Source organism: Eleginops maclovinus, chromosome 9 (assembly GCF_036324505.1).
Source record: "Eleginops maclovinus isolate JMC-PN-2008 ecotype Puerto Natales chromosome 9, JC_Emac_rtc_rv5, whole genome shotgun sequence".
NCBI lineage: Eukaryota > Metazoa > Chordata > Actinopteri > Perciformes > Eleginopidae > Eleginops > Eleginops maclovinus.
Window position 1 is genome coordinate 26445614 of NC_086357.1, and position 453179 is coordinate 26898792.

Here is a 453179-nt window from a genome sequence, read left to right on the forward strand (position 1 = left end):
GTCTCTGCAGGACCTAGCATGATGTAAATGTACCAAATGTGAACGTGGGGGACGAGGACTTCCTGAGAAAAGACGATGTAAAACAGCTTTTAATCATCAGGGGATGCATTTAAATTTTACTTGAACAACATGAACATTTCCACATTGTGTTCGTTTATAAATGATTGTTGTTGCCACCACATGATTTGCACAACAGTGAAAATAACCAGAGGAAATTCCCATTAAATTGGGTTTTCGTATTGCTTGATTTTCTTCTTGAGCAAAGACAAAGTCATGCAAGCTTTAACACACATGGATGGATTACAGAACCTGCAACACGTCACTTAAAAAGGGGTGCACCAACAATGAAACAGGCACAACATGACCATAAAAAGCCACAACAACAACAGCTATAAAGAGACCACAACAAGACACAATGCAACTACAGATGTACAACAACAAGGGGTATAACAGCTGCTGAATAATATGTAATAATTAAAACAAACACAAAGGGTTGTAAAAAACACATAATAACCAAAATCAGACATGAAAAAACCATAAAAAGACACAAATGAACCTTAGAAGAACACAAAATGACCTCAAAAACACGTATGAACACAAACAATCACCAAAACGTAACACAAAACTACAAAATGACCAGAAAAGAATGAAAATTACTATAAAAAGTCACAAAATGACCATAAAGAGACACAACTACCACGTAAAACCCCACAAATTACAAATAAAACCCACAAATGACCACAACAGACAGGAAATGACTCAGAAGAAACACAAAACGACCACGAAGGAATAAAAAAGGACCATAAAGTAACAAAAAATGACTACAAAAAGAATCACAGATGAGCATCAGAGACAGAACATGAATACAAAGCAACCACAGAGTGACAAAAAAATGACCAGAAATAAACACATGATGACCTCACAACGAAAGAAACCAAAGAGAGACAAAAAACGACCAAAAACACTCACTAAATAACCACTAAGAGACCCATAATGACCTCAAAAAGAATCACAGATGAGCACAAGAGACAGGACATGAATACATAAACACAAAACAACCACAAAGTGACAAAAAATGCACACACAAAAACCCAAATGACCACAAGAGACACAAAATGACCACTAAAAGATACATGATGACCGCAAAACGACACAGAATGACCAAAGAGAGACAAAAACAAACCACAATCAGGCACTAAATAACCATATGAAAACCCAAATGACCACAAGACTCACAACATAACCACAAAAAGAATCACATATGAGCACAAGAGTCAGAAAATGAACACAGAAAGACACAAAATTACACAAAATGACCAAAGACAGTCTAAAAACTTGCAAAAACAGGCACAAAATAACTCAAGTGACCACTAAGAGACCCATAATGACCTCATAACGACACAAATTGAACAAATCCAGACTGAAAACAACCTCAGAGCAACACAACGACCACAAAGAGACGAAACATCGACAAAAAGAGGCTGAAAACTATACAGTCTGTTTGTCTTGCTCACAGGAAAGGTCAAGGGGCCTTTCTAAATGTCTGTACCCAGGGGCCCATTGTCTCATAGTCTGCCCATGCTCACACACACACACACACACACACACCTCACACACACTGCTTCCTGTGCAACATGGCGATGCCCTGTGATGGGGAACATGCAGGAGGACCGGAGGTGTTCCTGCAGAAGCTCTCAGGGAGTCTGGCTCTCTCCCTCTGACACCGGGAAGAACCGGGAGACATGGGAACAAAGAATTAGACCCTTAAGGAGCTCTGTACGTGCATGTGTGTGTCCCCCCCCCTCCCTTTTTCTGTCTTTCCTCCCTCTTGCTCTCTCTCCCTGCAGTCCCTCCCTCTCCCCTCTAAATAGAAACACATTTGGCCAGGCAGGGATCTGGCTACAGTGAAAACACACCACTGTCTGTGTGCATTGTGCTCTCAGAGCCCGGGGAAATACTTTTACTGGCCCTCCCTTTCCCCCGCTTTCTCCTCACTCTCTTTCGACTCATCTCCTTCTTTCCAGAGAACACATTTGCATACACACATGTCGACGGTAACGTAAATAAAACGTAAGGAGCAGGCAGTAGAAATGACGTAAGAGCAATGTTAGCTCAGGATGGTACGGATATTTTTCCAAATCAAGGTCATTGAAGACATTTGTAGGTATTTTTAAGATCAGAAGTTGTATTTTTCTCTTGTTATTCCACGAAAGAACAAATATGAGAGACTGATCCGAGAAGAGACACATAATAATGACTATAAAGAGACGTAAATGACTAGGAAGGGACACCAAATGACCAGGAATTACACCAAATGACATACAATGACCACAAGAAAACTAGAGAATTGCCACAACGAAACACAAAATGACTACAGACTATAAAGTGGTATTGTACTGTCAAGAAAAGTAATCCTTGTCTTCCTCCACACAATGACTACATAGAGACATGATATGAAGTTTTTTCTTGGTATTCCACAAAAGAAAAAATCCACCTAGTGAGTATAATGGACAACAAGAGACTAAAAAGGACTTAAAATAAACAGGAAACACCAAGAAAGAGACACAGCATGAATACAGGTTGTGCTGTCAGGGTTTCTCTTCCTTATTCCTTGAGAGAAAAATGAAATTCTAGTGTCTTCGTCCACAAATAGACACACAGAGAATGTCTTGATAGAGAGATGAAAGGACCAGAGAGAGACATAAAATCCCTGCAGATTCCCTCGTTATTCCTTGCAAGTAAAAATGAACCTAGTGAGTTTTCAGCCACGAATAAATCACAATGAGATGTGAAATGACCAGAAAGACACATACATGACTATAAAGAAACACAAACTGATGAGAAGGAAACAATTAGGAACATGAAAGTAAAAAAAATAAAATAGAAAGAGACACAAACTGTCCACAAAGAGAGACGAAAGGACCAGAAAGAGAGACGAAAGGACCACAAAGAGAGACGAAAGGACCACAAAGAGAGACGAAAGGACCACAAAGAGAGACAAAAGGACCACAAAGAGAGACGAAAGGACCAGAAAGAGAGACGAAAGGACCACAAAGAGAGACGAAAGGACCACAAAGAGAGACGAAAGGACCACAAAGCGAGACAAAAGGACCACAAAGAGAGACGAAAGGACCACAAAGAGAGACGAAAGGACCAGAAAGAGAGACGAAAGGACCACAAAGAGAGACGAAAGGACCACAAAGAGAGACGAAAGGACCACAAAGAGAGACAAAAGGACCAGAAAGAGAGATGAAAAAACCACAAAGAGAGACGAAAGGACCACAAAGAGAGACGAAAGGACCACAAAGAGAGACGAAAGGACCAGAAAGAGAGACAAAAGGACCAGAAAGAGAGACGAAAGGACCACAAAGAGAGACAAAAGGACCACAAAGAGAGACGAAAGGACCACAAAGAGAGACGAAAGGACCACAAAGAGAGACGAAAGGACCACAAAGAGAGACGAAAGGACCAGAAAGAGAGACAAAAGGACCAGAAAGAGAGACGAAAGGACCACAAAGAGAGACGAAAGGACCAGAAAGAGAGACGAAAGGACCACAAAGAGAGACAAAAGGACCAGAAAGAGAGACGAAAGGACCACAAAGAGAGACGAAAGGACCACAAAGAGAGACGAAAGGACCACAAAGAGAGACGAAAGGACCAGAAAGAGAGACAAAAGGACCAGAAAGAGAGACGAAAGGACCAGAAAGAGAGACGAAAGGACCACAAAGAGAGACGAAAGGACCACAAAGAGAGACGAAAGGAAAGGACCACAAAGAGAGACGAAAGGACCACAAAGAGAGACGAAAGGACCACAAAGAGAGACGAAAGGAAAGGACCACAAAGAGAGACGAAAGGACCAGAAAGAGAGACGAAAGGACCACAAAGAGAGACGAAAGGACCAGAAAGAGAGACGAAAGGACCACAAAGAGAGACGAAAGGACCACAAAGAGAGACAAAAGGACCACAAAGAGAGACGAAAGGACCACAAAGAGAGACGAAAGGACTAGAAAGAGAGACAAAAGAACCACAAAGAGAGACGAAAGGACCACAAAGAGAGACGAAAGGACCACAAAGAGAGACGAAAGGACCACAAAGAGAGACGAAAGGACCAGAAAGAGAGACGAAAGGACCACAAAGAGAGACAAAAGGACCACAAAGAGAGACGAAAGGACCACAAAGAGAGACGAAAGGACCACAAAGAGACATAAACTACTGTAGATTAACACAAGTTCTCTAGTCAGATTTTCTCTTCTCGTTGTTCCTTGAAAGAAAGTGAAATCCTAGTGAGACCTGTGCTGAGCGCTGTGGCGACTTGATAAAAGCGAGTCGTTACAGCGGACAGCATTATTACTGCACGTCCGGCGCAGTAGGAGCAGGAATGCGGGGGCCGGGCCGAGCTGCTCGGGGTCCCTCTTCTAGCTCACATGTTATAAAATATGACAAGTCAGTACAGAAACCAGATGAGGGTTGAATTGTCCTCACATGAACACACAGTTGCACACAAGGAACCCGCCCTCCCCCCTCTTTCAAACCCCACCCCTCACTCAGATTCCATATGTCAGCTTTGATCTACCGTACGAGTCGTGGACTGGGAGTTCTGGTCGTGATGCAACTGTTTCCCCTTGTCTTTGCGTGTGGAAACTCAGGACCGTGTTTGCTTTTTTTCCCTCCACACTTGTTTCACTTACTCGTTGCATTCTTGAAGCGGTGCCTGATTCCCTCCCAGCGTTGAAAGACAGAACCAGGAGAGAGACCACCAGAGTCCTGATGGGGGGGCTTTCAGGCCCCGGCCAACAGAGCCTTCACTGGGCCAGATTAACTTCCATGACAGCCTCTCAGCGGGGAGAGATTCATGGACAGAATTAGTCATACTCACCTCAGGGGTCAGCCAGTACAGTGAGTTTATATTAAAGGGTTTCGACTTGTTCTGTTTATTAAAGCTCTGGTTGTCCCAATGGGCTATAGCCTACTTTATCTAACCAATAGGAGGAGTTTCTGTCTGTCCGTCCTTTGATTTTCTCCGCAACTTTTAATCCAATCGTCCTTAAACCTGGGGGGTGTATTGCTGATGAACCAAACGAACTGCAGTGTTGGTTGCACGCTCTTGAGATCGACCAGACATATTAATCTGTAGTGCACCAACGGGGGCTGTATTAAGACGGGATCACGGTACCACTTTACAATAAGACTACCGTCATAAAGGGTTTAGTTTGTAATTCATTTATTAATCAGGTTGTGAACACTTTATAAATCATTCATAAGCTTTTATAAGACGAGAGATAAACAGGCCACTGAGACCGGTTGCTTGCCAAATAGTGAGCCCAGCCTTATATTGGCTACTTAGCGCACTTCAATGCCAAGAAACATCAAGATGGATGGGGGGAGAATCAACTCAGTGAACAACAGAAACCAAGGATGCTGGCTGATGAAGAAGAGGGAGGAAGCTAGGTAGCCAATATAAGGCTTAGTCATCTTGCCAAATAGTGAGCCTGTGAAGACTACCTTTATAAAGTGTTTATAATTAGGTTATCAATTAGGTTATTAATGACACTTTATTAATCATTAAGAACCATTTATAATTATATCATATCATCATTCATATCAACACAGGCTCACTATTTGGCAGGATATTGGCTACCTAGCTTACTCCCTCTGCTTCATCAGAAAGCATCCTTGGTATCTGTTGTTCACTGAGTTGGTTCTCCCCCATCCATCTTGATGTTTCTTGGCATCTGTTAGCTAATAGCTATAAGGCTTAGCAGATCAGATAAATGTGGGCTCACTATTTGGCAAGCAACCGGTCACAGTGGCCCAGTTTATCTCTCGTCTTATAAAAGCTGATTGATGATTTATAAAGTGTTCACAACCTGATTAATAAATGAATTACGAACTAAACCCTTCATAAAGGTAGTCTTATTGTAAAGTGGTACCCACAAGGGTTAAGAACAATGTCTAGTGTGAGGTTAGCAAAAGGCATGCTTTGATTTATCAGTAGGGATATCAAATAAAATGCAGCAACAGGACGGGTTTTTCATTCTGTATGCAGGGTTACAAAGGGTTTCAGGTCTGATGCAAGATATTCCATGTAGACTCTTTTGGAAACAACTCATGTCATGAGGTAGGTTGCACAAGAAACAAGTTAGACTTCAACCTGGCGTGTGGTTTTAATTCATGGTGTGAAATCAGCTGTCAGTGGACATCATTTATGGCCGCTGTAGGACGTGGAAGGGTCGAACATTAATACGATGTGTTTGAAACTGCAGGGTTAAAGAACAAGACACCAGAGGGACAATGAGGTAATGTTTTGAGGATTTATTTTTAACTTTCTGTATGCCAAATGAGGCAATGATGATGAGGCTCAGTGGAGCTTCAAAGCAGTTTAAATAGAGGGGGGGGGGGGGGGGGGGAATGAAAGTCCTCTTGTTTGTGTACATTACGGACTGTCCCAGTTCCCATTTTCCACCCTGAGAGTATTCCCTCGGTCTCTAGCACGTAGTATGTTTTGGCAGAGGGTAACCTTAAGGTTATGGGATCTTTGTGGCGTGTGTGTGTGTGAGGTGGGGCTGAAGTTGGCTTTCCTAGTGTCATCATGGTCTTGTGGGGTTTGTGGTTGGGGCCTGTGGGGTCAGGGTGGAGTGTGACTGGGTCTAGAGATGGGAATCCTGTGGTCCGCTGGTGGTTTTTTTTTCCCTGGGTGGATGAAAACATGATCGCTCCAACACACAAACACACGCGGGACCACATGTATCTGGCGTCTGCGAGCTTACTCATATAAACTCCAGGGCAATATCCAAGAACCAAGTCTGGACATTGTCCCCGGTTTCCCTTTTAGACAACGGGAGATTGTCCGTGTCAGAAGAGTTTTCTGTTACTGGAAAGGTTTTGGATGACATCGCGGTCATGAAGCTGGTTTCGGTCCTTGGATTTGTTTAGGATTTCGTCCTCGGCCTTTAGCTTCAAGAGTCTCATCGTCTGTCTAGATGTGTCTTTGTGTTTACGGCTCTCCTACTTCACCCTCAGATGCCTGTTGTTCTCGTGGTTCCTCCCCAGCTACGACAGAAATGGCATCAACTGTCTAAGCATGGATGGATGGCGCCTGGGTGGGTCGTGCCGGACAGGGATTACATGGCGGTCGTGATGCTGGTTTGTCATTTCCTCACAAACAACAAATCTCCTGTGGATTTGTTTGAGGACATTCATCTCTCCGGTGTCTTTCCCCTCAGATGAGGCTTCTCTTGACAACTCATCAAAACGTCGACTTGTTCGCCATGCGTATTACACACAACTCGATTTACACGCTCCGTTGGACGAGGACACGAACGTAGTCCTAAAGAGCTGGCAGGGAAAGGTCAATTCCATATTCAGTCTGAATCATTTGGATACTTGTCAAATGCAGCTTCTCCTTCTTCACAGGGCGTTTATTCTTGGCATCAACCTTGGGAGCCTCCCTCTTCCAGAACTACATCAACAAACAACACATACATAGCTCTAACATTAGCATGGTGTGCTACAAACACAAGTATATCAAAGAAAACAAGACATGGCATCCACGTGAAACGAAACCTCGTTGGCCGCTTGTCGTGAAAGTTGATTCGGATCTCAAAGGTTCTTCTTCTGCCGATATCTTCATGTCAACGCTACAGCAGAGCTTCAATGAGGACGTCTGCACACGTTGAGTTTCCCAGTGCGTCAACAAACAGAATCTTTTTTACACCACGCCATATTTTACCACAGGTCTGTCCAAACTTTTTTCCCCGAGGGCCACATACAGAAAGATATACGGAGAGCTGGGCCACTTCTAGAGGTGAATATCGCCTCATGAGTTAAGTTATAAGTTAGCAAAACAAATCAAATGGTTTAAGGAAGAAACAGCTGTGGTGTATTAAATCCAGCTTACATCCCGTCTCTCTTTAGGGGTTCATTTATTCTGTTGGCAGCTCATTCCTTAAAACAGAAGCCTCAGAGTGCTGACAATAAGAGAGGTTACATTTCAAGCTGGTTGTTTTATCCACTAAGATTTGTTAGAACATGTTTTAGATTTTAAATGACTGAATTTAATTTAAATTCGGCTCATTAATATATTTGAACATATACATTTGAGAAGTACAATATAAGACAAGCAGAAGTGTAATGTGTGGGCCGTACTGCATTATACTTTTAGAACTTGCAGAGGGCCGATTCAAAGTGGCCTGCGGGCCGCAGTTTGGACCCCCCTGTTTTACCTTCTTAATATTACAAGAAATAAAGTATGTATTTATTGAACTCGATCATGAAATTAATTATATCTTAAATAAGACATTGTTTTTACGTCATTTACAGTGTGAAAGGGACAATAGCTCGATGGTGTCCCTTTCACACTGTAATATTTCTCACTTACTCGGAAATCTCTGATCCGTGAAGGCGATGGATGGCGCCTGGGTTTGTATCTTGCTCATAAACAACCGTGTTTGTCGTTCCTTGATTTTGTTTTTATCATCGGCCCTTACCGTCAGAACTTCCCGAATCTCCTCGTCTCTCCAGCTAGACTTGTATGTTGGCGTCTTGCTGAAAATTACCCCTATTCTTTAAGCTCAAGCTGTTTGTTTTCTTCTGGTTTCACACCAGCCGCCATAGACAAACATCATTAACAGCTTGCCATGAATCCTCCGAGGAATAAACATCTTGATTCACGCGTTGGCTCAATTTGCAGGGCATGGTCCATTTGATTTTGTTGCCAATGATTTGGATAATTTGGATCTAATTTACAACTCCTCCTGATCTAGATAGTGTCCGTGTAGCAAGGGGCGATAAATAGATTTAATGACCAATCATTATAAAACATATCAGAGATATTATTCTGAAATGGACCAATCAGACAATGACTACTTTTACTGTCGCTACTTTAAGTACATTTAGAGGAGAGTACTTTCTACTTTCACTGGAGGAACATTTAGAATACTTTTACTGTGACAGAGTATTCCTACACTCTGGTACTTCTACTTTACTCAAGTACAAGACCTGAGTACCTGTACTTTACTCAAGTACAAGACCTGAGTACTTCTACTTTTACTCAAGTACAAGATCTGAGTACTTCTACTTTACTCAAGTACAAGATCTGAGTGCTTCTACTTTCCTCAAGTACAAGATCTGAGTACTTCTACTTTAATCAAGTACAAGATCTGAGTACTTCTACTTTACTCAAGTACAAGATCTGAGTACTTCTACTTTACTCAAGTACAAGACCTGAGTACTTCTACTCAAGTACAAGACCTGAGTACATCTACTTTTACTCAAGTAAAAGATCTGAGTACTTCTACTTTTACTCAAGTACAAGACCTGAGTACTTCTACTTTACTCAAGTACAAGACCTGAGTACTTCTACTTTACTCAAGCACAAGATCTGAGTACTTCTACTCAAGTACAAGATCTGAGTACTTCTACTTTTACTCCAAGTCCTTCTTCCACCTCTGCCCCATTCCTACCTCCTCTTCTTCCATCCTTTACTCATCAGGTTGGGCATTTTATTGCCTCAGTGCTGTATTGCTCGTCTCTAAAAAAACCTGGCCCTGTGCAGCTGTGCAGCCCCGGTGATGCAGTGGGAGAGGAATGCAGAACTTCAAAGTACAACACGAGCGGTGGAGACAAAGAATGGCAGTGTTCGAGGAAGGATGAGAATATGTGATCTCATAAAACAGCACACGAACACATTGGTCCAGTTAGGCGAGGTTAGGCTGCAGAGGATGATAAAGAGGAGGAGGAGGAGGGAAGAGGGAAGACCTGCCTCACATGTTCTAGGAGGAAGAGGCGGGTATGCACGTGATGTGGTTCCCCGGAGACGGCACAGCTTCGTTAGGGCCACGGTTAGACGACCGTTAAAACACACGGGGATGGAGAGAGGTTCATGGAACTGTGAAAAAAAAGACAGAGACGAAATGAAAAGGGAAAGAGTGAGATGCCAAGAGAGCGGAAAAGGATCCTTGCTTACAGTGTGAGGGGCTAATGGCTTTCAGATGTGTCTTTTGTATTTTCAAAGGAGCCTAAAACATTCCCTCTCGGAGGAATCCAAACAACGGCTGGAATTCACAGACTGAAAAATCTGCGGTTTGGACGAGATCTCATGTTCACTCAAGGACTATACATCCTCAGACCAGCCGGTTTCATTTCTTTACTTTCCTATAATGTCTTTCTCCTTGGGAGTGTTGTAATGGGTGCAGAAAGGGGGCTGGGTGGGGGTGGTGTTTCCCCTCTATTTCCTGTGCAAACCTTGGGGGAGCTGGGACTTGGACGAGGTGAGGTCATTTCTCGCTCAAGTGGGGGCAGTGGAGGGAATGCAGTTTTCCCCGTCTACATGGGCTCCAGTTTATAACACCATTATATTGTCATCTGAGGCAATAACACGGACTGTAAAAAATGAGAAGGTCGATGCCATTCTGTGTCGGTACATTAAATATAGAGCTTGGTACGACAGGAAACTGGGGAAACAGGTAAGAAAAGTAACACAAATCCACCACTAGAGCCCCGTTTCCTCGGCTGGAAACCGTAACATCCTGGTTATCTGGAAATTAGCAAGTGACAACTAAAGCCCCTTTCCCACCGGACCAAACTCGCTTACACCTTACATCTGGCTTTTGTCTTCAGTGGAAAAGGTTGCCGCAGTAATCAGGGATATTTATCAGTTTCAGCAGCGAAAGAAACTTCACACATTGCCCTTTTTTCCAGATACTATGAGACGTGTAAACATTCATATGCTTCCCTCAAAGCCTCCAGACTTTATTGACACTAAACAATATATTTGATCTTTGTAAAACCTACAACACTCAAACCGTCGTTGATATTATTTCTCCTGTTCCCAGAATCAGCGACTAATGAGAGACAGATATATACAACGTAGGTCACCATTTAAAGTCTTTCCCCCGCGCTGATTTTGGTGCTAATGGAGATGATAACAAGCTCTAAGTGTTGTTCTGTAACGCAGGTCGGTGGTTAAGCAGACGTACATTTGGTAAATCAACCAGTAAGTCTTCATGCTTGAAGTCTATTGTTTTGTAAGACTAAAAAGTACTGAATGCAAAGCAGAAATCTCACATTTGTGTTTTCAAAGTTTGTCTTTCAACGTTGAATGGTCGAACTTTTACTGTCGCTACTTCAAGTACATTTAGATGAGAGTACTTTCTACTTTCACTGGAGGAACATTTAGAATACTTTTACTGTGACAGAGTATTCCTACACTCTGGTACTTCTACTTTACTCAAGTACAAGATCTGAGTACTTCTACTTTACTAAAGTACAAGACCTGAGTACTTCTACTTTACTCAAGTACAAGACCTGAGTACTTCTACTTTTACTCAAGAACAAGTCCTGAGTACTTCTACTTTACTCAAGTACAAGATCTGAGTACTTCTACTTTTACTCAAGTACAAGACCTGAGTACTTCTACTTTTACTCAAGAACAAGTCCTGAGTACTTCTACTTTACTCAAGTACAAGATCTGAGTACTTCTACTTTTACTCAAGTACAAGACCTGAGTACTTCTACTTTTACTCAAGTACAAGATCTGAGTACTTCTACTTTTACTCAAGTAGAGTACTTCTACTTTTACTCAAGACCTGAGTACTTCTACTTTACTCAAGTACAAGATCTGAGTACTTCTACTTTTACTCAAGTACAAGACCTGAGTAGTTCTTCCTTTACTGAAGTACAAGATCTGATATATATACAAGACCAGTGCCACAGTATTGCCCTAAAACAAATATCTTCTTCCGAAACACTCATATAAACCGTCTGCCATCGAGTCACATGGTTTCCTTTTCCCTAAACATGTCGATTCCCTGACGGATCAAAATCTTTTAAACATAAAATACCTCTCAGTATTCCCCACACAACCACTTTCCCCTTAATACCAATCCAACATACCCCAAGAAGATGTATCAATTGTGGCTCCAGAACTAAATTAAATCAATTTACAAATTCATATCTTTTCCAAATCAACGGTTAAAGCAGCCAAATATATATGAAATCTACATTTGCTTTTTAACGTGAGGACATTGTGTTACCTACTTTACTGTAATTCGAATAACTCGGCTCTACATGTTTTTGCCATGTCTAATAAAACTCAAGAATCCAGGACTTTTCCCAGAGCCCAGACTGTCGTGGTGAGCATGAGGCGTGGTCCCTACCCACGCCGCTTAGGAAAAGGATGAAAAATGAATCATAATGCTCCCCAGTTCCCACTCCTTGACTCCCGCAGGGGGGGGTGGGCAGCAGCACTTGGGAGTGGCGTCTGGATTGGAAGCAATATATCATGCCGAGTATACTTCGATATCTCCTTCCTCTCTAACTCTTAACATGTTAGCGTGTCGTAAACGTGTCCTATCCATTCCACTGGGGCTGTAATTTGACCTATGTTGAAGTGCATACGGTATATACCTGCATGCACTGAAACGTACCCCTGAACACATGTTTTAAAACACCTGAATTTATGTTCATGTCATAAAAAGACAAGATCTGAGGATTCTGGAGGCACAAGGATAGGAGAATAGCCTTTCAACACCTCTTCCATTAAGTAAACCCTACATTTTCCTGAATGACAACCCCAGAAGACATAACTGAACACAAATTGATAACATTAATGATATATAATTGATCCTAATAAGCATATTCAGGCAATCATTGATGCATTTTCCACTTAAAGGAGCCCTATTCTATGCATTTGTAGGTTTAAATGTGTGTGTAGTGTCTCTCCTGGGACATGTCTCCATGCTTTAATGTTCAGAAAGCTCTTTTTGTTTCTCATACTGCTTGTGCTGCAGCTCCTCTTTTCACCCTCTGTCTGAAACCAGAGCCCAGACTGCTCTGATTGGTTGGCTGGCCGGCTCTGTTGTGATTGGTCGGCCAGCTTAGAGATGTCCCGCCCCTTAGCCTATGACGTACAACGTGTTGGAGCGCTAGCCGACAGAAGCGAGGTCACTATGTTCTGGGAGTAAACAAACAACGGGATTTTAGCCTTTGCAGACCATTTACATGCACCAAAACCATTATAACACACTTACAGGGAAGGTGAAACACCAACAAGCATAATACAGCCTCTATAAATAATATAACCGATGATAAAAATCATAGTAAGACCATCACTGTGGGATTTCCCAGTGGAGTAAAAGGTGACTCATGTCTCAAAAAGTGTCTGCTTTGCATTGGGTTGTGTATTTGTAGTAGACCCAGATTCAGCTCTGGTGGATTGTAGTTTTGTCCAAATTGTTAACATGAACAACGCAGGCAGATGTTTTCCAGTTGTACCTTAATGTCTCACATGAACACATCTGACCTGCACCCTGCTGCACCCGCTGAACTCACATTCTGTGTCTTTTATATATCATTGAAACTACATTTTTAATATCCTTTAATTGCTTTCTAATGCAAATATATGGATTATCAAGTGATGGAAGAAGTACTCAGATAATATCCTCACTTAGAAGGACTCTAAAGTATTTTAATTCATCCTTATTTGAGTATAAACACACAAGTATTGACAGTCCATAAACGTGAAAGTCGTTTCCATTTGATGTGTTTTATCTATTAATGCTTATCAACCTTACAGCCTTACACAACATTATGTATAAGGATTGACTAAAAACATAAACATTTGCAGTTCAAATTGGTATTTTATTAGTGGTTTTGTAGGATCCTGAGATCGTTGCGGTTGTCTCCAACCACAAATCTGTAAAAGGTCACGGTATAATCATCATAAAAGTACAGTTCATGCTTTGGATAAGCTCATATTCTTTCACAGAAGCTAAATTCTCCTGCTAAATTATCCGCCATTTATTCAATGACAAAAACACATAATTAGTAGGATTGAATTCTTGTTAATTCAATAAATGATTGAAAAAGATAAATATACAGAACAAGCTTTTAGTTCATGCATCGATAGAGGCATAGATATTAAAAATGAACAGAGCCAAATATGAACAACGCAAAATTACACATTTATTTTTTGTTTCTTAAAGTGGGAGCAACATCATTATTAATAATCCATTTTATTTATAGAGCGCTTTTCTAAAAACTCAAGACACTTTACAGAGCTACAATTCATCAAAACATAATTCCATCAACACATGAGCCATTCATTTACAGATTAAAAGCAGTGTTACATTGGCCAGTGCAGCAGTGCATCCCATAAGGAAAGGGCAAATGAGAAGTTCCCTTTGAAACAGATTCAAAACTAACCTACATACCTGCAGTGGTTTAGGATCCTCCCCATGTTCATAGCTGGAACTGGCAGCACACAGAGGTTTGCACCCCGAAGAGAAACCCTGAAAATATTCAATCAACGTATATTTCAGTCTAAACTAAACACATCACCCTTACAATAAGTGCCGACTAAGATTGGCCAATTTCCTCCATCTGGATGGCGGGCGTCTCCCGTTACAAACACGTCTCCATCTCTGTCGAATAAATGTTTACTCATAAAAGTCTGCAGAACAAGTGAACACAGCGGCGGGGAATCTGATCATCAAAGCCCAAGAATTGAACATTATATGATTTCCTTCAAGCTGTTTTGAGTCATGAAATTCCACTGAGCTAATAATTCATAATCAGGCCGGAGCGCGTTAGCACACCGCCAGGCATCAGTGCATGCTAACGTTAGCTTGTACAATTAGAAGTGTGTGTCGGTGTGGGGGGTCAGAAAATGATGAGATGTGTGTGAAACTCCAGTAAAGCAGGTGTACTTTGGGCAAATGGGAGAGCAGGACATCAAAGAATCCAAATAATTGAACATTATATGATTTCTTTCAAGCTGATTGAGCCATGTTAAGCATCTGTGTATGCACTTGTATGTTAGCTAACGTTAGCTTGTCGGTGTGGGGGGTCGGAAAAGCCACAAAAATAAGTTTTATGTGTGTGAAACTCCAGTAAAGCAGGTGTACTTTGGGCAAATGGGAGAGCAGGACGTCAAAGAATCCAAATAATTGAACATTATATGATTTCTTTCAAGCTGATTGAGCCATGCCACGCATCTGTACATGCACTTGTAAGTTAGCTAGCATTAGCTTGTTCAAGTTCACGTGTGTGTCCTTGCGCTGTCAGTGTGTGGAGTCGGAAAAGCCACAAAAATAAGTTTTATGAGTGAGAAACTCCAGTAAAGCAGGTGTACTTTGGGCAAATGTGAGAACAGGACGTCCAGCTATAGCCTCCTGCGGCCTGCTCCGCTCCTCTCCTGCTGCGGCACTGTGATTATAAGAGGTTTGTGCAACAGATGCTAAGATACTTGGAACGTCCTCTTAACCTACCTGCCCATCAGCATTCCTTCCACCTTTCATCCATCCCTCCGGTGCTTCCTGTCCGTGTCTCACGCTCAATTCTTGTTTCGGCTGCAGCTGTCCGTTTTACTCCAACTATTAAAAAAAAAGTGCATGCAACGAGACGGATTTTACTCTCAGAATTTGTCTCAGCAACTGAACAAAAAACCATATAAACTGTGTGCATGCTCCTTAAAACACATCTGTAGTCAGTGGTGTAAAGTACATGTACAGTTTTAAGGTATTTCTACTTCTACTTTTTACTTCCACTGAAATTCTGAGGTAAATATTGTACTTTTAATCCACTACATGTGTATAATACCTTTAGTTACTTTGCAGATATGGATATACACACTGCCCGGCCAAAAAAAAGGTCACTCTAATATTCGTTGGACTGCCTTTAGCTTTGATCACGGAACACATTCGCTGTGGCATCGTTTCCACGAGCTTCTGCAACGTCACAAACTTTATTTCTGTCTAATTTTTCGCCAAGATCTTGTATTGATGACGGGAGATTCGGACCACTGCGCAAAGTCTTCTCCAGCACCTCCCAAAGATTCTCAACCGGGTTCAGGTCTGGACTCTGTGGGGGCCGATCCATGTGTGAGAATGATGTCTCATGCTCCCTGAACCACTCTTTCACAATCTGAGCCCGAAGGATCCTGGCATTGTCCTCTTGGAACATGCCCGTGCCATCAGGGAAGAAGAAATCCATTGATGGAGTAACCTGGTCCTTCAGTTCATTCAGGGAGTCAGCTGACCTCATTCTTTGGGCACATTACTGAACCTAGACAAGACCAACTGAAGCAACCCCAGATCATAGCACTGCCCCCCCCACAGGCTGGTGACCTTTCTTTTGGCTGGGCAGTGTATGTTGTGATAACAAATCAATATATTGCCAGGAACATTAAAGGGCATAATTCACTGCTGCCCAATGGACCGGTTGGTGGGGGACATCTTGGAGTTCTGGATACCGGATGTTATTGTTGTCAAATGGTGAGAGAGATATACTTTTTTGATCCGGTTTGAATTGTACCATGAATTACACATATGATGTTTGTCTTTCTTAAGAAATCATTTCCAAGTCGAGAAAGTCACAGTTTGAAATATAAGGCTATGAAAATACGCAACTAGAAATACTACAAATCCAAGAGTAAGTGATGTCATCACTTTTTCCCTCCACTAAATATAAGACATATGAAGATAACTTTAACAAGACGCCTGTGTGCTTTGTACCAAGTTGTAGGAACACCAGAAATGTGTCTCGCTCGTTCTTTCGCTTTTGGTGTTCGGGACGTGTATTCTGCGAGACCGGAGATGTAGGTCATGGAGCGGTTTCACCCAAAAATGAGCGTTAACTTCACAGTTTTACGACCAACTTTTTCTTTATTGACTTACAAACATCAAATGTGTAAATCAAAACATAATTTCTCTCTCGCCATTGCCTACCATACATATCTTTTCCTGAAGTAAGGTCCCACTTAGGCTCTCTATAAGTCGTATGCGCCTGTAGGGTTCTAAATGCTATAGTAGGAATAGGCTGAAAGAATCCAAAAGACTTCTCATCTAAATTTAACAGGATGTATTAATACAATGATATGATAAGTTTACAAAGGACGCTCAGCCGAGGTCTTCTCCTATTCAACTGGTCCACAGTCCACTCTGGAGGGGTTGGATCTACAGCATCCTGAGGAAGATAGTTCGTTCTAAAACTTTTCAATGAGTTTCAATGAGGTCCTTCCGAATCCGATCTCGTCTTCTCTATTGGTTAGTAGCAAAGGGGGCGGGTCTTCGGCACATTTGACTTCATCATCTTCTTCTTGTCTTCTTCTATTGGCTGACGTCGACGGAGGCGGGTCCAGGGCACGTTCTGCTCAGCCTTCTCATCACGTCTCTATTTATGATATCTTATTATACAATTCTTTTGAGGTTTATTAGTTTTTAAACACGTAATAGCATTATTGCAGCGTCAGAGGTAGAGGCGGTGTGTTTAGTATGTGACTGCACACGTCATTCTCCCTCCGCTCATACATACGATACAATATAAGCTACATGCTACCTGAGGCTAACAACAATAACATCCCGTACGACCGGAAGTTCAAAATCTGTTCCGTCGGGAAACGGTGAATTATACCATTTAAAGTTCCGTTTCAATATATTGATTTATTCTCACACGCCGAAGACCCACCCCGTCGCCACTAACCAATGAGAGACGACGACACCAGAAGGACCATAGAGTCGAAAACAGCTTGAATAGTTTTAGAACAACGCCGCTGTAGACAGCTAACCCCTCCAGAGTGGACTGTGGACCAGTTGGATAGGAGAAGACCTCGTCCGAGCGTCCTTTGTGAACTTATCATATCATTGTATTAATAAATGCGGTTCAATTTTGAAGACAAGCTTCTTGGATTCTTTTCGCCTATTCCTACTTCAGTATTTAGAACCTTAAGTTCCAGGCACTTACATAAGACTGACCAGCTTGATAAACACATACATATCGCACATATGAATCTGAAATGGATCGCACAATGAGTGCTTTTACTTTTGGTACTTTAAGTAGCTACTGTATTTTGATGCGTTTACTTGAGTAACATTTTGATTGCAGGACTTCTCCTTCCACTCAAGTACAAGATCTGAGTACTTCTCCCACCTCTGTCTTTTATCCTCTGTCTGGGAAACTGAAGTCCCGTCCCTCTCTCAACACAAACTGATCCTGTTGTTCCCTCCGCGACCGTCTGTGACACATTTGTTTAGGGTCAAACCTCTACTGCTGTAACACACGCATATGCTGCGAGGCCTATTAAAGCCGCGTATCAATGGACCACCCAGGAGTTTTACACAAACCAAAGAAAAAGAGGAAGAGGAGGAGGAGGAGGGGGGGGGGGGGGGGGGGGTTCAGTCTAGAAAGCCGGAGCAGAGCATACGTTGTGACAAGAGTGAAGATCTGAAGCGATGATGAGTACATTTTCACGCTCCGAGCTGCTGTATACAAACGGTCCCACACATGCACACACACATGGCATGGTCACTATCAGAGTGGTTTCTCTCTGAGGGTCAGCTTGTGTTTGAGAGCATCGGGGGCCAGCTGTGTTTGCTGCATCACCACACTGCCGCCCGTCTCTGTTTCTGTCTCTTCCTCCCTCATGCATTACGTTGGAGTTCATTTGTCTAATTTAGTCCACAGCGAACCTCTGAAACGCATTGGCAAACAGACGATGTGTCCTGAAATAGCTCGCCGGTTTTCTTACGTTCTTCCTCAAAAGTTTCCTCACTTTGATTGGAACCAGTTGCCATGTCATCAATTGGTGCTTTTCCTGGAAAAAGACTGAGCTAATTACGGTGACAGCACATGTTTTAAAGGAATAATTAGACATGTTGGGAACTATACACTTTCATGACAAAAGTTTAACGAGGCTCTCCTCTCAATATGACTAAGAGCTGATCAGCCTAGCTTAGCATAAGGCCATACATGAGGGAGATGGCTATGCTTTGTCCAAAGGTTTTAAAAAATGAAAACCTCTGTGTAGTTTTAAATCTGTGTACAAAAACAGAAGTGTACAAAAAAGAAAAGTTACAGTATGTCCAGGAATATTTCTTGAGCTGCTTCCAAACTTTATGCTAAGCTAACTGTCTCCTGTAGGGCCCAGGAGAAACTCCCTCTGGAGAAAATTCAGGGATTTTTGCCTTGCAGACCATTTACATGCACTAAAACCTACCTAACAAGGATAATAGCCTGCATTATTTAGTTTAAATAAAACATGTTTAATTTATAGTGAGTTTTTGAAGTATGAGACTGCTGTTGATCTTCCATTGGCAAGGGAAAAAATAAGCGTGTTTCCCGAATCTTTAAACCATTTATTTTTAAAGAATGTGCTTACGGGTTTTGTCGATCCGAATCATTTGAACGCTTCCCAAGCAAAAGTCTGCGAATCTGGATTCAGTTTACCGCTTTCTCTCCTCCTTCTAAAAATGGGATTCAGAATAGTTTAGTTAGCAGCTGGATTTCCAACAACAAAACCTGATTATTTGGCCAAGTGAGTTATAGGTTAATAAAGTGAGCACATGTGCACGAATAAACCCTAAGCATGGTGACGCAATGGTTGCACAATTTGGATTCATTATAATGTTTCCTTTTGGTAATTATCAAGGAAACGACACAACGGGCTGATGATGATGTCAGGGGATTATTTTTGGAGGGTTAACACGGCAGAGATACACTTACTGCACCAATATGATCACTCTAGATTTAATACGCATGAATCTGTTTCATCCACTCGCTCAAGGCCCTTGAACACTGGACATAAACTCCACTAACACCCACTAACATCTGGCTTTTGTCTTCAGTGCAAAGGGTAAAATCAGTATGCAGTAGTCACTAAAGAGCAGTGATAGAAACATCAAACACACAAGTGGATATGGCAATGGCATGTGACACGCAATGAAAGCAATATAAAATCAACAGGGATTTGGGTGCATCTGGTTCTAGTTGAAGGCTGGTGGTTTGAATGTCCCTTTGCATCAATACAATTGATTAGCGTACAGTTTGCATATCCTCTGTCATTGCTGGTTCAATGCTACTGTATGGTGCACATTGAAATGTATACATCAACATGTATTTGGAAAATAATTGTAATTTATCAACATACAAAACATACAACCACCATGCTCTCCTCAAAGCAACCACACCCTATTGACAGTCATGTATTGAAGAGTAGTTTTCCATTGCTGTGCACCTGAAACACACTTTAAATTCAAGCAGACACCAACGCTGGTTTGAGAGTTTGAAAGACAATTGGAAAAGATATTAAAAAAGAGGTTACAACTGTACTAAAAACCCATTAATATATAGGGACATATGTGGAGGTTGCATGTGGACTGGATATCAAACAGACTGTGTCTAGTCCTTGTGGGTACGATTGAACCAATGTGTTAGTTGCTAATTGTTCGGGACATCCCCAGCAGACGATGATTGGGTATGTTGGTAAAAATTTGTATCGTGGCTGGAATGAAAACATCATCACCAGGTAGAAGAAAGATAATTTAAGCAAATGGAAACTGTCCAACTGTGGCAAACACAGCTGAGCCAAACAATCAACCCCGCCTCTCTGGAGAAGAGCATAAAGTGCAAGAAGTCCTTCTTCAATTCAAACTGGTTTCCGAAGAGTAAAAGCGACATGATCACAGCTCAGCTTCTGAGAAATGTGAACGGGGACTTCATGTCGTGGCTACTAAGTGGTTTGCAAAGTTGAACCAACTGCGAACCGAAGCTCAAAGTAAAACAGAACTCATTTCAGTGGAAAAAGGTGTGTCTCTCCCAAGCAGAAGTCCCTCACACCCCGCCTCTAACATGTGTTTGCTCGGCATTGACAAGTGCGATCCTGCTCAGCTGGGCCGTGGCTGCTTGTCACCCCACTGGAGGGGCTGCTCCCCTTTGAAGTGTCGAGGGCCCCCCACATGGACGCAGCAGTACTGTAGGTGTACGAGCAGACAGAGAGCTCTGGGGGATGGGGGGGGTTTGTCAGGATGAAAGGCGGTGCTGTAGCAGCCCAGCTGTTTGCTCTGCTCAGCCCGACACCAAGCAAAGACACAGGATCTGTTAAGAGTCAATATTTGTTGTCTGGACGACAGACCCAGTGAACTCTGGAGAACCCGCTAAAGCTGTGAGCTCCCCATATTTGTGGTTGTTTGAATTCCTAACCTCTCCAAAGCTGTCAAAAAAAACACTTCTTAAACGGGTCCTTAATTCAAAGTAAACTTGGCCATCAGTTCCTGAGACTTCCTGTTAATGGAAGTGCAAAGAGCCGAGATGTGCCTGTGGAGGTGTGTGGTCTCCTGGAGGAAGTGTGTGTAAGCCCTTTTCTATAACACGGTCTCCAGCATCTGGTGCTCGTTGAAAGCCGGCGGTTTGAATGTGCTCTGCGTAGTTTTAAAAGTCTCTCCGCCGCACCAATGTACTGTATGACTTGATTAACATGCTTTGCTTCAGTTTGAGTCTTCAAACAGACTCCACGTGTGGGCTCGGAAATCACAGAGCTATGCACGTTCGGCAGAGTTTGCTTTTGATTTCGCCAACAAATTTGGTAAATTCAGTGACTGATGAACACATTTCCTCGCTCACTAGACCTCACCATGTTTATGATGGGCACACTCAGCTTTCTGAAGTGTGTTTATAGTCTTTTTCTGAAGCTGTTTTCTTATATAATGAATGGAAAATCAGGTCTTTCCTTTTAAACAGATCACTTTTGGAAATATTCAGTTTGGTTCAGGATAAATGGTTCGAAATTGGGTCATAATTCGGTACCATTTTACAATAAGACACTGATGCCAGCCACAATAGAAGCATTAACATGACATTAAGGATTTGGCACTCGCGAGGTATGGACTTCGTTTCTGGTCCGAACAAATCAAACAAGTGCGTCCTCACCAATCAATTCTGTGCTGTAGTGCATGTGTGTAAAAGAAGCTTACGTATAGAGGAGGTTAGGTAAGGTTAGAACAGGTTTATGACTTCCATATAGGGTGAACATATTGATTTAAATATTTTAAATAAGACGTTAAAGTTATACCAAGTTCCCAATATGGGTCACTTAACAAAATGACCAATTGCTCCTCCTGTGTTTGCAATTGAAGAAACAGTGAAGAGAAAAGCAGAGAAAGTCTTGAACTGAAGTAAACCGAGGCCGCCACACACTTTGCAATATAGTCCAAACATTATTCATCCAGTCGTACATCTGTACTTCGCAGAAAAATGAAGGTCCTACTATTTACAACCATTCCCCCTCTTTCAGGTTCACCGCAACACAGGTTGAGTAATTGATATACAATCGGGCATGTTAAGGGTTAGGTGTTACTTTAAGGTTACATTTTGAAATGGCATGGTATATATATGTAAGTGTGTGTGTGTGTGTGTGTGTGTGTGTGTGTGTGTGTGTGTGTGTGTGTCGCCCTCATCTAAGGACTAGCCCTGAGGAATGCAGTCGGCTCCTGTCAGCTCTCTGCAGCCCGTCCATCTTCATCATGGCCGTTCCCACATACTGGTCATGTGATTTACAGCTACGGGCCCCAACTGCGGTGATATAGGGCAAATTCCTGACCGGGATCAGTCAAGTTTCATACACACAGCAGGGGTCAGGAGCCAAGGGACAAGGAGATAAGAAGCTGGAAACAAAGGAAAGGAAGGGACATTTAAACAGCTAATGCATTTTTGGATTTAGTGCTAATTTAATGAAGAACTGATGGGCAATTTTAACAACAAATTAACGAGATTTTTGAAAAAGAAGGAGTAAAATCAGAGGGGATATTAACAGCATGACACAGAACAAGAGAAAACCCCAAACACAGCAAGAGTCATTTCCAGGTCCAGGGTTTTTCTCTGAGAGGTGCGAGGTTTAACAATGTTTCAAATCTCCAAACTCTTGTTGACATTGGACCTCAGCGGAGATTCGCAGACCGCTTCATGGAAAACAGCCAGTTGAGCACCTCCGCTTTACACCGTGGTGGTGGTGGTGGTGGGATCAGATTGAAATGTAACATATGAAATTCATGTATGCAGCTTGGCTTACATCCTAGATTTACTGTGGTACATTTTCCTCAAAGCCAAACCCCATTTAAAATAAAGATTTGCAGAGTTTTACAGATAACACATGCAGTTAGTTCTTATACCAAACAGATGTTTGATCATACAAATAGATTAAGCACACTGTACGTCATGTTCTGCCACTAGGGGTCTCTCAATCAAAAGGATAACAAAAGCTGAAGTTTTGTGGCGTCCCATGAAGCAGCGTGGGATCATGGGGTGTTTGTTTTCACCATCATTGCCTTTATTGCATTCAGCTTATCCATAGACGTCTCCTTCTCACGAAAACAAACAGACCCTAAGATTAAAATAAAGCAGGTTCTCAAAAAAATTGCGTTTCTTAGGTTTGGAGGACACAGGATGGAAGCTAATATATAGCATTCGCGCTAATATTTGCTCAAGCTTGTTTTTCTAATATCTTATGATTTAAACTAGTGTTTTCCCCCCGTGGTCAGACTTAACCTCCTCCTCTCTAAAACAAATGGATCCAATGATTAAAATCAGTAAAAAATAACGTAATAAAGCCGGTTAAAATGTGTGTTTCGCGCAGCTCGGCTAATTCTAATGTTTGTTTAGCTTGTTTCTCTCATAACTAAAATCCTTTATCGGATTAAAATGTGTGGTTCAAAACAATCAAATCGGTTTATTGCAAGAAATCTACTCTAAATGTTGTACGAGCCATGTTTTATTCAGCAGGATTATTCCATCACTGTGTGAAGTGTAAATGCAGCCAGGGGAAGTGTAAAGCTAACGCTAGGCTATGGGCATGGCTAGTGTGACGTCAGGAACAGTTAGGAATCACTTCCGTGTTCATTAGCATTTTTAGGTCACGTGAACAACAATGGCTACAGCACAGGAACCGGTCACTTTTTATAGTGACAGCCTACTTCGCTGACATCCCAAAGTCTGTTCAGAAGGGTTTCAACTCATATAAGCCAAATAGGGTGATATCAGTGAGCACAATGTCAGGTGGAAGTCTAACAGGGAAAGTCCAGGCCTCAATGAAAACGATGTTGAGGTGAGGAAGTAAGGGTGTTGGTAGTGCTGACTAATCTAAACACGGGGCGATGCTGACTGTCTTTTAGCCGTGTAGGGGTATGGTAAGGGTTAGCTAGCTTAGTTGTTTTGAGCGTAACATACAACTTTACACGTTTTGCTCATAAATAACGTTACAACACACCGGGAATGTCTAGAAACATAGCTAGACAGGTTAGTGAATTTAGGGTTGGAAGCTAGCGCTAGCTATCTAATGTAGACAGGCTGTGCGTTGCTGATTGTCCTTTAGCTGTCTTAGGGTTTGATGAGGGTGAGCTAGTTAAAATGATGTTAAGTTCAAAGTTCATAGAAAAATGAACTTGCTCACTTCTTTTGAACTAGCTCATGCACAACACTGTTAACCTCTGACGTTTGGCTAGCTAATAACCGCTAGCCTGTTATTATTGTTCATCATTTGAGATCCAACTTACCGTATCAACTTCAGCCATCTCTTCTTCTCTTTCTCATCGAGGGGAAATCGGTAAAAAGAGATGGTTTTGTCGACATAATTTCTGTTACTACAACACGGGACACAGCACTGCACCATTTTACTGCCGCTGACAGTAGGAGAAACCATTATAGTGTTAGCGAGTGGAAAACGGAAGTGGGTTTTTTGATATGATGACGTAGCGACTAGCCATCCCCATAAAGGAACTACAACACGGTCACATGACTTCACGCCACCACCGCTAAGCTAAAGGAGGCTAATGTTGGGCTAGAAAGGAACTACAGCACGGTCACATGACTTCACGTCATCATCGTTAAGCTAAAGGCGGCTAATGTTGGGCTATAAAGGAACTACAGCACGGTCACATGACTTCACGTCATCATCGTTAAGCTAAAGGCGGCTAATGTTGGGCTATAAAGGAACTACAGCACGGTCACATGACTTCACGCCACCACCGCTAAGCTAAAGGCGGCTAATGTTGGGCTATAAAGGAACTACAGCACGGTCACATGACTTCACGCCACCACCGCTAAGCTAAAGCCGGCTAATGTTGGGCTATAAAGGAACTACAGCATGGTCACATGACTTCACGTCACCACCGCTTAGCTAAAGAAGGCTAATGTTGGGCTATAAAGTAACTACAGCATGGTCACATGACTTCACGTCACCACCGCTTAGCTAAAGGAGGCTAATGTTGGGCTATAAAGGAACTACAGCACGGTCACATGACTTCACGTCTCCACCGCTAAGCTAAAGGCGGCTAATGTTGGGCTATAAAGGAACTACAGCATGGTCACATGACTTCACGTCACCACCGCTAAGCTAAAGGCGGCTAATGTTGGGCTATAAAGGAACTACAGCACGGTCACATGACTCTACTTCACCACCGCTAAGCTAAAGGCGGCTAATGTTGGGCTATAAAGGAACTACAGCACGGTCACATGACTTCACGTCACCACCGCTAAGCTAAAGGCGGCTAATGTTGGGCTATAAAGGAACTACAGCATGGTCACATGACTTCACGTCACCACCGCTAAGCTAAAGGCGGCTAATGTTGGGCTATAAAGGAACTACAGCACGGTCACATGACTCTACTTCACCACCGCTAAGCTAAAGGAGGCTAATGTTGGGCTATAAAGGAACTACAGCACGGTCACATGACTCTACTTCACCTAAGGAACTGGAAGTGATAAAATACTCAGTTATTTTTGGGTTTTATGACTAGTTTCTGCACTATTTTCTGACACATGCTGAATAAAGGCAAATATGAAAGCACCATTACCTTAATTACGATGACGCATTTCTCTATGTTGAACACTTTGGGAAGCATTTGGGATAATGACTGCAATTTTTAACATGGTTCCAGTTGTTTTCAGTCATATCGATTAAGTACATTTTACAGCTTTGACACCATTCTTCTGCATGTTTAGCAAAAACAATGCATATTTCCATGGCAGCACTTTCCTCTGAGGCTATGAAAACAATGTGAGAGGTTTTTAACAGCTGAAACACATTCCCCGCTGTCATGGCCGATGTGAGATAAGAAGGGAAGGACCGTTCCTATCATTGTGAGTGGTCAGCGCAGCCCATTGTGAAAACAAAACGGTCATTACCTACTTGAACAAAGGCTGGGCGTTTTAACACGTGTAGAAGACATGACTGAAACCACTTCAAAACCAAAAGGATAAATGAATAGAGTAGTGGAAAAAGGAATCAAAGAAGCAGCTGGTGATAACGGATCTGATGACAATTTTAATAATAGTAAGATAATATCATTTACAACTAAAACAACTCAAGAAACAGCTTCAGCATTTTTCCATTTGGCCTTCAACATATGCTCCCCCTAAACAGCCATCCATCTTCCTCAACACCCCTGAGAGTCTGAGAGGAGGAAGTCAGCCAAATGTGATGCAGTCGGTCCTTAATGTTGATACGATAATGATAATCATTACTGAAATGAAGATGAAAGATGTGCTGCTCTGAGTAATTCGATGATGTCACTGCGAGACAATGAGCAGTCGAGGCTGGGGAGCGGCAGCTGTGCGCGTCCCGACCTGTAAAGCTTAAAGGACGAGGGCAGCTGGGCTGAAGGTGGACTCACGAGACAAGAGTTTATTAAAGGGGGTGTTGTCTGGGACATTTGTACAGACACTAATGTAATTATAGATCCTGTTAAAGGACAGAATGATTGGGTAAAAAGAGGCAGAGGTTGCCAGAAGAGCAAGGGGAGATTTTCTGTTGATGAGGGCACATTTTTATTGCATTACATTTAGCCGACGCTTTTATCCAAAGTGACTTGCCAGTCGAGCATTCAACCAACTCAAAAGCAAGAATCCTGCAGGTAGACTTCCTATCTATAAGCCCAACCAAGTGCTACTGCATTACTGAAAGCCACATTCTTTATAAGCACTACGTACACAAATGTGTGCAAATGCAATGACAAGCAGTGGTGTTTTTCATTTGAATTTGGGCTCTACGGAGTTCTCTAAATGTGAGCTACACAATATGAACAACACCCAGGCGCACAAGGACTGTCTGAGCATACGCTGGCAGTGTATTCTATATGGATCACGTTATCAACACATCCCACGAGGAGAACAAATCCAACAGTGAACTCATCCGGCAAACAAGCACATGTCACGTGTAGCCAAAGCCTCAGTAAATGTATTCAACTGTCCCGTGCAATTGTTATCCAAGATATATTCCAAACACATCAATGACTTGGCACTGGGTGACATTTTCCAACATTAGAACAAACATGGAAGCAAAGGATTGTTTTCAGTCAATGACACATGAACAGAAATACACACTGTGTTATAATAGACCCAAAGGAGTTCCCTATTTAATCCTGTGTGAGTATTGTTTAGTAAAAGCTACCCGGGTGTTTGGGGAGTTGTTAAGCCTTGTTTAGATGTGAAATTGAATAGCTGTGTTCAGTTTTTAAAGGTGCCTTCAGTGGGAACACATTGTGTTGTGTCTGAGCGTCAAAAACACGGTATGGTAGGCAGGAATACTTTTTACTTTCAGGGACAATTAGACTATTTAAGAAAGCCTGCTGTTGATGTGATCTTGAACTGTTGAGATTAGAAGACTTGCATTGTATGATTTGATCTTAGAATCAAAATGAATATGTGATAAACTCCCCAAACAACCAGAAATCTTGGAGAGAACTGCTGAGGAATGCAGGGAAACAGTCCTGTGAATACCTGCAACCTTTGACCCCGAGCAGCAGCTGGACATAATAGCGGGTCATTACTGAGGTGTACCGTTAGCTGGGAAGAGAGGCGTTGGCTAATGGCAATGATTTTACAGCTCGGCTTCACCTGGTTTCTCTTTTTCCAGACGTTTCAGAGCTGTTGGATGGAGGACACAGGTAAATCATACAGGTGAGAGTCCTCTGTTATCTCCTCACCGTCGTTAAAGCAGTTCCCATATTTTCAAAAAGACAGACCTGGGTCAAGCTGTACATTGTTCCTGGCTGGGAGTCTTTAAAGGCGCCCTATTCTGCTCATTTTCTGGTATATATTCTTTATTTTGGGACATGTCTCCATGCTTTAATGTTCAGAAAGCTCTTTATGTTCTCATACTGCCTGTGCTGCAGCCCCTCTTTTCACCCTCTGTCTGAAACCAGAGCTGCTCTGATTGGTTCGCTGGCCGGCTCTGTTGTGATTGGTCAACCAGCTTAGAGATGTCATGCCCCTTAGTCTATCACGTACAATGAGTAGGAGCTCTAGCCAATAGGGGCGCACATGTTAGACAGTGATGTCACAACACAGGGATTTTAGACTTTGCCGACCATTTACATGCACTTAAACCTATATAACACACTATAGGAAAGGGAAAACCCCCGTAAAGCATAATAGGGCCTCTTTAAGGACAATGAAAATCAAGTAAAACAACAAAATATTACGCAATCATATGTGTAACATTTTAAACCCCAGATTTAAAAACATTCTTCTGTCTTTGCTCAACGCTTGAAAACCTCCCCGTCCCTGTTTATCATATTTTTTGAAATAAACAAAACAAAATATGTGCAACGTAATGCATGACTCAGGTTTCTGTCGCAACTATTTTAATCGAGTTTTGTTTTCAAGACTTTCTTTGTATTCTTTCAAAACAAATATGGTTCATATTAAACAGAACATTGGGAATCTGGTTGAAATTATTTAAATTGTGAATGTCATGGCTTTGGTTTTTGTGGTTTGTTTTAATCAACCACTTACGTGTGTGTTGTTCGTTGTTTTTTAGTGGTAGTCAAACTCATGCCATGAAGAACACACCTGCAAACGAGCAAATGGACCTTTGTATGAAGTCATCAAAATACGCTTTTTGTACCTCTTTAATTTTTCTATTACCTCAGAAAATGTGCGCCATGATTGTCTGAGGATGACATCAGACCTCTGTGTTGGTTGTTCCTCTGAAGGTTATGTCTCTTAAATACCTCCAGAGTGAAGCTGTGTGACCCCCCGGCTGATGACACACTCTCCGTTTGACTTTGGGTTTGTCTGTTAATTAAAGCTGTAAACAGGCGGGTGAGAGAGGCTTTGTAGCTGACGATCAAACTTCCTCACACACAGGTTTATGGATGTTTGCCCTCCACTGGGAAGAATGGAAATGTACCTTCCACCAAACACACACAGACACACACACAAACACACGTCTGTACGCAGACACTAAATGTGAGGAAATCCCAGACAGCTGACCCCCTCACACACCTTTTTAGCATGTATTAAATACCTGACAGTGGAATTCTTGTTGTATAGAAACTAGTTAATCACTTGGGGGTGTTTGTATGGAAATAGTAACTTAGAAATGTTACTTTTATTTTCATTTATAGGGAAAATATGCAGCTTTTTTATGTGTGTTCTTGCTCTAAAACCACTTTTAAGACGATATATAAACAATACCTTTAATAAATGACTAATTCTAAAAGCATAAATTAAGAAACATTTAAGGAATTTGAAATGTGTTCGCTTCAGAAACTTAACTTTGGTTTTTATATTGTGAGAGGAAGGATGCTTTTGGGAGCATTTGTATATGTATTATTAATCTGAAAAGTGAATTTAATGGAATTAAGACATGTTACTTTCTAAAAAACACATGTTTTCAGTCATTTAAACAAATGTATTTACAATAGAAACACACATCTCTCTCAAACTAACTCATTTAAAGTTTGCTTTAAGTGGTGGATGAAGTACGAATACTACAAAGTAAATCAATACACTTCATTATGAGTAAAAGACCCGGATTTAAAACCTCACCTTAGTAAAAGTACCAATACTACAATGTAAATAAAGGTCCTTAAAAGTGAAGTCCTTAATTGAAATCCTTACTTAAGATAAGAAGGTTTTATGAGCTAAATTTACTTGATGATGATTTTCCCGAAAAAGCTTTAAATCAATAACTTTATTTATGATGCTTTCATGTGAAGTTTAGTTTATATATATGCAGTTTAGACACCAACCCTAAAGTGCATGCTCTGTAGAAGTCTGCAGATCCTGTAATGTCTGTCGCCCTCTGTTGGAATAAAGCAGCTAGTGCAGGAATGAGGTCACACTCAGTCCATGAGGGAGACGTCCAATCATCCCCAGACCACCATCCTTACTGTATGCCTCCAGCTGTTGTGTTAGCCTGGTCTCAGATACAGTGTGTGTGTGTGTGTGTGTGTGTGTGTGTGTGTGTGTGTGTGTGTGTGTGTGTGTGTGTGTGTGTGTGTGTGTGTGTGTGTGTGTGTGTGTGTGTGTGTGTGTGTGTGTGTGTGTGTGTGTGTGTGTGTGTGTCGAAGAGGAGGAGGCCTCGCACTGTTGTCTTTAGAGCTTAGAGCTGGAGAGTTACCCGGGGTCCCACGGAAGACTGACGCCAAAATCAACAGACGGAAGAATGAGAAAACAACAGTGGAGAGCTCGAGGAATGCTCAGAAATTAATAGAGGAAAGGGACAGAGGGAGAGGAAGAAAGAGCAAGAGCTTCTTCCACAGGGAGCTGAGAACAGGGGGCCTAAGTGTTGGAGCCACAGGGTGCCAACAAAACACCTGGATGAAGGAAGAAGGGGAAGGGAGAGTCAGAGTCCAGAGAGCAGCGTATGATGTTGGGGTATTTTACTTGAAGAAAAGGCCTCTTACATGCAGTACAATCTCTCTGTACAGTCACAGATATAACATAACCTGACATCATTCACCTATTGACTCTGATTCTGTTCTGTGGACACAGAAGTCCAGCGGTACACTGAAGGGAAGTCTGCAGGAGAAGACGACTCAGGCAAGATACTGAACCCTGAGTTGCTCCCTTTGGCCAACGGTGTGTGTGTGTGTGTGTGTGTGTGTGTGTGTGTGTGTGTGAGTGTGTGTGTGAGTGTTAGCTTCCCTAAAGCAAGGTGCACTGCTCTGCATGAATGAGCTGTGAATGGGTGAATGACTCGCAGTGCTTTGAGGGGTCCAGAAGACCTGATAAAGAGCTGTATAAGTACAGATCATTACCGTATCCACTATTATATTGGACACAATTATAAGGAAGGCATAAAGAAGCTATTGCTGCACCTCAAGTTGTATAATTCTTTACTTACTTGTGATACTTTGAATGCTTAAGTCCCAATGTGAAGTAGATCTGGGTAATGCACAATATTATAAATATCAATATTGTGATATAATGTTAGATATTGAGAATCATAACCCTGAGTGTGTGTGTGTTTTCCTTGTTTTTAGAGGCTGTTTTTTAAAGTGATGACGTTCTCTAAAGTTACCAGGCTGTTCTAGCAGTTTTAAATATGTGCCTTTAGTAGATATATGCCCTCTAATGATGATTATTTATCAATATCATTATTTAGAATTTCTTTTGGAAAGCATTTTATAATGTGTTTCTTTTGCACCATGTCTTGAGAGAGTGGGACCAGCAGCGATCGGTATAATGGTGTCAAAAGGAAGCCACTTTAATTGGATTAATTGAGCGTTCTTCAATGATTTGCGGCTGTAAAGGATAACATGCCAGCTAACTAGCTTGAAAAAAGGAACAGGATCCATATTGAGACCCGGTCTGAGGAATCTGTGTTGATGTGATTGTGTGCTAATGAAAGACAAACAACGACAATGTATAATCTAAGATGTGCCTGTGTGTTTAGACAAACAGCGAATGGGTAAACGTGGAAGTATGCTTTTTGTGCACACTGTAATCCCCAGTTAGGGTCCCGTGTGTGCATGTGTTTCCTGCAGGAGCACCCCCCCACCCACCCACCCCGGCCCCCAGCTGAAACATGACTGCTCTAAGTCCAGGTTTCAGCAGCTCAGAGACGCCACTGCTGCTGTTCCCGGTTTCCTGTGCACATTCCCCACCTCCCCCGGCTGTGTTATTGCTGGCCCAGATGCAGGGGTGCAGAGCTAAGAACCAGGGGCTTCCCGAGGCCTCCGTGGTCCCAGATCCTCAAGGTATCTACTCCTAAAGGTGGCTGGATGTACATGCTAGAGCAGGGGTGGTGTGTTTTATAGCCAGGGTAACCGAAGGACACGCCTGTCTTCACTTCGGTGCGAAACTTTATATCCATCACCTTGACTTTACCGGGTGGTTTGTGGACTATGGTTTGAAGCCTTGAGTTCTGTTGTTTTGCATCAAAAGTGAGGACTTTATTAGTCATTTACTAATTGAACATCATGCTGAAATGAAGAAGATATTAACCTGTAATCAAAGTGAGTTAATTGGCTTGATTGGCTAGTAAATTATTTGGAAAGTCAGGTCATTTTTTCTCATAGACTTCCATACAATCTGACTTGACACAATAAATGAATGGAAACTGAACAGTTATTGGATGGACTTCCATGCTTTACCGTTCCCAAAGATGAATCCTACTGACAATTTTCCCTTATTGTTCACAAAAGCATATTATTTCCTATAAGAAAAGGCAGTTTACAGAAGAGAGAATGGATAAAAAGTGTGCAAAATAAAGCTATGAACGTCATTAAGACACTGGAAAAGGCAGTGAATGAATACAACATTTATACAGACATGGTGACTTGTATAAATGGTATGAAGTTGGACACATTTTAGGTGTCACTCAGCATTTAATCCATATTCACCACTCAGCCTTACCTGCTGTGCCAGGCTCCTTCGTCTGTTGTTGTGATTGGCCGTCAAACAGGAAATGAACTCAGTGGCTGTCACTCGTGTTTGGACGCCAATGTCCCGTTCACTATACCAATTCCTACTCCAACACACACTCTCACCTGGGCACACACAGGTTTCTCTGGGCACCAGCGTCCATGGGAAAACCACTCAATAAAATAAAAGCATATGATCTCATAAAAAAACATCATTAGGTTCCCTTTATTTTGGCGTTACTGCTGTTTCAAAATGCTGCAGAAAAGAGTCTTTGTCTCCCTCCCTTTGACGTGTGTGTGTGTGTGTGTGTGTGTGTGTGTGTGTGTGTGTGTGTGTGTGTGTGTGTGTGTGTGTGTGTGTGTGTGTGTGTGTGTGTGTGTGTGTGTGTGTGTGTGTGTGTGTGTGTGTGTGTTTACTGTCTGCCAGCCTGATCCACTCAAAGTCATAGATTTTCTGATCATTTACTTTGAGGAAATTTATGAAATCCTGAGTGTTTGCCAAGAAGGTGAAAAAGTACACACTCAAACTACAGCATTTTGAGTATACACACACATTGGTGCAACCACATCATGTTGGTGAAGGTGTGCTTCTGTGAGCATATTGAAACTGCAGGTGTGAGGACATAAAACACATTAGTCCTGGCATGTAGAAAAATATTACACAAACACGCAGTGATAACAGGACACACCCCGCTGACAGGAAGTGTCCGCGTCCTCGACACCAAGATGATATCGTCATACCGACACAATTACACCTGTCAACGATGAGAAGCTTATCAGGGTGTAAACTCTGCTGACCGTGAAACATAACCCTGAAGAACAGTGCGTGTGTGTGTACTTGCTTTATACTTATCTTGTTTTTAAACTGGATCGGCACAGGCCCGGTGAGTGAGTGAGCCGTTTCCTATAAAATGTCACTGTCAGAGAGCTGTACCAACCAGGGAGGAACTTTAAATGACCAAAATGAGACATAAAATGATGACAAAGAAACGAATATTGACTACAAAAGGAAACAAAAGAGCGCAAAGAGTCACAAAATGTCGACAAAGATACCCCAAATAATAATAAACACACATAAAATTACTGCAAAAAGACTAAAATGGCCAAAATGAGACACGATATGATTTTAAAAAAACACAAAATGACGACAAAGATCCTCAAAATAACCAGAAAGTCACATAAAATTACTACAAAAAGACTCAGATGACCAAAATGAGACATAAAAGGATTTTAAAAACACATAATGACTACAAAAAGATAACAAAGAGTGACAAAATGACAATAAAGATACATGAAATAACCAGGAAGACACATAAAAGGACTATAAAAAGACTCAAATTTCCAAAATTATGATATGATTAAAAAGAAAACCACCAAAAGGTTACAAAGAGACTCAAAATAACACCTTGAACGACTACATAGTGTCTCCAAATGAATACAACGGGTGAAAAGCGACCACAAACAGGTGCTTGGGCATCTTACAGTGCATGCTTGTGCCCAGTGTCTCATAACCCACCCAGTCCTGCAGCATTATAGTATGCACTGTAATCTTTCAGGGCCTGTCAATCAAGGGTCTCTGAAAAACCTCCAGCTGCTTCATCTGCCACAGGACTTAGACCTGAACCCATGCTTCATACTAAGACACTTAGACACTCTTAGGACAGAGAAGGCAGGAAGAGCACACGGGTATTCTTTTTAATTAGAGTAAAAAGCACATTGTAAACCCATGAGCACACATGGAGGGAATTATGGGGTTGCTGATTTCATATCCTTTTACATTAGTTCTCTAAGGGTTTGTTTCACACGTGTTTTACTGTGTCTCTGGTGTGCCACCGTACTTCCTTTTGGCTGTGTATTGTTCTCACTTAATATACTGTAGATGTGTTCAGCATGCATCCAAAATATCCACTTAGGGACGATAAAGTATGCCCTGTACGCTCTATATAAAGTGCATAAAGGAAATATCTGGAACAACACCTCCTACTCCTGGACTGTATTACTGAAAACAGGTAGAAGATTATGTGACATACGGAAATATGTCTTTATTACTACACATACACACTCTCTGATGACTGGTTTGAACTCTACATGACCCCAGCAGGTCAGGACTATAGGTAACTTAATCTCTGAGTGAGAATTTGGGCAAATCTCCAAAGGTATTAAATGGCAAATATGGACGCTGATGCACACACAGGTTTAAATCCCATCATTAAACATGTCCATAGTAAGAGAAAGAGAACGAGGAGTGTGTAAGTCTACATGAACAACGCTGGGTGGAGTTTTCTTCTCTTCGTAAGCACTGGTAAAGTATGATCGGTATGAAAAGTGGTGTCATGTGAGCTTTGAAATCTTATCAGCTTTCTCACAGGACCGCTGATTGATGACTGATATTCAGAGGCAGGTCAATGGCACAGTATGGGGAAACTTCCTCTACAGTTTAAAGCAGTTTTTGTGATGGTGAAAAGTTCATTTTGGGGGGAAATACTCACAGGAAGATCCTCATTCTGTTGTAAGGGTATGTGCATACGGGTCAAATAAAAAACGGTCTAAAATAATCTGTAATTCCTCACGTTGTGAACTTTTCTGCAAAAACGTAATAAGACCGTGTGATTTCCTCCTCCGCAACCTTCCTCCCTTTCCACTACAATATAAGGAACAGCTTTGAATTGGTCCCACTCCAATATCTTTTTAGAGTTGTTTTATAATTATTTTAGAGTCAAAACATTGATATAAAAGCATTCAGGCAAATAATAGCAGCGAAAAGAGATCATATTTAATTGCACACAAATATATGAAGCGCAAAAACATAAGAAGATTAAGAGAATTTTGGAATAAAAGTAAATAGATCAAATGTAAAACAAACAGCCAAAGGAATTCAGTAAAAAAAAAAAAGAATAATACCTTTATTAAAAAGTCAAAATGTATATATTGATAATAATAATAATTTAAAAAATGAATAAAATAATATAATAATAATAATAATAATACATTTCTACAATAAAAATATTTAAAAATCATATTCAAATATATAAATAATAAAAATATATAAATATATTTAACAATAATATTTAAATCCAATAAAAAAACTTGTATTTAAAGCTTTTTTTTTGCAGAAAATAAGAGATAATTGCACAGATTCAATCAGTATCATCCCTCCATTGTCGGAGCCCTGCTGCCTGCTGTAACACACTATCATGATCACGGACTGGTACATTGTGTTTAGTCTGGGAATGAAATGATTATCACACCATGCTTATCTCATGCAGGGTGACACGGTGAGCTGACGATGGTGACAGGTTGCGTCAAAACTGGCTCCTCCTCTCCTCGTTCCCCCTCTTCCTCTTCCTCCTCTCCTCTTCCTCCCACTTCTGCTGCTGTGCTTCACTCTTCATCACAGGAGCGGACAGGTAAGCGCAATGGAGCATTTATTTACAGTTTTGGACGGAAATCAGGAAGGTTGATGTTTCTGACTGTAAAATGTGGATTTGGCTCTTAAACTCGAGGCTGTTCTGCTGGAGCGGGATGAGAGCGGCTTCCTGCTGCAAGACTTCATGGATTATTTTAACTCACGGGCGTGTTTTTAGTAAATAACCTGCTGATTGTATCTCTGTAGAGAAGGATTACTGCAGTTGTGTCGATTTAATGGTTTGTGCATGAATCAATGTGTCGCTAAGGATTTGAAACTCGAATCGATCAGCTGTTGTGTTGGATTCTAGGTCTGAGTGTTTATGCGTGTGTGTGTGTGTGTGTGTGTGTGTGTGTGTGTGTGTGTGTGTGTGTGTGTGTGTGTGTGTGTGTGTGTGTGTGTGTGTGTGTGTGTGTGTGTGTGCGCGCATGTGTGTGTGTGTGTGTGTGTGTGTGTGTGTGTGTGTGTGTGTGTGTGTGTGTGTGTGTGTGTGTGTGTGTGTGTGTGTGTTTTCGAGAGTACTTGGAGTCATTTGTGCATCAAGGCTGCAACGTTCAGGTGTTGTGAAGCCTATCATGCTGCTCTGGGGTTCCTTGTTGTTTACTCTAACCCTTCCCGGTCACAATAAGGGATAAGCACGGTGGTGTAAAGCTAAACACAATTAGTCCATTAAGCAATTAGTTGATTGGCAGCAAAAAAATGCCATATATTTTCTGCTTTAACTTCTGCAATGTGGGTCTGTCCTCAACTCAAAGGAATTCTTAGTTGACTATTCAGATGGGTAATACATTCTCAATCTTGTGTATAACTGAGACATGCTCATGGATTATTACAAATAAGTCATTTTAAAAAATGGCTTAACGACCAAATGAATCTTAATTGATCAGGTCTAACGGTTAATCGACTAATCGACCAAGAATCTTAGTGCTACTGATATGGATTGGAAGGAGGATTAGCTGCTTTTCTTAGACACATATTATTGTAAATGTAATATATTTAGGATGTGAGTGTTGGTCTGATAGGAAATTGCATAATTTAAATGAATTACTCTGCATTATAAGATGTTTTTATGCACTAATTAATCAATTAAGAGCAAGACATGGAAGAAATCCATACCAATGTGAACATGAGAGAAGCTGTTTTGCTCCCTGTGCTTTTTAAGGTCTTATCTTGAGGGTCCAGACTGCTGTTTGGATTTAATATTTATGAGGCATCAATGTTTAAACAGGTCCAGTTTTGCTTACATGAAACTCCTGTTCTCCTCAGGATGGAGGCCCTGTTTAACGAGTGGCTGTGGAAGGAGGAGTACTGGCTTCCTCCTGGCATCGGCTGGCGGGACACGGAGATGAAGGAGGGCGAGGGACGCTTCCCTCTGCCCAGGGACCTGCTCTACAGCTTGCCCCTGGCCGTCGCCTTCATCGCCCTCAGATATGTCTTCGAGAGGTGAGACACAGGACGGAGAAAATCACAGACGCAAGATCTACTTTTTCTTTGTTGTCATGCATCGTTAGCTTGGCTCAACCTGCATTAATGTTTCAATGTTTACGGTGGATGTTTGTGGTGATGTTTAAACGCACGACATGTAATTTCTCGGCGACTAGGGGTCTCTAAATCGAACATTAACAGAAGGTGGAGTTTGGAGGCGTCCTTCGCTTCAGCTACTCCTGGTTAGGGTTCCTTTAATATTTGGAACGTTTTTAATTGTTAAACTCCAATAACCCTGAACATAACAGTTTCATTTTCAGAAAATGAGTCAAACTGCAACCTTTTTTGGCAACAACAGATGTCCCAGAGGGCCTGTGAGCCAGTTTGGCACTTGTGTTTGCTTAGCTAATTGAATGCCAGTAAAAAAACAAAAGAGTAAATAAATGAAAAGACAGTTTAAATTTGTGATTCTCCGTCACAATTTGGCAGGCATAACATTGAGAGGCTAGTGCTTCCTCAGTTTATCTTTGATAATTTAAGATTCAGACTGACAGGAGGTTTTAAATGTGAGCTGAATCACCAAAAACAAATGGACCTTTGATGAAACATTGAATAAAGAGGTTTCAGTTAAAAAACAAATCCCTGATTTCTGCACAGAAAACTGGTGTTCCAAAGGGACTAGCAGCTAGGATTCCACTTAGGTTTGCTCAACTAGTTTCTCTGATAACTTTAGATCCCAATGTTCAGGAGATTTTTCCTACGAGCTGGATTATCTGCAGAGTTGTCCTCCTCTACAAAAGAAATGGACTGGTTATTAAAAACCATAACAACACCGAATACCGGAATTTAAATCGGTGTTTTTCCAGTTGAGCCTGGTCAGCGCTAACGTTTGCTACGCTTTTTTCTCTAACATCCTGACGTCCTATGACTGAAACCCATCATCTGTTCAAAATATATACTTGAAAACAACCTTATCTAATCTGTGTTGTTAAGATTTAAATTGGATAAAAAGTACGTTTATGACAGATTCTCAAAGGGGGAGGCCATTAAAGGAAGGAACATCAAACAAAATGACAGATTTCTCTAGTTTGAATATAGTGTTGGAAACATTTACACAACATTTGATTGCGTGCATGTTATAAATGATGTGTTTAAAGGATGAATAATTCATCAAACGAGTAGGGGAAACAGTTCATCCCAACGGGAGCCCCTCTGGAGTCTGTCCCCTTGGTGAAAGCACATGTTTAAACACATTGTGTGTGTCTTATTTCATCCTGGCACTGGATCCTGCTGGTTTTCTGCCTGCTAAGCTGCCTTTGTAGCTCAGCATAATGGCTCCTTTACCCTTTATTGGAGCTCCAGTAGATATATCAGACCTGCAGTGGGAGGCAGGCATCCTGAGTGGACAGTTTTAGCTGCTGACTGTGTGAAAACCCTTCCTCCTCCCACAGGGACCGGGCTCGGCTTTATAAGATGGGATGTGTGCGATAGAGGAAGAGAAAGGGAAATAACTGTGAAGATGGCGGGCTTTACTAACTCTGAAAGGCTACTGATGCTATGAAGATTCAACCTTTATAGTGGCGCAGGAATGAGTTCTAAACCTCGTATATAAGTTAGACTTGTGTCTTGTTTAGTTCCCCCGTCTGGAAGTCAATGGTATTTTGAATGTGTTTTTATTTGTTAGCCTGAAAAAAGGTCTTTGGTTAACACAAGCTTTTTTTTACGACATAAAACTCATCAGCAAATTCCTTTATAGCCCAACATTAGCCTCCTTTAGCTTAGCGATGGAGACCTGAAGTCATGTGACCGTGCTGTAGTTCCTTTATAGCCCAACATTAGCCTCCTTTAGCTTAGCGATGGAGACGTGAAGTCATGTGACCGTGCTGTAGTTCCTTTATAGCCCAACATTAGCCTCCTTTAGCTTAGCGGTGGTGACGTGAAGTCATGTGACCGTGCTGTAGTTCCTTTATAGCCCAACATTAGCCTCCTTTAGCTTAGCGGTGGTGACCTGAAGTCATGTGACCGTGCTGTAGTTCCTTTATAGCCCAACATTAGCCTCCTTTAGCTTAGCGGCGGTGACCTGAAGTCATGTGATCGTGCTGTAGTTCCTTTATAGCCTGTTAGCTTTTTACTTCAGGATATAGCATTAGCTCTGTGGAGGCTAAGCCAACGCTTTAAGCCACAAAGGCGCGACTTTTGTGTTCTTTATGCATACTTGAGCTTGTCAGATGAATGCGAACTTGACTCTGCCGAATACTCAGTCCATTTATTTTCAACTTTTTGTTGTCCACTAAACTTGTATCAGCTTTCCATCAACGTACACAAATCCAATCTTTACCTCAGGGTGTGTCTGTGGTCTAAAGCTGTTCCGGTAGAACATGAGCAAACATTCGTTCCTACAATATATCATGAGCGCTAAGTGGCTCCTACATGGTGTTTATATGTGGAGGTTATCCTGATGAACAAAACCTGTAACGTTTGTGAACCTCAGATCTGGTTTTGTGCAATAATCCTTTTTGTCAAGGGAGACTTGTGATGCTTACTTCTGGGTCCGCCTACAAAAATACGTATGAAACAACCACTGGGTGTTCACCAGGAGGAAAGCCATTTGGGGAAACTTGAATGTTAATCCCCAGTTTTGCTTATTATGAGAATCCTACAGAAGCGTCCAGAGACGACTGAGTAAATGTCAAAACACCCCTGTGTATCTATGAGGTATTTACAACTCCTGGAAAAAAACAAGTTGTCACTACATGCATGCACTATCAAGGTCAGTATTTTAGGTAGTATCACCCAGCTAATGGACATTATTACCTGTGAAACAGAGAGCCAGCTGCTGTATTTCTTAACCGAAGTGAGTCTTGTGGCAGTTAGTAAATGCTTAACAACAAGAAAAAACCTGCCTGTGCACTTAACTAGTTCTGCTGGTAGTTGAACAAGAACTGAACGATGGAGACGTGTGATAAACGATCAGTTAGATAACATTAGCACACCTCCTCTTATCAGCCGCTCTGTCATCTGACCTAAAGTTCATTTAACTGCACCAACTTGCTTTGGCACAAGCGGTGTAAGAGAAGCGCCATTTAAAGCGTTGTTTGTACCATCTTTGGGTGTGTGTGTGTGTGTGTGTGTGTGTGTGTGTGTGTGTGTGTGTGTGTGTGTGTGTGTGTGTGTGTGTGTGTGTGTGTGTGTGTGTGTGTGTGTGTGTGTGTGTGTGTGTGTGTGTGTGTGTGTGTGTGTGTGTGTGTGTGTGTGTGTGTGTGTGTAACCAAAGACAATGTTTGCCTCTGTGTAGAGCTTCTCCTTCCCCTCTGATCTCCCTTTGCCCACTTCATGTTGAGTATCTCTGAGATACAGTTACATACATGTGATTATGCACACACACACACACACACACACACACACACACACACACACACACACACACACACACACACACATACACACACAGTCAGTCCCTCAACACACGAAACAGTTGCGTCCCGGGATTCATTGAAATATGTATCAGGAGCTTTTGGGACTCACATTGTCCTCTCTCTCTCTCTCCCTCTTCCTCTCTCTCTCTACACACACATACACACACACACACACACACACATACACACACACACACACACACGCAGATCAAGTGTCTCTTGATGCCGTATCAGCTAATAACAAAGGCTGCTGGCCAAATGTCACAGCGGCTCTACAGTCTGTCAGCAGCAGTAATGAGCCGTCTTTTGACTCTGCTCTGAACTCTGCATCACATCGGACAGCTGTTCGAGTCGTCCTGAGAACTGTGCCGAATAATATTTACAGTAGATGTGTGTATTGCAATTTTAGAGAAATGTCTTATTTGTTTAGAACTTTTCTCTCTTAAAAAACTACTTGAATACAATTTATTTATCCTGTTGGTGTTCTCCCGCCTTTTTTGATGGTGTGATTAGTGTGATCTGGTTCTCATTGGTCCTGAATCCACCTGACCTCCTGTACTTCATCCCCTCATTAGTCCAGCCTGTATTTAAATCCTGCTTTTTGTTCTGTCTTGTTTGGACACTATTTGTCTGTTTAACCATCCCTTTCCCTTCCTGGATTACCACTGATTCCCTCTGCTCGGTTTTCAGTTTTTAAATTCTGAGATAACACCAGTCTGAAACAATCCTAAGTATTCACCAGCGAAGTCTTTATCCAAAAGTCTAATGCACATAATATAAGTGCGGCCTTATCTTTACGTGGAGCTGTGCGGGAAAACCCATTTGTAATTATACTCCAGTTTGTTGTTCTGTAAAGGTTGAAGTTTATACGGAAGGAATATGTTCTCTCTCCTCTCCTCTCAGGCTCTTCGCTGACCCGTTGAGCAGACTCTTCGGTGTGAAGGACCAGGTTCGGCTTCCAGTCGCTCCGATCCCGAAGCTGGAGACCTTCTACACACAGACCAGCCGACAACCTTCACACGTTAGTATTAATGCTCTACCTTCACCTTGTTTTGGACTGGAAACCCCTACCGATAACTACAACATTCCTATACTTGATCCCTCCTACCTTTTTAAGTTGGGTTTGCACACTAGATTCTCTTAAAAAATATCTATTTGGGAAGGTTGCATTTATTTCTCTGCGTGTTTTTGGCCAGAGTTTTGCTCTCAGTCTGACCTGTCTTTGTTGAGAGGACAGGTTTTAACTCGGGGCTAAAAAGGGGATACTGATCATTGTGTTTTTAAGGTTTTAAAATAAACTATAATCCATATTTGTATTTACAACAAAATATATATATATATTGTATTTCCTTCAAAGATATAATCTAATTTAATGTTTCCCTTGTTGATTTAACACACATTAAGCATAATGTACTCATATTCCCTGGTTTTCTGGGTAAAGTAACCTCTTTAAATGTGCATTTGGCACGAATCACCTCAAATATAGCCCTAATTTATGGGGAAAAGAGTCATATTTCAATGTCTTTAACTGTTTTTGAACCAGATTCATTAACGAGACACTGACGGACAACAGCGGGTTATATATTAACTGTTTGTCCAAGATTATGTCCCCTCAGAGACGCTGTATGACCCTGCAGAGAGGATGCAAAGCCTCACTGTCATGATGCTTGGTAAAGTCGGAAACATTAGAGGATAATGTGTGAGGAAGTTTGCTTACATTTGCAAAGCAAAAAGTGGAAAGATAGATATGAATGTGTGAGTATTTGTGAGAGAGTGTGTTTGTATCTAAACTGATGGTTTTATTGAAATCGGTTCTGGGTTAACTCTGAACGAGGATCAGTTTGCAGAAGACTACAATCTCTTTGAGGTTCACCTAATGCTGAGTGCAGGTAGAATGATGAGTCATGATGCGCTGTGAGAAAGTGTTACTTCCTTTTAACGCCTCCATTATCAGTGAGCTGTGTGTCCTCTCTTATCCTGGTCCCCCCTGCAACAGCACTTCCTTACTGTGGGATTGCAATTGTTCCAAGCTTAGGAAAAGCCCAGCTCTAGATGGGAGTTATGGATTGATTTGCACATGTAAGGAAGAGACATGATGTGACATATCAGATGAATATGCCTCGCTCTGGTCCGTGTTTGTATGTGCGTGTTTGTGTGCCCTGACTTATTTGCAAATCGTCTATTTCCATGCGGTGTGGTCTAGCCTGATGCTGTTTTGCCATGTAAACACCAGGCCATAAGCAAAGCAGACACACCTATTTGTACAGTAAGATGAAGGCATTTGCACAACAGAGTCTTGGGATAAACCTGAAAAGAGAAGCCAAGTGGAAATAATTTAAAGCTGCATTCTCTCTCATATCCAGCAGGGGGCGACATTAAGAAGCCTGATTGTATAGAAGTCTATGAGAAAATGAACCGGGTTTTCACTTGATTTATAACCTCTGTGAACATTTTCCTGATGAGTTTATGGTCTCCATCTCTAGGTTTGAATCTTTTCAATACAGCATGATGTTCATTCAGCAAATTATGTTCCTTAATTTAGAGTGAAATAGACGATTAGGCAGCATAATAATAACAATAAACTGTATTTGTTAGGGTGTTTTTCTGTTTTGAAGCTTCAAAACCCTTACCCACAAACTAATAGGGGACATAATGGTTAAAGAGGCCCTAAATATACAGCACAGGCTATGGTTGCACTTGCAGTAAACAGGGTTTCAAATGACATCCTTTAATTCAGCTGTTGAATCCTACAAATGGGGGTGTGGAAATGCTAATAAGTGGAAAGATGTGAGTGTTAAAAGTTCAATTAATAGTTGTTCCAGCTTGCAGAAGGACTGTTTTAGCTGCACTACTCCCCTACCCCATTTATGTAAAGTGTCAGGATGCATAAAGAGAAAGCAGGGAGCAATCTTGTTAGAGGCTTGTCAGTTCCGGTGTTATGATTGGATTCAGCACATTCATCACGGTGGGATCCCTCCTTTTCGACAGGTATGATACGCGGAGGTTTGAACTGCATTTTCCTGTAATGAAATAGTAACACAGCTGTCAGCGTGGAGCTCAGGATGGTCATATTTCACATGTGACATGTATCATAACTTGGAGAACGAGGACAGCACGCAGCATTTATGCATTTGTATTTCTGTGTGTATGCAGAGCGATGTGGTGGGCCTGGGGAAGCAGTGTGACCTCTCCCAGAGAAAGATCCAGACCTGGTTCAGGCACAGGAGGAACCAGGACCGACCCAGCAGGACCAAGAAGTTCTGGGAGGCCACGTGAGATCTTTTATTCCCATTAACACTCATACTTTTACATATTCTATCCTGAGGTCTCTTCACCTAAGTATGTGGCACCTCTCATGTTCTTATATCAAACTACTTGTTTAAAAATAGAATTACTACCTTCGCAGGAACAAATTACAGCCAGGTTTCAAGTCCAAGCCATACATTTATTTTTCCAAATGAGAATTACATCTGTAAACTTCACAAGCAAGTCTCAAGTTTTACTCTTCAAGTCCGAAGTTACTGTGATGAAAAGTCAAATCCCAGAGTCTTTGCTAAAAGTCGGAGATTCACAAGACAAGTCGCTTGAAATTCTACCAATTTAAGATAAGATACACTTCATTGATCCCAAAATGGGATTCTTTTTTAGTTAGCGCAGCATAAAAAAAACAAGGCATAGCTCCTAATTATAAATGAAAAGAGTAGAAATGAACAATTCTACAATAGAAAGATCTCAAAATAGAAATAAACCGGCATTACAGAGTAGAAAATATACAGATGACAGTGAAGATAAGATGTTTTACCCCAATCTGAAAGTAATTGCCGTCCCTACATCGATCAAAAGTCATTTTATTTTTGGACTTTTATTTTGAAAACTGCCTCTCGTCAATAACGGGTCCTCATAGGTTGCCATGTTTGCACGCATTTCACTCCAAATCATCCAATGAAAAAGAAAACATCGCTTTTTCGACATATATTGAAGATGTTACTTTTGAATTACGCGTCCCTTAATGAAGTCTCGAGGGACAAATAGTCATTATTAGTCAAGTAGGTCTAAATATTCACATGTTCCAAAAAACAGGAGCTGTAAAGAAGCAGCGAATGCCTCGGACACTTCTGCAACTTGTCCCTGATTGAACTAATTCACTGATCTAATTTGTACCTCAGCCTCTAACAAACGATGGTTTAACTGTTTGTCTGTGCAGCTGGCGTTTTCTCTTCTACCTCGGATCCTTCATTGGGGGGCTCGCCTCTTTAATTAATGTAAGTCTGCTTTAAATAATCAGCCTAATCACAGATTACAGTCATTGATACAAAGTGAGGCAACGGAAAGGTGTTGGATTTATTATTTAAGGTGAGGAGTAATATATATACCCATCCCATAATCCCACACGCTGATGATGATGATTTATTCTTTATCTTTGCAGACTTCTTGGTTCTGGGATCCCAGCGAGTGTTGGAGAGATTATCCCAAACAGGTGAGCATAAATAAGGTGACACATTGTCCCGTATATACCTTCATCTCTTAGTATTTCCATTTATTAAGCAAAAATGTGCTTGTTTCAGCCTCTTAATGCGATTATTTGGTGCTAATTTTAGTTTTATGTGATCTTTGGTTGAACAAAATACACAATTTGATCTGTTTTAAGTTGAAACCAGTGGGAAAACTATTTAAGCGACAAAAGGGTACATTTATCCCGTGTATTGCACTAAAAAGTTACGAAAGAACAATATTGAACTTTAAACAATATGTATAATATATCTAAGCCGCTTCCAGACTGTATGGAAAAAAGGAAGACATTTTTCTACAGAAAACTGCTTTTACTTTTGATATTTGAAGTTAATTTAGCTGAAAAATACATCTGTACTTCTTTTATTTTGTAATTTCACATTATTTTATTGGTCCTTTTGGCTGAAATAAGGATGTGAATACTCCTCTACCTCTGGACGTATCATTATAGAGGTTTTGAGTATAAACATTAACCTCTTAAATCTACATCCACTCATTTTTAAGCTCTTATTTTGAAAATCTGATATCTCCAGAGGCATGCTGTCAGTTTAGCCTGCAGGTCGGCAGTCCTCCATCTTCCCCTGCAACAACTATCTAAAATACAAGGTACATTATCCAATATATTACACTAAAAAGCTAAGAAAGAAAGAACAATATTGAACATTAAACAATATGTATAATATATCTAAGCCGTTACCAGACTGTGTATATAACACATCACAAAGGAGACATTTTTCTACAGAAAACTGCTTTTACTTTTGATATTTGAAGTTCATTTAGCTGAAAAATACTTCTGTACTTCTTTTATTTTGTATGTTCACATTATTGTATTGGTCCTTTAGCTGAATGAAGGATGTGAATACTCCTCCTGCCTCTGGACGTATCATTTATAGAGTCAGAGTAAAAAGCTCATAAGTCTCCATCCACTCATTTTTAAGCTCTTATTTTGAAAATCCGATATCTCCAGAAGCATGGAGTCAGTTTTGCCTGCAGGTCGGCATTCCTCCGTCTTCCCTGCGGGGTCACGGCCTCCAACCGAAAACACTTTAGAAATGTGACGCTGTATCTGTGTGTGCGTCACAGCGCCTGAAGGCAACACTGTTCATGCTTCCTCTCTGAGGTCTTGGTCTTGTGATAATTAATGCCCCCCCCCCCTCCTCAACTTCCTACTGTTGTGTTGCTGCAGGCTGTGAATGTATGAGGTGATATCATATCAAACACACTTTCTCTTTTTAAATGCAGGTGTGTGAAGTTATTATGAAACCATGTAGTTTCCTGCTGAGATGAACATAACGTATGCCTGTCAAAGGTTTCTAAAAACTGTCTGAGTGTGTTTTTCTAAGTCTACGCTAATAAGCGTGCTGATGGAAATGCTTCTGTGGCGTCCACACACTCAGTGACTGTAAATGTTGACATGTTGTTTCTCTTCCTGGGGTTGTGTAGCCCGTGGCCGACGCTCATTACTGGTATTACATCTTGGAAATGAGCTTCTATCTGTCGCTGCTTCTGTGCGTCTCTGTGGACGTCAAGAGAAAAGTGAGTCACACACACACACACACACACACACACACACACACGATTCTTCCTATCACTTTAGGCCTGAGGTTTTAAGTGTTTTTGCACAGTGTAATTCAAATGTTGGATCATCTTGCACAACTTATACTTATTATTTCTGCTACATTTCTGTCCTCTGATTTTAGACTGTGATGAATGATTTTCAAAATAAAAGACTAGTAAGAGATCCGCATACTGTTTAAGTCTCTGAAATAGCCACTGATTAAACCCAGACGTATTCCAAAACGCTCTTCACTTTTCCGTTAGACTTTGCTGCATTGTTCAGATGCTCTTTATGCAGAATTAAAACGAGTCACGCACTCAAACGTTATTCAAATCAAATTCAAAGTGCTTACAAGCAATTGGCAAAATAAGGATGTAAAATGTAGGAAAATAGGATCATCAGTTAATAAGAAAATACAGTGTGATTCATTCATTATGGTTATTAAACATTGCATGAAAGCCAGACTGAAAATGAACCAGAGGAGTTCATTTTAAATGCTGAGAGCTGAGCACACATACATCTTCCTCAGTGTGTGTTCATGTGTGTGTAAATGTGTGTGTTGCAGGACTTTAAGGAGCAGGTGATCCATCACATCGCCACCATTTTCCTCATCGGTTTCTCCTACTGTGCAAACTTTGTGAGGGTGGGCACTCTGGTGATGCTGCTGCACGACTCGTCCGACTTCATCCTCGAGGTAAAACACACAACTCATGAATTTCAATGTGTGGGAAGTTGTGTTTTAACCAGCACTTTTAATGGGAATTATGCTGGTATTCGGGTTCATGCTGGTGTTTGGGTTATCTCGTAGATGTTGTTATGTTTGTTTCTTTAAAACAAGCTTTTTAAACCATACTGTGTGTCTGTTTATACCTGTATTTACGTTCTGTCCGAATCCCCCTTCCCGAAAAAGGCCGATAGGGAGGCTGTATATTTTAAATGAGCCTGCATGTTAGATAGGATAACAAATGTAAATCGACATAGCTTGTTGAACCCTGTGATTTCTAACTTGGGCACGAATAAATACAACATTAAATGACGTCTTGATATTTTTCAGGGTATTTCAGACAACAATATTCTGGACGATTTGAAAAGCTACTGAAAAATATGTAATTATGAAATGAAGAAATGAAAGAACGGACATTTGCAGTAAAATAAGTCTTATCCTTTTTATGAGGGCATACATATAACATGTTGGCCTCCAAATTTCAGTCAAAAATGAACAAATATCTGTTGTTTTTTTTGGTTTGTAAACAACAATTAGTTCCACTCAACCAAAAATCTAAAACACTACATCCAAACCATTGCCAAATTCTAAAAGGTAACCCTTGAGTCTTCTATTAACCATTCACTTCAAATCCAACCTTTATTACTAATATTTCTGCTGCTGTAAGATCGCCTTACTTACAACATAAATCATCTTACTCCACATTTTGTTGGTTTATATACTCTACAGATACCCAATGTATGAGTACAAGGAAATAAAAGTGAGTCTTTCAGAATGCTTTCCCTTTAAGTCAGAGAGAAAGGAAGGAGGAAATATGAAACGCATCATTAAGATTTTTGTTACGAGCAACGCTTTGAAAAACCGTTCACAGGGAACTTAGATAAAGCCATTGTGTATTTATGGAGCAAGTTTCCATTTCCACACACACACACACACACACACACACACACACACACACACACACACACACACACACACACACACACACACACACACACACACACACACACACACACACACACACACACACACACACACACACACACACACACTATAAACTGAGCTGCACTTAGTAAAGCATTATGCTGGTGACACCCTCAGGGTCTGTAAAAGGTTTACCTGCAGGATTCAGAGACACAATGGCTCCTCTGTCCTTGGGTTTTATGAGGCTGATGTTGCAGGGTGTCACATTTCTCTGATGGTATCTGAGAGAATAACCACCGTCACCATCATCTCAGAGAGGAGGAAATATGTGGAGCTGGTCCCATGGCCGGGGCGTGGTCTGGCGCCTGATAGAAGTCATGAAGGGGTGACGGGGGGGGTCATATTCAGAGAGACTCCAGTAAAACTAGGCCTGTGTTTCTGAGAGGGGCGACTGTACTGGTGTGTTAGGAATTGGTAACCCTTTTATTTTAATAGTTCATCAGAGTTGGAGCCAGAAATACTTAATTTGTCCCTGGGGGGGAATTGAATATCTGTGCCTCGACAACAGAAAAAAGGAAAATATTTAAAATTAAATAATAATTATTAATATGATCATATATTATTATTATTAATATTATTATTATTATTATTATTATTAATATTAATATTAATATTAATATTAATAATAATTATTATTATTATTAATATTAATATTAATTATTATTATTAATATTAATTATTAATAATAATAATTAATATTAATAATAATAATAATTATTATTATTATTAATAATTATTATTATTATTATTAATAATAATATAAAAAGGAAATAAATTAATAATAATATAAAAAGGAAATACATTTATGATAATATATAAAGGTAATTAAATAATAATATAATAAATTAAAAAGTTAGATACATTTAAACAATTTAATTTAACAGATAGAAATAAAAATGTGCACGATATATAACAGTATTAACAACAGTAAATATGTATATTACAAGTATCAAATTGTGTATTAATATTAGTAATCGCAGTCATACTGAAAACGTTATGGCCCGTAAAGATCTACTGTGAACTTCATTGACTCTATTAATTAATTTATTGGCATAAGATTTTAAAAAACAAGTAGAACGTCTTAGTTTTAATGTCCCAAAACTTTCCTCTGATTTGAATATCTCCTTTTCAAATGAATGGCAGTAATATTTATATTGCAAATACAGTGGTTTGGGAGACTGAAACCCATTAGTCTGATGCACTGAACTCTATGTCCGCTCACTGTGAGCCTCTCCAGAAATAATAAGAGAGAAGCCTGGGTTTGAACGTAGATATTAATAATGGATCGAATCTGTAAGAGTTTGTTTGGTTTGGAGAACGAGCCGGCTCTTTCTTTCTTCCAACAGTCTGGCAAGATGTTTCACTACGCCGGCTGGTCGTGGCTCTGCGACCCCATGTTCATCGTCTTCGCTCTGGTCTTCCTGCTCACCAGGCTGGTGGTGTTTCCCTGCAGGTAAATCATCACGGTGCTCTTCAGAGATTTGCCCAGTTTGGTTCCAAATTACCCGCCTGATATTGAAGTTGCATAGAAATTGTTTCTCTTTTTGGAGATGCCAAGTTACTTCTCGAAGTGGTCATTAGGGTTTGCAAGTCTGGCATCTAAAAGTAGAGATGGTTATCATTGCTGTATTCTTAACTGGTGTTAACATATTGAGGGTTTCTTGGAAAATGTGTGATAGGTCCCTGGCCCCAATGAGGGGGCCCTATTATCCTCATTTTAAGGTTCATATTAGTATCTTGTTCCTCTACTGTCTCAGTTCAATGTTCAGAAAGCTCTTTATTGTTCTCACACTGCCTGTGCTGCAGCACCTCTTTTCACCCTCTGTCTGAAACCAGAGCCCAGTCTGCTCTGATTGGTTAGCTGGCCGGCTCTGTTGGGATTTGTCAACCACTTAAGAGATGTCCCGACCCTTAGCCTACAATGTGTTGGATAGCTAGCCAATTGAAGTATGAGTGTTACATAGTGATGTCACTATACAAACAAAGGGTGTGTGGGAGAGAAAAACCCAGGGATTTTAGCAGTTGCAGACCATTTACATGCACTAAAACCTATATAACACACTACAGGAAAGGGAAACCCCCCAACAAATAAAATAAAGCCTTAAGGAGTTGTTTCCAACACTGACTGTTTGCTGTGTGTGTTCTCCAGAGTGATCCACACCACCTTGGTGCTGTCCATGGACTTCTTCCAGCCCTTCTTCGGTTATTACTTCTTCAATGCGCTGCTCTTGGTGCTGCAGGCTCTGCACGTGTTCTGGGCGTACCTCATCCTGCGCATGATCTGGAAGTTTGCCTTCATGGGCAAGGTGAGAGGAGTGGAAATAACAGTCTTATCATCGTGTGTTTGATCCCCTGCAAACAATTTCACTCCTTACCGCACAGGTGCAGGGTGATGAGCGCAGCGACGAGGAGAGCGAGGTGGACGACGATGAAGAGGAGGATCAGGAGGAAGAGAACAGCTGGGCCCAAAGGAAGGGAACGATCAACTCCAAACTGGCGTCGCTCGCTGACAACTGCGTCCTGAACAACCTGACCAACCAGAGGAGCATCAGCAGCCGGCTGCCCAAAGCCAGATAGTGGAGATAAAGTACGAATGATTTCCCCTTAAAGTCTACTGGAGATATTATCATTTCTGACATATTGTAGATCCAACATGGTCCACTGATGATTTCACATCACGGTAGGTCTGCATCCTGCTTATTAAAACTGTTTAAATAGGTCGAAGAAGAACTGTGATTGTACATCTCACTGTGAGATGAGGAGGATCTTAACACACTGTAATATGGAGAGATATATTTGGCAGAAATGTGTCGTTTTCTGCAGATTCATAGGTTCTTTTTGTATATATCGTTGTTTTAATGCACCAAGATACAAGTTCCTCGACTTATTGTGTGGATCTTTCTTTGGTTAACAAGGAAACCTAAATGTTTCCACACAAAACCAAATAATGTGTTTTAAAAGAGCAGAATTGAACAGCAATTCGCTCCCACAGCTTTGTGCCGACGCACACGATATGTTTGATTGTATATAGAATATTAAGAATATTGATTGTAGTAAATATGTTGATAAGCCACTTTGTATATCTATTTTTTATGAACTACTTAACAGGTAATTGTTGTGTTGTTAGGTAAAGAAGAATCGCTCTTGCAGTTGTCGCTTAAGGAGGATTAAGTTATATTTTTCTGTTTTAGGATTTAATTGTGTCAGCTAAAGACGCCCTTTATGCTCTTTTGGGTTTTCCCTTTCCTGTAGTTCGTTCTACGGGTTTTAATGCATGTAAATGGTCTCTCGCACACTCACAACTAGCGCTCCAACACAGTGTACGTGCTAAACTAAGGGGCGGGGACATCTCTAAGCAGTTTGACCAATCCCAACAGAGCCGTCCAGCTAACCAATCAGAGCAGACTGGGCTCTGGTTTCAGACAGAGGGTGAAAAGAGGTGCTGCAGCACAGGCAGTATGAGAAACATAAAGAGCTTTTTGAACATTAAAGCATGGAGGCAGTAGAGGACTAATACGGCCCCTTTAAACTTCTTTCTTAGAAGAGATATGGCGCCCCCTAGTGCACAAGGAAGAGCATATCACGCCCCGTGTCTTACACAGATTCTGCCTTTAGGAAGAAATGTAATGCTCCTAGAAATACATACTGAAACTATATGTGTGTGTGTGTGTTTTAATATGTGAAGCAGCATGATTGTTTAACTAACGTTGTGTTAAGGTTTGCTCTGCTGGACTTTAGCTTTGTGCCTTGGCTGCTGTTTTCTACACTGTTTTTGTTCTGTGTGTTGGTAGGATCCACTGAGCAGGTTTTTACAATAACTGTTAAAATGTTTTGCTTTAAATGTTGGCTAGTAAAAAGTAAGCCATGAAATGTGTGCAATCAGACGGACATTAGTGACTACAGAGGTCAAATGCTTTATCAAATGTAAAGGATTCTTATACAGTTTGAAGGCGTATTTGGATACGACTGCACCAGGATTCACTACTAACAGACCATAGAGGTAATTTAATGTCTACATGTATTCAAACACAGTGAAAGAGACATATACTAACAGTATAGCACAGAGATATTGTTGAGAGATCATCATCACTCGCTGACTACCATAAACAGGTGTTACTTTTTCTTTTCACAGTAGTTGAAGCAACTCTTTTAACGGGACATATCATACAACACAAAAATCCTTTCCAGTAGCTGTTGAAGACGTTTGTGAATCTGGAGTCCATACCAACCCTCCACGTGTGACAATGCAAAGAAAACTGTTAGATCTTTTGTGAAAATGCTTTTTTAGGAGGTAAAAACTGAGCATTTTAGACAGAAAGTGAATACAGGTAAATTCAGACGGAGACATTAAGTGTTTTTAGAAACCTGAAATACCGTGATATGTCTCCTTTAAGATAATGCTGATAGAAACTGGGTTGTAATAGCACTGAGGCTCACACACGATCAAGTTGTATAACCCAAACTGTAAAATAGATATTTATAATAAACCAGGGGAAATGTGACGCTAACACTTGACTGTTCTCCCATGAGCGCACATTGACGCGTTGATTGAACGGCCCGTTGTAATAAAAGACTTCTATTAAATACGTTTGTACTGCTGTTTTACTTTAATGGCAATATATTGTGTTTATAAAACGGCTTTTTCTTATTTTATATTCCATCCAAATCATGAAACCTCTTACAATAAATACATCTGGCAAGTATTCTTCAAGAGAAATGTACATATACACGCAATTAGATCCAATTTTGCTCGTTAATGTTTCTTGAACACGAGAATGGAAGCTCTGAAGGCGCTTCTAAATTCAGTTTTATTCAAGGGTTATTTTATTTCCAAGTTTGTAGAATAACATTTAGGGTGGGACTTCTCATAAGCACCACAATACTTCATTCAGATCACTTCATTTATCTTATCTTGACCAAATAATTAGCCAATTGCAATTAGGTTTTTAATAGAGTTGTTCATAGAGTGGTGCAGTTAGCATGGTGAAAGGCTCCCTCAATAAAACACAATGTGAACTTTCCATTGGATTTCTGAATCTGGCATAGAATAATCTTTTGGGCAAAGTTATTTTTTGAGGCATACATGAAATCTCAAGGAGTAAAAAGCTTACGTTGGGCTATAGGAACTGAATGACAGTCACATGTCTTCACGTCACCACCGCTAAGCTAAAGGTGGCTAGTATTTGGAGTTATACTTCAGTTGTCTCGTTAAGCCATCTTTTAGCAACTGCTGTTTTTAAAGATGTATATAAGCTTCAGTCATTCTCCAGTTTACTGACTTAAAATCTTTCCGGCGTTGTTAACCAAAGATCTTTTTTCAGGCGTACCAAAAGGACGTTCAAAAATAAAGTTGACTTTAAGACAAGGGGACCAGCAGAGGTTAAATGCTGACTCCTCCTGTGTGTAAGGACTCATTCCTGCAGCTCTTTAATGTAGTTTTGATTCCATTTCTATTAATTGTGCAGCCCTTAAAAAGGTCAGTGGTTGCATCACGTGACCATCCTCATGGTGACGCACCCCCTGAGGGGCACCGGGCAGGGGATGGCGTCGTCCACCTGGAGGCAGGTGTCTATGTACGGGTCCATCAGCACCATGTTGGGGAATGCTTTGTTGCTCTTCCTCTCGCTCAGCAGGTAGATCTGCCCGCTGACGGTGGTGCAGCCGCAGAAGAACTTCCTGTCCAGACACTCCTCGTCCTGCACCGTCCACTCGTCCGTCTCCACGTCAAAACGCAGCGCCTGGCCTCCAAACAGGTATAGGGCGCCGTTGAGCTCCGTGGCCACCAGGTCATATCTGTGGAAGAGTCAGAATGAATCAAGTTAGGCTGAAGGGAGAAGCTATTCTGAAACCAAATACTAATTAAGAAATACTAGTTTGGAATTGTAAGACTTTTTAAATGCCCCTTTAAATTTAGAATTTTATCCAAAAACACATCAACGACTTAAAGGCATGAGGAGGATTTTTCTCATTGGTTTGTTGGAATGTAAAACATGTGTTTGGTGCAGTAAAATGAGAGTGTAACCTTACAGGAATAGATATAATATATGAGTTTTTTTGGTTCACCTATCCAGATCTGCATGAAACTACTGCAATATTTGGATTATTTTTTAAACCATTTGGTTAGTAATTATACACTTCCAATAGTTTGAGATTTCAAAAAGCAGTGTGAGAAAAACAGGATCTATAAAATCCCGCTTTAGTATTTGTGAGACTTTTAAGATAAGGTCAAACAAACTTGAAGGAGGAAACATTTAGGTGTCAGAGCAGTGACAGCAGGAAAAGTGAAAGACAAGGATAATAGGATCAAGAATGTGAGTCACAGTATGAGTAAAAATAACAAAAATAGGGAGAGGAGTTACTGAGTGGTGTCTTTGTGTAAGTGTGAGGCTAAAGAAGGTTCAGACAGTACTCATTAGTATAGATTTATTGACATGTGACATATTTTTCAGATTAGTTCAATTCCTTTTCAGACTTTTAAGATCCCAGAAAAGTTCAGAAAGCAAAGCTGAAGAGAAATAAAAAAGGTTCACCCACCTTGGAAATGGAGAGTATGACACCACGTCCCACTGGTCCTCCTTCACCCTGTACCTCTGAACCCCCGCGTACACCTCCCCGTTTTCATCCAGGCCGCAAGCCACGTAGATGCAGGAGTCCATAGCAGCAGAGGCGGCTCTCTCCACGGCCCTCACCATGGGGCTGACCTCCTCCCACTCCTCTGACCCCAGCACCAGCCTCTCCACATCCCCCAGCAGGCCCTCATCCGTGCTGCCCCCCAGGACGTACAGCACCGAGTCCAGCCCCGCGGAGCTGTGGCTGTGCCGGGACTTCTGCAGGGCGGGCCCCTCCACCCAGCGCTGGCTCCCACAGTCAAACATCCGGACCCAGTCCACGCTGAACCACAGAACGTCCCGGAAGTAGCCACCTGTCACCACCACGTTGTCTCCTGCATGGGGAAAGAGTCAGGAGAAATTAAGGGATGTGATGTTAGAAAATAAATGTCTGATAAGAAGAACTTGGGTTAGGTAATTTAACCTCTTGATGATGTAAAAGATATCATTAAAACATAACGAGACTTTTCTTTTTAATTAAATCAAATGTGGTTTTTTTTTATGTTTAAAAAAGTTCCATTTGATGCGTCAGAAGCCCCGCCCACTTCCTGTTTGTTATTGTAACGTGGTCGTCTGATTGGCTGATTTCCCTGTTCGTCACATTCATCTCTTTTTTTCCCTCTTTTCGTTATTCCAGAAAGTTCCGCAGGTACTGTTCTGTAACCTGATTGGCCGCTGCTGAACGACTGAGAGTTGGCTTGCTATCAAAACTGACCAATGAGGAGACGGCCTTGTATTTGACCAATGGGAGAAGGGCTCACTCTGATTGAAGATTTAAAGGTTAATAAAGTAAGGAAGCAATAGCCTATATCAAATAAGCACATGCTCACACATTAATGCCATTTAGAGATCATTAGCATTAGCTTAGCCTCACAAGGCTGATTATTATGGTATGTAACTAAGCCAACAGCACAGGACATTTGGCATTTAACATAAGAACAAAGACAGAAAATGGAAATACATTTACACACTCCTCATAAGGAATACATTCACATTCAGCCCCCCACCCATCATCAGTTTCATGAGCACATCCAAACATTACCTACTGCAGCTACCGAGTACTGTGTGAGGTTCTTCCTCTGCAGGGGGGGGCAGCTCTGCCATCGACCACTGAGCGGATGGAACTGGTAGAGCGGCTGCTGCTCCGTATCATGGGGTCCACCCAGGACAAAAAGGGTCTCTCTGGCCCTGGCCCTCGTCATCGACCTACCCATGGACCAGGACTCTGGGAAATGTTCGTTCAGCATGCAGATGAGTTTGGCTCTTGGGTCGTTGCTCTCATTTTCACTAACAGTTGAGTGATGAACGGTAAAGAGAGCGACTCCGGCCTCACTAACTGAATCAGCTCTAAGAAATGTTCCTCTCTTTTGGGGTCAAATGACACCCAGCGTAGGGTGGCCTCCAGGGCCGCATCGTCTTTATGGATCGCAAGGTCATCGCAGGCAATAAGGTCTGCTAAGGACTCCTTAGACAGAGACAGGAAGTCCTCTTCTGAGGCGATAGCTGAGAAGTGTGTGAGCGCCACGTGTCGGGCTGCATTGTAGAGCTGAGTGCAGCCCAGGCTCCAGGCGTACGCCATCATCCCCAGACAGTTACTGAGGTGCAGCTCCCGCTCCAGGAACTTGCAGCACAGCAGCCTGGCTCGCTCCAGTTGTAAAAAGTCTGCCGTCTCAAGGATCCCCAGAACATTTTCCCTGTCCAAAACTAGTTTGGAAGTCTTGCTGTAGTCCATTAAAACCCTGAAATGCTTCACACTCACACATTTAATCTCTATTCTCCTTTTGCTGCTCTCTAGGCCGCAGCCGAAGAACAGAGCCCTGAAGTAAGGACTCTGGAGGGCGAGTCTTTGACGGTTCACGTAGAAGCTCTCTCCTTCAACCTGCAGAACTGCATCGGGGATCACTTCAGGCACAGAGATAGTCACGTGTAGAACAGATTCGTCCTCCTTGAGTTTGTCTATCTGTTCAGAGCGAACTGTGAATTTAGGTTTGAGCTCAGGCTCAGCTCTGCAGGCCATGTCAGAGCCACACCAAAGGTCTTCTGCACAGACCCTCGCTATAGTTTACAACACACCAACTGGTGGTATTAATAGATCTCCCCCCCTGACTGACTGCTGGCAAAATGCAACAGGGAAAAGGAGGTCAGTTTGAAAAACACATGATGTCTAGTGAAAATGTATGCAGTATTTTCTTATATTGTGTATTATTTAGATGCTCTAATCATTTATGTCTTTTCTACTGTGAATTTGTAAAAATCTTCTCTTAATATTTATTTTTAATCGTATTATTTTTGCATTTTTTAATATATTTTACATATTTTAACTGGTGTAATGCTTATAATAATAATAATAATAATAATAATAATAATAATAATAATAATAATAATAATCGTCTACAATCTAATAAACAAAAACTGATGAAGTTAGTTGAGGCGCTCAGCCATTTGATTGGTGAAAAATGTTTGAAAAAACAATTTAATAAATAAAATAAAAATTAACAACAAAATTACAAATATATTTTAAAAAATTGAAAAATATATTTAAATTTTTTGGGGAAAATGATAAAAAATATATATATATATTTGAAAAAAAACAATAGAAAAAATTAAGACATCGGGTTGGGGGGGGGGGGGCTATTGTATTATTGAAGAGTTAATAAAGAACATTTAATTTATATTTATAGTTTATTTTTTGGGGTAGATCATTTTTGGTCCACTCTCCAGTACAGCAGGTGGTGGTAATGCATCTTTAACGCTGGTTACCACCCGCAATAAAACCGTAGAAGAAGAAGAAGAGCAACATGGCGGTGAGTTCGTGTTTTGTTAGCTTTCATTCAAACTTTACTTCACCTTTCCCTTTTTTCACATTATAATGACTATATTTAGACAGTTGTTGTTTATTGTGAACATGACCTGTAATGTGGGTGAAATCCTTTACAGTTAAGGGTTGTTTTGCCTGCTTTGGCAAACTTGGCTAGCTGAGTAAAGCTAACATGTGACTTAAAAACACATTTTACTTGTTTATTTTGCAGGATAAAGAAAAGAAGAAGAAGGAGAGCATCTTCGACTTGTCAAAATACATCGATAAGCCGATTCGTGTGAAGTTTCAAGGTGGACGAGAGGGTAAGTGCAATGATACCGGTGATGATAAGCTAATGCTAACAGAATCAGCCGGTGCAAACGTTAGCTTCATGTTGTTACTAGGTAGATTTACTCCACTACCTTTATTTAATACCTTTAGTTGCTTTACAGATTAGAATTAATGATGTGAAATATAATCAGCCCTTAATCAGCTTTAGTTCACCTGGAGTAAATTCAGCAGCTACCCTGCAGTATACAAAGCCATTAAAGCTAGCTGCACATTTACCAGCTCTGAGAACACGACTTTTACTTGTAACGGAGTATTCCCAGACTCTGGTTCTTCTACTTTCACTCAAACACAAGATCTGAGTTCTTTTCCCACCTCTGTTCCTAAAGTATTTGAATTGATCCTGACTAATGTTAGCGTTACCCTGTGTTTTCCTCTCTCAGCCAGCGGTGTTCTGAAAGGATTTGATCCTCTGCTGAACCTGGTGCTGGACGGCACAATCGAGTACATGCGTGGTGAGTCACACACTTTGCAGGAAACGTTTATCTTTTACTTTTCTTTTAAATGCAAACAAAGCCAATTTGGAATCAGGATCAGAATGAATGCCACTTAGTGACATTGTCATGTGGATTGTCATTATTATTTAGCATGAGACTGTAAACTTTGTAGACGTTTTTTAATTGGTTGAGGATTTTTTTAAAGGGTATTCTTTAAATGTAAATGTGAGTTATTGTGTGTCTGTAGATCCCGATGACCAGCTGAAGCTGACAGAAGACACCCGGCAGCTGGGGCTGGTGGTCTGCAGAGGAACCTCCGTCGTGCTCATCTGTCCTCAGGACGGCATGGAGGCCATACCCAACCCCTTCGTACAGCAGCAGGACGGCTAACACACACATCTCTCACACACACACACACACACACACACACACACACACATACAACCACGCACACACTTGAACATCTGGTGGAGTTTTTTGTTTTAATTTTTAAACATGACTTTAATAATGCGTCCGATGAAGTGAATTTCTCTTCAGAACCATTCTAAGTTGGTGAGCGAGTGGACACTTGAAAGCACTTCGCTGTTAGTCCGGTCTGTAGTGTGCACGTTTGGGAAGATTTGAGTTGTTAAGAGCCCACACTTTTGGGAAGTGTTAACAGAACCATTTTCTTTTCGTCCACAATAAGAACCTTTTTACTATTCTTTGTCGTTTTTGATAAAAAAATAAAAGGAAATATGTTTCTTCAAGAAGTTGTTCTCTGTTGTTCTTGTACACATTGGTCGTATTGGTTGGAGATTTTGATGTAGGAATCTCATTCGTGATTTTTTTCTTGTGTTTCAGAGAGCCATGAAGTATGTAGTAATTAAATGAACATGGTGGGGTAGTTTAAGTCATTTCAATCCATAGTTTTAGTGCGGTCTTAGTCGACTACAACTCAAAATTAAGTCAACATTAGAGATAGATAGAGTCGGAGGATGAAACCCTCTTTATTAGTCGCATACATGCACACAGCAGAGCACACACAGTGAAATTAGTCCTCTGCATTTAACCCATCCTAGTACTAGGAGCAGTGGGCAGCTATCGTGCAGCGCCCGGGGAGCAATGGGGAGGGGGGATTGGAGGTGTCCGGTGCCTTGCTCAAGGGCACCACAGCAGGGCCTAGGAGGTGAACTGGGACCTCTCCAAGTAGCAGTCCACTTTCCATATTTCAAGTCTGTTCGGGGACTTGAACCGGCGACCCTACGATTCCCAGTCCAAGCCCCTACTGACTGAGCCACTGCTGGACATTAAGTCACTAGTCAAGATATGTTCTCTTTATTTCCTCGGCTAATTTTAAAATGTAGTGTCTGAGATCCTTGTCAAATGTCTTTTTATGTACATTAATTCATTTAATAAATAAACTAGTAGATCATGTAATACATTTCATAGCAATTACCAACTACAGCAGACCAGTTGAGGGACTTCTTAATGTAATGGTATTCTGTGGACAAACTACACCTGATTGGCTGCAGCTCGTCCCCTTCGTCGCACAGGAACAGAGGTGTTTGCTTGTGTCTTTAAAAGAGTTTAAATGGATAAAGGCGGTGTGTGTAAGAAATCAACTGAAGCCTTCGCACACTGATGGAGAGACGTGTAGTTATAACTCCTAACCTTTGTTAGTTTCTATAGGAGGGGGTTATGATGCTGCTGCTTTGTTTGTTATATTATTATTGTGTTGGGAATTTAATTTTTAAAAACTCCATTAATTAAAGTAGATCATGTATCATATTTTATTGAGTTATAAAGAAAACTATTACCTTTATTTTTACTACAACTTGCTTTGTTTGAGTGATGAAAATAAAAATCTTGAAGTCCTCATTTGGCTCATTTCAGAATAATATTTACTGTAAATGCTGCTGGGTATTTTGGGGAAATAACCAATAAAATCATCTTAATCTATACAATTATTATTCTTATTATTCTTATTAATAATAATATTAACAATAATACATGATCAGTCATTTTTTGACTTTATTTTGGATTATTAATCTGAATCTCTTAGTATTTTAGATTTTTAAATAATAGTGGAATAAATATATATTAAATTGCATTTGAGTAAATGTATTTAATTAATGCCCAGCGAGCCTTTATCTTACTTCACTTCCTCTCACTTTTACATTAAGTGCAGAAGTTTAATTAACTCGCAGTGAAGGCAGATTACAGGGACTGTGATCCAGGTGAAAGGACCCGGATGTGGTGCCAGGTTTTATGCAGAATTCCAGCAGGCTTCGCCCCTCCTCTGTGATCACTCACTGTAGAGCACAGGCTGCAAACACACAGGACATGTTGCATGCTCCTTAACTTCCCTCCATCTTTCTGTAACGTTGCGTAAAAAGGAGTAACCCATGTTTGTCGTTTACCTGGAGATTATGGCAGCTAGTCTGAGGTGACAGGAGAAAATGCCTGAGTACACCGGGGTGTAACCGAAGGGGATCAGGCCCGAGGATGGGAGGAGAGTCGGCCGGGGATTTGTGAAGCCGAGCCGACCAAAGTAAACTGAGGACGGGGATCCACCTGCGGCACGCCCCCGGGCAGCTGGAACAAATAGCGGACCTCTCTGTCCTCCATCCAGGTCATCTGCTCCGGTGTCACACACTGTGGGAGATCGTGGATGTGTCCGGAGGAAGGAGAGAAGAAAGAGGTGAGTGAGTTTACCTGCGGACATAAAGCCGTTATTGTTTGATGCTCCACGCTGGGATGCACCTGGAGGGACATCCGTGCGTAATTCACTCGTGCGTAAAATATCCTAACTGAGTGGAGTTATTCCTTTAGTATTCTTTTATCTGCAGAGTTTAAGGGGTGGTTAACTTGTGTTTTTTTTTAGTTGTTTTTGTTTTTTTTAATGTGTGGCGTTTCTCCACATCTAACCTGAGATCGCCAGGCAGCAACATGGCCTCCGTGGTCTCTTTTACGCACAGTTTCAGCCAGCTCCACCGAACAGAATCCCTGCTGAATGACATGTGTATTAATTCCTCACGACTTTATAATCATTATCCCGCATTTTCTTTAATTGCCATCTTGATTTGATATTAAGCAATGTCTAGCCTGTGAGCTACATGTCTATGGTTTTGGTCCTATGAATACTGGGACCCTATTCCTTACATTTTGGAAACAACATAAGGATCACTGTAGAATTTTAAAGGCACATACAGCTCAGTGTTTATTGACTGCTGTGTGTGAGAAGATGAACCAACTATGTTAATTAAGTAGTTTTGTCTGTTTTAATGCAATGCAATGGAACACAATACATCCTTCATAGTGTAAATTGTCCTTTATTATATCAGGAATATTGTATGTAAGCTGTTGTAGATCCACTTACACACCCATTCCTTTAGTCTAAAAGGCCTCACTTAGCACATCAGTCTAATGGCATTTCCAGTCTCCAATATTATCACTCATTTTATCTGCAGCTAATTCAACCTGTGATTTACAGTAAAAAAAATATAAAATTGTCAGCAAACCAGAGCCCAGTCTGCTCTGATTGGTTAGCTGGCCCGCTCTGTTGTGATTGGTCCACTGCTTAGAGATGTCCCGCCCCTTAGACTTATCAAGTACAATGTGTTGGAGTGCTATCCAATAGAAGCGAGAGAGTGGGGTAGTGATGTCACTATGTTCAGGAAGTAAACAAAGGAGTCCAATGGAGGAATTGCAGGCGGGGGGGGGGGGGAGTGTGTGGGAGAGAAGACAGGGATTTTAGCCTTTGCAGACCATTGACATGCACCAAAACCTATAGAACACACTACAGGAAAAGGGAGCCCTAAAGAGCACAACAGAGCCCCTTAAAGTAGAGGATGTGTTCTTCTTCTAACTCCCATATGGTCGTGTAAATGTGTGTATTTGTATTGTGTGAGTTTTACCAGCTGGATCGTTTAGTCAGTCGGGCGTTATGAGGCAGGACGCAGTGGTATGAGAGTTGTGAGGTCGGTGTTGTGAATCCAACATGGAGGTGAAGAAGAATGCTCCCTCCAGCCCCACCTGCTACAGGAGCACCGTCATCGCCGTCCTCCTCTTCTTCCTCCTCGTCGGGGTGTGTGTAGGCCTGTTTATCGGTGAGTCATTTGATGGATCCTCTCACGATGATGAGGACAAAGTATTCAGAATCACACCGGGCCCGATTAAGCTCTTTCTAAATGTACTTTGAAGGATGAATGATTCCCTCTCTGTGCTCGCAGCCTACATGGTGCAGGAGCGGCACTACTTCATGGAGACGGTGGAGCTGAAGGGTCTGAAGTACAACCAGTCTCTGCAGCACGAGGGCTCTGGGTTCTCCATCATGCTGACCTCAGTCCTAAAGTCAAAGGTCAGTGCTCACTCTCACCAAGAGCCACTACGTCCTCTTTAAATCGTTGTTAATTGTACTTCTTGACTTTCTTCCAGATTAAAACTGTCTTCGCTGCCTCGTCGATATCGAATCACTACGTTGATTGGAGTATTGTTGCCTATGGGTGAGTTAACGCTGACCCAAAGTGGCAATAGATCACTTTACTGACTTAATTATGAAGTAAGTGCTGATTGTGCAATGCAATATAGAATAATGACATCATCAACATTTCAAGAGCTTTGCTTTGAGAATGCAATTGTGTCTGCTTCCGGGTCTCCCTTTCAAAATAAAAGCCCGACATATAAACATACACACAACACACTTATCCTACTACCAGATAAAACACCAGAAGGATATTAAAAAGAAAGAGTCTTACCTGTACCTGGTATACTAGTAGCAATTATCAAACACATTTTTGAATAAACTGGATAAAATAGGATAACTTTATAAACTCAATTTGTAAATTAATTATATCAAATGGAAAACATCACCATGAGGATTAGAAATCAAGTGTATGTCTGTGATGATAGACAAAGCAATGGGTGAGTTATAAACATTATGGAGGTTTAGTTGGTTTAAAAAGAATATGAACGGTAGCATGAATATAGACAGTATAATATCTGTTAATGTGCTTTAGTTTGAATTCTATTTCATTTTGTTATCTGTGGCCAGAAACAATATCATTTAAGGAAGCCCTAGGTGTGATTTTTATCTGTTAAAATAAACAACTCTGTCCGTCTCTCCGCAGAAACATCAACGACGAGGTGATGGCGACGTTCCGGCTGGCCTTCAGGGTCTCCAAGGTGCAGCAGTACTCAGACGGCTTCGTCCAGGACCTGCTGAGAGCCGGACTCGGATCAGTGATGCACGGCAGACCTCTGGAGGTGCCGGGATTCGGAGAGATCCACGCTATCATCTTACTGGGTAATAAAACGGTGGCGTCATGAGGTCGCTGTCTGCAGGGGGAAGACGCAGAAATAACCCTCAGTGTCTGTGTTTCCATACAGGAGCCAGTGGGAAGTCTTTCTACGCTATTGGAGATGAGATGATGGGTGAGTTATAACATGGATGCATGGTAAAGAGTTCCTGAATTATATCCCAGAGCATGTTTTACAGTGCCCTCACCTGAATGTAAGGCGCTATAGGCCGGCTCTATGAAGACCTTATTGTACCTTTTTAGTTTCCTTCCATCCCGACATTTCTCTCTAACCCGTGCTCTGCAGCCAGGTGTCCTGACAACACGTTCGCCTGTGATAACGGGGAGTGTGTCAACAAGTTGAATCCAGAGTGCGACTTCATCTCCGACTGTGCCGACGGATCTGATGAGGCTCGATGTGGTAAATGTCTTTAAACTTGTACAGTCCAAAAAAGAATGTGCTGGCACTAGCATATCTGAAACAAAAAACCCCTCCATGTTGACTTTTCCCCCTCAGCCTGCGGTACTCGTCCGGCTATGGGGAGTCGGGTGGTGGGGGGGGAGGACGCCCGGCACGGGGAGCTGCCGTGGCAGGTGAGTCTGCGGCTGCATGGACGCCACACCTGCGGAGCCTCCATCATCAGCGAGCGCTGGCTGGTCAGCGCCGCTCACTGCTTCGAGAGGTAGGCCGCGTTTACAAATCACTGAGGAGCTTTTTACAATATCTGTCAAGCCGGGACACTTTCCCTGATGGCATTTAAAAAACTAAAGGGGAAAACTATTAAATTGCTTTCTTGTAAAAAATCTGAATATAATTTTTTTGGGGTGAAATTCGGATTTTCTAGACAGTTGTTAAATTTTAGAATGAAATAGAAATAATAATAATAAATATTAAGATAAAAATAAATAAAACATCAAAATAAATAAAACAATTACAATTAAATAAATGAAAATATAATAAAAAATAATAAAAAACTAAATAGTACATTTCTTACACGTTGCACCTTTTACTAAATTTTGCTCATCTCTTTCTTTCTGTTTCCAGGGACGACGACCCCAGAGAGTGGACGGCCCTCGTCGGGGCCCGACTGGTGAACGGAGACGAGTCCGAGTCCACGATCATCAACATCAAGTCTCTGGTGGTGTCTCCGGACTACAACCCGATGACCACCGACAACGACGTGACGGTGCTGGAGCTGGAGACCCCCCTCACCTTCAGCTCCTACGTCCAGCCCGTCTGCCTGCCCTCCCTGTCCCACGTGTTCGCCCCCGGGCAGAGCTGCATGGTGTCCGGTTGGGGAGCCCTGCACATGTTAAACGGTGAGCTTAATTAATCCAACCTTTATTGACCATTGCATACCATCCCCATCTCTCCTCCTGACCCAGTCCTAACCTATACCATCATTAGAGTCGCCCGGATTATAATCTTTCGAAAGAAATGAAATACTGAGTGTGATTCTATCTCATTTGCAAGGGTAATTTTGCTGATAGTGAGCAAAGTACTTGTTCCTGCCTTTTTTTTAAATGTATTTCTGATTCTATGATATCAATATGTTTGAATATTTTGGGACAAGATGATTGTTTTCGCGTCAAAGCAAAACAAATCGTAAGAAAATATAGGTTTTTATTCTATTCTATTTTATTATTTGCTGCAATCTGGGAATATTTTTTAAAAACGATGAGTTGTCAATCATTTTTTTAAATGTAATTATTCTACAAAATGTAAAGAAATGTTTCAATCCCAGCTTTTTAGGTCCAGGACAACGTCTTTAAATGTCTAAAATCAGAATATATTCAGTTTATCATGATAAAAAAACAGAGGAAAGCAAGTAAACTCCACACATAAGAGGCTTATAAAAGCATTATTGCATTTCACAATTAATTGATCAGCAAAATAGTTGGCTAATTGTTGCAGCTCTTATGCAAATGAAAACTAAACAGGGCATTAAGGCATGCGGTATAGATAGAATTCTTAAAGGACTGCATGTCAAATAAAGATGATTAAAGAAGATCACTCCAACAATACGACATGCAGAATACCTAGGCCTTAGTGCACAAGACATAATGATGCATGCATATTGTATCAGTGAGAGTAATGTGTGTGTCTTTGCTCTTCAGCCGAAGTTCCTCCCGTGCTGCAGAAGGCCGTGGTGAAGATCATCGACTCCAAGGTGTGCAATAAGTCAGCGGTGTACAGAGGAGCCGTTTCTCACAACATGATGTGTGCCGGCTTCCTGCAGGGCAAGGTGGACTCCTGTCAGGTCAGTGCTGCTCCCGCTGGGTCACATGAGGCCCGAGAGGTATCATCTTACATCCTCGCACAATGATTCCTCACCTCGGGGCGAAGTGTGCGTACACTGGTTGTTTTTTAGAGCATAAGAAGGGAAAACACTGTATGATCAACACTGGTCCTGCCCTAAAATAGAGAACTGGAGGCTGTAATTTTATCCAAGCATAGCAATGTGAGTGCTGTTGATAATACAGTGAGAAGACATGACGTTCCTCCCCAGTAAAGAATCAACACAGCTCCCATTCAAGCTTTTAGAGTCATCTGGACACAATACATTTCAATTGTGGACATCTGGTGGGTTTATTGTATCTTGCAGTGTCAAATTTGCCGCAATTTGGCCAAAAAAAGAACAAATTTAGGCCTTAAACTTTTGGACACAAAGACTCAGACACACATTTAAGCCATGTCGTTTCGTGTCTAGATCAAATTGCCATCATTTTAAGACCAAATAAAAAGAAACATAGCCACTACTCCTACACATTTTGAGCTAAATTTGGTCCTGAACGTCTCTGAACCAAGCAGGAGGTTAAATACCTTTCCAGTTGTTCTATGTTCCGTACAGGTTTGTTTCAGCTGGCCCTTTTTTATCAGATCTTCTGTATGAATTGTGCTATTGCAACCACATTTGGTCGAAAACGCTTACTAAATACCAACTAATTCATTATATTAGTGGCTTTTCTGTGGGCCAAGAAATGTTCCTGCTCTGAATTCTTTTTATTTTTGTAATTTCAAGCTCAATACGGTGAATTTTTTTGCTCATAAATCTTGGAAATCCCCGTTTTTATAGTATAATCAACCAACACTGACATTAAACTGATCTAGAGTTTCACAGGTCTTGTGTTTTCCCCCTACAGGGTGACTCTGGAGGGCCTCTGGTGTGTGAGGGGGCCCCGGGGCGCTTCTTCCTGGCCGGGGTGGTGAGTTGGGGTGTGGGCTGTGCTCAGATCAACAGGCCCGGGGTCTACTCCCGCATCACCAAGCTCCGCAACTGGATTCTTAGCCACACCGACCCCAGCCTGGTCCACGACTCCCCTCAGTCTGCCGTGCCGGTCACCGTGATAGAGGGAGGCTTCAATCACCCCCCAGTACCCGGGACCACGGCTACTGAAGTGACCCCTGCTCTGACACTCAATGGTAATGTCACACTGAAAGAGGCCTCATCTAGAGGTCACTCGCTCATGGGTTACCAGGAGAAACCTGATGAAGTTCAATGAGACTACTAAACGCAATCAGTCCGTTAATCAGTGGAAGGTTAAGAAGGTTTGCCACTTAGAGGTTTCGACCTCTTTTAGAAAAGACATCCCTGAGCCACTGAGAATTGGAAGGAGCTTTTTTGGGTTTCCAGTGAAGAGAAGTGAAGTAAAAGCCAGAATATCTAATTGCCTCGAGTTGTGTCTATTGGGCACCCACAATGGGCACAGACTTTCACAGTGAGTGAAGTTTTTTTGAGATAAAGTGTTGTTCATTCATGGTAAGAATCATAACCTTTTTCTAGCCACAGAGTTTGTGTTCTGTGGAGGGAACCAGTACGATGCTAACTTCCGGGTTAGCCTTCAAAAATGCACCATCCCTGCTGTGCTCTATACTTTTTTTAGCTCTTGCGTTGTGATCTGTCCTTCCAGGTATGAACTGCAGTGGAAACTTCCAGTGTAGCGCCACCGCCTGCATCAGCAAGGTCAACCCGGAGTGTGACGGCGTCTCAGACTGCGCTAATGAGGCCGACGAAAGAAACTGTGGTAAGGAGTTCACTTACTGGATTTTATAGAAGAAACCTAATCACACGTCTTCCGTTTTAAACCAATAACCCACCTGTGTCGAATTAATCTTGGCCAATTAAAAATAAATGAAATGGTTTCAATGGTTTGACTTATCCAAAGCTAATGCTCTTGCAGAATAAGGCTGTTTTAAAGTGTGTGTCTGCATGGTTTAATGCATTTGTTCTAAGTTGCATTGCATGACGAGCTAAAATAAATATAGTGATGCATGGTTTTTGTGTCAGACTGCGGCCTACGTCCTGCGCTGGGCTCCCAAAGGATCGTGGGTGGAGTGACGGCTCGCAGGGGGGAGTGGCCTTGGATCGGCAGCCTGCAGTACCAGAGGCTGCACCGGTGTGGCGCCACACTCATTCACAGCAAATGGTTAATCACTGCGGCACACTGCTTCAAAAGGTACTGCTGAACCTCAAATATTTCTCCCATTACGTCCAGATCTGTACTGAGTGTTTATCTTTGACCCCCAGTGACGCCAACCCCTCTAACTGGGCCGTGAGTCTGGGGTCAGTGCTGCGCTCGGGGGTCGGAGCGCTGGTCATCCCCATCCAGAGGGTCGTCCTCCACCCGGCCTTCAACGGCACCAACATGGACCATGACGTGGCTCTGTTGGAGCTAGTGGTCCCGGCCCCCATGTCCTACACCATCCAGTCCGCCTGCCTCCCCTCGCCCGTGCATCGTTTCCCCAAGGAGGCAGAGTGCTACGTCACAGGCTGGGGGTCCATGAGGGAGGGAGGTGAGAGAGGCTCAGTTTTTCTGGAAAGCATTTAACAGTTGCATACTAATGTTCCATGATACAACAAACTGGAGAATTGGACATCATGTCATCATGACGAAGCTACCACATTATCAATAACCCTTCAGACTCAAAAACGACATCTGGGACTATTTCTTTTTCTAAATGATCACAAGAATTTTGTACAGAAGAACCCCATCAATCCTTCAACTGCACACTTAATTAAAACACTGTTAATTGGTCTGTTCTAACAATATGTATCTCTTACCCTCCAGAAACTGTAGATTTAGTCACTGTAGAAGTGTGTTGACTACCACTGGGAAGCCTAAAGTTTGGCATATTGGCCACTGCGCTCTTGGTTTTGTGAAACATTTTACAATTAACTCTTATGATCTGAAAACTCAGTGCGAAATTGTTAAAGTTGTGAAGCCAAAATTGGACAACACTGTTGTCTACCGACCTGTCAATCACAGGGTAGCCATACTCCAAAGAAACACCAGCTTTATTTTCTATTCGACTTCAAATAGACATCCTGTTGTATGGAAAAACATACTGAAGCCATGAACTCATCAGAAAATGTTTACTGATATAATAAATCAAGTGAGATGTAGGTTAATTTTTTCATAGACTTCTATACATCTGACTTCTTATTGCTACCGGAGGAGTCGCCCCCTGCTGGATGAAAGATAGAAGGACATTTTCCGCAAGGGCTTCACTTTCCATACCTAGAGTTTTTGTGAAAATGCATTAACCACTCGTATAATCTTTATTATTTGCCAGGCTCGTTGACCAACATGCTGCAGAAGCTGCAGTGAGCATCATAGAGCAGCCAGACTGCCAGCGGTCATACAGAGACGCTCTGACTCCTAACATGATGTGTGCCGGATACATGGAGGGAGGCCGGGACACCTGTTGGGTAAGAAGCAGAATATCTTTGTTAACAAAGCCTGGAAAAAGGGCCAGTGTGTGGCAAATAAACACATGTATTTGAGCCTTTGCAGACCATTTACATGCACTAAAACCTAAAAAAACACACTACAGGAAAGGGAAAACCCAGAAAAAGTCAAACAGGGGTCCTTGAACCCAATCAGAGCGCAGTTAATCTTGCCTGTAACTTTTCAGGTGCTCCTGGTACTAATCTTTTAAGAAGGAAAGCATAACATCTACTCTTGGTTTGGAGATACTTGATGACGTTCAGAGCACTTAATGGAGAGAGTAGACTTGGTCCCCCCCCCCCCTCTGTTCCCTCGCTGTAATCTTCTCATGTAAGGAAACCCTCGTGCATTCCTGTCTCGGTCAAAGCACCTGGCATCCCAGCGGCGAGCCAAGTGACATTCTCTCTGTAGCTCACTCTTCTGCTCCCCTGCTCATCCTTAATTAATCATGTTATTCATCGTTACGCGCCGGAGACCTTTTGTGCATGGAGCTTATTCACCACTTCTTTCTCTCTACCGTTACACAGGGTGACTCCGGGGGCCCGCTGACCTGCCGTGAGCCGTCCGGTCGCTGGTTTGTTGCGGGAGTGACCAGCTGGGGACACGGCTGTGGGCGAATCGGCTTCCCGGGGGTGTACACTCGTACCACGTCCATCCGGAAATGGATTTCTACATACCTGCCTTTCTGAGGAAAAAAGGTGCTGACACGGACAGAGGGGATTTCCCCACCATTTCTTCTTTAAAAAATGTACTGTAAGGACTAAAATCATGCCACATGATGATAGTGTCCTCAGTGTTGACCCGCGTGACCTTCTGGTGCTGTTTATTATACTGTGTGGTCATCTGAACTGGGACTAACCTGGTCTATAAGGAGCATAATGAGTCGTGGCTCATGGACGTTTTGCATTCACAATATTTATTTCACTTATTTATTATTTCTCCGATCGGTAAACTTGATTTTCATGGTGCATTTTTTGTGTGGGGTTCAGAATATATGTGGTTCATTTATGGGTTGTCTTTTTTCGTATCTATTCTCAGAAATAAAGACAAAGATTTGATGTTATATTTGTGACTGAAAAGTGGGTTTCTGGGAAAAATATATTTCCTTTTGACAAAGTTGAAAGATCTTTCTGTTTATTTGGGAATGTAGAGGACTCGGGTTGATGGGATTTATTGACTACTCTTTAAAAATAGTTTCATTTCTCTCACAATGATGCTGAAAATAGCTGTAGTGGCTCTCTCAAAAAAAAAAGAGGACTGTGGTTACCAGACATCTGACAAAGCCATACACACACACACACACTGGAGAGCGGTTCAGTGTACACCAAGACAGACCCCACTGAAACAAACCCACCACTGTGGAGGGCGGCAGATAGAGTGACGACTAGAAAACAGGTCAGACAAAACAGTTTTGTTCTCCGGGCGTACTTTGATATCGCTCTGTTTGGAGGCTGGTGAATGTCAGGTTCACGGTTGTGAAAACACCGAGCTGCTCTACAAGTGTTCCTTTTTCCTTTTAAGTAGGTCTTCTAAAGAAACGGCATGTTAAGGAAAGCCTGGGGTGGGGGGGGGGATTATTGTTGTGCTGCTTGTTCTCGAGGCACAATTGTTTAGTCCCTCCGGGCGTGAAAACAACGAAAGAATGGGGACACGGCGCTATTGTGGCGACAGAAAATCCTGTTTACAGTTTGAAGTGTCCCAATTTTACAGACTCTTACACACACACATTTAACCTTAATTGGCAAGCAGGAGGGTGTCAGTGTTTCTATTGAAGCCCCACTGGAGTAAAAACACATTGTTGCTCCTAAAAAGGAATCCCAGAGTCCCACCATCCACCTAAAGCTGTAACGATTAGGCGACTACTTTAAGTCTATACACGGGATAATGATCTATTGATAATCATTACATTTTTCATGCAAATAGGGCAGAAAATGCTGTTTTTCTATCCTTAAATGATGTGTGATTTACTGTTTACCATCAGACTACTGTAAATATATTTGGATGTTGGATATTTGAAAAAAGAGAGAGATTTTGTCACTTTTTCAAATAAAACTAAACGATAAATCGAGAAACAGATCATGAGTTTTAGCCCTGATTGCAAAACAGAACATTTATTTTCTAATCTGCATACATTATTGGAACATATCCCAGCATGCATTGCTCAAGATATGGGGTACACTTTAGACAGGTGGTCATACAATCACAGGTTGTACTTGGAGACACATTCACACTTATGTTCACTCCAAAAAGCAATTTAGAGTGTCCAATTCTCATCAATTACATAAAGTATGCACGGGTAGATTGCATCTTTTTACAATGTATGTTTAATTAATTATTCATAACATAAAAACACATTTACTCAAACTGTATAACGGTTCCTCTGAGCAAAAGGAAAATGTCCATAGAGACTTGGTTAAGGCTCGAGTCCACCGGCTCCGCTGCCTGTCTGTCTGGTGTTGCGATGATGATGATGATGATGATGTTCTGCTGCAGCCACACACACACACACAACACATGTGAGTGTGCACAGCTCCAGCCTCCAGTGGAAAACACTGCTGCTGCTGCTCCTCACTGTGAGCAGCGGCAGGAAGGAAGGGATGGGTGCAGAGAGAGGTGTTCACATGCGTGCTCTTTCCTTCTGTAGTCTGGAGTTGTATGTACGGGACACGGTGTTCCAGGCATCCATGTACCGGTCCATGCACATGGCAATGCATTTCTGTGAGGACAAGAGCAGGCACGTGAGAACAGATTGTGATATTTTTAAAAGAATGCAACAAACAATACTTTTTTTAAATAAATAATTCTCCAGTATTTCATGGATTTTAATCAATATAAATATGCAATTTTTTAAAGAGGAGAGAAGTGTAAACTGGTTTCAGTCAACTCCTAGATATCTGTTTTACATCTTGAAGCCCAGCAGCACCATACCTGCTCAGAGTTGTCCAGCGTACTCCCAGGTTTCCCTATGCACTTCTTGAAGCATTTGTCTGTCATCCTCTGAAACACAAACACATTGTTTGCTATCATGTCTTACTAACAGCTGACAGTTCCCATCATCTCTTGGTGAGTAGTTGACCTTCTGTAGGTGAAATGGTAAAAATCACAACACACAATTCTACTGGTTAAAGTCTGAGTCGACTTATTGTTTGTTCAGTTTTGAGTCTAGTAGTAATCTTTCAAAAAGACTTTGAGGAACAGCACAATTGTACATCGGTAAGTCAAAATGAAAAGTGCTAGTCGACAAGGAAATGATTTGATCGAGGTCAGCCCCACATTAAAGAGGTTAAAGGTTAAAGGTTTTTGCACACTAATGTTACGTTATGTGAAAAGCAATTCCATTAATTCTGCTGTTACTATCATTTTTCCTTCTTTAACATACAATTACAGCATCCTCATTTAACGTTATGATAAGATTTATAATGGTCCTAATAACACCCTAAATAAACGTATCTAAATCTAACAATACTCTACTAAATTAAGTGTTAGCATGTTAGCTTAGCATCTTTCTCCATTGGTTTACCTGCAGCAGCTCCTGAGCGTTAGCCACCGCGATCTGCACTTTAACCTGCTCCATGATCGTCCCGGTGTCCACCTTCCCCCCAGCCCCACCGGCAGAGAAGTCTGAACCGAAACCTTCCATGTCTACCGTAAATCTTTCCAAAAACTGGAGCTTTACCGGTGTTTTAAGACACACGTGTGTACAGCTACCTCTAGGTTTTGGCTAACGTTAGTATTCAGTGCCCTTGACAGCGGCGGAAGTCTACATACGTCACTTCCGCATAAGGGGATGGCAACGAGGGAAGTGTAGTTCTTTAGAGAGTGGGATGAATTAGGTACTGTTGGCCACGCGGTGGAGCTATACTCTAATAAAAACAAACTAACCCTTGAATGAAATGAACTGGAGTCCTTTGTGTGCTAACAACACATGATATAGATTGTCTTTCCATATTTTTAAGTAGTTTAATGCAAAAATTGTTTGATTTTGAGATTTAATTCAAAATCAAGCTGGTTCATCACTAATTGCAGGACCGTCTGCTTTGACTCATTAAAAAATAAACAAATTTGACTAATTAACAAACCAATATGCAAGGCCAAAACAAAGTTATGTGATGTGCACAACAATTACAGACAAGTAATTGTTGGTAATGACTTGTCTGCAACTATTCCAGGCTCCCTTCAACCTTGGATTTTACAAATATGCTACACAAATAATAATATGGTACAGAAGTTAAACATTTAAGGGGAAAATATAAAGTATTTCTTAAAGACAGGGGTAAACTCATTGCAAAATGAATCAACTCTAATTTTGGGGGGATTTGTATTTACTTGTAAAACATCACAACAACAGCAAACCTTTCTGGAAAATAAATTAAATACAAAAATGAATAACAAGCACCCACCATGTGTCATTCTAATCTGGATATTCCCCTTTATTCACAGCACATTACAGTGATTCTTCCATCATTCCTTGGTAATTGGTACAAAGTTTCTATGCAAATTGCCTCAGCGAATAGATAACGCATTTACTTGAAACTATGTGGAAAGTAGGGGCCTCCAAGACATAAATAGAAGGTCATAAGAAGCTCCGCATTGTTTGGCGTTGAGTCGGGGGCACGAGGATGACCCCCTCTCCTTATGTTTCAGACGGGATGACCTCACTGAGAGGACCACCTGCCTCCAGTGAACAAATCTGTGGTACAGTGAGTCTGCAGGCAAACAATGGAGCGACGGTTACTGTCACTGTCAACAGACACTGTGCGACTGGCTTGATGCAACGCTGGGGGCATCGAGGAATAATTACGGGGGGTCTGATTAGTGGCGTGCCCGCCTCGCAGTAATTAATGACCGGTTACACACCCAAGCCCATGCAAAAACACACACACACACACACACACACACACACACACACACACACACACACACACACACACACACACACACACACACACACACACACACACACACACACACACACACACACACACACATTTACATTAATCCTTTGGGCTCACAGTCATGGACTGGATGGGGGGTTGGGTTAAAGTGCAGCAAAATGAATTAACCCTAGATTACAATCATGAGTTCATTATTCTAATCTGCTTAAATTCCTAATCTCCTTAAGGCACACTTGTGTGCATGAAAGCATGTTGGCGCAGTCTGCAACAAGGGAGGCTTCAACGAGCTCCGGCAACAATGAGAATGTGAAGCACCCATGAGTGTGTTCATGGTGTCAAACTCTGAGGTTACACAACGCTGCAGGTGATTACTTCAAGGCTTTCAAGTGTAAAAAAAGATGCTAGTGGCTTGAGATATAAGTAGTAGTCCGGTTTGAATCCCTAGTGAGGGACAAGAGAAGATACAGAAGCCCTGTGAGGCCATGTGATTACACAACACGCTCTTCCTTCAGTGCTCCTATGATAACTTGTTTTTTTCTGGTCATGTGTCATATGTAATTTACTCGAAATAACACATTTTGTTTTGCCGTGATAACAGGACAATAGTAAAACTTGGTATGACGAAAAAAACCGTGGTAGACGGGTTGTACTTTTCCTTAAAGAGGCCCTATTTGGGTATCCCCATTCCTGCAGTGTGTATGCATGTAAATGGTCTGCAAAGGCTAAAATCCCTGTGTTCCTTCCAGTGGGAGTTTTTCCTCCCACAGACATCAGCCTGAAACGCCTCCATTGGACTCCGTTGTTTAATTCCTGAACACAGTGACATCAATATGTAACACTCGCTCTCCTATTGGCTAGCTCTCCAACACATTGTACACGATGGGCTAAGGGGCTGGATATCTCTAGGAGGTTAACCAATCACACCAGAGCCAGCCAGCTAACCAATCAGACTGAGCTGACTTCCATATGGTGTTTCTTTGTATGCAGTCATTCCCTGAAAAGAGCAGGTGCAGCGTTTAACATAAACTATTATCCATTTAAATGTCCCAAGGAGACAAAGAGCCGGCACTCACAATAACATGTCTCTGGACCTGGCACACCTAAATGGAATTACGCCATTACAAGTGGTTGTTAATTACACATGCAGGCAGGTTGGGACGTGTCCCAGCAAAGACTGGCACAGAAACAACGCTTGATTCTTCAACCAGCTCTGTATTTCTTGAAATTCTTATAACCGTATTTATTTACTTTAAGGACTTTGATACTTATTTTTGTTCTGTTACAGAAATGAATAGGAAATGCAAGTGGATGAAGAGGTACTTAGAGCTTTTAGTCAAGTAAAATAAGAAATACTATGGTCTCAAAATACTTCAATACAAGTAGAAGTTCTGAATCGACAAGTGGAAGTAGGAGTATTTTAAGATGTACTTTAATCTCAAAAGCAAAACAACTTTAAGGTATTTTTTAAGTACTTTTGATTCCATTTTACTGTTGAAGTTTGACCCTGTTGAGATTTGTATTGATTTATTTTGTAAACACTGGATAGATAACAGCACTGCATCATATCCTATAAGCATCAACTGAGCTTTTAAATGTAAAAAGGGATGTAAGGTTAGATAAATAGGAGTAAAAAGTACAATATGTGCCTCTTAAATATAAGAATTGGAAGTACAAGTAGTAACAAATTGACTTTTTCAAGTACATACCTCAAAAGTTGTACTTAAAATAGAGTTTGTGAGTAAATATAGTGAATTTCATCAGTCAGTCTTTGGATTTTGGAAACAGTTATCAGCATTTTAGGTTTGAGTATGGCAAGCAAAAAGCTAAATGTACTTTCTACCAACTTGTACTTAATATTATCCACGTTTCATAACTTCAGTTGTCCCGTGAAATTCCCTGATTGCTGATTCCCGACTGGCCCCATTCTTGTCCCGATAACTCACGAGTCCTTAAATCCTTCAGAAAATGTGAAGAATTCAGCCGGAGAAACGAGCTCATGGTCCTCGAAGGGACTTTACCCTGTCATCATATGATCATTAAGACTGCTGGTTATGTGGAGCTGGCAAAATATGCCAGGGGACTGAGCTGTGCCTGGTGCTGAATCAATGACCGTGTCTTAGGTATTAATGTCTGGATAAACACAGTCTTTGTGGCCATGAGGGTTATCTAATTATCTTTCATTTTAGCAACCAGGGAGGTCTTTAATTCAATGAAAACTTGAAGAAAATGTATATTTGTTGGGATGATTCCAGTTTTTTTCACTCTAAATCTTTAAATTGTACCACTTTTAGGCCAACAGGAGGATGGCTTCAATATTTGCCTACAAAATGTAATTTGTGGCCACATGGAGGTGGTATTAGACCCAAATGTCCTGCAATAATAACATTACAGACAGCAAAACTCAACTATAAAATATATTAATAAAAAGTACAGTTATTCAAAATAATTCATACACATTTTTCCTGATTTATGGCCAAAAACACATCTGTAAAAACAAAATATGCTCCACATTTCCATTAAAATAAATATAATTAATATATCTAACTCACCACAACTTCATTTACTAATTGTCCTAATAATAATAAATATTATTATTATTATTATTATTTATAAATCAAAAACATCTTGTAATTATTTTTTATTCGAAAACATTTAAAACTTTTTAAAAATCTTAATACCTTTCCGGATTAAAAATAAAAGAGTCCTGATTCTGATTTAAAGGACATATGGCCTATTCATTTATAACTTTATTCATTGTATTGTATTCTGCTATTTTATTATTTGAAAACCATGTCTTTTTAGTATTACCTTGTATTTCATTTATATCTTTGCGGTTGCTGACAGGTGTTGTAGAAATAAACTTGCATTTCCTTAAAGGCAAACTTTCCTTTAAGTAAAAGTTTGAAACATCAGGCAGGTGAAACCCACACAGAGGCTGGTGCTCTTTATTGTTTAGTGCAATGCTATTCTCCAGCGATGCAGTGCACTGACCCTGAAGCTGGACCGAGAATAAAGAGCTGCAGCCCCATTGGACGGTGAGGACAAAGGGGGTGGAGCCTGTGGAGGAGTGGGAGGAGCCAGCGAGGACACCACGGCGGCTCGGCTCCTTCTCTCTGTTCGCTCTTTGCTCTCCTGCAGGCTGCGTGTTTCCCCCGAGAACAAAACCTAAACTTTAAACTGCGTTCGCTTATTTTTTAATGCAAATTTAATCTCGAATCTCGCGCCGCAGACACATGGATCAACCATTCCCCGACACTTCAGGATATGATGCCGTTTTGAACTCGGGATGTGTATAAATTAACTTCAGACAACTCAACAACGGAACAAGTCAACATACCCGGATCAACTGTGCGCCTATCAAGGTAAGAGGGAGATATTTCAAATGTGGAAGTACTCAGATGTTGTGCAGTTAAAGCAGAAGTACCAGAGTGTAGGAATACTCTGTCACAGTAAAAGTATTCTAAATGTTCCTCCAGTGAAAGTAGAAAGTACTCTCCTCTAAATGTACTTAAAGCAGCGACAGTAAAAGTAGTCATTGTCTGATTGGTCCATTTCAGAATAATATCTCTGATATGTTTTATAATGATTGATCATTAAAGTGTTCTCAGAGCTGGTAAAGGTGCAGCTAGTTTGAATGGCTTTGTATACTGCAGGGTAGCTGCTGGATTTACTGCAGGTGAACTAAAGTCTGATTTAAGGGTTCATTATATTTACCATCATTAATCCTAATCTGCCTAGCAACTAAAGGTGTTAAATAAATGCAGTGGGGTAAAAGTGCAGCATTTACCTCTGAAATGTAGTGACGTAGAAGTATAAAGTAGCATCAAGTGGAAATACTCAACTTAAGTACATCTAAATGTTACTTGAGTTGAGTTTGACATTTATCAAACTTCCGGAATGTGAGCCTTTGAGTCGCAGTGGTGCACCGGCGGCTCCTGTGATGTTAGCCGGCGGACTGTGGAGGAAAGTTGAGAGCATGCTGACCGCAGGCTCACATTTACTGCACACAAGCCATTGGATTTCACGCTGAGTCCCTCCACGGAAGTCCACAGTCTCCCTTTCAGTGGGATTGAATAGCCGACTTAAATGTATCTGCTGGGAAACAATGGAGGCTTTAAAGCGGAAGATATTTATCTGGTTGTGGACAGTCTTTCATTAACACACACTGTGCATTATAAACTGGTGACATGGTTCTATCCAGTGCAATTCATATGTAACATGCAGATAATTAGCGATGCAATCCCTTAGTCTATCATAATTTGCATTATAATGCACTATTCTATTTCTATGCTGATATTTCTTTCACTATTTATATCGGTTTTATTAGATTTTGTCCCAAATATGTTCATGTTGCATTGTTTGTGGAGCCTGGGACTTAAGTTGCATTGCCATATCTACACTGAGGCTACTGTGGACTTGACAATAAAGCATTGAATCTTGAATAATGGCCAACTAACTTCCGTTTTTCATGCAACAATGTAGGAAATATGGATGTGTTCTTGCTTTTCTTTGTCAAAAATCGGTATGCCCTACAATATCAAAGTCAATATCGAGGTATTTGATCAGAAATATTATGATATTTGATTTTCTCAAGACCACTCAGCCCTAGTTTCAGCCTTTATGTTGATCACATTTTGAAATTCAATGTCCACTTTATCGATTGGTGTTGTTTTTCATGCAAAAAAATGCATATATTTGGTTTGTACTGACATAGAACGACATTTAAACGCATTACTTTGGAGTTTATTTAACAATGATTCACTTTTTTCACTATTTTCTTGACCGAACGATCAAAAGGTAACCAATCTATTTTAAATTTCAACTAGAAATGGACATATATGTCGATATGATATCAGTATTGTGATATAAGACTAGATATTATCTCACATTTTGGATGTTGTGATATCACATAAGAGTGTTTTCTTGGTTTGGTTCGAGTAAATTGGGTTATTTTCTGAGTTTTTCATACATGTTTTAGCTGCTCTTTAGTTTGCCTCCAGTCATTGTATCCATAATACTGATGATTTGATATAAAAAGTGACTTTGTCTTTATATTTTGTGAAAGAACTAGAAGTCAACCATAAAATCTGGTCGCAATATAGTTATCGAGGTGTTTAGAAATGTTGTGAAATATCATTTTCTCTCTATGATCTAGCCCTAATGTTCTGGCATGAAGTGAAATGTATATTAAATTCAGCATCACCATCCTCCCACGTAATGTACAACAGCTGCAGGCCTGTCTTAAAACCACTGCGCTTGAGATCAAAAGATAGATTGGTCTGTTTCATCTGTTGCACTGTGGTTACATAATTTCATCCCGAAGGAGCTGGACTGGAGGTGTCGCATCTTATATGAGCCTGAGCGCTTTGACACCTTCTTGTGTTCGAGCCAGCCGAGGAACAGCACAGGCTGCGGGGAGCGAGCGGCTCTCTGCGCTCTGAGCCGGTGACTCACTGCCATGAAATGTTTATAGGGGTGGAATGATGTGATGTAGGGCAACACGCCCAAGGTGGGTTTACTTTGCCTGGCATTTCACACCACAGAAGGAAAGGAGAATTAAAAAGCCCGTTGACACTCAGATTGAGAAGTGGACACGTGCAGGTGTTTGAGTTTTTGTGTTCATTTGGAAGTGAACACATGCAGCTTGTGTGTGGGAGTGCTCCTTATCTGATCTCCTTTCATGTCTGAAGGCTGAACTTTATATCCGTTGTTATCTAAGCCTACTGATACGAGCGTTTTATTCCTGAGCAACCCATTCATCATCTGTGTTTACTCATAAAATGGTAGGAGTGTTTATGGCGTTCACATCAAAAGGACGGCGCATGAGCTGATAAGGTCTCTCCTGTCCATGTGTAATAAACGGTTGGTTAAACAAATACAAAGGTGCGGCTGTTTCTTAAAGCATGTACTTATATAAGTTGTCACCCTCTGTTCTGTTCTAGGTCCAAGTCAAGATGTCTGTCAGTAACCACGAAAACAGAAAGTCTCGCTCCAGTTCCGGCTCCATGAATATCCACCTCTTCCACAAGACGTCCCACGCCGACAGCCTGTTGACTCAGCTCAACCTGCTGCGCAAACGGAAAGTCTTCACAGATGTCATCCTGAAAGCGGGGAACAAATCCTTCCCCTGCCACCGGGCCGTCCTCGCCTCCTGCAGCCGATACTTCGAGGCGATGTTCAGCGGCGGGCTCAGGGAGAGTCGTGACGCCGAGGTCAACTTCCACGACTCCCTGCATCCCGAGGTGCTGGAGCTCTTGCTGGACTACGCCTACTCGGCTCGGATCATCATCAACGAGGAAAACGCGGAGTCGCTCCTGGAGGCCGGAGACATGCTCCAGTTCCACGACATCCGGGACGCAGCGTCGGAGTTTCTGGAGAAGAACCTGCACCAGTCGAACTGTTTCGGGATGATGCTGCTGTCGGACGCGCATCAATGCATGAAGCTTTACGAGCTGTCCTGGAGGATGTGCCTCGCAAACTTTGCTACTCTTTTCAAAACAGAGGACTTTCTCAGCCTGCCCAGAGACAAAGTCCAGGAGCTGATCTTAAGCGAGGAGCTGGAGGTGGAGGATGAGAGCCTGGTGTACGAGGCTGTCATCGACTGGGTCAAAGCGGACATGGAGCACCGGCACAGCGAGCTTCCCGAGCTGCTGCGATGCGTCCGCCTAGCTTTGCTCCCCGAGACGTACCTGCTGAAGAACGTGGCCTCGGAGGAGCTGGTGATGTGCAATAAAGTCGGCCGGGAGATCGTCGAAGATGCCGTGCGGTGCAAAATGAGGATCCTGCAGAACGACGGGATTGTGACGGGTTTCTGCGCCCGGCCGAGGAAGGTCAGCCAGGCCCTGCTGCTGCTGGGAGGACAGACGTTCATGTGCGATAAAGTCTACATGATCGACAACAAGACGAAGGAGATCACACCCAAAACAGACATCCCCAGCCCCAGGAAGGAATGTAGCGCCTGTGCTATTGGATGCAAGGTATGGAAATGAGCTCAACTTCAATTGTGTGCATTTCATGTCATTTTATATACAATGTGGATCTGAAATAGGGCTGAAATGTTTCCTGTGAGGGTCATTTCATATCTACATAATGATATATATCACAAAATAGCATATGACTTGATAAATGACTAATTTAATAAAGAAATGTTGCATCAAATAAGATCAAATGTGCTTTACAGTTCCCAATTTGGGATATAAAAATGAACATAATTGCAAATGTGAGTCAGCTTTTGCCTGTTGTAATAAATAAAAGACATCACAGGAGTCCACAACTGATTTCCTCTCTCTTTGTGTCAGGTCTATGTTACCGGAGGACGTGGCTCTGAGAACGGGGCCTCCAAAGACGTCTGGGTCTACGACACGTTACACGACGAGTGGTCCAAAGCTTCCCCGATGCTGGTGGCCAGATTCGGACACGGGGCGGCGGAGCTCGACCACATGCTGTACGTCGTCGGAGGACACACGTCTCTCGCAGGGTCCTTCCCCGCATCTCCGTCTGTGTCTCTGAAACAGGTGGAGCAGTACGACCCTCAGACCAACAAGTGGACGCTGGTGGCGCCTCTCCGAGAAGGGGTGAGCAACGCCGCCGTCGTGGGTGCCAAAAACAAACTCTTTGCCTTCGGGGGAACCAGTGTCAACCGGGACAAATACCCCAAGGTGCAGTGCTTCGACCCGTGCCAGAACCGGTGGACCGTGCCCGCCTCGTGCCCGCAGTTGTGGCGCTACACTGCTGCGGCCGTGGTGGGGAATCACGTCGTGGTGATCGGAGGCGACACCGAGTTCTCCGCCAGCTCCGCTTACCGGTTCAACAGCGAGACGTTCCAGTGGTCCAAGTTTGGAGACGTGACGGCGAAACGGATCAGCTGCCACGCAGTGGCGTCGGGGAAACAGACTGTACGTGGTCGGGGGGTACTTTGGGGCTCAGAGGTGTAAAACTCTAGACTGTTACGACCCATCGTCGGACTCTTGGGACAGTGTGACCAGTGTGCCCTACTCGCTCATTCCCACCGCCTTCGTCAGCACATGGAAGTACCTTCCAGCGTAGAGGGACAAACCAGCTCTATGAAGGTTCTACAGACTTGGTGAGTCGTTGTTTCTTCTTTAAACTGACCAAAAATGTCAATTAAATGTGCTATTCATACTAGGACTGGGCAATATATTGGTGACGTATGACTAGATACTGTTTTAGATTTCCGATATCATAAATACTTTTGATTAAGTTCAACATTATATTCATTGCCCAAGTACTGGGACAACAAAATGTACTTAGCATCTAACCAGAAGTGCAATAGAAGCAGTCAAGTGCAGTATTATGTTTGTATATATTATAACTAAATAAAAATGACAGAAAGAAAAAGGTCAAGGGTGTACAATATGACATTTATTTCAAATAATAATTAGCAATATCTGTCTTTACCTTGTTGAATGATATGACTTGTAGCTGGTCTATAATTTGCCTTATTCAGGCAAATCTAGAAAACTGAGAGTAATTTCTTAAAATTCTCATGGTTTAAATATTCTGCCAACGCCTCAATGGTCAACCCTACTTTATCAATATCGAAGTAGATTAGACAGACAGACAGACAGACAGATAGACAGATAGATAGACAGACAGACAGACAGACAGATAGACAGACAGACAGACAGACAGACAGACAGACAGACAGACAGACAGACAGATAGATAGAAGTACTTTATTGATCCCAATTTGGGATTTGTTTGCATTGCAGCAACATAAGACAAGGCATTGTACATAATAGAAATAAAATAGCGTTAAAAAATGTCAGACTAAAAATGCACAGAAAATATAACCCAAAACAAAACATAAAGTATCTGATAAAGAAATGTGTGATTCCTTTATATCGTTCAGCTCTAATTTGTACTGCAATAGGAACTCCTTATATGGTAACGACTGTCTTCAGATAGCTCACTAGAGGAGTCAGTTTGAACCGGACAAGGCCGGTTTCAAACCGCTGACGGTTTTCAGGGTTGCTCGTGGTTACAGTTACACATTACCTTGCTGGGTCGGCCGGGTGTTGGATAAACACGGTGCAGTCCTGCTTTAGAGAGCAGGAGGAATGTCAGCGGTGCTGGTAATTACAGAGCGAGACCTGCAACACAAGACCTCTGTCACTGGCGGGAGCGAGGTGGAGAGGCAGGGGTCAGGCCTGCGCTTGAAGTGGGTCGGGTCGGGGTTAAAGCGGCAAGGCCGGGGCCCAGGTGTCAACTGAGTTCTTTAGAAGAGTCAGAAGACTCAAAACACTTAAGATATAAAAGGTGTTGTGACATATTGAGGGTTTGGAGCCAAAGCAGTGTTAGGGTCAGGGTTAGATAAGAGTAGAAATAAAAACTTTTATATGCGTATAGCCTCAGGGTCTGTAAACTGAAGCCAAGGCCATACACTTCATTATTGTATTATCTAGAAGGGAAAAGACTGCTGATTGTGTAGAAGTCTAGAAAGAATGACCCTTTGATCAGCTTTTGTTTGTCCTGGACACAAGCGCCAACCTTGGCGTGTTAAAAGTGAAGCCTGTGAAACTACTTTAAAGTGTCTGTCTTTGTACTGGGACGAGAAGTCTGGTTGTATAGAAGTCTATGAAAAAATCAACCTCGATTTATCTCCTCAGTAAACCTTTTTCCTGATGATTTTCTGGTCTAAATCACTTGTTTAAAGTCTTCTTCAATACAGTAGGAGGTTCGCTTTGTGAATTATGGTCCCTTTAAAGTGTAAAATATACAATGAAGCAGCGTATGCTTTAGGGCGGGGCTAAGCTTGTGATTGACAGGTAGCTACTGCAGTGTTGTCCAGTCAGGATGAGCCCCATGTTCGTTCCCTTTTCTTAAACTCGACCCCCAAGATGGCAATGGTCCAAATGCAAAACCTCAGCTCCCAAACCGTCCTTCTTATAAATGGTCCATGCTGATACACCACTTACTTCAACATGAATGAAAGGCCTCCAAAAAGTCCACTTTATTAATACAAGTAAATACATTACCCATATAGCACCTTTTCTCAAAGTGCTTTTGAAGGACAAAAACAAAATACCATATGTGCTGACAGACACCAGGGCAATCTGTTCGGCTCAAAGTCTGAGAAGTGTTTCTATGAGCAGGGGAGGCAGTGGGGATTAAAAGGGAAGGACGCATCTCAAGGGTATGAAAATATGAGTTGGATGTAACGTATAAGTGAAGAATTGCTCTGCCTGAAGCAATGACAGGCGGCCGTTTCCACAGATTCATGTGAGGTAAAAGATGATGCATCTATCCGGAGGTGTTTTGGCACAAGGAGAGGATGTACAGTGGTGGTTTGACTGGGTTTTTGATATGCACGATGGTGGACGAGCTAGTTCTCTCTTATTTGAGTTCTGATTGAAAACAGTTCCTTGTAGGCCTTGGGTTTGATTTTTTTAAAAGCCCAGTCTCTGCTGCCTCCTTTTATTGTTGGTTTAGTGGTTTCATCTTTTATTGGAGCTTTTATTACACTGATTTCATTCGCTGAGCCGTGTCGGTCTTAATGTATTATTTTGCTCTATAGATTCAATGGTGTAACGCAGCCTCTCGCAATAAAACGTCAAGCTGTCATCAAGTAGAACACATGCCCGCACTTAAAGCATCACCTCAACTATGCAACGTTTACAGTTCTTCATTCCTTTGTTGCTGAGAGTTGGCTGAATGGATTGTAGTTTACTTGTTAGCTTAGCACAAAGATTGGGAACAGCTAGCTCTGTTTAAAGGAAACACAATGTGGTGAAGTGTTTATGCTATGCTAATCTAAGCTAAGATATGGTTTCATAGTAACTGTCTTTGTTTCGAACAACGTTGGCCGGATTTCAAAGTGAATACAACTCATAAATGTGTGCCAATATAAAATCAGTTGATAGCATTTCTTTCAATGCACCCTTGACAGCGGGAAATCAGTTATAGCTAGTCTTTCTAGCTTTGCCAAGAAATAAATTCAGTCACTGCAGAAGAATTTTATAGTTGAATAGCGTGCAGATTGCTCATGTGACTGCAGTTTCGATAACTCGTTCCCCTCTGTGGTGCAAAACAACTTCTTCCTCTGTCAGGGAAACAAAAAAAGTCTGAACATGCAGCTCCTGTTATCGTGCCAGGAGAGAAGCAGAGAGCTGATGTGTGTCTGCAGCTGGATGTGATACAGCTTAGCATTATGAGGCTGCTGCTGCCGCTGCTACGGACCACTAGTCTTTTTTGTTTTGGCCGGGATTGGAGACAGACAGGCTGGCTATGAGAGATCAAGGCGCCCCATCCTTAGCAACCCTCGCAGTTACAGTAGCATCCCGCTGCCGGCTGCCTCTCTGTTTAATTACAGCCGGCACGGAGAGAAAAAAAGATCAGATTTCCAGCTTGTTAGGATCCCTGACGCTGGGCGGACACACTGGGCTTCAGAGGAGACGTGACAGAAGTGTAGTGACACACAGCAGGACACACACACACACACACACACACACATATGGAGAGAGGGAAGAGGAGAGCGAGTAAGACCAGGGGCTATATTTTGCACCGTTTGGCAGCCGACACTAACTCCTGCCTAAAAATACTTTCCTCCCGAGGTTGTCAACTTTCAGCTGGGGTCAGAGAGAAAAATAATTGTGTGTGTGTGTGTGTGTGTGTGTGTGTGTGTGTGTGTGTGTGTGTGTGTGTGTGTGTGTGTGTGTGTGTGTGTGTGTGTGTGTGTGTGTGTGTGTGTGTGTGTGTGTGTGTGTGTGTGTGTGTGTGTGTGTGTGTGTGTGTGTGTGTGTGTGTGTGTGTGTGTGTGTGTGTGTGTGTGTGTGTGTGTGTGTGTGCCTTTTATGTTAAGGATGTTCCAGAAAACCACCAGTCAGCTGTTCAAGCATTCACTAGTAGTATAGTGAGTTTTTTACGCAGTTGTGAAACCACTCATTTTCCACTCGTTCTACTCTGTCTCTCTCACACACACACACACACACACACACACACACACACACACACACACACACACACACACACACTGCTAACATTGCCTGTCCTTTCTAATTCGGGAGGAATGAAGGTGTGGCCTGCATTCCCATTAGTAAAGATTTGTTAGTGTCGCCTGTGGTCCGGGGGGGGGGGGCCCTTCAGTTTTTTTGCGGGGGCCTGCACGGGATTACCAGCCTCTTTGTCACCAACTACTGCACTTTGTGGCCCCGTGCATTCCCACCAGATGTGGGGGAACCACAGACTCCAGGGCCAAACCAGAAGCCACTGTTGATGGAAAAGTATTTGTAAATGTGAAAGCATGATGGTCGGTGTTTGTTATGGTCGTGGTGGGAGAGGAAAATAACTTCTTAGGTTGAAGTTTAAACAGTTTTATTGGTATGTTTTGACTATTGTTTGTATAAAATCTACAAGTAAGAGCAGGGCTGCACATTAGAGGCCAAGTCATAGATTTAAAGGACAAGATATATTGATTGTGCATTCACATGTCCATAAAGATAGCACTGCAACGTGATGTCCTACAGTCCTCAGAAAGATCCCTTCTCACGGTGCATCCCCGAAAATGAAAACAATATTCTATCAGAAATGTTTTACCCAACTTTAAGTCATCAGAGAGCAGTTTTTGCAGAAAAAAGAGAGTCAAAATAAGGCTCTTTTTTCCCCAAACTTAGTGCACTTTGTATATGTTTGCCCATCTCTAGGTAGTAGGCTTTTGTTAATCAATGTATTTGATAAGATTATGAATGAAATGCATTAAAAATGTAACCGTTGTATAGAATTCCCAACATCATTTTGGTTGTTTATTCCAAAATACCATTCCATTTAGCAGGATTATAAGTGGTATGATTAGTATCAGGTGTACACTGTATGCACGGTGCCTGAATATGTAAATTACAACAGCTGTAAGGTGCAGAAAAAGCCAGAAAATTCACCTAAAAGTGCAGGAATTTGACTTTGAAAAAGGCGTAGGAACCCTGAGTGTCACAGTCAATCACGTTACTCACCTTTGATTACCTGCGCATTAATCAACATAATGCGTGAAGTCAACATGAGTCAGATGAGTTGCATGGTGTAATCTAGTCAGTCTTTGCTACAAGACTACTTTGTTATCTCAGCCCCCTCCTCTTCCTCCCTTCTCCATCCCTCCCTCCTCATCACCTCCCTAAAAATCACACGTTATTCTCTATTCTCTGATGAGGTGGGCACGGCTCTGTTTGTGATGGGGTACACCTGGAGAGGTCACAGAGGGGGTCCTATCTCCCCCCCCTCCTCCACACACAGCTGCTGTAAAATGGAAAAGGTCACGCTGGGATCAGGGAGGAGGAGGAGGAGGAGAGCAGGGGCCCCCGTCACTCAATACTAATGTTTTATTAATGCCTGGCTGTGAGGGCCACCAGGAACCACACTGAATGAGGCTTTTATTGTGGCATCTGTGTACAACAACCACCTCCTCCTCACACACACACACACAGCACGTGCACACACACTTCGTCTTCAGTCCCCGAGTAATCAATCTGCCACATTACAGCCCTCGGCACGGCTGCTTAGATTTGCATAATGGATGTTTTATTGGTCTCTTCTCCAACGCTGCACCGAACAGAACGGAAAAGGGAGGAAGACGTTGAAAACGGCCGCATAATCACCCAGACTAATTTGATTACGGTATTTAAAACGAGGCGGCCTGTCGTACAGTTACAGGGGCCCTCTGCGGAGAGCCAGCTGGGGTTACACGCCGTGTGTCTGCCTGGTAATTAATCTCAATTACGCAATATTTGCACGTCTCGAGTGGCGTAATTTCAGTCCCGGAGACACTCTTTGTTTTAAGTTCCTGCACGGACACTTCAAGATATAACACCCCTTGTGTGTGTGTGTGTGTGTGTGTGTGTGTGTGTGTGTGTGTGTGTGTGTGTGTGTGTTCTTCTGTTCCGGGACACAAAGAGAACTCATGTAAATGAAGTGGCTGTGATTCATGCGTTAGTCAATACTCTGCAACTCCTCGTGGTCATTAGTAAACACGGCACAGGCCTCGTTGGACACAAGGGGCAGATAAAGACAGAGGACTCAGCTTTGGTGTGGTGCATCGTGGGTAATTGGGCCTCCATTGAGGATGCAGTGTATTTAACCTAAAAGAGAAAAATGGAGATGAAGGTAAAGCTAACGGATAATTAGGCAGTTAGCTGCACATTTGAGGATCTCATTTGCAAAGGTCGGCGAATTACGGCATGAGAGCAGATGTTAGATAGCTATATTTGAAAAGTAATTTAGATTAATTGCTAATCATGTAAATGCACAAGGCAATACTGGGAAAAAGGTAACATTAATTAATGCTAAACTTGCAAAAATAAAGACTTTTTATCCAGAAAGTTTTGAGAATTGATCTGCCTTTTTATCTACAAAAAAACTAATTGCAGTGATAAATACCTCACAAATAACACTTTAAAAGGTGTATTTTGTCTCATTTTCAACAACTAATAATGCTTTACAAAACGTTGACTTATATGTGCGATAGCTGTCCATCAGTCGCCACATTGGGCCTCTTCAGTAGAAAATAAAAGCATTTTAGAAATGGATTTTTAGACGTTCAGAATCGATTCTTGCATGGACCCATCTTCCCTTCGCTCCTAGTCATGCTACAGGTGTTGTTTAAGAACTGGGACGTGGTTAGGTCTTTTTTATTCATAGTAAAGCTTAAGATGTAGTCCTTATTGTCAAACTTAATGTCCCATGTGTAGGAGGGAGAGAAGTGATGTGAGCGGACAGAGAGGGATGTTAAACCTCAGAGTGCCTCATCCAATCACCTTCATATCTGCAGCCCATCTGTTGGTGTGCAGCAGGACTCACAGCTTCACAGCTTCTCACACACACACACACACACACACACACACACACACACACACACACACACACACACACACACACACACACACACACACACACACACATACACACACACACACACACACACACACACGGGAGGACTTTGTGTGTTTACAGTTATTAGCGTCCTGCAGACATCTCACTCCCTGTTGGCAGAGGGAGGGAGGGAGGGAGGCAGGGAGGGTTTGTGAAGGTCGACATGGTTTTGGTGCAGTGAGAGTTTGGAAAGTAAGTTTGGATGCAGGTCAGGATGTCCCCGCGCGGTGGTGAGGGTAAATGAGGCTGACAGGAGAGGACAGGTAATACCGGCGGACTGACAGCGGGAGGCTTGTTGTATCTGAGGGGAGACGGGGGAGGCTCTTCTTTATGAATTTTCAGATGATGACAGACGCATAACCTCTGTGGGTCAGAGTGTATCTCTTCGGAGTACAAGGCAACGTTTTATTCCCTTTGGGGCTGTTACTAAGGGTTTTTATGGCCAGGTACCCTTTCACTAAAGCGTGTTGGACTATTTTGCTTCTATAACATGTCATCTTTTAGACTAGTGGAAAGAAAACATCCAAAAATACCCTTTCATCTATATATTTCTATATATTCCTCCTAAATTCACCCAAAGTTAGCACAAATAATGCCTCATTAGCTCTTTTTTTTTAACCTATCCGACCTTTAGTATCTTGAAAATGTACCAATTTTACAATCCATATCTGAAAAGGCCGCTTTCATAAACTCATTTATGGAATAATGCAAATAAATATATAAAATCTTCTTTGAATTTGGAATTTTGAAGCTGGCTTTTTCCAATTTCCAGTATCAATTATGCATGTTTAATTGAGATAATGCAGAAATGATGCAGTGAACTCAAGACATTTTGTTAAAAAATAAGTACTTTTCTTAATCTAAGTATTAAAATGAGGAATTTCCATGCTCTTTTTACTTGCAGTGTCTCCCCTTATGATCTGAAGTCCAAGAAAAAGTGTGTTTTAACTGTCAAATAGAAACTTGTGCATCTTCTTTCCATGGTTGGCTTGAGTTGGGATCATGCTGGTGTCTTTTCAACATGAATGCGTCATGCAAAACACCCTCTCCTTGCAGCAGATAGAGGACTAAATATAAAGCTGGATGTTGTCGTAGCTGCAGCAGAGATTCAGAGAGTCTTCTGCTCCTGAGAGACATTAGAGGTGCAGGCTGAGACTGATGCACAGTGAAAGAGGCAATGGAAACTTCCATCAGGCCTGCAGACACATGTGATGCAGTTTGAAATAAATAAGTGCTGCTGCGGCTTCTCTTTGATCAGGAGGGGGAGCAGAGTGTGCTCTCACATGTTGGAGTCAGGGAAGAGTAACAAACCGGAGTACTTTCTTTGGAACCAATTGAAAAGTTGGATCATAAAACTGTCGAGTCCTGACGACGTGTGGCTAGATTTGTCTTCTTGTTTACACTGTTGTGTGAGCAGCGAGTTTAGATGATCATGTTCCCAACTTTAGACACGAGTTCTGGTTCATTTAACTCTGAGAAGTGTTGCCTCTTGTGCCAATTTAAAAGGAATTCCTCACAGGTCGCCAAATACTCTCACAGTGAGGATAAGACACCAGCAAGCTTCTGTTCAGAGCCAACAAGTAGACCAAAAAACCAGTGAAACCACAGCTTGTCTTATTTACACTGTCACTCGCCAGGTGCATGCATATGTTTGGTCAATTTGGAGCTCCTACTCATCATTTGATCCCGATTTTCCACATTTTTCTCCTTCAATTCACTGACACAAACCAAGACCACCACAGTATTACATTCAGATGTCCTGGCATGTTAAACGAGAGACGGAAAAGTATTTCTTCGCCCAATTTGCAGCACTTTAACTTTCATAAACCAGATTATATTTTCTCCACTTGTTGTCTTATTTGTTATGCTTGTTTTAGTGTGTCCCAGTATTCTTTGTGTAGTTTTCAGATGTCAAATAGGCTTGTTGATGATGGGAAGTTGGGTTTGAGAGGATAAACAGGGGAGGATTTAATGCTTTTTCACATCTTTGCTGTGAAATGTTTTGCCATTGTGATTGAAGCCAGGCTAATGATGTAGTTGTTGTTGTTGTTGTTGTTGATGTAGTTGTTGTTGTTGTTGTAGGAATTAAACAAAGCAGATGTATAACATGTTGACTAAAAGGCTTTAAAGTTGCTCAAAGTTGAATGTATTTAGTTGCCTTTAGATAGAGACACGCTAGCTGTTTCCCGCCCTTTCTAGTCTTTGAGCTAAGCTAGGCTAGGCTAGGCTAACCGGCTGCTAGCTGAAGCTTTAACAGAGAATTATGCCAATGATATCCTTCTTATGTAACTATTACTTTAAAATATTGTACTTTTAAAGTAAGGTATTGAAATGTAGGATCTGTTTTAGTGTTGGTACACACCTTTAGTGATACCCAGCCTTGTAGTGGATTTTTTCAGGGTCTTTTTTGCATTGTTGTTGTTGTTGTTGTCAAAAAGGTCAATTGAAGCATCTGGGTCATTACCACATACTGTAGTTGGCCTAGCATCTACAAAGTAATACTTTTAGAGAGTTAATATGTATAGTTTCCTTGTATTTCTGCAGCTTGTCTGTGTTTCCAGCAGAGCTCAGGCTGTGTCTGTGCTTCAGGCGATGTGTTCAGGGTTGCAGAGGCGTGTGGATCAGTCGGGGCTTCAGCCGGCTTTGTCAGCCAGCGAAATGAGAACTCATTAAGTTATCCAAACAAGTCCTCCGCAGAGCCTGTAACTGTCAGCCGGGATAAAGAGCACACGGATACGCTTACAGTGCACAGACAGGCCTGAGATACCATCAGAAATATGCAAATCAGAGGGTTAACGTCTCTCCAACGAATCCAAAATATCCAGTGGAACATTCCTTTATAACGACAGGGAGGGGGAATTAAATACTTCATTATCTGAGGGTGCAGAGTAGGCGGGGCTGGGGGATTTTAAAGAATGTTTGTAGTCAAGATCCCCCACCATTGTAGGATGGATTGTAGGATATTTACACAATGATATTTTTGATAATAGCCATCAGCTGTGTGGGTAAAATGACTTGAGGCTAATAATAAAAGAGCTTAAACCTGTTGGGTGAGTTCACTTAATGAGGCCCTGTTATGATTCTTTGGGTGTTTCCTTTCCCGTAGTGTGTTTATATAGGTTTGTGTGCATTTAAATGGTCTTGCAAAGGCTACAATCTGAAGTTTCTCTCCCACACACTTCCTCCTCCCCTTACCTAAAACGCCTCCTTTGTTTACTTCCTGGACATAGTGACATCACCATGAGCTAACTAATCAGAGCAGACTGGGCTCTGGTTTCAGACAGAGGGTGAAAAGAGGCAGTATGTGAAATATAAAGAGCTTTTTGAGCATTAAAGCATGGAGACATGTCCCAGGAGAGGTATAAAACACAAATATGATCCTGAAAATGAGCTTCATAAGGCCCGTTAAGCTACCCAGATGTATAAATAGTTCAAATAAACTCCACCTTGTGTTTACGTTGCATGTTTTGAGGAGCCTGGGACTTTAATTTCTATTGTGCACATGACAATAAAGCGTTTAGATCTAGGAATGTGTAAATTGAATTACAACAAAGCCTCTTACAGTGCGGGTTATATCCTCGTCCAGCAGATGGTTCTGGTGCAGCGTGGGGTCCGCTCCAGATATTTATTACCCCGCGACATAAATGGCCTGAGCAGCTTAATCCCGCCCCATCCCCAGGCATTATTAACGCTATGTGGGTAAGCCTGATAAAATGGCATGGTGATAAGCCGACGTGAAGACCCGGAGTCTCGGCATTCCTGCGTGCTCCCTCAGAAAGTCATGTGACGGTGGTGGTACTGCAGGGTTCACAGGATGGACATTAATCTGCCTCCCTCTTTCTCTCCCCCCCCCCATGCAGGTCGGTGTCTGGTATGCAGCCATGTGAGGAAGAGTTTGTGTATTCCCGTGGAGGCTCCTCCATCCAGCCTGATTTACATTATCTCCGGCTGCTGAGACGGGAAGTCTGCAGCCGCCCTCCACCTGATCTGTTTACTCGGACTGTGTAACTTTCCTGTGTAGCCCGAGCTGGACTCGTTGCCATGTGCACTGCAGGGACACAGCAGTCTCCATATAACATGTGAAGCACAGCCAGGAAGCGCAGAGAGAGCATGGATGAGTTTCCACTGCATGGTGCGGCTCTCTTACCTCTTTTGGAATCGGGTTCCTTTCTCTAATTCAATATCCTCTGCACATTCTCCCGTCTCAGTGTGATGGATACCCCATCACAGCTGATTGCTGTAGTGCCGCCATCTTCAACAATTGACAACTAAATGCCTTCTTAAAGTACGTTTAGCTTAGCTTAATAAAATTCTGATTTATGATCGAAAGAGGATCTTTACCAACCAAGGACTTTCTTTTATTAACCCATTTAAGACGGGGGCGCTGTTGCGTCATTCTACCATTGAAGCCTTTACGAGACGTAAGATAAACGGGGGAGCGTCCGGGATCATTAATTAATTCCCTGAAACTTAAAGTTGTTTCAATTCATTTTGCAGCCCTTCTGTTGTCTTCCTATCAACGTGTGTCCTCCCCCGGTTTGACTGATATAAAACATAGTATAGTATAAATAACCCCCCAGATCTATGTAACACCTTTTAAAGAATTAGTTTTTCGAGTGATTACCACCAGTTTGACTCTTGTTTTTGAAATGCATGGCCAATAGACCTCATTTACACAAATTCAAACCTAATTTCTGAGTTAAAAAAGGAAGAGTAAATATACATTTTGAGTTATTTTCTCGTGGAAAAACATAGTTTACAAGCACACATGTTTTTTTTTCTGAGACTAACAGGAAATAAACCTTTATCCAGACATAAAAAAGCAACTTCTGCTAAAGGAAACAAACAGCAGGTTAAATAGAGCTCTACCATGCAGTGAAAACGCTTGTATAGATGTGCGCTCTGGGCTTCAAATCTGCACACTTTTCCCCTCCTGGATGAATCTGCTCCCGCTCCTCTGCCATCATCTCACTGTGCATCATCCAGCCTGCAGATCTCCTCTCCTGCAGACTCTGGAAGGACGTGTTGTTTCACATCAGACTAAACAGCCGGTCAGCCGGAGCTGTGTTGTGGTCTCTCTCCTCTGAGCGTTTCCTCAGGTGTTTAAAAGAAATGCTGAATTAGAGGGGGAGGACGCTTGGGGAAGCGTATGATTTCGTGCACAGAAACAATCCTCCTGTCTGTATTTTTAGACGTTGGACTCGGGCTTCCCTCAATTTTGGTAAATCTAAATTTGTATCTTTCCTCCTTCGTACTTAAAATACACACTCGCTAAAGAGAGAGGGAAAATAAGATGCTTTTCTGTTTCAAGATGTTATTTCTGACTATGATTTTGTCTGATCTGTGTCTCAGGGTATGTATAGTTGTGCCTGTTTTGGTTAAAGGAAGGTTTTCTGTCTCTGTGAATGTACGTTTTGTGATAAAACTCTCCATTTAAAGTGTAAAATCCTCATATTTAAAGCATAAACGTTGCCAAAATCTGAGTATCTAACCTTCGTTTCGCTCTGGATTTAAGTAACGAGAAGTTAAGTGTGTCCAAAGTAGCTAGGAAATACTCTTTTAGCTATGATAGTACTTCCTGTGTGTATAGTTTGTACATATTTGCTCTGTAATGAACTTGTAGAAGCCTTTGATTTGCACATTTTGTACAAAGAAGTTTCTTAACGGTCTTAATTTTATATCTTAACCCCGCCTGGGTAGTGTGAATAATCAAAGCATTTTGTAGCAAATTCTCATCGATCTGCATTTATTTCCTGTGTCTTTATATCAAATACACTGATATATGAAGCTATTACTGAAGCACCGTTTGTTACTCATAACGCCTCAATAAATATCTTGTTGGAAACATACTTCCCGCACTTTGTCCTCCTTTTTTCTTCCCAGGGAATGAGAGGAATTCAGCGGCTGTGTCATTAAGCAGCCGTATAATCACACAGGTTCTCTCGACGTGCCTGGAATCCTTTCCAGGTTAGAGGAGCGGTTTGGTATTTACCGGAAACACCCGTCTCCTTCCTCCTGTCTGTGAGAAGATCCAGAGTGATGAACCGACCGTGCTCCGTCTCTTTCATAATCCTCTACTTATCATAGAGGTATCACACGGCCTGGAGATTTGGTGTGTGAAGAGCAGGAAGAAGAACTCAGACGTACTTTATTACAAAGAAGTACCAACATGTAGAAATACAAACGAGTAAAAGGCATGCATTAAAAAAGTTATATCTGCAAAAAGAATCAAAAGTAAACGGAGGTATTTAAAGCAGAATTTACACTTTCATCTTTTTTTATTACAAAAAATGCATTTAAGAGTTTTTTAATGTTGCAGTTCATCAATTGTTGTCATTAAATATATTAGTAGTTATACCACCGTCTAGAAATACTCTGCAAGTAAGAGTCATGCATCCAAATAGACTCTGCAAGTGCAATATATAACATTTGTTGTTAGCAGCTCACTTCTGTTAATGTACTGTTGTTCTTACTTCATACTGTGTGTGCTTTCCTTTGTTTTTAAAATGTAAGCGTTCCTATTTTATTCAAGTGCAGTCTTAATTTAATACATGAAATCCTTGTGTGTTGATCATATTTTGTATTAATGTGAATATGCAATGTGAAGCTATCAAATGCATGTAGTGAAATAATAGAAATAAGACGAAACAATCGGAGAAAAAAGGGCAAAAACAATTCAGTTGTTGCATTGATTCATGGTCAAAATAGGACATCCAAAAATGAACTGCAAGACAGTGTTTGAGTTAATGTTCCTAGTAACTTTCCACCTCTGTTCATGAGCAGGCATGATGCTCCAACCTTAGCGTGTTACTGCTGCTCAGTCATTCGGGTGCATCTTCCTCTGCAGCGACAGGTTTACAGGGCAGGGCGGGCATTGGTTGTGTAGGAGACGTGCATGGGGGTTGTAGAGGCAGATGCAGCGTTGGGTGGAGGGTGGTGTGGTTGGCACGTCTGCAGGGCCTGGCAGGGAGGAGACGCTGAGAGGAATGTAGCCTCTCTCTCTGAACCAGTTGCTGCAGGATCAGTCGGAAGAGGTGAGGGACGTCTGAGATACCGAGCCGCTCAACAATCCGCCTCTCTTTCACATGATGAGCTCCTGGGAGACTCTACCTTTCAAATCTTTCAAAGTAACAGGTTGACCTAGCAACAGATGATTTAAAGAGAAGCTATTAAGTTCCTGTAGTGTTTTATAGTTTCCGTGCATGTAAATGGCCTGCAGAGGCTAACGTCCCAAAGTTCTATCCAGAGGGAGTTTCTCTCCCACACAACCTGTAAATAGTCCCGTAAAATCAGGGTTTTTATTGTCAGAAAAGTCATTCCAAAGTTCCCCTTTCAGTGGTAGAGTAACATTATTCTGTCAACAAACCCATTGTTTCTGAGAACACGTCACATGGCTATTCATCAATCTTTCATCGGCCTTCCTCGCCTCTCTCCATTTCCTCCTGTCGCTCTGCATGCAGGAGAGGAGACGAGTTACCCAGAGGAAGATGGATGGATATGTCAAGTGTGTGTGTGTGTGTGTGTGTGTGTGTGTGTGTGTGTGTGTGTGTGTGTGTGTGTGTGTGTGTGTGTGTGTGTGTGTGTGTGTGTGTGTGTGTGTGTGTGTGTGTGTGTGTGTGTGTGTGTGTGTGTGTGTGTGTGTGTCAGACGAATAGAGTGAAATGAAAAGCTGCAGAGAGGCACACAACAAACCAAATGTTTTGCAAGTTGAGCTCGGAGAGATTTGAATATCAAATGATATGCTGAGCTCTGACATATTGAAAGCAGGAGTGAGATGATCTGAATGTAAACAAACGTAATGTTCTGAAATGCTTTAAATGACAGGATTTCTGTCACAAATGATGTGAAGTCTGTAGAGGATGTCCTAAAACAAAGTGTTGACTCACATAATGCAGAGCCATTGCAAAGGCTTTTCAAAGCTGCTGCTGATTGGATGTAAACATGAAGCGACTCCCCCAAAATCAGCTCTTCTGCAGCCATGACATCAAGTGAGCGGCTCTTTAGTGAAGCATGGGGACATAATGTACCATCAGTATTTATTAGATTGTGTTTCTAAGTTAAGAAAATAAAAGAATTGTGTTTAAAACAAATCCAAAGTGGCAGCAAACACGTTTTTGTATCCCTTTTTTCAACTCTCACGTGTTGATGAATTGCTCCATACTATGACTTTTTTAATGATATATTGATTATTTACTTTTCTGTAACACTGAACTAAGTTTTTATGTGCAAACACTTACTGTTGTGAAATATGCACACAGCTCTTTAATAAAAAATACACTTGCTAAAGTAAAAGCACTTGTATTGGCATCAAAATATACTTACAAATAGTAGAAAAGTAAAGGACTTGTTGTTCGTTATAGCCCATTCCAGGAGCAGATATGAATGTATGAATGAAATGACTGGTTTATGATTAATGATGCATATGTGTCCATTACAGCTGGTGAAAAATGGTCCTAATTTTACTGAACACAAAGTATAAAAATGCTCTGACAAGTGAAAACCAAAATCTTACCATGACTTTGTATTACATTATTTTGAGGTATAACATTATGGGAACTTTAGGACTTGTGGTATTATCCCTCGTTCATGTCCTGCTTTCAACATCTACCTTATTGTTGGCACCAAAATATACTTAAAGTACAAAAATGTGAAGTGACGTAATGCAAGGCCATTGTAAAATCCCTCCACAGCTCACTGGGAGACTTCAAAGCTACTGGTAATTGGTAAACAAGCAGCCATGACATCATGCGTCTCTGCAGCGGAGCATGTGGACATGTTTGAGCCTCAGTGGGGACGGACTCATCAAAGGGTCAGTATGGATTTTTTAAATACAATGCAGGCGTGCATAACGAGATGAAACACCCCCTCTGCAAGCAGAGCTGGCACCGGACAGCAGGATGAGCAGGCCCCGCTCAATGGGTCCTATTGTCATGCAAACTGTGCAGGGCGGGCAAATCAAACGTACCCTGCCGACGACACAATCACAGCACGGAGAATAAATAGACGTTTGGAAGTCGGCCGCAGACAAAAGACCCTCAGAGGACGCCGAGCCGGAAAAAAAGAGGAGAAGAAAGAGGACAAACTGTCACAGCAATCTGGATGTGTGTGTGTGTGTGTGTGTGTGTGTGTGTGTGTGTGTGTGTGTGTGTGTGTGTGTGTGTGTGTGTGTGTGTGTGTGTGTGTGTGTGTGTGTGTGTGTGTGGTGTTAGAGTGCATATTAATGTTATGCTCTCTAGATTTTTACATGATTTATTGATTTAAACTGTGACTTTATCTGAATTCTTCATGACGTACACCATCATCATGACCATTTGATAACATGCTACAGTATGGCTTATAAGACATACCATAATATTGCTTTTCATGACAATCAATGTAATACTTTTCTTATGATTTTTGATGAAATACTACGCTATTGCTTTTTCACGAGTTACTATAATGTGGCTTTTTATGAAATATTACTTCTTGAATTAGTTTTGACATAGATATTATATTGTGCATTTTATGAAAAACTACACTTTGAGTTTTGTTACGTATTTCATTTTCCTTTATGACATATATTACTATGAGTGCTTATTGTGCAGCAGTGGCTCAGTCAGTAGGGGCTTGGACTGGGAATCGTAGGGTCGCCGGTTCAAGTCATGAAATATGGAAAGTGGACTGCTACTTGGAGAGGTCCCAGTTCACCTCCTGGGCCCTGCTGTGGTGCCCTTGTGCACCGGACACCTCCAATCCCCCCATTGCTCCCCGGGCGCTGCACAATAGCTGCCCACTGCTCCTAGCACTAGGATGGGTTAAATGCAGAGGACCAATTTCACTGTGTGTGCTCTGCTGTGTGCATGTGTGTGACAAATAAAGAGGGTTTCATCCTCCGATTCTATTCTATGACCTTTTTATGGAGAAGGCCATGGAGACACCACCTCTAAAAAGGAGTGTAAAGAGGACAAACTGTCCCAACACTCTGGTTCCTGATGGACAGATGGGTGGTGTGTGTGAGTGTGTGTGCGCACATAGATATCATTTACATTAGGGAGGCCAGGCACATGTCCCTACCACTATCTTAAAAGATCAATTACGTCCCTTTTTTTAAAATATCACAAACTTTATTTGTACAATAAGAAAACACAACAACAACGTAAACAAAGAATAAAGGAATGTGCATCGTCCTCAACTAACAAGAAATACAGTGTGTGTGTGTGTGTGTGTGTGTGTGTGTGTGTGTGTGTGTGTGTGTGTGTGTGTGTGTGTGTGTGTGTGTGTGTGTGTGTGTGTGTGTGTGTGTGTGTGTGTGTGTGTGCAGTTAACACATTAGAAAGGAGGCAGCGAGGTGGAACTCTCCACCCAGATATGGGTGTGTGTCTGCTGGCCTGAGACCCCCAGCTGTGGCTCCTCTGGACAGCGGGGGGGGGGACACAGACGCCAGAATCGAACTTCAGCTTCCCCCAGGGGGTCGGCAAATATGCCCCTTCAGGCCTGCTCAGGAAACCCCACAGCTGATGGACAGATCAATATGAACCTTCTGTCAGCAACACGTCTGATCTCACAACAAAGGCCGCGGTGTAGTTGGCAATGAAAATCTGAAGCGTTTGTCTCCTACTACAGTGCAACATACGGTGTGTGTGTGTGTGTGTGTGTGTGTGTGTGTGTGTGTGTGTGTGTGTGTGTGTGTGTGTGTGTGTGTGTGTGTGTGTGTGTGTGTGTCTGCTTGAAAATACCACTGGGAAAATTGAGGGCTGTCTGAAACTCCTTCGCAGTCACTCTTACATAAGTGTCCTTCGTCGCTGCAAATCTCTGCGAGTAAACATCAATCTTCATCTGCATCCTCCCCTCTCTCTTTCTCTCTCTCTCTCTCACACACACACACACGCACACACACACACACTTACGCTTCTCTCTCTCTTACTCAGTTTGTTTCATTTCACTTTATTGGCGTGACTGTTAAGGGAGACACAACAACGCGACCTTCATGACTAAATCATTCCTGAACAATCTTGTCTCCGTTCTCTATGTCTATGCTGGCTGTCTCCCCTCTCTCTCTCTTGTCCTCCCCCCGCTCCTCTCCTTCTCTCTCTCTCGGGCTGTGGGCATCTCTGAGGTTTTAGAGCTGACTGGGTAAAGCACATGAGGAGTAAACAATGTGTGAGAGACACACACACACACACACACACACACACACACACACACACACACACACACACACACACACACACACAGACAGCCTAACCACTGGAGCGAAGGCATGAGTTGTCTCATCTCTCGCTGTCTGAGGAGGAAGTATGTGTGTGTGTGTGTGTGTGTGTGTGTGTGTGTGTGTGTGTGTGTGTGTGTGTGTGTGTGTGTGTGTGTGTGTGTGTGTGTGTGTGTGTGTGTGTGTGTGTGTGTCTAGGCGGGCACTCAGGATCCTGACAGGTCAGCTAGCACCAGGAAGAAAAGGGGGAGCTGAAGCCATGTCTGCACTTTATACTGTACACATAAATTCAGGCTGATACATATTTCATCCTTATTTCCATCACTGTGTGAGGCCTCTGACAGATACAAGGGGCAGCAGATACTGACTGTGTCTCTGAAGCAGCCACAAACTACAAAATGAACAATAGGTATAGCTTACAGTTACGTAAGTAGGGTTTTGTAGTGTCTCTAAGATATAACATTGTATTTCATTGATATGCTTTCAGGATCTCTTAAGGACACGCTCTGCACTCTTGTTCCACGCTGCCCACGAGTTCATGAATGTGTTTGCATGCCTGTCTGACAAATGGCATTTTTGAGATTCCACTCCCCCTCCCATGTTTTTCTTATCCTTACAAACAGAGGTGGGAAGGCCATCTGAAATATGCACCCTGGTAGAATGGCCATTGTGATGACCCGTCGCGTCTCAAAGACAACACGAGGACCGTTTCATTCACAGAGCCAAGACACAAAGGGCTCGTCCAATGGCTCGTCCACTGACCGATCCGATGAGCAACAACTGTGGGCAGAGCGGCCGACATTCCTGGCAGGCCGGGCATACTTGGATTCATGTGGCACAACATCTCTCTTCCTCTTTGTCATAAAGACACACTAAAGCCCTTTGTGTTTTTTTGCAAGATGTATTTAATACATAATTGACATTTCCTCTGACTCATTAATAATACAGAGATTTTATCCCCAGTTGGGTTGGAGTGGGGCTCAAGGATGGGGGTTGCAAAAGGTTGGGGTAGCATGGAGGGGTTTGATATGTTCCCTGGGGTGCCACACACACACACACACACACACACACACACACACACACACACACACACACACACACACACACACTCACACCCACTCTGCTACAAAACCCCCTCGCTTCCCCAATCAAAAGCCCCTTTCCGCTTGAAGAGAGAAAAAACTTCAAAAGCAGCATCCACAGCCTGATGACAAGTGTGGCAGATGCAAACCCGCCCTTCGGCACACACACACACACACACACACACACACACACACACACACACACACACACACACACACACACACACACACACACACACACACACACACACACACACACACACACACACACACACACACACGTACAGAAACACACACCAAACAGAATTATGAAGCCATACCATGTGTGTCTGTGTGTGTTTGAGGCAAGCCCTTCTGCTGCACCGTGTCCGGATGACCACTCCGGATGAGATGTGACACTGAGGATGAATAATACAATAGAGAGATGCTCGGACGTGTCAGCAGCATCTGTCTCCGTCTGCAGGCTGACGTGTGTCGTCCTCCCTCCTTATACAAAACTAATGAAGCACACACACGCTGTATTAACACACAGATTTATGCATGCACGCACACATACAGACACAGAAAAACAAGGGGGGAGCGACACCGTGACCGGCATCTCTCATCGGAGATTCCTAGAATTCCCCAAAGAGGGTCACTCTGCATTTGATACTCAAAAAGGAGATCTCAGTGAGGAGGGAGAGGTCAGCAGAGGTGGGGCATGGCCAATAGTGTCAAGAAAGACCCGAACACTGAATGATTTATGATAGGGTTGATCTGGATCGCAGGGTGGGTTGTATTGTTGTAACTGAACTGAGTGGTCTTTGTCATTTTCAAAGAAGGCAATGCCCCCAACGATGATCTCCTACAGAGTCTAAGCTGCAGGAATGAGTCCTCAAACTCAGAAATAAGTCAGCATTTTGAGCACTTCCCGTTGCCCTTGTTTCGGAGATTTCTAATGGTGTTGTTGGTCAGACATACTTCTTTAAATTAAACTTGAAAACTTGAAAAACATGCATTCTCTTAAGTGTTCCAACCTCTTTATGTTATTAAGGTGTGCTTTTCTTCTATATATGCAACAATTTAGCTCACTCTTTATTATTGCTTGCCTTTTTTAGCTGCTAAGCCACTTACATTTCACCACTGCGGATGAAGGATTTCTGATTCTGAAATAAGGTCTATGTTCAACACAAGCTCAAGAAATATCTATGTTTTGTTCTACAACATGAAAAGGGAAGTAATTACCGAACAATTGAGTGTCTGAAGCTTTCACACGTGTTCAAATTGGTGGTTTACTACTACTAAACATCATCACAACACACATTACCCGCCTTTAGCTTAGCCTCTAGCTTAGCCTTAGCTAGCCTCTAGCTTAGCCTCTAGCTTAGCGGTGAAGTTGTGCCACCATCATTTAGTTCTTTTATAGCCTTGTGTTAGCTTCTCACTTCTGCAGATTGCTTTTATGCTTCAAAGATCATAAAAGTGTTGTAAATATGTGAAGATCTGTTTGCCACTGATCGTATTTCCTGCAATATTCCCGAATTATGGAAAAATCCCATTGCTTTTTGTTAAGGGAGCCCCTGCAATGCTAACTTCTAAGGCCTAAAAATACAAGTCATCACTTCACCACTCTATGGTTGACAGACACTATTTCCCAGAGGGCCGAGGGAGGGATCATTAAAAGACATGTGAGAGAAGACAGTTGGATGAGGAAGTGATTAAATGTATTTGAACAATACAGTCTCGCTGTTTGTGGAGGAACGGGTTCTTGTGTAAGTTACAGCAGATGACAGTATTTCTTTGAGCTTGTGTCACATTATCATGTTATCCTTCTTAATGCGCTTTAACACTCTGCCAGAATGTGTAAGATGTTAATAGACTGAAATAAGACCCAGGGATAAAAAAAGAAAGAAAAAATGTGTGTGTTTGTGTGGTGTGTGTGTGGGTGTGTTTACAATGCATGGGTGTGCACGCCCAGCAGTCATTACACTGGGTTGGTTCATAGTTTCTGCTCGGTTGCAGACGTTTCTTCCTCTCAGGTGGTGTGAGATGCTCAGCAGGAATTAAACTCTGAATAAAGTCAACAGGTGAATCAGAGGCGTGATGCATTCAGTGTCGACTGGGGGAAAAAAGATACACACCTTTGGGTAAACAGTACATCTAGCCTGAGATTGCACATAAATAAAGACGGAATCTAAAGCAGTAAAAAGTTACTCTGCCTCGACAACTTAGAAGATATTGTTGATACATCTGTACTTTGTGTTTCTGTCACTAGAGCTGTCACTGTTTCTGAACTAAAGGATCTCTTTAAATGCAGACTAGCTTTTCATAATGAGAACACGTTTCTACTCAAATACTGAAAATAATAAGCAATATAACCATGATGAGCTATTCCCTTTGCAGCCCGTGGTGAAGCTTTGTTAAAGATGGTGCTCTTTTTAAAGTATTGAAACCTGCCTTGATACAAAACTTTATCAATATTTATTCAAATTGTAGTTCCAGGTTTGCTTTTTTTCTTAATCATAAAGTTTAACAGTTCAATTCGATGTAATATTTTAAAATGGACAGTTAAATAAATACAGAAATGAATCATAAGCCAACTGTTTACAGCTGCTCTAAAACCCCTTCGAAATCAAGTCATGCTTCACGACCACCTGTGCAGCGTTGGTGGCCCCGCTGGGGGTCCTGACCCCTAATTTGGAAACCATTGTTGGCACATACCACTTTTATCACTTGGAGAAATATGACTGTTGGTGTTACGCAACAGCTTCTATGTCCCTTGCAAAACATCTGGCTGTGTCTTATTTTCTTTTGTTGGAAGTCGAGCACATTTCATTTATTTGTGCAATTCTTTTAGGCGTTTACAGTCTTATGATTTTAGCTCTGTACTTCTTTACATGTGGTTGTAGAGTTTTCATTATGTAAGGCAGAAGGATGTGCAGTGTGGTTATCTTCCCATCTGGGTGGGCTATTGTTGTTGTTGTTATTGTGGTCGTTGTCCACAGAGAGCTGAGTAGGCATTATATTAAAAAGTAGTCTGTTTTTGCCATAATCACATTTCAAAATGGTATGCATCTTTCCTGGAAATTGGATTCGTAGTAAATCCTAAAGGCATGTCAGTGTTTAGTTGTAGTGCAATGAGTTCCAACAAAGAAGATTTAAAATTCAAATTCTCCCTTTTCTTTACGCGCTGGCACACACCCTCCACCAGCTTTGTCTCGTCCTGGTGTTGCAGCAGTTAGTGGCCTTTTGCTCTTTTGGCAGCGTCTTTCAGTCTCCCCGCCCCCTCGCCTCCCCTTCCTCCTCCGATGAACAGCGGGCCAGACAGCCATCCACTCTGCCAGCTCTGGTGGGAGGCTGGCGACTGCTCTGTTCCAGCTCCTAAATCAGAGAGGCTGTGTTTAGACCCCCCCCCCCCCCCCGGAGAGAAGCACCACACCATAGCGCTGAGCTCCACTCTTCCCAGATGAAACAGGGATGTGCTGAGGAAGCTGTACACAGTTATTATCACCCCTGTTGTCCATTTTGTGCTGAGTGGGTCTCGCTTCTTCTTGAAAACATTCTGTTGTTTCTACATCATCAGCTAATATTGCATTTACGATCAAGGACAAACAGTGTTGTGGTGGTTTCCTGCAAAGAGCACAACCACATAAAGGACATCAAAACATCTTATTCAGACACACAAAGCATATTTTCTCTGCTTTGATGATGTTGAAACGCCAGAGTATAGTGCCCCCCCTCAGGGTACATTCTTCGAAAGGGACAACAAATCCTCACAGAGAGCTCTTAAAAATAATACATGGAGGTTTGAGTGCACCATCGACAAAAGTGCATGTGCTTTACCTGATATAGTGAGCCCCTACAGCTCCCATTAACTCACTTTAGATTCACTTCACATCCCTGGCTGGTTTTAAAAGCTTCCTGCAGGCCTTTTGTTCCCTTTTACTTCACATACACATGTTTTTTTTCCACTACTTATTGCCATTTTCTTAAGAGCAGTGCACAGATTCCCTAATGTACTTTCAGACTACTTTTATGTTGGTTAGAAACTTTTTTAACAAAGCTCCTATTGGGTCTTTCCAGGGAGAAACATAGCTACTTAATTTCCCCACGTCTCCACGTTCTGACACGGAGAGGCTTTTCCATGCTAGCTGCCAGGGAGCTATTTGTCTTGGCACCACCGGAGTTCGACTTAAGGTATAAAAAATGTGTGTTTGTGTGTGTGAATGAGAGGGAAATTCTTTCGACGGCTTTGAAAATGCCACAGAGACCTCCCACACTGGGTTTGTATCAGGATTGAATAATAGTGCATCCTATAATACAGATGGAAACGGCTTAGAGCTGTAGACAAGGATTTAACAATGTTAATTATTGGAAAGAGGATTACCGTAAAATTGTGAATGGGTCTTTGTTTGTGATCCAACAACAAGTATCTAAACTACAGGCTGTTAAACGAATATCCTGCAGCTATAAGCGGGGATATTTTTAAACAGATTTGTGAAAGAACAGTGCAACATCGTTAAAGATACTTTTGCTTTCTTGCCGGTAGTGGTATGAAACGATTGCCTATATGAGCCAGTTAGCTTAGCTTAGCATAAGGACTGGAAAAAGAGAGGGAAACAGCTAGCATAGCTCTGTCCATAAGCAGCTGTGTTTGGTCAAGAACATAGGTGAATCCAGCCCACAATCCCTGTTAAACCAGCTGTTCAATGAAACAAACAAGATAAGATGTGGAAATGAGTGAGCTTTCGATGCTTTTTTATTTACATTTAGGCAGGGCCAAGCTATCCCTTTCCCTCTGCTACCATGCATCAGTTTTTACAGCTATTTTATCATAACCCATAAAAATCTCAGTTTGGCTCGTTGGGACTTCTACTTTTAAATACTAATACATTTAAATATGAGGTTTTAGTATCATAACAAAACCAAATAGCATGATTTTTCAAAAGCAGAGAGGGCCGTTACGGCTATCCTGCTAAGCTAGTTAGCACCATTAGCATGAATTTAGCGTTAACTTAGCTTCATGACTGCAAATAGCAACTGCTTTATTTACTCATGTGAATTAGTTTATTAAAATGGGTGTTCTCTATTTAAAACAGCAGCTAGATTTAAAATTAGCAGCTTATAGAATTGTTTTTAGCTCTAACTTTAGCTCGCTATGGCTACCTCACTAGCTAACATACAGATGGTGTTTAGCTTAGCTGTCAGTATGCTTTTTGAGCTAGCCTTTAGCAGTTTAGCTTGAATGTGTGGTCACAGCTAACTTTGGTGGTGAATAAATAAATATCTCTTTGGTTTTTAACATTTTTAGTTGTAAAACAGACACTAAGGGTACATCTGTAAGCCTGTTGCTTTTTAGCTTTGTATCTCGAGCTACAAATTGAAGGAACAGCTTGATTGGTATCAATGTCTAGAGCTCCTCTAGGCAAGAATGCAAATACACTTAGTTCTCATAATTTTCCTCTAATCCTAGACTAAACATTGCTTAGCGATTAAATGATTTGTCGTCATGAAACCCGAAAGAGCTTCATAAGAGTGTAATGTGTTTACTCTTCTCTGGAACAGGCCGATCCATCACAATGGTGGCATTCATCGCTTCCTCATGTGGTGTAATCAGCACACAGGCACATGGGAATAAAACTGGATTGACCAGAGAGTCTCTAGGACACAGCTGACTGCAAAATACAAATACTGTGAGCAAAAAGAGCGAGTCAGCAAAGAAGCACACTTCCTTTATAATCCATCTCCCTCCTTTCAATTCACCTGAGGCGTCTCCTCTGGCGGAACAAAAGCTGTCCCCCTGATCTGATTTCTACCCGGCATAACCTTTCCCTGCGGGGGCCTTCTTACCGTTGCCCCCTACACAGGGACTTCCTTTGTTGAAGCAAGATGAAGAATCAGTCGAAACAGGCTGGAGGAACAATGATTTGCATTCATCTGAAGCAAAACTAAGGAGCAGACAGCATGAAATACCTCCAAGTTTACATTTCACACCCCATGAGAAATATCTAGTGTCTCAGCCTTAAAAATTCAAAGCTTATCTTAGACAAACACCTCCTCTCTAGAATATTCCCTCAGCCTGCCAAGGAGGTTATGTAAGACGAGTTTGAAGCCACCTTGGCAGAGAGTCGTGTTTTCCTGCCGCTTATCTTCCCGTAATCACCTTGGGTGTTAGCAAAGACGACAGATAAAGTCTGCTTTGTGTCTTTTCAACAAGAGGATCTTTGTGTCCGCCAGGAGGGATGAAACAATCCTCAGATAAGCAGCCATGGAGCACATTCCATCATAACATTACCCGTAAAAAAAACCCAGCAAGCAACAAAGGTTGAGGAGGATGCAATCTGGTTCGACATCTTTGCTGATGTAGGTTAAAGTTCCCAAAGGTAGAACACTGAGGAGTTGCAAATGATTAACAGGAGAAAAAAGCAGCATTATAATTTAGGACATTTCCCTTAGAATTGTCACATTATCAGATTTTATTCACACCTTTAATCGTGTTCACTAGAATAAAAGGTAAGGACACTTTCAGGATACGTGATAGAGAAATGCTATCAGTCAAATGTATTTATTTTTTAACTTTGTTATTGTCTCTTATTTAACAAATGAATTACATTTACAATGCTGTGTGGGGATGTGTTCACTTTAACAGTATATGTTAAAGGATTAGGGAGGCATTGGGTAATTTAGTTGATGATTTTCTGACATAAACTGTACTAACGCCAAGACGGAAGCCGAGGGTAATTGTCCTGCTGTTCTGCTAAGCTAGTCACCGTTAGCACAAGTTTAGCATTACCTTTGCTCCATGACGGGACGTAGCAGCTGCTTTATTTAGTTATGTGAATTGGTTTGTTAATAAAAAGGGTTTTTATTTAAGATAACATCTAGGTTTAAAAATAATAGCTTATAAATGTTGTTTTAGCTTCAACATAAGCTAACGCTAGCTATCAAAACTATCTCACGCCGTATGGTAAAAAAACACAGTCTCCCGAGTTTGCATAATTAGTAATGGCTTCAACATTGATTGGTTTAACATCTTTTTTTGAGTGAACAAGCTGGATGTACAGCTATTAAAATGGTTTATGGACATTCATGGTTTCCAGAAGATGACTCATATCAACTTTGGGGATCTTCTGACTTTTTGAGGCCTTTTTTAGTGGAATAAAATGCTGAAATAGGACAGAAGAAACCCCTTACAATGACACATAGCTGGTAAAGAGAAGTCAACGCTGCTTAATCTTCAGGGGTTTACAAGCCAATAAGGTTTGGATATCCCTGAATTTGAACAGTGGTTTTTACTCAGAGCCAGGCTGAAATCTTTTAACAGCTTAACGGCTCCTTCCAACCAACATGCTGCCAAAGTGCGGAGAAGCTGTGAGATCCGGAGAAACCAACACAAACCAACTGCTGACACAGAGTCTATCAAACTGGGATTTGTCTCAGTGTTTTATGAGGCCGCGGGGAGGTTCGTCTGCACGCCTGTCTCTGCGGAGCATCCATTTGTTTTAACTTTGTGGTGAAAAGTGCCTCCGACACAACAGCCAAGAGTCCCGACTTCCTGCAAGAACTGCGTTACATAAAAAGGCCTGGGAGGCGGTTCAGCTGGATTTTAAGACATTGGATGAGATGGGAAGGGACCGAGGAGAAATGGGCAGAGGAACGAGACAGAAACAAAGAGTAAAATGCTGCTTCCCTCCACAGGGGGAAGCAGCCTGGAAAAATAATTGTTGAGAGGAGACAGAGGAAAAGCCACTAATGACAGCAGACAATAAAGACCGGCCACTACTGTAGCGTCTTCCCAGTCAGAATGACAACAAGGCCGGGACAGACAGTGAGGTGCTGCAGTGGGATTAAACAGCCACCACCGCAGCACCTGAAAATAGAGCTTTGTCTGCCAATAGACTGTTATTAGCTCGTCTAAACACAGGGTCATCAGCGCCGTAGCTGCACCTCCTAGACGCTGAGGAATGGCGGGGCTGCTGGCTAATTGGGTGGTCAGGATTACTTTGACAAGCAGGGAAGAGAAATCTAAATAATGAGGCTGAATTATATGTTGAGAGGAGAACAAATCCATGTAAATACAAATGTACTTGGACAGGAAGCCGCCGAAACAGTAATGATGCAAATATGCAGCAAAGCAAACAATGATTGTACTTTGTTCCTCTCCTGGGACATGTCTCCATGCTCTAATGTTCAGAAAGCTCTTTATTGTTCTCATACTGCCTGTGCTGCAGCTCCTCTTTTCACCCTCTGTCTGAAACCAGAGCCCAGTCTGCTCTGATTGGTTAGCTGGCCGGCTCTGTTGTGATTGGTCAACCGCTTAGAGATGTCCCGCCCCCTTAGCCTATCACGTACAATGTGTTGGAGTACTAGCTAATAGAAGCGTGAGTGTAGTATAGTGATGTCACTATGTTGAGTAAGTTAACACAAGGAGTCCAATGGAGGTGTTTCGGGCTTGGGGGGGTGGGGAATTTTAGCCTTTGCAGACCGTTTACATGCACTAAAACCCCAAAAAGCACAGTTTAAGAACTACAAAGACAGCAGAAATCATTTCAAGACTGTTTTTTTATTACTAAACTCTCTCTAAGGCAGCAGTTTGTGTCCACAGGTCGTTCTAACGTCTCACAGTGAATAAAATAAAACGGTACAAAAATCAGTTTTGCTGTGTGCTCCAAACGTCATTAGACAAATCTCGGTAAATAAAAAGTTGACAGACAATAATAAGAACAACAATAAGCATTATAAACATTCATTTTCCCCCTTCAAGTATGCTACTATCCAAAGTGACTAGTGTAAAATTGGCAGAGGAAAAATAAAATATGTTCATGATTATTTACACGCTACAGGTCCAGGACGCGCGTCACGAGTGTGTGTTAAAATACGACTGGAAACCATGTAGAATCCACTGTGTTTTGGTGGACACACACACACACACACACACACACACACACACACACACACACACACACACACACACACACACACACACACACACACACACACACACACACACACACACACACACACACACACACACACACACACACACACACACACACACACACACACACACACACACACGGTTAAAACAGAGCAGAGTTCAGCGTTTCTGAAAAGAACATTTAAGACTTGAGTTGATCGGCTTTTAAAAAGGCAGCTCCACTTCTCCTGCTGAGGTTCACTACACGTCTCGTACCTGGGGTAGAACTAAAGGGCTCTTACACCAATGATCCTGCTGCCTACCGTCCTCCACTCAGGATTAAACACACCTTAAATACAAGGACCGACATTGGAATATCTTGGGAAAGTCAAGCATGAAAGGTCATTTTCATCATTGGAAATGGTAGTTTGATAAACACAAACAAAGCACCACTAAATGCCTTTTCCCAAAGTTTGCAACGTATCACTAACTGCAAGGATTCACAACTGACCTCCTGTGCGTGTTAGCCTTTAAGTTAACTGGCTTCACTACGCTGGTGGAGAACAGGTGGATATGGTTGAAAGCTGCTGGGAAAAAAGCTAGAAAGTTGAGTTGGGATTGTTTTGTCGAAGTCTGGAAGGTTTGTACGTTATTACATCGCTCCACCATCGAGTATGTTCACAAACGTATCCATAAGACATTGTTGGGTTTAAGAGATGGGGTTAAAATGCAATATCTTCCACAGCTGTATTAGAAAAGCTCATGTCCTGATGTTACTTTAAAAAGCACTTTTAAGTTTGTTTGTTTGTGTACGCTTTAGGTCCGTCCCCTACTGACTAAATTCTTGGTCATTTAATCGGGAGACTTTTTAAACACTCAGATTCATGCAAAAGCACCACTTTAAATCTTGTGTTTACCAGAGTTTCTTTGGCAAAAAATGCATGAAAAAGAGTTATTTTTTTACGCATGAAAACATATTTTTGATCCGGTACGAGAGGATGTAAAAACAAAACTGTAAACCCAATAATTAGACCTAAATCAGGACATGAGCTGGACTACAATGCGCCGTAAACACACTTGTTGGGGACACTCCCTGGAGGATATTTTTATAAGTAATAACACACCACAGTGTGACACAGACAGGAAACAGCTGAGTGTGTCTTTGGTTTAACCGGCTGAAAGGAGCGGATGGGTTTTGTTTTTAAGGATGCTACATTATGTTAGAAGAGGAGACTCGATGCTACGACATCGACACACATTAAATACCTTCATGTTCAGCCCGTTTAAAAACAGCAGACACTGGTTGGGTTTTTGTTACCAAGCCGGACAAACGGTACCGTATTGTACACACAACCAAGTGTGTTCACACGTGTGCACAGAGAGACTTTTGGCTGACATCTTAATGCATGTTCCTAATACATAAAGTGTGTGTGAGAGGGCAGAGGACTTCACACACAGTATGTACAACAATATACAAAATATACAGAAGCACTCGGAACAAAATCCAGCGAGCGATCACAGCGTCAGGGACTTTCTCTGACGTTTCCCCCCCAGAGACTCACATGAATCTGTTTCAGTGGAAGAGAAAGACATTTGGATGGTCCATATTTTCTTGTGTGAAGAAAGATAAAGAGCAGGTCACAGTTTTGGCTTTTCTGTCAGGCTCAGAGATTTAAAAACCCGGCTAATTATAGTCATCAGGATTCAATTAAACACACCGTCAATAAGACTCAGGGTTTCAATTTAAACAGACGTCTTTAAACACACCGGCTTTCATCCTGACAAATGCAGCAAAGAGTCCAGAGAGAAGCTTCCGGAAACATTACGTGAACTTTTGGGTGAAAATTAGGACAGGATTGATCAACTTCAATTCTTTGTTTGTGCACCCTAGTGAAGGAGGAATTAGTGCATTAACGTATCATTACGCACAATATGAGTGAAGCCACCTGTACAGTCTTAAGAATAACCAAGAATAGTGCAAAATCATAATTATATGTTCGTTATGATGTATTTACTTCATACTAACAGTGAATTTCTCTTTTGTTTTGTCTGTCGCACCAGATTTTCGGTTGATTTCACCCTTAAAACAACATGAAATGTCATGGATTGTGCAGCAAACAGTTGTTAATGTGAAATATACCAAACTCAGTGAGGCCTTTTTTAATGTCCGCAGGGTACAGCTGATTACATGGATGTCAGTGGCTTTAATTGCACCTCAAAATAAAGGACATATACCTTTAAATGTATTCAAACTAAAGCACATTCTCAAATGTACAGACTGATTTCATAATTTTCTGTATTAAAGACTTTTCCTCTGTGTCTATTGGTTACCTCACATGCTCAAAGCCATAGTGTATGCACTATAAAAATATAGTTTGAAGATGAGCTTCTTCTAAAAATGGCCAAATAATTGAGGTTTTTTTTGCGTTTTACTTTAAATTCTCCATTTTCTTGCAGATAATTAATGTGTACCGACAAAATCAAGGCGTCCCTGAGTTGGTCTCAGTCTGCACACGTTGAAAAACTGAATTTGAAATGATTATTATTACACAACAGCCTGTTTCTCAACCCCTGGCCACACTGGACCAGCCTCCTGTTATTAGCATGAGTAAGAATTGAACTGAATCTTCACAATTTGGACGCCCAAACATTTCACATTTACTCCATGCTTTGCATTCATGAGTCTGGAGAGGAGTATTTACAGAGTGCAAATCAACCCTGGAGCAGGAAGAGCTCCTGTTGGAGCATTTCCTGGAGGTCCAGGAGAAGCGGAGGCTCCTCTTCACGCCAAGCTCGACAGAGTCTCCTTAAAAACCAGCCGAGCGTTCGTCCTTCACATTGTCCCATTCAGTCCAACCCCACCCCCCCCCCCCCAGCTCCTGCTGCTAATGTCTTTGGATCTGTTTAACTTCATTACAACCTTTCCTCCTCACAAGAAGTCTTTGTTTCCCTCCGTTTACTTCCTGTTCAGTTAAGAAATTAACCAAAAATATTAAATAAAAGGAGCAGAGGCGTCTTAAAAACAAATCAGTGTTGAAAGAGTCTCGATTAAAAAGTCTGCGTCGCTCCGTCCTTATCGTACCGTCAGCATCACATTATGGCTCCTCGGGACGCGTTCTGTGGTTCTCCAGCAGAGTGGAGTCTAGAAGAAGATGACGTCCTCCTTGTTGAGGTCCTCGGGGGCCATCTTGTACGGGGGGGGCATGCTGTGGCTGTTTTTGAGCCCGGGAACGTTCACCTGGACGTGGGCGTGGGCGCTGGGGCCGAGGGCCGGCGGCTGCAGCTGGAGGGAGCCCGTGCTCTGGGAGTGGGGGGGCATGCTGGGAGGCTGCGGGTGGGGCTGTGCAGTAGGCAGTGGGGGCTTCTGGACACTTGGAGGGTGGGGGGTGCTGATGGAGGACTCTGGTCCAGCGCTGTCTGGAGGACTGAGAGGATCTGTCAGGGAAAAACAGACCAGATGACTGAATGAATATCCGAATCTCCTGCAAGATCTGCACTTTTTAAACAGAAAACACACATTTTAGACATATTTACTCAAAATGACATGAAATACAGCCTGTTCTGTAACGTCACAGCCCATAAATTACATTAGGTGTGTTGCTTTATAGATGTATTGCACCTGTTCTCTTCTGGGAAAGATAAACCTGTTAGATAAAGTGGAATACAATGCATTAGTTTTCATTTTGTTTGTTCACTAACCCTCTTTTTTGGAGAACTGAGAGTGGGAGTGGTCATGCAACTTGATCAATATTAAGAATACTGTCAATGCTTATGTTATTTTATGTTGTTCAATGAAACTAATGTTTGTGTACGCCGTCATTAACCATTCTTAGAAAAAAAAATACAGGTGGAATTGGCCAAGAAAACTGAAATTGGTGCAGCTGCAGCTATTAGAGAACAGGGGATTACTCCTTAAATAGAATAAGAACAGCCGCTGGGATTAGTCCTTTATACCTGGTTAATGCAGCCGGGTTTACCCAGCCTTACAGAAATCTATCACCTGAAACCCAGCCAGTGTTTTTGTGTCGGGGGTGATTGTCAGGGCTGCAGGATTAGAGTGTTAAAATGTCTGTGTCAGCAGCACAGCCTGCCATTCATCACAGGGAAGCATGTGAAACTGATCGGTGTTTACACAGGGTGAGGCTGGGCATGAATACAACTTTGGAGAGGAGCGTGATCGGGTGGAGTCCGGTCTGTCCAGGTGGAGAATGTGTGTGTTGGTGTGTGTCTGTGGGAACCGCGATTAACAATGCAGCAGGTAAAGACAGACGACAGGTGAGTGTGTTCAGGTTTGTCCTGTTGGAGCAGAGGAGGAAGTGGGTGCTGCCCCTTGTGCTCTGCTGGACATTAAAGCACATATGTCCGTTTATATTTGGCTATATTTGAATGAAATACTTAGTTGAAATATTTATTTAAAGCAGATTTAAATTTGTGTGGAAATTTCAAAATAATGGCCATGCTAATGAAGTTAGCTTGTCTATGGCGTTTCCAATGATAACTTAGCATCCATGCTAATCGTTAGTCACCTGTAGTCTGTAATAAATTGAAATGACATGTAATGGTGTACTAATTATGTATACAGTGATTCATTATTTAGTGTTTGTTAATGTTACAACAAATGTGAACTTATAACTATTTGAAAAAGGGTGTTTTTATGTCTGTATTTCCGAAAACCTCCTAAATGTACTTGCCGTCTCATGGTTTTTTAACGTCTACATTGGAGTAGAGGGGAAGTGGCATAGGTACATTTTTCCATCCTTTTTAGGGATTCAAAATTATGAATGGCTTTTCCCATATAACAGAATACTAGTCCCTGTATAAAATGCCTAAAACAATGTTTAAAATACCATTCATCAGCTGTTTTTGTATCTGCTTTTTCCCTTTGTTGTATATAAATACATACATAGACTTAGCATGATCCCATTTCCTTTTAATCTGGTTATTGTAAAGTTTTTATTATAAGTTTTGCTAATACTTTGCCATCCCTATTCAATTCATATTCCTTTTTTTGTACATAAATCTTGTCAATCAGAGGCTTCAAATGAGCTCAGTACGTTTTTAATGCCTCGTTAGTATTTGTAAAAAAACTCTCAACTAAACTGTGTGTGTGTGTGTGTGTGTGTGTGTGTGTGTGTGTGTGTGTGTGTGTGTGTGTGTGTGTGTGTGTGTGTGTGTGTGTGTGTGTGTGTGTGTGTGTGTGTGTGTGAAAGGTACCTGAGTGGTGATGCAGGGTTGGAGGCAGCGGGGGGGCTGACAGCAGCGGCTGCTGGTTGGGGCTGACGGAGCGTTTGGCCTTCAGGGCGCTGTCGTCTCGGGCGGACAGCTTCAGCGGCAGCATCTGCTTCATATCCACTGAGGCTGGGGTGGGGGGAGGAATGGGGAGGGGGGGGGGAGCACAGGGAACAAGAGAGCAGCGCAGACAGAAGGTGATTTAATTGTGAAATTAGATTGGTAAAGCGGAGCCGCCCAGCCATTCTCTCTGATAAATCAGAGGGCTGACCCGATTCCGACAGCTAATGTGATTCTAATGAGCCACTCACACCGGGGGGGTCGGGTCGGACTCGTGTCGCCACAGATGGCTCCGTATATCGATAAAGAACGAGCGAGAGAAATCCATTTTAATACAGAAAATGCCGCACTGCTATATATCACCTGCATGAGTAATAGACGATGGGGGGGGGGGGCCTCAACGCAGCGCTCGTAAACAGATTTTACAACCGTGTTCTTTCAGGATAATTGTCGGTTTGAGTTCGCAACCTTTAGAGCGAGTGGAGCTGAACACACTCCGTTTACACACTCCCTTTGTTTCCTTGGTAGGGAGGAAGCATCCTCCTCTGAGTGCTTACTCTACAGACTGTCCGTTTAAAAAGTGTGTGGCATCAGAGGACACAGAACCAGGTTTCCGTTAGAATAAAGAGTTGTAAGAGCCAAAAGAATTACCCAAGTTGTAAAGAACCAACAGTTAACGGAAGAAATAGATGGCAAATGAGTCTTAAAGTTAAATATGTGTTAGTTGTGGATCTAAAATGTCTAGCCAGTTCCGTCTAATGTCTCACAGGGTGCAAAAAAAGTCAAATTGTATAGAAGTCTATAAGAAAAATGACTTTGTATTATTTTGTACGTTATGGTGTCATTTAGAGTAAAAATAGACGATAAAGCAGCTTATTTTAGGACAGTGCGACCTTATGATTGACACCAGAAAGTGTCTTCAGAATGGACCATTTCACCGGATTACACTTAGTGATCTAAAGCTAAACAAGTGGGACCCAAACTATCTGATTTCCTTACCGCTGCTGTCGCTGCGATGCGATGCTTTCCCGATCTTCCCCCCCTTCCCCTTGCCGCTGCTAAAGGCGGCCAGCTTGGTGGGGATCTGCTGCTGCACCCCCAGCAGTTTGTGCTGCTGGTTGGTGGTGCTGAACAGGTGAAGCGGCACCTCCGTCTTCAGCGGCAGGGTGGACGCGCTCGCCTCCCGCCGCAGCATCACATCGGGCCGCTCTGCGTAGTCAGGCCGGGGCCACGGACATGCTGGCCCGCACCAAGGGCTTCTGGGGGGTGGGCATGTCCAGGACACTGCTGGAGGAGGTGAGGCCGGAGGACATGAGGAGGTCCCCGTTCAGACTGCCGGACAGAGGGGCCACCTGCAGGAGGAGAGGAGGGGAGGGAAGACCTTTCAGTTGACCTGCCAAAGTAAAATTGGGGAAGCAGCTTAGTCCACTTGGCTCTGAACCGAGATCTTTCCGTGGGCTTTTGTTATTTTTCTTTTGAACATGTTCATTATATCCGTCTTCTTGCTAATGCTGACCTCCTTGGAGTCCTGTGTGTGTGTCATGTACTCGTGCTGCACGTGTGACAATATCTTTTAACAGACTTCAACGTCTCATTTTACTCCTGTGCCGTGTGCCAGATTGTCAGAGCACTTTGAGCTGCATCCTGTGTGCGATGCTGCAAACATCATCGCATAAGACTTTGAATTCAGCATTTGTGGTTCGAAAAAAAGGACGGCTTCCCGACTCTGCACTGTAATCATGCATATTTGAGGTCAGAAACATCAAGTTTGCATTTTGAGTGTGTGTGCAGAGGTGGAAGAAGATTTGGACCAAGTTAAAGTAGAAACAGTGAATTGTAAGATAAGTTGAAGTCATGCCCTCAAAATCATACAGCTGGCTAAAGCTAGAGCTCATTCACTGCTGCTGGTTATTGAGTAGGTGATTTATGATTCTTATAAGCTAATATCTATAAAGTAACTAAAGCTGTAAGATAATTGTTGGAGTACACAGTCTCAGATTGACTTCCAATATGTTCTGGAGTACAAGTGCATCAAGGACCTGACAATAAAGAACAAGGTCCTTAAAATGCCATCTAAATTCAGTTATACAGTAAATATACTCGACTTGTTTGTGTGTAGGCAGCCGGCTGTTAGCTTTGTATGAGAATACATTTCTGGAGGGTGAAACAAAACTTAAAACAGCTGGAGAGTACACACACACACACACACACACACACAATAAATCGCCTGTGCGACGCCGTGTCATTACAGAAACACAATCTGTGGAGGAGCGCAGTATTTATGGGCTGCAGAGGGAATCAGAAACACATGCCTCCGTTTCTGCTGAGCACACACTTTGGTAAGTTTGGTAACGGGCTTTTGAAGTTCTCCAAGACAATGTGCTCACACACACACATACACACACACACACACACAAATGAGAAACATAAAACCCTTAATAGTCCTTGTGCACATACAGGCGCGTCTCACTAAACAGAAGAGGCTGTTGGAAGGGAAGAGGAACAGGAACATGTCTCCCATGACATCAGGGGAAAGAGACACTGACTGTTTTGTCCGGCTAATTACTCCAGAGGGAAAGACGAGTCGGTATTATCTTCACATCTGCATTCAATAACGCTGAGCAGGAGTTCTGCAACAATACAGTGTGTGTATCATGTGTTGTTAGTAATCCCACATGTTGCTGTGCATTAGATCAACTACAATAAGCATCTTTTCACTGTTAGACAACGTTAAGCCTTTTGACAACAGTGTGAGTCAACGGGCTGCAGGAGGATATTTGTCCATTTTTGACATTTTTATTGTGTAATTATTTTACTTATGTGCACATTTTATAATTTGACTTCGGATTTAATTTGAATACTTCCATAGTTTATTATTGCACCTTTTTACTTTAAATTCTTACCTTTAGATAAATACTTTTTTAATTCTGGTTTAATATTTTTACTTTAAATTCAAATAAATATTTATCTTAGATTTGTGTTGCTAATCTTTACATACAATTCTTAGCTTTTTATAAACATTTGTGATTCTTTTAATTCATATCTTTATTCAATATGTCTTTCTTTAACTTCAAATTTCTAAATAAATATTTGTATTTTATGTTTTTATTGAAAATTCATACGTTTACAGAAATATTTAAATGGTGTTTGATTTTCTCTATTTATTGCATGTTTTTACTTTCATTTGAAATGTTTCACACAACCCCATAACATGATGGTAAGCTAAACTAAATCACAATCAGGGTTAATGCAAAACAGGCTCACACATACAGTACAGGGCAGTTGCTTTGGTGTGTGGCGGTGCATTCTTAAAACACAGCAGGAGGAATGCAGTTGTAAAAACCAAATAAAGAAGTGTTGTTCACAATATCGCACAATTAAAATATAGGAAATGTTCAAGTAAAACATTCCTTCAACATTAAAATCCCCTCAGTTGTTATAAAGTTGTTGTCACTACAAACAAACCCTGCACAGCTGATCTACAACCAGCCCAAATCTCCAGAATTGTTTTAATCACCAGTGACTAAAGCAATCTAACACAAGTTTTACCACCAGTGTTGATTTATTAAAAGTCTGGCATCAGTGTGTAACTCTTCCTGTTGCTATGCAGACCACATGCTCTCTGATTGATGACGCTGCAGAACACTTCCTGTTGGGAGAGGGATCGCAGGATGTTTCACAGGCCATGAAGGGCACGCTCATCTAACCGTGTGAGAGTGTGTGTGTGTGTAGAGTGTATCTTCTCGAGACCCGAGGCAGTGGGAAAGTCTCCCTCTTCTTTCGGCACTCACTCATCTTGGCACACAGATGTTGCATTGTTCCCACAACAAGGTGCTCTGAGTGGAGCGAACAGCCCGTTTCCAGGGCAGAGCACAAAGAGCTCGTCCTGACAGCACATAAACAATTAGCACTGGCTGCCGTCCAGAGGCTCCTGCTAATGACAGGCTCCCAGCGGCTAATTATACAGCCAGGTTTCTCTCATCTGAAATACTGCCCGGATACTCCCATATCATACATGTGTACGCTGCACAATGTGTTGCCTTGTAAACAGTCTGTGGGAAGGACTTGATGCTGTTGTGACAATGCCTTCTTAGGCTGAACACACTCGAACGGAAATGACGGCTAATCTTTTTCACTTAAAGCTAAGCCAAGAGGAAACAGCAGAGCTTTTAGTAATATTCTACTCTGCTGAAACCGTTATCTTGCGTTGAATCTGACTCTACTACACAATATGATGAGTGAAATGGTACCATGTGTGAGATACTGTAAGTATTGTAGGTCAGATCTGTGGAGGCTTCATGAGATTAGCAAACATTAGCCTTTAAAGGACAGTTTGGATGTTTTAAAGTGGGGTTATTTATAAGACACTGATCAATAATCACTGTGTTACCTGCAGCAGAAGGTGGTTGCACACCCCTAGTTTGGAGAATCTGACAGGAATACTAGCAGTAGGAGGACAGGAGGAGGAGTTAAGTTGTAAAAAATGAACACATATAGAAGTATTATTAAATATTGCACAAATAAAATATAAGAAATGTTTGCAATAATAAAAAAATATACAAAAAGTAAGAATTAAATAGGAATATGAGTAAATATTCATGTCATATTAAACCCCTTATGTTGTATCTGACAGGAGTGCTAGCACAGAGGATAAGCAATGCACTGCCACTCTTATTTTAGCCTCCTGAAACATGGCTGTTCTCTACGGTCCAGCCAAAGCCACCAGACTCCATTGACAAAAACAGTGATTTAACCGAGCAGGAGGTGCACCGACGCCTCCATCGTTGAGTTTGTTGTGTGTCTGTGTGTCTGTGGTGTTTGGAAAACGTTAGTAAGGTTTCAAAGTCACAAACAAGAGACCGTCTGCCGCCAACTACCTCAGGAAATGCAAAAACTGATACAACATTGGTTTGAAAAGAACAAATGATGCCTTTAAATTGGTCAAATCTAACGTCAAATTGTGTCCCAGTTATTCATAGCTTATAATTGATAATCAGGCAGAGTTAATGCAGATTTATATGAAGTCTGATGATGAGCAACGCCCCACAGACCTCACATTGCGCTGCAGGGACTACTCGATAGATTTACCATTTGAAAAATTGAATAATCCTCAAAAAAATCCTTAAAATTTTCTTTTTTTTGGTCTGAAATGTGATGTAATGACATTGGACTGTGTGTTTTTCCTATGACTAAGCATGTATTCACCACAAATAGAAAACAGCATTTTTTTTACATGCAATTTCTATTTTTCTCATACATGTTAAACATAAGTAATTTGACAACATGCTTTTCCCCAATATCGCACCCTAGTGTACACGGTAAAGTTGTCGACGCGTGAAGAGTTCAACGGGTTTCTCCACATGGACACTCTCCACAACAGCGCCCTAAATCAGAGGCAGAGCAGGAGATAACTCAGACACAGGTCAACACTTTACAACCCTTTAATGTTTCTCTTGAGCTTGGCAGACCTTCCCATGTTTTAAGCCATGTTCTCTGTCACATGTGTGTAGTTAGTAACACCAGAGATCCACTTTTACTGTTTTCATCTCAAGTAAGAAGCCAGAGAAAGGGGCAGTCCTTAAATTGCGGCTCAGAAAAGTTACTCCAGGGCGAGCAAGACTTATTCAATAGAGGCCATATTATGCTTTTCCCTTTCTAGGTTTTAGTGCATGTAAACGGTCTGCAAAGGCTAAAAACCCTGTGATCACAGAGGGAGTTTCTCGCCTGAAACGCCTCCTTTTGACTCCTTTACTTCCTGAACAAAGTGACATCACAAAGTAACTACTTCTAGCGCTCCAACACATTGTACGTGATAGACTAAGGGGCGGGACATCTCTAAGCGGTTGACCAAATCACAACAGAGCCGGCCAGCTAACCAATCAGAGCAGAGTGGGCTCTGGTTTCAGACAGAGGGGGAAAAGAGGTGCTGCAGCACAGGCAGTATGAGAAACATAAAGAGCTTTTTGAACATTAAAGCATGGAGACATGTCCCAGGAGAGACACTACACACAAATATCAACCCTAAAATGAGTGGAATATGGCCCCTTATAGGCTATGAAATAAACCTTTGACCTAGAAGCCAACAATGCAGTTCCTATCTTTCCAGTTTCCTTCTTTAAAACACATTTTTTTCTATGGACTTTATCTGTTTTGCACAGGTCAACCTTAAACAGCCCCGACTCCATGAACAAGCTTTATGACCTTCCATTCTGTTGAGCAATCCAGCTCGAGGCTCTGAGCCAATAAAAGTCCAAAGCCAAGTCGTTATCAAGAGGCCAAGTGTGATCGCATGAGATAGCACATGAAAGGGAAGCGCCTCTGAAGTTCAGGACGTGCCGCAACAAGCGCCGCTCTTGTGCAAGCTCCCACATATGTTCCGAAACACAAACAAGTAGGCATACTTTTTTTAATGGAGGTCTAATCATAGCTCTGCACGTCTGCTGATGAGCCTTAATGCGGGTGGGGGGGGGTGGTGGTGATTAAATGTCTGTTGATATCGCGCTGCCTGGAAAAAATCCTGCTGATGAAAAGAGCTTTTGATGTGTGTGTGTGTGTGTGTGTGGGGGGGGGGGACAAACCACTTCCAAATCTCCCATAACGACATGCCAAGAAATTCCCATAGGACAGCCAATGGTATAGAATTGCAACCCATGCATCTGTGTGTACACAACACACCACAAAGCTGGTCTAAAACAAATATTACGGGCAGGATTTAATGGGGTGCCGATAGGTCTTATCTTGCAGACTGGGTGACAAACAAACACAGATTGCTGTTTGGGGTAAATGCATGTGTAATTATCCGGGGGCCCCCGCATTACTCATGGTTTATTCCGTGGGTCTCCAGGAGTCGCTGTGGAGTGTCGGTCGTGCACCTCGCAGTCAGAGGCCGGCCTCCTGCAGCGGGTAATGACATGATGAATGCAATAACTCACGTCAGCTGCTTGTGTTTGTGTACGGCCAGAGTTTACCGGGAACTCAGGCATGTCATTGAACGATCTTGTTATGGGGAACTCTTTGAGATGGTAGATAGGCAGCCAGATTTATAGAAGCAGTTATTTCAACTGCTGTATGTATTTGTACTGTAGTCATATATTGAGAGGTCTAATCAACAACAACAAATGTTAAAGTGCTGCCAGGAAACAATCTCTCTGTGGGTCAGAAAGGGTTTAATGAGTCCAGAGATATGAGATGGGGTCAGGTGTCTGGTCAGACGGCAGAGACAGCTTACGGAGAATAAATAGGGGATGGATGTCCGGTGGGTCTGCAGGGGACGAGTGGCAGGCAGCAGGCTGACACTGAGATTTCTGATCCTTTCTTTTACTCTCCTTTCTTCTGGAGAGGAAGGAAAGAAACTCTGGATTTATTTGTTGTTCGAGGGCAATATATGACTCAGCAGCTTTAAGACGTGAACTATTATTTTCAGCTTCGCGCTGATGCAGGATTTTCACTGGAAAGTGGGCGGGGCTTAATTTAGACCTTGAGTCACGTTAGCGCCTCATACTATATTTTTCTAGAAGAAAACCCTGTCTATGTACACATTTTTATTCTTTGGGATGGTATGAAACATCATTTCTATCTCCCTGACTTTGAGATGTCTAAAGTTGTATGAATCTCAATAAAACACGGGATTGCAAAGTTGCAAAATTTGCACTGAAGTCTTTTTTTTGTTTCGTTGACAAGTCAGGACTTGAGTGGACGGCATCTGTCTGTTACTCAGCTGGGTGTGCAGGAGGAGGACGAGGAGGAGGAACCGGCTAATCAACTGTCAGACGTCAACATGCAGGAATGTGAGACGGCGGAGAGGGACTAATGACATCACTGGAGGCAGCCTCCATCAGGAGAACTGATACGCATCGGCACAGATCTGCAGAGGATCAGACTGACTTCTGGGAAAAGACAAATCCAGTTTGTACACATGCTGAGAAATTTCTTAAAAGGGTTACTGTGTAGCATCACCGGTTGCTTTTGTGAGGAGATACCTATCAAAGTTGGCCGAACTTCTGAGAGAAAGCAATCTCGTGGATCCGATTCCTTGACTGTCAGGACAAACCGAGACTAAATGTTGAGTCCACCAAGCGTCCGAACACTCCCACAGGTTTTGTAGTGTCTTTCAGTCTACGTGTCACTGGATATTTAAATAAATCCCATCTTCAGGAAGTTTCCCTAAAGCTGGGCCCATAGGATTTAACATTCCTCACCAGAAAACACACTCCTTTCCTCGGTCAACTAAATGATTCTCAGCGATTGATCAGATCGACGGCAAGGATTCTTTCCATGAATGAAAACAAAGCAGGGAATCAGAGGAATAAGGCCTCACACCATCATCTCCACAAGTCCCTGTCTTAAGGGGACAGATTTTGAACGAATGCAGCTGAAAAAGACTGTGTGTGTGTGTGTGTGTGTGTGTGTGTGTGTGTGTGTGTGTGTGTGTGTGCGTGTGTGTGTGTGTGTGTGTGTGTGCGCTACCCTGGTCAAACTGACACACCAACAGCAGCACACACCAGACACTTTGCAAGAGACGTACAGAGGAGACACTGACGCACATAACACACACACTGAAGTAGCAACCTGTACTCGGATGCTTAGTCAACACGCTAAAGGACGCTGGTTCCTGGTAATCGGACACAGAGGGGTGTGACAGAGCGGTATTGCATGACCTGGGAATGACAGCATGCTAGAGACCCTGCTTATTGGCTCATGGATGCACACATACATGGGGCCTGAAGGGTATTGATTGGTGTTAGAGACACCAAAATAAGTAGTAGTAGTTTAGCATCCACATTTCCTTTTGTCCCTACATTGTTGTACGGTAAAATTCAGCATGGTATTCCTTCTGAAAAACAGACACCCGCTGACTCATTCGGCTGAAAGGATTTAGCTTTAGTCAGAGAGAGCTATCCCATCATTAAGTGAGTTTCGCTTGACCCATACCTGCAGATAGAATCATAAGTGACTCAGGAAGCAGGGCTGTCATTACTGTCCATCTGCAAGATACAACTAGATGAACTCATCCGTCAATTACATCAGACATCAGCCGACGGTTGGCGGTGTATATTATGTGCATTTTATATTCGACAACAGGTAGAAATCCACCTGTCGAGGGCTCTGTTAACTCCAGAATGTTTGCTTTGCCATTGCTTATTATTACCTTCACGTCCGTTTACAACAACTCTTATTGGTTATCACTTTCGCCAGTTGTCACGCGGGTGTGGTTGATTGGTATTTAGGTCAGCTGGTGGATGACTAAGAGGAGTTGGATATTGTTTTGTTTTTTCATTCATCAACAGGAACTCAAACCGACTACGGACTCTTTAAAAAAGGCAGGTTTTTAGCCTCTCAGCGGCAAAACTCATAGGGTTTTATTGCAATTGATTAAATATGGATAGGATTCTAATATTGCACGGTACTCTAGAAAATATATAGAAAAATCCTCAGAATAAATTCGCTCACTTTTTGTAAAAGGGGTGAAAAAAGTTGGTTAAAAAGCTCCTTTTTTATTTATTATAAAGGATTCTTATGTCAGTTTTCAACATGATGAAGGGTTTGTTTTATTAAGTATTTCTTTTACTGGAGATTAACTAAAGCCTTACATTTCTGAGGTTTTATCCCGTAAAAATCCTTTTGTTTTGGTTTTCAACAAGACATTTATGTTATAATACCAATTGGAAATGACATATGGTATGATGGAGGTTTTAACCGTACCCCCCCACCCTAAGTTAAGACACCAACACTGTCACGGTAGTCAGAAGCTTTGCTGTTTGATGAGAGGATAAAGTCTGTATCAAAGACAACGTTCCCATGCTACGGTTACCTCCCCCCTGTCCTCTGCATGTCTCAGAGTCACCCCGAGCAAACCGTGCTGGTGATCCGGGCGTTTGGAAACACCGATATAACATCACTGTTGCTCCTTGACTCATCTGTTAGCAGCGGGCATGAAATTACAGTCAGTGGATCCTTCTCAAAGCTCCTCTCCCATGAAAGGCACAAACAATGACCCGCATTGTGCTGCATGGGAGAAACGGGGAGGAGTTAAAGGGAGAGAAAGACTGCCACGGATGAGCGGCTGGAGACGGTACAGGAGTAAAAGCACCTGAATAAAAAACGTTGGCACATCAGTGTTTCGGATGCTAGGAAGGGTGGGTATATGTTCCATGCCCACGGGATGAGAGGGGAGGATAGGTTTGGAAAATTGAAACAACACAACGGTGTAAAGAAGAGGCGAGAGAGAGATGGGAAATCCCCTTCTTATCTTTCATCTTGTGAGCATTAATCACCAGCACCTCGCCGTGATCTTCGTTTTCCACCTACTTACACACAACTTAAACAAAGTGCAGTGACCCGGGGTTCCCCCAGCCTCTTAAACATCTGATTCAAGGGCTTTTTAAGGACTTTCCAGGCCCAAATACCATCAATTCAAGGGCCAATCTGGCAGTTTTATAAAGAAGATTACAAGTAGAGAGAAGATAGATCGAGATTTATAGTCGGAATAATAAAATAACCTACATTTCAAATTAATTTAAGCAATTTCAACAACAAAGTCTTTTTAAATAAACTCTAACGGTCTTGATTTAGCTTTCTTTTAAAATTCACAAGCTTCAAGGACTTCAGGAACCAAGGATCACATTCAATTTATAGTCGTTTTTTCCAAAATCCCTTTTAAATTGAGTCCCCCGATAGTTCAAGTCTTTCTGTAATGATTAATCGATTATAAACCTGAAGAATACTTCACCTTGATGGGTCTTTTTACTGTACGGAGCGCAGACGCCATGCACATACAGCCTCTAGCTGATATTTACAAAATAAAAGTCTCTATTTCAAAATAAAAGTCTCTGAACCTGAAGAATTTACAACACTGAATGTGCTATAGACTGTCCACTTCTTTTTAAAGGCAAACCTTCCCGAGTGGATCAGATATTCTCTGCGCTAGCCACAGGTAGCTTTCTGGTCTTGTACTGACCTGTTTTGTAAGGCCTTCTGTGAATGATCTGTATTCCCTACCTCGATGGTCTTCCTCTTGATCTTCTTCTGGTGCTCCAGGCGCTCCTTCTCCTTCTCCACAGATCTGGTGGACTCTCGGAGCCTCTCCAGGTCCTGCTGGTACGTCTCCCTCTGGCTCTCCAGCTCCCTCCTCTCCTCGGCCAGGTGCTCCTGCAGCCGTAGAAACAGCAGCGTTGAAACATTTGTGCAGAATAGTGGTATTTGTAAAATGCATCTTGTGTTTTTCTCTTGTACTTTTAGAAAACAATGCAGCATTTACATTGAACTGAGATATACAACAGGGTGACTATGGAGTGGGGCATTAATAAGGGTCAGTATTTTGTCCCAGCCCCTGCAGTAACATGTCCATGTGTCTTTTGGCTGAGTTAGGAAGCAGCTCTTCACCTCCAGCCGCCGGCACTCCTCCTCCCTGTGTCGCAGCCGGGCCTCGGTGCCCTCCACCTGCTGCCGGTGTCTCTCGCGCTCCCTCTCCCAGCGCTGCTGCTCCTGCCGGTGCTGAGACTGCAGCTTGTGGAAGCTGGCCAGCTCCTCCCTCTGCAGGGCGAGCGTCCGCTGCTTCTCCTGCTCCAGCAGTACGTTCCCCCGGTGGCGCCCGGGCAGCGAGGCGCGCTCCGTCAGAGAGGCCCGCTGCAGCTCCATGTGACTGTCCTGCTGCGCGATGATGGCCTGAGGACGGAGGGAATAACATCTGGTCATTAGGGAGCATATTTTAAACTGTACGGAGATAAAGGGTTTTACTTTAGCAGTGAAACAGACATTCAACATGTTTGCTATGAGAGTTTTAGTGAGCAGGACTGCAATAATAAGCAACACATATTCAGATTAGTCCTGCAGGAAGGAGGATTTTGTTATCGTTTATCACAAACTCTGAAAGATAGAATGTGCAATACAAATATTAAATAAAACAGAGGTATTTAAATCAGTACAAGTTCAATCAAAATGTCCACAGAAAAGACAGGATAAAGTCAAATTGAATAAAAAGATATGTACATGAAAAGTAAAAAAATACCCCAAAAAATGTTTTGATAAAAATAAAAGTTAATTAATACAAATATTCAATAAAAATAAGGAGTTTAAGTAAAAAAATGCAAAATAAAGATTACATTTCACATAAACACAAGTCAAATCTACAATACATATATCAGGGGTGTCCAAACTTTTTTCACCGAGGGCCACAGACAGAAAAATACACGGAGAGCTGGGCCGCTTCTAGAGGTGAATGTTGCCTCATAAGTTAAGTTATAAGTTAGCAAAACAAATCAAATGTAGGTGAATAATGATCGATACTTTCAAATGGTTTAAGGAAAAAACAGCCTACATCCCGTCTCTCTTTAGGGGTTCATTTATTCTGTTGGCAGCTCATTCCTTAAAACAGAAGCCTCAGAGTGCTGATAATTAGAGTAAATATGAAGGTTACATTTCAAGCTGGTTTTTTTATCCACTAAGATTTGTTAGACAATGTTTTAGATTCTAAATGACTGAATTTATTTGAAAATGGGGCTCATTAATATATTTTAACATATAGATTTGAGAAGTAAAATATAAGACGAAAAGAATAGAATTTGTGGGCATATTCCATTATACTTTTAGAACTTGCTGAGGGCCGATTCAAAATGGCCGTAGTTTGGACACCCCTGACATATATGATTACACAAAGTAAAATAGGACAAATGTTCATATAAACATAAGAAATGAAAGTGTGAAATGAACTGTTCATCTGCAAACTCTTTCTTCCATCAGTGAATAGAACCATAGAAAGTGAGGGGACCGTATTACCTGCAGACTGTACAGCCTCTGAGAGAGCATCAGCACTTTGTCAAAGAACTAGAAAAAGAAGGAGACAAAGTTCTCATGATTAAAAACGACTTCCAGAATCTCCAAAACAACACATAACTGAACGAGCGAGTTCAGCAGGCCCGCCTCTGAATGTGAAACCCAGCAGAGTCGTGAAGCACAAGGTGACACATCAGAGGAGTTTACCTCGGCCTCGGGGAAGGAGTTGGACCAGATGCGGTTCCATCTGGCAGGAGAACAGCAGCTCTCATCAACCTGCAGACACACACACACACACACACACACACACAGTGGGTACTTCATAACACAGTTTAGAAGCTCTGGAAATGTTAGGACAATTGAAATGTGTGGAATTATTGTTGGAGATATACATTACCCAATATTTAGTCACTTATTTACTTGCTGTTTTTGTTTATAATCAATACATTATTATTATTTAGGCTTGAGTTCCTTTGTTTCTATGCTTTTATTTTGAAGGCTTGTGTGGGCACTGGGTGTAATTGTATATATTGGAGACAGTAATGGGTAAGGCAGCCTAATGCTGACGTGGTGGCGGCAGCGCTTTATCGTAAAGAGCGTAGCCAGTAGAGCGAGAAGCGCTGCCAAAATGCTAAAGAGGAAGACCACAGGCATTTTAGAGAATGAGCTAATATTATAACAAAGTGAAGCTTTTTGGAAAATCAAATTATAACTATAGCCAAAATCCTAGAAGCTGTAACAGAAAATGAACTTAAAAGTAAACTGAGCTGAGGCCCCAGATAGGGAATCTTACGCTGGCCGAGTCAAGCCCCAGGAAAGGCTTAGGGAGCTGTGTTAATTGATATTGGATCATGCAAATAAATGCACAACCGGTGACTCTGCTCAATTTTAAGTTCATTTCCTGTGACAGCTTCTAGGATTCTGTTATCCTTTCATTTTCCAAAAAGCTTTTGAATAATATCAGCTGATTCACTGAAGTGTCTGTGGTCTTCCTCCTTAGCATTTCAGCAGCGCCTCTCTCTGGATTTGATATGCTCTTCTTCATGTAGGGAAAGCTGTTCATTCTGATTAAGCAGACAGAATGCACTCCATCCTTTCTTCATATCTGAATATGCTACACACTGAAATAAATTGAGCGGCTTCTAGTAGCCATAGCGGTTGAACTGAATTATAAATCATGTTTGAAACCTGTTACTACAACCTTGTTATGAGATCAGCAGCATAAAATATGGATTGAATATTTGTTAATAATTCAACCAGGAGTATTCTTTCCGTCTCCTTCAGAGCGATACAGATTTAAAGCTTGGATATAAGAAACAAAACAACTGAATTGTGTGTGTCTGTGTGTTTTCCCAGACTGCAACTGAGTTATGAGAGTAAACTTGGCTTAGTTTATAGCACGCTGCTCATTGTCAGCAACATGTCGTATCTCTTCTGCCGCTGATTGCTTTATCACGGCTTTATCCATTTATAAACAAATGTAATGACCTGCGAGACATGGACACTTTCCAGATGACTTAGTCTGGTCACTACTATTTACAGGAAATAACACCGTGACTCATCTCAAGACTCACTGCGTCTGTATGTGTGTTTGTGTGTGTGTGTGTAGCCCCTACCGTCTGCTCCAGGGTTTGGCTGCCACAGAGGTCTTTGAGCTGAGGGTCAGAGCTGGCTCTCCTGTCTCTGTTTCTGCTCTCGCCAGAAAAGTTCTTCTTCACGCTGCCATCTGGCGCACACACACACACGCACACACACACACACACACACACACACACACACAGAAAAGGACACAGTGACATACACACACACACACACGTAAATAAACCACACAAAAACACAAAAATATTGACACAAAGAACACGTATATACATGTAAAAACTGCACCAATATGACTTTGAACCCCTTTTTCCACAAATAAAACCAATTCAAGTCACATTTGTTGATATTTAGGATTTATTTATGGCATAAAAAGCCACTGAATCACAACTGCAAATCCGTTAAAGGGTAGGGTTCCTCAGGGCAGGCATAGTGCTGGACTCACTCTTATTGAGGATGCTGGGGCTGCTGTCGTAGCCCCCGAAGGTGTCCGCCCGCCGGGGCAGGATCCCCGAGCCGCTCCCCTCCTCGAACCGCGAGGCCGGAGACTCCTCCCTCACGCCGGACTGCAGCAGATTCTGGAGGTTCTCCACTGAAGAGAGAGAGAGACAGTTAAAGCACAACATTAAAGAGGGCACTTTTCCTTTCCTGACGTGCGTTATAAGGGTTTTAGTGCATGTAAAGGGTCTGCAAAGGCTAAAATCCCTGTGTTCCCTACAGAGGGAGTTTCTCAGCATTATCCTACCCTCGGTGATGGCTCCTTTGAGCAGGTTCTCCCCCTGCTGGAGGTCCGAGGCGTCTCCTCTCAGCAGGAGTCTGGAGCGGGAAGCCGTGTCCTCCAGACCCGCCACAGTCTCGGCCATGTCTGCAAACAGCTGCAGCTTCTCAGTGAGAGCCTGCACCACCACCGCGTCCTTCTGGCTCAGACGCTCTGCAGGGGGAAATGGAATTAGATTGGACTTGATTCCTTAATATTGCAGAGCTCTTCCTCTTCTAGCTATCAGTAAAGGGTTTCCTATAGAGGTGTGGGACTTCTATATTTCAGTGGAAAACGAAGCCACGGTGAGAAAAAAGGCCCTGAAACTGCTTGGGGATAAAATCTGTCTCTCAAAATCAGTTTTAATGTGTTTAAATGAGATGTAGAGACATATTCAAACTTCTGACAAAGCAACTATGATACATGAGCACCCCCTTGTGGCCGACTGCCTCTACTACATCATCATTTGAGGGATATCTTCATGCATCTTTCTGCATTTACCTTGAAACTCTTTGAACCTGGAAGCTCGGGCTTCTTCCTCCTCGCTGAACAGCCTCTCTTCTGTGTGAGGACAACTGAAAAGAGCACAGAAGGCATTAAAAGGAAGCAAATACAATATATCTCTCTAAAATAGACCCCCTCTCTCTGTGTGTAAATGCAGCTACCTCTCCACAGCTTGCCGGATGTGTGCCATCCAGGTGTTGCGCTCCTCCTTGGAGGTGGTGTGGATCTCGTACATCTCGGGCTCATTGGAGGAGGCGCAGATCAGGAACATGGCTTTCTCCTCGTGGGCCACCTCCCGGACGATCAGCTTCTGAAGGGAGATCACTGACGGCTTGTTATCCTGCATGGATAACATAAGAAGGAGAGGAAAGGAGAGGAGGAGGACGGAGATATGAGAGTGTGCTTTTTGTTACAGTGAAATGTATTGAATGACAAAGTATGTCTCTTGGATACACATGTTGTTTTTGTTAGATTGTGTAATACAGAGAAGAGAAGAAGCATGACTCACCACTGTAGCAAAGACATATCTCTGATCCTTCTCTTGTAGCAAGAGCAACACATCTGAGAGCAGCAATGCAAGAATATCTGGAAGAACAAAAAAAGTCGGGTTGTTTTTATCTCAAATTAGATTCAATTTAATTATCCTGCAGTAAATCTTCCAGCTTGAGGAAGTTTAACTTCACTTCCTTTATTTAACACCTTTAGTTGCTAGGCAGATTAGGATTAATGATGGTAAATAAAATCTCCCTTAAATCAGACTTTAGTTCACCTGCAGTAAATCCAGCAGCTACCCTGCAGTATACAAAGCCATTCAAACTAGCTGCACCTTTACCAGCTCTGAGAACACTTTAATGATCAATCATTATAAAACATATCAGAGATATTATTCTGAAATGGACCAATCAGACAATGACTACTTTTACTGTCGCTACTTTAAGTACATTTAGAGGAGAGTACTTTCTACTTTCACTGGAGGAACATTTAGAATACTTTTACTGTGACAGAGTATTCCTACACTCTGAGTACTTCTACTTTACTCAAGTACAAGACCTGAGTACTTCTACTTTACTCAAGTACAAGACCTGAGTACTTCTACTTTACTCAAGTACAAGACCTGAGTACTTCTACTTTACTCAAAAACAAGATCTGAGTACTTCTACTTTACTCAAGTACAAGATCTGAGTACTTCTACTTTTACTCAAGTACAAGATCTGAGTACTTCTACTTTACTCAAGTACAAGACCTGAGTACTTCTACTTTACTCAAGTACAAGACCTGAGTACTTCTACTTTACTCAAGTACAAGACCTGAGTGCTTCTACTTTTACTCAAGTACAAGACCTGAGTACTTCTACTTTTACTCAAGTACAAGATCTGAGTACTTCTACTTTACTCAAGTACAAGACCTGAGTACTTCTACTTTACTCAAGTACAAGATCTGAGTACTTCTACTTTTACTCAAGTACAAGATCTGAGTACTTCTACTCAAGTACAAGACCTGAGTACTTCTACTTTAGTCAAGTATAAGACCTGAGTACTTCTACTTTTACTCAAGTACAAGATCTGAGTACTTCTACTTTTACTCAAGTACAAGATCTGAGTACTTCTACTCAAGTACAAGACCTGAGTACTTCTACTTTACTCAAGTACAAGATCTGAGTACTTCTACTTTTACTCAAGTACAAGATCTGAGTACTTCTCCACCTCTGGAGATACGTTCTTAATTGTGCAGAAGATTTAATCCTTGTTGGTACAAGCCAGTGTCTGAAGGTCAGTGTGTCAATATTAATTTATTTCTAACTCCTAGCAAAGGACTGGAATGACAATCATTGATTGATATTTTTAAGGAACACGATCCCCCTGATAGATAGCTGATAATTGCTTTGCTTCCTCCATGCCGTATCCCACCTTTGAGGCGTCCAGAGGCGGCCTTCCAGTTGACGGTGCCCACGTGCAGCAGCCGCCTCCGGCCCTGCGCCAGGTCCTCCCTGCGAAACACTCGGCCGTCTTTGATCTTCCCCAGCGCCTTCGGCTCCATCTTGTTGTGGATGTCTTGCAGTCGGGAGTTCTTCTCGTGGAGATTAACCAGCGTGTCCACCTGCACGATGGTGTCTTTGATCAGACCCAGAGCCCGGGTCAGCTCCTCGTGCTCCTCTGTACCCGCTGACACAGGGACAGAAATGTAGCTTTTGTTACATTCAGCAAAAGGATTTACAGAAATGTCCAACACAAAAAAGCCACAAGTGCTAAGATGCTGACTCATTCCTGAGATATAGGACTCTATCTGAGGATGTAAAGTACTGCACCTTCAGTGTTGAGGATAATGCGCTCCACGAGGACCGGGTACTTCATGATGCGCTGCGTCACCAACAGGATGCACTCGGTCACTCCTAACCGCCGCACAATGGACAGGTTGTTGATTTTCTGGAAAGGAAAGAATTGAATTTAACATTTAATGGATTCAATAGACTGAACTACAGATGTTCTGCAGATTAAATCTCTTACCCGGATGATGTTTTGGAACTTTTTGTTGTTGTGCAGCTGTTCTTTGTAGTAGCTGACAGCCTCCGTGTGGTGACTGCAGAAATCTCCATAGCTCTCCTTCATCCTCCCCCCCACCTCACCTGAGAACTGGAGAATAAAGGGTGTACATCTTTCTGTTCTGTTTTATAGTCTGTGTTTGTGTGCTGGCCCACAATGCACTGGGGCACATGTATTATGCTGCTAATACATAATGGGTGCATGATATTTTGCAGGTGTAACTCTTTTTCTGTTTTGTATTCAACATACCAACGCTGGGCCACAATACACTTCATTTAGCAGAAGCTGGTATTAGAGGCAACTTTAAAAAGTCTACATCTTTTCAAAATCTCAAAATGTCCCAATAATGTTCTGACTATTTCTTCAAAATTATATTTGTTCACTTAAAAATCTGACTTTTAAAAATGTCTGATTATTTATTTTTTATTATCACTTCTTCCTAAAAATTCTGCCTTTTTCTCAAATGTGTGACTTTTAAAAATGTCCCACTGGTTTATAATCATTCTAACTCATTTATGTTGCCCTAATAATCTTTCTATTTTCTTTTCAAACTTCAAATTTTCTTCCCCAAAATTACAATTTTTTCCTAAAAATTATTTTCAAAATTCTGACTTTTACTGTGTAGACTACTAGGACTGCATATCCCACATTTTCAGAGCCAGAATAGCATGGATAGCATGTTTACACGCGACTTATAATAAGTTATTTCAGAGTCAGCTAAATGTCATGTCTTCAAGGACGTGCATCTCCTCCCTACCTGTGTGATCAGAACGTCTGCCACCCTGTTGATGGCGTAGTTCCTCTCGTTGGGCGAAGTGAGGTTCTCTCTCCGCCGCTCTTTGAGGCGAGACAGGAAGTGTGTGTGAAGCTCGAGGAGGTGTTCTAGGCGTGGGAACAGACAGTCAAGCTTCCCGGAGTCCATCTGCAGGTTCTCCTTCAGCTCCCGGACGTAAACACGCAGCATGATCTTCAGCGTCCGCACGTGGTGCATCTCCGTCTGCATCAGCTCTGCACCAGCACACAAAGCAATGTCTCATAATTGTCCTCAAAATGAAAAGGGAACTTCAGAATACCAAAGTCAGTTTACAGGTCTCGTGCAACATCCGGTACACTTACCGTATATCACATCCTGTCTCTTCACCATCTGCTTGGTATGCTTCTTCACAAACTGCTGATCCACTGCCAAACTCCACGACTCTGCCTCCAGGTCCTGAGCGTCTGACTCCAGATCAGCCCGCACCGATGCATAGTGAGCATCTGAGCAGAGGGGCATCAAACACAGTGTTAGGGTACAGAAACACCTTTAAATGAACTCCTATACGGCAGGAAATCACCACATTTCTCATGTAAAAGATCTGGTTTGCTCCAAAAGACACGTCCTCAGATGACTTTACCAGACTTCTGTACATTTTGAATCATTCATAAATCATGAACAGTGATATCTAGAGAAGACTCTCCAGTTACTGATTGTGAAAGATCCAAGTGCAAGAAGTTCAGACCTGACGTAATGTCTCGTCTGTTTGTGTTTTGGCAGGGTTTTAAATATCACATTGAGATAGTGAGCGATATACCGTAACGGAACAGAGAGAGGAAATAGAAATCTACATGCTCCCGTGGTGTAGCATCTCTAAGTGAAGTGTGTATCTGATAAAACAACAAACACATTGCAGCTGGGAGGAAGACGATGGTGCAGCAGCAGCTCTCTGTGTTAGTCTCTCTCCCACACACTACAACTTAATGAGAGGGTGAGCTCATCCCTGACTCCACAAAACACACTCCACACACACTCCTCCCTGGATTCCCTGAAGACAAACTACTATTACTACTCAGGCAAACAAAATACAGCTATTGTTAGCGCCATTGCCACATCCCTTACAAGTTATTGGTCGACTATTGCTTTGTTTTTTACTTGAGATATATTTAATACATAGTCCCAAATTAAATTCAGTTTAAATAAGAGGTTATAGAAGAGGCTGGAGGTTTTCTCAGCTGGATTGGCACATTTTTCAAAGTCAAACGGTGGCAAAAAATGCATGAAATCTGATGACTGGTTTTATTCATCGTCTTCCAGTATAACTCAAACAACGACCTACCCAGGGCTTTTCTAAGTACCTTAAGATAGTTCCATACAGGCATAGAACAAACATCCAAACAGAACAACAACCCTACATACAGCGAGAATGTCTTTAGTCGAGGACAGCCTTAACGTCCCACCAGGTCCCAACTTTACCCAAGTTTTCAATTCCTCTCGCCAATTCCAAACTCACCTTCGACGATGATGGACTCGGTGGTGGAGGGAGCGAGGGAAATGGCGTCTTCGTTGCAGCGTTTGGAGCGGAGAGCATCGGTCTCATCCATCTCCCCGGGGAGGGATCTGAGGGAGGACAACCACAGGTCTAAGGTGGCATACATGCTGAGACTAACTACCAGAAACAAAGACATTAAACCTGGAGACATTCATGCAGCTACATCTGTCTTTATCTGCTCTTGTTTACACCTGCCTATGCCTCTGTCTCTCTCCCTCTAACATCTCCTTCCCTTCTCACTACACATTTCTAACAGATGGAGCAGGAAAGTAGTCCACTCTCTGAGATTTGACTACACTTGCTATATCAGAAAAGACAGCTTGCTTTGATGTGCCAACTAAAAATACACATCTTTGGACGGCATAGAGAAAATAGTATCTCAGCATCAAAGCCTCTAAATATATCCAGCAGTAACGTACAGCAGGTCCTGTAAACATCTGCACCAATAAACAGAAAGAGGGACTCAATCAGGTGCTTTTTAAAAATATTACTATTGTTTATCTATTTATCTTTGTTTGGCCATTCACGTACTTTACTGTAAACACAATACAAATGTGTTTAGAGGCAGTATAAGTTCAACACCATACTGTGTGCATTTTGCGAATGAAAATCACGGTGGAGAAAAAATGCCCACAAAACATTTTAAATACTAATTAGATTAGTTTAATTATTATTAAATCATTAATTAAATGACAGTTCACATACAGTATTTTATTTATAATAATAAGGGGAATTTTTTATATATTTTTTTTACATGAATGAAAAAAAGGAGAAAGAAGTAAAAATAAAATCAGTAAGAAAAAAAAACAAAGCCTACAAAATAAATAATAAAAGTGATATTAGAAATGAATAACTCTTATTAAATGATCATTTATATTTATAATGATGAGGATTTCATAAAAAAAGTCAAAACTTGTTTTTAGATTTGAATAAAAGTTGATGTGATTTATCAAGGTGTCCGACACCTGTCCTCATTCTGTCGTCTTTCCTAAAAGAGCCTCAGTGACAGAGATACTCACCCTGAGCTGTTGTTGTGAAGGAGGCTAGCGTTGGCTGAGGTGTAGCTGCTGCTGTGGGCGGCAGAAGGCTGAGTGCTATTTCCCCACGGACTGATGGTCATGCCTGGGGTGCAGAGGGAACCCGGGTGGCCATCCAGGCCCGTTAGCTCTCTGTCCCGGTCCTTCAGCGCTGGGGGGGAAAAACGAGACACAGGTGAAAGGAGGAACCTAGAGGAAACGGAGGAGGAAGTAGTGGAGAAACTAGTCGAGGGGAGGGAGAAATGGGAACATGACAAGTGGAGAGGAGGAGAGGACGAAGAGGAGGCTGGGTGTTTGTTTGAATCCCGTCCGAGTCGACCCCAGTATTTCTTCTTCTGCAACGATGGAGGCAGGGATCGGAGGAATCGGCAGGTGATCAGGTCGCGGTGCATCATCACCGGAACGCTGACGTGTCTGGACAGCCCCTGCGATGAGGAGAGTGCTTTAGCAATCCTGGAGCTTACTTTGGTTTGGGCAGTGACTTTAGAAACCTCTGGCTCCATGGTGAAGGTTGCAAACTCGCAGGAGGAGCTTTGTGATAATCCAAAAACCGTGGGGAGGTGAGTGTACGACACACTGCCTGGCAAAAGCCTGTTTTGGAAATATATATATATGCAGACTGCAGAGGTCTACGCTCTTTCTCGCAGGTTCTGGTTCTTTTCCTTCCTCATTGTCTCCCCCCTCGTCTTCCTGACCCCCTGCACGAGCTGCTGATTGGCCGGAGGAGAGCTCAGGTGTGTCCGACAGGACTCCAGCTGTTAGCAGGGGAATAACAACTGCTACAGGAAATTAACTTAATCTGCTGCTGCTGCAGACGCTCGTGACTCCTGCGGGATCGATCACATGCAACAGAACCTGCTCCATGTTATAGGTAATGTAGCATTGAGTGACATTTCCTGGGATGGAACAATTGACGGTAATGAATGCAAAATGCACATGAACTTGAGTCAACTGAATCCCACTAAAATATTCTATTCCAAAAGTATCGTTCTTAAAGTGTTGATAAAAACTCAAGTGAAGTGCTTTTAACCTCATACTTTTCCTAACATGTGCATTGACATCTAATCAATCATTCTACTGCATATAAATGGTCAAATATAACAAATCTTATATTTGGCAGAACTGCTCCCAAGGTAAGGGTGCAAACAATGGCCAATTATCACGTTTCCCTACAGTCTGTTGGAGACCAATCCCCCTCTCTCCTTTTTTTTGTTTTTTTTGACACAGCCACTTAACTACCTTCCTTCTCTAATTATCGCCGGGGTCAGTGCCATCAGGTGCACATCTGCACGCTCTGCTTACCAAGATTAGGAGATCCAGACAAGCCAATTCTCGGATGAGAATCTCTCTGTGTGGAAGAAATAAAGAAAGCTTTTGTCAGTGACAGAATACAAAGATGCCAAACCATTGCACTCTCTGACTGTCTTTTCTCCTCTACTGCTCACATGGCCTTAACAAGCAAGGCCCATCGTAGGCAGATCCATAAGAGTGGACTTAAAGCCCCCTGTGTCTGTGGAATTAGGCTTCTCCGTAGAGGTGGTGCAGCAGCGTACACGTGTTGCTGCATAAAGGGCTCACATGCAGCACCTCATGGATGGGCTACGCAGAGAAAGTAAGTACTGGGGTTTTATTGTCTTTAGGGAAAAGCTTTGAAATGTCCTTTTCTTTGAGCTAGACACATTTAGATCTTCCAATACACAGTAGTCAAAGTCATTTAGATCGCACATTTCTGTTCTTGCCTCATTTGTCCTTTACTTTAACAAAGTCAATGTGTGTTTATAGCTGGGAAAAGACTGTCTGATCATGACTCATGCATTTTAGTGCTGCAGTGCGGCTATAACAATCCAAAGGTTAGACCTACCCTAGAAACCAAGAAACGTACGAGTATGGCGGCAATACTTTTTCCATAAACCGTAAACTAGAAGCGGATGAAGTCCCTGTGACATCACTTGTTGGTTTTAAAAGCTTTGAGATAGTCATTTTTGGCCGTTACCATCTTGGTTTTTAGAACCTTAAGTGACATTAATGGTTGGAGATCAGTAAAAACACAACGCTGAACAAACATGACTACTAGGCGTATGAAAATGTACTTTCCAACACGTTGTTAGGGGTTAAGTTGTAGGACAAAATAACGGACAACACCCTGCTGTTAAATCGTTTCAATCACATAGCAGCCCCACCCTGAAGCGTACACGGCTTTATTGTCTTTTTTACTCCAAATGATTGACAGAGATGAACTCGTGCTGTGCTGAAGAAGCATTGAAACCAATGATTGAGACCAAAAATCATCAGGAAAATGTTCACTGAGGTAATGAATCAAGAGGGAGATACGTATTTTTCTCATAGACTTCTATACAATCTGACTTATTTTGGCAACCAGTGTCACTCCCTGCTTGATATGAGAGACTACAGGTTTAAGATTGAATAGAAGTCTATGATAAAATGTGTGTAGTTCTGTATGATCATCATTTCCTAGACTTCTATACAATCTGACTTCTCTATGCAACCAGTGATGTCACTCCCTGATTACAGGTTTAAGATTGTATAGAAGTCTATGAGAAAAATGATCATACTTCCATACGATACATTTTTCGTAGACTTCTATACAATCTGACTTGTTTTTTGCAACTAGTGGCTTCACCCCCTGCAGTATACACTCTTAACTGTTGCCTAAAGCTCAGTTTTTCTTTGCTCCAGTGTAGTGTTTACCTTGTTCCTGCTGCTGGTGCACTCACCCAGCAGAGACTTGCAGCTCTTGTGAACGTTCACAGCACAATCTGAAGAAAAAAAAAACAGGAGGACAGGAACACAGAGTCAGTGTTGCATTGGATTCAGAGTATACAGTACACGGGGGGGGGGGGGTTTGCGTTGAATATGGACGGTGAAAATGAAACCGTCAACAAAGTGTGAATTTCAAAAACCAATCCGACAGCTCCCTGAAGGCAGTGTTGAAACAAAGCACGGCAAAGGTGCTGAAACAATGGCCTGGAGGCACAGCTTTTTCAGCTGCCGCTATCAACAAAACACAAAGGCAAGTATTTGTTTCCAGACAAGTTTTCTGATCAGGTCAGCGAATCGCTCTGGCTCCTGGGACTGGTGCATCACTCTGGCTCCTGTTTGTTTACACTGTAGAAGCCAAGATCCCCCTTTATATCAGTAACAGGTTTCTCTTTCTGTCCACTGTTCTCCCTGTGCTGGAAACAAAGCTACCGTTGTCGGGTTTAAAGGGCATGACTGATTGCCTCTCTGATTACCACAGATACAATTCAAAGTTGTTTTGATAAACCAACAATAAGTTATGCCCTCTATGATTTTCCAAGTTGCTGGAAAGGGAAAACATTTTTAAAGCAGTTGCATGCTTTGAAGGTTTGACATAAGCCTTTCTTGCAGGACTCAGCTGGCCAAACAAATAAAGTAATCACTATGCAAAGTCTCCTCTCCGGTAAAAGCAGGCTGACGGGGACAGGAAACATGTGACCTTCAATGCAAAACACACACTGATGTGCATATATACATGTACACACTAAACGAGAGCTGCTTCTCTGTATAGAGGTTGTAGAAACAGGGTTGGTTATTTTGACACAGTTTGATCTAGAGCAGCTTATCGTTAAATACACACTTCAGGTGACCGCACAATATGGGTCACTCAATACTGGAAAATACAGAAAAGTCTGAATTCGAAACAGAACACAAAAACAAATTCTAATTGGGTGGGTGATATGGTCAAAGCAATTCAATCTAACCATTACTTTGACATTATAGCTCAATAATGCTATGGAAGTTAATGGTTTGCCATTGGTGCTTTCACAAAATATATACACAATGCGATAACTTTGATAAATAATCATCACTAAAGTCGATATAATGAAATGGCATCAAATAGAAGAGCTAGAAAAGGTCGGGAAAGTTCAGAAACGCCTGAATCTTTACCGCAACGCAGACTTTTAAACCAAGATTTATGCCAAATTACGTCATCCAAAATCTAAGACAATATCAAGTCTTGTTGTCACGATATTTATGTCTTCACGTTACATGACGGGGCAGCACGCTGGTGGTCTGAATCTGACTGCACATTTTGTTGACAAAGGTAGCACTCTTTTGAACATCATGACCCAACACTAGCAACTTCCACAAGCTGCTGTAAAGCCTACTGTAAAGGCCTCTATTGCTTACTCCCCTTCTGTGTGCCGTACAATGGAGACAACGACAGAAATCCTTCATCCTGTGCAGTAACGGCACTGAGAGTGAGAAGGAATACAAACTAAATGCATGTGCGTTATATTAGAGAGTAAGTGTAATCTAATTGCCCTTTTACCTTTTAGATAAAGCCCTTACGTTATTATTTCCCTTCATTTTTGATCTTTAACCTACCCCCATGAGTCTCCCTCCCTCTGGTAATAAATGAACAATTGCTGGCTGAGCCGAAGGAAAAGAAAACAGAAACTGGCTTCTGAATAATCTTCAGTGTGTCCCTCTTTGAATTGGGTCCAGCAGCACTGAACAGTTACTTTTTACAAGTGCAAACCCATTGAATCCATATGTAGACAAAGGATAGTGCATATTTCCCCCCGTAAAACACAAAATATACAGAATACAAACACTTTTCAGAAGTTTTTGCGCCGATTTTCAATCAGTTTTTTACCTTTAGATGGAAGACAAAGAAGTCAGTAAGCCAACAAACTCACCACCTGTCAAAAAGTCAGATTCAGAGATAATTTTCCACCTTATTCTCCAACTAATGTGTGATATTCCAATCTGTCTGACAGCCAGGCTCTTCAAGACCAAGTTCAACAAGCCTTCAACGTTTAATAAAGTCTACATCTACAGTAGTACATCTCCCACAAAGCCCAAACACACTGACTGGTAAAAAAAAAACTGATACCGCTTTGCTAACACAGGAAACCATAAGAGATAAAAGATGGAATAAAAAGCCTCATCATTAAAACTACATTCCTTAAAGTCAGCACTGAAGAACACAGAGTAAGCTATTTGTGATCAGGAATGTGTAGCAGAAGGGATTCAACTAAGAATTTCTGCTTAATGGGAAGTAGAGAAAGATAACTTAGATTAAGCAAGAACACTCTGTTTCTGTTCACTGATACCACAGAGCTTATCAGGAGCGACTGGTAGACCACCTCGACGTTTGGCAATAGCACAATACCAACACAGCGGTGTGGGAATGAGTGCTAAACCCATGATTAGCTCGCATTCAAGCACTTCCGGGTTCCCTCGTCTCAAAGCCAATGTTTCTCGAATAAGTTTGTGATTAGACACCTGAAATAAGGTCTGCTGTTCATATTAGTTGGCTTTTCATTCTTAGATTTTGGGTTTTGTTCTACGAGATAAAATGTGTCAGTAAATACATTTCGCTAAAAGTGGTAGCTAGCTATTGTTTAAATAAGACTATCAAATATCATTAGCCTCCTTTAGCTTAGCGATGGAGACGTGAAGTCATGTGACCGTGCTGTAGTTCCTTTATAGCCCAACATTAGCTTAGCGGTGGTGAAGTGCAGTCATGTGACCGTGCTGTAGTTCCTTTATAGCTAATGTTAGCGTTTAACTTGCTAAACAAAACTTTCAACAATAAACCTGCATTTGCCACACATCTTATTTTCTGCAATATTCCAAAAATCCAATGGAAAAATCCCATTGGCATTCAATCAAGAGAGCCCTAGTACGTCATCCCTGCACCGCTGATGTTACACCAGAAACAGAAACAGAAACAGATTAGCACAGCTTAGACATTGGGCCATCATTTTCTGTCATAGTGGTTTACTTCATCAGGTGGACGTAGTGGGCTATGGTTAACCAGCTCTGACACTCTTGAGCAACGTGATAAGATCCAGTCACTCACTCATGACAGCAGCACTGGGGTTTGCAGCTGATCCTCGGGATTCTCAGCCCTGCATCAAAACCACCACCACACCCAGCATCTGCTGACCCGTTTCACACGAAAAACACATGTGGTAGCACCGTTCAGTGACTCATTTAACTATAGAGATGGAAACAAGGTGTAGGTCACAACTGCTAAGCAAAAAAGAAGCTGATAAATACCTAGAAAGTTTACTGTGCTATAACTCTACCTCTGATAGAGAGAACGTGTTGCTTTTGTTATCTGACGGGAAAAAGAGGACTGGTTTCAGCAGGGATCCTGACAGTGGGTTTTTTCCAGGGGAAACATTCACACATACAACAGGACACTTAAAAGCTAGTTTTACCTTATTGACTTGAAACACTGCCAGGTTTAAAACTGTCTAAAAACATAGCATCCAAGACTCTTATATTTGCAAGTTTTATCGCATAACATACTAGGAAAGTACTTTACATTACTGAATAAAATGTCCTCATATTTGCTGTAGATCTTTCGGTATTTTGAAAGTTGTCAAGATTTTTTGTCAATCTTTTGTTGGAGAAACAGTAACCTTACTTTGCCGGTGTTCAAGGACCCTACGGATCCATCTGAAGCATGAGATGAGCAGCTGATAAGCTACCTTTTAATGATAGAAAAAGCATTTCCTTAACAAGAAATCTATGGTTCTCCTTTTTTAAAACGTCTTCCAGAATTTAACTGCTCCAAAGCTTAAAATAAATACATAGAGTTCAAACTGTCAGATGTTCAAGTATCACAGTTAGATGAAGGGAGAAGTGAAACAGACTTGGGGAAGTACATTCAGGTTAGGCTACCAATTCCTGTGGTTTTCCTCAAACAATTTCTGGTAAAATATAACCCACGTAAAAGCCCCATTTGCTTCAACCACTTCATATAGGTAAAAAACCTTGCTACCACAAACGAGGACAAGGGGTCCCAACCGCTATTTTTTAAAGTACATCGTTTTTTTCACAGCACCAAAAAACTGAACACCTGTTTGCTTAATATGCAAGAGGTTGCTCTTAATTGCCGAAAACAAGAAGGATAGAAGCATCGACACAGGGACAAACCCTGAAGCGTCCAGCCAACCAATGACATCATCTAGTAAAACAGGAGGAACCGGGGGATGTTTACCCAGTGGAGTGAAAAAACATCTCCTACGGGAACATTTCTCACCAAAAATAGAAGAATAACAACTAAATTAAACACCAGTAGCATGCAGACCATACTAGTGCTGCACAATCAGAATATGGACTAGTGTTATATCAAAATTGCAGTAAGCGCTATATTTGGAGTTAAATATATGAAAATATCTGAATGAAGTTTTGTAGTGCAGCAGAGAAGTGGAGCCAACTAATGAATCATGATGTATTACTATAGGTTAAGCTACCAGCAGTATTTAAAGTACCTCAAATAATCCCCACCTTTACTAAGCTCAACATTAAAGTCATGAACGAATAAATACCGTAAGTATTATAATACAATAATTAAAGTATTTTAACTGAGGTAAATATCTGAGTATCGGGTTACACACATTTTGGGGAAAAATAAGTGATTGCAATTATTTTGAGATATGGAACTGGGATATAATTCTCAAAACAAAAATTGAAGAGGATTTTAACCAGAGACATTGATTAGGTTTGTAGTATTCAATTTGTAGGCTGAAAAATCTCTGCAGCTCCAAAATCCTTAATACATTTTTTTTAAAATTCAACAGATAATTAGCATTTAACAAATATCGAGCTTGCTGAAGTTTGAAAAATTGCACTAGTCCATATTGCAATGTCAATAATTCGAATAAAAGGTGCAGCCCAATCAAAGTACTACCACTCCTGGCTAATGTTTAAAGTGTGAAAATATACTGAGAGGTTCTCATTGATCCAGTCAGACTGTAAATGTAGTAAAAGGCAGACACTCAGAGAGCAGGCATGCTGGAGGCAGAGCAGTGATGCATACAGAAGTGGTGTGCTAACAGGGAGAGATGGGTGAGACCAGAGTCAGTGGAGTGGGCTGTTATGCACCGGCAGACCTGCCAAGCACAATTAGCACCATGTGACCCAGTCCCAGAGAAAGCTTAGTCAGAACATAGAGGTAGAAGAGGAAGAAAAGCAAGCATTTGACACTCAAGAACAACAACATTTAACACATCGTGGATTATGGAGTTTCATAACACAGAGCCAAGTTAGCTGCCCAACAATAACGGAGTGGGACAGCACCAGAATAAAAACAACAGACGGTTACACACAAACGTATACATCTTTAAATGTGATCAGCTTTTACAAACCTATCAACCTCTTTTCATATTGAAGGCTCCATACTCTTACTAGATGACCTCGTGTAAAACAACAAGTTATCTCGGACGCTAAGGTTAGCTAGCAATCACCTGTGGAGCTCAAGCCCCCAGGAAGTGCGCTGGCCGTTGAAGCCGATTTTTATGAATGGCCGTAGTGGCAAAACAGTGGTACTACAGCCTCCGTGACTTCCGAAATATTTGTTCCCATTGACTTACATTAGGAAAGAGACGTCTGTAACTCAGCGTATACTTGTTTTTTTTTTAGCTAAATAAACTACCTAGCACGTACATTTGTATAGACCTGGTTTGAATTATCAATGTCTAAAAGTTGTTTAATGCGCTAAAAGCTGATTACAGAATTAAGTTCTCACTCTATTCCCTGAGCAAGAGCGGGAGATCGGAGGCGGGGCTTAAAGGAAAACTAAAGTGCGCATGCTCCATGGACCCACATACGGGTACTTTCTGAATCTAAAGTCTTCGTTTTGGGCTTCATGCACCACTGAGTAACTCTCGTAGGAATGAACGGTGTTGTATCTAGCTCTCTTTACACATCCATAGTTGAGCTCCATGCAAAGCCTGCATCCAGCATCAAAAGACTAACTCCTCATAGAGGCACACAAAGTGGAACTGGAGGGAAGTTGTGCAAAATGAAAACACAAAAACACACCTCTTCAATCTGTTCTGTTGTTGTTTTTACTTTGAGCTCGTTAAAGCTAACTCTTTAGCTTGTTTTTTTCAAATAGAAGCGGTTGTAGGCGCTAGCAACAAGTGGCTAACAGTTAGCTAGCTTAAGAGTAACTGAGATTTAATTTGAGCCATTTTCTGAATATTCACTATAAAGGAAACTTTAGAAGTGGATTCCCCTTGGTAACACACTGACTCAATGTTGACACACACAAAGAATTCAGAATAAAAAACCTGTTGTTGGCTATATAATTAGCATTTAGCATCATAGCTAACGGCCAGGATGCCCTGAAAAGTCCCATTGAGAAACAACGGGAGTGATCCACCTGATCCCGCTACACGGGCTGCCTCTTACCGGGTTTATCCGAATCAGCTGCATCCGAGAACCACACGTATCCTGCCGGTGAGATAGACACACCACTTTGGCCATTGAGATCAACAGCAACAAGTATCCCACATTTTCGGTTTTGTCCAGTTTTTGTTGTCCTCCTCTCACTGGGAACAATCTCTGGCATACAAACGGTGCATTCCACAGGCTGCTTCTCCTCTGTGGGCTGAATCCCCACAGGGCTGCTTACAATTAAAGGGACACTGCCTGGTTTTCTCACGCCTCTGTACTGAGTGCACTGTGATCATGCACAACAAGTGTCAAAATGTAGGATTTGTAACTTAATTTTTTGCAATAATTCAACTGTTATTACAGTGTACACTTTGAGCAATATTCATTATGGATACCATTGTTATTGATACACATTTGTCAGTATTATAACATACATATTTTATTATTGTATCTATTTATATCTATTTTTTATTTGATCATTTTCTTCAACTGTCAAATTGGACTTGAATTGCATTAAGAATGGCATTAAAAAAGTCATTCAAAATGTGGTTAGCTGTAGGATCAAAGATAGCAACAATTATATTAAGGGAAGAAATATGTTGTTTAATATTTGAGTGTTTATTTAATATTTTATTCTATTTATGTTTCACTATTGAGCAACTGTCATTAGCCCCAATTTCCCCCTGAAAGTATTCTGATTCTGATAATTCATGAATTGATTGGTTTATTGTTGTAGTGCAATGTGCACTTTTTATAAAAGCTATAAATATTCTTATTTTGTCTTATTTAATTTTATTCAAAAATGGAGCTACTGATACGAAACCCATCCATCATTTCCCTTAGGGGTAAATAAAGTACTCTGATCCTCAATAACTCACCAGCCCTGCTTGATGAATGGGGAATGACCTCATAGGTAAAGTAAGAGAGATAGATGTGATATTGCTTTCTGGTTAATGTCCAGAAGAAGCAGCGCAGCAGTCTGAATCACCCTAGCTGTGTGGTGCCCTGTGCTTTGAAATATGCCAGAACAACTTTGTTTAATAAGCACCGTATTAAAAACAATCGTACATTATACCCCCTCCTGCCGGACAGCAGGATTTATAAATGTCCTATGTCCTTTGTCTCCCACCGAATTGAAGGATTAGTGTATTAGGTAGCAGAGTATGAAGTGGAAGTACAGTATGACTAAATGCTCCTCTCCTGCCACTGCTGGAAACAGTCCAGTTTGAAGAAATGGAAATGGGACTAACATTTTGAACAGTTCTGTTTTTTGTTGTTGTTTTTTTATCTGAAACTCCACTTGTTGATGTGAAATTCACCAGCAACAGACCACATGGCTTACGAGAAGTCTCCGATTTACAGCAAATTCAGCACGTGTGTGGCATAAGTCTGGCTGCGTCATAAGGAAATGAGATAGTAAATAACTGTAAAGAATCATTTTAATGAATCGGTCATACTCCTGCTGTTTCCAACTGTATCACAGTCGTTCTGTGGATCAGAGTTTAAACAGTGTGCTCTAATAACACTTTGGCATGTCATTACTCTGCTAATGCAGCCTTATCAGCGGACATGCAGGAGTGGCAAAGGAAAAAGGAGCCGCAGCAGGGTAATAAAATGTCGAACGGACACACAAAGCAGTGGCTGGTCCTGACAAAACAACCCAGCACACACAAAAAAATCACAGAAAGCATGAAGACATTTTCAGGCCAGAGCAACACATGTCATGCATGCTGAGGATTCACATAAACAGCTGTCAGGCCGTGGTGCTAATAAACCAGATAACACATCCAAACAAGTGCAAAAGTAAGAGCTGCAGGGTGGAAGAAACATGCAGAAAGGATTGCAGTGTGAGAAGATTTATGAAGAGGAACTAAAACATGCTAAAAGAAAAGCTGGGATCAATATGAAATATGGTGTGTACTGTGGGTATCACTTTCTGACATATTTCTGAAGACAGAGTGAAACTTGGCTATTTTAAATGCCATAAAAGAGGACTGTGCAAATTGCTAAAAGTCAGGCATCGATTTGTATTCATTAATATACAGTAAAAGCCTTACTTTGTATTAAAATGTAGTAAATCAGTCGTTCAAAAGCCTTCAAAATGCTAATGCATCAAAAGCATTGCTAATCAATTGGCAAAAACAATCTCAATTTATGTTACAGTTAATATATATATATATATACTTTCAGTTTTTGTTTACTATAAATGTGGGCTGAACTTTAATTCAGAATGGCCTAACAAAAATAATTCAACATTTTAAATATCCCTTTCCTTCAGCTGTAGCGACCCTGTGTAATCTCCAACATATGAATTAATAATAACAAATATGAAATAAGTTAGAAAAAGTCATACCTATTTAATTATGTCCTGCATAATCCTTAAATATTCTTTAAATATGGTTTCTGATTGTGTTATTACCAGGGGTATTTGTTTGCCAGGGCTCTTGAATGCTTCGTCAAGTGTACTGAATGTCATAAAGTGAGAAGTAGCCACACCTCAAAAGAGTATTTACATATTTCCTGCATAATTCTTCCATATTTTGTGATTTAATAAAGTTCTGGGTGTGTGATAGTGTGTGTTTTGGGCGGTGTTTGTCTGCTGGTGTGCTTGAGTTCTCCAACCTGTGTGTGGGCCAACATACATGCATTAACGTGTGTACAAATAGTGGGGAGTGTGTTTGTATGTGTGAGCGCAGCATCTGTGTCATGCTCTCTGCGACTGCTGCAGGTTGTGGTGTTACTCACTCATGCACTGCAGGCCATGCTTCCTCTGCAGACTCTTGCTGCACAGAGAGCAGGTGGCACAGCTGGAGAAAGAACCCGGCACCAGATCATGGCTGTTACTCCTCCTCCTGCTGCCACACTCTCTCTCCTTCCCCTTCTCCTTCTCCTTTTGATGCTCTTTCTCTCGGTTCTTACCCTGCAGAGGAACAACAGGAGAGGGTTTGACATGCAAATGTGTGTGTTCTCTTTCACTTTGTTACACAATGCATGGCTGGGGATGTGTGAGATTGCATAAGCATGTCAGAGGTGGCATATAGAACCGGGTTTGTGTAAGTAGATTAGTGACTTGTGTTGCACACCAGTGTAACAACACTGCTCGATTTGTTCTTTTGATGCACATCATTCTTAGCTTTTAAAACTGCAGAATGCAATTTAATCGCACCACAGAAATAACATTTTCATTTTCATTATAATATAATGTACAGTAAACTGTTGTATCAATGTGCGTTTATTATTATTACTATTATAAAATAGTCTATTATTATTATTATTATTATTTAACTATTTATATTTATTAATATGCAGGTATTCACATTGTATGTCTAACTATAACTGAAAATAGTTATACTTGTGTTTTAAAACAGTAACTTGTCATTTGAAGTGGGCTTTTTCTTACTTTGGACCATTCCTTATAACGGATTTCGTATTTTAAAATGCATTTTAGCACGTATTTGCTACCTTTAAAATCTCTTTATAACGATGATAAGGTTTCCTATTCCATTGCATGTCAGGCAGCGTGTTTTCTTGCAGTATGAGTTCAAAGGGCCACCTGTTTACCTTATCTTTGTTGAAGGAGCCAGTCACTCTGTTCCTCAGGGAGCTGAGCGTCCTCTTCACCTTGGTGCCTTTCTCCACCTTCTCTGTTCGATCCTCCTCTTCTGGAACATTCCTGGTTAAAGAAGCAGAGAAGGATTCAAAAACATAAAGGAAATACACAGAAAAGCTGTGAATTGTTTTGATCTGACAGAATGTATTCATTGCAAACAGCTTTGATAATCATTGATATTTATTGAACATGTCTTGTATTTGATTATCTTTATATGTTTTAAAGATTTAATACATTTATCTATTTATTGTTATTATATATGATTTCTATCAGTCTACTTAAGTTTAATTAGGCACAATGCACATACAAAAAATGCTGTAATTGCGTAAGAGGCTTTTAAAAAATCTATAGTTCATTTAGATGTTTCAGGATACAAGACAAAAAACAGATAACATTTGAAAAACACAAATAAAATACTTGCAAAAAAACTCAAAACATTCACATTGAATAGAAACAGGGCAGCAGGAATAAGTGATTTTGATTCATTGTAAAAGTGAATGCTATTTGACTGTTGTAATGAACAGAAACCACATCATTGCAGAACCAAGTGCAGCGTCTACTGAACTGAAACCTAAAGTGCACAAATCATGCAAATCTTTCTACTTTCACATTAACTATAATGTTCAAAAAAACACATTATTTCCTTAAAAATGACTTAGAGCATGTTATCATGTGGGAAATGTTACCTTCATCCAAAACGTCTCCCATGAAAGTGAAAATGTCTGCAGCGTTAGTGGTGAGAGAGCCGTGATGAGGACGGTACTTACTCATTGGAGAGGAACTCGTACCAGGTTACACTTCCTGTAACTTTGGAATCCGACCTGCTGTTCCTCTGCTTCGCTCTGTGGAGGAAAATGAAGGTTTGACCAACATAGGCCAAATATTAACCATAAATACCCATAAGAGGCTTTTAAAGCAGCAGATAACCTGGTTTAGCAAAGAGGTGCACCTTCAAACTGATGTGTTTCACTCAGGCAGACCACATGTTGTGTTAGGGGAAGCAAACCTCAACCTTTTATTTTGTTAAATAAGATATAAAGGGACCAAAAACGGCCCCCATTTCTTTTGTTCGGTGAGAAACACAAAAAAAATAGTGATCAAAACACCCTTTCACGGGATGATCAAACTGTGTTAGGGCCAGAACAGGCACATGCAAAGACACGTGCCAAAAACATGCACACACGCACACACGCACACATGCACAGACACACACACACACACACACACACACACACACACACACACACACACACACACACACACACACGCACAAGCGGTGCTCCCCCTGGATCTGCAGACCTCCCTCTCCTGTTTACTCACCCGTGGTACAGCTTCAGCTCCTGCAGAACTTTCTGTACCATCAGCCTGAGACAAACAAGACACTGAGGCTGAGTGTGGGGGAGGAGAGGGGGAGAGGAGAGGAGGAGAGGACACAAGAGAAGAAGACTGGATGACAGAGGAGACAAGGGGAGGACAAAGGAGAGCAGATGAGGACAGTTGAGAAAGGGAGGAGGATACGGTGGGAAGAGAAGAGGTGGAAAGGAGATGAAAGGACAAGAAGAGATGAAGAGGAAAATAGAGGACATAAGAAAGGGGATGATGCTAGGACATAGGAAAGGAGAAGACAGGAGGAGAGGAAGTGAGGAAAGGACAAAGAATTACTAAGGAGAGGAGATGAGAGGAGAGAAAGGGAGGAGAGATGAGAGTACAAGAGGAGAGGAGGAAAGGAGATGAAATGGGAGTAGATGAGGAAATGAGTAAAGGAGATAATAGGAAAGGACAGAGGAGAGAAGGGATGAAGACGAAAGGAGACAATAGCAAACAAGAGGAGATGAGAGGAGGGAGGACCAAGCAGAGGAGAGGAGGGGAAAGAAAGGGAAAGTAGGAGACCAGAGGAGGTGAAGAAAGGACAAAGAAGGAAAGAGGAGAAGAAACTAAAGAAGATGAGGGGTGGACAGAGGAGCGGAAACAAGAGGTGAGGAGGAGAAATTGGAGGAGACCAGAGGAGATGAGGTAAGGAAAGGAGGAAAGGAGGTGAGGAGGAGAGTAGAGGGCGAGACTGCTAGGAGCTAGGTGTCATACTGTGATTTAGTGAGGAATCCTCCCTTGTCTGCTGCGTCCCCACACACACACACACACACACACACACACACACACACACACACACACACACACACACACACACACACACACACACACACACACACACACACACACACACACACACAAAGGGGCCATCTAAGGAGCTGGTGGAGGACTGTGGGAGGAGGAGGTTGCAGCAGACGTATGACATGGAGCAGAGATGTCAGGGGGGAGTCAGGGAGGGAAGCCCTCCCTCCTCCCTCCTGTGGGAGACAGCTGTACCAGACCACAGAGATTTACGGCCACAGAACAGAATGTGAACTATTGTAATGACCAGAGAGAGCTGCAGGTAGGATTTACAGACATTTACATCTTTATTTATCTGGTATTTATTTTAAATATCTGTCAAAATGAGCGTTGTACCACTTATACGTTAGAGCTGGATCCGGCTTACCTTGAACCAGCCCTTAGTTACCCTGCTTAGACTGTCTGAGGGGGGTTACCTCTCCTCTCCTTCTTCTCTTCCTCTATCTGTATGCACTCATGTCCATGAATGCATCTTACTAGCTCAGCATCATCAGGAGGTTTTGTGTCTCCTCTTGCAGGTAGCCAGTATTAGACGTCTAAGTAATGAGTCCTTGTCCTGCCTGATGCTAGCTTTCTTTTTTTTTGGCGATACCTGAAAGATTGCTGACATCCTGAATCAATACATCGACCCCAGCCCCGTGCATTCAACATGTGGATCGTTGGGAAAGATGCTTAAGCGCTATATAAGTACAGTCCATTTACCATTGACCATCCATCTTTTTTCATATACTGTACATAAACAGTCTGGGTCCACATCTGTGTTGTATTTCATTCTCTTTTTAGAGTATAAACTCCATGAATCAGCCTACCTTAATACCATATAGATGTTGTCTCTTTTTCAAACCATGTCATCTACAGTGAATCTGAATTGTTGCCATCAAATCTGATGTTTAATTGGTTTGGACTGAAGCACTCGAGTGTGTCCACAGTCAATCCTCATATTACTGTATATCCAAAGTTGAATAATTCATAGTGTATCGTCAGTATTACGGTCTTCTACTTCTTATTTATGCTACATTATAGCGTGCTAGCGTCCCCTTTCCTTTTCCTACAATGAACATTTCAATGTGAGACGAGGACAGGATTTCTGATTCTGAATCCCAGATCAAATGTCCACTAAAGGCTCTTGAACATATTGTCTTTGGTGAATGCTTGTCCTTGTTGATTGTGTAAAAGATTCCCGACTTGAACTGATAATAAAGTATGACTGGACGTTAGAAAAAGTGTATAAGGTGTGTGTGTGTTGTGTGTGTGTAACTCCAGCTGAAGATTCTATGCAGACTCACATGTGGCTCTGGTCTTCAGTGGAGTGGAGGTTTTCTTCAGGGTCGAACTCCTCTGCTGCAGGAGAAACAAAAGGTCAGCTATGATGAAACAGCTGCTGAGTGTAAAACACATTTCCTCACACACACACACACACACACACACACACACACACACACACACACACACACACACACTGCCCCGTCACCTCCTGCCGCCCTGGCTGCCTGTTTGGACGTATGCACAACACGGGAGATGTGAGCGGCTCGGGAACACTCGTCCGTGGCCAGGATCTCCGAGCGGGAGTACAGATGTCTGCCGGGAACTCCGCCGGCCTGAGAGCGCGGAGAATAAACACACATGAGCCTCACGTGCAGCACAGATCTGTTCTACCTCCACTCCCCAACACACAGCTACTTATGATGATTACTCTTCCTAACAGTAGAGCCAGGAGGAACTCGGAGCTGATGCTAATCAAACACACTGATGTGCCGGCAGTTTAAAAAGTATTTCACTGAAGCTATCAATTAAGTGTTGTTGTTTTTGAGATTCACTTTGAGGGTTTTCTCAAGTTGAAATCTTTGGTTTAGCCAACTGCGATTGCTTAGACACTAAAGGCCGTTTTCAGTAGAAAATATACAATAAAGCACTTTTTATTATTTCGTGTTTTATTTAACATCACACAAAGGCTCAGCGTTATTTAGTTTCAAATATCCAAGTTTTCAACCATCAGCCTTTTCCCTTAAAAGAAAAGTGTTATTATTTTGTTATTAATGTGGTACTAATTGGCAAAAAATCCCATTAAAATCCCAATCACAACATATGTTCCTTACCGTTTAATTTCCTGAAGTTTAATCTGAAGTTTAAACTTAGACTAGTTGGCTCCAAGTAAGAAAACACTCAGAAAATGGAATTCCCCTCTACATTATTAGAGCCATTTAAAATTGGCTTCACTTCAAATAACATGGCAATCTGTTGCTTGTTTGTTTCAGGAAGTTTGAACTTTTTCTTTTTCTAAGTATGTTTAACTAACTAAAGGGTAATTTTGCTGTGGTTTAAATGTCATTGTTATGTTATCAATAGCTTGCAAGTTTGCCAAAACCTCCGTTTCCAGCTAATTCAGTTTTTAAGGTCTTATGTCTTCAATGGAAACCAGTGGGTGTGAATTTGTGCATGGAGTTTTTCTCTTAAATTTAGATTTTTAGACAACAATCTGTGTAATATGTCACTGTTGTTTTGCTACCATGCTGGTGAGCCTGGCTCTGGGACAGGGGGCCGTCGTCCTGCAGACTTCTGTCTCCTCTCCGGGACTCGAGCCGTAGGTTTGCTGCTCGGAGGACGGGAAGAAACCTTTCTGTCCCTCTTCCTCGTCATCGTCCTCTCTATCTCCATCGCTGTCCGTGGCCATGGTGTCCAGACTCAGCCTGGTAGAACACACACACACACACACACACACACACACACACACACACACACACACACACACACACACACACACACACACACACACACACACACACACACACACACACACACACACACACACACACAGCGCAGAGGGTTCAACAGAAGTACAAATCTTGAATTAAAAACTGTTAATTTGGTAAAACAAAACACGTGTTATAGTATTTCTAACTGGTATTGAACTGGGAGGAACACACATTCTGATTCTTATATATTAAAGCACTTATACCACTTAATAATAATATTCTTTTTCAAGTAAAAGTCCTGCATTCCTGAATAGTCGGGAAAATGTACTTACGTTATTAAATGTGAAAGTGGTTATATAATAAATTACAAGGTTTCAAGGTTACTAGCAAACATTGTGCTATTAGATTATTATTTTCTCAATTTATCAGATTTTTCCCCTGTAAATATAGATAAAACTGTGGGAAATGAAATGAAAGTGAAATTACTCAGAGCTCAAGCGACAACTTCAAAAACTAAAGCAGCAAAACTTCACATCTGATAGGCTGAAAAAATATTCTGGGTGAAAACAGCTTAAAAATGTGTGGCTGTAGTCAAATACTTCAATTTGTAAAGTAACTAAAACCGTGAATTAAAAGCAGAAACGGTCAAATATATTCCTGAAATGTCGTAATGTTTGAAAAGAAACAAGTCAACTAAAGTACAAGTATCTCAAAAACAAAACAAAACATTTGAGAAGGACTCTGTGACCTGAGTTTATTCTTGAGTTGTTTGTCGGTGGTATTTTAGTGCACTGTTTATATTCATACGACAAATTAGCCTCGACTGCATTACTTAACAAGCTGTGGTGTAACACCAAGTACACCACCAGACACACAGAGCTCCGCTGCAGGACAGAAACAGGTTCATTTTTGTTTTCCAACATTAAGAACTGTAACTTTCAGGTAAAACCTTTTTGACTTTTTTCGTAGTCAACCACTAACACTGCAAACTACAGTTTTGGGCTTAAAAGGAACATCACTATCAGTTCAAAGCCTGTTTTTGGTATAGCTTTCGACCTGATTTCTAATTAGGGTAGTGTTGCTGCTGTTCAACCTGCAGTAAATAGAACACACTTTTTGAAGCGGCTTCTCCAACAGTTATAGATTGCTCTTTCTAAAGCTTTCCAATCTTTCCAATCATATACCTCACCTCCTCCCCAGGGTAATGGGGGACATGGGGACCCCCAAGCTGTGCCTCCGAGACGTAGACATTGACCGGACCAGGATAGGGAAGCTGTCCTCGTCCAACTCTCCGTCTAAATCCACATCGTCCTTCTCCTTCACTTCCTGTGATCCTGTTAGTCCTTTAGCCGTCTCCATTGACCCCAGCAGTCCGTTCAGATTAATGGTCAGGCTGAGTCCTACTGCAGGACCCGAGGACTCATCGCTGTCGATGATGCAACCTGGGAGTAACTTCGGCCTCAGCTGAGTGACCACAAAGTTCTGATGGAGTTCCTCTGCAGGGTGGATGTAGAAGGGGGAAGTTGGTGTATTGACTCGAGGGGAGAGTGTGCTCAGAGAAGTGTGTGTCGGCGGTTTGGTGTCTGTGTTTGAGAAAACCTGGAAGCCGACAGTTAGGGGGTTTCTCTCTGTGGATGCAGTAGAAGAAGCCGGTATGCCTCCCGTCAGGTCTTTAAAGTACTCCGAGTCTTTGAAAGAAGAGCTTAGGGCCAGCAGGTCCTCCACACTGCTGCTCACCTCCACAAAGGGACAGTCGTAATCGCTCACTACTGAACACGCGTCCTGCAGATCAGAAAGGATGGAGCCAGGAAACAGAGGAGAGAGGGTTAGATGAGATACATATATATATTCTAAACATCGATGCAACAGATTGAAGTATATCCTTAGAAATGCCCTGGTTCTGATGATCTATTAATATACAGCCAGACTCATGAGCCAAAGAATAAAAACTAATAAGGAGCTTTACCTGGTCTTTGTTGGAGCTCCCAAAGAAGGCATCCTCAGCGATGGAGGGGGGGCACAGTGAGTTGGAGGAGCCCGTGCCGTCCGGAGTTTGAGGCCGGACACTGAGAGAGGCACTGGGAGACCCACAGGGTGCACTGCATGGTTTACACTCTGACGCTGGAAAATAATCAATAATTGATCAAAATGTTATTGCAAACTTCATCAGTAACACATTAAGAGGAAGACACCAGTGACATCAATTTAAGACATATTGTGCATGATGGCATTTACTTTTCCTTTAGTGTCATAGTACTTCCCCCACCTCTGCAGGCAGCCAGATATATTTATTTTATTAATAAATCAGTCCGGGGGCTGCAGGGAGTATTTGTTTGCGTTTGAATCGCTCTTGTGTTAAGTGTAAACTCAGACACTGGGACTCTACTTGATGCTGTCCTGTGTTGCTGCTGTAGCCTTTTATGGTTTGCCTCTTATATCTGCTAATACATCACACAGGGGTGTAACATCAGTGTGTGTGTGTGTGTGTGTGTGTGTGTGTGTGTGTGTGTGTGTGTGTGTGTGTGTGTGTGTGTGTGTGTGTGTGTGTGTGTCCATAACCGTTTTGGCACTGTCATAGTCAGCTGTTTTCCCCACAGTGGCTCCACATATAACAAAGGGTGGTCTGGAAATTTATGTCTGAACTACCGACTAATAAATCACCAATTTACATTAACGCATTGCCTTAAATGTATTATAATTTTACACTTAAAATGTACTTATAATTAGACTTAATGCACTTTATATAACTTTTAATTTATCTCTTTAATATTGTTTACTCATTACTTCATAAATCTTTGAAAGAAAAGTTTTGATTTAGTGTTATACGTGTAATTGACTTCATTTAGCTTTACAAATGCCCAAACACAAATTAATTACTATACTTAATCTCCAAAACAAACAATATCTGCAATATATACTTACAAATCTACGTCTTAATGTTAAACACTGGAGGGCGTAGCTACGAGCTAACCGCTAACATTAGCTTAGCTTGTAGCTAGCTCTGATAACTTAAGATCCAGACGGTTCAAATAAAGAGTTATTGAAAAATAAAGACAAACATGGCTTAAAACTACATGAAAAGTAAACGTATGACAGCTACTGGAAGACACCTCTGATGCTTTTATCCAAACATAGCAAGGTCCAACTTTCCATAGCAGGGACCTAGGCTAGTTTCAGCACCATTAGCATATGGCCAATACACTGCAGATAGCAAAGTGGATTTTATATCATATTTCCTGTTTTTAAACCTGCTTTTTTAATATTTAATATTTAGAAATGTGTTAAGTCACTTTGTGTAATGTGAAAAGGGAATATTAAACCATCACAGGGCACCAAATGAAACATATTTCAATTCATTTCACACAATTTTCTCTGATTTTGAAATGTTGGATAACCCAAGAAAATATCAAACATACAGTAGGTCTAGTCCTCTTTTAAATAGTATACCTTTCAATTAATACAAATAGGCCGGCAAGTTCCAAGTAATGACAAGCCCAAAGTCAAGTCCAAATTTAAGAATGACAAGTCAAGACTTAATAAAAAAGTAAACTGGGTAAAAGCAATTGTATGAAAGCTCCTGGCCGATTTCAGAACAACACATGAACCGTTATCTCAATTAAAATAACACATTTCTCCTGTTTTTACATAGTTGTAAATATTTTAGATAATGTAAGTGCTCAATTCAACAGCATACATGACACATGTCTCCTGACTTTATGATTTAAATGTGGAAATGTTTGATATTATACTTTTACATCTCTATAAATAGGCTTCTTCGAATCTATGTAGTAAGTTTACACACAATGCTATGTGATAAAAGCAAATGACAGATGTGTGAACTACAGTATATTAGTGTTGGCTTTGAAAAATAGGAATAAGAAGATCTTTGAGCAAATGTCAAAAGAAGGAAATGAGGGCACATGTTCACCACGCAGCGTACATATGGTGCACACACATCTAGATGACAATCACAAGAGGAACCTGATCATCATATGAGACGGTCACTTGATTAGCACAATGATATGCCCATCACAAAGTAGGCCTACACACATTTTAAACATGTGTTTTCAGCAGAGACAGAAGTACAATAAACACCTCTTTATGTGGTGTGAACACAAACACACACACACACTGAGCTCATATATTCTCAGGTGCAAAATAAGCAAATGACAAGTTGAAAATCACACTTGTAAGTCACGTAACAAAAATATATGATTCAAATAAAAGTGTTTGGATTAAGGTCACAGTGAGGTCACAGTCTGGTGTGAGCTATTCACTGTGTGTGTGTGTGTGTGTGTGTGTGTGTGTGTGTGTGTGTGTGTGTGTGTGTGTGTGTGTGTGTGTGTGTGTGTGTGTGTGTGTGTGTGTGTGTGTGTGTGTGTGTGTGTGTGTGTGTGACAGCAGGTGAAAACAGAACACAGAGGCTGTTAGATCTGAGGTCGTAGCACACATCAAAACAACATCTCACAGATCCCCTTTAATCAGAAATCCGTCTGACTACAGTTTCAAAGCAGTGAGGTCGGCTGAAGCAAAATGGAAACATCCTACACGGCTTCTTCATGTCTAAAAAAATGATAATCCACAGATAAATAACTGCATGGCAGCATACAGCTTGACATAATTCAAGCTCTGCATGTTATAGAGTACAATCAGCAGAAGTGTAGTGTGCAGAATAGCTCCATTTGTCTGTTATTTTTCAGATGTTCTTAATGGATTTGTCTAATGCTACACCAAACCTCATTCAAAAAACACTCCATTTTGGCTCTACATGTTACGGTGGCACAACATTTAAAATATGCAATGCATAATCAAAGGTTTATTTTTCCAATTATACTGTCGACGCATGGGGACATTTGTGTATTTTCACATCTTGTACAAGTAGGTTTAGTACTGTACTTTTTACTCCATCACAGTTTTTTGAGCTACTGTTACTTTACAGATTCAGATTATATAAATGTATAAAGAAATTAAAACAAGCTCCAACTTGACCAGATGTGATAGACACATTAAAGCAATCAATGATCTAGTAATTTACAATATATATGATTCTGAAATGGGCCAAAATAAGTACTTTTCTTTAAGGTTGTTGTATTGATGCCAATACTTTGGTACTTTTACTTAATTAAGATTTTTATTCTGAAGTTTTACTAACAGGGTTTTATTACAGTTGACTTCTTCTACTGCTCCCTAAACAATGCACCGGGTTAGAAATGACTCACTGTACTTGTTATAAAAAAATCTCATTTCGTTCTCAGCAGCCATCATTTACCACAAGCCCCAAATCAGATAAAAAAGTTAGACAACAGCCGATAAAAAGGCAGATCCAGACCACAACCTAGGATACCTGTCTTATGATTTCCCGCTCAATTTTTCCTCTTAAACAAACAATGAGAAATCTGAGTATAAAGCACTACCTCTCTTGAAGGACCATCTCTTCATCCAGAGTTTGGAGAAGGAGGGCCAGGAGTGGTTGAGAGGAGAGTCCGCCATACGAGCAGTGCAGTGGGGAGGCCAGCATGAACTGGAGCTCCTCACAGTGGAGCACCCAGCGAGAGGAGAGGGGAGGGAGGGAGGAGAGAGAGGGGGAGAGTCCAAGGGAAGCAATAAGGAGCCTCTGGTTGGGGATTACCTCCCGAGAGACAGAACAAAGAGCAGCATAGCAAAAAAATGTAAAAACGTGACAGTGGGAAAAGACAAAGGAGGTGTGATCTTGTTTTTCGGTTGAAATTGTTCACGTTGTTGTTGTTTTTTTTATATATATATGACTGTGTAACACAAGTTACTCTTTCTGTTTTACTTTCAGACAAAAACAGGCATGTCCCAAGTCAGGACGGTCAAGTCCAAAGTCAAGACTGACAAGATCCAAGTCAAATCCCAAGTTCATTTCCAAATCAAGCCTAATACGTTCCAAGTCAAGACTGGCCAGTCTCAAGTCAAGTCCCAAAGTCAAGAGCGACAAGGCCCAGGTCAAAATCCAAGTCAATTCCCAAATCTGGACTCTGGAATCTGGTCAAAAAAGCCAATTCCCAAGTCAATAATGTCCTAAAGACTGAGTCAAGTCCCTGATCAAGACAGGTAAGTTCAAAGTCTTAAAATCTCAAGTTTCCAGTCCTTAACGAGTCACAAGGTGCATCTGTTTGCAATTTACGTTACAGGGGGAATTAAGTTTGCTGAAGTGACTTGCTGGAAGTGAGTAGCGTTTACGTTAGTTGACTCGAAAACAAAAGGGGTTTTATATGTGCCTTGCTCTGGTGTTAAAGTCCAAGTCTAGTAGCGAGTATGCAAGGTTTAGTCAAGCTGAGTCATATGTCAATCGAATTTTTCACTTGAGTCCACACATCGGACGACAAGATACCAATGAGGAGAGCAGAGAGAAGTGTTTCCACTGTGAGCAGAGAGGAAGTTGAGTGTATTTGAATTTGAATTAAATGCCTTAAAAAGACATGTTTAGTGTTTTTCACCAACTTTAAGATGTCATTGTGTCAGGGAAATAGAACAAAAACAAAAAAGAGGAAGGAAGTGAACGCAATGAAAAATAAAATGATTCATGTAGGTTCTGTGTCATAGCGGCACAGCAGCACATCCACGAGAACAAGAAAAGTGAAGTATTTAAAATAAAAAGTATAGAGGATAACACAGAGGAGAGAGGAGAGTTTCTCAGCTTCTAGAGCCTGACAATTGTTGCAACGTGCTTCTAAATGTGTGCAAGTGTAACTACGGATGACTGTCAAACTCAGCTCACTGCACATCAAGAGGAAAAGTCTTCTTACTTTCCCACAGACAGAGGAGGAGGCTGCACACAGAAATGCTCTCACACAGAACTCTGCTGCAGAAACACCTCACATTTCAAACAATGCAAGGACAGAAAGGGGCCCTTTTTGTGCAGAAAACCCCAAAGAAAAGCAACTTAAACTCTACTTACATGTGATGATGGTGGCAGGTGGCGGGCGGTGTGTGAGTCCTGTAAACATGCAGCACGGAGGAGAAAAGGTTATTGAAAGTCTAAAAAAGGTCTGAGGTTGTGAACGTCGGCCTCACACTGACTGCAGAGCCACAGGAGTTAACTTCGCTTCCTCTTTCGGCAAATGACGCACTGCTGTTTCACACACCGCTGCTGCTGCTGCTTTACAATGTGTCAATAGTAGAGTTACACTACAGCTTAACGTTGTACCAAGGCATTATCTTGTCATACTTACTTGAGTATTTCTTTCAGGTATACTTCAAATCCACTTACAACTCATATTAAAAACTCACAGTTGGTAGCTACTTTTTACACATACTTTTTGCTGATTGCCAAACTAGATTTGATCATATTTGATTGAATTAGATGTAGTTAATTGATCTCAAATTGGGTAATTGTGTTGGTACAGCAGCATGTAAACAAGGCATTGCACACGTATTTAATTTATTTAAGGATCCGCTGTACTTCTGCTTAAGTAACATTTTAAAAATCAGAACTTTTAGTTGTAAAGGTGTATTTTAAGACCAACAAACATCTTATTTTACTTAAGTAAAGGATCAGGATACTCTGAAAACCACACACACACTTTTAGAAACATTTTAATGCAACATAGATTAAACTTCATGCTTCAGTGCACCCTGCAGTACCTCATGACCTCGTTTAGTCTGATGTGTGTTATTGATGTGTGTTCTGTGTTGTGTATCTTCGAGTTTTGCAGCTCAGTGTTTCTGCAGAGCTGGGAGAGACTTTGTGAAGAGGAACTTGCTGCATCTGCGGTGGTTTCATCACTTTCATGCTCCAGCGCCATCTTCAATCAGAGATCTGACTGTAGTGTGTGAATGAACACAGATTACACTAGGAGATGCACATCAGTGGTGTTAGAATGCAGTGAGTATGATTTAATTTGAGCTCTGTGTGTAAAATATAACTGTTTGCATGTGCAGTGTGCAGGAAAGCTCCGTGTGTGTGTTATTTCTTCAGTTTTTCTTCATGGATTTACTGGATGCTACACCAAGCTTCATTCAAAAGACTCCATTTAAGCTCTACATGTTAAAGGGACACACAAAGGGATGGAATTTAACTAAGTACATTTACTCGAGTAGACTTCTAAAGCACGTTACTTGAGTACTTTCATTTTATGCTACCGTACACTTAGACTCTACAACGCTTCAGAAGCCAGAATTGTTATTTTTACTCAAGCTTCAGTTACTGAACGGATTCAGATTATTAGCTAATGTGAAATATAAATGAGCTATTAAATAAAAATTGACATATTTTTAGGTTAGAATAGTCAACAGCAAACTATGGAGTAACTAAAATTAGTGTTATCATGTCATGTTGTACCAGTTATTTAATATATATAAGTATTTTGATGCCAATACTTGTGTCCTTTTACTCTTACTATTTGTATTTATTGACAATTCAGTAGTGCATTTTTACTTGTGGTAGCATAGCACAGTTGAAAATAGTCCATCAAAAGTTTTACGTGGGTAATGAAGGCGAGCACTATCAGAGAAACTGTTCTTAAAATATAAATAACTGAATTAATAACTCATTGATATACTCCTTTTATATCATATAATTTGCATTATTATCACAGCATCATAACTTTTAATCAGTATAGTAATGTTGTATGTGGTAAAGGTGGATGTGATATGTAAATATTGTGGAATTCATATGAGAGTATCTGTCAAAAACTGTAGTCAAGATAGAGTATTAAGTGGCATAAAATGGAAATAAAATACTATATTTGTTCCTTTTTTTACATACAAAATAATGCTTTTTGAACTAAGGCATACCATTAGTTTTTTTTTACACTTAAACTGCCTGTAAAGTTTAAGTGAAGCATATCAAATCAACAAGTAAATAGCAATAAATAAACAAATTCCATTTTTCAGGATACCTTGCCAGAGTCAGGAAGCGTGACAAGACACATATTCTCCAATAATTTTATTCATAATTTTAATATAAACAGTTAATTGTTGAATAATTTACACACAGCAAGATTTTTATTTTCATATCATTGCAACATTTTCTGTACATGTCACTACTTGGCTCTCCTTTGAAAACATAGAAAAAATAAATTGTCAAGCGTTCATTTAGTCATGGCACATTTTTGATCCTGTACAATATGTATTTCTGTGTGTGTGTGTGTGTGTGTTCATTATGTCGATATATGTGATACATAAAGATAATGGCACATTTGGATCCAGTGTGAGGGATGAAGCGATCTCTGTGGGTTTTTCTTGTTGTTTTTTTTGGACTGTACATACACACATATACACCTGCTGTCTGCACTGATGTCTCAACAACATGTTTACACAACATATCCCCCCAAAAAATAATACATCAGCATATTCATCGGCAATAAATGACATTAATAAAAGAGGTATCCTGCAAGACTACACACAGCATTCTGGGGACCACCTATGTGCACTGAGGAAGAGGAGGAGGAGGAGGAGGAGGAGGAGGAGGAGGAGGAGGAGGAGGAGACAAAGAAAGCCGTGATAAAGACTTCAACACAGACACAACTCCATAGATTTACAGCACAGGGAGAAACAGAGATAAATATTTAGGGGTTGGTGTGTAAACTGGAGCAGACCACTGAGGACTCTAAAGAAGAGGCCGCTTCTTCCTCACGTGTCGTCGAACAAACACCTGCGACGCCATCTTTAAACATGGCGTCTCTCTCCCCAATCAATAACACAAATATGAACATCATCATCATCATCATCATCATCATCACACTACTGACACACAGTACGAAATCATTCAGAGCTGAAGGTGTCTTTATATTGAGCCTCCTTTGAAAGAAATAGTTTGATATTTTGGGAAATAAGATTCTGTTATCTGGTTTGATTAATAATGTATCTCTGTGCATGATCCTTTCTTAATGAGAGATGTTAACAAGGGTTCCCACACCTTCTTAAAACATCAAAATGAAGGACTATTTCGAGGACCCCTGGGAACAATGTATATAAGACGGTCCGCCTGTGTGTTAGATATAAATACTAAAGCTAGCTAAGTTTAGCACAAGGGGAAACAGCTAGCACGGCTCTGACTTTCCACCACAAAATGTGCCAACAAACCAGTTTAAAGCTCCATGATTTTGGACAAATAAATATGTTACAAACATATGTTTTAAGTGGGTTTGAGTGTCTGGCAATTATTTTGGTTAAGGATTTCAAATTGTCGATTTTTCGACTCATTACAGAATAAATACATTTGTTTAAGGTAAGATTATGTGGTAAGAATTAGAGAGGCTTGTAGGCAGATTTTGTGACTGTTGGACAAAGCCAGGCTAGCGGTTTTCCTTTGTTTGTATTCTTTGTGCTAAGCTAGAGCTAACTGGGCTAGCTGTTTCCATCTGTTTCTATTCAGTTTGTTAAGCTAAAGCTAACTGGGCTAGCTGTTTCCATCTGTTTCTATTCAGTTTGTTAAGCTAAAGCTAACTGGGCTAACTGTTTCCATATGTTTCTATTCAGTTTGTTAAGCTAAAGCTAACTGGGCTAGCTGTTTCCCTTCGTTTCTTTTCTTTCTGCTAAGCTAATGCTAACAGCATGCTACCGACTTCTTCATGTAACTCTTGTAAAGTAAGCAAATAAGTGTTTTACCAAAATGTCAAACTACTCCTGTAACACCTCCAGCTTTACAGTCTAAAATGTATGGCTGTTAAACCATCAGTAAAGTATTTTTTTCATATTTTTTTTTAGCTTATTCAGGATTTCATCACTCGTGTTTCCTCTTCTTCAAAAAGGATGTGCAGTGGTCTTTTCCAGTTTTCACTTACATACATACATCAAATAAAAAAAACACATTTGCAAACTAAACACACGTCTCTCGTCAGAAACAATTTCATACAACGACATCTGTGATTGGTGACGTTTTGGTGACACAAGAAAGGCTTTACAGGTGACATGCTGCAGTGAACTGAAGGGGGGGGGGGTGAAATGCATGACGACATTCAGAACATGCATGGGGGTTTCATAGCGGGGGACATTTAGGCCACATACTGTTTGTTACACAGGGTAAGCCCTCAGACTGGAGTTGTGCTGCTCCGCTTTAAATACAGACTCGACTCTGTGTAGTGGGTTGTGTCATGAAAAAAAGGAAAGTCTATCCTCTTAATTTAGAAAAAGTTATATACACATTGATAACAATGTTAATTCATAATGTACAAGAGTAGTAAAGTTTACAGTCAGAAAAAAGTAATTGTATTTGCCCTCCATACTTTGGCTAAAAAAAATAGAAATCAACATCTCTAAAATGTAACACTTTTTTCTTTAAAAACAAAACAACAATACATACAATGCTTTGTTCTCACCCTGCGCTGCGTCTAGCACGCTCCGTCCGAAAGGTCATCAGAGTTCAACAAAACAAACCTAAACTTCCCTAAAAATCAAGTGCTTTCGCTTTTCGGGGCAGGGTGGGATCTGCTGCTATATACAGTTAAGAGTTTATTAATCGGTTCATTTTCTTTCGGATGGAAGTTGTGTCATTTGTTGTGTGTTTTTAGCATGTGCTTTGGGGACGCTGCTGACTGATGTTGATGAGAAGCGAAAGCATCAAGTTACCCGCTGGTATAATCCACGTTTCCATGCACAAAGCAGAATAGAGAGACACAAGGTTGATAAAATGTCAAATTACAGTATTTCTAAAGAACACAGGAGGTGGGGAAATCCTCTTTAGTGATTGGTGGAGCTTCTGTGAGGAGGCGGGGTCAAGTGGGGCTGTTAGTCTGAGCAAGGCACTATGGGTCAGGGCCCTGTTTGCTGCGCCACCCCTGACCTGCAACCCGACCACCCGAGGGCGACACAGTCCACATCACACACAGATAGAGAAAGAGGATTCCTGATTATCTTCAAAAGAGGGGGGACATATTTCAGATTTATGTGAATAAATGATGGATGTTTGGGTTTTTGTTGTTGAAAACTTGACTTCTCCATGTTTGCGAGGAGAGCTTCGGTCAGAGTGGATAATAAAAAAAGTCCTCTCCTCCTCGTCCTTCTTTTTTTATCCTCTGAACCGCAAAGCATCAGGCCGCCTCCCTGAGACGAAGAGTTTACAATCTAGATCTGTTAAAAAGTTTGTATGGCACACAGGATTGTCCCAGTCCAGGATAAGAGGAAGAAAGGGGGAAGTTGTGGAGGGGGGGCGGGGGGGAGGGGGAGGGTCCTCCTCTTTTCTTTTTTTTTTTTTTTACTTTTCGGAACCAGCTCAGACGTCCTGATCAGCCCCCAAAAAAACCAGACCCAATCCATGATGGCATTGACAGAAAATAAAGGTCATCTCTTGATATTCACAGTAGAACAAATATACAAACAAAACACGAGCGGAGGAGACGCGGGGCGATAGACGGATGTGAGGTTTAGAAAAGTACACAAAGAGTCTCCACGGCTGATAAAGGTGATCTTAGATATGCATTTAGAGCTTTTAAACAGAGTCCAGAGTGTGTGTGTATGGAAAACACACCAATTAAACTACACGTCTTCTTCCTGCACCCAAGGAAAGCTTCTTGTGGGTCAATTAGTCAAATGTAGAGAAGGATAACTGCCAATTAAGCCAATTTACCGCCTGATTTTCCACATTTAAGGGGGTGAAATAAAACAGTGTGTCCTTAACTCCACTTAAAATGGGGAATGGATGAGAAGCCTCCCCCAGGACTCAAGAAGAAGAGGAAACACGAGGCAGAGGGGTTTAAAAACACCAAAGGAATTGATCAGCAGTGTTGGTAATGTACGATAAAATGATATCATTGGACACAGAGAGACTGACGGGGGATGATTTAGGCTCTTCAGACTGATTCCTCCATATGCACTGAGGTAGACTCTGGCCAAAAACACAAAGACGACAATCACTAACTATTTAACTAACTAGCACTGCTGTCCGAATCGGCTACTCCAACCTGTACAATAACAAACTAGGCTTTTTTTTTTTCTTTTTTACATCGCTTCCACTCTCAAAAAACACCTTAAAAACGCTCCACTAAAAAGCTAACTGTGTTCTTCTTATACAATGACAATGATCATAATAAAATAAATATCTGGTATTTCAAAGATATGGGCATCATCTTAATTAAAAATTGCATATGCGTTGTGAAGACACAAGATAAGCAACGTAGGTCGTGGGTGAGAAGCCGTGTCTCCTTGCTGTAGTGTATACAAACACGTACTTTTGGGAGTACTCTTAAGATATCAGTACACAGTTGTGGAGTTGCGACACGGCTAAAAAGCTCCACCGTTTTTTTCTGTCAAAACTGACGGGCTTCCGATTTCTTTTTCTCCGCTTTTATTTTCCAAACTATTGTCACAGATTATTTACAAAGTACAAAAGCCCACGATTGTAACTCCTCAGGATAATTCGCTCACATCTTAACCTCAGGCCGATTCACAGTGTCACCGCTAAAGCACGAGCTCACACTCTACCCGGCAACAAGCTGAACAAGTTCAAATAAAAAAGCCCCAAAGACTTCTACACGTCTTCCAGCTAACGACAAATCCCTACAAGATGCAGCTTTGATTTCCATGCCTCTCCTGCCTCATGAGAACAAATGCAGAGAGAGCACAGAGGCTTTATGTGTGTGTGTGTGTGTGTGTGTGTGTGTGTTACTAGCCGATAGAACTAGCCTGGACGTGGCTCTGGGTTTTGAGAAGGCACTGGTTAAAAACATGGAGGCAGCTTCTCTGCTTTCTCTGATTCCGACTTTGGCTGAACTGTAAGAGCTGAGTGTGTTCGGCTTAGATTGGCAAACATACTGGTCGTGTGTGTCCGGAAAATAAAAAGTACGAATAAAAAAAGCCTCCTCACATCACCTCCAAACTTCCAGGAGATAGAGAGCGAGAGAGGGGAGTTTACAGAGTGTATTAATGATGTAAAGAGACACAAAAACTAACTTTTTCTGTGTTTTTTTGAGTGAAACAGGAATGTTTTTGATTCCCGGCAGGAGGAACAAACTCCAGAAACTCTAATATTAAGAAGGAAGTGTTTTTATGTGTGTGTGCAGTTCAAACTAACTCCTGGAATGTCAGACCTGAGTGAAGCAGCTGCTGCACACCAGGTCCTGACTGCATGTGATAGCGGGAGAATGAAAGGATTAACACCCGCTCACACACTCTTTATCCTTCAGAAAGAACGATAGACCCTCGCTCACACACTCTTTACCCTTCAGAAAGAACGATAGACCCTCGCTCACACACTCTTTATCCTTCAGAAAGAACGACAGACCATCGCTCACACACCTGCGTCAGAAATCTAGTTGGATCTTTCCACTTTCGGCTACGAAAAGGTGGAAATTCCCAACAATAGGCTGATCCTAGAGGGAGGTCAGCAGCCTTTAGGAAGACTGAGGAGGGAAGTTAGAGTGTGTATTAATAAAAGATTCCAAATAACACAAAGGTCCTGACACGGAACGGTGATGCTACAGTTTTCCAATTGTAATTATAAGAGTGTCCTGAAAGTGAAGCGCAGAAAAATTGCAAATTGCTAAGAGAGGATTTTAAGGGGAGTAGGGCTGCACAACATTGCAATATGGACTAGTGTTGTATCCAAGTCGCAGTATTTAGGAAAGGCTAAATAGAGGAAAATATCTGGATAAAGTACAATGATGACCTTTTTAGGTCCTCTTAAAAATGTTAGTGTTTTTTGCATATCGTGCAGCCCTGAAGGGGACAAATGCCTGCTTTTAGAAAAGACCTGTGTGTCCACGGCCCTAAAAATGCACAACTTTATGCCTTAATATAGTTAAATTGGGTGAGTTGAGTAGAAACTATCTCCCCGTACAGTTGTCATGAATAGGGACATTAACTTCAAAGCCCAAACCGTTTTTGTACCAAGCTGTAAAAGTGTTGTTTCTTGCTTTGTGAGCCTCTAGTGGCTGTTTGAGGACCTGCAGGTTTTGTACGCTTCACTGTATGCAAAGCAGGTTGCATCCTACAAAAAAACTGCCTTTGTTATCTTATGTTACCGTTTGTGGGATGGTAAGCACACAGACTCCCCAAATGTATGATCGACAGAACTGAAAACTGTGAGTTCCTCATGATATGTCCCGTTTAATTCCCCTCCCTGATCTGATCCAAGCAGCACGACTGTCAGGCAAAGGGTCTCCACGCTCTCTAACCTCAAGGACTCAACTACCAGCACCAAAGTGTAACAAAATAATAATCCTGTGACACATAAAGACCTCAGCAGGTGCACTCCCACCTAGAAGACCTCATTCCCCTTTATAAAGCTTTTTTTTGGTTATTTACGTCCGTTTTTTCTCGTTGTTGCCTCTCAATATTGACAGCTCTCAGCGGGAGCGGGGTTTATAAAAAATGATGCAGTGAGTTGACAATATTTCGAGGCTTTTTATCCTTTCCACACGGAGAAAAGAACTCGAGGGGGCCTAAGACGCACTGATGGTAGATTAGTGTGATTTCTGGGGCTATAAAAATAAGAACAAATAAAAAAACCCAGAAAGAAAACCTGGCAAAACAAAACACTAGCAAAGCTTCTTGATGAAAAATATTACAAATATGAACTATTTACAAAAGAAAACATCAATAGGTCATATATCATACATGGAATATTGGCACGTCAACACCAATATTCCATGTATATATACTATATATATTTATATATTTCTATACCCACTAAAATATATCAAAGCAGCAGCTATTGGTCAGTCTGAGGAACTCTTTTGTCCAATTCTTAACTGTTTAAATATCCTTCAGCCATATAGTGAGGACACAGAGATAAAAACTGAGGAAGAGAAGAGGAACAATAAATTAATTCACCAAAACACCCGATGAATCTGTGTGTCGTTTGGAATTCTGCAGAACCAAAAATAAGAAAAACATTCCTCTAGGAATAATAATAATAATAATAATAACGTTTGTTCTAGGATCGAGTCTTTGCAAAGTCCTCCCACCGCCAGTAAGTCATTGTTCAAACAGGAACACGAGTGGACAGACACTTCTCTTTGTTTATAGGCCACGTTACAAAAAGGCCACAATCTGAGTTTCACTTGAAGAGATTAAAAAAAAGCACAGAGATGTGGAAATGCTGATTGGCGGAGGAGGAGGAAGAGGAGGAAGAGGAGGAGGCGGGACGAGTGTAAGCAGCCTTCTTGGTTGTCTAAGGTTTGTCGTGTTCACAGTCTATCTGTTTCCCTCTCGAGGAGTCCTGGAAACGTGGCAATAGTGAAAAACAATAAGTAGAAAGTCTGATGTGTTGTTGTAGGAAGTTTGTAAAAAAAGAAAAGCATCCTTTCGTTTTGCCTGTGTGCGGCAGCGGTGAGGAAGAAAATAAAAAGTCCTGAGATCTGTTTTTTTTTTTAGGTTGAAGGGCTTCTCCAAGAAGTAGAAAATGATACAGAAACAATGAGAAAACTGAACCGTTGACTTCCATTAAATGTCAATATTTCCAAACAGCTGTTTTAGGTTAGCTGAAAGCAATGATACTAAATATTGAAACTCAATAGTATTGCTTCAAACTGACCTACTACAGTCAGGTGAAAGCTGTCGATGCATTTCATTAAAGTCTCAGTTGTGTTTTCAGTGTGAAAGAGAAAGGGAGGTTAAACAGTTTTTTATGGAAACAGGAAATGTTAGGAAGGGCTGGATCTGGGCAACGATAAGATTCGTCCGTTTTTTTTGCCCCCGTTCATGTGTGTGTAGGGGACGTGCTCCTCATAGTTCCCCCTGAGGGCCACCGAGGGCCCCGAGTCCCTGCCTAAGCTCTCCTCTCTCTGGGAGTAGGAGGACGGGTCCAGTGGGATGCTCTCCATGTTGTCCAGGTCCAGGTCGTACTCCTCGGTCTCCGGGAGTTTGTTCTCCTCGCTGTAGAAGAAGGAGAGCTCGTGGAAGGACGGGTGCAGCTCCTCCCGCAGCATCTCGATGATCTCGTGGAACAGCGGACGCATCTTCGGGTTGTACTGCCAGCACATCTGCATCAAGTTGTGCCTGGAAGGGGGAGGAACAGAGAGAGGTCTAGTTTTTCTAGTTTTCTATTTTGGTCTAGTGCTGCAGAAAAAGATCTAGACAAACTACAAGTAGCTCAAAATAAGGCAGCACGATGTGCACTGCAGTGCTCCTACAGAACCAGAGTGACTGAAATGTTGGAGACCCTTAAATGGTTGAGTGTCAGACAGAGGTCCACTTATACTTTGTTAAATTTGGTTAGGAATATTACAGTGACACACTTACCACATATATTATCACAAAGGTTTATATCGCAGTACACTCAACATAACTATCAAACAAGACATGCAATAGAAAGAAGGTTCGTATTACCCACATCTAAATCAAATATCAGACAGAAAACAGTCATGTACAGAGCCATGGTCAGCTGGAACTCGTTACCAGTCCACATAATTCAGGAAAATTCTCAAGTACATTTAAAAGGTTGCTAAAACATTATATGAGCATTACAGAGTAACATGTAACTGTGCCTGTGGTTTGGCCTTGTGATGATGGCTAAAATGTGATGACCATTTTTGTTTCACTTCATATACCATTGTTCATATGATGAAATGAGTTGTTCTATTTTGCTTTTAGTTTTGTTTAATGTTTGTTCTGTGTGTGTGTGTGTGAGGACCCCAGGAAGAATAGCCAACGCTTATGCTAGTGCTAATGGGGATCCTAATAAAGAATAAAGGATTCCATTACATTTAGCTGGTGCTTCTGTCCAAAACGACTTAGTGCCGACATATTTACCTCCAACAAGCAAGACCATTGTTCAGTTTTATGGCTGAACAATACTGGAAAATACACTTTTTACATCATTTCACATCTTCTTCCTGACTAATGGAAAGAAGACCTTCAAAAACACACATTTAGGTGTTTACTTTAGTACATGTTCCTATTTGCATCTGTAGATTTACTCAGAATTCAACAAAAGTTAGCATTAAATAAAGCCACGTTTGCATTTAGAACTTGGAATAGGAAAAATAATTCTCTTAACGTAAGTGAACGTGGGGCAGTTTCAGAGTCTGTTGATTTTTTCAGGAACATTTTATTCATGCTTCATTTTGACAGAGAGACATATCTAAAATCCCCTCTGGATATCCTGACTCTAATATGTAAACAGAACTTTGGGATTTACCCAACCATTTCAGTTATGGAAATGAATGCAAATGACCAGATATTTAAGATAACATAAAGCCTGATTTACATGCCATAAAAACGTGGAAATAAAGAAAAGTGGTCTTTGTCTGAGTGATAGACCAGGGGAGGTTTCATGATGATGTTTATTTGTTTACCCCATTCCGCTGTAGAGATTCTCTTTAATGCGTACCGTTCCTGAGCACATTAAATAGAGGTCTGACCCTGACACCTAATGTGCTGAATGACACAAAATGTGGTCATTTTTATCCAACATAAAGGTATAAAGACATTTGTGATACACGTTAGTACCAATTAATTCTCTGATTGAGACTCAAATTCAGTCAAATAAACAACTCCAGATGCTCTTTGTGCAATTCAGGAGGTTTTAGTTGCTTTTCCTAAGGTTCAAAGCCTCTCTCAGTTGAAAACCTTAAAAGGTGGTGTGTGTGTGTGTGTGTGTGTGTGTGTGTGTGTGTGTGTGTGTGTGTGTGTGTGTGTGTGTGAACTCACATCCTCTCGGGGCAGTTGTCGGGTCGGTCCAGGTATCCTCCGTCCATCACGAACTTCAGCACCTGCTCGTTGGACAGACCCTGGTACGGCTGCTCCGCTAGCGTGTTGATCTCCCACAGCACCACACCAAAGGACCTAGCACACACACACACACACACACACACACACACACACACACACACACACACACACACACACACACACACACACACACACACACACACACACACACACACACACACACACACACACACACACACACACACACACACACACACACACACACACACACACACACACACACACACACACACACACACACACACACACACACACACACACACACACACACACATTAAAGGCACCTGTGATGTACTCAGGGTTGTTATATCTGCACAGGAGCTTCAGAGGAGGGACTCACCAGCAGTCAGAGTGGGCGGTGAAGACTCCGTCCTTCAGGGACTCCGGAGCCATCCACCTGACAGGAAGTAGACCCTTGCCCGCCTTTACGGTAGTAGTCCGTCTCATAAATGTCTCGGGTCATGCCAAAGTCTACGAGAGAGAGCGAGATCAGTTACTGGAAACACACTTTGTGAAATAATATACACTTCTTACTCCTTGTTACCTTTCATTCTTGAACCAAACCTTTGTTTTTTTGCAAAGTAAACAAAGAATCAATCAAGTAAATGGTGCCTTAATGAAGCCAACACCTTATCCAAACATTAAACAAGTATGTATCTTCATGAGTAAGTAGTGAGCTTAAGCAAGCGTGTTTTTAGTGTTTTGAATAGTGACGTTTTAAGGAGTGAGCATACCAACGGGTTAAGGAGAGCTGGAGTGAAACAGGGAAGGAAATCGATAAACAAATGGTCATTTTGTGGGTAAAGTCTTACATCTTTTAACTGGTATCGCAATAAGAACAACAAGGAAAACAAACAAACAATAAAAAGGCTCTCATGGTCCCATCTCCTGAGTTTGGATGTTGTTCTTCTCACACTTGATGTAGAAACAATATGGACGCTAATACGCGGATGTGTTAAAGTACTCCAAAACCCCGGCACAAACACCCGATATTCCAAATGGAAAATCGGGCATTTATCATCCATGTTATTAGGATGCCTTACAAGATCTACTGGGTTCTTCCTTTGTCCAGGCTACACCCTGCCACTAAGTGTGATTAAATTAGGAGCAGTATTGTTTGGGGTAGTATTGCCTCTAGACGGACAAAAAGGCAAACCCTGTACCTCCGATCTTGACGGTGAAGTCCTCGGCCACCATGCAGTTCCTGGCGGCCAGGTCTCTGTGGACGAACTTCTTGGCGTTGAGGTAGGCCATGCCGTCTGCGATCTCTGCAGCCATCTGGATCATCTCTTTCAGGGTGGGGGGGGAGCGGCCTGTGGGGTTGTGCTGCAAACACACAAAGACAGTCAGAGGTGTGTTTAAATATCAGAAACTCATCCCTGAGCTGTAATGATCTCCTGGTAGGATGTGATTTGTGTGTGTCGTACCTCAGAGTCGGGCCGGAGCCCCCTCAGGTAACTCTTCAGATCTCCGTGGGTCATCAGCTCCATCACCACCAGGGTGGGCTGGCCTTTGGAAACCACGCCTAACAGACGCACCTGCAGGGAGGAAATACAGACACACACGCCGTCATACAGAGGAATTCAAAAGCTTGATTCATTAGTGAGAGTTTAAACTGTGCCGGGTCGTACCACGTGGTGGCAGCTGAAGGCCTTCATGACGGACGCCTCGTTGAGGAACTCGATCCTCTCCCGCAGGGTGGCCGACTCGTTGACCGTCTTGACGGCGACTTTTGTTTCGGGGTCTCCTTTGATGATGTCCTTAGCGAGCCCCTCGTACACCATCCCGAAGGAGCCCTGCCCCAGCTCCCGCATCACCGTGATCTTATCCCGGGGAACCTCCCACTCATCGGGGACATACACTGCACAGAACAAGACCAAAGTAGGTATTAACGACACAGATGCTGACTTTTGACATTTTTACTCTGAATTGTTACCCTGTTATGACCCTTCTGTCAAAGAATGTTGTCATTTTTCAACAACTTTGAGATTTTCCTCATGATTTTGACTTTAAAAACGTTTTCAGCATTTTGACTTTTCCCAGAATTCTTATCCTTTTCTCAGAAATTTGACTTTTTCAAGAATTTGGATCTTTTTCTTCCAGTAACTATAACGGCGTTTCCTTCAATGTGTGCAGCAAGATGTTGTTCTGTAGTCTGCAACAACTCTGCACACTTCAGAACATATACAGTATGCTATGTATATATAGTTTTTGTAGTATATCGGTCTCCTAGAGTTATTGTGTATATTGTGAAACGTGAAGAACTTAGATATTGATTTCTATTTCATTTGATTCTATACTTACTTTATTTTGTTGCATTTTTAACTCATGCCGCTGAGTCAAAACACATCCCCAAATTCAGGTCAATTTAATAAAGTATATTTAATCCAGTCTAAACTAATAATGACTTATTTTTGAAACGCACAAAAAGCAAGTTTTCGATGCCCCTTCTTACCATCGTTGGTGCTGATGTACTCGGGGTTTGAGGAGGCGATCAGAGGTCCGGTCGGTCCTTCTGTTTGTCTGAAACACAAACACGGAAGGGATCTTCAAACGCTGAAAGCTGTAATAAACACAGACTTTCTCCACAATGTGCTTCTTTATTTATCCCGACACATACTCAGACAACACCAACAGATCCTGGCCTTAAAGCATTCAAATGTACCATCCCCCTTCCTCTAATCCTGCTAAAAGTTCATAAAGAAAATGAGCAGTATTCCATCTTTGAGGTCATTCAGAGCTCAGGTGGATGACCGTGATGGGTAGCATGCAGCGAAATATTATTTGATTGTATTTATTAGTGCAGACAAGAGAGACATAAAGGACGTGACACCACTAGCTCACACACAAGACATATGTATTTTTATATTTAAGTACATTTATTAAATTCATTAATTTTTTTATTTGTTAATGAAAGATCTTACCTCTTCTTGAAGATCACAAAGACCCCCCCTCCCACGAACAGCAGCAGGATGAAGCAGATCACGGGACCCATCACAATCCAGATCAAACCTTGATCCGCTGTAAAAACACCCAATGGTCAGTTCTCTTATATAAAAGACAGATCTTCCTTTAAGGGTAATACTTTAGAATCCAATAATGACAGAGCTACAGCCGGGGGTCTTACGGTTGGGCATGAAGAAGTAGGTGATTTGTGTGAAGGAGCCGTTTCCTGCCAGCGATGTGGCGCGGACCTGCACGCTGTAGTTCCCCGGCTGCACCAGAGAGAGCTTTGTGTCGCCAGACTTCAGGTAGGCCAGCCGCGACACACAACCTGTGTGAATCTGGAGAAACAGAACACACACACACACACACACCTGAGCGCGAGGAATCAGGAGCACTGATGACTAGTGCTGTATGCTGGGAGCGACAGGTGTTCTAAAACCGTGCTTTTACCTGAATCACAAATGATTTTCTAGCAAACATAGACAAACATTTGAGGTATAACAAACACAGCCCATGAGTCCATTTCCCTGGTGCATGATGGGAATTATCGATTACCTGAAGATGCTACAACATAAATATTTGGTTGGCTCTCTCCTTCACCACCACGCTCATTCATTAAAATAGAAATTAATATTTGTTATTTAGCTCCTTCACCACCAATTGTGTTTGTTTGAATATTAAAAATATATATGTATTCATAAAAACAGAATTTTTGAATGTTGTAATTACAAAAAATGCCTTGAAATTTGTGTTTTTTATTGAATTTTTGGTAGCAAATATTAAAACAAACACTTGAATTAATAATCATTTGAAAGTTAAAATTCAACAAGTGTTTAATCTTTCCTTATGCCGCCACTTTAGAATAACCAAAATACTACATTTGACCCTCTGTCACGCTCTGTATGTCCTTTTTAATAAATCTGCATGGTGTTTTTGTATTCCAGTGCAGATGTCGCTCCCTGCTGCTGCATCCCAGTCTTCCCTGCCTGCCTCTGTCGCTATGGTAACAGAGCTGCAGCCGGCTCCTGGGGTCAGGCGGTGCATCGAGGAATAGCAATGAGAGACGAGTACTCGCAGTTGCCGAGTAAACAACAACAACAACACACTTACACAATCACACACACTTACAGAATCACACACACTGCACTCACAGGAGGAGTGATATGCAAACAGGCTGCAGAAAAACTAGCTAGTTCTGTCTGTCTGTTCACACTGAAAGGGTCTTCAGCTCCTCTACAGTGGACATACTGCAACATTTAAATAAAGTCTAAATTTCAAGATGTTTTTGGAACCCTAAATAGGTTGGAAATCACACAAAAAAGGACCTTTGAAGACACTTTTTTACTCCGTTTAAGACAGAATTTGCGTTTGTACAGAGGATGTTTTCCCTGCCTGTCACTCCTGCTTCTCCTCTTCCCTGAATCCATGTTTTCTAACGCACCTGTCTGCTCTTTGTGCTTCTCCTTCCTACACTTAAGGAAACCTCCTCGTCTCACTGCCTCCTCCTCTTCCCTCGAGATGTTTGATACTGACCTCCGTGTCTTCAACCTTCTTGTAGAAAACCTCGTACAGGATGATGAGGCCGTTGGGGGAGCGGGGTGTGTCCCATTTAACCAGAACGTAGGGCGGCTCGGCGTTCACGATCTCGTGGGTCACCTCGCCCGGGATGTCGTCTGCTTTCACTGCAGGAGCAACACAAGCATTTAAAACATGTGCAGCGGAAAGAAGATGCACTTCAAGTTATTAGTGAGCCAGTTCTGTTCCTGAATGTCTTTAGAAACGTTTGCGCTTTATTTTTACCCACTATAGCCCTACATGTGTCAGAAAATCTCAGTGACTACGGATGGACGAATACGTTCAATTTCTGGCTTTTAATTCTGCATTTTTATCCTTCAGACATATTAAAAACCCAGAAAATAAGGTATTCAAAAATACAAATAAATAAGTAGATTGATAAATAAACAAATATATTAAAATCAATTAATTAAATCAAATCAAAAATAATAAATTCAATGTCCAAAGAGAGATTTTACTTTGAAAATGAAATACATTTAACTTAATTTAATTGAACTAGTGCCTTCCACTTTGGATTCTTACCATTGCTGCTGCTGATTTTGTCATTTATTTCCTGTAACCAGTGAACTGTCTACTGAGTGTGTATCAGTGTGTGAGGTGTGTGTGTGTGTGTGTGTGTGTTGTGTGTGTGTTCTCACCCTCGGGCATGGTGCGGGCGCTGACTAAGGTGGCCATGCTGCAGAGCTTCACGTCGGTGGGGTGGTTGCAGGCGATGATCTCGATCTTATAGCTGGTGAAGTGGTGCAGGTTGGAGATCACCGTCGACTCCTTGGAGAACACCTTCAGCTCCACCTGAGCCGAGACACCACGGAGATGTGAGTACATCAGAGAAAGTCAATGTTAATTAAGCAAAATATGAACCATATTTAATGGAGAAGAACATCTTCCTTTGACATTTGAGGTTAGAGTGAACAGGAAGTGACATTATTTCAGACAAAAGCTAAAATATGTGATGTTTTTGGAGATAATGTGTTTATTAGAGGATAACATATTTGATTATATTAAAATCTATGAATAAAACTAAACGTTGAAGGAAATTAATGCATTTATATTTTATTTCGCAGATTTTGAGAATTCTTTTACTTTCTTGTATTTTTTGGGTGATTTTCAATTATTTGAAGCTATTTTCTATTAAATGAATCAACTATTCTTCGTCCAAGTGACTCACATTCGTTAGAAAACATTTTAAATGCACAGAAAGCCCCTTGAGATTTACTGATATTTCACTTTTTCTAATAATATCTTTTGGGAGAATACTCTTCAGAAATGTACACTCCAATGTGACCTAGAGACTTAAAATTGAACACCTCAAAGAAACACTTCACAGGACACACTTCTTCAAGGGAATTTGAGTAATATTTCTATTTTCTACTCATATTATTAAGTAGAAATCTTGATCTTTGTTAAAAAGATCCACTCCAATGTGATATAGCGCCTTGAAATTGATCCTAAATGTACTTCTTCACGTCCAAAACTGGATATCTAGGTATGGGAACATCACATTGTCGACATAAGGTTAACACTTTTGTATTGTTTGGAAAATGTAAAGTGTTTGAGACCTTGGACCCGCTCTCCTCTTCGTCTTCAGGGGTGGCTGTGGTGGAGCCGAACGACAGACCTGGCGCTGTGGTGAGGAAGAAATTAGGGAGCGTGGCGTTGGCGACTCCCACTGAGCGTCTGCGGCGGGAAGGTCTGCAGGAACACAGAAAGAGGAACAGGTAGAGCAGAAAGTTAGGGAAACTGCCACAGAACACATGAAGGAAGTGATTTATTGGAGCCTTTTTTAACACAAACTGCTCTCAGGAAAGTCGGGGGGGGGGGCATCTGATGTGAATGAGAGGCTGGCAGTGGGAGAGAGACCTCTGCTCACACTAACCTTTGCAGTGTGTGTGGACTGCATGACATTTATCCAGAAATACCTGGAAGACACACCACCGCTCACCACAGGATGGTGCTAATGAGCAGGCTAAATGCTCTCATGACCCACCAGAAAATGAAGTAGACCTTTAGATGTAAAGACAGGAAGAGTGTGAATGTAATCTGTGCTCATACTGTGCTATCGGATAATGGCTGAAAGTTTGTCTCTCAAATCTGGATTCTTAAATACTTGATGGAAAGTTGTTCCTGTTGAACTGCTACTTGCTCAGGTAGGAGGAAAACACTTCCTGTCTCCCTCAGAAACACGAGGAGGTCTCTGTGTACTTCTGAGCATGGAGCTGACCTTGACCGATTCAACAGCGTGGGTTCAGGACCAGCGGAGGTGTGTGTGTGTGTGTGTGTGTGAGTCCAAATGGCAGTGTGCATGACTGCACCTCTGACTGGCATGAATGATAATGGGCACAGTAATCACTCCCCAAGGGAAGCAGAGGGAGAGACTGTGTGTGTGTTTGTGTGTGTGTGTGTGCCAACCTGAGCCCCCAACAGTGGTCCCCTGTACAAAAACAGGGGTATACATAGCCCCCCCCCCCCACACACACACACACACACGAACACACACAGTATACAAAGTTCCTGAGACATTCATCATGGCGGTGGGGACAAAAGAGGGTCGATGGATGGGAAGGAACTAACAAAGCAATAAGCTCCTGATGGTGTCAGCCTACTGTTTCTAAATGTAAACAAGCTTTTTAACAAACAAACAAGTTCAAATTATGACCCGGGAACTACTTTCTTTCTGCCGTATCACTACGCAGAAGGAAGCGTGCATCTACTCGACATAGATGATTATGAGCGGAGGTAAACTTAGATCCTGCGTTCCTCTGATGAGCTGCAACGTTAGCTAGCTCAGGTTAGCCTCTGCACTACGAGCCGATGCATGCTCTCTACTGCATGGTGATCAGTTAGAAAGAAAGTAGTTCCTTTATAAAAACAAGATCCGTGCAAGGAAAATGTATTATCTTCAAAATCAGGTGATGATTTCTGGAACAAAACATTATGAGATGTACGTTTTTGGCGCTTATTTCTTTTGCAAACTAGTTTAGAGGGATGAATGGAAGGCAGACATATCTATGGTAGACATTTCGAAAACCCTGCAACTCACGGCTGGAACTGCGACATCAACAACAACTTTACGGCAGCACTGGTCGTTTTCTGTAACTGTTCACACCTGTTCACAGTTTCTGATCCACTAACAAGTCCTTAAAGTCTGCAGAGCCCATACCGTGTTCCTGTTAGTGTTGACTTCCTGTCTGTCTTCTTCTGGTGATTTATCTGACGTCCAGCGCTCCGTCTTTAACCTCTTTCTCTTTCTGGATCCTCCTCAACAACGGTCATTACAGTCCTTGACAGCGGTCTGTACTACTGGATTAACCAGGTGTTCTGAATTGACCAATCAGAATCCAGTAGTGGTGGTGGTTGCATGTGTGTCATAACTTCTTTTTAATCTAGCTAATCACACGCTCTGATTCAAACCATTTTCAAAGAATAAACTGCTAAAAAATATGAACTAAAGGCACCAATGCACTTATTTGCTTTACATTGGATGTGATCTTATTTGATTTCTGATTCTGCAGAGTACGCCATAGTTTCTGCAGTTTGGGAGACCAGGTGTGTTTAGACATTTGAACCCCCCCTCGCGCTGCATACCTGCTCTCGAACACTTCGTTGTGCAGGTAGTTCTCGAAGGTCTTGCGGTACTCGATCTCCTCCTGCTCCTTCTTCAGCTGGTTGTCAGTTTTGGGGCAGGAGCAGCACCGGCCTCCCGAGGCAGGCTCGTCGGTGTGGTTCCACTTCTGCTCGTCCTCGCTGTCCAGGTGGGTGGGAGTCCGGGACGGCAGCTTCATCCCTATGCAGAAATAAACCACACAGGTGAGGGGGAAACCGGAGGAAGACATGTGGAGCAGGTTTGAAAGGAATCGGCTCGCGGATTCTGACCTTGGAGGCAGTAATCGAACTTGTACAGGTCTCTGTCCTCGTTCTGCTTGCGGCAGATGACCCGGTAGTGGGTGATGTTTCCGTTGGGGCTGGTAGGGGGCTTCCACTTCAGGATGATCTGGGAGGAGGAGTTGGAGGAGGAGATGGGGTCCAGAGGCACAGAGGGCTCTGAGGAGGGGGAGAGGAAGAGGAAGAGGATAAGACAGGAGTGTAGGCCACATTCAGACTGATTGAATCCACCCACTCATGCAGCAGGGGTCAATCAAACACCTGTAATACCCTACAAGTAAAGCTTCATGACATGTATTTTAATCACTGCTGAGATCAAAGTTATTTTACTACAATTATTCATTTATTTTAGCCACAAAATATTGCACTTTTTTGTAAAATATCTGGCCATATGAAAAATAAAAGTCACCCTAAATATCGTTGGCTTCATTTTAAGGTTAAATGCATCAATCTGGTGCACTTTGAAAGCGCTCTTTAAAGTTTCAAGAGAACAAAGGCTCCCCAAAAGTTAGTTCAGGAAGTGCTTAATGTATGAAACAAAGGGAAAACCAATTTATTCTCGATTAACAGTGCAGCTATAGTCCGTAAGGAACCATTAATAGTACAATACTACATATGTCTCCCTCCTCATCATCACAATTGAGGATAACATGATCTCTCTAAGGAGATTTCACAAAAGAAAGAAGTTTTCAAGATAACAAAGCTGGGTTTAAAATATGCAAGAAATGCTGCAAATGCTTCATAAGGAAGGAAACGTATTCAGCACATTTCTTATGTCTCAAGGATACAAACAAGGTGTGTGTGAGAGGGAGTAAATGGAAACTTGTAAATGTGTGTCTACAAAAAAGCTCCGCAGGGTTCCTTTAAGCCAAGACAATCAGAGGTCCAAAAACTGGGATTCTGCAGAATTTAATAATTATATAATTGTCCAAAAACAAAGCCCAAAGTCTATAGAAACATCATTTCTTGACCTGTGTGTGTGTGTGTGTGTGTGTGTGTGTGTGTGTGTGTGTGTGTGTGTGTGTGTGTGTTCAGGTGGTGTCACTCACTGGAGGCGTTGGTGCGGACGTAGATGATCTCGCTCTTGGCTCCGTGCACCTCGTGCTCGTCGGACGCCGACAGCTGGGTTTTCACCATGATGGCGTACTGAGTCCAGGGCTTCAGCGGGCGGATCAGGTGACCCGGGCCCTCCGCCTTCTTCCCCTCGGTGGGGCGGGACGGAGGGTCGACGTCTGCGATCCCCCAGCTGTTAGAGCCGCACGCATCCTGCCCGTCGAACTCCGTCACGTTCCTGTACGGCCTGCAGAGGAAGAGAAACATCGAAGCACCCTTTAAAGAGGACATTTTGGTTCATGTATTCCCTTTATTTGTACATTTTAAGTAAGTAAATAATAAACTTGTTTATGCCATAGTAAGGAAACATCCCAAGACCAGTGAGAGACACTTACGCCTCCTTGTAGAGAACCATGAATCCCAGCAGGTCTCTGAAGTCCAGCGGCCAGAAGGGCTCCCACTTCAGCATGATCATGTTGTAGTGGGTCTTTATCTGGGTGAACTTCAGCAGCTTGGTCTCACCTGAGAGATCGAACACACCCTGATCAGCACATGCATTTGGTAAAAGAGAAAATGCAAACACACTGTGCTGGTACCGGTGTCAGGTGAAGACACTCACACCATAATGAAGAAATAAGGAGCAGAAACATCCCGACAATAATATGCAGTTGTGAGGTTCTGTAACAATTACTAAGAACTAGTTATTTACAAAACATACTGTGCATCAGGAATATTATCAGTGTGATAGTACACATTTAATACGATATATAAATGATGCATGTCCTCTCAGCATTATGAGATAAAATAGGCAATATTAAGAGAATAAAAAACTAAAATAATCTCTTTTCTTTAATGCTGATTAATTGTTTTTCTTCTGTTCTGTTACTTATTTATTTACCATAGATTTGTATTTATTTGATTACATTTTATACACATTTTATATGGAATGCCATTTAAAAAAATACATATATAAATAAATAGGGTTATGAAATAAATAAATAAATGTGTATTTAAATGAACATTTATATATGTATTTATTGCCTCATTTATTTATTTAATTAATTTTGGCTTAAACGGCATTCCTTAATTTTCTAACCTCTTCATTTAGTATTTAGGTCTACTCTTTTGATTTGATTTGGACCGCTGTAAAGCTGTACATTTCCCCACTGTGTGACGAATACAGGTTTTCTGATTCTGGATTTAAAAAATGTAATCAGTAAGGTTTTAAAGTCTGCTCTGGCGATCTTACAGGAGGCCTGGTCCCCGTTGTTCCTCACGGCGATGTCGCTCTTCTGGTTTCGCTCCTTGGTTCCCGTCACCTCCTCCATCTTCCGGATCTCGGACATGCAGAGTTTGGAGTTGTAGTGGAAGAACGTCCGGCCGCGGTGGATGGTCAGGTTGTGTTTGGACCAATCCCAGAGCTCTCGGAGGTTCTGGTTATCCAGAGCGTAGAAGGCAAACACACTGAGAGAAGGACAAAGGGAGGACAGGTAAGGTGATTAAATACAATGTTTTATTAAGGGAGTAAGATAGAGGAGAGGAGACACAGGAAAGCCAGACAGAGGAAAGGGAAGAAGAGGAGACAAGGGGAGAGAAAAGAAGAGGGGGAAGTAGAAGCGGAGTAGGAGAGGAGGACAGGAAGAAAAAGAGAGGAGAGAAAGAGGAAAAGAAAGGGACCAGGAAGCGGAAAAGGACATAGAAAAGGAAAGTAAACAAGGGGATAGGAGACATGGAGAGAAGATGAGAGTAGAAAGGGATATAACAGACAAAAGGAAAGGAAGAGGAAGACCAAGGAGATAAAACAAGGGGACAGGAAACAAGCGAAGAGAAGAGAAGAAGAAGCAGAGAGGAGAGGAGGACAGAGGAAAGGAGAGGAGATGAGGGGACAGTAGACGGGATGAAATGAGAACAGCGTAGAGGAGAGGAGACAAGTGAACAGGAGACAAGGAGAGAGGAGAGGAGAGAAGACAAGAGTAGAAAGGGATATAACAGACAAAAGGAAAGGAGATAAAACAAGGGGACAGGAAACAAGCGAAGAGAAGAAGAAGCAGAGAGGAGAGGAGGACAGAGGAAAGGAGAGGAGATGAGGGGACAGTAGACGGGATGAAAGGAGAACAGCGTAGAGGAGAGGAGACAAGTGAACAGGAGACAAGGAGAGAGGAGAGGAGAGAAGACGAGAGTAGAAAGGGATATAACAGACAAGAGGAAAGGAAAAGGAAGACCAAGGAGATAAAACAAGGGGACAGGAAACAAGCAGAGAGTAGAGAAGAAGAAGCAGAGAAGAGAGGGGAGAGGAGGACAGAAGAAAGGAGAGGAGACGAGGGAACAGGACAAGGTGAAAGGAGAGGAGTGTAGAGGAGAGGAGATAAAAGAAAGAGGACAGAAAAGAGGAAACAAGGGGACAGGTGACAAGGATATAGTAAAGGAAGTAGAGAGGAAGAGAAAATGAGAGGGCAGAGGAGAGGAAGAGAGAGGAAAGAGATGAGGAGACAAGGGCATAGGAGACAAGAGGAAACAGAGTACAGAAGAAGGGAAAGAAAGGAGGAGAGGAAAGGGGATGAGACTCACTCTCCCTCCAGATGCTCCCCCCTGATGACTCGTAGCTTCCGGAGGAAGGAGAGGGAGACGAGGGCGTAGGCTCTGCGGACCGTCAGGAACCCTGTGATCTCCTCCAGCTGACCCAGGCTCGCCTCCAGCTCTGCAGCGATGTTATCTGCAGGAACACACGCAGAAAAAGAAATCATTAAACAAATATTCAGTCAGGTGATTTCTTTTAAATTGTTGTTATTTCAGGCCTGATCTCTGCCTTGATACTTATTTATTTGGTACGTTTTGGAGGATGTTTATCATAAAGTTAGTAGTTGTTTTGTGTAGTTACATTAAGATGTCAATTAACTCTGTACTACGAACACTTTAATTGCACTTAATTAAATCATGAGGGCTTCCACAGTCGTAAAATACCCTAAAAGTCAAATCCAGAGTTATTTTTACTCTCAATTCCTTTGATAAAGCTAAAACCGACCAGTGGATTAAGAGGCAGGGTTAAAAAATAAATGCTCTATGGCCCAAAAGGTGCAGAAGATGGCCGGAAGATCTTCCTCAAAGGCTGAATCCACTTCTCTTTAATCATCCATGGTTAAGTCAGGAGTAATGCAGACTTCCTGTTAGGGGGTGAAATAACTTCTTCTCCCTACTACTTGGTTTGGAACGGTACATCATATGAAGATCCCTCTTGCAATCACATAGAAGGGGATGGGATGCAGGGGCCGGATTGGAATTGATCCACAGTGTGAGGATCAGGAGGCTCAGCAGGTGCAGCGGTACTCACTTCCTCCTCGGATCTTGATGATCATGTTGCCGTGGAGAACCGTGCATCCTCTCAGAGCCTGGGCGGACGTCACCGAGTCGATGGTCTTGTTTCCCACGCACAGTTTGGGACAGAGGCCGGCGCAGGGGGAACAGGTCAACCTGCAGAGAGAGAGAGAGAGGAGCCGTGGTAATGAGGAAATCACTTAGGATGCAGATCAATAAAGCACATGCATTTATTAATCAGTGTATTCTGAAGCTGCAGAACACCCTAAGGCTCATTATAGATGTCACAATCATTCCTCAGAAGTGTCAGAGCGCTCGGAGGCAGTATTACAGATCAGTGTGGACTTGGAAAGCAAACGAGAAATAACATGAATGTTTGTGTGTGTCAGGAATGACGTCACACTGAGTGGTATGAAGCTGGGCGGCGTGGGTCGGGGACCGGAACGACGAGGCTTTTCTCTAGAAACAACGAGGCTGAAACTGTTTAGTGGAATTTAACTGAGATAATTAAGTGAGTTACATTTCCTCTTCTGAGTGGGAGAGGAGAGGGGAGTAGATGATGCAGAGAGGAAGAGGAGGCGAGAGTAGGAAGGGGTGTAAGAGATGAGAGGAAAGGAAGAGGAAGACCAAGGAGATAATACAAGGGGACAGGAAACAATGTGAAAGGAGAAGAGCGTAGAGGAGAGGAGAGGAGAGGGAAGGAAACAAGGGGACAGGAGAGACGGAGAAAGGAGAAGAGAGAAGGCGAGAGTAGGAAGGGGAGGAAAACTAGAGGAAGACCAAGGAGATAAAACAAGGGGACAGGAAGTGGAGAGAAGATGAAATGAGAAGGGAGAGGAGAGGAGGACAGAGGAAAGGAGAGGAGACTAGGGACAGTAGACAAGGTGAAAGGAGAAGAGCGTAGAGGAGAGGAGAGGAAACAAGGGGACAGGAGAGAAGGAGAAAGGAGAGGAGAGAAGGCGAGAGTAGAAAGGGGTATAAGAGACGAGAGGAAAGGAGAGAAGAGAAGTGGAAGCAGAGAGGAAGATGAAATGAGAAGGGAGAGGAGGTCAGAGGAAAGGAGGGGAGACAATTGTTCATGCATGTTTGAGTTTGGGAAGTTCTCGTTCTGTAAAAAGCTGACCTTGATCAGCTGTCTAGCATCAAGAGGTTTGTCTGGGAGTTAACGAGTGGAATAAACCACTGATATGTACTTATATGTACATATCCATATTTAAGTTTGTTGTTGTTGTTGTTAGTTGCTGTTCGATGTGCTCATTCTTTTTTCTGGGAGTTTAGTTTGAATCTGTTGAGTGGAATTGAACTGATACACATTTCCTCTCGTGAGTGGAAATAATGCTGGATTGAAAATGTTTCTGATGTGTTTCCAAAAGCTGACATTCATCAGCCATCTTGCATCAAATGTAATGTTTGTGGTGTGCTCATTTTCGTTGCTCAAAATGGGACCTTTATTAGGCAACAACAGCGAAAATAAAGGCCTTTTTGGAGGATGAAGCGTCTGCAACAGGTTTAAAAATGATATTCTGTTGTGGTATTTAACTGAGATACATGTCTTCTATTCAATGAACTCAATTCGGAATTCAAAAGGCGTGCATTGTGGTTTTATATTCTGGATTTGTGATCACTTTTGTTCTTAAAATACACCAAAATGCACCTATTTTCAATCCACTCATCCCTCTCCTATACAGCTGTTTCTTAAAAAATATGAGCAAACTGTTCATTGTTATTTCCCCCTAATGTTCTCTGCCTAATATAAAAGACACATATAAGAAATAAGCTTATGGAAAATTGTCTAAATATAAAATAACAAAGGCTTTCTACCTGCAAAACTAACTAAATATAACAACAACAGAACCCATGTTTGTCAAACTGATTACTTAAATGAGAGACAATCAAAGCCTTTCAATAAATGAGCTGCTGTATTTACAGGTGAATCTGAATCTGAGTTAGATTACGCAATCTCTCATCCACACCTGATCCTTCAGGTTTATTAGCACTGGGGGATAGAGGAGAGAGCTTTCTCATCCTTTGCATCAATTACTTACTATTGCATGTACAACACACACACACACACACACAGACAACAAAAACAACACAAACACCAGCTGCACTTCCGAACAAGCATCCTCTGTTTCTCTCTCAGCTCTATGAGTCGCTTCCTCTCTCTGCAAACATGTTCTTGTGCACGTAAACACACACACACACACACACACACACACACACACACACACACACACACACACACACACACACACACACACACACACACACACACACACACACACACACACACACACACACACACACACACACACACACACACACCTTTTTGAAGCGCTCTCCAAAGAACATAACCCCGCTCCTTAACTCCACTTCCAGCCCTGACATCATAAACACAAAGGTCTGCAGAAGACGTAAACTAAAACGTGGGTTTGCGGTTGGTCGGCTATAAAACATGTCAATCCAAATTTGTTTTAAAACTCCTAGGAGAGTGGAATCACAAAGCAGAATAGAGCGGTGGAGAAATGAGTCCTAAAACCCAGAGATTAGTTAGCACTTTCCCTTTCTGGTCCCTCATGTTTAGGTCAATGTTTTTGTTTTTTAACCTGAAATAAGGTCCGTGGCTAACACAAGCTTTTAACATTTTGTCCTAAGACATAAAATACTTCAGTTAATACCCCACTGGTGGATTCAAAAACGACAAGTGTCTAAATGAAACCACTAAACATCATCAGGCCCAACAGTAGCCGCCTTTAGCTTAGCGGTGGTGACCTGAAGTCATGTGACCGTGCTGTAGTTCCTTTATAGCCCAACATTAGCAGCCTTTAGCTTAGTGGTGGTGAGGTGAAGTTATGTGACCGTGCTGTAGTTCCTTTATAGCCCAACATTAGCTGCCTTTAGCTTAGCGGTGGCAGCGTGAAGTCATGTGACCGTGCTGTAGTTCCTTTATAGCCCAACTTTAGCAGCCTTTAGCTTAGCGGTGGCGGCGTGAAGTCATGTGACCGTGCTGTAGTTCCTTTATAGCCCAACATTAGCAGCCTTTAGCTTAGCGGTGGCGGCGTGAAGTCATGTGACCGTGCTGTAGTTCCTTTATAGCCCAACATTAGCTGCCTTTAGCTTAGCGGTGGCAGCGTGAAGTCATGTGACCGTGCTGTAGTTCCTTTATAGCCCAACATTAGCTGCCTTTAGCTTAGCGGTGGCAGCGTGAAGTCATGTGACCGTGCTGTAGTTCCTTTATAGCCCAACTTTAGCCGCCTTTAGCTTAGCGGTGGCAGCGTGAAGTCATGTGACCGTGCTGTAGTTCCTTTATAGACTTATGTTAGCTTTTCACTTCATAAAGTGCTGTTAATATGTGGAGATTATCCTGCGGAACAAAACCTGTAAGTATCATAAATGTGTGTTCATCACAGATCTATGAAAACTGAACGCTCAGCTTTTCTAAAGCAGCACAGGGTTAACAGAGGGTGTTGTTGTTGCTGCAAACTCTGCATGCACTCCAATTTGTAAGCTCACCCTGTCTTAATTCTATGTTGAAGCAACTCTTACTATAATCCCCCCTCCTTTCCAGAAAGCACACAGACGTACACACAGATCGTGGCCCCCTAAAAGGCCAGGCTAAGCTATAGATCCATGGTGACATGAAACACATGAAACAGATCCAGGTGCATTTTGCCCCCTTCACACAGGGGGGATGTTTTATTCCTTGTGTGGCTTTTCCTACCCATCCTGAGGGGAAAAATGCACCTGGATCTCCCTTTTATCAAGCTCTAATGTCTCATGGTTGAATGGCAGTGGTTGCATGTACTAAAGTAAAGGTATTGTAATCGATACCTTGTCTTAAGTACAGTATCTGAGTACTTTTTCCACCACTGCTTCTGTGTGAGTGGAAACACACTGTAATGAAAACAACAGTCAGGAGAAAAAAGGATATTTTGTCCCCCCACCCCCCCACTCTCTCTCTCTCCCACATGGAAAATCATATATTGAGCTTCTGAAAAGTAATGCTCTAGTTGCAGCGTAGAAAGGGAGAATGTTTTGAGCCGTTGTAGTGAAAAACACAGACACACAGGCAGACAGGCTCTTAAAGGGACAGCGCTCATCTGTCCGGCTAAACTCTGTGACTCCTGCTGGAAACATCTGCAGAAACACAGCATTGTATCTGGGCGGAACAAGATCACGTTTATTTATTTAATTATGTTTGTTCCACTCGAGGCTATGAATATAAAACAATTCACAGAACATGTAGACTTTAAGCAGTTTATATTTAGCCTATGACGGAAAGGAGAAGAAAGTCTTATTTTACCACTCAGTGAAAGAGAGATGCTCTGTCAATCACAATTCTATAGACTAAGGGAAGGGACATCTCTAAGCAATCACAACAGAACCGGCCAGCTAACCAATCAGAGCAGACTGGGCTCTGGTTTCAGACAGAGGGTGAAAAGAGGAGCTGCAGCTCAGGCAGTATGAGAAAAATAAAGAGCTTTCTGAACATTAAAGCATGGAGACATGTCCCAGGAGAGACACTGAACACTAATATGAACCTGAAAATTAGCCAAATATGTCTTCTTTAACTTATATTAAGCTTTTAGTTGTAATTAATAAACATTTGCAGACCATTTACATGCATACAAACCAATACGACACACTACAGGGAAAGGAAAACTTCAAAAAGCATGTCCCAGTGCTTGACGGACATAAATGAGAAAGCAGATTGAAGAAACACCGCCTCAGTGGTGGATGTTTAAGTCTAAATTGAGAGCGGATGTTGAGGTTGTGTACATATATGTGCAATGTGTGTCGTCTGCCTGACTGACTGTCTGGGTGTGTGTGTGTGTGTGTGTGTGTGTGTGTGTGTCTCTAAACTGCGATGACGCCTGTTTCTTGCCATAACCAAAAGCATAGCAACTAAACAGATGCACTCAGAGGCCCTGCGTCAGAATACCAATGAAAAAGAAGACTTGTTTGTCACATCATAATGCACACACACACACACACACACACACACACACACACACACACACACACACACACACACACACACACACACACACACACACACACACACACACACACACACACACACACACACACACACACACACACACACACACACACACACACACACACACACACAGGATCCCATTCTGCCGCATGCCTCGGGGTGTGTGACTGAGACTCAAAGCAATGTTCTTTTCTGTCTAAGCACCTGATAATCCCTGCAGGCAGAAAGTCAATCTCTTACACACACACACGCACGCACGCACCCACACACACACACACACACACACACACACACACACACACACAGTGATGCATTATGGAGAATGTTGTGTTGGGTTTGAACGCGTGTTGTTTACCTGCATAAACATCTCTCTGTATATAAATAAACTCTCTGTATCTGGACACACGTCTCCCAGACTGCACCTGGAAAAAGTCCCCCGACCAAACGCCTCACTGGGGAGCGAGCTAATGTAGTCGCAAACACGCTCTGCACACACACACACACACGCACACACGCACACACGCAGGTACACCAGAAACACACACACACCATCAATCATCCACCTGTGGCTTCCAGCTGCAGACGGAAAACAACCTGCTCTTATTAGAACACACTCTGAGAAACACAGCTTATTTATCCCTCTCTCTCTCTCTCTGCGTCTTCAGTCCCTCTTCACACTCCATTAATGTCTGCACAACGACACAGATCTGTCTCAGCTTAAACACACAATCCTGATACTGCTTTGGGACGGGGTGGGGGGGATGAACCATTTTATGAAGTAATCTACATTTGTCAAACATTTAAAGATCCAGAAACATTTAAAAGCTTTTTCCATTTCAAAGCAGCCATATATTGCTATTTATTGACAGTAATCCTACACAGCTAATCAGAGTTCAAAAGGTTTGCTTGATTTGATGAATAAATACAAACTTTTTTACATCTCTTAAAGTTTTACAGTAAAGACTAAACCGGCCAATTTTATTTAATGTAACTAGAACTAGAACTTCTTGAAGTCACTGAGAATTAAGCTACTGAAACTGTTTGAGTAAAAAGGTCTCATTTTCTAAGTTTACCAGGAATAACTGTTCACTTTTGTCCGGTCTCCTTTGTGGGTCAACATTACTGACACTGAGTTTTTTTTAACATATAAAAAGTCATATCTTAGCAAACCTACTCTGCTTTCGTGGCCAAATAAATGAACGAAACATGCACTTATTTAAAGTAGACCCTGAAATTAGCACCCCTATGTAATTCATTGAAACTGTTTTTTGTCTAAGATTATGAAATGTTTATATTTCAAACAAAACCAGTTTACATTTTTGGACGAAAAGTGACTTTATTCAAGCTAAATTTGCAAAGTTAAAACTTTAAACTAATGTATTTTTTTGTACTTCTCACTTCCTAATGACATCATGAACAACAATAGCAAAATATTGATGTAAAACTTGTCATTTCTGCAGATTTTCAACCAATCAGGGATTCATGTTTGACACAACTTTGATTTGAGGTGTAGGATTTATGCTGCTTTTATGGTCAAATTTGACATGTGCATTTCTTAATAAAGTAGATCCTAAAAAACATTTAATAAGGAACTGTTTTAAATGAACTAACGAAAGCTTCACGCCTTCTTTGGCAAAGGAAGATGTTTTTGATGAACCGTCAGCTCCTCCTCTGACAGCGGTCTGATCAGAGTGTGTATCCACAAACACTGAGGAGTGTTGCATCACAGTTCTGCTGAAAAGTTTTTCATCCCCATCACACGCACACACACATACACACACACACACACACACACACCTGTGTGTTTTGATAGCATGCAAACAGGAGCGGTTACAAAACACACTTGGCCTCAAAACAAATATGTGTCCCAGTTATTTAGCAGCAGCTCCTGACACTCAGAGACGACGGCCCTCGGCCCACGTTTACTACAAGACAGCGCGATAAAAAAGGTCACGACCTTCCTGTTGCTCACACACACACACACAGAGCTGTGTGCAGAACAGGAACAGGTGAGGTACACACTGGTTTATATTCACATTAGAAACTACTTCTATCTCCAGGGGATTCACAACCAAGGGTTAAGTCCAAGTACTGTGCTCAAGTAAAGCTTTAGGGTAGTTCTTCCTCAATACGTGTTTTCACATCATGCTGTTTTAAAATATAAGAACTTCGACTGGATTCCTCTGCTCTTGTGGTATAATTGACACATGCATTTGAGCTTCTCTAGGTCACAGAGAGGAGAAACATACTTAAGAAAATGAAAGCTTATTAAGTAGATGTGTCTAAGGTTTCTATTTTGGGTCTAAATATGACGACAATCTATTATAAAAACTCCTAATCTTAGACACACTTTACTCTGCCGTTATGCACTCCTTTCACACATAAGTAGAGCTTACAATTCCTACACCTGAAGGTACCAGCTACCCTGCAGGTTTATGTTTGAATACAACATATGAATCAAACAGTAGATTATAATGCATACTCTAGGTTAAGCTCCCCAGCAGAATACACAGTCATTCAAATAAACCGCAATATGAAAGCATGAACATCATTTAATAAATAGGTTCCTGAAATATTAGTTTCACTACAGCAAGATTAGTTTTATTTGTATAGTCTATGTTGCATTTATAATACATTTGCACTTCTACTTGAGTATGAGGTTTGCAGGATTTTACTGATCATTTTTACACATATTGCAATTATTTAACCTCCATTGCTCATTAGGTTTATTGGCCAAATATATACAGTTTGCTTGTCATGAAGGGGTTGAATACATTTGAGAGTGCAGTAGTCATCAACTATAGCATGTTCTGTTGAATTTGGATTAAAAAAAGCTTCGTGATATAAGTTTTGTTGAACTACTCAAACTGATCTTGTGTAGTTTGTTCATTGCAAGCAGTCAATATTTGAGTTCTTCTTCCACTTCTAGTTTATTGTAGTTAAAGTAATACATAACCCCCCAGAAAGCTGACGTTAGGCTATCAGATTCTGTTTATTCATATGGTATGCTCCTTATTATGTCATTGGTACTACTGCTGTTCAAATAAATGAAAATACACATGAATCCAATCCCAGAGTTGAGAATCAATGACCTGCAGTTTGATTTCATGCACGAAAAGCAGATCATGGCTGCCGACCTCCAAAAAACATGTACATATTTGGTAAATGTTATTTATGTAAGATTTGATAAGGTCATATTTATTACAGCTGCTAGTTTGTTGTGAGTTAATGTTATTTATGGAAGCTTTTTATGGTCTTTACTCAGTACTTAACTGAGGACATTAACAGGAAATGAAACCTTTTTTTGAGTAATAGGATCGTGGTGTTCCGGATGAATGGATCATAAAAGCCGTGCTTTCTGACGGCTAAACATCGTGTTTACGTTTGACGAGGAGGAACACAAAGCGGCAGGTCATGTTCCCCCCCCCCCCCCCCCCCACCCCCGGCAGACTTTCCATCGTGGAAAAATACTCTTTGCCTTTTTTGTTTGATCAACGTCCAGACGCCATCCTCTCCCGTGTGCAAATGTTATTGAGTGTGTCGAGTGACCACAATGCACCTGTTCCTCCGGCGGTCACTCAGGCAGCGTTTGTTTGGGGTGACAGTGACATCATCAACCAGGTAATAATGGCAGCGTCAATAACACGGCACTGTTTATAGTGGCATAACAGCTGTGTGTGTGTGTGTGTGTGAGACGTACGTAGTGGAGTTGATAGTGGTGTATCCAGAGGGACACTCGGGGATACAGGCTCCGTCGTGGATGACGTACTCGTGGCAGCCCTGCTCTCGGTCCTGGTTCAACTTCTTACTCTGCGTGCACTGGTTGTGCAGCTCCTGGATTAAAAACAAGGAAAACACAAATAAAACACACACATTTACAGCAGTTCATGAAGTCTACTGAGTACATTTGTGCTAAATATTACATTTATGCCTTCATTTCTCAGTGTTGGTCATATGTTGTCTTAAATTGACAAATATCACTACATCATTTAGTCCACTGTCCAATTATTCCATAAATGAACCTCTTTATCTGTCCCTATCTATTGTAGAAAAACAACTAACTCATTATTTAGGGTTAGAGACAATTTTCCCACCCTTTTTTTGGTCAATTAAAAACATGAAATCTATTTCAAATGTATTGAAGACGAATGTAAGCACTTTAAGTCCCTAAAACCAACATGTCTGTTTTAGTTTAATTAATGTAATGATTTCTGAGAACTCTTCAGTCACTTTCTTTGTATCTTTCAAATATGTTTTTATACTTATATTAACAAATAATACTACATTTTCTGAGTCAACTGTCCAATTATTCCATAAATGAACCCCTGAATGGACACCTGTTGTCCCTTAAAGCAACAGTCAAATACAAGTGTTACAGTTTTATTTTGAGTAAAGATTATTATAGCAAGTTTTCTGATAAATAAACAGGAGGTTAGCCGAATTTAATGTGTAATTAACGCTGTTTCCTTGTGATAAAGGTTGTTTTATGGCTCATTTTTTGCTCTGTAAAGCGTCTGTAAGCACCTGATAAGTGCTTGATAAATAAAATGTATTATTATTTATATTATTATTGTTATTCTGACCCACCTGGCAGAAGGAGAAGCTGATGCAGCGCCAGCCCCTGAACATGTAGAACCCGGCGGGACATTTGTCCACGCAGGTGTTGCCGTGCTGCAGGTTCCTGCAGGACACGCAGCTGCTGGAGTTCCCCGGCTCGGAGCAGCCGCCCAGGCACTGGTCGTGGCAGCACTGACCCTGCAGGCTGCACGCGCTGTGCTTACAGTTGTCCAGGCACACTGAGGAGGAAGAGGAGGAAGAAGAGGTTATTATCAGGGCTTTGGATAAAAACCACTGCGATTTAGATTTTTACATCTGTGATTGTGAGAGTTTGTCCACTGATTTGAAGTCAAAACTGCTCCAATAAATCAAAATATGCTCAAAGAAGAAGGTCCTCTTTGAGCATATCAACAAAATACGAACATTGTTTATTTAAAAAAACAGGAACAGGACGACCACTGATAAAAAGTCTTATTGTACGATCGCGTTAATAGAGGGAAATCATCTTGGAAACACAACTTTTTTTCGGGTAAATATAGTGCCTTAAGTGGCAGTTTTGAAAGGGGGAGACAGAGGGGAGGACACGCGGGAAATGGTCCTAAATCTGATTTGACCCACCAGTACATGCAGCGCCAGCTCTACCAACGGATCTATGAGGCAGCCCTGGGATCTGAACATCTCCAGCCATTACTTGCATGCTAACTTGCACGGAGGAACCTCTGACCCAAGTTTTTCATAAACACAACTACACTGCAACTACTCTCTGAAACCTCAGATCGAAAAACATTTATCAAGACACCCAGCGTCCACGAGGAACCGAATGTCCACCCTCTACGCCTAATATCTACCAGCGGCACCTTAATTGCTACTTGGCTGAACATTACATGTCATTGGCTCATGTCAGGTTTCGTTTGACCGATTGGGAAACAGCATTTGGTGAAAGAGCGTCAGTGTCAATTGTGATTGGATTAGCAGACCTGTCCCCTCGGTAATGATCTAATAAACTCTCAGTTATTGCCCCGGCTGAGGGCCAGGGGAGACACGTTGCACCCAGCTGATTCCACATTGACCTTTTTACCAACCGCACACGCTCACTGGAGGGAGAGAGGATAAGAAATCAACACAAGCAGGGTCTAAAATAAGCCTTTTTCTGTAAGAGTTCACTAAATATTTCTACGGGACCCTCGTTTGGTTTGTTGGTTAAGGGTCAGAAATACCAGACTACTTTTAGGGATTGCTTTTAAAAATAAGTGACTTTTTACAAACATTATTTCCGTGTTTCTTTGACAGATGCTCATTTATTTCCCCCCAAAAAATGATGGGTTAATAAAAGTTTACTGAGGATTTTAATTGAGGGTGAAATCCACTCTTTCAGATGTGTAGGTTATATTTATTGCACACATGCTCAGTTTGTGAATAACTGAATGACCCGAACAGGTGAAAAGATCAGCCAGATGTTCAAAATCAACCACTGACATTCATCGAACACACCGTAAGTTCTTATATCGGCAATAAATACTTAAAACATGACAAAAAAATGAAGAAAATCAAGAGTTTCAATCTTTTCATTTTCTTTGGATCCACAGGAAACATCAGTCAAATATCTGGGACACACCTGACCTCCGACTGGGCTTCCTGTGCGTTTCTCTCTGAGCTAACAGATCTAGGTCAAAAAACAACATTACTTTTCACCACTTTAAGTCCCTTACAGGTGAGAAGTTGAGTCTCATTAAGTCCAGGAAGATTCTGAGTTAAAGACACCAAACTCTGTACACTTTTTAAAGTAGTAAGTGTTGTTAGAGCAGAAGAGAAGTGAGATTCAAGACTAATTAATGAGTCAAATTTTATACCAATGTTTTCATTTGCTTGATATTAAGACATAACTACACAGATCTTTGATGCAGTTGTATGTTTTTATACTAATTAAGTGCTTTATTTTTACTTGAATGTATTCAATCTCTTATAAGATGTTAACTCAAGTCGCAGTTGGTAAAAAAAATAAGAAATAGATAGATTTTTTAAACACAAAGTCACTAAAAAAAAGCACAATTCCCACTCCCCAAGTCTTGACATTGTAAGTTATTATTTAGTGTAATGATTTCTAGCCTTTTAGGGCTTTTTCAGGACCCTGTCTGACCTTTGACCTCTAATGCTAACCCAATGTTAGCTCCAAAGTGCACTGGGGGCACAGGATGCAACCTTTATGAGGACATCACATGAGCTCTCAGTGCCAAGGATACAGCGAGGACCCCCCTCTTTAAGAGAGGGCTGCCTACGCTGCTGCCTGAGTAGAAGCAGAGAGGACAGCCGGGGTTGAGGGGGGGGGGGGTAATGAGGTTAAAGAAAAGAACAATGACTGGGGTAAAAACCTCAGAGAGGGGAATGACTGATGCAGAAAAAAAAAACCTAATCTCCGACCTTCTGGGGTAGTTCACCCAGGGGTCGCAGTGCTGCATTTTTTATTTACGAGTGAAGTGCACACTCTGAGCCACAGGGAGAAAAATGCACAGCCCTCCCCCTCCTCGTCCGTCTGCATACATGCTGTGAGCTCGGCATCATATAGCAGAGAGGGGAGGGCTCGGGAGGATCCAGATCCAGAGCAGGATCCATGCCGGAGTGCCGCTGCAGCCCCAGATCCACCCTCAGCTTCAGCCAATGTGTTTGCTGACTGGGGGAGGCAGCCATTCAATGGCCTCTTCCATGTCGGGGAAGAGAGACGCCCAGGGTTAACCCTGGCCTCGCTGGGGCAGACAGGGGGCAGACGCAGCCGAGCAGGGAGGAAACGCTGCTGCTGCTGATCAGGGATTCAGAGCAGTTTGACACTAGAGCCACAATACAGATACATCCATCCAACTCAGGGTCCTGGAGACTGTTGTTTACATCCCACTGCTGTATTCATAGAAGGGTCAATGCACTAGATCAGTATTGTGTTGATTGCTTTATAAAAGGGAAGTATTTTTAGCCTTTTCCTTTCCCGTTTCTATCTGATGCCAGCATATAAATCCAGTAGTTTACATCCTACCGCTGGTGTTGAATGAATCAATATGCTACCTTGATTTCTATCTTTATTTTATTCACATCTCAGATACATTTATATATTATAGCACACTTTTCCTCTGCTCCTTTTCTCTGAATTCAATCATTACCCTACCTTGGCTTTTTATCTTTATTTTCTTTTATTAATACAACAAATATTTAGCCTTTTCCTCTCCTCTTTTCCCAGCTGTTTACATCCCGGGCTAACGTGCAACAAATCAATGCACTACCTCTGCTTTTTGTTCAATAATCCACAGTGTAGTATTTAGCCTCTCCTCTCCTGTTCCTATCTGATCCCAGCACAGCAGGGGGGGGCAGTAGTAGCCTTACAGCATCACTGCAGCAGCATTACTCCCCATTCTGCTCACAAGAGCACGATGCTACACGACCTAGCTGCTATGCCAAACATGCTCCAGTCAGCTCACTCATTCATTCATCCCCTCCTCCTCTTCCTCCCTCTCTCCTCACCCTGCACCACTATCTCTCTCTCTATCTGCTTGCCTGCCTGCCTTTCTAGGCCACTCCACCCCTCCCACTTTCATTCATACAACGCCTTGTTTTGTTTTCATGCTGGCTGTGTTGGGGGGGGGAAGAAGGAGGCACGGATGGAGGGCTGATTCCACTCGTGCTTCGACAACAAGAGGAGAAGAAGGAGGTGGAAACATCCTGGAGAGTTTATCTCTCATTAAGCTAAACACACACACACACACAAAACCTCACTGTGTCATTCAATAATTTGCTTCCTTACACACACACACACACACACACACACACACACACACACACACACACACACACACACACACACACACACACACACACACACACACACACACACACACACACACACACACACACACACACACACACACACACACAGGGTTTGAAATGCAGAGCCGCCTGATCAAAGGTGTGCTGTGTTTACCTTTCATTTGGCTGTGGCAGTAAAGGCTGCTCGGTCCCCCGGGGGGGGGGGGGGGGGAAGCCGGGCAGCCAATAGCGTGCAGCCACACACGGCAACACTTCCTGCTCTTAACACATAAAAACCTCCCCTTTAATTGGCAGTGTTGTCTACAAGGCGAAGAGATGGGAACAATAACAAACACGTTTTTACCCCAGAGCCATTTACTCAGGAGAGCTCACACACACACACACACACATACACTGGATTCACGTTTACTATATTTGGCCACGGTGGGAGTCCTAAGCTTCAAAAGCGTTGCTATAAATGCTTCGAGTGATCTGATGTAAGACATTTGCCCTGAGAGAGTCGAGGAGGGAAGGAGGGAGGGAGGGAGTGTAAACAAAAACACACTGATTGCTGGCATGTAGAGCGATACTGTCATGAGAAGCATCAACATACGCAGGCTAGTGAGCCCATACACACACACAAAAACAAACACGCTAAGGCAAAGGTCTGTTCAGTGTTGTGAAAAGGTGAGGAACAGAGGAGGGGGGAGAAAGGGAGGAAGATAGGAGGAAACCATACAGAGCTAAGGGGATGAAGAACGGGGAAAGGAAATGTATATGTTTGTATAAGTAATGAGTGAAGTGAGGGTAACATAATAGGGCTTGGATGCATCTTCAGTTCAAAATGACCCTTTATTTACCCTTTTTGTAGCTCAGTGGCCAAAGTCAGAACTGCATGTTATTTAATTTATGGAGTCAGGCCCAGAATGAATTACAAAAAAAGGTCATCATGCAAACTCTAAAGAGGACCAGGAGAAACATGCAGCTATTTTAAATTCACCATAAGTCAAATGAAACTAGAGAACAGAGGTTTAAAGAGTTGGTGGGATTGCCTGCAGCTGAGAGGCAGAATTGCTGAATTGCTGAGTTAGCGGTGAAGAAGCTAAACTGCATTTCTTTAGAAACACGTGAGTATCGCCTTGTAAAGAGCCAAGAGCCGTACAGCATTGAAAGGTAAATGTCTGGGCGCTAAACAGCGAGCCTGGCTTGTGTTAGAGTAAGAGTTGGAATAAAGGGAAAGTGCTAAGGAGGCTAAATATAGCTTAAGCAAGGAAAGGTGTTGAAACGAGAGATAAAGGACTTATATGAGCTTTAGTGTACCGGGAAGGAGTTGAGGTGTCGAAGAAGTGTCTTAGTTAGAATAATAGTTAACCATGAGCTGAGTGAACCCTGATGGCTATGAACTATAGAAAGGGTTGGAAGAAAATGTTGTATTCAGTGTAATGACGCTTGTTCGCTTTTAAGGGCTTTTATTTTGAAAATCCAGCTTTTAAAAAATCTTGGAAAGGGTAAATATTTTTTTAAAGTAAAAAAGATATACGTTTCTATGTTAAATGACTTAAGATGGTATGTGCTATAAATAAATAATGTACAATAATAGAAGAATGTGGATAGGATGCTGTTGCTAGGCAGACATATTGAGATCTTCACAATGTTCGGGTTTTTTGCTGTGAAAATAAAAATGTTTATGGCCTTTTAAAAATCTAATGCAAGTACACAACTCAACAATATATACACTATAAGCCTAGTCTTTTTCAAATGAAGAATAACACAGGCACACCCTCACTACAGATTTCCCATGTTTCAAAGTATCTATGACTGTGTGTCCTATTGGCTGAATGACCCAGACTAAATTGGGTTACTGCTGGTTGGAATTGGCTAAAAGAGAACAGGGCTTGTCTCTCACTCACTCACACTCACACACACACACACACACACACACACACACACACACACACACACACACACACACACACACACACACACACACACACACACACACACACACACACACACAGTTCAAACAGCGGTCTCTTTTTAGTGGCTGGCTCCGAGCTAGCAAACCTCCCTCATCCACAAACTCCATGACCCTTCCTTTTTTTATAAGCACCAATAACTATTTTTCATTGTCGGAGAATTGATTCATCTTACGCTATGATTTACCCAGATTTCTCCCAGAGAAAAAAAGAGTTGTTTCTCTCTCGTTTCTTGCACACACCCCTTCCACATTTCTGCCCTCGTGTCTCGACATGTCGTCTGCTCACTTACATAAACAGCAGCCTTCTGTCAATCGCATTTATGAAGGACCGGAGCCTCGGTCATGTTAGTGACACGGCTCTTAAATGTACAGGAAAAGTCTGAACACATTTTACTGCTGCTATCAGTCGTTAATATGACCAGACTTCAACAGTAGCCGAGGGAGAAGATTAAAGAACTGACATGACAGTCAATTATTTTATCCTTTTATTATATTATATATTTATTTTGCATTTATCTGAGTAGTAAAATGTTGGATTATTTGTTGGATTTATTCAGAATTTCAAATTTTAAACGGTTTCACTCCAACTGGTACAGCTTTATAATTCATTTTATTCCATTTCTTTATCATTTTTATAAGATCTACACCTGTTTTGTCCTACTTTGACACCCTAAAAAGCACTCTGAACTACATTTACCTGTATGAAATGTGTTACGAAATCACATTTTTAATAATGGATTACATTTTGCACGGTCTAAATGAGCAATGATTAGATTACAAGACATATTTCAGACACAACTGCTAATTAAAGTGCTTCACATAAGCATAAACACACACAAATTCAACTAAGACAATTCACAAAAGAGAATGAGTGTCAGCCTCTATATGTAGAGTGTCTTAGAGTACCTTAAAATGCGCTCTATAATAACAAGTTATCATTATAGGAAGTAAAAGAGGCGCACAAGTATAATATAATATCTTGACTCCAGCAATAGGTAAACAGAAGCGTTATTAGCCTAAAAAATGTAGCATTCAATGAAATATTTCCAAACAAGAGCAGAAAACACACCCTTTTCATGTAAATGTGTGTTTTGTGGGGTCAATAGTGCAGCATAAACACACACACACACACACACACACACACACACACACACACACACACACACACACACACACACACACACACACACACACACACACACACACACAGTGAAAGGGTGAATGTGGATTAACGAGCGTGCTTTCCCCTGCTTTGTCTGTCTGCTCATTGATTTCCTCGTCTTCCTGTTTGCCGGCCATCGCCGCGTGCGTGCGTGCCCGTGTTGTTACCATGGCGACAGGTCCAGACATAGACTGTCTGCAGTAATTAGCTGCACGCTCCCAACAGGCGTCTCCTTAAATTCTCCCTCCTGTTATCATTTGTGTGTTTTCACCGCAAACTCAGAACACTCTCTGCCCATCTTTCTCTCCTTTTGACCCTTCTCATCCCCCTTCTCTCTCTCTCCCCCCTCCAGGTGACAAATCTGCTCCCCCAGAGAGCCACAGCCACTCGATCTCATTACAGACGCTGGGGATGAAGCTACGATCAATACGTCCTCGCCGCCACTCCCTTATTCTACCCTCCTGCAACAGATCTAACTCCACTCTGCTCCCCCCCGCCCCCAAACCCCCATGCCACATCTTTAATTTTGTCACACTGCCACCAGCCGCAGTATTTGCTGCTGGCTGCACTTTTTCTGACATACAGACGAAACATGAAATACACACGCACAAACAAAGACAAGATGGGACCACACACACACACACACACACACACACACACACACACACACACACACACACACACACACACACACACACACACACACACACACACACACACACACACACACAGCTGCAGTCCACACAAATGCTCTTTAACACACACACACACACACACACACACACACACACACACACACACACACACACAGAGGTCCGGCAGGTCTTGCTGACGGGGCAGCTTGGTGACAGTGGGAAGTTGATGGAGAGAGTCGGCACATGCACATCCATCCAGAGAGGAGACACCTGCATCACAGGCCCCATGATTTCCCTTCACATCACCGAGAATCACACACACACACACACACACACACACACACACACACACACACACACACACACACACACACACACACACACACACACACACACACACACACACACACACACTGGTCACTTCCTTTGGTGTTCTCTAAAGACTGTGAACATGTAGCCTGAGATTTATTGTAGATCCTGTGCAGGTCTTAAGAGACACATGCATCAAACAATGAGGACTAGATTGGGAGACAGTCAGTGTCAAATATTTCAGAAGGACTCCAGGAGGACACAGGTGGTGTTTGATGGGTAATAGACCCGCCGCTGAGCCCCACCCCTCAAATGGAAACTGTTGCTCGGAGTGCAAACGTTGCTAGCATCAGCTCCCAAGGTTTTGACACATAGGATATTTTTAATTCACTGTGACAAACATTTAAAATCATAAGCAGTGTGAGCACACATCCAGTATACTTCAAATAGCTGGTGTAGCATAGACGAGCTAACGTTCTCTGCTAATGTTAACTCATCAGGCTTCTACATGGCTTTTTATTAGCTGCTTAGCGTAGGAGCTAACGTTGGCTAATGTGACAACTTACTCTACTACCTTCTAAGCTTCAACACGTAGAAACGTAATGTCTTAATCACTGTTAGAACTGTACAAGTTTACATCCAGCATACTTTAAGTACTGGTGTAGCATAGAAGAGCTAGCGTTCTATGCTAATGTTAACTCGTCAGGCTTTTACATGGCTTTTTATTAGCTGCTTAGCATGGGAGCTAACGTTAGCTAATGTGACAATTTACTATAGGCCTACTACCTTGTAAGCTTCAAATCGTAGAAACGTAATGTTTAACTCACTGTTACAGCCGTACAAGTTTACATCCAGTATACTTACTGAAACAAGGGGAAAGTTTTTACATAGAAACGTAACATTTAGTTACTGTTAAAACCATTAAAAAGCAAGAGTAAATCTAGTTTACTTTCAGTAGCATTGGTAGCATAAAGTGCTAACAGATCCTGCTACTGGTTTCTGCTTACAAATATAACATTTTAGAAACGTATATCGCCTTCCAGCCTCTCCATGTAGCAGTCACTTAATTTACTGTGTCACTGTTAAAACATGAGGACCAACAAATCCTGAAAATGAAGGTAATCCTAAATCATTGCACGTCTATGGTGATGAGGCTGGCCGATGTGGCTGCTTAAAGCTATCCCACATTTTAAATATTTACAATTTCACAGAGGAAATTAAAGCCTTAATGAATATATTCAATAACTTAAACAACACTAGATACGTTCTCATAACTCACACAGCCACAAAGAGCTGCAGACAGTGATTTGACATCCTTAACTGGCCACTCCAAAGTGCAGTTTTATGGATTGTAGTTCGGATAAATACCCCTTCATGTGGGTAATTTAATCAGTGGTGCTGAGTGGCAGCCCAGTCATGACTAAGGTGTTTTTAAGCCTTTCCTTTTCTGCCTCAATGGCCTTCTCCTCATATGAGCCGCAGAAAGAGAGAAGCAGAGAAAGAAAAAGGGAGATCTCAAATTGTCTCTCTTTCTGTCTTCGGTTCTCACAGAGAAAATGTTATCAAAGGTCTGATTGTCAGCTTCCTTTCTCCTCTCCTCTTTCCTTACGCTATCTCTCCTCCCCTCCTACCTCCACCTCTCCTCTCTCTTCTTGTGTTTCAGGGGCTTTGAGTTCAGCTCGCCCCTATGACCGGGACAAGAACTTGGCGTTGGATGCTGACACGCATTTCTTTTAAAGCCATAGTGATGCTAACGTTTGTTGTATCTTGGACTAATGTGTGAAAAGACCAGGGCTTACTTGAGCTGTAAATTAGTCAATAAGTCCACAATTTATCATGAAAAACATAATAAAAAATGCCTGTCTGTAGTTTTTAAATGTGAACCATGCTGCTTTTCTTTGTTTTATATCATGTTTAACTGATATATCTGCCAACTGAGCCTTTAAAGTGACCGATTTATAGACAAAAAATTAACAATTAACTGAATATAATCAACGGATTATGTAATATGAAACTAATACAATTGCAGCTCTTCTTATAAAAACCATTGCTTAGAGATTAAAATGAGAAGTAGGTAGTATTTGGGATGTTTCACTAGGTTGCACTTTTGTTTAAACAAAACAATCACATAGAAAAAAGAGAGGCAAACAATCTGTATGTGCAGGAAACGATCAAAAACATGCGTGCACAGATAGAAGAAAATCATATTGCACAGGTAAACACACACTCTCTTAGAAACCAAAAGCAGTAGAGACAAGGAGATGAACCCAAGCAAACAAAGACAAAGTAAACTACACTGTCTTGAACACACACACACACACTGCCTGCTCCAGTGTGTGTTTGCAGGCTGGCCAGCTGCACCGAGCATTAGGCACAGTGTGGGGGATAGGGCGGGATGGCTGCAGTGCAGATGCTAGCTGCCCTATTTCATATTCACAGCGTAGCACTAAGCAGAGCTGCAGAACACACACAAACACACACACACACACATACAGTACGTTCATGCACACAGAGAGGAGCAACTGAGGAGACGAGGGAATAACTCTTCTACACATTTAAGGTTTCAGAACAGAGGGATAACTCTTGGAAAATTGTGAGGACGGCACTAATGAAAAAACACCAACAGGTGCCAAAACAATGCATTCAGATTAAATCATTACTTTTGTTCGGAGTCACTGAGTTAAGAAGACAAGGCTTTTTTTTCTTCTTCTAAAATATGTCCAGATGTCATTTTAAGTGCCCTCGCTGGTCTATGAGCACCCCCACCCCGCCCGTCTCCTCCCTCCATTCATATCCCACAAGGCCTCAGGAAGGCTATTTATTTCCAAGGAGGAAAAGGAGGAGAGCTCTTCATCATTAGGAGGAACCTGCTTGTCACAGGGGTCTAACACACACACACACACACACACACACACACACACACACACACACACACACACACACACACACACACACACACACACACACACACACACACACACACACACACACACACACACACACACACACACACACACAAACACACACACACACACACACACACACACACACACACACACACACACACACACACGTCCAGAACACACCAGAAATACAGTACAGAGCTCAGAGGTTACAGGCGCATGACGTTCTAGTATCATTCTTTTGTTCTGAGACCAGCGTCCCGCCCTTCCTGCACCATGACCCCTGACCCCAAAACTCTACTATAACATACAGTTGCCAGCCCTGAGTCAAAACTGCACTTATAGATTTATTACATACCCTTAAATAACCCAGACTTTTATTTCCTTTAATCACTGAACTCAACCAGCCTTTGTATTCTTCTGCACAACACTTCTGCTCAGAAAAGATGGGAAATATAATCAATTGTTTATTTAAACTACCATGATTATTACTTTTTGTATTACCATGCCGGTAAATCTGATTAAATTATAATTTGGGCTCATATTTCCCTAAAAATGTACTTAAAGGGGCCCTACAAGACTCTTTGGGTTGGGTGTTATATGGGTTTGAGTGCAGGTAAATGGTTTGCAAAGGCTAAAATCCCTGTGAGTTTCTCTCCTACACAGAAAAAGGCTCCTAATTCATTTATACTGAAAAATGCATCTAATAACCAGGTTTTATTTGCTGTAATCAACCAGCATCTACAATTAAATTGTCTATTTAAACTATTATGATTATTTCTTGTTTGTTTCCTTCTCGTTTCTCTTATTTAACATGCCGGTAGATCTCAGGTGTGCTTTAAAATGTACTTAAGGGGTAGCTTACCAATGTAATGGCGTGAAGCATGTACGTTTTAAATAAAGTTGAGACGAATTGGGCCTGTGGTCATCAAACGTACTTAGGTTATAAAAATCTTAAAACGTGGTGATCATAATAACCACGTGAGTTATAGATCTGTGGTTATCGGTTCACAGTCATCCCTCACAACCTCCTAAAAGTATCTGAAGCCTCAGTTTGACCTCAGTGAGACTCATCTTTCCATCAGCGGGGTGAGCGCCGGCCAAAGAAAACCCCAGGAGCAGGGGTCTCCCGGGCCGTGTGCAGGGACTGATTATGGAGAGTGTTAGTCATACGCAGAACTGTGTAAAGTCAGAATCAGGGCCACAATGCGTCAAAGGGGGAAAATGGGAGATCTCGATGCTTCTGTTTACTCTGCTCCATCTGTCTGATCACATCCACTGCTCCCTTTGTCCAGACTGGGAATGATGTGTGGGAAAAAACAAGGACTGGAACATATAATGGGTTCTACTGCTTTAGAGGAGAACAGGTTTCCAGCTGGATGGATCAAAGAGCATCTGCACAATTTGGAAATATAACCTATTGAGATTATTTTGACTGTGATATTACACTGAATCTGATTATCCAACATGTCAATAATCAATGGGATGTAATGCAGTTATAATATAGTATTATTAAAAAGAATACTCATCAAAGATGTCGTCCTGAAATAGCTATTGAGGCTTCACAGCAACAACAATATGTATGAGTGTAGCTCAGGAGCTGCAGACGGACACGGACGTTTCCAGGTTGATTCCATTTTAGATCAAATCCAAAACCATTCGACAGGCGCTGACACGATTCAATCCATCATCCCGACACCTCGCAACCTCAACAGGAAGCTTTTCTGGCAGTGTGTGTGTGTGATTGGGTACTCACAAAGAAGTGGTCCTAGTATGTTTTACTACAACAGAAAGGGGGATGAGGCTTCCTCCAAAACATTAAAACGAAAGCTCAAACGTGCAGAAATAGCATGCATAACCATCCAGTTTTCTCTAACTGTCCTCCTTTTTATTTGACAGGAGTGATATGTCTGCTGGTGAGGATGATGGCACGCTGTCTTCCTGCCACTCCATCACACGCGCCCCTGTTGTAATGCTAATGCAGCGCGCGCCGCTCTAAAACCTCCCCTAATTAAAATCTTAGTTCCAATAACTGCCAGACTAAAGAGATTTTCCGTAAGCACACACATTATTAACTGGTGAGGCTGAGAATGAAGGGAGATAGTGTGTGTGTGTGTGTGTGTGTGTGTGTGTGTGTGTGTGTGTGTGTGTGTCTGTGTGTGCCAATGACAAGCGTTATATATGGGCTGCCTGGACTCAGACCGTCACAACAAACAACAGCAATCTAGCAAATTTACGCCTCCGTGCAGCAGGGTCTACCGTGAGCCGGACATAAACAGATGCTTCCTCCCCCCCCGACCCACCGCCCCCTCCCCCGTTAAACTCGCTGCGCCCTGACATGCCTGCAGTGAAGATGGGAGGGAGCAGTGGACCCTATACGGCCAATGCAGCATGGTAAATGATGCATATCTGTACACAAGATACCTCTCTTCACGATCAGAATCAGAACTATTACTTTATTTAATCTACAGTGAAGAAAAGCACACATTAGTAGTACAAAATAAACAAATAAGTACACAACCATGTCAAATAGCAGCAATTAAGTCAAATTAATATATATATAGCATTTTCAAGTATTGCGACCTTAAAATATAACTTTTGGGACATTTATATAATGTATTCTTCACATAGAAGTGAATACAGCGGCGTAAAATAGCACATTCTATATTGCACAACTATTCATTTATGCAAAGCCTTCCACTTTTCATAACAGGACTGCAGATATTTCCTGTATTTTTCATCGCATACTGTACGTAGGTTTTTGGTATATCTATAATCCATGTAAATATTTCTCTATATTTTAATGTTATAATAGTTTTTGCGTATTTGTACACAAGCTACCGCTCTTAGCATCTGCACAGCTCTCCATGTTCCATAACAATTCTGCACACATTTGATATTTTATTTGAGTATTTTGTGATAGTTTGATTTAATATGCCATTCCTTGCACACTTACTGTGAATAATATCCTGCTTTTACATTTTCTCAGCTGTAATTTGACCCTTCATAGTGTTTATTTGTCAGTCTGCAGATTTGAATCTTTTACTGTCAACTTGTTTATATTTAATGTTTGAGTTCTGCTTTATTTTCTATTTTGAGATGTTTATATTTTAAGTTTGACTCTTTATTTCTCAAACTATGTGCAACTAGGCAAAAAATGTCCAAATTAGGGAACAATAAAGTATATCTTACCTTAGTTTTTATATCTATCTTTAGTTATAATAGTTTTTGTAATAATACTTTGTATTTTTGGTTGTTTTTCTTACAGTTTTTCTTCTTTAACTCTGTTTATTTATACACCAAGGCGCATTCCTCGCATGTGTGACCTACCCGGCAATAAACCTGTTTCTGTTTCTGATTCTGATGCTGAAACAGAGCAGGAAACACAACTGAAAGCATACAGATACAGAAGTGGATGGAAGAAGGGGGCCAGGAAGAAGCGAGGGGACAGAAAGGACGCAGGAACAGCCACGTGGCCCCTAATTATCGGCAATGTTACACAACCCAACAGTCCAGGGTGAAAGAGCTCCTCCTATCCCTCACTCAGTCTGATCAGTCGGCTTTGACACACACCCCTCCCCCCCAGAGGCTTGTTTTTCTCTCCTGGTCCAGGAATTCACGGGGCGTCTCCTCAAAAACAAGATTAAACCGCGGACACGTCGGATACCTCGGGAGCCGCTCAGTTCATATTTCTAATAACCTCACATCACAGGGATAATATGACTGAGCGGTGGATCTGTTTTACTTCACACCTAGTGGGTTTATTAATCATGATCTTCATTTGTATTTTGAGAAGAATGTAGTAAAGATAATAATCTCATGTCTTCCAAGTTTGATTTTCTCATTAACGCCTGCATGTCCACATGAGCACATTTCCTTCATTTGCAACCAAAACCATAAAGCTTTGCCCCAAAAAACAACCAGATATGGTCATGCTTTTATATATCTGTAGATTGAATATTATGGCAGTAAACAAATTGCCAATCAATGCCAGTCTCAGTTCCTCACTTTCACTGCTTGTTTCTGCAAAGTGTGAGACTGTGAGTAATAAAGAGGAGAAGCTCATGTACTGCAAGGACCCAGAGAAGAAAGGAAAGAGCACTTTTGCACATGCATAACATTTCATATCATGTAGGATTTCACTTAAGAAGCAAAAAGCATCTAAGGCTGTACTAAACACCAAGAAACAGGTGCATTTTAGTCGACAACAATGGAGGAAAATGAGTTATAAAAGCAGAAGTTAACCTTAAATGCACTGATCATTAATAACTAGTGATAGAAGGAGACTTAAAGGACACAGTGGGTCTATTGTTTGGTCCTTTACTTGTTTACAGATGTAAAAAACAGCCTTAAAAAACAAACCGTAGACCGTCAATTCTTCAGCTCCGCTCAAAACGGCACATGTAGTACTTGAGCTTCTAAGAACTCAGATGTATCTGATACCGTGAAATCTGTTGCTTTGAGACCTAGTAACACGGCGCTGCATGCTTTACTGAACAGCGACGAAAAGAAAGAGCCGTGTGCTCAAGGCCTCCGGAGCCTTTGGGAGGGTATGATTGGCTTGATCCTCTTTTCTGATGTGTACGACTGAAACACGGAGACTCAGAAAACCGCCTCTCATACCGCCTGTGCTGCAGCACCTCTTTTCACCCTCTGTCTGAAACCAGAGCCCAGTCTGCTCTGATTGGTTAGCTGGCCGGCTCTGTTGGGATTGGTCAACCGCTTAGAGATGTCCCGCCCCCTTAGCCTATCACGTACAATGTGTCGGAGCGCTAGCCAATAGTGACGTTACTATGTTCTGGAAGTAAACGAAGGGGTCCAATAAGGGCGTTTGCAGACCATTTACATGCAGTAAAACCTAGATAACACACTACAGGAAAGGGAAAACCCCAAAAAGCAGAATACGGCCGCTTTAAAGCACTTTAAATAACTTTGTTAACTGGCCTTGCTTTGCCGTAGTTTGCTTAGAAATTCTAAAGCAAATATAAAACCATTCGAGTTTGGAAGGGCCCGTCCATTCGATACCCATTTACACCCATTAACCTTTGAAAGCGCGTACTATAGACGTTGTTTTACCCTGAAAACATTAACAAGCGTATATGGTTGCAGCTGGAGCTTAATTTGGACATTCGAGACAAAATTGAAAGAGCAGCTAAGTCCTCATCCAACCCAGAGTCAGGCACATGGCGTCCCTTCAGGGGCCCGACTTAAAAAACCAGTTGAGGGATTTAGACTGCGGGAGGAAAACCACAAAGCAGAACCCGTTGGTGTCGTGTGGCCATATGTGTGTGTACGCACATACATAATACATGTTCACTGGGGTATAGGACAAAGAGTAAGGAGAACAACACATGCATTAGTCAGGGGAATGAAGAGGCCCCCGCTTATCCTTGGGGGCGCAGGTGTTGCCACCAGAGGCCCCCTGTAAGCATCAGCCTGGTGAGTGGGTGGCACACAAAGAGAAGAGGCTTTCACTGAAACCCGGCAGAGGTAAACAGAAAGAGACGGACACTACCTGAAGAGAGGGCTTTGTGGCTGCTAACACAAACCGGATAAAGAACAAAAACAGATTTCATTTGATCTTGAATTCACTCTCTATCTGGATTTCAGGGAGCAAACAAAACCTGATCCGTCTCTCAAATTTGTGTCAACCACAGACCTTATTTCAAGGTATTCTCCAAAATCCTGCGAAGAGATCCCACTGACTCTGAGACGACGGAACCGGAAGAGGTAACATGCTAACTCACTTCCGGGTTTGAGGACTCCTTCCTGCACCGCTCTAAAGGACCAACACGCTCCTTTTTTCACATGCTTATGTACCGCAAGGCCACCAACGCCAATGAAAACCCTATCTGTTCGGCCTGGTCTGAGGAGAGAGCACACACACACACACACATACACACACACACACACACACATCACATAAATGCATAACAGTTTTTGATGCGGGTCAGGCGAACACACAGATGATTCTCTCACACACACACACACACACACACACACACACACACACACACACACAAAAACAACAAACAAATAAAAGACAGAGCAAGAATTTGATCCGTGCACGCTGCCAAGCAAACATAATGTAAGCAGCTCAGAACGACGGATGTTATTCTAAGAAACGCTGCTGCTGTGCAGATCTGACTGTGTGTGTGTGTGTGTGTGTGTGTGTGTGTGTGTGTGTGTGTGTGTGTGTGTGTGTGTGTGTGTGTGTGTATGTGTGTGTGAGGGAAAGGAGCAGTTTGTGGACGTTAGCATGTAACAGCTGGGCTCCTTCATATGTCTGTCACATGTTTAGTGAGGATGTGACTTTCATTTTTGTTTTGTGTTTTACGTCGTCGCTTGACACACTAACTAACAAACTGCTCCGTGAGTTTTCAGAGAGCAGCTCAACCCGACTTTCTGCGGCCAGCGTCTAAATATGATCCTTGCCTTGACACCACAACACCACGGTGCAACAGATGTGACACTCTGCCGCAGAACACTGGAGGTAAACAGCTTTGTGTGTGTGTGTGTGTGTGTGTGTGTGTGTGTAATAAGATTTTAAACGGCAGAATGGGGGCTAAATGAATCAGTGGGTCAGGGGCAGAGCGGTTAGCAGCAGACGGTAAACAGGTATCGGTGATTGATGCTATCAGCAGCCAGCTAAGTGTTCACTGGAGGACCTGTTGACAGTGGTGTGTGTGTGTGTGTGTGTGTGTGTGTGTGTGTGTGTGTGTGTGTGTGTGTGTGTGTGTGTGTGTGTGTGTGTATGTGTGTGTGTGGCACAAACTATGATTCACAAAAGGGGGAAATCAAACTACTTCTTGTTTTAATTCTGGGTTGCACCATATTTTTTTTATCAGCTGATAACAGAGCATCGATACTCACCTGCTTCTCATGAGAAACAGATAAAATAATCAAGAATTTTACATTTTTAAAGTTCATACCCTGTAGTCTATGCACACTGAGATGTAAAAGGTTAAGTTGTAGTCAGCAAAGACCTTACTGACATTCATATCTAGCCAGGGAAATCAAAGACCAGCTTTCCGTCTTTATTGTTTTCTAATAAAGTACATACAAATCTTGCTAAAAATAGAAATTACGTGAGTTTTTGCCACTGAAAAATGTGTATTCTAGCAACTTTATGTCCCTATTGTTGGTCATTTTCTCTATTTTTATTTGCAATTAAACTTTAAAAGCATGCCATCTGCATCGTACTGTATTGGAGTGGTAATTTAGCTTCTTAATATCAGCCAAAAATGTAGATTATGTGCAATAATTTACATTTCCCATCATCCGTAGCTCATTTTGTGGCACTGCTTTATACCGTATATCATGCATTCCTATTGTACTAACATCCTTTGTAGATATTATCAGTTATTTTCATTATATTTGGTTTCACACATGAATATAACAGCGGTGTTGCCTTTAGCTGAGTCTCCTTAAATGCCATTAATCAGCAATACCCCATCTAGGGATGCAAATGTAATACCGATTGGTTGTCACATTAATAATCAGCACGACCCTTTAAGTAATTAACAAAACTGGTGACCTTGAGACGCATAAATAATGCAGCATTATTACTAATATATTCTGTATTGATTGAAGTCTTTACAGCGATTAATTCATTATGGATTCATTCATCCCGACCTGATGAGGGTTGGTTTATGAGGTCTTGCACACATAAATCGAGACATAAGAGAAGATCAAAATGTACGATTTGAACAAATACTGAGCGTTAATTAATACAAACACAGCTTTAATTGAACCAATGAAACAAAACGTCGGATAAACTTCACCAATAAGCTTCTTGGGGGGAGGGGCATCACCAACGTTATTTTTCTGCAGTCTAGAAGAACACTATTTATCTCTGTCATCGGCTCACATGAGACCAAGAGACTGGAGCATCTGTGTCAATCCACACACACACACACACACACACACACACACACACACACACACGATGGTCTGCAGTCGTGAGCGCCAGACATCCCTCCTACAGACATACGTCGCCTCACACAGGAGCGGCAGCACACACACACACACACACGATGGTCTGCAGTCCTGAGCGCCAGACATCCCTCCTACAGACATACGTCGCCTCACACAGGAGCGGCAGCCCAGTTTATCATCCAAGCTGTTCTCTGCATCCATCCCTCCATCACACACACGTGCACACACACACACACACACACACACACACACACACACACACACACACACTTACAGGTTGAGATGTTTAGAAATGCACTGCAGCACGATTCAAACGTCCATTGATCCATTCAGATTAATATTCCACTCAATGATCGTTAACTGAATGAAGGAGAAAACCTTTCATAGCAACAGCTTCTGAAGTCAACAATAATTTGATATCAAGAAGTAACATCCGTTGAGCCTCACAAACGTTTGATTTACTGGATTTATTTGCTCATTTGTGCTGAGTATTTGACTAATTGGTTAATTGATTTGCCAGCTTTTGGGGGAAATCCATCATCATTTGAGGATCTTTCATGTAAAAAATGACAGAAAAAGTAGATTTTTAAGCCTCAAATATAAAGATGTCCTCAAATTCTCTGTTTCAAATCATAATAAGGTGAATTTCTTTAGGTTTTCACTGACAAAACAACCTTTCTAGACCACGATGGACATTTTCCAGCATTTTCCCCCAATTTATACCAAACAAAAACATCAGAACATCATAAATCCAGAATATTTTCTACAGATTCATCGATAAACTGTTCCCACTGCGGCTCCTCTCGGCTCCACTAACAGGAGCCTCGCCCAGTTCCTCCCTTAGTGTTTCTCCCTCCTGTTCAGGGAGGCACTGAGGGATAAACACACTCTCAACACACACACATACACACACACACACACACACACACACACACACACACACACACACACACACACACACACACACACACACACACACACACACACACACACACACACACACACACACACACACACACACATTCACCTCTGACTACCCACAAGCCCTTGCAACCAATTAGTCGGGTGGAATCGGCCAGAGGGGCGCCCCCTGTTTCTGGATTGGTCCGGGCAGGCGGCAGGAAGAGAGATGGTGGGAGATAAGGGGGACAAACGGCAGCTTCGCTCCTGGGGGGGGGGCGTACTTTTTTATATCGTGGACAAGCGAGGCCATTTGCTATCAGAGGCGTCAGAAATCTTGAAATTCCACTCGTATATATAGGATACTACCATACTTGATTCCTTGCACCAAAGCAGATCAATTTGAAATATTAACCAGGAATAATATTTAAGAGAAGAGGCAGATATTTAACTTCACATTTCAATCCTTAAACATAACCTTTTAAAGACTTTTATGCACATTTCCTTTGGGATTATACTTTGTTTTATGTTAATACTTTAGAGCCTTTGGTACGGTCCTGATCACAATGAGCCAGGTTATGATAATGGTTTAAATCACATTCTAAAGCCTATATATTCTCTTCATCTCAATTCCTAATAATATTGATAAGATATATTATTATTTAACATAAATAGGATGTCATTTAGGTAAAGGGTTAGGGATAGACTAAGGGGCGGGACATCTCTAAACCGTTGACCAATCACAACAGAGCTAACCAATCAGAGCAGACAGGGCTCTGGTTTCAGATGAAAATGGACCTGAAAATTAGCCTAATAGGGCCCCTTTACAGTGATTTCTCATGTAAAAATGGAAAGAAATGCAGTGTTTTTACCCCTTTTGAACCTGGAAAAGACATATTCAATGTGGTATTTTCAGGATGGATACAATCTATCATTTAATTTAGTCATTTAAAGTCCCTCAGGGTTTTCTCCTCAGTTTCTGCTTTGTGAAGCATTGAGAAGAACAAGATTTGTGTGTCGGTTTATCTGCAGACCTGCGTTCGTACCGGTGTTGTTGTCGTGTGTGTGCTCGCCCCTGCCGCTCCTCCCTCGTGATTGATATGAATTACAGCGGGTCACATGCCTGCCAGCCTGCCTGCCGTCCACACACACCACAAATACTGCGGATCCTGTGGATGTCATTAACCTGAATTGTGCGTAGAGCGGGTCAGACGCTGGTACAGTACGGGAGCTCAAAGAGGAGAGCGGGCGGGGTGGGGGGGCACATGACAGCAACATTCCTCAGTAGAAACACTCCACTCCATCTCTGTCCGGATACCAGCCGCACACAGGATATTCAGGTGATATATGGGGATACACACCAACACACACACAGCAGAGAGAGCCTGTACTTAAGTAAAAGTACTTATACAACAGTGTAGAAATACTCTGTTAAAACTAAAAGTCTGGCCTTCAAAACATTACAAAAGCATCCAAAACTAAAAGTATACATGACACCCAATGGCCATTTTTATAACATATAAAAAGTATATCAATAATAAACATTATTTTCTGAATCATTGATTTCTTTTGGCTCCTGAAAATTGTGGGAAAAATCTTCATATCTTTTTCGGTAAAAAGCCAAATCTGTAAAGTCATTAGAACTGTCAAAAGTAAATATATTATAGAGTTTAAAAAGTACAATGTTTCCTTGTGAACTGTAGTGAGCTACAAGTATGAAGCAGCATGAAAACAAATGACTCAATAAGTACCTCAAAGTTGTGCAGTACTTGGGGTAATCTACTGAGTTGTTTTGTACCTCTGGATAAACCTTCAATATTCCTGGCAGCTTGTTAGTGGTTCAAACGCAGCACTGTATTAGTGATTGCAGAGAAAAGCTGCAGAAAGCATGTTGGTTTTTACGTGAGAAAACACAACTCCTTTAAAGTTGATATTATTAAGTTCTTCAATTCTTCTTTGTGCAAAAATCTTTCACTTTGGTCAACAAACAAAAGCTGTCAAATCAATAAATAGTGCTGTGAAGAGCACAACGTTTTCTGCACTGTATCGAGTAGATTACTTAGTTACATTCCAGCTCTGTGTGCATGTGTGTGTGTGTGTGTGTGTGTGTGTGTGTGTGTGTGTGTGTGTGTATAGCAGAGTGTATGTGTGTGTCCGGCTCCGAAGCAGAACCTTATTTAGCTGCAACAATGCATCACAGCAGAGGAGGCATGCTAAATATTATCCCGGTCGGACGTCACTCTGCCTGGTGACACACACACACACACACACACACACACACACACACACACACACACACACACACACACACACACACACACACACACACACACACACACACACACACACACACACACACACACACACACACACACACACACACACACACACACACACACGAGAGAGTAAGAGACTCTCTCAGTAGCTCATAGGCTAAATATAGGAGCAGCTACTCAGTGTCATCTTCAATTTTAGGAAGGGAAATAATACAAGAGGATGTTTGTATTTGAGAGCTCGATACGGCGCACAGAAACATTATTTTATTTTAAAAATGTGTTTTATTTGTTTAACGTGTGGTTGCCTCTCTATTTAATATGCACTGTCCCTTCGTCTCTCTTCTCCAGAGTTAAGTCCAGAAGTCAAAATGTATTAAAGTAATCAAAGAAATGCAATCACTTCCCTCTTTAAGCATTCAAAAATAGCACTTTCACTGCAAAGTTTGCTCTAACTTTGACTCATTCAATCATAGTTTAGTCGATAGTGCTCATTTTCAGGTTCATATTTGTATGTTGTGTCTCGACTGTGACATGTTTCCCTGCTTTAATGTTCAAAAAGCTCTTTATTCTTCCCATCCTAAAAGGGTTGAGGGTATGAGAATTGTTCAGCTTCTCAAGTCTATAATTTGAGTTCTTTTGAAAGTAATCCACAGATTAATCAATTTGAAAAACATTAGCCGCACACCGAGTTTGATCCACTGTCTTCAGCTCGACACACACACACACACACACACACACACACACACACACACACACACACACACTGAGGAAGAGTTATAGTCACAGATTACACACAAACACTGCGCCTTACACAAACAAAAAACAGACATTCACACTTTTGCCAAAAAAACACAAGAGATGAGAGAGGACAAACACGTGCCGGCCAAACGCACAGCGGGAAACTCGGGCCGCGCACCAATCAGAGGCGCGCGCACTGCCGCGGCGGCCATCTTTAGTAACAGGAGCCAGGGCTGACAAGTTTGGTCTATCATTTTGAGGCCCAGAAATTCCTGCATGTCTGCATACCACAGAGCAAAGGGAAGGAAGAGAGGGGGGAGCACAAAGGGAAGGAGCAGAGGGACAGAAAGGGAGAAAGGGAGAAGGGAGGGAGGATCACTCACAAAAGGTGGAGCGACAGGGAAGAGGAACGGAGAGAGGGAGAGGGAAAGAGAGAGAGAGAGGGAGGGAAAGCAATGTCTTTTCTCATCACACTGTGTTAGCGCCGGCTGATGCTTTCTGCAGGCCCTCCACACAGGACCAGACGTCTAGACATCCCCACCGTGGAGGTAAAAGAATTAACTGCATCCATTCCTCCGGAGGGCAGCGGGCCATCAGGAGGAGGAGGAGGAGGAGGAAGAGGAGGTGGAGGGATAGAGAGATGGATATTTATTCATCCCAAGTTGTGGAAATTGTTTTGTTGCAGCAGCATTTTGACAGTCAGTGTAGTTAAGTCGATATGAAGTACTCAGGTCTTGTACTTGAGTAAAAGTAGAAGTACTCTGATCTTGTACTTGAGTAAAAGTAGAAGTACTCTGATCTTGTACTTGAGTAAAGTAGAAGTACTCTGATCTTGTTATTGATTAAAAGTAGAAGTACTCAGGTCTTGTACTTGAGTAAAAGTAGAAGTACTCTGATCTTGTACTTGAGTAAAAGTAGAAGTACTCTGATCTTGTACTTGAGTAAAGTAGAAGTACTCTGATCTTGTTATTGATTAAAAGTAGAAGTACTCAGATCTTGTACTTGAGTAAAGTAGAAGTACTCAGATCTTGTACTTGAGTAAAGTAGAAGTACTCAGGTCTTGTACTTGAGTAAAGTAGAAGTACTCAGGTCTTGTACTTGAGTAAAAGTAGAAGTACTCAGATCCTGTACTTGAGTAAAGTAGAAGTACTCAGGTCTTGTACTTGAGTAAAAGTAGAAGTACTCAGATCCTGTACTTGAGTAAAAGTAGAAGTACTCAGATCTTGTACTTGAGTAAAAGTAGATGTACTCAGATCTTGTACTTGAGTAAAGTAGAAGTACTCAGATCTTGTACTTGAGTAAAGTAGAAGTACTCAGATCTTGTACTTGAGTAAAGTAGAAGTACTCAGGTCTTGTACTTGAGTAAAAGTAGAAGTACTCAGATCTTGTACTTGAGTAAAAGTAGAAGTACTCAGATCTTGTACTTGAGTAAAAGTAGAAGTACTCAGATCTTGTACTTGAGTAAAAGTAGAAGTACTCAGATCTTGTACTTGAGTAAAGTAGAAGTACTCAGATCTTGTACTTGAGTAGAGTAGAAGTACTCAGATCTTGTACTTGAGTAAAAGTAGAAGTACTCAGGTCTTGTACTTGAGTAAAGTAGAAGTACCAGAGTGTAGGAATACTCTGTCACAGTAAAAGTATTCTAAATGTTCCTCCAGTGAAAGTAGAAAGTACTCTCCTCTAAATGTACTTAAAGTAGCGACAGTAAAAGTAGTCATTGTCTGATTGGTCCATTTCAGAATAATATCTCTGATATGTTTTATAATGATTGATCATTAAAGTGTTCTCAGAGCTGGTAAAGGTGCAGCTAGTTTGAATGGCTTTGTATACTGCAGGGTAGCTGCTGGATTTACTGCAGGTGAACTAAAGTCTGATTTAAGGGAGATTATATTTACCATCATTCATCCTAATCTGCCTAGCAACTAAATACATGTAGTGGAGTAAAAGTACACCATTTACCTCTGAATTGTAGTGGTGTAGAAGAAGCCATTTTTACTGCAGTCTTATAACTCTGTCTCCACTGCGGGACACATTTGGGAGAGAGATGACAATGCTTTTTTTATACTGCTTGCAAATATATATTGCCACTCAGGCCATCAGGGGGAAAGTGGAGGGACTTTATAGGCTTTAATGTTTATAATGCTTTGCTTTTTTACTACAGGAGAGGTAGGATAAAACCAAACCACTCCACAGAGGTTCAAGTGAAGCAGAAAAAGAGACATGATGAGATGCACATAAAGCACAGGAGCTCCGTGATCTACGCACGTCGTCACAGCCTCCACTTCAAAATAATATTCACTATTTATTTTACTAAGGTTTTTATTTTTTAGGTTTTCTCCTTTTTTTAAAATATATTTTCTTTTTATAATCGTTATATTTTGTACTTCTCTTGCAACTTCTTTCCTTATGTGGTGTTTAAGTTTGCACCATCAAACACCACAGCAACGTACCGGGCATAACCTATATTCTGATTGTATGTACGATTATACTGAATAGTTCGAAGCTTCATTCATAAAATCTTGATTGAATTTAAAAACAGTAACATTTTGGGACTTTTTTGTAGTTTAAAACATGTCATTTTCCAAATAAGTCTCATTTTTTTGGGTCTTAATTGGGATGAATTGACGAATAGTAGTTCAGTAGCCAGCACAGTTAATAATCCAATCCTTTAAATTACGTGATCATTTTCATATTCCTCAAATTTAAAATGTTTAAAAATGAAGTCTGTGAAGCAGAAACGTTTCCTCTTCTGAGATTAAGATCAACTTTATAAAGAACAAACCCTGGAGACCCTTGCTCTTTAATCACTTCCTGTGTGAGGCCCATTATATCTCCCTGTGTGCCCCTGCTGCTAGGCAAAACACACACACACACACACACACACACCTGTCCATCGGCACTTCTTGTCTTTGTGAGGCCTCCAGGAATGTGTGTGTGTGTGTGTGTGTGTGTGTGTGTGTGTGTGTCCTACCCTGTAGTTATGGCCAGCAAATAGCCCGTCGGTTGCTGTCCCGTCCCCCCCATACTCTACTTACTCACCTTTGACCTGCGGGGGTCAACCCAGGGTCACATTCTCCCAATAATGCACCCCCCACACACCCATCTCCCCACAAGTATGGCCTTAAATAGACAGCTCTCCGGACCGGACCATTACAGCCGGAGCGGGGGTGCTGGTCACCATCAAAGCTCCGTTTTCTGAGAATTACCCCTCCGTATCCCGAACCTTCACACACTCTGGGTGGGGAGCGACTCCCTGGAGGGGCTGAGGGTTGTGCTAATAGAAACCTGGTCGATGGTTCAAGGAAAAGAGACCGAAGAGCGAAGAGAGCCGAGTCTGGAGAGGAACACGGGGGAAAGTCGGATGTACTGCTGCACGATTAATAGAGATCTAATTGAAATTGCAATAAGGACTAGTGTAGGAAGCAGTGTCATTTTTAAAGGCTTAATATGTGTTAAAACATATTTAAAATCAAGTATTATTATCCCTTAACTAGTTTCAGTTTATAATACTGTTATAAGGGTGTAATAGTGGTGTGATGTGGGTGTACAACTGGTCTAAACATTTAGAAATAGGGGTGTAATAGGGGTGTAATATGGTTATAATATGGGTGTAATATTGGTGTAATATTGTTCATTTAGGGCGGCAGTGGCTTAGTCTGTAAGGGCTTGGACTGGGGTCCAAAGGGTCGCCGGTTCACGTCCCGATTGGACCAGAAAAATGGATTGAGAGCTGGAGAGGTACCAGTAAGGCACCAAACCCTAAAACTGCTCGCTTTTGTCTGTTTGTAAATGACAATAGCATTACACATGGAAGAGGAGAAGTGCTTTAACTATGGGGGTAAGAAATATTACAGAAAAGTATTCAAATGTTAGTAAACACACACACACACACACACACACACACACACACACACACACACACACACACACACACACACACACACACACACACACACACACACACACACACACACACACACACACACACACACACACACACACACACACACACACACACACAGCAGCGATTAATGAAATAAACATTTGGCATTCCTGTTAACGGATCTCCATTCATCCAACTTCTCTTCCCTTTCATTCTCACTCACATGTAAATAATACCCCCCCCCCCCCCTCTCCCGCCTCCCCTGGGGCTCGGCAGTAGGAAGTGTTTTGGACAAAGGCAGGAAGTAATGAGGAAGTCCTTTCCGACAGCTCGGGCAGTAACGACCGCTCGCCTGCCAACACGCTTTCCTCTGCTGCTCACACACGCTGACCCTCGCAGGGAAACACACACCAATCCATCGGTGCACAGAAGGAATCCCACTATTACCAGTTCAAGGTCGACTTCTTTACTTACATTTAAAGCACTCTTTCCTATTAAAACGTAGTGTCCTTAATTTGTCGGCTGTCATGTACGGTAACGTGCCAGAGTTTAGTGCTTGGACACACAAAGTAGACACGGCTCTCTCTCCCCCTAACCCTACTTTTCCTTTCGTCAAATATCTGTCAATTCAGTAAACCAACAACCAATTGGTCTGCCTTAAAAATCATCTATCTGCAAGAGAGTTCCCCCCAAAAAAAGTCCAAGCAGGACCTTGGATGAATTTAATAGAGATCAGAGATGCAAGCTAACACTCGTCTTAGTAAAGTCTGAATTAAACCGGTAATCTATAACCACGTACAGCTCCAGGTATTACTTCAGCAGCAATATGAGCTCCTTTTTTACTCATATTTCGATCAAACCTCAGTTTTTCCGCCTCCTATTTCGCTATTCAGAGAGAATTCCTTCTATGTCATTGCAGCAGCTACAACAAAATCTGAATAGTAACCCTGACAGAGCTTTACAGACATCAAACTAGAAATATACATATGATAAATACCACCTATATATCCAGATTTGAGTGAGTAAATAAATAAGTAAATACAGCATTAAATATACGTCGAATTGAAGTGCAGAAATGTAGTGTTTATAGTAACTGTAGAAGTGCATGTCAGTGTTTAACAGAATCAGTTCAGGTTTGTAAGACTTTCCATCGTCTCAGAAAGCTATTCTTCGTCTCTTACAACAGTTTGTCTCTAAAAGCAGTTTTTTTGTCCACAAAAGCAACATTCTTGTCTCTAAAAAAGTGTTTAATTTGTCTCTAAAAGCCATTTTACTTTTATAAAATATCTTCTTTCGTTACTAATAGCAGTTTTTACGCCTTTAAAAGCCATTCTTTGTCTCCAAAAGCCGTTACTCGTCTCTAGAAGCAGTTTTATCGTCTATAGTGGCAATGTTTCGTCTCCAAAAGCGTTAAAAATATCACTAAAAGCAGTTTTCCATCTCTAACAGCAGTTCTTCCGTCTATATGAATCCAAATGTGTGTCTCCAGAAGCTTGTTTTTTGTCACTAAAAGCAGTTTTTCATCTCTAAACGCCGTTTATTTCTCTCAGAGTTTATTTCCTCTCTTAAAGCCACATCATCCTTAAAAGCTGTTTTTCTCATCTCCCTAAACTGCTTTTACGTATCTGAAAGCTGTTTGTTCGTCCACAGACATGACATGTGGTTGAACTCATTACCTGCCCCCTGATTGGCTAAAGCATTTCCCACCAGCAGAAGTATAGCATGCCCCCCCCCCCCCCGTCCTCTACTCATCTCTACAACCAACAGCCAATCAGCAGCTAGCACAGTGGGCAGCGTGCTCCACTTAGCCTGCCGGTGTGTGTGTGTGTGTGTGTGTGTGTGTGTGTACTACACTTGGCCCTGTGCGCGAGTGTGTATCTGTTTTGCACATGTCTATCTGAATGTGCACCGTTACAGTAGGGTTTCAGAGTGTGTGTGTGTGTGTGTGTGTGTGTGTGTGTGTGTGTGTAGCAGGAAGTGGGAGTGCCGGTCCATTGATGAGCTGGAGGAGAGAGTTTTCCCGATTTCCCCGGGGCACCCAGCACTCACTGAGAGCAACACACACACACACACACACACACACACACACACCTGATGCCAGCTTTTCAAAGGTAATTTGGAATTGTCAACAAGGATGTGAGTTACCAGGAAGGACAACACAAAGACTAACTCTGCCTCTCCATCCGTCTGTTTCTATCCCTCTTTGTCCCTTATAAGATATTCATGGTGTGTGTGTGTGTGTGTGTGTGTGTGTGTGTGTGTGTGTGTGTGTGTGTGTGTGTGTGTGTGTGTGTGTGTGTGTGTTTGTGTGTGTGTGTTTAACTATCACACATGGATGGCATCAAAGAGGAGCTTGTCTACAGCAATAACTGAGGGACAGATGAGGACACTGTGTCCTGAGTGTGTGTGTGTGTGTGTGTGTGTGTGTGTGAGAGAGAGTGTATCACTATCAGGATCACATCACTTGTAATTCACTTTACTCCTGACCTGGAGCAGAGGAGGAAATTGGAAACAATTCAAATACTATCATCAGTGTGTGTGTGTGTGTGTGTGTGTGTGTGTGTGTGTGTGTGTGTGTGTGTGTGTGTGTGTGTGTGTGTGTGTTGTGTGTGTGTGTGTGTGTGTGTTCTACTTTCCCCTATTTGAATGAGCAGGAGGAAGAGGGAGAGGTTCACAGTGGAAGAAAACTAAGTCTTAAATCTGCTGCAAAATCTGGGGTTTTTAATCAAGATCAGGGCAAATCAATAACTGGGACTAAAAATAATATGTTGATCTGAACATCTAAAATAATAACAGTCCGTTGTCAACTTATGTCCCTCATTAGAATCATCTGAAATTGGGTTTTGTGACAGCTTTATAAAATAAAACATACTTAAAAAAACAGACAAGTTTAAATAATAATAATAATTATAATAATAATTAGTATAAATATAATTTAAAGTAAAACGTAAAATATAAGAATATAAACATAATTAATCTAAACACAAAAATTAAGTAAAATATCCAATAAAATTATAAAATAAAAATACTTATTTATACAAAAATATAAAGTCAAATTAAATCTCTACAAAAGATAAGATCAAATACAATATATTCATATAAACATAATTAATATAAATATAAAACATGAAGTAAAATGTCCAATAAAATGATGAAATAAATAAATACTTTGATATAACATTTAGATTTATTTAAAGACTCAAATTAAATAATACATTAAAAAAAGATCAAATAAAATAACATATTTTAAACAAACACAAATTAAAATTAGCATAAAAAGATACAATTATATATATATATATATTTGCACATTGTCATACAATACATAACATGTATCAGGTCACCTATTAGAATTAATGCTGAATTGCACAGTTATGGTGAAACAAGTCCCAGTTCCTGTCTATCGTGCTTGACGCTCACGTGTAATATATCACGCCATCACAAATACCCGTCCTGTTCTCTCCTGTACGTGTTCAGCACTTTCCTCTCACTGTGTACAAGTGATTCAGTTTACTGTAAAACAAGCTCCCACTTCCAGGCAGCAGTCGGTAAAGAAAGTAGGATAGTGTTTCTGACTCGTGTCGCCTCTCACTTGGGAAGCATCTGTGCCAAAGTTCAAGTGGCCTCACGCCTTTTAGGAGAATCTTTTCGACACGTGAAATGAATGTGCTAATATGCCCCTAAGGGACTACTCTGTGCACTTTCATTTCGTCCTCATGGCATGACCTTTGCAGCCCTAACCCAGGAACACCAGCCACTCCTACTGCTCCTCCTCCTCCTTCTCCTCCTCCAGATGAGAGAAGAGCTGTGACTCAATATCAGAGCAAAGGTTGTTGCTGCAAGCGTCACATTTAATGAAGCGTTTGAACGTGCACAATGCCAGTAACTGACTCTGTGACTCACTGAATGCATGTGGACATTTATAGTTTACTTTAGTTTCAAGATGTGTATTATTATTTACAGGCCGTAAACATAGCAGATAGAGCTAGAGTGTCACATGAGGTGTATATAAGTATGGATGAATATTAAAGAGGCCCTGTTACGCTTTAGGAGCTTTCCTGCATTGGTTCTTTGGTGCATGTAAATGGTCTGCAAAGGCTAAAACCCCAAAGGGAGGGAAACTCCTGGTGATTTGTAAACCTCTTAGAGATGTCCCGCCCCTTAACCTATCACGTACATTGCGTTGGAGTGCTAGCCAATGGGAGCGCAAGTGTTACATAGGGATGTCATTATGGGAGTGTGTCGACACCGGGATTTAGCCTTTGCAGACCTTTTACATGCACACAAACCTATATAAAACATTACAAAATGCATAAATGAGCCCCTTGAACTGGCTGAAAATGACTTTATTTGACAAATATTCCACCATATTTGCATATTTAGTTTGTCTCGCTGTTTTTAAACGTACTTTAAATGTCTTTACGAGACATTAAGTTCCCATCCGGACGGCAGCAGCCTGTTCAGAGATCAGCGGTGCGAGGGTCACAGAGCCATGCTGAATGACGCACGTTGATCCATTTAGAGCGACCACCGGTTTAACCTGTGCCGCTCCGAAAGTGTGTGTGTGTTTAATGGAGAGAGGGCACTTTCCTCTGTGTGACTCTATGTTTCTGTGTGTGTGTGTGTGTGTGTGTGTGTGTGTGTGTGTGTGTGTGTGTGTGTGTGTGTGTGTGTGTGTGCCTGAAAACAATTGCAGCAAACAACAAAGCACGTAGGCGCAGGAGAGGTGAACTGTGACCTGGAAAGCTTTCTCTTCTCCTGTGTTGTGTGTGTGTGTGTGTGTGTGTGTGTGTGTGTGTGTGTGTGTGTGTGTGTGTGTGTGTGTGTGTGTGTGTGTGTGTCCTCTCTGAATATCACTTCCTGCTTTCCTCCTCCTTCCTTCAGGATGAAAATCACCACAGTGATTTGAACAGAAATAAAGCATGCAAAGTAAAGTGGTAAAGGAGGAACAACTGGTGTTACTGGTTTCGGGAAATATATAAATGTAAGGGGGTGAACTGAAATGAGCCGAGATCTGAATGGTACACATCATAAATACCAGTATGAGGCGCTGACGTCACTTCCGGACACAATTAAGCCCCGCCCACTTTCCGGTGTAAATCCTGCATCAGAGTGAAGCAGAAAATAATAGTGTCTTCACGTCTTAAAGCTGCTGAGTAATATATTGCACCTCAAACAACAAATAAATCCAGAGTTTCTTTACTTCCTCTCCAGAAGAAAGGAGAGTAAAAGAAAGGATCAGAAATCTCAGTCTCAGTGTCAGCCTGCTGCCTGCCACTCGTCCCCCCGCAGACCCACCGGACATCCATCCCCTATTTATTCTCCGTAAGCTGTCTCTGCCGTCTGCCCAGACACCTGAATCCATCTCCATATCTCTGGACTCATTAAACCCTTTCTGACCCACAGAGAGATTGTTTCCTGGCATCACTTTATTATTTTTACAGTGAGATGGGATTGTCTTCTTATCATCCTTTAAAAAAGTAATAAAACCTCCTGTGTTTCTGGGCTCCTGTCACATCTACTCACTGCAGCCTAAACTACAATATATAAGTCCTATGAGTCCTGCACCTCTATGGAAACAGGTGGGGACTAAAACTTGTACTTTGTGCCATAAATATCACATTAAATGCCATAAATCCACCAACAAAAAAAAAACCGCATGTCCTTATTTTACAAAAATAGGAATAAAAATAGAACCTCCATAAAACTTTTTCCCAGGATCCCACAAGTGTTAGCAATATTATCGAGAAGCGGGGGCTCCACATGCGTAACATATGGAAGTATTTACGTTTTTTTTACAGCCTCTACTTACAGCCTCTCCTGCGCTGTGTAAACAACCTGCAGTTCAGTCGGAGTTTCACTCAACCTGTCACGTGACTTTTTGGCCGAGTCATTTATGGCTTCCCAGTTGTGCCGAGGAGGAGCAGAGGAGCCATGTTTCTTTCAAAACGCATTTGGTGACTGCATCAACTTTATATAGAACATAAAGAATAGAAACGTCAGTGTTTTAAGCTGTTTCTGCTGTTTTAAGGTACGGCTACGTTTGCTGACAGAAGCGATCGTCACACATGATGAGTTCGAGGAGCGTAGGAAATTTGAACATCGCACAATCACTTCTGTTCTGACAGTTTCTGACGACAATAAATGTTGTATTTATTTTTTAAACGTGCCTATTATACCCACCAGCAGGGGTTTACAGGGTTGAGAGGGTTGTATTGTTTATCAGACTTTCTAAAAAACCCAAACCAAAGACAGCTAAGATCCAGAAACCGAAATTAAACGCCCTTTTCATTACAATACTGTCAGTGCACACTGCACATTGGAAATGCACATATTTCAATCCAATTTGAATTTCATTTCTACGGTAAAAACCTATATTTTAATGTAAATATTGTTATATTTTTAATGGTATTATAGTTATCTTTTTATAATAGTCCCAATTTTTGTTTTATTTTTATTTGATGCACCATGACACCAAGTCAAATTCCTCATATGTGTACTTGCCAATAAACCTGTTTCTGATTCTGATTCTATCCCATGAACAGCCATACGTACCCAGGCGAGCATGACGAATATTTAAAGTAGGCCTATGTCTGCTCACAATTTACTTCATTTACTTGCGTAATTTGACTCCTAGTTTATCATTTTGCTGAACACATCTGGTGCAGGAGCCACTGATCCATGAACCCCACTGGACCTGGATCCAATGAGGAATATTAACACCAGTAGCAAAAATTAAGGCTGCAGGATAATGGGTATTTTATCCAAGTCGCAATATGCGCCAATGCAAAAATCAAGTTACAGTAAGCACAACATTTGTAAAGAGGTAAATATGTGTCCATTAGGTATTGTTCTCACAGCAGAGATATCCTGCCCTTGGTACAGATGCTCTTCACAAACACACCGTAGATTATACATATCGGAATTGCAAATTCAGTTAAAATAATCCCAATTCCTTATTGTTTTCCATAAATACTTGCAATCCAAAGACATATTATAACACAGGTTGCAAAAACGCATGCATAATTTGCCTCAATATTCATCCTTTACCAGGAAGTGAATCTTTCCTTTCTATTCTGCAGTGGGTTATTCTGTGCAAGGTCGGCTGCAGAAAGGCTTCACTGCTGAGACACATTTATACTGGTTCTGTCCACTTAAGGAAAGTTGAAGGATTCCAATTCATTGAGGCTTAGTGAGTATATAACGCCTTGAAAAAATAAACATAAAGCCGACTCTCATCCTTGATCGATGCACACTGCTGTCCCGGGAAAAAAGGAAGCAACACTCGACAACAACAGAGTCAAGGTGACAGCTTGTAAACTGCAGCACTCTCACACACACACACACACACACACACACAATATATATATACATGAGAGATACAGATACGTACAAGAGAACGGAGAAAATGGCACTTGGCAATGAACATCAGATCTCATACTCCCAAGGCTGCTTGGATTGCCACCAATTTACTTAACGGCCCTGCACAGTTAAACATGACATTTCCTGGTGCTCTCACACACACACACATGCTTGCTCGCTCGCTCACACACACACACACACTGCTCACAGTGGTTTTCCTGCTTGGAAGGAGCAGGTGTAAAAATGATAATAATAACTTAAACTTATATAGCGCCTTTCATGGACTGAAACTGCTTGTTTTCAAGGTCGCTTTACAAATAGGGAGGGGAAAAGGGGAGTGAGGGTTAGGGATCAAAGGACTTAGTGCAGAGAAATGTTTTGAGGTGCTTTTTGAACATGGGCAGGGATTGAGCAGAGCGGACGTGGAGTGGTAGACTGTTCCAGAGTGTGGGAGCATTGGCAGAGAAGGCCCTGTCCCCAAAAGTTCGCAATCTGGTGCGGGGAGTGGCCAGCAGGTCATTGTCAGAGGACCGCAGGGAACGTGACTGAGTGTAAGGGTGGAGGAGATCTGTGAGGTGTTGTGGTGAGAGTCCATGGAGAGATTTGTAGGTGAGCAGGAGGATCTTGTAGGTGATGCGTGACTTGACTGGCAACCAGTGGAGCTGTTGGAGGATGGGAGTGATATGCTGCCAGGGCTTTGTGTGGGTTAAAACCCTGGCAGCTGAGTTCTGGGCGTACTGGAGTCTGCTAAGGGCCTTGATGGGCAGTCCAGACAGGACAACGTTGCAGTAGTACAGAGGGGAGGTGATGAAGGCATGGATGAGTGTCTCTGTGACTGAAGGCCGGAGTCGTGAGATCTTTCTGAGGTGGTAGAAGGCAGACTTGGTGATGTTGTTGATGTGGGACCGGAAGGAGAGAGTGGAGTCCAGGATGACGCCCAGGTTGCGCACCTCAGGAGATGGGGAAATGGATCAGCCATCCACAACCAGGGCCAGGTCACCAACTTTCCTGAGCAGTGGTGCAGGGGCCACCACCATGAGCTCTGTCATATTGCTGTTTAGTTGGAGTAGGTTTGTGGTCATCCATGATTTGAGTTCCTGCAGGCAGTTGACAAGTTGTGTGGGTGGGAGCTGGGAGGAGGGGTTTGTGCTGATATAGAGTTGGATGTGTAAGATCAGAGGAATGCAGGCTCTCCCTGGCTCTAACCTAAGGCGAGTGGAACCCTTTAAAAACACAACAAGAACAATGCCACAGTTTCCACTCACACAATAAACTTTAATGCTCCATCTAATGTTCCTCCGCCCTGCACACACACACACACACCCCCACACACACACACGTGTTTGTTAACTGTGAGATCTCATTAAAGGTCCTTTAGTTTCCTCACAGCCCCCGCCTCGTGTGTTAATGTATATCAGCGCTCACACACTCAGGGAAACAACGAACACACATCCTTTATCTCACGAGGGACTCAAACACGGCTGCAACTCAACAAAGCTGCTGAAATACAATTGAAACGTTTAGAAATCACTGATAACAACACTTATTCTGTTACTGCTGTTATTGTTATAGTCAGCGTCACAATAATTATGCTTTTATAGTTATATTGGTGAGATAAGTTATAGCTTTATACATCCTGAAAGAAACTCTTGAGCCAGGGATTTATTTAAAATAATACATTTGAATAAAATAAGAATAAAAAACTACTTTATATAATAAATATAAGAACTAATACGAACACTTCTGCTAAATAAATATTCATTTAGTCAAATAACAAATTTAAAATAAGAAGTAAATGACACTCAAATGTTCACATTTCTTTAGGAAAATATTAAGAAAAAGTGAGAATAAAAATATGAAATGTCTAAGCAGTAAAAAAAAACACCAGTGCAAAAATATAGAATATTAATAAAAATAAGATAAAACATAAAATAATAATTCTAAATAATATAAAAATATAAGTTTATAAGATGTAATATTTACACAATAAATATAAAGAAGCTAGTGAAATAAATGCATAACACACGGCTAATGTGTACATCTGTTTACAGTATACATGTCATTTTCAACTGTACAGGATTTCATTTTACATTCCTTTTTATTTTATGTATATTTTTTTCTTTTTGCTGCACTTTTTATTTCTCTACTTTATTATTGATTGATTTGATGTTCAGTATATAACATGTTGCATTGCTGGAGGAGCCTAAGACTTCAGCTTCTCTTCTAAAACCACTCTGTAACTATTGTGCATCCTGCCGCTGTAGGTCAAAAACAAGTGAAACCACGACCCTCACCTCCAGTGTGTGTGTGTGTGTGTGTGTGTGTGTGTGTGTGTGTGTGTAGCCTCCCTGCACACACTCCCTCGCCGCGGGGGCAGACAGCCATTGCATCATGTTCTAGAAACGGCTCCTGCTTCGACACACACTCCCTGACTGAGGTGGAGACGGTCACATGACCCGCTGCTCGGCCTCATACCTGCGGCCACGGGGCCCCCCTCCCCAGCTCAGGAGACATGAACACACACGCACAGCGGGTCGTTTGCACACACTCCTGTTTATCAGTCCACATTCTCTTTTGCTTTTAATGGTCGGCAGGTTGGCTCTTTGAAATCGGGTCCAACGCCTGTAGTAATCAAACGTCTCAGCGGAGGAGGAAAACAGTTTGGGGAATTAACCAGAGTGATCAGAGCGGGAACTGAGCGAGCAGGGAAGTGGGGAGAGAGGAAGAAGTGGAGTGTTGGAAATGAAATGCAAACCTGTGAAGGCAACTACTGTCTGAACAACTCTAAGTTACTTCATCATTTGAACCATTTTGGGCACTTTTAAGTAAGAATGATTGGTGCATAAAGTCACCGTTTTAATACAAAATGAGCCAAAATAAAATCTCCTTCCAGTAATCCCCACCTTGTGTCAACATGAGTCATTAAACTGACAGTACAGCTGTTTCAAAGTGTGCAAACATCTGTATGTGTGAGATATATAATGCATTTGTTGATAGCTACTTCTCAAAAATACCACAAGTTTAGCCCTGCAGAAGTTTTCAGCAGTTCGTTTCCAGATTTGGGACTTTAAAAGCTTATCTTACTTTACTAAGATTTCCCTTCTGGAGTTCTACGGGACATTTTTGCAAATTGATCAAGATTTTCAGATGCATTTTGAGATTTCATTTGTGTATTTTTGCCATAAAATGTTAAATCAAATAGGCTTACTGTTGATTTCCATTACTTTTTACATTTCACAAATCAAATCCCAGACAGATATTTGCTCTAACCTCAATCCTCTATTTCTACTCAACTTAATTGGATATTTTTCAGTCAAAAAGTCATAGCTTTTTTTTCTTAAATGTGTGAGCAGGAGTAAAATTGAAAGGATACCTAATTTCGTAAACGTCTTCCTTAATAAATACAGGTTCAGATCCCCACAAATATCACCAACATGAACTGCAGCCCTGCACCACATAAGTTCCAATGCTCAAACACCTGACCATTTGAAGTGTGTGTGTGTGTGTGTGTGTGTGTGTGTGTGTGTGTGTGTGTGTGTGTGTGTGAGGATAAATCTATTTCCTGTACTACATTCCCGGCAGCTGGCAGGAAGTGGAGGAGCCAGCGTTCCATGCGGCCTGCAGTCAGGGGTACTTGGGCTGCGACGGTCGCTGTGAAAGAATAAACACGCTGCGCTTTGAACGTCAGCCCTTCAGTCGGACGCGGAGCAGAAAAAAAAACAACACAAGCTATAATCGCCCTGAAAAAATAATAAGCATTCTCTCCGTGCGTCTCACAATAGATTCTGTCTCTGTGTTTATGGCAGGAAAGGCCGACCGGCCGACACACTGGCTGCAGCGCCGAGCAAAAAACCACAGCTTGTTTGAGAAAAATATGAACAATTTTTTAACAAACAACGTGCTTTACTGAGTCTTCCTGTCCGTCAAACCCTCCTTCGCCGCATGCTTCCCTTGTTAGTCTAGTCTCCAACCGGGAGATGTTGAATACACCGAAGTTCTATGACAGAAACGTAGAGTACGGGTCTCCAGCACACAGAAACTGCCCGACGTGACGCGCGATGAGCACGTTGTGTTAATTAGCGTTAGTGTGGACAATAGTGGCTTGGCTAATTTGGACTATTTTGGAGTGTTTGTTTTTATTTTTGAGGATGCTGAATGCATTTCTGATACTTTCAGGATCCAAAAATTGCAGTTTTAGCCAGAAAGTGGCCATATGTTTACTCTTCGTGGGGCTGATTTTGACTACCATGAGCAGTGTTGCGACGATTACATATGGAGACACAAATACATTAATTTGCTCTACTGGGGAGAATTTATAATCAAATAAATAGGCAATCCGTCCAATGCAAATGATCAAAAGTCCCCTGAATCTTCCAAATTGACCCAAAATGTACAGAAATCGTACAGGAAATTGGTATTTTCTGGCATTTTGGATCATGAAATGTCAGAAATGCATTCAATTATCCCCAAAACCAATCCGAAATCCAATTTTCCACATAAGCTATAATGCTAATTAATGGTAATTAATGCAACTTTTGCTTATCGTGCAAATTGCCGCACATATGCACGTCAGCATCCTGCAGTTTCTATGTGCTGGGGACCCCTACTATACATTTCTATCATAAAACTTTGGGTTACTCAACATTTACGTGTTCACAAAAGGACTATGAGCTACACTAAATGGAGCACCAGATGAAAATTATAACTCTGGTCAATTGTTTTTCAGATAAATAGAAAATCTGTCCAATCTCAGATGATCTAGAGTCCCCTAAATCTTCCAAATCAATCCAAAATGTATTAAAATTAGCCCCCAGAGAGTACAAATATTGGCATTTTCTGGTTAAAAACGGCCATTTTGGATCCTGTAAATGGATTTAGCATCCTCAATAACCCCCAAAACCACTCCAAAGTATTTTAAAATATTGTCCCCATGTGCTTATTCATGCTAATTAGCTCAACTTTTGCTTATTGTGCAAATTGCCCAACATATGCACATCAGCATCCAGCTGGTTCTATGTGCTGGGGACCCCTACTATGCATTTCTATCCTACAATTTTGGGGTTTTCAACATTTCCGGGTTCGTAACTGGCCTATATTATTCCACCTTTGCACTTCCCTGTGAGTCATTTCACACATCATGCAGATCCTATGATTACAGATCACTTTAACCACAATGCTCCAGTCAATGAATGCTAATCAGAGGGACCCCCCCACCCCCCCCCCCCCCCTCCATCCGCTGATATGAGGAGCAACCCTCTGCATCTCAGAAATCGTTACAGAAACCATTTGCAGTGAAAACAGCGGTCGTCTAAATTGATTTCTGGGAGGAAAAGAAAAAATACCTCCAGTGCGTATCATCATTACGTGTCTCAACGGACCGCTTTACAACGTGATGGATTCTGGAGAAGGTGCAACTATCATCAGACACTTAAACGGAGAGACCGGTTCAACACCTGACAACAATCCACTCTCTAATCCGATGAAGGACACATTTGACACAACAGCTCGGGATGTAAACAGGAAGTAAAATGACACTCATGGAGTCAGTTAGTTATAGCTGTAGGGGTGCAACTCAAGCCTTGGTTTTTACCCGGTATTACTTTACATCGGGACAAATTGTAGCCAATAAAAGTCTGCCAGATGAGACAAAGTAGTTCCTGTTTGTAATGAACTCAGGGGTGAACAGATAGCTTTCAAAACGTGACTCTGATACTCAAGAAAACCTCGTTCTCAGGAGTGAGCACGAGAAAAAGTCAGATTTCTTCTAAACGCTCTGCCATTTTAACGTGGCTGCTGGGAACGCTTTGAATCTTAATATTTCAACCTTTGTAAGAAAAGCTCTGATGACTTCACAGTAGAAATGAGAGTATTTCGAACCTCTTACAGACAGCAACTATCCTTACAAAGACCGAAAAAAGCAGATTTTAATGACCTAATTAGCCAAGCAAACACTGGATGTTGCTGCCTTGGACTTTTATCTCAATGAGCTCATCTTCCTCCTCGCTCTACGGCTGTCACACTGAGCCTCGTTAAGCTCAGCGATGCGAGTGTGAGAGCAAGCATCTCACGGTCAAACAAATATACATATAGCGCAATAGCAACGCTAGTTTGGGTAATTGGACAGCAGTGGTACTTCGTGTAGATATCATAGGCATAGAAACGATTAAAAAGGTGCTGGGAGAGTTTGTTTTTTTGAAACTCTGCCAAAGCCTTTCTGCATAAAGGAAACAAAAGCTGTGTCACCATAGAGTGGCGCAGGGACGACGTATTTGTGTAGTAAGCTGCGCATGGGTTCCCTCAACAAAAAAGGCAATGCGATTTCTCCAGAGGATTTTTGGAAAAAATTAGATCTGTGGAAAACTACCCTGTTTGATAAATGCACGTTTTGTTCAGCCGGATAATCTCCTCATGTCTACCCTACTCTTATCATTTTCAAATCATAAATCTAATCGGCAGAAGCAAAATGCTAACGTCATGCTATAAACGAGCTACAGACGAGTACAGCGGGGTCGCACGACTTCAACGTCACGCCGACTTAAGGTCCTTTCAACTGACTTTCAAAAATACAGTCTCTGAACTTTGTGTCAACCACAGACCTTATTTCCAGCTATCGTCCAAAATCCTACGGGGAAATCCCACTGACTCTGAGACGAGAGAACCAGAAGTGGTATAATGCTAACTCACTTCCGGGTTTTAGGACTCGTTGCCTGCACCGCTCCGTAAAGATTATGGGAGCAAATGAAGAACAAACAGAACAATCTCTCCACGGTTTAAAGCAGATTGAAATCCACTTACTTCTCTGGCAGTGGCTCTGGGACCAGCAGCGGCCCCTGAAGTGTCCGTTGATGGTGTTCTGCTGGCAGACCGTCTGACCCTGGGCGGTGCCGGGACAAACGTCTCCGCACTCCCGGTCGTTCTTGTTGGCCACGATGTAGTTGTCCTCCACCGAGTCGGAGATCTTGGCCCAGTCCAGCGTGGCCAGGTAGCACAGGTCGGGGTTCTTCTCGATCCGCACGGCGCCGCGCGTGATGTTCATGAGGCTGTGCAGACCCACCTCCTTCAGCTGCAGCATCTCGTAGATCACCAGAGCGTAGTTGAAGAAGAGGTTGCTGCCGCGGACCACCGTCAGGTTGGGGAAGAGCTCGCTGAGGGTCTCCAGGCCGTAGACCCTGAACATCAGCACGTAGTCCGTCACCACCCGCAGCTTCGGGTAGCTGAGGCCCCGGAAGTCATCGGTCTTGGTCTTGAACATGAGCAGGATCTTCAGGTGGCCCTCGATGATGGTGCAGTTCTCCAGAGACTGCAGGTTGGTCACGTTGTTACGGATGTCTTTGCTCGGGCAGACTGCGAGGAAGAAGAGGGGAGGAGATGAAGCAGACATGAAACACGGGCAAAACGGTTCAGAGTTCCTTTTATGTTTCCTGGACCTGGACCTCATGTCTTAGTCCCTTACGTTGACATTTGAATCCTTTTCTCGCTCATATTATTAGCATTATATTATTGTAGAGTAGATGAGAGTAACACCTACGTCACTTCCTGGCAAAATGACGGCCCCGCCCACTTTTTTGGGGGGGAAAACATTCGCTTTCATTTGAATGGCGGTCAATACAGATGAAGTTTCCGGCAATCACATCAAAAAAAATCTAAAATGTGCTTTTTTTTTAATCTACAAGAAGCCCAATTATGATGATCAGACAGGCAAACTATTAAAACATGTCAATGGAGACGGAAAATCTGTGTGGATTTATAGTTAATTCAAATCAAGAGGGGATGGGTGTCCGGTGTGTCTGCTGAAGGATGAGTGGCAGGCAGCAGGCTGACACTGAAACTGAGATTTCTGATCCTTTCTTTTACTCTCCTTTTTTCTGGAGAGGAAGTAAAGAAACTCTGGATTCATTTGTTTGTTTGAGGTGCAATATATGACTCAATATATGGTGAATACAGGACTTGTGTGGGCCAAACACGTCTAATGATCAGAGCGTTTAAAGTACAAAAATCTAAATGCATTGAACAAATGATAATCCCATGAATGATTAGCAGGTTTCTATCCAACCTAATATTGTGTTTGTTCCATATCTGTTTGCATTTAGCCTCTCGAACATCAGCTGACATGTTACATATCTTGTTCCAGAGAACTTGAGCAAATATGGTGTTGATTCAACTTTATTTCTCCGGAGTTAAATACATATTTTAGTCAATTAACAATTCAATTAACTCGTCGCTCACAGAGTATTAATCAGGGGGACACAGAAGCTTCTCAGTTCAATAAAACTTGACAAAGTCTTAATTATTTTAATATTATTTGACTGACGGACGTGTAAAGCAATCATCTTAGAGCATATTTAGTGTATTATAATGGCTGAGAGGGCATTATGAATACAGGAGCACGTGTTTCCTTGACTGTCTCCTACAGTAAGAAAGCAAACAGGAAAAAGACGTGTCTCTTAACCTTCTTTCTCCCACTTAAAGCCATAAAACCACCACTGATCTGTAAAGTAGAGCGGCGCCATTCATGAAACATCTTCACTGAACTCATCTCCCTCTCTCTCTCCCTCCCTCACACACACACACACACACACACACACACACACACACACACACACACAGTCTCTCTCCTCTCATTGGCTGCCGCATCATGTCTCCAGAGAGGAAATTACTGTATGGCTGTGTCTGATCTGAATGGAGGCGGCATGAAGGGGTTAACTGAAAATGAAGCCTGGAAGCAAAACGCTTATCCACGCTCATTCATACTCTAAAGCTGCCACACACACACACACACACACACACACACACACACACACACACACACACACACACACACACACACACACACACACACACACACACACACACACACACACACACACCAGAGGATTTGAGCGTTCATTAAGGAAACGTGACTGTGGACGATGTGCAGAGAGAAAACTAAAGCTGCCTTGTGATAGTGAGTATATGGTTAAATCGGACTCAAAACCGTGGTCTAACTGCTTTAGAATCACACACACACACACACACACACACACACACACACACACACACACACACACACACACACACACACACACACACACACACACACACACACACACACACACACACACACACACACACACACACACACACACACACACACCACTCTGTCTGTACATGCATCTTAATGGTGTGAACCCATCTGCTCCACATCTTCTGCCACACTTTTACACACACACTAAAACAGAAATCAGTTGCATCCCAACATGCATCTTAAAATAGTAGAACACACATTGCAGGGGGGGGGGAGGAGCGGGGTGTGGGGGGGTTTACTTGGAGCCATTGACTTGTTATTGACCGAGTCTTTCTGCAGGTGTGAGCTACCTATTAACTTCCCGCTCTGTTAATGGTTAGTGAGACAAACATGTCAACAATCCCGGTCCAAACTCTGAGCAGCGGCGCTTCAATGCATCTGGTGATGGATGGGAGCCAATAGAGAACTCTTATTTACTACACCTCAGGGGGTGGATCATGCATGGCAGGGCTGCAGACTGATGGGCAATATTATGATAATGATTATTTTGAAGGGATAGTGACACGATAGTAAATAATTGCTTTACAAGGACCAATATTTTGCATTTTTACAGGTAAATAAAGAGCGTTTATTTGACTTCCATGAGCTGCATTCATGCAAATACAGTACGTACACATCTTTGCCTCAAAATAAAACTGGTTGTTATTCGTTGTGCATTTTCACTGAGACAAACAAGAGGAAGGTCAGGTTACAAAACATAAACTACACCATGCACAACCGGACCAGCATACTTAGAAAGAATCAGCTGTGCATTGTCAGCAGCAGTAAATACTAAGATTTTCAAAATAAAAGTCCATCCGAATAGTTATTAAAAAGAGGGTGAAATATATGATTGACTGAAAACGTTTTTATTCCCCTTCTCAAACAAAAACCTTCACTCTGATGGAGTTTAAATTAGCCTCGGTCTCTCAAAAAGATGTGTACATTAATAATATCTCTCCCAACAGAAGGAGATCTCTGATAAAGTCTCAAAATAAATTATACATTCAAAAGGAGAATTTGAAAGACAACCAACAAATCTGAAATCCTTCATTTGAAAATGTTGTTCCCAGATATGAAACAGATGCATTATATTCTAAATGTTATGGGTTAGTCTTTGGTTCATGTTGCACCATTACACCAAATGTAATACAAATTGAGGCATCTGTAATCCAACTAAGAGACAAACAATCCAAGATGTAAACAAACCAAGACAACAGAAAACGCTTCCTCTTTTCTAGATGTTTTAATATCTAAAGCTTAACATTCTATAAAGCTCGCCCCAATTTCTGTTGCTCCGTCAGCCCATTTTTTAAGACAAACACTGAGATAAATCAACATATCAATCCACTGATTGTCAACTAGGCCTCACAGCAACATGAGAACAAAGGTCTGTCCGGTTCAGCGTGTTCACAAATCAATTTGAAAACAATCTGAATTTTCTGGAAACAATATTCAGATGTGTCCGCCTCAGTGAGGACGTGGCCAAAGCACGCTCAACTTTGCACACTTCCGCCTGCAGCCGGCAGCCAAAAACAACTCATAAAGGAAGACAATAAATCCATTTCAGCTGTTAAGCATCTCATCAGATAAGGCCGGGGTTTGAAACAACAACAGCTTCTCATTCGCCCGGCCGCACCCTCTTCATTAGACACACTCTGCGTCAGAAAACAACAACACACACACTTCCTCCTGTGGCAGTTGGTGTTATTCCCAGGGACAGGAGCAGCCTTACACCTCTGTGCCCCTCCTGCCGTATCTCCTGGACACATCAAACCCTGCAGGCCACCCACTCGCTGTCAGCCTGTGGCGCTAACCGGATACCCATTGTGCAACACCACAACATAACAAACTGCGTTGCGCAACAGCAGCCGGGCCAGGGTGCAACTCACCTCTGCACAGAGACGTTGAAGAACACAAGACACACACCTGACCTTTCTCCATGTGCATGTCTTTTACCACTAGCAGGTAGGAGGTATGTGGTCCACCAAAGACCTTTTGGGGAAATCTTTAGATGTCTTAAGCGATTAAGAAACAATCAAAAATGACTTGACTGATTGATGAGCTTCAGATCTTTAAATCAGAGTTCCTTGAAAATAAATCCTGCAAAAGCACGAGCTTTAATGTCAGCAAAGTTCCTTCTTCGATTCTCTTGAAGCATTAGATATATTTCTGAGCGACTGTAATAAGTCTTAGGCGACTAATTAAGGATTTGATAATTAACAGATCTGTAAAGCTTGAGGTTCTCTTCAAAAACAAAGACTACAGCACTACTTTTAATCTGTTGTTTGCCCACAATAAGTCTTTGAGCATTAAGAAATGTCCTGAGTGACTAAAGAAATTCTTAGTTCACTTTTAATATTTCTTGGAAGTTAGTTTAAAAGACAGTCCCGGAAGACTTGTTCCTCCAAAAGGAATTAAACAGAAGTCCTGAAATATTTGGATGTCTTTAAGCATGAATACCATTACTTATTAAACTCCTCGACTCAACAGGTTTCTTAGAATTATTTCACACATCTGATTTTATTCCCCGCAAAAAATTCTGGGAAAGAGAAACTTTTTAAATCCTGTGTTTCTGAGAGATCTTAAATCCAAGTAATTCAAAAAAAAAGTTACCGAGCAACTAAACAAACTATGTTCACCAGATCTATAAAACCGGTTCCTCTGCAGAGAAAATAATGCAAAAGCAGAAATTTAAACCACATTTTTACCAAATAAGTTTGGGTAATAAAAGGTAAAGCAACACTTAGATGCTGAAGAAATTCAACTTCAGAAAAACATTTATCTACGTAAATCATTCCGACGCACCACCACTTAAGAAAGTAACAGCTATAAAGTCTTTGATTTGTTTCTCATCAAGAAATCATGCAAAGGATTAGCTTGATGTTTAGTGGAGTAAATCTTCAGTTAGTTGATTTCAAAGAACCTGTCAGACTTATTTCTCCACATATAATCATCAAACGCAGAAGTTCAAATCCTGTTTGTTCCAAGAAAAGGTAATAAAAGTTAAAGCATTAAAACAATTATTAGCTGCTGAAGGAATTCCACTTATCTATCAGCTGTTTTACTGAACTTTAAAACATGTGTTTTTGTGGAATCATCGGTTAGTTTCTCACCAAGAAATCAAGCATCAGTTTAATGTTTTTCAGCGAAGCACCTTAAACATTTTTTAGTCAGGTGACAAAACAGATGTTAAAATCAGAAGAATTATCTGGATGTCTTTAAGCATTAAAAAATGACTTTACTCAACTTGCTTCTCCTTAAATAAATCCTCATTTATTAGAAAAGCCACTGAACAAACTGTCAGTCTTCTTCAAATCAGGAGATCTCTAAAACTGCATTTTCTCCAGAAAGATTCAAGCAAAAGCACCCTTTATAATTTCAAGTTTCTAAAAGTTATTAAGAATAAAAAAGAATTACTGTTTCAACTCAAAATATTATTGATCGACTGACGAATTTAAACCATTTTAATCTTTATGAGACAAAAAGATTTCATGGAATCTTTATTTAGATCATTTAAAAAGACGGACATGAAACGTTTCTATCTCCATAAATATTCCTAAAAAAACAGATCAGTTTTTACCAGAGAAGTTTTGGTAGTCTTTGTATTTAATTAAGCATTAAACAAAATGACTTTACTCAACTTGTGTCTCCTTGTAAATCCTCATTTAAGTATTAGAAAAGCAACTGAACAAACTGTCAGTCTTCTTCAAATCGACAGATCTGTAAAACTGGATTTCTCCACAAAGATTCAGATAAAAGCACACTTTATAATCCGGTGCGTACCAGAAAGGTTTCTTGGAAATAACTCTTTAATAACTAACTTTTCAACTAAAAATATTATTGGTCGACGAATGTATTAGTTGATTTAAAAAGATAGATCTGTCAACCTTGAGTTTCTCCATGAATGATCAGTGAGTTTGAATCCTGTTTTTAGCAGGGAAGTTTTTGGTAATCTTGGATGTCTTTTGACAACTTGTTCCTCCACAAAGAATCATTTGTTAGTATCAGGTTTAATATTGAGTTTACCAGATAACATCCTTGGAAATAAGTGTTACAGCGTTAAATAACTAACTTGTAAACTCAACTTGTTTCTCCACAAACAGTCCTGCGTTAGCTCCAGGTAGCTGGGTGCTAACAGGTTAGCATGTGTCACGAGAAGCTTTTATTGACACAAAGAGAAATGTTAGTGGGCCATGAGGGGAGGCAGCTCCCTCTGCAAAATGGAGTCTTGTTTTCAACTGACAGGATCGAGAGAGGGGGGAGGGAGGGGAGGTGTGGGTCATTGGGGGGCAGATGGGGAAGAGGAGGAGGAGAAGGAGGAGGAGGAGTGTAAAGGAGTGGAGGAAGGGTTGTTATGCAGTCAGTCTTTAAAATAATGAGCGATCTCCTCCCTCCCAGGTTTTGGCGCAAGGGGGGACACAGGAGAGGCAAAGAGCGCGAATGGGGGGAGATTGAATCAGAAGGAAGAAGAAGAAGAAGAAGGGGTGAGGGGTGGGAGAGAGCGAGGGGGTGAAAGTGTAACCTGAGCCCAGGCAGGAACGCAGGGTGACGTAAGGGACCTACAGGACGGTTGGTGATCACATGCATGAATGGAGGGCCGCTATGGACCCCTGTTACATGACAAGCAACACACACTCACTCACAGGGGGGAGGCAGGGGAGGACGGGGGAGAGTTCGCCAACTACTGGACACAACACAACAATAAGTTCACCTATAGTAGAAAATACGGGGCTGTCGTCTGAAGTAAAGGAAGTTAGAGTTGATTCGTGCGACAGATGTGTTAAATCAGTAAGAGAAGCAACACTTTTAATCCTGTGTTTCTGGGGGAATGGACCCTCTGAGTGTGAAAAAGACTACCTTGCTATTAATGAATGTCTTGATTGATTAAGCAATTAGTTGATTAGGATGGACAGATCTGCAAAACTAGTTTCTTGACAAGGAATCCCACAAGAGCACCACTTTTAATCCTGTGATAACGAGAGAATTTGTTGGAAATCGGTCTTACAAACGAATGACCAGCAACTTAAAAAATCTCCATCTAAAATACTCGACGGACTGAGCCTATGGAAAGAACAAGGGTCAGAAAAACGTAAAGAGAAACAGGTATCGAAAAATGGACTTCTTAGTAAGATAATCAATGAGTGGATTTATTTGACGGATCTTTTTTCCACGATCTCTTTGGAAGTTTTTAAGCATTAAAAAAAAACTACCAAGCCACTAAAGAAGTTCTGAGTTGACTCATCAATTAGTTGGTTTCATCAATCAATGAGTTTCTTTCACAAAGGATCACAAAGAGAGACGCTTTGTTGGACAAATGTGTTCAAGCATTACAAACAAATGATTAGCAACTTAAAAAATCTCCATTTGAAAGACTCAAAAAAATCACACATTTTTGACGGATCTGTAAATCGAAGCGAAGTTCCTCAGTAACCTTCGGATGTCTTTAAGCATTAGAAAAATTACTTGCCGACTAAAATAAGTCTTAGTCTACTAATCGATTAGTTGTCTTAAACGACAGATCAGTGAACCATGACTTTGTCTTAAAAGGAGAAAGGAGAAAACAAAAGCACTACTCTTAATCTTTTGTTTACCAAAACAAATCTTGGAAATAAGTCTTTTGGCTTTAAAAAAAGTGACTTATGGCATAGTTTATTCAACAGACGGATCTATAAAGCGTGTTTCTCCAATCCAACTTTAATTATATAGCACATAAACAGCAAAACAAACAGAGTTGACCAATAAATATATCAAAAAGCAGCATAAATACAATCAGACAAAACCGATAGGACAAAAAGAAACTAAGGTAAAAGCATGAGACAACTAATCCATACTTACAGCCACTGACTGAAAACCCTCAAACCTGATGTAGAGACATTTGAAAACACAACAAAATAGAAAACCACAATTTAGAAAACATAGACTTCTTATACGTGGTCTGCAAAAGCGCGAGAGCACGTCTTTAAACACTCCACAGAAATGATGCCCCACGTTTAATCTGCGCTTTCTTGGGAATTGTAATCTAAGCAACTGCAAAAAAAGTGTGTTTACCAGAGAAGATTCTTTGGAGGTGTTTAAGCATTACAAACATAGCTTTATGACTCACGAAATCTTAGTGAAAGAAAACCAAACCACAAAACAAGAAGCCAATAAAACAGTCAACAACCTGAGCTGCTGTACGATAGGAGAACAGGTGACACAAAAACAGAAAACAAGCAACAGGACGACACCTGTCGCACCGTGATTCAAAAAGCTCTAATTTGCATGTTGACTTACACAAACAGAGAAACCCCTGGTAGACAGTGTGTGTGCGGCGGGTGGGGGGGGTGGGGGGGTTTTGTTGGACAATGACCGTGACCCCTCTGAAGCCCTCCCTCCCTCCCACTGAGGACCACCCATTAGCAGACAGCTTGGTGCTCTCACTGGCTGTACAGAAGGATCTTAATTACAATAACAACCCAATCAGCCGCTAATGAGCTCGGGAGTGGGGGGGAGGAAGGGGGACGGGGGGGTGAGGTTGAGCAGAATAACAGAGGGAGAATGTACTGTACAAAACTGTGGATGTCTATAGGAGCAATGTGGGCCTTCCACCCGCCTCCCCTGTCTGTTTGACACTTAATTTGGCAGCAGGAATGAGAGGAGGAGGAGGGAGGAAGAGGAGCAGGGAGGAAGGGAGGTGTAGTTGGGTGTCAGACAAACAGAAACAGCAAGAGGGAAAAAGCTTGGGAGATGGAGCGAGGTGATTGAGTTTAAGTCCTCCATAACAAATTCCTTCTATTTTTTCTATTTCACATTTCGAGGAACTGCGTCCCCCGGAAACGTCTCTTTGATAATTAGCACGTCTAAAAAAAAGAGATGCCGTCTAGACATTTGTTGCTGTGTGCCGCCTGAATAGCTATGAGTTATTTTCACACATCGGCGCTGTAACAGAATTAATTGCACAAACTGTTCCAGAGAAAGCTCCTCACCAGCTGACTGCAGGTCATCTAAATGCTTTAAATGGGGGGTTTCCCCCTTCCTGTAGTGTGTTTTAGTGCATGTAAAGGGTCTGCAAAATCCCAATGTTCTGCTTGAAACATGCCCTTTGTTTACTTCTGTAACAAAATGACAGCACGATGTAAAACTCGCACCCCTATAGGCCAGCGCTCCGACACATGGTACGTGATCGGCTAAGGGGCGGGACATCTCGGATCGATCACAACAGCTAACCAATCACAGCAGCTCTGGTTTCAGACAGAGGGTGGAAAGAGGAGCTGCAGCACAGGCAGTAAGAGAGAAATAAAGAGCTTTCTGAACATTAAAGCATGGAGACATTCACTTAAAACAAATATGAACCTGAACATGATCATTATATGGCCCCTTTAATGCTGTTGTGACCACTTCACCTGTAACCTCTGCCTCAAGCAATATGAGAAATGGGTAAGGGCTTAAAAATACTCCCCAACTCAACCAGGATTCTTCACTTCTTTTAGCTTTTTTTGCACTTATCTTATTTCCAATAACTGGATACTCACATCTCTGTTAAACACAAGGTAACAATCTATTCAGTCTAGAGGGTAAGATGTCAGAACTATCCTTGAATATTGTCAAGAACAAATGTAGTGTACACGTTTTTCCACCCTGATTTTCAGACGTGTCCCTGCTCACATTCCCTCAGAAAATAAGACGTTGGACTCATGTCAGCCAAAGTGTGAAAAAACGATATGGTGGCGACGCAGAAACACGTAATGATGGGGATGATTTAGATTTTTACTACACTGCAAATCCAACTCTGTGGAAGGGAGGAGGAGTGTGGTTAACGCAGTCTGCTTGCAAAAGTGTCATCAACCTCTGTGCTTTAACTCCCATTTCCTTGCAATTATCCATTAGATCACGGAGATATCAATCAGCACGGCTCTAAATCATAGCTGTTTGTAATGAGAGCAATCAACATTTGCAATTTGCACCTCATTCCACTCTAAAGACCTCTGTTGAACTGCACGCTTATTGCCAAATTTCTCTCCAGCTCCGAGTCTTTTTTAGCGCGTCATCATCCGTCTATGAAGCTCACAGAATAAGCTCGCCATAATTACAGCTCAAGAATTAGTTGAGCATGACCGGTGCAGCTGAGGTCATACGGATGTAACGGCTATCTCTGACAGAAAAAAGAATCTCCCGCAGCTGCAGCTATAGTGAAGCTACAGTTTCAGAAAGATTCTCCTCGTATTTATAGAGTTTTGCTTCCTGCAGAGAATTTAATATGAGCCGACTAACAGTAGCTGGCTTGCAGGGAGAAAGTGGAACAGTTTTAGGGGGGGGGACCAGTTTACTTCCATAGTCGCAGCAGAGGTGGGAGAAGTACTCAGATCTTTGAGTAAAAGTAGAAGTACTCAGATCTTTGAGTAAAAGTAGAAGTACTCAGGTCTTGTACTTGAGTAAAGTAGAAGTACTCAGGTCTTGTTCTTGAGTAAAGTAGAAGTACTCAGGTCTTGTACTTGAGTAAAGTAGAAGTACTCAGATCTTGTACTTGAGTAAAGTAGAAGTACTCAGGTCTTGTACTTGAGTAAAAGTAGAAGTACTCAGATCTTGTTCTTGAGTAAAGTAGAAGTACTCAGGTCTTGTACTTGAGTAAAGTAGAAGTACTCAGGTCTTGTACTTGAGTAAAGTAGAAGTACTCAGATCTTGTACTTGAGTAAAGTAGAAGTACTCAGATCTTGTATTTGAGTAAAAGTAGAAGTACTCAGGTCTTGTACTTGAGTAAAGTAGAAGTACTCAGATCTTGTACTTGAGTAAAAGTAGAAGTACTCAGATCTTGTACTTGAGTAAAGTAGAAGTACTCAGGTCTTTGAGTAAAGTAGAAGTACTCAGATATAGTACTTGAGTAAAGTAGAAGTACTCAGGTCTTGTACTTGAGTAAAGTAGAAGTACCAGAGTGTAGGAATACTCTGTCACAGTAAAAGTATTCTAAATGTTCCTCCAGTGAAAGTAGAAAGTACTCTCCTCTAAATGTACTTAAAGTAGCGACAGTAAAAGTAGTCATTGTCTGATTGGTCCATTTCAGAATAATATCTCTGATATGTTTTATAATGATTGATCATTAAAGTCTGATTTAAGGGTTGACTATATTTCACATCATTATTCCTGATCTGCCTAGCAACTCAATACATGTAGTGGAGTAGTACACCATTTACCTCTGAATTTTAGTGGGGTAGAAGTACAAAATAGACCTCAAAAGTGCACTGGGTAAATCTACTTAGTTACTTTACACCACTGTATAGCTGCACGTTAGCCTAGCGTGAAACCGGAGCCGTCTAGCATGAAACCAGGTGGCGGCTAACTCTGGACTGTGAGAAAGTTTCCTCTCCCCGTCACGTTGCCCCCGATGAGGTGATCTGCTGATTATAGATTTGTCAACAGCTCAGTTGCTGAACAAAAACCCCGGGAGAGAGAATATGCGGCGGCGGTGCCAAGTGGACTGCCAGTGGAAAAATGCATTTGTTTGTTAATATAGCTGTGGAAAGTCCTGAGAAGTAAAGCCAGCTCCCCGAGCGCCCACTGCCAAGCTGTGGCTTCTACAGTGAACAGAAATTATGCTGAGAAATTGCACGAGAGGCATTTTGATTAACATGTACCAACTTGTGCCTCCAAAACAAAGAGAGACGACGACCAAAATAACAGAAGGAGAGCCAAGGAGAGACAGGGGGGCATTATGAAGAGTGAAAATAATCTCCAGGGTTATTAAATGGAACCACACAGAAAACATTTTTATAAGGAGACCTTCTGTTAACAGCCAGGATTCATCAAGACAAATGTATCACACTGTATTTGGGGGAAAAGTCATTGAATAATGTCCTTTGTAGTAGAAACCAGGTCATTACTTCCAACAAATAGACAAGACATGATTTGATCATTATAATATAGAGCATTTTCTTTTAAGTTATTGGTAATTTGATGAAGATTGGACACTTTCAAACTTCTGACTGACTCTCTCTTTTCTGCCGTGTTCTGACAGCCTTATGTCTGATCTCACTTTAACATTTGTAACATGTTGATTGGCTACCATCCAACATATATATATATATACCTTAATTTGATAATTTACACTCTGGTGTGTCTGGCCCTTTATGATCCCTGGCCCGAAGCCAAACAATAATGTTTATTTTCTAGAGAGGTGCAGAAACAAGCCCTGAAACACAGATATTGGTTAGCATATTAGAACTTCCAGTTGCCTCGTCTGGAAGTCAACAGATTTGTGAATGTCTTGTTCTACGACAACAAACGTCAATAAATATCGCACCTGTGAATGTCTGAAGTGACAGGTAGGTAAATGAGACACCTAAACGTCATCACACCCAACATTATGGAGACGTGAAGTCATGTGACCGTGCTGTAGTTCCTTTATAGCCCAACATTAGCCTCCTTTAGCTTAGCGGTGGAGACGTGAAGTCATGTGACCGTGCTGTAGTTCCTTTATATCCCAACATTAGCCTCCTTTAGCTTAGCGGTGGTGACGTGAAGTCATGTGACCGTGCTGTAGTTCCTTTATAGCCCAGCATTAGCCTCCTTTAGCTTAGCGGTGGTGACGTGAAGTCATGTGACCGTGCTGTACTTCCTTTATAGCCCAACATTAGCCTCCTTTAGCTTAGCGGTGGTGACGTGAAGTCATGTGACCGTGCTGTAGTTCCTTTATAGCCCAACATTAGCCTCCTTTAGCTTAGCGGTGGGGACGTTTTTGTAGAGAGATCTTTGCAATGCTAGCTTCTGAGCCGGGCTTTGAACCACTTTATTGTCCGTTTATGATGGACGTGCATCATGTGACCTGTACTTTCACATTTGAGGGCATCATATAAAAGATAGGGAGGGTGCAAAGAGAGAAGAGAGGCAGTGTGAGTGGGTTGAGCACCTGTTCCTCCATTGCCTCAGCTTCCCATTGAGGAGCATGGCAAGGGGAGCCGGCCGGGCCTATTTATACCCAGCTCTAGGTCCCGTTACAGCGGTGGCTCGGGGCCAGGCTGGAGAAAAGAGCAACATGCTGGCCAAGAACAGAGAGGCCTAAATCAGACTACCAGTGACTCCTTGCATCTTACCTTCAATCACTGGCAAAAGGAGAGAGGGAAGGGAGAGAGGGAGGACGTGGAGGTGATAGGTGCAGACAGAGGGAGTATAAACAGAGAGAAGGAATGAGGAAGAGACGCGAGGTACCAGGTCACAGTCACTTGTTTTTAAAAACAATGAGTCACTGTTTTTCTACTTCCAACGAGCTATCGGTTTGACCTTGGACTCAAGGCTGTTTACAAGTGGAGGAAGCAAGAGCAGAATGTGCAGAAAGTCCTGTATTACAAACGCAACTTAAGTAAAAGTACAGAAATAATCAGCAAAATGTACTTTAAGTATCAAGAGAATCTATTCTTCAAATAAATGTCTTCTATATGTTGTATTTTCAGTATGTGTAGGTAAACGTAGATACAATTAGAAGTATAAAGTGGCATTCAATGGAAATACTGAGTTAAAGTACTTAAATATTGTACAGAAATGCAACAGTGGGAAGAGTTTTACTTTGTTTTGTCACATACGAGTGTGTTTTACAAAGAGCAGGGAGGAAAAATGACTGTTCCTGTATATGCAGAAAGTGGCTCTGACGACAGAATAATAATTGAAAGTTTTGCATTTAAATAAATGATAGAAATTGACCAAATCGTTGTGGATTGTATTTATTATATCTTCACTTTAAGTCTAGCATCACTATAACACATGCCTCGTCATTTTACTATAAAATAAATGAGTCAGATATTAGTTTATTTTGTGTGCAGTAAGAAAGGTGCATTACAAGAACCTGATGGGAGCGGATACTCAAGACCATGTCCTACAACTCCAACACCAAATATCCAGGGTATGAACACACTTAGTCAGACAGAACACGTCTCAAGCCCATCCTTTATGCAAGATTGATATGAGATAGAACACCTGACACTTTACTGTCTTTTTATCCTCCCATTTCAAGCAGAACAAGGGGTTAAATATGCCTACAGTTTAGAGGACAGTTCAAGTTAACCTCATCAGATTGTGAACCTGTATAATTTACATTCTGAGTCCTTATTTAAAACCGATAAGGTGTTGATTGTCTTTGTATTTGCACAGTTCATCAGTTCATTTGCATCCCTTTCTCTTCTTCCTCTGTCTGCCTCACATGAAACCCAGTGCTAACGTTTTGAAAAGAAGGTCCCACTAAGTTCATACGTGTTGTCTTTGACAGAAACCCACCATCACACTCTCAAGTCTTTCCGCCTTAATTCCAGGACCGTTAGTAACTGACATGTTCCCCCGTCTCGAAAATAATTAGACAGCTGGTGGTACACAAACCAAGAAAAGAAAAATCTGAAAAATCCCGGCCCGCCTTACGAAACAGCCAAACCAGGTGGTGCTCCAAACAAATAAAAAACACGTTGGGGAGGGGGGCAGCATTCCTGACATAGTGGAAGCATTTAGGAACAGACAAGAAGACTGTGAAACAAGAGCAGGTAATCAACTGCAGGCCGGACTGTGAGAGTGTGAGAGACACACACACACACACACACACTCTCCGCAGTGAGTAATGCTGAAAACATCTGATATTCCTTTTCATCTTCCCACAGTGGAGCGCAGGGCAGAGTTTTAGTGTGGTGAGCCTCGGTCCCCGGATCCACTTGCAGCTGCAGGGCCCCACCAACACTCAGTCCACAAACCAGATCTACACATGAGCCAGATCTGCTCCTTAAATCCTGTATGGCTTTCTGTCTTCTTCCTAAGTCTGTCTGTCTACGAGCCTAACACCTCTATGGTTGAAAAAGGAAACCAAGAATCAGTTCTTTTGCATTTCCTTTATAGCCCAACATTAGCCGCCTTTAGCTTAGCGGTGGAGACCTGAAGTCATGTGACCGTGCTGTAGTTCCTTTATAGCCCAACATTAGCCTCCTTTAGCTTAGCGGTGGAGACCTGAAGTCATGTGACCGTGCCGTAGTTCCTTTATAGCCCAACATTAGCCTCCTTTAGCTTAGCGGTGGTGGCGTGAAGTCATGTGACCGTGCCGTAGTTCCTTTATAGCCCAACATTAGCCGCCTTTAGCTTAGCGGTGGTGATGTGAAGTCATGTGACCGTGCTGTAGCTCCTTTATAGCCCAACATTAGCCTCCTTTAGCTTAGCGGTGGTGACGTGAAGTCATGTGACCGTGCTGTAGTTCCTTTATAGCCCAACATTAGCCACCTTTAGCTTAGCGGTGGTGGTGTGAAGTCATGTGACGGTGCTGTAGTTCCTTTATAGCCCAACATTAGCCGCCTTTAGCTTAGCGGTGGTGGCGTGAAGTCATGTGACCGTGCTGCTTATATATGGAGATTATCCGACTGAATGGTATCATAAACGTGGGTTTTCCACAGATCTAATTTTTCTAAAATATTCCAAAAGCCGATAGAAAAACATTGCTTGTTGTCGAGGGAAACCTTGTGATGTTAACTTCCTGGTCAGCCCTTAAAATAATACCACATCAGTGCACCGCTCCAGGAAGTGTGCTGGACATTGATGCATAACTTTGCTGTGGTGAAACTTATTCATCAAAACTTCCTTGTTAGTCACATGGACAAAAACACTTTTTCCCATTGACTTGCATTGAAAGACGTGTCTGTAAATCAAGGAATCAACTTCCTGGTCTTAACACCTAATCATAAAGGTCCTAAAAGTTGTAAAATGTGCAAATAGACAGATTATTGTGCCACTGAGTACCTTTCTAAACACTATGCAGTTTGGGCTTTAGTCAAACTGAAGCAGAGAAAGCCAGATGGATTGAGACAAGAAAAGCAGAGTGGGACAGCGGCCCGGACTGCAGCTCAACATGCTAACTCTCTCTTTTGACACCGAGTAGTTTTCACCTCCAGCTAAAACAGTTTAGGGTTTAGCGGAGGTATTCCCTGTGTGGTGAATGGACGAGTGAGCTCATCCCAAGCATGGCCAATCCCATTGATTCGACTGGAGCACTGCGAGGCTGCCAACCCGAGCCGCAGCGCCATCCAAAATTGATGCAAACGAAGAAAAAACACCCAGAGAGCGAGAAATAATTAGATTCTAACTGCCCTGAAATGAGACTCCGATTGTGTGTGTGTGTGTGTGTGTGTGTGTGTGTGTGTGTGTGAGAGAGGCAGACTACAAAGAGGAGATGAGTACAGGAGATGGGATAGCACGAAGAAAAGAAAACACAAACAAGAGAGAGCGAGAGACAGAGAGAGAGAGAGAGAGAGAGAGAGAGGGATGGAGACAGCAGAATGGTGCAGGAGCAAACAGAGAGACGGGGGAGAGGGAGAGGGGAGGCTGAAGGGATGGAGAGCAGAGGGTCCGGGTTTAATGGTCTGTTCTTCTGCACTGTTAGACCACCAGCTCTCACTGGCTGCAGCAGGAAAACCTGTCTCTCACACACACACACACACACACACACACACACACACACAGTGCCTTTCACCTTTTCCATTAGACCTGTACACACAGATTCAATGCGTCCCCAAATTTAAAGACACATTTTAAATGAAATTGTACTTTTTGGTCCATCACTTCATAGACGTCTTCTGAAACGAACTTGTCCTGAGTTCACCTTGCAAGAAAGAACATCCGACATGGAATGGAAGAAGTTTGGATTTGAATGAGTTGTTTTTTCGCCTTATCTCATTTCATTTGACAGGTCTTCGTTGATGTATATTTGACAGAACGGCGTCTCAAATGTCTTATTAATCTTGCAGAATATGTTGTTGTAACCCTCTGACAGCTCTGAACTTGTCCTGGAAGTTCATATTTGAAATACCGTTCTAGTTTACATTCATTTGATGTGAAAAACAATCAAACATCTTATAAATCTCGCAGGAATCTGTGCTTTGCTGCCTTCTGATAGGTCCATTTCTGGCTGAATATTAGCTCAGTTAGTTGATGGTCTTTAAAATGTTAGGAGTTCCTGTGTGATGTCCTTTAATGTCTTGTTTTGTCAGGTCTAAAACAGAAAGATATGCACTTAAACATGATTTAAAAACAGGGAGAAGTAAGAAATGTCCATATTTCAAAGGCTTAAAACTGCATTTCTGCACAAATAACGACTTCAAACCTTCACAAAGTGATCAAAGACCCATGAATGCAGCTTTACTTTAACAGCCCTTCTTTATTAACTTGCTATCATAAACCCTAAAGCAGCAACGTCCTGTCAACCTGTTATCTACACACAGGTAGGTTTTTTGATTGGGGGCAAATATCCTTTCCTCCCGCTGTTTGTTTTTCCACAAAAGCCCCTCTGCAGATTCCCAAAGCCGGCAGATCATTGGCCTCCTGTGTTGGTTTTTCCGTACAGGATATCCAGGAGCATGCTAGGTATGGTATGGTGCTGACGTCACGGCCAACAAATCACTAGCTGTTACCTCGCCTCTGACAGACGGCCCCTCGAGGGGAGGGCCTGTGGTCGCGGTGGTATTGTAAAAATGACTTCCATTCATTACTCTGTCATTTTACAGCAAGGCATGATTCAATATGGCCCCTTTAACTGCGACTGAGATAGGAATGCTCGAACCAGAGCTCTTCATCTGTTCCCCTCCAGAGTTTCCTGCAGAATCAGCATCAACACACTCTGAATCCACACTGTCCTTTAAGAGTTTCATCAGGACCAGGACGCCTACTAAAGAGGTGCAGGAATGGGTTCTGAACCCGGGAATGAGTTCACTTCTTAGTTCTTTTGGGCCTGTAATAACATGTGGTGCTAACACAAGCTGGAGAGACTTTCAAATGTTGTTCTACGGCATAAAAGATGTCCGTAAATAGTCAGCGAAAGGCACCAGCAACAGCTGTCTGATTATATTCAAACGAAACTGACCTTAAAGCTTCAAAGATGAATGATTTGCCATGACTGAACGTCTTTTACTCCGGTGCTTTGTGGAGTTTTCAGACATCACACCACTTATGCCGATTGTGTGGTGCGATATCGTTTCAGCCTACAATCAACTTTAATCTGCAGTGCAGTTTGGAGAAATGTTCTTATTGACAACCAGCTGTATGACGTGCTCATGATTTATGATTTCAAATTTTGCATGGCAGCTTTTTGCACCGTCAATTTCTGTCACCCGATCAAAATCAGTCTGTGTTTTTATTCGATGAGTGAGCTCGATTGATCACAATATATAACGGCTAACAGACACAGCTTTAGGTCATTTCCGAGAACCAAAACGACAAAATGAAGACCAACTTTAGACAACATTTTCCAACAAAAATTTGACATTAGAGATATTTTCTGGCTTAAGTTGGTTTGTTATTACACGTATCACTAACGAAATAACAGTCATCCAAACCACAGAAACAAAGCAGTTAATAAATAACCAATTTAAAGTTAATGAAAAATCTAACTAATAGAAAAAGACAATCATTTATTCAGAGGCAAATAATGTCATTAATGCAGAATAAAGTGTATTTTTAGAGAAGTTATATTAATTATTTAAGAAAATGTAAACACACAACGGCAGAGCTAGGATAAAAGGGAACATTTATACATGATAAATGTGTACAAATAAACCCTGTGTACTGAAAAGTAACAAGTGTATTTCGAGAACCATCACAATAAAGGGCAATTAGCCCTCCCTGTTACCTCAAACACCACGGAACTACTTTCTGCGCAATCCGCCCCATCAGGAATCAATACGCCGTGTTTCCACACACACACGCTTCCAGTCCCCGTCCTCCCGCTCGCTGTACAGCCCGTTCAGGACACACAGTGATCGCTGAGAGCCTCTCACATGATTACAGGTGTTGAGGCTGAGCTGCTGAAACAACCGGGACAGATTATGGTCTGTTTACATGTGGACGCTCAGGGGAAAATCACCACGGGTACCGATCAGAGTCCCCACAATCCTACTTCCTGTCAACACATGTTAGTTATTGTCTGTTGTGTATCTGTGATGTCATTACTGAGTTTGTTGAAAATAAACTAAAGTCAATAAAGTTATCGTTTAAAAAAAAAAGGAGAGCATTTTAATGTGAGGTGATGCAGTCGGAGGGAAGTGTATTTAGACAGTGGAGGGGGGGGGGGGGAGGGGGGAGCGCTGTACTGCAAGAACAGCTAGTGCCGTCGCCATAGTAACCCATCTCAGGCTAGTTCATCAGGACAACAACAGAGCAGCCCCCCACCCACCCTGCACCTGACACACACACACACACACACACACACACACACACACACACACACACACACACACACACACACACACGGAGCAAACACAACACACACCATGTGCAGGTGTACATGTTGTTAAGCATCACTTAGGACCAGCTGGCTCAATAAGAGGGGGAGGGTGAGGAGGGGGGAGACAGAGAGAGGTTGTGGAAGGGGAGGGGGGGGGGTGTCAAACGGATGGTGTTCACACCTTTAAGGGGTTTGAAAGAGGAGGGTTTCCCACCCCATACAGAGCGAGATTAGCAGGTGTGTGTGTGTGTGTGTGTGTGTGTGTGTGTGTGTGTGTGTGTGTGTGTGTGTGTGAGAGAGACAGAGAGAGAGGGAGACAGGTCTGCAGGCTATGCGCATCTGCAGTGTGAAAGAAAAACAAATCAGTGGATGAGAATGAACCCTCTTACCCCTGAACGTAGACGCAAAAACGAGAGGGAGGGAGGGAGGAAACGAGAGAGGGAGGGAGGAGAGGAGAAGGAGAGATATGGGAGGAGAGGGAGCTCCAGCATAGGGAGGGACAGAGAGATACACACAGCGGAGAGGACTGGAAAGTAGTCGTGGTGCAAAAAATCTTCCACAGATTTTGACTTCTGAGATCAGATTTGATGCATTTTCTCCTCGTCACACACGTCACACACACACACACACACACACACACACACACACACACACACACACACACACACACACACACACACACACACACACACACGCTAAATTAGGGCCATCTTTTGCTGAATTTCACACTCATTTTCCCATTGACTGTTAACAGACTCACTTGGCTGTGTCAAATGACCACTTCTCAGTCATATGACAGCACTCAAAATAAGTTTAACCCATCCGGTTCAGTTACACACACGCACGCACACACGCACACACACACACACACACACACACACACACACTAATGCATCCCGTTGCACCGAGGGTGGCATGTATACGAAGTTATGCACATACATGCTATGCAAACAATTGGAAACTACGCAATGTTTGGCACCTAATATTGCGTTTCTTTGAGATTGAACATCAAAACAACATTAAATGTGAAAGAAAAAAAGCTTTATATTCTGAAGTTTGTCAAATTAATGGCATATATTAATATAAATAGACTGGTTTTTAGGTAAATCAGTGATCAGTGTGTAGTTACTATGTGGGAATTTAAGAAATCAAACATAAATCCCTGACAGCCTGAGCTCCTTTAATTTGAGCTTTATTACATGGATATATTTATGTGTTATCACCTCAGAGTATAGAAACAAATTGTATAGATATTAAATTAAAGTTGTAGCTTAAAAAACTTCGAAATGCAGAAGAAAACTGAACCATAAGACCTTTACTGTCCCTGCACACTGTAAACAACAAGTAGTTTCTTCCTTTCCTTATAAGACGCAGACGTGCATACAAAGGATGCTTCCTCGGTGAGGTCAGATCACGTTAACGGCTGCGAGCTTGACCCTCAAATTACAGGATGCTTCTCTGCAGAGTAACCACTCGCACAGAATCACACGAAAACAGTTCAGATGAATCTGGAAACACGGCTTCAAACGTCAAAGGTTTTCCTCACGAAGAGAGCACGCAGTCCAATGAACACAACTCTTTTATCTGTCGAGTCGATTACGTAATTTATACCCAAAACATTTCCCCGGGACACTCAGGGTTCCTGCAGATTAAGGCAAGGAAGACTTTTAAATGAAGCTTGGAGTGAAATTAACGAACACATGCATGACATTTATGCAAGAGGCATTATTTTGACGGTCAGAAAATGCCTTTTAATAAGACAAAAGCTTAGAATGAACTCTTTTAATTTAACTGTAATTATAAATAAGGTCTATAGTTTATACCTTTAGAGTTAGGAAATGATTGTACAGATCTCAGACAGAAATAGAGAGAGCTTTACGTCATTTCCAAAAACCAAAACGACCAACGGAAGGAAATCAAGAGCAATTTTACACAATATTTTCCAACCATGTGGCTCTGCTTTTGGTATAGAAATATAAAAATACAATATATATAGCTTCAATCAAATATTGTGAAAGGTGGAACTTGTACTCATCACAATAAAATAAGGAAATGATCAACTTTGGACTTTTGCGCCTAAATAACACGTACTGGACGGTCAGATTGAAAGCCGGTATCAAGACACAAACATCCTAAAGTACTTCTGTGAGTATCTTTAAAATGTCCTCCCATTAGATCATGGACATGGCCTCGGCCGGGGTCTGGTCCGGCCTCTGAACAGACCTCAGAGCTGATCCCCGCTCTACAGGAGCAGCTCAGCGTGGATGTCTATGTGTGAAGTCACCAGCAGTTAAAATAGGGCAGATCCAAACAGCAACAAGGGCAAATCAGATAGTTGCTGCATGGCGTAACGGCGCTCTGTGTGTGTACAACTGTGTGTGTGTGTGTGTGTGTGTGTGTGTGTGTGTGTGTGTGTGTGTGTGTGTGTGTGTGTGTGTGTGTGTGTGTGTGTGTCGCTCATCCCCTCTTAAATAAACCACATTTCTGTGCAGTGAGCGGAGGTTTACACAAACAGCTCGCTATCGAGGAATGGGAGTCAGAGAGTAGCGCAGCCCAGGACTAACGGACACATTTCAGCCTCACGTGATACCGTGTGGGACCTGAAGACGTCTTCGGATCACCGGGATCCTAAACACACCGAGTGTCCTCAATCCATTCAGCAAGCTCATTACACCCTCCACTACACATGTGTGCTTTTTCACCTCCTGCATGTGTACATTTCTCCATAAGTGCTCTCTTTTAAGCTTAATAATTGTTGTTTTTACTTCCAAACATGTTCAACTTGCACTTCTCCCTAGTCGCCACTTTTAAAAAATGACAGGCAACTTATGAACAAACACACACCTTTTTTTTAAAAACACAACTTGTGCTCTTTGCATTTCTTTAATTACACATTAATTGACTCACCTGGCTCTTTATTTACCTTTAAAACAAACCTATTTTGATTCTGTTTTGTAATGCGATCCTGCATATTATTGAAGTTTAAAGTTTAAAAAAATCCAATTTATATCAAATATTCTGTTGTAAATTAGACAATGGAAAGCAGGAACCACACACCCTCATTTTAGCTGAGTATCACACAGTTGTAAGCCTTTTAAATCGAGTATTAAAGAAAACAATGTTTGGGTTGTGCATCTGTCGGCACAAACATAAACAAACAAATAAACAAACTCTAGGAAGGTTTTACAGAAAACTGTAAATGATGGGGGTCAAAAGTGAGTTTTGTCTTCATTTCATTGAGTTGCTGCTGAAGAAAAACGGCAAGACACACACACACACACACACACACACACACACACACACACACATAACACACATAATGAGAAAACTGCATTGGCAGGCTATGAGAGGCTGTAAGGGATACTTGGAAAGATAAGAGGCGAGGAGGAAGCACTTAGGAAGAGAACCCCAACAGTTCATTTCCCTCTGCAGAACATATTGGCTTCCTGTCCAACACCCGGAACACCGCGAGTACTGAGGTCACGACCCCATTGTCGTCCGGTCTGTGAACACGCACTACAAACGGTGCGATAACAGAGTGAAGTTCTGCATGGAGCACCTTAAGCCTCCAGTACAGGCTGTTCTCATGGAGCGGCGGGACAACTGTAAGCCTAAATCAACAACAATAGTCATTTGTTGAGTAAAACGTTCTCATCAGCAAGTGTGTTCATGTCTTAATTCTGCTTCTGGTTTCAGACAGAGGGAGATTTTTGAACATTGAAGCAGGTAAACATGTCCCAGTAGAGACACAAATACTAATATGAACCTGAAAATGAGCATAGTATGTCCTCTTTAAGGTCAAACAGCTTCAGCAACAGGAGCATTAGCTTGTATTCTGCAGTGCTACATATCAATCACCTCCTTATCTGGAGCTTTTTAACAGATCACCCTCTGAGATCTTGTCTCCATCGCATGGTTTCTCTTCCAGAAAGTTCTGACAAGCTGAGGAATAATGACAGAATTTACTTTTAGACTAGCCTCACTACCACCGTGTCTCGATTTCACTTTCGATTAAAGCTCTAAATATTACATTTGGTTTGCTAAAAGGCAACTCATCAAACAAGCTTACGGGAGCTAACCCCAGGAAGCAAACTCTAGGAAGGAGGAGAAGAAGGTGAGGAGGGGAAAGTGAGAACAAACATCCTGATTGGGTTTCTAGATCTTTGCGATTCTTACAGTTGTTTCCAGCCATTACTAACATATGTAGCTAGGATGCTAGCGATAGCCGTGTTGCTAACAGTATAGGAAGTAGTGAACGAGTCTTCTTGTTCTTAATGTTTCTGTAGCGCTGTGTGTTTGGAGACTAATCCAGCTTGTCCGGTGTTGTTCTCTGAGGGAAACTGTGAAGGGCCTGGATGTGTTCGCACCAGACCACAAACAACACTACAGGGGCAAACGTTGGAAAGTGATCCGTTTCCTGTTCAACGCTCGCTAAAACCATAACAACACACATCATCACACAATTTGTCCATTTGATGAATTGAATGTGAGCTGGTGGTGGGTCAGGAGGGGCCTCTCAGGGCGCGGGGGGCTAGTGCTAACAGGCAGCCCACTCTGGAGCCTGCCGCTCCGGTACACACTGTTCTCATGCATGACCACCTCCTCCGGACACACACACACACACACACTCACAAACACACACACACTCACAAACACGGGGATAGACAGAAAACATGCATCGCCCGGATGTAGGCAGGTCAGGAGCTGAGAGATGAGATCCTGCAGAGAGCACAGGGTGCTTACTGATATATATACACACACACACACACACACACACACACAGGCACCTACATGGTGGGCCACTTCAAACACATTCCACAGCATTGTCGGAAAATGCCACTGTGCACTCCAGAGAAGTATCCGATCGGGCTACACACACACACACACACACACACACACACACACACACTCAAGTCATCCTAATTTAGCAAATCAAGACCAGTAAAGATGGTAAACTATCAGTGGTGTAAAGTAACTGAGGTAAACTGTGTACTTTTACTCTACATGTATTTAGTTGCTAGGCAGATTAGGATTGATGAAGGTAAATATAATGAACCCTTAAATCAGACTGTAGTTCACCTGCAGTAAATCCAGCAGCTACCCTGCAGTATACAAAGCCATTCAAACTAGCTGCACCTTTACCAGCTCTGAGAACACTTTAATGATCAATCATTATAAAACATATCAGAGATATTATTCTGAAATGGACCAATCAGACAATGACTACTTTTACTGTCGCTGCTTTAAGTACATTTAGAGGAGAGTACTTTCTACTTTCACTGGAGGAACATTTAGAATACTTTTACTGTGACAGAGTATTCCTACACTCTGGTACTTCTACTTTACTCAAGTACAAGACCTGAGTACTTCTACTTTACTCAAGTACAAGATCTGAGTACTTCTACTTTACTCAAGTACAAGATCTGAGTACTTCTACTTTACTCAAGTACAAGACCTGAGTACTTATACTTTACTCAAGTACAAGACCTGAGTACTTCTGCTTTACTCAAGTACAAGACCTGAGTACTTCTACTTTACTCAAGTACAAGATCTGAGTACTTCTACTTTTACTCAAGTACCAGATCTGAGTACTTCTACTTTTACTCAAGTACAAGACCTGAGTACTTCTACTTTACTCAAGTACAAGATCTGAGTACTTCTACTTTTACTCAAGTACCAGATCTGAGTACTTCTACTTTTACTCAAGTACAAGATCTGAGTACTTCTACTTTATTCAAGTACAAGATCTGAGTACTTCTACTTTATTCAAGTACAAGATCTGAGTACTTCTACTTTACTCAAGTACCAGATCTGAGTACTTCTTCCACAGCTGAATTAACAGCATGCTTTGAGACACCTAATCGTATGATCAGGGCGGGAGATTCTTCAGGCTTTGAGGTGTGTGTGTGTGTGTGTGTGTGTGTGTGTGTGTGTGTGTGTGTGTGTGTGTGTGTGTGTGTGTGTGTGTGTGTGTGTGTGTGTGTGTGTGTGTGTAAGCAGCATACACACACTGGAAAGCATACATAACAACACATGCATAGTATACACACATGCACTCTACCCTTTTCCAACAGAGCTGTGCTTACAGGCCTGAGAGGAACGAGAAGGGGGCAAGCCTCCCAGTTGCACAACTTGTTTTTCACGAGCGAGACGGCTCCTAACATCAGAAAGCTGCTGATAACCGACGCAAAAAAAATCCAAACCAACCAACAAAAACACAACAAGAATCCACTTCATTACTCTCTCCAGAGCATTCAGCAAATTGTGTGGTTTATACATCAATACTACTTCCTCTCTCCCAGCGCTGAGGTGGGGATGCGAGGCTAGAATGAAGTATTTTAAGTATTTTTGGTTGTTGCTCTCCGTAAACATCTCAAGAGTGCCAAATATGGTCACTTCCCAGAGAAAATCAGGAACCAGAAAACAGCCAATGACATGGGAGAGGAAGAGGAGGAAGAAGGAGGGGTCCCAGCAACCCTGTCTCATAAGACCCCCTTTAAGGGCCTCTGTTCTGTCTGCATACATGACCTGTGTAAAGTAGCCTGAACATTTCCATTAAACCACGCCGCTGGGGGACATTTTTAACTCAAAGCACCTCAAATCTGCTAAATTAAACACAATACACATGTTTTTAGGATGTTTTCTGGTCCATTCTCTACTTTTTTCCTCCATGCACACACGCCAGGTCCATGAAACGTTCCTGTGGACTTGTGCAACACGTCATCTGAAAACACTGAGCTCAGACCTCAAAAGTACAAATGTAGGCCAAAGGTTAACCCGCTGATAAACAGGTACAATGTGCTTTAAATTAATTTCCGTGTGTTCTGAGCTGCTGTTCTTTAATCTGGAATGAGGGGTTTTCCAATGAGACGTTCATTCCTTCAAAGGGAGATAACAGAAGTACGTTACCACATGGGTAAATGTATTATCGAGGCTTTAAATAACAAGGTCATTTTCTCATTAATCCTCTATTACTATAATATTACAATGATTGCCTTGGACGTATTTCTGTTCATTTTACAGCTGGGAAATAAATGTATGAATCAAACCGGTGTATCTTTATAATTTAGGCCAATTTAACATGTATTTTTGAAGCACATATAGATCTTTAAAGACCAATATTGTGGATATTATTAATCAATTTATATTACTATAATGAATTATCCGGGACAAGTGATTTCCTCCATTTGACTGAACTGTTTTCTGTCAAGAAATACGATTTTTAACTGTTTTTTAGTCAATAAAAATATATTTTCAATGGTTTTTCCCTCCATTTATTTGACTGATTTAATAATACAGCAGCAACCAGCAATAATGGCATCAGCTGAAAACATAATACTGCATATTATCACTCCACTGTATCATTATTAAACTCATTATGTGGTTTACAGCGGGATCATTATCTGCACCTCCCTCTGGCACAGCACCGCTGCACTGTTTACATTACAAAATAAAACCTTAAATCATTCATTTAAATAAAAACACACAGAGGAGGAAGGTCCTGCTGCAGGGAGGAAGACGCCCATGCTATCTGCTAAGGAGCCATGCAGGATAATCCAGCTCCAGAAAAGAGACTTCTCAGCGTCGGCGGCTAATTTGTTTACGTCCAGGCTGCAGCAGCGCCATGTGTGTGTGCGTGTTGTTTTTGGTGTGTGTCTGTCGCCATGAGAGGCCTAGCGGCGCGCACACAGGGCCAAATCCTGCTCCTCCCAGTTTAGCCTCGCTGCAGCAGACCACACTAGTCCAGATCCAGAGTCTAATCTGGCCCTGGGGCTCCGGCACAACACAGGCCGCTGAAACATGGAGCTTTCAGAGACGGGGGGTGGTGGGATTACTCACTATATTTACGCAGGAATATCAATAATAAACGCCAAGCTACGCATACGCAACAACTAGCCCCTTAATTAGACCCTGTTTGGATCTTTTACGCATGCGTAAAAATGGAGGCGAGAGTCCCGTGACTACAATATTAATTGATACAAAAAATAACAATAAATACTATATCTTTTAAAAGCATCACAGCATTTACGAGACTTCAGAAGGAGATGAACTACCTCAACGTCATTTATAAATAAACTAATAATGTTATTGTTATTATGAATCTATGTAGGAGATATTTGATTTGTTTATGGTGTTTTATTTGGACTTTTTGTAAGTGAACCCCCTCATAATGATCAATCTAACACACGTGATAATAAGATAAACCAACTTAAATGTGTTTACAATACTCGAACAATCATACTATTATTTTTAAGTCTACATAAAGCAATATTGGGTTTGTTTACAGTGTCTTTATCCGACTTTATGTACGTTAATCACCCTATAATGACAAATACAACACATATCTGGATAGTACTCGTTTTATATCTGTGTTATGGTATTTACTAAAGGTAAACACATCACTCAAATGGTTGCCCAAAGAGAATTTAAAGTCAAATAAACAAGGAAATGGTACAATATGTGCCAGGACGAACACACAGCAACACTGCCAGGAAAATATTAGACATTAATTACTCACTTTCTCCATTGATTAGTCCACACTGGCATATAATGCAGGTGCCGATGATAAAAAACACAATTTGTGCTCGCAGCTTCAGCGTCCACCGTCTCATGTTGACAAGTTGTGCTCTCCTCCTGAAGCCTCTCAAAACAAAAACTATCTTGAGGGAGAAACGATAATTTCACCCCAAACACAAAACGGTGTTGGAATATCAAAAGTATTGAACAAAATGATTAAAAATTAAGGTCCTCAACGTTGCCCCCCCTTGAGCCGGGGGGAGAAATACATCTAGTATCTTCCCAGCCAGCAAGTTGGTGATGTTTGTGAACCCTGGAACAAACACAGACCACTAAATAACGTGATCCTGGGTTCTGGCAACACATGTGTGAGTAAAGATCTTCATTTTCCATAAGTGGAGGCGACAGTCCACGTTCATCTGTTTAATTGTGGTGAGAAATAACAGTGTTATTAAGATCCACCAGGCAGGGGGCGGAGGGGGGGGGGCTTGTTTGGAGGAGATCCACTGGCCCTTGGGTTAATTCCCCTGTAATGCACTTCTCCAATGAGGGACTTCAAAAACAAGTATTCTTCCTTTGCACAGTGTTTGAAAATCCTCCTCTTGTGCTCCTGCAGCTGGATATCACCCAAAGCGATAATGCAAAGCCAAGATCAGGAGTTTGGAAGTCCACAGGTCTTTATATCCCCCCTGTTTGCTGGTATCTCAGATGGAAACACATCCCAGGAAGAGGAGCTACGTGCAGGAAAAACGTGCAGCTTTTCCCCACTACGACCTTCCTCTGAACTCCTTCACCCTCGCTGACCACCACCACCAGTGAACAGCCATAAAACGACCAAACGGGGGAAAGAAAACAAAGAACTTAGGGGTGCTTTCTCCTTTCCTATCCCCCATGCACCGCGAAGAAGGAAGAGAAAATGCGTAAAAAATAAAGTGAGGAAACTCTCCCACCACGCCGCCCCGTTTCTTTTTCCCAGATTAACGTGGGGGGAAAACAAGCTCGGTGTTAAAAAATAAAATAAAATAAAAAACCCACACACACACGCGGGCAAAGTCAGTATTCCCGAAAAACGATGAGGTAAACACACATAAAAAGGACTTTAGTGTAAAAAACTTGTATTCCCGGTCCGTGTAGCGGTGGCTCTCCCTCAGGTTCCCCCTCTTTCCGTCTCTTTTCTCCGCCAGTAAACAAGTCCTGCCAGTCACCTCAGCTGGGCCGCACATGGCGGAAGGAAAAACCCGGAGCGGAGTGCCGGCACACAGGGAGCAGAGCCGGGGCTGGATCCGGACTGTCTGAGCCGCAGTGTGTCAAAACGGGGGGCTCTTTGTCGGGGGGGGGGGGATATCAACGCAAATTGAATCTGTGATAATGTGTTGTTAGATGAGACAATTATTAGTAATAATAATACTATTAATATGTATAATAATGACGATAATAATATTCATTATAATAATTGTTATTATATACATCAACATATTTTAGAAACGGGATATATGTGTGATAAGATGTGGCAAATATGATTAATAATGATAATAATAATAATTATATATAATAATACACATCAACACATTTTAGAAACGGGATTTATTTGTGTTCAGATATGAAAATAATAATACAAATAATCATTTCAAAAATCTAAGGATATTGGGTTTTGTTGTTTGAGTAAAATATCAACATAAGAAAGGAAAGAAAAAAGGAGCAAATAAAAAAGAATAGAATCGCATTCTCGAATCAAACCCCCCTAATGTAAACATATTCAATTTATGAGATGAAGCGAAGAGGACACAATCTTTTTCTCACTAACAATGTCCTCACTACCAACCGAGAACCAGCAGCATGTGATCCACACTTAGTTTGTTCTGCAAGATAACAATGCAACTTTTCCATAACAGCAGATTGTCATGCAGCAGAGAGATGTTGTTGAGTGTCACAGAGCAAAGCAAACAGTACCAGTGCAGACAGGAAGTAAGGGAGGTACACATAGTTCCCTGAGATTTGCATAACAAATATCCGAATAATGAAACCTGTCCTGTACAGGAACTGAACCGCTCAAACACCTGGGGCTGTTTTTCTCCAACCAGTTAGTACAGAGCGTTCAGGAAAACAGACTCAGTTCCTTTACTTAAGTAGAAGTAGGAACACTTAGGCCTGAAAATACTCCATGAAAAGAAGATGTTTTATAATTTAGCTTCAGTGGAAGTTAATCAGCATGTACTTTAAGTTTAGGAAGTAAGAATATCTGTGTTCAGTGTTACATTCAATAACGCATACATTGGAGAGGATTTCAATCTTGTTGATTTTCATGTTTCATTACTGCCCTTTAAATTCTTATGTTTCTATGAATATTAAACTTTTTTATTTCACATTTTAACTTCAATTTCTTATGTTTTTATAAACTGTATTTCATTCTATTTTTATTTTTATCATATTGTATTTTATCTTTATTTTTTATTTCTATTTATTTTATTTTATCTTTATATTATTTTTATTTTATTGTATTTTATCTTTAATTATTTTTATTTTATTGTATTTTATCTTTGTATTATTTTTATTTTATTGTATTTTATCTTTATATTATTTTTATTTTATTGTATTTTATCTTTGTATTATTTTTATTTTATTGTATTTTATCTTTATATTTATTTATATTTATATTTATTTATATTTATATATTTGACCTCATTTTACCTTTTTATTTAAATAGTTTTTTAAATTAATTTATTCAATTATTCAAACTCTCTTAAAACCCCTTGGTTGAATCAAGTATTCAGTATATTTCTCCAAAGCACAAGTATGTCAAAATAAGTACATACATGAGTAAGTGTAGTTACTTTCCACACTGCTTACAGGAGGTTGGTACAGTTCTCACTTTAACATAAGGCCAAAATAAGATCTGAAATATGAGAGGATTTGCTTATGTTTATCACATGACGGTGCAGGTTTATATGACAACAGGCAGTTTTATATTCCACTGTTTAGTATTTAATTTAACTTTCTGTTGAACTTATTCCTGGATTTGGTTTGCCCCGCTGTGTCACCTGCACTCTTTTCTTGCACATGCTTTTCTTTTGTTGTCTCTCTTTGTAGAAGCCTGAGACGCTGAAGCTCATGTGCATATGACAATAACACCTCTAAGTCCTGTCCCTTTGAATCCTGGACGTTGTGTTTGTGTTTTCTCGGACGGTACACGCTGGGGTTCTGGGAGCTCGTTCTGCAGGCTTGTTAATCTGAGGAATGTTGTTACCCGGTGAACGGAGTAAATGAGGTCTTAGTGAGATTAAATGTCACAGGTCTAAAGGACTCAGGCACGAGGAATCTAGTCAAAACAGATCTCTTTGTGGTGGTCACGCTTTCTGACACACACACACACACACACACACACACACACACACACACACACACACACACACACACACACACACACACACACACTTCCTCTCAGGTACCGTTAGTGCTGGAGGAAGTACACGGATCCTCCACTTGAGTAAAACTGCTAATACCCGATTAAAAGACACTTACCAATTCCATCAAAACTGAACTTACCTTGATCTATCTAAATGGTCCCAAAATATATTTCATCATGCATTCTTGGAGTAGAGGAACTTGTTTCCATAACAAATGCTGCCTGAAGATCTTTTTTCCAGAAACAAGCAGGATATACAACTCTTTATTAAACGTTTGATCGCTGCTTTTACTTAAGTGAGGGATCTGAATACTCTGTCCCTCTCTGCACGTAGTCTTTGTTTGTGTTCTTAAAATGTAAAGAAATAAAGCTGTCAGGTAAATGCATGAAATATACAGAGGTGGAAGAAGTACTCAGGTCTTGTACTTGAGTAAAGTAGAAGTACTCAGATCTTGTACTTGAGTAAAGTAGAAGTACTCAGGTCTTGTACTTGAGTAAAGTAGAAGTACTCAGATCTTGTACTTGAGTAAAGTAGAAGTACTCAGGTCTTGTACTTGAGTAAAGTAGAAGTACTCAGATCTTGTACTTGAGTAAAGTAGAAGTACTCAGATCTTGTACTTGAGTAAAGTAGAAGTACTCAGGTCTTGTACTTGAGTAAAGTAGAAGTACTCAGATCTTGTACTTGAGTAAAGTAGAAGTACTCAGGTCTTGTACTTGAGTAAAGTAGAAGTACTCAGATCTTGTACTTGAGTAAAGTAGAAGTACTCAGGTCTTGTACTTGAGTAAAGTAGAGTACTCAGATCTTGTACTTGAGTAAAGTAGAAGTACTCAGGTCTTGTACTTGAGTAAAGTAGAAGTACTCAGATCTTGTACTTGAGTAAAGTAGAAGTACTCAGGTCTTGTACTTGAGTAAAGTAGAAGTACTCAGATCTTGTACTTGAGTAAAGTAGAAGTACTCAGGTCTTGTACTTGAGTAAAGTAGAAGTACTCAGATCTTGTACTTGAGTAAAGTAGAAGTACTCAGGTCTTGTACTTGAGTAAAGTAGAAGTACTCAGATCTTGTACTTGAGTAAAGTAGAAGTACTCAGGTCTTGTACTTGAGTAAAGTAGAAGTACTCAGATCTTGTACTTGAGTAAAGTAGAAGTACTCAGGTCTTGTACTTGAGTAAAGTAGAAGTACTCAGGTCTTGTACTTGAGTAAAGTAGAAGTACTCAGATCTTGTACTTGAGTAAAGTAGAAGTACTCAGGTCTTGTACTTGAGTAAAGTAGAAGTACTCAGGTCTTGTACTTGAGTAAAGTAGAAGTACCAGAGTGTAGGAATACTCTGTCACAGTGAAAGTATTCTAAATGTTCCTCCAGTGAAAGTAGAAAGTACTCTCCTCTAAATGTACTTAAAGTAGCGACAGTAAAAGTAGTCATTGTCTGATTGGTCCATTTCAGAATAATATCTCTGATATGTTTTATAATGATTGATCATTAAAGTGTTCTCAGAGCTGGTAAAGGTGCAGCTAGTTTGAATGGCTTTGTATACTGCAGGGTAGCTGCTGGATTTACTGCAGGTGGACTACAGTCTGATTTAAGGGAGATTATATTTACCATCATCAATCCTAATCTGCCTAGCAACTAGATACATGTAGTGGAGTAAAAGTACACCATTTACCTCTGAATTATAGTGGTGTAGAACTACAAAGGTGCAACACATGGAAATACTCAAGTAAAGTACAATTACCTCAAAAATATACTGAAGTACTTGAGTAAATGTACTTAGTTACTATGCACAACACCAACTCCTATCCTTATGTTCCAGTGGGAGGACCGGATGTGAAGTGAATGGCTCTTCATCCCACTCACCTGCCTGAGTCTGTGGCCGCTGTACTACGACTTCCTTTCAGTAGGTGGCACTAAAAATAACTCCGGACAATTCACTTACTCTAAGTGTCAAACAGGGACAAAACGAAATGTGAGGAATAAATTAGATTAAATCTGAACTGAGAGGAAGAGTGTGGGAAGCTTTGAGCTGTGTCAAATAAATATGGTCATTTTACTGCACTTCTTCCAGTCTTTAGGACTCCTCAGAGCCCTTCAAAATATACAAATCAGTGTTCACCCATTCACACTCATTCATTCACTAGCAGGGGCTGCCACTGTTGGCCCTCACCGAGCGACTCCTGGTGTTGTATCTTGCTCAAGCATACATCAACCTGTGGACTCCAGGGGCTGGGATTGAACCGACAACCTTCCCATTGAATTAACACCGCACTACCTAGCAGCCACAGTGGCAGAAGGCCGTCTCTGACTTCCTCTACCTTTCTGAATTACACACAGGAACATAATTAAATGATTGATTTGGTGGAAGGATTGGATTAGAGATGCACTGATGCACTTTCTTCAGGTCCACATGATACCTGGACTCTGCATCAGCAGCAGATATAACATCTTCTGGGAGAAAACCAGCACGTGTAAATACACCTGGCGTTCCCACATAGTGAATCACAAATGCATTGCCTCCCCCCCCTCCCTTATAAACTCCCCATCACTAAATATTCTGTCTGTTTTCCTCGCCCGCAGGAGGAGAACGAGCCCCGCTCCTTGTCTCTGCTGCAGCCCGTAAACGGAGGGATTAATATGTCTGAATGGAGAGAGCCTCTCCCTTTGTCGGGGTGGAAGGCTCAGTAATTAGCTGCCTGGGGAGCCAGGAAGCAGGACCCTCCGATCAGTGTGTGTGTGTGTGTGTGTGTGTGTGTGTGTGTGTGTGTGTGTGTGTGTGTGTGTGTGTGTGTGTGTGTGTGTGTGAGAGGGTCATGAGCTTAAACAGACAAAGCGTTTTCTGGATTATTCTCTTCAAACGATCCCCGTGTTCCTGATTTAAACTGTAGCACTTGGAGGCAAACAACTGCATCTCTGTGTCTTTTAAAGTTTCCCAATTTGGGATTACTCAAGTATATCTCCTCTTATTTTATCAGTCACAAAATAAAAACACATTAGTTTCTTTATATTATTCTATTCTGTGAAGTCACACACCAGTTATTATCCTGCATTTTATTCGTCTTATTCTTCATCTTCTGGTTAAAATGTGCCAATCTACTAGTCCTGGAGTCCTTTTTTAAAATAAATGTCCCATAGAATAACAATATCTTTGCATGAAGCACAGGTGGAGGTATGTTTTTCAAAATAAAAGCGCCAGAAATTCACTTTTATCCAAACAGGAAGCTCTCAACGTGGCTTATTTTTAAATGGCAGGTGTGTGATGTAGAACAGGATCAGCTCTACTTTCTGTGCAGGTGCAGCAGTGTGTGTGTGTGTGTGTGTGTGTGTGTGTGTGTGTGTGTGTGTGTGTGTGTGTGTGTGTGTGTGTGTGTGTGTGTGTGTGTGTGTGTGTGTGTGTGTGTGTGTGGCTCTAATGAAATGGTAAGGGTACAGCTCCATGTATAAAACAGCTTGATGCATTACTGGGGATTTATGAATCATGGAGAACACGCTGTACTTCCATCAGCGTTTCACATTACTGCTCCCTGCATGCACATGTTGTATGATATGAAAAGCACACTGTCTGCTTTTCTCATTCCCACTCCACATGCATGCTCCTCAAGGCTCAAGATTCATTGATTTATCTCCATGTTCTGTGAGGAAGAGCTGATATAAACTCTGCAAAAACACATCGTACAAGTCATATAGTTTATTATGCTGGGGGAGAGATTTAAAGATTTAGACTCTGGAACGCTTCTCCTTCTAGAGATGACATGACTGTTAAACACTCAATATGAATGAATTGTTTACTCACGTTTATAGAGCGCAATCATATGGGTCACTGGAGTTCAACGCAAGAGAAACAACAAGAAAACAGAAGTCTTTATTCAGTTAACTTCATATTCTGTTTGTGCTGGAGCTTGAAAATGAATCTGCAATTGTACAATTTATTAACCATTAAGGTGATTTCTCTAATTCCTGCTTCTAATATGTGACTTTTTTGGGTGGTATGGACATGTCTGCATGCTTTAACGTTCAAAAAGCTCTTTATTTGTTCTCATACTGCTCCTATGTTCCCCCTCTGTCTAAAACCAGAGCCCAGTCTGCTCTGATTGCTTAGCTGGCCGCCTCTGTTGAGATTGGTCAACCACTTAGAGATGTCCCGCCCCCTTAGTTTACAATGTGTTGGATAGCTAGCCAATAGGACCATTTACTCTTCTGGAAAATGTTTAGAGATGTCCCGCCCCTTAGCCGATCACGTACACTGTGTCAGAGCGCTAGCCAATAGAAGCGTGAGTGTTACAAAGTGATGTCACTATATTCAGGAAGTAAACAAAGGAGTCCAATGGAGGGGTTTCAACACACTACAGGAAATGGAAAACACCAAAAAGCATCTTCATTTGATATTTGTTTCATGCTCTGTTGAAGAAGACTTGTATGGAAGGATTGGGACCCTTACTTCTTCTGGGAAATGTTTACCGAGGTGAAGAAACAAGTTATAAGTAGGACAATTTTCTCATAGACTTCGTACAATCTGAATGTTTTTGCCCGGAGTTTGACGCTTTGTCCTGAAATATCTCCACAAAAACCTACATAACACACAACAGGAAAAGGAAAGGGCCGCTTTAAATGAAATCAGTAAGCAGCTGTTGCATAACTCTCTATACTTTGAGCTACGTGACAAAAGCCACATCTTGAACATCCCTCACTTGTTCCTGACATCTCACTTCCTCCTTCTATACGTCCCGCTGCCCGGGTCCGTCCTGAGATAAAGTGAGATGTATGGCAGGTTGTTTTCTGAAGGAAAGGTTTGACTTCCTCTCTGCGACAGCTCTATCTGTGTCACAGAGTCCTGGACAACGGGACCCTGCGGTGACCCTCTGACATATGTGTGTGTGTGTGTGTGTGTGCACACTGCTCTTTGTGTAACGCACTTAACCCCCGGGTCATCCCACGGAGACCTGTGTTCCCACACGGAGCGGCACAACACATTTATCTGTAACCAGATTACTCTGTGAAGGTCCCCCCTGCTGCCTCTCTGTCTGCACACGCTCGCATCACCTGCTCTCCAACGTCACACACCTGAAACCTCTTTGAACTTGAAGCTCCTTTTCCATCAAGAGAATGTTTATGTGGTTGTTCTTTTTTCTTGGATGGTGGAAGAAAATGTACAGTTGTCCAGCACTCTGTTCCAGAGGTATCTCAAAAACTCCTCTTCTCTTTCTCCGTGCACATCACCAACAACATCCCCGATACCTGAATACCTCTATATCTCACATTTCATGCTTTGCAAAAGACATTCAAAGCTTTAAGCTAAAGCACAACAGAAACACACTATACAATCATAAATACAAACACTAAAAACAGTCATTAGAAGACATTAAACACAACACAACAGGAAGGAGAAACACACTAATTAAAGTGTTTGAGGAAAAAGCTATGGGATCTAACAGAAAGCAGCAGCAAAATGAAACATCTTGGTTTGAAAGAAGTGATGGTTGCAGCAAAACAGCAGTTTTCTGGGTTCCTGATGTGATTCAATAAGAGACAGAAGGATCTGACTGTTATCAGCCACCGAATTTATAGCAATGAAATATTTTATTTAGAAATCCCATGTTTCTGAATTGCTCCGGATTTTTTTATTTTTAGATCTCAAAATTCAAGTTTCAACATTTCAAACTAAACATATTCAGGCTGCACATATTCAATGATACAATTCAGATCTAGAAATTCCACTTCAAAACATTTGAATGGTCAAATCCGATGCTTACATTTCAACGTCCCAAATATTGGATAGACAGTCGAGCCTGAATGCAATTGTCCCGACTTCTGGCCTGTGATTGATCTGCATAGCTTTTAAGGTTTTAGATTAATCGCTATAGCATTAATGCATACACATTGACAGAGCTTTTCACTTTACCTGGCTCACATACAGTGGGGCAAAAAAGTATTTAGTCAGCCACCAATTGTGCAAGTTCTCCCATTTAAAAAGATGAGAGAGGCCTGTAATTTTTATCATAGGTATACCTCAACTATGAGAGACAGAATGAGAAAAAAAATCCAGGAAATCACATTGTAGGACTTTTAATGAATTAATTGGTAAATTCCTCGGTAAAATAAGTATTTGGTCACCTACAAACAAGCAAGATTTCTGGCTCTCACAGACCTGTAACTTCTTCTTTAAGAGGCTCCTCTGTCCTCCTCTCGTTACCTGTATTAATGGCACCTTTTTGAACTCGTTATCAGTATAAAAGACACCTGTCCACAACCTCAAACACTCATACTCCAAACTCCACTATGGCCAAGACCAAAGAGCTGTCAAAGGAGACCAGAGACAAAATTGTAGACCTGCACCAGGCTGGGAAAACTGAATCTGCAATAGGTAAGCAGCTTGGTGTGAAGAAATCAACTGTGGGAGCAATTATTAGAAAATGGAAGACATACAAGACCACTGCTAATCTCCCTCCATCTGGGGCTCCACGCAAGATCTCACCCCGTGGGGTCAAAATGATCACAAGAACGGTGAGCAAAAATCCCAGAACCACACGGGGGGACCTAGTGAATGACCTGCAGAGAGCTGGGACCAAAGTAACAGAGGCTACCATCAGTAACACACTACGCCGCCAGGGACTTAAATCCTGCAGTTCCAGACGTGTCCCCCTGCTTAAGCCAGTACATGTCCAGGCCCGTCTGAAGTTTGCTAGAGGGCATTTGGATGATCCAGAAGAGGATTGGGAGAATGTCATATGGTCAGATGAAACCAAAATAGAACTTTTTGGTAAAAACTCAACTCGTCGTGTTTGGAGGAGAAAGAATGCAGAGTTGCATCCAAAGAACACCATACCTACTGTGAAGCATGGGGGTGGAAACATCATGCTTTGGGGCTGTTTTTCTGCAAAGGGACCAGGACGACTGATCCATGTAAAGGCAAGAATGAATGGGGCCATGTATCGTGAGATTTTGAGTGAAAACCTCCTTCCATCAGCAAGGGCACTGAAGATGAAGCGTGGCTGGGTCTTTCAGCATGACAATGATCCCAAACACACCGCCAGGGCAACGAAGGAGTGGCTTCGTAAGAAGCATTTCAAGGTCCTGGAGTGGCCTAGCCAGTCTCCAGATCTCAACCCCATAGAAAATCTTTGGAGGGAGTTGAAAGTCCGTGTTGCCCAGCGACAGCCCCAAAACATCACTGCTTTAGAGGAGATCTGCATGGAGGAATGGGCCAAAATACCAGCAACAGTGTGTGGAAACCTTGTGAAGACTTACAGAAAACGTTTGACCTCTGTCATTGCCAACAAAGGGTATATAACAAAGTATTGAGATGAACTTTTGTTATTGACCAAATACTTATTTTCCACAATAATTTGAAAATTAATTCATTAAAAATCAGACAATGTGATTTCCTGGATTTTTTTTTCTCACTCTGTCTCTCATAGTTGAGGTATACCTATGATAAAAATTACAGGCCTCTCTCATCTTTTTAAATGGGAGAACTTGCACAATTGGTGGCTGACTAAATACTTTTTTGCCCCACTGTATTTGCCAGTGTAATTTGGCCGTCCTATCCTTTCGTTTAGCACAGCTGAGCATAAGAAAGATATATTGAGTCAGTGGTCATTTAAAATACACATGATTGTAGACTGCAGAGGAATGTTTAACCCCCCTCAGAGAAGGTTGCTATCCTGGCTCCTGATTGGTGGAACGAGCTCCCCATTGACCTCAGGACAGCAGAAACTCTGCATAACTTCCGTTGCAAACTGAGAACGCTTCAGTTTCGTTGCATCTTGGCAATTAAAAGCACTTTTTAGAGTTAGCTTAGGCTTTGTCACTCAGCCAGCAGCTCTTCCAGTCAAGGATGGATTACTGCACAGGCCTACCGGGCCCAGGCCCAGGGGCCCAAGGGCCAAGGGGGCCCTGAAGCCCAAGCCTCCGCGCTACCATTTCAATATTGTCTCAACAACATAATACAATTAAAGGGGCCCTGAAGCCATAACATTGGTTACATTATGTAATATATCTCAATAGGGCCCCTTGATCATATGCCACGGGTTGTGTAATTAATTCATACGTTAAAGCCCCCACCCAAATCAAATATGATAGGTCATACAGTGCTCCTGAACCACAGCTTATCAATGTTATTCATCCCTAATATCGGAAAAGGGCCCTTAAATCAGTTAGAATGGGGTAGGATATACCATAAAGCAGGGGTTCCCAACCTTTTGCATCTGGCCCCCCTTTCGAAGGTTAGAATATTGTCAAGCCTTGATGACAATGCATGATTTCAAGCAGCTTCCTTATGAGTGATGTGATCTGTGTGATGTAGGGGTTTGGGCCCCTTGCATTGCGCCTGCTTATGTTTGACTTGTGTGCTTATGTGTGTTCTTTGACTTGTTGTAAATCCTCAAGATACACGTGAATACAATTCGACTGTGCTTTTAGCGCAACCTTTAACACCGCTGATTTGCGCGTGAGGGTTAGCGTGGTGCTTCTTTTTTTTGGGGGGGTGGGGGGTGGGGGGGCTTCACAGGCCCAATGACTCTTAATCCGTCCCTGCTTCCAGTGGCAGGACTTGCTTGAAGTGAATATATCGGACCTTTCCTTGTTGTGCGGAGTTTGATTCTCTGTGTTTGTTGCACTTATTGTTTCGTCGCTCTGGATAAGACCGTCAGCTATATGAAATGAAATGACTGAACGTATTTCAATAGAAGTTGTTTAAATTCTGCTGCTTTTTTCACCCGGTGAACTTATCTGCTGTTGTTTTCACTTCTTGTGTTTTTAGTTATTAATAACGGGTGCATACTTAGTTTTTTTAGTGTGTAATATGTAGGTCTATTGTCTTTACTTTATCTGCTGTTGTAATAATGAACAATTCCAATTTGCAGGATAAATAAAGGAATTCTGAATCAAAACGTTTTTTCAGAGTCTTTTCCCGCCTTTTCCCTCCCTCCAACTCCTTATTTTTCTCAGTTTTTCTCCCCCTTTACTCCCCCCCCCCCTGTATTTGTTCTTTTCTCACAGTGCGTTGGATCAGGGGGGCGCGCTCGCCTCTGAAGGATTAGCTTTATCACTGATAAGGAGCCGGGTCTGAACCTGGATGCCCTTCCTGAGAGGAAGTGTCCGTGACAGCTTTATCCACACAATGTCAGAGTGACAAGGGGGGGGGGGGGGGGGGCAGCAAATACCTACAGTAGGACAGTCAAGGTCAGGTCAATGTCACAACAAAAAGGGGGAGGGAGAGGGGGAGGGGGGCAGTGGGGGGGAAGGTGTGTTCAGGGAGATAGTATTTGCTGCACAACATCAAAGTCTCACACTTCCCTTTACATGGGGGGGTTAAATGTGTGTGTGTGTGTGTGTGTGTGTGTGTGTGTGTGTGTGTGTGTGTGTGTGTGTGTGTGTGTGTGTGTGTGTGTGTGTGTGTGTGTGTGTATGGGTGTTTACCAGACGTGGAATGTAACTAAATATATTCACTCTCTACTTAAGTTTAATTCTGAGGTACTTCTTTTTTTACTGTGTTTATCTGAGATACCGGAGATGGAGTTATTTATTGAAGCGACGCATGACAAGTAGGATTGTAAAAGTAACAGTAGAGAAACTTTGAGATTTTAGCCTTTGCAGACCATTGACATGCACACAAACCTGTGTAACACACTACAGGAAAGGCTAGAAAAGCAGGGGAAAAACAGGTGGTCTAAAAAGTTGAACAGAAATCAGTTTTGTCTTAATTTGTATTTCCTTTACTCTTACAGAGAGTTTGAAGTAGTGACATAAATATGTTACTATTGTGTCTGATGTGAGACCCTTTCTTCCTGGGAAACAACAGGTTGACTTGTCGCACAGATCAGAGCCGGGATCAAAATTCCCAGAATTCCTGTGACAAGAAACCTGACAATGACCCTCTGTGTCCTCCCTGCAAGACTCGATCACTACAGAGACTATCGGAGCAACTTTGAACTTTGTTTACGTCTTTTTCACCTAAAAAACAAACATGGTTCTGACTTTTCAGACAAGAAGATTTGCGTCCATTCATTTTGAAGATCTCAGGTGGATCTCAAGGTCAGTGCGAGAACATTTCTACTATTTCTACGAAACAAAACATCAATCCATTGGGGAAATGCCAATCTAATGACCGCCTAATTCACTGTAACAGCCACAGGGGACATGTTTCTGGGTAGTAAATGTACTGAGTCACATTCCACCTCTGGGAAAGCCTTAATGACTTCCTGAGGCGTGTTGCGGGGATAGCGCAGCAGCATTGTGTTGGCGTTTACGGAGGAAGCCCCGCCCCATCCTGCATGCTGCAAACACAAAATGCAAGGTGAGAACTACTTCACCTCCTGCAGGATCAAAGACCCCCCCCCCCTGAAGACCTGCTGATGTTCAGGTGTATATCAGTATGTAGAGTCTCTACTTTAAAGAGTCCTCTCCTGCTGATGTTCAGGTGTATATCAGTATGTAGAGTCTCTACTTTAAAGAGTCCTCTCCTGCTGATGTTCAGGTGTATATCAGTATGTAGTGTCTCTACTTTAAAGAGTCCTCTCCTGCTGATGTTCAGGTGTATATCAGTATGTAGTGTCTCTACTTTAAAGAGTCCTCTCCTGCTGATGTTCAGGTGTATATCAGTATGTAGAGTCTCTACTTTAAAGAGTCCTCTCCTGCTGATGTTCAGGTGTATATCAGTATGTAGAGTCTCTACTTTAAAGAGTCCTCTCCTGCTGATGTTCAGGTGTATATCAGTATGTAGTGTCTCTACTTTAAAGAGTCCTCTCCTGCTGATGTTCAGGTGTATATCAGTATGTAGAGTCTCTACTTTAAAGAGTCCTCTCCTGCTGATGTTCAGGTGTATATCAGTATGTAGTGTCTCTACTTTAAAGAGTCCTCTCCTGTTGATGTTCAGGTGTATATCAGTATGTAGAGTCTCTACTATAAAGAGTCCTCTCCTGCTGATGTTCAGGTGTATATCAGTATGTAGTGTCTCTACTTTAAAGAGTCCTCTCCTGCTGATGTTCAGGTGTATATCAGTATGTAGTGTCTCTACTTTAAAGAGTCCTCTCCTGCTGATGTTCAGGTGTATATCAGTATGTAGTGTCTCTACTTTAAAGAGTCCTCTCCTGTTGATGTTCAGGTGTATATCAGTATGTAGAGTCTCTACTTTAAAGAGTCCTCTCCTGCTGATGTTCAGGTGTATATCAGTATGTAGTGTCTCTACTTTAAAGAGTCCTCTCCTGCTGATGTTCAGGTGTATATCAGTATGTAGTGTCTCTACTTTAAAGAGTCCTCTCCTGTTGATGTTCAGGTGTATATCAGTATGTAGAGTCTCTACTTTAAAGAGTCCTCTCCTGCTGATGTTCAGGTGTATATCAGTATGTAGTGTCTCTACTTTAAAGAGTCCTCTCCTGCTGATGTTCAGGTGTATATCAGTATGTAGTGTCTCTACTTTAAAGAGTCCTCTCCTGCTGATGTTCAGGTGTATATCAGTATGTAGTGGCTCTACTTTAAAGAGTCCTCTCCTGCTGATGTTCAGGTGTATATCAGTATGTAGAGTCTCTACTTTAAAGAGTCCTCTCCTGCTGATGTTCAGGTGTATATCAGTATGTAGAGTCTCTACTTTAAAGAGTCCTCTCCTGCTGATGTTCAGGTGTATATCAGTATGTAGAGTCTCTACTTTAAAGAGTCCTCTCCTGCTGATGTTCAGGTGTATATCTGTATGTAGTGTCTCTTTATGTTTCTCATACTGCCTGTACTGCAGCTCCTCTTTTCACCCTCTGTCTGAAACCAGAGTATATTCTGCTCCGATTGGTTAGCTGGCCGGCTCTGTTGTGATTGGTCAACCTGCTTAGAGATGTTCCGCCCCTTAGCCCATCAGGTACAATGTGTTGGAGCGCTAGCCAATAGAAGCGCAAGTGTTACATAGTGATGTCAGTATGTTCAGGAAGTAAACAAAGGAGTCGAATGGAGGTGTTTCAGTTATGGGGGGGAGGGGGGGGACTTTTCCAGACCATTGACATGCACAGAAACCTATCTAACACAATACAGTGAAAGGAAATATAGGGCCTCTTTAAACGAGGTGACCTGCTTCATGTTTTAGAAATGTCAAACATAAATGAACATGTCATGCTTTACTATTATTTATGACCCTAAGTGCTGGCTTCAGGCCCTATAGTCATGTGTGTGTGTGTGTGTGTGTGTGTGTGTGTGTGTGTGTGTGTGTGTGTGTGTGTGTGTGTGTGTGTGTGTGTGTGTGTGTGTGTGTGTGTGTGTGTGTGTGTGTGTGTGTGTGTGTGTGTGAGGAACAGTAGCATACTTTTCACAGCTCAAACTCTCCTCTCTTCTCCGGTCCTATGTGTCTCTCACAATTTGTCTGGGTTTTATTTTGAAAGGTGTGCACTCCTCTAGTTATGTCTGCTTCTTCTTCCTGTCTCTGTGCCCCCCCCCCCCTCCTCCTGTTTGATTACCTCCTTGTGTTCATCTGGTGCTCCTGTGTTTTTCCTCCCTCCCCACCTGTGTCTTTGTGATCACTCCTCTAGTATTTAAGTTCTGTTTGTCCTTCAGTTGTTGTGAGATCCTCGTCGAATTTGGATGTCTTATCTAGGGAGAGAGTTCCGGTGTGTTTGCTTAGTCTCTTGAAATAAAGGCATTTTCAGTTTAACCCGGTGTCTCTCCTGCGTTTGGGTCCTGCCTGCTTCGCTCCTCCGGACAATGTCCAGCCCCTGCCCCGAGGCCTGCTACTCCAACATCCTGAGACTGACAGCGCCGTGTGTGTGTGTGAACGCGGGGCCACGCTCTGCACACTGAGAAACTTCCCAGAATGACAATAATAAAAACAGTGTTTGTTTATGTTCTCACAAGCTGAGGGACGAGTGTGTGTGTGGGGGGGGGAGTCTGGGATCAGCGAAGAGGGATGAGTGTAAGAGTTCAGCGAGGAGTCTGTGTGTGTGTGTGTGTGTGTGTGTGTGTGTGGGGGGGTCACGTTGTTTTGTCTCTTCCTTTCTCACACACTGTAAATTTGTTCGTGTGTGTTAACCTTAACTTACTAAGTAGATTTACTCAAATACTGTCCTTTAGCTCACTCTGAGGGACTTTCCTTCAGTAATGTAATTACTGTACGTCACTTGGAACCTGAAATAATTGACCAAACCTTTTTCTTAGGATGCAGTCTGGTACGATGGATCCGTGCCTGTGGGTTTATGGCTTTATCTTACCGAGTAGATTAAAGATCGGATAGATTTTTACAGATTTGTTGCAGATCCAGCCTTTTTCTATATAACACAAACTACATTTTATATATAGCATTTATTTAATTCTTCTTATGTATTTATTTGACAGGTTTAGTTATTATTTACTTTATATGTAGATTCAGATTATTATCTAATAAAAACCCCACACTTTCATAGAATTAGATATCCAGTAGCACTTCACCTCTACCCAGTGTGACACACACATTAATCACAATCAATGAATTCAATTTACTACACGGCTTAGGTTGAATACTTGATTCTGATTGGTCAATTTGGTCATTCCAGAGGTTATTAATTCATGCTAACGGACCGTTGCTAAGGAGAACAGACGGTTGCTAAGGAGGTTGAAGCCATATCAATCCGCAAAAAGAAGTCCGGTCGATTTAACGTCAGCTGTTGACAACAAACGTTAGTTTTCATCCAATCAGAAAAGCAAACTTTGGAATATCAGAGGACGTCTTACCCCTCTGATTTACAGACACACAGTACATGCAAGCAGCGCCGTTCTTAGCATTTCTAGTGTGTGTGTGTGTGTGTGTGTGTGTGTGTGTGTGTGTGTGTGTGTGTGTGTGTGTGTGTGTGTGTGTGTGTGTGTGTGTGTGTGTGTGTGTGTGTGTGTGTGTGTGTGTGTGTGTGTGTGTGTGTGTGTGTCTGTAAGAGGCCGGCTGTGTGAGAGTACACTGTCTGGTCACTATAAATAACCCCCAGATTGAAAACAGGAGAGTGAAATAGCCCAAAATGAGGACGTAAATATGCAGAGTGTGTGCAAAAATACCCCGTCCCCTCCAGCCAGCTAAGATTAGACAGGTGGTGATCGGGAACACGGTGTAACTTTATCAGGACGACGTGACGTTAAGTGAATTCTGTGTACTTTGTGTACTTTTTCTAAAGTGGTGGTTAAACGATAGCATCACGGAGACTTGAGTTGGCAGTTTAGGGATTTCAATCATTTCTGCAGCGGTTATTTTTACAGTATGTGACAGAATAAATGCCACAGAACATATACATGTAGTTTCTCTTAAACTGAGTACATCAAAACTATAACTTCAATACTGTATGTGTTGAATACTGGAGGATGGAAGTCTATGTCATTTGTCATTACGCCGATCGGTGATTATGATTTACTGCACTTTTCCGTGCCTGTAAAAATACATCTGCATTATAATTCAACCACAAACCTCCAAATGAAAGTCTAAATCTAAAGGACCGGCAATAAAAAGGACAGTTTTGACACTTGTGGTCATCTCAAATCAGCTTTACATCTGAACATCATCAATGAGTAAGAAAGGCAATACAAAAAAGTCCCATCGTCTCCAAATCCAAATAACATCGTCTGAGGATCAAGAATGTCGATAGAACCTTTCATGGCAATCCATTCTAGAGTTGTTGAGATATTTCAGGATTAAGCTTCAAGCTCCGGGCCTGTGTGTTGTGTAGAAGTCTCTGAGAAAATGACCCAATTTATAACTCGATTCATCACATCAGTAAACATCTTCCAGAAGAGTAATGGTCTTATGGCTATCCAACACATTGTAAACTAAGGGGCGGGACATCTCTAAGCAGTTGACCAATCACAACAGAGCTGGCCAGCTAACCAATCAGAGCAGACTGGGCTCTGGTTTCAGACAGAGGGTGAAAAAAGGCAGTATGAGAAACATAAAGAGCTTTCTGAACATTAGAGCATGGAGACATGTCCCAGGAGAGGAACCAACTGAATAAAAGTTATAAAAATAAAATACCAACGCTGTTAAATTCCCAACATTTAGTCCTCGCTGCGAAAGAAAGCAACATGTCGTCCTTGGAGGGAAGAATTTTAACAAAAAGAGAACAAACTTTGGTATTTTGTGTAATTTATCAAGATCCATCTGCCGGCCTTCAGAGACCGACGCAGCGGAGACAGCACGTGACGCCGAGTGACGTGGACACTATCCTTGAAAAAAAACCAACACCTTGGTCTCAAACATCATCACAAACAACAGACAAGGACACACACACACACACACACACACACACACACACACACACACACACACACACACACACACACACACACACACACACACACACACACACACACACACACACACACACACACACACACACACACACACACACACACACACAGAGGAATTTGACGATGTCCACATTGCAAAGTAAAAACTGAATGTGCTGTGGAAGCTGCAGAAAAACCTTGCACAGGAAAACTAAAATATGAGATACACACACGTGCACACATACCTCTTAATCTGCTACCCCCGAGGAGCCTCCCTTGCTGGAGAAGGGGCCCTGCACCTGTTGTGGCAGCGTGGGGCCGGCCTTGAACGCCTCGGTCCTGCCGGCGGGCCCCCCCACCCCAACACCACCACTGTCTGAGCAGCAGTTCCCAGACTGAGAAAAACAAGCTCTGCACCGAGACACCTGCGACTTCCTACCTCAGAGCTGAGAGAAGTTCACACCGAAATCTAAAGTACATCTAGTTTTGTGTCAGAGATCTCAACCGAAATGTTCATAAGTTCAAACAGCTGCTGTACTGTGTAGTTTTGGCAATGCAATCCCAGAAAATAAAGAAAGTCTATGGTTTCACAGTGAAGCCATATACGATATACTTTAAATATACTGTAAAAGCAGAACCCTTAAAGTAGAGCAATGGGAATATACCAAGATACACAGTTACGCATAAACAAATCTTTGCAACAGAATCAGGATCTGTGCAATTGTGGTGTGTCTTCCAATAAATAAAGAGTTCATATATTTATATTTTTCATTATAATCTGTTGTATTTGATTATTTTCTTCATCTAATTTATTATTAAGTGCATATTTGGGGGGAAAATTCAAATAAGTTGAAATAATGATTTAAAGTTCATATGATTTTTATTGAAGCTCTGTTAAAAGTGCAGCAAGACTAAAACAAACCGACTAGTCCTGTCTGATTTCAAGGAAAATCAACAGATAAACAGAGCAGTCATAACACCCACCTTGCTGTGTGTGTGTGTGTGTGTGTGTGTGTGTGTGTGTGTGTGTGTGTGTGTGTGTGTGTGTGTGTGTGTGTGTGTGTGTGTGTGTGTTGTGTGTCCGTACATGCCTTTGTGTTTATTGCACCCTAAAGACCGGGGCCATGTGTCTCCTCTGCAGCCTCTTCTTGCCCTCCATCACCCGGGGGGGATGCTCTGAGGCTGCAGCTCTATCAGTGAGGCGGGAGAACGAGAGGAACCCCCGCTGGTTCCTGCTCAGAGCTCTGACTCACAGAGCAGGTAGAGCAGTGTGATCTTTCACCTTTTTCAGAGATTCAGGATCTCCCAGCATGCTTTGAGGCTCGATGAGTGGAAGAGGAGCTTGTGAGCGCCGAGCTTGATCGCAAAACCGCAGGATTAAAGTAGAGTTTGGTAGAAACTGTGCCAAAAATGTGTATTTAATTACAGTTTTTAAGTAAATGTACATAGTTAATAAGAGAGCTACAACACAGCTGCACACACACACACACACACACACACACACACACACACACACACACACACACACACACACACACACAAACAGTTGAGGGAAACAGTAACGGCAAAATGAAAACCGAGAAACTCCCGCAGCACCTGTGAGAGATAAAGATCGAAGTAAGAAGACACAGGTCCTCCCTAAATTCCTCACTACGTTCACTTCGTGCCTCATAAACTTAAAACTGCTCGTTGAATTAAGGTCAAATTCATCACAGTCGATGTGGTATAGGAGCTACACATAATAGTTCAGTTCTAGAATAATCCATTCATTGTTTGGTCGATTACATGTTTAAAAAGTAGTGAAAATATCCATCCCAGTTTCTCAATGTCTTGTTTTGTCAATTCAAAAACCAAAGATATCAAACTAAATATCATAAACCAGAGAAAGGCAGGAAATCTCCAAAACAGAGAGGCTGAAAACTCTGCATAAAAATGACTTTCTATCTCTGACAATCAATTTGTCGTATAATTCTCCAAAATAAAAGCTCCACTTTTGTATATTGATAACTTCCTGATTGATTTTATGGAGAACAATACGATCAAATTAACCTTCCATCAAGACCCTGAAGACTAAAAACTAGACTGAGTAGGAAATGTAACTTTAAAAAAAATGGTAAACATTGTGAGAGTAAAGAGAGACGCAGATCACTTCACTGTGTGTGGTGTGTGTGTGTGTGTGTGTGTGTGTGTGTGTGTGTGTGTGTGTGTGTGTGTGTGTGTGTGTGTGTGAGGGATAGTGACTCACATTAAACGCTTAATAAGAGCGGCCTCTTATGCTCCCATCAGGTCATTATCATCACAGCACATGCAGAAAAGAGGAACGCTCTTCACCCTTTGCTCCCAGAAGGAGGAGCATGGAAAAATCTGGAATGAAAGGAAGATCTCTCCTCCAAACACAGATCCTGATTACGGCTGAGGCCAAATAAATGAGAAGAGAGCAGAGTTTAACAGACGTGATCGTGATGCAGTCTGTGTCCAGAAACATTGGATTAAAGATAAGAGGAACAATATCAAATTTGCTCCATGTTTACCAACTGTCCTTCCCCCCATCTGCTGAAACATGCCTGGTGTTCCCTGAAAGATCCTGATCCAGATCCTGGTACAAAGCTAGGACATGTTGTAGGGAACACTAGAAGGCCCAAGTCAAATCTCAAGACCAGTCCAAAGTCAAGTCCCAAATCAGACTCAAATAAGACAAGTCAAATCAGACTGAAGACAAGGTCCCAGGACAAATGCCAAGTAAAGACATAAAGTTGAAGTTGAAAATCCCTTTATCAAGTCTCAAGTGAAGTCGGAAGTCAGACCAGTTCCAAGTCGAGTCCTAAATCAAATCCCAAATTATAATCCCTAGACCGATACTAAATCACATCAAATCCAAAGAGAAACCTCAAGTCAAACCCCAGAACAAATCCCAGAACAAATTCCAAGACAATTCCCAAGTCAAGACTAAGATATTGAGACGGACAATTCCCACGTCGTATCGTTAGTCCTATCCCAAGGCAAGTCCCAAAATAAATCTCAAATCAAATCCCAAGACAATTGCTAAGAAGTCCCAACTCAAGTCCAATATCCAGTCTTTCCCTTTGAGTGTTGCACAGAGAACAGATTCAGGTTATTGACAGGCACAGAGCACCGAGCGGTGAGCTCTATTTTCAGCGCGTCTCTGCGGGAAAACAGAACAGGACGGAAGCATTCAGGTTCCCGGGGTCAGAGGTCAAAAGGGCCAATCATGAGACCCACAGACCTGGAGGTATTTTCTTAATATGGCACTCAAAGGAATTCTTCACCGACAAAATGATGCCTGCGAGAAAAAACAATGTGAGTTTCCTCGTGATGACTTTGTGGGGGAAGACTTTCAACCGGATCCGAGACTCTGTGGTCTGAAACTGAAAGTCCTTTAATGGGATAACACCGACATGATGAGCCGGAGAAACCTCCGCCTGATGAAGTCATGTCCCGGAGCGGCAGCGTTAACACGGCCGGGGAGAGGAGGCGCAAACAGCTGGGGTTTAACCGAGGGATCCTCATTTGGTCGCATACCTTGACTCCCAGCAGGACAAACACCCCCCAGGGTCCTAAAATACCCGGCGAGACATGACGGGGGGTGGAGAGAGGAGAGAGAGGAGAGAGGAAGGGCCGGGAGCAGAGCAGCAGGTCTGGACTCGTCCTTCAGTCTTCAGATGAAAACACAGCAGGAATGTTCACCTCTCAGAGAAGCTCCTCAGAGACGGCTGCCGACAGGAGAGGCCAGACCTGAATCAAATCAGAACAGCTCCAAGTCAAAGTCCATGTCAAGTCCGAAGACAAATCCCAGGTCAAATCCCCTGAAAAAATGCCAAGACAAATCTCACATCTAGACTGGAAAGACGCATGCCAAGTCCTAAGTCAAATCAGACCAGTAGCAAGTCAAAATCCAGATTCAAATCCTAAAACAAGTCCAAAGTCCGATCCCAAATCAAGCTCAATCTAGACTGGAGAGTCCCAAGACAAGACCCAGATTTAAACCTTAAAAAAGATCAATCCCAAGTCAAGTCTCAAGTCGAATCGCAAGTGTGATCCAAATGTAAGGACCGAAACAAGCCCCAAGAAAAGTCCCAATTCAAATTCAATGTAAAGTTCCAAGCCGGTCTCAAAAAGTCCGATCTGTTGTCGAGTCCCAGGTCAACACCGGCGAGTCTGCTTGCTCTAACTCAGTGATTCAAAATGTTTTCAGGATGAATTGAGCAGCGCTGGAAAGCAACATTTGGTGAAGTATCGCACTTAATTTTACTTAAATTTTCAAGCCACTTCAAAATGCTGCTCCGCTTCGATTCAAAAGGGAGTTATTTTACTTTTACTCCACTGCATCTTATAGATTTAGATGTGATTTCTGCATCAAAGACAGTTTTTAAAATGATGTTTTGAGAGTTGAAATAAAAATAAACATGCATTTTAATTTAGAATCATTTTGATATTTTTTTACTACATTGATCTTCTTGTACTCGCCTCCGTTTAGAGGATGTTTACTGTGTGCTATTCGTACTTTCACTAGAGTAAAGCATCTGAATACTTCCTCCACCGCTTCACATAAAGTCACTGAGTGTGCTCTCGGATCTCTCCTAAATGAGTGGTGGGTTTTATTTAGGATTGATCAGGCCTTCAGGGTCATGGAGGTCATTGTGAGTTCCTATCTGAACGATGTGAGCGACACCCTGTGGCAGGAAGGTGTCACTGCAGGAGGCATGTTCAAAAACAGAGTGTTTTAATTTATGAGGAAAGGTCACACACCACACACACACCACACACACACACACACACACACACACACACACACACACACACACACACACACACACACACACACACACACACACACACACACACACACACACACACACACACACACACACACACACACACACACACACACACACACACACACACACACACACACACACACACACACACACACACACACACACACACACACACACACACACACACACACACACACACACACACACACACACTGGATTGTTGAGGGGGGGTTACAGTCACTTTAATGGGAACAAGTTCATCAACATCCTCAGCAACACAACACAGATCATCAGCTGACGCACGGTTATCAAATCAACTCTGACACTCAGACTCAAACAAGGAACAGGGTAATGGCGTAATGAGGAGGGGGGGCCGAACAATTTAAAACTCTATGGCCACAAAGCTCTCAACCTCAAGAGATTTATGGAAGGAAAAAATATGTTTTACTTTATTTTCGAGAAACCAGTCAGTGTGTCTGATTACTTCCAGGCTTTAGAACACAATAATTAGAGAGGGGAGATTCTTATTCACTTCAGCATTTTGACAATAACGCCAGAATGTTGAAAATAAATGTGGATTTTAGAGTTTCAGCACTAATAGGAAAATAAAGATGACATTTTCTTATGTTGCATTTTGAAAAGAAGTCTAAATATCATTTTGAAACGTCAAGAAATAAATCAAGCTTTAATGATAACCCCACTAGTGTTAGCACATATATAAACGGTGGTTTCATTATTCATATTTATTCTTTAAATGCAAAATAAAACCTTCAGCATTTCTCTTATTCCCATGATGCCTGTTCATAGTACTCTCCTTTACCAAACGTCTTCACAATTAACATCTCGAGAATTCAACTTATTAGCTACAAACTGAACCAACGCTGGAATCAGTTCAGTGGTTTAATGAAACACGTTAACCTAACAGTGTTTAAAAGTAGTCGTGTATTTATTGCAGCAGTTTATTGAGATGTTTTTCACCTCCGTACATTAAATCATTTATTAAACCAGTGCTCATAAATGCAGTTAAAGTCAACTATTTCAGGTTTGAGTATATCCACTGATGTTTATAAGTCAGGATTCTTAGATACTTAATCCATTTATTATAGTGTTTGAACTGCGTCTGGTATACAGACTCTGGTGGACGGCTTGTAAACTCTTCAGGATGTTTGAAGATGATTAAGTTGCACTGCGTGATGATGCACACACATGTTCACGAGGCTAGTCTAGCTGATGATAAAATAATTAAGGCTTACTCGCTGCTCTCTGGGCACTAAGACAACAAACTCCAACAGGAAGCTCTTCACCTCCATTCATTTGGTATCCTGTTTAAAAAAAGGAAACTGATGCTTAAACCACGTCTCTGAACCTTCAGGAAGAAGATCATGCTGTTTTCAAAAGTGCACGTTTCAGTCCGTCTCCGCTGCGTACACAGGAGGAGGAAGCACTAAGAGTTCGGGGGGCGGGGGGGTTGTTGACGGTCATCATCGCAGCCGGGGGAAGATTCTGATGAAGAGGATCATGCTGATGAAGGAGAAGGAGACCAGGATGAGCATCAGCCACAGCAGCCAGTTCACAGACTTCTTAGTGTGCTGCTCCAGGCGCTCCGACTCCGTCTTCAGCTTCTCGAAGTTCAGATCGGCTTGACGCATCGACTGGCCCAGAGTCTGAGAGGGGAGGGACACGTTCATGAGACTCCAACGGTTTGATCAGCAGGATAATCTCAACTTATTAACCTTAGGCTATAAAGGAACTACAGTACGGTCACATGACTTCACGTCACCACCACTAAGCTAAAGGAGGCTAATGTTGGGCTATAAAGGAACTACAGCATGGTCACATGGGGTGTGTGTGTGTGTGTATGTGTACCTGGTTGTCCTGCTTGATGATGTTCTGCGCGGCCAGGCTGTTGTTCTTCAGGTTCCTGGCGAGGTTCAGCATGTCCTCGGCCAGTTTCTCCTGCAGGTTGTGATGATGCTGCAGCACGGCCTCCAGCTCAGCCGCCGACTGACGCTCGTCCAGAGGAACCCCTCTACACACACACACACACACACACACACACACACGCACACGTTAACACTCTATTTTACTGTACACACAGACACTACTGGAGGGGATAAGAGCTCAGAGGTTGCAGCAATAAATAAAATGTATTTTAAAGAGGGAGAACTGATATGTGCAGTGTTACCTTCTGTTACGTAGTTCTGTTTCTGACATGCCTGTAGAGAGGAAAGGAGGAGGTCAATCAGCAGGCTAGCTATATAATAAGTATAATCATCAGCACGGGAGGCCTGTCAAGTTTTCAGATGTATGTGTAAGGGACCTGCAAGTGTGTCCACATATATCCCCAAACTTTAGAGGGGGCAGGATTATCTTTGCTTCTTAAAAGTGAAAAAGGCCAGAGGAAAGGTGAGACACTACAAACAATAACATGTTTCTGTAAGACCAGTGAAGACAAAATATGTAGAATACAAATGTAGGGGTTGTTCATCCGTAGTGTCTCCCTTTAAACAGTGCGGTTCCTCACAGCTCAATCCATCCAAGATCTTTTTTATAGAAAGATTTTCTCCAAGGTAAGAAGCTAATAAGGTAAGCTAGTTTAGGACGTTAGGAATAAAGATTAATATGAATGACCTTTGATGTACGAGATCAATGGCACGCTATAAAATGGAAACCCTGAATAATTTGAGCTTGATCTAAAATAAAAACTATCGACACGTCTTTCCTTTCAACACTCCGCTTCTAAATGATATTGTGAACGGAGCTGTTTGCTCATTAGACTCCTTCTTTGTCTTAGATCTCAGAACTTTCATTCCAAAAATCAGTTCAAAGGTCATTTGATAAAATGTTAAATACACAATTTTGTCATGATGGGTGCGAAAGCTTGACAGGCCTAGCAGCAGTAACCAGGGGGGGAGGGGCTTAGCGAAATATGTCTTACCATTGCCTGACAGCCCCTGCAACGACACAAAAAAAGGAAAGTGTGATTTTTAATTACAAATATTTTTGGGGAATCACCTGCAGGCAAACTGTCCACATTTCAAAAGGCTCATTATTTTTCGGGGGTCATTCTGTTATTTCACTGTGTCTGTGTGGTCGTACCGTGCCGAGCAGCTCGTCCCTCATTTCGCCGGTGCATCGCGCCTTCGTCTGCATGTGGACGGTTTTAGAGACGGGCATCCTCTCGTTGGCTATTGTGGGGGTTCGTCCGGGAGCGAGGAACTGATTCGCTAGAGCCTTCTCTGTTGTTGAAGACTGTGGACGAGAACAGGACAGACATGAGACCATAAAACAGGAGAAGGATATAGACTTGTCAAACACAGACATAAATATCAAAGTGCAAATAACACAATCAGCAGATGATGTGTAATCACAATAATGTTGGTATTATAAATGTGTCAAATATAGCCACTGACCAGTTTGTCTGCCTCAAGAAGTCCTTTCAGGAAGCCTACTTTTCTCGTGTATTCAGTCAGTAACTCTGCCGTGGGTTTGCTGCAAACAAATTGTCGTTGAAATGTGGGAAATAAAAATCAGTGATATAGAAAACATGGAGACACGCGAGGGATCTTACCTCACGCTTTTCCTCAGAGCCACCAACATCTCCTCCAGAGCACCGACATACTACAGGGAGAAAACACAGGATTGTTTGTTAGCTTACATCTGTTTGGATGTTTACTACGTTTTAAACACACAGCTTTACTTTAATTCTGCTCTCAATTTTGAGGCATCTTTAGAGTGTAATAAATCCAAGACAGAGCTGCGCAGAGGATTAAACGTTTAAATAACCTGTCCAGATTAATAGTGGCTGTCAACCACTTCAAATGTATACATGTGAATAATAAGACCTAGAAATCAGGCTGTGAGGAACATCACAGCCGCACAGGCTACATGTTGACTAATGTTTAACAAGACTAGTCATAGTGGTTGATTATGGGCTGGTGCTAGCCAAGGGTAAAGTGAATAGCCAAATGATGTACCTATTATACCATTACAACCTTTGGAAGATAACAATACAAACAGTCTGGTGATTAGTCTCTACACTGTATTAAAGACACACACGTCCATGCACACAGCTTCTCGATGCTGTATTTCATTGATCCATTTCAGCCTATATTTAATGTGCTTGAATTACACAGACGAAGGTATCGATGAAATCTTTACTTTATTGTATATGCAATGCCTGCCTGTGAACATGTAGTTGAAGGAAGTGTGAATATATAAGTAATAGATATGTATATTAAGGTTAAAGCTGTGGTCACGACTCCAGTGCACCAGTTCTAACTGTTGACCGTTGGTGACTGTTAATGTCTGTTAGCTGCCTTTAAGCTAACTTAACAAGGATAGCAAACAACCTGCAGGTCAACTATAACACTTGCTAATGTTTTTCTTTGAAAATGAAACGAATATAAGAGGAGGAAAACGCCACTTGACAGAAAACAGTGTCGGTGGTATCAGTGACGACGTGGCTAACAGACAGCCTGAGCTAACGGCTAACAACAACAGTCATGCTACCTCCAGCTAAATCGAGGTCAGAGAAAAACTGTTCTGAACGACAGTATTTTATTTTAAACCCTCTTACCTTTTCTAACCTCCATTCTGCTTCTCCTCGTTTCTCCGACGCTATAGACTCACAGCGGGACAACAACCTGATAAAATTTATCTCCAGCCTAGAAGCCATTTTTGAAGCTGACAGCCGCAGCAGCAACGTCGAGGTGGAATGACGTAGGCGAGCGTCACGGTACACTGGCCAATCAGAATGACTCTCGACAATTTATCTGCACAGTGAAGAAAAACAAGTCATATATATTATATATTTAACGATATCAAAACACTTGAATAGAAGTAATAAATAACATCATTTTATATTATAATTAATAATAATATCGTTTTCCTTTTAACAATATTCTATGTATGTCGCCGGTTCAAGTCCCCGAACAGACTTGAAATATGGAAAGTGGACTGCTACTTGGAGAGGTCCCAGTTCACCTCCTAGGCCCTGCTGTGGTGCCCTTGAGCAAGGCACCGGACACCTCCAATCCCCCCTCCCCATTGCTCCCCGGGCGCTGCACGATAGCTGCCCACTGCTCCTAGTACTAGGATGGGTTAAATGCAGAGGACTAATTTCACTGTGTGTGCTCTGCTGTGTGCATGTATGTGACAAATAAAGAGGGTTTCATCCTCCGATTCTATCTATCTATCTATCTATCTATAGGCCTATGGGTATTTTATTTTAAAAAATCTAATTATCCAGAATATTTGATTTTGTGTTTTATTTGTGATATGTGGTTTTTAGATATGCATACCTTTGCTGTTTATGTTTATATACTTTAGCCACCTTTTACATATTTGAATGCCTTAACAAATTGCTGCTGTGAAACAATTTCCCAATTTGGGAAAAAAATAAACCTCGATGGTTTCTAGATAAACACATACCTGCTGGTCCTGAAGTGTTGAGTCGTCCTGCGTTCTGCTCAAAATCTCCTTCAATTTTTGAGTTGTATTCTTTTAAGACCACAAATGGAAAATCTCATACCAAGACAAGATGCTTTTCATTGGTAAAAAGGCATTTGATTGATTACCATATCAAATCTATTTGGATTAATTGTGAACCAATTCAAACCTACTGCAACTCCAACTCCTGGAATATGAAGTTGGTTTCATTTATGTTGTTTATTGTCACAAGAGTTGACAGAAATTCATGCCTTTCTCCTTTTTTATAAAGTGATATACCATAGTTAAGACAATAAATAAAACTGTATTAAATGATGTCCTTTTTTAGGGTATCTTAACCTCACAATGTGGTTTACAATGAGTTGTTTAACCTAAAAGCCTTTAGCGCTATCTTAAAATAGTTGAAATGCAAAAATAAAATTTGAAATTGGACGGAGGAATACATTTTCATAATTAGAAAACCTTACAAAGAGTTCATTTGGTTGGAGAAACACATGGATTTGAGCCTTTGCAGACCATTTACATGCACTAAAACACACTACAGGAGAGGGAATACCCCAAAAAGCATAATAGGAACATTTAGCTGAAATAAACTAAACTACCAAATCTATTTATCCTGGAATTGGAAGTGTTCTGATATTTTTTACAGCTTATTTGAGTTTTAATTGAAGTGTTTGGAGGAGACTAAATAACACACACAGATGTAACAAGCATCATCTCGTTCTGTATTGTCACGTTAATACTAATAACCGTTAAAGTCATTCAGTCCCAACCACACACGCTCTGTTACACATCCTCTTATTATCCACACAGACTAACACCATTCAACAGCAGTCAGAGGAACATTAGTATTACATTTCAGACAAAGCTCCGTTCGCTTTGAGTCGCAGCTGAGAGAAGTTCATTGTATAAAAACAAAACAAAAGGTGGGCGAGGAGAGTCCGAGGAGCTCATCGTGGCACAGCTGGGTTTGTGTTTTATATTTTCAAAGGAAAAAGTGGCGTGTGCTGCTCCCGTTTCCCTTTGTGAGGCGATGACTTCCTGTTTGTTGTGCAGTGCGTGGAAAGACACGTGTTCAAGGTCCTTATTTCAAACATGTCTTGCATCACAAAAAGACAAAAAGGTACCCTCTCTTAACCCCTCCCTCCCTCCCTCCCTCTGCAACATGAGTTTTACTGTACATCACCAAGGCACTAGCTAACATTTCAGAGACTGCTCATGAGGAGAAATGAACGTGCTGCTGGAACCTGCAGAATCTCCTTGAAATAGCACAGAACTGTTTTTAAAAAAGAACAACAGGAGAGAGGAAATATAATTGCTGGTCCATCATTATGATGCTACATAAAACAGCTTCATGGACAATATATTAAAACGGTAGAAAAAGGTGCTTGGCAACATGTGGTCCAGTTCTTTATTACCGTCAGAGAGGACAGTAAGTCTGAAACAGCCGCCAGTCTGTAGATCCACTGCACGTCTCCTCATCTTTACAGGAAGAAGTTGGGATTATCCTGGATCTTTTTCATCCATAATTGTCATTTTATTCTGAGCTTTTTGCTCGTAATTCCTCATCATTCTCCATCTTTATCTCCCAAATGAGTCTACTTGCCAGCAATGTGAACCAGGAATTGTAAAGCACCCCAAATGTAATGTTAGAAATGTATAGTAAGGCTCCCAGAACATAGGAACTGCCGGATGCTAACTTGCATATGTTGGGCGATCTGCTCAATTAGCATCAATTGCATTAATTAGCATATGCAGACAATAGCTAAAATATGGCTTGGCTGATTTTGGTGTGGTTTTGGAGGTGTATAGAGGATGTTCATTCAATTTCTGACATTTTCAGGATCACAAATTGCAGTTTTGAGCCCCTTGAAACTGTAAAATGGACCTAAAAGGAATCAAATCACCCGAAGGGAGGTACAGATATGGCCACTTTCTGGTTAAAATTGCCAAAAATGGATTCAGCATCCTCCAAAACCACTCAAAAATCGGCCAAGTCATTTTCTGAATATGCTAATTAATGCTAATTGATGCTCTTTGTGCTAATTGCCAACATATGCACGTCAGCATCCAGCAGTTTCTATGTGATGGGGACCCGTACTATACATCTCTAACATAAAACTTTGAGGTACTCAACATCTCCGGGGTTCACATCAGGACTCAAACAGTCTACAATCACACGTCGTTGTCCATGTAAGGAATGTCGGGGTCAGAAAAGCGTCTCCGGCTCTTTGTAGCTTGCGAGTCTTGATTTTGAGGAGCGGGCTTTACGATGGAGATGGAGGAGGAGGCGTTGGAGGGGGGACAGGAGGACAGGTGCAGCAGCAGGTCGACCTCGGGGCCGTCGATGTAAAGGGACTGGGTGCTTTCTTTACGGCGGCCCAAACGCTCCCGCCTCCGGACCAGGAACTGGAGCGCCTGAGCTGCAGAGGGCTGGTGAGTCGCACTGGAGGCCTGGGGGAGGACACCCTGGGGGAGCCTAATGGAGCCAGTGGGGATGATGGGGTTGCGGCGCTGCAGCAGGTTCCTGCAGGAGGAAGAGGAGGAGGAGGCGGAGGAGGTGGAGCACGGAGGGGAGAGCTGCTGCAGAGAGAGGCGTCCTCCGGAGATTTTGCGGCGCAGCGACAGGTCCGAGGGTTTGGGGGCGCACATCGGCCGGGACCTCAGCTGGGGGGAGGCACCACGTCCTGGAGGAGAGAGAGGGAGGAGGAAGAGGAGGGTAAGTGTTGTCCTTAAAAGATCCTCAGAGGGTAAGAGATGAATGGAAGAGCATGCAACCCTGTTTCCTACTCCCAAATGTTCAGGACGGGGAAATAAAGGCAAACAAATGATCCGATCATTAGAGGGGAACGTTGGTATTTTTCAACATGGACCATTTTTTTCTCATGTTTGGACAAATAACAACATTTTTTGGAGTAGGTCAAGTATTGTCTGAGAATGATCTGTGTTTGTAACATGCTGACATTGATATTATGAGAGGAATAGAACAGTAAGCGTGTATATATTATAGAACGGGAAAATAGAACACATTCATCCAAAGAGTAAGGAGCAAACATTATAAAATACACTAAATATGCTGAATAAATAAGAAGCACTACAGCAGACTTACCTACTGCTATTAAAGACACTATGAAGTGAAAGAAAGGAGCCGACAGAGGAGTCAAAGCTGATGTGGGATTGTGGGTAAGCATTGGAGAGACTTTGTTGTGTTGAAGTACAGAAATGGTAGCTTTAGTGTTTTCTAAAATAAATTGCACTTCAAGGTTTAACATTGTGATGATTTTGAAGATGTGGATTTGACACAATATATCAGAATGACACTTTTCCATGAGTGAGAACTCGGTGGACACTATAACACATGAACCACATCAAGTGAAAGGTTGAGAAAAGCTACGTTTTTCCTCTTACTTCTAACTACTAAGAGACAATAAATGCCAGTATCTACTTTATCTACGAGGGCGGAGCAACCCTTAAATATCTGGGTGTCTCTCATCTCTCTGTAGGGTCCTTTTCATCATATTTTCATTCACTAACAGTGAAAATGTGAGCCTGTCGGAGGCAAAAACACATTTTTAGTGGACATACATTGCATGGGAGAATAGTTAGTTGTTGCCATTAGACACAAAAACATTGGAAGATAGAGTCCAGGTGGAAAAGTACAGACGTTCCTGTTTAATAAGACATCTGGCGTCACGGTGCCATCACATGTTTGCCTCCCTGAACATTAACTGTAGTCTGAGCATGCTGTGTTACACATGCTTTTACAAGCACATGGGTTATACACACACACACACACACACACACACACACGAAACACGGTGGCTGTTCCTCCAACCTGCTTGGTTACAAAGTAGACGTCACCGCCCCCATCACCATCACTGGTCCAGACCTGCACCACAAAACACAGGGCTGGACTGGTCAGAAAACCCACAGGTGAGAGAGAGACAGTCAGAGGGGAGAGAGAGAGGGAAGGGGGAGGTGTTACTCACCTTCAGGCTCCGAGCGCTGCTGCTCGTCCAGGAGACTCTCGGAGCTCAGCGACGCCTCGGAGTCAAAGTTCTCCTGATCTGAGCCGGGCTGCTCCATCTCAGGGAGGCGGCAGGCCAGATCCTCCCTGCAGAGACGGGAGCATCAGAAGAAGATCAGCAACACGGAGGAGCAGGTATGGTTTATCGGGCCATGTAGGTGTTCATTATCAGCCTATAACCTATAACCTCTGTATGCACACTATAATCACACTCCTCTATGTTGCTGCTTTCGATTGAATCACATATATCTTATCTGTCATTTTTATTTAGGCATTTTAAACCGGTCTCATTATTAAACACAGGTTTCTTTATTATGCAAGAGCACAAGCATGTCTACCCTCTTAATGTAGACTCCTGATTTTGCTTTCAAAGAGCTTTAGATCCATGCATTTTACTGTGAAATGCAGCCTACAGATTCAGCGGGAATGTTCTTGTATTTGTTCACAATAGAATACACTTTGCAGAAAAATATTATAGCCCAATAACACTCTGAAGAGATATCACTGTAGAAATCCTCCTCACTTCTCCAGCTTGATGGACTTGATCCGCTCCACCAGGTTCTCCTCGGCCTCCGAGTCCACCGGTTCATTCTCCGGAACGACGCTGAGGTCAGAGCTCACCTTCTCGTGCACCTGCAGGACACAGAGCATCACGCTGACACCTCAACTCACTCCCCGTCACAATGTCCACCAGGTAATTATTATACTAATATATAATAACTACGCAGAAGACATGACCCAGATCTGAGAGGGTTGTTAGTGAGGAAGAGAGGAGAGGCGAACATGCATCTGAACATCACGCCTGCAGCTCTGCTGGCACACACTCTGAGGGGGAGGATAAAACCTGGGATGCAGAAGGGTTTCAAAACAATTACTCTAGGGCCGGGAAATATAGTTTTCATCCTTATATGTATAGGATTTATCTGCAATCATACACAAGTCATCATGTATTCCGGTAATTCAATATATAAACAATTGAGGTTGAAATAAATCACATTAGAGCCTATTTTAAATACTCCTGCGTTCATAAAGTCATTTTCCATTTGATTAAATCTGCAAAATGAACACAACAGTTTGAAGTGCAATTATAGGGAAAATATTATACATTTTTTAGCTTTTTACTGTTGTTTTTTTCACATGCATGCAAAAGAACACACAGTAACCTAAGTAAGATAACACTTTGAATGACATAAAGACTAGTTTGTTAATTGCAATAAACTGTGATGTCAAATGCAATATTTAAATGGTGTTCCCTCAGATAATTGCATTATATATCAGAGACATTTGAGTTAATGTTTGTTATTAACAATTTAGCCAATGGAGCTGTGCATGTAATGGTGTGCCACGACATCTGGAGGTATGATGTTAGCATGTTTTAATCACTACCACACGGAACCACAGAGCCCTCATTAAGACCCTCTCTAAACAGAACTGGTGTGCAGCGTTTACAGACTACATGCAAACTATGATAAAGGATAAATCAACCCTCTCCAGAAACATCCAACAACAACAACACCACATATAACATGACATTCAGAGCTTTAAACAACACAATAAATAAAGGTGCATGATGACCAACGGGTCTCTCTGCTGCCAGGCTTGTCGTCACAACACCATCCCAGAACATCCAACAGCAACATGCAAACTACTACTACCAGTTAGTAAGGAAGAGTACAAAGGATTATGGGAGGGGAGGATACGATACACAGCCAGAGCATCACCCACATCTACCATGCCATGCACAGGCGTGTCCGCACGGCTCTACTGGGGCTACATCTACCGGGAGAGCGATGATACGTACCACCACTCCTTTGTAAGGAGCTGAGAACCTGAGCGGTAAATGCCAGTAGTGCTACAGAGAGACAAGGAACACGGCCGGGTTACCCAGGGGAAGACTTCATCAACGGAGGAAGAAGTACTCAGAGGTTTTACTCAAGTACAAGTAGGAATATCATACTCTGATACAAGTCCTGCATTCAAATATATTGCTCTTCTGAAAAGAATGTTTGTGGGCGCAGAACATCATCCAGCAGAGGATAACATCATGAATGAAAAATGGTTTTGTTACCTGCATCTGTAACATTTAGTAATGAAAGAAGTACTAGGATAATGACTTCAGTACAAGTAGTGTATAACTACTCCTTTACAAGCAAAGGTCCTACAAATATTGGCTTTAAAATACACTTAAAGTAGCTTCATTTGCACATTTCTGTATCACTGACATAATTAACCTCAGTGAAAGTAATACCCGAGTGTAGAAATACTAATGTCCTGCATCCAAATGTTACTCAGTATGGCAAAAGTACTGCCATCAAAATATACTCAAGGTACAAAAAGTACGTAAAAAACATTTTAGAATCATATAAATATCTGATTCTCATCATTGCTGTGTGGATGTGTCATCACAGCTGGTGAATGTGTCATCACAGCTGGTGAATGAAGAGCTGATTAGATTTATTTGATATACTGCTGCTGGATATTTTAACCTTTATTATGTCAATTATTTATCAGTTGAGTAATATTTTGTATTAGCTTCTAATTTGAGTCTGTAGTAGAGTTCAAAGTACAATATTGGCTTCCAAAAGTAAAAAGTATCCAGCAGCACAAATTGAAAATACTTCACTAGACTCCACCTCTGCCCTCTGAGCTCACACGGGATGAAGCTGTCGTGGTATTTAGAGAATAATCTGAATCAAGTCTGCTTTGGTTTCTCACCGTGTTCTGTCTCTTGAGTTTGAGCTGGTTGACGGCCAGAGCCTCGGCGTACTCCAGCTGCTCGATCTCCTCCATCTTCTCGTTGTAGCGCCGGATCTGCTCGTTGATGATCATCTCCACGCACCTGCAGGGGGAGGGACGGAGGAGGCGGAGTGTGTGTGAGTGTGTGTGTGTCCCGGGAGCAGAAGCACACTCTCCCAAGAACTGACTTCTGCTAAAGTAAAAATGATGTTTCCCGGATCGGATTTTGTATTTTCTGTTTTCTCTTCAGTCTTACGTGGTTGTCTTGGCGACGTCCTTCATGCTGAGCAGCGGGTCGGCGCTGTCCGGGCAGCGCAGGACGCACGGAGCGAAGACTATAGCCAGGGAGTTGGGAGACATGCGGTTGTGAGCCTCCTCTTTACACACCCTGCACGACAACACACCGGGAATCAGCATGGGAACAGTTTCACATACATAACAGCTGTTCAAATGTAGTGTTTTCAAATAGCCCGTACAGAGGGTGCATACACAGCACATCGAGGGCCATTAATGGATATATTTCATGATCACTATCAAATATAAAAAGCACAATGTGTGCATCCGTACCTGACGAGGTGGAAGACGAGTCGCTCCAACGTGTTGAAGTTTGCTGAAGGAAGCTCCTCCAGGATTTTGTAAACAGCGTGGAGCTGCTCCTCCTTCTCTGGCAGTTCTGCAGGAGAAACAGGTCATAAATCAAACCTCATCATCAAGCAACTTAGGTTTTAATCAGGAGCAAAACATGCGTTCAGATTTAGAGCCAGATTTGAGGGCAAAAGTGGTGCGTTTTAATTAATGTCCTATAAATAGTTTGGAGGATTGGACGTTTGAGTTGGATATCGGAGGGAATATTTAACATTTTTGGAGTCCTAATTTATGCATCTGTCCTGAAAAATATGTTTTTGAGGCGTCAGGTATTTGCATCTCTGCCTCCTATGTGGTAGATATTAGTTATCTACTGATCTTCTACAGAAACACTGCCATAAAGAACTGAAACTGTTCCCCGTGCAGCAGCAGAGAAGGAGAACACTGAGGAGAACTATTTATTTCATTTGTTATCTTAATAGTGATTAGCAGAATTGTACTCCACTGTACAAAATGTAATCTTAACTCTGACATTCTGTTATTGTATATGTAATTATACTGTGTACATATAATCCTGCATATACTTGATCTCTTTCATGCATAATTTAGCTTATTGTGTTTATTTTCTATTCACTATTTCACCCTAATTTAAACTACTCTTTCATTTTGCACTACTTTTTAGTTGCACTGTTGGAGGAGCTCTGGACCTCAGATTTTCAGTCATTTCATAGCGACTGTGCGCATGATAATAAAAAGCAGATGCTACGTAGTGAAATGCGCCCCCTGCTGGGGAAGGCCCTCCTCACCCACTGCGTGCAGGAAGTCGCTGTAATGAGTGAAGGTCATGAGAGGATCTGGCAGCTCCCTCAGCCACTGCTTCACCAAACCCGTCACCGTGTGGATGGGGTAATCCTCCAGGCACACCAGGTGGGGGTCTGCACACGTCAACAATCACACCATCAATAACAAACACAAACGAAAGAGGCCATGGTTTAAAGTGAGAACAGAGTGTGTTCTGACCGGTCTCCAGCCTCTGGTGCAGCTCCTTCATGCGGTTGGCCGAGCCGGACTTCCTGTAGATGCCCTCGGTGTAGAGGCCGTTCATCTCCACGTGCTCCAGCATCATCTCCAGGACCATCGGCACCGGGTTCTTCTCGCTCACCAGGTGACCCACTCGCACCCCGAAGTGCAGACCGGCAGACTCCTCGTCACTCTGGGGAGACAGACAGATAAACAGTGAGAGGGGGGTACGGTTGAACTGTCCAAGAATCAGCTCCTATCATCTATTCATTGACCCCTGTGTGAAAGGTCACGGGGTTAAGGAATAGTGAATAGGAGGATTCAAAAGACGACCGGGCTTCAGGAGAATCCGACTGTTCTTACACTATCCCACGTATTCATGTCGTCCAGAGGACGTTATAAATGAGCGTCTGCTGTGAGGGAACTACAGTTCTCTGTACAGGACCACTGAAAGAACATCTACTCTGCACCTGTGGCATCGTTTCCACGAGCTTCTGCAACGTCTCAACATTTATTTCTGTCTTGCATTCATTTTTCTCAAGATCTTGTATTGATGACGGGAGATTCAGACCACTGCGCAAAGTCTTCTCCAGCACATCCCAAAGATTCTCCATCGGGTTCAGGTCTGGACTCTGGGGGGCCAATCCATGTGTGAAATGATGTCTCATGCTCCCTGAACCACTCTCTCACAATCTGAGGCCGATGGATCCTGGCATTGTCCTCTTGGAACATGCCCGCTCCATCAGGGAAGAAGAAATCCATGGATGGAATAACCTGGTCCTTCAGTATGTTCAGGGAGTCAGCTGACCTCATTGTTTGGGCACATTGCTGAACCTAGACCAGACCAACTGCAGCAACCCCAGATCATAGCACTGCCCCCACAGGCTGGTGACCTTTCTTTGGGCCGGGCAGTGTATGTTCCTCATGAGGTTGGAATTGAACGGAAATAAAAAAGGAAGTGAAACTTATGCCTGTGACAAACACTGAGAAATGTGGACTTTATTTGGTCATTTCAGTTAAAAAGTAACGTTCATATTTCTCCTTTTGATTAATATAATGCTGAACGATCAAAACAAAGCACTTTAGCAAAGTTTTTAATTGCTTAATAAGCACGGTCACTCTCATGATCTCATTTCTCGTCACGATCGGTTGTTTCAAGGTGAATGTTGCTGCTGCAAGGCATTGTGGGACAGCATTTTCTCCTTTCCTTTCCTAAAGGAGGGTCCGGTGTTTCCTAAGCTAAAGGACGTTATAAAGAAAGTTTCTGAGCTCCTTTTCTTTCATCTAGAGAATTTGAACAGCTCTTATCATGGCTGACACTGAGGGACCTCCGGGTCATTTCACTCCGTTAGGAAGCTTCCTGAGATACACTGACTATTCAACCGCAACCAGGAAGTCAGAGAGACTATTACTATGCAGTACACTCTACCAACAACATCCATAAAAAATGTCTTCACTAAAGCTAACCATGTGATCCTGAGGAAGCACTTTTAAACCTTTGTAATTTCAATCAAACTTCGATAGTGACGACGATGAAGCTTTCTAAATGTCAACATCAATCTTAGAAGACAGACAGGAATAAAGTCTTCCAATTCAAAACGTATGGTCCAGTCTAGTGCAAGAGACGTTGTTAAATAAATTAGGACTTTGTCTGTCTTCTGCATCAGTCCCAGCCTCACTTCAACCCCCCCAGATGTTTGAGTATAAACTTACCCTTTTGGCACAGAAGGTGGAGCAGTCAGTGACGATTTTGGAGAGGCACTTCTTGTGGCACACCATTTTACAATCTGTGAGACGAGATAAACACATCAGTGTATACTATTATATGATATGTTGCACAAGTAAGAAGAAGAAAATAAAGGTTTTCAACTCACAGCTGCACATGTAGGCCTTCTCCATGCCCCAGATGTACGAGGGACACTGGTCACATGACTGCATGATGTTGACCTGGTAGTTGACGAACACGTGATCCAGCGGGCTCTCCATCTGAAAACACAAGAGGATAGTTAGTCATTAATCTTTCTTGGGTATTATATTTTGCAGGCTTGTCTCGATGCAGTTAAACATAGAAACAAACACAAAAAGTGTATAAAATGTACACATTCAGAAAAGGTACAACATTGTTTGATTAAATAGATGTTACAAAGGAAGATAAATACATGGTTGTGTGTATTAATCAGTCTTTAAACGGGTGACGGTGTGTGTACAGGTGGGTATAAATGCAAATAATTACTCAAATATTGAAAAGAATGTAAGAAAAATATATAAAATAATTGAAAACATATAAATAGGAATCATGAGGTACATTTCCACTTTGCACACTTACACTTTTATCTTTTTTCCTCCTCTTCTTCCTCGCTTTAGGCTGCAACACACACACACACACACACACACACACACACACACACACACACACACACACACACACACACACACACACACACACACACACACACACACACACACACACACACACACACACACACACACACACACACACACACACACACACACACACACACACACACACACACACACACACACACACACACACACAAGAGCATGAATACATAATGTCTCCACAATAGGACTTATTGCACCATTTGATAATAAATGTCAGTGCTCCCCACCTTCGCAGGCTCGGCCTCCTCCTTCTTCATCTCCCCCCGGATGAACCCGTCCAGCACCGACTGGAAGAGGTTCACCACCAGCTGGACCTCTCCTTTCTGCCCCTCCCCCGCCAGGTGGATCACTTTGTTCTGGTAGCCCGACATCAGGCCTTTGTAGCCTATGGTGGGTCTCTGGAGATGATCAGGGGACAGGAGAGAGAGGGTGAGGAAGAGGAGAGGAAGAACTTGGACCAGTAGGATGTTCAGTCAGTAGATTACAGACGAGAGAAGTCGTTTGGAAAGTCCCCAGTTTGAAGGAGACAGGACAGAAGCTAAGCAGCTAAGGTACTACTGCAGACAGGGGCACCAGCAAAATGCAAAGAGAAGCCCCTTCTAAAATGATATATTAGTTTAAATCTATGATGTATTTTGAATTGTTTTACCCCTTTACTCTGGCGTCAGAACGCTGTTTCAGACGGGGAAGTAAAGCCGCTATCTCAGGTCAAAACCACTAGACTCCACTGACCAAAAGAGTCATTTGAGCCTCCCAGAACACGGGAAGATGCTGGTCTAACATCGCCTTGTTTGGTATAATTGTTGTGCTACTGTATGTCTTAAATGATACCTTTTAACACACCCTTTGAGTCACCCTATTACACAAACAAACTATCTGCTGACGAAAGTCTGGTGGCTTTGAAGAGGCTCCACTCTGCTCCGTCGGAAAGAGCGGTGTGAAGGCAGAGACTGAAACACATTTGCTCCTGCCGCCGTCCACAGCTGTGCATGCTTAGCTTCCTGCTGCTTGTCTGTTTCTCTAACCCTGGGGAGATCTGACTGACATCTACTGTAGGAAACACACTGATTCATACAGCCCCCTTTCAAAACACCCTTAGAGTGTGTGTAATGCGTCTGCACTCACAGGGAGAGAGTACATGGCTTTGATGGTTTCTCTGAACTGCATGGTGGCCGTAACAAAGATGGCCTCTGTGGCCGACAGCGACTTCCCCCTGGAGCGGAAATCATTGACCTGTGAAAGGGAAACACACACAGATATTTTGAGGGTTATGAGAGTGAATCACTTCCTTTAATAAACAGAAGTCTTCTTCGTTCACCCACCTGGTTACCCAGGAACTCATCAAGGTGCCGCAGCTCGTTAGCATTGGTGATCTCTCGGTCCAGCGAGGCGTTCCACTGCTCAGAGACTCGGGTGGCCCGGCTGATCTTTATGGTGGGGTTACGTCCTAAACCTTTACCAGAGCGCTCTCCATGAGGCTGGGAGAGAGGCCGGGAGGGAGGTCCGGACGTCTGGGCTGAAAGGGAGCCAATGGATCAACCAAATGTTATTTATATCGCCCGATACGACACACAATTACACGTTTCCCAGGGGGCTTTACGGCGGCAACAGCATACCACACCCTCTGTCCTTACACCCTAGATAATAAATAATCAAATACAATAAATAATAAATACTAATAATATACAAAGTAAAAAATAAATACAACCTGGGACTCAAAATCCTTCCAGGTGCCGAAAATAATAATAAAGTGGGCATCAGAAGGAACCCAATTCAAGATCCAAATGGAGTATTGATTATTATAACCCTTTTACTATGATTGTTTCCCTTTGTGAAGCCCCTCTAGTGCCCCCTTCATTGTTATTTTACTTATCATCACAAATTAAAGTACATTTCAGGAACAGAAGGGGACTAAATCAAAATGAGACCACCGAATGTAAAGTGTGTATAAGTCCCGTGGAGGACCAGACCCCAGAGAGGAGTTATTGTTTGCTCTGAGCGTGATCCTGCACAGGTCGGTGTTTCCTCAGAAAGCACACAGCGGGGTTAGTTTAGTCCTGAGAAAATTTGAGATAATACACCTGTGTTTTCTTTACACTCTATGAGGCGTGAAGGAAAAGGACTGCTATCGCTGGGATCACTGTCTGACAGTGTTGGGTGTTACGCGTTACCAAAGTGACGGAGTTACAGTAATGTATTACTTTCTGCTGTAACGCAGTAATACAACGCATTACTTCTGAAATGTGGGTAATATAATTCCCATTACAATTCTCAGTAACGCAGTTACAACACATTTTAACCCGAAATGATGTGGTGTTTTGTTTCTAAGAATCACAAACATCTCGAGACATTCCGACACCAGAGAAATAATTGTGCCGGTAGAATAGTAACTCAGTAAGCCTGTTTCCTATCGGTTCAGAGGGCTGCAGAAACAGACTCACTGCAGCTGCAGGCTCACATGCAGAACTGCAGGCTCACAATGCAGAGCTGCAGGCTCACAATGCAGAGCTGCAGGCTCACAATGCAGAACTGCAGGCTCACAATGCAGAACTGCAGGCTCACAATGCAGAACTGCAGGATCACAATGCAGAGCTGCAGGCTCACAATGCAGAACTGCAGTCTCAGAGAAAAGAACAGAGAAAGACAGCAGTGCACGCAGGCCGAAGCAACAGAAGGTCACTTTCTCTGGGTCTGCTGCCTGAACCCCGAGAAGTTCAGAGACTCGTGGCAGAGTGTTGAAGATCTGCAGCCTCTGTCCTCTGTGGAATCGCCGGCTTTTAGAAAGCTTGTCAGCCAAATCCCCGTTAACACACCAATGACCAGGTGAGCTAACGCTGCCTTAGAGACTGGTTCATATGCAGCAGGTGACAGGGCCGTGCAGAGGCTCCACTCACATGTTATTAATGACACACAGAGACGTCATGGTACCTGTATCACATTTTATTCAGCCCACTTAAACGGAGCAGGAGTTACATTTCTAGCTCTTTTCCTAATGTTCAGCATGTACTGCCATAGATAGCTTTAATTAATGAGCTGCAGTAAACTACACTTTAGCATTTAAATTCATACTTTAGCAGTTATTTTGGTGAAAGTAACTCAAAGTAAAACTAAAGTAGTGTAACGCATTACAGTTCAGAGACAGTAATAATGTAATGTAACTTGTTACTTTAAAAAGACAGGAATAAGTAATATGTACTGTATTACATTTTGGAAGTAACTTGCCCAACCCTGCTGTCTGAACAGGATCCCAGCGAGAGCATTTACCACTGTTCTCATTACAGATTGATGTGGACAATGTAAGATATATATTCATAGTTATCTTTATAGATATAGTTCTTAGTATTGATGATCCAAGGTTCTCCGTTTTAACCAGCTTTGGAAAAATGCCACCCAAAAACCAATCTACCTCAAAAGGAATAAGGTTAACTCCTTGCTCCTTTAATTCTTCTGAAACTGAAGCAGACAAATTGAACCGTTTTTCATATCTACCTTCCCCTCCCGGAGGTCTCTCGTTGAGAATCTGAGCGAGAGTCAGCTCTCCGTTGTCTGGAGTCTGAGCCTCTTTGTGCGGACGCTTCTTTAAAATCTTGCTGAAGAAACTGACGGACCTGCAGGGGACGGAAACACAGACACCTGTCAGGAAAACTCACAACCTTTGGAATCCGTTGTATTGTTGAATAGCAACAGGTAAACGAATAGTTGAAGTATTTGTATATCTAGACTAATATGTGCCACGTATTCAAGCTCTGCTCCATTAGTTTTACCATAGCAACACAACAACCCGATGACTCCGCCTGATAACCGTCTGATAGAAGCTGTGACCAGTGACTGACTCTTTAAGGGCTCATTTGTCTGTGTCGTATGAATCTGTTCCGAGTAAATTCAGCTGTCAGGAATTTACGGTTGTGATAAGCAACACCAAACACGGAGTGGAGGATTGTTGGATTACACAACTCTGAGAGTTCCTCAGGAACACTCTGACGGACAGCTGATGGATTCACCTGAGGAACACTTCCTGGGAACTTCTGTCTGGGGTTCATCTCCATACTGATACTGTACACCATGGGGGTCCGAACGCTTTTCAAAGAGGGACAGATTTGATAATGTGAATATTCCTTTTAAACATAAAAGTAAGTTATCTTTTCAGTTTTAATTTTCATAATTATCTGAATTTTTTTAATGGCAATGAAACAAAATATTAGCCACTCAGGAAAGCGTAAACAACTCTAAAAACAATAATAATTCTAACTTTCATTCACATCTGGAGAGTCAGACTGAACAAACTATATGTAATACCTTTAACTTTGCAGTGGGTTTGACCTATTTTTAATAAAGTGTGGTGTCAGAATCAGGTCTGACTAATAATACGCTACAGTTCAGTCCGCTTTAGCAAAGAATCCAGTCGGTTACAACCCCAACATAAGTTCAATCCAGTTCATAGGTCCACAAACATAGGCAACTCAAAAAGATCCGCTCCGGGTTTTACCACGGATCCACCCGAAACAAAAGAAAACCAGGAAACACCAAAACCAAAATACAGCGTCTTCAACAGAAAAGGCAATCTCAAAAACCACAGGATTGAATGTCTTTTATTACACTTGTCAATTCCCTGTACTCTTTGTATCTCAACCAGCTGGCAAGCCATAAATAATACACAATAAGACCGAAGCCGCGGGCCGTATTACACCTGACCGCGGGCCGTGATTTGTGGGCATGCCTTCTGCAGACAGACTGGGTTTGATTCACCAATCACAAACTAATGCAGCAGAGGTGGAATATTTGGCAAACTGGTTATATCCTCTAATATTTATTCATATTATTTATAAAAGTGCCAATACTGGTCCTTTTTCCCCATGTATGGTTTGTATAGTGTGTACATTATTGTGTCTGTACACCTCTTAGTATTTAAACAGCTGTTCACAGCGTTTGTACCCATTCACACTGTTTGTCTTTAACTTGATTATATTTGTCTGTATGTATACATTACGCTGCCATTTACTAGTTTTCCTTGTTAAGTCAAAAAGTTGTGTTTTTTTACCTGATAATAATATACATCTGTAGAACTGGAAGTCATATTGAATGTAATACATGTTCAAATATATTAATGAGCCCCATTTTTAAATAAATTCAGTCATTTAGAATTGAAAACATTGTCTAACAAATCTTAGTGGATAAAAAAACGAGCTTGAAAAGTAACCTTCATATTTACTCTAATTATCAGCAATCTGAGGCTTCTGTTTTAAGGAATGAGCCCTAAAGACAGACGGGATGTAGGTTGTTCTTTCCTTAAAGCATTTTCAAGTATTGCGCATTATTCACCTACATTTGATTTGTTTTGCTAACTTATAACTTAACTTTTGAGACGATATTCACCTCTATAAGCGGCCCAGCTCTCCGTACATTTTTCTGTATCTGGCCCTCGGTGAAATAAGTTTGGACACCCCTGGCATAGATGGTACCTATTATTTTAAAATGTTACGGTGTCTTGAGATGTGTTTTTAAAAGGATTCCACTTCCCATGTTTTAGCATTTCGTCTGAATGAACCCTGAGTAAGAAATGATGTCACAAATCAAAAGTACGGGCGTGCTTTTCAGCGTGCATACTGTAGATTCAGTAATACCAAATCCCAGATAAGAAAACATTTGGGGAATAAGTAAGATTATTATTATCAGTAAGGTAAGTTCAGTACTTGTCTGGTGGGGAGGCGAAGGAGTGCGTGGAGTCAGAACTGTCCTGGTGTTTCCGTCTGAAGGAGCTTCCCTTCGAGCCGTCAGCCTGGCAATCATAGGGGGAAATCAGCTGCAGATGTTAGATGATAAAGTACGATCAGAATAACTGAAGAATGTCATTTCTCCAGCAGGTGAGCGTTTGAAATACCTCTCTGACTGAAAAAGCACCGGCTCCTTCAGTTCCTGGAGACAGACTGTCCAATGATGAGGAGACTGTTTCGCGCCTAGGAGAAAACAGAGAGAATATGAATGAAGTAAATACAAAACAAATGAATGGCAATGTGGATTAGTGCCATATTCAAATCACAGCAAGCACAGTATTAGTTTAAAGGCGAATACGTGTTAAAATACAATTTAAATAAAGTAGTTTTAGAAACAACCATTAGATCTTTTTAATATATTCTTAAATGAAGAGAATTTTAATTTAAAAATGATCACTTCCTCCAATTTCTTCAATCGAATCGCAATACGCATTTCTTCCAAATCATGCAGCCTTAGCTTTAATGGTGTTTGGGGAAGATATACCTTAAATGTTCTTTATATTAAAACCATGGCAGGGCAATATAGGTTATTATGGGGTTAATCAATCAGTCATGTGGATATAATAACTTAATTGGTAAATACAATTAATACTAAGGTAATGATAACCTGGATTAAGAGTAACTCAGTTTAAAATAGACAACACTTAAATCTAAGCAGGTAAATCAAAGCCTCCACATATTATCCATACACCGGATTAAAGAGACAACATTTGAGGCACAGTTTAGAGAACCAGACGTACAGCGGTGGTTTCTTCCTCCTCTCCTCTCTTTTCGGAGGAGGAGGAGGACTGGCTCCCTCCGAGTTTTCCCCCTCGCTCCTCCTCCACTTCTCCGGCTTCTCCTTGAACCCCCCTGGACGGCGCTGCAGGCTCGACGCTCCGACAGCGTCTCCCACACCGTTCCTGTCCGGCGGGGAGTCGGTCGTGTGCAGGGGCAAGGAGGATGGGCGCACCAGAGGAGGAGGCGACGCTTTGGCCTCCCTCTTCCCTCCCTTCTCCTCCTTCATCTTCCAGGCCACGAAGGTGTACTGGTCCAGCTCTTTGCTGTCCGCCCGCTCCTTCAGCTTGGGCGGCTCCTGGCTCTTGCTCTTAGGAGGAGAAGTTTGATCCTTGCTGCTGCTCGGGGTGGAGGAGGAGGAAGAGGAGGCGGCTCGCTCCGTCTCCCTCTGGTTGTGCTCCAGCCCTCGGAGCCTCCTCTGCTCCCTCTTCTCCTGGCTCTTGGATGTCTGGCCCCTCTTTAGAGCCGGAGCTCGGGATTTCTTTTGTTCGGCACTCGCAGGTTTGGGTGGAGTCTGTTTGTCCGGCTCCTCTCCTGGAGGAGCAGGTGTAAGTGCGTTGACTCCATCAGAGTTTGAATCCAGATGTCCTGACTCCTCCTCCTCCTCCTCCTTCTCCTCCAGCTGAGGTCCAGCCTCAGGTAAGGCACCGTAGCTATCCAAATCCTCCTCCTCGCATCCTGGCTCCCCATCCTCATCCTCCTCCTCCTCCTCCTCCTCCTCCCCATCCTCCTCCTCCAGCGTCTCCTCAGTGACCAGCGCTATGTCCGGGGCCTCCTTCTCCACACTTTTCTCCTGTTCCTCTCTCTGTTTCTCTGCTTCTTTAGCAGCCTCCTCTTCTTCCTCGGCTCTCCTCCTGGCTTCCTCCTCTTCGGCCTTCCTCCTTGCTGCTTCCTCTTCTTCCATCCTCCTCTTCTCTTCCTCCGCCTCTGCTCTTCTTCTCGCCTCCTCCACTTCTTCCTTCCTTCTTCTTTCCTCCTCTTCAGCCCTCATCTGAGCTTCTTTTTCCTCGTCCTCCTTCTTCTGCTTCTCCTCGCGCATGGAGTGGCACCTGTAACACAAAACTGAAAGTTAGACCGTAAGCCCAGAGAGGTTTGACCTTCCCCCTCCTCTGTGACTCTCTCTCTGAAACACACACATCCTGCAGCTCCGATCAGAGTCAGACCCCAGAATTTGTCCGGCAACGGGGAAATTTACATGATTACAACAGCAGAGAGTTTGTACTCAAAATCAAGTATTAAACTTAAGGTAAGAATGACTTTATTAATCCCAAACTGGGAAATGTTTGTGTTGCAGCAGCATAATACAATGACAGGCATAGAAAGTGAAGACATCTCAAAGACGAAATACAACAAAATAATAATAACAAACACAATAGAAAATAAAAAGAGCCACTGGTTTGGACTAGATAGCCTGCATTGTTTAATATAATGCTTACAAAAACGATACTATTAAAATAAAGAGGATCTTCTGCTCTACATGTGCCCTGGAGTCCTTGGGTCTGAAACAATTCTGGCCCAGGACTAAGACGTAATAAAAAGTAAATACTAGCTGACAAAGTTGACATGATTCTGAACGGGACATTAGTTTAGGTGTTGTCCACAGAGACGTCTCCCTGATTGTGTCCCTGTGTGGTTACCTCCTGCGCGCTGAGTGTCCCCTGACCAGAGCTTGTATTTTGGTGACTCCGTGTCTCTGTCTCTCGTACTCCGCTCTCTGCCGGTGTCCTCTCCACACAGCCTGGATCAGAGAGGCCGCCCGGCGCCGCTGCTCCTCTCTGCAGAACCTGCGCCATGCATGCTATGAGGAGCACAGGACTCAGTCAGTACTATCCTTCACTTCTCTCCTCGTGCTGAAATACAAGCCTCGATCTTGTGTCTGTGTTTACCTGAATCAAGATGGCGGCCTGTCTCATGTCCAGGAACTCCTTCCTCTGCAGGCGGCCTCTGAACCAGCGCTGCAGGAAGATGATCTTCCTCATCACGTCTTTGTGCAGCGTGTCCTGCAGCTGCTGTCGCTCCAGCTCCTTCAGGAACACCTGAGCACAGAGAAGACAGCAGGATTTACAGCAGGGAAGAAAACCGGGAGTGCATAAGATGTAAAGAAGGAATGAACCTCAGTGGTGTACCTTAGTTTTGCCTATCTGGTACGTGGTGGGGTCCAGGCCCATCTTCCTCCCCAGCAGCACGGAGATGTCGTCTTTAGAGGCGGCCGCGCTCTTCGGCAGCAAAACCCTGAACTGTTCTATGAACTCCTGCAGGGACAGGACAACACAGAGAAATACAGATTAGAAATGAATGGACTGTTAGAGAAAGGACTGGTCGAGATGAATGGTCAACACCTTAAGATTATATATATATAGCAAGGCATTAACATGTAACTACTACTGATTAGTAGCATTGCATCAGCTCCAAGATTTCCTCTTCCCATCACCTCAACTTCCTGTTTCCATCTTCTCCTTTCTCTTGATGTTCCTACCTTCTGTCTTACCTTCTCCTCTTATGTTTTCCAATTTCCTTCTCTTTCTTTGGTCCAATGACTTCCTTTTTTCCTCCTAATATATCCAACTTTCCTCTCTTCTTTTCCCCGATGTATCCTCCTTTCCTCTTGCTTCCTTCCCAACTCATCCTCCCCTCCTTTTCCTTTTCCCATCTCACTTGCTCCAAACTCCTTATCTTCCTTTGGTTTCCTCCTCATATCTCCTCCTTTCTTTTTTATTTATAAACTTCTCCTCTACCTTATGTTTCCTCGTCTCCTTTCCTTTTCCCATCCCAGTCAGGGTTTCCCGCAGCACTTTACAGCTTAGGTGACCCCTAAGCAACGCACGCCTGCCGCCTTAACTAAGGTCTTCCAAAGAAAAGAAAATATGAGCGATATTCGCCGTGTTACTCTGTCCTGTTTTGTCTCATTCCAAACCGTGAATTGGAAAAGAGTCAGTTTTTAAAGTTTAAATAGGTCTATGTGATATGCCTGCGAGTCCTGTGGTGCGTCTGAACAGCGGCATCTAGTGGTTGAACTTAATCATTAATAATTCATTATTTTGAAAAGCTTATTGTGTGTTGATTACAATTTTTAGTATTTAATAAATAATTGTTAAATGTAGTACAGAGTCTGTAGTCTGTACCCCCCCTCCCCCCGGACAACCCACCACCTTGACTAACTAACTTTCTGTGGGAAACCCTGACTGAGTTTTTGGTCCAATTACTTCCTTGTGTCTTCCTAATATCCCCAACTTTCCTCTCCCCTTTTCCCAATGATCTCGTCTCGTCTCGTCTCCTCTCCTCTCCTTGTTTCCACTCATCCCTCCCTTCCCTCCACGTCTTCCCACCCCTCTCTATTCAGTAAACATCGTGCCAGGACTCGGTTGAATCCTGTCCATAGTTAGACCTTCCTTCTATTGTAATGAATCCATACAGCCAGTTTTCTCAGATCATCATGATGGATGTTCAGCGCCTGGTGTTGCATGATGTTTCACGTACACTTCCTACCACAGCAGTATCTGAACAGTACCTGGAATGTGTACTTGGCTCCGTAGCCTGACCTCCTGATGCGAACCGTCTCCAGCATCCCTGTGTACCTCAGCTGCTGCAGCACCAACGCCTCGTCCAGATACATCTCCTTCTGCTCAGACACCAGAAGCACATTCACTTATAGTCAGACACCAACGTTTAAAAACTTACAGCAACATCCCCATTCGAGAGCTGAGAGTCGTACCTTCTCGGCGTTGGAGCGGATGCAGCGGATGAAGAAAGGCTCGGCTCGGTTCAGAGTCTCCAGGAGTTTGGTCAGAGAGGTCTGAGGAGGAGAGGGGTTAGTTGGAGGTTCAGGGTGTGGGTCTGGTTTGTTTGTGTGTGTGTGTGTGTGTGTGTGTGTGTGTGGGGGGTGTTACCTGGAACTGGGCGCTGATGCTGGGGGGCTTCTTCTTCTTGTGCACGTGCAGCAGGGACTTGGTGGTACGGTCGTGGAGCGTCAGGCTCACGATGAACTTCAGAGACCGAGAGTCCAGCAGACTCTGCACAGCATCAACACAGGATGATGTGATTTGTTTATGCATCATCACATCCATTAATCTGCTGATATTTACAATAACATGTCAAATCTAACAATATTCTCTTTATGATATCAAAACAGAACAAAGCACAAAATCTCCACATTTGGGAGAACAGCATTTTTTACATTTTGCATGAAACACTATGAAGAAATGATCTAAATAGTTGCTTGCAAACAAGTGAAATCCTTTATCTGCCCCGAACATGGGGTCTGCCCTCTCCACTGGTGTTTACCTTGGGGATGACCTGCCTCTGTTTGGTGTTCTTGATCTTCCTGTGAAGGAGAGACAGAAGAGGGGTGAGTTAGAGGGACTGAAACGCTGGAGGCCTGAGGCGCGGTGAGGATGGAATTGGTAGATGGAGCGTGTGAAGCCGGGTTAGTACGGACGGCTGACTCCTTCATGCGCTGCGATGAAATCCAGGGTCGCACCTGGAGGACGGGATGACTGACGGGCGGGGACGAGGCGGGAATGAGAGGATGAAAGGGAGGATGGGATGAAATCAGCAGAGACTCACCAAACACAGACAGAGCCCTACGTTCATATCCTGGTTCATTCTGATGTGTCAGAAACTCCTCACATGCCGACAGGCCGTTCAGAAATATCTTTCAAGGCGCTCCTAAAGACCTCACATGCCAGCAGCAGCTGTGATGATGCTCATGCAGCAGGAATGAACGCATTCAAGGCATTTCAGCTTCGTTCTTCAAGAGAAATACTCCAAACACAGCCAAGAATGTGACGTCAGGAGAGGGTCTGATGTTTTTATCGGATAAGAGCTGCTGTTTTGATAAAGACATGAGTTTGGGAAATGCCTCCCAAGTGCTTGATTTGGTATGACCGAGCTAACGAGGCTATGAACCGATCTGATATCATGTTGTTTACGCTGCAGAACAACACCAATATGAGTCACTAACATGTGATCCATCTCTGTTGCGTTGCCCTATTTATTCCTAGAGTCATTTTTGTCTGTTTTCTTTTGTTAGAACTGACTAGATATTGGAAAAAAAGTGCTTTGACCATCATTTTCGGTAGGTATTCATGTTTTTAAAAGGATCTTATATGTATATATGCAACAAATATGGCAATTATATTAGTTAGTACAGTAGTTTGCAGCCAATACAAAATAATATTTAATTTGAAGGCTGCACGATTAAGTAATTGATCACATTTTGACTCTTAATTTGCAGGAATTTGACATTTTTTATTAATTATTCCCAATATATATATGATGGTATGGTTTCTTATGAGGATTTTTTAAGATCTGCAGAATTCGATTTGTAGGCTGGAACATATCTGCAGCAGCAAAATACTTTCAGATATTTTGCCATTTCCAAAATGTTGGATGTATTGCACTTGACTAGGTTACACTTTCTGATAAGATGTGGATTAATTGTGCATTCTTATATATATTCATGAGTTTAATTTACAATGAAACCTGAACTCAGGATCGGACAAACCAAAGTTCAGGCTACGTTAAAGAAAATATGGGCTTAGGACATTTTTAGTTGGTGATCCTTGGAGAAAGGTGGCTAAACATGTGACAGCTATAACTATATGAGGCTGGTTAGTTAGACAGATGAGAGGTGAATATTCTACATGGTTTTTTTAGGGGGGGAGGGGGGGTGTGTGACTGAGAAGCTGAGGCCAGGTCTGTCTGCAGACTCACTGCAGGACGTGTCGGGGGAAGCGGAGGCGACCCCAGGACTGCAGCAGCTTTCGAGGGTCGTCTCCGTCCAGCTGCAAGCTCTTAATGGAGCTGATGATCTCTGCATGCATGTCTCTGATCACACACACACACACACACACACACACACAGTGAGGAGAGGGAGGGACGGGACCGACAAAAGGAGGAAGGGGCAGATTGAACACCACTGTTAGGATACCTTAGAGAGAACACACACCACTGCAGACACCAAACACAGAACACACACTGCAGGAAGCCGGGGTCTGATCGGGAGGAGCGTCATGCTCTGCTCGTCTGTAGAATAACCCTCAGTGTATTCGCCCATTGTTCACGTACACAGAAACCACGAGACACACTCCACCACCCAACCATGCTGCCAGATCCCTAGAGACTGAACAAAGATAAAGCCTGTACCGAAACGTTTCCAATATTCAAATCTGTGAATTTGTCGTGAGAAGCATTTGGGATTCTTTCTTTTTGTATAAATTGTACAAATTAATTGGAGTTTTTAGCAATTTCTTTATTTAAGACATTTAAATACCAATGAAAGGCTTTTTTGAAAAGGTGAATTAATTCAACGCTTTTTAAGACATTTCTACAGATATCCAATTAAAATACTTGTCTTGGAACCTTTTGGTCATGATAATAGGGTTGTGAATATCTAAAATTGTCAGAGCCATACCCCACAAAAAGGTAGCAACACACCTGTTTTAACGGGGCTATAACACAGCGATCTAACGACATCAGAAATCCCATTTATTTAACAACAAATTCAGTTAATAAATTGTTATTAAGACAAGATTTCCAAAGCTTCATTAAAAAACTAAGAAAAGAATCAAAACAAATGAAAAAAACATTCGGTACAGCCCTTCGACGACACACACACACACACACACACACACACACACACACACACACACACACACACACACACACACACACACACAGACACACACACACACGATGGATTGGAGCATGGTAGGGTCTTTTTTACCCCGTATTTCCCTGCCTCTGTGGTAGTTATCATGCAGATTTGAGCTCAGTGTGGTTGGCCGTCTGTTTCCATGCTGGGGGGGTGGTGATGATGGGGGGGGGGGGTGTTACCGGCCGAGTGACGGTGAGTAGTTACTGGTGAGGTTGTCGGCCCTTTAATTTGGGGCTGGTGTTACGCTGGACTCTGGGTCTGGTGAGGTTAATGAGGAGCTCCTTCTGAGTCTGACAGCTGATCCATGCAACACTCTGTACTTACCACTGAGCATCAAACAGGAAGTGAAGGATGGGAACACACACAGAAAATGAGCCTCAGTGAATCTGACCCCTACACCTCCCTGTTTCAGATCTAGTCTAATAATGAGGATTTAGTCTAATAATGATCATTTATAGTCTAATAATGAGGATTTATAGTCTAATAATGAGGATTTAGTCTAATAATGATCATTTATAGTCTAATAATGAGGATTTATAGTCTAATAATGAGGATTTAGTCTAATAATGATCATTTATAGTCTAATAATGAGGATTTATGGTCTAATAATGATGATTTATAGTCTAATAATGAGGATTTAGTCTAATAATGACGAGTTATGGTCTAATAATGAGGATTTATGGTCTAATAATGAGGATTTATAGTCTAATAATGATCATTTATAGTCTAATAATGAGGATTTATGGTCTAATAATGATGATTTATAGTCTAATAATGAGGATTTAGTCTAATAATGACGAGTTATGGTCTAATAATGAGGATTTATGGTCTAATAATGAGGATTTATAGTCTAATAATGATGATTTATAGTCTAATAATGAGGATTTATAGTCTAATAATGAGGATTTATAGTCTAATAATGATGATTTATGGTCTAATAATGATATTTATAGTGTAATAATGAGGATTTATGGTCTAATAATGATGATTTATAGTCTAATAATGAGGATTTATGGTCTAATAATGATGATTTATAGTCTAATAATGATGATTTAGTCTAATAATGAGGATTTATGGTCTAATAATGATCATTTATAGTCCAATAATGAGGATTATGGTCTAATAATGATCATTTATAGTCCAATAATGAGGATTATGGTCTAATAATGATCATTTATACTCTAATAATGATCATTTATAGTCTAATAATGATGATTTATAGTCTAATAATGATATTTATAGTCTAATAATGATATTTATAGTCTAATAATGAGGATTTATGGTCCAATAATGATCATTTATACTCTAATAATGATCATTTATAGTCTAATAATGATGATTTATAGTCTAATAATGATATTTATAGTCTAATAATGATATTTATAGTCTAATAATGAGGATTTATGGTCTAATAAATGAATAATAATGGTAATAATTTGCAAGAAGATGCAACTTGAATCAGGATCTGTCTACACTGATTTCAGATCTTATTTTTTATGATTATTTTTTAATATTCTGAATATTTTGATATTGTGTATTATACTGGGTAATTTATACCCTTTTATAAATATCTTTATATATTGTTATTGTTAATATGTATTTATTTACTGTTTTCTTTCATTTTGTATTCATGTGCATGTCTCCAATGTGTGATAAATAAAGTAAATGTAATCTAGTCTAATATTAACTGTGTCATTGTGTTTCTTATTTGATTTTTTTCTGGTAAATGCGTCGGGAACTTGCTTATCTAATTTATTCTAAGCTGAAACCAGGAGGTGTACGATCGACATTCAGAGGGCGCAAAAATCAAAAAAATATTCTCCCTGGTTTGTTCCACTCTGAGAAAGCTCCCATAATTCCCTTTGTCTGTTTAGCTTTGGACCTGTGTGTGTGTGTGTGTGTGTGTGTGTGTGTGTGTGTGTGTGTGTGTGTGTGTGTGTGTGTGTGTGTGTGTGTGTGTGTGTGTGTGTGTGTGTGTGTGTGTGTGTGTGTGTGTGTAGAGCTCCACAGTGGATGTAAGTAATCGGAGTGGCTAATCAGAGAAGGCCAGAATAAACACCTTCCTGTTCTCTGAGCAGGAATAATAAACGTGAGGAAGGGGGGAGGATATCACGGGAGACGACGGGGATTACAGAGAGGGAGGTAAAGGGCAACTCTGATGTGTTATAGTCTTCAACTTCCACTTTTACTTTCCATTTTTAGAGAAGCAGACATTGCAATATTTCACAGGATAGAACCTCTATTGGATTCATGAACCCTTACACCAACCAGAGGGTTTAAAAAGCATGTTTTCTTAAACAATTTGACTAAAATGTGCCGTTTATCAAAGCCAGAATCTGTAAAAATCAACCTTATTGTTCAGATTTGTTCCTTTTAAATGGTCTTTGAATGAATTGTGTGTGACAGGAACTTCTTTTGACAAATCTAAAACAATACAGTCTATTTATTCAACACGTTTTATTCAAAAAACGTGCAAAATTAGCACATTTTCACTCCCTAGAATCCTCTAATGAACATTAAATTCTGGCCTTTTCAGTGCAGTTGGAAAGCCATGAAATCCATGACTCAAACCAACAGTCACATGACAAAAAATTGAGACAAATAAAAGATGTTTTCTTATAATATCAAGGAAAAAGAGAGGTTTTATCTGAGACTGTAACATGTAAATAGCTTTGTGTGTTTAAAATAAAGAGCAGCCGTTTTATGAACTATAACACAGGGCCTTTGGGAAATTGTTGAAGCTATAATCTGATTTTATTCCACTTTGTGCATTTATCTATTTATTTTTAAGGACTTATGGCATTATAATTGTAAATCTGCACCAAAGACATTCTGAATTCCCCCTTTTTCTTGCCATAATTGTCCCGTTTCCATAGAGGGACTCTGAAAACAGAGCCACACTGAGTGAAATGTGAGCCTCCCTGACACTGCGTGTGGCTCAGAAGGTTAAACATGTATTTAAAAAGGAATTGCGATATGTTTTTAGATGGGAGCAAACTCAGAAAATAGAACAAACCGGTGTCTGTTGCCAGAAATAAAACCCATTTCCTCTCTTTCCATGTCTTCATGCCTTCCTCATGTTCCACCAGATGCACTTACTTCTTACTCTCATAGCTAGCAAAGATGTCTTCATAGGCCTCTAGAGGGCGCTCCTCTGAGTGATCAAAGCAGAAATCGAGCATAGAGGCTCGTCTGTGGAGGGGAGAGAACCAGGGGGGGGGTCACCGGGAGAGGAAAGGGAGAGGAGGTGAAGGAGGTCAAGGTGGTCCGTTACAGTAAATCAGGTCAACAGTTTCTTCCTCTCATCCAGCGCCACAGGAGATCAGAGATTCCTTCAACAGGGAGCATCGACATACGCTGCTGTGTCGCTCAGAGGAGGAGGGAAGGATGCATTATACTATTAAATATCCAGTGTGTGTGAGTCATGGAAGAAGTGTTATTGATCAGCCTCCACAGGTACAGGCGGACTCCTCCTCCCTAAAAAAAACCTCAGGAAACGTTCATATTTTTTAACTGAATGTGACTTACTTGTACATTCGGTCCACCGGGGCATTGGAGCGCTGAAGCTCTCCCAGAGGAGTTCTGGAGATCGGACGGACAACACCTGAAAGAAGACAATTAATACTCATTATTTACCAGAAAAACAATCATGCACGTCAAATAAAACGTGATCAGAGTCATGTGACTGCAGCCGTTTGTGTTGATTTAATCTTTAAATCCACTTTAAAATGTTCCTGCGTCAACGAGGACACCGAAATAGTCGGGAGGATCGACAATTTAACGGAAAATATATCAACACCTCCTTCTGCCTCGTGCGTTTCTACATTCCTACATGTGAGGAGTCATTTTTAAAATGCACTGTAATACAGTTTCTCCATTAACAGGGATTTTAGCCTCTGCAGACCATTTACATGCACTAAAACCTATAGAACACACTACAGGAAAGGGATATATATGTCCCTTAAATGAACATTGTCCCCTTCTTAAAGGAATAAAAGTACCTGAGGTCTTGGCGGCCCAGTTGCGCCCCGCCTCGTTGAAAGCAGCCAGGCCTCTGACGGTGGCTCGGAGGATCCCCCATCTGAACATGGCCACCGGGTCCACGCCGATCAGCTGACGCACGTACGCCCGATCGCTGCTGCGCAACAACGCCACGATGTCAGGACGCATGTGGTCCGTGTTCTTCTCACGGAAATCCTGGTGAATTTAAAAATAAAATCATCACACAAATAGTGTCTGGGGTCTCTGTTATTGTGTCAAGCACTAGAAATCTACCCGGCAACAACGCAAATCAATGAAGCTGATCCAGATTCAAAGCTGCCACTTGCATCCCCTCACCTTGATCTGATATTTAACTTTCCCGGCAAAGTGTCGGATGACGAAGGCGGGCTCCATGACCGGGGTGGGGACGAAGTACTTGTTCCCCTGGTGCTGCTGCTTGAATTTGGCCAACAATGTCTCATCTGTGGCGTGGGGAAAACTGGAGGACAGGCAGAGAGAGAAGAGGAGGAAGAGGAGAGGAAATGTGTGATGGATTAATATAAAGCTGTAACTCCATTTTTTCCAGCAGTTTGGATATTGCACTGGTCCATATTGAGAAGGGTTTGGGCTGAACCAGGTAACAGGGTCTCTGCGCCCTCAAACCAAAATACAGATTTCTCTAAAAATGTTAATAATAAAGTGATGCCAGGAAACAATCTCTCTGTGGGTCAGAAAGGGTTTAATGAGTCCAGAGATATGAGATGGGGTCAGGTGTCTGGGCAGATGGCAGAGACAGCTTACGGAGAATAAATAGGGGATGGATGTCCGGTGGGTCTGCCGGGGGATGAGTGGCAGGCAGCAGGCTGACACTGAGACTGAGATTTCTGATCCTTTCTTTACTCTCCTTTCTTCTGGAGAGGAAGTAAAGAAACCGGAGCTCTGGATTTACTTGTTGTTTGAGGTGCAATATATGACTCAGCAGCTTCAAGACATGAAGACACTGTTATTTTCTGCTTCGCTCTGATGCAGGATTTACACCGGAAAGTGGGCGGGGCTTAATTTTGACCAGAAGTGACGTCAGCGCCTCAGGCTGTATTTTTCTAAAGAAACCCCTGATGAAATATTGATAAAAATGGGATGAACTGTGCAACCCCCTTGTTTTCTACACAGACTCTTAAATTGTTTTCTTTTATTAGTTGGTCTGTTTGATTTGTATTGATTTGGTTTATAAAAAACAAAAAGTGTAGATCTTAGGATCCTTCCTACATGTTGAAAGCAGAGGTGTGAATTCCCTGTATCTGTTCTTACTTGCTCTCCTCATCCAGCAGGTAGAGCAGGCCGGTGGGCTTCTTGCTGATCAGGTGGATGCAGCCCACGTTGTCGGTGTAGTCGATGTTGTGCCACGTGATTCCCTCCGCCTGGTACTCCTCCTGCGCGAGTCAGCACACAAGACTGGTGAGTAAGCTCATAAAGTGACATTAGGAAGTGTGAAGACTATTCCCTGGACATATTGAAGGGTAAGAATGTGAAACTTCCATGAGTAAATATTTGAACGATAAATCTAACTTTGTATTCCTGTTGTGAACAGAAGAGATAAACCATCAGCCTGACCTTTCCTCCCTTCAGAGGAAATGTTTGGGTGAGTCACCGCTGAAGCAGTCAATTATTATAAACACAGAGCGGGAGGGAGGGAGGGTGAATCACCGGGGGAGAGAACCCTCCCTCCGCGGTGGGAGAGGAGGGGGAGCTCACCTGCTCCAGGTTGAAGATGTGATGGTTGAAGTAGTACTGCAGCTGCTCGTTGGCGTAGTTGATGCAGAACTGCTCGAAGCTGTTGGTCTCGAAGTCCTCGAAGCCGAAGATGTCCAGGACACCGATGGACAAACACTGGGGGGGGGGAGAGAGCAGGAGGGGAAGACAGCAGGAGGGGGAGAGAACATTAATCATATCACAAATAATAACATTTAAAGCTTTTAAGGAAGTGTAGTGTTCTCCTGTTGCACCTCAATGAAGTTTCTATAGGTGTGTGTGTGTGTGTGTGTGTGTGTGTGTGTGTGTGTCTTACGGGGACAGACTCCTCCATGTCCTTCTTGTTGAGCAGAGCGTGGTTTATGCGCAGGACGATCCAGTCGAACAGGGCGCTGTACAGAGACTTGGCCATGGAGTCTCTGGCTGTGATGGCCTGATGGGGGAGGGACAGACATTAGTAAACGTCCACAGAGAGAGGGGAGCGGGACAGAGGGAGGGGGGAGCGGGACAGAGAGAGGGGAGCGGGACTGAGGGAGGGGAGCGGGACAGAGACAGAGAGAGGGGTGCGGGACAGAGGGAGGGGAGCGGGACAGAGAGGGGAGCGGGACAGAGTCAGAGGGAGGGGAGCGGGACAGAGAGAGGGGAGCAGGACAGAGACAGAGAGAGGGGAGCGGGACAGAGGGAGGGGAGCGGGACAGAGAGAGGGGAGCGGGACAGAGACAGAGAGAGGGGAGCGGGACAGAGGGAGGGGAACGGGACAGAGGGAGGGGAACGGGACAGAGGGAGGACCGGTGTCAGAGTGTACCTCAGAGTGGCTGTAGGGCAGGATCAGCTTGTCGTTAACCGTCACCGTTTTCCTCTTCGTCAGCGCCTCCACCAGCAGCTCCTCTTTGACCTGACACACACACACACACACACACACACACACACACACACACACACACACACACACACACACACACACACACACACACACACACACACACACACACACACACACACACACACACACACACACACACACACACACACACACACACACACACACACACACACACACACACACACACACACACACACACACACACAGTAAAGGTCAGTCAGGATGTGTGATCTCATTCCCTGTGTGTTTCAAATGCTTATGGAGGAGGGACTGGTTCTTTAATCTTCCCGGTTGTTGGAGTAATTTAACCAACACAGCTTGAATCTGTTTCGCTGGTCGTTGTGATTCAGCTGCTTTGTTTTATTGTCTCATTCATAAAGAAAACTCAACAATAGAGGACCAGGAAGTTCCTTAAAATGGAGTTAAACTACTTTCTTATTACATTAAAAACTGGGACTTCTAAATGTTAACTTATTTTGGGGATTTTTCTTTTTCACTCCTTTGTCTTCTCTTTCCCCTTTGCTTTGACACTAGATTTCCTCACTGAGCTACGAATAAAGGATTTCTCATTCCAATACCAGCCAAAATCATCACAGATCGCACAAACCGTCTGTGGTTTTTGTAGTGAACTACCCAAAAACGACAAAGAAATCATGTATTTTCTTTAATTACTTTGCAAATATGAATGTGGTTTAACATTCTGTTGTGCAGAACACTGTTTTTTAATAATTCATTAATATATTTCTTGCTGCTACGCTCATATTTGTTACCATAGATGCGTACTACGTTTGTGCTTGCCTGTTTTACTTCCCCACCTCTATTGATATCACTTCTCCACGACCCTGCACACGCATGTTACCTTCAGCAGGTCAGAGAGCGTGGCCAGGACCTCCGGTGGTCCCACGTCCAGCCCCTCATCTCTCCCCGTGGACTTCCTCCTGTAGGTCACGTTGCCCAGGTACAAGATGGCAGAAAGCACGGAGAAGATCCTGCAGCAGAAACACGAGTGAGACACAGTGACAGTCATATGATGACAGCAGGAAGAGGTCGTGCACACGCTGCCGTCCGATCGGCTGTCTGCAATAACTCTGAGCCTGAATGGAGGCATTGTGTGGCGCTGCAGCTGCACGGCGTCTCGAATAAACCGCTGCATCTCTCCTTTAGACGCAGCTATTGTTGAACTAACCAGAGGCTTTGTTCTAGATTTTATTTTTGGTAGTGTGAACTCAAAGCGCAGACATCATGTCTCTTAAAGTGCTCTCTGGGTCACTCACTGCTTCTTGGTGGCGGGGAGGAAGCCCACCATCTCCATCGCCTGCTGCAGACGCTCGAAGTCGTGCCGCAGGTCCTCCTCATCTTCTATCTTAAAGTTTTGCTGCAAGACAAAGAAATCTAATGTTAGTTTATTATCCAGGAGGAGAATCAGTGGACTGGAAGAGGAAAGGATATCAGGGTTGAGGTTGATTACTTAAAATGTGCAAGCAAACTTCCCAAAAATTCCAAAATGCAAACTCTATTAAAGCAAGGGAATACTTGTGTCATTTTTGAAATCCTTTCTAGCTTTCATCTTGTATTTATTTGCACGTTCATTCTGGTGTTTACTGATTGATTGATCCACCAAACAACCAAACCCTCCTCCTAACCACATCCTCTCCTTTTCGCACATTCGTTGTGAGGGTCTTTCAAATTCAAACTAGGTAGGTTAATGTGGTTTAGGGTGTTTTGGTTCACCCTGAAGCTTTCCTGCTGTATTCAGTTATTGTATACCTCATTTATTTTGATCTGTCAGAGAACAGGGTTTCTTTTTGCTTCTCTCATCTGTTTCATTGCATCTTGTGTGCACATGAATGGTTGTTTGTTTACTTTATGAAAGGTCTTCCTCTAGAACAAAGCATATCTAAGCGTAGAGAAAAGTGGTGTATACCTTAAATACATTTTATAACGTTAGGTCAAACTTTCTGTAAAAAGCTGGAACAAGATCCGGAAGGATTAGCTTCTCCTTTTCTTAATTCCTTAAAAATAATTGGATAAATCCTGCTCCACTCTGATTAGTCAAGACACTTCTGTTATTTGGAACATTTGCACGGTGGTATTGATTTGTTGTTTTAATTGGAGAGCCTTGAGTGGAGGATTTATATTCTGTACCCAAAAAAAATCAGTGCCTTTCAATTAAGAATGGCATTTGCTGTTTGAAAAAATACGAAGACAGCAGCAACTGGACAAACAAACAGGTGACATGAAAAGGGAGAGGGGTGAGAAGAGAGGGGGGGAGATAAACAGGAGAGGGGGAGAACAAAGACTGCTTCATTAGCATGCAGAGCACATGTGGCAGAGTGTGTACAGCTCATTCAGACGCTGCATGGATACAGGACCCGCGCCGTCACCTTAAAAGTCAAATCACACACACCGCCGGGCTATAGCGGTAACACAACGGAGGGGTATTCATGGGGGGGGGGGGGCTGAACACGTTACAATAACTGTCTTTAATCTGATTTCTATATCACATAGAAAGAGGGTAAAGTGTGTGTGTGTGTGTGTGTGTGTGTGTGTGTGTGTGTGTGTGTGTGTACCTGCTTGAGGTAGAAATACTCTTCAGGCGGCAGCAGCTTGAACTCCTTCCTCTCCTCCTCTGAAGCGCCCAACAACAGGTAGTAAAACACGTGGTAGTTCCTGGGAACACACACACACACACACACACACACACACACACACACACACACACACACACACACACACACACACACACACACACACACACACACACACACACACACACACACACACACACACACACACACACACACACACACACACACACACACACACACGCACACACACACACACACACACGCACACACACACACACAGGGTTAAAAAAGGCACAGAAAAGGTTAAGTTTATTTTCCCATGATGCACTGCAGGCTGTACATTTGAAATGCCACGATAGAAAAAGCAGCAGATTAAAAAAAGGCTTCTTTTTTTACACTTTTTCTGCAATTTCTCGTGTTTTAATCTCAGGTCTGAGTCTCATTTAGCCAGCAAATGGTATTTTACATGTTATAATACTGAAGAAAATCTTTGAAGAACCTCTGGACTCTCACAACTCAACAACATATATCATTTTTGTCTCTAGACGTTTTTCTAAACACTAACACGCTGTATTTCAAAATATACACATGATATGCAATATGCATGTGAAACTGACTTCATGAGATCCTTGATATGTGTTTACTCGGCTGCTATGCACTGCCTTTTGCACTAATGTACATTTTATACTGCAATATATCCATCATTATTTTTTCGTTATGCCTTTTTTATGCCTCTTAATGAGTGCGTACATGTCAATGTTGATAATGTATGTGTGTATATATATACTTTATTTCTTATAGGATTTATTCACCAAATTCTCCAGATGTGTCTCTGATTTGGTAACAAGGACAGAATACTGATGTCAAAGCAGTCTGGCATGCATCATTTGAAACAATAGGTCCATTTTTAGTGCGTGTGAGCCGCTTTGGATGAGGAAATAATTCCTAAAATCACAAAGTTTGCCGTGATACGATTACAGCTCAGGATCCTGCGATGGACATAAGAATAAATCACATGTCCATTTAACACAAGGGCTATGAATCAACTCAGGAAAAGCAGCTCCACACAGTCCTCTTTGAACCACTAGGTTGCTGGTTCGATCCCAGCCCGTGCAGTCAACATGTGGATGTGTCCTCGGGTGAGATACTGAACCCTGAGTTGCTCCCGATGGCCAACGGTGTGTGAGTGTGTGTGACTGTTAGCTTCCCTAGAGCAAGTGGTACTGCTCTGCATGAATGAGGTGTGAATGGGTGAATGACTCGTAGAGGAGACCTGATAAAGAGCTGTATAAGTACAGACTGTTTAGCGTTTAACCATCAAGAGATATTGATATGTCTCGATGTGATACTAGATCTTTGACTCACCCCTTAAACCATGTAAGTATTGCTAGTAATAGCTGCTCACGGGATGAAATCCTCCCTGTGTGCCTCCATTATGTGTTTGTTTTACCCGTGGATATGAGCTCCATGTTTATGGCCACAGATCAGGGGGGGGGATTAATCTTTGCTGATAAACCCAGAGTCAACACGTTGTAATAACTAATAGGAAGAAAACAACGCCTGGAGCTCCGTGATATCAGTTTTCCACCAGTGCAATCAGCAGGTTGGTTTACAGGCGGCTGCTGTATTAACACACGGGAGTAATGAGTTTCCACACGGAGGAGCATTACATCACACAGAGGAGTCACGGCCCCTCCGCTCTGAGACGCAACGTGAACAGCAGCAGTTATCAAAGGAAGGAGACTCGATATTACACATCTGATGTGAACAGGAAGCGGTAATGAGTAACGCTCTTACGACTTGAATACAGGGCAGGAAGTACGGGATTCTGATAATTGATGCATCAATGTGTCTGTAAAAGCGTTTCCAAAAGGAGCTAATGTCTACTTTCTTCTTTTGCATTAGCTAATCATATGTAAAGTTACTCCATCCTAAAGGTGTCGGATGAATGTAGTGGAGTAAAAGAGACAATATTGCTTTCTAAAATACAGCAAAGTAGAAGTTTAAAGTAGTAATTACTCAATTTACTACGAGTAAAATACCTCACAATTGTACTTAAGAACAGTTAATAAGTAAATGCACCTCACCACAGTGTTCGCTTCCCATGAGTGTGTTTCTTTATCTGTAAGATCTAAACTTTAAAAAAGCCTTCCTGTGTCAAGAGCAGTTACATCACTTTGTGTTTGAGTCACAGGAAGCAACACACCTGAGGAGAGGCCATCAGACTGTGAGTAAGGATGGATAAAACCTGATGAGGAAATGTCTGCATGTTTTGTTGAAAAGCTGTAGTGACTAAATGAACGTCTGACACTAAACTAACACTAACTAACGCACAGCAACGATTAACACATCTACAGAGTTCCTGCAGCCGGGGGCAGGTTAGATTTAAGAGCTTTTGAATTATATTTGGAATAAAATGTAGGACCAATTTGAAGTGCAATGTTTCCGACATCCTGACGTGACGAGACGTTAAGTCAATTATATAAAAAATGGTAAAAGTTAAGAAATATTTTGAGACGTTTCTATGACATTTTGAGGCTGAAATGGGTCGGAATGTTTAGGATATTTTAAATAATGATGCCAACTTAGGCCATATTAGTGTGTGTGTGTGTGTGTGTGTGTGTGTGTGTGTGTGTGTGTGTGTGTGTGTGTGTGTGTGTGTGTGTGTGTGTGTGTGTGTGTGTGTGTGTGTGTGTGTGTGTGTGTGTGTGTGTGTGTGTGTGTGTGTGTGTGTGTGTGTGTTTAGGCAGATGAACATCTTGAAGTCAAAGACACATGCTGAACTTCATTTACGGCTGTCAGAGGCTTCCACTGTTTGTACAGAGGGACCCATGTGGGTCAGCGGGGGTCAGAGGTCAAGACCCTGAATGTCCCTCCCTCCCTCCCTCCCTCCCTCCTCACCTCTCGTTCTTCTCTCTGGACACCAGGCGAGACTTCTCCAGCAGATACTTCTCCACCACAGCCCTGTAGGACAGAGAGAGAAGACATGAAGATGTAGGCCTTGCCGTCTCTTATAGATCACTTAAACATCGTATAAATAATCTTAATATTCTTCTAATCAGTTCAGAATTTCACTGGCGGTAAATTCAGCGAGGTTTAGTGATGAGAGATGTCCGATCTGCTTTTTATAGAGCTGAAGAAGAGAGGGGTGGTGTAATAGACAAAGGGAAGAGGAAAAACAATGAGGAAGAATCACTTAACACCAAAGGTCACTCCGCTCTGTCCCTGTATATGTGTGTGTGTGTGTGTGTGTGTGTGTGTGTGTGTGTGTGTGTGTGTGTGTGTGTGTGTGTGTGTGTGTGTGTGTGTGTGTGTGTGTGTGTGTGTGTGTGTGTGTGTGTGTGTGTGTGTGTGTGTGTGTGTGTGTGTACGTCATATGTGAAAGTGGGCTGGTAATAAAAGTGAGGGGAGGAGGAGGAGCGGGAGGGGAAGTGAGGACAGATGGTTGGAATAATCAAAGCATGAACAAAGCGTTCGGATCACATAGCCACACACACACACACACACACAGCTCAGAATTATTCATGGTGTGTTATTGTTTACTATCGATGGAGGCTACTGTGGGGGGGCAGTACTGAGATATCCACTCGATGCAGAGGAGGAGGTATTTACTACACCAGGAGGAGGCTGTAAAGTCGTCTAAATCAGATTTTATAAGTGGAGTTTATACGCAGAAACGGCCTCGTGACAGTGATGGAAATAGAGCGTGTTGTGAGGAACCGGAATAGTTGTGTGCAGCCACAACTCTGGACACATTAACTAACACCATGTGCACACATCTACTGCAAAGTTCCGCTAGTTGGACTTCTCTTTTTCCCAGAATACACTGCAACTTCTACAAAAAAGTACTTTTATTGATTAAAGCTGCAAGAAGTCGACTAATTGTAAAGTCAGTTGACAGAAAAATGCTCTTAATAGCCTCTCAGATGGATATTATACATATATAAATACATATCAGTATGTCGTGCCTCTCCTGGGACATGTCTCCATGCTTTAATGTTCAAAAAGCTCTTTATTCTTCTCATACTGACTGTGCTGCAGCACCTCTTTTCACCCTCTGTCTGAAACCAGAGCCCAGTGTGCTCTGATCGATAGAGAGAAGTACTTTATTGATCCGAATTTGGGACATTTTTACGTTGCAGCAGCATAAAAACAAGGCAATGTAATTACAATAAAATAAAATAGCATTCAAAAAGAAAGTAAAAAATATACATTTGGGACAAAAAATGTACATAAAGCAGGATATTATATGTCCAATAAGTGTGAAAGGTGTGGAGTATTAAATAGAATAAATATAGAATGTACAGTATGGTAAATTATCTGGCCGTGATTGGTCAACCGCTTAGAGATGACCCGCCCCTTAGCCTGTCACGTACAAATTTGCTAATTTGACAGACTCCAAGTGAGAGCTGCTAATCAGTGGACAGCTGGCACTAAAACACACCTTCTTTTCCAGACACTGAAGTCGACTCCGTGCCAATAAATGTTATTTTGGTTTATTTGAACAAAAAACTAAAGAGCTAAGAGAGACTTTTGAACGTAGGGAACTTGCCACTCCACACCTGTGCAAACACTACAGAAACAAGCAGATTTTCCTGGTTTTTTTAACCACATATCCCAGGATGCATTAGAGTAAGTGGAGCATTTCAGCAGCGTGTCTTATTGGCTCTCATATAAACATGACATATGCATGTTTCAGTGGGTTTCAAGGCATGAAGGGTCCACCACATGAGGTGTTATTTGACAGGAGCCTCCTTTCAGAGACCTGCCACACTTTCTATACAGTATATCTGTCAGTGTGCAGCAAAGAGAAGCCTTACAACACATGCATACAGTACATGCTTCCACTGACAGCTCCTCTGAGCGACAGCAGCCTTCCCTTTGTTAACCTCCTCTATGGACTGTCTGAATGCCCCCACTGGAGATGGAGAGACAGACAGGCAGCCTCTGTCACGGACCATAGAGCTGTGATGAGGCCAACACCTCACTGCAGGACACACTGCCACGAACAGCGACGCTTTTACCTCCTCTCCATTCAGAGTTTCAGCGTCTCCTCGTCAGGTTCACGGTGAGTAGCATCAGCGGGCTCAAATCAACTCGTCTGATTGGATTACAAACCTTTCTGAGGGTAAGCAATTGAATTGAGCATGATGAGATCTGCTGCCATTAGGGGATAATCAGGTTGGGGATGCCCACTTACTGCGGCGCGGAGCAGCTGTCGCCACAGGCCTTTACTTTCAATTAAATCTATTTCTAGAGCCTTCATACACACCAGAGGCAGGAATCCCATCCTGTTAGAGGCTATTTTCATCCTATTTATACATTAATATCCCATTTAAACATATACATCAATTTAAATGTTTCTGTAAGTATTCATCTCGTATATTTAAACGTCTTAATCTGAACTGTCGGCGTGCGCCCTCAAACCAAAATGCAGATTTACCCCGTAAAATAATAAAGTGATGCCAGAAAACAATCTCTCTGTGGGTCAGAAAGGGTTTACTGAGTCCAGGAATATGGAGGTGGATTCAGATGTCTGGTCAGACGGCAGAGACAGTTTACGGAGAATAAAGAGGGGATGGATGTCCGGTGGGTCTGCTGGGGGACGAGTGGCAGGCAGCAGGCTGACACTGAGACTGAGATTTCTGATCCTTTCTTTTACTCTCCTTTTTTCTGGAGAGGAAGTAAAGAAACCGGAGCTCTGGATCTATTTGTTGTTTGAGGTACAATATATGACTCAGCAGCTTTAAGACATGAACTATTATTTTCAGCTTCGCTCTAATGCAGGATTTCACCTGAAAGTGGGCGGGGCTTAATTTAGTTAGCGCCTCATGCTATATTTTTCTAGAAACCCCCCTGATTCAGATGTGTAATTTATTAAATTCATAACTCCTGACACTTGGAGTTGCATTTGTTGAACGAGTTCTTTAACATAAATTAGTTTATGTTGAATTAATCCTTTTAATTTCTGCCCAGGTTTTTTTCTACAGATTCAGATTTTGACCCTTTTCTTATTCCAGCCACGAAAAAAAAGTTCCACGAGCGGGATCTGGGTAACATTAATGCAAGAGTTAATTAATTGAAAGAAAACAGATGTTACCAATTAATTTGAGGTTTTACAATGCAGAGAAAGGGAAACTAGTCATAAAAGCCTACTTCCTATTTACTTTTAGGGCCTTTGAAAAGGATTCATTTAAGACTTCTTGATGCCAATGAAGGCCTTATTTTTAGATAAATTATTCAATGCCTTGTAAGACTTTTTAAAGATCCACAGTAACCCTGATTGCAGCGTATCGTCGTTGAGCTTTTAAATCTTCCCCAACTACAGCATAACTGGACGTCTTTTTTAAGACTCGGGCAGCTGTTTCTCTCCTGCTGAGGAAGTGACACAGCTGAACACTTTAATAAACCAGAGGCCGACTGCTGAGAAAAAGGAAGAACATGCTGGTGGTTGAAAGTAAAGTCTCCACAAGCACAAATTGCACAGCGGAGGACACACACACACGCGCGCGCACACACGCACACACACAGCACCATAAAGAGCAAAGAGGAAGGTATCGAGGTTCAGAGAGAGGGAACGCTGTGTTGACAAACAGGAAGAAGAGCAACACAGAGTTCATGTCCCTGTATGGTGCTGTGCTGCAGAGGAAGGCCTTGTTTTCAGTGGTTGGTTGCAAAGACACACACACACACACACACACACACACACACACACACACACACACACACACACACACACACACACACACACACACACACACACACACACACACACACACACACACACACACACACACACACACACACACACACACACACACACACACACACACACACACACACACACACACACACACACACACACACACACACACACACACACACACGCGCACACACGCACTGTTAATGACTCACCCTCTGACCACTCCGCTCTCCAGGTAATTCACTTGGATGAATTTTCCAAAGCGGCTGGAGTTGTTGTTGTGGGCGGTCTTGGCGTTCCCAAAGGCCTGAGAGAGGAAAACAGAAACACACATTAGGTTTCAGGGTAAGAAGTCAACAACAACACAGTGTATTACGCAAACAGCCAGTGACCTCAGGAATAATGCAACCTCACTCTGGAGGTATTTCTCCATTTGCCTATTTGTCACATAGACCAATAAGGTAGCTTGTTTACGTGAAAAACAACATTTCAAAAGGTAGGCATCCTTTCACTTTGGACCATAGTTTCTCGTCCTAATATAGCACCTTTAGCTTAGCGGTGGTGACCTGAAGTCATGTGACCGTGCTGTAGTTCCTTTATAGCCCAACATTAGCCTCCTTTAACTTAGCGGTGGAGACCTGAAGTCATGTGACCGTGCTGTAGTTCCTTTATAGCCCAACATTAGCCGCCTTTAGCTTAGCGGTGGTGACGTGAAGTCATGTGACCGTGCTGTAGTTCCTTTATAGCCCAACATTAGCCGCCTTTAGCTTAGCAGTGGCGACGTGAAGTCATGTGACCGTGCTGTAGTTCCTTTATAGCCCAACAGTAGCCGCCTTTAGCTTAGCGGTGGTGACGTGAAGTCATGTGACCGTGCTGTAGTTCCTTTATAGCCCAACATTAGCCTCCTTTAGCTTAGGATTTTTTTCAAGGGAGTTCTTTTAAAAGGCTTACTTCTTGGTCAGCCTACAAAAATGTTTCAGCCCTGCACCTCTATTTGGTGCAACACAATCGAGTTCCAGCACATGTAGGAGCTTCCCTCATAGGAGTCAACAAAAACAAATCACCATGACCACAAAGAGACTGAAAAGTCAAGGGGTTATACGTCTTGTTTTGAACAGCAGCTGAGATGGCAGAAAGGGGAGGGACTGTGTGTGTGTGTGTGTGTGTGTGTGTGTGTGTGTGTGTGTGTGTGTGTGTGTGTGTGTGTGTGTGTGTGTGTGTGTGTGTGTGTGTGTGTGTGTTGGGGGTCTTAGGAGGGGGCTAGCATCTGCAACTCCATGCCCCCTCTTGCCCTCCTCTCATTCTCCTCCCATCCATCTCTGTCCGTTCTTTCAACCTTCAAGACCTTTTCACTTATTAGCTGTGTGTGTGTGTGTGTGTGTGTGTGTGTGTGTGTGTGTGTGTGTGTGTGTGTGTGTGTGTGTGTGTATGTGTGTGAGAAGGAGAGAGAGAGTATAGGTCAGTGATGATAAACGATGGGGTGCCACCCGTCTGCAGCAGGGTTTCACTTCATGCTACATGCTAATGCTGCTAACCCAGCCGGGGGCCACACAGAGCCACCAGGCCTCGCTGAGGGGCCCCCGCTCAGAGCATTGATACAGTCGGTAACAGAAGAGCACTCTTTTTTTTTTGATGCACGCATGCTCACATGGTTACACACACACACACACACACACACACACACACACACACACACACACACACACACACACACACACACACACACACACACACACACAAAAGACAAAAGGCCACTGCGGAGGAAGATGACTCAGTGCATGTTAAATAGGAGCTACATTGTATCTTGAAAAGCAGTTGGAAGGGGAATTTGATACAGTGGTGTTGAGGCCGATTGGACTTAGGACACACACACACACACACACACACACACACACACACACACCCCCCCCCCAAGGGTCTGACTGAGGAGGAACCTATTTTAACTTTTACTGCTTCAGATCTTTAGCTTTTCCTCGTTTTTTCCTGAACCTTTCTTCTCATTTTACACTCGTGTGGATCAGTGTTGAGACCTGAGGGGTAAATGAGCTGCTGCTTGTTGACAGGTGGGCAAATAGATGCTTAGTTGTCACTTATCCATGACCAGAATAATCTCAAGTGAAACCTTGACTTGCTCAGACAAGACTCTCACCCCCCCCCCCCCCCCACCACCTACTCACACTCTCACTTTTTGCTAATAAAAAACATGCTGACGTCTAGCTGTATTTATTCGGAGTGTTTCCAGAGTGCAACACCATGCCTTCTCTTCCAGGTTTGAGGGTCAGTGAGTGTGTTTTGGCACTGATACCCAAAAGTGTCTTAACGCTGCCCACTGTGCACAGTACTGTTCGGAGCCCCCCCACCCCCACCAAAACTCCACAAACCTTGCAGCCAGGAGCACAAAGCCCTGGGAAATCTCTGCAAAGCCCAGAACGCTGCAGCGCGGAGGGAATGCTAAACATGTCGCAGCGCCGTTCGTATTCCAACTTGCCCGTGAGCGGAAAGTCTGATTGGCTGGAAGGGCTCGGCAGGTATGGGGAAGTGGACTTGAACGTGGAAAGAACTCATTTGCATTCTTACGAAATAAGGGTTGAGCCGGGGGAACTCGTGGAGGAAAGCGTGGGACGAGAGCAAGCAGAAGGGCAGCGAGCCTCATATATGGGGGGGGGGGGGGGGGAATACATCATGATGTTCAGTCCGGCGTCTCTCTGAGGATTCTGTGGAAGGCAGCCTTCCTGTACATTTCCACTTCAACAGTTCGACCTTTTCGAATGAAGTCTCACATCCCTATTCAGCCCTCTAACACACACACACACACACACACCCACTTACAAACCCGGGGAGTGTCTGTTTATGAGCTGTTTGTCTTAACAAGAAAGTGGGGCAGAGGTGAGAAAGTATTATATTCTCTGAAAACACATCAAACGTTCGGTCTAGAATAAAGTTGCTAACATAAAACTAACTGTGTATGGACACTGTCTGAGGCTGTGTACAGGAGGAGATGTTCACAGAAACAAGGAGATAAATGACTCCTCAGAAACGACTCTCGAGGCTCTGAGAGTTGCAGAACTTCCCTTCATCGCCTCTGAATATTTCCTACCAGTAATGTGAGTTTAAGAACTGCTCAACACTACATTTACGCAGGTAGAAGACCAACTATCTGGCAGTCTGTCTGAGGTCTGTTATAGCCTTAGCTAGTGTAATAATAATGATAATAATAATAACAACAACAACAATAAAAATAAATGATGCTTTTTATTTATAGAGCGCTTTTATTTTGAAAGGGCACAGTGGAAGGAGTGGATCTGAGAGAATAAATACTGTTTTTGTCTCGATTCAGGCGAGGGAGACTGGTTTTAATTTACATTTTTAGTTGATGTCTTTATTTGCAGTGAAAAAACTACAAAAAATAGACCTTATTCAGTTGGTGAAAATAAATAGCACGTAGGAAAATGCCCCTGGTGAGTAAAGGCCTTAAAATTGTAATTATCTAGCAGCATTTCATTTCAGTTTATTTGCATAACAGTCATACTCCTGTACTCCTTTACTAAGAGACAAACAGTGTCTTTAACCGTCTAGCTGGTGTGTGGGTACCGGCCCTAACTGCTGTGACAGGGAGGCGCAGCAGCATCCGTTAAACTGCAGCCGCTGAACAGAGCTTCAGTTTAACATTTCCACAGCCGCTGCCAAAGCCCTGACACCGACACCTCACTACAGCATGGATACACTCACAAAGAGGAGGAGCAGTCCCACAAAGAAGAGGAGCAGTCCCACAAAGAAGAGGAGCAGTCCCACAAAGAAGAGGAGCAGCCCACAAAGAAGAGGAGCAGTCCCACAAAGAAGAGGAGCAGTCCCACAAAGAAGAGGAGCAGTCCCACAAAGAGGAGGAACAGTCCCACAAAGAGGAGGAACAGTCCCACAGGGGGGGAGGAGTACTCAGAACTTGTACTTGAGTAAAAGTAGAAGTACTCAGGTCTTGTACTTGAGTAAAAGTAGAAGTACTCAGGTCTTGTACTTGAATAAAAGTAGAAGTACTCAGATCTTGTACTTGAGTAAAGTAGAAGTACTCAGATCTTGTACTTGAGTAAAGTAGAAGTACTCAGATCTTGTACTTGAGTAAAGTAGAAGTACTCAGGTATTGTACTTGAGTAAAGTAGAAGTACTCAGATCTTGTACTTGAGTAAAGTAGAAGTACTCAGATCTTGTACTTGAGTTAAAGTAGAAGTACTCAGGTCTTGTACTTGACTAAAGTAGAAGTACTCAGGTCTTGTACTTGAGTAAAGTAGAAGTACTCAGGTCTTGTTCTTGAGTAAAGTAGAAGTACCAGAGTGCAGGAATACTCTGTCACAGTAAAAGTATTCTAAATGTTCCTCCAGTGAAAGTAGAAAGTACTCTCCTCTAAATGTACTTAAAGTAGCGACAGTAAAAGTAGTCATTGTCTGATTGGTCCATTTCAGAATAATATCTCTGATATGTTTTATAATGATTGATCATTAAAGTGTTCTCAGAGCTGGTAAAGGTGCAGCTAGTTTGAATGGCTTTGTATACTGCAGGGTAGCTGCTGGATTTACTGCAGGTGAACTAAAGTCTGATTTAAGGGGGATTATATTTACCATCAGTAATCCTAATCTGCCTAGTAACTAAATAAATGTAGTGGAGTAAAAGTAGCTGTGATATTAGGGCAAACAGAAAGGGTATAAAGTGGCATTATGATCACTGTTTGTTGTCCTGAATGTGAAAATGCTTTGGCGGGATCACATGCTGCTGGCAGTGATTGAATGTAACCGCGTCTTGTCACAGTCCCTCCTCTTTTGCCTCAAGCCGCCACTATATATCTATATCTCCCACCAGCTTCACTTAAAGCCCTCGAGCTTAACTTAACTTAAGTGCCAACAAAGAACTGATTCTCTGGCGAACAGTAACGGCTGAGGTTTAAATCAATGATCGAATTTAAACTTCCTCAACTCTCATTTCTTGTTTTCAGCGTCATGGGTTCAGGGGGTTTCAGGGGAAATAACCAGCAGTTTTTTTGTTTAGTGAAACACTTTTACACTGCTTATGATCCTATGTATTTTAGCTGATTAATAAAAGAACAATAAATCAAATCATACAACTATTTAGAATTAAATAATAGAGACAAAATGCCAAAAAGTGTGGTCCCTATAGCATCAAAAATCTGTATTTGTGGCCCATTTCTGTCATAAGTTTTTAGTTGGACTTAACAAAGATGATGGTGTTAATTTAGGCTTTATTTTTTAGTATTTTGTCACTATTTTCTTATCTACCAATTCATTCATATTTACTTTCATTTATCCATAGCAATTTTGATAATCTATTAACAGTGTTTTAGTAAATCGTTGTGATTCCAGCTTCATAAATGTGAATATTTTCTGGGTTCTTGATTCTTTCTTCACAGTAAGCTCAATACTTTTTGAGTTGGTTGGAGCCTTTCTTCACAAATCATTAATTTAACCAAACTCCAGGACAGGAAACACAAACGTTTCTGCTTGTTTCATGGCGTGGGTCAACATCTGCTAAAGGTATTGTCCTGATCTCCCAGATGTTGTCCCCCTAACGTCTCAATTATCTGGTCTGGAGGTCAGGGGATGACGATGTCAGAGGTTGGAGGTTGGAATAGTCCGAATAAAGTGTTTCCTTCTCTTGTGGTCTTCTGTTCTACCAGATTGGAGTCATTTCCAGCCACTCCACCCATGTCTCGATTGGTCCCACATCAAACTGGGCCTGTGGTGTGGTCGGAGCACCATGAATAGACCCTGCTGCTGCATGTCAGCTGTGCAGAGAGCAGCACATCTCCTCAGTATTACTCTGATGATTACAGTAAAGCCACTGTATACTGTGTGTGTGAAACGAAGGACACGTGTGCATGACACAGCGACTCAGCCCTCGGTAATGCCAGTCTTTTCCCAGACTCGTACACAATGCCACCCAGCCCGACCAAATATAGTGAGGGGAATACAGAGGTGCAACCCATAACTAAGAGATAAACAATGAGCCGAGCAGGCGGAGCAGCCAGCACTTCCTGAACAAACAATACAAGGCTTTGGTGAAGCCCCGCCCCCTCCAGGCCCTGAGCTAACAGCACACACACACACACACACACACAGAGACGCACTGCAGCTACTTCCTGTGTCGTAGCTGCTTCCTGTTAAATAGGGTTCCGGATGATAGGAGCTTCCTGTCTGAAGTTGTGAGACAGGGTTGCATAAAGGAGGCCGGGGACCGGGATCTGTGACCAGGAGGCTTTTAGCTAAAAAGGTGATAAGGCTGATCTGGAGATGATTTTCTGCTCCTTCATTACTTGTCAATCTTAATCTTTTGAGTCCCCTGAAAGTTTGAATCTGTCTACGTTATAAAACACTACTTTCTGACGATTAATTTAAAGCTGCAAAGTGGCTGATTGCTAAACCCTTCCAGGCCTTTTTAAGCACCTCTTAGCCCCATTTACAAAGGTTTTCAACCTACCAAAATTCATTTTCAAGCACGCATGGACGGAGCTTCCTTTGGATTAGTATATCCACCTTATCGAGTTCTTTAAAGTACAATGGGACGAGAAAACCTTGATCCGTATTTCCCTGTGATTACAACATAACTACATGTGTCAGCCAACTCTCTGCAACGGTGCACGGCTCTGTGGTTGATATGAAGAATAAAACAAGCTTTTAAAGCCTATCAAAAGAAAACAGAAGAGCCACGTCACAGAGGATCAACCAGTCTGACCAGTTCAGAGGAGCTGTGCTCATTCAGAGCCGGTGAACGGCAGGCCAAACGGCAGGAAGTATTAAGGACAAATCCCTCCTTTACCTGCATTATATTCACACAAAGGAGGGAAGTTCATAGAAAAGAAACTGGTACAAAGAGGAGGAGGACAGCCGTTTCCCCTACATGGTTAAGGCTGTTCAATCTCTTATAAATGATGACCTCATCTCCTTAAAATGTGTGACCCGGGCCTTTAGACCTCCCCTATAGCTTCAGGACACACACACACACACACACACACACACACACACACACACACACACACACACACACACACACACACACACACACACACACACACACACACACACACACACACACACACACACACACACACACACACACACACACACACACACACACACACACACACACACACACACACACACACACACACACACACACACACACACACACACACACACACACACACACACACACACACACACACACACACACACACACACACACACACACACACACACACACACACACACACACACTTTCCACCACTGTAACCTGATCAGGACAGGAACAACAAATACAAATCAAACCCAGTGTCAAAGTAAACCTTCCTTTTAATTTGGAGAGTGCTTCTATAAATAGCATTCCTCTCTCCGTGTCAAAAGGTCTTCTCTGGAGCTCGGCAGGAAGGAACCTCAAGAGCTGGACTGCTTTGAGAGACTGCAGGGAGCACCGTTTCAGACTCCGTAACGTTGTGTTGCATGTCCGCCATCTTTTTGAGCGTGCTGCTTACTCTGGCAGCAGTCGTCCAAACAGAATCGCTTTGCATAAACTAACTTTCTTAGCACGGAATTGGAGGGAAAAACGTTTACGCCAGCTGCTGCTCTGACCATTCTGGGGGGGGCGAGATGCATGCACACTGCCAGAGGGGACATGTGCATCAGCTCAACGGCCACGATGATGGAGCGACTCCTCAAAGATGGGATCAAACGTCCACTTCCTCAGCCGGCAAGACCAGAGAGGACCGGACTCGTCTCCCTGTCTGCACCAGCAAACCACAGCTCTGGACGGGGCTCACACACACTGAGTGCATTCTGGGAGATTGCGTGTGCGCCAAAGGGACTAAAACTGTGCTGATGGAGGAGGAAAAAAAAAATCTCTCCATCCTCCTCCCCCCCCTTTCTCAATCAGCCAGCCAGAACCAAAGCATCTGACAGACTGACATGCATCGAGGGAGCAGCACTGCATTTATTCAGAGGCCCGAGAGCTGCAGCAGCTCTGAGGGAAGGATGGAGACAGATGAGGGATGGACACACCACGTCCTTGAGTGTGTGTTCTTGCCACAGCTCTTACCTCCTGGTAGGAGATTTAGGGTCCCTTGAAGCAGGCTAAACATTCAATCCTAATCAAATGCATCCATTCAGCTTCTTAGCAACCAAATGTAATAGAGTGGTGCAGGAACGAGTAAGTTAGCAGGTCTGTGGTTGACACATATTTAGGAGACGGATCACGCTTTGTTCTACGACAATAAACACATCCGCAGTGTAATTGTCGTGCATGTGGTTTGTGCAAAAAGGCATCAGTGTTATGTAATGTACTGTATGTGCGAACATGTGTAAGTCAGTGTGAATATGCCATTATGATATTCAATCTTTTGCGGAGCTGCAGGACAGATCTGAAAACACATCTCCCTCCGAGGACAATAAAGTGCATTGTATCGATAGCTTGTGTCCCCAGGTCTCTGTTTGATTTCCCTCTGCTCCACAGTGCTCTGAGCTCCAATGAACCCCCTCTCACAGATCAGGGAGTTTCACTTTTCAGCACTTTGAATAATAAACCACATTCCACATACAGCTCTCCGTGGCTAAAGCTCTATTTTTAGCCACGAAAATAAAACCTCTCAAAATTCTGCAGAGGAGATTTACTTCCAGATCAGGGCTGCGAGTAATTAGCCCCCCCGCACCGAGGAGGACTATAAACTGAAACTACTTCACGTGGTCGTTCAGGTGATCGTGCGGAGATACGGGGCTTCAGTTGATGTTGTTTCCACCTCCTGTCCTCTCATACATCTCAAATCAGTATGCATCCAGATAACATCGCTGACAGGAAGTGCTCATAGGCCTTGGGGTCACACACTGGCCACCCAGGATAACACACACACACTCCGTCACATGCACGAGTGAAAATGCCTGCAGAATAATACCCCTGCTGGAGGTAAACCCTTCCACATGTGAGAGAGCAGGAGACCTCGCATCTCATTACAGGGATGAAAAGTAAACAATATGAAGTGAGCTCTGCCACGTAGCTCTGAGATTCAAACTAATACTTCTTATTTTTCTGTTGAACAACGTAAGCGCTAACAGATGTTTGGTTCATGTGTTTGTGCGGGGTCACCAAACACAGAGAGCTGGAGTTTGCACAGAGCCCTGGATACTTAACCGTGTGATTACAGACATGTTTATCTCCAGGGAAGAAGCGTGTGGCGGCCTCTCACAGAAGGACGCATAAAGGGGATAATGCTTAAGTTGTTAGTGGCAGTATTATCCAAAATGCTCGAGGAAAAGCAGGAAGTCATCGAGTGTGAGATGCATTATATCCCCTGAAACATGTGGCCATAAACTGGATGAGGGTTTATATCATTGTGTTTCTACTTGTCTGTGTCTTTTATATGTGCTTCTGCATGTGCCTTTGTGTGTTTATGGTGTTAATTATAAATATGATTTGAATTGTGCATAAGAGCCTTTATATGAGCTTTAATTAAGCTCATGTGGTTTTCTGTGCTCTCAGATCAAAATGAGCATCTAAATCTGGCACTAACATTGTGGTGGGATGTGCATCATCCGTTCTTAAAAAAGAAATACAAATACAAACTCCAGGGAGGAAGCCACTATCAAATGTTGAAGACCCCCTGCTGCTTTTATAACCAATAGGCAAATCCTGAGACTCAAGAAATGCATTATTTTATGTTTTTTTGTGGAAAGAAAGGGGGTCTACATCATGCTTTATGCAAAGTGTGTGATTGTGTCACTACAGCTCTACAAGAAGAAGCCTTCCTTTACTTCTGACAGCTCGGACAGCATCATCGCTCCACAGCTGACTCAAAAGACAACTGCTGACAGGAAACACAAATATGTAAGTGACTATGTTTTGATTTGGTTCTTTATGACTTCCCATCCTCTTTTTCATTTCTTCTTTTTGAGGTAGGCCGTGGTGTCTTTATGTTAGAGTGCTTTAAACTGCACACGTATGTCCCAACAGCTCAGCCCCCGCAGGAAGTGCAAAGGAGTCACAGCCTGAGAACACATTTCCTCCGGACTGCATGGGATGTGATACTCTTATGGGGATGTTTCAGCACTACCCCATCACAACACTCTCACACAGTCATATCTGTATTACTGGGTGCACGTTGCTGCATCCTCTTCATGTTTATCTTGCATGACATAGCAACATGAGTCACTTCTGAGGATGCCATGTCACTGTTGCTTCTGAGCAAAGCATTTCACAGGTGAGTGAACACAGAGAGCAGGAAGTACATGTGTTGATCGCTATAGCAGACCGTTTGTGATACGATATGAGACCGATTCACAAACACAATCTACGATGTAACAGGCAGACACTGGCCCTGTCAAACCACTTCATTACTCATAAACTTTAACCCTCTTCCCCTCCCAGAGCAGGTCACCAGAGCCTCTCTCACACTTGCACTGTGGCCCGGATTTATCTAGACAGAGGACCCTGCAGGCGCACTGGCACAGAGGTTGTGTGATTTCCAAATGTGTCAACAGATCAGATAGTTCTCTGGAGCATTTAAGACAAAGAAGTGAGCATGTTGATGACCTTTCTGTTGCAGCTAGGGTGAAAAAAAGAGAGTCCTTTAGAGGAAGATGGCAACAGAAATTTGAGAGACAACGGGATCATTACACAAATAGATGACTACTGTTTATTCCACCCCTCTCCTAAACCAGACGAAGTATTTCCAATAAGTAAGAATGCTTCTGATGCGTCGAAAACCTAATTCTGGAGACAACATGACATTATATTTTATAAAGATGATGCAACATACATCATTTCAATACTGTAGACATGCCGACGAGAGCTAGAGGTTAGAAATCCTCCAAAAAGACCGTTTGACATCGGTATCGCACAACAGATCAGCTCTTTGACCCGCTAAGGCCCCCGGTTGTAATTTTAAGTTATAATTATTTAAGACTAAATGTACTAGTCAAAAGGTCCTTACGATGCTATTGGGTAGTAAATGTGTTCATAGGTCCCGCCGTCTGGCCATAAACTCACACAACTTCCAACCAGGCAACATGTCTTTGTTTCATTGGACTGGATTTGGCAGATTTAAGAAAGCAATTTATATATTTAATATTCCACACCTTTCACACTTATTGCACATCTAAAATCCTGCGTTGTGTTTTTGTTTATATGTTGTGTACATTTTTTGTCCCAAATGTATATTTTTAACTTTATTTTTAAATGCAAATTTATTTTAATTACACTGCCTTGTTTTTATGTTGCTGCAATGCTGCAAAAATTCCCCAAATTGGGATCAATAAAAGTACTTCTATCCATCCATCCCTCCCTCCCTCACTCCCTCCTCCCTCCCTTTATCTGCAGCCTAGTAGCAATCTAAAAAGGAACTCAAACTGAACATTAAGCAGCTGAGGCGACAAACATCTGTCCCACATGTTCGCCTCTTACCTCCAGCACGGGTCCAGCTCCCAGTATGGTCCTCTCCACCCCGCTGGCGTACCCCTTCTGGCTGAGCGCGGTCAGACAGTGGATCAGGAAGTTGGTGCTCTGGGTCTTCCCAGAGCCGCTCTCCCCGGAGATGACGATGCACTGGTTGACCCTCTTCCTGAGCATGGCGTAGTAAGCCACGTCGGCGATGGCGAAGATGTGCGGCTCCAGTTTGCCCAGCTGGTGGTTCTCGTACATCTTGACGTACTTGGGGTTGTAGATGGGCAGGAATTTGAAGGGGTTGATGGCGATGAGGATGCTGCCCGCGTAGGTGTAGATCTTCTTCTTGTAAAAGCGCGTGCGCAGGTTGTCTAAGATGCTGTCCTCGTTGAGGGCGGGGAGGTTGCACAGGTCGGCGAAGTCGTCCTGCGGAGGAGGAAGGAAGCCTCGGGCGGCCAGCTGCGCCTCCTGCTCCTTAGACACAGGAGGGAGGTGGACGTAGTGGATGGTACCATCGTGGTTCCTCTCCTGGATCGGGGAAGGGAAAAGACAGAGCTGAAATGACCAAACCATTAACTGCTGAAGATGGTTAACTAAGTTTTAAAGAGAAATAACAAATCGTCCCTTCGTTACATTATTCAAAATGTGTTAAAAAGTTCATTTCCCAACTTTATTTATCTTGTGAACCTAAGACAAATCTTAGTCATCCAGTGAGATGGTCAGTAATTCCCAATCACATGTATTTTTTCTATACATTTTTATATTCGAAACACTTGAGAGTCGTCATGAAAAGCAAGGAGGAGTGCCGTAAAATACTTTTTATGCGGAAGTGTTTTAAAAAGTAAGGTTTTGGTGAAACTGCATGTGACAGGGAAGTAGTGAGCACACAGCTGATTAAATAAAACTTGGGTAAGTGTGTGTTAGTTGTGTAAGAAACAGAGTATTTGAAATAGTTATGCTGTTGTTAAACTTGACCCGCATTTACAATTCTTAAAACATTTCCTCTATTTCTTTATTCTTCGGGCATCAGTGAGGAGTTCAAAGTAACAGAGAGGGGGTTATTTATGCACAAACGGGGATTTTGTTGGTGAATCATTCCTTTAAGCACAATCCAGAATAGTATTGTATTCACAGGGATGAAAATGATATTGCAGTGTGTGAATAAGGTTGTGATCCAGTTTCACTACTTGTTTTTGCACCACAGAGGAAGAAGAGAAAGCAGAAGGATGCAGACTGCAGAGTCAGCCATCTGAGCTCCCTGAGTGAAGGGTAAACTCTACCTGTAGCAAGAAGTAGAAGCCCAGGCTGCGGGGGTGCTGCTCCTGGGCTTTGCGGGGCCACAGCAGGAACCTCTGAGCGGGCAGGTCTCCGGCCTCCAGGACCCACTCCTCCCCCCCGCACTCCTTCACCTCCGCAAGCACGTACATGCGTCCGGGGTCCAGCCCGAGCGCCACCGCAGCGTCCGAGATCACGGAGGCTGCCGTTGCATCCTTCTGCACCCTGAGGAGCAGGAAGTAATATCTTTGATCAGTGCTGGGTACAGCAGTTCTTCTCAGAATAACTTGAATCGTCCCACAGAGGGGACATTTGCATTATTACAGCAGAAAGAGCCACAGACAGCTTAATGTTACACCCAGGTACTTAAAAAAATACACACACAAGAATCACACAATAGCAAAATACACAAAAATAAAAGTATAGCAGCCAGATATGTACTGCACAGTCATTAACACAACAGGGGGTGTTATGCTTTAATGACTTTAAATGCTTTAATTGAATTAGTTCTGCTTTAAGTACTTCAATTAAATTATATCTGCAGCTGAAATGTTGGGTTGGTTGATGGAAAAGTCATTCCCAACTATTTTTGATATAAATTTAAGTTGTTTTTTCATGCAGAAAAGGCAGAAAAAGCAGAGCTCAGTCTTAAAAAACACGGAGGTTTTCTGCTTTTCTCAGTTTATTTTACATGAAAGTCATTTCTATTTAATATTTAAAGATATTATTAAAATGTTTAAAAATAAGAAATAAATACTTAATAATTATGTGATGATCGGTTTTGCAAGATGTGCAAAAAGAAGATGTTCACTCTGCTTTACATGCACATATATAAATACATACATAAACCATTACAGTATGAAGTATACACAACGACCCAAAGAGAAAGAAGTATATATTTACACAATAACTTTTAGGTTTGCTTTTAATATGTGCCAAAAAAACACAAAATACACAAAGTTGAAAATGTATTGTTTTTCATGTTTACTTTACTTCATATTAAAGTCATTCTACACGTTTTTGAATGACCAACCACACTGACAGGCATCACCTTGGACTTTAAGAAACTAGGATGGACAGTGTTAAAGCTGTTTAGTGACAGTAAGCTCTTATTATAGCCTAACCTAAACTGTCAATGCTACATCTGCAATTACGTGATGCAGTAAGGAGTCTCAAAACCGGACCTTAATTAACATTTGGGACTTTTTTATCGATGTGCTTTTGGTTAGAAACCTAAAATAAGGTCTGAGTTCAACACCAGCTGAAGCCGTGGAATGCAGAAGAAGGAACCCTACCCAACCCTACCCTACATTTCTGGAGCTGAAGTATCTGAATGACTGTGGTTCCTTACAAGTGACTAAATGAGACCCTTAACGTCGCCATGCCAAAGCGTAGCGGCGAAGTGAAGTGACCTCTCACCTGAGGTTGCAGTAGGTGGAGGTCTGAGCAGCGAGTCGAGGGTAGATCTGCAGCAGGTACGAGCGGTCGTCCAGATCGACGGGGCTAGCTGGCCCGCCTCCCCCCCCTCCTCCACCTGCGTTCGTTGCCATGGTGGCAGCGCCATCTCTGACACTCATCCTGGGCCAGGGGGAGTGGCCTCAGCATGCCGCACCCAGCGCTCCCCTCTCACCACGCAGCTCCTGGAGACACAGGGTCAATATCATCAGGGACGGTCACTTTGCTTTCATACATCGAGATGGACAAGGGAGGCATTTTCCACTGGGGGTGTCGCTCTAAGGTTTCACGTACAATTGTTTTTCACAATGCAATATAAATAATAGCAAACGTGCAAAAGTCAAGGTGCAAGAAATATATATATATATACAAAAATTCAATACAAAATATATAGATTTTAATTAAAGAAAATTACAAAAATAAAGTATTAAATATTTAAATATTTAAAAATATGAAAAAATAAAAAATGCAATAAAATAAATTTAAAAATAAGAAATAAATACTTTTAAAAAATGATGTGATGACTAGTTTTGTGCAGGAATGTGCAAATCATTACAGTGTGAGGTATACACAATGACCAACAGAGAAAAACTCAAAATGCAGTTATTTAGAATATAAACTCTTCAATACTTATTTGGTTTACACGTGAATAAAGCTGCAGATTCTGTTCATTATTAGCATTATTATTCATTTCAAATGTTCTATAGATTTAGCTATAATATCCTTGTCGTGGTCAGACTCTATCGAGGTCTTTCAGACGTGATACAAGTGAAAATCTGCAACTATAACAACCTTTTATTCATATGTTTAGCAGACTTGATAGGACTCAGGCCTCACAAGTACTCTGGAGCTAATTCATAAGTTCTGTATTTGATATTGGCATTGGAACAGGGGAGGCTTCCCGAGGCAACAGCTAAACCCTCTGTAGTAACAGCACTTGTATAAGAGAGGAGGGACCGCCAACAATGAGCTATTGTCTTCCAATAAACACTCAGCACTAATGTGATGCCAGAGGAAACACAGCGAGATAATGAACGCCTTCCAACATAAAGCTCTCTCTGAAAGCCTAAACAATGACTCAGCGCAGCTCAGAGTAAATATTCCAAAATGCAAACAAAATAGTTGCTTTTCAAACAAAATCTCCGACCTCATGGGAAGCTCATCCTCTGGATTGGACGATCTGGACATAATTTAACTCTGTTAGAGATGTCTGTCTCATATTAGCCTAGTTTCAAACATAAGTTGATAGAATAAAGAGCTTATTAATCAGAGGCTTTGTGAGGCCTGTGTTTCATCACGTTGCCTAAATATCTTCCTTTGTAATCCGTGGCTCATCATAGCAAGATGTTAAAGTCTGAAGAGTACGGTGAGAAAAGAAACCACACCAAACACGTACCAAGCAACGCCGAACTGTGGAAATGTGGGAGAGAAATCACAAACTGTGAGGTGAGAAACCCTGTAGTTGCTCTCCTCAGATAGGTGATAAGACAAGTGATAACTGCAACGCTAAAACCTAAAACAACTACAAGAAATCTTCAAGATGTTTAGATTCTTAGACATCTAACTGAGGAGGAGGCTCATGGTTCAGTGGAGTGAATGTAAAGTTACTGTCCAACAAAATAAAGACATGATTATCCTCATTGCTTTATGAAACACACGGGTCTGACTGCAGGGTTCAGACATGTGCATCACATTTTAAAAACACTGCTGTGCATTGTTATCACTACACTCATAAATAACTTCACCGCTGAGAGTTTACCGTCAGCTGCGTGTGCAGAGACTGAATGCTTCCGCTCGATGGTTGCAAACAAGACACCAAAACAAGAGACAATTCAAACCACAAATGGTGTAATGAGTGTGTGTTATTCACTCCCACAGACAGCAACAGGACTGTGACGTTAGCTTCGGTGACAGGATAACGTGTTGAGCAACTTTTCATTACAACAACTTGGATACCTCTCAGCCTGGCAAGGTTCCAACTCTAGATCACAGAGCAATGAGAAGAACGCTTACAGAAAACAAAGAAGAGGTTTGTTTATTCTTCACTACGGATATCTCTGATATCTATCTCTGCAGCACTTTTTGAGTAACAGTTTCTTTCAGTCAGCGCTCAAAACGCTTCCGTTTTTGTGGAGATAAAACATAGTTACACTTCTGAACCACCCGCAGGATCAATGGTATCTCCAGGTTCAAGTTAATCTTCTCTCTCTTTTATTAGTAGTCTTGTTTCTGTTTTGTTTCCCTTGTTGATTAATCTGCTTATTTTCTCCACTGATTTATTATCGGTCCATATAGTATCAACAATATGATGATCCATCCAAAGCCCAAGCTGGCGTTTATAAAATGTCTTACTTTGTCCGCAGCTCAGACATATTGGTTGACTCGCACTCTTCAGCTTCAAGCTCTAAACAAGAATGCTTTCCTTTCTCCTTTTAAAAACTAAGAGATTAATCAGACTGATTTATTGATTATCAAAACAGTTGGCGTTAAATTGAATCATACACAACTAAGAGATGTATCGAATAATCTTTGCAGCTCTATAAAACTTGACACACAAATCTAGAACTTCACCATCAAGACGTGGCTTTCTGGAACCTGCACAAAGAGCAAGAGGTGTCCAATGTTCAAGGACTTCTTCTATCTACTATTATGAGCCATCCAGAACTCTCGGGTTTGCTTTCTGTCCCCAGAGTCAGAACGAAACATGGAGAAGTTATTCTGCTCCAAATATCTGGAACAAACTCCCAGTACCCCGCAGGTCTGCTCTTACGACCTGTAAATCCAGGCTGAGACTTTCCTTTTTGTCGCTGCTTTTAATTGAACGGTTCATGTCTTAAACTGCACTGTAGCTTTCATTCTTGTATTTTAGAGCTGTGTTATTCATATTGTATGTTTATTTTACTCCTACTTTGCTTTTTAATCACTACTGCACTATTTCTGAATGCTCTTTACTTTGTGTAAAGCACTTTGGGCGGTGGTGGCGAAGTCCATAGGGGCTTGGCCTGGGAACTGGAAGGTCACCAGTTCAAGTCCCCGAAAGACCAAGTGCCACCGTGGTGTCCCTGAGCAAGACACTGGTTACCTACACTGCTCCCCGGGCGCCGTACATAATGGCAGCCCACTGCTCCTAACACTAGGTTGGGTCAAATGCAGAGACCGCATTTCGTTGTCCTAGTACTTGTACTCTGTGCAATGACAATAAAGTTGAATCTTCATCTTTGAATTGCCTTGTGTTGAAAGGTGCTTTATAAATAAACTTGCCTTGCCTTGCTACACATGCTAAATGTAGATGTGCATGTTAAAAATGGAGCTCCACTAGAGACCTAAGGCATACAACACAAACCCTTAAAAAATAATAATACTTATCCACTAGTTTGCTGTTATGTTAAGGAGCTCACATAAAGTCATGGGTTAAAATCATTAAGTGTGTTAATTAATAAAACTGTTTCCCCTTTAATTTAAAAGCTTTCATTTCAGTTAAATCAGTTTATTTATTATTTGTATTTATTAAGATGTCTTTAATATTTCTTATGCTTTTATTTATTTGAAATATTTGTTATTTTATTTATTTATTAGAATCATCATTTCCTTTATCTCTGTTAATTAATAAAACGGTTTCCACTTTAATTTAAGTGCTTTCATTTCAGGTCATGTGTTATATATTTAACAATTATCTTTGGTGTAGGTTATTGGCTGTTTGTTGTTGTTTTCGGTGCGCCTATCTGTGTAAAAAACAGCCAATAACCTACACTAAAATAAATGTTAAATATATAAGACATAAAGCACTTAAATTAAAGTGGATGCAGTTTTATTGACTAACAGAGGTAAAGGTAATGATGATTATAATAAATAAAAGCATAACAACTATTTAAAAATCTTAATAAATCTTAATAATAAATAAACAGATTTAACTGATATGAAACATTTCAATTGAAGTGAAACAGAAAAACAGATTTCTCAAATTAGCCTTACTGAAGCATCAATGAGTACGATCGATTTTGTAGTAAAACGACTAATTGATGTGTCATCAATGCATCACCATTAGTCTGATTCATCTTTGTTTATCTTTGTGTATTCTAAGACAGAAAAACAACAACTTTTAGAGTCTTATCAAACACTATTATGGGTCTCCTGTTCCCCAATGACACAGAGGGAAAAGCACCGTTGGGTTCATCCTCACCACAGTCTACTTTACAGCTGCCGGTACACGGCCATGTGGGGCTACTCTGTCATTAGCCTTCAAATCCTCGTACCGTCATTCTTATGCTTGGTACAACTGCACGTTATCTTCGCTCCACGCCCAAACGGCTGACAGTGCGGTCACTGCACCAGACTGACATGACGACAGCTTTACAGAAAAGATGGCCGACATTACAGATTCGTTTAAAGGCTTTGAAGACGTGCCGGGATATTTCAGGTGCGAGTCAGAGGAGTGTGAATAACAGAGACAGCAGCTGGGGGAAGTGTGGTCTAATGATGGATCATGTAGCATCAGTAATGTGGTCTGTGCACACTGTAAGTCCCCCCCCCCCCTTGGGAAACAGGAACCTGGTTTAAATCACTGCAGACGGCCCTGCTTTGGTAACATGATCCCGGGTCGAGTCCTAACAGCACCGAGCCCCACAGTTTATCACTTTTATCATCTGAGCAGAGACAGTTTATTTTCTCAAACTGAAAAATAAGAGTCTGAGATATGCCCGAAAAAGCAGGCGGAGGGGGGGGGGATCCTAACAGATTTTTGCACTCCTTACCAAATCAAAACCGCCATTCCTACATGTTAATGTTTGTTTGTACTGGAACTTTCCAATGACTGATAAAACCAAACGGAGTGATGCTGGATGATACACACAGCGTTCCTAAATCCTAAAATGGCTTCTTAAGAGGACTGGCTAATTCTTCAATCATGTGCAAACAAATGTGGCTGTGTAATGGAGGCAAAGATCATTTGCTATACTGCCAAACCATCGGATGTTTTGTAGAGAAAGAATAACAAAACCAATCTCAGCCAACGGTTTCTATATTTAGGGGAAATGTAAGGGGCCCTTACATGCTCTTTGGGGTTTTCCCTTTCCTGTAGTGTGTTGTATAGGTTTGTGTGCATGTAAATGGTCTGCAAAGGCTAAAATCCCCCACCTTGAAACGCCTGCATTGGACTCCTTCTCCGGCGCCGTACATATGGCAGCCCACTGCTCCCAACACTAGGACGGGTCAAATGCAGGATGCACTATTCCCCCTCTGTGGGACGCGTCAGGCTTCCTTTACTTCAGTGACATCACTATGCAACACTCTCGCTCCTATTGGCTAGCGCTCCAACACATTGTCTGTGATAGGCTAAGGGGCGGGACCTCTCTAAGCGGTTGACCAATCACAGCCATTATCCATCACTCCATCACGTCCAGCAGTGGCTCAGTAAGTAGGGGCTTGGCCTGGGAATCGTAGGGTCGCCGGTTCAAGTCCCCGAACAGACTTGAAAATATGGAAAGTGGACTGCTACTTGGAGAGGTCCCAGGTCCCACCTCCTAGGCCCTGCTGTGGTGCCCTTGAGCAAGGCATCGGACACCTCCAATCCCCCCTCCCCATTGCTCCCCGGGCGCTGCACAATAGCTGCCCACTGCTCCTAGTACTAGGATGGGTTTAATGCAGAGGACAAGAGCATTTTTTTTTTTACCGGCTGAAATAATGAATTGCGTTTTTGTCACAGATCCATTAGTTACGGAATATTTCATTGAGATAATAAAAGTATTATGTTGAATAATATCTTAAATAAAGCAGAGCTAAATGTGAAACAATATTATTGTAATGTACTGATTAGTAAATGTAGGCCGAAAAACCACTGAAGAAGTCTTTATCTGGGAAAGATTTGCTTTCAGATGTCAGACTCGTACAGTGATGGTTCAGCATTAGCCAGTAGTATGGTCATGTGTCTTGTACGTTTTTTGTATTCATAAATACTTGCAGATAGCCTCTTTACTCGCAAGAATGGAAAAGCTAAGCTCAGTCGGGATTAACGGGTGTTTGCGTCAGACGCTGTGTTCTAAAATACTGTTTTCCTCTTGTGTTTGTGATGCTGTAAGGATTATCCATCTGCGTATCCTCGACATGAAAAAAGAATACCGTGTTGTTGAAAGACATACAAAGAGACAAAGATATCAAACGGCTCTTATAGAAAACAGCAACAACAAAGACATCTTCACAAATCCCTCTCTGGAATCATTTAGCAGAAATGGAGGAAAAACGGAGCAGCTCGAGAGTCATGAGCTTGTGTCTGTGCCAGCCGGCTGACCACAGTCCCAAAGACATGCACGCCTGTGAAATGCCTAGGCATGCAAAACTGCACTGACCACAAAAGAGAGTTTCATTATTATCCCTGATCATGAGCCCTGTCTGGTTTACATCTGTGACTTTAACTCCTGAGCTGCTCTCCAAAGAACATCTATAAAGTACAGTGTGTGTGTGTGTGTGGCTGTGTGTTCTTTCGAGGGCAGGGAGAAAAACTGACTGAACAAAGGAAACGAGAGGAAGGCGGAATGACACACAGAGAGGAAAGTAAACCTCTAAAAGTGACACAGAAAAAAGAGAGGGGTCCCAGGAGACAATCAAAGGAGACGGAGGCTTTGAGATAATTCCCCTTCCTCCCTGCCGAGGAGACGCTCTGCAAGGATACGCAGAATTCCTCAGATAAGACCCCGGGCTGTCTGCTTTGCGTTGGCTTAGCCTGGCACTTCAGCTGCTTACTGAGGGCTGAGGGGACAGAGCGACCACTCAGGGTGGAGAGGTGGGGGGGGGCGGCATTAACAAACAACAAGCTCCTTAAAGCAGACCTTTTTATTAACGGCGGTACCACTCATCCCTATTGGACTCACTAACCCCACCCCACCTTAACTCCTCATTATCCAGTACAGGAGAACAGGCTATCAATAAACTAACTCCACTACATTTAGAAGTAGGATAATAAAGACTGACCCTTTAAATTCACCTGGAATCTTAAGTGCATTTTATTCATTATTTTTTATGCTTTTATTTATTCTTTATAATTACCATTACGTGTGTTAATAAGTCAAACTGTACCCACTTTCATTTAAATGCTTTCAAATCAGTTTATTTATTTATTATTTTTGATTTATTTGGATTTTTTGAGGTTTTGCTTTTATTTATTTTCAATATTTTTTATTTATTTCATTGATTTATTATTATCATCATTACCTTTATCTACGTTAATTAATAAAACTGTATCCACTTCCATGTAAGTGCTTTCATGTCAGTTAATGTCTTTCATATTTAACTATTTTTCCCATGCTTGTTGTCTGCTGTTCTTTCTTTATTCGCCTGTCTGTGAGGAAATCTATAAAAACCGGCCTATAAACAAATGAACACATTTTCCAAAATAACCTTACTGAAGCATCAATGGGTGCAATCAATTTAACAGCGTTGAAAGTAAAACGACTTATTGATATGTGTATTTCTCTCTGTATTTTTAGTATTAGACCACACATGATCATGTCTGGATCCTCTGTCACAGGGGAACCACTACACAGATGTCATGTGGGGGTCAATACCCACTGAGCCGTGCTGTACACACTGAAGGTTACGGGCCATTTTACTGTACATGACGCCATTCTGACCGGCACAGATTCAGGAAAAGGCCCACCACGAATAAAAGTCTCTTCATGCATGTGCACAGGAAGAATGGCTCCTGCCAAACTGGAAAAGAAATATGTAGCTTGGAGAAAAAACCTTCTTTTTTGAAGCGTCATTATAGCCGAGGGCAAGGTGGAGCTGGCAGTCAGAGCAGGATTTTCTTTTTGACAATCACAGGCAGGAGTGAAACAGGTCTTACTCCAATGGAGGAGGAGGAGGAGGAGGAGGAGGAGGAATAGGAGGAGGCGTAGTTATAGTAAGTTTAGAGTGCCAATTAGCGCACAGAACAGAAATATTTTGCCTTTATATGGCCAGTTGTAGTGTTTATGCTCTCACTTAGAGTTGTGTGAAAGCCTCCAAAGTTCAGTGTGCCACAGACGCTAAACTATCTTCCTCGTGGACCTCCCAGCACTCTCACACAGTGTATACACAGAGAGGCCAGTCAGTGCTGAGACACCAGCAGCTGACTGTGTGATGTGGCAGGATGTGAGTGACCCAGTGACACACAAAGGGTCAATGAGCTTCAACTGGAATACTATATACGCATTTCTCTCTCTGTTTCTCACACCTCACACTCCCATTGGAGGTGATCAGAAAGGAATGCTGTCAGCTGGTAATGCGGAGACTCCCCGAATGTGTGGCGATCTAAAGTGACTGATCTGTAAATGACAGCAGGAACACATTTCAGTCTAATAAAGGGATATCCAGAGGTTGTGGTTTGCACATTACACAAGGGATCGGCACCAGGGGAGTCATACTTTACACAACATTTCACAAGAAGTCTGTCTCTGAACAAACTCAAAACACATACAAGAAGTTGTTCAGGAAAAGAAGCACAAAACCTCACATGAGATGGAGTGATGTTGGAGGTATTTGCAAAAAAAGTAGAGACTCAAGTTGCTCAAAGAGGACAGAACTGTACCAGACGTTTGGCTGTAAAGATGGTCTGTTCTGCAGGAGGATAATATAGAACTCATTGCCCTGATATTTGTATTTTTCGGCTTTAAAATCAGGGCTAAATGAACTCGTCATTAGAGGACCCAGACGGGTGTTGGTTGGACTTTTAGGAAGTGAATCACTATGATGATTTTCAAACTGTAAATCTGAATACAAAGCTGTAAGCATCTATAAATGTATACCAGCTTTAGAGAAGCAGTTATTGTATGTGGTTTCAGAGTCATTGAAATAATGGTTGGTTATCCATTTACATCACAGAAACCCTTCAGTGATTTGGTGAATGTGAAATGATTTGTCAGACAGAGACAGGAAGTAATGACTTGTGATAAATGAAACACTAGCGCTGAACAAATGAATCAAAGTGATTAAAGAACAGCAGAGGGATAAGAGGGGTCCTTCAGGGCTCAATGACATCAGACGGTATTTAGATTCCTTATAAGAGATATTTAAACATCAAGAGCATTTTGTATTAGTTGAAAACAAGCCACATACAGGAATTTCTTCACCTTTGTTCAGGAGGTCTCATCCCTCTGATGTGCTGATGAGTTTTGTAGAGCATGTGACTCAGAAAGATGAGCACGTTAGGAGCAATTCTAAAGACAAGTAATTAGGACCATTGCGCAACAATTGGTGCGTCAGGGAGACACAAAAAGACACGTCTGCCTGCTTCATCACGCAGTCGAGACATTGGACTGGCAGGGAAGGACATAGCTAGTTCAGAGGCTGAGGTTGAAGCTATTCCTCTTCAGGGATTGTTCAAATTATTCCGCAAAAGTGAAAGAAATTCCAATTAGAGCTACAAAGATTATCAGACAAGGTTTTTGATAACTGATTAATTGGTTTGAGTAATTGGTCTGCTCAATGTCATTATTTTCCAGTTCCTTTAGTCTTCAATGACTGTGGATATCTTTCAAGGACACATTTAAAGAGGTCATCTCTGGTTTGGGGAGAAACTGAGACATTTATCCCGATTTTCTGACATTTTATGAAGCAAACAACTAATCGTTTAATCCAGGAAATCATCGACAGATTAATCAACAAAGAGAACAATTGTTATTTGCAGCTCTTACTCTGATCTCTTTGGAAAATCTAAAGACCTTGATTAGGATTTAAACAAAGCTCTGTGGGTTATGACTACATGTGCTCGAGATAATGGAGTGGAGGTTAAACATTTGAACATTTTTGTGTAATCAAACAGAATTTCAAACATTGCAAAGTCCTCAGGTCCACTTCCTCTGAGTGCCTGGCTTTCAGACCTTCCTCTCCCAGGGGGGAAAGGTATCCATCACCAGCGCAGCTCTCTCTGCGTGACCTCATGGAGATGAGAGGGGCTGGCTCTCAGCCAGAGCAGCCTGGAATTGTCCTCGGGGGGCTCAATGTGAGGCAGAGGCAAGGGAAGTACAGACTCTGTGTGTGTGTGTGTGTGTGTGTGTGTGTGTGTGTGTGTGTGTGTGTGTGTGTGTGTGTGTGTGTGTGTGTGTGTGTGTGTGAGTGTGAGTGTGAGTGTGAGTGTGAGTGTGTGTGTGTGTGTGTGTGTGTGTGTGTGTGTGTGTGTGTGTTCGCTCAGGGATTCACCCTCTGCAGACAGAGAGCAACAGAGAGAGACAGAGAGAGAGGCTCCTGGTGCTGCAGACTGAGCGGTGGTAAATCAGCCTCTCTGCTGAGACTCTATAGGAAGTGCAGATGAATTCCCCCCCCCCCCTGCAGTCATGTGGCCTATTCAAAGATGCAGCCTTTTGTTTAAAGAGACCTAAAGCTCAATCAGGGAATTAAGTTATCCAGCAGACCGGGCTCAGAGAGACAGACGCAGAGAGAGTGAAGGAAAGGGAGGAAAAAAGAGCCTCTAAAAGCTCATCTCCTCCCCCTCCCTGTTTTAAGTCGAGCCATGGACAATAAAACCAGAGCTGAGGAGCATCTGCTGCCTCCGTCTAAAGAGCGGGATAAAGGAGCAGCAGGGATCCAGTCTCTGACTTGTTGATATTACCCTTTTCATTCAGTATGGAGCCCAAGCTCACGGTCAAAACCCTCCTCTCTTTCACAACTGAGCTGCGAGAAAAAGGAGCATAAAAAACATAGATGTTGTTTGGTGCAATCTGCAGAGTGTGAGTTTTATTTAAGACACATAAAACCTGTTTGATATCAGAATCGGAAACAGGTTAAGGAGGTTTACACACCCGAGGAAATTGCATTGGTGTATATCAGGGGTGTCCAAACTGCGGTCTGTTGCGGGCCTTATCAAAACGTACCTGAAACCTGTGCTTGTCTAATATTGTACTTCTTAAATATATATGTAAAAACATTTGACACAGTATTATTCATGTGTTAATAAGCCAACATTTCAAACAAATAGTCAATTAAAGTTGACCAACAAATCTTAGCTGGTAAAAAAAAGTCCCAATAACTCATTTGCATATTAAGCTTGAAATAGAACCTTCATTTTTCTGTGAGATTTCCTGACGCAAATTCAAGTATGACGAATAATTGGCCTATATTTGATTGATTTTGCTCATGTATAACGTGTATGTTTTTCTGTCTGTGGCCCCTGATGTATATGGAGCTTACATCTGACACAGTTAAGGAAGATAAAAAGTAAGAAAAACAACCAAAAACTATATTTTACGTAAAAATACAGACAAATATTTACCTGAAAACTCGATATATCCCAAAACTACGTACAGAAATGACTAAATATAATATCAAATCTGTACATTATTGGTATGAAAAGCTGTGCAGAGGTAGCTTGTGTACAAAACCTTCATGACTTTATGTCCCTGGTTTCCAACTTGCCAGCTGTCTGTGCGAATAAATCAGCGTAGCAACCGTTGCTAATCAATCACAACATCTAAGTGCACTGCATTGATCCGCCTCTCCCGATCTCACGCGCCTGAGTCCCGTATCGACAGACTGAAGCGAGCTGCTGTCGGTTTGACATCGCTCCGAGGAGAGGATGACCCTGAATCACGCTCCACTCATCCAGCTGTAAACACGCCGGACTTTCACTTCCAAACAGCCGCAAATCAGCCGTCTCCACGAGTCAGCCGGTCCCTCTGTAGCTTCAGGCTTCAGCCGCAGCTTTATGGACTCCCGCCTGATGCTCCTTTCCCAGCGGGGTCAGTAATCCTGCAGGGTCCGGGTACAGCCTTGCACTGATTCCCCCCCCCCACTGCCCCGTGTCTCGCCACCCGCCTGCTGGGGTTTCCACTGCTTTCTTACCCCACCCCCACTCCCCTGTCATACCACTGTCTTTAACAGATCTCCACCCAGTGCCTCTCCGACCCCCTGCTGATCACCCCCCTCCGCACTGCTGCTTTAACTCGATCCAGATGCTAAACCACACCGAGAGTGGAGGAATTGGAGAATCAGTGTTGAGGAAACTTGTCTTACTATTAAAAAAACCCCTCCTCCTGAGTCCTGGTGGTTTTGGTTAGCCCATTTACTGTTCTGTCAGCCAGTCCATCACACATGAGGGCAGGACCAGTGAGCATAGTTCAATAAAACAGTTTGAAAGCTATTAAATAAGTGCTTTTCAACAAACCGATCCAAACAACGTGAGGCCGAGCCCTGCAGCAGTGGAGCTCACATGCAAACACACATGCAAATCCTGCAGTAACATCCCAGCACACACCAGTGCACACTTCTTATTTTGCCTAATGGCCCATTTTGGAAGTATATGTCATATTACGTGATGAAGTTTTTGTATTAGCTTATAACGTGCAAAGTAACCAGTAACTTAGGGGATTAAAAAGTACAAGACTGCCTTTCAAAGTGGAATAAAGTCAAAGTACCTCAAAATTGTACAATACTTGAGTAAAAGTACTTCAATACATCCCACCAGAGCCTTGCACAGAATCAGACTAGCAAAGGTCTTTCATCCACGAGTTAATGCTAAGGTTGAGATGATGCACAACCAAGATGGTGTACAGAAATATATGTTTTCAATCAGCGTGAAGAGCTGAAACTGGAGACCCAAAGCAGCAGCAGCAGCAGCAGCATCGTCCACATGAGACACGCCAGAGCCTGCCTTAATGCGACCCAGAAGGCCCTGCGGAGACTCCATGGCTGTTCTGGGATTCCACACTGGTTGGTGCTGACAGGAGATTCCGGAGAGTTTTCCGGACCAGTCATCTCCGACCATGTCAGACTAATAAATAGACTATAGTTCGGACCGGCGGCCGACAAATAAGACACTGAATTAAGACAGGCATGGTCCTAATTTGTATTGCGGATAATCAGGGCAACATAAACACCACTGAGATCTAATGTACCCTTCAAATAAATTCCAGATGTACAAACTACTTGCAGAGTTGTTGGTCATTGTTTATCCAGGTGGAAATGATGTAATGATTTCTATAACAGTCAGCAATCAATCAAAGCAGCACAATCTGAAATATGAGCAATAAAAGGGACCAACATTCGAGCAAGCGTTGAATGTTAACTCGCCAGAAATGCAACATTTTGATCGATTTTAATTAAATCTCTTTCAAAAATGCCCAAACTTCACTGTTTCCACTTTCTAAAATGGGAATATTTGCCCGTACTCTTTGTGTTGTATGAGAGTAAATACATATGTTGTGGTTTGTTGGTATTCCCAGTCAGACAAACACGTAATGTGATCTGATTTAATGTCATTTCTTCTGCTTTGAGGGGATTTTAACGCCCATTTTGTAGAATTTCCCAACATTTTATAGAGGGATTTATTAATCAATTGTTCAAAAATAGAATCCCCAGATTAATTCATAATTCAAATGATTGTTATTTACATCCAGCATGAATTAAAGCTTTCACATACTACAAATGCAGCGTGTTGATCTAATTCAGGTGCGTTCAGATCGGAGGCCGCTCTACGGTTACGGAAACACTTCCTTCCCAATCAGCATGACACAAACACATGCACTCACACACACACACACACACACACACACACACACACACACACACACACACACAGCATGTCTGGAAGGGCAGCTGCAGTCAGAAATCAGGAAGAGGAAAAAATGAAGAGAGGGGAAGGCGGCAGACAGAGAGGATTATTGTACACGCTCACTCATGTGGGCTACCCTGCTCTCAAAACATTTCCTAAACACATGACTCCATTGTGGCCCCAGAATAGTCCCTGAGCTGCACCGAGTTCACACACACTTTAAAGTCCCTTTGCCCTGCCGCCCGTTACACACACTTTTCTTTATTCCTTACGGGGGGAAAAAGATCAGACAGCAGGGTGCGAGGCCAAACAGCGTCTGACTGAAAGCACACGTCACAGAAAGGAGAATTCTAACACAAACTAAGGCCTCTGCTTCCTCTGCTGTGGCACCACGTTTTAAGCTGTGTCTCAATGTGGATACTTGCATGTCAGAAACTGTGAAAACTTGTTAAGTGTGTGAATTTTAAACGTGTAGCATCGTCTCAAATCTCACACGGCTTCTGTACCATCAGCAGAAGTGATGATATTTTGTAAATCGTGAAATTTGTATTTCTTTAGATTTACTTTCTTGGTTAATATTCAGCTGTCTTTGACTCTTTTGTTGCTGCAACAAATGCAAATTTCCCCTCTGTGGGACCAATAAAGGTGTTCTGATTCTGATCGCAGCTGTTAGCTACCCACTTCCGATAAGATACCTTTATGAATCCCTGTGGGGAAATTCAAGCGTTTATACAGCAATAGATTGAAAAGAGAAGAAACAGTACACACAAGGATATCAAATAAAAATACACACTATAAAGATTATACACAGACAAGTTACGGTTAGATAGTTAACTAGTAACGGTATCATTCTAGCTAGCATGTCATTAAACACAGTCCATTAACCCGATAAAAGTAACGGAGGCCTCCTTTAGACATCAGCATACTGTTATATTTAGTCAATAATCACGATCATGGCTGTCCGCACAACGTCTGTTTAGTAGCCAAGATGGCGATTGTTGATTTTGAGAAACGTCCAGTGTTCCAAACTCAGCTTTTTGACCCTGAATGCACCATCTGGTTTATCATAGCACACTGCCTTTTGCCATACTTAGCATTGGGGTGGTCTTGTGCACTCAAATATCACATCTAAGCCCAGAAGTATACGTGGATTCAGGCACAGAAACAGTGCTTTAAGCTGTGCCAAAATCCCAAACTAGCAACTGAAAGAAGAAGAAGCGCCGGTATGTCAGTAATATTACTCATGCTACATATTTGATTCATGCCTTGACTTCAGTTGGAACTTAAAAGTGGGGCAGAAAGCAACGGGAGGGCTAGCGAAAAGAGCTTATAATGAATGATGTGTTATGAAGAGGCGGTAAAAAAGCATAATCTCAGACACTGTAATATAAATCTGATTACATGTGGAAGAGTCATCTGGTGAATCAATCTTCAAACACTAAGGTAGTGAGGATGGTAAGCATCTTAGGGCAGGATAATGTACTTCTAACATCTAGACCCAGGGTAACCATCTGTTCTGGGGACTGGACAGCAACAAAACTGATGCTGTGAGACGTCCAAAAAACACCAGTCAAGCTATTTTCCAAAGATCTGTCCCTTTCTTCTATTCTGCACGGATCACATCCCTCTCCTTACACTCCCACGTGGGCCGCCCTTTGTGAAGGATTCCTGTCAGATGAAATGTAACTTGCATATGGACTTATTCAGCAGGGACCACAGTCAGACTGCAGAGTAAAAATAGAGCAAAAGCAAACAGAAGAGAGAGGAGACCGGCCAATGTGGAGCGCACAGCCAAGGTCTACTGTTCCCGCTCCCTCCAGCCTCAGCTTGTCTCTTTCTTTCCATCTTTCTCCCCCCTTCCCCCCATCTGTGCCTCCCTTGTCTGCTGGGCTTTGCCTTTTCACTTCCCTTGTCACTCTCCACGGCTCCTCAGGCATCCAGAGCTAAGACATGGCTGGGTCCAGTCCTAAAGCTGAACAGAAAGGGCTAAAAATGTCCTAAAAATACGTGCCTTTAATTCAGATGCTTGAACTTGAAATAAAAAAACGAGTTCACATTCATTATTTTCCGTGCTATTTGCCAAAGAACATCAAGCTTTGTCACATAATTACCTACATTTAATTATTTCCACGTTGTGTTCATGCGATCCAACTGTAATCAATGCAACATGGAGGAAAGTGGAGGAGAAACCAGGCTTTGTTTTGTGAATGAAATGTATTTCCTCCACCAAGGAACGTATTTTCTTCTTTGGTCTGTCAGCAGGATTACGCAGGATAACCATCATGCATTGTGTGTATTTGATCTGCCTCATGCAGGAAAAAGTTGTTGTTCTGCAGAACATGCGCAACTGTAACGCATGGCGGGTGTTTTCTGTGGTTTCAAGTGAAACATAACGCAGGTAAGATTAGGTAGATGACGGTTATTTCAGGTGCTGGTTGAAGGCCAGGTTTTAAATGAGAAAATAAGTCCAATTCAACCCAAACACTGCCAGATGAAAGCTGTAACGGCTGGTTTCTGAGGACTTTCTTGGTATATTGCTAGTTTCTTAGCTGGTTGGTTTCCTCACACTACAGGAATAACTCACAGGTGTCTTTGAGTTAATATTCATGACAAACTCAAGACACTGCCTCTGCCCCGGCGCTGCCTAATGATGGAGTTTTGACAGATGGACCCTCGTGCAGAGCAACAGTAAATTAGAGCCTCAGGGTGTGCCTCTCTCTGCCCATAATCCAGAGCCGAGGGACAGGATCAATGACCGCAGAGAGGATGGAGGGGGAGGCTGCAGCTCTCACCACAGCCATCAAGAGGTCCATCACTCTGGATCCACAACACAGCCCTTCCCGGGGGAGAGCAGTGCAGCCGAGGGGCAGAAAGGCTTCAACATGTCAGCTTGTTCTGTCTCGACGTCATGATTATGTCACCGTTAGCCGGAGGCGAAGTGGAGGAAAAACTGGAGGCAAGAACAGATCACCTCAGAGTAGTTGGCTGATGTCAGAATGGAAAATGCCATCTTGCTGTGTTGTTTGGCCTGTGTGCCAGAACCAAAAGATTAATGGGTTTACTTAATTAAATCCACAGAGACGGCTGGGATTAAAGGTGATGAGAGGTACTGATTGGGGCGATCATTAAAGAAGCTCGAGCGCACATCAGATAAGGTTCAGTAAGTATCGTCTGTGTGGATGCTAGTGTTGGATGAGATGGAAAAGAATCAAATAACTCAAAATCGATATTGCAGCAACCTTTTTGATTGATAATCACCAATTATGTGGTTAAAGGCGAATAACAGAACAGAGAGCTGGTCAATTCCAGAATTACACTTGACTGTAAAGATTAAAACCAGGGAAACACTTTTTGTAAAACTGCGTAATCATAAATCAAAGACGATATCTCGCCAGGAATCACAAGTCGTATTACATATCTATATTGTTCAGCCATAATGGATTTAACGGCCTCTCGATTCAGCTAATTCTGTCGGTGTGTTCAGAGTCGGTCCTGTAAATTACATAAGTCATTATTTGGGCAAGACGACTTCTTCTTCTTCACTGGAAATCCAAAAAAAGCTCCTCAGTGGCTCAGGGTCTTTTCTACAACTGGAGAAAATGTAATAAACCTCTAAGTGGCAACCCTTATCCTTCTACTGCTAATTAATGGACACTCCCCCCCCCCCTCCCCTCTTTATTATGTATTTATTTGTTGTCTTTGTATTGTTTTAGTATTATTATTTATTTGCCACAGACTCTCTGCTCTGTTCTAGTTATGGAGGTGCTTTAAATGGCTGGTCAGTGGATGTACTGCAGTAGAGACTAAGCTGATCACTAGCAGCTTTGAACTGTTGGGACATTTCTAACTGCGGTTCCTATCATTGTACCAAATGTCTTTTCTATGTGTCTGCAAAGACTCGGTCCTGAAAGTTGTATTTTCTGGTTGACGCAGTCTGGGAATTGTTCTGTGCTACAGCAACACAATATGCCCTCATGTTTACTTGCAAAAAAAAGATCTGATTGGACATTCTTTAGAAAAAGGTAGCATGTGTTCTTGATCAGCGGTGATATTCATGCATGGAACACTTCCAAGAGAATCAAACTGTGGAGTGATGCAAAGCATATTGAAAACCATTGTCGACAGTTTGACTCTGTCCGTGTGCTTCTGAAATGTTTTCTGTTTGCCGGCCGATGCTCTGGTGGTTTTTGTCTGAAAAGTTGCAGTCTCTCTCTGAGACAGATCTCCAACCACAGGAGAGAAAGGGCTAACGGAAAGCAGTAACTCATACTGTTTCCTCTCAGAGAAGTATAAATACCCCCAACATAACCGGCTAAATAATTCAGTAAAAAAGCTGTAATCCTGGAAATCAGTGCTGTGAGGCAGCATGGAGAGCTAGTAAAGCGGGTTTACGGTTTGCATCTGTTCCTTTACAATCCCTCAATTGAATGTAATGAAAGCGTGTCATGTAAACACAACTACACAGAGGACTTTTACATGTATATTTGAATTTAAATACCATATAAAGTCCTTGTGTTTAAGCTGCATGAGTGGTTTGAATCTGCTCCCTGACGTTGACACATCTCTGTGGAAAATCCCTGCAGAGTTGTATATTTCGGTTCAACTTTTGGCTTATGACGGTGCCTGTAATCAGAATTTCAACAGGCAGATTTGGCATAATCACAATCATCCAAATCAAGCTTTGACGCCAATCACCTCGACTTGAATCCTGCGATGATTGCAGAGTGGAGACTAAGGGACGCACCAAACAGACGCAGAGTAAGTAGGCCATCCCTAAACAGTCGCTCTGCATTTTTCCTCACTTATACCCTATCATTACTGCCGAGTCTATTTATAAAGCCCATAAACTCCAGCCTGCCACATGGAAAAAGCCAAGTTACCAAGGAGTTGGTGGATTTTAAAACAGCATCACTCTCCCTCTCTGCTGTAAGTCTCCCTGTGTATTCACTGCGGGTGTAAATCCCAAGTTTGATCACAATACCATGTTGGTTGAAAGTCTGCCCGGCAACCATTTCAATTTGATTCAATTCAGCGTCCTGCCATCAATCATATGCCCCTTTACTTAATCACTAATGCTTTTTCAGCCATTTAAATGAATAACAATCTATTGATTCTAATAAATAACAGTATAAAGCTTACTACAGTGCCACATTTACCATGTTTAAGCACTTGAAGCAGATCCTAAACATGATGATATGTATTGAATCGATGCTTTACCTTGCATAAATGATATTGGACCCCTACTTCCCACTACTTCCTTTTCTTTGCCTCTCAATCTGGTCCAGTCTCTACCAAATACAGGTCACTGCAGCTTCCTGAAGACGCAGGGCTATTTTTTTCCTCCTGGTGTTCGGCCTCAGAAAGGCGGACCCTGGAGCATTCCTGTCCCAGTGTTGGACTAGGCGCACACACACTGTATGTACACAAAAGCTCACAAATACCGGTGTCCCATTTCTCCTTTCTGACCTCCTTCTTCAGTCCTCCGAGTCTGTGTACACCTCAACAGCTAGCTTTACTGAACAGGTCAGCTTGGGCGATATGACGGTGTACACCATGCAGCACCATGTCTACTGTGGACGCTATCTGGAGTTATCTTGCCAATTCCAAATAATCACATATGATGAGGTACAGTATGGTTATTTAAAGCAGTGTAGCATTTGAATTAACAGAACAATTACTGTATAGTACATGCACTTACAAGATGTAAAATTAGATATACCCTGTACTGAAACAGCCCATGTACAGCTATCACAGCCTATTCATATCCGCTGTCAACATCTGTTATGAGGAGATATGGAGATAGCGCTCTTTCAGCTCCACTGAAACAGCCTATACGTTAACAAAATAAAGACTGACACATTACCCAGCCCATCCTGATGTTCCTGGGCATCAGTAACACTGACATGTTCTTGGTGAGCACACATGTGGTAACACAAGCCTTTACATGTCTCCCTGTCAGCAGTCAGCCTTTACCTCCCGCAGCAGCGTTCTTATTGAAACTCATTTCCCTCCCTCCGGTGCTCTGCAGGGCTGCAGGTGTCTGCGTCAGCGCACAAGTAACCTACATCACCAGCAGCTGCACAGAGAACGTGCACGCTGCTCAGGGAGTCATTAGAAAGCTGCTGCAACACCTGAGCTATGCCTGTTCCTCCGTCAGGGACCTCTGTCCTGACTCTGCAGCAAAAGTTAAAAGAGGAACACAGTAGACTAGCTCTGAACTTTGATAGCAGCCTTACACAACAGTAGACACATTCTGCATGTCTGCTGAGAACTATCCAGAAAGAGGAAACACAGTAAGGTGTATTGCACACATACAGCCGTGGAAAAAATTAAGAGACCACTCCAATTGTTTCTTAAATCTTCATCTCTACATGTATGGCAGCCTTTCCAGTGTGTGTTGAATTCCAACACAGAGATAGTTTAAACATTTAACTCAAAAGACAAACTTATAAAAAACAAGAGAACCTGATCATTCTGAAGTGGTCTCTTCATTTTGTCCACGGCTGTGTATTGGGGTTTCATTATCAATTCACAGAGGAGAAAGTCAGTAGGCTTGCGGTATGCAGATAATACATACAGCCAAAGCAGAAGGAAATGTTTCACAAGCTGCCAACTGTAAATCAATCGCCACCCATGTTGATAATCGATGTATAAGTTTGCGTAAAGTCTTAAATTCTCCGATTCCAGCTTCTTAAATTTGAATATTTTCTGCTCTCTATAAAAATCTATCCATTCAAATTCATATTTTCAAGATGTGAATAAAACAAGACACTTAAGGACTTCATTGTTGGGAAGAACCGTCACAGTTTTCTGTGGTTTTAGAGGCCGAACCACTATCCAGTATTTAGTTTCATAAAAAACTCTAATCCTGATGTCTGTATTCAGGACCGTATAAAAGGACTACAATTCCCACAGCGCCAGACTTTAAAGAGACAGACATGGACAACCTTTTTATCAACCGTGAGTTACCGTTAAATTTACACAAGGTTACACAAAGAAAGAAAAAATATCGCACAATACCAACACACCACCGCCAAGCAAGTCATCCCAATGTGAGGAAAACAGATCTGACTGAAGGGACTGAGTGCCCTGAGAGAAGGCAAAGGAAGGAACGACACCATCGTTTAATTGATCAACAGATTGAACAACAAGTCAAACTGGTTGGTTGTAGCCCAACACATATGCACCCAACTGTATTTCCCACACCTATCCCGCTTCATCAAACAGTCGTGAGAAATAAAAGTTGTGTTTCCTAGAAGTCAGAGGTGTTGAGAAATCAAATGCAGTTTCTACTTTCTGCAATGCAAAGAACGCCCTCTTAAATCATCAGCCAAAAATAAAACTGTCATATGTCGCTAACCCCAAGAAACCTAAGACGTCAGTGTATTCAAATAAAAGCCAACACACGCTTCAATAACCTCATTCTCACTTGATTATAGCTGCCTTCTCAATGCAGCTTATCTCGCTGGCTGCAGTCGTGGTGTCGCAGCAGCTGAAGTTTGAGAGGCCTTGTATCGGGAAACGACAGTTCCTCTAATGTGGTTCAAGTTATGATCCACACCAGCTACTAGAAATATTAGGAGACACACACATACGCAGGACACTGGCACGACACATAAAACCAACCGCTCTGCTACAACACAGAACCTTTGCCAGGATAAAAACTGATTCGTGGTGCCATCCGTTTGGGATTTAATATTTAATAACACTTGGTTAGATTTAGAGGCTGAAAATAAGACGAGTCTGGGCCAACCCTTGAGCGTGTCCTCTGAGAAATATCGGCTCTGATTGAAGCAATTATCTTTTCATCCGCTGTTTCACACAGTTGCATCCGCCAGGACGCGAGGACCAATCACATCTCAGGGCTGAGCTGGAGATGTAATTGGTCCTTCCTTCCCCCAACCCCCTACTCTTCCTTCACCACTGTCAGCTCTGAAGTATGTGTGTGTGTGGGGGGGGGGGTGCAGAGTACCAGCCATTAGCAGGGGGCCATATGGTCCTTTTCTTTCAGAGATGGCAGAGAGCCTTTCTGGGGACGGCCTAAGTGTTTCTAAGTACTTTGAGGAGGATGTGGGATAAACGTGGCTGCATGGCAACATCGTTAGTGGGGGGTTTTGTTTACAACCTTTGGAGGATAGTGAGATGTGTGTTTTTAAGTGAATAATTAAGTGGAAGTTAATATTTCAGCTACAGCTAACAAACCATTTGTACTTGTTTAGACAGCATTACGTGTCAGGGCTGCGTTATATATTGTTTTAGCATCGACTTAACGATACGCACAATACTCAAGGCCTTCAATTGGAAGCAAGGAAGATAAAAATGTAGGCGTTAATCTACAAATTGGTCTCCGTGATACAGACGGTAAACATTTGCAGGATTCCTCATTTTCATGACTAAAAAGGATGCGTTTTGACATTATTTACTACAGTGTAAGGGTTCTAAAATACAGAGTGTGTTGCTAATGAGTCAAATGCAAGCTCTGCATGCATAGCCAGCAACCAATCACAGTGATTATTGATTAACTCCTCACTCAATCTCGAAATGAACATGAGAAAAACGACCAAAACTGCAGATTTAGTCGTTCAAAACAATGCAACAGAAGGTCCCTTCTATGGAAAAATCCAATATGTTTGTCATTGTTGTCAAATTCAACATTCTTTAATATTGCAATAAATAACCTATGGCTGAAAACAAAACATCAGTCCCATCGACCGTATGAGCTTTTATCCAATACTGTGCCGCCCTATATCGTACCTGAATAATATCCTTATTCAGTAACATCTGTTCCCTTTCACATTTCTAAATAATGTCTTTAATTAAACCTGTGAGACAGGACGCATCTGAGGTCCGACTGTATTTTTGGGGGGCTGTTTGCCTTTAATCGGATAGGACAGTGGAGAGTGGGAGAGAGAGTCGGGGTGGGATCCGGAAAGGACCACAGGTCGGGAATCGAACCCGGTGTAGCCAGCGTACGGTGCATGTGCCCCAGCTAGTCGCGCCACGGCCGGGGCCGGAAATTAGATTTTGGATGTGACACATGGGGATCTTGACTGTATTGGATGTGCTGATGCTCGATCCAAAGAGTCGTTAGCAGGTCGTACACACCAGCAGGATTACAGATGCTGCGCACGCACGCACGCACACACAGCCCTCCTGTTTCACTCCAACCATCACAGCTGAGATGCAGTGTTTCAGCAGAAGAACTCTAGTAAGGTTAATATTTAATGCGTATATCATGTAGCTACTATTACATCTCTTAAATATATAATACCATGCCAAGGTCAATCATAATTTTCTTCAATGTCACTCGTGAAGCCTCAGTTCGAAGAGGCGGTCTGACTGCGCTCGTCTGTTTTAATGAGATGTCTCTTTAATGAGATGTCACTTGCATTTATATTCTACACACACGCTTTGTAGTTCAATGAGGAAGTGTGGCATGCATAACATCTGAGGAAAAGTGCTGGCCGTCTGTTTTGTTATGGTTATTATTTGGTATAATTATGTACTCATTTGTGGTAAAGAAATGACGTGTGTTCCGTGGACTACAGCAGAGAAATACAACTTCAATATGTGACTAAATAGACTTTACAACACTGTCACTTGCTCAGAGAAATACACTTAAACTAATTTAAAAATCTAATTAAATAGGAAAGGATCGTAACAACCACCTCATGTTTTGCAGGGTCACATTACACCTCCCACACCCGTCATTTTTAAAGGTTTCCACTCTTTAGTCTTACGTGATTTAAGTCATTCTGAGTCAAAACATGTGGCTTATAAAACACGTAATGATATCAATTACAAATACTTGCTACTTGTTCCACTTTATATGTGCACAACACAGACCAAAGTGAATCAGAGAAATGGAAAAAGGGAAACGAGGAGGGAGAGGAACTCCGAAGTGAAGTGCAAACCCGCCTAATTTTAATGTTCCTACGTATGATTACTTTTTTCCACCACCCAGACATTAGTCATGTAGCGAGAGAGCCCGGTCCTGCAGCCTGCGTGGAAGACTTGGTTCAGGTTTGGCTAATGTCATACTGTATGGGATAAAGTTACCAAAGAAATCACTGCACTTTGATAAGTAGAAACGTGGTTCTGAACAGATTTGCCATGTCCAAAACACTGGAAATATATCCTTCAATTCAGTTTGTGATTTGGATCTCAGACATCCTCTTGAGTGAAGACCTCTTTGAATTAATTTGGTGACAGAAGTTTCACATGATCACAGACAAACATGTGTGGGTGGTATTTTTATGAGTGGGTAGTGTACTGACAGTGAAAGCAAGAAGAGACAGTGACTGCTGATATTACTCAGCTAGACAGACAGTCAAATATGTTTAGAAAGTCGACTGTTCTGGGAAAAACAGACTCCAACCTACTGTATGTCATGTAACATCATATTAGTAAAAAAGGAACAGGCATTACCTTTTCCATACAGTGTCAAAAACAAAATCAGGCACAAGTGGCAGAATAAACCTCCATATTCAAGGTTCAGAAAACACAAACAAGGAGGCCAAAGAAAGTGTGTGATGTGTATGTAATGTATGTAAATGCCTTTAAATGCCACAAAAAAAGGGGAAATATTCAATGAATTCAATTTCTACAAAAGAAAAACCTCTAATTTCGAACTGAAGTCTGAACTGGTCTGTTGCTGTATTACAATACCTCACTGGAAACCATGGCTGTGCTCTTCTGTTGACATAAACTGTGCACCACCACTACCATTGAGGGCCGATAATAACAGTAATAATACACTGGTAATTTGGGTAAACGGTGCTTGCCCTCTTTCTAGAAAATTCTGGTTAGGATTCGATTTAAGGCCTAAAGTCTAAAATGTGGAGCTTTTTCTGAAATCCAAGTGACAAAAACAGCAAGGCACTAATGTAGGTTAGACACATTTACAACCAGGCCTGGGCACATTGCACTGCAACTAGTCAGCCTACATTTTCAGCCCACACACACACACACACTATGCTGTATTGGCCCTGACCAGACAGGCAACATGCTGTAACCAACAATCAGAGGTGGAAGAAGTACTCAGATGTGTTACTTAGTAAAAGCAGCAACACAACAGTTTCAAAAATACTCAGTCACAAGTTTAGTCCTGCATTCAAAACTGTACTCGAGTAAAAGTAAAACACGTATTAGCATCACGATGTACTTTAAGTACCAAAAGTACAAGTACTAGTATGCAGAATGGCCCTTTTGAGCTCCATATATTTTGAATAGTTGTATCACTTTGATTAAAGCATGTGTTCATCACTTCAGTGTGGTAAAAGTGGGGTTTATTTTAAGAACTTGATATACTACTTGGTAGCTTAACCTATACGACAACACATGAGTTGATTTAGATTGTGTATTCATAATCTAAATCTGCAAAGTACCTAGAGACTAAATCTGCTAAATGAATGTAGTGGAGTAAAAAGTACAACATTTGTCTAGTAAAGTCAAAGTATAAAGGAGCATTATTGTGAAAATACTCACGTTTGTACTTCATTTTGTACTTCGTTACTTCACACCACTAACACATACACACTCACTAACTAGACACAACTCTGCTGTAGTTAGCACCGATGGGAGGGGAAACATGCTGTTACCGACAATCTACCTGATACTGTAGGTACCAAGTGAGCTACGAGCCTCCGCGTTGAGTGACGGTGGAACGTTACATTCGGAAACGTTACATTCGGAACGTTACATTCGGAACGTTACATTCGGAACGTTACATTCGGAACGTTACATTCGGAAACGTTACATTCGGAACGTTACATTCGGAACGTTACATTCGGAACGTTTGAAATGGAGCTGAATTCAACGAGTGGTCGTTAATTCACTAAAGGCAGTACACATTAACTCCCTGTAACAGCTCTGTCAATGCCTCGTGGCCATAAAACACACATCTGTCGAAATAAACACACACAAACAAGTCGATACACACATTAGAGTGCCATATAAACATCCACAGCTCGTACAGCTGAACAGTGTTTTACCTTCAGCGGCTGTTTGTCTCATTGTCCTGGTGTAATCCTGGTTTGCATTCCGCCGACCGGCGAGAACTGAAAAAAGGTAACCAAGAGGTGGTTTTTCAAGTGTGTAGTTCTCCTTTTGTAAATGGATAAAAATGACTTGTTTGAAGCAGGCTAACAGCGGAGTGGAGTCCCAACACAGACAAAGCTGGAGTCAGATTGAAGGTTTGAAATCCGGGTTGAAAGACACAAAAAAACGACCCCGTTTCAACTGCGTATATTAAACAAAGAAGAGCAGGTTCTTGAGGTTATACGATATACTCTTCTCTTTCCTGACAGACTGTTTCACGCCGGCTAACCAGCTAGCCTGTCGCTACTTCCTTTCTCTCAGACCAAATAACAGAAGCAGTCTGGGCGGTGAAAAAAAAAAGTTGAGGAAAAAGGCTCAAACAGATTCAATGAGGCACCCTGTTGATCCGGGTCTTTTCCTGCACAGCAGCGCCCCCTGCTGGGACACAGCGGCGGTACTACAGGCTCACTGCAATTACCCGTCACTACCAACAGGTGAACAACAAAGACATGTAGTTAGCAAAAAATGATAGGAGTTTTATGGAGTGTGGGTGCTGGTTTGCTTTAGAATCAGAATTTGGTTATTTATATTTTATAGCATTAGGGTTAGCAGTGGCTCAGTAAGTAGGGGCTTGGACTAGGAATCGTAGGGTCGCCGGTTCAAGTCCCCAAACAGACTTAAAATATGGAAGGTGGACTGCTACTTGGAGAGGTCCCAGTTCACCTCCTAGGCCCTGCTGTGGTGCCCTTGAGCAAGGCACCGGACACCTCCAATCCCCCCTCCCCATTGCTCCCCGCGCGCTGCACAACAGCTGCCCACTGCTCCTAGTACTAGGATGGGTTAAATGCAGAGGACACATTTCACTGTGTGTGCTCTGCTGTGTGCATGTATGTCTCAGTTCAAATAGAATAAACAGCTCATTTGATATCATACTTTAAATACGTATGTTTTACATTAAATAGGATTAGATAAATAAATAAACACATCAATAAATATTAAAACATCCATTTATTTATTTCTATTGATCACATTTTGGGAAATAGTTTTGTCATAGCGTCATGTTAACAAGGCATTGGTAATTATTTAAAATATATTAAATAGAAGAAATAAACATAAGCAGAAAAAACTAACATAACAACAATAAATTATAATCAACATATTTTAAAAATAGAACAAGTTAGTATGTTTATATAAATATCTTTATTCTGATTGAATTTTGAAGGTGATGGAACACAAGTGACAGCAATCTGTGTGTGTGTGTGTGTGTGTGTGTGTGTGTGTGTGTGTGTGTGTGTGTGTGTGTGTGTGTGTGTGTGTGTGTGTGTGTGTGTGTGTGTGTGTGTGTGTGTGTGTGTGTGTGTGTGTGCTTACTTCCCCATCATAAAGTGCAACATCTTCTCACTCGCTCCCTCACCATCCCCTCCAGCAGAGTAAGTACTCTCCACTGCACAGCTGTCATTACCTTTAATGGGTTTTATCATCATATAATGGGGAGAAATGTAAAAAATGATTTGCTTTTGAGCAGATTTGCTATTTGACTCTCAAGTGCATGCGTTGTTAATATGGAATTTGCCAGTAAAATATAATCAAAGTATGTATGTTTATATAAATAGCTCTATTGTATGTTGTTTAAATCTTCATACTGCTTTTTCTTATTCAAAATTATTATATTTTATCCTATTTTTTATTATATTTTGTTCTATTATTATTTTTGGTTAAAAAATGATTCTGTTTGGGCTTGTCTGATCATCAAAATCAAAATCATTAAACTTCGATTTCCTCCCAGTAATGCTATATTGACTTGTGTCTGCCATTCTTATTTATAAAAATTACAATTCTCAAAAACTTAATTTGGGCATTTGGTGATTTCAGAGAGCTGTTCATCATCTTCCAGTGTCGCTAAATGATCTTCCCTTGACAGGAAATCGTCTGTAATACTGCTTTCTGGCCACCAGATGTTGACTGAACACCATGCAGGTCAGCATCTTCTCCTCAAAGACTGTAAGCAAGACACAAACAACCACATTCATTGTTTCATAAATTACAGCAATTGGCCAGATGGTGTCCCCATAACGACCTAAAGCTCTGAGTTGTGACTCTGGCCTTGTTTGGTCCACTACTTTTACTTGGGGTCATGAGGGTTCACTCACATATCTGCTAGCTGCACCTTTGCTGCAGTCTAAGGGCTTTTATGGAGGTAATCCTATACCCGCAGGATAGAATAATTGCAATATACCATGAAGATACAAACTCAGAACAGCAAGAGTCCTGCAAGGACATCAGCAGTTGATAAGCCAACATAGTTTAAGAACTACAATTATTTATATTTTGAAAAAGCACAGTTGAAATGGATGGATATTTAGTCTATAGTGAGAGACGTGTAGACTTTGTGCAGTCCTGATATCTATGAGAGACATATCTTTGTATTAGTTAAAGCCCAGGTCAAATCCACTAAACAGGGTCTTGAGTGATTGTGATGTGTTGAAGGTCTGTTTCCGTTGTGTAAAATGTTTCCTTGTTGGTTTTGCAAATGAAATTGCTGTGATGCAAGAACGATTTGATCAGACAACACAGTGTTATGGCACCAAATGGTTTCTTATCGTATCAAAATGTATGGTATCTTATTGTAAAATATATCTGACCTTTATTTAACCAGGACATTTCTCATTGAGATTAAAAATCTCTTTTTCAACAGAGTCCTGGCCTAAGATAGGTAGCAGCACAGTTACAGACAAATGGAAAACAGTCGTAGAGCAAGATCAGCCCAAGCGTTTGCAGACACACTGCTTCAAAGTCATTGAGAGTCTCTTTGAGACTGCTTAAAGAAACCAGCTCTCTGAGTTTCAGCTCATTCTGCAGCTGGTTCAAAGCCACAGGAGCAGCGTCACTAAACGCCCTCTTCCCCAGTTCAGTACGGACTTTTGGTGCAGCAAGAAGAAACAAGTCCTCGGTTGATGTAGATCCTTACAGTATCTTATCATATCTTGTCGCGTCGTACGGTTTTGCTTTGTGTCGTAAGATATCGTATCGTAGTGTTTTGTATCATATCACAAGTTATCAAATCGTATTGCATCTTATCGACTGCATCGAATCTTACAATGAGCAACATCAGTCAACATAAATGAAATGACACATGCTGTCCTTTTGTGTTTGCAACCCTCACGTCTCTCCGCATCGTGACATTTACACAGCTGATGGGTTTACATCCCGCCTTTACATCAAGGGCTTCAATTTGCAAAGTTTGCATTTGAGTTTCCTCCACAGGAAACCTTTTTTCTATGCTCTTATCTTTTTATGTTATATGTTCTTTTATATTTGCACTGTGGGACTGCCAGAAACGGTATGTCAATGTTCTGTATGTATAACACGTGGAGACTTTGACAATAAAGTGGACTTTGACTTTGACTAATGCATGTAGGTCTGACACACCTGTCTGCATGCATTCTGGGATTGACTTCACCCTCTGGCAGCTGTCAACAGGATGAACACATCCAAAAGAGCATTGTGGTGGCCCTCATTGGACAAGCAATTCAATCCTTGGACTGAATTTAGAGCAAGAGCACAATCTTGCTACGGTCCACTACAGCAAAGGGCTGGATATGCTTATCAGATTAAAACACACACACACACACACACACACACACACACACACACACACACACACACACACACACACACACACACACACACACACTCTCAGATACACAGTTGTGGTTTATACTACGTAGTTTGTGTTTGAAATTGTATTTGTTTTGTAAGGGCGTTTCCAACAGTCGCGGGTGTTTTTGACACCTCGCGTTGCAGCCGCTTCTTGTGAATTTAATCCCATTTATTTACAAAAACATGCTCACCTCAGTGCTCAAATTTAGATAGAGGAACTTCTCTCCTATATCAAAAGGCTCACTATATGGTCTATTGATGTGTGACTTATTTAAACATCTCAATGCTAAAATGGAGAAGTTGTTTGAAATGAGATACTGTGGGTTGACGAGGGGAAGGCCTGTGAGTGTAATGCCTCCTTTGCGTTTCACAATATGGGTCTACAGTTTCACAGTTAGATTACCTTTGTATTGTTTCTGTCTTCATATGTAATGCCCTCTCTTGCTCTGGAACAAAGACACCATGCAAACTGTTCAGTAAAACCAGAGAAACTCACGAATGTGACGACCAAAAAGACACGTTCAGTGGTTTCGTATGACTGCAATAATGTCTTTCTCCAGGAGAAAAACTCTATTTTCCTGGAGACACATTTGGGTTAATGGCATGATTATAGTCCTGTCTTCTCAAATGTTTCTTTTGGATTTATTTTCGGACCACCCTTGCATGCTTTTGAAGAACTGGTATTGGAAAATTAGAGTGCAGAGATAGAATTAGAGCTTGCTGAAAGCTGGAAATATATAATCACAAGTCTTTGATGCAAATGTGTTCTGGTTTGCTCATATTTTCAAAAGTGGCTTTCTTGATTTTGTGGGGACTGGCATCACTTTCAGTTGTTTGCAAACTGCCCTGTATGCTGATTCTCCATATATTATGTGTCTATGGTTGACTTGAAAGTGGTCTGTCTCATGTTCTGTGGTTATAGTTGGTTGTTTGCTGAAGACAAGTGTGCCATGGCTGGTGATCATAAGAGCACGGAGCAGAGAGTGTGACTGCCTCTGTACCCAGACTCACAACCACAGCTGCGAGTGATAAACGAGTGAAACCCTCTATTGGCAGGGAGGGGCACTTTACATGTGATGGGAGTTCCTGTTTTTCTATTTTCTGAGAAATATTGAAAAAAAAAAATCTAATTTGAGGTTGTTGTAATAACCTGGCCCTGGCGAGATGCCAAAGCCAGATGTAGTGCAAGTGAATTTCTTGCGACACATCCTTAAAAATATTGAGTCACTGTATTTTACAAAACATTTACAACTCTCCAGCGTGACACACGTGTGTTGAAAGAGCCTTTTCCCGTATAATTTATCTTAGGACAGCTTGAGCAATGTGATTTGATGTGCTGAATGTGCGAATGTGTGCAACGTCCTGGGAAAACATAACGAACTTAATGATCCAGAAACGTGCAAGAAAAACAGATTTTATTCCTTACCTGTCGAACAATTGGACTGTTGATTGTGAAATGAAAAAATGCTCCTTCGATCTTCTCACAGTTGATTTTTAAAGGTGATGGAACAAAAGTGTCAGCAATCTCTGTGTTGCGTGTGTGTTTGTGTGTGTGTGTGTGTGTGTGTGTGTGTGTGTGTGTGTGTGTGTGTGTGTGTGTGTGTGTGTGTGTGTGTGGTCTGTCTTGGGTGTGACTGACTTAACTTTTGCTTACTTCCCCATCAAAAAATGCAACATCTTCTCACTCGCTCCCTCACCATCCCCTCCAGCAGAGTAAGTACTCTCCACTGCACAGCTGTCATTACCTTTAATGGGTTTTATCATCATATAATGGGAGAAATGTAAAAAATGATTTGCTTTTGAGCAGACTTGCTATTTAACTCTCAAGTGCATGCGTTGTTAATGTAAAATTTGCTCTGTCTTTATTTAAAAATGCTTAAGAATTAGATTTTTCTGTAGATTTTTGTGGTGCATGTTGTCATAGTCCATTTAAAAAACCTCAAATGTTACTGCAGCAGGGAATCAAACCAAGTGGGGTTGATGATAATGATGAAGATTAACAGTATAGAAATAGCCAATTTCATTCCTAATGCTCTCATTTACTTATGGAGGTCATATAGATGCATCAGTATGCATTAAACTGCTTTATAACCAGTTAAAAATCCTTGTAGTAACAATAAAACTTTTATGTTTCTTTAGCCGTTTATACATTTTTTGATTGTTTTTCTTAGAGTTTTAGAAGAGAACAAATACAGATTAAATATTGTTCCATATTGAAATATTAAATCTAATAAATGTAATTACATTTAATTTTCCAGCAGTATTGTAAAGAAAACAAGGTGTTTATTCGACCGTGTGGAGATTTAAAGGGCCCTTGCAGCTGAGTTCCTGTGTTAACCACAGCTGGGTGGAGTGTTTTCACATGAGGTCGACTTTTAAATGATGCCTTTTAAAGGGATTAAAGCTCCGTGATGAGGAAGCGTACCGTGCTGCCATGTGCATGAGGTGAAGTGAGTTTTATTTTCCCGTAGATGCTGTATTGAAACCTTTTTCTTCTCCTCAGGTGTGTGTGTGTGCACAGGCAGAGCTCCAGAGGTCACGCTGTGTTGATAGCCTGTGTGTTTGCAGGAGTTTCACACTAATTCCTGTGCAGCTCGTACCCTCCACAACCACCCTCTCTTACCACTTGAACCGCTGCTATGAGCATCTTCAGCTTCCTCCCCTCCTCCTCCTCCTCCTGCCCCCACTTGTACCACGGTGACGCCACGCCATCGAACGCAACAACCAGCGACATCAACCATATCATCCTGCGGCATTACAACCACACAGGCCGCCTGCAGAACCGGACCATCTCCAACCCCCAGAGTCAAATCAGCGCCCCTGTGGTGGTCTTCCTCTGCTTCAGCATCTTCATCATCCTGGAGAACCTCCTGGTGCTGGTGGCCGTCATCTCCCGCATCCGCCACAGCCGCCGTTGGGTCTACGTGTGCATCGCCAACATCACGCTCAGCGACCTCCTCACCGGCGCCGCCTACCTGGTCAACATCTGCCTGTCCGGCAGCCAGACGTTCCGCCTCACCCCGGCCCTGTGGCTCTTCAGGGAAGGGATGCTGTTTGTGGCTCTTGCGGCGTCCATATTCAGCCTGCTGCTGATAGCGGTGGAGCGGTACACCACCATGATGAAGCCCCTGCCACAGAAGTCCGCCAGGAAGACCTACTGCAGGATCTACGGCCTGGTGGCTCTCTGCTGGTTATTGGCTCTGGTGATCGGGTTCCTCCCCCTGCTGGGATGGAACTGTGTGTGCAACCTGGAAGCCTGCTCCACCCTCCTCCCCCTCTACTCCAAAACCTACATCTTATTCTCCCTCATCATCTTCTTCCTCATCCTGCTGGCTATCGGCGTGCTGTACGGAGCCATCTACTGCCACGTTCACAGCAGCGCACACCTAGGTCTTCAGCGCAGCCGCAATCGCTCCCTGGGTCTGCTGAAAACTGTCATCACCATTGTGGGGGTGTTTCTGGTGTGCTGGGGCCCTCTGTTCCTGCTGTTACTGGTGGATTTCTTCTGTGCCTCCCGCCAGTGTGCGCTTCTGCTCAGCGCTGACTTTTGCATCTCCCTGGCAGTTCTGAATTCAGGCCTGAACCCCATCATCTATGCGCTGGGCAGCTCTGATATGAGGAAGGACATCGCCAGGCTGCTGTGCTGCTGCTGCCTGAAGGTGGGCATCTGTCGCCCGGACACCTTCACCTCCAAGGAGACCAGCAGCAACTCGGAGAGCCGGAGGGACAGTCTGAGGAACAGTTTTAACAAAGTCAGAAATCTGAGCGTGGTCTCCCCACCATCGACGCCCAACAAGCCTCGCAGAACACCCAAAAAATATCGGCTGAGCTCCACCACCAGCTGCCTGTCGGTTTCAAGTGGTTAAAACCACAAAGTGCTCCCCTCCCAAACAAACAAGACCTGTGTGCACCGATACACATCTAACCGTTTCCTCCCAGTTTTGGTTTGACTGTTCAGTGCACTGCCTGCAGGTACTTGCACCATTGATAACACGTCAGAAGGCCTGTTTGCATTGATAAGCAGTTCTTTTTTTTGCATGATCAGACATTTCTTTTCTCCATGCAAACTCACACAAACTGTCCTCCTCACCTGCAGACAAAGTGCTTTCATAAACACACAGACCTTCAGCAGAGTTCTTTACCAAATAAGAGGACGGACAATCTTACAAATGTTGATAGAAACAAGTGGTTCAATCTCTCAAATGCAATCAAATCTCATAAAGCCGTATCTTAAAGGTTTATGTAACCTAAAACCGACATAGCAGGACTCTGTTGTTGTGCATTGTTGACCCTTGTTCTTTTCCGATGCACCAATAAACTCAGCTTTTAGACCAATGTGGACTACATTTGCAGAAGAAGCTAATCAGTAGCTTAATTGCCAGTAAACACCGAGCTCATTATTGTCTGCTGTATTAAATAAACACAGGAGGAAGCTGAACAAGGTGGTTAACCAGGCCAGAATAATCATAGACATTAATGACTCCAGAAAGTATAACCAGTGCATCCCTCATTATTCAAGCTGCTGCCACAAGTGACATGTGCCCGCTGCTGTGGCCGTCTTTAACAGAGCATCACAAATATATTGATGTATCACAAGCACTGTTTCAAATGTGTGTATTTTATCTGCCTTTTACTGTATTTTGCGCCTCTTTCACTCTGTTTTAAATTACATTTCATGTGAAGTAATGGACCATATAGTTCCGTAATGTTGTGTATGTTGTGTATTTGCAGAAGTTCTTCTCATTAATGCATTCATTCAAATGCTTGTAAAGCTCTGATATTGCACAGTAAACCAAAAAAAAGAGAGTATATTTTTTGATATGAAGGAAGATTTAAGCATGAAGGTATATTTGAAGAGAATAACAATGTGTGTCTGATTGTGTGTATTGTAACATTTGCTGTAAACTGTTTGATTGAAATGTGAATAAAGTTTATTTTGCTTTATGCTGTTGTCAGTATAGTCCCTCTGATTTCCTCTGGAGGGAGACACATCCCAAAGCCTTGACTCACAAATCACTGTAACCCTGAACACAAACACTCTTCTAAATATACAATATCCACATTAAAATGAGCTATTTCAACCTCCTCGAAAACAAGATCCCTTTTCTGTCATTATGCAACTGTGCAAAACACTCATGGCACTCCTCAACAGGCCTCCTTTCTTAGGCTGCTCTCCCCTCCTGCGTTTCTGACAGGATGACAGATTAGAGTTCAGATCGGAGGAGTTGAACACCGGGTCTGCAGCCCCAAGGGCACAAACATCCAGGGCTAATTCATAAATGCTTTATGACTGCCGGGGTGGAAGGATAAGGTTAAGCAGATTGTATGCAGCCGTAAATTATCCAGGCCGCTGTACCGCACCACTGGAACAACTGGTTTTTGTCTGGTTGTGTAAAAGTTTTCCCACAAAACATGACTAAGAGTGAGCCATTCTGCAAAGGATGCAAAGCGGGTCTTTTGCAGTTTGATATGTTATTCCCTTAACCATTCTGCAGTTCGGTGGTGCAGGGGTGGCATCTTTTGTTGGTATGATGCTTAAAAGCAGGTTCATCTCCACATATTAAACAAATGTTATGGTGTTTATAGCTCAAATGCAATCTCCAGAAGAAAATAGCCTATAAATTAACTGCATAATGGCATGTTTTATGTAAAACATTGAAATATCTTGAGCGTACTTAACCACAGACCTTATTTCAATAATACAAATCAAACACATTGATGGGTTTTTTCAACTCTTCAACAAGGAATGCTGAGTACTGGGTTTTAGGACTCATTCATCACTCTAAAAGGTCAAAACCACAGGGTGCAGTCATTACTGTATTACTCCCACTTTCGGTATCATTTGTTTTCTCTACTTTCTTCACTAGATGCATACTTAACCCCAGTTCTCACGTCATATCTGAAAGGCATTTACACATTAAAGTGATATCTATCTCTATAACATTAAATATGAAGTACTAAGAAAGCAAAAACTCAACTTAAAGAAGTTTGTTTCTGAAGCTTTTAACACAAAACATCTCAGTTTGATTTTATTTGATTGACATCAGCAAACAAGCAATCACCTGTCATCAGATTCAAATGATGCTGAAAGCTGATTGGTTCCCAGGAGTGGGACATCAGTATTGTACAGCTGTAAGACCCGACCTCTTTAAACAGAGGAAAGACAGTGCTTTACATACAAATAACACAAAAATGCCATTTAGGAAATATCAAAATGTTAAAGAAAGTGCCGTGACGTGAAGTCCTAAGCCTGGTAAATGGCCTGAGTGTGTGTGTGTGTGTGTGTGTGTGTGTGTGTGTGTGTGTGTGTGTGTGTGAGTCATGCTGACTATAGATTAAGCAAGAGGGCGACTTGTTGAAAACATCCTTAATCCTTTTTTTCTTTCCATAATTAGCAGACTACTGCACAGCGTCCCTGCAGACTGCGGTGATGAGTGATACAGACCCATTAGTGTAAAACAAAATCCAACATGAAACCGGGATTATCTGTCCGTTGTCGTATGAGTTCTGTTTTTCTACAGCTCTAGTTTTTTAACCGTACTTCTCAGTGTTCTTTTACTGAGACAAAACCACTAAATATCTTTAAAACCCCAAAGATTTGATTTAGTTTTATAAGGAAAATGCTATACTACTGGTTCTGATTGGTTTAAATGGTTCAACTTTCACATTTTAAGATTTCCGCCATGCTTTACATGCTACACTAGGACATACAATGAGCCAAACATTGGAAATACTCCACTACTTGTTGTATTTCTTACAGCAAAACCTCACCTGAGTGCCAATTAACGCAAGTCTGTTACACTGATGATACAGAAGCTAGCCGTAGCTACTGTTGCAGTTACAGCTGCACACATAAAAATGGCCGCCACTCCGGCCTCCTCCTGCTTTGCTTTGAATGGAAAATTACAATTCTGCTTTTATTATTCTATGCTTTGCACCAAGGAGGATCACCTTGTGTTCCAGTCAACACTGAAAACATAGATTTGATTGTTCCTTGCTTGCACGAGTAGGCTATGCATCACGTCTATTTAACGCATGAGAAACAATCCCTCTGCTTATCAATAATGCCTTTTGAGATGTTCAACCTGGCAGCCCTTCATGCAGGCATTCCTGTTCGTGACGTGTGTGAGCTGCTCGGGCTAGTCAATGACGACTGGAGGAAGGAAACAAGGCGTTGAGGTGAGAAAAGAACCACTTTGCTTTAATCCTTTCTACCTGAAACTGCCGCCCACGCATGCAACGGCTGCTGTGATTGTGCAGAAACAGCGGGAGAGCAGCCATTCAGATACTTTGGAACACACGTTTTATTATTCAGATGGTATTCTTGGTTTACAAATGTGTGTGCATAACCTTGAGGCCCACATACTGTACACACTTTAAAGCACCACACTCATAGAAAAACAAGCCCATAAACACACACACACACACACACACACACACACATTTTAAATCCCGTCTTTGCAGCCGTTTATGAGGTTTCTTAGAAGTAGGGATTTCTGAGACCCGGCTCTCCTAAAAATCTTTTCCTGTTTTTGTGGCTGGGGAAGTAAACAAGTCATTGCTGGTTGTGTGTGTGTGTGTGTGTGTGTGTGTGTGTGTGTGTGTGTGTGTGTGTGTGTGTGTGTGTGTGTGTGTGTGTGTGTGTGTGTGTGTGTGTGTGTGTGTGTGTGTGTGTGTGTGTGTGTGTGTGTGTGTGTGTGTGACCATGAATTCCTGCATCTTTACGGTTAAGAGTAGGGGATAAGCCCCTCTCATCCTTAGTCCTGGCACGGCTCCAGGTCCGGTGCCTGATGAAAAAGCAACATCAAATTCCAGGCTTTATTAGCCTCGAGCCTCAGAAACATTGGTTGAATCACATTTGAAATGTCAGGGGCTGACGCTTCCACCCCCCCCCCCCATATAACAACAAGGCCTTTCCCCCGCTCTAAATGAGGTACGATGGGTTAATGATGGTTGCGTGCAGACGTGGCTATGCCTTCAATAATTACCTCACTGGCTTTGCCTCCAGGTGCTCAGCAGACAGCTAATGATGTACTGTCTGAGGAGAGGGGAGGGCAGCCGGTGAGGCAGGGAGACGCTTCACGAGGGGAGAGAAAGGGAGAGACGCTGCCATCGGCACTGCGACAACTCGGTGGCACAAAAACTGAACGTAACACGAACAAAAGAGACACTCAGAAAGGTTGAAAGCTCCAGTCAACAGTGGTAACCAACGTTCACTCAAGAACTGTTCAACTTTCAGGTACTTTTAATTTCATTTTGTTCTTAAACTCCAATACATCTCAGAGGGATCTGTTGTACTTTTTACTCAACTACATTTGTTTGATAACCTTTGGTTGATTAATAAAGGGTAAGATAAGTATTGATTGAGATAAAGAAAATCAAATCAGCTCCATCTTTACCATTTCAATCAAGGTAATGGTGCGTATCATTTGGTCGTCTATACTGGCGACACAACCCGTCTTGAGCATGCATCAGCATTGTGGCCAGAAACTGTCAGATATTGACTTTTATATTCAAACTTTTTACATCTTTTCTAACTCCATGTTTCAACTGCATGATGGATTTTGGTCATCATGGACTAGGAGACCACTGCAGATAATTTGGACACAGGTGAAAAGCTCCTGGATGTTAAATGAGAGGAACAAGCTGACCAAACATCCAGAGCAACTCGGTCGTACGCCCCTTCAAAACATCCAGTTAGGAGTGCCAAATAAAAAGGTCTGAAAGGTTAAAATGTCTTATTCAGCGCTTTTACAGGTTTCAGTAATTGGTTGGTTTGTTTTTGAGAGGAGACCTCCATGGATAATTTGGTTCCTGGTTAAATCCTCCTTAACGACGGACACTGAAAGAATCCTGACTGGGAGAAGCAGACTGCAATAACGGCAATTCATTGGAGCCCCCAAGTTGCAGAAAATAACATATTAAAGGTTTTAATCAAAGTTCAGTTGCAAAGCATAAATGCCCTTTCATGCTTTGTTTGATTACCCGGTGAATGAGAGAACTTAAAACGATGATTTAGTTTGAACACAATTTTGTTCATGCAGCCAAATATGCAGAAAATGATCCTTCAGCTCCAGAAATATGACTAATGCAACAAAACTCTTTGAATTTTCACAGCAGACAGAAGCCAAATAAAAGACATCAATAAAACCAGTGCAAGAGTGTCAAAAAAAACACTGCACATTATGTAAAGGCTCAGAGACAAAACACTCCCGCAGTGTAATAAAGGTTTGAAACTATAGGAATGCAGTGATTAAAAGGAGATTTTCATTCCTGTCTGGTGACATGTTGTCACACAAACAGTGCACGTCATAGGGTAATAAAGAACTGTGAAAGAGACGGTCTGACAACTAGTTTTACACAGCTCATAAAAAAAGGGAAGGCGAAGGGAGGAATATTGGAGATAGTTCAATTTTGCATGATCTTTGTCTGTCCATTCAAACAGAATGCATAGCTGATTAAATACCAATTTGCAAAGAGTTGCTACGGCTTTTTAAGGATCACATTATAAGTGTATGTTAAAAGACGCCATAGCAATGCATCGATTGTTAATGTGTTCCCTTGGTGTCTGTTGGCCCTCATTATGAGGTGTTTTTGAATCACACACACACACACACACCGAGGAAGATTTTATAAACCGGCGGCGTCGGAAACAACTCTCTCTTTATTGAACCCCTGGCAGGACTCGTTCCCTGAGAGAAAAACTCCCCCAGAAAATATCAAGTTTATTTGGCTGCCTGACAGCGTCCCATTCCTCTTTGAGTCATCAATAATGGCTGAGCAAATATCCAATGTTGTGGTTACAATTAAACCCGATCCATCAAGATGTTTGCCATCTTCCTGGGAGCTGACTTCTCGCCTACAAGGAGAACAAAAGACCAGGAAGGGCGTTAACTCTGAGCTGCATGTCCAAACCAACAAATCAAACATTTGCTAACAAGAAGAGCCTTTTCTTTTTCAGTGCGTCTGCGTCTGCCGATACACCTGGCCGACAAATCTGGTCTGTGGAACAACAACGCCCTCTTCTTTTCTGGTGTCAGTGGACCTGATTAAGTGTTCATACAGGCGCCTGAGCAATGAAGTAATGGAGCAATTCATCCCCATCATTCAAATATTGGGAGCAGAGTAAAAGTTTTGCAACACTTCTTTGTCTTTTTTGAAAAAGGCTTATCGTCCCATCAGGATGTGATGAGGCTTATATCTAAGCAGCCTATACAAAGGATCCTTTGACTTTAAGTCATCTCTTGTACCTACCTTTGTGTTATTTTAATCCCCCTGTTGCTGACCATTTGCTACTACATGCTTTGGCTTTTAATCCACAGAGCAGACTGTTTACAGAGGTAAGAAACCTTAAGCATAACAGCTAACAGTGAATCAATACAGAACATAGAAATAATAGGCGAGTATTTGCTGAGTAAACTTGCTTTGCCCTCTCACTCCTTCCAAACCTTAAAGGTCCCCTATTATGCAAAATGTACTTTTTGCTGTCTTTTATACAGAAATATGTCCCCGGTGTGTAAGGAGACTCCCCAAGTGTCAGAAAATACAACCCTCTCTCTTTTCCTCCTTACCCACATCTCTAAGAACGGGGGTACAAACGAGCGGATCCAGATTTGCTGCCGATATGACGTCATAACCGAAATGTGGGCTGGCTTTACACTGAACTCCTGGCAACGTCCCGCCCACGTGACACGCCTCAACCTATCGTCCCCCATATACAGTCGAGCTGAATCCCCTCCTCAGCACCTCTGTGTGTCTGTGCAGGATGTCTGCAGGAGGGACTGAGAGTTGTTGTTTATATACAGTCTCTGTTCTATAGGTGAGCTCTGAGAAGTGTTTCAGAAATAATGCTGGATGTGGTTTGGAACATAATATGGGGTTTAATCACGACAGCGTTTAGCTGAGTTTCTCCGTTAGAAACTCTCTCTTCAGACAGAGAGATCGTGACGCTCCAAAGGGACGTGGCCAGCTTCCGCTCAGCTCAAATTTAAAGCTACAGTCACTGAATCAGCACTTCAGGAACAGGGCTGAAATAGAGGTGGATGGGGCATGCTACAATGAGTGATCTGTTTGTTGTTTTGAGCAAAACACTTCACAGGCATGTTTTGTGTAGATATTGCCCTACAATATATTGTTCAAATAAAGCATGATAGGAGACCTTTAAATAAACTAGTAGATATGTAGTCTCGTTCGAATTTGCACATCAACCTGAGCTAACAGCCTGCCAGCTAAGCTAACGTTAGCTTGCTCATCGGACAGGAGACAGCTGTCTAGATAGCACTTAATTTTACATTGAGTTTAAGTTTCCTGTAAATAATATGCCGTTATCTGAATGTAGTGGATGATGGATTGAAACAGATTATGCTGCAGAATCAATGTGTAAGATTTAGTATTGTGGCAAAAAATGCTAGTCAACATTAGCTTACTTTTCCAGCTAGTCCAGCTACCGTTAGCTTGCTAATCATGCAGATATTTTCTGTGGAGATAGCACATGATAATGGGTTTGAGTATTTGAGTAGATCAGCCAAATGTTACATGACTTCATTCAAGATAGGTGGTCCAGAAAGAGGACCTCAACACATCCCCCCAAATGATCTTTCTAAGTATGTTCCCCCATTTTAAAACACAACCAGACGCTCATGAGGATTTATGTACGTTTCATTCAGAGTTTGCATGAATGGTTGCATATAAACACACAATAAACACGTCTGTGATTTGTGGTAAACTGGAGATAAACAGTAGTAGGAGCACAGCTCAGGAAGGGTGAAGGATGAGAGAACAGAGCAAAACCAATTCAGTTGTTCCCTAATTAAAAGGGAATGCACCGCCACGTCGCCTTCGGTCTGAATAAGAAGAATAGCTCAGAGGTGGGAGCACATGTGGAGGAAGAAGGGCTCTTAAAATCTGCTCCATCTCTGGACCCAGCTGTTTCCTCTTTATCAGATTCTAGATAGTGGGACAGCGGATACAAAAGGCCAGACGTTATGAGTTTTAAAATGATGGAGGCAGACCCGCTGTCAGCACAAATGCTGCTATTAAACACATGTTCCAACAAGATGAACAGTTTCCACGAGCACACAAAAGTGTTTTTCATTCCTCCTTTATTGTCAGTGTATGAGACAATGAGCAAAGGCAGAACGTTGTCTCTTCTCGGCTGGATGTCGGCTGGATGTCCGCCATGTGCGGTGACTTTGCTCTCAACCTTGGAAATGTGTGTGAGCAATTTTTCTTTTTTCTTAATCCTCTCTTTCAATCCTGCTGTGCGCTGGCTTTGCACCGTGACCACTTAACTAATTGTGTTGTGAAAGATGTTTCGAGTGTGATGATTCAGCTTTAGTTATAAATGTTTCTAAAGCGAGGATGCAGGTTTTTCTAAAGGAAGGGCTCTCGTTTAGAAACTTTGCAGTGAGATTTTACTTAATGTAGCAGCAGGGCTTTAAGCTAAATGCTAACGTATCTATGCTAACAATCACAAAAGAGAAACTGTTTCAAGTTAGGAAATCACAAGGGAGCCAGCCAGCTAACCAATCAGAGCAGACTGGGCTCTGGTTTCAGACAGAGGGTGAAAAGAGGTGCTGCAGCACAGGCAGTATGAGAAACATAAAGAGCTTTTTGAACATTAAAGCATGGAGACGTGTCCCAGGAAAGACACTACATACCTTAAATTGAGAACAATATGGCCCCTTGAACTGCTGATAGTTCAGTTGGAGATCAGGTCGGTTGTGAATAGAGTCTTTGGGAACAACAATTTTAGAAAAGCACTGCAGACATTTTTAATTTGCAATTCCTTACCGTCAATGTACGTCTACTAAACGTTTTGACACGATTGACATAGATTGTTAAAGGCCTAGCATCAATGTGGGAAGGATTCTACAAACATTTCAAACATATGTATTTCCTTTTCCCTTAACCTGATGTTTTTGTTAATGTGTGTCCATTCTTTGAGACATTTTCACAGAACACACTGCATTTTTCACAGCACAAATCATGAAACTCTGAAAAATGTAATAGCAATACATCCGAAGGTTCATTTATTGGTGCATTTGGGTTTTTGTACAGTTTTTAGTTTCCATGCAAGATATAAAATACAATTCAAAAGGTGTATTCTGCAGATATCAATGGGAAAAGCCATCTAGCTGTTTTCCTAGGTTTTCCTGTCTTTGTGTTATGCTAAGCTAAGCTAATGTCACATGGCCTTAGATTCAAGATGTATGGTAATAATATGTTAAGTCTTATCTTTGCATCTGCCTCAATGTTTACCCACTCTTTTAAATCCTGACAAGGTGTTTATGTATCAACATTTGTCAAAAGGAAAAGAAATGTAGTTGTTTTTTTGCTAACCAGCTCCCAGGAGCTCTATGTGGGTTTGGCTGAAGACACGAAATGTGACCATAGATCTCTATCTAAATAATAAGTCACAGAAACCACTATGAATGAATGTCACATAATCTGTATTCACATAGTAAATGTACTCCATGTGATTCTTCAGACTGAAGCACTTAGTCTCAGAGTTTGAAACCTCCTTCTGTTCATATGAAATGAATAAAGTATGCTCTCAATAAATCTTACACGACATCACACTTTTGAACCTCTGGCATCATTCTTCTCCTTGAGATTACTCTGGAAATGGGGTTTGGGTTTGAGTTTGTGACGTGCAGGTTTGGAGGTCCCGGCTGCGGCTTTGGTTTTTTCCACTGGGCCTGAGGAACGGCAGGAGCTCAAGCTTTGTAGAACAGATGTTCCCGCTCAGCTCTAAACCAAATTACGCCGCCGAGCTCACAGCCATCGGCCAGAACCGCACGGAGGCTGATTGGATGGCAAAAAGGGGGCAACAAAGACAGATCAGGCTCAATAAAGCAGCCACATCAGGAAATCTGGTCAGCCTCTGAGGACAGAAGATAAAAGGAGTATTGAAATCACTATGGAGACTTAAAGGAGAGCTGGAGGGTTTGGTCTCCGGCTGCGGGGATGCGTGTCTGTTTTCATGGGAACTTGTTTTTGATTTTGATGCTTGAAACAGTTGCGTGGTTTGTATACTCTCATTTGTTCACACAATCAAAGGTGCTGGTTTCATATGGAGGAAAGGGCTCCTTAATCCATCAATTTAAGGGTCGGAAGGGTTGGTGTGTTGGGGAAGACACCTGTCAATATCTAAGCACTCTGTTTTAAGTCGCTTTGGATAAAGTTTCAGCTTAATGCACTGTAATGTTATTTTGGAGCTTTTATACTGCATGAAGTTGGATGTTTGCAGGTTTTCTTGGGATCTGATTGGTTGAGGAACGCATGTTTTTGCAGGTTTGGAGGGTAATGGATTGCACGTAACAAGATTACGTAATCAGGGTACAAACAAATCAGATAACTGTTACATAAAAAAAAGAAAGGGGCGATTACTAGCAGGATTACAGTGTTGCGATACATGTAAAAAGTCATCTCTTCTTCTTTATATTTTTGATGCTTTGACGAGGTAACTGATTCAATATATATATATTTAAAAGCTCTTTAGGTTTATTTTGTAATCATTTCGGCCACCAGATAGAGTGCACTCTCTCCTGATTTAGTTCATCTAAAGATAATGTGGAGAGTATGCAGAATTTCAGTCAGCCAAGGTTTCTTTGGTTGACTGAATGGCAGCCTGCAAACCGGGTGTTAAGAAACCGAAAGTTCAATATGTGGCCTTTTGAAGTTTGCTGGAAATCAGAAAGCTCTTTCACGTTGAGATCTGGTCCCTAGTTTACAATACATTTTGACCGGACCCAACACTATCCATAGTAGTCACTTTTAAGGAGCCTCAACTGTAAGATTAATTTCCATTATTTTCTCCTGAAGTCTTTTGAAACCATGAAAACATTTCATAAGCTTTTCAGCGTTTTTGGATGATGCATTTTTTTAGACAATCCAATTTTCTTCTGTAGCCTAAGAAGTGGAATCATTTTCTCAACCGATAAACAAAAAAAATCCTCATTCAAGGAAACTGCTTCAATTTATCACATCAAAGTCTGTTTACAGGCCTCCGGGAGTACATTGGAAATTAAATTTGACTTGTAGATTTGATAAATTGCCTCGAGTGATGACATCACTCAGCGTCTGCCAGAGCTGAAGACTGTGAGTTTGAGAGAAAGTTCAAAAATCTGGAGTTGAGGAGAGGTTTTATCTGTGTTTGAGGCTAACTGCTACTAGCATAACACACCTGATCTCCAAATGAACTATTCGCTGTTAAAGGGGAAATATATTTCTCAATTTAAGATTCAAATTAGTATGTAGCTTCTCTCCTGGGACATGTCTCCATGCTTTAATGTTCAAACAGCTCTTTATTGTTCTCATACTGCCTGTGCTGCAGCACCTCTTTTCACCCTCTGTCTGAAACCAGAGCCCAGTCTGCTCTGATTGGTTAGCTGGCCGGCTCTGTTGTGATTGGTCAAGCGATTGATGTCCCGCCCCTTAGCCTATCACATATGATGTGTTGGAGCGCTAGCCAGCATTAGCACGAGTGTTACAGAGCGATGTTTGCTATATCCTGGAAGTAATCAAAGGAGTCCAATGGAAAAAGAGTATAATGGGGTGCATTGTGGGTAATGTAGGCACCAGGTTTTAAAATGAAAGAAGTATGTGGAGAATAAAAAAGACAAGTACGTTCTCCATTGTCTGAAAGTATTATACGAGGAGACGATATTACCCCAAAATAACCTTCAGATAACCAAACACTGACCTCAGCTTTCTTAATGGGAGCTTTCATATTGATCACCCAACAATTTGGTAATTATCTTTTCATCATTTCTCAATAACGCAGCGATCGTTTGTCATTAATTTTCCTATCACGGTTTTGTAACACCATTGCTTTTCTTTTTTCCTCTTTTCTTCATCTTTGTTCTGCTGCAACATGTTTTCCCTCCCAGGGCCAAACGATGGTATCTTATGAAAACAAAGAAAACCATTTTCAGACTCATTTCAGCTTTATTACATTAAACTGGGTATGGATTAGTAATGGAATGGATGCCGGTAACATCAAAAATAAATCATGCTGCAAAGGAAAGTAGTTAGAAACTCACTGACATTTAGAGTAATGCACTTTATGCACCGCTGTCGCACACATTCAGGTAGATGAAATGCTTACACAAACCACAGCTAACTTATCAGGCAGGAACAAAGCCCTGAAGACAATATCACACGCTGACACCATGAGGAACTTTCTATGGTATAATCTGGTCTATGTTTTAAATGATCAATCCCTCTGCAGCAATTTAAATGAACAGGAATATAATATTATTGTGCAAACACAAGAGCAGATGCATCGTCTAATAAGCGTTCCTTTCCTCTGGTCTTGTATGCAGTCTTCAACATTTTTCCTTTGGTGGCTGCCAGTTATCTGCATTGCACACATTCCCAATCACTGATAATGGAGACCGCTGTGTGACATCAATTACACAGACATAGCAGACATTTCGCTGGGATTACCTGACAATGAACTCCAGTCTCAGTCTGGCCTTTGACAGGAAAAGACAGAACAAAAGAGAGTCAGAGAGACACGGGCGAAGGGGGGAGACGTGTTTGCAGTGTTTTTCAAGGGGAACAATGCTGGAATAAACATGAAGGCTGAGCCGAACAACAATCAGTATGTAACAGTATTCACACTCCGGACGCCGGGGCCTACCTATCAAGCAAAATATGGTAAATCTGCTCATGAAACATTCATGTTACAGCGAAGAATGGGACTGTCATCTAAAGCTGAAGCTGCCTTGCAAACACTTCAGGGTTCAGCGGCGGCGTCTGACAGGGTGAAGGGTTTGATTTTTCTCAGGGTCAATGACTCGAGGCTAACTCTGTAGTTGATAGGGTCAATTAAAAAAGAGATCGGAAGAGTTGGATCTGGGTTTTATTGGTCACACAGATGCTGGTGGAAAGTGGACTTCACTCCTGTTCCTGCTGAACTGAGCCAGTTTTTTGGTAAAACACTGATACCAGTTCAGTAGGCACGGGAAGGCACAGCCCGAATATCATTTTGCTTGAAAATCCAGTGTGGAGTCTGCATGAAAGGCTGTTTTTAAAACCTAACAAAAGGGATAGTATGATCCACAAAATGTAATGTTAGACGAGTGGCAACACACAATCTCTGAGTGTCTTTTACAAAGCTAACCAGCTGCTACTGTCAAGCTTCCTGTTCTTGCATCAAATGCATAATAACAAAGTCAGAATACAACATCTTAATTATAGAAGACATAGGCAGCTGCTAAATCAGAGCCACAGACTGTTCATTTCTCTGGCTGACAAAACTAAATGTCAATCAAAGCTACTTAGCTAATTAAACTTACATTATTAAATGACTAAAACACTGCCTCGGGCTGACTAAAACAAAGGTCTTCCTCCATATGAATACATCAAGTATATTTTGTGAAACCCTAAGGCTAAGTTTCTAAAAAAGTAAACAGCATTGCATTCATTCATAACATGCAGGGGGAAAGCATTATTGCGTTACAGTGAAGTGTTAGCTTTGGTAGTGTTAGCAGCATAGCCTTTGACAGGAAAATGTGACTTATTTAGCAATAACATTCATAACTTTAGCTTACATACTCGTTGATATCCTTAACCTGTATGTCTTTAATGTTAATGTTACAAGGACATTTCTCTGCTAGCATGTTAACTTGCCCCAAATCATAACTGCTAACGTTAGCTTAGCCTCGGCTAGCATCCACATAATGGAGAAATAAAACAGCTAGTTGTGAAAAGATGTCTATGTTTCAGATTAGCTTGCAAGACCGTTTTCTTGATCTTCTAGACATTGATCTCTCTGAAATTGCTTGATTGGATTTTCACCATTTAAACTGTATTTAAAAACATTCCCCCTCTGTTGTTGTTTTGCATTTCCAACTGTGAAGATAAAACTTACCAATCTCTCACAGTGAGGAGCTTAGACACGCTGTTGCATCTCTCTAGCTTGCGTTAGAGCAGATAAAGCACTGCTTAATCCATTTTGTTTTATTGGAGTTGTGCACTTCTGCTCAGGTTTTGGGCAACGAAAAGAGATCATACTTCCTAAATTGTGAGGATTTCTCTATAATATATCACCTTGAGAACTGCTTAGGCTTGTGGAGAAATTAAAAGCATGCTGACTTTCTCGAGGCCAGGGGGTTATAAACGATGAACCAGGTGTATGCAGGGTTTCTTCTTGAAGTCCAGGTTTCCGTAGACATGAACTTGGCCTGCTCCAACAGGTCTGCCATTTAGCACCACATTCCTAAAAAATCACAATATAACCTGTGGCATTTTGAAGTCCACTGTAAACGTGGGCCGAACCGTCTCACTGGAAGGCAGTCAAATGTATTCGGTATGCATGATTATTCTTGCCACATGTGTGAGGTAAGATAAAACAGTTGTTGCTTCAGGCAGAGACGATTAAAGTACAGGTTGTCATACGTCTGGACGGCATTGCATAATGAAGACTTGTGTTTGGCCCATTTAACCGTGCATAGTTCCACGATCTTCACTCTTTCTTCTCACCTCGCTGCCTCCTTCTCCACCTAATCTCTCCCACTCCTCCCTCCTCCTTTTCTTCATATGCGAGATCATAAAGTTCTTTCCGTTCACCGGAACAAATCCCCTCCATCGAATCAACTATTTCACCTCAGGCACTGAACTTAGCCACTGTGAACAACACATAGCAGGGATCAATGCTCACCAATTAGCTAAGCTCTGTGCCTTTAGCAAGTGGGTGGCTGGCTTTTTGATGGAATACAGCCGCTGCATGAAGACCTTTACGTGACTACTCACTGGTAAAGTTTTTTTAAAAAGGCCTCTGATGGGGATCATTCGTATTACGTTTCAAAGTGTGCTGCCAACGGAGGATCCTAGACTTTATTTGAAACACCAAAATCCTGTCGTTGTTTATTAATCTAAATTCCACGAGCCAAAACATGATCCACTCTCCAAAAAAATGTGTTCATATGCATTTAAATCGACTTCCTGGCTGTTTTGAAAGTGGAGAATAGTGAAGACAGTTTCAATTTCAGACAGCTGCATATTTAACTGCAGTTTTTTCCATGTGAGAAACTTCAAGTCCGCTGAGAGAGGTTGATCACCAATATCCGTCCGAGATCCAGTGTCAGATTCTAAAGGAGCAGCCAAGAAGACGACACAAAAGCATCCGAATGTAGAAAAGGGACTCTGGGTCTGAGCTGTGAAGGAGTGGAAATCCCTGGCAATGTGATTTTTGTTTCTCTTTGTGCATCAAATCACGGTGCCAGGAACCCTCCCCGCCACAGCCGGGGTTGAAGCTTGATCCACCCGGGACTTCTCCGCCCCTCTGTATCTTCTTCAAAAGTCCTCCTGGGCTCCAGATGCCTGACCTGAAAGAGAAGAGGTAAAAAAAAACTAGAACTCATGTGAAGATTATCCGTGATGCACTTTAAACCGTGTAACCCTGGGATAAAGGCCTCTGGTAGACCCCCACACGATACAGACTGTTGAAATCTTGGGCAATAAACCTGCAATGTGCAATACACACTCTTCTTTTAAATTGTGCAATACCCCAACATGTCATTTTTATAAGGTCTCAATACTTTAATATTATGTGACTTTTTTAATTGCTGCGACTCATTTTTTAGCCATGGTTTTGTCCTTATTTGTCGTTATTTGCATCTTATCTTTATTATCGCTTGCCTTTTTTACCTGCTGTACCACTTATGCTTTAACAGGGTACATTTCCCCCCCTGTGGGACTAATAAAGGACGTCTGATCCTGATTCTGATCTAAAAAAAGACGTTTAAATGTGTGGGAAGTCTCTGCAGACTGCACTGTGCACAGGTCAGCAGGATGTAGCAGATGTGGATTCTGGCTGGAACAAGCAGAGCCAGCTACCTGGTGCATTTGTTTAAAGCAAATCAGGGGCAAAAAAGTAAACACCCGCTTGTTTGAAATGGCAAGGGCAAATCTGTCTGGTGGTGCACGTGGATTTCAATACTCCTGCTATTGAATACCAGCCGAGGAGAACGTGCTACCAAAAAGGAGATCTGTGTCCTGTACAAGAAAGCAAACTATGAAAAGATTCAGTCTCTGTTTCACATTAGTCTCAGGCCAGGGAGGTGTGTCTGATTTGTTGTCCCATTGTAGGTGGCTGGACGTAGCCTGCTGGGTGGAAACTCTTACAACTTCCTTCTGAAAAAAGTGAATTTTCGAAGTGAGGAACGTGGGGGGTTTTTTGCACTTGAAGGGCAAGTCAAAACGACATTTCAAAAAACACCACAACATTTCAAAAATTACGGAAAGGGTTTTCCTTTAGGGAGAACACTTCTTGTTTGTGATTGGACAGAGCTAGTCGGAGAAACACTGCTCTGATTGGTTGTTTGACCGCGCTGAGCCGGAAAGAACGGACCCTGAAAGTGTGGTTGAAGAGTTTGGTAATTTGTGCACTATATGACAAATGCTAGTATTGCTCGCAGGCTGTTAAAGTATCTGATCTAGTGGGTCTTAATAACCTACGCCTTCACGGTTCTAAGTGACAGGTCGATGTCGTGTTGGGTTGACAGCATGTCGAGGACAACTCCATATGCATATCCTTTGTTCAAATATTTCCGGTACCACTTTACAATAAGATACCCCTATAAAGGATTCATAAAGGGTTTATAATGAGTTTGTAAACACTTTATTAACCATTAAGAACCAGTTATAAACCAGTTCTAACATGGTTTTCATACATCAACACAGGCTCCCTATTTGGCAAGGTGACTAAGCCTTATATTGGCTACCTAGCTTCCTTCCTCTTCTTCATCAGCCAGCATCCTTGGTATCTGTTGTTCACTGAGTTGGTTCTCCCCCCATCAATCTTCATGTTTCTTGGCATCTCTTGAGCTAAGTAGCTAATAGCTTTAAGGCTTAGCAGAACAGATAAATGTGGGCTCACTATTTGGCAAGCCACCGGTCACAGTGGCCTGTTTATCTCTCGTCTGATAAAAGCTGATTGATGATTTATAAAGTGTTCACAACCTGATTAATAAATGAATTACAAACTAAACCCTTATAAGGGTAGTGTTATTGTAAAGTGGTACCATATCTCTATAAACTGAGTTTAAAATGTGTGCAGACACAGCTGAGTAGTACCAAACAGGGAAGACGACCAACCAATCACAGCAGTGTTTCTCCGGTTATCTCTGTCTAATCACAAACAAAACGGGTTCTACCTAAAGAAATATACTTTCCGTAATTTTTGAAATGTTTTTTGCAATGTCATTGTGTTTTGTCAAATGTCGTTATGACACCATCATTTCTACACCGCATTATTGCAGAATAAATGGCCAACGTAACATCATTTATGTATCTTGTCCTTAATCTGGATCTGTTTCAAAATCAAATGCATTATTTGCTGACCCATGCTGCACCTCTCCATGAAGTTTACTGGAAATTGGGCCCGTTTTTTTTTTGTAATTCTGCTGAAAAACAAAACCAAGCTGAAAACCCTGCGATGCTGAGTGTACTAATAGGCTTTATTCAGTTAGCTTAGCCACAAACACTGGAACCCGTGAAAATGACTGTCTCTTTCCAGAGGTATCTGCAAACCACTCAATGTCTTTTCTTTTGGAACTCCTTTGCAATCAAGATCATACAAATATTCTGTTTTTATTTGAAGTCAAAAAGACGTATAGCATGAGAACAACTGATCGTAATGAGTGTTTCCAGTGTTTCCTTAAAAAGGTCTTCATGTTTAGTCTGCTTCACATTAGCGTTAGGTCAGAGAGGTGTGTTTGATTTGTCTTCCCGTTGGATCGGTGCACAAGGAAACACTGCCTGGTTGAAAAATGGGAACGTCTGTGTGTGTTATTATCTTCCATTGTTGTTGTTTATTCTGTTCTGCAGGGAAAATTCCAGGCCCACCATGCCGGGGAAGGAATAATGACAGGACTGTAGTCGAGCAGTGAGGAGGAGGAGGAGGTTCGTCTCAACAGCCTCTCCTTCATCGCTCCCTTAATCATCAGCTTGTCTTCTCACCTGAGTCATAATGATTTAGTGAACCATATGTGGAGTTTCTTTGTGTGTAGGGAATTAACATTTAGTCCAGTTGTTTTCCTGCTTCTTATAACCGTTTGTATTTCTTAAAGCATGTCTCATCTGGTTTACTAAGAGCTGCTCAGAACTGAGAAATAAACACAAGGAATTGTACAACTTCAAAAATCTGTTTTTATGCTACGCTAGGTGGCTACAGGGTTAAGTCTTCCTGTAGATTCAACAGTCATTATGGCCGTATCAATTTTATAACCTGTGACCTCAAAGCAAAGTGTAATTTGCCATTTGTCATTACCTCTGTTAAGGATATTTGGCTTTGGCTTGGTCTGTGTCTGTTTGCAGGATTATGCAAAAACTACTTGCCCAATTTTCATAAAAGTTGGTGAAAAGTTGCATCACGGGCCGAGGAAACATCTGTTGAACTTTGGGCCAATCCTAACAACGGAAAGTAAAAAAAATGTCACTTACAGTACATGTATACCCAACATTGATAATGCACATTAACACACACTCAAATCTTGTTTGAAGCAGCTATACAGAAGACAACCTAATATTTTGTACCCCCCGTGTGGTTGCCATTATGACTCAAACGTCATGAACACAGCAAAGTCAGAAAAAAACCCTTTCCATCTCATCTGATTCCATCTGAGCATGTCTGCGCTCTCCAAATGCCATTCTAGTTGTGTGCTTTAATTATGCTTTTATTATAGAGTACACACCACTGATTAAGAGATTACAATGCCAACGTATGCCAGTTCCAGTAAAGGGATTACAAGACAAACCTCTATCTATAAGCGTGCTCATCCCCCATTAGAAGACCTATCATCAGTGCATTTTAAAATCTGGATAATTACAAAGACATTTCTCCAGACCGGTCTTTAGAAGTGGCTCTTGTCTGCACATGCAGGTTCATCATAAACAGAACAATGTCTGCTGACAGTAGCTCAATGGCATGTGTGCATTATTTCACAAAAGAACTGGATGTCCTCCACCAGCCTGGTGTTTATGAGCGGAGCCGCAGTACATGTTGTGCAGCGAGCAAAGTCTTTCCAGACACGGAGATATGTCTGTCCTGTCAACCAGCGTTAGCAGCGCACCACTCCCTGCGCAGGAATCATGAATAAATATCTTTGTCTAGGTCGTGAGATGTGGAACGTCAAGTTGTGCTTCACTGAGCAGTCGTTGGGAATGGGGAATGAAGGATCGTGTGCGTGTGTGCGTGTGTGCGTGCGTGTGCGTGTGTGTGTGTGTGTGTGTGTGTGTGTGTGTGTGTGTGTGTGTGTGTGTGTGTGTGTGTGTGTGTGTGTGTGTGTGTGTGTGCGTGTGTGTGTGTGTGTGTGTGTGTGTGTGTGTGTGTGTGTGTGGGTTTCACTCATTCACCAAGTTTAAATGTAATGCTGTTGACAAACTAACCAAGCTGAAAACATTGCTTCCTTACGCCGTGGAAAAACTCTCACAATTGGTATTTAAAGAATCTCTTGTTTACTTTGCTTTGTGCTTTATTCTCTTAGCTTGACACAAAGACTGGAAGCAATGAAAATGACTTGCCCTGTCCAAAGATATCTGAAAGCCACGTCTTATTTTTCCAAGTATACAAATATTCTGTTTTTATTTTAGCTCAAGCAAAGAGAATCAAAGGGAGCGGCCGTGCCCTCTGCCATGTGTGTGTGTGTGTGTGTGTGTGTGTGTGTGTGTGTGTGTGTGTGTGTGTGTGTGTGTGTGTGTGTGTGTGTGTGAGAGAGAGTGTTTGTTTGCAAGGTGTGAAAAGTTGATACGGGAAGTGATTGAGTTTTGACAAAATGATTATCGGTTTGAACGGAACAGTGTCAGGAAGTGACATGTTTTTGGCAACCAGCGTGAATTATGGGGTGGCATACAGAGGTTGGATGTGGTAATGATTACAACGGTACATTATAATTGCGGTGGTTTTACCTGACGCCAATTTTTGGCATCACCTGAACCTTGTTTTTACGCCCTGGGTTCATCTTTTTCCTTCAGACATTCTCATGATCACTTCTGGTCATTTGGATTGTCTATAACGTGCATGTATTACCTTTGTTAATCTTCACACACAACATCTATTGCATGTTTGTCCATCCTGGGAGAAGGATCGATTTCTGTTTCTCTTCCTGAGGTTTCTCACATTTCTTCCAGATTAATTTAGAGGGAGTTTTTCTTTGTTCTTGCACGGCTCTAAGGACAGAGGGTGTTGTATGCTGTGTGAAACCCTGTGTAACATACGTATTATTTGTGATATGAAGCTGTATAAATACAATTAGATATGTTAGTTCTGCCTGTAAAAACGCAGAGAGACATCACAAATAAATGGCCATTGCAATTTCACCTGATTAAAGGCTTTTTAAACTGCATATCAGAGTTCATTGGACTGTGTGTACGTGCGCTACGTTTGTGTATCCAACCAAAAACCATGTTCTGATAAATATCAAAAATGAATATTTGAAATGTTTAACAATACCAGCTGTGCTTTCCTGTCTCTCTTTATCTTACTTTCTTTTTTAAATGTTGTTTCCCCTTGCTATCCAAAATATACCAGAGGGGAAAATGTATATATAGCATTTCAATAGATCAGATATCAACATTCTTCAAGGTATTGTATTACATTTAGAAATCTAGTTAGGAGACAAAACTCCTCCAGACTTTTGGTATTTTTTTCAACACAACCAACAGTCCAAATCCCTATGATTTCATATGGTTATATATATATATTTGGAAAAAGTTGCACCAAGTTACTGTAGATAAATGATCCACTGCAGGAGGAATTAAATTGTATCAGGACAAGATGATATTCTCTGCAACACTTCAGTTTTACAAGCTTTCCATGACTCCATAGCAACTCAATTGGCCTCTAACACAACAGTATGTCATGCTACTAATGTCACTCATTTACAGCCTGATGTAAGTTATTATTTTAACAGGAGGCTGAAGGTGTGAACAGGTCACCACATTTAGAGAGAGCAACGTTTGGAAACTCAGCCGAACCGAGTGACCTCATTCACACAGCCGGGAGGAACTGCTCGACGGTCAAACGGCAGAAAGAGAGAGCAGATCAAACTAGGTGATATTCTGTGACCTACAACACTATATTTACAATTAATATACTCATAAAGATCCATAAATATCCCCTCACCGTCTTTGTGTTGCCCTTCCCTCCCTCTATTTTCTAGTACAGGTGACAAAGTCGCACCATTTGTTGGTTTTCTCGTGTAATTCTCCTGGCAGTTGTCCGTGTTTACCCAGGAGATGTTGAGATATTCTGCATGGGGTGGCGTGAGGTTCACATCTGAACCCAGCACTGACGTCACCCTGCATCTCACATGTCCATGCCACTTGGATTTGTCACCCTGCTCTTACAAAACACAGGCAAAGTGTCGAGGAGCAGAAACAAGAGAAGTGTAAGTCTGTGAGAATGTGTGCATGATTTGGAGAGACAGAACACGTCGAATTGCATTAGAGGAGCCTTGCTTTATGGATTCCAGTCTGTAAAGATTGTGACTCGACTCTATAGGGGTTAGTATGCTGTTTGAACACCTGCGTCTGAAAGCACCTTTAATAGTTTCTGTTACTTACTCTAAAAACTGACATTTATGCCCACCTCACTATCGCTTAGACGAGAGTTCCTGTCACTTTCAGTGTGTACAAATCTCTGCAACACTATACATCCTGCACCCGTATCCCCATATTTTGAAAATATTGCATCTCCTACCTCTATTACGTCAAGCTTTTAACCCTCAATCCGGGTTTGGCCTTTCAGAAAAAGGTATAAACACATTTGTCTTCCAGACTGTTCGTTTTTTTTCAAATGTTACTTGTCTGAAAGGATTGTGTAGGCTTCAAACAAATCAGCATCTGAACTATAAATTAGAAACCATTTGTTTTTGCACTAAGCATTGGCGTGTTGGATGTCTCCATCTTGTTGTTTTCTGACCAGAAGTTATATGAGTGAGTGAAGCTGAGTACAAGCAATGCTTAAAAAACTATTTTTTGGGTAAAGTGAAAACTTAAACGTAGAAAAGGTCAAAGTTGTAAAAGGAAAAACACCCAAACCAGCGTAAAGGACAAGGTAGCCACACCCTATATAAGTAAGGCCTGCACTATTGTCACTTTTCCTTAATTGGAGTTTACTGAACTGTATTGAATAAGACTAGAAACTAATAAACTAGCCAGGAAAACTATTTGTTGAGCTACTTATTCAACTTATGAGAATTGCTAACCTAGCATTCATAGCAAAAAACGTTGTCCTGTATCCTGGGTTAAATATGCACATTAAGGCTGGCCCCGAGCTCAAGTTCACGTCCATTAACTTATCATTGTGAGGACGTCACAGATTTGTATGTCACTAGTCTTGCTTTATGGAAGTTTAACAGTCATTAAAGCTCCATGCTTCAAACGATTCATCATAAAAATGACCAGACTACCAGTTCCTTGAGTTGCCTCTGGGTGTGGAGAAAGACTCAGTGGTGCCGTAACTATGTCTTATAAATCATCTTTGGTTGGGACAGAATGCAAAGTAAAGTTCATGTAGAGTTAGTGGAAAGAGAAGTGGTTCAACTTGAGCAAAAACTCTTTGAATCTTCTTGAGAAATGTGCAGGAAAACGGAGAGAGAAATAACATAAAACACCAGAGTTTGTGGAGAGTTCAGTCAGAGGCTGAGTTTCCTCATTTAGCAGAGTTCAAATTGATCAGACAGATAAAACATGAGGCCCCTGTCTCAACCAATCACACCTCTGTAGTAACTAAAGACCCCCTGAGCATTGAAAAGTCATTACCAGAGCTTGTTGGGTCTGAGCTTCATTATTAAGCTCATTAGATCACTCAGTCCGGATAAACCCGCCCTGCATGTGACTGATGAGCGAGGCAGACATCAAGCAGGAGCTTTTCCTCATGTCCCATTAACAATAATCCACTTTGCATTGCGTTAATGCAATTTCGGGCGAGGGGATGTAATTCCATGCAAAATCAATCATTACCAACCTTTTCTTAGAAATGAAACCGAATAAGACATACGAGACTAAACTGATTTGGGGGGTTTTATGTCAAAAAGTATAAATCAAATAATGAATAAATGTTATCTTTTTAGAGAGGCACTGACTCACCTCTTATAGGAAGAATGGAGGAATGAAAAATGATCTTGGCCTCAGCGCTGACAGGAACATGATCCATTATAATGCATGAGGGGAAATGGCAGCGCTGCATTAAAGCCTGCCATAGGCGATCTCCGAATCTGATAGTAGCTGCTATCTGAGCTATTAGCTAATAGCCACGCTGATAACATTAAGACTAGAAGGAAGGAGGTGCAGTCAGGAGAAGTGACGCACGAAATATGGTAAAACTATGAAAGATGATACTGTTAGTGTGAGAGTGACGTGGGGGAAATGAACACAGACAAAACAACTGTCTGGTTCAGCTGAGGACACAGGGATCTATCAGTGCTGCTATTAGTCCAGCTAATGCAATCTCATACCAGACTCAACCCAAGAAACCACTTATTTTCAGAGGCACACCCTGAACAGCTTTCCTGCACCTTCAGAAACAACAGCTTCCTAAGAATCCTTTCATCACATCATATTTATAATCTGCATAGAGTAGAGTTAGACATTTTGTAGGCCAACCCAGAAGTTAGCAGCGCTCCCTTGACAAAAAGCAGTGGGACGTTTCCATGGGGTTTAAGAATATTGCAGAAAATAATATATGTGTAACCAATGTGTATGCTAAATCTAGTTCAACAGGATGATTTCCACATAGCCTCACCACTATTAGGATGAGTAAATGCAATATCCACATGTAAAAAGCTAATGTTGGGCTATAAAGGAACTACAGCACGGTCACATGACTTCACGTCACCACCGCTAAGCTAAAGGTGGCTAACGTTGGGCTATAAAGGAACTACAGCACGGTCACATGACTTCACGTCACCACCGCTAAGCTAAAGGTGGCTAATGTTGGGCTATAAAGGAACTACAGCACGGTCACATGACTTCACCTCACCACCGCTAAGCTAAAGGAGGCTAATGTTGGGCTATAAAGGAACTACAGCACGGTCACATGACTTCACGTCACCACCGCTAAGCTAAAGGTGGCTAATGTTGGGCTATAAAGGAACTACAGCATGGTCACATGACTTCACCTCACCACCGCTAAGCTAAAGGAGGCTAATGTTGGGCTATAAAGGAACTACAGCACGGTCACATGACTTCACCTCACCACCGCTAAGCTAAAGGAGGCTAATGTTGGGCTATAAAGGAACTACAGCACGGTCACATGACTTCACCTCACCACTGCTAAGCTAAAGGAGGCTAATGTTGGGCTATAAAGGAACTACAGTACGGTCACATGACTTCACCTCACCACTGCTAAGCTAAAGGAGGCTAATGTGATGACGTTTTGTCGTCTCATTTAGACACTAATTTTGTTATTAATGGGGTATTTACTGATGTTTTTTTGTCATAGTACAAAACATAACATCTCTTCAGCTTATGTTAACCACAGATCTTGTTTCAGGCTACAACCAAAAACACATTCAGAAAACCCTTGAGTTCCAGAAAAGGGAACCAGAATAGGTAAAAGCTCAGTTCCAGACTATATCTAAAAATAGTCGAAAAAGCTGAGACAAAATCTAGTGATTCATCAATTCAGATAAGGGTTCGGAGGGAGGGAAGGCGGTTTGGGAGGGATTCCTCTCTGACTATCTGAGATGCATCCGTCAGCATGGCGTGTTCGGAGGCCAGGAGGAGTTGGCGTGATCGGATCGCGACCTCTGTGACCGGCAACCTCCCTCCCACGCCAAGCATGCAATCTCCCCACAAACCCAGGCCTGTTTTTCCACCACATATGGCTTCAATTGGAGGATCCTGCTCCTGCTGTGTCTGCAGTAACAGTAAACTAAAAAACAAAACAGCCAGGCGTAGCTCGGCAAACCTGATTATGAAATCAGTGACTGGCAGCTGGCACTGTCCCTTAGTTGTGGTTGTTTTCGTGATGAATCGTCAAAAGAAGCGTCTGTAACGATTTTGTTTTCTTCATATTTTTGTGTAAAAATCTGACTATAATGAAGCCAAGTTAGTGTTGAGTAACAAAGAAAGAAAAGGAAAGTACCTTAAATTCATCCTTTGGTGCCGTACTTTCCACCCCTGCTTTTTATGCATGTGTTTATGAGTTAGTGCGTGAACAGGCCGTTATTTAAAATCTCGCTCCAGCGCCAACAAGGCAAGCTGTTTACTACTTGGTTGGTCGTAAAAAGTAAATATGCATTGGTCGGGGGCCTATCAAAGGCTCCTTCATTTGGTCCCTGGCTCCGATGGCTCTGGATGTGAGCGGTAATTGCCTCGGCTCAGACTGAAATTCTCTGCGGTGGACGCATGACCGGCTGAAAGAGCTGAGGGAAACCGTGCTGTCCTGAACACTTAAACCCTCTGCAGCTGATCTGAGGGGAGCCAGCGAACACACTAAGGTCAGGGAAACCATGAGAGAGGGACGGAAAGGGCCGTGTGGCTGCACACACACAAACACACACACACACACACACACACACACACACACACACACACACACACACACACACACACACACACACACACACACACACACACACACACACAACAAGACACACACGGGAAACTACTGTGGAGTCACACAGGTGCAGGAAAATAGACGCAGACATTGGATAGATTAAATCAACGTATCATTTAAGGCCATATTGTTTTTGGTTTTCCCTAACCAGCTAACCAATCAGAGCAGACTGGGCTCTGGTTTCAGACAGAGGGTGAAACCGAAGAGCTGCAGCACAGGCAGTATGAGAAACATAAAGAGCTTTTTGAACATTAAAGCATGGAGACATGTCCCAGGAGAGACTTTACATACTATAATTTAATAGAAATTGAAAAACTACGGAAGTGGCGTGGGAAATAAATCAGTTACACTTTCACACAGGACAAGAACTCCTGTTTCAGAGTCTGGTGTTTTTTTTTTTTTAAGGCAACCAAATATCAACACAACATTTAGCTGACACTTTTACCTACCAAGAGACCAGGGTTTGATTGACCCCTCCCAATGCATACCTACTGACTAGATGCAGCTTTTCTCAGGTATAGCTACAAAGTAATTGTGACTGAATCAGCAGCCGAACCGTAATAACAAACATCTGTTCATTCTTCTCGAGACAACGCCCACACAACATCTATCACAGGCAGCGAGCGTGCAATATTTAAACTCTTAGAAGTTTAGAGTTAATGATAAAGGGCAAAAGACTCCTGCAAAACAGAAACTAAGCGTCTATTTATCAGGAATTTACGGCTCACTTGTTTGCCTTTTTCATACTTCAGACATATCCCCATTAGAGATGTATTTTCCCCTCTGATGCATAATTAATTAGCAATATTCACCGTGTGCACTTAGCTTTATATTACCAGGGTCATTAACTTGATCAATTATATTACTCTCTGCAGCAGCTTTTGCTTTTTTTGTGTCCAGAATCCGCTCGCTGTAAGAGGTTGCTTACGATTTATTATGGGCTGGGGGTTAATGAGTAAGACTCTACCGTGGAGAAGCATTACGTGCAAGCACGAAAATCAAAGAAAATATGCATGAAAGTGAAAACAGAAAGCATATTGGGCAGAGTTGTGGGTTATTTGTCTGCTTAGCATTATGAGTCATAGCTATTTGTGGTAATCCTTTATATTCCACCATATCAGTGACATTTCTTTATTTAGATTGCTGTATTTGATGAAGACACTGTCTCAAAAAGAATAAAACACATGCCTTTCCTTCCCGTAACATGTCTTTTAAACGTGGGAACTCTCTGGATTATCAGACCCAGATAAAGACCTGGATCCCGCTCAAATATTTCAGCTATTTATCCAGAAGTGTTCTCTTGCACTTGACTTTAGGGGTGAGTTTATCAAATCAAACCTCTGGTGAGATTATGTCGTGGTACAAAAACCCCCCACAGTCATGGGTTTGCTGAGAAAAAAAGTGCTGGTGCTGCAGCCTAGCAGTCATGCAGGTGTGTCGTGTGTGTGTGTGTGTGTGTGTGTGTGTGTGTGTGTGTGTGTGTGTGTGTGTGTGTGTGTGTGTGTGTGTGTGTGTGTGTGTGTGTGTGTGTGTGTGTGTGTGTGTGTGTGTGTGTGTGTGTGTGCACTTCTAGCATTGACTTTCAGAAGAGAAGCCTGAATGTGTGTGTGAGGAATGGTACTGTATCTGGTTTTCTTCCACTGATTCCAGCTTAGTCACGCTTTTAATTCGCCTTGACTAAATAAAGATTGATCTCTTTTCAGACCCTCATAAACACCAGATTAAAGCACCCGTGTGAAACATTTTGGGTGTGCCGACGCAGTCCGTAACTTCTTGTTTGTCATACAAACAGATGCACTTGTCTTCCCATGAGCCATCGGAAAAAAGATCAAAGCTCAACTCTGACAAACTGCACAAACCCTGGAATATCTGAGGCAGGCTTTGATCTTATCTGTTGTCTTGTGTAAAGTCAGCTGCCAAAAGGATGAGTGGAGACTCAGCAGAACTTAGGCAAATTATGAAATGGAAAGCACATAGGGAGAGTGAAAGATGCAAAGGCTTTATTGTCAGTTGCACAGCCACAGTGTAGATACGCAATGGAAATATGAAGTCCCATGCTCCTCTAACGACGCAACATAAATATATAACAATAAAGCAAAAATACAAACTGTGCACGAAGAAACAGAAATAAGTCGTGCAAGAACACTCTCCAAGAATAACGTGCAAGGGAAGGGAAGTGAAATATATAAGTGTTAAATGAAATGCTGTACCTTGAAATGGAATACTGCCTCAGGTGTTTAGCAGGGAAAGAGGTAGACGTGTGTGAGGAGAAACAGAGATGTGTGTGTGTTGCTACTCACCGTGCCCACAGGTCCGATTTGGTGAATCACCTCAAGGGTTCAGATGAGGATATGCAGAGAGGTGACCCTACCCTGGAAAACTGAAACGTTGACTTTAATTAAATGTGTCCACAGATTTCACTTAACTGTATTAGGTTAGTTGAAAGAAAAACAAATAGGTTCAACTGAATATTCTCCCTTTCTACTGACCTAATACAATCTGTTGACTTAATACCTTTAATTCAAGTCAACGTTTCCTCTGATTTACCAACAAACTAACTATTTCACATCTCAGATCCAAGAAATCCTTCAGAAGTCCAAGTCCTGCTCCGCCTGAAAGTGGGGTAAAAAATCAGGATCTGTCCCCCCTTGTTTCCCACAGCCTGGCGGGAGGAGAGGGGCGGAGGGGAGGCTGTTCCCATGGAGGTCAGATGCGGAGTTAACACACCGAGCCGGCTGCAGACTGGAAGCTGCTGTATGAATGCTACCGGAGAGAGACAGAGAGAGACTTTCTACCAGTTTCCCCCAGAGATCCACTGTCCATATGAGAGTCTGGAGGCAGTTCTTCCCTTCCTCCCTCCCTCCTCCCTCCTTGCCTCTCCTCTTTCACTCCCCTCTCCAGTTTTTTTTACAGCCTCCGCTGAGACGCTCTTATTGTGAAAATTGCATTACCCTTTAGCCAGCGAGGAATGGCTCTAAGTGCCTAATGCAATGTTGTCTCTCTGCCTTTTTCTCCCTTTCTCCTTATCTCTCCCTCCCAAGTGTCTATCAGTTTGACATGTCACACCTCCTCCTCTCCTTCTTTCTTTCTTTGCAGCTTTTTCTCCCTCCTTAAAGGGACACTGTCTCACTTTTAATCAAACTTACTTTGTATTTTATCACAGGAACAAACATTCAAAATGGCCATACATGAGGTGTAAAGTAACTAAGTACATTTACTTACTAAGTACAATTTTGAGGTACTTGTACTTCTACTCCCTTACAATTGAGAGGTAAATAGAGTACTTTTACTCCACTACATTGATTTAGTTGCTAGGCAGATTAGGATTAATGATGGTAAATATAATCTCCTTAAATCAGACTGTAGTTCACCTGCAGTAAATCCAGCAGCTACCCTGCAGTATACAAAGCCATTCAAACTAGCTGCACCTGTACTTCTACTTTACTCAAGAACAAGACCTGAGTACTTCTACTTTACTCAAGAACAAGACCTGAGTACTTCTACTTTTACTCAAGAACAAGATCTGAGTACTTCTACTTTACTCAAGAACAAGATCTGAGTACTTCTACTTTACTCAAGAACAAGATCTGAGTACTTCTACTTTACTCAAGAACAAGATCTGAGTACTTCTACTTTACTCAAGAACAAGACCTGAGTACTTCTACTTGGCCCTCTCATATTAAATAAGTACTAAACTCTACGTTATTGTAGTAGCAGAGGCTTTACAGGCATCTATCTCTTCATGCTGTTGTTTGTTTGTTTGGTTGTTCCTGAAACAATAAGGCATGTGTGGTTTCCTTCAGGTTCACTGTTTCACTCTCTCATCTGAAGGAGTCCAGGTGCAGGATCCTGTTCCTGAGGGAGGCATTGATTGTGTTTGTCTCCCTGATATTAAATAACCCATGGTGCCACTGCAGGAGATCTGTATGTGCAATCAATACAACAACAAAGGGAAGAAAACACATTTAGTTTATGAGCATAACAACATGCTAAGAGGGATTTTATCACAATGTATCATGGCGGGAATTTGAGCTTTCAGCACGTTCAAACAAGTCTCAGTGTCTTCAGATTTCAGGACACTTCGCTTCCCAAATGTATTCACAAATGAGGTGTATTTCACTCACCACCCTTATACTTTTGCAACACTTTTACCCAGGATATTTTTAGGTATTGGGTTCCCAGTTCAACACAGAAGCAGACAAGGGTTTGTCATGTCTTGCATGCTCCCAATAGATTAAAGAAACAGAATTGTAGAATTGTCTTCTATTGCACTGTAGAGCACCGCTATTATAGGCAGTGGAAACTTGTAGCTGAGTTTACTTTCTGCAGCCCTGCTATCATAAATATGGCAAAATCTGTAACGTTGATCGGGGTTCCTGAAGTATAAAGCTTAATCCGATGCGGAAAGGAGCGGCCACACTTACTGTAGCATCCAGGATCATCCTCCACACTGCGGGGAAACACAGGAACAATTTACCCAGCAATATCTCCTCTAAATACGTCAGAAATATGAGATATTTCCCTGTTATGTTCTCAGTGATGTCTTTCCTTAGATCAACTGTTTAATCTAGATTTCCCTGGGTAGGGATGACCCCGAACAAGAGAGTTTTATCAATGCCTACATAAGTTAGCCGAACATGCTAACCATTTGATATGTCAAAGCAGATCAGTCGACAGTTCAATCTGTATGGTTTTACTTTTAGAAAGCTTTAATAATACACATGCAACTTCTCTTGATATAAAGCATTTTGCATCCCAGAAATATATATATAAAAAAAGACATGTTTAGAGGTGACTGTCCACTGTTGTCTCTCTCCAGGCTTCAATATGTTCAGTTCAGTAAATAACTCTGTCAACAGAGCCAGCCGTGTGGTGACAGAGTTTCATCAGCAGACGCACTGCAGCAGCTCTGGCCTTTGAGTCCGACACCGGAGAGTGACAGGAGGCCCGGCGGAGAGAGGGAGACAGTCACGAGTTTTATTCCCAAAACACTGAGACAGAAAATATCCCAAAAAACAGCTCCTTATTGGGCTGAGGTGTCATGAAAAAGTTGCTGAGATCGTTGGGCCAAAAAAACAGTCTGGGTGAAATAATTCCATATTGTTAAAAAGTAGAAAACAATGTCATTCATTTTCCCACACACTGCCTGAAACGCCTCCATAATGACATCACTATGTAACACTTGATGCTGCACCACATAGAATGTGATAGGCTAAGGGGCGGGACATCTCCAGCTAATCCAGCTGACCAATCAGAGCAGACTGGGCTCTGGTTTCAGACAGAGGGTGAAAAGAGATGCTGCAGAACAGGCAGTATGAGAAACATAAAGAGCTTTCTGAACATTAAAGCATGGAGAAAATGACTGTTACAAGTTATTGACCTGCATTGGAAATGTTATTTTGATTTTAGTAAGATATTTTAGCAACATTTAAATGAAAAGTAATAAAGTTAAATTACAAAATACAAAACAAATCTAAAATATATCTAAAAAAACCACAAAAAACATGAAATTATTCCAAATAAATAGGATTACTTGCATTTTTATGGATGCCAATTATTCTTTTCTCAATCGACGAGTTAATTAATCGACTAATTTGTTCTTGTACAAACTTTTGGATAGTTTATTTGAAGTGAAAACAATCTTTTAAAGTTTTTTATGGTTAAAAAAACGTGTTTCTTATATTTTAAAGTAACAACTGAACTGCATAATAAATCAGTTGAGTTAAAAGCACATCTCTCTCTGAATGATAGAGAAGCATAAAGTGGCCTGAAAATAATAAAAACAACAGCATTCCGACTTACACTTACCCGCTGATTGATGCACGGCTGAATAATTGAAGTTAGAAACACCGCACTCAGCCGGACGTCCTAATGATGTTCCTCGGAGGCATGGCTTCCTGCTGTAAATCTGAATGATTAGAGGGCAGAGATCAGACTGGATTTCAGATGCAGTGTACATTAATGAGCCTCTTGTGTTCTCTCTGAGGCTGCGTGATATCTGAGGCAGTTTGAGGACGGCAGCCCCTGCAAGCCATCTGTCCGTCTCATAACTCAGAGATATCCGAGCCATCCATCAACTCCACAGATCACACCTCACTGTCTCTTATATCCACGCTGCTGTCTTTACGCTTCTGAGCTGAGAGCAGAGGAGGCTACTGATGCATTCAGTCAGGACCGAAGAAATGACTTGGGTTCGATGGGAACTGGAAGTATCATTTGGTAAAACTGTTCTGAGGAATAGCCTGCAAGTAAATAGTATGCATATATTTAATCTCAGTCTGTCTGTTCACAGTTGCTGGGTGTATTTCGGAGGATATAACTAGTGCAAGTTAAACCATTTTTCCCAATAGAACATGGAAAAGCAAACTTTGCTCCAGCCTTGCAACAGTGGGGCTGCACTAGTTGTCAAAAAAAAAGTAAAGTAAGCTTAAAGTAACTCCCCCTTAGACTACTGAATCTAAAATGTCCCAAAAAATCTCCAAGCGCTGATCAGGAAATTTAACAAATATTGACCTTCAGTTGCAGTGAAAGATTCAAACACTGAAATCCCTCCATCCCATAACACACGTTTTAAAGTGAGGTTAGTTTTACAGAAATGTAAGACTTCTGAAAAAAATATTAAACATAAAACATTTTTTTGACTTCCTAAAAAAAAAGTGAGAATTCTGAAAAAGAAATCTGAAAAAAAGTTGGAATTCTGGAAGCTGGCCTCCTCTCTTGTCCTGCTGCTGGCGCTGAGGCTTTAAAGCTCTTCCTCTTCCTGGAGCGCCTCATCATGCTCCTGCTGGAGGGTAAAAGGAAGCCACAAATATACATCCATTCATCTCTGATGCATCGATGGCAAGGCAGGAATCTCAGCGAGGGATATCAGAAATCAGAATCAGAAATCCCACAGCGGGGAAAGGTACATATTTCAAACTCAAATCACGATCAAAATAGAGTGAAGACACTACTGCCTACTCTTGAAACTGCAGGGAATGAATCAGCAGTTACAGTAGGGATAACAAATCAGACCACAGCATGAATCAGATAATAATCATAATAAATTGCATTTATTTTTAGTGCTTTTCCAGGAGCTCAACGGGCTTTACATTACACATATCAGACATGTTACACATCAATCGTTCAGGCCGTGACGGGGCTGATGCTCCTCAGAGTTTCCCTCTGGACTTATTTGTTAGTTTTAACAGAGTTTCCTGCAGACAGAGCCAGGAGAGGCTGATGGGTTAGGTTCTGTTTGTAACACTTTACTCTGTTACTGCACATACACAGTGTCACATACAGTTTGAATGATGGGCGCTTGTTTGTAGGAAGGACTTTAAAATGTCCCATAAACCAGCATAACTGTATATGAGGAGGACATTAGGCCCATTGTGCAGTTTCCATCGTGACTTGTGTTAATATGCATCATATTTCTACCGGAGGAGGGATCTGCAGAGAGGTTTTATGTGTTTTGGGGAAGGTCCAAGTATTTAGTCATGTCAAATCTCCTTTTCATAAGGGGGAGAAAGTACTCACTTACTGGGGGGCAGTTCATGCAGAATGTAATGCCTTTCGACAGAGACCATGTTGTTGTCCTTTCCTTTGATTGCGTGTAAATATGACACGTGCCAGAGTCAGTTTTTTCTTGTGAGGGGTAAATATTCCTGCAGCATGTTGCTCCTGTCCTGACCGTCGGGGAAAAAGCGGAAAGACGGAGGCAGACAGACTGTGACTTTTTCCAGGGTGGGCTGAAGACAGTGCCAGCAGAGATGCCATGCATGGTGCTGGGAAAAGAAGCCTACGCAAGAAATGAAGGGGGGAGGGGGGGCAAGAACACACACACACACACACACACACACACACACACACACACACACACACACACGATGCGTCTGTGCATGAAAAACAGGGGGCATGAACCAAACATTTGCAAGTACACACACGCTCACACTGACAAAAGACAAGTACGCAGACACACAGGGATTTCATAGGACACTTGTACACACACAGACACACACACATTCATAACCTATGCAATGATCTCCAGAGGCATGTGGCAGATGCCCAGTCCCTCTGCCCACATCCTGTTTCCAGACCAAACCAGAGCTCGCCTCCTCTCTCGGGCCAGCAGCAGCAGGAGGAACGACACTGATGATAGAGAGCTTATATTTTCTGTCTCTCTCTCTCATTACTCTCAAGTGTAGATCACTCCCAGACCCTCGTAAGTCATGCCTCCACATGTGCGTGTCAACGTTCGTGTGAATGTGGTCATTGAGGCTTAAAGATATTTTTCGGGGTCTTTTAATTCCCCATCCAGCTGAGAAGAGAGCGCTCGCTTCAGTCGTTCGCTTAAGGGCACTTAAAGAATGTCAGGGGCTTGATGAGACAGAACCTGACGGTTAAGCTGCAGCACCTTCATCATGGTTAAGTTTAAAATGATGACCTTTACGTGTATTTTGAAGGAGATAAAACCAATGCACGTGTGGGGTTGTAATAAAGACATGCATGACAGACTGGTGAGAGACATCAGAGGTTTACTTTATTATAACAGGATTTCTGTGTAATTGGAATGAAGTCTGACAACAATTGGCTGAAGCCTCAGTAAAGTCCCGGTCACAGAGAGACGCTGTGATTCCCGTCTGTATAAAGTGCACTATAGATATGCTCGTATGGAATATTCTGCTTTATTCTTTTTGCAAGTAAAGACTCTATTTATAGCACCTGCATACCAAATCTGGGCAAGATGCTAAAACCCTCCTGATGGCACGCTGTGTGTGAATGATGATCACTACCCTCAGCATGAATTTGTGTGAATGGGTGAATGCATGCATCTTGGATTTGGATAAAAACATCAGCTATGTGTCGCAAACGCTTTTTGCGTGCACCTAAAGATGAAAAAGTGTGACCATTTGACATTTTTGCACTGCATCTTTGTTACGTTGCACAGCCCGGCTCCAAAACTGTCCAAAATGTACATGAAAGTTTGATTATAGAACCAGATAATAACTTCAGCGACCTTTTCATAACTTATCCGGACTTACATAGTGGGAGAACACACACACACACACACACACACACACACACACACACACACACACACATGCTAGATGAGCCTTTTGAGTGAGAATAGACACATGTGTTCCCCAAAGCTTGGTGACTTTTCGCAGTAAGCCGTTGAAGAGAGGGATTGTGTGTGATGCATGCTGCCTGCAGGGCTCTCACTGTTTTCTTTCCCATCATGCACCCAGCACATCTGTAGCCCGGCTTATATCGAACTGTACGGCCACATGTGGGTTCATTTTGAGAACGCTCACTTCTCCATTCTGTCTAATGCAACAGATTTCACACCGTATTCATATTTTATGGGAGCTTTTTCTCATCCAGTCAATCGGCTTTTTCCCACAGCAGACATTTTGATTTGGAGTAGCAGGATAACTGGATTAACTAATCAAATTAATAATTGCTCAGTTAAATCTAAACATATTTTCAAAACACAAGTCATAATTCTGTAAAAGTGATAAAGTATTAAAAAAATGAAATCTGGATTAAAAAAAGTGAGAATTCTGGATAAAGTAAGACTTCTGAGTCAGAGTAAAGAAACAAATCTGAACTCTGAACAAAAATATCAAATGTTGAAAGAAAGCCAGAATTCTGAAAAAAGGTGAGAATTCCCAAAAATATTGGGGGAAAGAAGTCTAAATTCTGAAAACAAATCTGAACTTTGAATTATTATTTTTTACAGAAGTCTGAAAAGAAGTCAAAATTATTTTCAAAAGTGAGAATTCCCAAAAATGTTGGGGAAAAAATGTCTGATAAAAAAATAACAAAAGTCTGAAAAAGTGAGAATATTAAAATCTGAATCTGAATTCTGAAAAAAATCAGCATAAAAAAAAGTGAGAATTCAAAAGAGGTTCAGAATTCAATGACCTTGATCATATTTGATATGAATTTATAAACAGTTTATCATACAATATTTTTCATTGCACTTCTTGTTCAGGGTTATATGTTTACTTACAGTTCTAACGTAAAAGTGTTTGTGGGAACCGGCCTATTGTGATTGTTAAAAAATCAGATGCATTTGGAATCCAAACGGACTCAAGGGAGACGAAGACAGAAAAAGGAAGCAGCCGATAAGGAGGAAGGAGAGGCAAGAAGTAGACGTGGGAATCACAGAAGGGAGAGTCATCCGACAACGCAGGGAAAAGATGAGGTAGGCAGAAAAAAGACACACACATATTTCAGCTGTGCTCTTCCCTGAGCGCGGGGCTAAAAGGGGAAAATCCTCAGAGACTAACTGAACTCTTCAAACCTCTGCAGCCACATCTGGAGGACACACCACCGCCCGGCTTCAAAGGAGGAGGCGTAGCCGAGGCCAGACAGGTGGCGGGGCAGCGGACACACACACACACACACACACACACACACACACACACACACACACACACACACACACACACACACACACACACACACACACACACACACACACACACACACACACACACAGGCACTGGATGCATGGTACTTCTTTACTTAGAGGGGCCATCAAGCTCATTTTTAGCCTTTGCAGACCATCGACATGCACTTAAAACCCTATAAACCCCAAAAGCATAATAGGGCCCGTAAGTTAACAGTATCTGAGTATTTTTTCCTCCTCTGCCATCGCGCTTCATTGCAATTTTAAGAACATATTCCGGCCCGGGGCGAGATGATTATTAACACTGAGTGATTTGTTTGAGATTACATCGCTGAGCAGGAATGTCCGATTATTGTTCTTGGTGATGAGGGTATAATAAAACACTGTATTCATGAAGGCTTTAGTGGGTTCTCGTTGGAAGCTCTCCACTTCCTGTGGGTTTTAATGTGCATCTTGATATTATTACTATGGATAAAGTTTAGTGATCTGTTGAATCAGGGACTCAGTTCAATGCCTGGTTTGTTTTCACATTCAATGAAGGTATCAGAAGAGAAATGAAACTGAAATATTAAGAACATATATTATTACTTTTAAGGGTTTGCACAAGAAGCGTGATTAACTGCAAAAACAACGACCAATACTGTATACCTGAACTGTTGTTGTTTTGTTCTCCATAAATATAATATCTATAAGGATTGGTATTACGTGCCGTGTTGTGTTTGTGTGACTCTCTCTCCCCCTCTCTCCCTGATTGTCTCCCTACAGGTGCAGCCTCTCCCTCAGGTGCTTCCAATCCCAAGGAGATAAGCTCCATTGTTTATTTATTTTTAACTTGGCCCTCTTTATTTTGATTCATTCAAACCTTGTCTTTTGGTTTCACAAATCAGTTTCCTATTTCTTTTTTTTTTGCATGATTATTTCATATTGTGGTACTTCCCTTCTACCCCGGACAATAAGGAAGTGTAACAATGAGTATAACTATTACTAGTACTAAAAGAAAATGTGATTTAAGAGCTTCAGAACACCCAAATATTAAGAATACAAACATTATATAAAAATAAAAGAATGAAATAAAATGAAGTTTGTGATTAAATATTAAATAATAGAACAATGTGACTGATTATGAGACACAGTGCACAGACATGTTTAAATTAAAGGCACATTAAAGGGTTTTAAAAGAGGTAATAGATGCTGAACACTTGCCTGATCCCCTCAAACACAGAGGGGTTACGTGTGAACCTAAAACAACATCTTCTGTTGAATCTATAGCGTGAACACTTTCATATATTGCATGAACACACCGGATCCCCTCAGCTTTCAACGTTTGAACTTCACACTCTGTACTCTCCTCGCTCATTTCATCACGTTTTGTTCATTTCCTGTGTGCAGCAACACATGGATCTGAGTCCGTCTTAAGGCCCGAGTGATATCTGTGCAGAGAGAGAGCTTCAAAGCCGGCACACTCTGAGCTCCTTCAGTCTATAAAACCCTCTCTGTGATACAGCTCCTCACTGCGGTGGCCACATAGTTAATGAAAGGCGGCAGCTGTTTCAGGTTAGTGTGGAGGAATTAGGTCAATGCCCTAAAATATGGAAGGAGTTTTACATGAAATTAGTCGCCGTGATAGCAATTGAAGGAATCAACGATTGCTTTTTGACCAGTGACAAGTCCAAGGCAACATGAAGATACTGTGTCCCAATTTAAGTCAAATTGGTAATTTTTAGAATCATTTTTTATCGTAACGATCCTTTCTCTACAAGTGAAAGTTCAATCACAGATATTTTTTAGTTCTCACCTCTCAAAGCAACCTCTGTCTGAAACCAGAGCTCAGTTGGTTAGCTGGCTGACTCTGTTATGATTGGTCAACAAACTACAGATGTCCCGCCCCTTAGCCTATCACATACAATGTGACGGAGCACTAGCCAATAGGAGCACGAGTGTTTGATAGTGATGTCACTTGGTTCCTGAAGTAAACAAAGGAGGCGTTTCAGGCCGGGGGTGAGGGGGTGTTGGGGAGACATTCCTTCTGCAGGGGAACACAGGGATTTTAGCCTTTGCAGACCATTTACATGCACTAAAAACAATATATAGAAATTATATTACCAATAAACGCAAAGGAAATCTGCATAAAGCATAAAAAGGTCTCTTTAACAAAAAAGAAAAAGCCGCACTTGGACTTGGAAAACAAGGACTCCTGCTAACATGCATTTTCTGCGACTGTAATTGACTTGTTTATGCATGTATTTCAACATGCCTCTTATTTCAACAGCTGTTATACTCAACCATTAGTGTGTTTTCTTTGAGAAGCACTGTAATATGTAACATGTGATCAAACAGTGAGCTGTAAGTCTGCAACACTCTGCGCCTTTATTCCTGTTTCGGTCTCTGCACCTGAACAATTTGAACCTGCCCGACAATCAGTCAGCAATCAGGCCAATGAGGGCGGCAAACAACCGAAAACAAACAGCAGGAGGGTGAGCGATGGGGGAGACAGCGCTCCTGTCGGCGCGCCATGACCTCCGGACGCAGCCGCCTCATGACTGATTGGTGTTTAAGCCCAATCACAGTCGGCACACTTCCTCCTCCTGTGGGCTAAATGGCTCTATTCTCCCTGTCAAACCCCCATTTCTCCCTCTCTTTTAGATCTATCTTTTCACCCCCCCCCCCTCCTTCAGTCTGTCTGTCTGGGCCTGAGGGAGGAACCGTGGGAGTTTAATTGCCTCGTAATTCATGAAGTTCATTACATTAACAGCTCCGGCCCACGCTGCATACTTCTAACCTGCTGCAATTTGTTTTTGTATTTATTAGGCTGGTAGGGAGCTCAGCTGAGGGAGGGAGAGGGAGTGGCCGGGTGAGGGAGAAGGTCACAGGCACAAGCATCCATTGTGAAGCACCACCCGGGTGGAGGAAAACATGACAGGGAGGTACAGACGAGGAATGCAAGGACTTCTCAGGTTAGGAGGAATAAGGGTTGCTGTGGAGAGGATGAAACACATCACAAAGTGTCACTCATATAAATAGTTTTCCACTGGAGAGTAAACTGTGTTACCTTAATATCTTATGAGTCTCTAAATGACTTCTTTATTTGCTGCTTTTAAATATGTTATCCCTGGCTGATCTGGAAGTAAGCATTGGGAGGGTTCCCTCGACAAGAATCAATGGGACTTATGTTTCATTTCCGTAAATTGCAGAGAAGAACATCTGTGCTGTTTACGATGCTAACACACTTTGTTCAGCAGTATCCACATAAAGTACAAAGCTAGCTATAAAGGAACTACAGCACGGTCACATGACTTCACGTCACCAGCGCTAAGCTAAAGGAGGCTAATGTTGGGCTACAAAGGAACTACAGCAGGGTCACATGACTCCACGTCACCACCGCTAAGCTAAAGGAGGCTAATGTTGGGCTACAAAGGAACTACAGCAGGGTCACATGACTCCACGTCACCACCGCTAAGCTAAAGGAGGCTAATGTTGGGCTATAAAGTAACTACAGCAGGGTCACATGACTCCACGTCACCACCGCTAAGCTAAAGGTGGCTAATGTTGGGCTATAAAGGAACTACAGCACGGTCACATGACTCACGTCACCAGCGCTAAGCTAAAGGAGGCTAATGTTGGGCTATAAAGGAACTACAGCAGGGTCACATGACTCCACGTCACCACCGCTAAGCTAAAGGAGGCTAATGTTGGGCTATAAAGGAACTACAGCACGGTCACATGACTTCACGTCACCACCACTAAGCTAAAGGAGGCTAATGTTGGGCTACAAAGGAACTACAGCAGGGTCACATGACTCCACGTCATCACCGCTAAGCTAAAGGAGGCTAATGTTGGGCTATAAAGGAACTACAGCATGGTCACATGACTCCACGTCACCACCGCTAAGCTAAAGGTGGCTAATGGTGGGCTATAAAGGAACTACAGCACGGTCATATGACTTCACGTCACCACCGCTAAGCTAAAGGTGGCTAATGTTGGGCTATAAAGGAACTACAGCACGGTCACATGACTCCACGTCACCACCGCTAAGCTAAAGGAGGCTAATGTTGGGTTACAAAGGAACTACAGCACGGTCACATGATTTCACGTCACCACCGTTAAGCTAAATGCGGCTAATGTTGGGCTACAAAGGAACTACAGCACGGTCACATGACTTCACGTCACCACCGCTAAGCTAAAGGCGGCTAATGTTGGGCTATAAAGGAACTACATTATCTGCTCTGCACCAAATGCCAGATATGAAATGTTAGCAGTTATCCAGTGAACATTATGTAGCATTTAGCAGCTGAAGCGTCCAATCATCTGGTGGTAGAGACCAAAAACGGAACTACAAGAGAGTGAACATTGGACTGATATTCGTTGAGTCTCTGCTAATTGCTGATACATAAACCAGATCTGCTTTATGAAGTGATAATATGTCAGTGGTGTGTTTACAGCTTGTGTGGCAGCCCTTAAATTTACTGGGTGTATGAAAATGAAAACATGTGGTGCCACTTTTACAAGGTTGTTTTGGTATACCTGCTATGTATCCAACAATAAAAGACACTGTGCTTAGAATAATACTAATAACACATAAATAAACTTTAAAAAAGGTATTTAAAAAAGCATTTCTACACAGGTTTCCATCACAACATCTCAACAGGGACCCAAATGAGCTGATATTGCAGGACTTGCTTTAATTTATATGGTTCTTTAGTGGTGAAAACAAAATGGCTTTTAATGAAACTACATGCAATGGATCTGGGACTTTAAGGCGTCTATTACGCTGTTAACTTCTCTGCAACGTTGGTAATCCAGCTGTAATGGGAGGACAGGAAACGTTATACAAGATCCTCGCCCATTAGGCTGCTTACATTCCCAGCATTGTGTAGAAAGTGATTGCCACACACACACACACACACACACACACACACCCTTGTCTCCATTCATGAATTTCTCTCTGTTCCACCCACTAGATGTACAGGCCTCACTGTACAGACGGTCAGTCATGACACATGTTCCTCTTGCACAAGCCAGGAGTTCCTAATTTGCCACACATGCTGCAGAGGATGCACACAGATTCAAAAATAAGCTTCGAAGAATTTTGAGTTGCAAAAGTGTGAATGCACCGCAAATCCCCCGGCGCAACAATTCAGACAGAATGTACAATTTTACTCTTGAGCAAAAACGGTGATAATGCTGTCAGAGAAACCACAGAATAATCCAAAGCAGGAACACAGAATAGATTCAGTCCTCCAGAGAGAAACAAGAGAGTAGAAAATGAGTAATTAACACAAGGAAATACTTTAAGAAGCAAGAGGACTTTTAAGAATACTTCGACCCTCATCAATTCTCAATATCTAATTACAAGAGAGTTCATTTCATTTCGTTTTGATTCTGTTAAACAAGGCCCCGATTTACTTTAATCGAGACTTATCTTTGAGTCTTTGTTCACATGGAAACTTTAGAAAAAGTAAGTTTTCTGCAGAAATTCAAGGTAACAAAATGTGAGTAACTGATGTACATGTGACCAACGTACTTGGCCCAAGTTTCCATCAAGTCCCAAGTCATTTTCTCTTGTTCAAAGCAGGCCAAGTCCTCCCCAAGATACTGTATTCTTACATGCAGTACCCAGGCTTTATGAACAGAAGAGAAGAGTCGAGGTATGATGCAGAAGCACAGTGCAGCTTCTCCAAAACATTTATAGTTTTTGAAACTGGGAGGTCTGTATGTTTTTAAGTGGTAATAAATTCTTTGTAACGTCGGTCGACATGTCACATGACTCTCAAAATGACTTTGACCGCATTTTTGCTGCAAAAAGTAGAACTCCTCCTACCCCAGAATCCAAGCAGCTGCAGCTCGGTGAGGTTGGGGTTATCCCGTAGTCTCCACAAACTTTGCATGGCGGCTCGCCCTCAGCTGCACCTTTCCACTTCCTGTGAACCTGGCTTCAGTACATGTATAATGATAATTATTGCTGGATAATTAATCTAACCTTTCGCAAATAGTATGACAATTAATCTGTGCTATATATCAAGATTGATAGCTTGGCATTGCACAGAAGAAAAGCTCAAAGAAAAGCATGGTAAATACGGTATGTCAACACTAGGAAATATATATAGAGTATCTTTAGATGACACAATATGAAAAGCTAGTAAAGCTTAAACATATGATACACTATACATTAGGCAAGGTGTGTCAAGAAGTTGCTGTTTTCCCTTTGTATAAATGTGAGTGCGATGTGACAGTGTGCTTTTAGGATGAGCAAATTGGACAGGGTTACTGAAAGAAATAAATGCAATCAGACATAAAATATTAAAAGTGAAAACACAGTCATCATCAGTCGAGCCGCAAGCCTTTCTTTTCACCTTGCATGTCATCAAAACATTGATTGGGGTCCGTATTTATTTATTTATGTACTCAAATGCAAAGGAGTAGAGTGTGAGGTAAACATGAGCCGATAAAACTTGAAATATTTTAACATAAAACATAAAATTAACACAGAGAACTCAGAGCCTCATTTATTTCCAAGTTGCAAGTCATCATGGGGTACAGTATCTCTGGTAATTGCTGTGACGACTCTGTGGGAGAAGTCTTCCTCTCACAGTAAGACAATAGACAGTAAAGAGAGATCCAGCGTGAGTGAGCGTTTCTGAAAGTGGATCTGAAGGCGGATGAGTCTCTGACCGCATTAACAAAACCTAATGGAGCGGCTGGCTCCACCGAGCCTCGCCATCCATTATCTGACTGTTGCCCCGCGCAACCAACGAGGCTAACGGGCTGCAGCTCGGCCCTATGGCCTCCTCTCTTTTTTTTTTCCTTTGTCTTATTTCCACTGGCCTTAATGAAAATGATGGCTAAATCAATTCCCCTGGTGCGTGGAAGAAGCCGGGGTAATATTGCCTCCCCCGGGCCTGTGGTCGCAAATCATCTGTAAATCAGCAGGGAGGGGGGGGGGGGACAAGAAGAAGAACTGATGTTTTATTTTGAAAGGAAGATGTCATCAGAGAGAGCAACCTTAGCCTACAACTCAAAACAAATCTTCAGTTTCAGGGGTTTGTATTCATTAATATGTATTTTGGTTTAAAATGATTACACAATATATACTTATAGGCTTTTCACTGTATTTACATTGTGCTCTAAACAGATTATAAATCACTTCAATTATGGTTATACTTAGAGTATAAATATTGGAGGAAGTATTCTATTCTTATACTTGTGTAAAAAGTACTGACACCATATGAGAATACTCTGTAAAAGTAAACATCCTGCATTCAAAAGTACCTCAGAAATATTGGCAGCAAGAGAAATTAAATGTACTAATTATGGGAAATGGCTCATTTCAGAGCCACATATATAATAACTGGAAATTATGAGTATTAATGCATTATTGTTCATCACATTAAGAAACAACATTCTCAACCTATAATTATATGGTGATGTTTAATCATTAGTGAATTTATATTTTGTGTTAGCTAATAATCCGAATCTGTAACTCAAACTGCAATAAGGTGAAGTAAAAGGTACACTAATGGCTCCTAAACTGTAGGGAAAAAGTAGAATGAAGTGGAAATTAAGGTAGGAAAGTCTGGGATTTCTGACTATCTGCTGTTGACAGGCTAAAAGGCTAACCCAGCTAGCAGGCTAACCCAGCTAACCCGGCTAACAGGCTAACCTAGCTAGCAGGCTAACCCAGCTAACCCGGCTAACAGGCTAACCTAGCTAGCAGGCTAACCGGTTAACACTAAAGAGAGTTGTTTCCAAAAGATGAATTTGTTATTTTCTGCACATCAGTCGTTTTCCAGCGTCTGCTCACTAACAAGGGGATTAAATCGCGGGTGGTGTTTTAGGGTCTGACTCAGAGAGACCTCCCCTGTGAGCAGATAGAGGAGTTTTGTGAGGAGATTTCATGCCACATACACTCCCTCTTTACAGTATGCGTTCGGTATTCTGTGACTGTGACCCTGTGTGTTTAAACACTCGAGAGAGAGAGAGTGTGTGTGTGTGTGTGTGTGTGTGTGTGTGTGTGTGTGTGTGTGTGTGTGTGTGTGTGTGTGTGTGTGTGTGTGTGTGCGTGTGTGTGTGTGTGTGTGTGTGTGTGTACCTTTGATTAACAAGAGATTATCTACCTAGAAGTAAGTATGTAGCATGCTTCTGTAAATCCTCATTCTCAAAGGATGCTGTCATTTCTTCCTGCAGCAGCAGGTTGCTCACAGACACACAGACACACACACACACACAGACACAGACACACACACACACACACACACACACACACACACACACAGAGAGAGAGAGAGAGAGAGAGAGACACACTGACTGCACCTTTTGTGTGGTCACACAGAAAGTGTTTTCTGTGGCCTGGGGTCAGTAGCAAAGGCCTGGTCTGATTCAGGATGTTCCCAGGAACTAAACAGCTGGTGCATTATGTGTGTGTGTGTGTGTGTGTGTGTGTGTGTGTGTGTGTGTGTGTGTGTGTGTGTGTGTGTGTGTGTGTGTGTGTGTGTGTGTGTCAAGATGTATAAATGGCAAATGTACTCTATCAAAAGTACTGGAACCAATTTCAGATACTTGTGTACAACCAAGGTTTCAAGGTTTCAAGGTTTCAACCAAGTAGATATACATAATATATAAACACTATTCTATACAAAAAATATGCTTATTATGTAAAGATTAACTACTAACTACAAGTGTCACATTAAAATAGTGTTGTAAAAAGTACTATATTAGCCTCTGCAAAAGTATAAAGTAGCATAAAATGGAAATATCTATCAATCATAATGCTTTTTTAGGTCAAAAGTTACCATTCTCTGCAATATAGAGTAGTAAAAAGTACTTTATAAGCCTCTGAATTGTATTAGAATAAAAGTATAAAGTGTCAGAAATCCTCAAATTACACTTAAATACTGTGCTTTAATAAATGTACTGTTTTTGTTTTTGCACCAGACAACATCAAGTGAAACAGCTGGACATGTGATATAAACGATGTTAGGACATTTCAAGCAATTATTTTCATGTGACTCACGCCACCATGCAACAACAAGCACATTATTTTCCTCTTGCAACAATTGTTCTTTTCTCCAGACACCGGGTCATGTGAGCGGATCCGCAAATGATAATTCCTCTGTAATGTGAAATCATTACAAGGAGTTTCAATGTGCACGCCAAATTGGTTTTGTGCTTTGTTTTGCTTCTCAGTGTCTCTCAGCAGCCGGGCCACGGGCATTACTCATATAAGAGGAAATAATGACGCCAAGGTCCATTAAGTGGGATGGCAAGACATCATATCAACATTAATCTGCCACTTAGCAGAGCAGCCTCAGGAGGGGGAGGCAGGGAGGGGAGAGCGGATTTGATTTTCAGCTCCTCCCAACTGGACTCAGGCTTTTAATTCTTATTGTCTTTTTATGATATAAAACTTTGGTCAGAAGATCTGGTAGCAACAAATTGGTTTTCCCGTGACCAGGCCTCATGTTCTGTTTCTTTTTATATCCCGTTTACGTCTCCCCTTAAATTCACAGTGTAGTTATTACGTCTGATTAAATTAAATTTCTACTCTATATACTCTATAATGATGATAATAATCCTTCTTTATATGTATTGTGTGTTTTTCAAAGCATCACAAGTCAAATTTCTGGCTAGTTTGACGTTCCATGAATAATTTCTCCACTTATGGCTGTAACTTGAAGGAGGGGGAATCATGTTCTTGTATTTGGAGGTTATTCATAAGGGTTTTATCAACCTGTTGCTCTTTGAAACATAACATTTTGATGAATATCAGGTGTGAATATAGGCCTCTACTCCAATGTAAGATCCTGTAATGGACAACATGAGGGGAGTAGAACCACTTTGTTTGGTGCAGTTGAAAGGGTGATTAATATAATAAAGTAAAACATTTGATTGAGTAATATTGTCTCCTTCATGGATCATTTCTGTGGTGCAACAGCGCCATCTAGTGTAGTGTGTTTAAATAACACCAGAGACGGTTTAGAAAGGAGAGAGACGCCGCGCTCGGGGTCGTGAATCAGATAATTATAACAAATTTTGACCGATTCATTGTCCTTTTATTTACCTAACTAAATAGTGGACCAATTGTTCACAAGCAACACAAGTTTTAGACATTGCTACACTAAAATGTTGTTTTTCAGACGGACAAATCCTGAGAAAATAGCTTTGATCCTCCCCCCCATCAAACTATCGCGAGATCTGGAATCACAGAGCGTTATCATCAGTTAAACTGTCATTCTTTTTTAATAACTAGCATCCATTTACGTTCACTTTAAACCGAGATAATAGAAATCCATAATGATGAATGTGTTTGTCAGCTGTAAAATACATAATATTAGCATAATAAGTTTCAATGCATTCTATTTACGCAATTCTTTTTAAATAATCATGCTTTGAATGAACCTCTCTATCCACAGAGTATCTTTGGTTAAACATGGCCCCTAATTTTAGCTGTCTTAGAAGATCCCTGAAGCACCGTAGATTGGTTTAATATGTAATATTCTACATCAACATGTATTTTACAACATGTCATTGAATTATATTTCAAAACTCTAAAAAAAAAAGGGCAATATTGTTCATGGGTGAATTAAACGACGAGATATTACTGCGTTTTTCTTTATTTGTCCAACTGCCTGCCTGATCAGAATCATCTGTCAGTTGCTCCTCTTGTTAGCCGTTAGCTCAACTGGTTCCCAGGCTGTCAGTTGCTAACAGCGGCGACAAAATATAGTTCTATCCCTATCTGTGAGCTCCACACAACCGCCAGGATGTTTGAGGAGGCCAGTGAAGTGTTCGACAACATGTTTAAATCCTCCTTTCCCCTCACCTTCATCGTGTTTATCCCCGCGGTGCTGATCCTGGTGTCTCCGCTACCGGCCGAGGCGGCTCATGAGTTCACGGTTTACCGCATGCAGCAGTACGACCTGCAGGGTCAACCATACGGTAAGACGGCTGTTTATCTATTGTATCAATTGGGAATAAATGTAATCATTATAGGGTTAAAATAACCAGTGACCATGTCGTTTTCCAGCTCACCTTAAGGTGCCAGTAGTAGCCTTTCAATGACGGCGTGCAGGATAGCATTGGCTAACTAGCTGCTAATGTAGCTTAGCATTGCTAGTAGGTAATATCAAGGTTTTTTACGAAGCTAGCGAATTTACTAGAAGCAATTCTGGGTTATGATACCAATTAGTTTATTAATACTTATACTAAACATATGAATAGCTACATTATTTAAAAAGATACACTGGGGGTAAACAGATTCTAAATGAAATACATTTACATGTTTTCATACAGTATTTACGTTTATCAATTTGACCTATATTTTTACTTCGACTCTTTTGTTGTATTCTCATTTAGCTTTTTAGCACAATGCAAAAATGCTCTTACTCAAACGTGAGAGATACCACTATAGCAGAATCAGATATATCAAAGATATAGTGATGGAACATGTTGTCAAGAATATTATATAGGATACCAATTGTGTTTCCACTGTCAAACTGGGGTAAGAAATTCCAGTAGGGATTCAACACTGGTCACATTTTTAGAAGTATGATAAGTAGTGCTGGCTGTTTCTGTGGCAAGTCTTTGATGAAGATTAATGAAAGCTTTCAGACTTAACAAATTGTTTTTAGCCCCCAGCTTTGGTTTCTACAAAAAATGCCCTTTGATCCAACATAGTTCACCAGCTTTTGTGCACTTTAAGAAGGATCAATCACTTCTGCCCTTTCTTGCTGACATAATAACAGACATAATCGTACCGTAATGGATGATCCTTGTGTCTCCAGGTACCAGGAATGCCATCCTGAATACGGAGGCTCGTACTGTGGAAGCAGAGGTACTAAGTCGCCGCTGTGTAATCATGCGGCTTGCAGACTTTTCCTACGAAGAGTACCAGAAAGCGCTTCGACAGTCAGCAGGAGCTGTGGTCATCATCCTGCCCAAGAACATGTCTGCTATGCCGCAGGACATAGTGCAGGTGAGACACACTTTAATGCCACACATCCTCCGCTGTTTCCACTTTCAATGTGTTTGCAAGTAAAATGCTATGATGTCACAGCGCTGTACTTTGTGGATTACATTTTAAACGCTTCTCTCTACTGACAAAAGAGGTTTCTAAGTGATGCATTTGGCAGTGAGGGCTACCTGTGATATGTGTGGATAGTTGAAAAGAAAATTTACAAAGGTGGCGATGCAATATTTAAATCTGGGGTACTGAACTTTGGAAACACAAACAAGAGTAAACTAGATCTTCAAAGTATACAACAGGAAACATCGCGGTCCCTTAGGCCAATTTTATGCTCGACAACAACTACAAATACAGGGATTTTTTGGGAGACTCTAAAGAAATGTACCCACAAATAACGGTTAACTAAAATAGTCTTTTGTGGCTTTTAAGTGCACGTTATCTACAGATGTACAGCACAAAGAGAAGCAACATTTAAAGCAATACACGTTTGTTTATTAGCATCTGTAGCATCTGGTATTTATGATTTGTTAATCTCACAGTCAACCACTTGTTTATCATTTTGGGTTGAATGTATTTAGGCTAATACCTTGCTCAAGGGCGTCCTAACCGTAAAATAATGGGAAGGCAAAACATAATAGATTCAACATCAAGCTATTTAATACTTTGAAGCTTTTCTACTCAACTGTTGGTGCTTAGTATGACTTACAAACAAAGAGAATGTTAATATGGTTATTCTAACCTTCACTTGGATTGAAAAACATCTCACTGATTACTTTTATGAGCAGGATTATAAATCTGTCTTTGAAGCAGATTGTCAGGGTTTAATGAGTCACTTATTTAGTTTGTTGACATAGTATAGTCGAGACAAAAAGTTAAGTTGTAAAGCAGCGTCTTTACTGTTTCTGAACTCACTTACCCAAACACTGACAGCTGAAATCTGTTGTCCTGAGCAGCAGTTCATGGAGCTGGAGCCGGAGATGTTGGCCACTGAGACCATCGTCCCCGTATACTTCGCCATGGAGGACGATGAGCTGCTGTCCATCTACACCCAGACCCTGACATCGTCCTCCTCACAGGGCTCCCTATCAGCAGCTGAAGGTAAAGGTCCCTCCCTTCCCCCCGGAGCCGCTGCAGGGCTCGTAAATCTGCATTATATACTGAGTTGTTGTCATTTCTAATGCTGTGTTTTCTGATGATTCCTGCAGTGCTGCTGCACACAGCCACAGCCAACGGCTTCCAGATGGTGACCAGTGGAGCTCAGAGTAAAGCCATCAGTGACTGGGCCATCACCAGTCTAGAGGTGAGAGACTAAACAATAATGATAAGAAATCTGTGCCTGGAGCAGCTGGTAAAAATGCACTTTCAAAAGTGGAACTGTTTGTCACCTAAAGTATATAACACCTATTGCTTTTATAATCATGTCTTAAAGTTGACATTCATTTGCAATCATACTCGTCTAATGTTGTTCATTTAGAAGTGCAGTTGTGTGGCTTTGCTAGTGCATTAAATGACGTTAATTGAAAGGATTTTCTTATCATTCCTTTACAGTTTGTAGGACGCCCTCTGTTTTAATCCAAAAGTGCAAAAAACAAATCCAGAGTGACGTGTTCATTCAAGACTTTCTAACTTGATCTGAGGATCATAGGTCAACTGACTGAAACCCCCTCTGACTCCACTCTGTCCCCCTTTGTTCCTCTGAGTCTCGTGCTTCAGATTTAATCTGTTTCTGTTTGATTTCCCGTCTCTAACGTCTCTGTTTTCATTCACCAGGGTCGTCTGGCTGGAGTCGGAGGAGAGGATCTGCCCACCATCGTCGTGGTCGCTCACTACGACTCTTTCGGGGTCGCTCCGGTATGTTCACCGCTCCTTTGCTCCTTTACTCCTTATGAAGCAGTATTCATCAGCCATATCTGTAGGATTTGGTTTGAGTCTGTCTTCAACACTGTGTCTCTTTATTCCTTTTTTACAAACCACAAAACGGGTGAGGACGGTGACAATACTCCACAGTTCTTGACAATGCACATAGAAATAAGATGTTGTTAATATAATATGATATGATATTCAAAATAAATCCCCTTTTCCTCACATTTTACTGCCTTAATCCTTTTTGATACGGACAGTAAAAAGTATATTCTCCTTTGAGCGATGGAGTTAATAAGGGAGGGTTCCTCTGGAGCATTTGGAAAAAGCGTGTGAATTCATCCGTAATAATCCTTTAAAATGTATGCAGCACCTTCAGACCTTTAGGGGTAATTAAAGGCACTACAAAGGTGATGAGAAGTCAGATTCCAGGTGTCTTCAGAGCTCTGGGATACAGTCGCAGCACAGGAAAGTAATGTGTGTGTGTGTGTGTGTGTGTGTTTCTTGTTCAGTGGCTTTCATACGGAGCGGACTCAAACGGCAGCGGGGTGTCGATGTTACTGGAACTCGCTCGCCTCTTCTCAAAACTTTACACGTACAAGAGGACGCACGCTGGGTGAGGAATACCACCAACACTCTCAGAAAACAAACCTCGTACACACAGAGATATCTTTGAGGATCATTCTGTGCCGATTAGCTCTAAAAACAGCCTCTTCTTTGCATCATTCATCTCTCCTGCACCCTCACTTGTACCTGATGAAATGGTCGAGGGTTTACTGGTCGCTGACCTCACTGCTTCATCAGGAGAAGTGTTTTTCTGAATCATATCTGTTCTGGTTGGCGTCGTCCGGCTCTGAATGCTTTATTGATCGGTGTCTTTGCACTCCTCTGGCAGTCAGAATCACACTTAAAGACATCGATAATAACAACAGGAGGATTCTTCTGTCTAAATGTAGTTAATGTACCAAACTGTGGCTGAGAGGAAGGCAGAGGGGTTGGTGAGTGGAGTCTAAAAGGATCTGTGTAGGTACACACTTGATCTGTCCTTCAGTTTTAAAGTAGATACTTTAGATTTCTGTCCTGGTGACACCTTGTTTACTTTTTCTAAGAGCAAAATGTGTTAATGCTACAGGAACCAGGATTTTCACACTATATATAATACACGTACCGTCATTTAGAAAAGGACAGCACACACTCAATAAGGGATCTGATTGAATGTCTTATTGCTAACATACATTTCTTGTTGCTTTGCCTTTGACTTAAAAAAGCCACATTAAGAACAGTTGAAGATCCTTTTATTCACTGAAGTTATATTTAAAAGTAAATAAACAGCTGTATTCATATAAGAACTAAAACCACGATGCCCAGCAAACGTGTTCAAACATCATCATTATGCATGTTTGTCTGAAAATCAGTCGGAGGGAACACTCATTTGAGCTGTTGAGTTTTATCTACACACACCTCTACCAAGTCAGAGGAAATACAAACACAGTAAATGCGTGAGCAGAAACCCATGACATAAAATACAAATATTTCATATACAAGAACCTGTTCTCACATCTGGTCACCGATATGTTACCTCATTTGCGATCGCTAGACTTTAATAAAAGATGTATTTTAAGTTAGAATATTTGAGATGATGACTCTAAAGTTTACGTCGAGTACGAGTATTACCTGTCGCTTATTTCTGTGCACCGTATCATCACTCTTCCTCCTTTAGGTTTCCCTTGACATAGATTTGACAGGTGTGTGTGTGTTGTGTTGTGTTCAGGTACAACTTGCTGTTCTTTGTATCCGGTGGAGGAAAGTTTAACTACCAGGGCACCAAACGCTGGCTGGAGGACAATCTGGATCACACAGGTACTGCTCAGCTCAAACGAGGCTTACAGGAATAAAGGAAATGTATTCTTCTCCATGCCGCTGGATTTGGTTTGGATAAAACCATTTTCAGGCTCTGACTTATAAAAGAACACTGAACATCTTTTTACTTTTTACTTTTTTGTGAAAATGCCAAACTAAGACCAATTTATTCCAAAGCCAGTCTGAAAATGTTTAAATCTTCTCGATGGAAAGAAAAAACGGCTTTAGTGCCACAGAGGTTTTTCCTCTGCTCTCCTTACGATATCGTGGTCATATTTCTGTGTTTGAACACGTTTTCTTTTAGTATTTGAATGATTGATGAGGATTATTATCTGCTCCTTTCCCTCCTCAGACTCCAGTCTGCTGCAGGACAACGTGGCCTTCGTGTTGTGTTTGGACACGCTGGGAAACGGGGACTCTCTGCACCTGCACGTGTCCAAACCTCCCAAAGAGGGGTCTCCTCAGTACACCCTGCTCAAGGAGCTGGAGCTGGTGAGGAAACACACATTATATCAAACAATACACCTCTCAACCTTACAGTGTCAGTCATTGTCTCTCAAATAAAGTCTTTAATGTTGGGTTCTGCCTCTGATGCCCCCCCCAGGTCTCAGAGAGTCAGTTCCCGGAGGTGAAGTTCTCGATGGTTCATAAGAAGATCAACCTGGCAGACGACATGCTGGCCTGGGAGCACGAGCGCTTCGGGATCCGTCGGCTGCCGGCCTTCACTCTGTCCCACCTGCCCTCCCACCGCCTGGCGCAGAGATCCAGCATCATGGACGCCCGGTCAGTGTCCCCCTCCTCTCGCCACGGAGCGGGAGAGCCCCCTGCTGGGTGGGTTCAAGTCTCTCTATCACGCAAAGAAAGGAGTGCCGTCTAAAGCAGCCGTTCATTGTACCTCTACTGTGACATGTTCCTTAGTGAGGCCACGCCTAGCCTAGCCTAGCACACCCTCTCTGTCCCACCCCCATCCCAGCACACAACAGGCTGATTTAACACCTTAAACCCAGTCCGTTTTGGCTCCCCTCTGACACAGAATCACAGGCTTGTTTTTCCTGGGCAGGACTCCACGCCAGTGATGTCACGTTTCCAAGTTTGAGCCACAAATTGAGAGCTCTCTGACCTCTTTTCTGCCCTCTCTTTAATCTAAACTCCTCCATCTCCCTCTCCGTCTGTGAGAAACCTTACGGTGTTTAATTTCACGCTCGACCGATCAGCTGACTTGACATTTCTTCGTCTTGTTGTCTCATCTCTCTCTGTTTCAGCCGCTCTGTGAGGAGGTGTAATTGGTTTCTCCTCTCCCTGATTTTCTGTTCCTCCTCTGTGTGTGTTCTCCTCTGACTCCCTGCTGCTCTGTGTGTGTTCTCCTCCTCTCCTCTGACTCCCTGCTGCTCTGTGTGTTCTCCTCCTCTCCTCTGACTCCCTGCTGCTCTGTGTGTGTTCTCCTCTGACTCCCTGCTGCTCTGTGTGTGTTCTCCTCCTCTCCTCTGACTCCCTGCTCCTGTGTGTGTGTTCTCCTCTGACTCCCTGCTGCTCTGTGTGTTCTCCTCCTCTCCTCTGACTCCCTGCTCCTCTGTGTGTGTTCTCCTCCTCTCCTCTGACTCCCTGCTGCTCTATTTGTGTTCTCCTCCTCTCCTCTGACTCCCTGCTCCTGTGTGTGTTCTCCTCTGACTCCCTGCTGCTCTGTGTGTTCTCCTCTTCTCCTCTGACTCCCTGCTCCTCTGTGTGTGTTCTCCTCTGACTCCCTGCTGCTCTGTGTGTTCTCCTCCTCTCCTCTGACTCCCTGCTGCTCTGTGTGTGTTCTCCTCTGACTCCCAGCTCCTCTGTGTGTGTTCTCCTCCTCTCCTCTGACTCCCTGCTCCTGTGTGCGTGTTCTCCTCTGACTCCCTGCTGCTCTGTGTGTTCTCCTCCTCTCCTCTGACTCCCTGCTCCTCTGTGTGTTCTCCTCCTCTCCTCTGACTCCCTGCTGCTCTGCTTGTGTCTCCAGGCCTCATGTAGACGTTCAGAAGCTCAGCAGAAATACAAAGCTGGTGGCAGAGGCGCTCGCCAGAGTCATATACAACCTCACAGAGAAGGTACAGAAAGGAACGGATGGAAAACCTTTATTTACTGTCTGCTTTCTGTGGCGTGACGTGTTGTTGTTGTTGTTTACTCTGCTGCACAGGGCGCTCCTGGAGACCTGCAGATCTTCACTGAACAGATGGTAAGTCTCTAAACTGTGAGGCTCAAAGAAACCTCAGCTGATTGTGTTCATTCTTACTTTTTACACTTTGATTTTGTACTGTTTTCAGTGTTTATACGCAGTGTGTGTGTGTCAGTGTGTTTCCTCCGTTGTAACACAGTGTGTGTGTGTGTCAGCAGGTGCAGGACGAGCAGCTCTCAGCGGTTGTTGATTGGCTGACGGCTCAGCCCCGCGCCGCTCAGCTGGTGGACAAAGACAGCAGCGTGGTGTCGACGCTGGAGTATCACCTGGGACACTACCTGAAGGACGTCAAGAGACACTACGTCAAAGCAGACAAGAGGTACGAGAAATACGACAGGAAGAGGCGGTCCTAAAGCCTGTTAGCACTTCCTGTCCCCTCGTCTGGAAGTCAGTGTGTCATCCCGTCAGGATCTTAAAGTGACCGCTCTCCTCTCTGTCTTCCTCAGGGATCCAGAGTTTGTCTTCTACGATCAGCTGAAGCAGACGATGAACGCCTACAGGTAACCTCCTCCTCCTCCTCCTCCTCCTCCTCTCTCATATTTAACACTTACGTTTGTCCTGAGATATTTACGGCACTTCCTGCTGCTTTACTGTTCCCAGCTGTGTGTGAAGTCTCATCTGCTTTCAATGAATCCTCAGTAAACAACACATCAGACGTTTACAGCGACTTCCTCTTCCTTGTTGTCAGTTTCGGTTCCTTTTTGTATAAAAACATGTTAAAGAAACCTTTAGGAACAAGTTTAAATACTCATATTTTCATTGAGCTATGGTTCTGTAAGCCCAGGACATTGAGGGCTTACGTTGAATTGAATTAGCTTGGTGATGTTTTTGACTCTTTATCCTTTAATAAACCTTCATTTCTCTCCTCCTCTCAGAGTGAAGCCGGCCATCTTCGACCTGCTGCTGGCCGTCTGCATCGCAGCGTATTTAGGGATGATGTATCTCGCCATCCAGGTGAGTGCCTATATTTTCCTGCAGCCTGTCAGACGTGCACAACGTTACATATCGGTTTGACAAAGTCATTCATTTATTATCAGTTTGTTTTTTCATCTGAAGTCCCTGAACAGACGTTTCAGAAACTGGTTTATTATATTTAGAACAGTGGTTATAGTCAACCTGCATCAACGGCAGCCTTTATGTGAGAGTGCACGGCTGCAGGTAAACTGAAATGTATATCATATCGTAGTCATTCGCCGTTGGGTTACAAACATCTAGAAACTAGAAAAGAAAAAGTCAAGTTTTAGGAGCACACACTATTTTTCCCGGGAGCTGATGATCTCAAAGGTCTCCCATTATTATACTCTTCTTCATCAATATATCCCAGCTCTCAGATGTACACAGAGCCTGTCTCTGATTGGCTGAAACACCAAACAGATCATAGTAGCATCCCATAATCCCCTGTTTCAGCCCGGTTCCAAAAGTGCTGATTCTGTGTGAGTATCTTTAAATGCTAATGAGCTGATGCTGGCCACGCCCCTCTGAGAGCTGATTGGTTTTTAAAAATGATCTAGGAGGAGATTCGGGTGGGCGGGGCTTGCAGTGGTTGGTTACTGCCTAATGGTTGCACGACCCAAAGTAACACAGTGACATCACAAAGTGGCCAAACCTGATCTTAAATTGAGTACTTTTATTCCCTCGTGTCTGAAAAGGTAAGTGAACGTGCAGATTGTTTAACATCTCTTGTGCTTTTTCCTCCAGAACTTCGGGCTCCTGTACAGCGTCGCCCGCAGGATCACGCAGCCCAAAGTGAAGTCCCACTAAAGTGCATCCCTGCAGCGTTGTTTGTTTGTTTTTTCCACGTGTCTCCATCTTCATCTTCTTCTTCTTCTTCTTCAAATCCAAGAACTTGTTTGAAAGCTGGAGCCGGGCCGGGCTGACGGGTTTCCAAAACCAGCCAGCAGAATATTTTTCATTTTCCTTCATCCACAAACTATGATGTCAGATCGAGCCGCTGCCAACTCCATTTGGTCTCCGGACCGGAATAATCAGGAACCATTTCTCACACACACACACACACACACACACACACACACACACACACACACACACACACACACACACACACACACACACACACACACACACCTGTCCCAGTGAGGGATGTAGACAAGCTTCAGGGAGGGTTTCTGATCGTTCCTCCTCAGGAAACAGTTTAAAGTCGCTCTGCAGGAACTGACTCGGTCTCAGGCGCCTGCACCGAGGATCCGTAAAGCCCAGATTTACAGAAACAAAAGGACTAATTCTTATTTTTAAAGCTTAATTACAATACTCACGCTCCCACGAAGACCTTAAGAGTTATTAGTTACTGTTATTATTAATTATACTCTCATGGTACATAAGAAACAACTTCTCCATGTGCAGCGGGACATCAAATTTGAGTCTTTTTGGTTCATAATTCCCCCATTTTTCATAATAAAAAGACTTAAAAATAAACTAATTTTAGTTTAAGTGAATTTATAACGGTAATGTTGCGTTCAAAGGACTGGATATTGGTTTTTCAATTTTTATAGATCTGCAATTTACTAACTTAACTAACGATCATTTAGACTTAAACATGTTAGAAAAACTGGATAAAATTCACATTAAAATCCAAGATGACGTCTTTAAATTCAAGTTTCTGTCAGACTTGGAAACAAATGACAAAAATGCAAGAATTTCTAAAATAGTAAACATTTAATACGCTAAAAAGAAACACTTAAAGTATTCGCCATTTGTACTGAAGGGATTACTAAAGTGACAATAGATATTTGCAGATTATAATGCCGTATATGGGCCTGTGAGTATTGTGTTGAGGAAAATCAGAATTTGTCTAATTAAATCAAATGTGAAGTAGTGCTGAGATTATCCTGATTAAAATGCCTTGGCAGTGAAATAATGAGATAAACATTCGATTGCCAAATGATTATTGTATGCATTAACACCCCCCCCCCCCCCCCCTTAATAATGTGTAACAGAGACATTTGAAGCCTTTCCCCCACTTTTTGTGCCCCTTTTCTCCTGTAATCTGTGTGTCGCTGTGACTTGATTTTTTAACTTTTTTTTTTATGAATAAAACAAGTCATGCTGGTTAACGCTGAGTCATGTTAAGAAACAGGTCACATGCAATCAGAGCAACGTGTGAAGAGGAGATACCCCCCCCCCCCCCCCCTACTCCCTTTTTTATCTGAGAAAAACACCTTTCGACTTCAGCGATAATCAGAGGTTTTTTTAGCCGTGTTTCTGATGAACACTGCAGCGGTGCCAGGTGTGTTCCTCTGCCCCGGTCTCGCCCTGTCGTGGCTTTGTTTTGTATTCTCCACCGCATGACCCTTTTTTTACCGACACGAGGGGGAAATGCCGCGTGGTACATATGGACTTTTAATTTATTGAAGCCTTCATTTGTGCACTGAACTCTCCGGTCGTCCACAACACTTGATCTCTGCGAGGAAAAGTTGTGATTAAAAATAAAAAAATGAACACAAACAGCCTCTTTCTCTCGTTTACTGACATGTTTTATTTTATGGGAAACAATGAAATGATAACATTGGCTGAATGGTATTAAAATTGCATTACAAAAGAGCATGTCTTCATCAATTCAGATTTAAAAAGTGGTCAGATTTTGGTTAAAAGAAACAAAAAAGGGTCATTTATTTTTTTATATCATACAGTGAATAATGGTCCACTTAACCCCACTTTTAGTTACTGATTCTGCCCACACATCCCCCAAATTCTCCCTTCCCTTTGTCTAATTGTCCTACTGAACAATAAAAATAATACTAATAAATTACAGTGCAACTTATAAGAAATACCTGCAGGCGTTTTCTGCCCGTCGTTCTCTACAAGCGCGGCATCTCGCTCAGCTCCCACAAACACCCGACTCATAGTTCCGTTGGACCTTTGGCACAATTTAAACTCGCAGGGAAGATTTGCCCAAAAAAAAAGAGGCGAAATTCAGACCGACAAGTCGTGCGGACGTCATATTCACCCAAAACTACATTTTCTGGTCAGTTCCTGAACTTTAAGGAACTGAAGGTAAAAAACGAGTTTTCATTTCCTTTTTTTTTTGTCTAATTTGCTTCTTTAACATCTTCTTTCAGACTGGAGGAAAAAAAATCCTCATTTAGGTTTAATTTACTTTAATTTGACTCCACTTTTGTTCATTTTGCAATTCTTAATTAATGGTCACGTGCTGATCTTAAAATAAGAAACTATAGGTAAAATATGAGTTTTTATTTCACTTTTTTCTTTTGTCTTTTTTGCTTCTATAACATGTTTTCTTTCAGACTAGTGGAACGAAATATCCAATTGACACATTTAGGTGTTTCATTTACTTTAATTTGACTCCAAACTTGAGTTCATTTTGCATTTAAGTTCTTAATTAAATGAGAAATTCTCCCCTTAATGTGAGTGGTCTGTCTGAACTGAGCTTTACATGCAATATGTAGGACATTTAAATAAGAATCTAATACAGAAAGATAAATAAATGATCAATTTAAAATAGAAATTCCTTTTATTTTAGAATTTCGTCAAGTGTGGTTGACAGTCTGAGGCAGAAGGAGCAGGACTTTCCTAACAATACGGACATTTCTGGCCGAAAATCCTGAAAATAAATCCTCTTTTGTGCTGTGAAGGGGGGGGTGGGAGACGTGCATGAATCAGTGTTTTAAATCATTCTGACACATAAAGCTTAAGAAAATCAACCTAACTATAATCTAACGCACATCTGGTAGCTGCTGCAGATGTTTTTGGGTGATCTATCAAAGTGAAATCATCAAATGACTGGGTACTTTTTACACCTCAGTGAATTTGAATCGTCTCGTGGTGCGTTTGAGTCCCTTAGGACTGTAGGAATGTTTGATTGTTTTTAAATAACAGACTGGAGGGCTGAGTCGCACCTAATCCAGATGTTGGGTGTTTGTGGGTTTACTGCAAACTTCACTTCCTGTCACAACGAAAGAACAGAAATCACAAATGTCTGGATGTTCAGTTTCAATGTGGACAGAGGAGACCCCCCCCCCCCTCACTTCCTGCCTCACCGCTCTGACCCACTACACCCCATGTTCACTACAGTACAGCTGTGTCAGATCAGGAATACTAACAGTGCTCTCAGAGGAAGTAAAACAGCAGCAATTACAAAATAAAACTACAGAAATAAACGTTTAAAAGTTAGTTGTAACCCCCCCCCCTGTACGATGATGTTTCGGTGGTGGTGGGGGGGTTCAAAATGTGGAAGACAGACAGAAAAACATCTGCGGCTCCAGCAGCACAAGCCCGCCGTTCATCCAACAACAGCTGGAATTTGATCGAGAGGAAGTCTAGAGAACATCCTTTCAAAATAAAACAGGTGCAGCAGCAGCGTCCGCTCTCAGGAGCAACTCCACTCTCTATTACAGAGGAAAATCTGCTCAATTTGAGTCTAAAATACATTTTGAATGCAGAATAAAGTTTCTAACACAATGTTTTTACGTGTTGGGCTGGACAAAATATAAATATTAAATACAGAGAACACATGTTCTTAGACTTTGGAAAGTAAATTGATGTTATTACTTTAAAAACGTGAAAAACATTAAGCCAGTGGAAGGAAAATCTTCACATTTGTTGGATTTCTTGGAGAAAACTCTCAATTTGTGTCTGAAATATGTATTAAAAATGCATATTAGGAAAGGGAACTATCAATTCCAATCCATAAGTGGTATTTCCCCCTAGTTTTATATGCTGGATTAAAAATTCAGTTTGAAAATGTTGTGTTTAATTCAACTTTAATGAAGATTATTTAAAAAGAAATGTAACTGTGGACTTATTTTATGAAAGCATCGATGGTCAACGCTTTCACATCATCTCAATATCATCAAATCTGGTCGAAAATATCCTATCATTTCATTCTCCTTCACATCGCCCAGCCCTATTGACCGTTCCTCATGTGGAGCGGTCGCTGCTGCCTCAAAGAAAGATCACGTTTCCGTTTTTAGACATTAATAAAGACACTATGATTACATAGGAGATTTTTCTTGGTTGTTTGTGAGACAATTTCATAGACATATTTCTCAAAAATCATTCGATGTCATGCATTCCTGAATAATGTGTGCATACATAATGTTTATTTATTCTTTTATATCGTTCTGATCTTTATCTTTACACAAGTTTTTGGCTATTGTTCCAATTTTTCTGTTTAAATAGCCGCCGCCATCCGTGGACAAAATTAAATCCATTTTCTTTAAAGCAAATCAAAAGGATGCGGATGAATGAATCCCGGTCAATCAATTCTAGCTCTTTGCCGTCATTAAACCAGCAACCAGCTTGTTTAGCCTTCATGTCAGTGCAGACGCTCTGCCACACACACACACACACACACACACACACACACACACACACACACACACACACACACACACACACACACACACACACACACACACACACACACACACACACACACACACAGAAATAAGAACAATACAAATAAAAACGATAAAAAGCTTTTTCCGTACTTTAAATACTTCCAAAGCCGCTTGATCATCAGCAGGGGAGAGAAGAGGAACTGAGAGGTGAAATGTTGTGAAAGAGTTGAACAGATATCAGCTACATCCATCCTGAAACACCTAAAACACACACACACACACACGCGCGCGCGCTAATGTGGCGCTTTAGGTCAGAGTAATGGACGCCACGGCTGACTTGTGCAATGATATGAAAATCAATACGTGTGGTTTAGAACTGAAATAAGGATTAAATATATTTGAATTTTTTTAGGCTTTTCTCTCCCGTCAGAGAGGATGGACGGAGGATTCTTTATCTCACTGGGGGACTGAAGAAATCCGAGTATTTTCTGGGTTTGTATAAACTTCTCCCTCTTCCGACGCTCCTGATTTCCCCACATTTCTACTGAACCTATCAAATGTAAAGTTAGCAACAATAGGACAAACCTGGAATAACATTCACATTGCTCTCTAATAAAAACTGAACCACAGCGATGAAATGAAATGTTCCTAAAACAAATAAAAAGAGTAGAAACTCCTCGCAGCCGGATCTCACTTCCTGTCTCGGACTCTTCGCACGGTTTGATTGGACGTCAGGAGGAGCGTCTGGTCTGCAGCTGCAGCGCGGCGCCTGGGGGGGGGGGGGGGGGGGGGGGCTGTTATAGGTGCTTCTCTTTGGTGACCCCATTCTGCACGTGCTTCCTGCAGGACACACACAACACACACACACACACACACACACACACACACACACACACACACACACACACACACACACACACACACACACACACACACACATCTCTTTTTAGCCTGAATCCCACCTGAGATCCTCTGCTGGGACGTCTTTAATTTCCGTTTTAAAAATTCAGTTTAAATGTCATTTCATAAACCTTTGCATTGCGCTTGTTTTTGAAATGCTGTGTGGAAATAAACTTTCCTGAATCCAAAATACTGGCAAGTTCTGCCAATAATATTTACAAAATATGTCTTTTTAATGTTCAGATTTCCACTCATGTTCAACAAGGCAGAAGTAAATTATTGCCCCTTATTATTATACATCTTTTTAAAGCAGATTTAGAAACGTATGAGACTGAAAACGTCATTTTTAAGGACAGGAATCTTACAATGGAGACCCTTTATTTGGTCTTAATTATCTACTTCTTCTATTCTTTCCCACTGCCTTTTCTTTTATCATAGCTTATGCTTTATTTTCTGTATAAAAATAACTTTTATAACATGTTCTAGACGGTGTCTTCCAATTTTTGGCTAGATAAAAATAAATTGTCCTAAATCCCCTCTGTGTGAGGTGTTAGCGCTCTCAGCATGTCTTAATAAAGTATCTGTTAGCATCTATTAGCAGGTGTTATTATCTGTTAGCAGCTGTTAGCATGTGTTAGCACCTCTTAGCATGTGTTTTTATCTGTTAGCAGGTGTTAGCAGCTCTTAGCATGTGTTATTATCTGTTAGCAGCTCTTAGCATGTGTTTTTATCTGTTAGCAGGTGTTAGCAGCTCTTAGCATGTGTTATTATCTGTTAGCAGCTCTTAGCATGTGTTTTTATCTGTTAGCAGTCGTTAGCGGGTGTTAGCAGCAGAGAGGGTATCAGCAGGTGAAGGCCAGCAGATAAGGAGCTCCACACCTCACATGTTCAGCTCTTTGATCCTTCACCTGAGGAGGGTTACACTATCAGAGGAGCTCAGATACCACTGAGCGGGGAGAGGAGGAGGAGCAGGCCCGCTCCGTCCTCTGAACCTCAACACTGAGCTTTCATCTGAACCAACACTGCAATAAATTACAACACTGCTCCACCTGTGGGATTCTGACATTAAGGGGAAGGGTTTTCCCTGTGTGGCAGAGGGCCAGGGATAATGATCCTGGGGGGGGGGGCTGAGGTCCGGTGAGGCGTCTCCTCAGATAAACAGCCAGCAGATTCAGTTAGCATGTCTCTGTTTAAAGCTCACTGTTGATTAACGCTCTGATTTCCACACATCAGAGAGCCATAACCGAACACTGTGGGAGCAAACTGTTAGCAACCCCCCCTGAACTACAGCCCCCCGCCCTCAGACCAGAGTACGGATGGAGTGATTTACCCCCCGGTGCAGCGTTGTGATGTCCAGCATCATCCTGCTTGTTGTTCTTTTCTCTGAGCGCCGCGCGGCCGCCCTCCTCCTCCTCGTACTCTCTGACGTCGTTCACCTCCTTCACCTTCAGCACCTTCACCACGAACACCACGATGAACTGCACACACACAGAGGTCACAGGGAGGTCACAGGCAGGTCACAGGGAGGTCACACAGAGCTCATTGTTGTTGGTGGATAACAGGTGGATTGTTTGTTGTTTGCTTCCTACAGAACGACCTGGGCTACAGAACACGACCCTACAGTTTCATGCTTTTGACTCGGGTGTGTGTCCTCACCAGGAACCAGTAGATGTTCATGAGCAGCAGCGCGAGCAGGAGTGCGTTGAAGAAGAAGTAGAAGGGGATGTTGGGGACCGACTGCAGGCTGGACACACAGGTGGCGTACAGGACCTTGAGAGGGAACCAGTACAGACGGAACCAGAACCTGGAACACAAACAGGAAACAGAAATTAACTTCTGTCCGTCTGAAACAGTGAGACAGAGACCAGGCATGTGTGTTTGTATTTTGTATGAAATGTAGTCAACACATCCTATTTTGTTGTTGACTAAAGGTCTGGGAATTTCAGTCTTATCTTAAATAAAACCCTAACTATGTACAGCTTAAGTCAATTACAGCTGTCGACTTCTTGGTATTTTCTTATGGATTTAGTCCAAACTATCACGTTAGTTCCGTCTCGTCTTGATGGTCACAATCGCTGCACGTTGTTTTAGTCACGGTTAGTGTTAGACGCCTCGTCATCGTCTCGAGGGTTGTTGACAGTTATAACGTGCGAAATATCTGCATTAAAATGTCAAATAATATGCGTAAAAAGCGAACCTTCAGAACATTACACAACATATTTGTAACTAAGCAAAAACAAGACAAATAAGTCATTTTAATCCAGGATAAGGCATGCTTCCCTGTTGCCATTCTTTGCTCATAAATGTACTGTTTAATCTGATTTTAAGCCACATATTTAGATTTTTTTCAGATATTTGTGGTTTTTAACTAATGCATATTTGTCCAGGATGAAGTTTTTTAGTCCTCAAACATCTGGATGTTAAATTATGAGAGAACTAGCTGAGTAAAGGTGAGCTGCAGCTGGACAGCACTGGGAGAACACTGACTCGTAACGTGAGGCTGCTTTAGGGTTTTAATCATTTTTACTCCTGGGTTTGTTTGTTTCGGAGACATTGAGACCTCTGTAGATAATTCTGCTCCCAGTAAAAACTTCTTGAATGTTTGGATTTTAAGTTATAAGAGAAACAAGGTGAGCAAAACCACGCAGCAACTCGGCTAGCAGCACTTAACCAACTTCAATTGTCCCCCAAACAAAACTTTACTCCTCTAGTTAACAACTCTGTATGTTTTGGGGAAGAGGAGAGGTTGGTAGATAATTCTGCTCCCAATAAAAACTACTCCCATGCTCCGACGCTACTTAACGACCCCACCATCTAGTAGTTGTTTTGATAGAGAAGCCCCCCGAGCAGCAGATGATCTGGGGCGTTGACCCTCACCAGGTGATGCTGAAGCTGACGGAGCCCATGTTGGACAGCACGTCGTTGAGCAGGAAGTACCCTCCTCCTCTGCACTTCAGGTACACGTTGAGCTTGGTGAACTCCAGCTGGATGTCGTTGATGTCGTGCAGGAACAACACCAGGATCCCCACGTTGTGATATCTGAGGGGGGTGGGACACACGGTTCAGGTATGATTTGATCTTTCTGACTTTTCTCCTGCATCACAGCAGCTGCTTTTGCATCATCCACCAAGGAAACAATAAGAGGTGTCTGAGCAGATGTTTTTTGAGCTGTACCTGAAGGCGTAGGAGAAGCAGATGAGGGCCAGCGTGATGATGTGATGAACCACCATGACGGCCGAGTCCTTCCTCCAGGCGTCCATGTAGACGGTGGCGTAGATGGAGTGGCCGTAGAAGCTGCCCTGGATCAGGTAGGCGATGGCGATGTCTGCAGGCACTGACATCCCGCTCTGCCAGTCTGAGGAACACACACACACACACACACACAATCATTTCACTACAGACAAACACTGACAGCAGACTGCAGGAAAGAGCTGGAGGAAAAGAGGGGACGTTATTTAGGAGCTAAACCAGTGACCACAACGACTTAAAAGCCATATTTTTTATAACTAATGTATATAAAGCTGCATTGTGTTCATTCTGTGTGTGTGTGAGTCCATGCACAACGGTGGGTTTGACATGTTAATGATTAAAAGGATAAAAAATCAAGTGAAAAGCAAAAATAAACTCTGCAAAGGAATTACATTTGTCGTGAAGTGTTGAGTTAATTAATAAAAACTGTATTTATGTCGCAGTTTCAAACACCTCACCCAGACAGATGTAAGAACAAGTGTTTATTTAATACTTAAATATAAAAGGTTGAACAAAAATCAACAAATAAACAACATTAACATAAATGAATACACAAAATACACAGTTTATGGTATTTTATCATTAAACCTGTTATTATATGTGAAGCCTCCTGTCTATAGATGGCACTACAGCAACATGGTTCATTTTAATAACCACTGACCTTACATCGACTTAATTAAAGCTTTCCAAAAGTCTGCATGATGGCCATTTGTGCATTTTGATACAGATCTGAATCCAGAAACATGTGGTGTTAGTAAAGTACAGCAGGGAGCTGAGCAGCCGGTTTCTAGTGGAGTCTCAGCTGAACAGAACCGCTTCACACCAACGGACCCGGAGATCATCAGAGCCACGCAGGTGGAGGCTCACTTTCTGTTAGGACCACATGTCTGATTCATCTCTCAGACATGTGGATTAAAACCAGGAGAAGGGGATCAAAAATGGAGTCCAATGAATGTCTTACTTCTCACACACACGTCAGACACACCGGACTCTAATTATTCTGTGTCGTTATTCTGGGGTTTATTGTTTTGTAGATTAGATTTGTGCCGACACACAATGGATTTTCCTCCTGCTTCAACAGCTACTGTCAGTCTGACTCTGTGTCCAGTCCTGTTATTAAATCAGCCCTGTGTAGAATTAACACCTGTGTGATTTGGGGTCGTTTTGGCAAGTTTGAGGTTGTTATTTTGTTGCCTCGTCGAGAATAATAGAGGCTGTGTAGCTTATTAAAACAGGAGTCGAACATCCTGACCGTCAAATCGAAGGGAAAATATCAGTACATTTAAGAAAATACAGACTTATCTTTTCTCGTTCGTGGCGTACTGGAGTTGTAATCCATTCAGCACTATACACTTGCCACCTTTCCCATTTAAACACACCTTTTCTACATCTTTAGAGGTAAGACTGAATGTCTTTAGCTTCTGTCCTGTGGTGTTTTATATTTAACATAAAGACTGTCAAAGTCCAACACACAGGAAAAAGGACAGGATTTACCTCGTGTAGATGATGAACACAGACCACCATTTGATATTTATTTCTTCTTGCACTATTTCTATTTCTTTTTGTATGTCTTCAGTTTATGTAAGCATCAGTTTTACTACTTTAAAGCAGATGTGCGTCTCTGTGGTCGACGTTAAGCTGTGGAAATCTTTACCGAGCGATTCAAACATCTTTAGGTTTGAGAAAATGTAAAAATGAACAATAATCAGATATGTTTCGCTGACAGACCATCGATATTTTAGTCAGAGGTCAAATAAGACTTTCTTTCCCTGCTATTTTCCATCACGTGCTAAAAAATGAGTGGAATAAAAACTAATATATATACGTGTTGTACTGCTGGAGAAAATGAGACTTGGCAAGATTTAATATCTGAAACCCGCTGCAGCTGCTGCGCATGAGACATCTCCGGCAGGACCACACTGTGCGGACTGATCTATATAGGGGGGGGGGGGGGCTCCAGATGTAAGGGTCCATGTTAGGTGGTTAGTGTGTGAGGAGTCTGCAGGATCAGGTTGTCCCTCGGGGGAATAAGTGAGAGTCTCTGAAGAACCACATGAAGCAGAACGCTCATGTACTTTAGGGATCGCGTTTCAGACGCTGGTCGGACACTTTCTCCTCCGATGTTTGAGGAAGGGTTCTCTCGGCGGGGATGGGGTTACTCTGTGTGTGTGTGTGTGTGTGTGTGTGTGTGTGTGTAATGTTTATTGATCGGACCGTCATTAAACATTGAGGAGGAGGCTGAGGGATGGAGGGGAACAGAGGAGCTGCCAGAGGAGAGGGAGCTGCAGACTGATGGAGACTGAGCGTTCAGGCAGACCCTCTGATGTTTGATTTCTGCAAACACATTTCTCCTTTTTACGCTTTATTGAGAGATAGATTTGTCTCATTTTTATTGTGTAATCTATGTTTTATCTGTGGGTTTAAAAGCCCTTCCAAAAATACAAAATATTGGTAAAATTAGAGGGTGCTGATGACGTCATTTCAGCATTTCCAAATAAGAGCATGCCGTCCGGATAACGTTTGTTCTTTAAATCCCGGCAGAACAAACGAGCACTCCTCATTGTATTATGGAAAGAGACACAATGAGTATGAGTGTGTGTTGATCAGAGGTTTCAGAATCAAGTACATGTAATCACACTAGTGCCATTTATATTATCCAGCACACACACACACACACACACACACACACACACACACACACACACACACACACACACACACACACACACACACACACACACACACACACACACACACACACACACCTCCGTACACATATATCTGTCTCCATAGCTCTACATCTCTCTAACAGTACTGTTTCCTCATACACACACAAACAAACACACACACACACACACACACCTCCGTACACATATATCTGTCTCCATAGCTCTACATCTCTCTAACAGTACTGTTTCCTCATACACACACAAACAAACACACACACACACACACACATTCGGAGGCTGACAGCTATTAGAGGTGACGCAGCTATTAAAGCTGAAGCCCGCTCCACTCAGAGAGATGGAGATCGACCGGAGCTCTGACACCTCGGAGTCTGAGAGAGGCGCAGAGCTGCAGGAGACGCTGCGTTTATACATACTTATATATATGTGTGTTTCCTCCATTAGCAGTGATCCATTAGGTGCAATCATGCAGAGAGTAAACAGTAAGTGTTGGAGGGGAACTTGTACACAATGTTTTAGATAATGTCATTTTAGTCTCTTACTGATTGTTTGCATTATGGAATGTAATGTAACTAAATTAAGAGCAAAACGGATTCTTGTCCCGGATTATGTTGGTTGTTGATGTTGGTTCGACACGATATTAGATTTATATCAACTATAGCAATTTGATCAAACATCTATCGAGCATTTGAAAAAAAGGATCTATATTTTCTATATTTAAATCACTGCAAATTCAACTTTAGCTATTGTGGATTGTGTCTCCATTAAAGCAACTGAATGAAACACATTGGTATTAAGAGCATTGGGGAAGGATAAAACACAATAAAATAAAGAAACAGAAATGAATAAAAGAGGTAGGGATATTTGAAACATATTATAGGATGTGGATTATTAACTGATGTAAATTATGATTGTTCACACACTTCTCCTATTTTCACTCATCCCAACGTTTGTTTGTAGAGGAAATAAAGACACGTGTCCTTATTTTACTTCATGTTTCATAAAATGTTGGCTACTTATTTCACAGTTTTATGGTCACACATTTAATATAAATGTTATTATTTAAGTCGATTTTTTGCTATTTTGATGTGAACTGTGTTCTATGTGATATACATTATCTGAGAGTATTCTAAGAGAGGTCTCCTGTGAAGCGCTTCGTCTTCATCTTATACGGATAAAGATTTGATGATAGTTATTATAATTATTATAATTGTAAACTGAAGAAGAATCTTTAAAATAAGAAAGGAGTTCTGCTGCGTTTTTGTTGCGCTTTGTCTCATTTTAAACACACGTTTAAAGCTGTGACTCTTATCCTGGTAAAAACACGCCTCTAAAACACAGGTGAAGTAGTTCTGAAGAACACAGGTTTGTTTACTTTCTGTCTGTTGTCGGGTCTCTGTATCATCGATGGCTGAATGCTTTGAATAATCAGAATCAGGATGAACCCCTCGCTGCAGGTCGAGTGTTCCCTGCTATAAATATCTCTCTGTTTGAAACTCAGAGTGGCTTCACCTCAGAGGGTCTGCAGGGTTAGAGCTGCTGCCGCTTTGTTAGATTAAACCACTTCAGCTGCTTCAGACGCTCGGCAGAAACTCTCTGCACTGAAGAAATACTAAACCTGCTCTATGAAGTCAGATCAACAGTGGAGACTGCAAACATCCTCTAATCCAACATATTAAACACTGACAGATTATTGAAAGCATTAACGGAGGTCTGGGGAATATGGACTAGACAATAATACTGAGATTTTGAACTCAATCTTTGAACGTAGGACTGAGTTTATATCAATATTAGTGAATGAGAGTAGAATATCTATTGATTATCATAATAAAAAAACTGAATCAGACTCCAGTTTATTGCCAGGTACGTTTACATACAAGGAATTTGATTTGGTGTCTGGTGGTGAACAGACACTAAGAAAATATCAAAATATAAAGATAAAAAACAAGCATTTTTAAGAAACTGTTGAGCATAAAAAGACAAGTTTTTACACCAAATGTAAATGTAAATATACAAAGCACCTTAAAAGCTTGTATGCTGTTGTCTTTCCCTGGGTTTAATGTCATTTTCTAATTCATTATTTGACTTTGAACACTAAACTATTATATCCACATTACTGGTGACTATTTATCAAACATCTCTTTGTCTTCATTTTGTATAAAAGCACTTATTTTAAACACAAGAATTAGTCCTAATATCAATAAAGTCATGTATTTAACATATCCTAAAGATTCCCTCATCTGTTTTATTCCCCATGTCCAATTATTTATATGCTACTACCGTATACAGCATTTATTCTACTAAGGACAATTTATCTATTTATTTGTCTAGTCCAAACTGAACCTTTTACTATACATTAATGCAGCAGTTTACAGCAAGAGCGCAAAGATATTGAACACATTTCAATATCAACAAAACCAGAAAACACAGAGCAGGAAACGTCCTTGCCCTTCAAAATAAAAGCACTTCCTGTCAAACATTCAACAGAATGACTCCCCTTATGTTCAGAGGTAAATCAGGTAACACTATGCTGCAACAGTTCTCCTGTAACTTCAGCAAATAAACAGATGATTTCACTTTAAATCAAACAACTTACAACAACATATGAATATGATTCATATATTCGAGAGACTTTTATCACCAACAAAGATTTTTATTCAAATAAAGTCAGAGGGGGGCGGGAGCACGACCTCAGAACAGCTGTTTCCTGTGGTGCTTAACTTACTGTAGAAGACAGAGGGGGGGTCATGGAAGAAGGAGTAGGAGGTGAAGAAGAGCAGGTAGGTGCTGTAGGACCACGACATGGTGTAGAAGACCAGCTTCCACGCGCTCTCCGGCATCTTGGCAGCATCTTTGGGCAGCAGCCGGCACCACCGTGCCAGAGGCTGGGGGAACAGGAAGAAGAAGTAGAAGTCAGACAGGAAGTCACTCAAGCTGCAAACATGCGGCAGTGTGAGCGGCAGCTTGAGGAGCTTCACACACAATAACTGATTCATTTAGACGTGTTCCTTTACTCAAATGTGAAACTCAATCCACGGCTCTGTGTTCACCTCGAGGGTTCTTTACGGTCTGTTAATGCACCGCTGCGGCTGCGGGGGGAATCATTGGGTTTCTTTTTATCGGACTGTTTATATTGCTCCATTGTGAAGTTCCAGACTCAAATACCACTCAAACATTGAGAGGGGCATTGTTATAAGGGAGACTGTAGTTATTGCAATAACTCTAGGAACATTGTTTTTAAATAATCTGCAAAAAAAACGAAGGATTTAAAAGACGTGGCCGCCCCTGACGACTGGTGACATCCTCCTGGATCCATCCTCCTGGATCCGTCTTATTATTTTGAATGTTTTTTCACGATAAAAACCACATCTTTCACATCTCCTGGGTGAGGGATCCTCCTCTGTTGCTCTCCTCCAGGTTTAACACGGCTATTGTTATCTTGGTTTGAGACTAGAGGAAAGTAAGTCGTTAAATCCACATACAGTCAGCTGTTGTGATGCTGGTGTTCATCAGTGTTTCCTCAGAGAGGTTAGACCTCCTTAAGGAAAATGACAGATTCACTCATTCCTTGGATGCTCACATTTTCCCCGGAGTTAGGAAGTTGTTCTTTGACTTCTGTGTGTTTGGACGCTACAGAGAAGATGTGTTCGAGGCCTTTTTAATTGTGTATAGAGGAGGGGTGGGGCCACATACAGAAAACAATATGAAGGGCTGGGCCCCTCACTAGAGGTGAGGTATATGTCTCATAAGTTAAGTTATAAGTTAGAGAAATCAATCAAATGTAGGTACATTCAGTTTAATTTAGTTGGCAGCTCATCCCTTAAGACAGAAGCCTCTCATTGCTTAGAAGAGGAAATAGGAAGAGTATATGTCCTGCTTTTATTTCAATAAGTTATTGGACTTATTAACACATGAATACTACTGCTCACATATCTATTTAAGAGGGGACAGTATAAGACAAGCACAGGTTTAATTTGTGGGCCATATTTCATTATACTTCCTTAATTGACTGAGGGCCGATTCAAAATGGACCGCGGGCCGTAGTTTGGACACCCCTGGTATAGAATATTTGCATGAAAACAAAGATTGACCAGGCCTTCAAGTACATTCCCTAAGTGCAGGAATTTATTTTCCTGATTATTCGGACAGTAAAAGCAGCCTACATATCTGTCAATGTATACAGGAGGGAAGCTGAGCTTGTGCTGTACACCCTTACACCAAGTTTCAAGAAGATGGGGGAGTAGATTTCTGGTGATGCTGCTGACATAACAGACAAAACGGGCCAGAAAGATTACCTGAGAGGCAAAAATTCATCAACAAAACCCTCGACTTAACAACAACATGCAGGTGCATGCTTCATTTCCAGCAAAAGGAAGAGCAAACTGTTTTTGAAATGCTAAATTCCAACAAATATGGGTCTCTTAAATAAATAAGTGTTGTTTAAAACAATCCCACACAGCCTTGGATATATCTGCAGCCGTGCACAATGACAGCTTCAAACAGAAGGAAGATACGCAGCATTTACTCATGAATGACGCTTCTCACTCTTCAGTGCACGTGGTTTGATATACAGTACATGTATCTGTGGTGAACTAGCAGTGCATCCCACGTAGCACCATAATCACCACGTTTGCATCCAGGGTGCAACATGTGTAGTCCATCGGCCACATAGCTAGAGGTGTTCAAAGTTCAGCAGCCACAACACAGATAACCCCCCCCGTCTTTATGGCTGGGGAGTGATGCACGGATGTTAGACACTCACCTGTTCAAACAGCGTTTGCATAGTGACGATGCAGAGGGTTATACTTTGGGGATTAAAGGCTCTGCTACTAACTAGGGCTGCAGGATTCTGGAAAAAACGACTGATTGCGATTCGATTTGAGTCACAAAATGAAAGGGATTGATCACTTTTGAAGTCATAATTCTCGTTATCATTGAAGCATATATTGTATTCTTATGGTGTGAGATGATCTACCAAACACATACGTGTCTTTAAGTCTGCAGAGGATGATTTTGAAGCTTGGATATCTCTGCAGCTGCACAATACTTAATACTATAAAGTTAGCCTTGAATAAATGAAGAAAGGGGTTCATTTTGCTGCCTTAAAGTCAACATCCTCTCTACCTTACAGGTATTTAATGATGAACCCTTGCTTGTTTGTTAATGCATATGGCGGTGCATGTTAGAGTGTAATATGATCCTATTTCAGCAACATGTCAGATAACTTTAGGCCTGTAAGCAGCACTGTTAACAGGATGTCGTTATTACACTTCATACAACTCAGATAACCCTGATGCAAGTCTTCCACTCAGTACGTCGCTCTCTTCCTCACATATATATATATATATCGGTTCTTTAGCACCATGTGACCGTCTGCCCACATGTGTTTCACACGTCTGCGTAGGTTTCGCTCTGCAGGCAGAAAAACGGGAAGTGGACGAGAAGGCTACT

General features: G+C 42.0%; 13 protein-coding genes and 2 long non-coding RNA genes across 23 annotated transcripts in view; 6 read left to right on the plus strand and 9 right to left on the minus strand.

Annotated features, from left to right (window-relative positions):
* Positions 1–35799: 35799 nt before the first annotated feature.
* On the plus strand, positions 35800–53023 carry LOC134869444 (ceramide synthase 2-like). 2 transcript variants are annotated; one of them, XM_063891065.1, is made up of 11 exons: positions 35800–35823; positions 37090–37266; positions 41568–41685; positions 43818–43936; positions 44869–44926; positions 45091–45141; positions 46617–46709; positions 47297–47425; positions 49786–49892; positions 50589–50745; positions 50822–53023. In XM_063891065.1, the coding sequence occupies exons 2-11, from the start codon at positions 37091–37093 to the stop codon at positions 51014–51016; spliced, it is 1203 nt and encodes a 400-aa protein (XP_063747135.1). In that variant the 5' UTR covers positions 35800–35823; position 37090; the 3' UTR covers positions 51017–53023. The 2 variants fall into 2 exon arrangements, with proteins under 2 accessions (XP_063747135.1, XP_063747134.1); XM_063891064.1 differs by lacking the exon at positions 35800–35823 and adding an exon at positions 35862–36062.
* Positions 52022–57064, minus strand: LOC134869443 (kelch-like protein 24). Its single transcript, XM_063891063.1, is given in 4 exon segments — positions 52022–54232; positions 54974–55382; positions 56090–56320; positions 56323–57064. Coding segments are annotated over 4 exon segments (1686 nt in total). The 3' UTR covers positions 52022–53928.
* Positions 57065–57734: 670 nt separating this feature from the next.
* On the plus strand, positions 57735–59381 carry lsm7 (LSM7 homolog, U6 small nuclear RNA and mRNA degradation associated). The gene is made up of 4 exons (XM_063891066.1): positions 57735–57851; positions 58077–58167; positions 58576–58647; positions 58877–59381. Exons 1-4 carry the CDS (start codon positions 57846–57848, stop codon positions 59017–59019), a joined length of 312 nt encoding a protein of 103 aa, XP_063747136.1. The 5' UTR covers positions 57735–57845; the 3' UTR covers positions 59020–59381.
* A 1566-nt stretch (positions 59382–60947) lies between these two features.
* Positions 60948–70923, plus strand: tmprss9 (transmembrane serine protease 9). The gene is given in 17 exon segments (XM_063892304.1): positions 60948–61312; positions 62523–62720; positions 62844–62971; positions 63049–63116; positions 63741–63916; positions 64000–64044; positions 64216–64329; positions 64426–64591; positions 64954–65228; positions 66027–66169; positions 67053–67332; positions 67821–67934; positions 68198–68366; positions 68438–68703; positions 69484–69513; positions 69516–69619; positions 70166–70923. Coding segments are annotated over 16 exon segments (2349 nt in total). The 5' UTR covers positions 60948–61312; positions 62523–62611; the 3' UTR covers positions 70328–70923.
* Positions 70924–71717: 794 nt separating this feature from the next.
* Positions 71718–73410, minus strand: timm13 (translocase of inner mitochondrial membrane 13 homolog (yeast)). Its single transcript, XM_063892305.1, has 3 exons — positions 73159–73410; positions 72567–72635; positions 71718–72354 (listed from the first exon to the last, which is right to left on the minus strand). The coding sequence occupies exons 1-3, from the start codon at positions 73276–73278 to the stop codon at positions 72256–72258; spliced, it is 288 nt and encodes a 95-aa protein (XP_063748375.1). The 5' UTR covers positions 73279–73410; the 3' UTR covers positions 71718–72255.
* A 4245-nt stretch (positions 73411–77655) lies between these two features.
* enc3 (ectodermal-neural cortex 3) lies at positions 77656–82612 on the plus strand. The gene is given in 4 exon segments (XM_063891837.1): positions 77656–77895; positions 80476–81510; positions 81832–82416; positions 82418–82612. Coding segments are annotated over 3 exon segments (1770 nt in total). The 5' UTR covers positions 77656–77895; positions 80476–80487; the 3' UTR covers positions 82580–82612.
* Positions 82613–110199: 27587 nt separating this feature from the next.
* On the minus strand, positions 110200–160592 carry arhgef18b (rho/rac guanine nucleotide exchange factor (GEF) 18b). Its single transcript, XM_063891140.1, is given in 32 exon segments — positions 110200–114007; positions 115787–115930; positions 116861–117080; positions 117082–117213; positions 126860–127009; positions 127244–127525; positions 128636–128683; positions 128840–128908; positions 130249–130358; positions 130674–130820; positions 130974–131159; positions 131487–131560; positions 131651–131829; positions 131998–132074; positions 133397–133651; positions 133795–133912; positions 133994–134119; positions 134787–135037; positions 135146–135286; positions 136297–136403; positions 137355–137523; positions 138675–138720; positions 140082–140149; positions 149304–149478; positions 150120–150231; positions 150936–151010; positions 153624–153678; positions 153809–153935; positions 154844–155024; positions 156220–156812; positions 156997–157151; positions 160445–160592. Coding segments are annotated over 32 exon segments (4941 nt in total). The 5' UTR covers positions 160521–160592; the 3' UTR covers positions 110200–113714.
* Positions 160593–163926: 3334 nt separating this feature from the next.
* Positions 163927–265799, minus strand: insrb (insulin receptor b). Its single transcript, XM_063892310.1, is given in 24 exon segments — positions 163927–171932; positions 173586–173720; positions 174007–174086; positions 174088–174137; positions 174830–174992; positions 175094–175204; positions 175298–175527; positions 176122–176189; positions 176591–176687; positions 176794–176950; positions 178146–178294; positions 178826–178979; positions 179747–179879; positions 181773–181971; positions 182061–182228; positions 183119–183369; positions 183518–183644; positions 184372–184586; positions 185691–185835; positions 186451–186590; positions 195137–195270; positions 196024–196232; positions 236659–237207; positions 264631–265799. Coding segments are annotated over 24 exon segments (4113 nt in total). The 5' UTR covers positions 264725–265799; the 3' UTR covers positions 163927–171577.
* Positions 265800–288948: 23149 nt separating this feature from the next.
* On the minus strand, positions 288949–292761 carry use1 (unconventional SNARE in the ER 1 homolog (S. cerevisiae)). The gene is made up of 8 exons (XM_063892338.1): positions 292604–292761; positions 291596–291645; positions 291438–291516; positions 291124–291276; positions 290963–290978; positions 290210–290240; positions 289891–290053; positions 288949–289688 (listed from the first exon to the last, which is right to left on the minus strand). The coding sequence occupies exons 1-8, from the start codon at positions 292700–292702 to the stop codon at positions 289506–289508; spliced, it is 774 nt and encodes a 257-aa protein (XP_063748408.1). The 5' UTR covers positions 292703–292761; the 3' UTR covers positions 288949–289505.
* A 1418-nt stretch (positions 292762–294179) lies between these two features.
* On the minus strand, positions 294180–373395 carry si:zfos-588f8.1. Of its 5 annotated transcripts, XM_063890812.1 has the most exons (44): positions 373017–373395; positions 347472–347692; positions 346058–346277; positions 344799–345305; positions 333566–333660; positions 329552–329614; positions 326633–326732; positions 325337–325437; positions 324922–325051; positions 323985–324074; positions 323496–323612; positions 323183–323317; positions 322739–322860; positions 321788–321929; positions 321451–321646; positions 320978–321053; positions 320549–320641; positions 316507–316620; positions 315076–315115; positions 314682–314804; positions 314507–314587; positions 314303–314413; positions 312921–313046; positions 312681–312830; positions 312432–312592; positions 310758–311843; positions 310125–310200; positions 309937–310022; positions 307736–307854; positions 305569–305762; positions 305372–305479; positions 304474–304644; positions 304170–304208; positions 303718–303829; positions 303557–303630; positions 301844–302036; positions 301630–301758; positions 300806–300911; positions 300495–300626; positions 300218–300341; positions 299304–299354; positions 298026–298135; positions 297465–297589; positions 294180–296162 (listed from the first exon to the last, which is right to left on the minus strand). In XM_063890812.1, the coding sequence occupies exons 2-44, from the start codon at positions 347627–347629 to the stop codon at positions 295651–295653; spliced, it is 6798 nt and encodes a 2265-aa protein (XP_063746882.1). In that variant the 5' UTR covers positions 347630–347692; positions 373017–373395; the 3' UTR covers positions 294180–295650. The 5 variants fall into 5 exon arrangements, with proteins under 5 accessions (XP_063746882.1, XP_063746883.1, XP_063746884.1 ...); XM_063890813.1 differs by lacking the exon at positions 320549–320641; XM_063890814.1 differs by lacking the exon at positions 316507–316620.
* A 4975-nt stretch (positions 373396–378370) lies between these two features.
* On the plus strand, positions 378371–381666 carry s1pr4 (sphingosine-1-phosphate receptor 4). Its single transcript, XM_063892141.1, has 2 exons — positions 378371–378435; positions 379226–381666. Exon 2 carries the CDS (start codon positions 379362–379364, stop codon positions 380586–380588), a length of 1227 nt encoding a protein of 408 aa, XP_063748211.1. The 5' UTR covers positions 378371–378435; positions 379226–379361; the 3' UTR covers positions 380589–381666.
* A 16508-nt stretch (positions 381667–398174) lies between these two features.
* LOC134869297 (uncharacterized) lies at positions 398175–409088 on the minus strand. Its single transcript, XR_010166396.1, has 2 exons — positions 408598–409088; positions 398175–399144 (listed from the first exon to the last, which is right to left on the minus strand). It is a non-coding gene; the product is annotated as an uncharacterized LOC134869297 (long non-coding RNA).
* Positions 409089–423202: 14114 nt separating this feature from the next.
* LOC134869462 (uncharacterized) lies at positions 423203–427777 on the minus strand. Its single transcript, XR_010166423.1, has 3 exons — positions 427722–427777; positions 427513–427645; positions 423203–423609 (listed from the first exon to the last, which is right to left on the minus strand). It is a non-coding gene; the product is annotated as an uncharacterized LOC134869462 (long non-coding RNA).
* Positions 427331–437646, plus strand: ncln (nicalin). 4 transcript variants are annotated; one of them, XM_063891098.1, is made up of 15 exons: positions 427331–427628; positions 428474–428664; positions 429609–429753; positions 429861–429955; positions 430426–430506; positions 431028–431131; positions 432287–432375; positions 432728–432867; positions 432980–433206; positions 434360–434447; positions 434537–434575; positions 434731–434894; positions 435022–435075; positions 435451–435529; positions 436274–437646. In XM_063891098.1, exons 1-15 carry the CDS (start codon positions 427454–427456, stop codon positions 436334–436336), a joined length of 1734 nt encoding a protein of 577 aa, XP_063747168.1. In that variant the 5' UTR covers positions 427331–427453; the 3' UTR covers positions 436337–437646. The 4 variants fall into 4 exon arrangements, with proteins under 4 accessions (XP_063747168.1, XP_063747169.1, XP_063747170.1 ...); XM_063891099.1 differs by having other exon boundaries at positions 434734–434894; XM_063891100.1 differs by having other exon boundaries at positions 432980–433158.
* Positions 437647–441365: 3719 nt separating this feature from the next.
* cers1 (ceramide synthase 1) overlaps positions 441366–453179 on the minus strand; it is a 33504-nt gene continuing 21690 nt past the window's right edge. The window contains exons 2-7 of the mRNA XM_063891102.1: positions 450454–450613; positions 444967–445147; positions 444670–444831; positions 443449–443596; positions 443122–443270; positions 441366–441732 (exon numbers count right to left, since the gene is read on the minus strand). Coding sequence (XP_063747172.1) covers positions 441690–441732; positions 443122–443270; positions 443449–443596; positions 444670–444831; positions 444967–445147; positions 450454–450613 — 843 coding nt within the window. The 3' untranslated portion in view covers positions 441366–441689. The remainder of the gene's footprint in view (positions 441733–443121; positions 443271–443448; positions 443597–444669; positions 444832–444966; positions 445148–450453; positions 450614–453179) is intronic.

Excerpts from the sequence above, each read along its gene's own strand:
- LOC134869444 (XM_063891065.1), top strand. The coding sequence starts at position 37,091 with ATGGAGGCCCTGTTTAACGAGTGGCTGTGGAAGGAGGAGTACTGGCTT. Across the intron at positions 41,686-43,817 it reads CCAGCCGACAACCTTCACAC|AGCGATGTGGTGGGCCTGGG; the intron begins GTTAGTATTAAT and ends GTGTGTATGCAG. Across the intron at positions 45,142-46,616 it reads GGAGAGATTATCCCAAACAG|CCCGTGGCCGACGCTCATTA; the intron begins GTGAGCATAAAT and ends GGGGTTGTGTAG.
- lsm7 (XM_063891066.1), top strand. Across the intron at positions 58,168-58,575 it reads GTTTCAAGGTGGACGAGAGG|CCAGCGGTGTTCTGAAAGGA; the intron begins GTAAGTGCAATG and ends TTCCTCTCTCAG. Across the intron at positions 58,648-58,876 it reads CACAATCGAGTACATGCGTG|ATCCCGATGACCAGCTGAAG; the intron begins GTGAGTCACACA and ends GTGTGTCTGTAG.
- timm13 (XM_063892305.1), bottom strand. The coding sequence starts at position 73,278 with ATGGAAGGTTTCGGTTCAGACTTCTCTGCCGGTGGGGCTGGGGGGAAG. Across the intron at positions 72,636-73,158 it reads ACGCTCAGGAGCTGCTGCAG|AGGATGACAGACAAATGCTT; the intron begins GTAAACCAATGG and ends TTTGTGTTTCAG. Across the intron at positions 72,355-72,566 it reads CGCTGGACAACTCTGAGCAG|AAATGCATTGCCATGTGCAT; the intron begins GTATGGTGCTGC and ends TTGTCCTCACAG.
- use1 (XM_063892338.1), bottom strand. The coding sequence starts at position 292,702 with ATGGCTTCTAGGCTGGAGATAAATTTTATCAGGTTGTTGTCCCGCTGT. Across the intron at positions 291,517-291,595 it reads GCTCTGAGGAAAAGCGTGAG|CAAACCCACGGCAGAGTTAC; the intron begins GTAAGATCCCTC and ends ATTTGTTTGCAG. Across the intron at positions 289,689-289,890 it reads TCATCAAGCAGGACAACCAG|ACTCTGGGCCAGTCGATGCG; the intron begins GTACACATACAC and ends CTCCCCTCTCAG.
- si:zfos-588f8.1 (XM_063890812.1), bottom strand. The coding sequence starts at position 347,629 with ATGAGTGTCAGAGATGGCGCTGCCACCATGGCAACGAACGCAGGTGGA. Across the intron at positions 326,733-329,551 it reads TCCAGAGAGAAGAACGAGAG|GAACTACCACGTGTTTTACT; the intron begins GTGAGGAGGGAG and ends GTGTGTTCCCAG. Across the intron at positions 305,763-307,735 it reads GAGACCTCCGGGAGGGGAAG|CCCAGACGTCCGGACCTCCC; the intron begins GTAGATATGAAA and ends GCTCCCTTTCAG.
- s1pr4 (XM_063892141.1), top strand. The coding sequence starts at position 379,362 with ATGAGCATCTTCAGCTTCCTCCCCTCCTCCTCCTCCTCCTGCCCCCAC.
- ncln (XM_063891098.1), top strand. The coding sequence starts at position 427,454 with ATGTTTGAGGAGGCCAGTGAAGTGTTCGACAACATGTTTAAATCCTCC. Across the intron at positions 427,629-428,473 it reads CCTGCAGGGTCAACCATACG|GTACCAGGAATGCCATCCTG; the intron begins GTAAGACGGCTG and ends TTGTGTCTCCAG. Across the intron at positions 434,895-435,021 it reads TACGTCAAAGCAGACAAGAG|GGATCCAGAGTTTGTCTTCT; the intron begins GTACGAGAAATA and ends TGTCTTCCTCAG.